General features: G+C 42.9%; 34 protein-coding genes and 14 pseudogenes across 35 annotated transcripts; 44 read left to right on the top strand and 4 right to left on the bottom strand.

Moving 5' to 3' along the window:
- Positions 1 to 43,061: 43,061 nt before the first annotated feature.
- LOC138080958 (interferon alpha-H) lies at positions 43,062 to 43,631 on the top strand. The gene has a single exon (XM_068973872.1). The coding sequence runs from the start codon at positions 43,062 to 43,064 to the stop codon at positions 43,629 to 43,631; it is 570 nt and encodes a 189-aa protein (XP_068829973.1).
- Positions 43,632 to 49,234: 5,603 nt separating this feature from the next.
- LOC138081443 (interferon omega-1-like) lies at positions 49,235 to 49,809 on the top strand (annotated as a pseudogene).
- Positions 49,810 to 58,580: 8,771 nt separating this feature from the next.
- Positions 58,581 to 59,126, top strand: LOC138081054 (interferon omega-1-like). Its single transcript, XM_068974089.1, has one exon. The coding sequence runs from the start codon at positions 58,581 to 58,583 to the stop codon at positions 59,124 to 59,126; it is 546 nt and encodes a 181-aa protein (XP_068830190.1).
- Positions 59,127 to 65,870: 6,744 nt separating this feature from the next.
- LOC138080943 (interferon alpha-A-like) lies at positions 65,871 to 66,418 on the top strand (annotated as a pseudogene).
- Positions 66,419 to 70,737: 4,319 nt separating this feature from the next.
- LOC138080921 (interferon omega-1-like) lies at positions 70,738 to 71,325 on the top strand. Its single transcript, XM_068973809.1, has one exon. It carries the CDS (start codon positions 70,738 to 70,740, stop codon positions 71,323 to 71,325), a length of 588 nt encoding a protein of 195 aa, XP_068829910.1.
- A 27,139-nt stretch (positions 71,326 to 98,464) lies between these two features.
- On the top strand, positions 98,465 to 99,025 carry LOC138081401 (interferon beta-2-like). Its single transcript, XM_068974545.1, has one exon. The coding sequence runs from the start codon at positions 98,465 to 98,467 to the stop codon at positions 99,023 to 99,025; it is 561 nt and encodes a 186-aa protein (XP_068830646.1).
- A 14,683-nt stretch (positions 99,026 to 113,708) lies between these two features.
- Positions 113,709 to 118,954, top strand: LOC138080682 (interferon alpha-3-like; annotated as a pseudogene).
- Positions 118,955 to 121,776: 2,822 nt separating this feature from the next.
- Positions 121,777 to 122,364, top strand: LOC138080940 (interferon omega-1-like). Its single transcript, XM_068973847.1, has one exon. It carries the CDS (start codon positions 121,777 to 121,779, stop codon positions 122,362 to 122,364), a length of 588 nt encoding a protein of 195 aa, XP_068829948.1.
- A 9,853-nt stretch (positions 122,365 to 132,217) lies between these two features.
- LOC138081090 (interferon omega-1-like) lies at positions 132,218 to 132,805 on the top strand. The gene has a single exon (XM_068974158.1). It carries the CDS (start codon positions 132,218 to 132,220, stop codon positions 132,803 to 132,805), a length of 588 nt encoding a protein of 195 aa, XP_068830259.1.
- A 6,750-nt stretch (positions 132,806 to 139,555) lies between these two features.
- LOC138081424 (interferon beta-2-like) lies at positions 139,556 to 140,116 on the top strand. The gene has a single exon (XM_068974567.1). It carries the CDS (start codon positions 139,556 to 139,558, stop codon positions 140,114 to 140,116), a length of 561 nt encoding a protein of 186 aa, XP_068830668.1.
- A 4,921-nt stretch (positions 140,117 to 145,037) lies between these two features.
- LOC138081036 (DNA endonuclease RBBP8-like) lies at positions 145,038 to 147,850 on the bottom strand. 2 transcript variants are annotated; one of them, XM_068974047.1, is made up of 2 exons: positions 145,518 to 147,850; positions 145,038 to 145,420 (listed from the first exon to the last, which is right to left on the bottom strand). In XM_068974047.1, the coding sequence occupies exons 1-2, from the start codon at positions 147,848 to 147,850 to the stop codon at positions 145,174 to 145,176; spliced, it is 2,580 nt and encodes an 859-aa protein (XP_068830148.1). In that variant the 3' UTR covers positions 145,038 to 145,173. The 2 variants fall into 2 exon arrangements, with proteins under 2 accessions (XP_068830148.1, XP_068830147.1); XM_068974046.1 differs by having other exon boundaries at positions 145,038 to 147,850.
- A 9,505-nt stretch (positions 147,851 to 157,355) lies between these two features.
- LOC138080681 (interferon beta-2-like) lies at positions 157,356 to 254,129 on the bottom strand (annotated as a pseudogene).
- On the top strand, positions 161,077 to 162,801 carry LOC138081201 (interferon alpha-2-like; annotated as a pseudogene).
- On the top strand, positions 168,938 to 169,498 carry LOC138081422 (interferon beta-2-like). The gene has a single exon (XM_068974565.1). The coding sequence runs from the start codon at positions 168,938 to 168,940 to the stop codon at positions 169,496 to 169,498; it is 561 nt and encodes a 186-aa protein (XP_068830666.1).
- On the top strand, positions 174,452 to 180,415 carry LOC138081200 (interferon alpha-2-like; annotated as a pseudogene).
- On the top strand, positions 183,242 to 183,829 carry LOC138080926 (interferon omega-1-like). The gene has a single exon (XM_068973817.1). The coding sequence runs from the start codon at positions 183,242 to 183,244 to the stop codon at positions 183,827 to 183,829; it is 588 nt and encodes a 195-aa protein (XP_068829918.1).
- Positions 192,224 to 192,811, top strand: LOC138080979 (interferon omega-1-like). Its single transcript, XM_068973915.1, has one exon. The coding sequence runs from the start codon at positions 192,224 to 192,226 to the stop codon at positions 192,809 to 192,811; it is 588 nt and encodes a 195-aa protein (XP_068830016.1).
- Positions 204,789 to 205,358, top strand: LOC138080975 (interferon alpha-1-like). The gene has a single exon (XM_068973901.1). The coding sequence runs from the start codon at positions 204,789 to 204,791 to the stop codon at positions 205,356 to 205,358; it is 570 nt and encodes a 189-aa protein (XP_068830002.1).
- Positions 211,092 to 211,679, top strand: LOC138080899 (interferon omega-1-like). The gene has a single exon (XM_068973779.1). It carries the CDS (start codon positions 211,092 to 211,094, stop codon positions 211,677 to 211,679), a length of 588 nt encoding a protein of 195 aa, XP_068829880.1.
- LOC138080933 (interferon omega-1-like) lies at positions 219,697 to 220,284 on the top strand. The gene has a single exon (XM_068973829.1). It carries the CDS (start codon positions 219,697 to 219,699, stop codon positions 220,282 to 220,284), a length of 588 nt encoding a protein of 195 aa, XP_068829930.1.
- On the top strand, positions 227,331 to 227,900 carry LOC138080982 (interferon alpha-B-like). Its single transcript, XM_068973918.1, has one exon. It carries the CDS (start codon positions 227,331 to 227,333, stop codon positions 227,898 to 227,900), a length of 570 nt encoding a protein of 189 aa, XP_068830019.1.
- LOC138080923 (interferon omega-1-like) lies at positions 232,259 to 232,846 on the top strand. The gene has a single exon (XM_068973811.1). The coding sequence runs from the start codon at positions 232,259 to 232,261 to the stop codon at positions 232,844 to 232,846; it is 588 nt and encodes a 195-aa protein (XP_068829912.1).
- LOC138081425 (interferon beta-2-like) lies at positions 251,274 to 251,834 on the top strand. Its single transcript, XM_068974568.1, has one exon. It carries the CDS (start codon positions 251,274 to 251,276, stop codon positions 251,832 to 251,834), a length of 561 nt encoding a protein of 186 aa, XP_068830669.1.
- An 11,349-nt stretch (positions 254,130 to 265,478) lies between the features above and the next one.
- LOC138080680 (interferon alpha-2-like) lies at positions 265,479 to 267,824 on the top strand (annotated as a pseudogene).
- A 6,429-nt stretch (positions 267,825 to 274,253) lies between these two features.
- Positions 274,254 to 274,814, top strand: LOC138081399 (interferon beta-2-like). Its single transcript, XM_068974543.1, has one exon. It carries the CDS (start codon positions 274,254 to 274,256, stop codon positions 274,812 to 274,814), a length of 561 nt encoding a protein of 186 aa, XP_068830644.1.
- A 13,724-nt stretch (positions 274,815 to 288,538) lies between these two features.
- Positions 288,539 to 366,276, bottom strand: LOC138080679 (interferon beta-2-like; annotated as a pseudogene).
- LOC138081199 (interferon alpha-2-like) lies at positions 289,866 to 293,896 on the top strand (annotated as a pseudogene).
- On the top strand, positions 296,725 to 297,312 carry LOC138080914 (interferon omega-1-like). The gene has a single exon (XM_068973804.1). The coding sequence runs from the start codon at positions 296,725 to 296,727 to the stop codon at positions 297,310 to 297,312; it is 588 nt and encodes a 195-aa protein (XP_068829905.1).
- On the top strand, positions 305,695 to 306,282 carry LOC138080949 (interferon omega-1-like). Its single transcript, XM_068973858.1, has one exon. It carries the CDS (start codon positions 305,695 to 305,697, stop codon positions 306,280 to 306,282), a length of 588 nt encoding a protein of 195 aa, XP_068829959.1.
- On the top strand, positions 317,461 to 318,030 carry LOC138080981 (interferon alpha-H-like). The gene has a single exon (XM_068973917.1). The coding sequence runs from the start codon at positions 317,461 to 317,463 to the stop codon at positions 318,028 to 318,030; it is 570 nt and encodes a 189-aa protein (XP_068830018.1).
- Positions 331,838 to 332,425, top strand: LOC138080864 (interferon omega-1-like). Its single transcript, XM_068973721.1, has one exon. It carries the CDS (start codon positions 331,838 to 331,840, stop codon positions 332,423 to 332,425), a length of 588 nt encoding a protein of 195 aa, XP_068829822.1.
- Positions 339,491 to 340,060, top strand: LOC138080980 (interferon alpha-B-like). The gene has a single exon (XM_068973916.1). The coding sequence runs from the start codon at positions 339,491 to 339,493 to the stop codon at positions 340,058 to 340,060; it is 570 nt and encodes a 189-aa protein (XP_068830017.1).
- LOC138080904 (interferon omega-1-like) lies at positions 344,403 to 344,984 on the top strand. Its single transcript, XM_068973782.1, has one exon. The coding sequence runs from the start codon at positions 344,403 to 344,405 to the stop codon at positions 344,982 to 344,984; it is 582 nt and encodes a 193-aa protein (XP_068829883.1).
- Positions 363,427 to 363,987, top strand: LOC138081433 (interferon beta-2-like). The gene has a single exon (XM_068974579.1). It carries the CDS (start codon positions 363,427 to 363,429, stop codon positions 363,985 to 363,987), a length of 561 nt encoding a protein of 186 aa, XP_068830680.1.
- An 11,249-nt stretch (positions 366,277 to 377,525) lies between the features above and the next one.
- LOC138080678 (interferon alpha-2-like) lies at positions 377,526 to 379,964 on the top strand (annotated as a pseudogene).
- Positions 379,965 to 386,399: 6,435 nt separating this feature from the next.
- Positions 386,400 to 386,960, top strand: LOC138081525 (interferon beta-2-like). The gene has a single exon (XM_068974711.1). It carries the CDS (start codon positions 386,400 to 386,402, stop codon positions 386,958 to 386,960), a length of 561 nt encoding a protein of 186 aa, XP_068830812.1.
- Positions 386,961 to 405,575: 18,615 nt separating this feature from the next.
- LOC138080888 (interferon alpha-2-like) lies at positions 405,576 to 406,127 on the top strand. The gene has a single exon (XM_068973754.1). It carries the CDS (start codon positions 405,576 to 405,578, stop codon positions 406,125 to 406,127), a length of 552 nt encoding a protein of 183 aa, XP_068829855.1.
- A 2,830-nt stretch (positions 406,128 to 408,957) lies between these two features.
- On the top strand, positions 408,958 to 409,545 carry LOC138080664 (interferon omega-1-like). The gene has a single exon (XM_068973550.1). It carries the CDS (start codon positions 408,958 to 408,960, stop codon positions 409,543 to 409,545), a length of 588 nt encoding a protein of 195 aa, XP_068829651.1.
- Positions 409,546 to 417,933: 8,388 nt separating this feature from the next.
- LOC138080840 (interferon omega-1-like) lies at positions 417,934 to 418,521 on the top strand. The gene has a single exon (XM_068973685.1). It carries the CDS (start codon positions 417,934 to 417,936, stop codon positions 418,519 to 418,521), a length of 588 nt encoding a protein of 195 aa, XP_068829786.1.
- A 10,466-nt stretch (positions 418,522 to 428,987) lies between these two features.
- On the top strand, positions 428,988 to 429,557 carry LOC138081038 (interferon alpha-1-like). The gene has a single exon (XM_068974049.1). The coding sequence runs from the start codon at positions 428,988 to 428,990 to the stop codon at positions 429,555 to 429,557; it is 570 nt and encodes a 189-aa protein (XP_068830150.1).
- A 27,181-nt stretch (positions 429,558 to 456,738) lies between these two features.
- On the top strand, positions 456,739 to 457,293 carry LOC138080897 (interferon tau-6-like). The gene has a single exon (XM_068973776.1). The coding sequence runs from the start codon at positions 456,739 to 456,741 to the stop codon at positions 457,291 to 457,293; it is 555 nt and encodes a 184-aa protein (XP_068829877.1).
- Positions 457,294 to 466,940: 9,647 nt separating this feature from the next.
- On the top strand, positions 466,941 to 467,528 carry LOC138080848 (interferon tau). Its single transcript, XM_068973694.1, has one exon. The coding sequence runs from the start codon at positions 466,941 to 466,943 to the stop codon at positions 467,526 to 467,528; it is 588 nt and encodes a 195-aa protein (XP_068829795.1).
- An 11,334-nt stretch (positions 467,529 to 478,862) lies between these two features.
- On the top strand, positions 478,863 to 479,457 carry LOC138081292 (interferon tau-like; annotated as a pseudogene).
- Positions 479,458 to 492,632: 13,175 nt separating this feature from the next.
- Positions 492,633 to 493,220, top strand: LOC138080906 (interferon tau-6). Its single transcript, XM_068973789.1, has one exon. It carries the CDS (start codon positions 492,633 to 492,635, stop codon positions 493,218 to 493,220), a length of 588 nt encoding a protein of 195 aa, XP_068829890.1.
- Positions 493,221 to 502,758: 9,538 nt separating this feature from the next.
- LOC138081170 (interferon tau-like) lies at positions 502,759 to 503,354 on the top strand (annotated as a pseudogene).
- Positions 503,355 to 512,684: 9,330 nt separating this feature from the next.
- LOC138081076 (interferon tau-like) lies at positions 512,685 to 513,280 on the top strand (annotated as a pseudogene).
- Positions 513,281 to 532,304: 19,024 nt separating this feature from the next.
- Positions 532,305 to 532,899, top strand: LOC138081343 (interferon tau-like; annotated as a pseudogene).
- A 25,003-nt stretch (positions 532,900 to 557,902) lies between these two features.
- IFNE (interferon epsilon) lies at positions 557,903 to 558,484 on the bottom strand. The gene has a single exon (XM_068973526.1). The coding sequence runs from the start codon at positions 558,482 to 558,484 to the stop codon at positions 557,903 to 557,905; it is 582 nt and encodes a 193-aa protein (XP_068829627.1).
- Positions 558,485 to 567,095: the final 8,611 nt, after the last annotated feature.

Genomic DNA, 567,095 nt, shown 5'->3' with positions numbered 1-567,095 from the left:
CGAGGATGTTATTTTTAATATAACTCTTTCACTGCAGCTGAGCTGTTCCTTTAAATGAATACTTCGAGATTTACATTTCTTGGCTTCTGCCTTTTGGATAACAATGAAATGCAGCTTTTCTGGAAGCTGAAACCTGGCAGAAGGCTTCCTTAGGGGAAAGATGCTTTTAGTTTTCCTCTATAAAAAACGAACTTTGTTAATTCTTATCCCACTCTGGGAATGTTCTGGCAGGTTAGTGGTTAGGACTCTGCACTTTCACTGCTGTGGCCAGGGTTCAAACCCTGGCTGCAAAACCAAGATCCCTCAAACTCCTCAACCAAAAAAAAAAAATCCTATCCCACACAATTTAATAGATAGTTCAATTATAACTCTGGGTACATAGTTTCAAATTTTAATCATTTAAAACAGGTTATTTGCCTCTCTTAAAATACCAAATTATGACCATGCTATGTAAATAATATAGGCTGAATTTTTGCCATGCAGCAGAATTCCATCAGTAAAGTTTTTGTGCTTTTGTTTTCCACTCACAAGGTTTTAAATGGATAGACAATTGTCATTTGTTCCTGAATATATACTTCCTTGTTCTCCAATGTTACAGACTCCGAGCACAAAACTTCCCATTTTGGGATAAATCCTAATGTTGGAATGCTGCCTGAAGACATACAAAGTTTTTTGCAAAATATTGTCACCAGAGATGTTTTGAAAAACTACATATTGGCACTTTTCATTGGCACTTGCCGTCTACCTCTACAAGGATTGAATAAATCTCTCCTGCTGTTGTAGCTGCTGACCTTCAACACCACCTGATGGGTGTTCAGAGTGGAGATCAGAAAGGAGGCACTCTTGTGCTCTGGAAAAAACTGGCAGAACAGGTCTTCAGATAGATATTTTCAGGAGCTGATTTTAGGAGCACAATTCTTGCATCTCCTCATATCTAGAAAAGCACTAAATTCCTTCATGATGATATCTGCTCCCTCGTGACTAGCAAAACCTTCTGCAAAAAAACATGCTTGATTGCATATACCCCTCTCTTCACCAAAATCACATATATACCGACCTCCCCTCTACCTCTTTGGAGCAGCTTCCCAGAGTATGTGAAATGCTATCTCCAGGGCAATAGTCCTCATTTTGCCCCCAATAACACTTAACTCACAACTCTTTTTAAGGACTATTTTTAAGTCAACACTTTAAGTGTATATTTATCCCACTACTGATCTTTCCCTTAATGGTTATTTTAAAAACTTACATTTTAAAAAATTCAAATATAGTTGATTAACTTATATTTTAAAAATTACTAGTCAATTTAAATTTGGATATATGAATAAATGTATACTTTGACAACTGCTTCCAACATTTTCCACAGTCTGAAGTTATTACTGTCTTATACATCCTTCCAGTTTCTTTATGTATAAGCTAACTGATGAAAATATGAAGATAACATACTATACTCACTGTTCTGCACCTATCTTTTTTAACCTGGAGATCTTAGTCATTTATAGAGAACTTTATCTTTTTAAATAGCTGTATTGTTTCCTACTGAATGGATGGGTCCTACATTATTTGATTAGTCCCTAAAGATGGACATTCCAATGGTCTGTTGTTTCCTGCAGATGGCAGCAAGGTCCAAAAGGGTCACTGCTATGTTCCATCAGAAGCTTCAGCAAGTCTTCAAACTGTTCAGCCGAAGAGGTTGGTTGGAATGAGACCAGCATGGAGGAATTCTTCACTGGGTTTCATCAGCATGGACAAGTCCTGGAGGCCTGCTTGAAGCTGGAGACAGAAGAATTCCCCTGAACTGTGAAAATTCCAGAATGGTTGTGAAAAAGCACTTCCAAGGAAACAGTTTCTCTCTGGAAAAAAAAGAACAGAGCTGCAATACCTGGGAAGTTGTCAGAGCAAGAAATCATGAAATCCTTCTCTTTATTATCAAGCTTGCAAGAGAGTCTAAGAGCTGAGGAATTAGAGGTATGCTCTTAAACAATTACTGTGGATGGATACAATTCATCATACCCCCACATGTTAGTAATTTCAAAAGCCTCTTTCTTTCTGCTTTCATCATAAAATAAATGGGTTAAATTTGTCAAAATATTTATTGGTAGTATTAAACAACTATAAGTAAAAGCATTTAGTTCATAGCAGGCACCAGACAATTGCAGATAATCTTACTAATGTACTTATATACTTAAATATCTATTTTACTATATCTCTTATATTTCAGTATTTTTGTTTTGTGCTAATTACACAAGTGTTCATCTTTTTATTTTAAAATTATTTAAAGTTTTACTTTCAAATCTTTTTGCATTTGTTTCTCTTAAAGAAATTAATGTCAAGACTGATTTCACAAACTCAATTAAAGGGTGGAATTGCAGTTCATTCATTCATTTTATTAAAATTATGTATCTAAATCGCAGGTTTTATGCCTTCGAAGGATTAAAAGGTGAGGATGAAGGAAAAAATGAAATGCCAGCCCTCTTGGAACTTCCTTTTTTGCTAGAAGGAAACATAAAAATATTAATCAATTTGTTAATTCATTTCAACTACATTATATACAACACCATAAGCAAAAGAAAAAGCTCCTGTCACCAGAAACTGGAGGATGCAGTTTCAAGAATCTAAGACTTGACGCTGGATGTACAGTTGTAGAACTTAGCAGAGTGCTATGGCTAGAAGTGGTAACCTGGGAATTGGCTTATCCTGGTCCCAGAAAGCCCAGAAAGGAATGAGGACTTTTAGGAATAGAGTAGAGAAGAGGAGGACCAAAAACTGAAGCTTAGGAACCTTCATGTTTTAATGTAGCGAAGAGAAAGAAAAAGGAGCCTGAAAAGAACCCCAGAATGGAATGCAACACAACAGGATGACAACCTGGAGACAAATGGTGATGAGAGAATGTTTCAGGAAGAAATACATTTAAAACATGGTATCTTATATTAAGGGAAAATGAGGGCTGGTTTGGCAGAGTTAATTCTGCAGAATCCAGATTGGAGTATACCAACTAAGTTTAAATAGGAGAAAAAGGTTTTGGAGACAGAATAAATAGAAACCTCTTCTGAGATTTATCTGTGAATAGAGAAAGATAACTAGGGTAGCACCTGGAAAATAAAAATGTATGTTTCTGTTATTTGATATAATTTAAAAAAAATTTTACAAACATTTTTAGGGATAGAGTTCAAGAAATATATGTGGTAGCACAAACCACATACAAATAAATATTTTTTTAAAACTGCTTATGTAACAGGCTAAAATATTAAGCATCATTGTTAAACCATTTGTAAAGACTAGTGGGCCAGAATGCCTTTTCATATGCTCTGTTTGATATTTTTAGTTCTTTTATTTGTATTTCATTTTAAAACATTAACTAGTTGTATACTGTCCTTGTGAATTATGTTTGTGTGTTGTTTGTTTAGATGCTCAGTCATGTCTGATGCTTTGTAACTACATGGACTACAGCCCACCAGGCTCCTCTGTCCATGGAATTTTCCAGGAAAGAATACTGGAGTGGGTTGCCTTTTCCTTCTCTAGGGGATCTTCCCAACCCTGAGATTGAACCCAGGTCTCTGGCATTAAGGGAGGATTCTTTACCATCTAAGCCACTAAGGAATTATGTTTTTACATATCCTTAATTCTTAAAAGTACATATAAAGCTTTTATGCAGATGGTAACTATATTCCTATGGTGCAAATATTTGTCAGCTTTATCTTTACAAACACCAGCTCATTTTCTTTATATTTTCTTCTAATGCCAGAATACTGAACATGCAGAACCAATCCTCGCCCATTTTCATTCTTCTATTGATCTTATGGATTATCAGTTCCCTTTATGTTTTAAATCTTTCACATTTATTTTTATAGTACATGAGAATTTTTCTTTTATCTATGCGATGAGAATATAAACTGCTTTGTGTCTAGATTACCAGGCATTTATATTGTAACCATTTATTGAAACTTTTTTCTTCCATATTAACATCTAAGATGTTACTTTCAAACTTAATTACTATAGATTATATAACAATTTCTGAATTTTTTTTTTTTTCCTGTACCGTGCAGCATGTGGAATCTTAGTTCCTGGACTAGGGATTGAACCCCAGGCCACAGCAGTGAAAGCACAGAGTTGTAACCACTGGAGTGCCAGGGAACTCCCCAGAGATTTATTTTCTCTCTTACTCTGATCACCTAACTTTCCTTACTGTTACCGTGTTTATACCATTGCTGCTTTATAATACAGTTCATTTTCTGGTAAAGCTATATATATAAGAATTTTTTCTCTTATCTATACTTTGATATTTTTGTTTGGTGATCTTTCTTAATTAACTTTGGAATTGTTCTACAGAGGTCAGCATTGGCTTTATAAAATCAGGAAATTTTGTGGACTCAAAAATAATCATACTGTAGTAGATATAAAATTCTGAGGATTTTCTTTCATTAAATGGAAAAATGAAACTGGATCAGAGAATTTCTCTTCCCCAAAAATCTAAGGCAAAGAAAAAATAGATTAAAATCATATCACAAAAAATAAACTAAAATCATCAGAAAGTAAAAATGTAGCCACCAAAAAGAGAAGCCCAGGGAAAAAGAAAAAGAATATTTCTGCAAGTTAAAAAAAAAACAAACCCACAGAAATCCAACATGTTGCTTAAAGAATCTAACTCACTGTCTGAGGTTCTGCATGAAACCTTATTCTGCTTGAAGGCAACTCAATTTCTTTGAGTCTCAGTTTTCTCAAGTGGAATGAACAATATTTGCAAAGCTGATGTAAGTACATTTTAAACCTCTTAGAAAGCCTCTTCCTTGGAGTTAACAAGTAACTCTTTTCTTCATTTCACCCATATAAACCTATATGAGAATATTTTATGTCTTTTTTTGATAAACTGGTTTGACACTGTTCCATTTCACTTTTGATGGCTGACTGACAAAGTCAACTGAATTGGTAAGAACCTTGACGAGTGAAAAATAGATATGGTCATGTACACACTACTATATTTAAAATGGATAACCAACAAGGACCTACTGTATAGCAAATGGAACTCTGTTCAATGTTATGTGGCAGCCTAGATGGGAGGGCAGTTTTAGGGGCAAATGGATACACATTTATGTATGGCTGAGTCCTTTCGCTGCTCTTCTGAAACTCACAGCACTGTTTGTTAATCGGCTATACTCCAATATAATATAAAAAGTGTTTTTAAAAAATATGATCATATCAAAGACATATTTGATTTATATTGACTCAGCACAATGGCTTAAATCAATATGAAATTGAGAAGGGAATCTCCTAGGCTGGAATAGGAAAAACATCCTGTATTCTTTTGCTGATTCTGGAGCCTGGTCCACTTCTCTTGGCATGTCTGCCTGGTTTCCTGGATCTATTCCTTTGCTTCCATATCGCAGTACTTTTCTTCTCCTTCAGGGCTGAAATCCCCAGGGGGCCCTCAGCTTTCACTCCCTTTACTTTCACTGCCCTTTCCTATTTGCACAGTCACTTCCTGTTCTGTTGTGGTTTCTGGCTTTAAGTTTTCTCAGGTGGACACAAATAGAAAGTTAAAGTTGCATGATATTTTCAGATTTTGTGGAAACACATGTAAGAGAAATCTTCCTTATGTTGAATACTTTTGAAAACGTGAGGGCCCGCAGAGTTCGAAGGAAGCAGAAAGCGGAGTCCAATAACCAAGAGGTCTACAAAGCCCACCCAGGAAAAGAAGCCCCACCCCGGCCATGAGTGACAGGGCCAGAGAACAAGTCTGTGGAGGGCAGGCTTCTGGTCTGTGTCAATGTGCTCCTTTGAGGTAATTTTTGTCCAGAGCTGATCAGAGGTTCCTTCATGGCTGGTACTGACCCTATTATAGGAAGCCTCTTGCCATAGTCTTTGTTATAAAGAGAACGAGTCTTTAGCTTCAGGCATGGCTCCTTTGACCTAGGAGCAGGTGAGAGAAAAAGGAGCCAAAATAAGGCTCCAACCTGCTGGGCAGACCCAGGGCTTCTGATTAATGATCTGATCCACATACTGTTTGGTCTTCCCTGGAGGCTCAGATGGTAAAGAATCCACCTGCAATGCAGGAAACCTGAGTTTGATCCCTGGGTTGGGAAGATTCCCTGGAGAAGGGAATGGCTAACCACTCCAGTATTCTTGTCTGGAGAATTCCATGGACAGAGGAGCCTGGCAGGCTACAGTCCACAGGGTCTAAAAGAGTCAGACACGACTGAGTGACTTTCACTTTCCACATACTGTCTGACAGTGGGAGGTGGGTAGGCCCTGAAAATCTCAGGGTAAAAACCATAACAGGGGCTTCCCTGGTGGTCCAGTAGTAACGACTCTGCCTGCCAATGCTGGGGACATGGGTTTGACCCTGGTCCGGGAAGATTTCACATGCCATCAGGCAACTAAGCCTGTGCGCTCCAACTACTGAGCCTTCACTCCAAGACCACAGAAAGCCCGCATGCAGCAACAAAGACCCAGCACAGCCAAACAACATAAATAATAAATGAAAAAAACAAATATTTTAAAACTACAACAGTATTTTGAGTATAACTTCATGTTTGAGGGTGCATTCAATTTCTCTATTAATGGTAATTCCCAGTTTCACAAACTCATTTTTTATAATAGATCTTTTATCTTTATAATTAGAAAAATATGCTCATCATAACTTTGCATAAGGACTGCAATAGTCCTTTGTACCCCTGACACAATAGTAAAAGGTTGCAGTCTGCTCCATCCCAGCCTCCAAATCCTCTTTTATCACTGGATGCCACAATACTCAAGGATCATTTTTACCTCACCACTTGCCTTTTACTTTCAACCCACAGAGTATGAAAAGACACTGGAACCTATGCCTCACTTTGTCTTTCAACACCACCTCCTCACTTGACCTACACTCCCCAAGTCCATCTTTTCCTATTACCCATGTTTCAAAGACTAACTCCATGGACAAGGTTGCAAAGCTCCTTGGAAGAAATCATCAGCAGATGGTTGCTGCTGTTTAGTCTCTCAGTCATGTCCGACTCTTCTGTGATGCCATGGACAGTGGCCCACCAGGCTCCTCTGTCCATGGGATTTTCCAGGCAAAAATACTGGAGTGTGTTGCCATTTGCTTCTGGAGAAGAAATTCAGTCCCCAGTGTGGATAGCTTTTTCCTTGGGCCCTCCACTGGGACAAAGGGAAGCCAGAGGACCATGAGAGGGGCCCACTCTAATTCTTCTGGGCTTTCATGATTAGTCATTTGGACTGGGAAGAATAGCAAACAGGACAAGAATCTATGATCAACTCAGAAGTGAGAAGACCCAGGAGACTCTTAGAAGGAGAGTATTAAAGAGGGGGTGTGGGGAAATGGATCCTTCTACATTACAGATTAGATCATTTTGCCCAGGACAGGGAATTAGCAGAGATCCCTGCAAGCAAGTTGCCCCAGTTCCTGTTACAGACTCCATGAAAGAGTAACTTTAAAAGCCAGATGAAGTGTGTGTGTCAGATGCTTCATCCACAAGAAACTGGGAAGGTACAGGAAATTCCACAGCACAAATCCATAGTGACATCAGCCTCTGTTGACAGCCTATACCTAGGAGAAATCAGAGCAGTCTTTATAGATAAAGGGGGTTGTGACGTTCAGAAGGACAAGTCAGATATTGGCCAGATCCTAGAGAGGAAACTGAGGCTTATGCATGAATTAAGGAAAGAAAAGACAATCCATCCATGGAAGAACTCAAGGACCAACAGAGTCCAAAGAAAGAAATTCCTGGACTTCCCTGCTGGTCCAGTGGTTAAAAGTCTGCTTGTTAATGCAGGGGACACAGGTTTGATATCTGGTCCAGGAAGGCCCCACATGCCTCAGAGCAGCTAAGCCCATTAGCCACAACTACTGAAGCCCGTGTGCCCTAGACCCCGTGCTCCACAATAAGAGAAGCCGCTGCAATGAGAAGCTTGTGGACTGCATTAGAGAACAGCCCCCACTTGCCACAGCTAGAGAAAGGCCACACGCAGCAACAAAGACCCAGCAGCCAAAAACAACAATAAAATAAAATAATTAATTTAAAAAAGAAATCCGTACAATGGCAGGACCCCTCCTCCCCCAAGGAAAGGTAAGGGCTGAGTGTCACATCCTGCAGCCTTCCTGTGAGGGCCCGAGTGCACCGGGCATCCATGTCCTTTGTTCTATCCAAACGTCACTACATATTTTCCAAGAGGTACATACCTCTACCTTTGCTGCCTAAAACTTCCATATCTCTAAGAAGCTGGATTTCTCTTATACTGAAGGTAAACTTATGAACTGTTTTTGCCTTTTGGCCAATTCCCTGAATACTGGTTATATTTAACCTTAAATACACTTGCTACATGCTGGCTGTCTTCTGCCAACCTGGAATGTTTCAAGCATAATCCAAGAAAAAGGAGGAAAACTGCCACAAAAATTTAATAGTGTTCTCATAGAAAGACTATGCTAGCCAGAAAGCTTCCATGCTAGGCAAGGAAAAGACAAGTGATCTTAGATTAGACTGGTGGAGAGAGAGTTAAACTTTGTAAGACGATAAACTGAATCACTTACACCTTTTACATGTATTTCTGTTATATACTTTTCAAAAAATTCTGTGTTCAATAAGTTACAATGTGTCCCATTGTAGCCACTTAAGGTAGTACCAGTACTTTCCATATTATCTGTCAGGTGAAGAAGTGAGCAGCTTCCACCAACCTGACTGGCTTTAATTCCATAGTGAAGAGAAAGTCACTCAGTTGTGTCTGACTCTTTATGACCCCATGGACTATAGGCTACCAGGCTCCTCTTTCCATGAGATTCTCTAGGCAAGAATACTGGAGTGGGTAGCCATTCCCTGCACTGGGGATCTTCCCAAACCAGGGGTCAAACCCTGGTCCCCTGCACCACAGGAGAATTCTTTACTCCTGAGTCAGAGGTTGGGGCTTCCCCGGTGGTTCAGAGGGTAAAGCATCTGCCTGCAATGCGGGAGACCTGGCTTCGATCCCTGAGTCAGGAAGATCCCCTGGAGAAGGAAATGGCAACCCACTCCAGTATTTTTGCCTGTAGAACCCCATGGACAGAGGAGCCTGGTAGGCTACAGTCCACAGGGTCGCAAAGAGTTGGACACAACTGAGCAACTTTACTTTCTTTCTTTCTTTCCTTCTTCAGAGCTTAACTTGAATGGGACACAAGGCAAAAAAAAAAAAAAAGTGTATTCAGAAATGATTGTCCAAGTAGACCGGAACAATCAGAAGAGATACTCCACCTGGCTTCTGCCCTATACCTCTGGTCGTTATGTTATTGTGCCCTTACTATCTAGTGATAAACTAAATTTTCATCAGAATGTTAACTACAAATGGGTGCTTGCCAAGGGCATTTGCCATTTGCCTCTGCAGGGAATGGGCTTCCCAGGTAGCTCAGCTGGTGAAGAATCCACCTGCATGCAATGCACAAGACCCCGGTGTGATCCCTGGGTCGGGAAGATCCCCTGGAGAAGGGACAGGCTACCCACTCCAGTATTCTGGCCTGGAGAATTTCATGGACTGTATAGCCCATGGGGTCGCAAAGAGTTGGATACGATTGAGTGACTTTCACTTTTTTCCGTGGGGACTGAATCCTTTGCTGCTGCAGCTGCTGACACACCTGATGGGAGTCCAGGGTGGAGAACAGGAATGGGGCACTCTGTGATCCAGGAAAACTGGTGGAACAGGTCTTTAGATAGCTATTTCAGGAACTGATTTCATGATCCCAACCCTTGCATCTCCTCACATCTAAGAGAAAGTGAAAGTGTAGATTCTCTACCATCTGAGCCACCAGGGAACCCTCACATCTAGAAAAGCACTGAATCTTTTCATGGTGACATCAGCTCCTTGTGACTAGCAGAAAACCTTTCCTAAGATAAGTGCTAGGTTGCATGAACTCTCCTTTCACCAAAACCACATGTATTTAGCTCCCCCTACCTACCTTTCTGAAGCAGCTTCTCAGAGTTATTTGAGGTGCCATCTCCCAGGCTGCAGTCCTCGTTTTGTTCCCAATAAAACTTAACTCACAACTCTCCCGTTGTGCATCTTTTTAAGTCAACAAGAGAAAGAGAAGTACCTTACTTTTAACTCCAAGAAGTAGCTGATCCAAATGGTCCATCTGGGAAGAGTGATGTTTTAAAAAGTAACTTAATCTCTCAGAGAAGGCACTGGCACCCCACTCCAGTACTCTTGCCTGGAAAATCCCATGGACGGAGGAGCCTGGTGGGCTGCAGTCCATGGGGTCACTAAGAGTCGGACACGACTGAAGTGACTTAGCAGCAGCAGCAACTTAATCTCTTAACAGAGCCATATGAGCAGGGCTCATTCATTATATTTTATGTCTGGGGGTTAAAAATAGATCTCATATGTTATGCTACTATAGGTCATATACCTGGGAAAGCAGACTGAAAATTGGATGAAGGCTGCCCCAGGAGGGGGAAATAACTTTGGGCTAAATGACTCACCTTAGCCAAGAGCAGTTTCCAGAGAAGATCTGCAAGCATGAAGCAGGACACTCTAATAGTAGCTATAAGGAATTAGTTCTTAGGTCTTTAAGAGAGATTTGAATGGTGCATCAAATGTCTATTATAAATGCCAAAGTGCTAGATTGTATTCATAGGATTATAGGAAACAACTGAACTGTAGAAATAATATTACTAGACTTGATTTGTAAACTAATATTGTTGGCTCCACTTTGGACCAGGTACTGCTTTGAACAAGAGCAGTGTTCTTGTTCAAGAACAAGATCACTTGTTCTTATTCAAGAAGAATTGAACAAGAATTGAATAATAATTGTATTCTTGTTCAATTCTTCCCATTAGTTTCCTTAAGAAGGTACCATAGAGGTTGGATAGGATGGCTCAACAAAATAATTCATAGTATTTCTCTGTAGTCTTCTTCCTGTCTCCAAATTTCCTAGTCATCTGCAAAAGGAGTGCCATCTTTTCAAGTCTTGTTACCCAAGTAAGAGATTTCTGGTCCCTTTGGAAGGCATAGAAAGATCTTCAAGAGACATGACTGCAAAAAACTGGTTAACTGAGGAGGCGAATAACCCTGGAAGGGAATGTATTGGGATGAAAAGAATATCATGCTATTCAATTATTGCCTCATTATCAGTGGCAGAAATCAGTTCAGCAGTCTCTATAGGTATTGTTCTTTGTTTTCCAAAAATACAAAAATTGAGTAACTGTACCTTTACTTTGGGTTTCCCAGATGGCGCTAATGGTAAAGAACCTGCCTGCCAATGCAGGAGACAAAAGAGACATAGGTTCGATCCCTGGGTCAAGAAGACCCCCTAGAGGAGGGCATGGTAACACATTGCAGTATTCTTGCCTGGAGAATCTCATGGACAGAGGAGCTTGATGGGCTACAGTCCATAGCGTTGCAGAGTCAGACACAATTGAAGCAACTTAGCATGCACCGTTTTACTTTATTATTCTTTTTTTTTAAGTTATTTTTGTTTTTTTGTGTTTGTTTTTTCTCTCCCTTTTTCTTCTCTTGTGTGGATCTGGTCACACTCTAATTTTCAACTGGGTTCATAATCTGCAGAAAAGTCTAACAAGATTGTGATGGACAGGACTTTCCTAGTGGTCCAGTGGTTACAATTTGCCTGCCAAAGCAGGGGACGTGGGTTTGATCTCTGGTCCAGGAAGACTCCACATGCCACAGAACAACAACTGAGGTCCGTGTGCCTAGAGCTGGTGTTCCACAACTAGAAAATCTACCATAAGGAGAAGCTCATGCACCCCAGTGAAGAGTAGATCCTGCTCTCCACAATGAGAGAAAGCCTACAGGCGGCAGTGAAGATCCAGCACAGCCAAAAAAAAAAAAGACATGATGGACAAAGGACACTCTAACAGTGGCCTTCTAATGTTTATTATAAGCAGTTTATGCAGTGATACTTGTTGTCTCCACCAGAAGGCGGTACAGTGGCAGATGGAATGGGACAACTGGATTGGGTACCTCCAAAACCATGTGCATAAGGATGCAGAGACTGGGAAACCAAGGATGGAATCCAGGTGGAGGAGGGCACCTTATCTGTCTTCACAGAACTTCCCTAAGAACTGCCTTCCAGCCATGATTTCAGGACCTGGAAGCTATGAATGATAAAACCAGTGTGAAAAAAATCAGGAAGCTAATCTTAAGAATTTGACTCAGGAAAGCCAGAAGCTAAGACTTAGGAGCTGAGTCACATGAATGAGAATGTTCTAAGGTTGCTGGAAAGTGAAATCGCTCAGTCGTGTCCGACTCTTTGTGACCCCATTGACTGTAGCCTACCAAGCTCCTCTGTCCATGGGATTTTCCAGGCAATCGTACTGGAGTGGATTGCCATTTCCTTCTCCAGGGGATCTTCCCAAACCAGGGATCGAACCCTGGTCTCCCGCACTTTACCGTCTGAGCCACCAGTTTACATAATTCTTACCTCTTCTCAGGCTTTATTGTTTAACTCTCACATGGATTCTGTGAGATATCACAGTATTCCTAGAATAATGGCCTGGCAGCTCATATCAATGCAGACTGTCATATCCTCTTAGAAGTGCATGTATTTTTTGAGGACAAGTCATGATGCCCTTTTAATTATAAAAAGACACAATTTTAAAATGTTTTATCACAGATTATCCACCTAAAAATTCCTATTACAATATATACATTATAATAGGCATATTTTGTAACTGTAGCAAACATGCATATTATCAATAAAAATAAATATATTGGAGGTGTGAGCTCAACATTTTATCCAGTCATGGTGGAAGGTGAAATACAGAGCACCTGTATCTCCATACTCCTGGGGACTCCACTTAAAAACATGGGTGGACATTCTCTGCAATTCCACACATTTATTAAAATTAGAATTTTGTTTAGGTCACAAGGAACAGCACAAGATTTATATACATACAATTTTTTGGACACGCTAAGTGTACCAAGGAGAGCTAGATTGTGTGATTGCACAGCCACAGCACTGAGTAAAGGTAACAATCCCTTCCCCCAATCTGAGTCACAGGCAAATTTGGCCTTGGAGTGCAGAATGAAGCAGGGCAAAGGCTAATAGAGTTCTGCCAAGAGAACGCACTGGTCATAGCAAACACCCTCTTTCAACAACACAAGAGAAGACTCTACACATGGACATTACCAGATGGCCAACACTGAAATCAGATTGATTATATTCTTTGCAGCCAAAGATGGAGAAGCAGCAAAAACAAGACCGGGAGCTGACTGTGGCTCAGATCATGAACTCCTTATTGCCAAATTCAGACTTAAATTGAAGAAAGTGGGGAAAACCATGAGACCATTCAGGTATGACCTAAATCAAATCCCTTATGACTATACAGTGGAAGTGAGAAATAGACTTAAGGGACTAGATCTGAGAGACAGAGTGCCTGATGAACTATGGAATGAGGTTCGTGACATTGTATAGGAGATAGGAATCAAGACTATCCTCAAGAAAAAGAAATGCAAAAAAGCAAAATGGCTGTCTGAGGAGGCTTTACAAATAGCTGTGAAAAGAAGAGAAACAAAAAGCAAAGGAGAAAAGAAAGATATACCCATTTGAATGCAGAGTTCCAAAGAATAGCAAGGAGAGATAAGAAAGCCTTCCTCAGAGATCAAAGAAATAGAGGAAAACAATAGGACAGGAAAGACTAGAGAGCTCTTCAAGAAAATTAGAGATACCAAGGGGACATTTCATGCAAAGATGGGCTCAATAAAGGACAGAAATGTATTGACCTAACAGAAGCAGAAGATATTAAGAAGAGGTGGCAAGAATACACAGAAGAACTGTACAAAAAAGATCTTCATGACCCGGATAATCACGATGGTGTGATCACTCATCTAGAGCCAGACATCCTAGAATGTGAAGTCAAGTGGGCCTTAGGAAGCATCACTACGAACAAAGCTAGTGGAGGTGATGGAATTCCAGTTGAGCTATTTCAAATCCTGAAAGGAATGCTCTCACTATGAACAAAGCTAGTGGAGGTGATGGAATTCCAGTTGAGCTCTTTCAAATCCTGAAAGATGATGCTGTCAAAGTGCTGCACTCAATATGCCAGCAAATTTGGAAAACTCAGCAGTGGCCACAGGACTGGAAAAGGTCAGTTTTCATTCCAATCACAAAGAAAGGCAAAGCCAAGGAATGCTCAAACTACCGCACAGTTGCACTCATCTCACATGCTAGTAAAGTAATGGTCAAAATTCTCCAAGCCAGGCTTCAGCAATACGTGAACCATGAACTCCCTGATGTTCAAGCTGGTTTTAGAAAAGGCAGAGGAACCACAGATCAAACTGCCAACATCCACTGGATCATGGAAAAAACAAGAGAGTTCCAGAAAAACATCTATTTCTGCTTTATTGACTATGCCAAAGCCTTTGACTGTGTGGATCACAATAAACTGTGGAAAATTCTGAAAGAGATGGGAATACCAGACCACCTGACCTGCCTCTTGAGAAATCTGTATGCAGGTCAGGAAGCCACAGTTAGAACTGGACATGGAACAACAGACTGATTCCAAATAGGAAAAGGAGTCTGTCAAGGCTGTATATTGTCACCCTGCTTATTTAACTTCTATGCAGAGTACATCATGAGAAACGCTGGACTGGAAGAGACACAAGCTGGAATCAAGATTGCCAGGAGAAATATCAATAACCTCAGATATGCAGATGACACCACCCTTATGGCAGAAAGTGAAGAGGAGCCAAAAAGCCTCTTGATGAAAGTGAAAGAGGAGAGCGAAAACGTTGGCTTAAAGCTCAACATTCAGAAAACTAAGATCATGGCATCTGGTCCCATCACTTCATGAGAAATAGATGGGGAAACAGTGGAAACAGTGCCAGACTTTATTTTTGGGGACCCCAAAATCACTGCAGGTGGTGAGTGCAGCCATGAAATTAAAAGACGCTTACTCCTTGGAAGAAAAGTTATGACCAACCTAGGTAGCATATTGAAAAGCAGAGACATTACTTTGCCAACAAAGGTCCATCTAGTCAAGGCTATGGTTTTTCCAGTGGTCATGTATGGATGTGAGAGTTGGACTGTGAAGAAAGCTGAGTGCCAAAGAATTGATGCTTTTGAACTGTGGTGTTGGAGAAGGCTCTTGAGAGTCCCTTGGACTGCAAGGAGATCCAACCAGTCTATCGTAAAGGAGATCAGTCCTGGGTGTTCATTAGAAGGACTGATGTTGAAACTGAAATGCCAATACTTTGGCCACCTGATGAGAAAGCTGACTCATTGGAAAAGACCCTGATGCTGGGAAGGATTGAGGGCAGGAGGAGAAGGGGACGACAGAGGATGAGATGGTTGGATGGCATCACCAACTCAATAGACATGGGTTTGCGTGGACCCTGGGAGTTGGTGATGGACAGGGAGGTCTGGCATGGTTTGGTTCATGGGGTCGCAAAGAGTCAGACATGACTGAGCAACTTAACTGAACTGAAGGTGGCAGTGGGCTGTTAGGAAAACTCAAGTGCCCCTGTTGGGGGAGTTTGTAATTTCCTTAGTTCTGTCTCGCTGCAGCAAAAATTTGAAGTGACAGAGGGACCAGTGTTACAGCTCTGTGTTACAGCTCAGTTTTATTTAGAAAGCAAAGGAAAATACATCCTCGAGGCATGAGGGCGGGTCGACCCAAAGAATAGGAAGAGAAGAGAAGCTCTCTCTACCCCGCCCTCAATTTTGGCTCCTCTTTTTGTTTGATTTTTCTCCTCCCCCTGAGCCTGCCCTGTGTAAACTGGGCTAGCCAGGAGGGCTATTTGTTTTATCTGAGGTTCTCACTCTGGTCCTTGGACCTTCCTTTGTTCTATTTTTTCAGGCTTTTCCCTTCTTTGCCTTTTAGCCCTACCAATTTGGACTCCTTTTTCCTATTCTAACTGCCTAACAACCCCAAGTCACCCCTTCTAGAACCTGGGTTCACAGGGAGCCCCTCCCCTGCTCACCCTGTGCCTCACTCCTAATATTTCTCTCATCCTCCTACATTATCTGCCTTGGTAACTAGCTAATCTATCACCAGTGCAAGTGCAGTAAGATCGCAGGTTCCCTTGAGTCTCAAGGTTCAAGTACCACATAAATATTCAGTGCTGAGTCAAGGCCTTGATAGTGAAACAGGAGGGAAGGGGACAAGGCACAGCTCTTGAAAGAATGACATAGCCCAAGGATACAACATAAATTCATTAGAATCAAATAGGTCCAAGATGGCAGACAAGTAAACTTTGACTAGACCTTGATCCTCAATCAGAAAGGAAAATGATACACCCACAGGCGCCATGACAGCTCCAGTTCAGTTCAGTTGCTCAGTCGTGTCCAACTCTTTGCAACCTCATGAACCACAGCACGCCAGGTCTCCCAATCCATCACCAACTTCTGGGGTCCACCCACACCCGTGTGCATTGGGACGGTGATGCCATCCAACCATCTCATCCTCTGTCGTCCCCTTCTCCTCCTGCCCTCAATCCCTCCCAGCATCAGGGTCTTTTACAATGAGTCAGCTCTTGGCAACAGGTGGCCAAAGTATTGGCATTTCAGTTTCAACATCAGTCCTTCCAATGAACACCCAGTACTGATCTCCTTTACGATAGACTGGTTGGATCTCCTTGCAGTCCAAGGGACTCTCAAGAGTCTTCTCCAACACCACAGTTCAAAAGCATCAATTCTTTGGCACTCAGCTTTCTTTATAGTCCAACTCTCACATTCACACATGACCACTGGAAAAACCATGGCCTTGACTAGAAGGACTTTTGTTGACAAAGTAATATCTCTGCTTTTTAATATGCTATCTAGGTTGGTCAAAACTTTCTTTTCAAGGAGTTAGCGTCTTTTAATTTCATGGCTGCAATCACCATCTGTGGTGATTTTGGAGCCAAAAAAAAAAAAAGAAAAGACTGACACTGTTTTCACTGTTTCCCCATCTATTTCCCATGAAGTGATTGGATCGGATGCCATGATCTTAGTTTTCTGAATGTTGAGCTTTAAGCCAACTTTTCCACTCTTCTCTTTCACTTTCATCAGGAGGCTCTTTACTTCTTCACTTTCTGCCGTAAGGGTGGTGTCATCTGCATATCTGAGGTTATTGATATTTCTCCCAGCAATCTTGATTCCAGTTTGTGCTTCTTCCAGCCCAGCGTTTCTTGTGATGTACTCTGCATAGACGTTAAATAAGCAGGGTGACAATATACAGCCTTGGCAGGCTCCTTTTACTATTTGGAACCAGTCTGTTGTTCCATGTGCAGTTCTAACTGTTGCTTTCTGACATGTATACAGGTTGCTCAAGAGGCAGGTCAATGGTCTGGTATTCCCATCTCTTCCAGAATTTTCCACAGTGTATTGTGATCCACACAGTCAAAGTCTTTGGCATAGTCAATAAAGCAGAAAGAGATGTTTTTCTGGAACTCTCTTGCTTTTCGATGATCCAATGGATGTTGGCAGTTTGATCTGTGGTTCCTCTGCCTTTTCTGAAACCAGTCTGAACATCTGGAAGTTCATGGTTCACGTATTGCTGAAGCCTGGCTTGGAGAATTTTGAGCATTACTTTACTAGCGTGTGATGCTGCTGCTGCTGTCACTTCAGTCGTGTCCGACTCTGTGTGACCCCATAGACGGCAGCCCAACAGACTCCCCCGTCCCTGGGATTCTCCAGGCAAGAACACTGGAGTGGGTTGCCATTTCCTTCTCCAATGCATGAAAGTGAAAAGTGAAAGTGAAGTCACTCAGTCCTGTCTGACTCTTCATGACCCCATGGACTGCAGCCTACCAGGCTCCTCCATCCATGGGATTTTCCAGGCAAGAGTACTGGAGTGGGGTGCCATTGCCCTCAAGTGCAATTGTGTGGTAGTTTGAGCATTCCTTGGCATTGCCTTTCTTTGGGCTTGGGATGAAAACTGACCTTTTCCAGTTCTGTGGCCACTGCTGAAGTTTTCCAAATTTGCTGGCATATTGAGTGCAGCACTTTGACAGCATCATCTTTCAGGATTTGAAATAGCTCAACTGGAATTCTATCATCTCCATTAGCTTTGTTTGTAGTGATGCTTCCTAAGGCCCACTTGACTTCACATTCCAGGATGTCTGGCTCTAGGTGAGTGTCACACCATCATGATTATCTGGGTTGTGAAGATCTTTTTTGTACACTTCTTGTGTTATTCTTGCCACCTCTTCTTATTATCTTCTGCTTCTGTTAGGTCGATACTGTTTCTGTCCTTTATTGAGCCCATCTTCACATGAAATGTTCCCTTGGTATCTCTAATTTTCTTGAAGAGATCTCTAGTCTTTCCCATTCTGTTCTTTTCCTCTATTTCTTTGCACTGATCACTGAGGAAGACTGTCTTATCTCTCCTTGTTATTCTTTGGAACTCTGCATTCAAATGGGTATATCTTTCCTTTTCTCCTTTCCTTTTCACTTCCCTTCTTTTCACAGCTATTTATAAGGCCTCCTCAGACAGCCATTTTGCTTTTTTGCATTTCTTTTTCTTGGAGATAGTCTTGATTCCTGTCTCCTATACAATGTCAAGAACCTTTGTCCATAGTTCATCAGGCACTCTGTCTCTCAGATCTAGTCCCTTAAATCTATTTCTCACTTCCACTGTATAGTCATAAGGGATTTGATTTAGGTCATACCTGAATGGTCTCATGGTTTTCCCCACTTTCTTCAATTTAAGTCTGAATGACAGCTCCAAGGCACCATCAAAAGACCAAAGCTGGGCGGTGGCCCAGCTCCTGGGAATCTCCACCCTTTTCCCCAAATAGTTGGAATAATCCTCCCACTCATTAGCCTATGAAATTACCCAGCCCATAAAAGCTAACCACATCACATTTTGAGGCCTCTAGACTCTCCCTCTGTGATGCCCACACCCTGTCTGTGGGGTGTGTTTCCTCTCTAAATAAATCCACTTCTTATCTGTCACTTCAGCTCTCACTGGATTCTTTCTGTGATGAGACATCAAGAACCTGAGCTTCATTAGGTCCTTAAACCAGGTACCATGCGTTTTGGCTGGGTTTGAGTCCTGTTCATGTGGGTTAGAGTCCCAAACTGGGTTTTGGCTGGGTTTGAGTCCTAGCCATGTTGGTTCAAGTTATAACCTAAGGTGGACACTTTTAGTAGGACTTCATACAGGTTTAGCACCAACCACTTGCAAAAGGGCAGTATCCACTGGAAAAGAGTCTTACAAACCACCTGGCCCCAGTTACTGCCTGTCATCTGTGAAATAGAGAAGAAAATAATTGTCCCCAAGCTGACTGCTCAAAGCTGACTCTGCCTCTTGCTAGCTGTGGCCCCAGAGCAATCCTCTCTCTTCTTTTTTTAAATTTTATAGCTTGACATTTATATGCAAACCACTGTTATATAAACAAAATATACAATAATCTCTCCCCAAAAGATGCTTTAGCTGCTGAAGAAGGACACATTTTTGAACGGACCTTTAATTAATCAAGTGTGAACAGTGCAGCCCACTGTGTATTTTCTCCACTTCTTTCCGTTTGCAATGGCATGTGTGGTGTGTGTGGATATGGAGCATTCCAGCACACATATGTCTGCCCTGAGGCCAAGTTCATGTATACAACACCAGAACTGAAGCACAGGTGACTCTTCAAGTGGAAGAGAGAAGATCTAATTTCAGGCAAGCAAAGTGAAGAGTAACTAAAAAGCCTCTTGATGAAAGTGAAAGAGGAGAGTGAAAAAGTTGGCTTAAAGCTCAACATTCAGAAAACTACTATCATGGCATCTAGTCCCATCACTTCATGGGAAGTAGATGGAGAAACAGTGGAAACAGTGTCAGACTTTATTTTGGGGGGCTCCAAAATCACTGCAGATGGTGATTGCAGCCATGAAATTAAAAGACGCTTACGCCTTGGAAGGAAAGTTATGACCAAACTAGATAGCATATTGAAAAGCAGAGACATTACTTTGCCAGCAAAGGTCTGTCTAGTCAAAGAATTGATGCTTTTGAACTGTGGTGTTGGAGAAGACTCTTGAAAGTCCCTTGGACTGCAAAGAGATCCAACCAGTCCATCCTAAAGGAGACCAGTCCTGGGTGTTCATTGGAAGGAATGATGCTAAAGCTGAAACTTCAATACTTTGTCCACCTCATGCGAAGAGTTGACTCATTGGAAAAGAGTCTGATGCTGGGAGGGATTGGGGGCAGGAGAAGAGGACGACAGAGGATGAGATGGCTGGGTGGCATCACTGACTCGATGGACATGAGTTTGGGTGAACTCCAGGAGTTGGTGATGGACAGGGAGGCCTGGCATGCTGCAACTCATGGGGTCGCAAAGAGTCGGATATGACTGAGTGACTGAACTGAAAGTCAATGGGGATTTTGCTGATGATAAGAATACCCCCTCTCCAACCTCTCAATATGTAGTTCTACATTCAAAAAATACTAGAAATGGCTATGTTGTTGTTGTTCTTGTTTAATCACTAATCGTGTCTGAGTCTTTTGTGACCCTGGTCTGTAGCCCACCAGGCTCCCTTGTCCCGTTTCCCAGGCAAGGATACAGTAGTGGGTTGTCATTTCCTTCTCCATCCCCTCCCTTCTTGAGCCTCATGCCTCTCCACACCTTTCTAAGCTACAAGAAAGAGAAAAAACAATACTGTGAAACCATCTGCAAAGTGCTATGCTTCACCCCTTCTAACTGATCTGCATTTGAACGCTCCCCATGGAGTTTATGTCCAGGCCAGATCCCACCCGCCTGGGCCAGGTCCATGGACGTCCTTAACTCTGCCCTAGGCTTTGCATATGGAGGGAGGGAGTGACACTTCTAATCAGGCAGAAAGTGCTCTTCAATAACCTCCTGGGAGGAAATCTTCCCTGTTTTTATTACATTTAGAGAATATCAGTTAGCTCTTTTATCACATTCTTTGGAAAAGGATGGTCTCTCTTGAGACCTTTCCTCTGGAAAGAATATTTATTGTTCCCCGTATATACTTGTTTTTTCCTAAAGGAGAATGGTGTCACCCATCTCTGGTATGTTCAGGGAGAAATAGCATATCCTATGAGCTCAGATTTAGGGAAAGGAAGGGATCCCTCCAGCCTTTATTGGAGAGCTGGCTTTGGCTTATAAAATGAGACAACCGTTAGGCAGGGAAGTTCACAGTGGTGTTGCTGATACACCACCATCCTGGTTTCCTTCATCTGTATTTGTGAAGATAGCTCACTTTAAAAATTCATTAATTTTTCCATAATACTGCTGTTAGAAAAACAAGTCACCACTAAACAATCTTTCAATGCTTGCAAAAGTGAGAAACTGTAACAAAGACCACAGCAAATTAGACGGACCAGTCAGCCCTTTCCTTTGCCCCCTCAGCACCCTGCACATTATGGAGTCATGGCATGGAGTGGATCAGGTTATACCTGCCTCATGGGGCAAAGATTCCCCACTGAGCATCTCAGAAATAGTTAGAGAAAATAAACTTTACATATCCCCAAAGAGGAACTCAAGATTTGGGAGTAGTAAGGCCGTGAGTTCAGAAGCATGAGGGGGGAAAAAAACAAACAACCCTGTGACCATGGTGGGGAGGAGCTTCCATCTGCACCAAAGACAACACACCCTCCCTGATGAAAACTGCAGGGCCGGACACTCTACTCTACTCTCAGCCTTAAGGAAAACATACAGCTGATCAGGTGACGCTAAAGAACCCACCTGCCAGTGCAGGAGACATAAGAGGTATGGGTTCGATCCCTCGGTCAGGAAGATCCCCTGAAGAAGGAAAGGGCAACCCACTCTGGTATTGCCTGGAAAATCTCATGGACAGTGAAGCCTGGCAGGCTATGGTCCGTAGGGTTGAAAAGAGTCGGACACGACTGGCAACTTAAAACACACAGCTGATCACACCACATCGTCTCCTCTCTCCATGTGACCTGCTCTGAGCCAGTAGAAAACACAGAACTCTGGCTCTGTGGTTTAGTAAGTGGTGGTGACAGTGAAGGCAGGGATTGGAGCCCTCAGCAAGGCTGCTGTGGGAAACAGTTCACTCCTTGCTCCATGCGGAAAGCGTTCATAGCCTATCGCTTTCCCAGCTTTAGCTTTACCATAGCTACTTTTCTTTTCTACCTCTACCCCAGAGGGGTCGTAGAAAGCCCTGAGTGGGTGGTACAAGGGCACGAATGTGCGTAGACACCTCTCTCTGACTGCTGGGCAGACCCAGGGTCTAGTGGGGCTGCGGAAACAGGGGTCCTCTGCTCTTTCTCCTGCAGACAAGCGGTACCTAAAGGGAAGGGAGAGGGACTTCTGAGGTGGCCCAGCGGTTAAGACTCCACCCGCCAATTCAGGGGCATTGGGTTCAATCCCTGATCCAGAAACTAGGATCCCACCTGCCTTGGGGCAACTAAGGCCGTGCACCATAACTACTGAAGCCCATGTGCCCTAGAGCCTGTGTTCTGCAACAAGAGAAGCCACCGCAATGAGAAACCCATGCACCGCAACGAGATGAAAGACTGCACACAGCAATGAAGAGCAAAGATAATAAATACTTTAAAAAGCAAGCAGTTAAAAAAAAAAAGAAATAAAGGGAAAAGAGAGCCCTAAAAGACCTCAGCAAAACTGGAGGGGAAGGGGAATATAGCATGTACACACTCAGGGAAGAAATCTCCACGTATCTTCACATCAACACTCACGTCACTCTCCAGCCATGAGAAGGGGACTGGATTCAAAGCTAGGGACCTGAAGATGGACCCATGAGTTGGGTCATCCCCCATCCTGACCTCCAGGCAGCCAAGCTCTGAAGGGGTTCAGAAGCAGGAGAATTTCTCTCTTAAAAGTGGCTGGAAAAGGTCAGTTTTCATTCCAATCCCAAAGAAAGGTAACACCAAAGAATGCTCAAACTACTGCACAATTGCACTCATCTCACATGCTAGTAAAGTAATGCTCAAAATTCTTCAAGCCAGGCTTCAGCAATACATGAACCATGAACTTCCAGATGTTCAAGCTGGTTTTAGAAAAGGCAGAGGAACCACAGATCAAATTGCCAACATCCACTGGATCATGGGAAAAGCAAGAGAGTTCCAGAAAAACATCTATTTCTGCTTTATTGACTATGCCAAAGCCTTTGACTGTGTGGGTCACAATAAACTGGGAAATTCTGAAAGAGATGGGGATACCAGACCACCTGACCTGCCTCTTGAGAAACCTATATGCAGGTCAGGAAGCAACAGTTAGAACTGGACATGGACCAACAGACTGGTTCCAAATAGGAAAAGGAGTCTGTCAAGGCTGTATATTGTCACCCTGCTTATTTAACTCTATGCTGAGGACATCACAAGAAACGCTGGGCTGGAAGAAGCACAAGCTGGAATAAGATTGCCAGGAGAAGTATCAATAACCTCAGACATGCAGATGACACCACCCTTATGGCAGAAAGTGAAGAGAAACTAAAAAGCCTCTTGATGAAAGTGAAAGATCAGAGTGAAAAAGTTGGCTTAAAGCTCAACATTCAGAAAATGAAGATCATGGCATCCAGTCCCATCACTTCATGGGAAATAGATGGGGAAACAGTGTCAGACTTTATTTTTGGGGGGCTCCAAAATCACTGCAGATGGTGATTGCAGCCATGAAATTAAAAGACACTTACTCCTTGGAAGGAAACTTATAACCAACCTAGATAGCATATTGAAAAGCAGAGATATTACTTTGCCAAAAAAGGTCTGTCTGGTCAAGGCTATGGTTTTTCCAGTGGTCATGCATGGATATGAGAGTTGGACTGTGAAGAAAGCTGAGTGCCAAAGAATTGATGCTTTTGAACTGTGGTGTTGGAGAAGGCTCTTGAGAGTCCCTTGGACTGCAAGGAGATCCAACCAGTCCATTCTGAAGGAGATCAGTCCTGGGTGTTCATTGGAAGGACTGATGCTGAAGCTGAAACTCCAATACTTTGGCCACCTCATGCAAAGAGTCGACTCATTGGAAAAGACCCTGATGCTGGGAGGGATTGGGGGCAGGAGGAGAAGGGGACGACAGAGGATGAGATGGTTGGATGGCATCACCGACTCGATGGACATGAGTTTGAGTGAACTCTGGGAGTTGGTGATGGACAGGGAGGCCTGGCATGCTGCGATTCATGGGGTCGCAGAGAGTTGGACACGACTGAATGACTGAACTGAACTGAACTGAACTGAAGATGTCAGAATGTTAGAAAAGTATCCACTGTGTAGTTGATGCAGAACTGAGTGAGAACTGGGTGGAGGATGCAAATGTTGCCATGCTTGGAGACTGAGATGGATGTGCTAAGGCCTAATAAAATGGTACGTGCTACTTAAGGATCTACTATAGCTGTGATATTCATCTTTTTTGACACAAACTTTGAACTCAAATAAATTCTCCCACTGGCTGGTGACCTTGCACAAGGACTTAACGCCTCACTGAGACTGCACGTGGCCCGACTTGACAACATCAATGCAAGGCATAGGGTCAAACAGCCAACAGTGATGGAAATGTTCACAGTGCAGCCACACAGGGCCTGCCAGAAAATGAAGAGACAATGAGGAAAAGGTTAGGGATTGGGTGGGTGGAAAGAAGGGACACTAACAAAGCAGGGAAAGAAGCCCCCCTGGGTGGGAAGGAACAGGGGTATCCCTATCAGTTCAGTTCAGTTCAGTCGCTCAGTCGTGTCTGACTCTTTGCAACCCCATGAATCACAGCACGCCAGGCCTCCCTGTCCATCACCAACTCCCAGAGTTCATTCAAACTCATGTCCATCGAGTCGGTGATGCCATCCAGCCATCTCATCCTCTGTCGTCCCCTTCTCCTCTTGGCCCCAATCCCTCAGAGTCTTTTCCAATGAGTCGACTCTTTGCATGAGGTGGCCAAAGTATCGGAGTTTCAGCTTTAGCATCAGTCCTTCTAAAGAACACCCAGGACTGATCTCCTTTAGAATGGACTGGTTGGATCTCCTTGCAGTCCAAGGGACCCTCAAGAGTCTTCTCCAACACCATAGTTCAAAAGCATCAATTCTTTGGCGCTCAGCTTTCTCCACAGTCCTTATCACTAATCAAGCCTGGCGTCCTGCAGTCCATGGGGTCGCAACGAGTTGGACACGACTGAGCAATGAATTGAATCAAGCCTGTCCCACTCCCTGACTCCCTTCCCAACTATCTGATGCTGGCGCCACCTGCTGGTGACTGACTAGAACACTGACACAGTGCGTTGGACTTGCACCATCCTGACAAGTGTTTGGGTGTAGCCTGGGGACTGATAGTGGAAGAGGGATAGCCAGCCTTCGAACACAATCAGGGCTGTTCTGAGGCCTCCCAAACTCCTTTTTGGCCTTCCTTACAGCCATTCTTTCTGATATCATGCAGAATCTTGTACTCAACCCCAACACCTGGCCCATCAGGGTTGAGGTGTCCTCTGTGGGCTTCCCAGGTGGCATTAGCGGTAAAGTACCCGCCTGCCAGTGCAGGAGACATAAGAGACCTGGGTTCGCTCCACTATTCTTGCCTTGAGAATCCCATGGACAGAGGAGCCTGACAGGCTACAGTCCATAGGGTTGCAGAGTCAGACATGACTGAAGGGACTTGGCACGCACCAGCTGGGATCGTTAGTTATATGCTTGATACAGTCATGGGATAACTTCTTCAGGACACAGAAAGCACATGCACCACAGGTGGTTCTGCAATTCATGACAAGAGTGCGATTTTTCTGGCCTTACCTTGGACCACTACTCACTCACTGAAGCCAGAGAGTCCAAAGACTTTCCACATCCCTCTCCATCCACATGACCTGGGTTAGCACCACTGAAGGGCAGAGTGGCCTGATGGCTGAAAAAGAAGAGCCACAAAGAAATGGAGTCACCTAAAAGGCGTCCCCATGAACCAGAAAACAGAGCCACTGAGCTCCCTGTGGTGCCATTCCCACCTGGAGGAGAGAGGGGGTCGGGGTCAGTGTGGCCACACCAGTCTTCAGCTGCCTTGGCTCCCATATCCAGGCCATGAGAATCAGCCTTTATCGCCTACAGATAAGTTCACACAGAGCAAGTAAAGCCCAGGGAGAATTACTACCTGCTTTTTTATTATACAATTAATAACACCTGTCACTCATTCAAAGACAATCTGAGTCTTCTAACTTGAAGTTCGGACAGGATGAGTAACCACACATGCAGAAGACCCAGGACTAGGGGAATTGGAGGAGGAGTGTCTCAGGACAGTGACCTTCGTTTTGCTCCCACTGACGAAGACTACTCACCAAGAGAGGCGGTGGCTTAGAGTGCCCGTGACTGGCCATGGGTCACATGACAAGTTACACCTGACTCGCAGATCTTTGCTTTTCCTTAGGAGCTGGTCTGCAATCTGAAGTCATACACTAATACAGCCTAGCATCCCACCCTCTGACCTGCACCTTCAGTTTCTCCAAATTGTCTAAATTGCCCTCCAGCGGCCAATTAGTCAAGGAATTACAGTCTGTGGGTCTTTAGTTTCTTATTCTCTATCACCAGCCTCTGATCTGTTCTCTCTCTCCACGTAGATGTTATGGGCTGAAATGTGTATTCCATACACATTTGTTTATTAAAATCTCAACATCCAGTACCTAAGAATGCATTGGGATTTGGAGGTAAGGCCTTTAAAGAGGTGATTAAGTTAAAATGAGACCCTTAGGGTGGGGTCCTAACCCAATATGACTAGTGTCTCTCCATCTCCCTCCCACCCCTGCTGGATCTTAGTTCCCCTACCAGGGACTGAATCTATGCCCCTCGAAGTAGAAGTGCAGAGTCCTAACCCACTGGACCACCTGGTGTCTGCCTGGTGTCCTCACAAAAGGAAGAGAGACCAGGATGGGCACACACAGAGAAAAGGCCATGTGAGGACACAGCAAGAAGGCAGCCGTCTGCGAGCCAGGAAGAGAGGCTCCGGAGAAACCAAATCTGCCTATGCCTCAATCTCGGAGTTCTAGCCTCCAGAACAGTGAGAAAATAATTCTCTGTTGTCTAAGCCACCCAGTCTGCGGCATTTTGTTATGGCAGCTCCTGGAAACTAACAGAGCGGACTTCCTGGTCCATCAGTTAAGCAACATTTCTCAGGCCCTCATGTCACCCTTGTGTCATCACTCCTGTCTGGCAGAAGTCAAACCCTCTGCCTCCTCCACTCCTGACCTCAGGTACGCGCTGGAGACCTATTAGATAAAATCATGCCAACGAGTATATCGTGCTACCATAGTTCTATGGTCTACGACTAATGGGCCTCTCCAGTACTGCATGGAATTCATAATTTCATTCACCCTATATCTTTGGTAAGTTCATTCTGTGTGCACTGAAGGCTTCCCAGATGGTGTAGTGGTGAAGAATCTGCCTGCCAATGCAGAAGATGCGGGTGCCATCCCTGGGTCAGGAAGACCCCCTGGAGAAGCACCCCACTCCAGTATTCTTGCCTGCAAAATCCCATGGACAGAGGAGCCTGATGGGCTACAGTCTATGAGGTCACAGAGAGTGAGGCATGATGTAGCTAGCACACACAGGTAAACCTGGGATACATAAGTGAACACAGTGATAAGGCTCCCTGGTTTTTTGGAGCTTATATCTTTGGTTCCACCATCAACTCTCTTATTCTTCATAAACGATTTCAAACATTCTCTTTGACAAACTTCCATTCCCCCAATCTCAGATGTGCTGGATGCCACTTCATAAAGGAAGTAAAAGCCACTAGAAGAGAACATTTTTGTCCCCAAAGTCAAAAACAATTACCACCTTTCTTTTCCTTCCTCCTTCCTGTTAGAGTGATAAAAGTTTCCCAGACGGTAGTCCTTTGAGTTTCCCAGCTGGGAAAGGTGCTTTTATTGCCCCAGGCATGTACATTTCGGTCTATTTTGTGCCTTCTAGCTGAATTAGCTATTTTCTTCCAGAACATGCATCACTGCTCTATTTCCAGTCTCCGGTGCTTAGGCTTTACTTGGTACTCAAGAGCCATTTGGGAAACTAATGAGGAATGAGGGGGCTGGCTGGAGAGGGGCCCCCCACAGCATGTCCTGGGACAGAGCCCCCAGAAAGGACCAGACTCTGAGGCATGCTCCCTCAGGCTGTCTACCAGAGGCCACCACAGCTTTCTCCTCAGGAACCGTGTTCTGCCTCTGTGGCTTCTGGAAGACAAGTGCTGGAGACTCGGCCTTATAGGTTAGGTTTGGGCACAGCTCTCTGGACACGTGGGGAAACCTGCGGTGCACCCTGTCAGGGGGGTGCTGCTCTCAGTTCCTCTATCACAGCTCTGCAGCCAGGGCTCAGCTCCGTGGCCTCTGAAGCCACTCAACCCAGGGGAAGCCTTGGAACCTCAGCACACCTGTGCTCAGCCTCAGAACAGAAGCAGCATTCTTCAAAGGGCTGCTTGTAGTCTGGGCCTGCTGGAGCAGGCACCTCCTTTCTCTGCTGCAGGTCCATGGAGATAACCATGGTAATGATATTTAACACAGAAAACTGCATATAATCCCCAAATCTCATCTACTAACTGGAGAATATTCATATATCCTAATAATGTAGTCGTGAAGAACAGAATAAATAGGCAAGCACTTTACACAAATTTAAGGCCTGGCCTGTTAGAGTTGCCACATAGACTTGGCAAATAACACTGTCCAGAGCCGCCCCCGCCCCTCCACCCCATGCACCTGAGTCCCAGTGCCAGAAAATATCAAGACTGGCCCAGGGAGACCTCAACAAGGCCCCTATCCACTAAAGTTGAGGTGCTGGCATCTCAAACTGTCTCTGTAGGATCAATATTCTTTTTGGATATGCTTTTATATAATTATACCAAAGGTATCACCGTACCTTCTATATATTTATCATGGAAATCTTTTCAAGGAAGTTCACATAGATTGTCCTAATTTTGTATTTGGGGTGTGATATAGTTTGTACTGACTACTTGATGCTTTTTTCAGATGTTTTTAAACTTAAGGATCAGAGAAGTTAGCATCTCCCAAATGGGGCCTCCTGGACAAACGGATGTCTGCAGGCATATGAAGGAGCAGTGCCCAGGCTCCGATGCTAAGGCTGTGTCTAGCACAGAGGAGAAAACGCACAGCATGCTGGAAGCTCTTTCTGGAGCCCCTAAATCTTAGCAAGTTGTTTGGCAGATCAAAACTACTCTGTGAAATGTATAAATAAATGATACAAATAATTCCAATGTTCATTTCACTTAACTTCAGACTACCTCTGGTGACAGTATAGGTAAAATAATATTATAAAGACAAAGAGAACTTGTAAGGAAAAAATACAGTAAGGGATGGGAGAAGGGGATGTTTCCAGATTTTCAGACATAATTTTCACAACACTTCACATCAAAAATTCCTCCCAGTGTTGGGATTAGGTTCAGGCAAGTTAGAAAGTTGCCTCAAATAGAGAGGGGGTGACAAATGACTTAGTAATGTGGAAAAAATATACATTAGTGCAATATTTTAAAAAATTAAAATTAATAATAAAAGTCTTGGTAACAATATATAAAATTATAAATAAAGACAAGATCTGGCCCCACAACTTAAAAAGTCTAAGAGGTGTACAAGAGCGCGGGGGGGGGGTGGTGGTGCTGGGAGGGGCTTGTGGCACAAAGTTAAATTGTGACAAATTTCATGCATTCCATAAATTACTCACCAAAGAAATCTAAATGTCCCTGTTAAATATCTGGACACTTCTCACATAACATTGGTAAAAAGTGGTGTGATGTGTTTACCTGAGATACTGAAGCTTTTATAATGAAAAATTTTGGTCACTTTTCAGTCTCAATACATACAGAAGAATTTGATGAAAATTTTGATCCTGTCAACAGAGAAAGAGACAGCCCCATAAAAATGTGCCAACAAGATGGCTATCACTGTTGTCAAAGAAAGATAGCAAAACATTGGACTGCCATAGAATTGTAATTTCAACTAGGGGACAAGAAAAATATGTCCTATAATTTGGAAATGCATTATGGATGAGATGGAGAAAAGAATTAATACGAATCAGAAATTCATATGCTGTCTCTCCAAAACTTTCAGCAAGCTAAAATTAAATTACAACAATTCTCTTGACTGAAAGTGAGATAAGCAAAGAAGTAATTCAAAAGTGAAGAAGAACTAAAAAGCCTCTTGAAAGTGAAAGAGGAGAGTGAAAAAGTTGGCTTAAAGCTCAACATTCAGAAAACAAAGATCATGGCATCTGGTCTCATCACTTCATGAGAAATAGATAGGGAAACAGTGGAAACAGTGTCAGACTTTATTTTGGGGGGCTCCAAAATCACTGCAGATGGTGATTGCAGCCATGAAATTAAAATACGCTTACTCCTTGGAAGAAAAGTTATGACCAACCTAGATAGCATGTTGAAGAGCAGAGACGTTACTTTGCCATCAAAGGTCCATCTAGTCAAGGCTATGGTTTTTCCAGTAGTCATGTATGGATGTGAGAGTTGGACTGTGAAGAAAGCTGAGCGCCGAAGAATTGATGCTTTTGAACTGTGGTGTTGGAGAAGACCCTTAAGAGTCCCTTGGACTGCAAGGAGATCCAACCAGTCCATCCTAAAGGAGATCAGTCCTGGGTGTTCATTGGAAGGACTGATGCGAAAACTGAAACTCCAGTACTTTGGCCACCTCATGCGAAGAGTTGACTCATTGGAAAAGACTCTGATGCTGGGAGGGATTGAGGGCAGGAGGAGAAGGGGATACAGAGGATGAGATGGCTGGACGGCATCACCGACTCGATGGACATAAGTTTGAGTAAACTCCGGGAGTTGGTGATGGACAAGGAGGCCTGGCGTGCTGCGATTCATGGGGTTGCAAAGAGTCGGACATGACTGAGCGACTGAACTGAATTCTGACAAAATTATTGTTCAATTTGTCTTCAAAAGGTCAGTAAATTATAACAAATTCTGGTTTGTATATGAATAAAATGTTTAAAGTTAAAATAATCTGAATTTTAATACACACATGTTTCATATTTTTTAACTACTGTAACGCTGTAGGATTCTTTATGAGTTACCAGGGAAGCCCAAAAGTGAAAGTGTTAGTCTCTCAGTCCTGTCCAGCTGTTTGCGACCCCATGGACTGCAGCCCACCAGGCTCCTCTGTCCATGGGGCTGTCCAGTCAAGAATACTGGAGGCGGTAGCCATTCCCTTCTCCAGGGGAACTTCCTAACCCAGAGATAGAACCCGGGTCTCCTGTATTGCAGGCAGATTCTTTACCGCTGAGCCACCAGGGAGGCCAAATTAATCATTAAAATTTAATAAAATCATTGTAATAATATTCATCTCCAGATTGGAGATGTCTTTCCCCTTTCCCCCAGAAATAACCCTTAATCTGAAAACACATCACAACATGCTCTGATTTCCAGCCGTCAATCGTAGCACGAACGGGCACCGGTGTAAACCGCTCTGGCCAAAATCTCCTCCCAGGAAGGGGAGGGTGGACGCAGAGGCAGAAAATGCAGGAAATGCAAGGCTCTGAGCGAAGCCGCGGCAAAGTTCCCCTGGGCAGTCGGGTGGGAAAAGGAAGTTTACTCACGGCTCCCACGGCCCCACGCGCTCCCTGAGCCCCGGCGGCGCCTCGCCGGGATCTCCGGGTGGATCAGGCGCTCGAGTTCGCGGCGCTGGAGGCGGGTCTCGCTGGGTGGGCGTTGTCGTCAGTGCGTCATGGCGAGTTCGGGCGCCCCCTCCCGGCCGCTGCGGCGTAGCGAGGGCAGCTTTGAGAGCTTTGTTGGTTGAGTTGGAAGCCTGAGACTCAATTTCACTAAAGCGCTGAGTTTGGGGATTCCTGGTTTCTCAGAGGATGGCAATGGTGATGATCACCATTCTCCAGGCCTGGAGAACATCATTCTTGTTGTCATCAGTGAAGGGGTTGGCAGCCACTCCCCCCGGGGGAGGGTGTTGATTATGCTGCATATTTATCCAGCTGCTCTGAGGACCTTCCTGCAAAGAGATGCTTAATTAGGCCAGAATTGTCATTTTCGGCACTTTTCTCATTTTTGTTTCCATGCAAAAACTTTCCCTGTCTATTTCTGGCATCAGAGAATGTCACAGCTTCGATGCTTCTTTTGTGTTATTACACTGGAAATGAAATACACTCATGGAAAAGTCTCAGTCCAACAGGATGTATTCACCTAAATGAGTCAACTCAGGTTGAAATGAAGCCCAAAGCTCAATCTAACTCTCTTCTTTAAGTCTAATAAGAAAACTTAAGAGCTGTGACCCCGTACTCTACTTTGACAGTTTTTAAACTGCACCAAAATATATCTAGACACAACTCTCTGTATTTCTTTTTAAGATCTAATACATAAGGTTTGAATTCTTCCACAATTATTAACACGACCATAGCTCTCATTTTCTGATGGTCTACAGATAATAGTAGCATAATATTGAACATGGGTTAATTCATACAGTTCTCTTCATTCTGTCACCAAAATATGCTGACTGCATAAATATCTGACGATGTGGATTCCAGGACAGTCAGGCAGGGATGGTGGCTGCCCTCCTGGAAGCAGGGGCGAGGACATCGGAGGCAGGATGAGAGGAATGAGGCAGCAGGAGGTCAGAGCATCTGAGGGCCAGTACTCAGAGCTGATGAAGAGGAGGGACTGGGAGCAGCAGGAAGCTCTACTTTCAGACGATCTGGGGCTCCTGAGCGTAACTGAGATCAGACTTTCACTTCCTCTTCTAAAAAATCAAGACAACTTCAGTAGTGGTCACAGAGGATATCATGTTCATCAAATATAAAGTTTGCAAATTACAGGCTAAGAATCTGAACATAATGAATGATAGTAGCCTTTCATATCAATATAACCAATAGTAATGTCTTTAGTCCATTCTCAGTTCAACCAGGAGAAGCTCTGACTGTAAGGCCTTTAACACTGTCAGGGGTCTGCACGTTGAGGCCCCCAGTGCAAACTCCAGGAGAGGGGGCTGCCCATAGGATTGTGAAGAAACAGAGCCCAAGAGTCCAGTCTTAGAGAAGTGCCTGGAACATTCTGGAAAATAATCTTACAGCACTTGAATCCTTTTGCAGAGAACCAGCACCTCAGAAAATTGTCAAAAAAAAAAACCCACAAAAAACAAAACAAACAACAACAAAAAAAACATGGCTGCTCTGTGAAGAATACAAATGAGATAAACTGTCCCTTACCTCATCCTAAGTTGGTCTCAGACCACCTCTGGTAATATTATTTTCAGACAAAGATTCTTTATAAGGGTTAAAAAGACCAGGAAATAGTTATACAACAAGACAGGGGAGAGGATGACAAGAAACAGGACATTCCTATACTTTCATCCAGGGAAGATGGCAACAGTACTTCTTAAGCTATTTTCTTGGGTTAGTATTGGGATAAACTAAGAAAGGACTTTTCTTAAGTATGAAATGTCAGTCAGTTCAATTCAGTTCAGTTGTGTCCAACTTTTTGTGACCCCATGAATTGCAGCACGCCAGGCCTCCCTGTCCATCACCAACTCCCAGAGTTCACCCAAACACACATCCATCAAGACGGTGATGCCATCCAGCCATCTCATCCTCTGTCGTCCCCTTCTCCTCCTGCCCTCAATCCCTCCCAGCATCAAGGTCCTTTCCAATGAGTCAGCTCTTCACATCAGGTGGCCAAAGTATCGGAGTTTCAGTCTCAGCATCAGTCCTTCCAATGAACACCCAGGACTGATCTCCTTTAGGATGGACTGGTTAGATCTCCTTTCAGTCCAAGGGACTCTCAAGGGTCTTCTCCAACATCACAGTTCAAAAGCATCAATTCTTCGGCGCTCAGCTTTCTTCACAGCCCAACTCTCACATCCATACGTGACTACTGGAAAAACCATAGCCTTGACTAGACGGACCTTTGTTGGCAAAGTAATGTCTCTGCTTTTCAATATGCTGTCTAGGTTGGTCATAACTTTCCTTCCAAGGCGTAAGCATCTTTTAATTTCATGGCTGCAATCACCATCTGCAGTGATTTTGGAGCCCCCAAAAATAAAGTCTGACACTGTTTCCACTGTTTCCCCATCTATTTCTCATGAAGTGATGGAACCAGATGCCATGATCTTTGTTTTCTGAATGTTGAGCTTTAAGCCAACTTTTTCACTCTCCTCTTTCATTTTCATCAAGAGGCTCTTTAGTTCCTCTTCACTTTCTTCCATAAGGGTGAAACATAAGTATGAAATTTAAAAGGCACCAAATCTAAGATGTCAAGATAGATAATATTGTAATTCAATGTTAAAAAATGAAAATGCTAAAACACACACTGAATGAAACATCAAAGTTTTAAATAAAGACAAGAAATGACCCTGCATTTGCAGGGTCATGTCTTGCAAAGGAAGGTTTCATGTCAATGAACTCTGGGAAATTTGTGTTTGGTCTATAAAATTCTTCCCAAAGAAAATGAAAATATCAGACCTGGTAAACTTCCTCAATGCTTTGTACAAGACATTGCCTCTTCTTCCTTCTCTGCTTCCTCCCTCCCTCTCTCCTTTCCATTCTTCTTTCCTTTCTTTTTGGCTGTACAGCACTGTATTTGGGATTAGCCCCCTAACCAGGGATCAAACTGGCACCTTCTGCATTGAAAGCTCAGTCTTAATCCTTGGACCACCAGGGACATTTCCACTAACTCTTCTTTCCACATGACACTCTAGGTAGGGTCCTGGCAGCAGTGTTTCAGAAACCCAGGTTAAATAAAAATTAAGACTGTCACAGAGTTACAAAAATTTGTCAAGCAAGGACAGAAATAATTAATGAGTTTGCTTCCGATAAAGCAAAGAAAGCAAAATTAAATTCTCATTGTAATATAAAGAACTGTAGTTTAAACAGAATTCAATAAAATGCTGTTTAATACTCATATACATGTAATACCATATCAGTTCAGTTCAGTCGCTCAGTCATGTCCGACTCTTTGCGATCCCATGATCGCAGCACACCAGGCCTCCCTGTCCATCACCAACTCCCAGAGTTCACCCAAACACATGTCCATCGAGACGGTGATGCCATCCAACCATCTCATTCTCTGTCATCCCCTTCTCTTCCTGCCCCTAATCCCTCCCAGCATCAAGGTCCTTTCCAATGAGTCAGCTCTTCACATCAGGTGGCCAAAGTATTGGAGTTTCAGTCTCAGCATCAGTCCTTCCAAAGAACACCCAGGGCTGATCTCCTTTAGGATGGACTGGTTGGATCTCCTTGCAGGGTCTTCTCCAACACCACAGTTCAAAAGCATCAATTCTTCGGTGCTCAGCTTTCTTCACAGTCCAACTCTCACATCCATACATGACCACTGGAAAAACCATAGCCTTGACTAGACGGACCTTTGTTGGCAAAGTAATGTCTCTGCTTTTCAATATGCTATCTAGGTTAGTCATAACTTTCCTTCCAAGGCGTAAGCGTCTTTCAATTTCATGGCTGCAATCACCATCTGCAGTGATTCGGGAGCCTCAAAAACTAAAGTCAGCCACTGTTTCCACTGTTTCCCCATCTATTTCTCATGAAGTGATGGGACAAGATGCCATAATCTTTGTTTTCTGAATGTTGAGCTTTAAGCCAACTTTTTCACTCTCCTCTTTCACTTTCATCAAGAGGCTCTTTAGTTCCTCCTCCCTTTCTGCCATAAGGGTGGTTGTCATCTGCATATCTGAGGCTATTGATATTTCTCCCAGCGGTCTTGATTTCAGCTTGTGCTTCTTCCAGCCCAGCGTTTCTCATGATGTATTCTGCATAGGAGTTAAATAAGCAGGGTAACAATATACAGCCTTGACAGACTCCTTTTCCTATTTGGAACCAGTCTGTTGTTCCATGTCCAGTTCTAACTGTTGCTTCCTGACCTGCATATAGGTTTCTCAAGAGGCAGGTCAGGTGGTCTGGTATTACCATCTCTTTCAGAATTTTCCACAGTTTATTTTGATCCACACAGTCAAAGGCTTTGGCATAGTCAATAAAGCAGAAATAGATGTTTTTCTGGAACTCTCTTGCTTTTTCAGTGATCCAGTGGATGTTGGCAATTTGATCTCTGCTTCCTCTGCCTTTTCTAAAACCAGCTTGAACATCTAGAAGTTCACGGTTCATGTACTGCTTAATACCATAGAGCAAATATTTAAATAGTCATTAAAATATTTCAAAATATAAACATTTTAAACAAGTTAAATACGATTAGTATTAATTGTATTTAACTATTAATAAATTCATACATATAAAAATACAGTGCTATGAGTGTTTTAATATTCTTACTTTTCAGTTAATTAATACTCCCCCACTTCAAGGCCGATACCTTAAAAGACACCCTGAAAGTCCCAAAGCATCTCCAGGGGCGCACAGCTCCCCCGTCCTCGGCCTGGGTAGGGATCGCGCTCCGACTCACCTCCAGGGCGTCCCCAACACCGTCCTTTTGTCCGGTCGTCCGGTCGTCGCGGCCAAGTTCCCCATTCCCTGAACTGCCCCTTCATCGCGCCAGAAACGAGCCGGGATCTGTGAAATCGGCCCTAACTCGCTCGAATTCTCTGCCTCAAACCCCTTCGTAAACGTATTTTCTTTGTAACGACATGCAGTGTCGCTCAGTTCTGTCCGACTCTTTGAAACCTCCATGGACTGTAGCCCACCAGACTTCTCCGTCCATGGGGATTCTCCAGGCAAGAATGCTGGAGTGGGTGCTATTTCTTGCTCCAGGGGACCTTCCCAACCCAGGGATCGAACCCAGGTCTCCCACATTGCAGGCCAATTCTTTACGGTCTGAGTCACCATAAAAGAACTTTGTAAAAATGAAAAAAAAAAAAAAAAAAGAACTTTGTAAAAATGGCCTCGCTCAAATTTCTGGCCGAAAAGAAAGCACACACACACAAAAAACAAACTCAGGGGAAAGCAGAAGACGCAAGGTTCCGGGCTTGCCACCACACAAAAATGTCTCTGGCGAGGGCTCGGAAGCGAAAGCTTCTTAGTGCACTATTAAAGCCGCACCAGCTTGGTCTCTGAGCAGCGACGCTTTTCCTCTCTGGTTGCCAAACCCGCTGAAACGAAGTCTCAGAACTCGCAAACACTCTAAGAAAACCGGTAAGACCTCCTCCGCCTTGCGGCTTCCTAGAGAAGCGCTCTCCCAGGACCCGGCGAAGACACCTTTTCGCTCACTGATTGGTGGTGTCCGCGCGCCCCCTGTTGGCCCTCCAGTGAATCACGGAAACTCTCTATGGCCAAGATCTATTTGCTAGTGGCAGGAGTGATGCTCTGCTCCATCCCTGCTTGTCCTCTTGACAGCAAAGAAATCTTCACACGTTTGAGACAGATGAAAACGATCCCCTCCCAGTCATGCCTAGAGCACAGACACGACTTCAAGTTTCCTTGGAGAAGAGAGAATATCACCCCAATCCAGATGACTCAAGGCACCTGTTATCACCAACTGATGCTCCAGCAGATCTTCAACCTCTTCACCATGGAGAGCAGCTGTGCTGCTTGGAACAGCACCCTCCTCCACAAACTACTCTCCAGCCTGGGTCAGAGCCTGGAACAGCTGGAAGAAGTGACTCTGGATTGTCCCAATTTGGGAACTGATGTCCGGAAGTATTTCCAAAGAATCCATCTCTACCTGAAGGGAAAGGAATACAAGCCCCTGTGCCTGGGAGGCTGTCAGAGTGGAAATTGAGAAGTACCTTTCCTTCATGTAAGAATCCTCAAGAAACGTCAACAGATACAATGAAAATTATACTTGCGACAACTCTTTACTCAATCAGATTGTTGTTTCCTTAACTCTCCAAGGTGATCTGGACTTCTGTTTGCTTACAAGCTGAAAAATATCTGAAATAAAAATCCTAGTTTTACAAAAACATTTAGACAGAAAAACAAAGTCGCTTTTCTTAAATAAACGATTTTATAACATAATGTAAAAGATCTTTATGTATTTGGGGGTATTTCTATTTTCAACATCTGAAGTATACTTTTTATGGAAGTTTTTAGGAGAGTATGTTGTTTAAGGCATTTGTCAGTTAACCTATTGTTCAGCCTCTGTAACAGGTGACCAGAAAAGTGTCAGGAATTTGATTCTAATGGACACTTTCCTTTCCTTCTTTGAAGAGCACAATGCAGGCCTTCTTGATCAAGTGACTCTTCTAGTTTGCTCTTCTCCAAAAAGTGAGTCAGGGAAATGGGTCCCCTTGTTTTGCCATTTTTCCATCATTAACACGTGACTTCAATTTTGTCTGTAGTACTTGAGTCTATTCTCCTTGAAGGCAAAGGGAAAAGATTAGTGGATCACATGGGATGTTTCCAAGGGCCAGGGCTACACGGGGGTAATAGCACTTCTGCTCACATTACCCAGCCCGGACTTACCCTCATGGGAGTCTCATTGCAAGGAAGTCGGGAAACAATTGGATGATTAAGACAGAAGGAGACAAGTTCAGTGCACAAGACCGTTTTTTTCATTTTTGCAGTGTTTGTCCTAATGGAGCTCTGGGTGGGTGTGCAAGGGGAAAACCAATGTTTTTGCTTGCACACACTCTGATTTAAACTCTTATTTCATAGTTTCAGCTTGGGGAAGATGATAGAGCTGTCACTCAGAGTTCACAGGATCATAGACTATTTGTGAGAAGCATTCAGGTTGACTCCCAAAGGCATAGGCCAGTGAGGAAAACATGTACAGCTGTAGCCAATGTGTTTCCTTACTACCTGAGGGAGGCAAGGAAAGAGTGATCAGGCAGCTCCTTGCAGGTACTTGAGAATCACTGAACGAAAAGTGGACACTGAGTGTTCCACTCACCATACCGCCCAAATTCTGAAAATGCAAACTTGAATAAAATATTTCTGCAAATGATCTTTAAAAAGTACCTCACACAAGATTTCATCGTATCTTCCCTTGTAGAAACATGAAGAATCTCTAAATTATTGTGTTCTCACATCCTATATATCTAATAGATACTGGGTTTATTGTTTCTCCTATCATTACCATCCTTGTGAAATGATGTTACTCAAATATTGATTGAGCTCAAGAAATGTTATGGCCCAGACTAGATGTCTAGGAAACGGTGTTCAGTAAGATAATTTCTCTCCCTTCAGAAATTTTACAGACTCCAGAGGTATTCTGAGGATAAAACAGCGCATGTAATATCTTACTATACAAGCTTCTTCAACAAAATAGCATTGACTGGGTAGTTTGCAAAGACCAGAAATGTATTGCTCAAAGTTAGTTCTCGAGTCTGGATATCCGAGAACTGTGTGTCAGCTTGGTCCAGTTGTGGTGAGAGGCTGCTTCAGGTCTCACACTGCAGAGTTCTCTCGTATCATCACAGGGCAGGAGAGGGACTAGTGTATATCCACCTCTTTTATTAGGGCATTATTTCCTTATGTGAGGCCTCCATTGCCACACCCTAATCACGTCCCAAAAGGTCTGCCACCTGATATCATTACTTTGGGGTTTACGACCTCATGATATGACTTTGCTGGGGTCCTAACCATTCAGAACATAAAGGTCTTTAAAGTCTGCATGCTTGGCATGTAGAAGTAAGAAAATAGTCACACTGAGCATAAAAAGAATGAGCAGGTTAGTAGGCAAAATAAGGAGACCAGGGATTCAGATCCAAACTCTAGATTTTCAACCTGTTGTAAGGCTTTAATTATTACATGTCAAAACCTGGAAGCCAAACTAAAATGAAGCTCACCAGCCATGCAATGGAATAAAACAGAGCGTGGAAATGATCATTCATCATTCCTTGCGAGGAGTCTCTGAAGTAGCTCAGGTCAATGTAGTAGTAATTGCCAGGTCGGTAAAGACCCACCAAAGAGTACTGTGGTAAACCGCCTGCTCATTGCTGTGAGCTACGAGCATCAGGGGATTTTGAGTTCAGATACATGGCTCTGTGTACGACACCTGGCATGTTCTTTTCTGTCATGACCTCAGTTCAGGTCAGTCGTTCAGTCATTGGTGACTCTTTATGATCCCCTGAACTGCAGCATGCCAGACTTCCCTGTCCATCACCAACTCCCAGAGCTTGCTTAAACTCATGTCCATCGAGTCAGTGATGCCTTCCAACCATCTCATCCTCTGTTGTCCCCTTCTCCTCCTGCCTTCAATCATTCCCAGCATGAGGGTCTTTTCCAATGAGTCAGTTCTTTGCATCAGGTGGCCAAAAAATTGGCATTTCAGCCTCAGTACTTCCAGTGCATATTCAGGACTAATTTCCTTCAGGATGGACTGGTTTGTTCTCCTTGCAGTCCAAGGGATTCTCAAGAGTCATCTCCAACACCACAGTTCAAATGCATCAGTTCTCTGGCACTCAGCTTTCTGGTCCAGCTCTCACATCCATACATGACTACTAGAAAAACCATAGCATTGACCATACAGACCTTTAGGCTGAAGTAACGTCTCTGCTTGTTAATACACTGTCTAGATTGGTCATAGCTTTTCCTCCAAAGAGCAAGTGTCTTTTAATTTCATGTCTGCAGTCGCCATCTGCGGTGATTTTGGAGCCCAAGAAAATAAAGTCTGTCACTCTTTCCTTTGTTTCCCCATCTATTTGCCATGAAGCTATGGTACTGGAAGCCATGTTCTTGATTTTTTGAATGTTTTAAGATTTCAGCCAGCTTTTTCACTCTCTTCTTTCCCTTTCATCAAGAGGCTCTTTAGTTCTGCTTCCCTTTCTGCCTTAAGGGTGGTGTCATCTGCATGTGTGAGGTTATTGCTATTTCTCCCAGCAATCTTGATTCCAGCTTCTGCTTTATCCAACCCAGCATCTCACATGATGTACTCTGGATATAAGTTAAATAAGCAGGCTGACAGTATACAGTCTTGATGTACTCTTTCCCCAGTTTGGAACCAGTCCATTGTTCCATGTCCGGTTCTAACTGTTGCTTCTTGACCTGTATACAGGTTTCTCAGGAGGCAGGTAAGATGGTCTGGTATTCCCATCTCTTGAAGCGTTTTCCACAGTTTGTTGTGATTCACAAGGTCAAAGGCTTTAGCCCTGTCGATGCAGTAGAAGTAGATGTTTTCTGGAATCATGACCTAGTTGAGGACAATTAGGGGTGAGGCATCCTCCTGAGTTTAATACAGTGCTGGGCAAAGGCTGAAAAGTGTGTTGCACTTGCTACTTGAATCCCCAGACCCCATTTACCTTCAAGGAAGGAGACTCCTAGTGGTTTTAGCAACAAACTCAGTATGACAGGTACCAGCAGGAATAGAGTGGAAATACCAGACTATTGGTATTTCATTATCTATTGAAATGTCTATTATCATTCCAGGAAATAGGCCCCGATGAAGCAAAATAGCTTGGTCATTTGTAAACGCCTTCCAGTAGTAGGAGGAAATCTGAGAAACCGCTTTAGCTACAATTACTTGTTGAGGACTTCCCTGATGGTGCAGTGAGGAAGAATCTTCCTCAGGAGAGACAGATTTGATCCCTGGTCCAGGAAGTGTCCACCTGCCACGGAACAACTAAGACAGTGCTCCCCTGTTGCTGAGACCCTGCTCCAGAGCCCACGTGCTGCAGCTCCTGGAGCCTGCACGCTGGAGCCTGAGGAGGCCCACACAGCAAGGAAACCAGGCTCTGCAAGGAAGAGCGGCCCCACCTGCCACGACTGATGGAAGTCCAGGAAAGCGGTGAGGACCCAGGGCACTCAGAAGTGAATAAATAAGTAAACAACAAATATCAACTTGTTGAGCGATTACACTGGGCCTGGTACAGAGGATACCACAGAGAAGAAGACAGAGTTCAGTCACTACAGAGCTGATTTGCCAAACACGGTCACATGTCTCTTATTTGAAGTTTGGAACATAAGGGGACAAGACAACATAAAATCCACTATAAAATGAATTCAGGAGCAGAGCCAAAAGCTAAATCTCCCCATGAAATAATCAATATTTATCCCATTCTGAATTAATTACAAAGATTGTTTCCTTTTATTTGAAAACAATAGACTTGGGTTGGAACTTGAAAGTCATTTGGGAAATCTGAAATTTAATGCAAAGGAACAGAGAGAAAGATTCATATGGATGGTGATTCCTAAATCATGGTTTCTCACTGGGGATAATGCTACTTCCATGTGTGCAGACATTAGTTTTCTGGAATACGAACAAATCTTGTCATTACAATGATTAGTTATTATACATCAAAGCTCAACCTGATACAACAAAATCTAACCCCTCAGTATTTATTTCTGTCTTTGGCCTTGTGTATCATACATTGAGCGCTGAGACTGAGTTTATTGAATATAAACAAATTGCATACAAGATCAGTGGTGCATCCTAAGGTGACTAGATGGTTCACTGGAGGACTTTCCATCATTTTCTTGATCTCAAAGTCATATTGTGAGAGCTGCCCTTTCTGTACTTCTGAGAAACCATTGTCTGTCTCATGCATGTTGCTTATGTTTGAACCTCAGTGTGATTTGGGCTCCAGAAATTAAATAAAAATGGAAAACTTATTTGTAAATAAAATACAAAAAATATTATATTTGCTTACATAATTCTACAAAGGTGGTTCAACATGTCAAAGTCTTAAAGAGAAAAAATGTTGATAATATCCAGATGAATATCTAGCAGGCAGTAAAACTAAAAATTATTTTCTGACATGAAGAAAATTCAGTGATGAATACTTAAAGGAAATATTAAAGAACTATTTTAAAGTCATTTAATGATTCGAGCAGCTTTGAATGACTTTTGGGTATGTCTATATCTTGGCATATTAAAAGTATTTATTTAAATTTTATTTTAATATGTAATTGGATACATACCTACTTATATAAGTAAACATGTGACATTAAAAGTCACTCTGAAAACTGAGTTTATAAAGAAAAAATAAAATTCAGTACCATTTACATTTAAATTATTGCTTAAAATTATATGTAATTCTTAACTACACTGAATACAAAGAGTAAAATTTACACATCCTTTTTCTATGTACAGGAAAAGATATTCATAGAGTATATAAATACATACACAGTATATCTGTGTTTCCAAATTTCACAGTGCAGGGCAATTAAGAAAACATATCTAAAAAGGCTCTGTGGGCAGAAGAAAGAAGGGCAACATGAAAAAGAAACGATTGAGAAGTGCTGCCCTAACCCACTGGAGAGTGCAAACTGAAAAGCAAAACCAAGAGTAGAAAGTAAGAGGGAACTTTCAGAAAATGGAAACCATGGGCTCCTACTTAAGACATAGGCCTGAAGGAAGGGCTTCAGGGAACCTAGAGAGCAGGTTCACAGAGTCACCCACCTCCCCAGGCCAGAAGCATCTGCAAGGTCCCCGATGGCCCCAGCCTGGTTCTTACTCCTGGCCCTGCTGCTGCTCAGCTGCAACGCCATCTGCTCTCTGGGCTGCCACCTGCCTCACACCCACAGCCTGGCCAACAGGAGGGTCTTGACGCTCCTGCGACAACTGAGGAGGGTCTCCCCTTCCTCCTGCTTGCAGGACAGAAATGACTTCGCATTCCCCCAGGAGGCGCTGGGTGGCAGCCAGTTGCAGAAGGCTCAAGCCATCTCTGTGCTCCATGAGGTGACCCAGCACACCTTCCAGCTCTTCAGCACAGAGGGCTCGGCCGCCGCATGGGACCAGAGCCTCCTGGACAAGCTCCGCATTGCTCTGGATCAGCAGCTCACTGACCTGCAAGCCTGTCTCAGGCAGGAGGAGGGGCTGCGAGGGGCTCCCCTGCTCAAGGAGGTCTCCAGCCTGGCTGTGAGGAAATACTTCCACAGAGTCACTCTCTATCTGCAAGAGAAGGGACACAGCCCTTGTGCCTGGGAGGTTGTCAGAGCAGAAGTCATGAGAGCCTTCTCTTCCTCAACAAACCTGCAGGAGAGATTCAGGAGCAAGGACTGACACACACCTGGTTCAACACGGAAATGATTCTCATGGACCAACAGACCACACTTCCTCCTGCGCTGCCATGTCAAGGACTCTCATTTCTGCTGTCATTGCTCCCTGAATTGAATCAGTGTGTCAAATGTTTTCTGGAATATTACGCAACATCATATTCTACTCTATAGGCGCTGGTTCCTCACCGATGCCGAAGCTGATATATTTACGTATTTAACTACCTGGACAAAGCTGATCTATCTACGTATTTAACTACCAATATTAAAATAAATAAATTATTTTATTTATATAATAATTAATAATAATAATAAATAATTTATTTATTTTAATTGGGGGTAGGAGAAGAAGGGGACAACCAAGGATGAGATGGCTGGATGGCATCACTGACTCGATGGACACGAGTCTAAGTGACTCTGGGAGTTGGTGATGGACAGGGAGGCCTGGCGTGCTGCGATTCATGGGGTCGCAAAGAGTCGGACGCGACCGAGCGACTGAACTGAACTGAATATTTATTTAACTATTTATAAATATTTAAATTATTTTGTTGATAAAATATTATGTATGTATACTTATAGGAAAATGTATATTTTGTAGTCAGTTAATAATTTTTCTTCCTTTATTAAATTCTTACTGTAAAAGACTTACTTTGTTCTTTCGTTAAAACAGAAACACCAATCCTGAATGGCAACTTGATTAAAAAATGCATTTTACGATTCCTTGAGCCCTCTTTAGGATTTGCACGTTAGAAGTAAAAATACTCTAGCTCTAGCTATGTTGTTTATTGCTCTGAGGACATTGAAGTGAACATAACCACTCCAGCGCTTTTTGTAACTCTGAATTTTTTCAAAAAAAGTAACCTAAAAAACAACAATCAAAAAAAAAAATCCATGCTTCAGGATTTGATGAATTCTTGGGGAGGATTTTCTGTCTCTTGTTGGTTGTGGAATTTTTTTCCCTGGAAAAAATTGTAGAGAAGCTGAATACGTGGTATTCAGTTGGTGAGAGGTCAGGAGAATATCTCATTCTTAGACTCAAATATCACAATCATTCACTTCCTCCCAGTGTAGAAATCCCCAGCGTGCTCTCCTCACTCACTCTGCATGAAGGCGTCCTCTCCATTCATACAGCTGTGTCCTTCTCCATTACAGTTTCTGGTTGTCAATTTCCCCTTACGACTGCAAACCACCAACTCAAAGCAGAACCTGAGTGAAAGTTCTGGCTCTGTGAGACACTCTCCTGTGACGTCACCTGCTCTGCCTGCCAAGCACTGCAGGTCCAGACTGTCCAGCCTCCCAGAGAAACACAGTAAATAGAGGGAACCCCACCCCACAGTGAACAATGGTGGAGACACCAGGGGCTCCTCTGAGCGTGCACCTAGGTTATTCCATGTGCTGGTTGCACTAGGAGGAACTCACCTGGTTTAGGAATCTCATTTGAGAAAAGTCCAAAGCACTCGAAACTTGGAGTTGAAAGTCAGCAGCAGCTTGAGAACTTGGAAGGAGAACAGAGATGTTTAAACTGTTCCCTGGAGCAGCAGCGGGTCCTCAGGACACAGAACAGCACAGATGGGCTGCACTGAGGCAAGTGATTCTCACAACATTCCTTTTCAGAGACTGAGAAGACTGAAGCAGATGCTGAGAGCAGAGACAGAGCACGAAGGCCTGGGCACCAGCTGTGTCCGCAGCACGGGAGACGCTCACACCACAGCAGCCTGTAGAGTCCTGGAAGGGATGACGGTCACTCCCATCACAGCTGCAGACTTGTGTCTTCCTTAGGACCCAGCAAGTTATCAGAGAGCAGGGCAAGAGGTGCCTGGGGACAATGCAATCCAAGAAAGTTCCTAAATTTCATCATGGTGTTTTTGCATCTCTGAGAGACAAACACAATCAAACAAGATTGAATGGAAGGGGCACAGGCAGGGCTTTTAATACATTTAGCAACAGGGGGACAGAGCCTTCCTCGCAGGACATATGTTAGTAAAGTGAACACTGCTGCTGCTGCTGCTAAGAATACAATTTCTCAAAGTAACAAAGATCTTTGTGGAAATTCATGTATTTAATGTAGGCAATCTTCAGGACATTGATGGATCAATCATCTTTCTCTTCTTTCCAGTTGGGACAGACCGCACTCAGTAGCTATATGTAAAGTCAGAGGGACTTTCGAAATAATTTTATTCATTTACTCATTTCTCACTGTGCTGTGTCTTCACTGCCGCACGGACTTCTCTCTAGTTGTGGCAGAGGTGGGTCCTCTCTAGTTGTGGGGCACAGGCTTCTCGCTGTGGGAGCCTCTCTTGTTGGGGAGCTCAGGCTCCAGTGCACTTGGCTTCGGTGGTGAGGGCCCGGGGTCTAGAGCACAGGGCAGGAGCTGTGCCCCCGGGCTCACTGTCCTGCAGCACGTGCAGCCTCTAGGACCGCATGGGGTCCTGTTGGCAGGTGGACTCCTCACCACTGAGCCTCCAGGGAAGCCCCTCAGGGAATGTTTAAAGTACATTGAGAGGTTTGGAAACCTTCTTGAGGATTAGGGTCCTAAACAAGTAAAAAACATTCCGATATTACCGCTAAAAATACCATTTCAGTAACAAATTATTTTCTAAATAACCTTTCATTCAATTCTATAGTATTACTTAATGATGTTTAATAGGTTGAGCTAGAAATTTTTTAAAAAGATAACTATACAAGGCCTTGAGGCTTACTTCACAATTCAAGCCAGTTTCTCCCTGCTAAGGACAAAAATGTTCACTGCTCTGTCTAGGAAGCACACGTGCACTTCCATCGTGGTCACACATAGGCCTCCTCAACACCCACATCTTGACCAGAGGCTGGACAGAGAGTAGAGCTTCTTCACTGGACTCCGTCAGTAGACACCGGGGTGACCTGGCGGGACTGGAGGTGAGAAACGCAGGTGTCTTCCTTTCGAATGAGAACAGCAGGTTACCTGAGGAGGTCTCCTGGAAGGGGTCCTTGTCAACAAAAAAAAACACACCCCAAAACATGACTCCCGAGAGTTCACTTTATTGGGAGGACTTGCTGAGGACTGCAGGCCAGAGCGCAGCCTCCCCTCAGCCCTGAGGACCTGCCCCACGCACGCAGAGGAGGTCAGCATGCATGCGACTGTGGTGAGGGGTGACGTGCAGATAGACTCACATCTCGGGAGAAAGTGGCCGAGAATCAGCAGGAACAGATGTCTCTCTGAAAGATTTTAGAGCTTTCTACCCATGAGAAGTTGTAAAATTGGGTTCATCAATTTTCTCCGGAAATTATCTAACTATCAGAAGGCCTCTTGTGTCAGTTGTCCCAGAGCACAGAGTGCCTCATTCCTGATCTAAACCCTGAACTCCCATCAGGGCGTGTTGGAGGTCAGGGACTGCAGTGGATAGAGACTTCATTCTGCAGAACCTGATGCTGAAAGATATTTTCATTGTCATCCTGAAGGAGAAACATCAGAACTCATGTGGCTAGAGACTGTTACCTGCTTTATGTTTGTTCGCATTGGAGAAAGAAATGGCAACCCACTCCAGTGTTCTTGCCTGCAGAATCCCAGAGACGGGTGAGCCTGGTGAGTTGCCCTCTATGGGGTCGCACAGAGTCGGACACGACTGAAGCGACTTAGCAGCAGCAACAGCAGCAGCAGCAAGCTCACAAAAAAGGTCAAAAGGTTTAAATACATAGAAAGTAGGGCTTACCTCTCATAGGGTCAATAAAATTATTTTACTATATTTCATTGAAGAAACCACTCATAAAAGCTTAGAATTCAGCGAGGCTTGTGTGATGAGACTTCCCCAACCAGGGATTGAAATCAGGTCACAGCAGTGAAAAGTGCTGGATCCTAACCACTAGACAATGAGCAAACTCCTGCTTCTCTTTTAGCTGGCAGAACAATCTACTCCCTTCAAACTACTTAATAGTGATGTTGTCCATTTATGATTAGATCTTAATTTTGCAGACTTCAGACCACACACTGTGGCCTACAAAACAATAGATCATGACCCTTTGGTATTTGAAATGGATTAAGGGGTCTTCGGCAACTCATTCTCCTCCTATCATTTATTTCATTGTTTCCTTAATGTCGTGTTCATTTGCACCCCTCCTTTTTTTTTAATTGGATCTTTCAGACAAATCAAAGCCCCCAAGGTTTGCTCTTGAATCTTTGCTATGATTGGAATAGTTCATTTGTCTAGATTTATATTTTTCTCCAGGAGTATAAGTAAGTGTGACCCTAAGAGCTAATGAGAGGATTCAGTTAAAATTCTAAAGAATTTAAAAAGTGACTAGTCCATTAGTGGCAGGCAATAAAATTCAGCTATAATTTTTAATATCATAATTACTATTATCCAGATTAAGTTCCAGATGTTTTGCAATCATTTAATTCTATTTCATTCTAGTTTTTTTCAAAGCATCTTCTCCTTGCCTGAGTGGATGTATTACCTAGAGAGATGCTCAGCAAGGCTGGTCTCCAAGACTCTGCCAGAGAGGGTTAGTATTCCAGCAATTGGCATTCTAGTGGTCCCTCTCTTGTTAGGTGATGGGTTTGACCTCTTTCTTCTCTCCTGAAAGGAATCCTATGTGCATTAATTGAAAGAAAAATGAGGTAGCTGATCTAGAAAATAAAGGACAGTCGCTTGACCCGGGACTTAACCTTTGCTGAGCTTCTGTCAGCAGCAGCCGTGGCCCAGCCTTTCTGTTGTTCATACTGGCCTCATGCTTGCCCTCTGCCACAGCCTCATCCCCACCTGTGCTGCACTGAAGTTTACTAACTCAGAAGACATCACTGTGTCAGGGAAAACCACTTCCCTTTGTTCATATTCAGACATTCAGACTTAGATTAGTTTTCTTTTTGCCCACAAAACAACTGTGGAACTTTACTTTCTAGGAAAGTGGCAAAGGGAAAAAACAACAACAAAAATTATGTCTTAAATATGATAGAGCTCAGCCTCTCTGCCTTTCTTCACTTCGCTTTATCTTTCTAACCTCAACGCGAATTAGAACTAGAGCAGGAGCAGCAAGACAAACCCTGGCCAGCAAGTCACTGAAAGAATGTAGAAACTAAGTGAAACATTATACTCGATTAAAGGAAAGAAGGCTATTTCTTCCGGAACGAGTAGCCTGGTTCTCACCGTCCTTCGTTCTCAGAGGAAGAAAGAGACAGAGGAACAGAGATGCCCAGTGGAATCAACGGCCTGAATGAATGACTGAAACTCACTAGATTCAGTGACATAAGCTTCCAGTGAGAGACACCATCACTGAATGTCCTTCCTCCAGCTCTGAAACTCTGAGCAGGAAAGTGTTGAACAGTTTAAGTAAAAGTGTTGAGTAATAAAAACGTTCTCATTTAATAGACACATATCCAATTGGATGGGTACATTTGAAGTCATTGGGAAACAGGTAAAATTAATACTTTATATTGATGACATTTTCTTTGGTCATATTGTGAATACATAAGTGAAATCAAAAAAGGAAGTGAAAGTGTATTAAAACAATGAGAAAATGAAAACTACCATGTTCCCTATTTAACGACCTTCCTTAGAAAGCATGGCATCAGAGAACCTACCTCAAGGTTTCACCAGACACTGCTTCAGTCAGCCCGGAAGCAGCCGCATCTTCCCCATGGCTTTCGTGCTCTCTCTACTCATGGCCCTGGTGCTGGTCAGCTACGGCCCGGGAGGATCCCTGGGCTGTGACCTGTCTCCAAACCAAGTGCTGCTTGGCAGGAAGAACCTCAGGCTCCTGGGCCAAATGGGGAAACTCTCCCCTCGCTTCTGTCTGCAGGAGAGAAAAGACTTCGTTTTCCCCCAGGAGATGGTGGAGGGCGGCCAGCTCCAGGAGGCCCAGGCCATCTCTGTGCTCCACAGAGCTTCAGCCTCTTCCACACAGAGCGCTCCTCTGCTGCCTGGGACACCACCCTCCTGGAGCAGCTCCGCACTGGACTCCATCAGCAGCTGGACCACCTGGACTCCTGTCTGGTGCAGGTGACTGGAGAGAAAGACTCTGCCCTGGGAAGGACGGGCCACACCGTGGCTGTGAAGAGGTACTTCCAGGGCATCCGTGTCTAGCTGAAAGAGAAGGGATACAGCGACTGAGCCTGGGAAATTGTCAGAATGGAAATCATGAGATCCTTGTCTTCATCAGTCAGCTTGCAAGAAAGGTTAAGAATGATGGATGGAGACCTGAGCTCACCTTGACATGACTCTCACTGACTAAGAGGCCACATCACCCTTGTAAGCTCCCCTGAGGTCATTTCAGAAGACTCTGATTTCTGCTTTAACCACAGTGTTTCCTGAATTCAATCAATAGTAATTTCTCAGTAGCAAAAAGCAAGTAGATATAAAAAGTATTCAACTGCACGGGGCTCAGTCCATAAGGGACGACTGCCCTGATGTTATTTATATTTATTTATGCATTTTTTTCTTTTATCTCATCATATTTATATTTTCATGTAAAAATGTTTTTCTGCATTGTAATAAAATTTAGAAAATATGTTCATTTCCTTATTCTTCTAATTTGTTTTATTTGTTAATTTCTTATGAAAGTAATTACTTTTTTCATTATGAAGGACTAAATACTTATTTGGTCTACATAAACCTATCGTGGAATAGCATTTGTCCATTTATACTACAGAATAGTTGTATCACTTTTCAAGAAATGATTGTCAAAAGGTAGAATTTCTGGATCCCTGGCAGTCCAGTGGAATGGACTCCATGCTTCCAGTGTGAGAAGCTCAGGTGCCATGGATACCTGGTCAGGGAACTAAGATCCTGCAAGCTGTGGAGTGCAGCCCCCTCCACCCAAAAGAAACAGGTAGAAAGGAGTCTCTGAAATGGTGGAAAATGAGTAGTCCTGAAGCCACAAGTATAACTAGTTTATACCCAATTACAGAGAATGGTTGGTGTCAGCATGTGGGGGGAGGACTCCCCTCCTCCAGGGAAGCTGCGAACATGCGGTGCTGAGTGGCTGAGCCTGACACCTGTTACTCTTCCTCCCGCCTTCTCCTCGGTCCTGCTTTACTGAACAATCCACTCCCTTATACTCTATCTTCACTGCCTCCAACACAGGAGCTCTGTTCTGTGATGGTTTCTGGCTTCAAAGTTTCTCTGAGTGGAAATCACTGGAAGAGAGCACAAGTGAAAGGAGAGCTCCAGAAGTTTCAAAGCCTTTGAATGCAGCTCTGCTATTTAACAGCAATGTGACCCTGCAAAATATCACAAACACTAAGGAGATGGATATGGCAACCCCCTCCAGTATTCTTTCTTGAAAATCCCATGGACAGAGGAGCTTGGTGGGCCACAGTCCATGGGTCACAGGAGTTGGACAGGACTGAACCAACTTAGCATGCACACAGGCATGCATTCTGTCTTGATCTTCTCAAATATGGGGAAAATAACAGTAGTTTTTCATAGGACTACTGTTTGGATCAATGAGTCCATATTACAAGAAGCACAAAAGTGTGCTTGGTGAAAATAATCAGGACAGTGAGTTCCAGAGTAGCTGCCCACAGGGAGCAGACAGGACAGCTGGCCTGAGGCAGTGACTGAAAGGCAACACTGGAAAGATGGTAGGTCTTTGGTAAAAATATTTAACTTGGGAGCTAGTTTCACAGTATAATCAGTGTGTGAACTCTCATGTGCTCAATGCTGAAGACAATTCCAATTTCTGTGTTTCAGCCTTCTAGAAGTATTCTTAGGAAGTCACAGAAATTCTTTGAGAAAGAAGGATTAGTAGAAAATGCTTTGATCTATCATGAAAATAAACAATAGGGAAATCATAGAGATTTCTGCATTCATATGAATGCAGAAAATCACACACATTACTCCTTAATAATGTTTCTTGCTTCTTTAGTGTGAGTACTACTCTACTACTTCTTGAAGACATTTCTAAAATCACCTTCTCAACTCTCTGTTGGGTTTCCGTCTTTCAGCAGCAAGGCAGAGGCAGGAAGAAAAGAGCAAGGGCCATGCAGTGTGAGGTTCTGCTCTCCAGTCCTGGGCTGTCCTGGGTTTGATCCTAGTCGTTTTCCATAAAGACTTCAGTCCCTAAGTGCTGGCAGTGTCACCTCCTAGAGTTGGTCCTTCTCAGAAATCAGTGCCTTTAGAGGAGAGACTGCTACAAGTGTATGCAGGTGTCTTATAACGGAAGCGAGAGTCTTTCTCTGAATAAGGGGCCATGAAGTCAATTTTATTTGTCAAAATATATAAACCTTACACATGCATACTGCCAACTGTCCATGATAACAATGGTTACATTAATCCATATTCAAGACCATAGAAGCTCTTATATGTTCTCACACATTGACCAAAACAGGGTCTTATCATCTTCTTTAGTTTTTGCCCATCTGACTGGTGACACATAGCATCTAGCAGCAACCATTAGTTTTCCTTTTCCTAATTGATGGCAGTTGTTACCAGTCATACTCCAGGAAAACAGAAAATTCCTTCCAGCCTTCTAGTCCACCCTTGGAACTGCTATGGGAAAGAAAAACAATCTGCAGGCAAAGGAGAAATGTCCTGGAAGGAACTACAGCCCCAGCATCACAGAGTAGCGTTGAGGAGAAGAGCTGTGGAGCTAAGACGTTAGTTTTAAGACCACTGCACTAGAACAGATGACAGCCTTTCCCCATCATATCCACTGGAAGTGCAGGCTTCCTCTGTGAATTTCTGATCCATAGAAAATGCACCCACTGCTCTTGCACTGTCTCTTTACCCAGGTAAAGGAGCTCATGATTCATTTTCGTTCAAACTCCGTGATCTCCAGCTAGAAGACACACAGATTGCAAGGTCCTCAACCAGATCCAGGCTGCACACTCACACTGCACTCCTGCCATCTGGCTGGTATCCAGTCTGAATTTCATTTGTGACCAAGAAGTTTGTGGTTTTCCTGTGTTCAAAGCCCAGAACTGTCTTCTGTCCAAACTGATGAACTAGGTCATGACCTGCTCTAGTTTTCAGGCCTTTAAAAATCTATCTTGATGATGATGTCTTCCAAAGACGCATGCTGGAATTATATACCCAACTGCCTATTTCACAGTTGGTGTCTACTGAGCACACATTATGCTGAAATCAAAATCATTTTAATTGCAATTTTTTAAACAACTTATCCATATGAGAAGACATTTTGAAAAAGTTCATGAAACTCTCCAATGAAAAACTGACTAAAAAAAATGCTTAATAGATGACCTTTGGTTAAAAGAAATGAGAGGAAAAAAGGATTTTGTAAATTGAGATGAGTTATTCAAAGTTGTTACTGGGTCATAAGTCTGTCAAATATGGCTTTCGCTCAGATGAAGAGAGAGATACAAAGAAGTAATATTGAAAACATTACTGATGATCTTGCTTCCATTAAAGCCAGGAAGTTAAAGTACTGGTGTGGCACAAGGAAAATAGTTGAATTTGATGTGAGTTGAAGACTTATACATTTTAAAACATTTTCCAACCAATGAACATGACAAGAGAAATTAACTATTTCTATTAATGTTAAATGAAATAATTTCCCCTGTACCTAGGAGGTCTGTTTTGTCCCCAAGTCTTCCCACTGGAGGGTCCCAGTACCTAGCAGATTCCCATCCAGACTGTAGATCCCTTTCCCCTTTCGCTGAATTACTCCTTTGCCCATAAACAAGGGCTTCCCTTGTGGCTCGGCTGGTCAAGATCTGCCCGCAATGAGGGGACCTGGGTTCAGTCCCTGAGTTGGGAAGATCGCCTGGAGAAGGGAAAGGCTACCCACTTCAGTATTCTGGCCTGGAGAAGTCCATGGACTGTGTAGTCCACGGGGTCTCAAAGAGTCAGACACGACTGAACGACTTCCACTCACTCCAAAACAACCCTGAATCTGAAAACATACCACAACATGCTGTGATTTCCAGCCGTCAATCGCGGCATTCAAGGGCACCGGTGTGAACCGCTCTGGCTAAAATCTTCTCCCAGGAAGGGGAGGAGGGACGCAATGGTAGCTTATCTAGAATTTGGAGGTGCAGAAATCAGTCTCTGAGCGACGCGGCGCAAAGCTCGCCTGGGCAGTGGGCCCGAAAAGCAAGTTTCCTCTCTGTTCCCGCGGCCCCAAGCTCTCCCTGGGCCCCGGCGGCGCCTCGCTCCGGTCGCGGCTCCTGCCCACGGCCACCCGCGAGTTCTCCCCGTGGATCTGATGCCCCAGGGGGCAGCCCTGCAGGCGGGTCCCGCTGGGTGGGCGGTGCGGGTCTGTCAGTTACTGAGAGATCGGGCGCCCCCTCCCGGCCGCTGGGGCGCAGCAAAAGGAGTTTGGAGGGCTCCAGAGTTAAGTGCAGGACCTGAACTGCTTCAGAGAGGCCCAGGTGAAGTGCTGAATTTCTGGACTCCTGGTCTCCCTGCTGATGGCAATGGGGAGGCTCTGCTCCATCCCTCACATTTCACCCGTTAGCTTAGGTCGTCTTCTATTCTTTTTGTCATTTCCCAAATTCATATAATTTGGAAGCAAATGTTTGTTGCTGAACCACGAAAGACACCAGGATTCTTGGCCTCCGGAGGAGAATTCAATCCAGGGCCAGTGACGAGGCTTGATCGCTCAGCACTTTTGTGTAATAAAGTTTTATAAAGTATAAAAGAGATAGAGAAAGCTTCTGACATAGACATCAGAAGGGGGCAGTAAGAGTGCCCTGTGCTAGTCTTTAGCCAGATGTCACATAGCTACTGCTGCTGCTGCTGCTGCTGCTGCTAAGTCACTTCAGTCATGTCTGACTCTGTGTGACCCCACAGACGGCAGCCCACCAGGCTCCCCTGTCCCTGGGATTCTCCAGGCAAAAACACAGGAGTGGGTTGCCATTTCCTTCTCCAATGCATTCTGATAATTAGAGAAAGGAAATGTCTCAAAACTCAGAGAAGGGCACCAGGTCCCTCACCCACAACATGCATTGAGATAACATTGGCACCAGGTGAGTCATCCCCGGCCATAAAATAATTGACATGAATCTTGAAGAAAGGCAGATTTCCAAACAAATATACAGTTTCATTAACACAGATTAGGAGAACAATGTATAACAGACTGGTTTGTCAAGTCGGTTCTGAGCCTTTAGGTGGAACTGACTTGAACACAGAGTCTAGGGCAAATACACAGTATATTAGCAGCTTAAGACAAACATTTCCAGAAGAAAAATGCATTGGTTAGCTCAAGGTTTGGGAAAAGTTAAGTTCAGGTGGAACCAGGTGTCATTATGGCAACACAGAATTTTAAGAGAAACCTCTATTTAAATTTGTATAGAGAAGGGGAACAAATATAACACTAGTTTGTTTCCTCCTGCCGCTTGAGAGAGAGAAAAAATGTCTGACACTTGGAGCCTGTTTCCTCTGTTTGGAGACCCCTGGCCTTCCTGCCTGTTACCCTCTCAAAAGCATTAAGTATTTTTTTTACTTACAGTCACAAGAGCCATCAGCTTGGTGTTTTCTACAGAGGATTCACTGAAATGTTTCTAACCCAATCTCCTGCTGGAGTCAAAACTCATAAGGATCTTGTCCATCATGTATCCCCAATTTATGGTGAGGATTCATTGCACAATCTATATGAATCATCTTGGACAGTTAAATATGATTATTTTATAATTATTAGAATTATTAATTTTGTCGATCACATTTAGACTTTCAGTAATAACTACCAATTGATAATTTCATTTTGCTTATTATACAAAATAATCAGATACGTTGTAAATTGCTCAGCTTACCTAGAATTTGGAGGTAGATGTGAACTAATGGAAATAAGAGGTTTGTCACATCGAGGTATGAAACAACAAGGGTGCATCTTGTGTTAGAAATAAACTAGGAAATTAAGGGAGGGCTCAGTGCACGCAGCGGGTACAGGCGTCACAGTCTAGATAAGCAGTTTGGAATCTGACATGTTAGGTTTTGAAAACTGGATTTGCCATTTCATTCGTAGATTATTTTATTCCAATAAAGTCTTAGCAGGAGCCTCTTCGAAACAAAACTATTAACTCAGTTTCAACTATGCTGGAAGTATTGCGTGAGTCCCTCACAAAGGCTAAGGAGTTTGTAGTTGTTGTCACTGTCGTTTTTGATAAACACTGATAGTCTGTGAAATTTGTCTGGCAGGTCCTTGGTAATCATGTCCACGGTAGTCTTGTAACATTTAATTAGCAATCAATTCAGGATGGAGGTGCCATAAAAAGTGAGGGCAGCATCAGGGAACGTGTTCTTACTCCTCACTAATATCAAGAATGAAATATATGCTAATGAATCCTTGCCATAAACACAGTACCTTGGTCTCTCCTTACTACCGTGTTACAGACTGAATGTGTGTGCGTTCCCCAAATTCATGTATTGAAACCCTTCCCGTTGACTTCCCTGATGGTCCAGGGGCCAGGACTCCATGCTCCCAAAGCAGGGAGCCTGAGCTGGATCTCTCGCCAGGAAACTAGATTCTGCATGGCAAGCAGGACTTCCCATGGCTTAAGTAAAGATCCTGCATGAAGCAACCAAGATCCAAGAACCAGCATACATCGACTAAGACATGCCACAGCCAAATGAACACATTAAATAAATATTTTAAAAATTCTTAAAAATCCACAGAAACCCAACCCATCAATGTGATAGTACCAAGAGCTGGAATATTAGGGAGATCATGAGGGTCAGTAATCAATAAAATTCAGTTATTATTTTTAATGTCATAGTTACTATTAGCTAGACTAAGATCAGGCTCTTTTGGAATCATTTAATTCCCTTTCATTCTAGTTACTTCAAAGCATATTCTCTTTGCCCAGGTGGATTTATCACCTACTCAGATGATCAGCAAGGCTGGTCTCGTCAGTCCTGCCAGAGAGCATTAGTGTTTGAGCAACTGGGGCTCTGATTGCCTGTCTCTGGTGAGCTGGTGAGTGTGACTTCTTCCTCCTCCCCTTATACTGACCACATGCTGATTCAAGAAAAGAAAAATTAGGTGGCTGGTCTTACAAAGCTGACGGCAGTCAACAGATCAAGGGCTTGTCCCTCTTTGCGCTTCTGTAAGAAGCAGCCCTGTCCCAGCCTTTCTGCTGTTCATATTGGCCTCATCGTTTCCCTCTGCCTCAGACTTGTCCCCAGCTGTGCTGCACTGAAGTTTGCTAACTCAGAACACATCACTGGGTCAGGGGAAAACCACTTCCCTTCTGTCATATTCATGACATTGAGACTTACTCTTGTTTTCTTGTTGCCCACAAAAAAACTGTGCAATTTTACTTTCTAGAAAATTTGCAAAGAGAAACAAAAAAAAAATCTAACGTCTTGAAAGTGATAGAGATGCAGCCCCTCTGGCTTCTTCACTTCCCTTTGTTGCTCTCACATCATCATCAATTACAACTGCAACAGGAGCAATGAGACAAACCTTGTCCAATAAGTCAGTCAGTGCAGTTCAGTTCAGTCGCTCAGTCGTGTCCGACTCTTTGCAACCCCATGAACTGCAGCGTGCCAGGCCTCCCTGTCCATCACCAACTCCCAGAGCCTACCCAAAATAGGTCACAAACTGAATATAAAAAGTTTAAATGAAAAATTACAGTCAAGGAAAGAGGACTATTTCTCCTGATCAAGTAGGCTGGGTCTCACTGCCCTGCATTCTCAGAGGAACAGAGATGCCTGGTGGAATCAACTGCCTGAATGAACAGCTGTAACTCACTAGATTCCGTGACATAAGATTCTGTGACATAAATTCTGTTGTCCAATAAGAGACAACAGCAATACTGAATCTCCATCCTCTAGCTCAGAAAGTTTGAGTAGAACAAGTGTCGAACAGTTTAAGTAAAAGAGTTGAATAATAAAAACTATACTTAGCCGGGGAGATATTATTTATCTACTAAAAGCAAAATAATTGCAGTTGGAAATCCCTCCACCAACTTGCACAAATGCACTTTTGCTCTCAAGGACTGAGCTTTGCTGAAACTTTGGACACCTGGGGAAACGGGTCAGAGAAGAAGAGGTCACCACTGAAAACTAGGGTTCTTCACACAAACACTGCAGGTGAAAGTTGATGGTTCAAGAAGACAATTTATTTTCCTAACAAGTAAACAAGCCCTCCACAGAAAGGAGATTTTTGAGTCCTCAGGATGTGGTGAGCCTGCCCTAAGGGAGGGAGTCCAGCAGGTGAGCAAGGGGACTCTGTCACCCAGAGGACAGGGGGTGGCGCCATGTGATCTCTCCTGTGTGAGTGAGGTGCTGCTGGCCAAATACAATTATCCTGGAATCAGAGTCTCCCCACCCATATTATCTGAGAAGAACCAGAATTCTTGGTAGGGGTATTGGCCGGGCCAGCAAAGGACAATAGGTCTTCAGTATGAAAACGGTGGAAAGAAAGCGTGATGTCTGTAATAGTCCTGACTTCGTGGTTCCCTGAAGCACAACCACATGGACCTGCAGGGACATGTTCTAGAAGGAAGAGAAACATGAGGGAGCTCATGGACTCATAATAATCAGCCTCTTCTCTAAATCAGACACTAAAGAAAACCCATCCTTTGTTTCAAACAGTTTATTTGCTAGAGTGACCTGGTAAATCCCTGATAAATACAGAGCCTGCCTTCCTAAGTAAAGGAAGAAACAGAAATTGAGCCTAGGATCAGGGCCAAAAATGTGTTCATGGAACAGAGAAGAGCTACATTTACACATGAAGGAGAAAGAGTGGTAATGTTTGTGCTGAGAAACCTACATCATTTCTGATGTCTGACAGAGACCTTTCTCATTTGATTGATAAATATCCATTTGGGTGGGGACATTTGAGGTTATTGGGAAATAGATAAAATTACTAGTTTAGACTGATGACAGTTTCTTTGATCATATTCAGAATAAACAAATAAAAATCAAAAAAGGAAGTAGAAGTGCATAGAAATGATTAGAAAATGAAAATTACCATGTTTCCTATTTAATGGCCTCGCTTAGAAAGCATGGCATCAGAGAGCCTACCTCAAGGTTGCACCTGACGCCGTCTCAGCCAGCCCAGCGGCAGCCTCATCTACCCCATGGCCTTCGTGCTCTCTCTACTCATGGCCCTGGTGCTGGTCAGCTACGGCCCGGGAGGATCCCTGGGCTGTGACCTGTCTCCAAACCAAGTGCTGCTTGGCAGGAAGAACCTCAGGCTCCTGGGCCAAATGAGGAGAATCTCCCCTCGCTTCTGTCTGCAGGACAGAAAACACTTCACTTTCCCCCAAGAGATGGTGGAGGGTGGCCAGCTCCAGGAGGCCCAGGCCATCTCTGTGCTCCACGAGATGCTCCAGCAGAGCTTCAACCTCTTCCACACAGAGAGCTCCTCTGCTGCCTGGGACACCACCCTCCTGGAGCAGCTCCACACTGGACTCCATCAGGAGCTGGATGACCTGGACGCCTGCCTGGGGCAGGTGACGGGAGAGGAAGACTCTGCCCTGGGAAGGACGGGCCCCACCCTGGCCATGAAGAGGTACTTCCAGGGCATCCATGTCTACCTGCAAGAGAAGGGATACAGCGACTGCGCCTGGGAAACCGTCAGAGTGGAAATCATGAGATCCTTGTCTTCATCTGTCAGCTTGTAACAAAGGTTAAGAATGATGGATGGAGGCCTGAACTCACCTTGACGTGACTCACACTGACTAAGATGCCACATCATCTCTGGACACTCATCTGCGGCCATTTCAGAAGACTCTGATTTCAGCTTTAGTCACAAAATTTATTGAATTACTTAAGCCAATGCTTTGTCAGTAGTAACTGAAGATATATAAATTTTTTTGGCTGCAGGTGCATCAGTCCTGAAGTGAAGACTGCCCTGATTTTATTGTTTGTTTGCTTATTTATTTTGTTATATTTATTCTTTTATCTCTTCATATTTATTTTTCCATATAAAATATTTTTGTTTACATTGTATTAAAATTTATCAAATACATTCACATTTTTATGTCATTAAATTTGTAATTTGCTTTATTCATTAAATATTATCCAGGTGAACTTCTTGAATTTTTTACCAATTTATGTTTAATTGCTAGGTAAATTTGAACTCTTTTGTGACCCCATCGATTATAGCCCACCAAGCTCCTCTGTCCATGGGATTCTCCAGGCAAGACTACTGGAGTATGTTGCCATTTCCAGGGGATTTCCCAACCAAGGATGGAATCTGGAATCTGCATTTCAGGCAGATTCTTTACTGTCTGAGCCACAAGGGAAGACATCTGTTTGAAAGAAATGAGAGAAAAAGGGATTTTGTAAACTGAAATTATTTACAATAGTTACTGGGTCATCAGTACAGTTCAGTTCAGTCGCTCAGTCATGTCCAACTCTTTGCGACCCCATGAACTGCAGAATGCCAGGCCTCCCTGTCCATCACCAACTCCCAGAGTCCACCCAAACTAATGCCCATTGAGTCAGTGATGCCATCCAACCATCTCATCCTCTGTCGTCCCCTTCTCCTCCTGCCCTCAATCTTTCCCAGGATCAGGGTCTTTTCAAATGAGTCAGCTTTTCCCATCAGGTAGCCAAAATATTGGAGTTCCAGCTTCAACATCAGTCCCGTCAATGAACACCCAGGACTGATCTTTAGGATGGACTGGTTGGATCTCCCTGTAGTCCAAGGGACTCTCAAGAGTCTGTTCCAACACTACAGTTCAAAAGCATCAATAGAGAAAATATCTTAACTTGATATTTAAGACTTATAAAGTTTAAGTTATTCATAATTACTTATAAATTATAAGAATCCGCCTGCAATGCAGGGGTCCCCAGTTCGATGACTGGGTCAGGAACATTTCCTTGGAGAAGAACTAGGTACCCACTCCAGTGTTCTTGGGCTTCCCTAATGGCTCATCTGGTAAAGAAGCTGCCTGCAATGTGGGAGACTGGGTTCGATCCCAAGATCTCCTGGAGAAGGGAATGCCTACCCACACTACTATTTGGGCCTGGAGAATTCCATGGACTGTATAATCCATGGGGTCACAAAGAATGACTGAATGACTTTCACTATAAATTTTGAATATTTTTTAACCAATTAACATTGCAAGAGAAATTAACCATTTATATTAATATTAAATGTAATACTTTTCAGTCTCAGTCTTGTCCCCAAGTCTTCCCACTGGAGGGTCCGAATATCTCCTAGATTCCTGGACAGACTTCACGTGCCTTTCCCTTTCCCTGAATCCCTGAAAGAATTAGTCTTTCTCCACAGAAACAATCCTGAATTTGAAAATACTTCACAACATGCTCTGATTTCCAGCCATCAACCGCAGCATAAACAGCGGTGTAAACCGCCCTGGCCAAAATCTCCACCTAGGAAGGGGAGGGTGGACATGGGGGCAGGTGCAGAAATCTAAGAATCTGAGAAAAGTAGCATTAAAGCTCCCCTGGGCGGTGGGACCGAAAAGGAAGCTTCCTCACTGCTCCCGGGGCCCCACGGACTCCCCGGGCTATGGCGGCGCCTCGTCGGGGTCAAGGCTCTTGACGGGGACTCCTCGGTTCTCCCCTGGATCCTGCGCGGGAGTTCGTGGCGCTGGAGCTGGAGGCGAGTCCGGCCCATTACTGACAGTTCAGGTGCACATCCAGGCCGCTGGGGCGCAGCGAAGGGAGCTTGGAGGACTTAGCTTAGAGCAGGACCTGAGCTGTTTCACTGAGACCCAGGTGAAGTGCTGAATTTCTGAAACTCTGGTCTCCCTGCTGATGGCAACCGGGATGCTCTGCTCCATCCCTAACGTTTCACCCCTTAGCATATGTCGTCTTCTATTCTTCCAGTCATTTCCCATATTCATGTATTTGGTAGCAGGAAGCATCTTTAACCTAAATCCACAAGAGCCCTGTCAGCTTGGTGTTTTCTACAGTTCTCAATGTTTAGTTGCTAAGTCTTATTCGACTCTTTGTGACCCAGTGGACTGTAGCCTGCCAGGTTTCTCTGTATGGCATTTCCCAGACAATACTGGAGTGCCTTGCCATTTCCTCCTCCAGAGGACCTTCCCAACCCAGGGATCTAACACTCCTCTCCTGCATGGACACGTGGATTCTTTAATCCACTGAAGGATTCTTTCCCACCAGGGAAGCCTGTTTCCTACAGACTCTTGAAATGTTTGTAATCCAATCTCTTGCAATAGCTATAATTCTCAAGGGTCTTATCTATCATGCATCTCAAATTTATGGTGATGGTTAATTGAGCAATCTATATGAATCATCTTGGACAGTTAAATATGATTATTTTATAATTATTAGAAATATTAATTTTGTCAGTCACATTTAGACTCTCAGAAAGAATTATCAGTTGATAATTTCATTTTGCTTATTACATAAAATAATCAGGATTCTTTGTCAATTGCTCAATTCATCTAGAAATCTGGAGGTAGACGATAAACTAATGAAAATATAGAGTACTGTAACAGCAAGGTAAGGAAAACAAAGGCACAATGTGTGTTAGTGAAATAGGAAAATAAGCGATGGTTCAATACAGACAATTTGCACAGGTGTTTATGGTATGGATGGGGTGGTGGAGTTTCGAATTTGACATAATAGATTTTGAAACCTGGACTTGCCTTTTTTTTTCTTTGCCATTTTCTTATTAGGTTGTTTTATTCAAATCAAGTCTTAGCAGGTGGCTCCAGGAAATGAGAATATTTACAACTCAGGCTCAACTATGTTGGAAGGATTAAGTGTCCCTTTGAAGGGCTAAGGAATTTGTAGTTGCTGTCAACATCATTTTTTATAAAGACTGAAAGTCTGTGCAATTTGGCAAGTTCTTGGTAATCATGTTCACAGTAGCACTGTACATTTATTTAGTAATCAATTCAGGATGAATGAGCCATAATGAGGGATGACAGCATCAAGGAATGTGTTATCCTCAAATAAATATCAAGAATGAAATATATTCTAATGAATCTGCAATAAACACAATGTCTCGGTATCTTCTTGTTACCATGTTACAGGTTGAATGTGTTTGTGTTCCCAGAATTCATATATTGAAATCTACCCCCACCATGCAATCATATCAGGAGGTGGGATATTAGAGAAATCAATAGGGTTAGAGGAGGTTATGAGGGGGGATTCCTCATGCACAGGATTACTGTCTTCATGACGGCTCACAAGACACTTTGCTTCCTCTCTGCTCTCCACCATGTGAGGACATAGAGAGACGTTGACAATCTGCAACCCAGAAGAGGGTTCTCAACAGACCTCCACCCTGCTGGCACCCTGATCTCACACTTGCAGCCCCCAGGATTGTGACACATAAAGTTCAGCCACTGATGAGCCACCAGAGGCTGGGACCTGTTAGAACAGCCTGAACTAACACACAGGGCATGGCACACTTAGCTCCTGCAGTCCACTAGTTGAGGTTGTATGGAAATACTTCATGTTCAAAGCATACATGACAGAGAAGAAATTGTCATGTGTAATTATTCTCAATCCCCTTCTTCAGAAAGAAAACTGATAATCTGCACTCACAAGTAAAAACCATAGAGTCTGAATCAGAGAGAGAAGAATGATGGCCCATCTGAAGGACAACTAAAGGACATTAAGTGCACTGATGAAAGAAAGGAAACAGCAAGAAAAATGAGGCAACAGGAACGAATGCTCTGCCTTCTAGTTCTTCCCAAGGGATAATGGGAAAAATATACCTAAAATAATTTTTATTTTAATATATTTTGAAAAACACTTGGATATTTAAAAAATCATTTAACTGTTTAGCCAATTGTTCCCTATCCATGGCATGATCCAAATATTTGCATGAACCATTCCTTTAATCAGTAACCAGTCAGAGAGGGGGCAGTGAAATTAACCAATTTGCTTAACTTCATGTTTTGGTGAAAGTCAGTAAATTTCAGTATCTTGAGAATTCAAATATTTCCCCTTAATTCCTGAGTTTTCCTGCCAACTTGTTCAAGAAGAAATCTGTTGGTTTCATGTTTTAACTTTTTTTTCTTATTATCCATAATAGGCCAGGAAAATTTTTTTTAGTTTAATCTGTACAGGGATAAATATTCTGAAGGCAGGAAGTAACAGCTCCCTGGTCCTTGGCGCTGGTAGTGGCCATGCTCTGACTTCACCCCCAGGACATTCTGGACACCTTCCAGGGGTCCCATCACCACCACCAGGTTCCCTGCCTCTGAGCTGTGGCTGGATGGCGCCAGAAGGGACCCGCATCTGTAAAATCGACCCCAACTCGCTGACTCTTCACCTGAAGCCCTTCAGTAAATGGAATCCTTCCTGGAAAATAAACCACAAAGCTCCAGGGAAGGCTTGGAAAATGCAAGGTTCTGAGCTTCCAACCAGAGAATACTGTTGGTGGCAGGGCTACAAGGCTCTCTCTTCAGCTCTCAGCACGGTGAAAACAAAAGGTTTCTCCCCGCAATAGTAAATCAGGATCAAAAGACTCACTGAGGATGCTGTGCCCTGATGATCTGCAGAGCCCAGAACTGCAAACTCTCCAAAGTGGGCATCCCAAAGGAACCCGAGAAAAAGAGCTCTTTGGCCCTCCTACAGTGGTCTGGAGAAGCACGCTGTCCAGGGCTCAAGGGAAGGATATTTTATTGCTATTTTTGAGTTGCTAAATACAGTGCTCAATCCTGTCTGACTCTTTGCAACACCATGGACAGCAGCACGCCAGGATTCCCTATCCTTCACTATCTCCTGGAGTTTGCTTAAATCCATAACCACCGAGTTGGTAATGCCATCCAACCATTTCCTCCTCTATCGCCCTCTTCTCCTCCTGCCCTCAATCTTTCCCAGCATCAGGGTCTTTTCCAATAAGCTGGCTCTGTACATCAGATAGCCAAAGTACAAGGCTTCCCTGGTAGCTCAGATGGTAAAGAATGTACCTGCAAGTGCGGGAGACTCGGGTTTGATCCCCGGGTCAGGAAGATCGCCGGAAAAGGGAATGGCAACCTACTCCAGTATTCTTGCCTAGAGAATTCCATGGACAGAAGAGCAACTGGCTGGCTATGGTCCATGGGGTCACAAAGATGAGACATGACTGAGCAACTAACGTTTACTTACTTATTGGAGCTTCAGCTTCGTTATCAATCCTTCCAATGATTTTCAGGGTTGATTTCTTGACTGGTTTGATCCCTTGCTATCCAAGGGACTCTCAAGAGTCTTCTCCAGCACCATAATTTGAAAGCATTGATTCTACTGCACTCAGCCTTCTTTATCCACCTCTCACATCCATACAAGACTATTGGAAATACCATAGCTTTGACTATACTGACGTTTGTTGTCAAAGTGATGTTTACTGTTTTTCACATGCTATCTAGTTCTGTCATAGCTTTTCTTCCAAGGAGCAAGTGTCTTTTAATTTTGTAGCTGCAGTCAATGTCCACAGTGATTTTGGAGACCAAGAAAAGAAAATCTGTCACGGTTTCCACTCTTTCCCCATCTATTTGTCATAGATGTCAGAAGTTTAGGTGTTTTGATGTTGAGTGTTATGCCAGCTTTTTCAGTCTCCTCTTTCACCCTCATCAAGAGGCTCTTTAGTTCCTCTTCACTCTCCTCCATTGGATTGGTATCATGGTATTTTATTATTTATTCCTATCAAAGTTTTTAAGAACATCCATAAGTATGTCAACAGCTAAACAGAAAGAAATGTTATAAAATTGAGATGAATATTCAGCAGACAGGGAATTAAAAATTGATTTCTGAAAGGAAACAAAGTTAAAGTACTTCAAAATAAATATGAAGAAAATAGCCTAAGATTTTCAATGATTTTGAGTTTTGAAAGATTTTTAAGTCTATCTATACTGTGGTATTATTATATATTTTTATATGAATTTCATATGAATATGTAATTTGGTACATTACTATTTATATAAATACATATTCTCCATTAAAAGTCATTCTGCAAACTCATTCATAAAGTTAAATAAAATTCAACAGCTTTTACATTTAATGTACACCGTTCATTTTATGGCATTGTTAACCCTAGGGTGAATACAACAAGGAGTTTTGCAATTTGTTTTTCCATGTATAAAGATATGCATGGAGTATAAAGATATGCATGGAGAACAAAGATGGATCCACAGCATAACTGTGTTGTCAAAATTTCATGGTGGGGTGATTAGGAAAAAAAAAAAATCTGAGAAGATTTTGTCAGGAAGGAAAGGCAATAATGAAAAGAATCTTTGCGAAACACTGTCCTAACCCATTTGGAGAGTGCAAATTGAAAAGCAAAAACAAAAGTAGCAAATAAGAGGGAAATTTCAGAAAATGGAAACCATGGGCTCCTATTTAACACACAGGCTTGAAGGAAGGGCTTCAGAGAACCTAGAGAGCAGGTTCACAGAGTCACCCACTGCCCCAGGCCTGAAGCATTGGCAAGGTCCCCGATGGCCCCAGCCTGGTCCTTACTCCTGGCCCTGCTGCTGCTCAGCTGCAACGCCATCTGCTCTCTGGGCTGCCACCTGCCTCACACCCACAGCCTGGCCAACAGGAGGGTCCTGATGCTGCTGCAAGAACTGAGGAGGTTCTCCCCTTCCTCCTGCCTGCAGGACAGGAGGCGCTGGGTGGCAGCCAGTTGCAGAAGGCTCAAGCCATCCCTGTGCTCCACGAGGTGACCCAGCACACCTTCCAGCTCTTCAGCACAGAGGGCTCGGCCGCCGCGTGGGACCAGAGCCTCCTGGACAAGCTCCGCACCACACTGGATCAGCAGCTCACTGACCTGCAAGCCTGTCTCAGGCAGGAGGAGGGGCTGCGAGGGGCTCCCCTGCTCAAGGAGGACTCCAGCCTGGCTGTGAGGAAATACTTCCACAGAGTCACTCTCTATCTGCAAGAGAAGGGACACAGCCCTTGTGCCTGGGAGGTTGTCAGAGCAGAAGTCATGAGAGCCTTCTCTTCCTCAACAAACCTGCAGGAGAGATTCAGGAGCAAGGACTGACACACACCTGGTTCAACACGGAAATGATTCTCATGGACCAACAGACCACACTTCCCCCTGCGCTGCCACGTGGAAGACTCATTTCTGCTGTCATCATGGCCTGAATTTATTCAATTTGTCAAAGGTTTTCAAGAAGATTAAAGCATAACATGTTCTACTCTACAGGAACTACTCCCTCACAGATACTCAAGCTGATCTATCTGCTTATTTATCTACATGGACATTTATCTACTTTAATATTTATTTATCTATTTATATTTACTTAAATTATTTTGTTCATATAATATTATGTATGTATGCTTAAGGGAAAATACATATTTTGTATTTAGTCAGCTTATAATTTTTCTCATTCATTAAGTTTTTACTATTAACACACATCCTTTGCTTTTTTCTTTAAAAAAGAAACACCAAGCTGAATTGCACAACTTGATTAAAGAATTTATTTTACAAGTCCTTGATCCCTTTTTTTTATATGCAGATTAGAATGAAAAATACACTTCCTTTAGCCAGGTTCCGTGTTGCCCTCAAGACCTAGATATAAACATAACTAATTCAATCATTTTTATAACTTTGATTTTTTAAAAGGAAATTTATCAAATCAATAATCAGTTAATTAATATTAAAATGTTAACTATTTTAAAAATAGTACTAATTAGTAGCAGAAATGAATATCAGTTAGGTTGAGTTCTACAATAAAAGGGAGAAAATTGGAATACTGCCAGGAGAATATGGACCAAGCTGTGGAGGATATAAAAAGTTAACCACTATAGGTAATAAGTAAACATATCAGTGCAAATGTCCATTGGATATTGGAGATGGCAATTTACAAGCAATTCCATTAAATATAAAGCATGGAACAGAAAAACTGATCAAATCAGAAAAGAGCATAAAATGAGAAAAGGACTTAAAATTGAGTCCTATGACCTCAACCTTAAAAGCGAGGGAACACCACAAAGGATTCTTGTCAACTGAAAGAATACTGGCAACATGACTGCCTGGAGTTCAGTTTTTTGGGTGGACTTACTGAGGATTCTAGCCAAGAGGACAGAGTCTACTCAGCTCTGAGGAACTGCTTCAAGGTTTTAGAGGGGTCAGTATATAAATGTGATTGTGGTAAAGGGGTTACACGCCATCACTTGGTAGAAGGTGGCTGAGAGTCAGTAGGAACAGGTATCTCCATGAATGATTGTAGTGCTCTTCTACCTATGAGAAGTTGCAAAAACGGTTCATAACTTTTTCTCAGGAAAAATATTTAACTCTCTGCTGGTCTGTTGTGTTAGTTTCCCAGAGCACAGAGTGCCTCTTTCCTGATCTCCACCCTGAACTTCTATCAGAGCCTGCTGGAGGCCAGGGAACACAGTGGGTATAGAAGAAGATGCCAAGTGACGTTTTAGCTGTCATCTTAAAGGAGAAAAGTCAGAGTTCATCTGGCTAGAAATTGATGCTCTTCCTTTGTTCTTAAACTCACGAGAAAAGTCAAGAATTTAAAATACAAAGATCCCAGGGGTCAGCTCTTATAGGGTTAATAAAGTGATTTTTACTATATCTCATTGAAGAAATCACTCATAAAATCTTAGATTTACCGCCTCATGGCTTGTGGGACGTCATTTTTCATACCAGGGACTGAATCCAGGTCACAGTGTGAAAGGGCCAGATCCTCACCTGTAGCAAAGTCCCACTCATTTATTTATTTTTTTCAGTTAACAGAAAAATCTGTTCCCCTCTAACTACTCAAGAGCAATTTTGTTTTGATTAGACCTTAAAGAGATTTCTCTAGACCAAAGACCACCTCCCTTATTGCCCTACAAAGCCATTTAGCATTTGCAGGGGATTTAAGGGCTTTTGTCATCTCATTCTCCTCCTTCAACTTATTTTGTTGGTTTCCCAGTATCATGTTCATGTGAACCCTTCACTCTTTTTAATGGGCTTGTTCAGACAAATCATTGTAAAGCTCCTTAGGTGTACCTTTGTATTTGGTACATTGGGAATAGTTCAATGCTCCAGATTGATATTTCTCTCCAGTTGTATAAATGGTGTGATCCAAATAGGGTTAATGAGAGATCTGAGTTAATATTTTAAAGAGCTTAAAATGGCAAGTCCATTAGTAGCAAACAAAATTCAGTTATTACTTGTTAATATTATGATTACTATTACCCCAATTAACACAAGGATCTTTATAATTATCTGATTCCCTTTTATTTAATTCTAGCTTTCACAAAGCATCTTCTCATTGTTGAGTGGATTTATCACCAGGACAGATGCTCAGCAAGGCTGGTCTCCACGATTCTGCCAGAGAGGGTTAGTGTTATACCAGCTGAGGTTCTGCTTATCAGTTTCTTATGAGCTGATGGGTGTGACTTCTTCCTTCTCTCCTGAAACTGATCTTACATGGATTAAATGAAAGAAAAATGAGGTAACTGATCTTGCAAAGCAAAAGGCAGTCAACGGACCCAGAACTTTTCCTTCATTGAGTTTCTGGCAGACCCAGCTCTGTCCCAGCCTTTCTGCTGTTCATACAGGCCTCATCCTTCCCCTCTGCCTCAGCATGTCCCCCGCTGTGCTGCACTGAAGTTTGCTAACTCAGAATACGTCATTGTGTCAGGGGAAAGCCACTTCCCTTTTTTCATATTCATGACATTCAGATTGACATTTCTTTTCTTTTGGTCTACATTTGTTTTCTCATCTCGAATTTTACTTTCTAGGAAAGGTGCAAAGAAAAACAAAACAATCTAAAGTCTTGAAAATGATAGAGTACAGCCCCTCTGGCTTTCCTTACTTCCTTTTATTCTTCTCACCTCATCATGAATTAGGACTAGAGCAGGAGCAGTGAGACTCATCTTGTCCAGTATGTCAATATAAATTAAAACAACTTCAACTGAAGAATCACCCACAAGCAAAGAAAGAAGGCTATTTCCCCTGACTGAGTAGCGTGAGTCTCACTGCCCTGCATTCTCAGAGGAAGACAGAGACACAGGAACAAAGGAGCCCAGTGGAATCAACTGACTGAATGAATAACTGAAGCTCACTAGGTTCTGTGACATAAACTTCTGATGAGAGACAGCAACACCACTGAATCTCATTCCTCCAACTCAGAAACTCTGAACATCACACGTGTTCAAAAAATTAGGAGAGTTGAATGATACAATCTACACTTGGTAAAATGAAAATTATCTCTCTACTAAAGGTCAAATAATGGCAGTTGGATAATTCCTCTGTCTACTTGCACAAATGCACCTTACTCTCAGCATGTGGGCAATACTGACACTTAGGACACTTGGGATATGGGCCAGGAGAAGAGGGGTCACCACTGGGAACTCGGGTCCTTCACATAAACATTCCAGAGGAGAAGGTGGGGGTTTAGGAAGACCATCCATTTTCCCAACAAGTAAACAAGCCCTCCACAGAAAGGAGATTTTTCCCAGGGAGGGAGTCCAGCAGGTGAGCAAGGGGCTCTGTCACCCAGAGGACAGGGGGTGGCGCCATGTGATCTCTCCCTGTGAGTGAGGTGCTGCTGGGGAAACACAATCATCCTGGAATTAGTCTCCTCACCCATGTTCCCTGACAAGAACCAGGATTCTTCTGGGGGTATTGGCCCAGCCAGTGGAGGACAACAGGTCTCCAGTATGAAAATGGTGGAAAGAAAGCGTTATGTTTGCAATAGTCCTGACTCCATGGTTCCCTGAAGCACAACCACATGGACCTGCAAGAACGTGTTCTAGAAGGAAGAGAAACATAGGGGAAGCTCATGGACTCATAATATTCAGAATCTTCTCTAAATCAAACACTAAAGACAAACATCATTTATTTCAAAGAGCTTAATTACCAGAGTGAACTGGTAAATATTTTATAAATACAGAAATACAGAGCTGAGAGAGCCTGGTTTCCTATGTAAAGTAAGAGGGAAAAGTGGAGCCTAAGATCAGGGCTACAGATGTGTTCATGGACAAGAGGAGAGCAACATTTACGCATGAGAGACAAAAAGCAATAATGTGTGTAACTACACACATACATTACTCTTGAGTTAAGAAAAAGACCTTTCTCATTTGATTGATAAATATCCATTTGGATGGGCACATAGGAAGTTATTGGGAAATACACAAAATTAATAGTTTAGATTGATGTCATTTTATTTGATCATATTGTAAATACATAAATGAAAATCAAAAAAGGAAGTAAAAGTGTAGAGAAATGACTAGAAAATGAAAACTACCATGTTCCCTATTTAATGGCCTCGCTTAGAAAGCCTGGCATCAGAGAACCTACCTCAAGGTTCCCCCAGACGCCGTCTCAGCCAGCCCAGCAGCAGCCGCATCTTCCCCATGGCCTTCGTGCTCTCTCTACTCATGGCCCTGGTGCTGGTCAGCTACGGCCCAGGAGGATCCCTGGGCTGTGACCTGTCCCAGAACCACATGCTGGTTGGCAGGAAGAACCTCAGACTCCTGGGCCAAATGAGGAGACTCTCCCCTCGCTTCTGTCTGCAGGACAGAAAAGACTTCGCTTTCCCCCAGGAGATGGTGGAGGGCAGCCAGCTGCAGGAGGCCCAGGCCATCTCTGTGCTCCACGAGATGCTCCAGCAGAGCTTCAACCTCTTCCACACAGAGTGCTCCTCTGCTGCCTGGGACACCACCCTCCTGGAGCAGCTCCGCACTGGACTCCATCAGCAGCTGGACGACCTGGACGCCTGCCTGGGGCAGGTGACGGGAGAGGAAGACTCTGCCCTGGGAAGGACGGGCCCCACCCTGGCCGTGAAGAGGTACTTCCAGGGCATCCGTGTCTACCTGAAGGAGAAGGGATACAGTGACTGCGCCTGGGAAATCCTCAGAGTGGAGATGATGAAAGCCCTCTCATCATCAACCAGCTTGCAAGAAAGGTTAAGAAAGATGGGTGGAGATCCGAACTCACCTTGAAATGACTCTCATTCACTAAGATCTCACATCAGCCTTGCACACTCACCTGTGGTCATTTCAGAAGTTTCTGATTTCTGCTTTAGCCACAAAATTTACTGAATTACTTAAGCATACATTTTGTAGTATTAAGCAAGGATGTTAAAAACTTAGCTCTAGGGTATTCAGTCCTTCAGTGATTATTTCCCTGATTTATTTATTATTTATTTATACTTGTCATATTTATATTTTCATATAAGGATATTTGCCTTCACATTGTATTAAGATTTAGGAAATATGTTCAGCTTTCCATTTCATTAAATATGATTTTTTATTTATTAAATTCTTATCAAACTCTTAGCTTTCTTTTTGTGTGTGTGAGATCAAATTTATTCTGCTCTCTTTTAGTGGATGGCATTTCCAAACATATTTTTACTGAATGATTGAATAAACACAAAATGAACTAATCCAGCAATGAGCATTTACGTAGAAAATCCTGTGTTTTGATGAAAGAAATCTCCACAGGTGAAGATCTCCACTGCCTCACTGGAAACATATTTGAGCAGTGGTCTCTGTGTAGAAATCCAGACACTGAGTCTGTTTATTCTTAACACCTAAATTCAATCTTCAGTATTCTAAACAAAAGTGAGTAATTGATGGTAACACTTATCTACTCATTCATTCATTCAGTTCACGTCACATGTATTAATTGAGTATCAAAGTGGCAGATGGTGGAATTGCCTTAAGAAACACTGATAAATAAATCTAATTCAGTACCTTCTATGTTGAAACTTTCAGTCTCATAGAGAACGATACATAAAAATAATGTATTTTTTTAAAATTTCAATTATATTAAAAAAATCCAAAAAGAAGTAATGGAAAACTGGGTTCTCACATCAGAAGATACTTACAGTAACTTTTACAGGTAATTTTCAGGGGAAAATACCTTTGCTATGGTACTTGCTGCTGCTGCTGCTAAGTTGCTTCAGTCGTGTCCGACTCTGTGTGACCCCAGAGACAGCAGCCCACCCGGCTCCTCTGTCCCTGGGATTTTCCAGGCAAGGACACTGGAGTGGGTTGCCATTTCCTTCTCCAATGCACGAAAGTGAAAAGTGAAAGTGAAATCTCTCAGTCGTACGTGAGAGGTATGTAATTGTAGAAGCCTGAATGGCTTTGGCCAAGTGGGTCTACAATAAAAAAATGCCACGGGTATAAGTGCTGATTTGAAATTCTTTACTGTATGTCTTGGAGAGGGAAATGGCAACCCACTCCAGTATTCTTGCCTGGAGAATCCCATGGACAGAGGAGCCTGTGGGCTGCTGTCCATGGGGTCGCACAGAGTCGGACACGACTGAAGCACCTTAGCATGCATGCATGCATTGGAGAAGGAAATGGCAACCCACTCCAGTGTTCTTGCCTGGAGAATCCCAGGGACAGAGGAGCCTGGTGGGCTGCCATCTATGGGGTCGCACAGTCGGACACAACTGAAGTGACTTAGCAGCTGCAGCAGCAGCAGCGTTGTGAGTCTGGTAATAAGGACATGGGGATGGATGTGGTTGCTTATAAATAGAATAGACAATGAGAAGAGGACCCTCAGTATTCAAGGGTCAGGCAGAGGAGAGTCTGCAACAGGCACTGAGGCAGGGGGCAGGGCAGCAAGAAGGACACAGGATGAACAGGGGAGAGACTACTGAAGGGAGGGCAGTGGGGCCTGCAGGGTGGGTGAGGACTGAACTGTGCCAGCGGCCCTGAAACATACGCCACCAGTGACCGTAGCAGGATCTGGTTTAGCAGAATTAACAGGGCAGAAACCAGATGGGAGGAAGTGAAGAGGAAGGGGGATTAAGGGTGCTGTGTACAGACAACGATTTTGCAAACTTGTTTGTGAAGCAGAGGAGAGAAATAGGGTGGAACTTTGAGGAAAGTGTAGCTTACTATCTCTGTGCATATTTTTTTATGTTTTTGCAATATGTTTTCTGAGAGTTATTTTGAAGAATGTAGGAAATGACAGAAACATGAGTATTTTAAATATTTTACTATTTTAAATCACTGTTTGGCTAACATAGCAATTTCTCATTTTTGTAAATAATATCACTTTGTGGTGGACTTGTCAGAGCGGAACAACAGAGAAGCGCATGCAGTGATGGACAAGTCATTATTTCCCTCAAGGATCTTTGTGCTAAATTTGTGCCTTATTCAACTCATAGTTTTAGTTCAGTCATCAACATATTGCTTTTGTGACTTGACATATGATAAGCTTTTTTAGTACTGTACAGAGGATAAATGTGTTTTTCAGTTTTCCTATTCTAAAATCCATGCTAAAAACATAAATAGACATCTGATGGGTATCAAGGTCATGTGCAATCATGGCACTTCACACACAAAGATGTCTGCCAAATAGTAAAAGATATAGTATCAAGTGACAATGTATGTTGTGCTAAAATCTAAAGGATTTTGGCACAAAGAGATTATACACTTTCATACAGTTTAATTTGGCAGGATGCTATTTTAAACCAAATGGTTAAAGTTTATAAAGCTCTACTAAAACCCTCCATAAACCCTTCTTGAAATAAAACAGCTTGTTCGGGGAATTCCCTGGTGGTCCAGTAGCTTAGACTCCGAGCTCCCAGTGCAGGGGGCCTGGTTTCATCCCTCGTCAGGGAACTAGGTCCCACAGGCGAAACTAAAGATCACACTGCAAGGATGATGGAAAACCTTGCAAGCAGTAACTAAGACCCACCACAGCCAAATAAATAAACAAAACAAAAACAAAACAGCTTACTCATAGGAGGCCTACCATGTTGCTTACAACAAATGAAACACAGTAAGTTTGAAAGTATGTTGCCCGCACGCTTAGTGGTATTCAACTCTTGCTTGAACTCTTTGCGACCGCATGGATTTACCCACCAGGCTCCTCTGTCCATGGGATTATCCCACCCAGAATCCTGGAGTGTGTTACCATTTCCTCCTCCAGGGAATCTTCCCAATCCAGGCACTGAACCCCTGTTTCCTGTGGCTCCTACCCTGTCAGGTGGATTCTTTACCACTGAGCCACCTGGGAAGCCCTGAAAGTATGTTAATAAATGTAAATGCTTGGGATAGATATGAACGCACTTTCTGAACTTGAACATAAATGGGAAAACAGGAATTAGAAATTGGAAATGCAGGAATAACTGGATGAAAGTATCAATTATTATGGGCTATAAGCATATTTTTAAAGTTAGATTATAGACGTCCTGATTTCAACTTTGAAACTTAGATATGAATATGAAAATCTAAACTAAGTGCATTCACATTTTGAGTATTTAACAAAGGAACTTTATTTTCATGTAAATACATCTGATATGCAAAAAGCAGCCACTGACTTGGCTCTTATGTATTTTGATGATTTAGGTTCTGCAGAAATTCATTTTAAGTGGTTCAGGCAAGATGTGGGGTTTTTTGGTGGTCAGGAGTAAAGAATCCCGCTGCAATACGGAGACCTGGGTTCAATCCCTGGGTTGGGAATATCCTCTAAAGAAGGGAATAGCATCCATTCCAGTATTCTTGACTGGAGAATTCCGTGAGCTGAGCCTGGCGAGCTACAATCCATGGTATTGCAAAGAGTGGGACATGACCAGGCGACTAACACACACACACACACACACACACACATAAGCAAGATGCAACATCAGTAATTAGTAATATAAAATCAGTTTTGTGTTTGTATCTTCCCAAGTGACTCACAAATTCGATTTAGTACAATCTTAAGCAAAATCAGAAGTGACCTTGAAAATTTATAGCAAATACTAGTCACAGCGGGATGCTGCAAAAGAAATTCCAGTGAGCTGAAGTTAATTAAAAACTCTTTAAAACCACAAAAAATGTCAAAATAGCAATTCTGAATAATGACAAGATAATTAAAGAAGCATATTTTGAAAACTGATTAGTTTCCTTTTATTAGAACAAAGAAAAAAGTATAATGAATTCTGGTTTGGGTATAAATAAAACGTAAATTTTTAAAGGTGCTGTGAATTTGAATATTAATAATTGACAGTATATAATAATTATGCAACTATTAATAAATAATAGCTTCAATATTTAAAATTTCAATGTTAATCATTAATAGTATTTTAAATAATAGTTTCAATATTTTAAATGTTGCTGTGCATTTTAATGTTAATAATAGTTTATAATAATATATGGTTATTAATATTAATAATATTTTCAATAATAGTTTCAATATTTCTCCACTAATTTAAAGCTGTAGGAAAAATAATCCATTAAAAATCATAAAAGGAAGCCTATAGAAACAAAGCTTACCTCTGCCTCGGGCTCCAGTAAGTTTGAGCCGCGCATCAGCTGTGTCCCTAAGTCATTCCACTCGCAGGACTGGGGGACCCCATTACTTCATAGATACCTGTCCAGATTGTAGATGCCTGTCCCCTTTCCCTGAATTAGTCTTTCCCCCCAGAAACAACCTTGAATCTGAAAACATACCACGACATACTCTGATTTCAAGCCATCAATCGTAGCATCAACAGGCACGGTGTAAACCGCTCTGGCTAAAATCTCTTCCCAGGAAGGAGAGGGTGAACGCAGGAGCAGGTGCAGAAATCAAAGGCTCTGAGCGAAGCCGCGGCAAAGCTGCCGTGGGCAGTCGGGCCCGAAAAGGAAATTTCCTCACGGCTCCGGCGGCCCCACGCGCTCCCTGGGCCCCGGCAGCGCCTCGCCCGAGGCCGAGGCTCCTTCCGACGGGGACTCCGGGTTCTGCCGGTGGATCCCGCGCTAGAGTTCGCGGCGCTGAACCTGGAGGCGGGTCCCGCTGGGTGGGCGGCGCTGTCGGTGCATTAGGGCGAATTCGGGTGCGCCCTCCCGGCCGCTGGGGCGCAGCCAAAGGAGCTTTGGGCTCACTTGAACCGCAGCAGCGCGTGCCATTTCTCCGTGGTCCGCTGAATCACTGAGCGGAATGGCAAAATCTATTTGCTAATGGTGCTAGTGATACCTTGCTTCAGCTTCTCCTAGGCTCAAAGCTGTGAAAAGCAGGAAATCCTCCGTTTTGAGATATCAGATCAATCACGCAAGCATGACAGGACCGGCTTTCATTTTCTTTTTTTTCACTACAACTAGGCAAGCCACCTGTTTCTATCATTGGATTCTCAGTCTGTTCCAGATCTTAAACCTGTTCCACTCAGAAAACTACAGTATAGTTTGGAGTAAGACCTGCTTGTTAAATTACTCTCTAGCCAGTCTGGAGCTGGAGCAGAAGATGAAAATAGACAATCTTCTAGCTTGTCCCTGCTTGGGAAAGTTGTCCCAAAAGTGCCTCCAAGGAGTCAGCAGCTATTTAGAAGAGGAGGACTATAGCTGCCTTGCCTTGGAGATTGTCCAAAGGATGAGTGAAGTGTGCTTTCCCCATTGAATAAATTTCACAGAAAATTCAGAAAATAATAAAATGATTCTCATAATTCTCTAATCAATTATGTTAATACTATTGTTTGTCAAATCCAAGCAAGCAATCTGCATTGTATTGTCTGTATCGGCTACAAAAAATCTGAAATTCAAGGCTTTATATTTAAAATACATAGGGTTTCCAAAAAAAGAAAGTTTCAGAAATGTAAATGACTTACGCTATTTTTTTAACTTATGCTTCTTTAAATAACCTCGTTATAATAAATCATTTATCTTTTTTGTTTTTTTGGAAGGTATATGCTGTCCCTTGTGTCGACTTTAAAATTATTCATGTCCTAAAAATTGAGAGTTATGTTTTATTCAATGGGAAATTTTAGGACTTCAAGCCTGGGAGACAACATCTTAAGTCATCCTGAGAGGACTGCCCGGAGGAGGCATGAGGAAGACCCAGGTTACCTAGAAGTTTTGCAACAAAGGGCAGGTAGTCTGAACATCAAAAGATTATCCTGAACTAAAATTAGATATGCCCAGTAAAGGAATTTAGCAGTTTTCTATGTATGGAAGATGCAAGAGTCTGGATTGACCGGAATCATTCCTTTGCTCTGCACCTTGGCTGTCTGGGGCCAGTTTCTTGTGTTGACACATCCTGATCTTCCTTTCCTCAGGGCTCACTGTAGGGAGTGGCTACAGTATGAGGGCTGCTAGATGGCATGTGTTCTCCTTCCGGAGTTCCCTCAGGGCTCACAGGCTCCTGGGAAGGGCTGCAATCGCTGATGACTGCAACATCCTTGTTTACTAATATGGCAAGAAATATTCCATTTCTTACTAGAAGCTGAGATGTAACTTTTCATGGCAAACTTTCTTCATTATTTTGTTACAGACTTTGGTCTGTTAAGGCAATTAATATTAGCTGCTCAAACAGAAAAACATGAAAATAACTGCATTTTGAGCACAACAGAGGTTTATCTTCCATCCATGTTAACACCTCAGTGTAAGCATTCCTGACCAGATGGTTCTCTCCCAAACAGTGAATCAGGGACACTTCCCTACAATGCCTTTGCTATCAACAATATGTGATTTTAAATGTCTCTGTGGTGTTGGGTTTATTCCTCTCTTTGGTAAAGGGAAAAAGCCTGATGGAGTACATGGCTGTGTTTTCAAGGGCCAGACCTGTACAAGGAAAACATGACTTCCAACCATGTTCAACTGGCCAGAATTCATTCTCATGACCATTCCTCACTGTAATGAGAACAGGAACGGGAGTCTAATTTTGTGGCTGGTGGGAAGAAGATTCAAGCTTGCTGAAGAAGAACCCTGTTCATTTTTAAACTATATGCACTAACGCTGTTTTTAGAAGAAAGAGCTAATTTTCTTGCTGGTGTACATTTTATCCAAGAAATTCTGACTGCAGATCTGATTACACAAATTAAAACCAGGCAAGGCATGTGAGAATGAGAGAAGAATGCACAGGTGTTTACAACATTGTTGGCCCTGTGGTTCCCGAGGGCATAGGTTAAAGTTGAAACACACCTGCTTCTGGGTTGAGAGCATGTGTGTGCGTGTGCTTAGTCACTCGGTCATGTCCAGCTCTTAGGTGGGGTCCTTACAAATCAGTTTCTGCTGGCTCGTAGCCATGCTGATTACCCTACATCTCTTCCTTACCATTCATTCGACCTCTCAGCAAGGCCCTGGCAGAATGCTTCTGGCCTATTATTAATTACTTGTAAGCTGTAGGCTAAGAGCTTATCCATTCATCTCTGCTCCCCGCGCAATGTATAAGGGACTACCTTGAGTTTCAGTCTTGACTTCATCACTTGGTAACTGTGTGGCCTCAGGCAAATTACTGAGTATTTCTAAAGCTTTTTGTCTTTACTGGAAAGTGTACATAATAAAAACGATACATCTACATTATAGAAGTGTTGACGTACACTTTACAACCAGGTGAATTTACAGTAAGATGAGAAACGAGAGTAGAAATCCGAACCCTTCAGGAGCTCTGCAGCGTTGCTGTCACCAGTGTTCTGCTTTCGTTTTTCACAGGCTGGAGGCTTTAGGAACTGGACAAGGTAGACAGTCATTGTTGCCAGTATGCTTATCCTCAGGTTCTGTGAACTTTCATTTCTAAAAGTCATCTGTCTCTGAGCCCATCAAACAGGACTCGTAGAACCTTAGAGACAACCAGACGTGAGTAGGAAATTGTTATTGATGAGAAAATACAGACTCAGCTTCAGTGATTTTCCTTATAGCTCAAATAGTTCGAAATAGTACTCAGAATTGAATCCAGGTCTTTCTGACTTCAAATCCAGCACAATCTTGCCGCTTGATCTGCTGCCCTTCTATGGTGGGAAACACAAGCAAGTCTCCTGTACTGTGGACGATGTGGACAACAGCTTTCAACACAGGCATTTTGTTAATGTGACTGCAGCCTTGGAGTCCAGATGAGGACCGATACTATAACCGGGAAGAATTAATTTTAAATTTGCACTGGATCTGCTTCTGTGACTTTAACCCATTTTTGTTATTATAAACATCCATAATGGCCTGCCTCAGGGAGATAACCTGACCCTGCCCATCTGTGAAAGACTAACTGTAAGGAAGTAAAAGGAACACATTCCCCTGCCGGGGGCTTACCATTCCAGGGGACATTTGCAAGTGTGCAGAGTTAAAAGTCTTTTTACTCTGTTTCCGCCCTTGCATCTCTGTTCCATAAAAGAACCTGGCATCTAGGCCTAAACAAGATGTTTAAAAAGGCACTAGCCTCCCATCTTCTCTGGCTGCCGGCTCCCCGATTTAAGTCTCTTCCTTGCCTCAACACCTCCTCCCTCGGATTCGCTGACCTGTTGTGTGGTGAGCAGAGCAAGCATGGATTCGGTAACAATATGAAATTTAGACCTACCGAAGATCCTTGACAAGGGTGTTGTTGCGCCTGATTCTTCCAGCTTAACAGCACTCATGAATGGGACTCAGGCATGAAAAATGAAAGCCTAGTTATGTTTCTCCCCTTGATATCACTGAGTAGGTGAAAGATTTCATCATCCTACCATCTTTCAAGCTAGAAGTATCACTGCCATCCCCCTCAGTACCCCTCAGATGCAACAGGTCACCATATCCCAGAAGACAGGTCACCACATTCCAGAAGCAGAAGTCTGCTCAAATCCTGACTCGAATCTGAACTCCGGGTCAGCAGAACTGTGGAAGAAAGGGTGGATTGCTCACTCATCATACTCCTATCTTTTCCGCCTCAGAGTTCTACAAAGGGACAGGAACTCAGGCTGGGCTAGGCTAAGATGTCATCTCAGGAGAGGGCTGTGGGGCAACCTCTTGGGGAAGGAATGTCAGCAGGTATAGGTATAGTCAGGTCCAACTTGCTTGAAAGGGGCCTGGAAACTGAGCTCCAGGAAATGGAGCTGAAACCTGGTTTTTTGTAGTCCAGAGATTTGGAATGTTTACAGGAAGGTTGTTGAATCTGGCTGGAAAAATTACATTTCTAGCCTCGTCATGAGCTACTCATATCACTGTGTTTTGTTTTTTTTTTCCACAATGAATTTTTTTCTGGCTCTGAAAACTGTGGTGCTTGTGATCATGACATAGCTCCTGTGAGTCCACGGAGAGAAAAAAATATCCAGTGAGCATATGCTTTCAAGGAATTCTTTCTAAGAAAGAAATTATCAGACTTCCCTAGTGGTACAGCGGTTAAAAATTCACCTCCCAGTGCAGGGGACATGGACTGGATCCCTGGTCTGGAAGATCCCACAAGCCCTGAGGCAACTAAGCCTGTGTCCCATTGTTATGCCCAGAGTCCGAGTCCCCAAAACTGAGAGAATAAGATGTCCACAGCAATGCAAAAGCATAAAGGGGTTTATTACTAGCTCGAGCCAGGGCCCTGGCTACATCCAACACAGTGGAATAAGGCCAGAGCCCCGAGCTCTGAATCACATTTACTTTTATACAGACAGTTCTTTGTTCCTGTAACAGCATAGCTGATTGGTTAAACCGTATGCGCGCGCGGGACTTTTAACCTTGCATTCCTATCCGGATTGGCTCAGGTCTGGCGCGGGCGGGGGGCTACAGGGGTTTTTTCTGATTGGTCGAGCTACACTGCCTGCGGGAGTTCCCAGTGCCTTAGCTTTCCTAGAGACTAAACCTCAGGCCTAGCCTGCCCCTTAGAGCCTGTCCTGGCTTCAGTTTGGTCCTAACACCATAACTACTGAGCCTGTGCTCTACAGCCCATGAGTCACAAGAGAAGCCACCACAGTGAGAAACTTCCATACCACAACAAAGAATAGTACCCCTTGCTGCAATTAGATAAAGTCCAAGCACAGCAGTATGACCCAGAGCAGCCAAAATATTAATTTAAAAATTAAAAAATTGTATATTTAAAAAGAAAGAAATTATTAATGTGCAGAACTTGCAGGTAATTGATCATAGAGGTGGGGGAGTAAATTTGCATTGCAGAATTCAAGGATCCTTTGAGAAAGCAAAAAACAAAAACCCAATGCCTTCATCCAAAGAGTCAGTTATTACAGCTTGACTTTACATGGTGCTAGACACAATGTAAGTCAGCTCAGGGATAACATTTACAAATAAATTGTTAATTAAATATGTGTCTCTTTTTTGGTTTAAATTATACAAATATGCCAGTTATATGTGTAAACCTACTTTGGAGTAAGATGAATATGTGCATCCAAAAGCATACTTGTCACATCACTAGGATCACTACTACGAATAAGAATTTGTTTTGCTTTATTTCTACATTTTTTTTTTTTTTTTGCTTTTAAATTAGTAGGACATCAAAATGTTCTTTCGTTCTAATTTCCTGCCTTCTTCCCAGCTGAAGTTCGAGAGACCAATATAGCCAGGCTCTAAGCCAGTATTTGACTACATCCCATAGGTGGCAGTAAAACTCCAATTTCATATCTTTTGTTCAGGAATGCATTACTCACTAGTCAAGTAAGACTCCAAAGCTGAGGGCCTGGAGCACAGGGAGGAGGTTTGCCTAAACCTTCCTCTCACTGCTTTAGCTTGCTCCAGTCCAATGCTGGATAGTGGATCCCTAAAGAGAGGCCATGAAAGGCTTCCAGGAACAGATGGAGAGCATGGTGCCCTGCCCTTATGCTCTCCCTCAGACCTAACTTGATTCACCTGCTTTCTTGGTTAAAGCTCACAGGGTAGCCATCAAAAAAGAGTAGTTTATGTGACGCTCTGGTAGATCTTCTAGTTGTTTCCTTAACTATATTTGTGGCTGGATGCAGATTCAGTATGTCCTGAAAAACAGGTCAGAAGCTGTAATCATTAATGATGCCAACAGTATCATCATCATTCAAAAAGATTTTGATTCTCAGGATGAGAACTGTCTTTAGAGTAAGTTTACAAGCTAGATAAGAATACCAGACTCATTGCTATATCTTCATATGGTCCATCTTACAATGAGAATTGTTTAAGTTGATTATGGCCTTACTGACCACAGGACTCCAAAAAATTTTCCAGTCATCACGTTTGAAATACATGGCATTAATTTTGCCTACTGCATTCAACTTACCATCATGGCTTACTACTGCTAAGTCGCTTCTGTCGTGTCCAACTCTGTACGACCCCATAGACGGCAGCCCACCAGGCTCCCCTGTCCCTGGGATTCTCCAGGCAAGAACACTGCAGTGGGTTGCCATTTCCTTCTCCAAAGCATGAAAGTGAAAACTGAAAGTGAAGTCATTCAGTCATGTCCCACCCTCAGCGACACCATGGACTGCAGCCTTCCAGGCACCTCCGTCCATGAGATTTTTCAGGCACGAGTACTGGAATGGGGTGCCATTGCCTTCTCCAACCATCATGCTAAGCACATTCAAAATTAACATGTTTTTATTTTCTTAAATAAACCGTCAATTTATTTTCACTAGTCTTTTAGAGCCTCTTGTCTCCTTATACTTGAACATAAATTCATGTGCATACCTATTCACATCATGTCTCCTATGAACACTTACCCTATTGGCTAAAAGCAAGAGCCCCAATAATTACTAGAAGGGAACAGTAAAATCGGTTAAAATTACTTTTAAAAATGTATTTATTTATTTTTGGCTGTGCCACGCAGGTTGTGGGATTTTAGCTTCATGACTAGGGACTGAACCCAGGCCCACAGCAGTGGAAGTCCTAACCACTGGACCACCAGTTCAGTTCAGTTCAGTCACTCAGTCGTGTCCAACTCTTTGCGACCCCGTGAATCGCAGCACGCTAGGCCTCCCTGTCCATCACCAACTCCCAGAGTTCACTCAAACTACTGTCCATCAAGTCAGTGATGCCATCCAGCCATCTCATTCTCTGTCGTCCCCTTCTCCTCCTGCCCCCAATCCCTCCCAGCATCAGAGTCTTTTCCAATGAGTCAACTCTTCGCATCAGGTAGACAAAGTATTGGTGTTTCAGCTTAAACATCAGTCCTTCCAATGAACACGCAGGACTGATCTCCTTTAGGATGGACTGGTTGGATCTCATTGCAGGCCATGGGACTCTCAAGAGTCTTCTCCAACACCACAGTTCAAAAGCATCAATTCTTCGGCACTCAGCTTTCTTCACAGTCCAACTCTCATATCCATACATGACCATGGGAAAAACCATAGCCTTGACTAGATGGACCTTTGTTGGCAAAGTAATGTCTCTGCTTTTGAATATGCTATCTAGGTTGGTCATAACTTTCCTTCCAAGGAGTAAGCATCTTTTAATTTCATGGCTGCAATCACCATCTGCAGTGATTTTGCACCACCAGGGAACTCCCCCAATAGGTTAATTTTTGCAGTATTAATTTTGTAATTTTTCATTCAAAACACGAGAAACTCTAAATTGCTTTCAAAAGTATACTGGGTTTAAATCAATGGCAATGGAGAATTGAAAGGAGTATGACAAGTGTCAAAAAAAATATGTAAAAGGGCTTTCCTGGTGGTCCAGTGGTTAAGAATCAGCCTTGTAATGCAAGGGACACCGGTTTGATCCCTGGTCCAAGAAGATCTCACATGCCTCAGAGCCACTAAGCGCGTAAGCCACAACTACTGAGCCTGTGCTCTAGAGTCTGGGAGTCGCACCTACTCAGCCCATGAGCCGCAACTACTGAAGCCTGAGCACCTGGAGCCCCTGCTCCTCAATTAGAGAAGCTGCTGCAATGAGAAGCCCAAGCACCACAACTAGAGAAAGCCCGCACAGCAACAGAGACCAGCACAGCCAGATACATACTAAAACAAATTAATTCAGTAGCTTTAAGAAAACGTAAAAGCAATATTAACAGTAAAGCAGAAATCAATGCACTTAAGACCCAAACATACAGCACTCAAGATAATAAATACAAGCTGCTTATGAATGAAAAAATCTGTTGATTGCTTTAAACATAAACCCCACTATTACCTTGAAGAGGAAGAAAAGCCTAAATTCAAATAATACTAAATACTTATTTATACTAAAACTACAACAACAAAAAAGATGGGCAAATACAGAGCAAGAAAATATAATGAAGGATGTAATTAGAGGTGGCAATGTTAACGTCAATGAGATCTTGATAAATAATTAATATCAATATTAATGTCATTAACATCCAGGACAATTCAATAAAAACATGTTAAATTTGAGAAAAAAGGTCAATATACATGGAAATGCAATTGGATCTATAATTAAATTTAAAAGCATGGAACTAAATTTCAAATATAGGAGATTTAGTGGGGAAAATGCAGCAATATGTAGTAATGCAAACAGAAACATGGTAGCACTGAAATTTAGTGCAGTGCTGTAAGTTGGTAAAAAAATACAGAAAAATAATAGAGAAAAGAAGGCCTGAAATATGATGTAAAAGACTGTAAACCAGAGGTTTATATACAGGGCCACTATGACCCAGACTAGGAAATACAACTTCTATCAAACATTTATAAATCACCCATGCAAGTTATCATATATTAGACTACCCAGAAAAGACCTATAATTCCTCCAGAGCAAACATATTATAAGTTGCATGCTCACATCACAATGCCTGCAATTAATATTAAAACAGGTGGCGCTAGTGGTAAAGAACCTGCCTACCAATGTAGATAGACATATAAGACCTGGATTCCATCCCTAGGTTGGGAAGATTCCCTGGAGGAGGGCACAGCAACCCACTCCAGTATTCTTCCCTGGAGAATCCCTTGGACAAAGGAGCCTGGCGGTCCATCAGGTCGCAATGAGTCAGACACAACTGAAGCAACTTAGCACAAAAGCAATCATTTAGAGATTTTAAATCATCCTGATAAATTATGGTCAAGTCAGAATTAAAAAATGAAATGAGAAATTTAGTAAGTAATGGAAATTCAATCACTATTCTTCAAATTTGCAGAAGCAAAGTTGCAAATTCACAGCCTTGAGTGTGTGCATGCTAAGTTTCTTCAGCTGTGTCTGACTCTTTTGTGATCCCATGTACTATAGCCTGCCAGTCTAGCTAGTCCTTGACACTAGCGCCATCTGGGAAGCCCAAATTGGCAGCTTTAGGAAACATGAATTGAAAATAGATTCGCCTCACTCAGTAAAGGGCTTCCCAGGTGACTCATTAGTAAAGAACTAGCCTGACAACACAGGAGATACAGGACATGCCAGTTCCATCCCTGGGTCGGAAAATCCCCTGGAGGAGGAAATGGCAACCCATTTCAGTATTCTTGCCTGGACAATTCCATGGACAGAGGAGCCTGGCAAACTACAGTCCATGGGGTTGCAAAGAGTAGGACACTACTGAGCAACTGAGCAGGCACGCACACACTCGTTCAAGTCAGTAAGACAATTCAAAAAACAGTAAAAGAAATAGGAAAAGGTAACATTCATTAAACGTTCCCTCTGCACCTGGGACTGTGCTAAACACTTTACAGGAAGTATTTCTATCTTCTGAACAACCCTCCCAAGCCATTAAACAATAACTGGTTCTCTTTAGCATGTCCTCTGATACCCTCATTTACTGAGTACCTACCATGTGCAAGAACAACAGACCATAGGTGCTATGAATTAGCAGAAATGTGATTCAATTACAGTCAGAACTTTCCCAAATCTATACACATTCCAGGGTGACAGAATTCAAAATCAGATTAATAAACTAATTCATCATGATTAAAAGCAAGAGAGTTCCAGAAAAACATCTATTTCTGCTTTATTGACTACGCCAAAGTCTTTGACTGTGTGGATCACAATAAACTGGAAAATCTGAAAGAGATGGGAATACCAGACCACCTGACCTGCCTCCTGAGAAGTCTGTATGCAGGTCAGGAAGCAACAGTTAGAACTGGACATGGAACAACAGACTGGTTCCAAATAGGAAAAGGAGTACATCTAGGCTGTATATTGTCATCCTGGTTATTCAACTTCTATGCAGAGTACATCATGAGAAACACTGGGCTGGAAGAAGCACAAGCTGGAACCAAGATTGTGAGGAGAAATATCAATAACCTCAGATATGCAGATGATACCACCCTTATGGCAGAAAATGAAGAACTAAAGAGCCTCTTGATGAAAGTGAAAGAGAAGAGTGAAAAAGTTTGCTTAAAGCTCAACATTCAGAAAACAAAGATCATGGCATTTGGTCCCATCACTTCATGGGAAATAGATGGGGAAACAGTGGAAGCAGTGTCAGACTTTATTTTTGGGGGCTGCAAAATCACTGCAGATGGTGATTGCAGCCATGAAATTAAAAGAGGCTTACTCCTTGGAAGGAAAGTTATGACCTACCTAGATAGCATATTCAAAAGCAGAGATATTACTTTGCCAACAAAGGTCCATCTAGTCAAGGCTATGGTTTTTCCCATGGTCATGTATGGATGTGAGAGTTGGACTGTGAAGAAAGCTGAGTGCCGAAGAATTGATGCTTTTGAACTGTGGTGTTGGAGAAGACTCTTGAGAGTCCCTTGGACTGCAAGGAGATCCAACCACTCCATCCTAAAGGAGACCAATCTTGGGTGTTCATTGGAGGACTGATGCTGAGGCTGAAACTCCAATACTTTGGCCACCTCTTGTGAAGAGTTGACTCATCGGAAAAGACTTTGATGCTGGGAGGGATTGGGGGCAGGAGGAGAAGGGGATGACAGAGGAAGAGATGGCTGGATGGCATCACCAACTCGATGTACATGAGTTTGGGTGAACTCCGGGAGTTGGTGATGGACAGGGAGGCCTGGCATGCTGCGATTCATGGGGTCGCAAAGAGTCAGACACGACTGAGTTACTGACCTGAACTAAGCTGGATCTTACTTCCTGATAAGATCAACTTTGAAGGAAACTTTGCTAGGCTTCTTTTAAAAGGTCTTCTTTCTCCTGCCTCTAGATAGCCTCTTGGAAGAGCTAATTAGGTGTGAAAGATACCTGAGCTTTATATGCATGGATCTCGCATTTGGCTCTGCTGCAGAATTTATAATTTGTCAAATTTGGTTTCATTTGCCCTCTTCAATTGAGAAAATTTCTGAGCACTTACTCTGTGCCAATCATTATGCTGAACTCAGGCTATATCAGGATGATTAAACCTCCAATGTTACCCTCAAGAAGAGTAAAGTGTAGCCACCACTCCTGTCCAGGTGTTCAAGTGATTAGAATGACTTGCTGCTTTTTGGGCATCTCTTTGTCTTAGCCAGTACCCTTGTCCTAGCTGTGTCCATGCAATGGTTGTTGCTGTCTTTCAGTCACTAAGTCGTGTCCGACTCCTTGGGATCCCATGGACTGCAGTCTGCCAGGCTTCTCTGTCCACAGGCCTCTCCCAGCAACAGTACTGGAGTGGATTGTCATTTCCTTCTCCAGGGGATCTTTCCAATGGTTAAGCAGCCATTTCTTTATTTGCTACATTTATATAATTTTCATATTGTTACCTCTTGCTTGGCATTTGTAGTTTCAATTTGTAAAAGTGGTCCTAAAGATCCTGCAATCTTTTCTATTTCCACTTTGAGGTTTGTTGACCAAAAAAGGGAAGAGAAAATGTAAGTGAAAAGAAGAGGTAATATATTTCCTCTGTGATTTTTCAAGATATCAGATCTTTCCTCCTTTATTGAACATTGCTGGAAAGTAAAACTAAGTTGTGATCAAATTGCCAACATCCGATGGATCATGGAAAAAGCAAGAGAGTTCCAGAAGGACATCTATTCCTGCTTTCTTGACTATGCCAAAGCCAAGTGGTGACTGTGTGGATCACAATAAACTGTGGAAAATTCTGAAAGAGATGGGCACCTGACCTACCTCTTGAGAAACCTATATGCAGATCAGGAAGCAACAGTTAGAACTGGACATGGAACAACAGACTAGTTCCAAATAGGAAAAGGAGTATGTTAAGGCTGTATATTGTCATCCTGCTTATTTAACTTATATGCAGAGTACACCATGAGAAATGCTGGACTGGAAGAAACACAAGCTGGAATCAAGATGGCCAGGAGAAATATCAATAACCTCAGACACGCAGATGATACCACCCTTATGGCAGAAAGTGAAGAGGAACTAAAAAGCCTCTTGACGAGAGTGAAAGAAGAGAGTGAAAAAGTTGGCTTAAAGCTCAACATTCAGAAAACGAAGATCATGGCATCCGGTCCCATCACTTCACGACAGATAGATGGGGAAACAGTGGAAACAGTGTCAGACTTTATTTTTCTGGGCTGCAAAATCACTGCAGATGGTGATTGCAGCCATGAAATTAAAAGACGCTTACTCCTTGGAAGAAAAATTATGACCAACCTAAATAGCATATTAAAAAACAGAGACATTACTTTGCCAAGAAAGGTCCATCTAGTCAAGGCTATGGTTTTCCTGTGGTCATGTATGGATGTGAGAGTTGGACTATAAAGGAAGCTGAGCACTCAAGAATTGATGCTTTTGACCTGTGGTGTTGGAGAAGACCCTTGAGAGTCCCTTGGACTACAATGAGATCCAACCAGTCCATTCTAAAGGAGATCAGTCCTTGGTGTTCATTGGAAGCATCGATGTTGAAGTTGAAACTCCAATACTTTGGCCACCTGATGTGAAGAACTGACTCACTGGAAAGGATCCTGATGCTGGGTAAGACTGAGTGCAGGAGGAGAAGGGGACGACAGAGGATAAGATGGTTGAACGGCATCATCAACTCGATGGACCTGGGTCTGGGTGGACTCCGGGAATTGGTGATGGACAGGGAGGCCTGGTGTGCTGCAGTTTTTGGGGTCACAAAGAGTCGGACACAACTGAGTGACTGAACTGAATGCACAAAGGCAAATGGAAAGTAAACACTGATATTGGGGGGGAAAATAGTCTTCTCTGTGCAAATGACAAAAAGTCACTTAACTACAAATCAGGGATGAAGAGCTCTACAGTGTGACAGATTTTAGACCACCCCATGTTGTCATGGTCTTTGTAGACCGGGACCTGGGGACTGGAGTCAACGAGAAGAGGGATGCAGGGGACCCAAGTCTCGAGTGAAACAAGGGTGCCTTATTTCCAGAAATGCATGTTTATATATCTTCATACAAGGCAGCTTTAGGCAGTAAAAAAAATTGAGCAAAAACAAAGCCAAGCAAATAACAATCTTCAAAGGGCCAGAAAGCATTCAATATCTTGAGTAAGAGGGGCATAACTGAACAGATTACATTTAATTAAGGTCACTGAAGGGAGTCACTGAAGGGATCCAAGCAGGTGCCTGCTCTCATGATCTCAGTCGTGAGAACTGCGCGCAGCTCTGCTCGCTCCTGTTTTCCAGGAACTAATAAGGAACAGAGAATCCTTGAGAAACGGCACACAAAAGAAAAGAATAACATGTTGGATCCCTTAAAGCTGAACATCCCCCGACACCAAGTGAGATTGCTTAGCTGCAGACAGAGCCAGAGCAGGGCAGCAGGCTCCAAGGCAGAGTGCTCACCTAAAAGGCTAGTTGTCAGCTTTGCTAAATCTAAGAATCTATTTATTTGTCTCTATGTTTTTCACTCTCTATGGAGGTTATCAGATTCTGAGGATATAGTCCTATTAACTCACACTGAAAAGAGACTGGGGTACAGACTGGACAGCCGCTTCATTCACGTGTGAGAGGTCAGCTGTTATCTGGAAACTTCTAGATGTTAGTTGTTTGGACAGGGCGCCAGGTTCGCATAAGAGATGAGATCAGATGTGAGCTGAGAATTCAAGGAAGGGAAGAGGTCATCTCAGGGAAATTCTATCCAGTGCCCATAGCTGGATGTGTGAATTTTGCCCCACACGGGAACAGCTAAATACTGCCTGCTTATTTGTCCAGGCATTGTTAGAAATACGTGAGGCCATCCAATCATCGCAACAAGCCAGTGGAATAGACAGGATTATCATTTCCATGTAACTGGGGAGAAAGCTGAGGTGCTGAAGGTCATAGAGCCAATGCAGACTGAAGCTGGGGCATCACCCAGGCAGTCCTGCCCCGTGCCCACTGTCTCAAGCCCTGGATCCAGCCCTCTCCTCTGACAATGTGCCTCCTGTCTTAGAGAAATACTCAGCAAGTTCTTACTTCCCAATTCCCATTCTTCTCTATCACAAAAGTGCCATTCACCGTTCCAAAGACATTACAATCATTACAACAGTACAATTGAAGAGGATACAGTTCCCCTTACACTTGCTTACTTCCAGTCTTGTCTTTTAGATGGTGTTGTGTTGAGCTCTACACAATCTGTAGAGCTCCTGGTCTGTAGGAGCTCTGGATGTAGGAGATCCTGGTTTGATTCCGAGGTCGGGAACACCTGCTGGAGAAGGGATAGGCTACCCATTCCAGTATTCTTGGGCTTCCCTGGTGGCTCAGCTGGTAAAGAATCTGCCTGCAATGCGGGAGACCTGGGTTTGATGCCTGGGCTGGAAGGATCCCCTAGAGAAGGGAAAGGCTACCCACTCCAGTATTCTAGCCTGGAGCATTCCATGGACTGTATATATAGTCCATGGGGTCCCAAACAGTAAGACACAACTGAGCAGTTTTCACTTTCACTTAAACTGGACCTTTGGTCACTTTCACTGGACCTGTTCCCACCCGAGATATTATTTTTAGAAATTATCCTGAAGGATAAAGCATCCATTTAAAATTTACTCTTACTACCTTTGTTTTGAGAAGATTATCATTTTCAGACACAGTCTTCAAATCCTACATCTACTCACTCTTAGAACTGGCTCTGGGACAGAGCGAGGACTTCCCTGGAGGCTCAGTGATAAAGAATTCTCCTGCCAATGCAGGAGACATGGCTTTGATCCTTGATTTCGGAAGATCCCCTGGAGAAGGAAATGGCAACCTACTCCAGTATTCTTGCCTGGAAATTCCCGTGGACAAAGGAGCCCGGTAGGCTACAACCGTCCATGGGGTCGCACAGAGTTGGACATGACTTAGTGACCGAACAACAACAACTTGCTGGACACTCCAGATGTGGCATTACTGCCTTAGAGTCTATCAGGGCAGTCAGGTGTCACAGAATTAGATAAGTTACTTAATTCCACTGTACAGAGCATAGCTAAAGGAGATGCTTAAGATTAATGAGAAGTAACAAGGACACAGAACAGTACAGTGGTAAAATACCACTTATATAATTAATCATGACTTAGCAAATTAAGTAACCTCTCTGAGTTTTCAGTTTCCTTATTTGCAAGTAAGTCAATCAGTTGTGTCCAACTCTTTGCAACCCCATGTACTGTCTGTCTCCTGACAGGCTCCTTGGTCCATGGAATTCTCCAGGCAAGAATACTGGAGTGGATAGACATTTCCTTCTCCAGGGTATCTTCCCAACTCAGGGATTAAACTCGGGTGTCTTGCATTGCAGGCAGATTATTTACCATCTGAGCCACTAGGGAAGCCCTCCTTATTTGCAATCATATTAATCGTTATAGTAATTACCTCAAAGGGAAGTTGTAGACATTAAATGAAGTGTTTGTAAAACACTTTGCTGAGAGGCTGTATATAATTCAAGGTTGCTAACATTAATATTATTAAAAATAATCTGTATATTACAGCTTCAATAAAGATGTATCATTACAAGGTTCGAAAATCATTGCAGCCTCATTCTCCCTGACTATGTGGCAGGATACCCCCTCTCAGGGGACATATAAGGAGATGAGATTGTATTTCACAATGACGGAGGCAACTGTAGTTGGTAGAGAAGAGTGAGACTCACATACACAGGCAAACTCAAAAATTTTAGGGAAACCAGCACCTAAAGGAGTGGCCAGAAGATTGTAGGTGCACCATGCTTTCCTTTTAACAGATCATCTCAGTGATATTGTTCTCCAACAATGTCTGCAGTGAACTTTAGAACAATTCAGTTGATACTTTTTAAGGTATATACATAATAAACATTTTTAAAGAAGGGACAAAAGGGTCAATAAGGAAAAATAAGAAAAATCAAAAGTCTTTTATATTGAATATTTCCTTCTGACCCGGAAAATCACCATATATTGTACGAATGTTTCTCCCTTCTCTGACCTTAACTAGACTCTCCTCTCCAGGAACAACACAGGAGGTGGGAGAAAAGTGTTACACTGCCGTGTAGATATCTCAGTGGCACACGTGATTTGGAGTCCCCCACCTAGGCACTCATGGCAATAAATGCACATTTTTCATTGGCTTCATAAAAAAAGAGTAGAAAAGAAAAGGGGAAAAAATGGCAAAACATAGAAAATCAAAGTTTCAATACTCGATGTTTAAAATGCACCCATCTCCCAAAGTCCTCAGAACTTGCTGATACCTCTCCTCCAGGCAATCCTGCAGAGGCCCCCAACTTCCCAATGGTTCTCCCAGTTTCTGTGCTTTAATTTACAGAACGTGCTCAGAATGGTACCAGACACTTCCTAAGTGCTCCTTACGTATTAGCTCTTCTATTTAAATCTGGTTAGAAGATTATTTTCCGATGTGGTCAGGAAGATGAGGCAGTTCCCAAAGAGCTATTCAGACACAGCTTCATGCCGGTTACCCACCACACAGTGAGAGGAGAAATAGCCATTCACTGGGATGACGAGGCCAAGCCTGTTCCAACAATACCAAGTTCTAGACGGAAACATTCCTACATGGTACACAGGCCAGCTCTCCACAAGGACTCACCCCCACCCTCACTGGATTCTTGGTTCTCCTGGACTTTAGGAGCTCAGAGTTTCAGCCAGGAAGACACAGGCGTCTGGCAGGCAGTCAGGAGGATCCTCTGCTCTGAGCACTCAACTCAGCCAGGAGGCCAGGCCAGAGGGTATCCCCAGGCTGGATCCTGAAATCCCTTTTGGCAGCTTGCATTTATTTAGTTTCCTTTTCACTTGTTGCATCAACTTCCTTGCTATTTTTGCCTTCTGGGGTTCATTACCCAATCTCTGATGATGTAACGAAATTCAAGTCACTTGTCGGTTTTGAAGTATGTAGAGGGCTTTGCTTTGGGCTATTTCACTTTGAAGAAGATTCGGAAACTGCCTCAGAGACAGGAAACTCACCCAGAACCCACACCAGGAGACCTGCCCTCATGTCAGCAGGGTGGGGCAGGGGCCCAAAGCTTGTTCACTAGCTGCAGCCAATGTTGTCCTTTTAACTCTCTTGTCAACCTGAGGTTGGCCAGACTCAATGCAGCCCTGACAACGATGGTGGGAATTAAATGAGTCCAGCTCATAGGGCGGCCTGGGATCTGAAGGGAAGAGTAAGTGCAGGCTTGATGCAGACGGGCAGGCTGTGAAAGGGCCAGTCTGAGCGTCCAGCAGCAGCGGGTCTGGCAGCAAATAGAGACAAGGTGTGGGCTGCTCCTGCCTGCTCTGGGCCGTCGACCCTCTGATGGGAGCATTCCGAGGGTGACGGGATGCAGAGTGTAGGATCCTCTGGGTGGTTATGTTCTGGAGGAGTTAGAAGAGCTAGGCAGAGAGGGTCCCCAGCAAAGTACCTAGTTCCAGCTTGATCCTCAAGTGAGAAGGACAAACACTGGGCAAAGAGTCTAGTCCAAGGCATATGAAAGACGTGCAGAGTGTGAGGAAAGGGAAACCAGAAAGTGAAAGTGAAAGGCACTGTTGTGTCCTGCTCTTTGTGACCCCATGGGCTGTATACTATATAGTCCATGGAATTCTCCAGGCTCGCAGAATACTGGAGGGGGTAGCTGTTCCCTTCTCCAGGGAATCTTCCCAACCCAGGGATCGAACCCAGGTCTCCCGCATTGCAGGTGGATTCTTTACCAGCTGAGCCACCAGGGAAGCCCAAGGGGAAGGGAGAGGAGGCTGCAACCAGAGGCACTTAGAGCCCTCTGCATGCTGTCCGTCTCCACACCAGGTGGGAGGCCTGAGGAGGGGCTCTGGGCCCACCAGCTGTTGGCTGTGAGCACAGGGCAACCCCCGCCTGGGCAGAGTCAGCCTCAGGTGCTGAGAGAGGGCGAGAGCGAGGCCGCAGCTGGAAGGTGGGAAGACACGCTCTTCCCTCAAGCTGGAGACGGACTTTCTATCACGGTCCTGAAGCTTCACAGGAGCTCTCTAGGTTGCCAAGCAAAATGTCTCAGTCCAGTTTGGCCTATTTTTAAATTTGTATAAATGATTTATGTTTTTTTTTTTTTGAGTTGAGGTTCTTTTACTCACTTCTGTGTTTGTGCATTTAGTTGTGTTTCTTCCATTTTATTGTTATTAACAACTGTAGTGTAAGCATAGGTAACATATTTATTCATGCAATTTTAAGGGATATTTGGGTTGTTTCTAGTTTGCCACTGTTATGAATATTGTTGGTCTGAATATTCTTTACTTATATCCTGATGCAGATTTACATGATTCTTTTTAGGTTAATTAAGAGTGGATTTACTGGGTCATAGCCCATGCATATTTTCAGCTTTCCTAGATAATGTTTTTGAAAGTTGGTCAAATTAACACACCAAACAGCAGGTGCTCCATAGTCATTACACTTGATATTTTAGTTCCTTTAACTTTTTTATTTACAGGCAATGTATTTGTTTATCTAAAAATTAGAAAAATCAACCCAAAATGTTTATATAGTGTTTGTAAAACTGGCCAGAGGGAAAAAAAAACCCAAAATTAGTTGTTTTCATATGTGTGTGTGTATGAAAATGCAAGGAAAACTTAATAGCAAAGTTTTCTATCTCTACTTTCTATTTAAAGTTGCTATTTAAAAAGTAGCAAACATCATGAAAAAATTTCATTAATACTTGCAACAATAATAAAGCATAAATATATTGGAATAAACCTCAGAAAGAATGTGCAAGACACATAATCAAACTAGCAGCAAAAATTTATTGGGAGACAGTTTTAAAATAGTTCAAGAAAATGGAAACATTTGTTTTTCTTTATGACATGGGTAAGAAATGTTTGCTAAGTAAAACTTGTTCACTAAATAACTGTTGTTTCTCAGGAGGAGGTGGCCTTGGCAGTCTCCTATTGCACGCTCTGATTTCCCTCCTCACTGAGGGAAGATATGAATAAATAGCTGCTTTCCACCTCATCACATGCTTACATGCCCCTTGCTCCCTTACAAAAAGAAAAGTTGCTTAATCCTCATTAGTGATCAAGATACTGTCTCACTGTTAAAGGAAAAACTGTTATATTTTTCACTGGCTTCTGGGCATCTAATATGAATCACAGATGAAATTATGGACTTGTCAGTTCAGTTGCTCACTCATGTCCTAGTCTTTGTGACCCCATGGACTGCAGCACACAGGCTTCCCTGTCCATCATCAACTCCCGGAGCTTCCTCAAACTCATGTCCATCGAGTCGGTGATGCCATCCAACCACCTCATCCTCTGTTGTCCCCTTCTCCTCCTGCCTTCAATCTTTCCCAGCATCAGGGTGTTTCCAATGAGTCAGTTCTTTGCATCAAGTGGCCAAAGTATTGGAATTTCAGCTGAGGTTAAATGTAAAGATAAAGCGACTTGTCAAAGCTACTTTAAAAATACCCTGAAATCTACACTTTATTAAGATTTCCTTATTCCACCACCTACCCATTCACCCCCGTTGGCTGGAGTAACTTCATTTTATTTTATTTATTTATTTAAGGCTATGAGAACTGTGGGATCTTATTAACTAGATTCTCAACCAGAGATCCAACCTGGGTGCCCTGCAGTGAAAGCATGGAGTTCCAGCCGCTGAAACTCAAGGGAATTCCAGATCGCCTTAGTTTCTACCGAATATTGTTTTTCTGCTTTGGGATGCTATTTAGAATGGCACATTTTATTAATTTCCATGTTTCCTTAGGCACCTCCAGGCTGTGACAATTTCTCAGTAATAGACTTTTTATGTTCTTATCTGTGGTATCATTTTGAAATGTCAATTTCCAATTTTTTATTGCTAGTGTAAAAAGAGGTGATTGATTTTAAAGTTGAACTTCTTTTTGGTGACTTGTTAAATTTATTTTAAAATTCTAATAGTTTATATATTCTTTTGTATTTTTGTATATACACAATTATATCATCTTTAGATAGAAAAAAATTACCTGAGACAGTCAGCAAGGTATTGGAACAGGCCTCTCACAAAGAAAATATCCAAAATGGTCAAACATATGGAAATTGTATGGAACTTTAGAAACAATTAGGCAATATGAGTTACATGATGTCTTCATGTAATAAGACATCACTATGCTTCACTAGAATGGCTAAAATTAAGAAGACAGGCAACCCCAAGTGTTGAAAAGAAAGTAATGCAACTAACATCCCATTCTCAGATACTGAGACTATAAGTTGGTGCAAACATTTGGAAAATATGTTTGTTATCATCTACTAACTCTGAACATATGCACACTCTCTTACCCAGTTACTTCATCCTAGGCCATACACCCAACAGAAGGCTATAAAAATGTACACCAAAGGAGAGAAAGAAGGATTTTCACAGCAAAATTAATTATACTGACAAAAATATAAACTCCATGAAGGCAATTGAAAGGTGATATAAACTCCATAAAGGCAATTGAAACAGACTGATTAAGAAGCAGTTCATAAACACAATAGCAGGGCATGGGAGGAGGACAAAGGGAAGAAAGCAGAAAAGAGAATTCTTGTTTACAATTCTGCACCCATCCCCTTCTTCCAGTTCCTCACTCTGGTCTTTCTTTCCGGTCTCTGAGAGATGAGAGCACCTGGGCAGGATTTCTCCCTGCTTCAGTTCCCGACAGTATCTGTGCCCATTCTTCTGTCCAGGGCACAACCGAGCATGACCTACCCTCTTCTCGAATTAACTACAAAGCTACCCTCTGGCATCAAGATTGTTCCTAATACATTCTGAGCTGATTTTCCACCATTGATCCCCTTGATTCTTAGCACATAACTCGTCCACAATTTGAAGCTCCTTCTGTATGGTCCCTGCAAACTCGGGAATTCTCCTGGCTCTCTGATCAAGCTCCTCCCTCCATCTTGAGCTGTGCTGGCCACCACGACATCAACCACAAGAGGCCAACTGACCACTTCACTAGTCCAATCTCAGCTGTACTATGACTGTAAAAGTATGTACTGTATTTTGAAGGAACTATGAAAAAGATGAATGTAGCTATCTCATTATTAATTTTATATTGGTATGTGTTGAAATGATAACATTTGGATGTTTCATGTTCAATAAAATACATTGTTAAAATTAACCTCACTTGTTTCTTTTTCCTGTTTTGATGTGGCTACTAGAAAATTTTAACTTAAGAAATTTAAAATTTCTTTAAAGTTTGAGGAAATTATATTTCTTCTGAGCAGTGCTGAATACATTCTCTGGTAGCACACTGGAAAATCACATAAAGGATAAAAATAATGTTATCCTTAGTTTCACAAGTCAAACTTAATTACTATTAAAATGTGAGTATATTTCCTTTAGTTTATTTTTTTCCTATATACTTTTACATAGTTGCATTGTATCTACAATTTTATGCCCTGCTTTTGAATATAACTAGGTGCTTTTTATTTTCTAATAATACCAAAAAATAAATTCCTTCTAGAAAAATTTAAATGTGAGAAAAGAAAGGGTAAAAATCACAGTAACATTTATTCAATTCTTTCAAACTAAATTATGAAAATACCTAAGAATCCTATCTCAGAGATATTCTTTCATTATGAGGAAAAGTTCATGTACAAGCAGTTCCAAAGGTACAAAGTGAGGACCTGCTTGCTGCATCCTTACCCTAGCGTGCAACATCAGATATTTAGATTATTTGAAGTATGTACAAAATAAATATGCATCGGGCCTCAGTAATTGTCACAAAGGATCCCTATAAGAGGAATCATGGACTTTAAGGCATGGTCTGTGTAACATTCATTTGCCTGCATAGAGATATTCCTTAATCTTTACTTTTTACTTATATCTGGAATAGTTTGAGATTGTCAATAAAGCAATACATTTTGGTTGATAAAGTTATGCAATATCTTGCTGCTTATGGCTGAGGCCTACAAAACATTTCATCAACTTAGCTTATATCATTCTATTTTAGATATAAAAAATATATTTTTTCTAAAATGATAAACTCTTAGAAATAAAGACACTTTCACAGAATCTAATAATATGAAAAAACAAAGACAAAGATCTTTTCCCAATGAAAGAACCCTGCTGTAATTCAAATTGATTAGGCTACTTTTTTTTAGCATTTATCAATTCACTGAAAATCTACAGAAACATTAGAAATTCCTCCAGATTGTATGAAAAGCTAAGAGCTTAAAAGAACAAGAGTTTTAGAGGTAACTAATCATTTAAATGACACGGTGGGAAAAAAGGAGAACTGAAAGTGGGAAATTCCTCTCAAGAAGAAAGGAGAGCCATCCTGTATAAGTAGCCCACACTCAAGGAGGAAGGACATTCACTCTGCATACTCTTGAAGACTCAGCTTCAGCACCTACTAGCAGAACAGGCAGCCCTGTGCCTGATTTCAACATGACCTACCGGTGCCTCCTCCAGATGGTTCTCCTGCTGTGTCTCTCCACCACAGCTCTTTCCAGGAGCTACAGCTTGCTTCGATTCCAACAAAGGCGGAGCCCTGCGGTGTGTGAGAAACTTCTGCGGCAGTTACCTGCAACTCCTCAACATTGCCTGGAGGCCAGGATGGACTTCCAGGTCCCCGAGGAGATGAAGCAAGAACAGCAGTTCCAGAAGGAAGATGCCGTATTGGTCATGTATGAGATGCTCCAGCAGATCTTCAGTATTCTCACCAGAGACTTCTCCAGCACTGGCTGGTCTGACACCATCATTGAGCACCTCCTTGTGGAACTCTATGGGCAGATGAATTATCTGGAGCCAATCCAGAAGGAAATAATGCAGAAGCAAACCTCCACTATGGGAGACACGACCATTCTTCGCCTGAAGAAATATTACTTTACCCTCGGGCAGTACCTCAAGTCCAAGGAGTACAACAGGTGTGCCTGGACAGTGGTGCAAGTGCAATTGCTCAGGAACTTTTCTTTCCTGAAGAGCCTATCAGGTTCCCTCCGGGACTGAACATCTGCCACCTGTGGCTCTGGGAAGGGACAATGTGACTTTGAGGTGAGACTCTTCAGCAGCAGAGGCTCTTGAAGTAACTGACATGCAAGGCACTGATTTCAATGGACAGTTAAAAACTGTAAGCTATTTTTAAATTGATTTATGCATTATATATTTATTTAAACTTTTATATGAGAAATAAATTATGAAACAAAAGTCAACGTGGCAGTTTCAATGTCAAGTTGATTTCTGTGACAACACAGATTAAAAATTACAGAGCACCTTGCAGACATTCATTGCCAAACAAGCCTGCAGAGTAGTACAGTTTCTGGCCCCTGCCTTTGAGGAATTTAAAATACAAGGGAGCCCTGTGGAATGTCCAAGTTATATGCATGCTCTCCGTGTATCCATACACCTTACCTGCGCTTGTCTTGTTCACTTCTTTAAATGTACCAGACAGCTCATGCTGGAGGGCCCCTCTATATAATGTGGGGTTTTTGTCTCTCTCTTTTTTTAATTGGGGTAAAATGTACACCACCTTACATTTGAGAGTCTTACAAGGTAAGCCTTCTTTATACCAATAAAATTTAGCAAATTCCACCTAATTTATAAAATCTTTACTAAAGGAAATGAAAAATTCTGACCTTCTAAATGTCCTCAGTTGCTTGTACACTCCAACCCTTATTTCCAACAACATAGTCCTCAGAAAGAGGTTTCAGGAACATAAGTTGAAAATTACTTAAGACTGTCTTGGGGGTCATTAGAAATTGTCAAACATGCTAATTCACTCAATTAAAAATAAGAGAAAAGTAATCATGTAAATATTAAGTTTACTTCCGTGAAAGAAAAGTAAAACGATATTAAATACTTGTTTCAGTACACAGAAAATAGTTTAAAGCTTAATAAAATGCTACTGTTATATACAAAATATATTTTAATATTCTATGCTTAATAGTTAAAATACCTTCTATAAATTTATTACAAAATTGGAAACGTGAAATAGCTCATTTACAATAAGTATATAATTCAATATAAAATTAATTCAAAAAAATAAAGTGCTGTGTTTTTAAAAATATTCCTAGTTTTCAGCTATTCAACACTTATTCCCTACACTTCAAGGCCAAATCCTTGAAAGACCCTGAAAATTCCAGAGCATTCCAGGGGCGCACACTTCTTTGGTCCCTGACCCAGGTGGTGGCCGCGTTCCTTCTCACCCACAGAAAGTCCCCCAAACCGTCCCATGCTTATTTGTCTCCTGGCCACCGCTGACTTCTCCTCTGGCTGCAAGGCACTCCCAGGGTCCCATAGCCAGTCTCATCGCCTTGGCTGTTTCTCACGTTGTCCAAAATGGCTCTAAGCCTATAGCCTCACTGACTCCCCCTGGCTCCGCTTTGTCCTCAAGGTCCTCCCATCGTCCCATCTCTCTCAGTCTCACCCCCACCGCCGGGTTTAACTCTGTCCACACCGCGGTGCCACCGCCCCAAGCCCATTGTCTCATCACCTGTGCTCGCTTTCACTTTGTCCGCGAAGCCGTCCCGTCAACTCGAAGCCAAAGCCTCAGCGCTGCCAGCGTGTTTCATTGTGTGCCCAACGCCTTTCCATCCTGCCTCAGCGAATGGTCTCGTCGCCACTTCCAGGATCCCCTGTGTGGACCACACCCAACCATCGTCCGGTGGTCTCATCCCTCCGCAGGGTTTAACTTTGTCTCAAACCTGTCCAATCGTCCCACCACCAGTAGTTTTCCGCCACCGTCCGGTTTCACTTTGTCCGCCGAGGACTCCTCCTCTCAGAGCCAAGCAGGGCTCCCGTGTGTGAGAAACGCCCTCCCATCCCCCCACAGCCAATAGTCTGCGATGTCAGAGGACAAGGTCTCTTCGCCTATAGGCATCGTCCCAAAGCCAATGGTCTCATCGCTTCCGCTGTGCTTCTCTTTCAGCGCAAAGCCCTCCCATCGTCCGACAGCGAATAATCTTACCCACCGCGGCACCTAAAGTGAGCGCAGTGCCGCCCCCAGTGCCCACAGCCTCTTGTCTCATCGCGACGTCAGCTTTCACTCTGTCCGCACCACTTTCCAACCGTCTTATCTGCAACAGCCTCACCCACCGCCCACCCTCGCCGGATTTCACGTGTTGCAGGACTCTGTTCCAGCGTCCTATCGCCAATATTCTCATCGTCTCCGCTGTTTTACACATGCCGCAAGGCCTCCGACTTCTCAGGGCAAACACCGATAGTTTCATCGTCATCTCAGGGTCCTCCTTTGTCCGGAACGCCCTCCGACGGTCCCATCGGCCAAGGTCTCATCTCCCCTGCGGGGCTGAAATGCACTCTGTTTGCAACGCCTTCCCATCCTGCCACAGGGAATGCTCTGCTAGCCACCGACGAATGCTCTTTTTTCTGCGATGTTCTGACAAGGTCTCATCGCCCATAGGCATCGTCCCAAAGCAATCGTCTCAAAGCTGTCTGTCTCAACGCCCGTGCTGGCTTTCGTTTTGTCTCCAACGCTATCTATCCTCTGAAAACCAAGACTCCTTACCACCGCTGACTTCCCCTTTTTGCCCAACGACCTCCCATGGTCCCAGCGCCTATAGACTCATAGGCAAAGCGGTGTTTCACTTTAACTCCAAGGACATCGCCCAAGGTCTCATCCCACCGCCCTGTTTCACTTTGTGCATAACGCCTTCCCATCGTGCCATAGGGAGTAGTCTCCTGGCCAGCGCCAGGCTCCCCTACATGAGCAACGCCCTGGCATAGTCCCCGTAGACAAATGACTCATCGCCGATGCTGGCTTTCACTTTGTCCACAACGCCGTCCAGTCTTCTCAGAGCCACCACCACTTTCCCCTTTATGCCCAACGTCCGCCCGTGGTCCCATCGCCTGTAGGCTCACGGCCGCCGCCAGTTTCCCCTTTGTGCACCACATCGCTGTCCTGCCTTCCCATCGCCAAGAATCCCATCTCCCCCGCGGTGTTTCACTTTTCCTCAAAGCTGCCCGGTACTCAGATCACCCAAGGTCTCATCCCCACCGCCGGGTTTAAATTTGACCTCAACTCTTGCCATTGTCCCATAGCAAATGGGCTCATCGCCACCGCCGGGTACCGCCCCGTAGCCGATACTGTCATTGCGGCCACTGTGTTTCATTTTGTTTCGAACTCCCTCCCATAGTCCCACAGCACATAGTCTCGGCTCCACCGCGGGATTCGACCCTCCATCCCGGCCCCTATTCCGCCCCCCAATCGTGGTAAAGACAATAGTCTCATCGCGGCCGCTGTGTTCCACTTTGTGCCGAACGCTCTCCATCATCGCACAGCAAAGCGCCTCCTAGCCACCGCGGGATTCGACCGTGTGAGCGACTCCCCAGCAGGTCCCACAGCGAATAGTCTCTGAGCCACCGCGCTCCGTGTGCGCAACGCCCACTGCCCCGTGTTTCACCTGGTGCACGACCCCCTCCCATCCTTCCACAGCTTATGGTCTTCAAGCCAACGCGGGACTCCAGCGTGTTCGCCGCGCTCCCCCCACCCCAGACACTGTGTTTCACTAGGTCAGCAAGGGCTCATATGAGCCGGCACCAGTAGTGTCTTGCTCACCCTCTAGTTTCACTTTGGGCACAGCGCTGTCCATCCTCGCATCGCCAATAATCCCATCACCGCTGCGGGTCCCTTTGAGCTGTGGGTTCCCTCGCGCTGGAAGCGAGCGCCAATCTATAAAATCAGCCTCATCTCGCTCGAACCCCTGCCTTGGGGGTTCATTTCCTCAAACATGGCCAGTTCGGGTTGACATGTGGAAAGAAAGCCCACTACCCAGGCGATCTCTCCGAAAATGCAATATTTTGCTTCCCTACTCAGGACAGCGGAAACCAGGCCTTTTCCACAAAAGAGCTAACGATATGCGCACCCTTAAATCCGTGCTCCTATAAAAAGCTCTGTGGAACGTCTGCGTTCTGTCTCTCCAGCAGCCCCACTAGAGTCAACTGCAAACTCTCCCACGACTGCTATTCGAAAGCCAAAATGATCGAACCCCTTCGTGCACGCTCTCGCGGTCACCTGGAGAAGCAAGCGTTCTGAGAGTCCATCTCAGCGCTCTTTCTCATCGTTTCGCGGTGCTCGCGAGCCCCCTTCCGGCCGTCTGCAGAAGCACTGACACTCTCTATGGCCCACATCCACTTGCTGGTGGAAGGAGCTGCTGCATCCCTGCTTGCTCTCTTCACTGGAACGAGCCTGGGATCCACTGCCAGAAACACAGGGAAATCTTCAAACACCTGAAACAGATGCAAAGAATCCGCTCTCAGTCGCGCATAACGGACAGAGCCGACTTCAGATTTCCTCGGAAAATAGAGATGATCACTCCAGTGCAGATGACTCAGGGCCCCTGCAACCACTATCTGATGCTCCAGGCGACCTTCCAACTCTTCACCACGGAGGACAGCCGTGCTACCCTGCAGCCCGGATCGGAGCCTGAAACAACTGGAGCCCATGGAAGTAGACAATCTGTGCTGTTCTCAGGGGACTTCCTGCCAGGGAGTATTTCCAGGGCATCCATCTCTACCTCAGGGAGCTGGAATACAGCCACTTTGCCTGAGAGGCTGTCAGAGTGGAAATGAAAAGTGCCTTTCCCTCAAGTAAGAATCCTCAAAGAAATGGCAACAATAAGAGTGTTTATATTTGTAACACGCGCTAGTGGATTCCATTATTGTTTGCTTCCTGTTCCAAAGCGATTGCAGCTCATACTTCCTCAGGCACTGAAAACGGAAATGAAAATCATGATTTTTCAGAAGCAGGTGTGGACAGCAGAGCAGAATGTCTTTTCTCGTATATTGATCTTGTGATCATCATTGAAAAGATCTCTTGATGTCTGCGGGGCTGGTATTTTCTATACCCAGCGTTCAGAGTTTCTTTCTCATGGACAGGTTTTCAGGATCCTCTATTCTTAAATATCTTTTTCAGTTAATTCTAGGTGCTATAAAGATAAAGAATAAACTGTGTGGATTTTCATCATCATAGAAACTTATCTTTCCTTCTCTGAAGGGCACAATGCAGGCCTTCCTGATCAGATGAAACTTCTGGTTTGCTCTCATTCAAAGGGTGATTCAGGGACATGGGTACCTTCTGTTTTGTGGCTTTTTCCATCATCAGTATGTGACTCCAAGTTTGTCTTCGCTACTTCGATCTAGTACACTCGGCAGTAAAGGGATGAAGTCTGTTGGCTCACAGGGGATGCTTCTATGCACCAGGACTATACAGGGTGAGAGCACTTCCTCTCGCGTTCCGTGGCCTGGATTTATCCTCTTGGGAATCTCACTGCAAGCAAGTTTGGAAACTATTGAGTGATGAATGGATGAAGAGATAAGTTCAGGGTGCTGGCTTTCAAAAATGCAAAGTTGAAAGTTAAGTGTTTGGGGGGCAAAATGAGGACTGTAGCCCAGGAGACAGCACCTCAGATAGCTCTGAGAAGCTGTTCCAAAGACACACAGAGGGATATATGTGATTTTGGTGAAGGGGCAATACATGCAATCATGTGCCTATTTTTTGTGGAAGTTTTCTGCCAGTATCGTGAAGGTTTCTTGCAGTCACAAGAAGCAGTCGTCACCATGAAGGGTTTCCATGCTTTTCTAGATGTGAGGAGACAGAAGAACAATTGAGTTAAAATGGGCTCCTGAAAACAGCTCACCTTCTGAAGACTTGCTCTGCCAGTTTTCCCTGCACACAGAATGCCTCGCTTCTGCTTTCCACCCGAGATTCCTTTCCAGGGGTGTTGAAAATCAGCAGCTGCAAAAGCACATGATTTAATCCTTGCAGGGAGATGGCAAGCGCCAATGGCAGGTGCTAGTTTGTACTTGACAGGGCATGAGGCCAGGTTTCACGTTTGCACTATTTGTTCAAATGAAGTTCTGGTAGGGGTCGAGGGGAACAAGGATTGTTCTTGCTTGCACACACTTCCTTAAAATACAATCTGACCAAATGCTTTTTGTCCAAGTTCAGCTTTGGAAAGAATGACAAGAATGCCTGTCATAGTTCACAGTATCATCGGCCTTTTGGAAGAAACGTCCAAGCTGATCCCCAAAGGCGTTGCCTGCAGGAAAATATCCACAGTGTAGACACATTACAGGCTGTTTCCTTACTACCTGAGGGAGACAAGAAAAGAATAATCAGGCAGTTCCTTGCAACTAGGTGAGGATGACTGAAGAAAACGTGATGAGTGAGTCATTCATTTGGGTCCAGGCCCAAGAGCCTCATCCTGATCTTCTAAATATTGGAAATGGAAAGTGGAAGACAGTCTTTCTAAAAATGATCTTCAAAAAATATCTCACACATGCTGTGTGTGAGGTCAAATAAACAAAAACAAATTTTTGTATCCATAAAGAGTTAAGACATAAAATTAATCGCAATTGATGAAACACTACATAAAGCATTTGACACATTACTATGGTTAGTCTATTAATACCACTAACAGTCACTGAATTAGTCTTGCTGTTATCCTGCTGATAAGGTAACATTTATGGTGCAGGAAAATAAATAATAGAGGATAAGATAGCAGTTCAATAAACATTTTCTCTTCACCCCTTTATATTAAAAGGACTTCCTGGGTGGCTCAGATGGTAAAGCATCTGTCTACAATGCGGGAGACCTGGGTTCGATTCCTGGGTTGGGAAGATTCCCTGGAGAAGGAAATGGCAACCCACTCCAGTATTCTTGCCTAGAAAATCCCATGGATGGAGGAGCCTGGTGCAGGCTACTGCCCATGGGGTTGCAAAGAGTTGGACATGACTGAGCGACTTCACTTTCACTTTTATGTTAAACTAGCAGCACACATGTGTATATTTATTTAATATATATTGTACAAGTGTGTGTATTTATATATGTGTATATATTTTTGTTCAGTCGGTTAGTTATATCTGACTGTCTGTGACCCCATGAACTGTAGCATGCCAGGCATCCCCGTACTGCACTATCTCCCAAGTTTGCTCAAACTCATGTCCGTTGAGTCAGTGATGCCAAGCAACCATCTCATCCTCTGTCGCCCCCTTCTCCTCCTGCCCTCAATCTTGCACAGCATCAGGGTCATTTTCAAAGGGTAGGTTTCTTCTCAGCAGATGACCAAAGTATTAGAGCTTCAGCTTCAACTCCAGAACTTTCAATGCATATTCAGGGTTGATGTCCTTAGGAGTGACTGGTTTGATCTCCTTGCAGTCCAAGGGACTCTCAAGACTCTTCTTCAGTACCACAGTTCAAAAACATGAATTCTTCGGCGCTCAGCTTTCTTTATGGTCCAAATCACATCCATACATGACTACTGGAGGAACCATAACTTTGACTACATGGACTTTTGTTGGCAACATGGTATCTCTGCTTTTTAACGCACTGCCTCGGTTTCTCATATAATTTCTTCCAAGGAGACAGAGTTTTTTAATTTTATGGCTGCAGTCACCATCCGTAGTAAGTTTGGACCCCAAGAAAATGAAATCTGACAGTGTTGTCACTTTTTCCCCATCTATTTGCCATGAAGAGATGGGACTGTGTGCCATGATCTTCATTTTTTTGAATACTGATGCAACTATATATGTATATGTACAAGTATTTTTTGGGGGGGGGGGTCTGGTTTAGCTGTGCCTCTGCCTCAAATTAGTTCTCTAAAAAGGTGGTTAATTTAGGTCAGGGAAACAATAGATGTTATAGAGATTCTGTTTTACATGATGGCTGAAGATTTTCAAAATTTGAATTTTTGAAATTGCTATTATAATGGAAAATTTATTTACTGAGATTGGCATATTGATTCCAAAAAATCCTCTCTGTTTTGTTTTCCATGGATACAATCTGAATCGTGATACACAGAATGAAATATTCTAAATACAAAAGAAATGTTTCAACAATTAGAACATTTAAATAAAATTTGGGCCTACAACATTTCCATGTTAAATCCTGATGCTTTTCTAAGTTAAAATTAATGAAACTCTATGTGAACTTCCAATTTAACAGATGAGATGGCATGAGTGGTAAAGAATCTGCCTGCCACTGCAGGAGACAGGTGATGCGGGTTCCATCCTTAGGTTGGGAAGATCCCCTCTACAAGGAAATGACAACCCACTCCAGGATTCTTGCCAGAGGACCCTGAGTCAGAAACGACTGATGGACTAAACAACAACAACCCTGCAGAAAACCATAAAACTAGAGAAACACAAAGGAACGTTTGTGTGTGATTTTAGATGTTCTTATGTTTCACATGAGAAAACAATATACCTCTTGGAGTTCACAAGTTATCAGTGGAAGTCTCAATGCTGGCATGTTTCTACATTTAGTTAAAATATAACAATGAAAATGATTCAGTGTCTTATATGCGTAATAAAACTCAAAGAATGTATAATTCTACTTGGAAACCATGTTAGATCTGAAATACTGTCAAGAACATGAGAAAAGTACTTTACTTTATTTTTTACATTGTACATCATTTGTGGCTCATCAAAAACAAATATATGAGTCAAGTATGTCTCATCAAGAAAGATAATAAAACAATAGAGAAATAATGAATTCACTATATGGAAGTGAAAATGGATAGGTTTAATGTATGAAATTGATACACGGGAAAAACTGATATGGTCATAAAATGTCCATGGCTAAGGATATAAAAATAGAGGAAAAAGGCCAATGCATGTAATAATGAAAATCCATTTTTTCCCATTATTGAAAAAGAAGATGAATATGTGCGTCTAATGAACATACATTTCACGTTTCTAGAATCACTACTGTGAATGAGAATTGTTTTCTCTTCACTTCTGCATTTGCTACTTTGTGTTTAAATTGGCAGGACAGCTAACCATTTTTGATTTCTAATTTCCTGCTTTCTTCCCAGCTGGAGTTCAGAGGAAACAAATATAGCCAATCTCTAAGCTCATTATGGGACGGGGGAACCTGGTGGGCTGCCATCTATGGGGTCGCACAGAGTCAGACACGACTGAAGCAACTTAGCAGCAGCAGCAGCAAGCTCAATATGCCAGGAAATTTGGAAAACACAGCAGTGGCCACAGGACTGGAAAAGGTCTGTTTTCATTCCAATCCCTAAGAAAGGCAATGCCAAAGAATGCTCAAACTACTGCACAATTGCACTCATCTTACATGCTAGCAAACTAATGCTCAAAATTCTCCAAGCCAGGCTTCAACAATCCATGAACCGTGAACTTCCAGATGTTCGAGCTGGTTTCAGAAAAGACAGAGGAACCAGAGAATAAATTGCCAACATCCACTGGATCATCGAAAAAGCAAGAGAGTTCCAGAAAAAACATCTATTTCTGCTTTATTGACTATGCCAAAGCCTTGGACTGTGTGGATCACAATAAACTGTGGAAAATGCTGAAAGAGATGGGAATACCAGACCACCTGACTGCCTCTTGAGAAATCTGTATGCAGCACAGGAAGCAACAGTTAGAACTGGACATGGAACAACAGACTGGTTCCAAATAGGAAAAGGAGTATGTCAAGGCTTTAAATTATCACCCTGCTCATTTAACTTATACATAGAGTACATCATGAGAAACACTAGGCCAGATGAAGCACAAGCTGGGGTCAAGATTGCCGGGAGAAATATCAATAACCTCAGATATGAAGATAGCACCATCATTAAGGCAGAAAGTGAAGAACAAAATAGCCTCTTGAGAACGTGAAAGAAGAGAGTGAAAAATGTCAATATTCAGAAAACTAAGATCATGGCAGCCGGGCTCATCACTTCATGGCACATATGGAGAAACAGTGGAAACAGTGGCTGGTTTTATTTTTCTGGGCTCCAAAATCACTGCAGATGGTGACTGCAGCCATGGAATAAAAAGCTTGCTCCTTGGAAGAAAAGTTATGACCAACCTAGACAGCATATTAAAAAGCAGAGACATACTTTGCCAAAACGGTCCATCTAGTCAAAGCTATGGTTTTTCCAGTGGTCATGTATGAATGTGAGACCTGGACTATAAAGAAAGCTGAGTGCTGAAGAACTGATACACTTGAACTGTGGTGTTGGAGAAGATTCTTGAGAGTCCCTTGGACTGCTAGGAGATCAAACCAGTCCATCCTAAAGGAAATCAGTCGTGGATGTTCATTGGAAGGACTGATATTGAAGCTGAAATGCCAATACTTTGGCCACCTGATGTGAAGAGTTGACTCATTAGAAAAGACCTTGACACTAGGAAAGATTTATGGAGGGAGGGGAAGGGGACGACAGAAGATGAGATGGTGGGATGGCATCACCGACTCAATGGACATGAGTTTGCATAAACTCCGGGAGTTGGTGATGGACAGGGAAGCCTGGTGTGCTGCCGTCCATGGGGTTGCAAAGAGTCAGATACAGCTGAGCTGAGTGACTGAACTGAACTGAACTGAAGCCAGTATTTGACCACAGCCCACAGGTGGAAGTGTACCTCCAGCTCCTCTTTGTTCATGACGGCATCACTCACTAGTCCACCAAGACCGCAAGCCTGAGGACCTAGAGCACAGACGGAGGTGCCGCAGATCCTCATTCTCTCAGTCCTGTAGCTTGCTCCTTGCTCTAGTCCAACGCTGGATAACGGATCCCTGAAGAAAGGCCATGAGAGACTTCCAGGAACAGATGGAGAGCCTGGTGTGATGAAGGAAGCCCTGCCGCTAAACTCTGCTCGCAGACCTCACCTGGTTCACCTGCTTCCTTGGTTAAAGCTTGCGGGGTAGTTTTATGAGAGAGTCTATGTGACGCTGAGTGTAGATTTTCCCGTTGTTTCCTTAGTTGTACGTGTACCTGGATGCAGTCTCGATAGAAGTCTTGAAGAACAGGTCAGGAGACATGATGTCTAATGATGGCAACAGCATCGTCATCACTCAAAAAGATTTTGACTCCCAGGATGAGAACGCCTTCAGAACAAGTTTACAAGCTAGATAAGAATGTGAAACTCATTGCTATATTCTCATATGCTTCACCTTAAAGTGAGAGTTGTTTCATTCAAGTTGATTAGGGCCTTACTAACCACTGGACTCCAAAAATTTCCATCATCATATTTGGAATACATGGCACTCATTTTGCAAACTGCATCCAACTTTCCATCATTCTAACAGCAACAAAATTAATGTGTTTTCATTTTCTTAAATGAACAATGTGTTTTCCTTTAACTTTTAGACATTCCCGTGTTTACACTTGAACATAGCTTCACATGCATCTCTGTTCCTATCAAGTAACTTGTGAGCATTTGCTGTGTTGATTAAAAACAACAGTCCTAGTAAGAACTAGAAGTGACTAGTCACATCAGTGGAAGTTACTTTAAGGAGCTTGTTATTATTTTGGCTGTGCCACATGGCTTAAGAGGCATTAGTTTCCTGACTGGGGATTCAACCCAGGCCCACAGCAGTGAAAATATTGAGTTCTAACCACTGAAAGACCAAGGAAGTCTCAAATTAGTTTAAATTTTGCAGTTTTAGTTGTTCAGTTGTTCATTCAAGGATTCAGAGAAACTCTAAATTGCTTTAACATTATATATTTACTAAAATAAATGACTGTTGGAGAACTGAATGGAGTATGACAAGGGTCAAAAAAACATGTAAAAATCATGTTAAAAGTAAAGCATAACCATTTGAGACCCAAACTGACTAAGGTTAAAATAATAAAATATTAATAGAATCTGCTTAAACATAAAAGATGCTATTGATTGATTTAATACACAAACTCCATTATTACTTGGAAGAGGAAGAAAAACCTAAAATCAAATAATACTAAATACTTAATAGCAAAACAAGGGCAACACAGAAGGGGGGCAATACAGAGCACAAAAATATAATGTAGGAAATAATTAGAGATGGCAATCTTAATATCAACGAGATCTTTCTCATTAATATTAATATTCATGCACTTGAGAATTCCAGAAGTAAACACATGAGAAAGAAATTATTCTTTGTGAGAAAGAAGTTGAATATACATAAGAAACACATTGAATTTATAATTAAGTTTTTTAAATGCTTGAGCTAAATTTCAAATGGTTAAAACAATGAGTAAAAAATATAACATTATATAGCAATGTGAACAGAAACACCAGAACACTGAGGTTTCCCCTGAATACTGTGCTTGAGCTAAGTCTCTTCAGTCGTGTCTGACTCTTTGGGACTCTATGGACCATAGGCTGCCAGGCTCTTCTGTCCATGGGATTCTCCAGGCAAGAATACTGGAGTGGGTTGCCATGCCCTCCTCCAGGGGATCATTTTGACCCAGGCATCAAACTGGTGTCTCCTCTTGTCTCCTGAATTGGCAGGCAAGCTCTCTACCATTAGCAAGACCTGGGAAGCCCCGTACAGTGCTACTAGTCTATAAAAAACCATACATAAAGTAGTAAAGAGAAGAATTGAAACTATGATTATGAGGAGGAAATTAGTGATTAACACTCTTGGGCCCTTAACCTAGAATAGAAATATAACTTGTTTCAAATATCTATAAACCATCCATGAAAATTATCACACATTGACTTCACATAAAATCTCCATAATTCAACCAGGGGAAAAATATTTGTATAATTGTGTGCCCAGATCACAATGCCTGCAGTTAATTTTAATATTATTTTAAAGCACCATTTCAAGATGTAACATCATCCTGATAAATTATGTCAAGTCAAAATTAAACCATAAAATTAGAAATTTTGTAACTCACGGATATTGAATCACTACTCTTCAAATTTTCAGAAGCAAAGCTACACACTGAGATGAATTCATATCCTGGAAATGTGAATTGAAAATAGATTGGCCTCATTCATTAAAGTCAATGAGAATATTCGTATACATTAATAGAAGTAGTATAAGAAAATATCTGTCAAATGCCCACTTCTGAGTGACCGTGATTTGACTGTCATTCTCTAGAGTAAAGCTTGGTTTTATCAAGAGAGTGGTAGTTTAGCTCATAACTCAAATAATCATCATCCAAGGGCTTCTCCTGAGAACAGTCACCATGCGTGCAGCGGACGTGCTTGCCACACAGCATGTCAACAAGACTACAACGGAGAGGATTTTTCAAATGTGTACTCCAAAGTGAAGATTTCATAAAATTCATCATCTTGCTGTTTCACTAGGGATCTTCTTACGGGAAACTGTCCTTTTTTCAAACTTCAAGTATATTTTACGTAAGAACAGGACAATCACTAGGCACTGAGGTGCCCCTGCTTTGATCCACACCACAGCACTGGAGTCTCACCCAGCGCTGCATCTGTGCCACCAGGAGAAGTTGTTCCCGTGGTGAAAAAGACAGATAAGATCTTGATATCACTATAATAATTATTGTACCTCATGAATCCCTGTAGAGTGTCCTGGGGATCTGCAGGGGCCCACAGACCACACTTTGTGAACTGCTGGTTTCAGGAATTTCCCTGCATCTGCTTTGGTCCCAGTGGCTCAGTAGCTTTAAAATCGCAAGTAATTTCCTTGGTTCGAGATGTTATGGGGAGGGAGGTGGGAGGGGGGTTCATGTTTGAGAACACAGTAAGAATTAAAGATTTTAAAATTTAAAAAAAAAAAAAGAAAAAAAAATAACATCATTCAAAAGTCTATCGCTGGGCCCTTATTCCATGTCTCCAGGGCCATGCCATGCTATCCCCTGCAGGCATCAGTACAGTCTACCGACTCCAGTCTTGTTCTTGCCTTTAAAGCACCAGAGCCATTCCTGCTGCAGGGACATTCTATGTGCTGTGCTTTGTTGCGTATTATTATTTTCTTATTTTGCTCTTCATGAGTTACTTGACAAATTCATGCTCATTCTTCAAGTCTCATACTTTGGATAACTTCCTTGGGGAGAATGCTGCTGGTGCTGCTGCTGCTAAGTCGCTTAAACGTGGTCCTAATGAGCTTCCCAGGATACTCACTGCCATCAGCATCTGATACTTCTTCTGTGTAGTGCAGCGCCCAGATGTAAATACCTAATTATCTTATGCCCACTTCGTTCACAGCAGTGTCCTTGCTCCAGTGTGAGATCTGTGAGGTCAGGGCCTCTGCCTCTCACACTCAAGACTCTCTGCACAAGGCCCGCAGATAAAGGAACGAGCTGCTCAGCACCTTCTCTCTGTCGCTTCACAGCATTCGGTCTCTGGGAAGAGATCCAAAAGGAAGATGAGGAAACATGTCTTCAGATAATGTCATGAGTAAATAAAAGGTACATTTTTATTAAAGAAAATTATATATTCTTATGGAATAAATAGGAGAAGGAAAGGCAACCCACTCCAGTATTCCTGCCTAGAGAATCCTGTGGACAGAGGAACCTGGTGGGCTGCTGTCCATAGGGTCGCATAGAGTCGGAGACGACTGAAGTGACTCAGCATGCATAGCACGCATGCATGTAATAAACAGAACATAGAAATGCAAGTGCCATGAAAATAAATAAGAATATAAATAAATGAGTTACATTCATACAAAAACATGTTATTCCATAAGATTCAGCCACAGGGCATCAGATATATTACCTCTAATTCTAAAAGCAGCTGGTATTGATATTCTCAACATTAATGCCAATATCAACTGTCATTCAAACTCTTTCATAGCTGAGGCAGAAATTAGAGTTTTGGAAATGACTGAACAATGAAGAGTCTGAGCTAGGACACGAGTCACTGAGGATCAGGTTCCTTCTAACTTCCTGAGTTTTCTTGGAACTTGTTGACACAGAAAGCAACTCGTGATTTCCACTCTGACAGTTTCCCAGGCACAGTCGCTGTATCCCTTCTCTTGCAGGTAGACATGGATGCCCTGGAAGTACCTCTTCACGGCCAGGGTGGGGCCCGTCCTTCCCAGGGCAGAGTCTTCCTCTCCCGTCACCTGCCCCAGGCAGGCGTCCAGGTCGTCCAGCTACTGATGGAGTCCAGTGCGGAGCTGCTCCAGGAGGGTGGTGTTCCAGGCAGCAGAGGAGCGCTCTGTGTGGAAGAGGTTGAAGCTCTGCTGGAGCATCTCGTGGAGCACAGAGATGGCCTGGGCCTCCTGGAGCTGGCTGCCACTCACCTGCTCCTGAGGGAATCTGAAGTCTTTCCTGTACCCCAGACAGGAAAGAGAGAGATTGCATTTATTTGATTCAAATGTGAAGGTCGCCTGCTTTTCCAAGTCAAGGCTCTGAGGCAGTTGATAGACTCAGAGGATGAGATGGGGTTACAGACGAGCATCATCAGTGTCATCACTGAGGAGATGAAGAGCCATTGGTCAATTCCACAAGGAAGCATTCCGGTTGAGATGAGTGATTGTGAGCTTTGTTTCATCTCCATTTCATCTAAGGATCTTCTGTTGTGTGCCTCTTAAATATGAAGTCCAGAATTTTCACATTCTGAGTCTACCCAGATTCATGAACTACCTCATTTTGGGCTTGCCTTTCACTTCAAGAGCCTGGAAATCTGTCATGAGTGTCTGCTCTTCTGTATCCTTACACTGAAGTAAAATGTATTCATTAAAAAAGTAGATGTTCCAAGTCAATGGAATGCTTATCATCTCAGTAACTTTGAATTAGTGATATATTAAGAGTTATTGGATCTTTCTTCCTGATTCTAAGATCAACTTTTAGGGAAACGTTGTTAGACTTCTTTTTCAAATCTTTTTTTGCTGCCTCTGCATATTCCTCTTGAAAGACTTAATCAGATGTGAAAAATATCTGAATTTATATGCACGGAGCTCACCTTCTTCTCTGCAGCAGAACTTTTAATTTGCCAATTTTGGTTTTATTTACTCTCCATAACTGAGAAAATTACTAAACACTTATTAGGTGCCAATCACTATGCTGAGTTTGTTACAGAGTCCAAGTGGCTCTGCTTGCAGCAGGGTAAATCAGTGAATCCAAGATGAGGTGTTGGGATCAGGAAAAGACTTTATTTGGGAAGTGGCTGACTGAGAAGATGAAAGGCCTTTGCCTCAAAATAACCATCTTGTGGGGGTCCTGGATGTCAGATTCTCTTTTCAATCAGAGATGGGGGAGGTGAGGAAACAAAGTAAAAGATTTTATTTCCTGAAAATATCTCCCAGAATATCAAGCAAGCCCCAGGTAGGAGGATGCATTGATTGCACTTCCTTATAGTCATTTCATGGGTGGTGTGAAATGGAATATCTCATGTCATGTCAACAAAGATGTCATATCTATCTGTGATTCTGGCCTTCCCAAATGTGAATTTCTGGGACAAAAAGAGTTGAAGTCACAGAAGCAAATCCAGTGTAAATTCAAAATTAACCCTTCCTGGTTACAAACTAAGCTTATACCAAGATGATGAATCCTCCAAAGTCACTCTCATAAAAATAAAGTGTAACCACCGCTCCTGTCCAAGTGTTCAAGTGGTTAGAATGCGCCTTCTTAGCCCAGACCATTGTCCTGCCATGTCCAAGCAACCCACTTTTTTCTTAGGTACTTTTATGCAGTTTTCGTATTGCTGCCTCTTCTTCGTCATTTGTATCTCAGTTTGTAAAAGCTGTGCTAATGCTCCTACAATCTTTTCTATTTCCACTTTGAGGTTTATTGCAAAAACAGGAACAGAAAACGGAAATGTATGGAACAGTTAATGTATTTCCTCCATGATTTCTCAAGAGATCCAAACTTTCCACTCATTCAACATTCCTAGAATGTAAAAGTAAGCAGTGAATGAAGAAGTAATGCACAAAGATAAAGAGAAAGTAAATGATGTAGTTGAAAACGTACAGTGACATCTCTGCCAAATGACAAAGTCACTTAACTACACAAACAGGGATGCAGAGCTCTACAGATGACAGATTTCAGAGCAGCTTATGTTTCACTGTTTAGCTGCAGACAGAGCCAAGGAGGGTGGCAGGCTCTTAGGCACAGTGTTACCTAAAAGGATAGTGGACCACTCTGCTAACTCCCAGTATCTATTTATTTATCTTTATTTGTCTGTTCACATTTTTCACTCTTCATGGAGGTTATTGGATTCTGAGGATATAGAATTAACTCACCCTGAAAAGAGACTGGGGTACAGACTGGACGGTCACCCTATTCATGTGCGAGAGGTCAGCTGTTCCCTGGAAGCTACTAGATGTAGTGTTTGGACAGCACATCATGTTCATGAAGAGGTGAGATTAGATGTGATAATGTTGACCAGTGAGCTGAGCATTAAGGGAAGGGAAGGAAGCAGGTCATCTCAGGGAAATTCTGTCCAGTTTCCATAGATGGATGTGTGAATTTTCTGCCTCGTGGGAACAGTTAACAGATACTGAAAGCTTATATTGTCAGAAGTACGTTACGTCCTACAACCTTCAGAAAAACCCAGTGAAACTTCTGTGATGATCAGTTCCATTTAAGAGGAGAAACCGTAGTGCCGCAGGTCACACAGGCAGTGAGGCTGTAGCTGTGACATCAACCCAGGGATCTTGCCCCGTGTCCACTGTCTCATGCACTGGACCAAGCTGTCTGCTCTGACAAGGTGCTTCCTATTTTAGAGGAACACTTAGTAAGGTCTTCCTCTCCAATTCCTATTCTTCGTTGTCACAAAAGTGCCATTCTCTCGTCCCAGGGATGATACAATCATCAGACGACAGCTGCGTACACAGTTGCCTTTGCACCTGATAAGTTCCAATCGTTAAGTGGTGTTTTGTTGAGCTTTACAGAGGAGCCTGGCAGATTATGGCAACTAAACAATAACTCTGAGAGTCTCGGTCTCCACCTGAGATAATATTTTGAGAAACTGTTCAGAAAGTTAAAAAATCCATTTAAATTTCTCTTACTATTTTTGTTTTCAGAAGATTATCATTTTTTGAAACAGTCTTCAAATACTAGGTCTACTCAAACTTTGGTGTGGATAGTTCTCTTAGAACTACTTCTGGGACAGAGCTGAAGCTCCAATAATTTGGCCGCCTGATGGGAAGAGCCCAGACCATGATGGTGGGAAAGAGTGAGGGCAGGACGAGAGGGGGACAACAAAGGATGAGATGATTCGATCGCATTGGATCGACTCAATGAACATTAATTTTAACAAACTCTGAGAGATAGAGAAGGACAGGGAAGCCTGGCGTGCTGTAGTCCATGGGATCAAAGAGAGTGGACATGCCTTAGTGACGAAAAACAATGGGACAGAGACCCCTCTGTGCACTTCCTCTGGGACACACACCTTCCTAGGTTCTCCACTTGTGCCATTACTGCCTTTAGGGAGCTTACAATCTCTCAGGGCAGTCAAATGTACATAATTAGAGGGATTACTTAATTACAACTGTATGTTATGTAGCTAAAGGAGAATGCCTAAGGTTAATGAGGAATAACGTGGAGGCTGAAGAGTACAGTGGTCAAGTACCACTTATACAGTTAATCTTGACTGTTAGCAAGTTAAGTAATCTCTCTGAGTTTTCAGTTTCCTTATTTGCAAACTGGAGAAGGCAATGGCAACCCACTCCAGTACTCTTGCCTGGAAAATCCCAGGGATGGGGGAGCCTGGTGGGCTGCTGTCTATGGGGCTACACAGAGTCGGACATGACTGAAACGACTTAGCAGCAGTAGCAGCAGTATTTGCAGACATGTCAATAATTATAGTAATTATCTCATAGGAAAGCTGTGAAGATTAATTCATGTTTATTAAAAACACTTTGTTGAGAGGCTGCATGCAAAAATTTCTCTCATTAATATTATTAAAAATTATCTGTACCTTACAGAATTGGTAAAGACATGCATTACAAGGAGAAATGTAATTGCAACCTCAGCGTCCCTGAGTGTATGGTAGATTATCACTTCCCCGTGAAATATCTAAGGAGATGAGATTATCTGCACGATCACACAGAGACTGAAGCAAAGTATCCTCTGAAATATTGCAGTGGTAGAGGAGAAAGAGAAATAAACACAGGCAAACATGAATTGTTTAGGACAACCAGCACCTTAAAAAGTGCCTTGTGGATTCTACTTGCAAAATAACTCATTTTTAACAAATGATATCAGTGATATTGTTCTCTATAATGTCTCCAGGGAGCTTAAGGCCTACTCAGGTGACATCATAAAGGTACATAGAGAATCAAAATTTTTTAAAGAAGGGAGAAAAGTGTAAATGAGGGAAAAATGAGAAAAATCAAAAGCTTCCCTCATAAGCTCTCTTCAGACTGAACATTTCTTGGTGACCTGGAAAAGCCACAATTGTATGAATATTTGTCCCTTCTCTGACTTTGATCAGACTCTTCTCCGAGGAGCAACAAAGGAGGTGTGAAAAGCATAATATACGGCTGTGTAGCTGTCAACCACAGTGGCATGCATGATTTGATGTCCCCCACCTAGGCACTCATGGCAAAAGTTAGCACTTTTATTGATTTCATTAGAAAGAGTAAAAAAAGAAAGGAAAGGGAAAATATGGAAAAACCCAGAAAATGAAAGTTTCTCTACTCACTCTTTAAGAGCCACCCATCACCCCAAGCCCTCAGAACTGGCCTAGACCTCCCCTGCAGGTGGTCCAGCAAGCCCCCAGCATCCCCGTGGCCCTCCCCGTCTCTGTGCTGCTGGTCCTGGTGATGCTCTGCTTCAGCCCCACATGTTCCCTGGGCTGTGAGCTGCCTGCCAGCCACGGCGATCTGGAAAGCTTCACACGTTGGAGTCAGATGGAGAGAGTGCCCATTGTGGCCTGTCTGAGGGACAGAACTGACTTCAGATTTCCTCAGACCCTGGCGCACGGGACCAGGCTTGAGAAGACAGAAGCCACAGCTGTTGTGCATGAGTTGCTCCAGCAGACCTTCCAGCTCTTTGCACCACTGGCTCTTCTGCAGGTCGGGATGAAAGCCTCCTGGACAGATTCCTCGTGGGACTTGATCAGCAGCTGGAGGACCTGGACGCGTGTCTGAGGGAGGGAAAGACACTGGAACAGTCACCTCTAGGGAGTGAGAACTCCAGATTGGCTGTGAAGGGTTACTTCCAGCGAATCAGTGTGTATCTCAAAGAGAAAGAATATAGCCGCTGTGCCTGGGAGGTTGTCAGCGTGGAAATCAGAAGACGCTTGGTCTTTGACAACAAGCTCATCGGAAAACTCAGGAAATAAAGAAGGCGTTGAATCTGAAAACAGTGCATCTGGTCAGCGAAATGGCTATTTTCTAAGACTCAAAGTGCAACCTTTAACTCTATTTTTGTGTCAGATGAAATATAAGTAATGGCTAATATATGGGCTTATTTAAATGTATGTTAAAGGTTTTGTTACTATAACTGTTTAAAACAGATTTAAGAATCCATTTTCCATATCTTAAAAAGTTGTAACATTTATTTATTTCTTTAAATTATTGGAAATATTTAGGCTGTTCATAGAGTTTAAATCTTTATCATCCATAAGATACTTGCTTTGTACTATATTTTGTACAAGACTACTCTTGTTTTTCAGTAGAGAAAATAAATGTAATTCGAAAAAAACAAACGGGCTTGCACACATCTTTGAATAAAACCTAACCCAAAGCCTGATCCTACAAGATAAGCCTGTACTGAATTCACCTTAATAAAGAGGGAACGGGGTTACCCACCCTGGGTCATAGAAGGAACAATGGACAACTTGAGGGGGGATTGAATGTGATTCTTGAGACATAGACTAGAGGAGGGAGGGAGATGGGTGGAGAAAAGCCCAGGTCATGGACTCAGGGGCCTGCCTGGGGCCTGTGAGAACCGGAGCGCCTTCAAGGATTAGTGGAGAACCACATACATCATGCAGAGAAGGCAATGGCACCCCACTCCAGTACTCTTGCCTGGAGAATCCCAGCAACACGGGAGCCTGGTAGGCTGCAGTCCATGGGTCGCTAAGAGTTGGACACGACTGAGTGGCTTCACTTTCACTTTTCATTTTCATGTATTGGAGAAGGAAATGGCGACTCACTCCAGTGTGCATGCCTGGAGAATCCCAGTGACGGTGGAGCTAGCGGGCTGCCGTCTATGGAGCAGCACAGAGTCGGACACGACTGAAGCGACTTAGCAGCAGCAGCAGCACATCCATCATGGGAGGTCAATCTGCATATGTGGAGTCTAGGATCCTGGAGTAGGATGAGGAAGGGAGAGGAAGTTTTCTACACTTGGCCATTCCTGAGAAAAGAATCTTCTGAACTCTTCAAATGAAGGCAAGAAGAACAAGGCAGGCTGGGGACTGCAGACACAGCTAAGAGAGGCCATGCAGAACCAGTAGCTGCCATGAGAAATGTGACTCTAAGGAAGTAAAAGGGTTTCTCAAGCTTATTTATATATATTAAACACACATGCCATCACTAAACTTTGGATAATTCATTCAAAGGAGTGCCTTCCCTTGACTTCTAGGAGGATGCACCGTAATCCTCAGCACTTCCCCCCAGTGTAGAAATCCCCAGCGTGCTCTCCTCACTCACTCTGCATGAAGGCGTCCTCTCCATTCATACAGCTGTGTCCTTCTCTATTCCGGTTTCTGGTTGTCAATTTCCCCTTACGACTGCAAACCACCAGCTAAAAGCAGAACCAGAGTGAAAGTTCTGGCTCTGTCAGACACTCTCCTGTGACTTCACCTGCTCTGCCTGCCAAGCACTGTGGGTCCAGACTGTCCAGCCTCCCAGAGAAACACAGTAAATAGAGGGAACCCCGCCCCACAGTGAGCAATGGTGGGACCAGGGGCTCCTCTGACCATGCACCTAGGTTATCCCACGTGCAGGGCTTTTAATACATTTAATACATTTAGCAACAGGGGGACAGAGCTTTCCTCACAGGACATATGTTAGTAAAGTGAACACTGGAAGAATACAATTTCTCAAAGTAACAAAGATCTTTGTGGAAATTCATGTATTTAATGTAGGCAATCTTCAGGACATTGATGGATCAATCATCTTTCTCTTCTTTCCAGTTGGGACAGACCGCACTCAGTAGCTATATGTAAAGTCAGAGGGACTTTTGAAATAATTTTATTCATTTATTCATTTCTCACTGTGCTGTGTCTTCACTGCCGCACGGACTTCTCTCTAGTTGTGTCAGAGGTGGGTCCTCTCTAGTTGTGGGGCCCAGGCTTCTCACTGTGGGAGCCTCTCTTGTTGGGGAGCTCAGGCTCCAGTGCACTTGGCTTCGGTGGTGAGGGCCCGGGGTCTAGAGCACAGGGCAGGAGCTGTGTCCCCGGGCTCACTGTCCTGCAGCACGCGCATCCTCTAGGACCGCATGGGGTCCTGTTGGCAGGTGGACTCCTCACCACTGAGCCACCAGGGAAGCCCCTCAGGGAACGTTTAAGTACATTGAGAGGTTTGGAAACCTTCTTGAGGATTAGGGTCCTAAACAAGTAAAAAACATCCCGATATTACTGCTAAAAATACCATTTCATTAACAAATTATTTTCTAAATAACCTTTCATTCAATTCTATAGTATTACCTGAACGAGTAGCCTGGTTCTCACCGTCCTTCGTTCTCACAGGAAGAAAGAGACAGAGGAACAGAGATGCCCAGTGGAAGCAACTGCCTGAATGAATGACTGAAACTCACTAGATTCTGTGACATAAGCTTCCAGTGAGAGACACCATCACTGAATGTCCTTCCTCCAGCTCTGAAACTCTGAGCGGAAAATGCTGAACAGTGTAAATAAAAGTGATGAATAATAAAAACATTCTCATTTAATTGACATATACAATCGGATGGGTACATTTGAAATTATTGGGAAATAGGTAAAATTAACACTTTAAACTGACATTTTCTTTCATCATATTATGAATACATAAATGAAAATCAAAAAAGGAAGTGAAAGTGTATTAAAACAATTAGAAAATGAAAATTACCATGTTCACTATTTAAAGGCCTCGCTTAGAAAGCATGGCATCAGAGAACCTACCTCAAGGTTCCACCAGACGTCGCCTCAGCCAGCCCAGCAGCAGCCGCATCTTCCCTATGGCCTTCATGCTCTCTCTACTGATGGCCCTGGTGCTGGTCAGCTATGGCCAGGGAGGATCACTGGGCTGTGACCTGTCTCAGAACCATGTGCTGGTTGGCAGCCAGAACCTCAGACTCCTGAGCGAAATGAGGAGAATCTCCCCTCGCTTCTGTCTGCAGGACAGAAAAGACTTCGCTTTCCCCCAGGAGATGGTGGAGGGCGGCCAGCTCCAGGAGGCCCAGGCCATCTCTGTGCTCCACGAGATGCTCCAGCAGAGCTTCAACCTCTTCCACACAGAGCGCGCCTCTGCTGCCTGGGACACCACCCTCCTGGAGCAGCTCCGCACTGGACTCCATCAGCAGCTGGACCATCTGGACGCCTGCCTGGGGCAGGTGACGGGAGAGGAAGACTCTGCCCTGGGGAGGACGGGCCCCACCCTGGCCGTGAAGAGGTACTTCCAGGGCATCCATGTCTACCTGCAAGAGAAGGGATACAGCGACTGTGCCTGGGAAACCGTCAGAGTGGAAATCATGAGATCCTTGTCTTCATCAGCCAGCTTGCACGAAAGGTTAAGAATGATAGATGGAGACCTGAGCTCACCTTGACATGACTCTCACTGACTAAGATGCCACATCAGCCTTGTACGCTCCCCTGAAATCATTTCAGAAGACTCTGATTTCTGTTTTAGCCACCATGTTTCCTGAATTCAATCAATAGTACTTTCTCAGTAGCAATAAGGAAGTAGATATAAAAAGTATTCAACTGCACAGGGATCAGTCCATAAGGGATGACTGCCATGATGTTATTTATGTTTATTTATGTATTTATTTTATCTCATCATATTTATATTTTCATGTACAAATGTCTGTCTGCATAGTAATAAAATTTCAAAAATATGTTCATTTCCTTATTCTTCTAATTTGTTTTATTTATTAATTTCTTATGAAACTAATTGCTTTTTTCATTATGAAGAACTAAATACTTATTTGGTCTACATAAACCTATTGTGGAATTGCATTTGTCCATTTATACTACAAAATAGTCATATCACTTTTCAGGTAATGATTGTCAAAAGGTAGAATTTCTGGATCCCTGCAGTCCAGCTGAATGGACTCCATGCTTCCAGTGTGAGACGCTCAGGTGCCATGGATACCTGGTCAGGGAACTAAGATCCTGTAAGCTGTGGAGTGCAGCCCCTCCACCCAAAAGAAACAGGTAGAAAGGAGTCTCTGAAACGGTGGTAGATGAGTAGTCCTGAAGTCACAAGTATAACTAGTTTATACCCAATCAACAGAGAATGGTTGGTGTCAGTATGTAGGGGGAGGACTCCCCTCCTCCAGGGAAGCTGCGAACATGCGGTGCTGAGTGGCTGAGCCTGACACCTGTTACTCTTCCTCCCGCCTTCTCCTCGGTCCTGCTTTACTGAACAATCCACTCCCTTACACTATATCTTCACTGCCTCCAACACAGGAGCTCTGTACTGTGATGGTTTCTGGCTTCAAAGTTTCTCTGAGTGGAAATCACTGGAAGAGAGCACAAGTGAAAGGAGAGCTCTAGAAGTTTCAAAACCTTTGAATGCAGCTCTGCTATTTAACAGCAGTGTGACCCTGAAAAATATCACAAACACTAAGGAGATGGATGTGGCAACCCACTCCAGTATTCTTTCTTGAAAATCCCATGGACAGAGGAGCCTGGTGGGCTACAGTCCATGGGTCATAGGAGCTGGACCTGTCTCAACCAACTTAGCATGCATGCAGGCATGCATTCTGTCTTGATCTTCTTCTCAAATATGGGGAAAATAACAGTAGTTTTTCATAGGACTACTGTTTGGATCAATAAGTCCATATTACAAGAAGCAAAAAAGGGTGCTTGGCACAAATAATCAGGATAGTGAGAGTCCCAGAGTAGCTGCCCACAGGGAGGAGACTGGTCAGCTGGCCTGAGGCAGTGACTGAAAGGCAACACTGGAAAGATGCTAGGTCTTTGGTAAAAATATTTAACTTGGGTGCTAGTTTCACAGTATATTCAGTGTGTGAACTCTCCTGTGCTCAATGCTGAAGACAATTCCAATTTCTGTGTTTCAGACTTCTAGAAGTATTCTTAGGAAGTCACAGAAATTCTTTGAAAAAGAAGGATTAGTAGAAAATGCTTTGATCTATCATAAAAATGAATAATAGGGAAATCATAGAGATCTCATATGAATGCAGAAAACCACACACATTACTCCTTAATAATGTTTCTTGCTTCTTTAGTGTGAGTACTACTCTACTACTTCTTGAAGACATTTCTAAAATCACCTTCTCAGCTCTCTGTTGGGTTTCCGTCTTTCAGCAGCAAGGCAGAGGCAGGAAGAAAACAGCAAGGGCCATGCAGTGTGAGGTTCTGCTCTCCAGTCCTGGGCTGTCCTGGGTTTGATCCTCGTTGTTTTCCATAAAAACTTCAGTCCCTAAGTGCTGGCAGTGTCACCTCCTAGAGTCGGTCCTTCTCAGAAATTAGTGCCTTTAGAGGAGAGACTGCTACAAGTGTATGCAGGTGTCATACTCTAGTGAGAGTCTTTCTCTGAATAAGGGGCATGAAGTCAATATTATTTGTCAACACATAAATCTTGCACATGCATACTGCCAACTGTGCTTGATAACAATGGCTACATTAATCTATATTCAAGATCATATAAGTCCCTATATGTTCTCAAAACAGGATCTTATCATCTTGTTTACTTTTTGCCAATCTGACTGGTGACACAGAGCATCTAGCAGCAATCATTAGTTTTCCTTTTCCTAATTGATGGTGGTTGTCATCAGTCATACTCCAGCCTTCTCGTCCATCTCTTGAAGTCAGTTCGGAGAACTCTGAAAGAAAAGCAATCTGCAGGCAAAGGAGAAATGTACTGAAAACAACTGGAGCCCCAGCATCACAGAGTAGAGCTGAGAAGAGCTGTGGAGTTGAGACTTTCGTTTTAAGACCAGTATACTAGAGGAGGTGACAGACTTTCCCCATCATATCAAGGAAATGCAGGTTTCTTCTGTGAATTTCTGATCCATAGGCAATGAACCCTCTGCTCTTGCCTTGTCACTTTACCCAGGTAAGTGCAGTTCAGTTCAGTTCAGTCGCTCAGTCATGTCCAACTCTCTGCGACACCATGAATCGCAGCATGCCAGGCCTCCCTGTCCATCACCAAATCCCAGAGTTCACACAGACTCACTTCCATTGAGTCACTGATGCCACCCAGCCATCTCATCCTCTGTCATTCCCTTCTCCTCCTGCCCCCAATCCCTCCCAGCATCAGAGACTTTTCCAATGAGTCACCCCTTCACATGAGTTGGCCAAAGTACTGGAGCTTCAGCTTAGCATTAAACTTTCCAAAGAAATCCCAGGGCTGATCTTCAGAATGGACTGGTTGGATCTCCTTGCAGTCCATGGGACTCTCAAGAGTCTTCTCCAACACCACAGTTCAAAAGCATCAATTCTTCAGTGCTCAGCCTTCTTCACAGTCCAACTCTCACATCCATACATGACCACAGGAAAAACCATAGCCTTGACTAGACGGACCTTAGTCGGCAAAGTAATGTCTCTGCTTTTGAATATGCTAGCTAGGTTGGTCATAACTTTCCTTCCAAGGAGTAAGCGTCTTTTAATTTCATGGCTGCAGTCACCATCTGCAGTGATTTTGGAGCCCCAAAAAATAAAGTCTGACAATGTTTCCACTGTTTCCCCATCTATTTACCATGAAGTGATGGGGCCGGATGCCATGATCTTCGTTTTCTGAATGTTGAGCTTTAAGCCAACTTTTTCACTCTCCTCTTTCACTTTCATCAAGAGGCTTTTTAGTTCCTCTTCACTTTCTGCCATAAGGGTGTTGTCATCTGCATACCTGAGGTTATTGATATTTCTCCCAGCAATCTTGATTCGAGCTTGTGTTTCTTCCAGTCCAGCGTTTCTCATGATGTACTCTGCATAGAAGTTAAATAAGCAGGGTGACAACATACAGCCTTGACGTACTCCTTTCCCTATTTGGAACCAGTCTGTTGTTCCATGTCTAGTTCTAACTATTGCTTCCTGACCTGCATACAGATTTCTCAAGAGGCAGGTCAGGTGGTCTGATATTCCCATCTCTTTCAGAATTTTCCGCTGTTTATTGTGATCCACACAGTCCAAGGCTTTGGCATAGTCAATAAAGCAGGAATAGATGTTTTTCTGGAACTCTCTTGCTTTTTCGATGATCCAGCGGATGTTGGCAATTTGATCTCTGGTTCCTCTGCCTTTTCTAAAACCAGCTTGAACATCAGGAAGTTCATGGTTCACATATTGTTGAAGCCTGGCTTGGAGAATTTTGAGCATAACTTTACTAGCGTATGAGATGAGTGAAACTGTTTGGTAGTTTGAGCATTCTTTGGCATTGCCTTTCTTTGGGATTGGAATGAAAACTGACCTTTTCAGTCCTGTGGCCACTTGTGAGTTTTCCCAATTTGCTGGCATATTGAGTGCAGCACTTTCACAGATTCATCTTTCAGGACTTGAAATAGCCAAGGAGTTCATAGTTCTTTTTTATTTCAAACTCGTGATCTCCAGCTAGAAACACACAGATTGCAATGTCCTCAAGCAGATCCCAGGTTCCACACTCACCCTGCACTCCTGCCATCTGGCTGGAATCCAGTCTGAGTTTCATTTGTGACAAAGACACTTGTAGTTTTCCTGTGTTCAGGGCCGAGAACTGTTTTCCGGTCAAACTCATGAACTAGGTCATGACCTGCTCTAGTTTCCAGGGCTTTAAAAATCTGTCTTGATGGTGATGCCTTTCCAAGATACAGGCTGGAATCATATCCCCAACTGCCTATTTCACAGCTGGTACCTACTGAGCACACATTATGCTGAAATCAAAGGCATTTTGATTGCACGTGTTTAAGCAACTAATCCATATGATTTGACATTTCAAAAAAGTTAATGAAACTCTCCAATTAAAAGCTGACTATATAAAAAAATGGATGTTTAATAGATGATTCCTGATGAAAAGACATGAGAGGAAAAAGGAATTTGTTAGTTGAGATTTGTTACTTGAGAGAAATATCAATAACCTCAGATATGCAGATGACACCACCCTTACGGCAGAAAGTGAAGAGGAACTAAAAAGCCTCTTGATGAAAGTCAAAGAGGAGAGTAAAAAAGTTGGCTTAAAACTCAACATTCAGAAAACGAAGATCATGGCATCTGGTTCCTTCACTTCATGGGAAATAGATGGGGAAACAGTGGAAACAGTGTCAGACTTTACATTTTTGGGCTCCAAAATCACTGCAGATGGTGACTGCAGCCATGAAATTAAAAGACGCTTACTCCTTGGAAGGAAAGTTATGACCAACCTAGCTAGCATATTCAAAAGCAGAGACATTACTTTGCCAACAAAGGTCCGTCTAGGCAAGGCTATGGTTTTTCCAGTGGTCATGTATGGATGTGAGAATTGGACTGTGAAGAAACCTGAGTGATGGAATGCTTTTGAACTGTGGTGTTGGAGAAGATTCTTGAGGGTCGCATGGACTGCAAGGAGATCCAACCAGTCCATTCTAAAGGAGATCAGTCCTGGGTGTTCTTTGGAAGGAATGATGCTAAAGCTGAAACTCCAGTACTTTGGCCACCTCATGCGAAGAGTTGACTCATTGGAAAAGATTCTGATGCTGGGAGGGATTGAGGGCAGGTGGAGAAGGGGATGAGAGAGGATGAGATGGCTGGATGGCCTCACTGACTCGATGGACGTGAGTTTGAGTGAACTCTGGGAGTTGGTGATGGACAGGGAGGCCTGGAGTGCTGCGATTAATGGGGTCGCAAAGAGTCGGACACGACTGAGCAACTGATCTGAACTGAACTGAACTGACTGGGTCATAATTTGTCAAATATGGCATTCCCTCAGTGAAGAGAGATATATACGAAGTAGCAATTTTGAAAACAGTACTGATGATTTTGCTTCCATTAAAGCCAGCAACTTACAAGTACTGTTGTGGCATAAGGAAAATATTTCAACTTGATGTGAGTTTAAGACATATATATATTTAAAAGATTTTTCAGACAATTAACATTACAGGAGAAATTTACCTTTTATATTAATAGTGAATGAAATAATTTTCTTTTTCTCCTGGGGAGCCTTTAAGTCTCAGTCTTGTCCCCAAGTCTTCCTTCCCACTGGAGGGTCGCAGTATCAGGCAGATTTCTGTCCGGATGTCGTCTTCTATTCTTCCAGTCATTTCCCATATTCAGGTAATTTGGTAGCAGCAAGTATGCTTTACCTATAGCCACAAGTACCATCAGTTTGGGGTTTTCTACAGAGGATTCACTGAAATGTTTGTAACCCCATCTGAGCAGGGGTCATATATCTCAAGGACCTTGTCCATCATGTATCTCAATTTTATGGTGAGGATCACTTAACAATCTATGAGTCATCTTGGACAGTTAAATACGATTATTTTATACTCATTAGAATTATTAATTTTGTCAAGCACAGTTAGACTCTCAGTAATAACTACCACTTGATGATTTGATTTTGCTTCTTATGCAAAATAATCAGGATACTTTGTAAATCGCTCAGCTTATCGAGAATTTGGAGGGAGACATTAATGGAAATAAGAGATTTGTAACATTGAGGTATGAAACAACAGAGCGACAGCTTGTGTTAGAAGCAAAAGAGGGAAATAAGGGAGAGTTCAGTACATGCAGTGTGCTCAGGTGTTTATGCTGTGGATAGGGAGTTTGGAATCTGACATTCATTATTAGATTAGTTCATTCACATAAAGTCTTAGCAGGGGGCTCTTGGAAAGGAGAATATTAACTCATTTCACTATGTTGGAAGGATTAAGTGAGTTCCTTCAGAGGCTAAGGAATTTGTAGCTGTTGTCACTGTCATTTGATGAACACTGAGTGTCTGTGGAATTTGTCTGGTGAAAGTGTTAGTGGCTCAGTCGAGTCTGACTTTTTGTGACCCTGTGAACTGTAGCCTGTCAGGCTCCTCTGCCCATGGAATTCTCCAAGCAAGAATACTGGAGTGGGTTGCCATTTCCTTCTCCAGGGGATCTTCCCGACTCAGGGATTGAACCTTGGTCTCCTGCATTGCAGGCGGATTCTTTACCATCTGAGCCACCAGGGAAGCCTGGTAGGTCCTTGGTAATTAGGTTCACAGTATAACATTTACAACATTTAATTAGTAAACAATTCAGGATGGATGTGCCATAAAAAGTGAGGGTAGCATCAGGGAATGTGTTCTTTCTCCTCAAATAAATACCAAGAATGAAATAGATTCTAAGGAATCCTTGCCATAAACACAATACCTTGGTATCTTCTTATTACCACGTTACAGACTGAATGTGTGTGTGTTCCCCCAATTCACATATTGAAACCCTACCCCTCGAGACTCCCTGAGGATCCAGTGGCCAGGACTCCAGGCTCCCACAGCAGGGAGCCTGAGTTGGATCTCTGGTCAGGGAACTAGATCCTGCATGTGGCAAGCCAGACTTCCCACGGCCCAAGTAAAAACTCTGGATGAAGCAAGGAAGATCCAAAATCCAGCTTCAACTAAGACGCGGCCCAGTCAAATAAGGACATAAAATAAATATTTTTAAAATTCTTAATAAACCTGCAGAAACCCAACCCATCAATATGATCCTATCACAAACTGGAATATTAGGGAGATTGTTAGGGTTCAGCTCATTCAGTTCAGTCGCTCAGTCGTGTCCGACTCTTTGCGACCCAATGAAGTGCAGCACGCCAGGCCTCCCTTTCCATCACCAACTCCCGGAGTTCACCCAAACTCATGTCCATCGAGTCGGTGATGCCATCCAGCCATCTCATCTTCTGTCGTCCCCTTCTCCTCCTGCCCCCAATCCCTCCCAGCATCAGAGTCTTCTCCAATGAGTCAAATCTTTGCATGAGTTGGCCAAAGTATTGGAGTTTCAGCTTTAGCATCATTCCTTCCAAAGAACACCCAGGACTGATCTCCTTAGAATGGACTGGTTGGATCTCCTTGCAGGCCATGAGACTCTCAAGAGTCTTTTCCAACACCACAGTTCAAGAGCATCAATTCTTCGGCGCTCAGCTTTCTTCACAGTCCAAATCTCACATCCATACATGACTACTGGAAAAACCATAGCCTTAACCAGACGGACGTTTGTTGACAAAGTCATGTCTCTGCTTTTCAATATGCTACCTAGGTTGCTCATAACTTTCCTTCCAAGGAGTAAGCGTCTTTTAATTTTAGCAATCAATAAAATTCAGTTATTACTTTTAATATCATAATTTTACTGTTACCCAGATTAAGATCAGGATCTTTTGGAATCATTTCATTCCCTGTCATTCTAGTTTTTTCGAAGCATCATCTCATTACCCAAACGGATTTATCAACTACACAGATGCTAGGCAAGGCTGATCTCCTAAACTCTGCCAGAAAGGGTTTGTGTTCTAGCAAATGGGGTTCTGAGTGCCCGTTTCTCTTCCTTCTCCGCTTATACTGATGACATGTGGATTAAAGAAAAGGAAAATCAGCTAGCTGGTCTTACAAAGCTGAGAGCAGGCAACTGACTCAGGACTTGGCCTTCATTGAGCTTCTGTACGAAGCAGCCCTGTCCCAGTCTTTCTGTTGTTCATACTGGCCTCATCCTTCCCCTCTGCCACAGCCTGCTCCCCAGCCGTGCTGCACTGTAGTTTGCTAACTCAGAATAATACATCATTACCTCAGGGGAAAACCCCTTCCCTTCTTTCATATCAGGACATTGAGACTTACCCTTGTTTTCTTCTTGCCAACAAAACAACTGTGGAAGTTTACTTTCTAAGAAAGTTGCAAAGAGAAACAAAAAAGAAATCTAACATCTTGAAAGCGAAAGAGATGCAGCCTCTTTGGGTTTCTTTACTTCCCTTTCTTGTTCTCACCTCATCATGAAATAGAACCAGAGCAGAGGCAGGAATACCAACATTGTCCAATAAGTCACTAAGTGTGTATACAAAATGTTTAAATGAAAAATTACACTCAAGTAAAGAAAGAAGGCTATTTCTCCTGATCTAGTGCCCCGGATCTCACTGCCCTGCAATCTCAGAGGAGACAGAAACAGAGGAACAGAGATGCCCAGTAGAATCAACTGCCTGAATCAATGACTGAATCTCATTAGATTCTGAGACATAAGCTTCCAATAAGAGACAACCCCATCACTGAATCGCCTTCCTCCAGCTCAGAAACTCTGAGCAGAACAAATGTTGAAGAGTTTAAGTAAAAGTGTTGAATAGTAAAACCTATACCTGGCAAAGCCAATATTATTGATCTACTAAAAGGAAAATAATTGCAGTTGGAAACTCCTCCACTAACTTGCACAAACACACTTCTGCCCTCAGCATCTGAGCACTGCTGACACTTTAGACACCTGGGGACACGGGTCAGGAGAAGAGGTCACCACTGAGCACTAGGGTCCTTTACACAAAAACTCCAGGGGTGTCGTTGGGGTTTCCGGAAGACAATTTATTTTCCCAACCAATCAATAAGCCCTCCATAGAAAGGAGATTTTCGAGTCCTCAGGATGTGGTGAGCGTGCTCTCAGGGAGGGAGAGAGTCCAGCAGGTGAGGAAGGGGGACTCTGTCACTGCAGAGGACGGGGGATGGCTCCATGTGATCTCTCCCTGGTGAGTGAGGTGCTGCTTGGAAAATACAATTATCCTGGATGTAGAGTCTCCTCACCCATGTTCCCTGAGAGGAACCAGGATTCTGGTGGGGGTATTGGCCCAGTCTGTAGAGGACAATAGGTCTCCAGCAAGAAAAAGGTGGAAAGAAGGGTGATGTCTGTAATAGTCCTGCCCTCATGGTTCCCTGAAGGGCAGGGATCTGCAGGAACCTGTTCTGGAAGGAAGAGAAATGTGGGAGGACTTCAAAGACTGATAATAATCAGCCTCTTCTCTAAATCAAACATTAAAGAAAACTCATCATTTGTTTCCAAGAGCTTACCTTCCAGTGTGATCTGGTAAATCCCTTATATACGGAATCCATAGAGCAGACAGAGCCTGGCTTCCTAAGGAACCTAAGAGGGAAAAATGGAGCCTAAGACCAAGCTAAAAATGCATTCATGGATGAGAGGAGAGCAACACTTGTGCATGAGAGATAAAGGGCAATAACGTGTGTAATTACAAATGTCCATCAATCCTGACTTAAGAGAAAGTCCTTTCTCATTTGATTGAAAAACATCCATTTGGATGGGCACATCTGAAGTGACTAGGAAAAGGCAAAATTAATAGTCTAGAAGGAAGAACATTTCTTTGACTGTCTTGAGAATACATAACAGAAAACCAAAAAAGGAAGTAAAAGTGCATAGAAATGATTAGAAAATGAAAATTACCATGTTCCCTATTTAATGGCCTCACTTAGAAAGCATGGCATCAGAGAACCTACCTCAAGGTTCCCCCAGACGCCGTCTCAGCCAGCCCAGCAGCAGCCGCATCTTCCCCATGGCCTTCGTGCTCTCTCTACTCATGGCCCTCGTGTTGGTCAGCTATGCCCCAGGAGGATCCCTGGGCTGTGACCTGTCTCAGAACCAAGTGGTGCTTGGCAGGAAGAACCTAATGCTCCTGGGCCAAATGAGGAGACTCTCCCCTCGCTTCTGTCTGCAGGACAGAAAAGACTTCTCTTTCCCCCAGGAGATGGTGGAGGGCGGCCAGCTCCAGGAGGCCCAGGCCATCTCTGTGCTCCACGAGATGCTCCAGCAGAGCTTCAGCCTCTTCCACACAGAGCGCATCTCTGCTGCCTGGGACACCACCCTCCTGGAGCAGCTCCGCACTGGACTCCATCAGCAGCTGGACCACCTGGACGCCTGCCTGGGGCAGATGACGGGAGAGGAAGACTCTGCCCTGGGAAGGACGGGCCCCACCCTGGCCATGAAGAGGTACTTCCAGGGCATCCATGTCTACCTGCAAGAGAAGGGATACAGCGACTGCGCCTGGGAAATCGTCAGACTGGAAATCATGAGATCCTTCTCTTCATCTGCCAGCTTGCAAGAAAGGTTAAGAATGATGGATGGAGACCTGAGCTCACCTTGACATGACTTTCACTGACTAAGATGCCGCATCATCCTTGTATACTCACCTGGGGTCATTTCAGAAGACTCTGAATTCTGCTTTAGCCACCAAATGTGTGGAATTAACTCAGCCAATACATGTCTGTAGTAATAAGCACATAGATATAAAAGAAATCAACTGCAGGGGTATCAGTCGATAAGCTATGACTGCCCTGATGTTATTTATTTATTCTTTATTTATTTAGGTAATGGAATATTTTATCTCATCATATTTATATTTTCATATAAAAATGTGTATGATTACATTGTATTAAAATTTAGAATATATATTTCCCTATTTTATTAAAATTGTTATTTGGTTTATTTATTAAATAGTTATCAAGATAAATTTCTTGAGTTTTTATTTTGAAAACTTAAATCCTTATTTTGTCTTCAAATACCTATCACAAAATAGTATTTGTTCACTTTATACAGTGAAACAGTTCTATCACTTTCTAACAAATGTCTGCAAAAGGTGGAATTCTGAGACTCTTCTGTGGTGCAGTTGTTAGGACTCTGAGTTTTTCGTCCAGGGAGCCTTGGTTGAGGAACTAAGATCCTATAAGCTGTGGAGGGTGCCAAAAAGAAAAAAGGTAGAAAGGAGATTATGAATTGTAGAAAATGGTTAGTCTTGATGTCACAGGCATAACTAATTTATACCCACTCGTTAAAGAATGGTTGATGTACATATCTGAGGGAAGCAGTCACCTCCTGCAGGAAAGCTGAGGACACACCCTGCTGACTGGCTGCTCCTGACTCCTGTGACTCTCTCTCCCGCCTTCTCCTCAGGACTGCCTTACTGAGCAATTCACTCCCTTCCACAGTAACTTCACTGCCTCCACACACGAGCTCTGTTCTGTGCTGGTTTCTAGCTGCATGGTGTAGTCAGAGTGGAAGCCACAGGAAGAGAGCCCAAGTGAGAGGAGAGTTCTAGATATTCCAAAACCTCTGAATCCCAGCTCTGCTATTTACCAACACTGTAACCCTGAAAAGTCTCACAAACACAACAGGTCAGTTTCCTCATCTTTAATATGAGGACAGTAAGAGTGGTTTTCATACAATTACTGTTTGGATTCAATGAGTCCAAATCACACAAGAGGCATCAAGCGCTCCTGGCAGAAATCATCAGGACAGTGAGAATCACTGGCGACGGGGGAGCCTGGTGGGCTGGCGTCTACGGGGTCGCACAGAGTCAGACACGACTGAAGCGACTTAGCAGCAGCAGCAGCAGCAGCAGCACATACATCATGGGAGGTCAATCTGCATATGTGGAGTCTAGGATCCTGGAGTAGGATGAGGAAGGGAGAGGAAGTTTTCTACATTTGGCCACTCCTGAGAAAAGAGTCTTCCTAAACTGTTCAAATGGAGGCAAGAAGACCAAGGCAGGCTGGGGAATGCAGAGACAGCTAAGAGATGTGAGAACCAGCAGCTGCCATGATCAATATGACTCTAAAGAAGTAAAAGGGTTTCTTAAGCTTATTTATATATATTAAACACACATGTCATGGCTAAATTTTTAAATAATTCATACAAAGGAATGCCTACCCTTGACCGCTAGGAGGATGCACTGTAATCCTATACCGTTAACAATTGAATGGGTATCCTTCTAGACATTTTCATATGTAGTTAACAAATCTATACATATGGACATACTAATGTATACCATATAAATATACATTTATATCCATTTGTCATATACTTCAGTTTCTCATTTATTCATCAGTTCAGTTCAGTTCAGTCGCTCAGTCGTGTCCGACTCTTTGCAATCCCATGAATCGCAGCATGCCAGGCCTCCCTATCCATCACCAACTCCAGGAGTTCACTCAAACTCATGTCCATCGAGTCAGTGACGCCATTTAGCCATCTCATCCTCTGTCATCCCCTTCTCCTCCTGCCCCCAATCCCTCCCAGCATCAGAGTCTTTTCCAATGAGTCAACTCTTCGCATGAGGTGGCTAAAGTACTAGAGTTTCAGCTTCAGCATCATTCCCTCCAAAGAATTCCAGGGCTGATGTCCTTCAGAATGGACTGGTTGGATCTTCTTGCAGTCCAAGGGACTCTCAAGAGTCTTCTCCAACACCACAGTTCAAAAGCACAAATTCTTCGGCGCTCAGCCTTCTTTACAGTCCAACTCTCACATTCATACATGACCCCAGGAAAAACCATAGCCTTGACTAGACAGACATTTGTTGGCAAAGTAATTTCTCTGCTTTTCAATATGCTATCTAGGTTGGTCATAACTTTACTTCCAACGAGTAAGCATCTTTTAATTTCATGGCTGCAGTCACCATCTGCAGTGATTTTGGAGCCCCCCAAAAATAAAGTCTGACACTGTTTCCACTGTTTCCCCATCTATTTCCCATGAAGTGATGGGACAAGATGACATGATCTTCATTCTCTGAATGTTGAGCTTTAAGCCAACATTTTCACTCTCCTCTTTCACTTTCTTCAAGAGGCTTTTGAGTTCCTCTTCACCTTCTGCCATAAGGGTGGTGTCATCTGCATATCTGAGGTTATTGATATTTCTCCCGGGAATCTTGATTCCAGCTTGTGCTTCTTCCAGCCCAGCGTTTCTCATGATGTTCTCTGCATATAAGTTAAATGAGCAGGGTGACAATATACAGCCTTGACTTACTCCTTTTCCTATTTGGAACCAGTCTGTTGTTTCATGTCCAGTTCTAACTGTTACTTCCTGACCTGCATATATGTTTCTCAAGAGGCAGGTCCCTTGCATATAGATCTTTGAGATTTTTCTTCATTAGCAGCAGCAGTACATAAAAATGGATTGCTAGTTATAAATTGCTGCCTTATATGTTAACTGCAAAACTAAGATAATCATAATAACTTGTCTTGAAAGTGTGGTAAGATTAATTGCCTTAATTTATAGCACATGCTCAGAATGGTACCAGGCACTTCCCAAGTGCTCTTTACATATTAACTCTTTTATTTGAATCTGGTTAGAAGATTATTTCCTGAGGTTCTGGATCTGTGGTCAGGAAGATGAAGCAGTTCCCAGAGAGCTGTTCAGAGACACATTTCTGCAGCTCACCCACCTCCGAGTGAGAAGAGAAATAGCCATTCACTGGGATGAGGAGGCCAAGAAGGTTGCAACAATACCCAGAGGTCTAGACAGAAACATTCCTATGTGGCACACAGGCCAGCTGTCCACAAGACTCACCCCCACCCTCACTGGATTCTTGGTCCTCCTAGAGTTTAGGAGCTCAGAGAATCAGTCAGGAAGACACAGGCATCTGGCAGGCAGTCAGGAGGATCCTCTGCTCTGAGCACTCAACTCAGCCAGGAGGCCAGGCCAGAGGGGATTCCCAGGCTGGATCCTGAAATCCCTTTAGGCAGCTTGCATTTATTTAGTTTCCTTTTCACTTGTTGCATCAACTTCCTTGCTATTTTTGCCTTCTGGGGTTCATGACGCAATCTCTGAGGATGTAAAAAACACAAGACACTTGTTGGTTTTGAGTATGTAGATGGCTTTGCTTTGGGCTGTTTCACTTTAAGGAAGATTCAGAAACTGCCTCAGAGACAGGAAACTAACCCAGAACCCACACAGTGGGACTTGCTCACATGTCAGCAGAGGGGGGCCTCTAAGGCTTGTTCAGCAGCTGCAGCCAATGTGTTGTCCCTTTTAACCATTTTCTCAACCTTGGGTTAGCCTGACTCACTGCACCCCTGATAGTGATTTTGACAATTAAAGTCCAGCTCAGAGAACGGCCTGGGATCTGAAGTAAATGCAGGCTTGATGCAGACGGGCATGTTCTGGAAGGGCCAGTCTGAGTGTCCAGCAGCAGTGGGTCCTGGCAGGAAACAGTGAAAACAAGGCCTGCGCTGTTCCTGCCTGTTCCTGGGCCATCGACCCTCTGATGGGAGCATTCTTAGAGTGACAACGGTGCAAAGTGTGGGATCTTCTGGCTGGGTATATTCTGGAGGTGTTAGGAGAGCTAGGCACAGAGGCCTTCAGCCAAGGTCCTAGTTCCAGCTGCATCCTGAAGTGAGCTAGAAAAAAATTGCATGAGTCAATCCAAGACTTTTGACAAGATGTCCAGGGTGTGAGAAAGGGCAAGAGAGAAGACTGCACCAGGAGCACTTAGATCTCTCTGCACATTGTCCCTCTCCACACCAGGTGGGAGGCCTGAGAAGGGGCTCTGGGCCCACCAGCTGTTGGCTGTGAGCACAGGGCAGCCCCAGCCTGGGCGGATTCAGCCTCAGGTGCTGAGAGAGGTTGAAAGCAAGGCCGCAGCTCGAAGGTGGGAATACACGCCCTAAATTGGCAGCATTTGCTTCTTTTGTTCATGAAGTGGTTAAGAAACATTTGCTAAATACTTGTTCACTAAATGACAGACAGTGTGAGTCTCAGTAGCAGGTGACCTTGGCAGTCTCCTATTGTAGACTCTGTATTCCCTTCTCACGGATGCTGACCACCTCATCACATGCTTGCATGTCTTTTGCTCACTCAGAAGAAGAATTAGTTGGGCAAGTTGCTTAATCCTTATTGATGATCAAGATGGAAAAAAAGACAATCTCAATGTAACAGAGAAACCTTCGATTCTTCATTAGTTTCTGGCCATCTAATCTGAATCAAATTTCAATTATACACTTGTCCTTAGAGGCCAAAAGGGAAGGTAATTGGGCCTGTCAATGCTACATTGAAAAGGATTAAAGTCTAGGGCTTCCCTGGTGGGCCAGTGGTTAAGAACTCACCTGCCAGTGCAAGGGACCTGGGTTCCAGCCCCGCTCAGGGAGGATGACGTGTGCTGTGAGGCCCCTGCGCCTGTGCCCCACAACTACTGAGCTGGGCCCTGGAGTCTGTGCTCTGCAGCAGGAGAGAGCTCCGCAGGGAGAAGCCCGAGCAGCTCAGCCAGAGAGAAGCCCACGCTTGCTCCAACTGGAGAAAGCCCGCCTGCTGCCACAAAGAGCCAGTCCAGTCACAAACTATTATTAAAAATTACCCAGTCTACACTTTATGAAGAGCTCCCAATGCCTCTCCCTCCCCCGGCCCCCTCCCACACACACTCTGGTTGTAGCAACTTTTTATTGAGTTTCTTATTTTTGGTTCTGGGACTTGTGGGATCTTAGTGCTCTGAGCAGGGATGGAACTCGGGCCTCCTGCCCTGAAAGCATGGAGTCCCACCCACTAGCTCTCTGGGGAATTCCCAGGTCTCCTTCGTTTTTTACCTAATGCTCTTTTTCTCCTCTGGGATGTCACTTAGGATGCCCCATTACCTTTAATTGCCACGTCTTCTTAGCCACCTCTGGCTATGACAGTTTCTCAGTAGTAGACACTTTATGTTATTGTCAATGGTATCATTTTTAAATGTCATTTTCCAACTTTTAATTGCTCATATAAAAAAAGTGGTTGATTTTTAATGTTAATCTTGTTTTCGTACTGCTCCCTCCATCTTGAGCTGTGTTGGTCACCATGGAGCCGACAACCCCATCTGGCCAGCTGAGCGCTTGACTAGTCCAGCCTGAGCTGTACTATGACTAACAGCGTGTACTCTATTTTGAAGGCACTATGGAAAAGAAGAATGTAACTATCTCACTACTAATATTGTATTGGTTTATGTTGAAATGATAACATTTAGATATATTTTTAAGTAAAATATACTGTTAAAATTAACTTTTTTCTGTTTACTCTTTTGATGTGGCCTCCAGAAAAATTTAAATTGCACATTCCTATAAAAAGAAGTGGTCTTTAAATTTCCTAGCTGCAGTCACCATCTGCACTGATTTTGGAGCCCAAGCAAAGAAAGTCTGTCACTCTTTCCATTGTTTCCCCATCTATTTACCATAAAGTGATAATGAGTTTGAACAAACTCCGGGAGGTACTGAAGGACAGGGAAGCCTGGCATTCTGCATCCCACAGGGTGGCAAAAAGTCAGACCAGACTTAGCGACTGAAAAACAACAAAGTTGATAACGTTATGTGATGTCTTGCTCCTTATGGCTAAGGCCTCCAAAACAATTCAGAACAGCTTAGTTTAACAACATTCTATTTTGTTTTTTATATACATTATTTTTTCTTTTTATTTAAATATATTTAGTTAAGTGAATGATAATTACTTTACACTACTGTGTTGGTTTCTGCCATACAGCAACATGAATCAGCCACAGGTATACATATCTCCCCTCCCTCTGGAACCTCTCCCACCTCTCCAGGAACATCACTCTATTGTAGATAGAAAAAAATAGGTGCCTTTGTTAAAATCATAAACTGCAAGTATTAATGTTTGGTAATAGCAGATTTGAGAATGAAACCTAATTCTTATGAAAAAGAAAACTCTTACAAACAAGGCCCCCTCTCCACAAATCTCATAATATGAAAAGAAAAAAAAGAAAAATCTTTCGAAATGAACGAATCCTGTAATAATCAAGTTCAAAAGATTTGGCTTATATGTTTCTTTAACATTCAGCAATTCATTGAAACTTTACAAACATTAGAAATTCTCAGTTTCTATATCTTTTTTCCCCATGGTATATATAAATTAAAATAGCAAGGAGCGTAAAGAAAAAGAGTTTTAGACACAAAGACTAATTTAAATGACACAAGAAACGTGAAAGGGAGACCTGAAAGTGGGAAATTCCTCTCAAACAGAAAGAAGGGAGGGCCACCCTGTATAAGTAGGCCACACTCAAGGAGGAAGGACATTCACTCTGCAAACTCTCGAAGACTCAGCTTCAGCACCTACTAGCAGAACAGACAGCCCTGGGCCTGATTTCACCATGACCTACCGGTGCCTCCTCCAGATGGTTCTCCTGCTGTGTCTCTCCACCACAGCTCTTTGCAGGAGCTACAGCTTGCTTCGATTCCAACAAGGGCGGAGCCTTGAGGTGTGCCAGAACCTCCTGTGGCAGTTACCTTCAACTCCTCAACATTGCCTCGAGTTCAGGATGGACTTCCAGATGCCTGAGGAGATGGAGCAAGCACAGCAGTTCCAAAAGGAAGATGCCGTATTGGTCATGTATGAGATGCTCCAGCAGATCTTCAATATTCTCACCAGAGACTTCTCCAGCACTGGCTGGTCTGACGCCATCATTGAGCACCTCCTTGAGGAACTCTATGGGCAGATGAATCGTCTGGAGCCAATCCAGAAGGAAATAATGCAGAAGCAAACCTCCACTATGGGAGACACGACCGATCTTCACCTGCAGAAATACTACTTCAACCTCGGGCAGTACCTCAAGTCCAAGGAGCACAACAGGTGTGCCTGGACAGTCGTGCAAGTGCAATTGCTCAGGAACTTTTCTTTCCTTAAGAGCCTAACAGGTTACCTCCGGGACTGAACATCTCCCACCTGTGGCTCTGGGAAGAGACAATGTGACTTTGAGGTGAGACTCCAGTCAGCAGAGGCTCTTGAAGTAAATGATGATGCAATGCACTGATTTCAATGGACAGTTAGTTAAAGACTAAGTTGTTTTTAAATTGATTTATGCATTATTTATTTATTTAAACTTTTATATGAGAAATAAATTATTTATGAAACAAAGGTCAACATGGCAGTTTCAATGTCAACTTGATTTTTGTGACAACACATATTAAAAATTGCAGAGCACCTTGGAGGCATTCATTGCAAAAGAAGCCTGCAGAGTAGTCGAGTTTCTGGCCCCTGCCTTTGAGGAATTTAAAATACAAGGAAGCCATGTGGAATGTCCAAGTTATATGCATGCTCTCCATGTATCCACACAGTATCCACGCTTGTCTTGTTCACGTCTTTAAATGTACCAGACGTCTTTAAATGTACCTCATGCCGGAGGGCCCCTCTATATGATATGGGCTTTTTTCCTTTTTTTCAGTTGGGGGAAAATGTACACCACCATCTTACATTTGAGAGTCTTACAAAGTAAGCCTTCTTTATGCCAATAAAGTTTGGGCAAATTCCACTTAATTTATAAAATTCTTACTAAAGTAAATGAAAAATTCTGACCACCTAAATGTTCTCACTTACTTGTACACTCCAACCCTTATTTCCAACAACGTAGTCCTCAGAAAGAGGTTTCAGGAACATGAGTTGAAAATTACTTAAGACTGTCTTGAGAGTCATTAGAAATTGTCAAACATGCTAATTCACTCAATTAAAAATAAGTGAAAAGTGATCTTGGAAATATTAAATTTACATCCGTGAAAGATAGAAAAGTAAAACGATATTAAATACTTGTTTTAGTACACAGAAAATATAGTTTAAATAAAGTTGAATAAAATGCTACTGTTATATACAAAATATATTTTAATATTCTATGCTTAATAGTTAAAATATCTTCTATAAATTTATTGGAAAATTGGAAACGTGAAATATTTCTTTTAAAATAACTATATAATTCAATATAAAATTAATTCAAACAAAGTGCTGCGCTTTTAAAAATATTCCTAGTTTTCAGCTATTCAACACTTACTCCCTCACTTCAAGGCCGAATCCTTGAGAGACCCTGAAAATTCCAGAGCATTCCAGAGCATTCCAGGGGCGCACACTTCTTTGGTCCCTGACCCAGGTGGTGGCCGCGTTCCTTCTCACCCACAGAAAGTCCCCCAAACCGTGCCATGCTTATTTGTCTCCTGGCCACCACTGACTTCTCCTCTGGCTGCAACGCACTCCCAGGGTCCCATAGCCAGTCTCATCGCCTTGGCTGTTTCTCACGTTGTCCAAAATGGCTCTAAGCCTATAGCCTCACTGACTCCCCCTGGCCCCGCTTTGTGCTCAAGGTCCTCCCATCGTCCCATCTCTCACAGTCTCACCCCCACCGCCGGGTTTAACTCTGTCCACACCGCGGTGCCACCGCCCCAAGCCGATTGTCTCATCACCTGTGCTCGCTTTCACTTTGTCCGCGAAGCCGTCCGGTCAACTCGAAGCCAAAAGCCTCAGCGCTGCCACCGTGTTTCATTGTGTGCCCATCGCCTTTCCATCCTGCCTCAGCGAATGGTCTCGTCGCCACTTCCAGGGTCCCCTGTGTGCACCACACGCATCCATCGTCCGGTGGTCTCATCCCTCCGCAGGGTTTAACTTTGGCTCAAAGCTGTCCAATCGTCCCACCACCAGTGTTTTTCGCCACCGTCACGTTTCACTTTGTCCGCCGAGGACTCCTCGTCTCAGAGCCAAGCAGGGCTCCCTGTGTGTGAGAAACGCCCTCCCATCCCCCCACAGCCAATAGTCTCGTCGCTTCCGCTGCGCTTCACTTTCAGCGCAAAGCCCTCCCATCGTCCGACAGCGAATAATCTTGGCCACCTCGGCATCTAATGTGAGGGCAACACCGCCCCCAGTGCCCCACAGGCTCTCGTCTCATTGCGACGTGGGCTCTCACTGTGTCCGCAACACTTTCCAACCGTCTTATCTGCAGCAGCTGAATCCACCGCCTACCCCCGCCGGATTTCACGTGTGGCAGGACTCTGGCCCAGCGTCCTATCGCCAATATTCTCATCGCCTCCGCTGTTTTACACCTGCCAGAAGACCTCCGACTTCTCAGCGCAAACATCCATAGTTTCATAGCCATTTCCGGGTCCTCCTTTGTCCGGAACGCCCTCCGACGGTCCCAGCGCCCAAGGTCCCATCCCCAGGGCAGGGCTGAAGTGCACTCTGTCGCAGCGCCTCCCCGTCGCACCATAGGGAGTACTCTGCTGCATCCCTGCTTGCTCTCTTCGCTGGAACGAGCCAGGGATCCACCGCCAGGAACACAGGGAAGTCTTCAAACTCCTGAAATAGATGCAAAGGATCCGCTCTCAGTCGCGCCCAAAGGACAGAGCCACTTCAGATTTCCTCGGAAAAGAGAGATGATCACTCCAGTGCAGATGACTCAGGGCCCCTGCAACCACTATCTGATGCTCCAGCAGAGCTTCCAACTCTTCACCACGGAGGACAGCCCTGCTACCCTGCAGCCCGGATCAGAGCCGGAAACAACTGGAGCCCATGGAAGGAGACAGTCTGTGCTGTTCTCACGGGACTTCCTGCCAGGGAGTATTTCCATGGCATCCATCTCTACCTCAGGGAGCTGGAGTACAGCCACTTTGCCTGAGAGGCTGTCAGAGTGGAAATGAAAAGTGCTTTTCCCTCATGTAAGAATCCTCAAAGAAATGGCAACAATAAGGGTGTTTATATTTGTAACACTTGCTAATGGATTCCATCATTGTTTGCTTCCTGTTCCAGAGCGATTGCAGCTCATACTTCCTCAGGCAATGAAAACTGAAATGAAAATCATGATTTTTCAGAAGCAAGTGTGAACAGCAGAGCAGAATGTCTTTTCTTGTATAAACATCTTTTGATCATCATTGAAAAGATCTCTTGATGTCTGTGGGGCTGGTATTTTCTATACTCAGCATTCATAGTTTCTTTCCCATGGACAGGTTTCCAGGATCCTCTGTTCTTAAATATCTTTTTCAGTTAAGTCTAGGTGCTATACAGATAAAGAATAAACTGTGTGGATTTTCATCATCATAGAAACTTATCTTTCCTTCTCTGAAGAGCACAATGCAGGCCTTCCGGATCAGGTGAACCTTCTGGTTTGCTCTCATTCAAAGGGTGATTCAGGGACATGGGTACCTTCTGTTCTGTGGCTTTTTCCATCGTCAATATATGACTCCATGTTTTTCTGTGGTACTTGTATCTAGTACACTGGGCAATAAAGCGATGAAGTCTGGTGGCTCACAGGGGATGCTTCCAAGCGCCAGGACTATGCAGGGTGAGAGCCCTTCCTCTCGCGTTTCATGGCCTGGATTTATCCTCATGGGAATCTCACTGCAAGCAAGTTGGGAAACTATTGGGTGATGAATGGATGAAGAGATAAGTTCAGGGTGCTGACTTTCAAAAATGCACAACACGAAAGTTGCAGGTTATGTGTTTGGGGGGCAAAATGAGGACTGCAGTCCAGGAGACAGCACCTCAGATAGCTCTGAGAAGCTGTTCCAAAGACACACAGGGGGATATATGTGATTTTGGTGAAGGGGAAATACATGCAATCATGTGCCTATTTTTTGTGGATGTTTTCTGCCTGTGTCGTGAAGGTTTCTTGCAGTCACAAGAAGCAGTCGTCACCATGAAGGGTTTCCATGCTTTTCCAGCTATGAGGAGATAGAAGAATCATTGAGTTCTTAAAATGGGCTTCTGAAAACAGCTCACCTTCTGAAGACTTGCTCTGCCAGTTTTCCCTGCACACAGCCTCCCTCACTTCTGCTTTCCACCCGAGATCCTTTCCAGGGGTGTTGAGAATCAGCAACTGCAAGAGCACATGATTTAATCCCTGTAGGTAGATGGCAAGTGCCAATGGAACGTGCTAGTTTGTACTTGACACGGCATGAGGCCAGGTTTCACATTTGCACTATTTGTTCAAATGAAGTTCTGGTAGGGGTTGAGGGGAACAAGGATTGTTCTTGTTTGCACACACTTCATTAAAATACAATCTGAACCAAATGCTTTTTGTCCAAGTTCAGCTTTGGGGAGAATGACAAGAATCTTTTAATTTTAATTTTAATCTTTTAAAAGAGTCTTTTAATTTTATGGCTGCAGTCACCATCCGTAGTAAGTTTGGACCCCAAGAAAATGAAATCTGACAGTGTTGCCACTTTTTCCCCATCTATTTGCCATGAAGAGATGGGACTGTGTGCCATGATCTCCTCTTTTTTTAATGTTGGTGTAACTATATATGTATACGTACAATTATTTTTTTTGGGGGGTCTGGTTTAGCTGTGCCTCAAATTGGTTCTCTAAAAAGGTGGTTAATAGGTCAAGAAAACAATAGATGTTATAGGGATTCTGTTTTTCGTGATGGCTGATGATTATCAAAATTTGAATTTTTGAAATTGCTTTTATAATGGAAAATTTATTTACTGAGATTGGCATATTCATTCCAAAAAATCCTCTCTGTTTTGTTTTCCATGGATACAATCTGAATTGTGATACACAGAATGAAATATTCTAAATACAAAAGAAATGTTTCAACAATTAGAACATTTAAATAGAATTTGAGACTACAACATTTCCATGTTAAACCTAATGCTTTTCTAAGTTAAAATTAATGAAACTCTATGTGAACTTTTTTTTTTTTTTTTTTCAGACTATAACAATTATATTTTCAAAATTGTAATTAGGTATTACCAAATAAAGTAATAAACAACTCTTAATTTAGAGTGCAAAATAAAAGCACCTTATTTTCAAGGTGCAAAAGCAAGAAAATACAACATAAACTTATCCACATTTTTAAATAGTTGTCTGTGTGATGAGTAAATGCCATTTAAAAACATTTTCAATAGAAAAATGATTTATAAACCAGTTTACAGAAGATCAAAAAAAATCAAGGTTTAACACCAACTTTAACTATAAATAACTAAAAAGAAAACTGTCCTCTCTTCTGTTTTTGCTTCAACATTTATGTCTTCTGCTCTTTGCCTTTTGGGGAAAACATTGCATTGTAAGGCTGCCGTCTTTTTGGACGAGGACAAGGATCAACGTCTTCTTTAATGTAACCTCTTTCCATACATGTCTGAGTAGAAGGAAAACCAACTTCCCAGAAATTCTCTGGTGTGTTGGGTGGAATGTAGCGAAATCGGTGTCTTGAGCAGGAAGCCAACTTCTTTTCTCTTTCTTCTGCTGGAAAATCTGCATAATAAATTTCACATTCCTTACATGTGTGTCCAAGCAATTTTCTTCTCTCTTCTTTTTTCCGAACCACCTCAATATGAGGAAAATTTTGTAATTCAGTCTCTCTTTCATCACCTTTAAAATATGGCTCCACAAATGCTTTCTGTTTGACTTTATCTTGTTTATCACCAGGAGTGTTTGTTTTTTTTGTAGTAGTTGACAATTCCTTCTCTTCATCTGCTGCCTGCGGGAAGCTCTCTGCCAAACAGGACTCATATTCTTCATGTGTCGTCCGATCAAACATATCTTCCAAGCTATCATTCATCTTTCTTTCTCCATTTGGACTCTCTTCTCCCTTCTGCTCTCGCTTCTTCAGTTTTAAGAGCATGGTTTCACTAACCAACGTACAGTCCATGTCCACTGTCTCTCCTGCTAATCCTGACTGACTGCCATCCTTTGTATCATCTACAGGAACATCCATTTTATACTGAGAAAGGTCTGCTCCTGGATCTATACTCCACTGGATATTTTCAAAGGATACATCTTGGTTGTTTTGTAGAGATTTTGTTTTAGCAATTCTACATGGATTTAACTGAAGAACTGATGCAACTTCACATGCTCCACGGACTGATCTGGTTTTCATCTTTATAGGCCCATGAGAACCAGCACCCTTTGTGTCATCAAAAAGATTCTCTGTCTCCAAACTTTCACGTGGACGAAGAGGGATTTTAAATACTGGGTTTTCTTCCTTTATTTGTAACAGTGTTTTATTATCTGTAGATTTACTCAAGGACTGCAAAAGGGACTCCTGTAAACAGGGTTCTTCCGGGGAGTCTTTGGTTAGTCCACAGCTCCCGCTCAAGGCCTTGTGGCTTGAGGAAGAGTCCCTTGGAATGGGCTTCAGAGCCTCATAGAGAGTCACTTGCCTAAATCTGATTTTAGAGTTCTCACTTCCTTGGCTTTTCTCTTGACGTTGGATAGCTGAAAATCGATCAGACAGATCCAGAGGTTTATCCATCACGTAGTCTCCATTCATGGAAGAATGACTATCCAGTGGAAAAGGAAAAGCATTTTCTTTATCAAAGGAGGCTTGGGGACAGATTACTTCATCTTCACTTTCTTCCTCAATTTTCTTCCTTTTGGTTCTGCCTCCCAGTGACTTCAGTGGTACCACATATTTATCTTTATCAGTATCTTTAATGTGATCAATACTATCCTGCTCACTTACAGGTTCACTTGTATTTTTATTTATAAGTATCTGCTTATTAGAAGATGACTGACTAGGGATCTTGTTCACTTCAGTCCCAAGAAGATGATGTGTGATAAGGGCTCCATCTTCAGATTTTGATCTAGGTTTCTCTGGTCCAGAAGCAGAAGTATTGCTGAGGGGCATGGTTTTCAGATGGGTTTTTTTCCCAGTCTCTAAAAGAGAAGGGGACAAACTTGTATTCAAACCTAAACTACTTTTCACGTTAGAGGGAGCTCCAAATACAGGAGATGATACCCGAGTAGTCAATTCTTCTTGAAGAGGAGTCTTTGAATCTGAAAACCTTAAATTATCTTCACTATTTCTTCTACATTCCTCAAAAGCTTGTTTTTTGTGATCTCCTTCCAGACAGTGGTAGAGCTCATCACCAAGAGGGCTCCGAGGGCCTCGAGATTCAGATTCTTCTTGAACACAAAGTCCAAGTGTTTCAGCAACTACTGTAGCTAAATTATCAGGAGGATAACTGCTTTTTCCATGTGGTTTAGCCACTGGAGCTTGACTCTGATCACAAGTGTCAGCCACTAGAATTTCACTTTCCTGAGGTTTATGTTGTGGATGAGCTGAAGACTTTGGTACTGTTCTCAATTCATGTGCACAGCCAGAGTGCTCCAGTTCAGCACGTGTTTGCTCTATATATCGGACACGGAGGTTCTCCTTTCTTCGTAGCCGATTAGTGCCAGAAAATGAAAAGGTTGTTATCGGTGAATCTGGAATAACATCTTCCTCAGATTCAAAATCAGTTGCTTTATGTGGTTGATCATTCTCAATTTTCTGCTGCAGCTGTTCAGAAAGCTTTTTATTTTCTTCCTGTAGAGTGTTCTTTTCATTCATAAGCTCTGTGATAAGTTTAAGATTCTGCTGCCGAATATTTTCAAACTCTTGTTGCTTCTTCCGCATATGTTCTTCAGTTACTGCACAGCGATCACATAATCCTGCTCTTAATCGATCTTCTAACACTTTAATGGTTTCATGAAGGACTTTCTGTTGCTCTCTCAGCTGTTGATTTTTGGTGAAGAATTCTTCTAGTCTTTGTGCATCTAAAATTCGTTCCTTTTTCAGTTTGGTTACTTTCACTTGTAAACCTTGTACTTCCTTATCATGATACTCCTTCAGTTTTGTCCAAAGATCCTTGAAATCATTAGATACATCTGCAGAACTAGGGCTTCCACAACTGCTTCCTGAGAGGTTCATCTTGCTTAATATGCTCCACGCTTCTACTGGTTAATGTTTCCTGACCTTTTCTGTTACATTATATAAGTCTGAAGTTGCCTTTAGCCAGTTGAAATATAGCTTACAAGACGGCCTCGAGATTCTCCAAAGCCCCCAGCTGGGCAGCAAACATGCTGTGAGACTGGAAAGTCTGAGACGGCCGTTTGCTCTTCTCCTCGCTCCCTGACTAACCTACCAAACTGCTATGTGAACTTTCAATTTAACAGATGAGATGGCACAAGTGGTAAAGAATCTGCCTGCCACTGCAGGAGACAGGTGATGCGGATTCCATCCTTAGGTTGGGAAGATCCCCTCTACAAGGAAATGACAACCCACTCCAGGATTCTTGCCAGAGGACCCTGAGTCAGAAACGACTGATGGACTAAACAACAACAACCCTGCAGAAAACCATAAAACTAGAGAAACACAAAGGAACGTTTATGTGTGATTTTAGATGTTCTTATGTTTCACATAAGAAAACAATATACCTCTTGGAGTTCACAAGTTATCAGTGGAAGTCTCAATGCTGACATGTTTCTACATTTAGTTAAAATATAACAATGAAAATGATTCAGTGTCTTATATGCGTAATAAAACTCAAAAAATGTATAATCCTACTTGGAAACCATGTTAGATCTGAAATACTGTCAAGAACATGAGAAAAGTAGTTTACCTTATTTTTTACATTGTACATCATTTGTGGCTCATCAAAAACAAATATATGAGTCAAGTATGTTTCATCAAGAAAAATAATAAAACAATAGAAAAATAATGAATTCACTATATGGAAGTGAAAATGGATAGGTTTAATGTATGAAATTGATACACGGGAAAAAATGATATGGTCATAAAATGTCCATGGCTAAGGATATAAAAATAGAGGAAAATGGCTAATGCATGTAATAATGAAAATCCATTTTTTCCCATTATTGAAAAAGAAGATGAATATGTGCGTCTAAGAACATACATTTCACGTTTCTAGAATCACTACTGTGAATGAGAATTGTTTTTTCTTCACTTCTGCATTTGCTGCTGCTGCTGCTGCTGCTAAGTCGCGTCAGTCGTGTCCGACTCTGTGTGACCCCATAGACAGCAGCCCACCAGGCTCCCCCATCCCTGGGATTCTCCAGGCAAGAACACTGGAGTGGGTTGCCATTTCCTTCTCCAATGCATGAAAGTGAAAAGTCAAAGTGAAGTCGCTCAGTCGTGGCTGACTCTTCTTGACCCCATGGACTGCAGCCTACCAGGCTCCTCCGTCCATGGGATTTTCCAGGCAAGAGTACTGGAGAGGGGTGCCATTGCCTTCTCCAAATTGGCAGGACAGCTAACCGTTCTTTGGTTTCTTATTTCCTGCTTTCTTCCCAGCTGGAGTTCAGAGGAAACCAATATAGCCAATCTCTAAGCTCAATATGGGATGGGGGAGCCTGGCTGGCTGCCGTCTATGGGTTCACACAGAGTCGGACACGACTGAAGCAACTTAGCAGCAGTAGCAAGCTCAATATGCCAGCAAAACTCAGCAGTGGCCACAGGACTGAAAAAGGTCAGTTTTCATTACAATCCCTAAGAAAGGCAATGCCAAAGAATGCTCAAACTACTGCACAATTGCATTCATCTTACACGCTAGTAAAGTAATGCTCAAAATTCTCCAAGCCAGGCTTCAACAATCCATGAACCGTGAACTTCCAGATGTTCGAGCTGGTTTCAGAAAAGACAGAGGAACCAGAGAATAAATTGCCAACATCCACTGGATCATCGAAAAAGCAAGAGAGTTCCAGAAAAAACATCTATTTCTGCTTTATTGACTATGCCATACCTTTGACTGTGTGGATCACAATAAACTGTGGAAAATTCTGAAAGAGATGGAAATACCAGACCACCTGACCTGCCTCTTGAGAAATCTGTATGCAGCTCAGGAAGCAACAGTTAGAACTGGACATGGAACAACAGACTGGCTCCAAATAGGAAAAGGAGTACGTCAAGTCTCTAAATTATCACCTTGCTCATTAAACTTATATACAGAGTACATCATGAGAAACACTGGGCCAGATGAAGCATAAGCTGGAATCAAGATTGCCGGGAGAAATATTAATAACCTCAGATATGAAGATAGCACCATCATTAAGGCAGAAAGTGAAGAACAAAATAGCCTCTTGAGAACCTGAAAGAAGAGAGTCAAAAAATTTGGCTTAAACCTCAACATTCAGAAAACTAAGATCATGGCATCCGGTCTCATCACTTCATGGCACATAGATGGAGAAACAGTGGAAACAGTGGCAGACTTTATATTTTGGGGCTCCAAAATCACTGCAGATGGTGACTGCAGCCATGGAATAAAAAGCTTACTCCTTGAAAGAAAAGTTATGACCAACCTAGACAGTATATTAAAGAGCAGAGAAATACTTTGCCAAAATGGTCCATCTAGTCAAAGCTATGGTTTTTCCAGTAGTCACGTATGAATGTCAGACCTGAACTATAAAGAAAGCTGAGTGCTGAAGAACTGATGCGCTTGCACTGTGGTGTTGGAGAAGATTCTTGAGAGTCCCTTGGACTGCAAGAAGATCCAACCAGTCCATCCTAAAGGAAATCAGTCGTGAATGTTCATTGGAAGGACTGATATTGAAGCTGAAACGCCAATACTTTGGCCACCTGATGTGAAGAGTTGACTTGTTTGAAAAGACCTTGACACTGGGAAACATTTATGGAGGGAGGAGAAGGAGACAACAGAAGATGAGATGGTTGGATGGCATCACCGACTCAATGGACATGAGTTTGCATAAACTCCGGGAGTTGGTGATGGACAGGGAAGCCTGGTGTGGTGCCGTCCATGGGGTTGCAAAGAGTCGGATATGACTGAGCTGAGGACTCAGTATTTGACTACAGCCCATAGGTGGAAGTGTAACTCCAGCTCATGTTTGTTCATGACGGCATCACTCACTAGTCCACCAAGACCACAAGCCTGAGGACCTAGAGCACAGACGGAGGTGCCGCAGATCCTCATTCTCTCAGTCCTGTAGCTTGCTCCTTGCTCTAGTCCAACGCTGGATAACGGATCCCTGAAGAAAGGCCATGAGAGACTTCCAGGAACAGGTGGAGAGCCTGGTGTGATGAAGGAAGCCCTGCCGCTAAACTCTGCTCTCAGACCTCACCTGGTTCACCTGCTTCCTTGGTTAAAGCTTGCGGGGTAGTTTTATGAGAGAGTCTATGTGACGCTGAGTGTAGATTTTCCCGTTGTTTCCTTAGTTGTACGTGTACCTGGATGCAGTCTCGATAGGAGTCTTGAAGAACAGGTCGGGAGACATGATGTCTAATGATGGCAACAGCATCATCATCACTCAAAAAGATTTTGACTCCCAGGACGAAAACGCCTTCAGAGCAAGATTACAAGCTAGATAAGAATATGAAACTCATTGCTATATTCTCATATGCTCCACCTTAAAGTGAGAATTGTTTCATTCAAATTGATTAGGGCCTTACTAACCACTGGACTCCAAAAATTTCCAATCATCATATTTAGAATACATGACACTCATTTTGCAAACTGCATCCAATTTCCATCATTCTAACAGCAACAAAATTAATGTGTTTTCATTTTCCTAAATGAACAACATGTTTTCCTTTAACTTTTAGACATTCCCCTGTGTTTACGCTTGAACATAGCTTCACATACATCTCTGTTCCTATCAAGTCTCTTGGGAGCATTTACTGTGTGGATTGAAAGCAACAGTCCTAGTAAGAACTAGAAGTGAATAGTCACATCAGTGGAAGTTACTTTAAAGGGTTTGTTATTATTTTGGCTGTGCCACGTGGCTTAAGAGGCATTAGTTCCCTGACTGGGGATTGAACCCAGGCCCACAGCAGTGAAAAATACTAAGTTCTAACCACTGAACAGCCAAGGAAGTCTCAAATTACTTCAAATTTTGCAGTTTTAGTTGTTCAGTTCTTCATTCAAAGATTCAGAGAAACTCTACATTGCTTTAACATTATATATTTACTAAAAGAAATGACTGTTGGAGAACTGAATGGAGTATGGCAAGGGTCAAAAACCATGTAAAAGTCATGTTAAAAGTAAGGCATAAATCCAATACATTTGAGACCCAAACTGATAAATGTTAACATAATTTTAAAAATTAATATAATCTGCTAAAACATAAAAGGTTCTATTGATTGATCTAATACATAAACTCCATTATTACTTGGAAGAGGAAGAAAAACCTAAAATCAAATAATACTAAATACTTAATAGCAAAAGAAAGGCAACACAGAAGGGGGCCAATACAGAGCAAGAAAGTATCATGCAGGAAATAATTAAAGGTGGTAATGTTAATATCAACGAGATCTTTGTCATTGATATCAATATTCATACACTTGAGAATTCCAGAAATAAACACATGAGAAAGAAATTATTCTTCATGAGAAAGAAGTTCAATATACCTAAGAAACACATTGAATCTATAATTAAATTTTTAAAATGCTTGAGCTAAATTTCAAGTGGTATAAAACAATGAGTAAAAGATATAACATTATATAGCAATATGAACAGAAACACGGGAGCACTGAAGTTTCCCCTCAATGCTGTGCTTGTGAGCTGAGTTGCTTCAGTTGTGTCTGACTCTTTCGGACTCTGTGGACCATAGGTGCCAGGCTCTTCTGTCCATGGGATTCTCCAGGCAAGAATACTGGAGTGGGTTGCCATGCCCTCCTCCAGGGGATCGTCCTGACCCAGGCATCAAACTGGTGTCTCCTCTTGTCTCCTGAATTGGCAGGCAAGCTCTCTACCATTAGCTCCCCCTGGGAAGCCCAGGACAATGCTACTAGTTTCTTAAAAACCATATATAAAGTAGTAAAGAGAAGAACTGAAACTATGATTTACAGGACGAATTTCGTGATTAACATTCTTGGGCCCTTAATCTACAATAGGAAATATAACTTGATTCAAATATCTATAAACCATCCATGAACATTATCATACATTAGACTCCACAGAATATATCCATAATTCCTCCAGGGGAAAAATATTTGTATAAGTTGTGTGCCCAGATCACAATGCCTGCAATTAATGTTAATATTATTTTAAAGCATCATTTCAAGATGTATCATCCTGATAAATTATGTCAAGTCAAAATTAAACCATAGAATTAGAAATTTTGAAACTCATGGATATTAAATCACTACTCTTCAAATTTTCAGAAGCAAAGATACACACTGAGATGAATTCATATCCTGGAAACATGAATTGAAAATAGATTGGCCTCATTCATTAAAGTCAACAAGAATGTTCATATACATTAATAGAAATAGTATAAGAAAATATCTGTCAAATGCCCACTTCTGAGTGACTGTGATTTGTCTGTCATTCTCTAGAGTAAAACTTGATTTTATCAAGAGAGTGGTTCAGTTCAGTTCAGAAGCTCAGTCGTGTCTGACTCTTTGCGACCCTATGAATCGCAGCACACCAGGACTCTCTCTCCATCACCAACTCCCGGAGTTCACCCAAACTCATGTGCATCAGGTTGGTGATGCCATCGAGCCATCTCATCCTCTGTCATCCCCTTCTCCTGCCCCCAATCCCTCCCAGCATCAGAGGCTTTTCCAATGAGTCAACAGTTCGCATGAGGTGTCAAAGTACTGGAGTTTCAGCTTTAGCATCATTCCTTTCAAAGAAATCCCAGAGCTGATCTCCTTCAGAATGGACTGGTTGGATCACCTTGCAGTTCAAGGGACTCTCAAGAGTCTTCTCCAACACCACAGTTCAAAAGCATCAATTCTTTGTCGCTCAGCCTTCTTCACAGTCCAACTCTCACATCCATGCATGACCAGAGCCTTGACTAGATGGACCTTAGTCAGCAAAGTAATGTCTCTGCTTTTGAATATACTATCTGGGTTGGTCATAACTCTTCTACCAAGGAGTAAGCGTCTTTTAATTTCATGGCTGCAATCACCATCTGCAGTGATTTTGGAGCCCCCCAAAATAAAGTCTGACACTGTTTCCACTGTTTCCCATTTATTTCCCATGAAGTGATGGGACCAGATGCCATGATCTTCGTTTTCTGAATGTTGAGCTTTAAGCCAACTTTTTCACTCTCCTCTTTCACTTTCATCAAGAGGCTTTTTAGTTCCTCTTCACTTTCTGCCATAAGGGTGGTGTCATCTGCATATCTGAGGTTATTGAGAGTTCTCCCGGCAATCTTGATTCCAGCTTGTGTTTCTTCCAGTCCAGTGTTCCTCATGATGTACTCTGCATAGAAGTTAAATAAGCAGGGTGACAATATACAGCCTTGACGTACTCCTTTTCCTATTTGGAACCAGTCTGTTGTTCCATGTCCAGTTCTAACTGTTGATTCCTGAGCTGCATACAGATTTCTCAAGAGGCAGGTCAGGTGGTCTGGTATTCCCATCTCTTTCAGAATTTTCCACAGTTTATTGTGATCCACACAATCAAAGGCTTTGGCATAGTCAATAAAGCAGACATAGATGTTTTTCTGGAACTCTCTTGCTTTTTCTATGATCCATCAGATGTTGCCAATTTGATCTCTGGTTCCTCTGCCTTTTCTAAAACCAGCTTGAACATCAGAAAGTTCACAGTTCACGTATTGCTGAAGACTGGCTTGGAGAATTTTGAGCATTACTTTACTAGCGTGTGAGATGAGTGCAATTGTGCGGTAGTTTGAGCATTCTTTGGCATACCTTTCTTTGGGATTGGAATGAAAACTGACCTTTTCCAGTCCTGTGGCCACTGCTGAGTTTTCCAAATTTGCTAGCATATTGAGTGCAGCACTTTCACAGCATCATCTTTCAGGATTTGAAACAGCTGAACTGGAATTCCATCACCTCCACTAGCTTTGTTCATAGTGATGCTTTCTAAAGCCCACTTGACTTCACATTCCAGGATGTCTGGCACTAGATTAGTGATCACATCATCATGATTATCTGGGTCGTGAAGATCTTTTTTGTACAGTTCTTCTATGTATTCTTGCCACTTCTTCTTAATATCTTCTGCTTCTGTTAGGTCCATACCATTTCTGTCCTTTATCAAGCCCATCTTCGCATGAAATGTTCCCTTGGTATCTCTAATTTTCTTAAAGAGTTCTCTAGTCTTTCCCATTCTGTTCTTTTCCTCTGTTTCTTTGCACTGATCACTGAAGAAGGCTTTCTTATCTCTTCTTGCTATTCTCTGGAACTCTGCATTCAGATGCGTATATCTTTCCTTTCCTCCTTTGCTTTTCGCCTCTCTTCTTTTCACAGCTATTTGTAAGGCCTCCCCAGACAGCCATTTTGCTTTTTTGCATTTCTTTTCCATGGGGATGGTCTTGATCCCTGTCTCCTATACAATGTCACCAACCTCATTCCATAGTTCATCAGGCACTCTATCTATCAGATCTAGGCCCTTAAATCTATTTCTCACTTCCACTGTATAATCATAAGGGATTTGATTTAGGACATACCTGAATGGTCTAGCGGTTTGCCCTACTTTCTTCAATTTAAGTCTGAATTTGGTAATAAGGAGTTCATGATCTGAGCCACAGTCAGCTCCTGGTCTTGTTTTTGTTAACTTGTATAGAGCTTCTCCATCTTTGGCTGCAAAGAATATAATCAGTCTGATTTCGGTGTTGACCATCTGGTGATGTCCATGTGTAGAGTCTTCTCCTGTGTTGTTGCAAGAGGGTGTTTGCTATGACCAGTGCATTTTCTTGGCAAAACTCGGTTAGTCTTTGCCCTGCTTCATTCCGCATTCCAAGGCCAAATTTGCTTGTTACTCCAGGCGTCTCTTGCCTTCCTACTTTTGCATTCCAGTCCCCTATAATGAAAACTACATCTTTTTTGGATGTTAGTTCTAAAAGTCTTGTAGGTCTTCATAAAACCGTTCAACTTCAGTTTCTTCAGCGTTACTGGTTGGGGCATAGACTTGGATAACTGTGATATTGTATGGTTTGCCTTAGAGACAATGGAGTGGTAGTTTAGCTCGTAACTCAAATAATCATCATCCAAGGGCTTCTCCTGAGAACAGTCACCATGCACGCAGCGGACATGCTTGCCACACAACATGTCAACAAGACTACAATGGAGGGATTTTTCAAATGTGTACTCCAAAGTGAAGGTTTCATAAAATTCATCATCTTGCTGTTTCACTAGGGATCTTCTTACGTGAAACTGTCCTTTTTTCAAACTTCAAGTATATTATACGTAAGAACAGGACAATCACTAGGCACTGAGGTGCCCCTGCTTTGATCCACACCACAGCACTGGAGTCTTACCCAGCGCTGCATCTGTGCCACCAAGAGAAGTTGTTCCTGTGGTGAAAAAGACAGATAAGATCTTGATATCACTATAATAATTATTGTACCTCATGAATCCCTGTAGAGTGTCCTGGGGATCTGCAGGGGCCCACAGACCACACTTTGGGAACTGCTGGTTTCAGGAATTTCCCTGCATCTGCTTTGGTCCCAGTGGCTCTGTAGCTTTAAATTCGCAAGTAATTTCCTTGGTTCCTAAGATAAAATCTAACATCATTCAAGAGTCTATCGCTGGGCCCTTTTCAATGTCTCCAGGGCCATGCCATGCTACCCACTGCAGGCATCAGTACAGTCTACCGACTCCGGTCTTGTTCTTGCCTTTAAAGCACCGGAGCCATTCCTGCTGCAGGGACACTCCACGTGCTGTGCTTTGTTGTGTATTATTGTTTTCTTATTTTGCTCTTCATGAGTTACTTGACAAATTCATGCTCATTCTTCAAGTCTCATACTTCGGATTACTTCCCTGGGGAGACAGCTGGTGCTGCTGCTGCTAAGTGGCTTAAACGTGGTCTAAATGAGCTTCCCAGGATACTCATTGCCATCAGTATCTGATACTTCTTCTGTGTAGCCCAGGGCCCAGATGTAAATACCTAATTATCTTATGCCTACTTCTTTCACGGCAGTGTCCTTGCTCCAGTGTGAGCTCTGTGAGGTCAGGGCCTCTGCCTCTCACACTTAAGACTCTCTGCACAAGGCCCGGAGATAAAGGAACGAGCTGCTCAGCACCTTCTCTATGTCGCTTCACAGCATTCGGCCTCTGGGAAGAGATCCAAAAGGGAGAGGAGGAAACATGTCTTCAGATAATGTCATGAGTAAATAAAAGGTACATTTTATTAAAGAAAATTATATATATATTCTTATGGAGTAAATTGGAGAAGGAAATGGCAACCCACTCCAGTATTCCTGCCTAGAGAATCCTGTGGACAGTGGAGCCTGCTGGGCTGCTGTCCATAGTGTTGCAGAGTCGGACACGACTGAAGCGACTTAGCATGCATAGCACGCATGCATGTAATAAACAGAACATAGAAATGCAAGTGCCATGAAAATAAATTAATTAAGATAAATAAATGAGTTACACTCATACAAAAACATGTTATTCCATAAGATTCAGCCACAGGGCATCAGATATATTTCCTCTAATTCTAAAAGCAGCTGGTATTGATATTCTCAACATTAATGCCAATATCAATTGTCACTCAAACTCTTTCATCGCTGAGGCAGAAATCAGAGTTTTGGAAATGACTGAACCTTGAAGTGTCTGAGCTAGGACACGAGTCACTGAGGATCAGGTTCCTTCTAACTTCCTGAGTTTTCTTAGGAACTTGTTGACACAGAAAGCAACTCGTGATTTCCACTCTGACAGTTTCCCAGGCGCAGTCGCTGTATCCCTTCTCTTGCAGGTAGACACGGATGCCCTGGAAGTACCTCTTCACGGCCAGGGTGGGGCCCGTCCTTCCCAGGGCAGAGTCTTCCTCTCCCGTCACCTGCCCCAGGCAGGCGTCCAGGTCGTCCAGCTGCTGATGGAGTCCAGTGTGGAGCTGCTCCAGGAGGGTGGTGTCCCAGGCAGCAGAGGAGCGCTCTGTGTGGAAGAGGTTGAAGCTCTGCTGGAGCATCTCGTGGAGCACAGAGATGGCCTGGGCCTCCTGGAGCTGGCCGCCACTCACCTGCTCCTGAGGGAATCTGAAGTCTTTCCTGTACCCCAGACAGGAAAGAGAGAGATTGCATTTATTTGATCCAAATGTGAAGGTCTCCTGCTTTTCCAAGTCAAGGCTCTGAGGCAGTTCATGGACTCAGAGGATGAGATGGGGTTACAGACGAGCATCATGAGTGTCATCACTGAGGAGATGAAGAGCCACTGGTCAATTCCACAAGGAAGCAATTCCGGTTGAGATGAGCGATTGTGAGCTTTGTTTCATCTTCATTTCATCTAAGGATCTTCTGTTGTGTGCCTCTTAAATAAGAAGTCCAAAATTTTCACATTCTGAGTCTACCCAGATTCATGAACTACCTCATTTTGGGCTTGCCTTTCACTTCAAGAGCCTGGAAATCTGTCATGAGTTTCCACTCTTCTGTATCCTTACGTTGAAGTAAAATGTATTCTTTAAAAAAGTAGACGTTCTAAGTCAATGGAATGCTTATCATCTCAGTAACTTTGAACTAGTGATATATTAAGAGTTATTGGATCTTTCTTCCTGATGCTAAGATCAACTTTTAGGGAAACATTGTTAGACTCTTTTTCAAATCTTTTTTTGCTTCCTCTGCATATTCCTCTTGAAAGACTTGATCAGATGTGAAAAATATCTGAGCTTTACATGCACCGATCTCACCTTATTCTCTGCAGCAGAGAGTTTAATTTGCCAATTTTGGTTTTATTTGCTCTCCATAACTGAGAAAATTACTAAACATTTATTAGGTGCCAATCACTATGCTGAGCTTGTTACAGAGGTCAAGTGGCTCTGCTTGCAGCAGGGTAAATCAGTGAATCCAAGACGAGGTGTTGGGATCAGAAAGGACTTCATTCCGGAAGTGGCTGAGTGAGAAGATGAAAGGCCAGTGCCTCAAAATAACCATCTTGTGGGAGTCCTGGATGTCAGATTCTCTTTTGAATGAAAGATGGGGGAGGTGAGGAAACAAAGGAAAAGGACTTTTTATTTCCTGAAAATATCTCCTAGAATAGCCAGCAAGCTTCAGGTAGGAGGAAGTGTTAGTTGCACTTCCTTGTAGTCATTTCATAGGTGGTGTGAAATGGAATATCTCATGTGATGTCAACAAACAAAGATGTCATATCTATCTGTGATTCTGGCCTTCTCAAATGTGAATTTCTGGGACAAAAATAATGAAGTCACAGAAGCAAATCCAGTGTAAATTCAAAATTAACCCTTCCTGGTTAGAAACTAAGCTTAGACCAAGATGATGAATCCTCCAAAGTCACTCTCATGAAAATAAAGTGTAACCACCACTCCTGTCCAAGTGTTCAAGCGGTTAGAATGTGCCTTCTTAGCCCAGGCCATTTTCCTTGCCACGTCCAGGCAACCCGTGTTTTCCTTAGGTACTTTTATACAGTTTTCATATTGCTGCCTCTTCTTTGTCATTTGTATTTCAGTTTGTAAAAGCTGTGCCAATGATCCTGTAATCTTCTCTATTTCCATTTTGAGGCTTATTGCAAAAATAGGAACAGAAAACGTAATTGAATGGAACAGTTAATGTATTTCCTCCGTGATTTTTCAAGAAATCAAAACTTTCCACTCATTCAACATTCCTAGACAGTAAAAGTAAGCAGTGAATGAAGAAGTAATGCACAAAGGTCAAGAGAATGTAAATGATGTAATTGAAAAAACTAGTGACATCTCTGTCCAAATGACAAAATCTCACTTAACTGCACAAACAGGGATGCAGAGCTCTACAGATGACAGATTTCAGAGCAGCTTATGTGACACTGTTCAGCTGCAGACAGAGCCAAGGAGGGTGGCAGGCTCTTAGGCACAGTGTTACCTAAAAGGGTAGAGGACCGCTCTGCTAACTCCCAGTATCTATTTATTTATCTTTATTTGTCTGTTCACATTTCTCACTCTTCATGGAGGTTATTGGATTCTGAGGATATAGATCTATTAACTCACCCTGAAAAGAGACTGGGGTACAGACTGCACAGTCACCCTATTCATGTGTGAGAGGTCAGCTGTTTCCTAGAAGCTACTAGATGTAGTGTTTGGACAGCACATCATGTTCAGGGAGAGATGAGATTAGATGTGATAATGTTGACCAGTGAGCTGAGCATTAAGGGAAGGCAGGCAGGTCATCTCAGGGAAATTCTATCCAGTTTCCATAGATGGATGTGTGAATTTTCTGCCTCGTGGGAACAGTTAACAGATACTGAATGCTTATATGTCCAAGCATTGTCAGAAGTATGTTACGTCCTACAATCTTCAGAAAAATCCAGTGAAACTTCTGTGATGATCAGTTCCATTTAAGAGGAGAAACCGTAGTGCCGCAAGTCACACAGGCAGTGCAGGCTGGAGCTGTGACATCAACCCAGGGATCTTGCCCCATGTCCACTGTCTCATGCACTGGACCGAGCTGTCTGCTCTGACAAGGTGCTTCCTATTTTAGAGGAACACTTAGTAAGGTCGTCCTTTCCAGCTCCTATTCTTCATTGTCACAAAAGTGCCATTTGCTCATTCCAGGGACGATATAATCATTAGACAACGGCTGAGTACGCAGTTCCCTTTGCACCTGATAACGTCCAATCCTGTTTTGTTGAGCTCTACAGAGGAGCCTGGCCAGCTATGGCAACTAAACAACAACTCTGAGAGTCTCTGCTTCCACCTCAGATAATATTTTGAGAAATTATCCAGAAAGGTAAAAAATCCATTTAAATTTACTTTTACTATCTTTGTTTTCAGAAGATTCTCATTTTCTGAAACAGTCTTCAAATACTAGGTCTACTACAAACTTTGGTGTGGATAGTTCTCTAAGAACTACTCCTGGGACAGAGCTGAAGCTCCAATACTTTGGCCGCCTGATGGGAAGAGCCCACTCACTGGAAAAGACCCTGATGCTGGGAAAGATTGAGGACAGGACGAGAAGGGATCATCAGAGGATGAGATGATTTGATCGGATTGGATCAACTCAATGAACATGAATTTTAGCAAACTCTGAGAGATAGACGACAAGGAAGCCTGGCGCGCTGTAGTCCATGGGATCAAAGAGAGTTGGACATGCCTTAGTGACGAACGACAATGGGACAGAGACCCCTCTGTGCACTTCCTCTGGGACAGACACCTTCCTGGATGCTCCACTTGTGCCATTACTGCCTTTAGGGAGCTTACAATCTCTCAGGGCAGTCAAATGTTACATAATTAGAGGGATTACTTAATTACAACTGTATGTTATGTAGCTAAAGGAGAATGCTTAAGGTTAATGAAGAATAATGTGGAGGCTGAAGAGTATAGTGGTCAAGTACCACTTATGCAGTTAATCCTGTTAGCACGTAAAGTAATCTCTCTGAGTTTTCAGTTTCCTTATTTGCAAACTGGAGAAGGCAATGGCAACCCACTCCAGTACTCTTGCTTGGAAAATCCCAGGGACGGGGGAGCCTGGTGGGCTGCTGTCTACGGGGTCACACAGAGTCGGACACGACTGAAGCGACTTAGCAGCAGTAGCAGCAGTATATGCAAACATGTCAATAATTATAGTAATTATCTCATAGGGAAGCTCTGAAGATTAATTCATGTTTATTAAAAACACTTTGCTGAGAGGCTGCATGTAAAAATTTCTGTCATTAAGATTATTAAAAATTATCTGTACCTTACAGAATTGGTAAAGACATGCATTACAAGGATTGAATGTAATTGCAACCTCAGTATCCCTGAGTGCATGGTAGATTGTCACTTCCCGGTGAAATATTTAAGGAGATGAGATTATTTGCACTATCACACAATGACTGAAGCAAAGTATCCTGTGAAATACTGTAGTGCTAGAGGAGAAAGAGAAATAAACACAGGCAAACATGAATTTTTTAGGACAACCAGCACCTTAAAAAGTACCTTGTGGATTATAGTTGAAAAATAACTCATTTTTAATAAATGATATCAGTGATATTGTTTCCCTATAATGTCTCCAGGGAGCTTAAGGCCTACTTAGGTGATATCATAAAGGTACATATACAAATGAAATTTTTTAAAGAAGGGGGAAAGGGAAAATGAGGAAAAAATGAGAAAAATCAAAAGCTTCTCTTATAAGCTATTTTCATACTGAACATTTCTTGGTGACCTGGAAAAGCCACCTTCTGTATGAATATTTCTCCCTTCTCTGACTTTGATTAGACTCTTCTCCCAAGACGGCTGTGTAGCTATCAACCACAGCGGCACACATTTGATATCCCCTACCTAGGCACTCATGGCAAAAATTAGCACGTCCATTGATTTCATTACAAAGAGTAGAAAAAGAAAGGAAAGGGGAAAATGTGGAAAAAAACAGAAAATGAAAGTTTCTCTACTCACTCTTTAAGAGCCACCCATCACCCCAAGCCCTCAGAACTGGCCTAGACCTCCCCTGCAGGCGGTCCTGCAAGCCCCCAGCATCCCAGTGGCCCTCCCCGTCTCTGTGCTGTGGGCCCTGGTGATGCTCTGCTCCAGCCCCACGTGCTCCCTGGGCTGTGAGCTGCCTGCCAGCCACGGCGATCTGGAAAGCTTCACACGCTGGAGTCAGATGGAGAGAATGCCCATTGTGTCCTGTCTGAGGGACAGGACTGACTTCAGATTTCCTCAGACCCTGGTGCACGGGACCAGGCTTGAGAAGACAGAAGCCACAGCTGTTGTGCACGAGTTGCTCCAGCAGACCTTCCAGCTCTTCAGCACCACGGGCTCTTCTGCAGGTCGGGATGAGAACCTCCTGGACAGATTCCTCGTGGGACTTGATCAGCAGCTGGAGGACCTGGACACGTGCCTGAGGGAGGGAAGGATGCCAGAACAGTCACCTCTAGGGAGTGAGAACTCCAGATTGGCTGTGAAGAGTTACTTCCAGTGAATCAGTGTGTATCTCAAAGAGAAAGAATATAGCCGCTGTGCCTGGGAGGTTGTCAGCGTGGAAATCAGAAGGTGCTTGGTCTTTGCCAACAAACTCATCGGAAAACTCAGGGAATAAAGAAGGCGTTGAATCTGAAAACAGTTCATCTGGTCAACTAAATGGCTATTTTCTAAGACTCGAAGTGAAACCTTTAACTCTATTTTTGTGTCAGATGATATACGAGTAATAGCTAATATATGGGATTATTTAAACGTATGTTAAAGGTTTTGTTACCATAACTTTTCAAAACAGATTTAAGAATCCATTTTCCATATCTTAAAAGTTGTAACATTTGTTTATTTAATTATCAGAAATATTTAGGCTGTTCATAGAGTTTAAATCTTTATCATTCATAAGATACCTGCTTTGTACTATATTTTGTACAAGACTACTCTTGTTTTTCAGTAGAGAAAATGAAAGTAACTTGAAAAAAAAATTTTGACTTGCACACACCTTTGAATAAAACCTAACTCAAAGCCTGATCCTATAAGATAAACCTATACTGAATTCACCTTAATAAAGAGGGAACGGGGTTACCCACCCTGGGTCATAGAAGGAACAATGGACAATTTGAAGGGGGATTGAGTGTGTTTCTTGAGACACAGACTAGAGGTGGGAGTGAGATGTGTGGACAAAAGCCCAGGTCATGGACTCAGGTGCCTGCCTGGGGCCTGTAATAACCAGAGCGCCTTCAGGGATTAGTGGAGAACCACATACATCATGCGAGGAAGGCACTGGCGACCCACTCCAGTACTTGTGCCTGGAGAATCCCAGCGACGCGGGAGCCTGGTGGGCTGCCATCTATGGAGTAGCACACAGTCGGACACGACTGAAGCGACTTAGCAGCAGCAGCAGCAGCACATACATCATGGGAGGTCAATCTGCATCTGTGGAGTCTAGGATCCTGGAGTAGGATGAGGAAGGGAGAGGAAGTTTTCTACACTTGGCCATTCCTGAGAAAAGAGTCTTCCTGAACTCTTCAAATGGAGGCACAACGAACAAGGCAGGCTGGGGACTGCAGAGACAGCTAAGAGAGGCCATGTGGAACCAGTAGCTGCCATGATAAATGTGACTCTAAGGAAGTAAAAGGGTTTCTCAAGCTTATTTATATATACTAAACACACATGTCATTGCTAAACTTTTAAATAATTCATTCAAAGGAGTGCCTACCCTTGACTTCTAGGAGGATGCACCCGAATCCTATACTGTTAACAATTTAATGTGTATCCTTCTAGACATTTTTTATGTAGTTAATAAATCTATACATATGGACAAACTAATGTATATCACTAATGTATATTAATATCCATTTTTCATATACTTCAGGTTCTCATTTATTTATATTTTCTTTCAAAAGGTGTTTGTGATTTTTCTTCATTAGTACATAAAAATAGATTGCCTAGGTATAAATTGCTGCATTATGTCTTAACTGCAAAACTAAGATAATCATAAAAGCTTATCTTGATGTGTGCTAAGATTAATTGCCTTAATTAATAGCACATTCTCAGAATGGTACCAGACACTTCCCAAATGCTCCTTACATATTAACTGTTTTATTTGAATCTGGTTAGAAGATTATTTCCTGAGGTTCTGGGTCTGTGGTCAGGAAGATGAGGCAGTTCCCAGAGAGCTGTTCAGAGACACATTCCTGCAGCTCAACCACCACACAGTGAGGGGAGAAATAGCCATTTACTGGGATGACGAGGCCAAGCAGGTGGCAACAATACCTAGAGTTGTAGACGGAAACATTCCTGTGTGGCACACAGGCCAGCTGTCTACAAGGACTCGACCCCACCCTCAATGGATTCTTGGTTCTTCTGGACTTTAGGAGCTCAGAGAATCAGTCAGGAAGACAGGCATCTGGCAGGCAGTCAGGAGGATCCTCTGCTTTGAGCACTCAGCTGAGCCAGGAGGCCAGGCCAGAGGGGATTCCCAGGCTGGATCCTGAAATCCCTTTTGGCACCTTGCATTGTTTCCTTTTCACTTGTTACATCAACTCCCTTGCTATTGCCTTCTGGGGTTCATGATGTAATCTCTGATGATGTAACAAAACTCAAGGCACTTGTTGTTTTGAGTATGTAGATGGCTTTGTTTTGGGCTGTTTCATTTTAAGGAAGATTCAGAAACTGCCTCAGAGACAGGAAACTAACCCAGAACCCACACAGTGGGACTTGCTCACGTGTCAGCAGAGGGGGGCCTCTAAGGCTTGTTCAGCAGCTGCAGCCAATGTGTTGTCCCTTTTAACCATTTCTCAACCTTGCGTTAGCCTGACTCACTGCATTCGTGATAGTGATCCTGAGAATTAAAGTCCAGCTCAGAGAACGGCCTGGAATCTGAAGTAAATGCAGGCTTGATGCAGACGGGCATGTTCTGGAAGGGCCAGTCTGAGTGTCCAGCAGCAGCGGGTCCTGGCAAGAAACAGTGAAAACAAGGCCTGCGCTGCTCCTGCCTGTTCCTGGGCCATCGACCCTCTGATGGGAGCATTCTGAGAGTGACAGGGGTGCAGAGTGTGGGATCTTCTGGTTGGGTATGTTCTGGAGCAGTTAGAAGAGCTAGGCAGAGAGGCCTTCAGCCAAGTACCTAGTTTCCTCTGCATCCTGAAGTCAGCTAGAAAAAATCACGCAAGGCCTGTGACAAGATGTCCAGGGTGTGAGAAAGGCAACAGAGAAGACTGCAACCAGGAGCACTTAGATCTCTCTGCATGCTGTCCCTCTCCACACCAGGTGGGAGGCCTGAGGAGGGGCTCTGGGCCCACCAGCTGTTGGCTGTGAGCACAGGGCAACCCCAGCACAGTCAGCCTCAGGTGCTGAGAGAGGGCGAGAGCGAGGCCGCAGCTGGAAGGTGGGAAGACACGCTCTTCCCTAACATGGAGACAGACTTTCCATCGTGGTCCTGAAGCTTCACAGGAGCTCTCTAGGTTGCTGAGCAAAATGTCTCCAGTTTAGGTTGGCCTATTTTTACGTGTTGTATACATTTATACAAACGGTTTCTGTTTTCTTTTGAACTGAGTTTCTCTTACTCACCACTATGTTTGTGCATTTATTGTGCTTCTTACATCTTGTTATTAAAAACCCTATTAGAAGCATAGACAACAATTAATTTATTTATGCCATTTTAAGGGATTTTATGTCATTTGGTGTTTAGTACTGTTATTAATACTGCTGGTATAAATATTCTTTTCTCATATCCTGATGCATATCCACTTGATTTTTTTCCCAGGGTGATTGCTGGAGTTACTAGATCATAGGCTATGCATATTTCAACTATGGTACAAAATGTTTTTAAAGTACAAATTTATATACCAAATAGCAGTTGCTCTATATGAACATCACCTTTGACATTTTCAATCCTTTAAAATTTCTATATGCAGACAATATACATTAATTTAAAAATTTGAGAATCCAACCAATTACATTTAGCTATAGCATTTGTAAAGTCAGCCAGATTGAAAACCAAAATTATTTTGTTATGTGTTTGTGTATGAAAATGGAAGGAAAACCCAGTCAATTAAAAACTAGAAATGTACTGAAAAAACTTTCATTCATTCTTGCAATAACAGTAAATAATAAATATGTTGGGGAAAAAACCTGAAAAAGAACATGAAGAATATATAATCAAGCCAGTAGTAAAGTGTATTGAGACAATTTTTAAAATAGTCCAATAAATTGGCAGCATTTGCTTCTTTTGTTTATGAAGTGGTTAAGAAACATTTGCTAAATATTTGCTCACTAAATGACAGTGTGAGTCTCAGTAGGAGGTGACCTTGGCAGTCTCCTATTGTAGACTCTGTATTCCCTTCTCACGGATGCTGACCACCTCATCACATGTTCACATGTCTTTCACTCACTCCGAAGAATTAGTTGGGAAAGTTGCTTAATCCTTATTGATGATCAAGATGAAAAAAAAAGACAATCTCAATGTAACAGAGAAAGCTTCAATTATTCATTAGTTTCTGGACATTTAATTTGAATCAAATTTCAATTATAGACGTCTTTAGAGGCCAAAAGGGAAGGTAATTGGGCCTGTCAATGCTACATTGAAAAGGATTAAAGTCTAGGGCTTCCCTGGTGGGCCAGTGGTTAAGAACCCACCTGCCAGTGCAGGGGACCTGGGTCCCAGCCCCGCTCAGGGAGGATGACCTGTGCTGAGAGGCCCCTGCGCCTGTGCCCCACAACTACTGAGCTGGGCCCTGGAGTCTGTGCTCTGCAGCAGGAGAGAGCTCCGCAGGGAGAAGCCCAAGCAGCTCAGCCAGAGAGAAGCCCACGCTTGCTCCAACTGGAGAAAGCCCGCCTGCTGCCACAAAGAGCCAGTCCAGTCATAAACTGATTAATTAAAAATTACCTAGTCTACACTTTAGGAAGAACTCCTAATGCCTCTCCCTCCCCCGGCCCCCTCCCACACACACTCTGGTTGTAGCAACTTTTTATTGAGTTTCTGATTTTTGGTTCTGAGACTTGTGGGATCTTAGTTCTCTGACCAGGGGTGGATCTCGGGCCTCCTGCCCTGAAAGCATGGAGTCCCACCCACTAGCTCTCCGGGGAATTCCCAGGTCTCCTTCGTTTTTTACCTAATGCTCTTTTTCTCCTCTGTGATGTCACTTAGGATGCCCCGTTACCTTTAATTGCCACGTCTTCTTAGCCACCTCTGGCTATGACAGTTTCTCAGTAGTAGACACTTTATGTTATTGTCAATGGTATCATTTTTAAATGTCAGTTTCCAACTTTTAATTGCTCATATAAAAAGAAGTGGTTGATTTTTAATATTGATCTTGTTTTCCTACTGCTCCCTCCATCTTGAGCTGTGTTGGTCACCATGGAGCCGACAACCCCAAGTGGCCAGCTGAGCGCTTGACTAGTCCAGCCTGAGCTGTACTGTGACTAACAGCGTGTACTCTATTTTGAAGGCACTATGAAAAAGAAGAATGTAACTACCTCACTACTAATATTGTATTGGTTTATGTTGAAATGATAACTTATAGATATATTATTAAATAAAATATACTGTTAAAATTAATTTTTTTCTTTTTACTCTTTTGATGTGACCTCCAGAAAAATTTAAATTGCACATTCCAAGAAGTGGTCTTTAAATTTCCTAGCTGCAGTCACCATCTGCACTGATTTTGGAGCCCAAGCAAAAAAGTCTGTCACTGTTTCCATTGTTTCCCCATCTATTTACCATGAAGTGATAGAGTTTGAACAAACTCCAGGAGGTACTGAAGGACAGGGAAGCCTGGCATTCTGCATTCCATGGGGTCGCAAAAAGTCAGACCCAACTTAGTAACTGGAAAACATCAAGGTTGATAACGTTATGTGATGTCTTGCTCCTTATGGCTAAGGCCTCCAAAACAATTCAGAACAACTTAGTTTAACAACATTCTATTTTGTTTTTCATATGCATTATTATTTCTTTTTATTTAAATATATTAATTTTTAACTGAATGATAATTGCTTTACAATATTGTGTTGGATTCTGCCATATAGCAACATGAATCAGCCACAGGTATACATATCTCCCCTCCCTCTGGAACCTCTCCCATCCCTCTAGGAACATCACTTTATTTTAGAGAGAAAAAAATAGGTGTCTTTTTTAAAATTATAAACTGCATGTATTATATTTAAATCATTGATATATCATGTATTTATTGTTCATCAACTTAATTTAACATTATTCTCTTTTAGAAAGGAAAAAATAGGTATCTTTTTAAAAATCATAAACTGCAAAAATTATTGTTAGGTAATAGCAGATTTGAGAATTAAACTTAATTCTTATGGAAAAGAAAATTCTTACAAACAAGGCCCCCTTTCCACAAATCTCATAATATGAAAAAAAAAGGAAAAATCTTTTCAGAATGAAGGAATCGTATAATAAACTAGTTCAAATATTTGGCTTATATTTTTCTTCAGCAATTCATTGAAACTTTAAAATACATTAGAAATTCTCAGGTTCTATATCTTTTTTCCCCATGGTATATATAAATTAAAATAGCAAGGAGCTTAAAGAAAAAGAGTTTTAGACGCAAAGACTAATTTAAATGACACAAGAAACGTAAAAGGGAGACCTGAAAGTGGGAAATTCCTCTCAAATAGAAAGAATGGAGGGGCATCCTGTATAAGTAGCCCACACTCAAGGAGGAAGGACATTCACTCTGCAAACTCTCGAAGACTCAGCTTCAGCACCTACTAGCAGAACAGGCAGCCCTGGGCCTGATTTCACCATGACCTACCGGTGCCTCCTCCAGATGGTTCTCCTGCTGTGTCTCTCCACCACAGCTCTTTGCAGGAGCTACAGCCTGCTTCGATTCCAACAAGGGCGGAGCCTTGAGGTGTGTCAGAACCTCCTGTGGCAGTTACCTTCAACTCCTCAACATTGCCTCGAGTTCAGGATGGACTTCCAGATGCCTGAGGAGATGAAGCAAGCACAGCAGTTCCGGAAGGAAGATGCCGTATTGGTCATGTATGAGATGCTCCAGCAGATCTTCCATATTCTCACCAGAGACTTCTCCAGCACTGGCTGGTCTGACGCCATCATTGAGCACCTCCTTGAGGAACTCTATGGGCAGATGAATCGTCTGGAGCCAATCCAGAAGGAAATAATGCAGAAGCAAACCTCCACTATGGGAGACACGACCGATCTTCACCTGCAGAAATACTACTTCAACCTCGGGCAGTACCTCAAGTCCAAGGAGCACAACAGGTGTGCCTGGGCAGTCGTGCAAGTGCAATTGCTCAGGAACTTTTCTTTCCTGAAGAGCCTAACAGGTTACCTCCGGGACTGAACATCTCCCACCTGTGGCTCTGGGAAGGGACAATGTGACTTTGAGGTGAGACTCTTCAGCAGCAGAGGCTCTTGAAGTAACTGACATGCAAGGCACTGATTTCAATGGACAGTTAAAGACTAAGTTGTTTTTAAATTGATCTATGCATTATTTATTTATTTAAACTTTTATATGAGAAATAAATTATTTATGAAACAAAAGTCAATGTTGCAGTTTCAATGTCAATTTGATTTTTGTGACAATACATATTAAAAATTGCAGAGCACCTTGGAGACATTCATTGCCAAACAAGCCTGCAGAGTAGTCGAGTTTCTGGCCCCTGCCTTTGAGGAATTTAAAATACATGGCAGCCCTGTGGAATGTCCAAGTTATGTGCATGCTCTCCATGTATCCACACAGTCTACCTGCGCTTGTCTTGTTCACTTCTTTAAATGTACCAAACAGCTCAGGCCAGAGGGCCCGTCTATATGATGTGGGTGTTTTTTCCTCTCTTTTTTTTTTTTCGAATTGGGGTAAAATATACACCACCTTACATTTGAGAGTCTTACAAAGTAAGCCTTCTTTAAACCAATAAATTTTGGGCAAATTCCAATTAATTTATAAAATTCTTACTAAAGTAAATGAAAAATTCTGACCTTCTAAATGTCCTCAGTTGCTTGTATACTCCAACCCTTATTTCCAACAACGCAGTCCTCAGAAAGAGGTTTCAGGAACATGAGTCGAAAATTACTTAAGACTGTCTTGAGGGTCATTAGAAATTGTCAAAGATGGTAATTCACTCAATTAAAAATAAGTGAAAAGTGATCTTGGAAATATTAAATTTATATCCGTAAAAGATAGAAAAGTAAAACGATATTAAATACTTGTTTTAGTACACAGAAAATATAGTTTAAATAAAGTTTAATAAAATGTACTGTTATATACAAAATATATTTTAATATTCTATGCTTAATAGTTAAAATGCCTTCTATAAATTTATAATAAAATTGGAAACGTGAGATATTTCTTTTAAAATAAGTATATAATTCAATATAAAATTAATCCAAACAAATAAAGTGCTCTGCTTTTTCAAATATTCCTAGTTTTCAGCTATTCAAGACTTACTCCCCCACTTCAACCCCGAATCCATGAGAGACCCTGAAAATTCCAGAGCATTCCAGGGGCGCACACTTCTTTGGTCCCTGACCCAGGTGGTGGCCGCGTTCCTTCTCATCCCCAGAAAGTCCCCCAAACCGTCCCATGCTTATTTGTCTCCTGGCCACCGCTGACTTCTCCTCTGGCTGCAACGCACTCCCAGGGACCCATAGCCAGTCTCATCGCCTTGGCTGTTTCTCAGGTTGTCCAAAATGGCTCTAAGCCTATAGCCTCACTGACTCCCCCTGGCTCCGCTTTGTGCTCAAGGTCCTCCCATCGTCCCATCTCTCACAGTCTCACCCCCACCGCCGGGTTTAACTCTGTCCACACCGCGGTGCCACCGCCCCAAGCCGATTGTCTCAAAACCTATGCTCGCTTTCACTTTGTCCGCGAAGCCGTCCCGTCAACTCGAAGCCAAAAGCCTCAGCGCTGCCACCGTGTTTCATTGTGTGCCCAACGCCTTTCCATCTTGCCTCAGCGAATGGTCTCGTCGCCACTTCCAGGTTCCCCTGTGTGGACCACACCCATCCGTCGTCCGTGGCCTCGTCGCTCCGCAGGGTTTAACTGTGTCTCAAAGCTGTCCAATCGTCCCACCACCAGCAGTTTTCCGCCACCGTCAGGTTTCACTTTGTCCGCAAGGCGGACTCCTCGTCTCAGAGCCAAGCAGGGCTCCCCTGTGTGAGAAACGCCCTCCCATCCCCCCACAGCCAATAGTCTGCGATGTTCTGACAAGGTCTCATCGCCTATAGGCATCGTCCCAAAGCCAATGGCCTCAAAGCTGTCTGTCTCAACGCCCGTGCTGGCTTTCATTTTGTCCGCAACTGCTATGTATCCTCTGAAAAGCAAGACTCCTTGCCACCGCCGACTTCCCCTTTTTGCCCAACGAACTCCCATGGTCCCAGCGCCTATAGGCTCATCGGCAAAGCGGTGTTTCACTTCGACTCCAAGGACATCGCCCAAGGTCTCATCCCACCGCCGTTTCACTTTGTCCATAACGCCCTCCCATCGTGCCATAGGGAATAGTCTCCTGGCCAGCGCCAGGCTCCCCTAAGTGACCAACGCCCTCGCATAGTCCCCGTAGACAAATGTCTCATCGCCGATGCTGGCTTTCACTTTGTCCGCAACGCCGTCCACTCTTCTCAGAGCCACCACCACTTTCCCCTTTATGCCCAACGTCCGCCCGTGGTCCCATCGCCTATAGGCTCACGGCCGCCTCCGGTTTCCCCTTTGTGCACCACATCGCTGTCCTGCCTTCCCATCGCCAAGAATCCATCTCCACCGCGGTGTTTCACTTTTCCTCAAAGCTGTCCCATACTCAGATCACCCAAGGCCTCATCCCCACCGCCGGGTTTAAATTTGACCTCAACTCTTGACACTGTCCCATAGCAAATAGGCTCATCGCCACTGCCGGGTATCGCCCCGTAGCCGATACTGTCACTGCGGCCACTGTGTTTCATTTTGTTCCGAACTCCCTCCCATAGTCCCACAGCACATAGTCTCGGCTCCACCGCGGGATTCGACCCTCCATCCCTGCCCCCACCCCGCCCCCCAATCGTGGTAAAGCCAATAGTCTCATCGCGGCCACTGTGTTCCCATTAGTGCCGATGGCTCTCCCTCCTAGCCACCGCGGGATTCGACCGTGTGAGCGACGCCCCAGCAGGTCCCACAGCGAATAGTCTCTGAGCCGCCGCGCTCCGTGTGCGCAACGCCCACTCCCCCGTGTTTCACCTGGTGCACGACCCCCTCCCATCCTTCCACAGCCAACGCGGGATTCCAGCGTGTTCGCCGCGCTCCCCCCACCCCCCATCAACGCGGCACAGCTGGTTGTCTCCTCCCGGATACCATGTTTCACTAGGTCAGCAACGGCCCATATGAGCCGGCGGCCAGTAGTGTCTTGCTCACCCTCTAGGTTCACTTTAGGGCACAGCGCTGTCCATCCTCGCATCGCCAATAATCCCACCACCGCTGCGGGTCCCTTTCTCTGAGCTGTGGGTTCCATTCGCCGGAAGTGAGCCCCAATCTGTAAAATCAGCCTCATCTCACTCAGAAACCCCACCTTGGGGGTTCCTTTCCTCAAAAATGGCCAGTTCGAGCTGACATGTGGAAGAAAGGCCACTACTCAGGGGATCTTTCCGAAAATGCAATATTCTCTCTCCCTACTCAGGACAGCGGAAACCAGGCCTTTCCCACAAAAGAACTAATGATATGCGCACCCTTGAATCAGTGCTCCTATTAAAAGCTCTGTGGAACCTTTGCGTCCTGTCTCTCCAGCAGCCACACGAGCGTCAGCTGCAAACTCTCCCAAGACTGCGATTCAAAAGCCAAAACGATCGAACCACAGCATGCGCGCTCTCGCGGTCGCCTGAAGAAGCAGGCGGTCTGCGGGTCCATCTCAGCGCTCTTACTCATCCTTTCGCGGTGCTCGCGCGCCCCCTGCCGGCCGTCTGCAGAAGCACTGACATTCTCTATGGCCCACATCCACTTGCTGGTGGAAGGAGCTGCTGCATCCCTGCTTGCTCTCTTCGCTGGAAGGAACCTGGGATCCACCGCCAGAAACACAGGGAAATCTTCAAACTCCTGAAATAGATGCAAAGGATCCGCTCTCAGTCGCGCATAAAGGACAAAGCCGACTTCAGATTTCCTCGGAAAAGAGAGATGATCATTAAAGTGCAGACGACTCAGGGCCCCTGCAACCACTATCTGATGCTCCAGCAGAGCTTTCAACTCTTCACCACGGAGGACAGCCGTGCTACCCTGCAGCCAGGATCAGAGCCTGAAACAACTGGAGCCGATGGAAGGAGACAGTCTGTGCTGCCCGGGAGTATTTCCAGGGCATCCATCTCTACCTCAGGAGCTGGAATACAGCCACTTTGCCTGAGAGGCTGTCAGAGTGGAAATGAAAAGTGCCTTTCCCTCATGTACGAATCCTGAAAGAAATGGCAACGATAAGGGTGTTTATATTTGTATCACTTGTTAATGAATTCCATTATTGTTTGCTTCCTGTTCCAAAGCAATTGCAGCTGGTACTTTCTCAGGCACTGAAAACGGAAATGAAAATCATGATTTTTCAGAAGCAGGTGTGGACAGCAGAACAGAATGTCTTTTCTTGTATAAAGATCTTTTGATCATCATTTAAAAGATCTCTTGATGTCTGTGGGGCTGGTATTTTCTATACTCAGAGTCCAGAGTTTCTTTCCATGGACAGGTGTCCAGGATCCTCTGTTCTTCAATATCTTTTTCAGTTAAGTCTAGGTGCTATAGAGATAAAGAATAAACTGTGTGGATTTTCATCATCATAGAAACTTATCTTTCCTTCTCTGAAGAACACAATGCAGGCCTTCCAGATCAGGTGAATCTTCTGGTTTGCTCGCATTCAAAGGGTGATTCAGGGACATGGGTACCTTCTGTTCTGTGGCTTTCTCCATCATCAATATGTGACTCCAAGTTTGTCTGTGGTACCTGGATCTAGTACACGCGGCAGTAAAGACATGAAGTCTGGTGGCTCACAGGGGATGCTTCCAAGCGCCAGGACTATGCACGGTGAGAGCCCTTCCTCTCGCGTTCCATGGCCTGGATTTATCCTCATGGGAATCTCACTGCAAGCAAGTTGGGAAACTGTTGGGTGATGAATGGATGAAGAGATAAGTTCAGGGTGCTGACTTTCAAAAATGCGCAACACGAAAGTTGAAAGTTCAGTGTTTGGGGAGCAAAATGAGGACTGCAGCCCAGGAGACAGCACCTCAGATAGTTCTGAGAAGCTGTTCCAAAGACACACAGAGGGATATATGTGATTTTGGTGAAGAGGCAATACATGCAATCATGTGCCGATTTTTTGTGGACGTTTTCTGCCAGTGTCGTGAAGGTTTCTTGGAGTTACAAGAAGCAGTCGTCACCATGAAGGGTTTCCATGCTTTTCTAGGTATGAGGAGATAGAAGAACAATTGAGTTAAAATGGGCTCCTGAAAATAGCTCACCTTCTGAAGACTTGTTCTGCCAGTTTTCCCTGCACACAGCCTCCCTCACTTCTGCTTTCCACCCGAGATTCCTTTCCAGGGGTGTTGAAAATCAGCAGCTGCAAGAGCACATGATTTAATCCTTGTAGGTAGGTGGCAAGTGGCAATGGAACGTGCTAGTTTGTACTTGACAGGGCATGAGGCCAGGTTTCACGTTTGTACTATTTGTTCAAATGAAGTTCTGGTAGGGGTCGAGGGGAACAAGGATTGTTCTTGCTTGCACACACTTCCTTAAAATACAATCTGAACCAAATGCTTTCTCTCCAAGTTCAGCTTTGGGGAGAATGACAAGAATGCCTGTCATAGTTCACAGTATCATCAGCTGTTTGAAAGAAACTTCCAAGCTGAATCCTGAAGGCATTGCCTGCAGAGAAATATCCACAGTGTAGACACATTACAGGCTGTTTCCTTACTACCTGAGGGAGACAAGAAAAGAATAATCAGGCAGTTCCTTGCAACTGGGTGAGGATGTCTGAAGAAAAGGTGATGAGTGAGTCTTCCATTTGGGTCCAGGCCCAAGAGCCTCATCCTGATCCTCTACATATTGCAAATGGGAAGCTGAAGACAGTCTTCCTAATAATGATCTTCAAAAAACAACTCACACATGCTGTGTGCGAGGACAAAAAAACAAAAATAAGTTTTTGTATCCACAAAGAGTTAAGCGATAAATTTAATCGCAATTGATGGAACAGTATATAAAGGATTTGACACATTACTCTGCTTAGTCTATTAATACCACTAACAGTCACTGAATTAGTCTTGCTGTTATCCTGCTGATGAGGTAACATTTATGGTGCAGCCAAAATAAATAATACAGGATAAGACAGCAATTCAATAAACATTTGCTGTTCACCCTTTTATGTTAAAGTACCAACACATATGTATATACTTATTTAATATATATTGTACAAGTGTGTGTATTTATATATGTGTATGTGTTTTTGTTCAGTCGCTTAGTTGTATCCGACTGTCTGTGACCCTGTGAACTGTAGCATGCCAGGCATCCCCGTACTTCACTATCTCCCAAGTTTGCTCAAACTCATATCCATTGAGTCAGTGATGCCAAGCAACCATCTCATCCTCTGTTGCTCCCTTCTCCTCCTGCCCTCAATCTTCCACAGCATCAGGGTCATTTTCAAAGGGTCGGTTTCTTCTCAGAAGGTGGCCAAAGTATTAGAGCTTCAGCTTCAGCATCAGTCCTTTCAATGCGTATTCAGGGTTGATGTCCTTTAGGAGTGACTGGTTTGATCTCCCTGCAGTCCAAGGGACTCTCAAGACTCTTCCTCAGTACCACAATTCAAAAACATCAATTCTTCGGCACTCACTTTCTTTTTGATCCAAATCACATCCATACATGACCACTGGAAAAACCATAGCCTTGACTAGATGGACCTTTGTTGGCAACATGGTATCTCTGCTTTTTAACACACTGTCTAGGTTTCTCATATAATTTCTTCCAAGAGAGTCTTTTAATTTTGTGGCTACAGTCACCATCCATGGTAATTTTGGACCCCAAGAAAATGAAATCTGACAGTGTTGCCACTTCTTCCCCATCTATTTGCCATGTAGTGATGGGACTGTGTGCCATGATCTTTGGTTTTTGAATGTTGATGCAACTATATATGTATATGTATTTTTATGGGGGGTCTGGTTTAGCTGTGCCTCAAATTGTTTCCCTAAAAAGGTGGTTAATTTAGGTCAGGGAAACAATAGATGTTATAGAGATTCTGTTTTACATGAGGGCTGAAGATTTTCAAAATTTGAATTTTTGAAATTGCTATTATAATGGAAAATTTATTTATTGAGATTGGCATATTGATTCCAAAGAATCCTCTCTGTTTTGTTTTCCATGCATACAATCTGAACTGTGATACACAAAATGAAATATTCTAAATACAAAAGAAATGTTTCAACAATTAGAACATTTAAATAAAATTTGGGACTACAACACTTCCATCTTAAATCCTGATGCTCGTCTAAGTTCAAATTAATAAAATCAAGTGTAACCACTGCTCCTGTCCAAGTGTTCAAGTGGTTAGAATGTGCCTTCTTAGCCCAGGCCATTGTCCCGCCACGTCAGGGAACCCACTTTTTCTTAGGTACTTTTATGCAGTTTTCATACTGCTGCCTCTTCTTTGTCATTTGTATCTCAGTTTGTAAAAGCTGTGCTAATGCTCCTACAATCTTTTCTATTTCCATTTTGAGGTTTATTGCAAAAACAGGAACAGAAAACAGACATGAATAGAACAGTTAATGTATTTCCTCCATGATTTCTCAAGGGATCCAACTTTCCACTTATTCAACATTCCTAGAAAGTAAAAGTAAGCAGTGAATGAAGAAGTAATGCACAAAGGTCAAGAGAATGTAAATGATGTAGTTGAAAAACTACAGTGACATCTCTGCCAAATGACAAAATGTCACTTAACTACACAAACAGGGATGCAGAGCTCTACAGACGACAGATTTCAGAGCAGCTTATGTGACACTGTTCAGCTGCAGACAGAGCCAAGGAGGGTGGCAGGCTCTTAGGCACAGTGTTACCTAAAAGGGTAGAGGACCGCTCTGCTAACTCCCAGTATCTATTTATTTATCTTTATTTGTATCTTTATTTGTCTGTTCACATTTCTCCATCTTTGTGGAGGTTATTGGATTCTGAGGATATAGAATTAACTCACCCTGAAAAGAGACTGGGGTAGAGACTGCACAGTCACCCTATTCATGTGTGAGAGGTCAGCTGTTCCCTGGAAGCTACTAGATGTAGTGTTTGGACAGCACATCTTGTTCACCAGAGATGAGATTAGATGTAATAATGTTTACCAGTGAGCTGAGCATTAAGGGAAAGGAAGCAGGTCATCTCAGGGAAATTCTATCCAGTTTCCATAGATGGATGTGTGAATTTTCTGCCTCATGGAAACAGTTAACAGACACTGAAAGCTTATATGTCCAAGCATTGTCAGAAGTACGTTACGTCCTACAATCTTCAGAAAAATCCAGTGAGACTTCTATGATGATCAGTTCCATTTAAGAGGAGAAACCGTAGTGCCGCAGGTCACACAGGCAGTGCAGGCTGGAGCTGTGACATCAACCCAGGGATCTTGCCCCATGTCCACTGTCTCATGCACTGGACCGAACTGTCTGCTCTGACAAGGTGCTTCCTATTTTAGAGGAACACTTAGTAAGGTTGTCCTCTCCAATTCCTATTACTCAATGTCACAAAAGTGCCATTCGCTCATTCCTGGGACATTGCAATCATTAGACAACAGTTGAGTACACAGTTCCCTTTGCACCTGGTAAGTTCCAATCCTGTATTTCAAGTGGTGTTTTTTTTGAGATCTACAGAGGAACCTGGCAGATTATGGCAACTAAACCACAACTCTGACAGTCTGTTTCCACCTGAGAATATATTTTGAGAAACTATTCAGAAAGTTAAAAAAGCCATTTAAATTTACTCTTACAATATTTGTTTTCAGAAGATTCTCATTTTCTGAAACAGTCTTCTAATACTAGGTCTACTCAAACTTTGGTGTGGATAGTTCTCTTAGAACTACTTCTGGGACAGGGCTGAAGCTCCAATAATTCGGCCGCCTGATGGGAAGAGCCCACTCACTGGAAAAGACCCTGATGCTGGGAAAGATTGAGGGCAGGACGAGAAGGGATCAACAGAGGATGAGATGATTCGATCACTTTGGGTCAAATCAATGAACATGTATTTTAACAAACTCTGAGAGATAGAGAAGGACACGGAAGCCTGGTGTGCTATAGTCCATGGTATCAAAGAGAGTCAGACATGGCTTAGTGACAAACAACAATGGGACAGAGACCCCTCTGTCCAGGGACACACACCTTCCTAGGTTCTCCACTTGTGCCATTACTGCCTTTAGGGAGCTTACAATCTCTCAGGGCAGTCAAATGTTACAAAATTAGAGGGATTACTTAATTACAACTGTATGTTATGTAGCTTATGGAGAATGCCTAAGGTTAATGAGGAATAACGTGGAGGCTGAAGAGTACAGTGGTCAAGTACCACTTATACAGTTAATCCTGACTGTTAGCAAGTTAAGTAATCTCTCTGAGTTTTCAGTTTCCTTATTTGCAAACTGGAGAAGGCAATGGCAACCCACTCCAGTACTCTTGCCTGGAAAATCCCAGGGATCGGGGAGCCTGGTGGGCTGCCGTCCATGGGGTTGCACTGAGTCGGACACGACTGAAGCGACTTAGCAGCAGTAGCAGCAGTATTTGCAGACATGTCAATAATTATAGTAATTATCTCATAGGAAAGCTGTGAAGATTAATTCATGTTTATTAAAAACACTTTGTTGAGAGGCTGCATGCAAAAATTTCTCTCATTAATATTATTAAAAATTATCTGTACCTTACAGAATTGGTAAAGACATGCATTACAAGGAGAAATGTAATTGCAACCTCAGTATCCCTGAGTGTATGGTAGATTATCACTTCCCCGTGAAATATCTAAGGAGATGAGATTATCTGCACGATCACACAGAGACTGAAGCAAAGTATCCTCTGAAATATTGCAGTGGTAGAGGAGAAAGAGAAATAAACACAGGCAAACATGAAGTGTTTAGGACAACCAGCACCTTAAAAAGTGCCTTGTGGATTCTACTTGCAAAATAACTCATTTTTAACAAATGATATCAGTGATATTGTTCCCTATAATGTCTCCAGGGAGCTTAAGGCCTACTCAGGTGACATCATAAAGGTACATAGAGAACCAAAATTTTTTAAAGAAGGGAGAAAAGTGTAAATGAGGGAAAAATGAGAAAAACCCAAAGCTTCTCTCATAAGCTCTTTTCATACTGAACATTTCTTGGTGACCTGGAAAAGCCACAATTGTATGAATATTTGTCCCTTCTCTGACTTTGATCAGGCTCTTCTCCGAGGAGCAACAAAGGAGGTGTGAAAAGCATAATATACGGCTGTGTAGCTGTCAACCACAGTGGCATGCATGATTTGATGTCCCCCACCTAGGCACTCATGGCAAAAATTAGCACTTTTATTGATTTCATTACAAAGAGTAGAAAAAGAAAGGAAAGGGGAAATGTGGAAAAACCCAGACAATGAAAGTTTCTCGACTCACTCTTTAAGAGCCACCCATCACCTCAAGCCCTCAGAACTTGCCTAGATCTCCCCTCCCCTGCAGGCGGTCCTGCAAGCCCCCAGCATCCCAATGCTCCCTCCCCCCCCACCCCCCCCCACCCCCCGCCGTCTCTGTGCTGCTGGCCCTGGTGATGCTCTGCTCCAGCCCCACATGCTCCCTGGGCTGTGAGCTGCCTGCCAGCCACGGCAATCTGGAAAGCCCCGACGTTGGAGTCAGATGGAGAGAGTGCCCATTGTGTCCTGTCTGAGGGACAGAACTGACTTCAGATTTCCTCAGACCCTGGCGCACGGGACCAGGCTTGAGAAGACAGAAGCCACAGCTGTTGTGCACGAGTTGCTCCAGCAGACCTTCCAGCTCTTCAGCACCACGGGCTCTTCTGCAGGTCGAAATGAGAGCCTCCTGGACAGATTCCTCGTGGGACTTGATCAGCAGCTGGAGGACCTGGACGCGTGTCGGAGGGAGGGAAAGACACTGGAACAGTCACCTCTAGGGAGTGAGAACTCCAGATTGGCTGTGAAGGGTTACTTCCAGCGAATCAGTGTGTATCTCAAAGAGAAAGAATATAGCCGCTGTGCCTGGGAGGTTGTCAGCGTGGAAATCAGAAGGTGCTTGGTCTTTGACAACAAGCTCATCAGAAAACTCAGGAAATAAAGAAGGCGTTGAATCTGAAAACAGTTCATCTGGTCAACTAAATGGCTATTTTCTAAGACTCAAAGTGCAACCTTTAACTCTATTTTTGTGTCAGATGAAATATAAGTAATAGCTAATGTATGGGATTATTTAAATATATGTTAAAGGTTTTGTTACTATAACTGTTTAAAACAGATTTAAGAATCCATTTTCCATATCTTAAAAAGTTGTAACATTTATTTATTTCTTTAAATTATTGGAAATATTTAGGCTGTTCATAGAATTTAAATCTTTATCATTCATAAGATACTTGCTTTGTACTATATTTTGTACAAGACTACTCTTGTTTTTCAGTAGATAAAATAAAAGTAATTCGAAAAAAACAAATGGGCTTGCACACATCTTTGAATAAAACCTGACCCAAAGCCTGATCCTACAAGATAAGCCTGTACTGAATTCTTAATGAAGAGGGAACGGGGTTGCCCACCCTGGGTCATAGAAGGAACAATGGACAACTTGAGGGGGGATCGAATGTGATTCTTGAGACACAGACTAGAGGAGGGAGGGAGATGGGTGGAGAAAAGCCCAGGTCATGGACTCAGGGGCCTGCCTGGGGCCTGTGAGAACCAGAGTGCCTTCAAGGGTTAGTGGAGAACCACATACATCATGCGGGGAAGGCACTGGTGACCCCACTCCAGTACTCTTGCCTGGAGAATCCCAGCAATGCGGGAGCCTGGTAGGCTGCAGTCCATGGGTCGCTAAGAGTTGGACACGACTGAGTGGCTTCACTTTCACTTTTCATTTTCATGCATTGGAGAAAGAAATGGCACCCCACTCCAGTGTGCATGCCTGGAGAATCCCAGTGACGGTGGAGACTAGTGGGCCGCCGTCTATGGAGTAGCACACAGTCAGACACGACTGAAGCGACTTAGCAGCAGCAGCAGCACATCCATCATGGGAGGTCAATCTGCATCTGTGGAGTCTAGGATCCTGGAGTAGGATGAGGAAGGGGGAGGAAGTTTTCTACACTTGGCCATTCCTGAGAAAAGAGTCTTCCTGAACTCTTCAAATGAAGGCAAGAAGAACAAGGCAGGCTGGGGACTGCAGACACAGCTAAGAGAGGCCATGCAGAACCAGTAGCTGCCATGAAAAATGTGACTCTAAGGAAGTAAAAGGGTTTCTCAAGCTTATTTATATATATTAAACACACATACCATCACTACACTTTGGATACTTCATTCAAAGGAGTGCCTTCCCTTGACTTCTAGGAGGATGCACCGTAATCCTCAGCACTTCCCCCCAGTGTAGAAATCCCCAGCGTGCTCTCCTCATTCACTCTGCATGAAGGCGTCCTCTCCATTCATACAGCTGTGTCCTTCTCTATTCCGGTTTCTGGTTGTCGATTTCCCCTTACGACTGCAAACCACCAACCAAAAGCAGAACCTGAGTGAAAGTTCTAGCTCTGTCAGACACTCTCCTGTGACTTCACCTGCTCTGCCTGCCAAGCACTGTGGGTCCAGACTGTCCAGCCTCCCAGAGAAACACAGTAAATAGAGGGAACCCCGCCCCACAGTGAGCAATGGTGGGACCAGGGGCTCCTCTGACCGTGCACCTAGGTTATCCCACGTGCAGGGCTTTTAATACATTTAATACATTTAGCAACAGGGGGACAGAGCTTTCCTCGCAGGACATATGTTAGTAAAGTGAACACTGGAAGAATACAATTTCTCAAAGTAACAAAGATCTTTGTGGAAATTCATGTATTTAATGTAGGCAATCTTCAGGACATTGATGGATCAATCATCTTTCTCTTCTTTCCAGTTGGGACAGACCGCACTCAGTAGCTATATGTAAAGTCAGAGGGACTTTTGAAATAATTTTATTCATTTATTCATTTCTCACTGTGCTGTGTCTTCACTGCCGCACGGACTTCTCTCTAGTTGTGTCAGATGTGGGTCCTCTCTAGTTGTGGGGCACAGGCTTCTCACTGTGGGAGCCTCTCTTGTTGGGGAGCTCAGGCTCCAGTGCACTTGGCTTTGGTGGTGAGGGCCCGGGGTCTAGAGCACAGGGCAGGAGCTGTGTCCCCGGGCTCACTGTCCTGCAGCACGCGCATCCTCTAGGACCGCATGGGGTCCTGTTGGCAGGTGGACTCCTCACCATTGAGCCACCAGGGAAGCTCCTCAGGGAACGTTTAAAGTACATTGAGAGGTTTGGAAACCTTCTTGAGGATTAGGCTCCTAAACAAGTAAAAAACATTCCGATATTACTGTTAAAAATACCATTTCATTAACAGATTATTTTCTAAATAACCTTTCATTCAATACTATAGTATTACCTGAAGGAGTAGCCTGGTTCTCACCGTCCTTCGTTCTCACAGGAAGAAAGAGACAGAGGAACAGAGATGCCCAGTGGAAGCAACGGCCTGAATGAATGACTGAAACTCACTAGATTCTGTGACATAAGTTTCCAGTGAGAGACACCATCACTGAATGTCCTTCCTCCAGCTCTGAAACTCTGAGCAGAAAATGCTGAACAGTGTAAATAAAAGTGATGAATAATAAAAACATTCTCATTTAATTGACATATACAATCGGATGGGTACATTTGAAATTATTGGGAAATAGGTAAAATTAATACTTTAAACTGATGACACTTTCTATGATCATATTGTGAATACATAAATGAAAATCAAAAAAGGAAGTGAAAGTGTATTAAAACAATGAGAAAATGAAAATTACGATGTTCTCTATTTAATGGCCTCGCTTAGAAAGCATGGCATCAGAGAACCTACCTCAAGGTTCCACCAGACGCCGTCTCAGCCAGCCCAGCAGCAGCCACATCTTCCCTATGGCCTTCGTGCTCTCTCTACTGATGGCCCTGGTGCTGGTCAGCTATGGCCCGGGAGGATCCCTGGGCTGTGACCTGTCTCAGAACCACGTGCTGGTTGGCAGGAAGAACATCAGACTCCTGGGCGAAATGAGGAGAATCTCCCCTCGCTTCTGTCTGCAGGACAGAAAAGACTTCGCTTTCCCCCAGGAGATGGTGGAGGGCGGCCAGCTGCAGGAGGCCCAGGCCATCTCTGTGCTCCATGAGATGCTCCAGCAGAGCTTCAACCTCTTCCACACAGAGCGCTCCTCTGCTGCCTGGGACACCACCCTCCTGGAGCAGCTCCGCACTGGACTCCATCAGCAGCTGGACCACCTGGACACCTGCCTGGGGCAGGTGACGGGAGAGGAAGACTCTGCCCTGGGAAGGACGGGCCCCACCCTGGCCGTGAAGAGGTACTTCCAGGGCATCCGTGTCTACCTGAAGGAGAAGGGATACAGTGATTGCGCCTGGGAAACCGTCAGAGTGGAAATCATGAGATCCTTGTCTTCATCAGCCAGCTTGCACGAAAGGTTAAGAATGATGGATGGAGGCCTAAACTCATCTTGATATGACTCTCAGTGACTAAGATGCCACATCACCCTTGTACGCTCCCCTGAAGTCATTTCAGAAGACTCTGATTTCTGTTTTAGCCACCATGTTTCCTGAATTCAATCAATAGTACTTTCTCAGTAGCAATAAGCAAGTAGATATAAAAAGTATTCAACTGCACAGGGATCAGTCCATAAGGGATGATTGCCCTGATGTTATTTATGTTTATTTATGTATTTATTTTATCTCATCATATCTATATTTTCATGTAAAAATGTTTTTCTGCATTGTAATAAAATTTAGAAAATATGTTCATTTCCTTAATCTTCTAATTTGTTTTATTTATTAATTTCTTATGAAAGTAATTACTGTTTTCATTGTGAAGAACCAAATAATTATTTGGTCTACATAAACCTATTGTGGAATAACATGTGTCCATTTATACTACAGAATAGTCGTATCATTTTTCAGGAAATGATTGTCAAAAGGTAGAATTTCTGGATCCCTGGCAGTCCAGTGGAATGGACTGCATGCTTCCAGTGTGAGATGCTCAGGTGCCATGGATACCTGGTTAGGGAACTAAGATCCTGCAAGCTGTGGAGTGCAGCCCCCTCCACCCAAAAGAAACAGGTAGAAAGGAGTCTCTGAAACGGAGGTAGATGAGTAGTCCTGAAGTCACAAGTATAACTAGTTTATACCCAATCAACAGAGAATGGTTGGTGTCAGCATGTGGGGGGAGGACTCCCCTCCTCCAGGGAAGCTGCGAACATGTGGTGCTGAGTGGCTGAGCCTGACACCTGTTACTCTTCCTCCCGCCTTCTCCTCGGTCCTGCTTTACTGAACAATCCACTCCCTTGCACTCTATCTTCACTGCCTCCAACACAGGAGCTCTGTTCTGTGATGGTTTCTGGCTTCAAAGTTTCTCTGAGTGGAAATCACTGGAAGAGAGCACAAGTGAAAGGAGAGCTCCAGAAGTTTCAAAACCTTTGAATGCAGCTCTGCTATTTAACAGCAGTTTGACCCTGGAAAATATCACAAACACGGAGAAGATGGATATGGCAACCCCCTCCAGTATTCCTTCTTGAAAATCCCATGGACAGAGGAGCCTGGTGGGCTACAGTCCATGGGTCACAGGAGCTGGACCTGTCTGAACCAACTTAGCATGCACACAGGCACGCATGCTGTCCTGATTCTCTTCTTTAACATGTGGAAAATAACAGTAGTTTTTCACAGGGTTACTGTTAGGATCAATGGGCCCATATTACAAGAAGCATAACAGTGTGCCTGGCAGAAATGATCAGGACAGTGAGTCCCAGAGTAGCTGCCCACAGGGAACAGACAGGACAGCTGGCCTGAGGCAGTGACTGAAAGGCAACACTGGAAAGATGCTGGTCCTTGGTAAAAATATTTAACTTGGGTGCTAGTTTCACAATTTAGTTTGTGAACTCTTCTGTGCTCAATGCTGGAGACAATTCCAATTTCTGTGTTTCAGCCTTCTAGAAGCATTCTAGGAAGTCATAGAAATTCTTTGAAAAAGAAGGATTAGTAGAAAATGCTTTGATCTACTATAAAAATGAATAATAGGGAAATCAGAGGGATCTCCTAGGACTGCAGAGAATCACACACATTACTCATTAATAATGTTTCTTGTTCTTTAGTATGAGTAGTCCTATACTACTTTTTAACCTATTTCTAAAATCACCTTCTCAACTCTCTGTTGGGTTTCCGTCTTTCAGCAGCAAGGCAGAGGCAGGAAGAAAAGAGCAAGGGCCATGCAGTGTGAGGTTCTGCTCTCCAGTCCTGGGCTGTCCTGGGTTTGATCCTAGTTGTTTTCCATAAAGACTCCAGTCCCTAAGTGCTGGCAGGGTCACCTCCTAGAGCTGTTCCTTCTCAGAAATTAGTGCCTTTAGAGGAGAGACTGCTACAAGTGAATGCAGGTGTCATACTCTAGTGAGAGTCTTTCTCTGAATAAGGGGCATGAAGTCAATATTATTTGTCAACACATAAATCTTGCACATGCATACTGCCAACTGTCCATGATAACAATGGTACATTAATCCATATCAAGACCATATAAGCTCTTATATGTTCTCACACCTTGACCAAAACAGGGTCTTATCATCTTGTTTAGTTTTTGCCCATCTGACTGGTGACACATAGCATCTAGCAGCAACCATTAGTTTTCCTTTTCCTAATTGATGGCGGTTGTTACCAGTCATACTCCAGTCAGGAAAACAGAAAATTCCTTCCAGCCTTCTAGACCACCCTTGGAACTGGCATGGGACAGAAAAACAATCTACAGGCAAAGGAGAAATGTCCTGGAAGGAACTAGAGCCCCAGCATCACAGAGCAGCGTTGAGGAGAAGAGCTGTGGAGCTGAGACGTTAGTTTTAAGACCACTGCACTAGAACAGATGACAGCCTTTCCCCATCATATCCACTGGAAGTGCAGGCTTCCTCTGTGAATTTCTGATCCATAGAGAACGCACCCACTGCTCTTGCACTGTCTCTTTACCCAGGTAAAGGAGCTCATGATTCATTTTCGTTCAAACTCCGTGATCTCCAGCTAGAAGACACACAGATTGCAAGGTCCTCAACCAGATCCAGGCTTCACACTCACACTGCACTCCTGCCATCTGGCTGGTATCCAGTCTGAATTTCATTTGTGACCACGGAGTTTGTGGTTTTCCTGTGTTCCAAGCCCAGAACTGTCTTCTGTCCAAACTGATGAACTAGGTCATGACCTGCTCTAGTTTTCAGGCCTTTAAAAATCTATCCTGATGATGATGTCTTCCAAAGACGCATGCTGGAATTATATATCCAACTGCCTATTTCACAGTTGGTGTCTACTGAGTACACATTATGCTGAAATCAAAAGCATTTTAATCCGCATGAGAAGACATTTTGAAAAAGTTCATGAAACTCTCCAATGAAAAACTGACTAAAAAAAATGCTTAATAGATGACCTTTGGTTAAAAGAAATGAGAGGAAAAAAGGATTTTGTAAATTGAAATGAGTTATTCAAAATAGTTACTGGTTCATAAGTTTGTCAAATATGGCTTTCGCTCAGATGAAGAGAGAGATACCAAAAAGTAATACTGAAAACATTATTGATGATTTTGCTTCCATTAAAGCCAGGAAGTTAAAGTACTGTTGTGGCATAAAGAAAATATTTGAATTTGATGTGAGTTGAAGACTTATACATTTTAAAACATTTTCCAACCAATGAACATGACAGGAGAAATTAACCATTTCTATTAATGTTAAATGAAATAATTTTCCCTGTACCTAGGAGCTTCTTTTGAAGTCTGTTTTGTCCCCAAGTCTTCCCACGGGAGGGTCCCAGTATCGAGCAGATTCCCATCCAGACTGTAGATACCTTTCCCTTTCGCTGAATTACTCCTTTGCCCATAAACAAGGGCTTCCCTTGTGGCTCGGCTGGTCAAGATCTGCCCGCAATGAGGGGACCTGGGTTCAGTCCCTGAGTTGGGACGATCTCCTGGAGAAGGGAAAGGCTACCCACTTCAGTATTCTGGCCTGGAGAAGTCCATGGACTGTATAGTCCATGGGGTCGCAAAGAGTCAGACACGACTGAACGACTTCCACTCACTCCAAAACAACCCTGAATCTGAAAACATACCACAACAGGCTGTGATTTCCAGCCGTCAATCGCGGCATTAAAAGGCACCGGTGTGAACCGCTCTGGCTAAAATCTTCTCCCAGGAAGGGGAGGATGGACGCAATGGTAGCTTATCTAGAATTTGGAGGTGCAGAAATCAAAGGCTCTGAGCGACGCGGCGCAAAGCTCGCCTGGGCAGTGGGGCCCGAAAAGCAAGTTTCCTCTCTGTTCCCGCGGCCCCAAGCTCTCCCTGGGCCCCGGCGGCGCCTCGCTCCGGTCGCGGCTCCTGCCCACGGCCACCCGCGAGTTCTCCCCGTGGATCTGATGCCCCAGGGGGCAGCCCTGCAGGCGGGTCCCGCTGGGTGGGCGGTGCGGGTCTGTCAGTTACTGAGAGATCGGGCGCCCCCTCCCGGCCGCTGGGGCGCAGCAAAAGGAGTTTGGAGGGCTCCGGAGTTTAGTGCAGGACCTGAACTGCTTCAGAGAGGCCCAGGTGAAGTGCTGATTTTCTGCACTCCTGGTCTCCCTGCTGATGGCAATGGGGAGGCTCTGCTCCGTCCCTCACATTTCACCTGTTAGCATAGGTCGTCTTCTATTCTTTTTGTCATTTGCCAAATTCATATAATTTGGAAGCAACAGTTTGTTGCTGAACCACGAAAGACACCAGGATTCTTGGCCTCCAGAGCAGAATTCAATCGAGGGCCAGTGACGAGGCTTGATCGCTCAGCACTTTTGTGTAATAAAGTTTTATTAAAGTATAAAAGAGATAGAGAAAGCTTCTGACATAGACATCAGACGGGGGTAGTAAGAGTGCCCCTTGCTTCTCTTCCGCCAGATGTTATATAGCTACTAGCAGTCTGCTAATTAGAGAATGGAAATGTCTCAAAACTCAGAGAATAGCACCGGGCCCCTCACCCACAACATGCATTGAGACAACATTGGCACCAGGTGAGTCATCCCCGGCCACAAAATGATGGACGTGAATCTTGAAGAAAGGCAGATTTCCAAACAAATATACAGTTTCATTAGCACAGATTAGGAGAACAGTGTATGAGTATAACAGACTGTATTGTTAAGTCGGTTCTGAGCCTTTGGGTGGAACTGACTTAAACACAGAGTCTAGGGTAAATACACAGTACATTAACAGCTTAAGACAAACATTTCCAGAAGAAAAATACATTGGTTAGCTCAAGGTTTGGGAAAAGTTAAGTTCAGGTGGAACCAGGTGTCATTATGGCAACTTAGAATTTTAAGAGAAACCTCTTTTTAAATTTGTATAGAGAAGTGAAGTCGCTCAGTCATGTCTGAGTCTTTGCAATCCCATGGACTGTAGTCTACCAGGCTTCTCTGTCCATGGGATTTTCCAGGCAAGAGTACTGGAGTGGGTTGCCATTTCCTTCTCCAATGCATGAAAGTGAAAAGTGAAAGTGAAGTCGCTCAGTCATGTCTGACTTAGTGACCCCATGGACTGCAGCCTTCCAGGCTCCTCCACCCATGGGATTTTCCAGGCAAGAGTAAAGAGATTAAAAATGTCTCACACTTGCAGCCTGTTTCCTCTGTTTGAAGACCCCCAGTTTTCCTGTCTGTTGCCCTCTCAAAAGCATTAAGTTTTTTTTTTTTAATTACAGTCACAAGAGCCATCAGCTTGGTGTTTTCTACAGAGGATTCACTGAAATGTTTCTAACCCAATCCCCTGCTGGAGTCAAAACTCATAAGGATCTTGTCCATCATGTATCCCCAATTTATGGTGAGGATTCATTGCACAATCTATATGAATCATCTTGGACAGTTAAATATGATTATTTTATAATTATTAGAATTATTATTTTGTCGATCACATTTAGACTGTTAGTAATAACTACCAGTTGATAATTTCATTTTGCTTATTATACAAAATAATCAGATACGTTGTAAATTGCTCAGCTTATCTAGAATTTGGAGGTAGATGTGAACTAATGGAAATAAGAGGTTTGTCACATCGAGGTATGAAACAACAAGGGTGCATCTTGTGTTAGAAATAAACTAGGAAATTAAGTGAGCGCTCAGTGCACGCAGCGGGCACAGCTGTCACAGTCTAGATAAGCAGTTTGGAATCTGACATGTTAGGTTTTGAAAACCGGATTTGCCATTTCATTCTTAGATTATTTTATTCCAATAAAGTCTTAGTGGGAGGCTCTTCGAAACAAAACTATTAACTCAGTTTCAACTATGCTGGAAGTATTGCGTGAGTCCCTCACAAAGGGTAAGGAGTTTATAGTTGTTGTCACTGTCGTTTTTGATAAACACTGATAGTCTGTGAAATTTTTCTGGCAGGTCCTTGGTAATCATGTCCACGGTAGTCTTGTAACATTTAACTAGCAATCAATTCAGGATGGAGGTGCCATAAAAAGTGAGGGCAGCATCAGGGAACGTGTTCTTACTCCTCACTAATATCAAGAATGAAATATATGCTAATGAATCCTTGCCATAAACACAATACCTTGGTATCTCCTTACTACCGTGTTACAGATTGAATGTGTGTGCGTTCCCCAAATTCATGTATTGAAACTCTCCCCATTGACTTCCCTGATGGTCCAGGGGCCAGGACTCCATGCTCCCAAAGCAGGGAGCCTGAGCTGGATCTCTCGCCAGGAAACTAGATTCTGATTGGCAAGCAGGACTTCCCATGGCTTAAGTAAAGATCCTGCATGAAGCAACCAAGATCCAAGAACCAGCATACATCGACTAAGACATGCCACAGCCAAATAAACACATAAAATAAATATTTTAAAAATTTGTTAAAAACCCACAGAAACCCAACCCATCAATGTGATAGTACCAAGAGCTGGAATATTAGGGAGATCATGAGGGTTAGTAATCAATAAAATTCAGTTATTATTTTTAATGTCATAGTTACTATTAGCTAGACTAAGATCAGGCTCTTTTGGAATCATTTAATTCCCTTTCATTCTAGTTACTTCAAAGCATATTCTCTTTGCCCAGGTGGATTTATCACCTACTCAGATGATCAGCAAGGCTGGTCTCGTCAACCCTGCCAGAGAGCATTAGTGTTCGAGCAACTGGGGCTCTGATTGCCTGTCTCTGGTGAGCTGGTGAGTGTGACTTCTTCCTCCTCCCCTTATACTGACCACATGCTGATTCAAGAAAAGAAAAATTAGGTGGCTGGTCTTACAAAGCTGACGGCAGTCAACAGATCAAGGGCTTGTCCTTCTTTGCGCTTCTGTAAGAAGCAGCCCTGTCCCAGCCTTTCTGCTCTTCATATTGGCCTCATCGTTTCCCTCTGCCTCAGACTTGTCCCCAGCTGTGCTGCACTGAAGTTTGCTAACTCAGAACACGTCACTGGGTCAGGGGGAAACCACTTCCCTTCTTTCGTATTCATGACATTGAGACTTACCCTTGTTTTCTATTGCCCACACAAAAAAATGTGCAATTTTACTTTCTAGAAAAGTTGCAAAGAGAAACGAAAAAACTAACGTCTTGAAAGTGATAGAGATGCAGCCCCTCTGGCTTCTTCACTTCCCTTTGTTGTTCTCACATCATCATCAATTACAACCGCAACAGGAGCACTGAGACAAACCTCGTCCAATAAGTCAGTCAGTGCAGTTCAGTTCAGTCGCTCAGTCGTGTCCGACTCTTTGCAACCTCATGAACTGCAGCGTGCCAGGCCTCCCTGTCCATCACCAACTCCCAGAGCCTACCCAAAATAAGTCACAAAGTGAATATAAAAAGTTTAAATGAAAAATTACATTCAAGGAAAGAGGACTATTTCTCCTGATCAAGTAGGCTGGGTCTCACTGCCCTGCATTCTCAGAGGAACAGAGATGCCTGGTGGAATCATCTGCCTGAATGAACAGCTGTAACTCACTAGATTCCGTGACATAAGCTTCCAATAACAGCCTGCCCTAAGGGAGGGAGTCCAGCAGGTGAGCAAGGGGACTCTGTCACTCCAGAGGACAGGGGGTGGCTCCATGTGATCTCTCCTGTGTGAGTGAGGTGCTGCTGGGCAAATACAATCAATTATCCTGGAATTAGAGTCTCCCCACCCATTTTATCTGAGAAGAACCAGAATTCTTGGTAGGAGTATTGGCTGGGCCAGCAAAGGACAATAGGTCTCCAGTACGAAAACGGTGGAACGCAAGCCTGATGTCTGTAATAGTCCTGACTTTGTGGTTCCCTGAAGCACAACCACATGGACCTGCAGGGACGTGTTCTAGAAGGAAGAGAAACATGAGGGAGCTCATGGACTCATAATAATCAGCCTCTTCTCTAAATCAGACACTAAAGAAAACCCATCCTTTGTTTCAAACAGTTTATTTGCTAGAGTGACCTGATAAATCCCTGATAAATACAGAGCCTGCCTTCCTAAGTAAAGGAAGAAACAGAAATTGAGCCTAGGATCAGGGCCAAAAATGTGTTCATGGAACAGAGAAGAGCTACATTTACACATGAAGGAGAAAGAGTGGTAATGTTTGTGCTGAGAAACCTACATCATTTCTGATGTCTGACAGAGACCTTTCTCATTTGATTGAAAACTATCCATTTGGATGGGTACATTTGAGGTTATTGGGAAATAGATAAAATTAATAGTTTAGACTGATGACAATTTCTTTGACCATATTCAGAATACATAAATGAAAATCAAAAAAGGAAGTAAAAGTGCATAGAAATGACTAGAAAATGAAAACTACCATGTTCCCTATTTAATGGCCTCGCTTAGAAAGCCTGGCATCAGAGAACCTACCTCAAGGTTCCCCCAGACGCCGTCTCAGCCAGCCCAGCAGCAGCCACATCTTCCCCATGGCCTTCGTGCTCTCTCTACTCATGGCCCTGGTGCTGGTCAGCTACGGCCCGGGAGGATCCCTGGGCTGCGACCTGTCTCAGAAACACGTGCTGGTTGGCAGGAAGAACCTCAGGCTCCTGGGCCAAATGACGAGACTCCCCCCTCACTTGTGTCTGCAGGACAGAAAAGACTTCGCTTTCCCCCAGGAGATGGTGGAGAGCAGCCAGCTCCAGGAGGCCCAGGCCATCTCTGTGCTCCATGAGGTGCTCCAGCAGAGCTTCAACCTCTTCCACACAGAGCGCTCCTCTGCTGCCTGGGACACCACCCTCCTGAAGCAGCTCCGCAAAGGACTCCTGGACCAGCTTGTCGACCTGGACGCCTGCCTGGGGCAGGATATGGGAGAGGAAGACTCTGCCCTGGGAAGGATGGACCCCACCCTGGCTGTGAAGAGGTACTTCCAGGGCATCCATTTCTACCTGCAAGAGAAGGGATACAGCGACTGTGCCTGGGAAACCGTCAGAGTGGAAATCATGAGATCCTTCTCTTCATCTGCCAGCTTGCAAGAAAGGTTAAGAATGATGGATGGAGACGTGAACTCACCTTGACATGACTTTCACTGATTCAGATGCCCCATCATCTTTGCACACTCATCTGTGGCCATTTCAGAGGACTCTGATTTCTACTTTACCCACCAAATTGATTGAATTACTTCAGCCAATGCTTTGTCAGTAGTAACCGAAGATATATAAATTTTCTTGGCTGCAGGTACATCAGTCCTGAAGTGAAGACTGCCCTGATTTTATTGTTTGTTTGCTTATTTATTTTGTTATATTTATTCTTTGATCTCCTCCTATTTATTTTTCTATATAAAATATTTTTGTTTATATTGTATTAAAATTTAACAAATACAGTCACATTTTTATGTCATTAAATTTGTAATTTGTTTTATTTATTAAATATTATCAAGGTGAACTTCTTGAATTTTTTACTGCTTTATGTTTAGTTGCTAGGTCAAGTCTGCATCTTTTGGGACCCCATAGACCATAGCCCACCAGGCTCCTCTGTCCATGGGATTCTCCAGGCAAGACTACTGGAGTCTGTTGCCATTTCCAGGGGATCTTCCCAACCAAGGATGGAATCTGGAATCTGCATTTCAGGCAGATTCTTTACTGTCTGATCCACAAGGGAAGACCTTGGTTGAAAGAAATGAGAGAAAAAGGGATTTTGTAAACTGAAATTAATTATTTATGACAGTTCCTGGGTCATCAATTCAGCTCAGTTCAGTCGCTCAGTCGTCTCTGACTCTTTGCGACCCTATGGACTGCAGAACGCCAGGCCTCCCTATCCATCACCAACTCCCAGAGTCCACCCAAACTCATGTCCATTGAGTCGGTGATGCCATCCAACCATCTCATCTTCTGTCGTCCCCTTCTCCTCCAGCCCTCACTCTTTCCCAGCATCAGGGTCCTTTCAAATGAGTCAGCTTTTCCCATCAGGTGGGCAAAGTATTGGAGTTTCAGCTTCAGCATCAGTCCTTCAATGAACACCTAGGGCTGATCTCCTTTAGGATGGACTGATTGGCTCTCCTTGTAGTCCAAGGGACTCTCAAGAGTCTTCTCCAACACCACAGTTCAAAAGCATCAATTCTTCGGCGCTCAGCTTTCTTTACAGTCCAGCTCTTACATCCATACATGACCACTGGAAAAACCATAGCCTTGACTAGATGGACCTTTGTTGACAAAGTAACATCTCTACTTTTTAATATGCTGTCTAGGTTGATCACAACTTTCCTTCCAAGGAGTATGCTTCTTTTAATTTCATGGCTGAAATCACCATCTGCAGAGATTTTGGAGCCCCCAAAAATAAAGTCTGACACTGTTTCCACTGTTTCCCCATCTATTTCCCATGAAGTGATGGGACCAGATGCCATGATCTTCGTTTCCTGAATGTTGAGCTTTAAGCCAACTTTTCACTCTCCTCTTTCACTTGCAAGAGGCTCTTAGTTCTTCTTCACTTTCTGCCATAAGGGTGGTGTCATCTGCATATCTGAGGTTATTGATATTTCTCCCCACAATCTTGATTCCAGCTTGTGCTTCTTCCAGCCCAGCATTTCTCATGATGTACTCTGAGTATAAGTTAAATAAGCAGGGTGACAATATACAGCCTTGACATACTCTTTTTCCTATTTGGAACCAGTCTGTTGTTCCATGTCCAGTTCTAACTGTTGCTTCCTAACCTGCATACATACAGGTTTCTCAAGAGGCAGGTCAGGTGGTCTGGTATGCTCATCACTTGTAGGATTTTCCACAGTTTATTGTGATCCACACAGTCAAAGGCTTTGGCATAGTCGATAAAGCAGAAATAGATGTTTTTCTGGAATTCTCTTCTTTTTCAATGATCCAGCAGATGTTGGCAATTTGATCGTTGGTTCCTCTGCCTTTTCTAAAACCAGCTTCAACACTGGAAGTTCACGGTTCACATATTGCTGAAGCCTGGCTTGGAGAATTTTGAGCATTACTTTACTAGCCTGTGAGATACGTGCAATTGTGAGGTAGTTTTAGCATTCTTTGGCATTGTTAGTGAAATACGGCATTCACGCAATGAAGTCAGATAAACTAGGAAACAGTTTTGCAAACATTACTGATGATTTTGTTTCCACTGAAGCCAAGAACTTAAAATTTTGTTTGGTCTTAAAGAAAATGTCTTAACTTGATATTTAAGACTTATAAAGTGTAAGTTGCTCATAATTACTTATAAATTGTAAGAGTCTGCCTGCAATGCAGGGGTCCCCGGCTCGATGACTGGGTCAGGAAGATTCCCTGGAGAAGGACTAGGCTCCCCACTCCAGTGTTCTGGGGCTGCCCTAATAGCTCATCTGGTAAAGAAGCTGCCTGCAGTGCTGGAGACCTGGACTCCGTTCCTGGGTGGGGAAGATCCCCTGGAGAACGGAATGCCTACCGACTCTAGTATTCGGGCCTGGAGAATTCCATGGACTGTATAATCCATGGGGTCACAAAGAGTCAGACGTGACTGAACGACTTTCACTGTACATTTTGAAATCTTTTTTTAACCAATTAAGACTGCAAGAGAAATTAACCATTTATATTAATATTAAATGTAATACTTTTCAGTCTCAGTCTTGTCCCCAAGTCTTCCCACTGGAGGGTCCGAATAACTCCTAGATTCCTGGACAGACTTCACGTGCCTTTCCCTTTCCCTGAATCCCTGAAAGAATTAGTCTTTCTCCACAGAAACAATCTTGAATTTCAAAATACTTCACAACATGCTCTGATTTCCAGCCATCAATCGCAGCATAAAGGGCACCAGTGTAAACCGCTCTGGCCAAAATCTCCTCCTAGGAAGGGGAGGGTGGACATGAGGGCAGGTGCAGAAATCTGAGGATCAGAGCAAAGTAGCATTAAAGCTCCCCTGGGCGGTGGGACAGAAAAGGAAGCTTCCTCACTGCTCCCGCGGCCCCACAGGCTCCCCGGGCTATGGCAGCGCCTCGCCGGGGTCAAGGCTCTTGACGGGGACTCCTCGGTTCTCCCCTGGATCCTGCGCGGGAGTTCGCGGCGCTGGACTTGGAGGCGAGTCCGGTCCATTACTGAGAGTTCAGGTGCACATCCCGGCCGCTGGGGCGCAGCGAAGGGAGCTTGGAGGACTTAGCTTAGTGCAGGACCTGAGCTGTTTCACTGAGACCCAGGTGAAGTGCTGAATTTCTGAAACTCTGGTCTCCCTGCTGATGGCAACCGGGATGCTCTGCTCCATCCCTAACGTTGCACCCCTTAGCATATGTCGTCTTCTATTCTTCCAGTCATTTCCCATATTCATGTATTTGGTATCATCAGGGGCTTCCCTAGTGGCTCAGACGGTAAAGCGTCTGTCTGCAATGCAGGAGACCCGGGTTCAATCCCTGGGTTGGGAAGATCCCCTGGAGAAGGTAATGGCACCCCACTCCAGTATTCTTGCCTGGAAAATCCCATGGACTGCGGAGCCTGATAGGTTACCGTCCACGGGGTCACAAAGAGTCGGACACGAATGAGTGACTTCACTTCACTTCACTTCACTTGGCAGCATTAAGTGTTTTTAACCTAAATCCACGAGAGCTCTGTCAGCTTGGTGTTTTCTACAGTTCTCATTGTTTAGTTCGACTCTTTGTGACCCCATGGTCTGTAGCCTGCCAGGCTTCTTGTATGGGATTTCCCAGACAATACTGGAGTGCCTTGCCATTTCCTCCTCCAGAGGACCTTCCCAATCGAGGCATCTAACACCCCTCTCCTGCATGGACACCTGGATTCTTTAATCCACTGAGGGATTCTTTCCCACCAGGGAAGCCTGTTTCCTACAGAGACTCACTGAAATGTTTGTAATCCAGTCTCTTATTCTCAAGGGTCTTATCTATCATGCATCTCAAATTTGTGGTGACGGTTAATTGAGCAATCTATATGAATCATCTTGGACGGTTAAATATGATTCTTTTATAATTATTAGAAATATTAATTTTGTCAGTCACATTTAGACTCTCAGAAAGAATTACCAGTTGATAATTTCATTTTGCTTATTACATAAAATAATCAGGATTCTTTGTCAATTGCTCAATTCATCTAGAAATTTGGAGGTAGACGATAAACTAATGAAAATATAGAGTACTGTAACAGCAAGGTAAGGAAAACAAAGGCACAATGTGTGCTAGTGAAATAGGAAAATAAGCGATGGTTCAATACAGACAATTTGCAGAGGTGTTTATGGAATGGATGGGGAGGGGGAATACGGAATTTGACATAATAGGTTTTGAAACCTGGACTTGCCATTTTCTCATTCGATTGTTTTATTCAAATCAAGTCTTAGCAGGTGGCTCCTGGAAATGAGAATATTTACAACTCAGGTTCAACTATGTTTGAAGGATTGAGTGTCCCTTTGAAGGGCTAAGGAATTTGTAGTTGCTGTCAATGTTATTTTTTATAAAGACTGAAAGTCTGTGGAATTTGTTTGGCAAGTTCTTGGTAATCATGTGCACAGTAGCATTGTAACATTTCATTAGTAATCAATTCAGGATGAATGAGCCATCATGAGGGATGACAGCATCAAGGAATGTGTTCTCCTCAAACAAATATCAAGAATGAAACATAGTCTAATGAATCTGCAATAAACACAACGCCTGGCTATCTTCTTGTTATCATGTTACAGGTTGAATGTGTGTGTGTTCCCCCACCATGTGATCATATCAGGAGGTGGGATATTAGAGAAATCATTAGGGTTAGAGGAGATTATGAGGGGGGATTCCTCATGCACAGGATTACTGTCTTCATGAGGCTCACAAGACTCTTTGCTTTGTCTCTGCTCTCCACCATGTGAGGACATAGAGACACGCTGGCAGTCTGCAACCCAGAAGAGGGTTCTCACCAGAATTCCACCCTGCTGGCACCCTGATCTCACACTTGCAGCCCCCAGGACTGTGACAAAAAAACTATCACTGATGAGCCACCAGATGCTGGGACCTTGTTAGAGCAGCCTGAACCAAGACACAGGGCATGACACATTTAGCTCCAGCAGCCCACTAGCTGAGATTGTGTGGAAATATTTCATGTTCAAAGCATACATGACAGAGAAGAAATTGTCATGTGTAATTATTCTCAATCCCCTTCTTCAGAAAGAAAACTGATAATCTACACTCATAAGTAAAAATCATAGAGTCTGAATCAAAGAGAGAAGAATGATGGCCCATCTGAAGGACATCTAAAGGACATTAAGAGCACTGATGAAAGAAAGGAAACAGCAAGAAAAATGAGGCAACAGGGAAAAATGTCCTGCCTTCTGGTTCTTCCCAAGGGATAATGGGGAAAACATACCTAAAATAATTTTTATTTTAATATATTTTGAAAAACACTTGGATATTTAAAAAATCATTTAACCATTTAGCCAATTGTTCCCTATCCATGGCTGGATCCAAATATTTGCATGAACCATTCCTTTAATCAGTAACCAGTCAGAGAGGGGGCAGTGAAATTAACCAATTTGCTTAACTTCATGTTTTGGTGAAAGTCAGTAAATTTCAGTATCTTGAGAATTCAAGTATTTCCCCTTAATTCCTGAGTTTTCCTGCCAACTTGTTCAAGAAGAAATCTGTTGCTTTCATGTTGTAATTTTTTCTTTTCTTATGATCCGTGAGTAGGCCAGGAAATATATATATTTTTTAGTTTAATCTGTACAGGGATAAATATTCTGAAGGCAGGAAGTAACAGCTCCCCGGTCCTTGGCGCTGGTGGTGGCCGTGCTCTGACTCACTCCCAGGACATTCTGGGCACCTTCCAGGGGTCCCATCACCACCACCAGGTTCCCTGTCTCTGAGCTGTGGCTGGATGGTGCCAGATGGGACCCGAATCTGTAAAATCGACCCCAACTCGCTGACTCCTCACCTGAAGCTCTTCAGTAAATAGAATCCTTCCTGGAAAATAAACCACAAAGCTCTAGGGAAGGCTTGGAAAATGCAAGGTTCTGAGCTTCCAACCAGAGAATACTGTTGGTGGCAGGGCTACAAGGCTCCCTCTTCAGCTCTCAGCATGGTGAAAAAAAAGAGTTTCTCCCCGCAATAGTAAATCAGGATCAAAAGACTCACTGAGGATGCTGTGCCCAGAACTGCAAACTCTCCAAAGTGGGCATCCAAAAGGAACCCGAGAAAAAGAGCTCTTTGGCCCTCCTACAGCGGTCTGGAGATGCGCACTGTCCAGGGCTCAAGGAAAGAATATTTTATTGCTATTTTTGAGTTGATAAATCCTGTGCTCAATCCTATCTGACTCTTTGCAACGCCATGGACAGCAGCACGCCAGGATTCCCTATCCTTCACTATCTCCTGGAGTTTGCTTAAATCCATAACCACTGAGTTGGTAATGCCATCCAACCATTTCCTCCTCTATCGCCCTCTTCTCCTCCTGCCCTCAATCTTTCCCAGCATCAGGGTCTTTTCCAATGAGCTGGCTCTGTACATCAGATAGCCAAAGTACAGGGCTTCCCTGGTAGCTCAGATGGTAAAGAATGTACCTGCAAGTGCGGGAGACTCGGGTTTGATCCCTGGGTCAGGAAGATTGCTGGAAAAGGGAATGGCAACCTACTCCAGTATTCTTGCCTAGAGTTCCATGGACAGAAGAGCAACTGGCTGGCTACGGTCCATGGGGTCACAAAGATCAGACACGACTGAGCAACTAATGTTTGCTTACTTATTGGAGCTTCAGCTTCATTATCAATCCTTCCAATGATTTTCAGGGTTGATTTCTTGACTGGTTTGATCTCCTTGCTATCCAAGGGACTCTCAAGAGTCTTCTCCAGCACCATAATTTGAAAGTATTGATTCTACTGCACTCAGCCTTCTTTATGTTCCCCCTCTCACATCCATACAAGACTATTGGAAATACCATAGCTTTGACTATACAGACGTTTGTTGTCAACGTGATGTTTACTCTTTTTCACATGCTGTCTAGTTCTGTCATAGCTTTTCTTCCAAGGAGCAAGTGTCTTTTAATTTTGTAGCTGCAGTCAATGTCCACAGTGATTTTGGAGACCAAGAAAAGAAAATCTGTCACGGTTTCCACTATTTCCCCATCTATTTGCCATAGATGTCAGAAGCTTAGGTGTTTTGATGTTGAGTGTTATGCCAGCTTTTTCAGTCTCCTCTTTCACCCTCATCAAGAGGCTCGTTAGTTCCTCTTCACTCTCCACCATTGGACTGGTATCATGGTATTTTATTATTTATTCCTATCAAAGTTGTTAAGAGCATCCATAAATATGTCAAGAGCTAAACAGAAAGCAATGTTATAAAATTGAGATGAATATTCAGCAGACAGGGAATTAAAAATTGATTTCTGAAAGGAAACAAAGTTAAAAGAAAAATAACCTAAAATTTTAAGTGATTTTCAGTTCTGAAAGACTTTTAAGTCTATCTATACTGTGGTATTATTATATATTTTTATATGAATTTCTTATGAATATGTAATTTGGTACATTACTATTTATATAGGTAAATATCCTCCATTAAAAGTCATTCTTCAAACTCATTCATAAAGTTAAATAAAACTCAACAGTTTTTACACTTAATGTACACCTTTCATTTTATGGCATTGTTAACCCTAGGGTGAATACAACAAGGAGTTTTGCGTTTTCTTTTCTTATGTATAAAGATATGCATGGAGTGCAAAGAAAGATCTACAACATAACTGTGTTGTCAAAATTTCATGGTGGGAGTAATTAGGAAGAAAATATCTCAGAAGTCTCTGTCAATAGGGAAGGGGAGGCAATAATGAAAAAAAGTTTGAGAAATGCTGTCCTAACCCATTTGAAAAGTGCAAATTGAAAAGCAAAAACAAAAGTAGAAAGTAAGAAGGAACTTTCAGAAAATGGAAACCGTGGGCTCCTATTTAAAACACAGGCCTGAAGGAAGGTCTTCAGAGAACCTAGAAAGCAGGTTCACAGAGTCACCCACCTCCCCAGGCCAGAAGCATCTGCAAGGTCCCTGATGGCGCCAACCTGGTCCTTGCTCTTGGCTCTGCTGCTGCTCAGCTGCAACGCCATCTGCTCTTACAATTCAAGCTTCTTCAACAAAATAGCATAGGCTGGGTAGTTTGCAAAGACCAGAAATGTATTGGTCAAAGTTAGTTCTCGAGTCTGGATATCCGAGAACTGTGTGTCAGCTTGGTCCAGTTGTGGTGAGAGGCTGCTTCAGGTCTCACACTGCAGAGTTCTCTCGTATCATCACATGGCAGGAGAGGGACTAGTGTATATCCACCTCTTTTATAAGGGCATTATTTCCTTATGTGAGGCCTCCATCCTCACACCCTAATCACTTCCCAAAAGGCCTGTCACCTAATATCATTACTTTGGGGTTTACGACCTCATGATATGACTTTGCTGGGGTCCTAACCATTCAGAACGGAAAAGTCTTTAAAGTCTGCATGCTTGGCATGTAGAAGTAAGAAAATAGTCACACTGAGCATAAAAAGAATAAGCAGGTTAGTAGGCAAAATCAGAGACCAGGGATTCAGATCCAAACTCTAGATTTTCAACCTGTTCTAAGGCTTTAATTATTACATGTCAAAAATCGGACGACAAACTAAAATGAAGCTCACCAGCCATGCAATGGAATAAAACAGAGCATGGAAATGATCATTCATCATTCCTTGTGAGGAGTCTCTGAAGTATCTCAGGTCAATGTAGTAGTAATTGCCAGGTCGGTAAAGACCCAAAAGAGTACTATGGTAAACCGCCTGCTCATTGCTGTGAGCTATGAGCATCAGGGAGGGTTTGAGTTCAGATACCTGGCTCTGTGTATGACACCCAGCATGTTCTTTTCTGTCATGACCTCAGTTCAGGTCAGTCGTTCAGTCATTGGTGACTCTAATGACCCCTGAACTGCAGCACGCCAGGCTTCCCTGTCCATCACCAACTCTGAGAGCTTGCTTAGAGTCAGTGATGCCTTCCAACCATCTCATCCTCTGTTGTCCCCTTCTCCTCCTGCCTTCAATCATTCCCAGCATCAGGGTCTTTTCCAATGAGTCAGGTCTTCAGGATGGACTGGTTTGTTCTCCTTGCAGTCCAAGGGACTCTCAAGAATCATCTCCAACAGCACAGTTCAAAAGCATCATTCTCTGGCACTCAGCATTCTGGTCTAGCTCTCACATCCATACATGACTACTAGAAAAACCATAGCTTTGACCATATAGACCTTTAGGCCAAAGTAACGTCTTTGCTTGTTAATATGCTGTCTAGATTGGTCATAGCTTTTCCTCCAAAGAGCAAGTGTCTTTTAATTTCATGTCTGCAGTTGCCATCTGCGGTGATTTTGGAGCCCAAGAAAATAAAGTCTGTCACTCTTTCCTTTGTTTCCCCATCTGTTTGCCATGAAGCTATGGTACTGGAAGCCATGTTCTTGATTTTTTTAATGTTTTAAGTTTTCAGCCAGCTTTTTCACTCTCCTCTTTCCCTTTCATCAAGAGGCTCTTTAGTTCCTCTTCCCTTTCTACCTTAAGGGTGGTGTCATCTGAGGTTATTGATATTTCTCCCAGCAATCTTGATTCCAGCTTCTGCTTCATCCAACCCAGCATCTCACATGATGTACTCTGGATATAAGTTAAATAAGCAGGCTGACAGTATACAGTCTTGGTGTACTCTTTTCCCAGTTTGGAACCAGTCCATTGTTCCATGTCCGGTTCTAACTGTTGCTTCTTGACCTGCATACAGGTTTCTCAGGAGGCAGGTAAGATGGTCTGGTATTCCCATCTCTTGAAGCGTTTTCCACAGTTTGTTGTGATTCACAAGGTCAAAGGCTTTAGCCCTGTCGATGCAGTAGAAGTAGATGTTTTCTGGAATCATGACCTAGTTGAGGACAATTAGGGGTGAAGCATCCTCCTGAGTTTAATATAGTGCTGGGCAAAGGCTGAAAAGTGTGTTGCACTTGCTACGTGAAGCACTAGACCCCATTTACCTTCAAGGAAGGAGACTCCTAGTGGTTTTAGCAACAAACTCAGTACGACAGGTACCAGCAGGAACAGAGTAGAAATACCAGCCGCTGTCTATTATCATTCCAGGAAATAGGCCCCGATGAAGCAAAATAGCTTGGTCATTTGTAAATGCCTTCCAGTAGTAGGAGGAAATCTGAGAAACCGCTTTAGCTACAATTACTTGCTGAGGACTTCCCTGATGGTGCAGTGAGTGAGGAAGAATCTTCCTCAGAAGAGACAGATTCAATCCCTGGTCCAGGAAGTGTCCGCCTGCCATGGAACAACTAAGACAGTGTTCCCCTGTTGCTGAGACCCTGCTCCAGAGCCCACGTGCTGCAGCTCCTGGAGCCTGCACGCTGGAGCCTGAGGAGGCCCGCACAGCAAGGAAACCAGGCTCTGCGAGGAAGAGCGGCCCCCACCTGCCACAACTGACGGAAGTCTGGGCAAGCGGTGAGGACCCAGGGCACCCAGAAGTGAATAAATAAATAAACACCAAAAAACAGCTTGTTGAGTGATTACACTGGGCCTGGTACAGAGGATACCACAGAGAAGAAGACAGAATTCAGTCACTACAGAGCTGATTTGCCAAACACGGTCACATGTCTCTTATTTGAAGTTTGGAACATAAGGGGACAAGACAACATAAAATCCACTGTAAAATGAATTCAGGAGCAGAGCCAAAATTTAAATATTCCATGAAATAATATTTATCCCGTTCTGAATTAATTACAAAGATTGTTTCCTTTTATTTGAAAACAATAGACTTGGATTGGAACTTGAAAGTCATTTGGCAAATCTGAAATTTGGTGCAACGGAACAGAGAGAAAGATTCACATGCATCATGATTCCTAAATCATGGCTTCTCACTGGGGATAATGCTACTTCCATGCATGCAGGCATTAGTTTTCTGGAATATGAACAAATCTTGTCATTACAATGATTAGTTATTACACGTCAAAGCTCAACCTGATACAACAAAATCTAACCCCTTAGTATTTATTTCTGTCTTTGGCCTTTCTTGTGTCTCATACATAAGAGAAGCATTGAGATTGAGTTTATGGAATATAAACAGATTGTATACAAGGCCAGTGGTACCATCTAAGGTGAGTAGATGGTTCACTGGAGGACTTTCCATCATTTGCTTGATCTCACAGTCATATTGTGAGAGCTGCCCTCTCTGTACTTCTGAGAAACCATTGTCTGTCTCATGCATGTTGCTTATGTTTGAAGGTCACTGTGATTTGGGCTCCAGAAATTACATAAAAATGGAAAATTTATTTGTAAATAAAATACAAAAATGTTATCATTTCTTACAAAATTCTACAAAGTTTCAACATGTCAAAGTCTTAAAGAGAAAAAATGTTGATAATATCCGATGAATATCTAGCAGGCAGTAAAACTAAAAATTATTTTCTGACATGAAGAAAATTCAGTGATGAATACTTAAATTAAATATTAAAGACCTATTTTAAGTTATTCAATGATTTGAGCAGCTTTGAATGACTTTTAAGTATGTCTATATCTTGGTATTATTAAAAGTATTTATGTAAATTTTATTTCAATATGTAATTGGATATATACCTACTTATAAAAGTAAACATATGACATTAAAAGTCACTCAGAAAACTGTTTATAAAAAAATAAATTTCAGTAGCTTTTACATTTAAATTATAGCTTAAAATTTTATGTATTTCTTAACTACACTGAATACAAAGAGTAAGATTTACACCTCCTTTTTCCATGTACAGAGAAAAGATATTCATAGAGTACATAAATACATACACAGTACATTTGTGTTATCAAAATTTCACAGTGCAGGGCAATTAAGAAAATATATCTAAAAAGGCTCTCTGGGCAGAAGAAATAAGGGCAACATGAAAAAAAGAAACGATTGAGAAGTGTTGCCCTAACCCATCTGAAGAGTGCAAACAGAAAAGCAAAACCAAAAGTGGAAAGTAAGAGGAAACTTTCAGAAACTGGAAACCATGGGCTCCTATTTAAGCCCCAGGCCTAAAGGAAGGTCTTCAGAGAACCTAGAAAGCAGGTTCACAGAGTCACCCACCTCCCCACGCCAGAAGCATCTGCAAGGTCCCCGATGGCCCCAGCCTGGTCCTTACTCCTGGCTCTGCTGCTGCTCAGCTGCAACGCCATCTGCTCTCAGAGCTGCCACCTGCCTCACACCCACAGCCTGGCCAACAGGAGGGTCCTGATGCTCCTGCAACAACTGAGGAGGGTCTCCCCTTCCTCCTGCCTGCAGGACAGAAATGACTTCGCATTCCCCCAGGAGGCGCTGGGTGGCAGCCAGTTGCAGAAGGCTCAAGCCATCTCTGTGCTCCACGAGGTGACCCAGCACACCTTCCAGCTCTTCAGCACAGAGGGCTCGGCCGCCGCGTGGGACCAGAGCCTCCTGGACAAGCTCTGCACCACACTGGATCAGCAGCTCACTGACCTGCAAGCCTGTCTCAGGCAGGAGGAGGGGCTGCAAGGGGCTCCCCTGCTCAAGGAGGACTCCAGCCTGGCTGTGAGGAAATACTTCCACAGAGTCACTCTCTATCTGCAAGAGAAGGGACACAGCCCTTGTGCCTGGGAGGTTGTCAGAGTAGAAGTCATGAGAGCCTTCTCTTCCTCAACAAACCTGCAGGAGAGATTCAGGAGCAAGGACTGACACACACCTGGTTCAACATGGAAGTGATTCTCATGGACTAAAAGACCACACTTCCTCCTGCCCTGCCACGTGGAAGACTCATTTCTGCTGTCATTGCTCCCTGAATTGAATCAGTGTGTCAAATGATTTTCGGAATATTAAGCAACATGATGTTCTACTCTATAGGCTCTGGTTCCTCACCGATGCCGAAGCTGATCTATCTATGTATTTAACTACCTGGACATTTATTTATTTATTTATTTATTTTAATATTTATTTAACGATTTATAAATATTTAAATTATTTTGTTGATAAAATATGATGTATGTATGCTGCTGCTGCTGCTAAGTCGCTTCAGTCGTGTCTGACTCTATGAGACCCCATAGACGGCAGCCTGCCAGGCTCCCCCGTCCCTGGGATTCTCCAGGCAAGAATACTGGAGTGAGTTGCCATTTCCTTTTCCAATGCATGAAAGTGAAAAGTGAAAGTGAAGTCGCTCAGTCGTGTCTGACTGGGAAGATGTATATTTTGTATTTAGTCAGTTTATGATTTTTCTTCCTTTATTAAATTCTTACTGTAAAAGACTTACTTTGTTTTTTCGTTAAAACAGAAACACCAAGCCTGAATGGCAGCTTGATTAAAAATTGCATTTTACGATTCCTTGAGCCCTCTTTAGGATTTGCACGTTAGAAGTAAAAATACTCCAGCTCTAGCTGTGTTGTTTGCTGCTCTGAGGACGTTGAAGTGAACATAACCACTCCAGCACTTTTCGTAACTCTGAATTTTTTCAAAAAGAGTAACCTAAAAAGAACGATCAAAAAAAAAAAAAACAAAACAAACCATGCTTCAGGATCTGATGAATGCTTGGGAAGGATTTTCTGCCTCTTGTTGGTTGTGGAATTTTTTTTCCCTGGAAAAAAATTGTAGAGATGCTTGAAGACGTGGTATTCAGTTGCCAAGAGGTCAGGTGAATATCTTATCCTTACACTCAAATATCACAATCGTTCACTTCCTCCCAGTGTAGAAATCCCCAGCGTGCTCTCCTCACTCACTCTGCATGAAGGCATCCTCTCCATTCATACAGCTGTGTCCTTCTCCATTACAGTTTCTAGTTGTCAATTTCCCCTTACGACTGCAAACCACCAACTCAAAGCAGAACCTGAGTGAAAGTTCTGGCTCTGTCAGACACTCTCCTGTGACTTCGCCTGCTCTGCCTGCCAAGCATTGCAGGTCCAGACTGTCCAGCCTCCCAGAGAAACACAGTAAATAGAGGGAACCCTGCCCCACAGTGAGCAATGGTGGAGACACCAGGGGCTCCTCTGAGCATGCATCGAGGCTATTCCATGTGCTGGTTGCGCTATGAGGAACTCACCTGGTTCAGGAATCTCATTTGAGAAAAGCCCAAAGCACCGGAAACTTGGAGTTGAAAGTCAGCAGCAGCTTGAGAACTTGGAAGGAGAATAGAGATGTTTAAACTGTTCCCTGGAGCAGCAGCGGGTCCTCAGGACACAGAGCAGCACAGACAAGCTGCACTTGAGGCAAGTGCTTCTCCACAGCATTCCTTTTCAGAGACGGAGAAGACTGAAGCGGATGCTGAGAGCAGAGACAGAGCACGAAGGCCTGGCCACCAGCTGTGTCCCCAGCACGGGAGACACCCCACAGCAGTCTGCAGAGTCCGGGAAGGGGCGAGAGTCACTCCCGTCACAGCTGCAGACTTGTGTCTTCCTTAGGACCCAGCAAGTTATCAGAGAGCAGGGCAAGAGGTCCCTGGGGACAATGCAATCCAAGGAAGTTCTTAAATTCCATCATGGTGTCTTCGCATCTCTGAGAGACAAACACAATCAAACAAGATTGAATGGAAGGGGCACAGGCAGGGCTTTTAATACATTTAGCAACAGTGGGCCAGAGCCTTCCTCCCAGGACATATGTTAGTAACATGCACATTGGAAGAGAACAATTTCTCAAAGTAACAAAGATCTTTGTGGAAATTCATGTATTTAATGTAGGCAATCTTCAGGACATTGATGGATCAATCATCTTTCTCTTCTTTCTTTGCAACATACAGCGCTCAGCAGCTATATGTAAAGTCAGAGGGACTTTTGAAATAATTTTATTCATTTATTCATTTCTCACTGTGCTGTGTCTTCACTGCCACATGGACTTCTCTCTAGTTGTGGCAGAGGTGGGTCCTCTCTAGTTGTGGGCACAGGCTTCTCACTGTGGGAGCCTCTCTTGTTGGGGAGCTCAGGCTCCAGTGCACTTGGCTTTGGTGGTGAGGGCCCGGGGTCTAGAGCACAGGGCAGGAGCTGTGCCCCCGGGCTCACTGTTCTGCAGCACGTGCAGCCTCTAGGACCACATGTGGTCCTGTTGGCAGGTGGACTCCTCACCACTGAGCCTCCAGGGAAGCCCCTCAGGGAACATTTAAAGTACGTGTTGTGTTGGAGAAGACTCTTGAGGGTCCCTTGGACTGTAAGGAGATCCAACCAGTCCATTCTGAAGGAGATCAGCCCTGGGATTGCTTTGGAAGGAACGATCCTAAAGGTGAAACTCCAGTATTTTGGCCTCATGCGAAGAGTTGACTCATTGGAAAAGACCCTGATGCTGGGAGGGATTGGGGGCAGGAGGAGAAGGGGATGACAGAGGATGAGATGGCTGGACGGCATCACTGACTCAATGGACGTGAGTCTGAGAGAACTACGGGAGTTGGTGATGGACAGGGAGTCCTGGTGTGCTGCGATGCATGGGGTCACAAAGAGTCAGACATGACTGAGCGACTGAACTGAAAAGAACTGAGTAGTTTGGAAATCTTGAGGACTAGGGTCCTAAACAAGTAAAACGCATTCTGATATTACTGCTAAAAATATCATTTCATAACAAATTATTTTCTAAATAACCTTTTCATGTCAGTTCTATAGTATTACTTAATGATGTTTAATAGGTTGAGCTAGAAATTTTTAAAAGATAACTATACAAGGCTTTGAGGTTTACTTCACAATTCAAGCCAGTTTCTCCCTGCTAAGGAGAAAAATGTTCACTGCTCTGTCTAGGAAGCACACGTGCGCTTCCATCGTGGTCACACATAGGCCTCCTCAACACCCACATCTTGACCAGAGGTTGGACAGAGAGTAGAGCTTCTTCACTGGACTCCGTCAGTAGACACCAGGGTGACCCGGCGGGACTGGAGGTGAGAAATGCAGGTGTCTTCCTTTCGAATGAGAACAGCAGGTTACCTGAGGAGGTCTCCTGGAAGGGGTCCTTGTCAACAAAAAAAACCACACCCAAAAACATGACTCCCGAGAGTTCACTCTATTGGGAGGACTTGCTGAGGACTGCAGGCCAGAGCGCAGCCCCCCTCAGCCCTGAGGACCTGCCCCACGCACGCAGAGGAGGTCAGCATGCATGCGACTGTGGTGAGGGGCGACGTGCAGATAGACTCACATCTCGGGAGAAAGTGGCCGAGAATCAGGAGGAACAGATGTCTCTCTGAAAGATTTTAGAGCTTTCTACCCATGAGAAGTTGTAAAATTGGGTTCATCAATTTTCTCCGGAAATTATCTAACTATCAGAAGGCCTCTTGTGTCAGTTTTCCCAGAGCACAGAGTGCCTCGTTCCTGCTCTCAACCCTGAATTCCTATCAGGGCGTGTTGGAGGTCAGGGACTGCAGTGGGTAGAGACTTCATTCTGCAGAACCTGATGCTGAAAGATGTTTTCATTGTCATCCTGAAGGAGAAACATCAGAACTCATGTGGCGAGAGACTGTTACCTGCGTTTCTTTGTTCTTAAGCTCACAAGAAAGGTCAAGAGGTTTAAATACATAGAAAGTAGGGCTTACCTCTCATAGGGTTAATGAAATTATTTTACTAAATTTCATTGAAGAAACCACTCATAAAAGCTTAGACTTCAGCGAGGCTTGTGTGATCGGACTTCCCCAACCAGAGATGGAAATCAGGTCACAGCAGTGAAAGTGCTGGATCCTAACCACTAAACAATGAGCAAACTCCTGCTTTTCTTTTAGCTGGCAGAACAATCTACTCCCTTCCAACTATTAAATAGTGATTTTGTCTATTTAGGATTAGATCTTAATTTTGCGGACTTCAGACCACACACTGTGGCCCTACAAGACAATAGGTCGTGACCCTTTGACATTTGAAATGTATTAAGGTATCTTTCTCAACTCATTCTCCTCTATCACTTATTTCATTGGTTCCTTAATGTCATGTTCATTTGCACCCCTCCTTTTTTTTTAAATTGGATCATTCAGACAAATCAAAGCCCCCAAGGTTTGCTCTTGAATCTTTGCTATGATTGGAATAGTTCATTTGTCTAGATTTATATTTTTCTCCAGGAGTATAAGTGAGTGTGACCCTAAGAGCTAATGAGAGGATTCAGTTAAAATTCTAAAGAGCTTGAAAAGTGACTAGTCCATTAGCAGCAGGTAATAAAATTCAGCTATAGTTTTTAATATCATAATTACTAGTATCCAGATTAAGTTCAGGATGTTTTGCAATCATTTAATTCTATTTCATTCTAGTTTTTTTTCAAAGCATCTTCTCCTTGCCTGAGTGGATGTATTACCTAGACAGATGCTCAGCAAGGCTGGTCTCCAAGACACTGCCAGAGAGGGTTAGTATTCCAGCAATTGGCATTCTAGTTGTCCATCTCTTGATAGGTGATGGGTTTGACCTCTTTCTTCTCTCCTGAAAGGAATCCTATGTGCATTAATTGAAAGAAAAATGAGGTAGCTGATCTTGCAAATTAAGGACAGTCGCTTGACCCGGGACTTACCCTTTGTTGAGCTTCTGTCAGCAGCAGCCGTGGCCCAGCCTTTCTGTTGTTCATACTGGCCTCATGCTTGCCCTCTGCCACAGCCTCATCCCCACCTGTGCTGCACTGAAGTTTGCTAACTCAGAAGACATCATTGTGTCAGGGAAAACCACTTCCCTTTGTTCATATTCAGACATTCAGACTTAGATTAGTTTCCTTTTTGCCCACAAAACAACTGTGGAGCTTTACTTTCTAGGAAAGTGTCAAAGGGAAACAACAACAAACAAACTCAAGTCTTAGATTTGGCAGAGCTCAGCCCCTCTGCCTTCCTTCACTTCCCTGTATGTTTCTAACCTCAGCGTGAATTAGAACTAGAGCAGGAGCAGCAAGACAAACCCTGGCCAGCAAGTCACTGAAAGAATGTAGACTAAGTGCAAAATTATACTCGAGTAAAGGAAAGAAGGCTATTTCTCCCGGAACGAGTAGCCTGGTTCTCACCGTCCTTCGTTCTCAGAGGAAGAAAGAGACAGAGAAACAGAGATGCCCAGTGGAATCAACTGCCTGAATGAATGACTGAAACTCATTAGATTCTGTGACATAAGCTTCCAGTGAGAGACAGGATCACTGAATGTCCTTTCTTCAGTTCTGAAACTCTGAGCAGAAAAGTGTTGAACAGTTTAAGTAAAAGTGTTGAATAATAAAAAAAGTTCTCATTTAATTGACACATACCCAATCAGATGGGTACATTTGAAGTTATTGGGAAATAAGTAAAATTAATACTTTAAAATGGTCACAATTTCTTTGATCATATTTTGAATACATAAATGAAAATCAAAAAAGGAAGTGAAAGTGTATTAAAACAATGAGAAAATGAAAATTACCATGTTCTCTATTTAATGGCTTTGCTTAGAAAGCCTGGCATCAGAGAACCTACCTCAAGGTTCCCCCAGACGCCGTCTCAGCCAGCCCAGCAGCAGCCGCATCTTCCCCATGGCCTTCATGCTCTCTCTACTCATGGCCCTGGCGCTGGTCAGCTACAGCCTGGGAGGATCCCTGGGCTGTGACCTGTCTCAGAACCACGTGCTGGTTGGCAGCCAGAATCTCAGGCTCCTGGGCCAAATGAGGAGAATCTCCCTTCACTTCTGTCTGCAGGACAGAAAAGACTTCGCTTTCCCCCAGGAGATGGTGGAGGGTGGCCAGCTCCAGGAGGCCCAGGCCATTTCTGTGCTCCACGAGATGCTCCAGCAGAGCTTCAACCTCTTCCACACAGAGCGCTCCTCTGCTGCCTGGGACACCACCCTTCTGGAGCAGCTCCACACTGGACTCCATCAGCAGCTGGACGACCTGGACGCCTGCCTGGGGCAGGTGATGGGAGAGGAAGACTCTGCCCTGGGAAGGACGGGCCCCACCCTGGCCGTGAAGAGGTACTTCCAGGGCATCCGTGTCTACCTGCAAGAGAAGGGATACAGTGACTGCGCCTGGGAAACCGTCAGAGTGGAAATCATGAGATCCTTTTCATCATCAGCCAGCTTGCACGAAAGGTTAAGAATGATAGATGGAGACCTGAACTCACCTTGATATGACTCTCACTGACTAAGAGGCCACATCACCCTTGTACACTCCCCTGAAGTCATTTCAGAAGACTCTGATTTCTGTTTTAGCCACCATGTTTCCTGAATTCAATCAATAGTACTTTCTCAGTAGCAAAAAGCAAGTAGATATAAAAAGTATTCAACTGCACAGGGATCAGTCCGTAAGGGATGACTGCCCTGATGTTATTTATGTTTATTTATGTATTTATTTTATCTCATCATATTTATATTTTCATGTAAAAATGTTTGTCTACATTGTAATAAAATTTAGAAAACATGTTCATTTCCTTAATTTTCTAATTTGTTTATTTATTAATTTCTTATGAAAGTAATTACTTTTTTCATTATGAAGAACTAAATAATTATTTGGTCTACATAAACCTATCATGGAATAGCATTTGTCCATTTATACTACAGAATAGTTGTATCACTTTTCGGGAAATGATTGTCAAAAGGTAGAATTTCTGGATCCCTGGCAGTCCAGTGGAATGGACTCCATGCTTCCAGTGTGAGAGGCTCAGGTACCATGGATACCTGGTCAGGGAACTAAGATCCTGCAAGCTGTGGAGTGCAGCCCCCTCCACCCAAAAGAAACAGGTAGAAAGGAGTCTCTGAAACGGAGGTAGATGAGTAGTCCTGAAGTCACAAGTATAACTATTTATACCCAATCAACAGAGAATGGTTGGTGTCAGCATGTGGGGGGAGGACTCCCCTCCTCCAGGGAAGCTGCGAACATGCGGTGCTGAGTGGCTGAGCCTGACACCTGTTGCTCTTCCTCCCGCCTTCTCCTCGGTCCTGCTTTACTGAACAATCCACTCCCTTACACTCTATCTTCACTGCCTCCAACACAGGAGCTCTGTTCTGTGATGGTTTCTGGCTTCAAAGTTTCTCTGAGTGGAAATCACTGGAAGAGAGCACAAGTGAAAGGAGAGCTCTAGAAGTTTCAAAACCTTTGAATTGCAGCTCTGCTATTTAACAGCAGTGCAACCCTGAAAAGTATCACAAACACTAAAGAGATGGATATGGCAACCCCCTCCAGTATTCTTTCTTGAAAATCCCATGGACAGAGGAGCCTGGTGGGCTACAGTCCATGGGTCACAGGAGCTGGACCTGTCTGAAACAACTTAGCATGCATGCAGGCATGCATTCTGTCTTGATCTTCTTCTCAAATATGGGAAAATAACAGTAGTTTTTCATAGGACTGCTATTTGGATCAATAAGTCTATATTACAAGAAGCATAAAAGTGTGCTTGGCACAGATAATCAGGACAGTGAGTCCCAGAGTAGCTGCCCACAGGGAGCAGACAGGACACCTGGCCTGAGGCAGTGACTGAAAGGCAACACTGGAAAGATGCTAGGTCTTTGCTAAAAATATTTAACTTGGGGGCTAGTTTCACAGTATATTCAGTGTGTGAACTCTCCTGTGCTCAGTGCTGAAGACAATTCCAATTTCTGTGTTTCAGACTTCTAGAAGTATTCTTAGGAAGTCACAGAAATTCTGAGAAAGGATTCGTAGAAAATGCTTTGATCTACCGTAAAAATGAATAATAGGGAAATCATAGAGATCTCATGAATGCAGAAAATCACACATATTACTCCTTAATAATGTTTCTTGCTTCTTTAGTATGAGTACTACTCTACTACTTCTTGAAGACATTTCTAAAATCACCTTCTCAGCTCTCTGTTGGGTTTCCGTCTTTCAGCCGCAAGCAACAGGCAGGAAGAAAAGAGCAAGGGCCATGCAGTGTGAGGTTCTGCTCTCCAGTCCTGGGCTGTCCTGGGTTTGATCCTAGTTGTTTTACATAAAAACTTCAGTCCCTAAGTGCTGGCAGTGTCACCTCCTAGAGTTGGTCCTTCTCAGAAATTAGTGCCTTTAGAGGAGAGACTGCTACAAGTGTATGCAGGTGTCTTATAACATAAGCGAGAGTCTTTCTCTGAACAAGGGGCCATGAAGTTAATATTATTGGTCAAAACACATAAATCTTGCACATGCCTACTGCCAACTGTCCATGATAACAATGGTACATTAATCTATATTCAAGACCATATAAGTCCCTATATGTTCTCACACCTTGACCAAAACAGGGTCTTATCATCCTTTTTAGTTTTTGCCCATCTGACTGGTGACACACAGCATCTAGCAGCAACCATTAGTTTTCCTTTTCCGAATTGATGGTGGTTGTCATCAGTCATACTCCAGCCTTCTCATCCATCTCTTGGAATTGGTTCAGGAGAACTCTGAAAGAAAAGCAATCTGCAGGCGAAGGAGAAATGTACTGAAAGGAACTGGAGCCCCAGCATCCCAGAGTAGAGCTGACAAGAGCTGTGGAGTTGAGACTTTCGTTTTAAGACCAGTACGCTAGAGTAGGTGACAGCCTTTCCCCATCATATCCACTGGAAATGCAGGTTTCTTCTGTGAATTTCTGATCCATACACAGTGAACCCTCTGCTCTTGCATTGTCACTTTACCCAGGTAAAGGAGTTCATAACTCATTTTTGTTCAAACTCAGTAATCTCCAGCTAGAAGACACACAGATTGCAACGTCCTCAACCAGATCCCAGGCTCCACACTCACACTGCACTACTGCCATCTGGCTGGAATCCAGTCTGAGTTTCATTTGTGACAAAGACACTTGTAGCTTTCTTGTGTTCAGGGCCCAGAACTGTTTTCCATTCAAACTCATGAACTAGGTCATGACCTGCTCTAGTTTTCAGGGCTTTAAAAATCTGTCTTGATGGTGATGCCTTTCGAAGATGCATGCTGGAATCATATCCCCAACTGCCTATTTCACAGCTGGTACCTACTGAGCACACATTATGCTGAAATCAAAAGCATTTTGATTGCAGGTTTTTAAGCAACTAATCCATATGATTTGACATTTCGAAAAAGTTAATGAAACTCTCCAATGAAAAACTGACTACATTAAAAAATGGATGTTTAATAGATGATTCTTGATTAAAAGACATGAGAGGAAAAAGGAATTTGTTAGTTGAGATTGGTTACTTAAGAGAAATATCAATAACCTCAGATATGCAGATGACACCATCCTTATGGCAGAAAGTGAAGAGGAACTAAAAAGCCTCCTGATTTAAGTGAAAGAGGACAGTGAAAAAGTTGGCTTAAAGCTCTACATTCAGAAAACTAATATCATGGCAACTGCTTCCGTAACTTTATGGCAAATAGGTGGGGAAACAGTGGAAAGAGTGGCTAACTTTACATTTTTGGGCTCCAAAATCACTGTAGATGGTGATTGCAGCCATGAAATTAAAAGACGCTTACTCCTTGGAAGAAAAGTTATGACCAACCTAGATAGCATATTCAAAAGCAGAGACGTTACTTTGTCAACAAAGGTCCATCTAGTCAAGGCTATGGTTTTCCCAGTAGTCATGTATGGATGTGAGAGTTGGACTGTGAAGAAACCTGAGCACTGAAGATTTGATGCTTTTGAACTGTGGTGTTGGTGGAGGCTCTTGAGAGTCCCATGGACTGCAAGGAGATCCAACTATTCCATTCTAAATGAGATCAGCCCTGGGTGTCCTTTGGAAGGAATGATGCTAAAGCTGAACCTCCAGTACTTTGGCCACCTCATGGGAAGAGTTGACTCATTGGAAAAGACTCTGATGCTGGGAGGGATTGAGGGCAGGAGCAGAAGGGGACCACCGAGGATGAGATGGCTGGATGGCATCACCGACTCGATGGACATAAGTTTGAGAGAACTCTGGGAGTTGGTGATTGACAGGGAGGCCTGAAGTGCTGCAATTCATGGGGTCACAAAGAGTCAGACATGATTGAGCGACTGAACTGAAGTGAACTGAACTGACTCGGTCATTATTTGTCAAATATGGCATTCCCTCAGTGAAGAGAGATATATACAAAGTAGCAGTTTTGAAAACAGTACTGATGCTTTTGCTTCCATTAAAGCCAGCAACTTACAAGTACTGTTGCAGCATAAGGAAAATATTTCAACTTGATGTGAGTTTAAGATGTATATATTTTAAAAGATTTTCAGACAATATTACAGGAGAAATTTACCTTTTATATTAATATTGAATGAAATAATTTTCTCTTTCCCTTGGGGCACCTTTAAGTCTCAGTCTTGTCCCCAAGTCTTCTTTCCCACTGGAGGGTCACAGTATCAGGCAGATTTCTGTCCGGACGTCGTTTTCTATTCTTCCAGTCATTTCCCATATTCAGGTAATTTGGTAGCAGCAAGTATGCTTTACCTATAGCCACAAGTACCATCAGTTTGGGGTTTTCTACAGAGGATTCACTGAAATGTTTGTAACCCAATCTGAGCAGGGGTCATATCTCTCAAGGACCTTGTCCATCATGTATCTCAATTTTATGGTGAGGATCACTTAACAATCTATGAGTCATCTTGGACAGTTAAATGTGATTATTTTATAATTATTAGAATCATTAATTTTGTCAAGCACAGTTAGACTCTCAATAATAACTACCACTTGATAATTTCAGTTTGCTTCTTATACAAAATAATCAGGATACTTTGTAAATCGCTCAGCTTATCGAGAATTTGGAGGGAGACATTAATGGAAATTAGAGATCTGTAACACTGAGGTAGGAAACAACAGAGGGACAGCTTGTGTTAGAAGCAAAAGCGGGAAACAAGTGAGAGTTCAGTACCTGCAGTGGGCTCAGGTGTTCATGCTGTGGATAGGGAGTTTGGAATCTGACATTCATTATTAGATTAGTTCATTCACATAAAGTCTTAGCAGGGGGCTCTTGGAAAGGAGAATATTAACTCATTTCACTATGTTGGAAGGATTAAGTGAGTCCCTTCAGAGGCTAAGGAATTTGTAGCTGTTGTTACTGTCATTTTTGATGAAGACTGAGTGTCTGGGGAATTTGTCTGGTGAAAGTATTAGTGGCTCAGTCGAGTCTGACATTTGGTGACCCCGTGAACTGTAGCCTGTCAGGCTCCTCTGCCCATGGAATTCTCCAAGCAAGAATACTGGAGTGGGTTACCATTTCCTTCTCCAGGGGATCTTCCCGGCTCAGGGATTGAACCTTGGTCTCATGCATTGCAGGCGGATTCTTTACCATCTGAGCCACCAGGGAAGCCTGGTAGGTCCTTGGTAATTAGGTTCACAGTATAACATTTATAACATTTAATGAGTAAACAATTCAGGATGGATATGCCATAAAAGGTGAGGGTAGCATCAGGGAATGTGTTCTTTCTCCTCAAATAAATACCAAGAATGAAATAGATCCTAAAGAATCCTTGCCATAAACACAATACCTTGTTATCTTCTTACTACCATGTCACAGACTGAATGTGTGTGTGTTCCCCAAATTCATATATCGAAACTCTACCCCTCGAGACTCCCTGACGGTCCAGTGGCCAGGACTCCATGCTCCCACAGCAGGGAGCCTGAGTTGGATCTCTGGTCAGGGAACTAGATCCTGCATGTGGCAAGCAAGACTTCCCATGGCCCAAGTAAAAATCCTGCATGAAGCAAGGAAGATCCAAGATCCAGCATGCTTCAACTAAGACCTGGCCCAGCTAAATAAGCACATAAAATAAATATTTTTAAAATTCTTAAAAAAGCCACAGAAACCCAACCCATCAATATGATCATATCACAACTGGAATATTAGGGAGATCATTAGGGTTCAGCTCAGTTCAGTTCAGTCGCTCAGTCGTGTCCGACTCTTTGTGAACCCATGAATCACAGCACACCAGGCCTCCCTGTCCATCACCATCTCCCAGAGTTCACTCAGACTCACGTCCATCGAGTCCGTGATGCCATCCATTAGTAGCAAACAAAATTCAGTTATTATTTTTTAATACTATGATTATGATTACCCAGATTAATATGATGATCTCTGGAATTATCTGATTCCCTTTTATTTAATTTTAGTTTTCACAAAGCATCTTCTCATTGTTGAGTGGATTTATCACCTAGACAGATGCTCAGCAAGGTTGGTCTCCAAAATCCTGCCAGAGAGAGTTAGTTTTCTAGCAACTGGCGTTCCTTGTGAGCTGATGGATGTGACTTAGTTCTCTCCTAAAACTGATCTTACATGGATTAAATGAAAGAAAAATGAGGCCACTGATCTTGCAAAGCAAAGGGCAGTCAACGGACCCAGAACTTTTCCTGCATTGAGTTTCTGGCAGACCCAGCTCTGTCCCAGCCTTTCTGCTGTTCATACAGGCCTCATCCTTCCCCTCTGCCTCAGCATGTCCCCGCTGTGCGGCACTGAAGTTTGCTAACTCAGAATACGTCACTGTGTCAGGGGAAAGCCACTTCCCTTTTTTCATATTCATGACATTCAGATTGACATTGGTTTTCTTTTGATCTACATTTGTTTTCTCAACTCGAATTTTACTTTCTAGGAAAGTTGCAAAGAAAAACAAAAAAATCTAAAGTCTTGAAAATGATAGAGTACAGCCCCTCTGGCTTTCCTTACTTCCTTTTATTCTTCTCACCTCATCATGAATTAGGACTAGAGCAGGAGCAGTGAGACTCATCTTGCCCAGTACGTCAATATAAATTAAAACAACTTCAACTGAAGAATCACCCACAAGCAAAGAAAGAAGGCTATCTCCCCTGACTGAGTAGCATGAGTCTCACCCTGCATTCTCACAGGAAGACAGAGACACAGGAACAAAGAAGCCCAGTGGAATCAACTGACTGAAGGAGCAACTGAAGCTCACTGGGTTCTGTGACATAAACTTCTGATGAGAGACAGCAACACCACTGAATCTCATTCCTCCAACTCAGAAACTCTAAACATCACACATGTTCAAAAAATTAAGAGAGCTGAATGATACAATCTACACTTGGTAAAATGAAAATTCTCTCTCTACTAAAGGTAAAATAATGGCAGTTGGATAATTCCTCTGTCCACTTGCACAAACACACTAGCGCTCAGCACCTTAGCACTACTGACTCTTAGGACACCCGGAGACATGGGCCAGGAGAAGAGGGGTCACCACTGGGAACTCGGGTCCTTCCATAAACACTCCAGGGGAGGGGGTGGGGTTTCAGGAAGATGATTTCCTCTCCCAACAAGTAAACAAGCCCTCCACAGAAAGGAGATTTTCGAGTCCTCAGGATGTGGTGAGCCTGTCCTCAGGGAGGGAGTCCAGCAGGTGAGGAAGGGACCCGGTCACTCCAGAGGACAGGGGGTGGCTCCATGTCATCTCTCCCTGTGAGTGAGGTGCTGCTGGCAAAATACAATCATCCTGGAATTAGAGTCTCCTCACCCATGTTCCCCGAGAAGAACCAGGATTCTGGTGGGGGTATTGGCCCAGTCTGCGGAGGAAAATAGGCATCCAGGATGAAAATGGGGGAAAGACAGAGTGATGTCTGTAATAGTCCTGACTTCGTGGTTCCCTAAAACACAACTACAGGACCTGTAAGAACATGTTCTAGAAGGAGGAGAACTGTGGGAAGAGCTCATGGACTTGTAACAATCAGACTCTTTTCTAAATCAAACTAAAGATGAACCATCTTCTGTTTCAAAGACCATAATTGCCAGAGTAATCTGGTAAATCACTTATAAATACAGAAACCATAGGGCTGAGGGAGCCTGGTTTCCTATGTAAAGTAAGAGGGAAAAGTGGAGCCTAAGATCAGGGCTACAGATGTGTTCATGGACAAGAGGAGAGCAACATTTACGCATGAGAGACAAAAAGCAATAATGTGTGTAATTACATACATACGTCACTCCTGAGTTAAGAAAAAGACCTTTCTCATTTGATTGATAAATATCCATTTGGATGGGCACATAGGAAGTTATTGGGAAATACACAAAATTAATAGTTTAGATTGATGACATTTTTCTTTGATCATACTGTGAATACATACATGAAAATCAAAAAAAGAAAGTAAAAGAGTAGAGAAATGACTAGAAAATGAAAATTACCATGTTCCCTATTTAATGGCCTCGCTTAGAAAGCCTGGCATCAGAGAACCTACCTCAAGGTTCCCCCAGACGCCGTCTCAGCCAGCCCAGCAGCAGCCGCATCTTCCCCATGGCCTTCGTGCTCTCTCTACTCATGGCCCTGGTGCTGGTCAGCTATGGCCTGGGAGGATCCCTGGGCTGTGACCTGTCTCAGAACCACATGCTGGTTGGCAGGAAGAACATCAGACTCCTGGGCCAAATGAGGAGACTCTCCCCTCGCTTCTGTCTGCAGGACAGAAAAGACTTCGCTTTTCCCCAGGAGATGGTGGAGGGCAGCCAGCTGCAGGAGGCCCAGGCCATCTCTGTGCTCCACGAGATGCTCCAGCAGAGCTTCAACCTCTTCCACACAGAGCGCTCCTCTGCTGCCTGGGACACCACCCTCCTGGAGCAGCTCCACACTGGACTCCATCAGCAGCTGGACGACCTGGACGCCTGCCTGGGGCAGGTGACGGGAGAGGAAGACTCTGCCCTGGGAAGGATGGGCCCCACCCTGGCCGTGAAGAGGTACTTCCAGGGCATCCGTGTCTACCTGAAGGAGAAGGAATACAGCGACTGCGCCTGGGAAACTGTCAGAGTGGAAATCATGAGAACCTTCTCTTCATCTGCCAGCTTGCAAGAAAGGTTAAGAATGATAGATGGAGACCTGAACTCACCTTGACATGACTCTCACTGACTAAGATGCCACATCACCCTTGTATGCTCACCTGTAGTCATTTCAGAAGACTCTGATTTCTGCTTTAATCACAAAATTTATTAAATTAATTCAACCAGTTCTTTGTCGGTAGTAGGAAGTAAATGTATTCAGCTTAAGGGGATTCAGTCCTAAGCAATGACTGCACTGATGTTATTTATTATTTGTTTGCTTATTTATTTAGTTATATTTATTCTTTTATCTCCTCATATTTATTTTCTCATATAAAAGATTTTTACACTGTATTAAAATTTAGAAAATACATTTACATTTCTAGTTCACTCAGTTTGTAATTTCTTTTATTTATTAAATTCTTATGAAGGTGAATTTCTTGAGTTTTTACTGTTTTTATTTAGTTCGTAAGTCAAGTCCAACTCTTTTGTACCCCACAGACTGTAGCTTGCCAGGCTTCCCTTGTCCATGGGATTTCCCAGGCAAGAATACTGGTGTGGGTGTCCATTCCCTTCTCCAGGGGATCTTCCCAACCCATGGATCCAACACTCATCTCCCACATGGACAGGTGCATTCTTCACTCACTGAGCCACGAGAGAAGCCCATTTTCTACAGAGGCTCATGGAAATATTTGTAATCCAATCTCCTGCAGGGGCTATAACTCTCAGGGGTCTTATCTATCACATACCTCAAATTTATGGTGAGGACTAATTCAGCAATCTCTGTAAATCTATATGGTCACTTAAATATGATTTTTTTTATTATTAGAATTATTAATTTTTTCAATCACATCAGACTCTCAGAAATAATCACCAGTTGATAGTTTTATTTTGCTAATTATGTAAACTAATCAGGATTATTTGTAAATTTGTAAACTGCTCAATTTATCTAGAAATTTGGAGATAGATAATAAACGAACGAAAATATCAAGTACTGTAACAGTGAAGTAGAGATGACAAAGGCACACTGTATGTCAGTAAAGTAGGAAAATAAGCGATGGTCGAATACTTGCAGTTTGCACAGGTGTTTATGGTGTTGGATAGGGAGGTGGGGCTTGGAATCTGACATATTAGGTTTTGAAACTTGGATTTGCCATTTTCTTATTACACTATTTCACTCAAGTAAAGTTTTACTAGGTGGCTCTTGGAAATGAGAATATTTACAACTCAGTTTCAACTATGTTGGAAGGATTAAGTGTCCCTTTTAAGGGCTAAGGAATTCGTAGTTCCTGACAGCATCATTTTTGTATAAGACTGAAAGTCGGTGGAATCTGTCTGGTAGGTCCTTGGTAATCATGTTCACAGTAGCATTCTAACACTTAGTTAGTAATCAAATCAGGACTAATGCGCCACAAAAAGTGACAGCAACATCAAGGAATGTGTTTTTTATCCTCAAATAAATATCAAGAATGAAATATATTCTAATGAATCATTGCCATAAACACAACACGTCGGTACCTTATTATTACCATGTTACAGACTTAATGTGTGTGTATAATGTAATGTGTAATGTGTAATGTAATTTTCCCAAAATTCATGTAATGAAATGGACCCCCACATATGATCATAACAGAAGGTGGGATACTACTGATATCATTAGGTTTAGATGAGGTTCAGGTCAGTTGTGTCCAGCTCTTTGTGACCCTATGGACTATAGCATGCCAGGCTTCCCTATCCTTCACCAACTCCTGGAGCTTACTCAAAGTCATGTCCATTGAGTCGGTGGTGCCATGCAACCATCTCATCCTCTGTCATCCCCTCCTACTCCACCTTCAATCTTTCCCAGCATCAGGGTCTTTTCAAATGAGTCAGTTCTTCACATCAGGTGGCCAAAGCATTGGAGTTTCAGCTTCAGCATCAGTCCTTCTAATGAATATTCAGGACTAATTTCCTTTAGGATGGATTGGCTTGATCTCCTTGCAGTCCAAGGGACTCTCAAGAGTCTTCTCCCACAACACAGTTCAAAAGCATCAATTCTTCCATGCTCAGCTTTCTTTATAGTCCAACTTTCACATCCATACTTGACAACTGGAAAAACCATAGCCTTGACTAGATGGACCTTTGTTGACAAAGTAATGTCTCTGCTTTTAAATATGCTATGTAGGTTGATGATAGGTTTTCTTCCAAGGAGTAAGCGTCTTTTAATTTCATGGCTGCAATCACCATCTGCAGTGATTTTGGAGCCCCCCCAAATAAAGTCTCTCACTCTTTCCATTCTTTCCCTATCTATTTGCCATGAAGTAATGGGACTGGATGCCATGATCTTCGTTTTCTGAATGTTGAGCTTTAAGCCAACTTTTTCACTCTCCTCTTTCACTTTCATCAAGAGGCTCTTTAGTTCTTCACTTTCTGCCATAAGGGTGTCAGAGGTTATTGTGTATCTGAGGTTATTGCTATTTCTCCTGACAATCTTGGTTCTAACTTGCGCTTCATCCAGTCCAGTATTTCTCATGATGTACCGAGTGACTTCACTTTCACTTTTCACCTTCATGCATTGGAGAAGGAAATGGCAACCCACTCCAGTGTTCTTGCCTGGAGACTCCCAGGGATGGGGGAGCCTGGTGGGCTGCCGTCTATGGGGTCACACAGAGTTGGACATGACTGAAGTGACTTAGCAGCAGCAGCAGCAGCACTCTGCATATAAGTTAAACAAGCAGGGTCACAATATACAGCCTTGACATAATCCTTTTCCTATTTGGGACATGTCTGTAGTTCCATGTCCAGTTCTAACTGTTGCTTCTTGACCTGAATACAGTTTCTCAGGAGGCAGACCAGGGGGTCTGCTATTCCCATCTCTTGAAGAATTTTCCACAATTTGTTGTGATCTACACAGTCAAAGGCTTTAGCGTACTCCACAAAGCAGATGTTTTTCTGGAACTCTCTCGCTTTTTCGATGATCCAGTGAATGTTGTCCATTTGATTTCTGGTTCCTCTGCCTTTTCTAAAACCAGCTTGAACAGCTGGAAGTTCATGGTTCATGTACTGTTGAAGCCTGGCTTGGAGAATTTTGAGCATTACTTTACTAGCGTGTGAGATGAGTGCAATTGTGCAGTAGTTTGAACATTCTTTGGCATTGCCTTCCTTTGGGATTGGAATGAAAACTGACCTTTTCTAGTCCTGTGGCCACTGCTGAGTTTTCTCAATTTGCTAGCATATTGAGTGTAGCACTTTCACAGCATCATTTTTTAGGATTTGAATTGCATCATCTCCACCAGCTTTGTTCGTAGTGATGTTTCCTAAGGCCCACTTGACTTCACATTCCAGGATGTCTGGCTCTAGGTGAGTAATCACACCATTGCGGTTATCTGGGTCATGAAGATCTTTTTCGTATGGTTCTTCTGTGTATTCCTGCCACCTCTTCATATCTTCTGCTTCTATTAGGTCCATACCATTTCTGTTCTTCATTGTGCCCATCTTTGCACAAAATGTTCCCTTGATATCTCTAATTTTCTTGAAGAGATCTCTAGTCTTTCCTATTCTATTGCTTTCCTCTATTTCTTTGCATTGATCACTGAGGAAGGCTTTCTGATCTCTCCTTGCTATTCTTTGGAACTCTGGATTCAGATGAGTATATCTTTCCTTGTCTCCTTTGCCTTTCGCTTCTCTTCTTTTCATAGCTATTTGTAAGGTCTCCTCAGACAACCATTTTGTCTTTTTGCATTTCTTTTTCTTGGGGATGTTGTTGATCCCTGTCTCCTGTACAATGTCACGAACCTCCATTCATCGTTCTTCAGGCACTCTGTCTATCAGATCTAATCCCTTGAATCTATTTCTCACTTTTACTGTATAATCATAAGGGGTTTGATTTAGGCCATACCAGAATGATCTAGTGTTTTTCCTTACTTTCTTCAAGTTCAGTCTGAATTTGGCAATAACAGTCTTGTTTTGCTGTCTGTATAGAGCTTCTCCATCTTTGACTGCAAAGAATGTAATCAATCTGATTTCGCTATTGACCATTTGGTGATGTCCATGTGTAGACTCTTCTGTGTTTTTGGAAGAGTGGGTTTGCTATGAGCAGTGAGTTCTCTTGGCAAAACTCAATTAGCCTTTGCCCTGCTTCCTTCTGGACTCCAAGGCCAAATTTGCCTATTATTCCAGGTGTTTCTTGACTTCCTACTTTTGCATTCCAGTCCCATATAATGAAAAGGACATCTTTTGGGGGTGTTAGTTCTAGAAGGTCTTGTAGGTCTTTCCTCATTAGAACCATTCAACTTCAGCTTCTTCAGCAATACTGGTTGGGGCACAGACTTGGATTACTGTGATATTGAATGGTTTTCCCTGAAATGAACAGAGGTCATTCATCATTTTGGGGATTGCATCCAAGTACTGCATCTCAGACTCTTTTGTTGGCTATGATGGCTATTCCATTTCTTCTAAGGGATTCTTGCTCACAATAGTAGATATAATGGTCATCTGAGTCAAATTCACCCATTCCAGTCATTTTTAGTTCACTGATTCCTAAAATGTCAATCTTCCCTCTTGCCATCTCTTGTTTGACCACTTCCAATTTGCTCATCCTCTTCCAACAGATGAGGTTATGAGTCATAGAGGGGGAATGAAATTAACCAATTTGCTTAACTTCACGTATCGGTAAAAGTCAGTAAATTTCAGCATCTTGACAATTAAAATATTTTCTCTTAATTCCTGAGATTTCCTGCCAACTTGTTCAAGAAGAAATCTTTTGGTTCCATGTTCTAAATTACTTTTCTTTTCTTTTCTTATTATCCGTGATAGGCCAAGAAGATTTTTTAAAATTTAGTCTGCGCAGGGATAAATATTCTTAGAACAGGAAATCACAGCTCCCCAGTCCTTGGTCCTGGTGCTGGCCACCCTCTGACTCAGCCCCAGGGCATCCCGGACACCTTCCAGAGGTCCCATCACCACTGCCAGATTCCCCTGTCTCTGAGCTGTCGCTGGATCACACCAGAAAGGATCCGAATCTGTAAAATCGACTCTAACTCGCTGACTCCCCATGTGATACCCCTCAGTAAGTGGAATCCTTCCTGGAAAATAAAGCACAAAACTCTAGGGAAGGCTCAGAAAATGCAAGGTTCCATGCTTCCAACCAGAGAACACTGTTGCTGGCATGGCTATGACAAGGTTCCCTGTAAAAAAGAAAGGTTTTTCCCCCTGACAGTAAGTCAGTACAAGAGGCTCACTGAGGATGCTATACCCTGGTTGTCTGCAGAGCCCAGAACTGGAAACTGTCCCAAGTGGGCATTTCCCAAAGGAACCCAAGAAAAAGACCTTCTCCCTCCTGCAGCTGCCTGGAGAAGCTTACCATTCAGGGTTCAATGGAAGGAAATTTTACTGTTATTTTTGAGCCACTAAATCCTGTCCGATTCTTTGCGACCCCATGGACTGCAGCACACCAGGATTCCCTGTCCTTCATTATCTCCTGGAGTTTGCTCAAATTCATAGCCATTGAGTTGGTGATGCCATCCAACCATCTCATCCTCTGTCACCCCCTTCTCCTCCTGCCCTCAATCTTCCCCAGCATCAGGGTCTTTTCCAATGAGTTGGCTCTGTACATCAGATGGCCAAAGTATAGGGCTTCCCTGATAGCTCAAATGGTAAAGAATGTACCTGCAATGCGGGAGACCCGAGTTTGATCCCTGGGTCGGGAAGACCCCTGGAGAAGGGAATGGCAACCTACTCCAGTATTCTTGCCTGGAGAATTCTATGGACAGAAGAGCAACTGGCTGGCTAGAGTCCATGTGGTCGCCAAGATCAGACACGACTGAGCAACTAACATTTATTGGAGTTTCAGCTTCAGTGTCAGTCCTTCCAAAAATATTCAGGTTTGATTTCGTGACTGGTTTCATCTCCTTGCTGACCAAAGGACTCTTAAGAGTCTTCTAAGGCAACACAATTTGAAAGTGAAATTCTACTGTGCTCAGCTTTCTTTGTGGTCCAACTCTCACAAGATCATTGGAAATACCATGGCTTTGACTATACAGACCTTTGTCCTCAAAGTGATGCCTATTCTTTTTAATATGCTGTCTAGTTCTGTCATAGCTTTTCTTCCAAGGAGCAAGTGTCTTTCAATTTTGTAGCTGAAGTCACTGCCCACAGTGATTTTGGAGACAAAGAAAAGAAAATTTGTCAATTTCTACTTTTTCCCCATCTATTTGCCATCGATGTCATAAGCTTAGGTTTTTAAATGTTGAGTGTTATGCCAGTCTATCAGTCTCCAGTTTCACCGCATCAAGAGGCTCTTTAGTTCCTCTTCACGTTCTTCCACTGGCGAGATATCATGGTATTTTATTACTTATCCCTATCAAAGTTGTTAAGAATATGCATAAAAGCATGTCAAGAGCTAAAGAGAAAGAAATGTTGATAAAACAGAGATGAATATTGAGTAGCCAGGGAATTAAAAATTGGTTTCTGATATGAAGGAAAGTTAAAAGTACCTCAAGATAAAGAATAAGAAAATAATTTAAGATTTTCAATGATTTTGAGTTTTGAAAGATTTTTAAGTCTATCTATACTGTGGTATTATCATACATTTTTAAATGAATTTCATGTGAATATGTAATTTGGTACATTAGCAAATTTGGTACATTATAAGTAAACATCCTCCATTAAAAGTCATTCTTCAAACTCATTCATAAAGTTAAATAAAATTCAACAGCTTTTACATTTAATGTACACCTTTCATTTTATGGCATTGTTAACCCTAGGGTGAATACAACAAGGAGTTTTGCGTTTTCTTTTCTTATGTATAAAGATATGCATGGAGTACAAAGATGGATCCACAGCATAACTGTGCTGTTAAAATTTCATGGTGGGGTAATTAGGAAAAAAATATCTCAGAAGACTGTCAATAGGGAAGGGGAGGCAATAATGAAAAACAGTTTGAGAAATGCTGTCCTAACCCATCTGAAGAGTGCAAATTGAAAAGCAAAACCAAAAGTAGAAAGTAAGAGGGAACTTTCAGAAAATGGAAACCATGGGCTCCTATTTAAGCCCCAGGCCTGAAGGAAGGTCTTCAGAGAACCTAGAGAGTAGGTTCACAGAGTCACCCACCGCCCCAGGCCAGAAGCATCTGCAAGGTCCCCGATGGCCCCAGCCTGGTCCTTACTCCTGGCCCTGCTGCTGCTCAGCTGCAATGCCATCTGCTCTCTGGGCTGCCACCTGCCTCACCCCCACAGCCTGGCCAACAGGAGGGTCCTGATGCTCCTGCAACAACTGAGGAGGGTCTCCCCTTCCTCCTGTCTGCAGGAGAGAAATGACTTCATATTCCCCCAGGAGGCGCTGGGTGGCAGCCAGTTGCAGAAGGCTCAAGCCATCTCTGTGCTCCACGAGGTGACCCAGCACACCTTCCAGCTCTTCAGCACAGAGGGCTCGGCCACTGTGTGGGACCAGAGCCTCCTGGACAAGCTCCACATTGCTCTGGATCAGCAGCTCACTGACCTGCAAGCCTGTCTCAGGCAGGAGGAGGGGCTGCGAGGGGCTCCCCTGCTCAAGGAGGACTCCAGCCTGGCTGTGAGGAAATACTTCCACAGAGTCACTCTCTATCTGCAAGAGAAGGGACACAGCCCTTGTGCCTGGGAGGTTGTCAGAGCAGAAGTCATGAGAGCCTTCTCTTCCTCAACAAACCTGCAGGAGAGATTCAGGAGCAAGGACTGACACACACCTGGTTCAACACGGAAATGATTCTCATGGACCAACAGACCACACTTCCTCCTGCGCTGCCATGTCAAGGACTCTCATTTCTGCTGTCATCATGGCCTGAATTGATTCAGTTTGTCAAAGGTTTTCAGGAAGATTAAAGGATAACATGTTCTACTCTACAGGAACTACTCCTTCACAGATACTCAAGCTGATCTATCTGCTTATTTATCTACATGGACATTTATCTACTTTAATATTTATTTATCTATTTATATTTACTTAAATTATTTTGTTCATATAATATTATGTATGTATACTTAAGGGAAAATACATATTTTGTATTTAGTCAGCTTATAATTTTTCTTATTCATTAAATTTTTTACTATTAAAAAACATCCTTTGCTTTTTTCTTTAAAAAAGAAACACCAAGCTAAATTGCACAACTTGATTAAAGAATTTATTTTACAAGTCCTTGACCCATTTTTTTTATATGCAGATTAGAATGAAGAATACACTTCCTTTAGCCGTGTTGCCTGTTGCCCTCAAGACCTAGATATAAACATAACTAATTCAATCATTTTTGTAACTTTTTTTTTAAAGGAAATTATATCAAGTCAATAATCAGTTAATTCATATTAAAATGTTAACTATTTTAAAAATAGTACTAATTAGTAGCAGAAATGAATATCAGTTAGGTTGAGTTCTACAATAAAAGGGAGAAAATTGGAATACTGCCAGTAGAATATGGACCAAGCTGTGGAGGATATAAAAAGTTAACTACTATAGGTAATTAGTAAACAAATCAGTGCAAATGTCCTTTGGATATTGGAGATGGCAATTTACAAGCAATTCCATTAAATATAAAGCATGGAACAGAAAAACTGATCAAATCGGAAGAGTATAAAATGAGAAAAGGACTTAAAATTGAGCCCTATGACCTCAACCTTAAAAGGGAGGGAACACCACAAAGGATTCTTGTCAACTGAAAAAATACTGGCAACATGACTGCCTGGAGTTCAGTTTTTTGGGTGGACTTACTGAGGATTCTAGCCAAGAGGAGAGAGTCTACGCAGCTCTGAGGAACTGCTTCAAGGTTTTAGAGGGGTCAGTATATAAATGTGATTGTGGTAAAGGGGTTACACGCCATCACTTGGTAGAAGGTGGCTGAGAGTCAGCAGGAACAGGCATCTCCATGAATGATTGTAGTGCTCTTCTACCTATGAGAAGTTGCAAAAACGGTTCATAACTTTTTCTCAGGAAAATTATCTAACTCTCTGCTGGTCTGTTGCGTTAGTTTCCCAGAGCACAGAGTGCCTCTTTCCTGATCTCCGCCCTGAACTTCTATCAGAGCCTGCTGGAGGCCAGGGAACACAGTGGGTATAGAACACAATGGGTATGGAACAAGATGCCAAGTGACGTTTTAGCTGTCATCTTAAAGGAGAAAAGTCAGGGTTCATGTGGCTGGAAATTGATGCTCTTCCTTTGTTCTTAAACTCATGAGAAAAGTCAAGAATTTAAAATACAAAGATCCCAGGGGTCAGCTCTTATAGGGTTAATAAAGTGATTTTTACTATATCTCATTGAAGAAATCACTCATAAAATCTTAGATTTACCGCCTCATGGCTTGTGGGACATCATTTTTCATACCAGGGACTGAATCCAGGTCACAGTGTGAAAGGGCCAGATCCTCACCTGTAGCAAAGTCCCTCATTTATTTTTTTTTCAAATAGCAGAAAAATCTATTCCCTTCTAACTACTCAACAGCAATTTTGTCTGTTTTGATTAGACCTTAAAGAGATTTCTCTAGACCAAAGACCACCTCCCTTACTGCCCCACAAAGCCATTTAGCATTTGCAGGGGATTAAGGGCTTTTGTCATCTCATTCTCCTCCTTCAACTTATTTTGTTGGTTTCCCAGTATCATGTTCATGTGAACCCTTCACTCTTTTTAATGGGCTTGTTCAGACAAATCATTGTAAAGCTCCTTAGGTGTACCTTTGTATTTGGTACAGTGGGAATAGTTCAATGCTCCAGATTGATATTTCTCTCCAGTTGTATAAATGGTGTGATCCAAACAGGGTTAATGAGAGAACTGAGTTAATATTTTAAAGAGCTTAAAATGGCGAGTCCATCAGGGGCAAACAAACTTCAGTTATTACTTTTTAATATTATGATTACGATTACCCAAATTAACATAATGATCTTTGGAATTATCTGATTCCCTTTTATTTAATTCTAGCTTTCACAAAGCATCTTCTCACTGTTGAGCGGATCTATCACCAGGACAGATGCTCAGCAAGGCTGGTCCCCACGATTCTGCCAGAGAGGGTTAGTGTTCACCAGCTGAGGCTCTGCTTCCCAGTTCCTTGTGAGCTGATGGCTGTGACTTCTTCCTTCTCTCCTGAAACTGATCTTACATGGATTAAATGAAAGAAAAATGAGGCCACTGATCTTGCAAAGCAAAGGGCAGTCAACGGACCCAGAACTTTTCCTGCATTGAGTTTCTGGCAGACCCAGCCCTGTCCCAGCCTTTCTGCTGTTCATACAGGCCTCATCCTTCCCCTCTGCCTCAGCATGTCCCCCGCTGTGCTGCACTGAAGTTTGCTAACTCAGAATACGTCACTGTGTCAGGGGAAAGCCACTTCCCTTTTTTCATATTCATGACATTCAGATTGACATTTGTTTTCTTTTGGTCTACATTTGTTTTCTCATCTTGAATTTTACTTTCTAGGAAAGGTGCAAAGAAAAACAAGAAAATCTAAAGTCTTGAAAATGAGAGTACAGCCCCTCTGGCTTTCTTTACTTCCTTTTATTCTTCTCACCTCATCATGAATTAGGACTAGAGCAGGCGCAGTGAGACTCGTCTTGCCCAGTATGTCAATATAAATTAAAACAACTTCAACTGAAGAATCACCCACAAGCAAAGAAAGAAGGCTATTTCCCCTGACTGAGTAGCGTGAGTCTCACTGCCCTGCATTCTCAGAGGAAGACAGAGACACAGGAACAAAGGAGCCCAGTGGAATCAACTGACTGAAGGAGCAACTGAAGCTCACCGGGTTCTGTGACATAAACTTCTGATGAGAGACAGCAACACCACTGAATCTCATTCCTCCAACTCAGAAACTCTGAACATCACATGTGTTCAAAAAATTAAGAGAGTAGAATGATAAAATCTATCCTTGGTAAAATAAAAATTTTCTCTCTACTAAAGGTAAAATAATGGCAGTTGGATAATTCCTCTGTCTACTTGCAGAAATGCACCGTACTCTCAGCATGTGGGCAATACTGACACTTAGGACACTTGGGGATATGGGCCAGGAGAAGAGGGGTCACCACTGGGAACTCGAGTCCTTCACACAAACGTTCCAGAGGAGAAGGTGGGGGTTTAGGAAGACCATCTATTTTCCCAACAAGTAAACAAGCCCTCCACAGAAAGGAGATTTTTCGCATCCTCAGGCTGTGGTGAGCCTGTCTGCAGGGAGGGAGTCCAACAGGTGAGCAAGGGGACTCTGTCACCCAGAGGACAGGGGGTGGCGCCATGTGATCTCTCCCTGTGAGTGAGGTGCTGCTGGGGAAACACAATCATCCTGGAATTAGTCTCCTCACCCATGTTCCCTGAGAAGAACCAGGATTCTGGTGGGGGTATTGGCCCAGCCAGTGAAGGACAATAGGTCTCCAGTATGAAAATGGTAGAAAGAAAGCGTGATTTCTGCAATAGTCCTGACTCCATGGTTCCCTGAAGCACAACCACATGGACCTGCAGGAACGTGTTCTAGAAGGAAGAGAAACATAGGGGAAGCTCATGGACTCATAATATTCAGAATCTTCTCTAAATCAAACACTAAAGACAAACATCATTTATTTCAAAGAGCTTAATTGCCAGTGAACTGGTAAATACTTTATAAATACAGAAATACAGAGCTGAGGGAGCCTGGTTTCCTGTGTAAAGTAAGAGGGAAAAGTGGAGCCTAAGATCAGGGCTGCAGATGTGTTTATGGACAAGAGGAGAGCAACATTTACGCATGAGAGACAAAAAGCAATAATGTGTGTAATTACACACATACGTCACTCCTGAGTTAAGAAAAAGACCTTTCTCATTTGATTGATAAATATCCATTTGGATGGGCACATAGGAAGTTATTGGGAAATACACAAAATTAATAGTTTAGATTGATGACATTTTCTTTGATCATATTGTGAACACATAAATGAAAATCAAAAAAGGAACTAAAAGTGTAGAGAAATGACTAGAAAATGAAAATTACCATGTTCCCTATTTAATGGCCTCACTTAGAAAGCATGGCATCAGAGAACCTACCTCAAGGTTCCCCCAGACGCCGTCTCAGCCAGCCCAGCAGCAGCCGCATCTTCCCCATGGCCTTCGTGCTCTCTCTACTCATGGCCCTGGTGCTGGTCAGCTACGGCCCGGGAGGATCCCTGGGCTGTGACCTGTCTCAGAACCACGTGCTGGTTGGCAGGAAGAACCTCAGGCTCCTGGGCCAAATGAGGAGAATCTCCCCTCGCTTCTGTCTGCAGGACAGAAAAGACTTCGCTTTCCCCCAGGAGATGGTGGAGGGCGGCCAGCTCCAGGAGGCCCAGGCCATCTCTGTGCTCCACGAGATGCTCCAGCAGAGCTTCAACCTCTTCCACACAGAGCGCTCCTCTGCTGCCTGGGACACCACCCTCCTGGAGCAGCTCCGCACTGGACTCCATCAGCAGCTGGACGACCTGGACGCCTGCCTGGGGCAGGTGATGGGAGAGGAAGACTCTGCCCTGGGAAGGACGGGCCCCACCCTGGCCGTGAAGAGGTACTTCCAGGGCATCCGTGTCTACCTGCAAGAGAAGGGATACAGCGACTGCGCCTGGGAAATCCTCAGAGTGGAGATGATGAAAGCCCTCTCATCGTCAACCAGCTTGCAAGAAAGGTTAAGAAAGATGGGTGGAGATCTGAACTCACCTTGAAATGACTCTCACTCACTAAGATGTCACATCAGCCTTGCACACTCACCTGTGGTCATTTCAGAAGTTTCTGATTTCTGCTTTAGCCACAAAATTTACTGAATTACTTAAGCATATATTTTGTAGTATTAAGCAAGGATGTTAAAAACTCAGCTCTAGGGTCATCAGTCCTTAAGTGATTATTCCCCTGATTTATTTATTATTTATTTATACTTGTCATATTTATATTTTCATATAAGGATATTTGCCTTCACATTGTATTAAGATTTAGGAAATATGTTCAGCTTTCCATTTCATTAAATATGATGTTTTATTTATTAAATTCTTATCAAACTCTTTAGTTTTCTTTTTGTGTGTGTGAGATCAAATTTATTCTGCTCTCTTTTAGTGGATGGCATTTCCAAACATATTTTTACTGAATGATTGAATAAACCCAAAAATGAACTAATCCAGCAATGAGTATTTAAGTAGAAAATCCTGTGTTTTGATGAAAGAAATCTCCACAGGTGAAGATCTCCACTGCCTCACTGGAAACATATTTGTGAAGTGGTCTTTGTGTAGAAATCCAGACACTGAGTCTGTTTATTCTTAACAACTAAATTCAATCTTCAGTATTCTAAACAAAAGTGAGTCACTGATGGTAACACTTATCTACTCATTCATTCATTCAGTTCATGTCACATGTATTGAGTATCAAAGTGGCAGATGGTGGAATTGCCTTTAAGAAACACTGGTAAATAAATCTAACTCAGTATCTTCTATGTGGAAACTTTCAGTCTCATAGAGAACGATACATAAAAATAATGTATTTTTTAAAAATTTCAATTATATTAAAAAATCCAGAAGGAAGTAATGGAAAACTAGGTTCTCACATCAGAAGATACTTGCAGGTAATTTTTACAGGTAATGTTCAGGGGAAAAAAGAGGGATACCTCTGCTATGGTACCTGCTGCTGCTGCTAAGTCGCTTCAGTCATGTCCGACTCTGTATGACCCCAGAGACGGCAGCCCACCTGGCTCCGTCGTCCCTGGGATTCTCCAGGCAAGAACACTGGAGTGGCTTGCCATTTCCATCTCCAAATCATGAAAGTGAAAAGTGAAAATGAAGTCATTCAGTCGTGTCAGACCCTCAGCGACACCATGGACTGCAGCATTCCGGGCTCCTCCATCCATTAGATTTTCCAGGCACGAGTACTGGAGCGGGTGCCATTGCCTTCTCCAACCATCATGCTAAGCACATTCAAAATTAACATGTTTTTATTTTCTTAAATAAACTGTCAATTTATTTTCACTAGTCTTTTAGAACCTCTTGTCTGTTTATCAGTTCAGTTCAGTCCAGTCGCTCAGTTGTGTCTAGCTCTTTGCGACCCCATGAATCGCAGCACGCCAGGCCTCCCTGTCCATCACCAACTCCCGGAGTTCACTCAGATTCACGTCCATCGAGTCAGTGATGCCATCCAGCCATCTCATCCTCTGTCGTCCCCTTCTCCTCCTGCCCCCAATCCCTCCCAGCATCAGAGTTTTTCCAATGAGTCAACTCTTTGCATGAGGTGGCCAAAGTATTGGAGTTTCAGCTTTACCATCATTCCTTCCAAAGAAATCCCAGGGCTGACCTCCTTCAGAATGGGCTGGTTGGATCTCCTTGCAGTCCAAGGGACTCTCAAGAGTCTTCTCCAACACCACAGTTCAAAAGTACCAATTCTTCGGCACTCAGCTTTCTTCACAGTCCAACTCTCTCATCCATACATGACCACGGGAAAAACCACAGCCTTGACTAGACGGACCTTTGTTGGCAAAGTAATGTCTCTGCTTTTGAATATGCTATCTAGGTTGGTCATAACTTCTCTTCCAAGGAGTAAGCAGCTTTTAATTTCATGGCTGCAGTCACCATATGCAGTGATTTTGGAGCCCCAAAAAATAGTCTGACACTGTTTCCACTGTTTCCCCATCTATTTCCCATGAAGTGATGGGACCAGATGCCATGATCTTCGTTTTATGAATGCCCAGTTTTAAGCCAACTTTTCCACTCTCCTCTTTCACTTTCATCAAGAGGCTCTTTAGTTCCTTTTCACTTTCTGCCATAAAGGTGGTATCATCTGCATATCTGAGGTTATTGATATTTCTCCCCACAATCTTGATTCCAGCTTGTGTTTCTTCCAGTCCAGCGTTTCTCATGATGTACTCTGCACATAAGTTAAATAAGCAGGGTGACAATATACAACCTTGACATACTTCTTTTCCTATTTGGAACCAGTCTGTTGTTCCATGTCCAGTTCTAACTGTTGCTTCCTGACCTGCATACAGATACTTGAACATAAATTCATGTGCATACCTATTCTCATCATGTCTCCTATGAACACTTACTCTATTGGCTAAAAGCAAGAGCCCCAATAAGAACTAGAAGGGAACAGTAAAATCGGTTAAAATTACTTTTAAAAATGTATTTATTTATCTTTGGCTGTGCCATGCAGGTTGTGGGATTTTAGCTTCATGACTAGGGACTGAACCCAGGCCCACAGCAGTGGAAGTCCTAACAACTGGACCACCAGTTCAGTTCAGTTCAGTTGCTCAGTCATGTCTGACTCTTTGCAATCCCATGAATCGCAGCATGCCAGGCCTCCCTGTCCATCACCAACTCCCGGAGTTCTCTCAAACTCATGTCCATCAAGTCAGTGATGCCATCCAGCAATCTAATCCTGTGTCATCCCCTACTCCTCCTGTCCCCAATCCCTCCCAGCATCAGGGTCTTCTCCAATGAGTCAACTCTTTGAAACAGGTGGCCAAAGTATTGGAGTTTCAGTTTCAACATCAGGCCTTCTAATGAACACCCAGGACTGATCTCCTTTAGGATGGACTGGTTGGATCTCCTTGCAGTCCAAGGGACTCTCAAGAGTCTTCTCCAACACCACAGTTCAAAAGTACCAATTCTTCAGCACTCAGCTTTCTTCACAGTCCAACTCTCTCATCCATACATGACCACGGGAAAAACCACAGCCTTGACTAGACGGACCTTTGTTGGCAAAGTAATGTCTCTGCTTTTGAATATGCTGTCTAGGTTGGTCATAACTTTCCTTCCAAGGAGTAAGCCTCTTTTAATTTCATGGCTGCAATCACCATCTGCAGTGATTTTGGACCACCAGGGAACTCTGCCAATAGGTTAATTTTTGCAGTTTTAATTTTGCAATTTTTCATTCAAAACTTAAGAGAAACTCTAAATTGCTTTCAAAAGTATACTGGGTTTAAATCAATGGCAATGGAGAATTGAAAGGAGTATGACAAGTGTCCAAAAAAAATATGTAAAAGGGCTTCCCTGGTGGTCCAGTGGTTAAGAATCTGCCTTGTAATGCAAGGGACACCGGTTTGATCCCTGGTCCAAGAAGATCTCATATGCCTCAGAGCCACTAAGCACGTAAGCCACAACTACTGAGCCTGTGTCTAGAGTCTGGGAGTCGCAACCACTCAGCCCATGAGCCGCAACTACTGAAGCCTGAGCACCTGGAGCCCCTGCTCCTCAATTAGAGAAGCTGCTGCAATGAGAAGCCCAAGCACCACAACTAGAGAAAGCCCGCACAGCAACAGAGACCAAGCACAGCCAGATAAATACTAAAACAAATTAATTCAGTAGCTTTAAGAAAACGTAAAAGCAATATTAACAGTAAAGCAGAAATCAATGCACTTAAGACCCAAACATACAGCACTCAAGATAATAAATACAAGCTACTTATGAATGAAAACATCTGTTGATTGCTTTAAACATAAACCCCACTATTACCTTGAAGAGGAAGAAAAGCCGAAATTCAAATAATACTAAATACTTATTAATACTAAAACTACAACAACAAAAAAGATGGGCAAATACAGAGAAAGAAAATATAATGAAGGATGTAATTAGAGGTGGCAATGTTAACGTCAATGAGATCTTGATAAATAATTAATATCAATATTAATGTCATTAACATCCAGGACAATTCAATAAAAACATGTTTCATTTCAGAAACAAGGTCAATATACATGGAAATACAGTTGGATCTATAATTAAAGTTTAAGAGCATGGAACTAAATTTCAAATATTATAGGAGATTTAGTGGGAAAAATGCAGCAATATGTAGTAATGCAAACAGAAACATGGTAGCACTGAAATTTAGTCCAGTGCTGTAAGTTGGTAAAAAAAATACAGAAAAATAATAGAGAAAAGAAGGCTTGAAATATGATGTAAAAGACTGTAAACCAGAGGTTTATATACAGGGCCACTATCACCTAGACTAGGAAATATGACTTCTATCAAACATTTATAAATCACCCATGAAAGTTATCATATATTAGACTACCCAGAAAAGACCTATAATTCCTCCAGAGCAAACATATTATAAGTTGCATGCTCACATCACAATGCCTGCAATTAATATTAAAACAGGTGGCGCTAGTGGTAAAGAACCTGCCTACCAATGCAGACAGACATAAAAGACCTGGATTCCATCCCTAGGTCGGGAAGATCCCCTGGAGGAGGGCACAGCAACCCACTCCAGTATTCTTGCCTGGAGAATCCCTTGGACAAAGGAGCCTGGCAGTCAATAGGGTCGCAAAGAGTCAGACACAACTGAAGCAACGTAGCACAAAAGCAATCATTTAGAGATTTTAAATTATGGTCTAGTCAGAATTGAAAAATGAAACGAGAAATTTAGTAAGTAATGGAAATTCAATCACTATTCTTCAAATTTGCAGAAGCAAAGTTGCAAATTCACAGCCTTGAGTGTGTGCATGCTAAGTTTCTTCAGCTGTGTCTGACTCTTTTGCGATCCCATGGACTATAGTCTGCCAGTCTAGCTAGTCCTTGACACTAGCACCATCTGGGAAGCCCAAATTGGCAGCTTTAGGAAACATGAATTGAAAATAGATTCGCCTCACTCATTAAAGGGCTTCCCAGGTGACTCATTAGTAAAAAACTAGCCTGACAACACAGGAGATACAGGACATGCCAGTTCCATCCCTGGGTCGGGAAAATCCCCTGGAGGAGGAAATGGCAACCTATTTCAGTATTCTTGCCTGGACAATTCCATGGACAGGGGAGCCTGGCAAACTACAGTCCATGGGGTTGCAAAGAGTAGGACACTACTGAGCAACTGAGCAGGCATGCACACACTTGTTCAAGTCAGTAAGAGAATTCAAAAAACAGTAAAAGAAATAGGAAAAGGTAACATTCATTAAACTTTCCCTCTGCACCTGGGACTGTGCTAAAGACTTTACAGGAAGTATTTCTATCTTCTGAATGACCCTCCCAAGCCATTAAACAATAACTGGTTCTCTTCAGTGTGTCCTTTGATACCCTCATTTACTGAGTACCTACTATGTGCAAGAACAACAGACCATAGGTGCTATGAAGTAGCAGAAATGTGATTCAATTACAGTCAGAATTTTCCCAAATCTATACACATTCCAGTGTGACAGAATTCAAAATCAGATTAATAAACTAATTCATCATGATTAAAAGCAGGAGAATTCCAGAAAAAATCTTTTTCTGCTTTATTGACTGTTGCAAAGACTTTGACTGTGTGGATCACAATAAACTGGAAAATCTGAAAGAGATGGGAATACCAGACCACCTGAAATGCCTCCTGGGAAATCTGTATGCAGGTCAAGAAGCAACAGTTAGAACTGGACATGGAACAACAGACTGGTTCCAAACAGGAAAAGGAGTACATCATGCTGTATATTGTCACCCTGCTTATTTAACTTCTATGCAGAGTACACCATGAGAAATGCAGGGCTGGAAGAAGCACAAGCTGGAATCAAGATTGCTAGGAGAAATATCAATAACCTCAGATATGCAGATGACACCACCCTTATGGCAGAAAATGAAGAACTAAAGAGCCTCTTGATGAAAGTGAAAGAGGAGAGTGAAAAAGTTGGCTTAAAACTCAACATTCAGAAAACGAAGATCATGGCATCCGGTCCCATCATTTCATGGCAAATAGATGGGGAAACTGTGGAAAGAGTGTCAGACTTTATTTTGGGGGGCTGCAAAATCACTGCAGATGGTGATTGCAGCCATGAAATTAAAAGACGCTTACTCCTTGGAAGGAAAGTTATGACCAACCTAGACAGCATATTCAAAACCAGAGATATTACTTTGCCAACAAAAGTCTGTCTAGTCAAGGCTATCATTTTTCCAGTGGTCATGTATGGATGTGAGAGTTGGACTGTGAAGAAAGCTGAGTGCTGAAGAATTAATGCTTTTGAACTGTGGTGTTGGAGAAGACACTTGAGAGTCCCTTGGACTGCAAGGAGATCCAACCAGTCCATCCTAAAGGAGACCAATCCTGGCTGTTCACTGGAGCACTGATGCTGAGGTTGAAACTCCAATACTTTGGCCACCTGATGCAAAGAGTTGACTCATTGGAAAAGACCCTGATGCTGGGTGGGATTGGGGGCAGGAGGAGAAGGGGATGACAGAGGATGAGATGGCTGGATGGCATCACCAACTCGATGCACATGAGTTTGGGTGAACTCCGGGAGTTGGTGATGGACAGGGAGGCCTGGCATGCTGCGATTCATGGGGTCGCAAAGAGTCAGACACGACTGAGTAACTGAACTGAACTAATCTGGATCTTACTTCCTGATAAGAGCAACTTTGCAGGAAACTTTGCTAGGCTTCTTTTAAAAGGTCTTCTTTCTCCTGCCTCTAGATACCCTCTTGGACGAGCTAATTAGGAGTGAAAGATACCTGAGCTTTATATGCATGGATCTCGCATTTGGCTCTGCTGCAGAATTTATAATTTTTCAAATTTGGTTTCATTTACCCTCTTCAATTGATAAAATTTCTGAGCACTTACTCTGTGCCAATCATTATGCTGAACTCAGGCTATATCAAGATGATTAAACCTCCAATGTTACCCTCAAGAAGAGTAAAGTATAGCCACAACTCCTGTCCAGGTGTTCAAGTGGTTAGAATGACTTGCTGCTTTTGGGGCACCTCTTTGTCTTAGCCAGTACCATTGTCCTAGCTGTGTCCATGCAATGGTTGTTGCTGTCTTTCAGTCACTAAGTCGTGTCCGACTCCTTGGGATCCCATGGACTGCAGTCTGCCAGGCTCCTCTGTCCATAGGCTTCTCCCAGCAACAGTACTGGAGTGGATTGTCATTTCCTTCTCCAGGGGATCTTTCCAATGGTTAAGCAGCCATTTTTTTATTTGATACATTTATATAATTTTCATATTGTTACCTCTTGCTTGGTATTTGTAGTTTCAATTTGTAAAAGTGGTCCTAAGAATCCTGCAATCTTTTCTATTTCCACTTTGAGGTTTGTTGACCCAAAAAGGGAAGAGAAAATGTAAGTGAAAAGAAGAGGTAATATATTTCCTCTGTGATTTTTCAAGATATCAAATCTTTCCTCCTTCATTGAACATTGCTGGAAAGTAGAATTAAGTTGTGATCAAATTGCCAACATCCGATGGATCATCGAAAAAGCAGGAGAGTTCCAGAAGGACACCTATTTCTGCTTTCTTGATTATGCCAAAGCCTTTGACTGTGTGGATTACAATAAACTGTGGAAAATTCTGAAAGAGATGGGCACCTGACCTGCCTCTTGAGAAACCCGTATGCAGGTCAGGAAGCAACAGTTAGAACTGGACATGGAACAACAGACTGGTTCCAAATAGGAAAAGGAGTACATCATGCTGTATATTGTCACCCTGCTTATTTAACTTCTATGCAGAGTACACCATGAGAAATGCAGGGCTGGAAGAAGCACAAGCTGGAATCAAGATTGCCAGGAGAAATATCAATAACCTCAGATATGGAGATGACACCACCCTCATGGCAGAAAATGAAGAACTAAAGAGCCTCTTGATGAAAGTGAAAGAGGAGAGTGAAAAAGTTGGCTTAAAGCTCAACATTCAGAAAACGAAGATCATGGCATCCAGTCCCATCACTTCATGGGAGATAGATGGGGAAACAATGGAAACAGTGGGTGACTATTTTTCGGGGCTGCAAAATCACTGCAGATGGTGACTGCAGCCATGAAATTAAAAGACGTTTACTCCTTGGAAGGAAAGTTATAACCAACCTAGACAGCATATTAAAAAGCAGAGACATTACTTTGCCAAGAAAGGTCCATCTGGCCAAGGCTATGGTTTTTCCAGTGGTTGTGTATGAATGTGAGAGTTGGACTAAAAGAAAGCTGAGCACCAAAGAATTGATGCTTTTGACCTGTGGTGTTGGAGAAGACTCTTGAGAGTCCCTTGGACTACAAGGAGATCCTACCGGTCCATCCTAAAGGAGATCAGTCCTTGGTGTTCATTGGAAGCATTGATTTTGAAGCTGAAACTCCAATACTTTGGCCACCTGATGTGAAGAAATGACTCACTGGAAAAGATACTGATGCTGGGTAAGACTGAGGGTAGGAGGAGAGGGGACGACAGAGGATAAGATGGTTGAATGGCATCATCAGCTCGATGCACATGGGTTTGGGTGGACTCTGGGAATTGGTAATGGACAGGGAGGCCTGGTGTGCTGCAGTTTTTGGGGTCACAAAGAGTTGGACACAACTGAGTGACTGAACTGAATGCACAAAGGCAAATGGAAAGTAAACACTGATATTGGGGGGGAAAATAGTCTTCTCTGTGCAAATGACAAAATGTCACTTAACTACAAATCAGGGATGAAGAGCTCTACAGTGTGACAGATTTTAGACCACCCCATGTTGTCATGGTCTTTGTAGACCGGGACCTGGGGACTGGAGTCAACGAGAAGAGGGATGCAGGGGACCCAAGTCTCAAGGGAAACAAGGGTGCCTTATTTCCAGAAATGCATATTTATACATCTTCATACAAGGCAGCTTTAGGCAGTAAAAAAAATTGAGCAAAAACAAAGCCAAGCAAATAACAATCTTCAAAGGGCCAGAAAGCATTCAATATCTTGAGTAAGAGGGGCATAACTGAATAGATTACACTTAATTAAGGTCACTGAAGGGAGTCACTGAAGGGATCCAAGCAGGTGCCCGCTCTCATGATCTCAGTCGTGAGAACTGCGTGCAGCTCTGCTCGCTCCTGTTTTCCAGGAACTAATAAGGAACAGAGAATCCTTGAGAAACGGCACACAAAAGAAAAGAATAACATATTGGATCCCTTAAAGCTGAACATCCCCCGACACCAAGTGAGATTGCTTAGCTGCAGACAGAGCCAGAGCAGGGCAGCAGGCTCCAAGGCAGAGTGTTCACCTAAAAGGCTAGTTGTCAGCTTTGCTAAATCTAAGAATCTATTTATTTGTCTCTATGTTTTTCACTCTCTATGGAGGTTATCAGATTCTGAGGATATAGTCCTATTAACTCACACTGAAAAGAGACTGGGGTACAGACTGGACAGCCACTTCATTCACGTGTGAGAGGTCAGCTGTTATCTGGAAACTTCTAGATGTTAGCTGTTTGGACAGGGCGCCAGGTTCGCATAAGAGATGAGATCAGATGTGAGCTGAGAATTCAAGGAAGGGAAGAGGTCATCTCAGGAAAATTCTATCCAGTGCCCATAGCTGGATGTGTGAATTTTGCCCCACACGGGAACGGCTAAATACTGCCTGCTCATTTGTCCAGGCATTGTTAGAAATACGTGAGGCCATCCAATCATCGCAACAAGCCAGTGGAATAGACAGGATTATCATTTCCATGTAACTGGGGAGAAAGCTGAGGTGCTGAAGGTCATAGAGCCAATGCAGACTGAAGCTGGGACATCACCCAGGCAGTCCTGCCCCATGCCCACTGTCTCAAGCCCTGGATCCAGCCCTCTCCTCTGACAATGTGCCTCCTGTCTTAGAGAAATACTCAGCAAGTTCTTACTTCCCAATTCCCTTTCTTCTCTATCACAAAAGTGCCATTCACCGTTCCAAAGACATTACAATCATTACAACAGTACCATTGAAGAGGATGCAGTTCCCCTTACACTTGCTTACTTCCAGTCTTGTCTTTTAGATGGTGTTGTGTTGAGCTCTACACAATCTGTAGAGCTCCTGGTCTGTAGGAGCTCTGGATGTAGGAGATCCTGGTTTGATTCCGAGGTCGGGAACACCTGCTGGAGAAGGGATAGGCTACCCATTCCAGTATTCTTGGGCTTCCCTGGTGGCTCAGCTGGTAAAGAATCTGCCTGCAATGCGGGAGACCTGGGTTTGATGCCTGGGCTGGAAGGATCCCCTGGAGAAGGGAAAGGCTACCCACTCCAGTATTCTAGCCTGGAGCATTCCATGGACTGTATATATAGTCCATGGGGTCCCAAACAGTAAGACACAACTGAGCAGTTTTCACTTTCACTTAAACTGGACCTTTGGTCACTTTCACTGGACCTGTTCCCACCCGAGATATTATTTTTAGAAATTATCCTGAAGGATAAAGCATCCATTTAAAATTTACTCTTACTACCTTTGTTTTCAGAAGATTATCATTTTCAGACACAGTCTTCAAATCCTACATCTACTCACTCTTAGAACTGGCTCTGGGACAGAGCGAGGACTTCCCTGGAGGCTCAGTGATAAAGAATCCTCCTGCCAATGCAGGAGACATGGCTTTGATCCTTGATTTCGGAAGATCCCCTGGAGAAGGAAATGGCAACCTACTCCAGTATTCTTACCTGGAAATTCCCATGGACAAAGGAGCCCGGTAGGCTACAACCGTCCATGGGGTCGCACAGAGTTGGACATGACTTAGTGACCGAACAACAACAACTTGCTGGACACTCCAGATGTGGCATTACTGCCTTAGAGTCTATCAGGGCAGTCAGGTGTCACAGAATTAGATAAGTTACTTAATTCCACTGTACAGAGCATAGCTAAAGGAGATGCTTAAGATTAATGAGAAGCAACAAGGACACAGAACAGTACAGTGGTAAAATACCACATATAATTAATCAGGACTTAGTAAATTAGATAACCTCTCTGAGTTTTCAGTTTCCTTATTTGCTAGTAAGTCGATCAGTTGTGTCCAGCTCTTTGCAACCCCGTGTACTGTCTGTCTCTTGACAGGCCCCTCGGTCCATGGAATTCTCCAGGCAAGAATACTGGAGTGGGTAGCCATTTCCTTCTTCAGGGTATCTTCCCAACTCAGGGATTGAATTCGGGTGTCTTGCATTGCAGGCAGATTATTTACCATCTGAGCCACTAGGGAAGCCCTCCTTATTTGCAATCATATTAATAGTTATAGCAATTACCTCAAAGGGAAGTTGTAGAGATGAAATGAAGTGTCTGTAAAACACTTCCCTGAGAGGTTGTGTATAATTAAAGGTTGCTACCATTAATATTATTAAAAATAATCTGTATCTTACAGATTCAATAAAGATGTATCATTAGAAGTTTCGAAAATCATTGCAGCCTCATTCTCCCTGAATATGTGGCAGGATACCCCCTCTCAGGGAACATATAAGGAGATGAGATTGTATTGCACAATGACTGGGGCAACTGTAGTTGGTAGAGAAGAGTGAGACTCACATACGTAGGCAAACTCAAAAATTTTAGGGAAACCAGCACCTAAAGGAGTGGCCTGAAGATTGTAGGTGCACCATGCTTTCCTTTTAACAGATCATCTCAGTGATATTGTTCTCCAACAATGTCTGCAGTGAACTTTAGAACAATTCAGTTGATACTTTTTAAGGTATATACATAATAAACATTTTTAAAGAAGGGACAAAACGGTCAATAGGGAAAAATAAGAAAAATCAAAGTCTTTTATATCGAATATTTCCTTCTGACCCAGAAAATCCACCATATATCGTACGAATGTTTCTCCCTTCTCTGACCTTAACTAGACTCTCCTCTCCAGGAACAACACAGGAGGTGGGAGAAAAGTGTTACACTGCCGTGTAGATATCTCAGTGGCACACGTGATTTGGAGTCCCCCACCTAGGCACTCATGGCAATAAATGCACATTTTTCATTGGCTTCATAAAAAAAGAGTAGAAAAGAAAAGGGGGAAAAATGGCAAAATACAGGAAATCAAAGTTTCAATACTCGATGTTTAAAATGCACCCATCTCCCAAAGTCCTCAGAACTTGCTGATACCTCTCCTTCAGGCAGTCCTGCAGAGGCCCCCAACTTCCCAATGGTCCTCCCAGTTTCTGTGCTTTAATTTACAGAACGTGCTCAGAATGGTACCAGACACATCCTAAGTGCTCCTTACGTATTAAGTCTTCTATTTGAATCTGGTTAGATTATTGTCCGATGTGGTCAGGAAGATGAGGCAGTTCCCAAAGAGCTATTCAGACACAGCTTCATGCCAGTTACCCACCACACAGTGACAGGAGAAATAGCTATTCACTGGGATGACGAGGCCAAGCCTGTTGCAACAATACCAAGTTCTAGACGGAAACATTCCTACATGGCACACAGGCCAGCTGTCCACAAGGACTCACCCCCACCCTCACTGGATTCTTGGTTCTCCTGGACTTTAGGAGCTCAGAGTTTCAGCCAGGAAGACACAGGCGTCTGGCAGGCAGTCAGGAGGATCCTCTGCTCTGAGCACTCAACTCAGCCAGGAGGCCAGGCCAGAGGGGATCCCCAGGCTGGATCCTGAAATCCTGTTTGGCAGCTTGCATTTATTTAGTTTCCTTTTCACTTGTTGCATCAACTTCCTTGCTATTTTTGCCTTCTGGGGTTCATTATGCAACCTCTGATGATGGAACAAAATTCAAGTCGCTTGTCGGTTTTGAAATATGCAGAGGGCTTTGCTTTGGGCTATTTCACTTTAAAGTTCGGACACTGCCTCAGAGACAGGAAACTCACCCAGAACCCACACCAGGAGACCTGCCCTCATGCCAGCAGGGTGGGGCAGGGGCCCAAGGCTTGTTCAGCAGCTGCAGCCGATGTCATCCTTTTAACTCTCTTCTCAACCTGAGGTTGGCCCGACTCGATGCAGCCCTGACAATGATGGTGGGAATTAAATGAGTCCAGCTCATAGGGCAGCCTGGGATCTGAAGGGAAGAGTAAGTGCAGGCTTGATGCAGACGGGCAGGCTGTGAAAGGGCCAGTCTGAGCGTCCAGCAGCAGCGGGTCTGGCAGCAAATAGTGAGACAAGGTGTGGGCTGCTCCTGCCTGCTCTGGGCCGCCGACCCTCTGATGGGAGCATTCCGAGGGTGACGGGATGCAGAGTGTAGGATCCTCTGGGTGGTTATGTTCTGGAGGAGTTAGAAGAGCTAGGCAGAGAGGGTCCCCGGCAAAGTACCTAGTTCCAGCTTGATCCTCAAGTGAGAAGGACAAACACTGGGCAAAGAGTCTAGTCCAAGGCATATGAAAGACGTGCAGAGCGTGAGGAAAGAGAAACCAGAAAGTGAAAGTGAAAGGCACTCAGTTGTGTCCTGCTCTTTGTGACCCCATGGGCTGTATACTGTATAGTCCATGGAATTCTCCAGGCTCGCAGAATACTGGAGGGGGTAGCTGTTCCCTTCTCCATGGAATCTTCCCAACCCAGGGATCGGACCCAGGTCTCCCGCATTGCAGGTGGATTCTTTACCAGCTGAGCCACCAGGGAAGCCCAAAGGGAAGGGAGAAGAGGCTGCAACCAGAGGCACTTAGAGCCCCCTGCATGCTGTCCCTCTCCACACCAGGTGGGAGGCCTGAGGAGGGGCTCTGGGCCCACCAGCTGTTGGCTGTGAGCACAGGGCAACCCCCGCCTGGGCAGAGTCAGCCTCAGGTGCTGAGAGAGGGCGAGAGCGAGGCCGCAGCTGGAAGGTGGGAAGACACGCTCTTCCCTTAAGCTGGAGACGGACTTTCCATCACGGTCCTGAAGCTTCACAGGAGCTCTCTAGGTTGCCAGGCAAAATGTCTCAGTCCAGTTTGGCCTATTTTTAAATTTGTATAAATGGTACTTTTTTTTTTTTTTTGAGTTGAAGTTCTTTTACTCACTTCTGTGATTGTGCATTTAGTTGTGTTTCTTACATTTTATTGTTATTAACAACTGTAGTGTAAGCATAGGTAACATATTTATTCATGCAAGTTTAAGGGATATTTGGGTTGTTTCTAGTTTGCCACTGTTATGAATATTGTTGGTCTGAATATTCTTTACTTATATCCTGATGCAGATTTACATGATTCTTTTTAGGTTAATTAAGAGTGGATTTACTGGGTCATAGCCCATGCATATTTTCAGCTTTCCTAGGTAATGTTTTTGAAAGTAGTCGTACAAATTAACACACCAAACAGTAGTTGCTCCATATAGTCATTACACTTGATATTTTAGGTCCTTTAAAATTTTAATTTATAGGCAATGTACTTGTTTATCTAAAAATTTGAGAAATCAACCCCAAAATGTTTATATAGTGTTTCTAAAACTGGCCAGAGGGGAAAAAAAAATTAGTTATTTTCATATGTGTGTGTATGAAAATGCAAGGAAAACTTAATAGCAAAGTTTTCTATCTCTACTTTCTATTGAAAGTGGCTATTTAAAAAGTAGCAAATGTCATGAAAAAATTTCATTAATACTTGCAACAATAATAAACCATAAATATATTGGAATAAACCTCAGAAAGAATGTGCAAGACACATAATCAAACTAGCAGCAAAAATTTATTGAGAGACAGTTTTAAAATAGTTCAAGAAAATGGAAATATTTGTTTTTCTTTATGACATGGTTAAGAAATGTTTGCTAAGTAAAATTTGTTCACTAAATAACTCTTGTTTCTCAGGAGGAGGTGGTCTTGGCAGTCTCCTATTGCACGCTCTGATTTCCCTCCTCACTGAGGGAAGATATGAATAAATAGCTCCTTTCCACCTCATCACTTGCTTACATGCCCCTTGCTCCCATGCCCCTTGCTCACTTACAAAAAGAGAAGTTGCTTAATCCTCATTAGTGATCAAGATATTGTCTCACTGTAAGAGGAAAAACTGTTATATTTTTCACTGGCTTCTGGGCATCTATATGAATCACAAATGAAATTATGGACTTGTCAGTTCAGTTGCTCACTCATGTCCTAGTCTTTGTGACCCCATGGACTGCAGCACACAGGCTTCCCTGTCCATCATCAACTCCCGGAGCTTGCTCAAACTCAAGTCCATCAAGTTGGTGATGGCATCCTCTATTGTCCCCTTCGCCTCCTGCCTTCAATCTTTCCCAGCATCAGAGTGTTTCCAATGAGTCAGTTCTTTGCATCAAATGGCCAAAGTATTGGAATTTCAGCTGAGATTAAATATGAAGATAAAGTGACCTGTCAAAGCTACTTTGAAAAAAACCTGAAATCTACACTTTATTCAGATGTCCTTATTCCACCACCTACCCATTCACCCCCGTTGGTTGGAATAACTTCATTTTTATTTATTTATTTAAGGCTATGAGAACTGTGGGATCTTATTAACTAGATTCTCAACCAGAGATCCAACCTGGGTGCCCTGCAGTGAAAGCATGGAGTTCCAGCCACTGAAACTCAAGGGAATTCCAGATCGCCTTAGTTTCTACCCAATATTGTTTTTCTGTTCTCGGATGCTATTTAGAATGGCACATTTTATTAATTTCCATGTTTCCTTAGGCACCTCCAGGCTGTGACAATTTCTCAGTAATAGACTTTTTATGTTCTTATCTGTGGTATCATTTTGAAATGTCAATTTCCAATTTTTTATTGCTAGTGTAAAAAGTGATTGAACTTCTTTTTGGTGACTTGTTAAATTTATTTTAAAAGTCTAATACTTTATATATTCTTTTGTATTTTTGTATGTACACAATTATATCATCTTTAAATAGAAACAAAATTACCTGAGACAGTCAGCAAGGTCACAAAGAACAGGCATATCACAAAGAAAATATCCAAAATGGTCAATAAGCATATGAAAATTGTATGGAACCTTAGAAACAATTAGGCAATATGAGTTACAACTGTAATAAGACATCACTATGCTTCACTAGGGGAGAAGGCAATGGCACCCCACTCCAGTACTCTTGCCTGGAAAATTCCATGGACGGAGGAGCCTGGTGGGCTGAAGTCCATGGGGTCGCCAAGAGTCGGACATGACTGAGCGACTTCACTTTCACTTTTCACTTTCATGCACTGGTGGCCTTGGCAGTCTCCTATTGCAGAAGGAAATGGCAACCCACTCCAGTGTTCTTGCCTGAAGAATCCTAGGGACGGTGGAGCCTGGTTGGCTGCTGTCTATAGGGTCGCACAGAGTCGGACACGACTGAAGCGACTTAGCAGCAGCAGCAGCAGCATGCTTCACTAGAATGGCTAAAATTAAGAAAACAGGCAACACCAAGTGTTGAAAAGAAAGTAATGCAACTAACATCCCATTCTCAGATACTGAGACTATAAATTGGTGCAAACATTTGGAAAATATGTTTGTTATCATCTACTAAATCTGAACATATGCACACTCTCTTACCCAGTTACTTCATCCTAGGCCATACACCCAACAGAAGGCTATAAAAATGTGCACCAAAGGAGAGAGACAAGGATTTTCTCAGCAAAATTAATTATACTGACAAAAATCAATATAAACTCCATGAAGGCAATTGAAAGGTGGTATAAACTCCATAAAGGCAATTGAAAGAGACTGATTAAGAAGCAGTTCATAAACACAATAGCAGGGCATGGGAGGAGGACAAAGGGAAGAAAGCAGAAAAGAGAATTCTTGTTTACAATTCTGCACCCATCCCCTTCTTCCAGTTCCTCACTCTGGTCTTTCTTTCCAGTCTCTGAGAGATGAGAGCACCTGGGCAGGATTTCTCCCTGCTTCAGTTCCCAACAACATCTCTGCCCATTCTTCTGTCCAGGGCACAACCTAGCAGCCTCTCTGCCTGAAGACTTCTCAAATTAACTACAAAGCCACACTCTAGAATTCATGACTGTCCCGAATACATTCTGAGCTGATTTTCCACCATCGATCCCCTTGATTCTTAGCACATAACTCGTCCACAACTTGAAGCTCTTTCTATGTGGTCCCTGCAAACTCGGGAATTCTCCTGGCTCTCTGATCAAGCTCCTCCCTCCATCTTGAGCTGTGCTGGCCACCATGACATCAACCACAAGAGGCCAACTGACCACTTGACTAGTCCAATCTCAGCTGTACTATGACTGTAAAAGTATGTACTATATTTTGAAGGAACTATGAAAAGGATGAATGTAGCTATCTCAATATTGATTTTATATTGGTATGTGTTGAAATGATAACATTTGGATATTTCATGTTCAATAAAATACACTGTTAAAATTAACCTCACTTGTTTCTTTTTCCTCTTTTGATGTGGCTACTAGAAAATTTTTACTTAAGAAATTTAAAATTTTTTTTAAATTTGAAGAAATTATATTTCTTCTGAGCAGTGCTGAATACATTCTCTGGTAACATATTGGAAAATCACATAAAGGATAAAGATAATGTTATCCTTAGTTTCACAAGTCAAACTTAATTACTATTAAAATGTTAGTATATTTCCTTTAGTTTATTTTTTTCTATATACTTTTACATAGTTGCATTGTATCTACAATTTTATGCCCTGCTTTTGAATATAACTAGGTGCTTTATTTTCTAATAATACCAAAAAAAATTCCTTATAGAAAAATTTAAATGTGAGAAAAGAAAGGGTAAAAATACAGTAACATTTATTCAATTCTTTCAAACTAAATGAAGAAAATCCCTAAGAATCCTATCTCAGAGATATTCTTTCATTATGAGGAAAAGTTAATGTACAAGCAGTTCCCAGGGTACAAAGTGAGGACCTGCTTGCTGCATCCTTACCCTAGTGTGCAAAATCAGATATTTAGATTATTTGAAGTGTGTACAAAATAAATATGCATTGGGCCTCAGTAATTGTCACAAAGGATCCCTATAAGAGGAATCATGGACTTTAATGCATGGTCTGTGTAACATTCATTTGCCTGCATAGAGATATTTCTTAATCTTTACTTTTTAGTTATATTTGGAATAGTTTGAGATTGTCAAATAAAGCTATAACTTTTGGTTGATAAAGTTATGCAATATCTAGCTGCTTATGGTTGAGGCCTACAAAATATTTCAGATCAACTTAGCTTATACCATTCTATTTTAGATATAAAAATATTTTTTTCTAAAATCATAAACTCTTAGACATAAAGACACTTTCACAGAATCTAATAATATGGAAAAACAAAGACAAAGATCTTTTCCCAATGAAAGAACCCTGCTGTAATTCAAATTGACTAAGCTATTTTTTTTAGCATTTAGCAATTCACTGAAAATCTACAGAAACATTAAAATTCTTCCAGACTGTATGAAAAGCTAGGAGCTTAAAAGAACAAGAGTTTTAGAGGTAAGTGATCATTTAAATGACACGGGGGAAAAAAAAGGAGAACTGAAACTGGGAAATTCCTCTCAAGAAGAAAGGAGAGCCATCCTGTATAAGTAGGCCACACTCAAGGAGGAAGGACATGCACTCTGCAAACTCTTGAAGACTCAGCTTCAGCACCTACTAGCAGAACAGGCAGCCCTGTGCCTGATTTCACCATGACCTACCGGTGCCTCCTCCAGATGGTTCTCCTGCTGTGTCTCTCCACCACAGCTCTTTCCAGGAGCTACAGCTTGCTTCGATTCCAACAAGGGCTGAGCCTTGAGGTGTGTCAGAACTTCCTGTGGCAGTTACCTTCAACTCCTCAACATTACCTGGAGGCCAGGATGGACTTTCAGGTCCCCGAGGAGATGAAGCAAGCACAGCAGTTCCAGAAGGAAGATGCCGTATTGGTCATGTATGAGATGCTCCAGCAGATCTTCAGTATTCTCACCAGAGACTTCTCCAGCACTGGCTGGTCTGACACCATCATTGAGCACCTCCTTGAGGAACTCTATGGGCAGATGAATCGTCTGGAGCCAATCCAGAAGGAAATAATGCAGAAGCAAACCTCCACTATGGGAGACACGACCGTTCTTCACCTGAGGAAATATTACTTCAACCTCGGGAAGTACCTCAAGTCCAAGGAGCACAACAGGTGTGCCGGGGCAGTCGTGCAAGTGCAATTGCTCAGGAACTTTTCTTTCCTGAAGAGCCTAACAGGTTACCTCCGTGACTGAACATCTCCTACCTGTGGCTCTGGGAATGGACAATGTGACTTTGAGGTGAGACTCCAGCCAGCAGAGGCTCTTGAGGTAAATGACGATGCAATGCACTGATTTCAATGGACAGTTAAAGACTAAGCTGTTTTTAAATTGATTTATGCATTATTTATTTGTTTAAACTTTTATATGGGAAATAAACTATTTATGAAACAAAAGTCAATGTGGCAGTTTCAATGTCAACTTGATTTTCATGACACCACAGATTAAAAATTGCAGAGCACCTTGCAGACATTCATTGCAAAACAAGCCTGCAGAGTAGTCGAGTTTCTGGCCCCTGCCTTTGAGGAATTTAAAATACAAGGAAGCCATGATGAATGTCCGAGTTATATGCATGCTCTCCATGTATCCACACAGTCTACCCGCGCTTGTCTTGTTCACTTCTTTAAATGTACCAGACAGCTCATGCTGGAGGGCCCCTCTATATGATGTGGGCTTTTTTCCTCTCTCTCTTTTTTTTTTTTTTTCAGTTGGGGGGAAATGTACACCACCTTACATTTGAGAGTCTTACAAAGTAAGCCTTCTTTATGCCAATAAAATTTGGGCAAATTCCACTTAATTTATCAAATTCTTAGTAAAGTAAATGAAAAATTCTGACCTTCTAAATGTCCTCATTTCCTTGTACACTCCAACCCTTATTTCCAACAACGTAGTCCTCAGAAAGAGGTTTCAGGAACATGAGTCAAAAATTACTTAAGACTGTCTTGGGGGTCATTAGAAATTGTCAAACATGCTAATTCACTCAATTAAAAATAAGAGAAAAGTCATCTTGAAAATATTAAGTTTACATCTGTGAAAGAAGAGTAAAACGATATTAAATACTTGTTTTAGTACACAGAAAATATAGTTTAAATAAAGTTTAATAAAATGCTACTGTTATATACAAAATATATTTTAATATTCTATGCTTAATAGTTAGAATACCTTCTATAAATTTATTATAAAATTGGAAACGTGAAATATTTCATTTAAAATAAGTATATAATTCAATATAAAATTAATTTAAACAAATAAAGTGCTGCGCTTTTTAAAATATTCCTAGTTTTCAGCTATTCAACACTTACTCCCCACACTTCAAGGCCGAATCCTTGAAAGACCCTGAAAATTCCAGAGCATTCCAGGGGCGCACACTTCTTTGGTCCCTGACCCAGGTGGTGGCCGCGTTCCTTCTCACCCCCAGAAAGTCCCCCAAACTGTCCCATGCTTATTTGTCTCCTAGCCACCGCTGACTTCTCCTCTGGCTGCAACTCACTCCCAGGGTCCCATAGCCAGTCTCATCGCCTTGGCTGCTTCTCACGTTGTCCAAAATGGCTCTAAGCCTATAGCCTCACTGACTCCCCCTGGCCCCGCTTTGTCCTCAAGGTCCTCCCATCGTCCCATCTCTCACAGTCTCACCCCCACCGCCCGGTTTAACTCTGTCCACACCGCGGTGCCACCGCCCCAAGCCGATTGTCTCATCACCTATGCTCGCTTTCACTTGGTCCGCGAAGCCGTCCCGTCAACTCGAAGCCAAAAGCCTCAGCGCTGCCACCGTGATTTATTTTGTGCCCAACGCCTTTCCATCTTTGCACAGCGAATAGTCTCGTCGCCACTTCCAGGGTCCCCTGTGTGGACCACACCCATCCGTCGTCTGGTGGTCTCATCCCTCCGCAGGGTTTAACTTTGTCTCAAAGCTGTCCAATCGTCGCACCACCAGTAGTTTTCCGCCACCGTCCCATTTCGCTTTGTCGGACTCCTCCTCTCAGAGCCAAGCAGGGCTCCCCTGTGTGAGAAACGCCCTCCCATCACCCCACAGCCAAGAGTCTCATCGCTTCCGCTGTGCTTCACTTTCAGCACAAAGCCCTCTCATCTTCCCACAGCGAATAATCTTACCCACCGCGGCATCTAAAGTGAGTGCAGTGCCGCCCCAGTGCCTCACAGGCTCTCTCATTGCGATGTCTGCACTCACTCTGTCCTCAAGACTTTCTCAACTGTCTTATCTGCAATGCTGAAGATCTGCTGGAGCATCTCATACATGACCAATGTGGCATCTTCCTTTTGGAACTGCTGTGCTTGCTTCATCTCCTCAGGCATCTGGAAGTCCATCCTGAACTCGAGGCAATGTTGAGGAGTTGAAGGTAACTGTCACAGGAGGTTCTGACACACCTCAAGGCTCAGCCCTTGTTGGAATCTAAGCAAGCTGTAGCTCCTGCAAAGAGCTGCGGTGGAGAGACACAGCAGGAGAACCATCTGGAGGAGGCACCGGTAGGTCATGGTGAAATCAGGCCCAGGGCTGCCTGTTCTGCTAGTAGGTGCTGAAGCTGAGTCTTCAAGAGTTTGCAGAGTGCATGTCCTTCCTCCTTGAGTGTGGCCTACTTATACAGGGTGGCCTTCCCTTCTTTCTATTTGAGAGGAATTTCCCACTTTCTGTTCTTCCTTTCAGTTTCCCCGTGTCATTTAAATTATTAGTTGCCTCTAAAACTCTTTTTCTTTAAGCTCCTTGCTATTTTAGTTGATATATACCATGGGGGAAAAACATATAGAACCTGAGAATTTCTAGTGTTTTTTAAAATTTCAATGAATTGCTGAATGTTAAAGAAAAATATAAGCCAAAATTTTTGAACTACATTATTATAGGATTCTTTCATTGTGAAAAGATTTTTTTGTTTTTCTTTTCATATTATGAGATTTGTGGAGAGGAGGCCTTGTTTGTAAGAGTTTTCTTTTTCATGAGAATTAGGTTTAATTCCCAAATCTGCTATTACCAAACAATAATACTCGCAGTTTATGATTTTAAAAAGATACCTATTTTTTCCTATCTGAAAGAGAACAATGTTAAACTAAGTTGATGAACAATAAATACATGATATATGTATGATTTAAATATAATACATGCAGTTTATGATTTTAATAAAGGCACCTATTTTTTTTCTCTCTAAAACAGAGTGATGTTCCTAGAGGGGTGGGAGAGGTTCCAGAGGGAGGGGAGATATGTATACCTGTGGCTGATTCATGTTGCTGTATGGCAGAATCCAACACAACATTGTAAAGCAATTATCATTCACTTAAAACTAAATATATTTAAATAAAAAGAAAAAATAATGTATATAAAAATCAAAGTAGAATGTTGTTAAATTAAGTTGTTCTGAATTTTTTTGGAGGCCTTAGCCATAAGGAGCAAGACATCACATAACTTTATCAACCTTCTTGTTTTTCAGTCTCTAAGTCGGGTCTGACTTTTTGCGACCCCATGGGATGCAGAATGCCAGGCTTCCCTGTCCTTCAGTACCTCCTGGAGTTTCTTCAAACTCATTATCACTTCATGGTAAATAGATGGGGAACCAATGGAAACAGTGACAGACTTTCTTTGCTTGGGCTCCAAAATCAGTGCAGATGGTGACTGCAGCTAGGAAGTTAAAAGACCACTTCTTTTTATATGAATGTGCAATTTAAATTTTTCTGGAGGCCACATCAAAAGAGTAAACAGAAAAAAGTTAATTTTAACAGTATATTTTACTTAACAATATAGCTAAATGTTATCATTTCAACATAAACCAATACAATATTAGTAGTGAGATAGGTACATTCTTCTTTTCCATAGTGCCTTCAAAAGACAGTACATGCTGTTAAGTCATAGTACAGCTCAGGCTGGACTAGACAAGCGCTCAGCTGGCCACATGGGGCTGTCGGCTCCACGGTGACCAACACAGCTCAAGATGGAGGGAGCAGTAGGAAAACAAGATCAACACTAAAACTCAACCACTTCTTTTTATATGAGCAATTAAAACTTGGAAAATGACTTTTAAAAATGATACCATTGACAATAACATAAAATGTCTACTACTGAGAAACTGTCATACCAGAGGTGCCTGAGAAGACGTGGCAATTAAAGGTAAAGGGGCATCCTAAGTGACATCCCAGAAAGAAAAAGAACATTAGGTAAAAACCGAAGGAGACCTGGGAATTCCCCGGAGAGCTAGTGGGTGGGACTCCATGCTTTCAGGGCAGGAGGCCCGAGTTCCACCCCTGGTCAGAGCACTAAGATCCCACAAGTCTCAGAACCAAAGATAAGAAACTCAATAAAAAGTTGCTACAACCAGAGTGTATGTGGGAGGGGAGCGGGGGGAGGGAGAGGCATTAGGAGCTCTTCATAAAGTGTAGACTGGGTAATTTTTAATAATAGTTTGTGACTGGACTGGCTCTTTGTGGCAGCAGGCGGGCTTTCTCCAGTTGGAGCAAGCGTGGGCTGCTCTCTGGCTGAGCTGCTCGGGCTTCTCCCTGCGGAGCTCTCTCCTGCTGCAGAGCACAGACTCCAGGGCCCAGCTCAGTAGTTGTGGGGCACAGGTGCAGGGGCCTCTCAGCACATGTCATCCTCCCTGAGCAGGGCTGGAACCCAGGTCCCGTGCACTGGCAGGTGGATTCTTAACCACTGGCCCACCAGGGAAGCCCTAGACTTTAATCCTTTTCAATGTAGCATTGAGAGGCCCAATTACGTTCCCTTTTGGCCTCTAAGGACAAGTCTATAATTGAAATTTGATTCAAATTAGATGGCCAGAAACTAATGAAGAATTGAAGCTTTCTCTGTTACATTGAGATTGTCTTTTTTTTCATCTTGATCATCAATAAGGATTAAGCAACTTGCCCAACTAATTCTTCTGAGTGAGCAAAAGACATGTGAACATGTGATGAGGTGGTCAGCATCCTTGAGAAGGGAATACAGAGTCTATAATAGGAGACTGCCAAGGTCACCTCCTACTGAGACGCACACTGTCACTTAGTGAGCAAATATTTAGCAAATGTTTCTTAACCACTTCATAAATGAAAGAAGCAAATGCTGCCAATTTATTGGACTATTTTAAAAATGGCTCTCAATAAAGTTTTGCTACTGGCTTGATTACATATTTTTCACATTTTTCTGAGGGTTTTTTTCCAACATATTTATTATTTACTGTTGCAAGAATGAATGAAACAGTTTTTTCATTACATTTTCTACTTTTTAATGGACTAGGTTTTCCTTGCATTTTCATACACAAACATATATCGAAATAATTTTGGTTTTTAATCTGGCTATCTTTACAAATGTTATATCTAAAAGTATTTGGTTGGATTTTCAAATTTTTGAATAAATGTATATTGTCTGCAAAATCCCATGGATGGAGGAGCCTGGTAGGCTGCAGTCCATGGGGTCGCTAAGAGTCAGATACGACAGAGCGACTTCACTTTCACTTTCCACTTTCATGCACTGGAGAAGGAAATGGCAACCCAATCCAGTATTCTTGCCTGGAGAATCCCAGGGACGGGGGAGCCTGGTGGGCTGCCGTCTATGGGGTCGCACGGAGTCGGACACAAGTGAAGCGACTTAGCAGCAACAGCAGTATATTGTCTGCAAATTAACAATTTTAAAAGACTGCTCTACACATCTGTGTCTCTTTTGCTGTCTTGCATACAGGGTCATCATTGCCATCTTTCTAAATTCCATATATATGTGTTAGTATACTGTATTGTTTTTCTTTCTGGCTTACTTCACTCTGTATAATCGGCTCCAGTTTCATCCATCTTATTAGAACTGATTCAAATGTATTCTTTTTAATGGCTGAAGTAATACTCCATTGTGTATATGTACCACAGCTTTCTTATCCATTCATTTGCTGACTTTTGGACTCAGAGGGAGAGGGAGAGGGTGGGATGATTTGGGAGAATGGCATTGAAACATGTATACTATCATGTAAGAAACGAATCGCCAGTCTATGTCTGATGTAGGATACAGCATGCTTGGGGCTGGTGCACGGGGATGACCCAGAGAGATGTTATGGGGAGGGAGGTGGGAGTGGGGTTCATGTTTGGGAACGTATGTACACCCGTGGTGGATTCATGTCAATGTATGGCAAAACCAATACAGTATTGTAAAGTAAAATAAAAATAAAAATAAAAAAAGACTGAAGATGTCAAGGGTGATGATCATATAGAGCAACTGTTATCTGTTGTATAAATTTGTACTTTACAAAACATTTTGTAGCATAATTGAAATATGCATGGCCTATGATCTAGTAACTCCAGCAATCACCCTGGGAAAAATCAAGTGAATACGCATCAGGATATTAGAAAAGAACGTTTATACCAGCACTATTGATAACAGTACCAAACACGAAATGACATAAAATCCCTTAAATGGCATAAATAAGTTGTTATCTATGCTTATAATAGGGTTGTTAATAACTAGGTGTAAGAAGCACAATAAATGCACATAGTAGTGATTAAGAGAAAGTCAATTCAAAAGAAAACACAAACCATTTGTATAAATGTTAGGCCAACCTAAACTGGAGACATTTTGCTCAGCAACCTAGAGAGCTCCTGTGAAGCTTCAGGACCACAATGGAAAGTCTGTCTCCAGGTTGAGGGAAGAGCGTGTCTTCCCACCTTTCAGCTGCGGCCTCACTCTGGCCCTCTCTCAGCACCTGAGGCTGACTCTGCCCAGGCGGGGGTTGCCCTGTGCTCACAGCCAACAGCTGGTGGGCCCAGAGCCCCTCCTCAGGCCTCCCACCTGGTGTGGAGAGGGACAATGTGCAGAGAGATCTAAGTGCCCTGGGTTGCAGTCTTCTCTCTTGCCCTTTCTCACAGCCTGGACATCTTGTCACAGGCCTTGGATAGACTCATTGTGCCATTTTTTTCTAGCTCACTTCAGGATGCAGCTGGAACTACATACTTGGCTGAAGGCCTCTCTGCCTACCTCTTCTAACTCCTCCAGAACATACCTAACCAGAAGATCCCACACTCTGCACCCTAGTCACCCTCAGAATGGTCCCATCAGAGGGTGGATGGCCCAGGTTATTTGTCTCCTGACCACCGCTGACTTCTCTGCCTGCGCACTCCCAGGGTCCCATAGCCAGTCTCACCACCTTGGCTGTTTCTCACGTTATCCAAAATGGCTCTAAGCCTATATATAGTCTCACTGACTCCCCCTGGCTCTGTTTTGTGCTCAAGGTCCTCCCATCGTCCCATCTCTCACAGTCTCACCCCCACCGCCGGGTTTAACTTGGTCCACACCGCGGTGCCACCGCCCCAAGCCCATTGTCTCATCACCTGTGCTCGCTTTCACTTTGTCCGCAAAGCCGTCCCATCAGCTCGAAGCCAAAAGCCTCAGCGCTGCCACCGTGATTTATTTTGTGCCCAACGCCTTTCCATCTTGCCTCAGCAAATAGTCTCGTCGCCACTTCCAGGTTCCCCTGTGTGCACCACACGCATCCATCGTCCGGTAGTCTCATCCCTCCGCAGGGTTTAACTTTGTCTCAAAGCTGTCCAATCGTCCCACCACCAGCAGTTTTTCGCCACCTTCCCATTTCACTTTGTCTGCAACGCGGACTCCTCGTCTCAAAGCCAAGCAGGGTTCCCCTGTGTGAAACGCCCTTCCATCAACCCATAGCCAATAGTCTGCGATGTTTTGACAAGGTCGTCCCAAAGCCAATAGCGTCAAAGCTGTCTATCTCAACGCCCATGCTGGCTTTCCTTTTGGCCGCAACGCTATCTATGCTCTGAAAACCAAGACTCCTTGCCACCGCCGACTTCCCCTTTTTGCCCAACGACCTCCCATGGTCCCAGCGCCTATAGACTCATAGGCAAAGCGGTGTTTCACTCCAACTCCAAGGACATCGCCCAAGGTCTCATCCCACCGCCCTTTCACTTTGCGCATAACGCCTTCCCATCGTGCCACAGGGAATAGTCTCCTGGCCAGCGCCAGGCTCTCCTACATGAGCAACGCGCTCGCATAGTCCCCGTAGACAAATGTCTCATCACCGATGCTGGCTTTCACTTTGTCCGCAACGCCATCCACTCTTCTCAGAGCCACCACCACTTTCCCCTTTATGCCCAACGTCCGCCCGTGGTCCCATCGCCTATAGGCTCACGGTCGCCGCCGGTTTCCCCTTTGTGCACCACATCGCTCTCCTGCCTTCCCATCGCCAAGAATCCCATCTCCTCCGCGGTGTTTCACTTTTCCTCAAAGCTGTTCCATACTCAGATCACCCAAGGCGTCATCCCCCGCGCTGGGTTTAAATTTGACCTCAACTCTTGACACTGCCCCATAGCAAATGGGCTCATCCCCACCGCCGGTACCGCCCAGTAGCCGATACTGTCATTGCCGCGACTGTGTTTCATTTTGTTCCGAACTCCCTCCCATAGTCCCACAGCACATAGTCTCGGCTCCACCGCGGGATTCGACCCTCCATCCCGGCCCCCACTCCGCCCCCCAATCGTGGTAAAGCCAATAGTCTCATCGCGGCCACTGCGTTCCACTTGGTGCCAATCGCTCTCCCATCATCGCACAGCAAAGCGCCTCCTAGCCACGGCGGGATTCGACCGTGTGAGCAACGCCCCAGCAGGTCCCACAGCGAATAGTCTCTGAGCCGCCGCGCTCCGTGTGCGCAACGCCCACTCCCCCGTGTTTCACCTGGTGCACGACCCCCTCCCATCCTTCCACAGCTTATGGTCTTTAAGCCAACGCGGGATTCCAAGGTGTTCGCCGCGCTCTCACCCACCCCCCATCAATGCGGCACAGCTAGTTGTCTCATCCCAGACACTGTGTTTCACTAGGTCAGCAAGGGCTCATATGAGCCGGCACCAGTAGTGTCTTGCTCACCCTCTAGTTTCACTTTGGGCACAGCGCTGTCCATCCTCGCATCGCCAATAATCCCATCACCGCTGCGGGTCCCTTTGAGCTGTGGGTTCCCTCGCGCCGGAAGTGAGCGCTAATCTATAAAATCAGCCTCATCTCGCTCGAACCCCTGCCTTGGGGGTTCTATTCCTCAAACACGGCCAGTTCGAGTTGACATGTGGAAAGAAAGGCCACTACTCAGGCGATCTTTCCGAGAATGCAATATTCTAGCTCCTGACTCAGGACAGCGGAAACCAGGCCTTTTCCACAAAAGAGCTAATGATATGCGCACCCTTGAATCAGTGCTCCTATTAAAAGCTCTGTGGAACCTTTGCGTCCTGTCTCTCCAGCAGCCCCACGAGCGTCAGCTGCAAACTCTCCCAAGACTGCGATTCAAAAGCCAAAACGATCGAACCACAGCATGCGCGCTCTGGCGCTCGCCTGGAGAAGCAGGCGGTCTGCGGGGTCCATCTCAGCGCTCTTTCTCATCCTTTCGCGGTGCTCGCGCGCCCCCTGCCGGCCGTCTGCAGAAGCACTGACACTCTCTATGGCCCACATCCACTTGCTGGTGGAAGGAGCTGCTGCATCCCTGCTTGCTCTCTTCGCTGGAACGAGCCAGGGATCCATCGCCAGAAACACACGGAAATCTTCAAACACCTGAAACAGATGCAAAGGATCTCCTGTCAGTCGCGCCTAAAGGACAGAGCCACTTCAGATTTCCTCGGAAAAGAGAGATGATCACTCCAGTGCAGATGGCTCAGGGCCCCTGCAACCACCATCTGATGCTCCAGCAGAGCTTCCAACTCTTCACCACGGAGGACAGCCATGCTACCCCTGCAGCCCGGATCAGAGCCTGAAACAACTGGAGCCGATGGAAGGAGACAGTCTGTGCTCTTCTAACGGGACTTCCTGCCGGGGAGTATTTCCAGGGCATCCATCTCTACCTCAGGGAGCTGGAATACAGCCACTTTGCCTGAGAGGCTGTCAGAGTGGAAATGAAAAGTGCCTTTCCCTCATGTAAGAATCCTCAAAGATATGGCAACAATAAGGGTGTTTATATCTGTAACATTCGCTAATGAATTCCATTATTGTTTGCTTCCTGTTCCAAAGCGATTGCAGCTCATACTTCCTCAGTCACTGAACACCGAGATGAAAATCATGATTTTTCAGAAGCAGGTGTAGACAGCAGAACAGAATGTCTTTTCTTGTATAAAGATCTTGTGATCATCATTGAAAAGATCTCTTGATGTCTGCGGGGCTGGTATTTTCTATACTCAGCGTTCAGAGTTTCTTTCTCATGGACAGGTTTTCACGATCCTCTGTTCTTAAATATCTTTCTCAGTTAATTCTAGGTGCTATGGAGATAAAGAATAAACTATGTGGATTTTCATCATCATAGAAAGTTATCGTTCCTTCTCTGAAGAGCACAATGCAGGCCTTCCAGATCAAGAGAATCTTCTGGTTTGCTGCATTCAAAGGGTAATTCAGGGACATGGGTACCTTCTGTTCTGTGGCTTTTTCCATCATCAATATGTGACTCCAAGTTTGTCTGTGGTACTTGGATCTAATACATGCGGCAGTAAAAGATGAAGTCTGGTGGCTCACAGGGGATGCTTCCAAGCGCCAGGACTATACAGTGTGAGAGCCCTTCCTCTCACGTTCCATGGCCTGGATTTATCCTCTTGGGAATCTCACTGCAAGCAAGTTGGGAAACTATTGGGGGATGAATGGATGAAGAGATAAGTCCAGGCTGCTGACTTTCAAAAATGCACAACACGAAAGTTGCAGGTTGAGTGTTTGGGGGGCAAAATGAGGACTGCAGCCCAGGAGACAGCACCTCAGATAGCTCTGAGAATATATGTGCTTTTGGTGAAGGGGCAATACATGCAATCAGGTGCCTATTTTTTGTGGAAGTTTTCTGCCAGTCTCGTGAAGGTTTCTTGGAGTCACAAGACCAGTCGTCAACATGAAGGGTTTCCATGCTTTTCTAGATGTGAGGAGATAGAAGAACCATTGAGTTAAAATAGGCTCCTGAAAACAGCTCACCTTCTGAAGACTTGTTCTGCCAGTATTCCCTGCACACAGCCTCCCTCACTTCTGCTTTCCACCCGAGATTCCTTTCCAGGGGTGTTGAAACACAGCTGCAAGAGCACATGATTTAATCCTTGTAGGGAGATGGCAAGCGCCAATGGCACGTGCTAGTTTGTACTTGACAGGGCATGAGGCCAGGTTTCACGTTTGTACTATTTGTTCAAATGAAGTTCTGGTAGGGGTCGAGGGGAACAAGGATTGTTCTTGCTTGCACACACTTCCTTAAAATACAGTCTGACCCAAATGCTTTTCTCCAAGTTCAGCTTTGGGGAGAATGACAAAAATGCCAGTCATAGTTCACAGTACCGTAGGCTGTTTGGAAGAAACGTCCAAGCTGATCCCATAAGGCGTTGCCTACATGAAAATATCCACAGTGTAGACACATTACAGGCTGTTTCCTTACTACCTGAGGGAGACAAGAAAAGAATAATCAGGCAGTTCCTTGCAAGTACTTGAGGATGACTGAAGAAAACGTGATGAGTGAGTCTTCCATCTGGGTCCAGGCCCAAGAGCCTTATCCTGATCTTCTAAATATTGGAAATGGGAAGTTGAAGACAGTCTTCCTAATAATGATCTTCAAAAAATAACTCACATATGCTGTGTGCGAAGACAAAAAAAACAAAAATAAGTTTTTGTATCCACAAAGAGTTAAGCGATAAAATTAATCACAATTGATGAAACACTGTATAAAACACTTGACACATTACTCTGCTTAGTCTATTAATACCACTAACAGTCATTTAATTCGCCTTGCTGTTATCCTGCTGATGAGGTAACATTTATGGTGAAGGAAAATAAATAGTACACGATAAGATAGTAATTCAATAAACATTTGCTGTTCACCCTATTATGTTAAAGTAGCAACACACATATGTATACTTATTTAATATATATTGTACAAGTGTGTGTATTTATATATGTGTATATATTTTTGTTCAGTTGCTTAGTTATATCTGACTGTCTGTGACCCCATGAACTGTAGCATGCCAGGCGTCCCTGTACTTCACTATCTCCCAAGTTTGCTCAAACTCATGTCCGTTGAGTCAGTGATGCCAAGCAACCATCTCATCCTCTGTTGCCCCCTTCTCCTCCTGCCTTCAATCTTCCACAGCATCAGGGTCATTTTCAAAGGGTCGGTTTCTTCTCAGAAGGTGGCCAAAGTATTAGAGCTTCAGTTTCAGCATCAGTCCTTTCAATGCGTATTCAGGGTTGATGTCCTTTAGGAGTGACTGGTTTGAGCTCCCTGCAGTCCAAGGGACTCTCAAAGACTCTTCTTCAGGACCACAATTCAAAAACATCAATTCTTCGGCACGCACTTTCTTAATGATGCAAATCACATCCATATATGACCACTGGAAAAATCATAGCCTTGACTAGACAGCCCTTTGTTGGCAACATGGTATCTCTGCTGTTTAACATGTTGTCTAGGTTTCTCATATAATTTCTTCCAAGGAGAAAGAGTCTTTTAATTTTGTGGCTGTAGTCACCATCTGTAGTAACTTTGGACCCCAAGAAAATGAAATCTGACAGTGTTGCCACTTTTTCCCCATTTATTTGCCATGAAGTGATAGCACTGTTATGCCATGATCTTTGTTTTTTGAATGTTGATGCAACTATATATGTATATGTATTTTTTTGCGGGGTCTGGTTTAGCTGTGCCTCAAATTGGTTCTCTAAAAAGGTGGTTAATTTAGGTCAGGGAAACAATAGTTGTTACAGAGACTCTGTTTTACATGATGGTTGAAGATTTTCAAATTTTGAATTTTTGAAATTGCTATTATAATGGAAAATTTATTTATTAGATTGGCATATTCATTCCAAAGAATCCTCTCTGTTTTGTTTTCCATGCATACAATCTGAATTGTGATACACAGAATGAAATATCCTAAATACAAAAGAAATGTTTCAACAATTAGAACATTTAAATAGAATTTGGGACTACAACAGTTCCATCTTAAATCCTGATGCTTTTCTAAGTTCAAATTAATAAAATAAAGTTTAACCACCACTCCTGTCCAAGTGTTCAAGTGATTAGAATCTGCCTTTCTTAGCCCAGACCATTGTCCTTGCCATGTCCAGGCAACCCATGTTTTTCTTAGGTACTTTTATGCAGTTTTCATATTGCTGCCTCTTCTTTGTCATTTGTATTTCAGTTTGTAAAAGCTGTGCTAATGCTCCTACAAACTTTTCTATTTCCACTTTGAGGTTTATTGCAAAAACAGGAACAGAAAACAGACATGAATAGAACAGTTAATGTATTTCCTCCGTGATTTTTCAAGAGATCAAAACTTTCCACTCATTGAACATTCCTAGAAAATAAAAGTAAGCCGTGAATGAAGAAGTAACACACCTAGGTAAAGAGAAAGTAAATGATGTAGTTGAAAAACGTACAGTGACATCTCTGCCAAGTGACAAAATGTCACTTAACTACACAAACAGGGATGCAGAGCTCTACAGATGACAGATTTCAGAGCAGCTTATGTGACACTGTTTAGCTGCAGACAGAGCCAAGGAGGGTGGCAGGCTCTTAGGCACAGTGTTACCTAAAAGGGTAGAGGACCGCTCTGCTAACTCCCAGTATCTATTTATTTATCTTTATTTGTCTGTTTACATTTCTCACTCTTCGTCGAGGTTATTGGATTCTGAGGATGTAAACCAATTAACTCACCCTGAAGAGAGACTGGGATACCGAGTGCACAGTCACCCTATTCATGTGTGAGAGGTCAGCTGTTCCCTGGAAGCTACTAGATGTAGTGTTTGGACAGCACATCATGTTTACGCAGAGATGAGATTAGATGTGATAATGTTGACCAGTGAGCTGAGCATTAAGGGAAGGGAAGGAAGCAGGTCATCTCAGGGAAATTCTATCCAGTTTCCATAGATGGATGTGTGAATTTTCTGCGTCGTGGGAACAGTTAACAGATACTGAATGCTTATATGTCCAAGCATTGTCAGAAGTACGTTACGTCCTACAATCTTCAGAAAAACCCAGTGAAACTTCTGTGATGATCAGTTCCATTTAAGAGGAGAAACCGTAGTGCCTCAGGTCACACAGGCAGTGCAGGCTGGAGCTGTGACATCAACCCAGGGATCTTGCCCCATGTCCACTGTCTCATGCACTGGACCGAGCTGTCTGCTCTGACAATGTGCTTCCTATTTTAGAGGAACACTTAGTAAGGTCTTCCTTTCCAACTCCTATTCTTCATTATCACAAAAGTGCCATTCTCTCGTTCCAGGGACGATACAATCATTAGACGAAAGCTGAGTACACAGTTCCCTTTGCACCTGATATGTTCCAATCCTGTATTTCAAGTGGTATTTTGTTGAGCTCTACAGGGGAGTCTGGCAGATTATGGCAACTAAACAACAACTCTGAGAGTCTCGGTCTCCACCTGAGATAATATTTTGAGAAATTATCCAGAAAGTTAAAAAATCCATTTAAATTTCTCTTACTATCTTTGTTTTCAGAAGATTCTCATTTTCTGAAACAGTCTTCAAATACTAGGTCTACTCAAACTTTGGTGTGGATAGTTCTCTTAGAACTACTCCTGGGACAGAGCTGAAGCTCCAATACTTCGGCCGCCTGATGGGAAGAGCCCACTCACTGGAAAAGACCCTGATGCTGGGAAAGAGTGAGGGCAGGACGAGAAGGGATCAACAGAGGATAAGATGATTCGATCGCTTTGGATCAACTCAATGAACATGAATTTTAACGAACTCTGAGAGATACAGAAGGACAAGGAAGCGTGGTGTGCTGTAGTCCATGGGATCAAAGAGAGTCAGACATGCCTTAGTGACGAACAACAATGGGACAGAGACCCCTCTGTGCACTTCCTCTGGGACAGACACCTTCCTGGATTCTCCACATGTGCCATTACTGCCTTTAGGGGGCTTACAATCTCTCAGGGCAGTCAAATGTTACATAATTAGATGGATTATATAGTTCACTTTCCAGTGAAATATTTAAGGGGATGAGATTATCTGCACTATCACACAGAGACTGAAGCAAAGTATCCTGTGAAATATTGCAGTGGTAGAGGAGAAAGAGAAATAAACACAGGCAAACATGAGTTGTTTAGGACAACCAGCACCTTAAAAAGTGCCTTGTGGATTATACTTGCAAAATAACTTACTTTTAACAAATGATATCAGTGATATTGTTCCCTATAATGTCTCCAGGGAGCTTAAGGCCTACTCAGGTGATATCGTAAAGGTACATACACAACCGAAACTTTTTAAAGAAGGGAGAAAAGGGTCAATGAGGGACAAATGAGAAAAATCAAAAGCTTCTCTCATAAGCTCTTTTCATACTGAACATTTCTTGGTGACCTGGAAAAGCCACATTTGTATGAATATTTCTTCCTTCTCTGACTTTGAGCAGGCTCTTCTCCCAGGAACAAATAAGGAGGTGTGAAAAGCATAATATACGGCTGTGTAGACATCAACCACAGCGGCACGCATGATTTGATGTTCCCCACCTAGGCACTCATGGCAAAAATTAGCACTTTTATTGATTTTATTACAAAGAGTAGAAAAAGAAAAGAAAGGGCAAACTGGAAAAACCCAGGAAATGAAAGTTTCTCGACTCACTCTTAAAGAGCCACCCATCACCCCAAGCCCTCAGAACTTGCCTAGACCTCCCTGCAGGCGGTCCTGCAAGCCCCCAGCATCCCAGTGGCCCTCCCCGTCTCTGTGCTGCGGGCCCTGGTGATGCTCTGCTCCAGCCCCACGTGCTCCTTGGGCTGTGAGCTGCCTGCCAGCCATGGCAATCTGGAAAGCTTCACACTTTGGAATCAGATGGACAGAGTGCCCACTGTGTCCTGTCTGAGGGACAGGACTGACTTCAGATTTCCTCAGACCCTGGTGCACGGGACCAGGCTTGAGAAGACAGAAGCCACAGCTGTTGTGCACGAGTTGCTCCAGCAGACCTTCCAGCTCTTCAGCACCACGGGCTCTTCTGCAGGTCAGGAAGAGAGCCTCCTGGACAGATTCCTCGTGGGACTTGATCAGCAGCTGGAGGACCTGGACACGTGCCTGAGGGAGGGAAGGACGCTGGAACAGTCACCTCTAGCAGTTAGAACTCCAGATTGGCTGTGAAGAGTTACCTCCAGCGAATCAGTGTGTATTTCAAAGAGAAAGAATACAGCCGCTGTGCCTGGGAGGTTGTCAGCGTGGAAATCAGAAGATGCTTGGTCTTTGCCAACAAGCTCATCAGAAAACTGAGGATATAAAAATGACATTGATTCTGAAAACAGTGCATCAGGTCAGCGAAATGGCTATTTTCTAAGAATCAGTGCAACCTTTAACTCTATTTTTGTGTCAGATGAAACATAAATAATAGCTAATATATGGGCTTATTTAAATGTATGTTAAATGTTTTGTTACCATAACTGTGCAAAACAGATTTAAGAATCCATTTTTCATGTCTTAAAAACCTGTAATATTTATTTATTTAAATTATAGGAAATATTTAGGCTGTTCATAGCATTTAAACATTTATCTTTCATAAGATATTTGCTTTGTACTCTATTTTGTATAAGGCTACTCTTGTTTTTCAGTAGAGAAAATAAAAGTAATTTGAAAAAAAAAAATTGACTTGCACACACCATTGAGTAAAATCTAACCCAAAGCCTGATCCTAGAAGATAAACCTGTACTGAAGTCACCTGAATAAAGAGGGAATGGGGTCACCCACCCTGGGTCATAGAAGGAACAAGGGACAGTTTGAGGAGGGACTGAATGTGATTCTTGAGACATAGACTAGAGGAGGGAGGGAGATGGGTGGAGAAAAGCCCAGGTCATGGACTCAGGTGCCTGCTTGGGGCCTGTGAGAACTGGAGCACCTTCAAGGGTTAGTGGAGAGCCACATACATCATGCGGAGAAGGAAATGGCGACCCACTCCAGTGTTCTTGCCTGGAGAATCCCAGCGACGGTGGAGACTAGTGGGCCGCCGTCTATGGAGTAGCACAGACTGGACACGACTGAAGCGACTTAGCAGCAGCAGCAGCACATCCATCATGGGAGGTCAATCTGCATCTGTGGAGTCTAGGATCCTGGAGTAGGATGAGGAAGGGAGAGGAAGTTTTCTACACTTGGCCATTCCTGAGAAAAGAGTCTTCCTGAACTCTTCAAATGGAGGCAAGAAGAACAAGGCAGGCTGGGGACTGCAGAGACAGCTAAGAGAGGCCATGCAGAACCAGTAGCTGCCATGAGAAATGTGACTCTAAAGAAGTAAAAGGGTTTCTTGAGCTTATTTATATATATTAAACACACATGTCATCGCTAAACTTTTAAATAAATCATACAAAGGAATGCCTACCCTTGACTTCTAGGAAGATGCACTCGAATCCTATACTGTTAACAATTGAATGGGTATCCTTCTAGACACTTTCATATGTAGTTAATAAATCTATACATATGGACATGCTAATGTATATCACATAAATATCGATTTTTCCTATACTTCACTTTCTCATTTATTTATATTCTTAGCAAATAGGTCTTTGGGATTTTTCTTCATTAGTACATAAAAATAGATTGCCTAGGTATAAATTGCTGCATTATGTCTTAACTGGAAAACTAAGATAATCATAAAAGCTTATCTTGAAAGTGTGCTAAGAGTAATTGCCTTAATTTATAGCACATGCTCAGCATGGTACCAGACACTTCCCAAGTGCTCCTTACGTATTAACTCTTTTATTTGAATCTGGTTAGAAGATTATTTCCTGAGGTTCTGGGTCTGTGCTCAGGAAGATGAGGCAGTTCCCAGAGAGCTATTCAGAGACAGATTCCTGCAGCTCACCCACCACACAGTGAGGGGAGAAATAGCCATTCACTGGGATGATGAGGCCAAGCCTGTTGCAACAATCCCCAGAGTTCTAGACGGAAACATTCCTATGTGGCACACAGGCCAGCTGTCTACAAGGACTCACCCCCACCCTCACTGGATTCTTGGTTCTCCTGGACTTTAGGAGCTCAGAGAATCAGTCAGGAAGACACAGGCATCTGGCAGGCAGTCAGGAGGATCCTCTGCTCTGAGCACTCAACTCAGCCAGGAGGCCAGGCCAGAGGGGATTCCCAGGCTGGATCCTGAAATCCCTTTAGGCAGCTTGCATTTCGTTTCCTTTACACTTGTTGCATCAACTTCCTTGCTATTTTTGCCTTCTGGGGTTCATGACGCAATCTCTGAGGATGTACCAAAACTCAAGGCACTTGTCGGTTTTGAGTATGTAGATGGCTTTGCTTTGGGCTGTTTCACTTTAAGGAAGGTTCAGAAACTGCCTGAGAGACAGGAAACTAACCCAGAACCCACACAGTGGGACTTGCTCACATGTCAGCAGAGGGGGGCCTCTGAGGCTTGTTCAGCAGCTGCAGCCAATGTGTTGTCCCTTTTAACCATTTTCTCAACCTTGGGGGGCCTGACTCACTGCACCCCTGATAGTGATTCTGAGAATTAAAGTCCAGCTCAGAGAACGGTCTGGGATCTGAAGTAAATGCAGGCTTGATGCAGACGGGCATGTTCTGAAAGGGCCAGTCTGAGTGTCCAGCAGCAGCGGGTCCTGGCAGCAAACAGTGAAAACAAGACCTGCACTGCTCCTGCCTGTTCCTGGGCCATCGACCCTCTGATGGGAGCATTCTGAGAGTGACAGGGGTGCAGAGTGTGGGATCTTCTGGCTGGGTATGTTCTGGAGGAGGTAGGAGAGCTAGGCAGAGAGGCCTTCAGCCAAGTACCCAGTTCCAGCTGCATCCTGATTGAGCTAGAAAAAAATCGCACAATGAGTCTATCCAAGGCCTGTCACAAGATGTCCAGGGTGTGAGAAAGGGCAAGAGAGAAGACTGCAACCAGGAGCACTTAGATCTCTCTGCACATTGTCCCTCTCCACACCAGGTGGGAGGCCTGAGGAGGGGCTCTGGGCCCACCAGCTGCTGGCTGTGAGCACAGGGCAACGCCAACCTGGGCACAGTCAGCCTCAGGTGCTGAGAGAGCGCCAGAGCGAGGCCACAGCTGGAAGGTGGGAAGACACACTCTTCCCTCAAGCTGGAGACAGACTTTCCATTGTGGTCCTGAAGCTTCACAGGAGCTCTCTAGGTTGTTGAGCAAAATGTCTCCAGTTTAGGTTGGCGTATTTTTAAATGCTGTATATATTTATACAAATGGTTTGTGTTTTCTTTTGAACTGAGTTTCTCTTACTCACTACTATGTTTGTGCATTTATTGTGCTTCTTATATCTTGTTATTAACAACCCTATCATAAGCATAGATAACAACTTATCTATTTATGCCATTTTAAGGGATTTTATGTCATTTGGTGTTTAGTACTGTTATAAATAGTGCTGGTATAAATGTTCTTTACTTACATCCTGATGCATATTCACTTGATTTTTTTTCCCAGTGTGATTGCTGGAGTTACTAGATCATAGGCTATGCATATTTCAACTATGCTACAAAATGTTTTGTAAAGTACAAATTTATACAACAGATAACAGGTGCTCTATATGATCATCACCATTGACACATTCAGTCCTTTAAAATTTTTATTTGCAGACAATATACTGCTGCTGCTGCTAAGTCACTTCAGTCATGTCCGACTTTGTGTGACCCCAGAGACGGCAGCCCACCAGGCTCCCCCACCCCTGGGATTCTCCAGGCAAGAACACTGGAGTGGGTTGCCATTTCCTTCTCCAATGCATGAAAGTGAAAAGTGAAAGTGAAGTCACTCAGTCCTGTCTGACTCTTCAGGACCCCATGGACTGCAGCCTACCAGGCTCCTCTATCCATGGGATTTTGCAGACAATATACATTTATTTAAAAATTTGAAAATCCAACCAAATACTTTTAGATATAGTGTTTGTAAAGTTAGCCAGATTAAAAACCAAAATTATTTCAATACGTTTGTGTATGAAAATGCAAGGAAAACCTAGTCCATTAAAAAGTAAAAATGTAATGAAAAAACTGTTTCATTCATTCTTGCAAGAACAGTAAATAATAAATATTTTGGAAAAACACCCTCAGAAAGAATGTGAAAAATATGTAATCAAGCCAGTAGCAAAACTTTATTGAGAGCCGTTTTAAAAATAGTCCAATAAATTGGCAGCATTTCCTTCTTCTGTTTATGAAGTGGTTAAGAAACATTTGCTAAATATTTGCTCACTAAATGACAGTGTGAGTCTCAGTAGGAGGTGACCTTGGCAGTCTCCTATTATAGACTCTGTATTCCCTTCTCACGGATGCTGACCACCTCATCACATGTTCACGTGTCTTTCGCTCACTCAGAAGAATTAGTTGGGAAAGTTGCTTAATCCTTATTGATGATCAAGATGAAAAAAAAAGACAATCTCAATGTAACAGAGAAAGCTTCAATTCTTCATTAGTTTCTGGCCATCTAATTTGAATCAAATTTCAATTATAGACTTGTCCTTAGAGGCCAACAGGGAAGGTAATTGGACCTGTCAATGCTACATTGAAAAGGATTAAAGTCTAGGGCTTCCCTGGTGGGCCAGTGGTTAAGAACCCACCTGCCAGTGCAGGGGACCTGGGTCCCAGCCCCGCTCAGGGAGGATGACATGTGCTGAGAGGCCCCTGCGCCTATGCCCCACAACTACTGAGCTGGGCCCTGGAGTCTGTGCTCTCCAGCAGGAGAGAGCTCCGCAGGGAGAAGCCCGAGCAGCTCAGCCAGAGAGCAGCCCACGCTTGCTCCAACTGGAGAAAGCCCGCCTGCTGCCACAAAGAGCCAGTCCAGTCACAAACAATTATTAAAAATTACCCAGTCTACACTTTATGAAGAGCTCCCAATGCCTCTCCCTCCCCCGGCCCCCTCCCACACACACTCTGGTTGTAGCAACTTTTTATTGAGTTTCTTATTTTTGGTTCTGAGACTTGTGGGATCTTAGTGCTCTGAGCAGGGATGGAACTCGGGCCTCCTGCCCTGAAAGCATGGAGTCCCACCCACTAGCTCTCCGGGGAATTCCCAGGTCTCCTTCGTTTTTCACCTAATGTTCTTTTTCTCCTCTGGGATGTCACTTAGGATGCCCCGTTACCTTTAATTGCACGTCTTCTTAGCCACCTCTGGCTATGACAGTTTCTCAGTAGTAGACATTTTATATTATTTTCAAAGGTATCATCTTTAAATGTCATTTTCCAAGTTTTAATTGCTCATATAAAAAGAAGTGGTTGAGTTTTAGTGTTGATCTTGTTTTCCTACTGCTCCCTCCATCTTGAGCTGTGTTGGTCACCGTGGAGCCGACAGCCCCATGTGGCCAGCTGAGCGCTTGTCTAGTCCAGCCTGAGCTGTACTGTGACTAACAGCACGTACTGTCTTTTGAAGGCACTATGAAAAAGAAGACTGTACCTATCTCACTACTAATATTGTATTGCTTTATGTTGAAATGATAGCATTTAGATATATCGTTAAATAAAATATACTGTTAAAATTAACCTTTCTTTTTACTCTTTTGATGTGGCCTGCAGAAAAATTTAAATTGCACATTCATATAATAAGAAGTGGTCATTTTTAATTTTCTAGCTGCAGTTACCATCTGCACTGATTTTGGAGCCCAAGCAAAGAAAGTCTGTCACTGTTTCCATTGTTTCCCCATCTATTTACCATGAAGTGATAAGGAGTTTGAACAAACTCCGGGAGGTACTGAAGGACAGGGAAGCCTGGCATTCTGCATCCCATGGGGTCGCAAAGAGTTGGACCCGATTTAGTGACTGATAGACAACAAAAAGGTTGATAAAGTTATGTGATGTCTTGCTCCTTATGGCTAAGGCCTCCAAAACAATTCAAAACAACTTAGTTTAACAACATTCTATTTTGTTTTTTATATACATTATTATTTCTTTTTATTTAAATATATTTAGTTTTAAGTGAATGATAATTGCTTTACACTATTGTGTTGGTTTCTGCCATACAGCAACATGAATCAGCCACAGGTATACATATATCCCCTCCCTCTGGAACCTCTCCCACCCCTCTAGGAACATCACTCTATTTTAGAGAGAAAAAAATAGGTGCCTTTTAAAAAATCATAAACTGCATGTATTATATTTAAATCATACATATATCATGTGTTTATTGTTCATCAACTTAGTTTAATATTATTCTCTTTCAGAGAGAAAAAAATTGGTATCTTTTTAAAAATCATAAACTGCAAGTATTATTGTTTGGTAATAGCAGATTTGAGAATTAAACCTAATTCTTATGAAAAAGAAAACTCTTACAAACAAGGCCTCCTCTCCACAAATCTCATAATATGAAAAGAAAAACAGAAGAGAAATCTTTTCAAAATGAAAGAATCCTATAACAATCTAGTTCAAAATATTTGGTTTATATTTTTCTTTAACATTCAGCAATTCAGAGAAACTTTAAATAACGTTAGAAATTCTCAGGTTCTATATCTTTTTTCCCCATGGTATATATAAATTAAAATAGCAAGGAGCTTAAAGAAAAAGAGTTTTAGAGGCAACTAATAATTCAAATGACATGGGAAAACTGAAAGGGAGACCTGAAAGTGGGAAATTCCTCTCAAATAGAAAGAATGGACAGCCACCCTGTATAAGTAGCCCACACTCAAGGAGAAAGGACATTCACTCTGCAAACTCTCGAAGACTCAGCTTCAGCACCTACTAGCAGAACAGGCAGCCCTGGGCCTGATTTCACCATGACCTACCGGTGCCTCCTCCAGATGGTTCTCCTGCTGTGTCTCTCCACCACAGCTCTTTGCAGGAGCTACAGCTTGCTTCGATTCCAACAAGGGCGGAGCCTTGAGGTGTGCCAGAAACTCCTGTGGCAGTTACCTTCAACTCCTCAACATTGCCTCGAGTTCAGGATGGACTTCCAGATGCCTGAGGAGATGAAGCAAGCACAGCAGTTCCAGAAGGAAGATGCCGTATTGGTCATGTATGAGATGCTCCAGCAGATCTTCAATATTCTCACCAGAGATTTCTCCAGCACTGGCTGGTCTGACGCCATCATTGAGCACCTCCTTGTGGAACTCTATGGGCAGATGAATCGTCTGGAGCCAATCCAGAAGGAAATAATGCAGAAGCAAACCTCCACTACGGGAGACACGACCGTTCTTCACCTGCAGAAATATTACTTCAACCTCGTGCAGTACCTGAAGTCCAAGGAGTACAACAGGTGTGCCTGGACAGTCGTGCAAGTGCAATTGCTCAGGAACTTTTCTTTCCTGAAGAGCCTAACAGGTTACCTCCGTGATTGAACATCTCCCACCTGTGGCTCTGGGAATGCACAATGTGACTTTGAGGTGAGACTCCAGCCAGCAGAGGCTCTTGAGGTAAATGACGATGCAATGCACTGGATTTCAATGGACAGTTAAAGACTAACCTATTTTTAAACTGATTTATGCATTATTTATTTATTTAAACTTTTATATGGGAAATAAATTATTTATGAAACAAAAGTCAATGTGGCAGTTTCAATGTCAACTTGATTTTCGTGACAACACATATTAAAAATTGCAGAGCACCTTGGAGACATTCATTGCAAAACAAGCCTGCAGAGTAGTCGAGTTTCTGGCCCCTGCCTTTGAGGAATTTAAAATACAAGGAAGCTGTGTGGGATGTCTGAGTTATATGCACGCTCTCCATGTATCCATACAGTCTACGTGCTCTTGTCTTGTTCACGCCTTTAAACGTACCATATAGCTCATGCCGGAGGGCCCCTCTATATGATGTGAGGGTTTCTTCCTCTCTTTTTTTTTTCCATTGGGGTAAACAGTACAGCACCTTATATTTGAGAATCTTACAAAGTAAGTCTTCTTTAAACCAACAGAATTTGGGGAAATTTTACTCTATTTATCAAATTCTTAGTAAAGTAAATGAAAAATTCTGACCTTCTAAATGTCCTCAGTTGCTCGTACACTCCAACCCTTATTTCCTACAACGTAGTCCTCAGAAAGAGGTTTCAGGAACATGAGTCGAAAATTACTTAAGACTGTCTTGGGGGTCATTAGAAATTGTCAAACATGCTAATTCACTCAATTAAAAATAAGAGAAAAGTCATCTTGAAAATATTAAGTTTACATTCATGAAAGAGAAAAGTAAAATGATATTAAATACTTGTTTTAGTACACAGAAAATATAGTTTAAAGTTTAATAAAATGCGACTGTTATATACTAAATATATTTTAATATTCTATGCTTAATAGTTAGAATACCTTCTATAAATTTATTATAAAATTGGAAACGTGAGATATTTCTTTTAAATAAGTATACAATTCAATATAAAATTAATTCAAAAAATAAAGTGCTGCGCTTTTAAAAATATTCCTAGTTTTCCGCTATTCAACACTTACTCCCCAACTTCAAGGCCGAATCCTTGAGAGACCCTGAAAATTCCAGAGCATTCCAGGGGCGCACACTTCTTTGGTCCCTGACCCAGGTGGTGGCCGCGTTCCTCCTCAGCCCCAGAAAGTCCCCCAAACCGTCCCATGCTTATTTGTCTCCTGGCCACCGCTGACTTCTCCTCTGGCTGCAACGCACTCCCAGGGTCCCATAGCCAGTCTCATCGCCTTGGCTGCTTCTCACGTTGTCCAAAATGGCTCTAAGCCTATAGCCTCACTGACTCCCCCTGGCCCCGCTTTGTCCTCAAGGTCCTCCCATCGTCCCATCTCTCACAGTCTCACCCCCACCGCCGGGTTTAACTCTGTCCACACCGCGGTGCCGCCGCCCCAAGCCGATTGTCTCATCACCTGTGCTCGCTTTCACTTTGTCCGCGAAGCCGTCCCGTCAACTCGAAGCCAAAAGCCTCAGCGCTGCCACCGTGTTTCATTGTGTGCCCAACGCCTTTCCATCCTGCCTCAGCGAATGGTCTCGTCGCCACTTCCAGGGTCCCCTGTGTGGACCACACCCATCCGTCGTCTGGTGGCCTCATCCCTCCGCAGGGTTTAACTTTGTCTCAAAGCTGTCCAATCGTCCCACCACCAGCAGTTTTCCGCCATCGTCCGGTTTCACTTTGTCCGCCGAGGACTCCTCGTCTCAGAGCCAAGCAGGGCTCCCGTGTGTGAGAAACGCCCTCCCATCCCCCCACAGCCAAGAGTCTGCGATGTTCTGACAAGGTCTCATCGCCTATAGGCATCGTCCCAAAGCCAATGGTCTCAAAGCTGTCTGTCTCAACGCCCGTGCTGGCTTTCGTTTTGGCCGCTATGTATCCTCTGAAAAGCAAGACTCCTTGCCACCGCCGACTTCCCCTTTTTGCCCAACGACCTCCCATGGTCCCAGCGCCTATAGGCTCATCGGCAAAGCGGTGTTTCACTTCAGCTCCAAGGTCATCGCCCAAGGTCTCATCCCACCGCCGTTTCACTTTGTGCATAACGCCTTCCCATCGTGCCATAGGGAATAGTCTCCTGGCCAGCGCCAGGCTCCCCTACATGACCAACGCCCTCGCATAGTCACCCGTAGACAAATGTCTCATCGCCGATGCTGGCTTTCACTTTGTCCGCAACGCCGTCCACTCTTCTCAGAGCCACCACCACTTTCCCCTTTATGCCCAACGTCCGCCCGTGGTCCCATCGCCTGTAGGCTCACGGCCGCCGCCGGTTTCCCCTTTGTGCACCACATCGCTGTCCTGCCTTCCCATCGCAAAGAATCCCATCTCCTCCGCGGTGTTTCACTTTTCCTCAAAGCTGCCCGGTACTCAGATCACCCAAGGCCTCATCCCCACCGCCGGGTTTAAATTTGACCTCAACTCGACACTGTCCCATAGCAAATGGGCTCATCGCCACTGCCGGGTACCGCCCCGTAGCCGATACTGTCATTGCGGCCACTGTGTTTCATTTTGTTCCGAACTCCCTCCCATAGTCCCACAGCACATAGTCTCGGCTCCACCGCGGGATTCGACCCTCCATCCCGGCCCCCACTCCGCCCCCCAATCGCGGTAAAGCCAATAGTCTCATCGCGGCCACTGCGTTCCACTTGGTGCCAATCGCTCTCCCATCATCGCACAGCAAAGCGCCTCCTAGCCACCGCGGGATTCGACCGTGTGAGCAACGCCCCAGCAGGTCCCACAGCGAATAGTCTCTGAGCCACCGCGCTCCGTGTGCGCAACGCCCACTGCCCCGTGTTTCACCTGGTGCACGACCCCCTCCCATCCTTCCACAGCTTATCCTCTTTAAGCCAACGCGGGATTCATGCGTGATCGCCACGCTCCCCTCCAATCCCCCATCAATGCGGCACAGCTGGTTGTCTCATCCCGGTTACCGTGTTTCATTAGGTCAGCAACGGCCCATAAGAGTCGGCAGCCAGTAGTGTCTTTCTCACCCTCTAGTTTCACTTTGGGCACAGCGCTGTCCATCCTCGCATCGCCAATAATCCCATCACCGCTGCGGGTCCCTTTCTCTGAGCTGCGGGTTCCGGAAGTGAGCCCCAATCTGTAAAATCAGCCTCATCTCGCTCAGAAACCCCACCTTGGGGGTTCTTTTCCTCAAACACGGCCAGTTCGAGTTGACATGTGGAAGAAAGGCCACTACTCAGGCGATCGTTCCGAAAAAGCAATATTCTCGCTCCCTACTCAGGACAGCGGAAACCAGGCCTTTTCCACAAAAGAGCTAATGATATGCGCACCCTTGAATCAGTGCTCCTATTAAAAGCTCTGTGGAACCTTTGCGTCCTGTCTCTCCAGCAGCCCCACGAGAGTCAACTGTAAACTCTCCTACGACTGCGATTCGAAAGCAAAAACGATGGATCCACAGCGTGCGCGCTCTGGCGCTCGCCTGGAGAAGCAGGCGGTCTGCGGGTCCATCTCAGCGCTTTCTCACTGTTCGCGGTGCTCGCGCGCCCCCTGCCGGCCGTCTGCAGAAGCACTGACACTCTCTATGGCCCACATCCACTTGCTGGTGGAAGGAGCTGCTGCCATCCCTGCTTGTTCTCTTCGCTGGAAGGAGCCTGGGATCCACCGCCAGAAACACAGGGAAATCAAACACCTGAAACAGATGCAAAGGATCCGCTCTCAGCCGCGCCTAAAGGACAAAGCCGACTTCAGATTTCCTCGGAAAAGAGAGATGATCACTCCAGTGCAGATGACTCAGGGCCCCTGCAACCACTATCTGATGCTCCAGCAGAGCTTTCAACTCTTCACCACGGAGGACAGCCGTGCTACTCTGCAGCCGGGATCAGAGCCTGAAACAACTGGAGCCGAGACAGTCTGTGCTGTTCTCATTGGGACTTCCTGCCCGGAAGTATTTCCAGGGCATCCATCTCTACCTCAGGGAGCTGGAGTACAGCCACTTTGCCTGAGAGGCTGTCAGAGTGGAAATGAAAAGTGCCTTTCCCTCTTGTAAGAATCTTCAAGAAATGGCAACAAAAAGGGTGTTTATATTTGTAACACTCGCTAATGAATTCCATTATTGTTTGCTTCCTGTTCCAAAGCGATTGCAGCTCATACTTCCTCAGGCACTGAAAACTAAAATAAAAATCATGATTTTTCAGAAGCAGGTGTGGACAGCAGAGCAGAATGTCTTTTCTTGTATAAAGATCTTGTGATCATCATTGAAAAGATCTCTTGATGTCTGCGGGGCTGGTATTTTCTATACTCAGCGTTCAGAGTTTCTTTCCCATGGACAGGTTTCCAGGATCCTCTGTTCTTAAATATCTTTCTCAGTTAATTCTAGGTGCTATGGAGATAAAGAATAAACTGTGTGGATTTTCATCATCATAGAAAGTTATCTTTCCTTCTCTGAAGAGCACAATGCAGGCCTTCCGGATGAGGTGAATCTCCTGGTTTGCTTGCATTCAAAGGGTAATTCAGGGACATGGGTACCTTCTGTTCTGTGGCTTTTTCCATCATCAATATGCGACTCCAAGTTTGTCTGTGGTACTTGGATCTAGTACAGGTGGCAGTAAAGGGATGAAGTCTGGTGGCTCACAGGGGATGCTTCTATGCACCAGGACTATACAGGGTGAGAGCACTTCTTCTCATGTTCCATGGCCTGGATTTATCCTCATGGGAATCTCACTGCAAGCAAGTTGGGAAACTATTGGGTGATGAACGGATGAAGAGATAAGTTCAGGGTGCTGACTTTCAAAAATGCACAACATGAAATTTGCAGGTTGATTGTTTGGGGGGCAAAATGAGGACTGCAGCCCAGGAGACAGCACCTCAGATAGCACTGAGAAGCTGTTCCAAAGACACACAGAGGGATATATGTGATTTTGGTGAAGGGGCAATACATGCTTTCATGTGCCTATTTTTTTGTGGAAGTTTTATACCAGCATTGTGGAGGTTTCTTGCAGTCACAAGACCAGTCGTCACCATGAAGGGTTTCCATGCTTTTCTAGATGTGAGGAGATAGAAGAACCATTGAGTTAAAATGGGCTCCTGAAAACAGCTCACCTTCTGAAGACTTGTTCTGCCAGTTTTCCCTGCACCCAGAATGCCTCACTTCTGCTTTCCACCTGAGATTCCTTTCCAGGGGTGTTGAAAATCAGCAGCTGCAAGAGCACATGATTTAATCCTTGTAGGGTGATGGCAAGTGCCAATGGCACATGCTAGTTTGTACTTGACAGGGCATGAGGCCAGGTTTCACGTTTGTACTATTTGTTCAAATGAAGTTCTGGTAAGGGTTGAGGGGAACAAGGATTGTTCTTGCTTGCACACACTTCCTTAAAATACAGTCTGACCCAAATGCTTTTTCTCCAAGTTCAGCTTTGGGGTGAATGACAAGAATGCCTGTCATAGTTCACAGTATCATTGGCTGTTTGGAGGAAATGTCCAAGCTGATTCCCAAAGGCATTGCCTGCAGGGAAATATCCACAGTGTAGACACATTACAGGCTGTTTCCTTACTACCTGAGGGAGACAAGAGAAGAATAATCAGGCAGTTCCTTGCAACTAGGTGAGGATGACTGAAGAAAAAGTGATGAGTGAGTCTTCCATTTGGGTCCAGGCCCAAGAGCCTCATCCTGATCTTCTACATATTGCAAATGGGAAGTTGAAGACAGTCTTCCTAATAATGATCTTCAAAAAACAACTCACACATGCTGTGTGCGAGGACAAAAAAACAAAAATAAGTTTTTGTATCCACAAAGAGTTAAGCAATAAATTTAATCACAATTGATGAAACACTATATAAAACATTTGACAGATTACTCTGCTTAGTCTATTAATACCACTAACAGTCACTGAATTAGTCTTGCTGTTATCCTGCTGATGAGGTAACATTTATGGTGCAGGAAAATAATATAGGATAAGACAGCAATTCAAGTAAACATTTGCTTTTCACCCTTTTATGTTAAAGTAGCAACACACGTGTGTACTTATTTAACATATATTGCAATATATATTGTGTGTGTTTATATATGTGTATATATTTTTGTTCAGTCGCTTAGTTATATCCGACTGTCTGTGACCCCATGAACTGTAGCATGCCAGGCTTCCCTGTCTTTCACTATCTCCCAAGTTTGCTCAAACTCATGTCCATGGAGTCAGTGATGCCAAGCAACCATCTCATCCTCTGTCGCCCCCTTCTTCACCTGCCCTCAATCTTCCACAGCATCAGGGTCATTTTCAAAGGGTCAGTTTCTTCCCAGAAGGTGGTCAAAGTATTAGAGCTTAAGCTTCAGCACCAGTCCTTTCAATGCATATTCAGGGTTGATGTCCTTTAGGAGTGACTGGTTTGATCTCCTTGCAGTCCAAGGGACTCTCAAGACTCTTCTCAGTACCACAGTTCAAAAACTCAATTCTTCCACGCTCAGCTTTCTTTATGGTCCAAATCACATCCATACATGACTACTGGAAAAACCATAATTTTGACTACATGAACTTTTGTTGGCAACATGGTATCTCTGCTTTTTAACACACTCTATATGTCTCATATAATTTCTTCCAAGGAGAGAGAGTCTTTTAAATTTGTGACTGCAGTCACAGTCCATAGTCATTTTGGGCCCCAAGAAAATGAAATCTAACAGTGTTTCCACTGTTTCCCCATCTATTTGCCATGAAGTGATGGGACTATATGCCATGATCTTTGTTTTCAGAATGTTGGTGCAACTATGTATATGTATTTGGGGGGTGGGGGGTCTGGTTTAGCTCTGCCTCAAATTGGTTCTCTAGAAAGGTGGTTAATTTTGGTCAGGGAAGCAATAGATGTTATAGAGATCCTGTTTTACATGATGGCTGAAGATTTTCAAAATTTGAATTTTTGAAATTGCTATTATAATGGAAAATTTATTTACTGAGATTGGCATATTCATTCCAAAAATCCTTTTTGTTTTGTTTTCCATGCATGCAATCTGAATTGTGATACACAGAATGAAATATTCTAAATACAAAAGAAATATTTCAACAATTGGAACATTTCAACAGAATTTGTGACTACAGCATTTCCATGTTAAATCCTGATGCTTTCCTAGTTAAAATTAATGAAACTCTATGTGAACTTCCGGTTTAACAGATGAGATGGCACTAGTGGTAAAGAATCTGCCTGCCACTGCAGGAGACAGGTGATGCGGGCTCCATCCCTAGCTTGGGAAGATCCCCTCTACAAGGAAATGACAACCCACTCCAGGATTCTTGCCAGAGGACCCTGAGTCAGAAACGACTGATGGACTAAACAACAACAACCCTGCAGAAAACCATAGAACTAGAGAAACACAAAGGAACGTTTGTGTGTGATTTTAGATGTTATTATGTTTCACATAAGAAAACAGTATACCCCTTGGAGTTCACAAGTTATCAGTGGAAGTCTCAATGCTGGCATGTTTCCACATTTAGTTAAAATATAACAATGAAAATGATTCAGTGTCTTATATGTGTAATAAAACTCAAAAAACTTTTACTCCTGCGTGGAAATCATGTCAGATCTGAAATACTATCAAGAACATGAGAAAAGTACTTTACCCTATTTTTTAAATTATACATCATTTGTAGCTCATCAAAAACAAATATATGAGTCAAGTATGTTTCATCAAGAAAAATAATAGAACAATAAAATAAATTAATTCACTAAATGGAAGTGAAAAATCTGATAGGCGGAATATTCATGGGGTCGCAAAGAGTTGGACACGCCTGAGCGACTGAACTGAACTGAACTGAACTGAATGTATGAAACTGATGTATTGGGAAAATGATATGGTCATAAAATGTCCATGGCTAAGGATATAAAAATAGCAGGAAAATGGCAAATGCATGTAAGAATGAAAATCCATTTTTTCCCATTACTGAAAAAGAAGATGAATACGTGGGTCTAAGCACATACATTTCACATTACTAGGGTCTAAGCACATACATTTCACATTACCAGAATCACTACTGTGAATGAGAATTGTTTTTTCTTCACTTCTGTATTTGCCACTTTGTGTTTAAATTGGCAGGTTGGCTAACTGTTCTTTGATTTCTAATTTCCTGCCTTCTACCAGCTGGAATTCACAAGAAACCAGTATAGCCAATCTCTAACTTCAAGATGCCAGGACATTTGAAAAACTCAGCAGTGGCCACAGGACTGGAAAAGGTCCGTTTTCATTCCAGTCCCTAGGAAAGGCAATGCCAAAGAATGCTCAAACTACTGCACAATTGCATTCATCTTACATGCTAGCAAATTAATGCTCAAAATTCTCCAAGCCAGGCTTCAACAATATGTGAACCGTGAACTTCCTGATGTTTGAGCTGGTTTTAGAAAAGGCAGAGGAACCAGAGAATAAATTGCCAACATCCACTGGATCATCGAAAAAGCAAGAGAGTTCCAGAAAAAAAATATCTTTTTCTGCTTTATTGACTATGCCAAAGCCTTTGACTGTGTGGATCACAATAAACTGTGGAAAATTCTGAAAGAGATGGGACTACCAGACCACCTGACTGCCTCTTGAGAAATCTGTATGCAGCTCAGGAAGCAGTAGTTAGAACTGGACATGAAACAACAGACTGGTTCCAAATAGGAAAAGGAGTACGTCAAGGCTCTAAATTATCACCCTGCTCATTTAACTTATACATAGAGTACATCATGAGAAACACTGGGCCAGATGAAGTACAAGCTGGAATCAAGATTGCCGGGAGAAATATCAGTAACTTCAATATGCAGATGTCACCACCCTTAAGGCAGAAAGTGAAGAGGAACTAAAGAGCTTCTTGATGAAAGTGAAAGAGGAGAGTGAAAAAGTTGGCTTAAACCTCAGCATTCAGAAAACTAAGATCATGGCATCCAGTCTCATCACTTCATGGCACATAGATGGAGAAACAGTGGAAACCGTGGCAGACTTTATTTTTTGGCTCCAAAATCACTGCAGATGGTGACTGCAGCCATGGAATAAAAAGCTTACTCCTTGGAAGAAAACTTATGACCAACCTAGGTAGCATATTATAAAGCAGAGACATTACTTTGCCAACAAAGGTCCATTTAGTCAAACTATGGTTTTTCCAGTAGTCATGTATGAATGTGAGAGTTGGACTATAAAGAAAGCTGAGCGCTGAAGAATTGATGGTCTTGAACTGTGGTGTTGGAGAAGATTCTTGAGAGTCCCTTGGACTGCAAGGAGTTCTAACCAGTCCATCCTAAAGGAGATCAGTCCTGAAGGTTCATTGGAAGGACTGATATTGAAGCTGAAACTCCAAGACTTAGGCCACCTGATGCGAAGGGTTGACTCATTTGAAAAGACCTTGATTCTTGGAGACATTTATGGAGGGAGGGGAAGGGGACAACAGAAGATGAGATGGTTGGATGGGATCATCGACTCAACAGACATGAGTTTGCGTAAACTCCGGGAGTTGGTGATGGACAGGGAAGCCTGGCGTGCTGCCGTCCACGGGGTTGCAAAGAGTTGGATACAACTGAGCTGAGGACTGAACTGAACTGAACTGAAGCCAGTATTTGACCACAGCCCATAGGTGGAAGTGTAACTCCAGCTCCTGTTTGTTCATGACGGCATCACTCACTAGTCCACCAAGACCACAAGCCTGAGGACCTAGAGCGCAGATGGAGGTGCCGCAGATCCTCATTCTCTCAGTCCTGTAGCTTGCTCCTTGCTCTGGTCCAACGCTGGATAACGGATCCCTGAAGAAAGGCTGTGAGAGACTTCCAGGAACAGGTGGAGAGCCTGGTGTGATGAAGGAAGCCCTGCCGCTAAACTCTGCTCTCAAACCTCACCTGGTTCACCTGCTTCCTTGGTTAAAGCTTGCGGGGTAGTTTTATGAGAGAGTCTATGTGATGCTGAGTGTAGATTTTCCCGTTGTTTCCTTAGTTGTACGTGTACCTGGATGCAGTCTCGATAGGAGTCTTGAAGAACAGGTCGGGAGACATGATGTCTAATGATGGCAACAGCATCATCATCACTCAAAAAGATTTTGACTCCCAGGACGAGAACTGTCTTCAGAGCAAGATTACAAGCTAGATAAGAATGTGAAACTCATTGCTATATCCTCATGTGCTTCACCTTAGAGTGAGAATTGTTTCATTCAAGTTGATTAGGGCCTTACTAACCACAGGACTCCAAAAATTTCCAATCATCATATTTGGAATACATGACACTCATTTTGCAGACTGCATCCAACTTCCATTATTCTAACAGCATCAAAATTAATGTGTTTTCATTTTCTTAAATGAGTAATGTGTTTTCCTTTAACTTTTAGACATTCCCCTGTGTTTATACTTGAACATAGCTTCACATGCATCTCTGTTCCTATCAAGTCTCTTGGGAGCATTTACTGTGTTGACTGAAAGCAACAGTCCTAGTAAGAACTAGAAGTGAACAGTCACATCAGTGGAAGTTACTTTAAAGGGTTTGTTATTATTTTGGCTGTGCCACGTGGCTTAAGAGGCATTAGTTCCCTGACTGGGGATTGAACCCAGGCCCACAGCACTGAAAATATTGAGTTCTAACCACTGAATGGCCAAGGAAGTCTCAAATTAGTTTAAATTTTGCAGTTTTAGTTGTTCAGTTTTTCACTCAAGGATTCAGAGAAATACTAAATTGCTTTAACATTATATATTTACTAAAAGAAATGACTGTTGGAGAACTGAATGGAGTATGACAAGGGTCAAAAACCATGTAAAAGTCATCAAAAAGTAACGCATAAATCCAATACATTTGAGACCCAAACTGATAAAGGTTAAATTAATTTAAAAAATTAATATAATCTGCTTAAACATAAAAGATTCTATTGATTGATTTAATATGCAAACTCCATTATTACTTGGAAGAGGAAGAAAAACCTAAAATCAAATAATACTAAATACTCAATACCAAAACAAGGGCAACACAGAAGGGGGCCAATACAGAGCATGAAAATATAATGTAGGGAATAATTAGAGGTGGCAATGTTAATATCAACGGGATCTTTGTCATTAATATCAATATTCATACACTTGAGAATTCCAGAAATAAACACATGAGAAAGAAATTATTCTTCGTGAGAAAGAAGTTCAAAATATGTAAGAAACACTTTGAATCTATAATTAAATTCTTAAAATGCTTGAGCTAAATTTCAAATGGTATAAAACAATGAGTAAAAAATATAACATTACATAGCAATGTGAACAGAAACACGGGAGCACTGAAGTTTTAACTCAGTGCTGTGCTTTTGAGCTGAGTCGCTTCAGTCGTGTCTGACTCTTGGGGACTCTGTGGACCATAGGCTGCCAGGCTCTTCTGTCCATGGGATTCTCCGGGCAAGAATACTGGAGTGGGTTGCCATGCCCTCCTCCAGGGGATCGTCCTGACCCAGGCAGCAAACTGGTGTCTCCTGAATTGGCAGGCAAGTTCTCTACCATTAGCGCCGCCTGGGAAGCCCAGTACAATGCTACTAGTCTGTAAAAAACCATATATAAACTTCTAAAGAGAAGAATTGAAACTATGATTTAGAGGAGGAAATTCGTGATTAACACTCTTGGGCACTTAACTTACAATAAGAAATATAACTTGCTTCAAATATCTATAAACCATCCATGAAAATTACCATACATTAGACTTCACAAAAAATATACATAATTCCTCCAGGGAAAAAATATTTGTATAAGTTGTGTGCCCAGATCACAATGCCTGCAATTAATTTTAATATTATTTTAAAGCATCATTTAAAGATGAACATCATCCTGAGAATTTATGTAAAGTCAAAATTAAACCATAAATTTAGAAATTTTGTAAGTAATGGAAATTAAATCACTACTCCTCAAATTTTCAGAAGCAAAGACACACACTGAGATGAATTCATATCCTGGAAATGTGAATTGAAAATAGATTGGCCTCATTCATTAAAGTCAACAAGAATATTCATATACATGAATAGAAATAGTATAGGAAAATATCTGTCAAATGCCCACTTCTGAGTGACCGTGATTTGACTGTCATTCTCTAGAGTAAAGCTTGGTTTTATCAAGACGTGGTAGTTTAGCTCATAACTCAAATAATCGTCATCCAAGGGCTTCTCCTGAGAACAGTCACCATGCGTGCAGCGGACGTGCTTGCCACACAGCATGTCAACAAGACTACAACGGAGAGGATTTTTCAAATGTGTACTCCAAAGTGAAGATTTCATAAAATTCATCATCTTGCTGTTTCACTAGGGATCTTCTTACGTGAAACTGTCCTTTTTTCAAACTTCAAGTATATTTTACGTAAGAACAGGACAATCACTAGGCACTGAGGTGCCCCTGCTTTGATCCACACCACAGCACTGGAGTCTCACCCAGCGCTGCATCTGTGCCACCAGGAGAAGTTGTTCCTGTGGTGAAAAAGACAGATAAGATCTTGATATCACTATAATAATTATTGTACCTCATGAATCCCTGTAGAGTGTCCTGGGGATCTGCAGGGGCCCACAGACCACACTTTGCGAACTGCTGGTTTCAGGAAGTTCCCTGCATCTGCTTTGGTCCGAGTGGCTCTGTAGCTTTAAATTCACAAGTAATTTCCTTGGTTCCTAAGATAAAATCTAACATCATTCAAAAGTCTATGGCTGGGCCCTTTTCCATGTCTCCAGGGCCATGCCATGCTCCCCCTGCAGGCATCAGTACAGTCTACCGACTCCGGTCTTGTTCTTGCCTTTAAAGCACCAGAGCCATTCCTGCTGCAGGGACACTCCACGTGCTGTGCTTTGTTGTGTATTATTGTTTTCTTATTTTGCTCTTCATGAGTTACTTGACAAATTCATGCTCATTCTTCAAGTCTCATACTTCGGATTACTTCCCCGGGGAGACGGCTACTGCTGCTGCTGCTAAGTGGCTTAAACATGGTCTAAATGAGCTTCCCAGGATACTCACTGCCATCAGCATCTGATACTTCTGTGTAGCCCAGGGCCCAGATGTAAATACCTAATTATCTTATGCCTACTTCTTTCATGGCAGTGTCCTTGCTCCAGTGAGAGCTCTGTGAGGTCAGGGCCTCTGCCTCTCACACTCAAGACTCTCTGCACAAGGCCCGCAGATAAAGGAATGAGCTGCTCAGCACCTTCTCTATGTCGCTTCACAGCATCCGGCCTCTGGGAAGAGATCCAAAAGAAAGAGGAGGAAACATGTCTTCAGATAATGTCATGAGTAAATGAAAGGTACATTTTTATTACAGAAAATTATATATTCTTATGGAATAAATTGGAGAAGGAAATGACAACCCACTCCAGTATTCCTGCCTAGAGAATCCTGTGGACAGAGGAGCCTGCTGGGCTGCTGTCCATAGGGTCGCATAGAGTCGGACACGACTGAAGCGACTCAGCATACATAGCATGCATGCATGTAATAAACAGAATATAGAAATGCAAGTACCATGAAAATAAATTAATATAAATAAATGAGTTACATTCATACAAAAACATGTTATTCCATAAGATTCAGCCACAGGGCATCAGATATATTTCCTCTAATTCTAAAAGCAGCTGGTATTGATATTCTCAACATTAATGCCAATATCAATTGTCACTCAAACTCTTTCATTGCTGAGGCAGAAATCAGAGTTTTGGAAATGACTGAACCTTGAAGTGTCTGAGCTAGGACACGAGTCACTGAGGATCAGGTTCCTTCTAACTTCCTGAGTTTTCTTGGAACTTGTTGACACAGAAAGCAACTCGTGATTTCCACTCTGACGGTTTTCCAGGCGCAGTCGCTGTATCCCTTCTCGTTCAGGTAGACATGGATGCCCTGGAAGTACCTCTTCACGGCCAGGGTGGGGCCCGTCCTTCCCAGGGCAGAGTCTTCCTCTCCCGTCACCTGCCCCAGGCAGGCGTCCAGGTGGTCCAGCTGCTGATGGAGTCCAGTGCGGAGCTGCTCCAGGAGGGTGGTGTCCCAGGCAGCAGAGGAGCGCTCTGTGTGGAAGAGGTTGAAGCTCTGCTGGAGCATCTCGTGGAGCACAGAGATGGCCTGGGCCTCCTGGAGCTGGCCGCCACTCACCTGCTCCTGAGGGAATCTGAAGTCTTTCCTGTACCCAAGACAGGAAAGAGAGAGATTGCATTTATTTGATCCAAATGTGAAGGTCTCCTGCTTTTCCAGGTCAAGGCTCTGAGGCAGTTCATAGACTCAGAGGATGAGATGAGGGTAGAGACGAGCATCATGACAGTCATCACTGAGGAGATGAAGAGCCATTGGTCATTTCCACAAGGAAGCATTCCGGTTGAGATGAGCGATTGTGAGCTTTGTTTCATCTTCATTTCATCTAAGGATCTTCTGTTGTGTGCCTCTTAAATATGAAATCCAAACTATTCATATTCTGAGTTTACCCAGATTCATGAACTACCTCATTTTGGGCTTGCCTTTCACTTCAAGAGCCTGGAAATCTGTCATGAGTTTCCACTCTTCTGTATCCTTACGTTGAAGTAAAATGTATTCTTTAAAAAAGTAGACGTTCTAAGTCAATGGAATGCTTATCATCTCAGGAACTTTGAACTAGTGATATATTAAGAGTTATTGGATCTTTCTTCCTGATGCTAAGATCAACTTTTAGGGAAACGTTGTTAGACTCTTTTTCAAATCTTTTTTTGCTCCCTCTGCATATTCCTCTTGAAGGACTTGATCAGATGTGAAAAATATCTGAGCTTTACATGCACGGATCTCACCTTCTTCTCTGCAGCAGAACTTTCAATTCGCCAATTTTGGTTTTATTTACTCTCCATAACTGAGAAAATTACTAAACATTTATTAGGTGCCGATCACTATGCTGAGCTTGTTACAGAGGCCAAGTGGCTCTGCTTGCAGCAGGGTAAATCAGTGAATCCAAGACGAGGTGTTGGGATCAGGAAAGGACTTCATTCGGGAAGTGGCTGACTGAGAAGATGAAAGGCCAGTGCCTCAAATTAACCATCTTGTGGGGATCCTGGATGTCAGATTCTCTTTTCAATCAGAGATGGCGGGAGGTGAGGAAACAAAGTAAAAGACTTTTATTTCCTAAAAATATCTCCCAGAATAGCAAGCAAGCCCCAGGTAGGAGGATGTGTTGATTGCACTTCCTTACAGTCATTTCATGGGTGCTGTGAAATGGAATATCTCATGTCATGTCAACAAGGATGTCATATCTATCTGTGATTCTGGCCTTCCCAAATGTGAATTTCTGGGATGAAAAGAGTTGAAGTCACAGAAGCAGAACCAGTATAAATTCAAAATTAACTCTTCCTGGTTACAAACTAAGCTTATACCAAGATGATGAGTCCTCCAAAGTCACTCTCATGGAAATAAAGTGTAACCACTGCTGCTGTCCAAGTGTTCGGTGGTTAGAATGCGCCTTCTTAGCCCAGGCCAGTGTCCCGCCACGTCAGGGAACCCACTTTTTCTTAGGTACTTTTATGCAGTTTTCGTATTGCTGCCTCTTCTTCGTCATTTGTATCTCAGTTTGTAAAAGCTGTGCTAACGCTCCTACAATCTTTTCTGTTTCCACTTTGAGGTTTATTGCAAAAACAGGAACAGAGAACGTAAATGAATGGAACAGTTAACATATTTCCTCCATGATTTTTCAAGAGATCCAAATTTTCCACTCATTCAACATTCCTAGAAATTACAAGTAAGCTGTGAATGAAGAAGTAATGCACAAAGGTAAAGAGAAACGAATTGATGTAGTTGAAAAACCTACAGTGACATCTCTGCCAAATGACAAAATGTCACTTAACTACACAAACAGGGATGCAGAGCTCTACAGATGACAGATTTCAGAGCAGCTTATGTGACACTGTTTAGCTGCAGACAGAGCCAAGGAGGGTGGCAGGCTCTTAGGCACAGTGTTACCTAAAATGATAGTGGACCACTCTGCTAACTCCCAGTATCTATTTATTTATCTTTATTTGTCTGTTTACATTTCTCACTCTTCGTCGAGGTTATTGGATTCTGAGGATGTAAACCAATTAACTCACCCTGAAGAGAGACTGGGATACCGAGTGCACAGTCACCCTATTCATGTGTGAGAGGTCAGCTGTTCCCTGGAAGCTACTAGATGTAGTGTTTGGACAGCACATCATGTTCACCAGACATGAGATTAGATGTGATAATGTTGACCAGTGAGCTGAGCATTAAGGGAAGGAAGCAGGTCATCTCAGGGAAATTCTATCCAGTTTCCATAGATGGATGTGTGAATTTTCTGCCTCGTGGGAACAGTTAACAGATACTGAATGTTTATATGTCCAAGCATTGTCAGAAGTACGTTACGTCCTACAATCTTCAGAAAAACCCAGTGAAACTTCTGTGATGATCAGTTCCATTTAAGAGGAGAAACCGTAGTGCCTCAGGTCACACAGGCAGTGCAGGCTGGAGCTGTGACATCAACCCAGGGATCTTGCCCCATGTCCACTGTCTCATGCACTGGACCGAGCTGTCTGCTCTGACAAGGTGCTTCCTATTTTAGAGGAACACTTAGTAAGGTCTTCCTTTCCAACTCCTATTCTTCATTGTCACAAATGTGCCATTCTCTCGTCCCAGGGATGATACAATCATCAGATGACAGCTGAGTACACAGTTCCCCTTGCACCTGATAAGTTCCAATCGCTAAGTGGTGTTTTGTTGAGCTCTACAGAGGAGCCCAGCAGATTATGGCAACTAAACAACAACTCTGAGAGTCTCGGTCTCCACCTGAGATAATATTTTGAGAAATCATCCAGAAAGTTAAAAAATCCATTTAAATTTCTCTTACTATCTTTGTTTTCAGAAGATTCTCATTTTCTGAAACAGTCTTCAGATACTAGGTCTACTCAAACTTTGGTGTGGATAGTTCTCTTAGAACTACTTCTGGGACAGAGCTGAAGCTCCAATACTTTGGCCGCTTGATGGGAAAAGCCCAGACTCTGATGCTGGGAAAGAGTGAGGGCAGGATGAGAAGGGGACAACAGAGGATGAGATGATTCGATCGCATTGGATCGACTCAATGAACATGAATTTTAACGAACTCTGAGAGATACAGGACAGGGAAGCCTGGTGTGCTTTAGTCCATGGGATCAAAGAGTCAGACATGCCTTAGTGACGAACAACAATGGGACAGAGACCCCTCTGTGCACTTCCTCTGGGACAGACACCTTCCTGGATTCTCCACATGTGCCATTACTGCCTTTAGGGGGCTTACAATCTCTCAGGGCAGTCAAATGTTACATAATTAGAGGGATTACTTAATTACAACTGTATGTTATGTAGCTAAAGGAGAATGCTTAAGGTTAATGAGGAATAATGTGGAGGCTGAAGAGTATAGTGGTCAAGTACCACTTATGTAATTAATCCTGTTAGCACGTAAAGTAATCTCTCTGAGTTTTCAGTTTCCTTATTTGCAAACTGGAGAAGGCAATGGCAACCCACTCCAGTACTCTTGCCTGGAAAATCCCAGGGATGGGGGAGCCTGGTGGGCTGCTGTCTATGGGGTCGCACAGAGTCGGACACGACTGAAGCGACTTAGCAGCAGTAGCAGCAGTATTTGCAAATATGTCAATAATTATAGTAATTATCTCATAGGAAAGCTGTGAAGATTAATTCATGTTTATTAAAAACACTTTGCTGAGAGGCTGCATGCAAAAATTTCTCTCATTAATATTATTAAAAATTATCTGTACCTTACAGACTTGGTAAAGACAAGCATTACAAGGAGAAATGTAATTGCAACCTCAGCGTCCCTGAGTGCATGGTAGATTTTCACTTCCCCGTGAAATATCTAAGGAGATGAGATTATCTGCACTATCACACAGAGACTGAAGCAAAGCATCCTGTGAAATATTGCAGTGGTAGAGGAGAAAGAGAAATAAACACAGGCAAACATGTTTAGGAAAACCAGCACCTTAAAAAGTGCCTTGTGGATTATAGTTGCAAAATAACTCATTTTTAACAAATGATATCAGTGATATTGTCCCCTATAATGTCTCCAGGGAGCTTAAGGCCTACTCAGCTGACATCGTAAAGGTACATACAGAACAAAAATTTTTTAAAGAAGGGAGAAAAGGGTAAATGAGGGAAAAATGAGAAAAATCAAAAGCTTCTCTTATAAGCTCTTTTCATACTGAACATTTCTTGGTGACCTGGAAAAGCCACAATTGTATGAATATTTGTCCCTTCTCTGACTTTGATCAGACTCTTCTCCCAGAAACAACTAAGGAGGTGTGAAAAGCATAATATACGGCTGTGTGGCTATCAACCACAGTGGCATGCATGATTTGAAATCCCCCACCTAGGCACTCATGGCAAAAATTAGCACTTTTATTGATTTCATTACAAAGAGTAGAAAAAGAAAGCAAAGGGGAAAATGTGGAAAAACCCAGAAAATGAAAGTTTCTCGACTCACTCTTTAAGAGCCACCCATCACCCCAAGCCCTCAGAACTTGCCTAGACCTCCCTGCAGGCGGTCCTGCAAGCCCCCAGCATCCCAGTGGCCCTCCCCGTCTCTGTGCTGCTGGTCCTGGTGATGCTCTGCTCCAGCCCCACGTGCTCCCTGGGCTGTGAGCTGCCTGCCAGCCACAGCAATCTGGAAAGCTTCACACTTGGAGTCATATGGAGAGAGTGTCCACTATGTCCTGTCTGAGGGACAGGACTGACTTCAGATTTCCTCAGACCCTGGCGCACGGGACCAGGCTTGAGAAGACAGAAGCCACAGCTGTTGTGCACGAGTTGCTCCAGCAGACCTTCCAGCTCTTCAGCACCACGGGCTCTTCTGCAGGTCGAAATGAGAGCGTCCTGGACAGATTCCTCATGGGACTTGATCAGCAGCTGGAGGACCTGGACACGTGTGTGAGGGAGGGAAGGACGCTGGAACAGTCACCTCTAGGCAGTGAGAACTCCAGATTGGCTGTGAAGGGTTACTTCCAGCGAATCAGTGTGTATCTCAAAGAATACAGCCGCTGTGCCTGGGAGGTTGTCAGCATGGAAATCAGAAGGTGCTTGGTCTTAGCCAATAAGCGCATCGGAAAACTCAGGAAATAAAGAAGGCGTTGAATCTGAAAACAGTTCATCTGGTCGGCGAAATGGCTATTTTCTAAGACTCAAAGTGCAACCTTTAACTCTATTTTTGTGTCAGATGAAACATAAGTAATGGCTAATATATGGGCTCATTTAAATGTAGGTTTAAGGTTTAGTTACCATAATTGTTTAAAACAGATTTAAGAATCCATTTTTCATATCATAAAAAGTTGTAATATTTATTTATTTATTTAAATTATAGAAATATTTAGGCTTTTCATAGAGTTTAAATCTTTATCATTCATAAGATACTTGCTTTGTACTATATTTTGTACAAGACTACTCTTGTTTTTCAGTAGATAAAATAAAAGTAATTCGAAAAAAACAAACGGGCTTGCACACATCTTTGAATAAAACCTGACCCAAAGCCTGATACTACAAGATAAACCTATACTGAATTCACCTTAATAAAGAGGGAACGGGGTCACCCACCCTGGGTCATAGAAGGAACAATGGACAATTTGAGGGGGGATTGAATGTGATTCTTGAGACATAGACTAGAGGTTGGGGGGAGATGGGTGGAGAAAAGCCCAGGTCATGGACTCAGGTGCCTGCCTGGGGCCTGGAAGAACTGGAGCGCCTTCAAGGGTTAGTGGAGAACCACATACATCATGCAGAGAAGGCAATGGTGACACACTCCAGTACTCGTGCCAGGAGAATCCCAGCGACACGGGAGCCTGGTAGGCTGCAGTCCATGGGTCGCTAAGAGTCGGACATGACTGAGTGGCTTCAATTTCACTTTTCATTTTCATGTATTGGAGAAGGAAATGGCAACCCACTCCAGTGTGCATGCCTGGAGAATCCCAGTGACGGTGGAGCTAGCGGGCTGCCGTCTATGGAGCAGCACAGAGTCGGACATGACTGAAGCGACTTAGCAGCAGCAGCAGCAGCACATCCATCATGGGAGGTCAATCTGCATATGTGGAGTCTAGGATCCTGGAGTAGGATGAGGAAGGGGGAGGAAGTTTTCTACACTTGGCCATTCCTGAGAAAAGAGTCTTCCTGAACTCTTCAAATGGAGGCAAGAAGAACAAGGCAGGCTGGAGACTGCAGAGACAGCTAAGAGAGGCCATGCAGAACCAGTAGCTGCCATGATAAATGTGACTCTAAAGAAGTTAAAGGGTTTCTCAAGCTTATTTATATATATTAAACACATATATCATTGCTAAACTTTGCATAATTCATTCAAAAGAATGCCTACCCTTGACTTCTAGGAGGATGCACCGTAATCCTCAGCACTTCCTCTCAGTGTAGAAATCCCCAGCGTGCTCTCCTCACTCACTCTGCATGAAGGCGTCCTCTCCATTCATACAGCTGTGTCCTTCTCCATTACGGTTTCTGGTTGTCAATTTCCCCTTATGACTGCAAACCACCAACTAAAAGCAGAACCTGAGTGAAAGTTCTAGCTCTGTCAGACACTCTCCTGTGACTTCACCTGCTCTGCCTGCCAAGCACTGCGGGTCCAGACCATCCAGCCTCCCAGAGAAACACAGTAAATAGAGGGAACCCCGCCCCACAGTGAGCAATGGTGGGACCAGGGGCTCCTCTGACCGTGCACCTAGGTTATCCCACGTGCAGGGGTTTTAATACATTTAATACATTTAGCAACAAGGGGACAGAGCTTTCCTCGCAGGACATATGTTAGTAAAGTGAACACTGGAAGAATACAATTTCTCAAAGTAACAAAGATCTTTGTGGAAATTCATGTATTTAATGTAGGCAATCTTCAGGACATTGATGGATCAATCATCTTTCTCTTCTTTCTAGTTGGGACATACCGCACTTAGTAGCTATATGTAAAGTCAGAGGGACTTTTGAAATAATTTTACTCATTTATTCATCTCTCACTGTGCTGTGTCTTCACCGCCGCACGGACTTCTCTCTAGCTGTGGCAAAGGTGGGTCCTCTCTAGTTGTGGGGCCCAGGCTTCTCACTGTGGGAGCCTCTCTTGTTGGGGAGCTCAGGCTCCAGTGCACTTGGCTCGGTGGTGAGGGCCCGGGGTCTAGAGCACAGGGCAGGAGCTGTGTCCCCGGGCTCACTGTCCTGCAGCACGCGCATCCTCTAGGACCGCATGGGGTCCTGTTGGCAGGTGGACTCCTCACCACTGAGCCTCCAGGGAAGCTCCTCAGGGAACGTTTAAAGTACATTGAGAGGTTTGGAAACCTTCTTGAGGATTAGGATCCTAAACAAGTAAAAAACATTCCGATATTACTGTTAAAAATACCATTTCATTAACAGATTATTTTCTAAATAACCTTTCATTCAATATTATAGTATTACCTGAAGGAGTAGCCTGGTTCTCACCGTCCTTCGTTCTCACAGGAAGAAAGAGACAGAGGAACAGAGATGCCCAGTGGAAGCAACGGCCTGAATGAATGACTGAAACTCACTAGATTCTGTGACATAAGTTTCCAGTGAGAGACACCATCACTGAATGTCCTTCCTCCAGCTCTGAAACTCTGAGCAGAAAATGCTGAACAGTGTAAATAAAAGTGATGAATAATAAAAACATTCTCATTTAATTGATATATCCAATCGGATGGGTACATTTGAAATTATTGGGAAATAGGTAAAATTAATACTTTAAACTGATGACATGTTCTTTGATCATATTGTGAATACATAAATGAAAATCAAAAAAGGAAGTGAAAGTGTATTAAAACAATTAGAAAATGAAAATTACCATGTTCCCTATTTAATGGCCTCGCTTAGAAAGCATGGCATCAGAGAACCTACCTCAAGGTTCCCCCAGACGCCGTCTCAGCCAGCCCAGCAGCAGCCGCATCTTCCCCATGGCCTTCGTGCTCTCTCTACTCATGGCCCTGGTGCTGGTCAGCTACGGCCCGGGAGGATCCCTGGGCTGTGACCTGTCTCAGAACCACGTGCTGGTTGGCAGGAAGAACATCAGACTCCTGGGCGAAATGAGGAGAATCTCCCCTCGCTTCTGTCTGCAAGACAGAAAAGACTTTGCTTTTCCCCAGGAGATGGTGGAGGGCGGCCAGCTCCAGGAGGCCCAGGCCATCTCTGTGCTCCATGAGATGCTCCAGCAGAGCTTCAACCTCTTCCACACAGAGCGCTCCTCTGCTGCCTGGGACACCACCCTCCTGGAGCAGCTCCGCACTGGACTCCATCAGCAGCTGGACCACCTGGACGCCTGCCTGGGGCAGGTGACGGGAGAGGAAGACTCTGCCCTGGGAAGGACGGGCCCCACCCTGGCCGTGAAGAGGTACTTCCAGGGCATCCATGTCTACCTGAACGAGAAGGGATACAGCGACTGCGCCTGGGAAACCGTCAGAGTGGAAATCATGAGATCCTTCTCTTCATCTGCCAGCTTGCATGAAAGGTTAAGAATGATGGATGGACGCCTAAACTCATCTTGATATGACTCTCAGTGACTAAGATGCCACATCACCCTTGTACGCTCCCCTGAAGTCATTTCAGAAGACTCTGATTTCTGTTTTAGCCACCATGTTTCCTGAATTCAATCAATAGTACTTTCTCAGTAGCAATAAGCAAGTAGATATAAAAAGTATTCAACTGCACAGGGATCAGTCCGTAAGGGATGACTGCCCTGATGTTATTTATGTTTATTTATGTATTTATTTTATCTCATCATATTTATATTTTCATGTAAAAATGTTTTTCTGCATTGTAATAAAATTTAGAAAATATGTTCATTTCCTTAATCTTCTAATTTGTTTTATTTATTAATTTCTTATGAAAGTAATGACTGTTTTCATTATGAAGAATTAAATACTTATTTGGTCTACATAAACCTATCATAGAATAGCATTTGTCCATTTATACTACAGAATAGTTGTATCACTTTTCGGGAAATGATTGTCAAAAGGTAGAATTTCTGGATCCCTGGAAGTCCAGTGGAATGGACTCCATGCTTCCAGTGTGAGACGCTCAGGTGCCATGGATACCTGGTCAGGGAACTAAGATCCTGTAAGCTGTGGAGTGCAGCCCCCTCCACCCAAAAGAAACAGGTAGAAAGGAGTCTCTGAAACGGAGGTAGATGAGTAGTCCTGAAGCCACAAGTATAACTAGTTTATACCCAATTACAGAGAATGGTTGGTGTCAGTATGTGGGGGGAGGACTCCCCTCCTCCAGGGAAGCTGCGAACATGCGGTGCTGAGTGGCTGAGCCTGACACCTGTTGCTCTTCCTCCCGCCTTCTCCTCGGTCCTGCTTTACTGAACAATCCACTCCCTTGCACTATATCTTCACTGCCTCCAACACAGGAGCTCTGTTCTGTGATGGTTTCTGGCTTCAAAGTTTCTCTGAGTGGAAATCACTGCAAGAGAGCACAAGTGAAAGGAGAGCTCCAGAAGTTTTAAAACCTTTGAATGCAGCTCTGCTATTTAACAGCAGTATGACCCTGGAAAATATCACAAACACTGAGAAGATGGATATGGCAACCCCCTCCAGTATTCCTTCTTGAAAATCCCATGGACAGAGGAGCCTGGTGGGCTACAGTCCATGGATCACAGGAGCTGGACCTGTCTGAACCAACTTAGCATGCACGCAGGCACACATGCTGTCCTGATTCTCTTCTTTAACATGTGGAAAATAGCAGTAGTTTTTCACAGGGTTACTGTTAGGATCAATGGGCCCATATTACAAGAAGCATAACAGTGTGCCTGGCAGAAATGATCAGGACAGTGAGTCCCAGAGTAGCTGCCCACAGGGAACAGACAGGACAGCTGGCCTGAGGCAGTGACTGAAAGGCAACACTGGAAAGATGCTGGTCCTTGGTAAAAATATTTAACTTGGGTGCTAGTTTCACAATTTAGTTTGTGAACTCTTCTGTGCTCAATGCTGGAGACAATTCCAATTTCTGTGTTTCAGCCTTCTAGAAGCAGTCTAGGAAGTCATAGAAATTCTTTGAAAAAGAAGGATTAGTAGAAAATGCTTTGATCTACTATAAAAATGAATAATAGGGAAATCAGAGGGATCTCCTAGGACTGCAGAGAATCACACACATTACTCATTAATAATGTTTCTTGTTCTTTAGTATGAGTAGTCCTATACTACTTTTTAACCTATTTCTAAAATCACCTTCTCAACTCTCTGTTGGGTTTCCGTCTTTCAGCAGCAAGGCAGAGGCAGGAAGAAAAGAGCAAGGGCCATGCAGTGTGAGCTTCTGCTCTCCAGTCCTGGGCTGTCCTGGGTTTGATCCTAGTTGTTTTCCATAAAGACTCCAGTCCCTAAGTGCTGGCAGGGTCACCTCCTAGAGCTGTTCCTTCTCAGAAATTAGTGCCTTTAGAGGAGAGACTGCTACAAGTGAATGCAGGTGTCATACTTTAGTGAGAGTCTTTCTCTGAATAAGGGGCATGAAGTCAATATTATTTGTCAACACATAAATCTTGCACATGCATACTGCCAACTGTCCATGATAACAATGGTACATTAATCCATATCAAGACCATATAAGCTCTTATATGTTCTCACACCTTGACCAAAACAGGGTCTTATCATCTTTTTTAGTTTTTGCCCATCTGACTGGTGACACATAGCATCTAGCAGCAACCATTAGTTTTCCTTTTCCTAATTGATGGCGGTTGTTATCAGTCATACTCCAGTCAGGAAAACAGAAAATTCCTTCCAGCCTTCTAGTCCACCCTTGGAACTGGCATGGGACAGAAAAACAATCTATAGGCAAAGGAGAAATGTCCTGGAAGGAACTAGAGCCCCAGCATCACAGAGCAGCGTTGAGGAGAAGAGCTGTGGAGCTGAGACGTTAGTTTTAAGACCACTGCACTAGAACAGATGACAGCCTTTCCCCATCATATCCACTGGAAGTGCAGGCTTCCTCTGTGAATTTCTGATCCATAGAGAACGCACCCACTGCTCTTGCACTGTCTCTTTACCCAGGTAAAGGAGCTCATGATTCATTTTCGTTCAAACTCCGTGATCTCCAGCTAGAAGACACACAGATTGCAAGGTCCTCAACCAGATCCAGGCTTCACACTCACACTGCACTCCTGCCATCTGGCTGGTATCCAGTCTGAATTTCATTTGTGACCACGGAGTTTGTGGTTTTCCTGTGTTCCAAGCCCAGAACTGTCTTCTGTCCAAACTGATGAAGTAGGTCATGACCTGCTCTAGTTTTCAGGCCTTTAAAAATCTATCCTGATGATGATGTCTTCCAAAGACGCATGCTGGAATTATATATCCAACTGCCTATTTCACAGTTGGTGTCTACTGAGTACACTTTATGCTGAAATCAAAAGCATTTTAATCCGCATGAGAAGACATTTTGAAAAAGTTCATGAAACTCTCCAATGAAAAACTGACTAAAAAAAATGCTTAATAGATGACCTTTGTTTAAAAGAAATGAGAGGAAAAAAGGATTTTGCAAATTGAAATGAGTTATTCAAAATAGTTACTGGTTCATAAGTTTGTCAAATATGGCTTTCGCTCAGATGAAGAGAGAGATACCAAAAAGTAATATTGAAAACATTATTGATGATTTTGCTTCCATTAAAGCCAGGAAGTTAAAGTACTGTTGTGGCATAAAGAAAATATTTGAATTTGATGTGAGTTGAAGACTTATACATTTTAAAACATTTTCCAACCAATGAACATGACAGGAGAAATTAACCATTTCTATTAATGTTAAATGAAATAATTTCCCCTGTACCTAGGAGCTTCTTTTGAAGTCTGTTTTGTCCCCAAGTCTTCCCACTGGAGGGTCCCAGTATCGAGCAGATTCCCATCCAGACTGTAGATCCCTTTCCCCTTTCGCTGAATTACTGCTTTGCCCATAAACAAGGGCTTCCCTTGTGGCTCGGCTGGTCAAGATCTGCCCGCAATGAGGGGACCTGGGCTCAGTCCCTGAGTTGGGAAGATCTCCTGTAGAAGGGAAAGGCTACCCACTTCAGTATTCTGGCCTGGAGAAGTCCATGGACTGTGTAGTCCACGGGGTCGCAAAGAGTCAGACACGACTGAACGACTTCCACTCACTCCAAAACAGCCCTGAATCTGAAAACATACCACAACATGCTGTGATTTCCAGCCGTCAGTCGCGGCATTAAAAGGCACCGGTGTGAACCGCTCTGGCTAAAATCTTCTCCCAGGAAGGGGAGGATGGACGCAATGGTAGCTTATCTAGAATTTGGAGGTGCAGAAATCAAAGGCTCTGAGCGACGCGGCGCAAAGCTCGCCTGGGCAGTGGGGCCCGAAAAGCAAGTTTCCTCTCTGTTCCCGCGGCCCCAAGCTCTCCCTGGGCCCCGGCGGCGCCTCGCTCCGGTCGCGGCTCCTGCCCACGGCCACCCGCGAGTTCTCCCCGTGGATCTGATGCCCCAGGGGGCAGCCCTGCAGGCGGGTCCCGCTGGGTGGGCGGTGCGGGTCTGTCAGTTACTGAGAGATCGGGCGCCCCCTCCCGGCCGCTGGGGCGCAGCAAAAGGAGTTTGGAGGGCTCCGGAGTTTAGTGCAGGACCTGAACTGCTTCAGAGAGGCTCAGATGAAGTGCTGATTTTCTGCACTCCTGGTCTCCCTGCTGAAGGCAATGGGGATGCTCTGCTCCATCCCTCACATTTCACCTGTTAGCATAGGTCGTCTTCTATTCTTTTTGTCATTTGCCAAATTCATATAATTTGGAAGCAAAAGTTTGTTGCTGAACCACGAAAGACACCAGGATTCTTGGCCTCCGGAGGAGAATTCAATCCAGGGCCAGTGACGAGGCTTGATCGCTCAGCACTTTTGTGTAATAAAGTTTTATTAAAGTATAAAAGAGATAGAGAAAGCTTCTGACATAGACATCAGACGGGGGTAGTAAGAGTGCCCCATGCTTCTCTTCCGCCAGATGTTATATAGCTACTAGCAGTCTGCTAATTAGAGAATGGAAATGTCTCAAAACTCAGAGAAGGGCACCAGGTCCCTCACCCACAACATGCATTGAGACAACATTGGCACCAGGTGAGTCATCCCCGGCCACAAAATGATGGATGTGAATCTTGAAGAAAGGCAGATTTCCAAACAAATATACAGTTTCATTAGCACAGATTAGGAGAACAGTGTATGAGTATAACAGACTGGTTTGTCAAGTCGGTTCTGAGCCTTTGGGTGGAACTGACTTAAACACAGAGTCTAGGGTAAATACACAGTACATTAACAGCTTAAGACAAACATTTCCAGAAGAAAAATACATTGGTTAGCTCAAGGTTTGGGAAAAGTTAAGTTCAGGTGGAACCAGGTGTCATTATGGCAACACAGAATTTTAAGAGAAACCTCTTTTTAAATTTGTATAGAGAAGTGAAGTCGCTCAGTCATGTCTGAGTCTTTGCAATCCCATGGACTGTAGTCTACCAGGCTTCTCTGTCCATGGGATTTTCCAGGCAAGAGTACTGGAGGGGGTTGCCATTTCCTTCTCCAATGCATGAAAGTGAAAAGTGAAAGTGAAGTCGCTCAGTCATGTCCGACTTAGCGACCCCATGGACTGCAGCCTTCCAGGCTCCTCCACCCATGGGATTTTCCAGGCAAGAGTAAAGAGATTAAAAATGTCTCACACTTGCAGCCTGTTTCCTCTGTTTGAAGACCCCCAGTTTTCCTGTCTGTTGCCCTCTCAAAAGCATTAAGTATTTTTTTAAAATTACAGTCACAAGAGCCATCAGCTTGGTGTTTTCTACAGAGGATTCACTGAAATGTTTCTAACCCAATCCCCTGCTGGAGTCAAAACTCATAAGGATCTTATCCATCATGTATCCCCAATTTATGGTGAGGATTCATTGCACAATCTATATGAATCATCTTGGACAGTTAAATATGATTATTTTATAATTATTAGAATTATTATTTTGTCGATCACATTTAGACTGTCAGTAATAACTACCAGTTGATAATTTCATTTTGCTTATTATACAAAATAATCAGATACGTTGTAAATTGCTCAGCTTATCTAGAATTTGGAGGTAGATGTGAACTAATGGAAATAAGAGGTTTGTCACATCGAGGTATGAAACAACAAGGGTGCATCTTGTGTTAGAAATAAACTAGGAAATTAAGTGAGTGCTCAGTGCACGCAGCGGGCGCAGGCGTCACAGTCTAGATAAGCAGTTTGGAATCTGACATGTTAGGTTTTGAAAACCGGATTTGCCATTTCATTCTTAGATTATTTTATTCCAATAAAGTCTTAGCGGGAGGCTCTTCGAAACAAAACTATTAACTCAGTTTCAACTATGCTGGAAGTATTGCGTGAGTCCCTCACAAAGGCTAAGGAGTTTGTAGTTGTTGTCACTGTCGTTTTTGATAAACATTAATAGTTTAATGGCAGGTCCTTGGTAATCATGTCCACTGTAGTCTTGTAACATTTAATTAGCAATCAATTCAGGATGGAGGTGCCATAAAAAGTGAGGGCAGCATCAGGGAACGTGTTCTTACTCCTCACTAATATCAAGAATGAAATATATGCTAATGAATCCTTGCCATAAACACAATACCTTGGTATCTCCTTACTACCGTGTTACAGACTGAATGTGTGTGCGTTCCCCAAATTCATGTATTGAAACCCTCCCCGTTGACTTCCCTGATGGTCCAGGGGCCAGGACTCCATGCTCCCAAAGCAGGGAGCCTGAGCTGGATCTCTCGCCAGGAAACTAGATTCTGATTGGCAAGCAGGACTTCCCATGGCTTAAGTAAAGATCCTGCATGAAGCAACCAAGATCCAAGAACCAGCATACATCGACTAAGACATGCCACAGCCAAATAAACACATAAAATAAATATTTTAAAAATTCTTTAAAAACCCACAGAAACCCAACCCATCAATGTGATAGTACCGAGAGCTGGAATATTAGGGAGATCATGAGGGTTAGTAATCAATAAAATTCAGTTATTATTTTTAATGTCATAGTTACTATTAGCTAGACTAAGATCAGGCTCTTTTGGAATCATTTAATTCCCTTTCATTCTAGTTACTTCAAAGCATATTCTCTTTGCCCAGGTGGATTTATCACCTACGCAGATGATCAGCAAGGCTGGTCTCGTCAACCCTGCCAGAGAGCATTAGTGTTCGAGCAACTGGGGCTCTGATTGCCTGTCTCTTGTGAGCTGGTGAGTGTGACTTCTTCCTCCTCCCCTTATACTGACCACATGCTGATTCAAGAGAAGAAAAATTAGGTGGCTGGTCTTACAAAGCTGACGGCAGTCAACAGATCAAGGGCTTGTCCTTCTTTGCGCTTCTGTAAGAAGCAGCCCTGTCCCAGCCTTTCTGCTGTTCATATTGGGCTCATCGTTTCCCTCTGCCTCAGACTTGTCCCCAGCTGTGCTGCACTGAAGTTTGCTAACTCAGAACACGTCACTGGGTCAGGGGGAAACCACTTCCCTTCTTTCGTATTCATGACATTGAGACTTACCCTTGTTTTCTATTGCCCACACAAAAAAATGTGCAATTTTACTTTCTAGAAAAGTTGCAAAGAGAAACAAAAAAACTAACGTCTTGAAAGTGATAGAGATGCAGCCCCTCTGGCTTCTTCACTTCCCTTTGTTGTTCTCACATCATCATCAATTACAACCGCAACAGGAGCACTGAGACAAACCTCATCCAATAAGTCAGTCAGTGCAGTTCAGTTCAGTCGCTCAGTCATGTCCGACTCTTTGCAACCCCATGAACTGCAGCGTGCCAGGCCTCCCTGTCCATCACCAACTCCCAGAGCCTACCCGAAATAAGTCACAAAGTGAATATAAAAAGTTTAAATGAAAAATTACACTCAAGGAAAGAGGACTATTTCTCCTGATCAAGTAGGCTGGGTCTCACTGCCCTGCATTCTCAGAGGAACAGAGATGCCTGGTGGAATCAACTGCCTGAATGAACAGCTGTAACTCATTAGATTCTGTGACATAAGCTTCCAATAACAGCCTGCCCTTAGGGAGGGAGTCCAGCAGGTGAGCAAGGGGACTCTGTCACTCCAGAGGACAGGGGGTGGCTCCATGTGATCTCTCCTGTGTGAGTGAGGTGCTGCTGGGCAAACACAATCAATTATCCTGGAATTAGAGTCTCCCCACCCATTTTATCTGAGAAGAACCAGAATTCTTATAGGAGTATTGGCTGGGCCAGCAAAGGACAATAGGTCTCCAGTACAAAAACGGTGGAACGCAAGCCTGATGTCTGTAATAGTCCTGACTTTGTGGTTCCCTGAAGCACAACCACATGGACCTGCAGGGACATGTTCTAGAAGGAAGAGAAACATGAGGGAGCTCATGGACTCATAATAATCAGCCTCTTCTCTAAATCAGACACTAAAGAAAACCCATCCTTTGTTTCAAACAGTTTATTTGCTAGAGTGACGTGGTAAATCCCTGATAAATACAGAGCCTGCCTTCCTAAGTAAAGGAAGAAACAGAAATTGAGCCTAGGATCAGGGCCAAAAATGTGTTCATGGAACAGAGAAGAGCTACATTTACACATGAAGGAGAAAGAGTGGTAATGTTTGTACTTAGAAACCTATATCATTTCTGATGTCTGACAAAGACCTTTCTCATTTGATTGAAAACTATCCATTTGGATGGGTACATTTGAGGTTATTGGGAAATAGATAAAATTAATAGTTTAGACTGATGACAATTTCTTTGACCATATTCAGAATACATAAATGAAAATCAAAAAAGGAAGTAAAAGTGCATAGAAATGACTAGAAAATGAAAACTACCATGTTCCCTATTTAATAGCCTCGCTTAGAAAGCCTGGCATCAGAGAACCTACCTCAAGGTTCCCCCAGACGCCGTCTCAGCCAGCCCAGCAGCAGCCGCATCTTCCCCATGGCCTTCGTGCTCTCTCTACTCATGGCCCTGGCGCTGGTCAGCTACGGCCAGGGAGGATCCCTGGGCTGCGACCTGTCTCAGAAACACGTGCTGGTTGGCAGGAAGAACATCAGGCTCCTGGGCAAAATGACGAGACTCCCCCCTCACTTGTGTCTGCAGGACAGAAAAGACTTCGCTTTCCCCCAGGAGATGGTGGAGGGCGGCCAGCTCCAGGAGGCCCAGGCCATCTCTGTGCTCCACGAGATTCTCCAGCAGAGCTTCAACCTCTTCCACACAGAGCGCTCCTCTGCTGCCTGGGACACCACCCTCCTGAAGCAGCTCCGCAAAGGACTCCTGGACCAGCTTGTCGACCTGGACGCCTGCCTGGGGCAGGATATGGGAGAGGAAGACTCTGCCCTGGGAAGGACGGGCCCCACCCTGGCCATGAAGAGGTACTTCCAGGGCATCCATTTCTACCTGCAAGAGAAGGGATACAGCGACTGCGCCTGGGAAACCATCAGAGTGGAAATCATGAGATCCTTGTCCTCATCAACCAGCTTGCAAGAAAGGCTAAGAATGATGGATGGAGACGTGAACTCACCTTGACATGACTCTCACTGATTCAGATGCCCCATCATCTTTGCACACTCATCTGTGGCCATTTCAGAAGACTCTGATTTCTACTTTACCCACCAAATTGATTGAATTACTTCAGCCAATGCTTTGTCAGTAGTAACTGAAGATATATAAATTTTCTTGGCTGCAGGTGCATCAGTCCTGAAGTGAAGACTGCCCTGATTTTATTGTTTGTTTGCTTATTTATTTTGTTATGCTTATTCTTTGATCTCCTCCTATTTATTTTTCTATATAAAATATTTTTGTTTATATTGTATTAAAATTTAACAAATACAGTCACATTTTTATGTCATTAAATTTGTAATTTGTTTTATTTATTAAATATTATCAAGGTGAACTTCTTGAATTTTTTACTGCTTTATGTTTAGTTGCTAGGTCAAGTCCGAATCTTTTGGGACCCCATAGACTATAGCCCACCAGGCTCCTCTGTCCATGGGATTCTCCAGGCAAGACTACTGGAGTCTGTTGCCATTTCCAGGGGATCTTCCCAACCAAGGATGGAATCTGGAATCTGCATTTCAGGCAGATTCTTTACTGTCTGATCCACAAGGGAAGACCCTTGGTTGAAAGAAATGAGAGAAAAAGGGATTTTGTAAACTGAAATGAATTATTTATGACAGTTCCTGGGTCATCAATTCAGCTCAGTTCAGTCACTCAGTAGTCTCTGACTCTTTGCGACCCCATGGACTGCAGAATGCCAGGCCTCCCTATCCATCACCAACTCCCAGAGTCCACCCAAACTCATGTCCATTGAGTCGGTGATGCCATCCAACCATCTCATCCTCTGTCATCCCCTTCTCCTCCGGCCCTCACTCTTTCCCAGCATCAGGGTCCTTTCAAATGAGTCAGCTTTTCCCATCAGGTGGGCAAAGTATTGGAGTTTCAGCTTCAACATCAGTCCTTCAATGAACACCTAGGGCTGATCGCCTTTAGGATGGACTGATTGGCTCTCCTTGCAGTCCAAGGGACTCTCAAGAGTCTTCTCCAACACCACAGTTCAAAAGCATCAATTCTTCGACGCTCAGCTTTCTTTATAGTCCAGCTCTTACATCCATACATGACCACTGGAGAAACCATAGCCTTGACTAGATGGACCTTTGTTGTCAAAGTAACATCTCTACTTTTTAATATGCTGTCTAGGTCGATCACAACTTTCCTTCCAAGGAGTATGCTTCTTTTAATTTCATGGCTGAAATCACCATCTGCAGTGATTTTGGAGCCCCCCAAAATAAAGTCTGACACTGTTTTCACTGTTTCCCCATCTATTTCCCATGAAGTGATGGGACCAGATGCCATGATCTTCGTTTCCTGAATGTTGAGCTTTAAGCCAAATTTGAACTCTCTTCTTTCACTTTCAAGAGGCTCTTAGTTCTTCTTCACCTTCTGCCATAAGGGTGGTGTCATCTGCATATCTGAGGTTATTGATATTTCTCCCCACAATCTTGATTCCAGCTTGTGTTTCTTCCAGTCCAGCGTTTCTCATGATGTACTCTGAGTATAAGTTAAATAAGCAGGGTGACAATATACAGCCTTGATGGACTCCTTTTCCTATTTGGAACCAGTCTGTTGTTCCATGTCCAGTTCTAATTGTTGCTTCCTAACCTGCATACAGATTTCTCAAGAGGCAGGTTAGGTGGTCTGGTATGCCCATCTCTTACAGAATTTTCCACAGTTCATTGTGATCCACACAGTCAAAGGCTTTGGCATAGTCAATAAAGCAGAAATAGATGTTTTTCTGGAACTCTCTTGCTTTTTCCATGATCCAGCGGATGTTGGCAATTCGATCCCTGGTTCCTCTGCCTTTTCTAAAACCAGCTTGAACATCAGGGAGTTCGTGGTTCATGTGCTGCTGAAGCCTGGCTTTGAGAATTTTGAGCATTACTTTACTAGCGTGTGAGATGAGTGACATTGTGTGGTAGTCTGAGCATTCTTTGGCATTGCCTTTCTTTGGGATTGGAGTGAAAACTGACCTTTTCCAGTCCTGTGGCCACTGCTGAGTTTTCCAAATTTGCTGGCATATTGAGTGCAGCACTTTCACAGCATCATCTTTCAGGATTTGAAATAGCTCCACTAAAATGCCATCACCTCCACTAGCTTTGTTCATAGTGATGCTTTTTAAGGCCCACTTGACTTCACATTCCAGGATGTCTGGCTCTAGATGAGTGATCACACCATCATGATTATCTTGGTCGTGAAGATATTTTTTGTCCAGTTCTTCTGTGTATTCTTGCCACCTCTTCTTAATATCTTCTGCTTCTGTTAGGTCCAAAGCATTTCTGTCATTTATCGAGCCTATCTTTGCATGAAATGTTCCCTTGGTATCTCTAATTTTCTTGAAGAGATCTCTAGTCTTTCCCATTCTGTTGTTTTCCTCTATTTCTTTGCATTGATCACTGTGGAAGGCTTTCTTATCTCTCCTTGCTATTCTTTGGAACTCTGCATTCAGATGCTTATATCTTTCCTTTTCTCCTTTGCTTTTTGCTTCTCTTCTTTTTACAGCTATTTGTAAGGCCTCCCCAACAGCCATTTTGCTTTTTTGCATTTCTTTTCCATGGGGATGGTCTTGATCCCTGTCTCCTGTACAATGCCACGAACCTCATTCCATAGTTCATCAGGCACTCTATCTATCAGATCTAGGCCCTTAAATCTATTTCTCACTTCCCACTGTATAATCATAAGGGATTTGATTTAGGTCATACCTGAATGGTCTAGTGGTTTTCCCTACTTTCTTCAATTTAAGTCTGAATTTAACAATAAGGAGTTCATGATCTGAGCCACAGTCAGCTCCCAGTCTTGTTTTTGTTGACTGTATAGAGCTTCTCCATCTTTGGCTCAAAGAATAGAATCAATCTGATTTCAGTGTTGACCATCTGGTGATGTCCACGTGTAGAGTCTTTTCTTGTGTTGTTGGAAGTGGGTGTTTGCTATGACCAGTGCATTTTCTTGGCAAAACTCTATTAGTCTTTCCCTGATTCATTCCGTATTCCAAGGCCAAATTTGCCTGTCACTCCAGCTGTTTCTTGACTTCCTACTTTTGCATTCCAGTCCTCTATAATGAAAAGGACATCTTTTTTGGATGTAAGTTCTAAAAGATCTTGTAGGTCTTCATAGAACCGTTCAACTTCAGCTTCTTCAGCATTACTGGTTGGGGCATAGACTTGGATTTCTGTGATACTGAATGGTTTGCCTTGGAAACAAACAGAGATCATTCTGATGTTTTTGAGATTGCATCCAAGTACTGCATTTCGGACTCTTTTGTTGACCATGATGGCTACTCCATTTCTTCTAAGGGATTCCTGTCTGCAGTAGTAGATATAATGGTCATCTGAGTTAAATTCACCCATTCCAGTCCGTTTTAGTTAGGTGATTCCTAGAATGTTGACGTTCAGTCTTGCCATCTCCTGTTTGACTACTTCTAATTTGCCTTGATTCATGGATACAACATTCCAGGTTCCTATGCAATATTGCTCTTTACAGCATCGGACCTGCTTCTATCACCAGTCACATCCACAGCTGGGTATTGTTTTTGTTTTGGCTCCATCCCTTCATTCTTTCTGGAGTTATTTCTCCACTGATCTCCAGTAGAATATTGGGCAGATTTCTTAGTGCACTATTAAAGGAGCACCAACTTGGTCTCTAAGCAGCGACGTCTTTCCTCTCTGGCTGCCAAACCCGCTGAAACGAAGTCTCAGAACTTGCAAACTCCCAAATAAAACCGATAAGAAGACATCCTCCGCCCTCTTGCGGCCTCCTAGACAAACGCTCTCCCAGGACCGGGCGAAGAAACCGTTCGCTCATTGATTAGTGGTGTCCGCGCGCCCCCTGTTGGCCTTCCAGTGAATCACGGAAACTCTGTCAGTTCAGTTCAGTCCAGTTCAGTTCAGTTGTTCAGTCGTGTCCGACTCTTTGCGATCCCATGAACCGCAGCATGCCAGCCCTCCCTGTCCATCACCAACTCCCGGAGCCTACCCAAACTCATGTTCATTGAATCGGTGATGCCATCCAACCATCTCATCCTCTGTCGTCCCCTTCTCCTCCTGCCCTCAGTCTTTCCCAGCATCAGGGTCCTTTCAAATGAGTCAGCTTTTCCCATCAGGTGGGCAAAGTATTGGAGTTTCAGCTTCAACATCAGTCCTTCAATGAACACCTAGGGCTGATCTCCTTTAGGATGGACTAATTGGCTCTCCTTGTAGTCCAAGGGACTCTCAAGAGTCTTCTCCAACACCACAGTTCAAAAGCATCAATTCTTTGGCGCTCAGATTTCTTTATAGTCCAGCTCTTACATCCATACATGACCACTGGAAAAACCATAGCCTTGACTAGATGGACCTTTGTTGACAAAGTAATATCCCTACTTTTTAATATGCTGTCTAGGTCGATCACAACTTTCCTTCCAAGGAGGATGCTTCTTTTAATTTCATGGCTGAAATCAACATCTGCAGAGATTTTGGAGCCCCCCAAAATAAAGTCTGACACTGTTTCCACTGTTTCCCCATCTATTTCCCATGAAGTGATGGGACCAGATGCCATGATCTTCGTTTCCTGAATGTTGAGCTTTAAGCCAAATTTGAACTCTCCTCTTTCACTTTCAAGAGGCTCTTAGTTCTTCTTCACCTTCTGCCATAAGGGTGGTGTCATCTGCTTTCTGAGGTTATTGATATTTCTCCCCACAATCTTGATTCCAGCTTGTGCTTCTTCCAGTCCAGCATTTCTCATGATGTACTCTGAGTATAAGTTAAATAAGCAGGGTGACAATATACAGCCTTGACATACTCTTTTTCCTATTTGGAACCAGTCTGTTGTTCCATGTCCAGTTCTAACTGTTGTTTCCTGACCTGCATACATACAGGTTTCTCAAGAGGCAGGTCAGGTGGTCTGGTATGCCCATCACTTGTAGGATTTTCCACAGTTTATTGTGATCCACACAGTCAAAGGCTTTGGCATAGTCGATAAAGCAGAAATAGATGTTTTTCTGGAATTCTCTTCTTTTTCAATGATCCAGCAGATGTTGGCAATTTGATCGTTGGTTCCTCTGCCTTTTCTAAAACCAGCTTCAACACTGGAAGTTCACGGTTCACATATTGCTGAAGCCTGGTTTGGAGAATTTTGAGCATTACTTTACTAGCCTGTGAGATACGTGCAATTGTGAGGTAGTTTTAGCATTCTTTGGCATTGTTAGTGAAATATGGCATTCATGCAATGAAGTCAGATAAACTAGGAGACAGTTTTGCAAACATTACTGATGATTTTGTTTCCACTGAAGCCAAGAACTTAAAATTTTGTTTGGTCTTAAAGAAAATGTCTTAACTTGATATTTAAGACTTATAAAGTGTAAGTTGCTCATAATTACTTATAAATTGTAAGAGTCCGCCTGCAATGCAGGGGTCCCCGGCTCGATGACTGGGTCAGGAAGATTCCCTGGAGAAGGACTAGGCTCCCCACGCCAGTGTTCTGGGGCTGCCCTAATAGCTCATCTGGTAAAGAAGCTGCCTGCAGTGCGGGAGACCTGGGCTCCGTTCCTGGGTGGGGAAGATCCCCTGGAGAACGGAATGCCTACCCACTCTAGTATTCGGGCCTGGAGAATTCCATGGACTGTATAATCCATGGGGTCACAAAGAGTCAGACGTGACTGAACAACTTTCACTATACATTTTGAAATCTTTTTTAACCAATTAAGACTGCAAGAGAAATTAACCATTTATATTAATATTAAATGAAATACTTTTCAGTCTCAGTCTTGTCCCCAAGTCTTCCCACTGGAGGGGCCGAATATCTCCTAGATTCCTGGACAGACTTCACGTGCCTTTCCCTTTCCCTGAATCCCTGAAAGAACTAGTCTTTCTCCACAGAAACAATCTTGAATTTCAAAATACTTCACAACATGCTCTGATTTCCAGCCATCAATCGCAGCATAAAGGGCACCAGTGTAAACCGCTCTGGCCAAAATCTCCTCCTAGGAAGGGGAGGGTGGACATGAGGGCAGGTGCAGAAATCTGAGGATCAGAGCAAAGTAGCATTAAAGCTCCCCTGGGCGGTGGGACCGAAAAGGAAGCTTCCGCACTGCTCCCGCGGCCCCACGGGCTCCCAGGGCTATGGCGGCGCCTCGCAGGGGTCAAGGCTCTTGACAGGGACTCCTCGGTTCTCCCCTGGATCCTGCGCAGGAGTTCGCGGCGCTGGACCTGGAGGCGTGTCCGGTCCATTACTGAGAGTTCAGGTGCACATCCCGGCCGCTGGGGCGCAGCGAAGGGAGCTTGGAGGACTTAGCTTAGTGCAGGACCTGAGCTGTTTCACTGAGACCCAGATGAAGTGTTGAATTTCTGAAACTCTGGTCTCCCTGCTGATGGCAACCGGGATGCTCTGCTCCATCCCTAACGTTTCACCCCTTAGCATATGTCGTCTTCTATTCTTCCAGTCATTTCCCATATTCATGTATTTGGTATCATCAGGGGCTTCCCTAGTGGCTCAGACGGTAAAGCGTCTGTCTGCAATGCAGGAGACCCGGGTTCGATCCCTGGGTTGGGAAGATCCCCTGGAGAAGGAAGTGGAACCCCACTCCAGTATTCTTGCCTGGAAAATCCCATGGACTGCGGAGCCTGATAGGTTACCGTCCATGGGGTCACAAAGAGTCGGACACGACTGAGTGACTTCACTTCACTTCACTTCACTTGGCAGCATTAAGTGTTTTTAACCTAAATCCACGAGAGCTCTGTCAGCTTGGTGTTTTCTACAGTTCTCATTGTTTAGTTGTTATGTCTTTTTCGACTCTTTGTGACCCCATGGTCTGTAGCCTCCCAGGCTTCTTGTATGGGATTTCCCAGACAATACTGGAGTGCCTTGCCATTTCCTCCTCCAGAGGACCTTCCCAATCGAGGCATCTAACACCCCTCTCCTGCATGGACACCTGGATTCTTTAATCCACTGAGGGATTCTTTCCCACCAGGGAAGCCTGTTTCCTACAGAGACTCACTGAAATGTTTGTAATCCAGTCTCTTATTCTCAAGGGTCTTATCTATCATGCATCTCAAATTTGTGGTGACGGTTAATTGAGCAATCTATACGAATCATCTTGGATGGTTAAATATGATTCTTTTATAATTATTAGAAATATTAATTTTGTCAGTCACATTTAGACTCTCAGAAAGAATTACCAGTTGATAATTTCATTTTGCTTATTACATAAAATAATCAGGATTCTTTGTCAATTGCTCAATTCATCTAGAAATTTGGAGGTAGACGATAAACTAATGAAAATATAGAGTACTGTAACAGCAAGGTATGGAAAACAAAGGCACACGTGTGTTAGTGAAATACGAAAATAAGCGATGGTTCAATACAGACAATTTGCAGAGGTGTTTATGGAATGGATGGGGAGGGGGAATACGGAATTTGACATAATAGGTTTTGAAACCTGGACTTGCCATTTTCTCATTCGATTGTTTTATTCAAATCAAGTCTTAGCATGTGGCTCCTGGAAATGAGAATATTTACAACTCAGGTTCAACTATGTTTGAAGGATTGAGTGTCCCTTTGAAGGGCTAAGGAATTTGTAGTTGCTGTCAATGTTATTTTTTATAAAGACTGAAAGTCTGTGGAATTTGTTTGGCAAGTTCTTGGTAATCATGTGCACAGTAGCATTGTAACATTTCATTAGTAATCAATTCAGGATGAATGAGCCATAATGAGGGATGACAGCATCAAGGAATGTGTTCTCCTCAAACAAATAGCAAGAATGAAACATAGTCTAACGAATCTGCAATAAACACAACGCCTGGCTATCTTCTTGTTATCATGTTACAGGTTGAATGTGTGTGTGTTCCCCCACCATGTGATCATATCAGGAGGTGGGATATTAGAGAAATCATTAGGGTTAGAGGAGATTGTGAGGGGGGATTCCTCATGCACAGGATTACTGTCTTCATGAGGCTCACAAGACTCTTTGCTTTGTCTCTGCTCTCCACCATGTGAGGACATAGAGAGACGCTGGCAGTCTGCAACCCAGAAGAGGGTTCTCACCAGAATTCCACCCTGCTGGCACCCTGATCTCACACTTGCAGCCCCCAGGACTGTGACAAATAAACTATCACTGATGAGCCACCAGACGCTGGGACCTTGTTAGAGCAGCCTTAACCAAGACGCAGGGCATGGCACATTTAGCTCTGGCAGTTCACTAGTTGAGGTTGTATGGAAATATTTCATGTTCCAAGCATACATGACAGAGAAGAAATTGTCATGTGTAACTATTCTCAATCCCATTCTTCAGAAAGAAAACTGATAATCTGCACTCACAAGTAAAAACCATAGAGTCTGAATCAGAGAGAAGAATGATGGCCCATCTGAAGGACATCTAAAGGACATTAAGAGCACTGATAAAAGAAAGGAAACAGCAAGAAAAATGAGGCAACAGGGAAAAATGTCCTGCCTTCTGGTTCTTCCCAAGGGATAATGGGGAAAACATACATAAAATAATTTTTATTTTAATATATTTTGAAAAACACTTGGATATTTAAAAAATCATTTAACCGTTTAGCCAATTGTTCCCTATCCATGGCTGGATCCAAATATTTGCATGAACCATTCCTTTAATCAGTAACTAGTCAGAGAGGGGGCAGTGAAATTAATCAGTTTGCTTAACTTCATGTTTTGGTGAAAGTCAGTAAATTTCAGTATCTTGAGAATTCAAATCTTTCCCCTTAATTCCTGAGTTTTCCTGCCAACTTGTTCAAGAAGAAATCTGTTGCTTTCATGTTCTAAATTTTTTTTTCTTATGATCCATGAATAGGCCAGGAAGTATTTTTTTTTTAGTTTAATCTGTACAGGGATAAATATTCTGAAGGCAGGAAGTAACAGCTCCCCGGTCCTTGGCGCTGGTGGTGGCCGTGCTCTGACTCACCCCCAGGACATCCTGGACACCTTCCAGGGGTCCCATCACCACCACCAGGTTCCCTGTCTCTGAGCTGTGGCTGGATGGTGCCAGAAGGGACCTGAATCTGTTAAAATCGACCCCAACTCGCTGACTCCTCACCTGAAGCCCTTCAGTAAATGGAATCCTTCCTGGAAAATAAACCACAAAGCTCTAGGGAAGGCTTGGAAAATGCAAGGTTCTGAGCTTCCAACCAGAGAACACTGTCACTGGCAGGGCTACAAGGCTCCCTCTTCAGCTCTCAGCATGGTGAAAACAAAGAGTTTCTCCCCCGAACAGTAAATCAGGATCAAAAGACTCACTGAGGATGCTGTGCCCTGATGGTCTGCAGAGCCCAGAACTGCAAACTCTCCAAAGCGGGCATCCCAAAGGAACCCAAGAGAAAGAGCTCTTTGGCCCTCCTACAGCTGTCTGGAGAAGTGCGCTGTCCAGGGCTCAAGGGAAGGATATTTTATTGCTATTTTTGAGTTGCTAAATCCTGTGCTCAATCCTGTCTGACTCTTTGCGACCCCATGGACAGCAGCACGCCAGGATTCCCTGTCCTTCACTATCTGCTGGAGTTTGCTCATATTCATAACCACTGAGTTAGTAATGCCATCCAACCATTTCCTCCTCTATCACCCTCCTCTCCTGCCCTCAGTCTTCCCCAGCATCAGGGTCTTTTCCAATGTGTTGGCTCTGTACATCAGATAGCCAAAGTACAGGGCTTCCCTGGTAGCTCAGATGGTAAAGAATGTACCTGCAAGTGCGGGAGACTTGGGTTTGATCCCTGGGTCAGGAAGATCGCCGGAAAAGGGAATGGCAACCTACTCCAGTATTCTTGCCTAGAGAATTCCATGGACAGAAGAGCAGCTGGCTGGCTACAGTCCATGGGGTCACAAAGATGAGACATGACTGAGCAACTAACGTTTACTTACTTATTGGAGCTTCAGCTTCATTATCAATCCTTCCAATGATTTTCAGGGTTGATTTCTTGACTGGTTTGATCTCCTTGCTATCCAAGGGACTCTCAAGAGTCTTCTCCAGCACCATAATTGGAAAGTATTGATTCTACTGCACTCAGCCTTCTTTATGTTCCCCCTCTCACATCCATACAAGACCACTGGAAATACCATAGCTTTGACTATACAAACGTTTGTTGTCAAAGTGATGTTTACTCTTTTTCACATGCTGTCTAGTTCTGTCATAGCTTTTCTTCCAAGGAGCAAGTGTCTTTTAATTTTGTAGCTGCAGTCAATGTCCACAGTGATTTTGGAGACCAAGAAAAGAAAATTTGTCATGGTTTCCACTCTTTTGCCATCTATTTGCCATAGATGTCAGAAGCTAAGGTGTTTTGATGTTGAGTGTTATGCCAGCTTTTTCAGTCTCCTCTTTCACCCTCATCAAGAGGCTCGTTAGTTCCTCTTCACTCTCCACCATTGGATTGGTATCATGGTATTTTATTATTTATTCCTATCAAGGTTGTTAAGAACATCCATAAGTATGTCAACAGCTAAACAGAAAGCAATGTTATAAAATTGAGATGAATATCCAGCAGACAAGGAATTAAAAATTGATTTCTAAAAGGAAACAAAGTTAAAGTACTTCAAAATAAATATGAAGAAAAATAACCTAAGATTTTCAATGATTTTGAGTTTTGAAAGATTTTTAAGTCTATCCATATTGTGGTATTATTATATATTTTTATATGAATTTCATATGAATATGTAATTTGGTATATTACTATTTATATAAGTAAATATTCTCCATTACAAGTAGTTCTGCAAATTCATTCATAAAGTTAAATAAAATTCAACAGCTTTTACATTTAATATACACCTTTCATTTTATGGCATTGTTAACCCTAGGGTGAATACAACAAGGAGTTTTGCATTTTTTTCCCTATGTATAAAGATATGCATGGAGTACAAAGATGGATCCACAGCATAACTGTGTTGTCAAAATTTCATGGTGGGGGTAATTAAGACAAAAATCTCAGAAGACTTTGTCAATAGGGGAAGGGAAGGCAATAATGAAAAGAATGTTTGCTAAACACTATCCTAACCCATTTGGAGAGTGCAAATTGAAAAGCAAAAACAAAAGTAGAAAGTAAGAGGAAACTTTCAGAAAATGGAAACCATGGGCTCCTATTTAAGACACAGGCTTGAAGGAAGGGCCTCAGAGAACCTAGAGAGCAGGTTAACAGAGTTACCCACCGCCCCAGGCCTGAAGCATCTGGAAGGTCCCCGATGGCCGCAGCCTGGTCCTTACTCCTGGCTCTGCTGCTGCTCAGCTGCAATGCCATCTGCTCTCTGGGCTGCCACCTGCCTCACCCCCACAGCCTGGCCAACGGGAGGGTCCTGATGCTCCTGCAACAACTGAGGAGGGTCTCCCCTTCCTCCTGCCTGCAGGACAGAAAAGACTTCGCATTCCCCCAGGAGGCGCTGGGTGGCAGCCAGTTGCAGAAGGCTCAAGCCATCTCTGTGCTCCATGAGGTGACCCAGCACACCTTCCAGCTCTTCAGCACAGAGGGCTCGGCCGCCGCGTGGGACCAGAGCCTCCTGGACAAGCTCCGCATTGCTCTGGATCAGCAGCTCACTGACCTGCAAGCCTGTCTCAGGCAGGAGGAGGGGCTGCGAGGGGCTCCCCTGCTCAAGGAGGACTCCAGCCTGGCTGTGAGGAAATACTTCCACAGAATCACTCTCTATCTGCAAGAGAAGGGACACAGTCCTTGTGCCTGGGAGGTTGTCAGAGCAGAAGTCATGAGAGCCTTCTCTTCCTCAACAAACCTGCAGGAGAGATTCAGGAGCAAGGACTGACACACACCTGGTTCAACACAGAAGTGATTCTCATGGACCAACAGACCACACTTCCTCCTGTGCTGCCACATGGAAGACTCATTTCTGCTGTCATCATGCACTGAATTGAATCAATTTGTCAAATGATTTCAGGAATATTAAGCGACATCATGATCTACTCTACAGGCACTACCCTGTCGCAGATACTCAAGATGATCCATCTACTTATTTATCTACTTGGACATTTATTTATCTAATTTAATATTTATCTACATAGAAAGAATTAAATTATTTTGTTCATAAAATTATATATGTATACTTAAGGGAAAATATATTTTGTATATATTTATATATATATATTTAATATATTTATTTATTAAATCTTACTATAAAAAACTTCCTGTGTTTTTCTTTAAAAAAGAAACATCAAGACTGAATGTGCAACTTTATTAAAGATTGCATTTTACAATTCCTTCACCCATCTTTGTGATTTGCACATTACAAGTAAATATATACTATCTCTAGCCAGGTGGTGTGTTGCCCTCATGACGTAGACATGACCATAATTAATCCAATCATTTTTGCAACTTTGATTTTTTTTTAATGGAAAGTAACCTAAAAAACAATAATGAGTTAATTTAAAATAAAATGTTAACTATTTTTAAAATAGTATAATTAGTAGTAGAAAAGACTATCAGCTTGAATGCTACAATGAAAGGGAGGAAAATGGAATTCCTCAGGTAGAAGGTGGATCAAGCTGTGAGAGGATGTAAAAACAGAAGGTAGCTGCTTATAGTAGACATTTCAGTGCAAATGTTCAATGGATATTGGAGATGGCAATTTACAAGCAATTTCATAAAGTGTAAGGCATAACAGGACAAATAGGGCAAGAGTACAGATGAGAAAAGGACTTAAAATGGAGCCCCATGACCTCAGTCTTAAAAGGGAGGGAATGCCCCAAAGGAAGCATGATGGAACGGCCATGTGTTAACAGCACAAGAGGGCAGTGGGATAAGGGAACCCAGGAGATCAGCTCTGCAGGTCAGCTTCTTCATCTTTAATATGGGGACATGAGTGTCATTTTCATACAATTACTGTTTGGATTCAATGAGTCCATATACACACAAGGGGCATCACGTGCTCCGGGCAGAAATCATCAGGCCCGTGAGAAGCACGGAGTGGCTGCCCTCAGGGAGGAGACAGGACAGCCGCCCTGAGACAGCGCCTGGAGGGCAGCATGGAAAGGTGCTGACAAAGGTATTTTCTTTTCATCTTGGGTGCTAGTTTCAGAGTGCTTTCAGTGTGAGGACTTTGCTGTATGCTGAAGAGAATTCCAATTTCTGGGTTTCATACTTCTAAAAGCATTTCTATGAGTTTGCAAGAAACTCTTTGAGAAAGTAAGATTAGTAGAAAATGCTTTGATCTAAGACAAACATGAATAATAGGGAAAGAATAGAAATCTCATATCAATGCAGATAATCAAATACACGAAGAGGCAGGAAGCAAAGAGCAGGGGCTGTGAAGTGTATGGTTTTGCTCTCCAGTCCTGGGCTGTCCTGGGTTGGATCCTAGTTCTCTTTTCCACAAAGTCCCTTGTCCATACTTGCTGGTCATGTCACCTCCTGGAGCCTCTGCATTGCTACTGAAAGACCAAAACCCAAAGAGTTCAGAAGCCAATTTTTGTCCTTCTTGTACTATAAAAGTAAGAAACTTTATTAATGAATGAAGAGTTTGGTTTTCTGCAGCCTCCAAGGGGACTCACGCCGAGGGGCGCCTTCCAGGATTGCTGCTGCTAGTGCCCTTGTCCCCACAGGAAGCCCCTGCTGACCCACCTGCACAGGAGACTCCTCCTTTAGCATGTAGGTCTGGTTTGGTGTCCTGTGGGGTCCCTGCTCCTTTCCACTGGGTCATGGTGCACTCAAGATTCTGTTTGTCCCCTTTGAGAGTGCAGTCTTTTTCCAACAGTCCTCTGGAAGTCCTGTAATTAAATCCCACTGGCCTTCAGAGTCAAATTCCTTGGGGATACCCAGTCCCTTTGCCAGATCTGCAGGCTTGGAAGCATGGCTTAAGGCTCAGAGCATTCACAACAGTGGGAGGACTGTTTTGGTATTATTGTTTTCCCGTTTGTCAGTTTCCCATCTGGCAGGTATGGGACTTATTTTTATTGTGATTGAGCGCCCCCTTCGTCTCGTTACAGTTTCTTCTTTGTCTTTGGACGTGGGGGATCTTTTATGGGTGGGCTCCAGAGTCCTCCTGTGGATGGTTTTCAACAGCTAGCTGTGATTTCAGTGCTCTCACAGGAGGAGATGAGTGCATGTCCTTCTACTCTGCCATTTTGAACCAGAAGCTAAGACAAAACTTTGATATTTCACCATCTGAAATAGGCTGAGCTATCTCATGCACACCCACCATATCTTTTATTCACCGCCATGGACGTACTTTGGCTGAGATTTGAACAGAGGGTTAATTACTGGAAATAGGTATGTTGCCTGTCATCAAATAGTATGATTTTTTAAGAAAGATCTTCAAAATCAAATGTCAATGTGCTGTACAGATAATAATGTTATTGAGGCATATCCAAGTTCCTGCAGTAACAAGTCAGGGTTCATTTATAAAAATTGATCAACAAAGATCCCACCAATTTATACATTTCCCATATTTCAACTTTTATTATTTTAAGAATTTCTTATAGTCTGTAGTTTACAAGATCAAAGTCTTTCTTTTCATTTTAAACTCTCCTCCCCAACACACATCCTCCATCCAGACCTTCAGAGAGTCCCTTAAATGGGGAGGAATTGACTCCCCAGAGCAGGAGGAAGTCTCCATTTCTTATTCCCACCCAGTATCCTGCACAATGGTAGGATACTACTGGTCCTCAGGGTTGTCAATAAAAGTTTAAGTGTAACAATGATAATAAGAATGATAAGCTTAAAAGAGTTTCACCAGTTAAACTGTTCGAATACGACAATCTTGCTACATTCTTTGTGGGTTACTTTTGTCTTCCCAGGTGACCGGTATATTTGTTACCTGGGCATCTCTTTAGTTCTCCCTCAATTTCCTGCATCATTTAGTCCAGTCGATTCTCCTGTCTTTGCTACAGTTTTCTCGGGGTTAAAAAAGGGATATGAGAGTGGATATACGTGTATTTATGGTTGATTTACATTGTTGTACAGCAGAAACCAGCACAACATTGTAAAGCAATTTTTCTCCAATTAAGAACAAAATAGGGATGACAGGAATACTGTAGTCCATTAATATATCATCTCATGTTCTGTACTCTATATGATGTTAATATAACAACTTACACAATTATCTTAAATGAGTGGATGATATAAAGCATCAGGGACACATTAAACAGCTGTGAGAGTTGTTAGTGTGACAGGTGTATACAAAGCTTTCGCCATTATTTCATGTCTACCCTAGAGATGATTATGCCATATCTGTGCCTTGCTGGGCTCTAATTTTTAATGCAAAAATTCGGCCTCTGCAAATTAGAATAGGTTAATCTTTCCTAGTATTGTATAAAGCATATCTACACATCTTGAAATTTTACTAACAAATAAAATAATCTCATGACTGTACCAAGCACACCGAGATATTTAGTAGGCATCAGATCAACATGCAACCAGTTCCTTTGGCATATAAGATGCTTATTAAGTAGCAAATGGTATATTAAGTGTAAACCTACATTATGCTGAAATAAAAAACATCCTGATTATGAATTTTAAAGCAACTTATCTATATGAAATGACATTTTAAAAAGTTAATAAAACTCTCCAATGAAAAATTATGTACAAATTTGAAAGCTTAACATGAGATCCTTAGTTAAAAGAAATGAGAAGAAAAGAAGATTTTGAAAACTGAGATTAATTACTTAAGGTAGTTACTGGGTCATACGTGGTCAAACATGCCTTTCGCTCAATTGAACTGAGATGAACAAAGAAGTAATTCTGAAAACATTACAGATCATTTTGCTTCTACTGAAGCCAGGAACTTAAAGTCTTCTTTTGGCATAAGGAAAATATTTAAACTTGGTGTGAGTTTAAGATTTATCTATACATTTAAAAATATTTTTCAACTACTTGAACGTTACAGGAGAAATTGCCATTTATATTAAATAAAATCATTTCCCCTTTCCCCAGGGGCTCCTGTAAGACTGGCTTGTCCTCAAGTCTTTCCAACGCGTGGTCCCAATATTTAGATTACTGTCCAGAATGTAGATGCCTTTCCCCTTTCTCCAAATTAGTCTTTTCCCCCCAAAACAACCCGGAATCTGAAAACGTACCACAACATGCTCAGATTTCCAGCCATTAATCACAGCATAAACAGGCACCAGTGTAAACCGCTCTGGCTAAAATCTCCACCCAGGAAGGTGAGGATGTATGCAGGGGTGGGTGCAGAAATCAAAGGCTCTGAGCAAAGCCACTGAAAGGCTCCCCTGGGCAGTCTGGCCCGAAAAGGAAGGTTAGTCACTGCTCCTGGGGCCCCGTGCACTCCCTGGGCCCCAGCAGCACCTAGCTCAGCTGGAGGCTCCTGCCTACAGGGACTCCCCGGTTCTCCACGTGGAATTGGCGCTGGAGTTCAAGGCGCTGGACCTGGAGACAGTTGTGCTGGGCGAGCAAGGCCAGTTGGTCTGTTGCAGGGAGTTCTGTGGTGCCCTCCCGGTCGCTGGGGTGCAGGGAAGGTTGAGCTGTAGCCCTCAGTTTCACAGAAATGCTGAGTTTGGGGGGTTCCTGGTCTCCCAGAGGGTGGCAATGGTGATGATCACCATTCTCCAGGGCTGGAGAACACCACCCTCCATGTCATCAGGGACGGGGTTGGCACCTGGTGAGCTTGGCGATGCTGCAGATGTCAGGCTGTGCCAGCCTCTATGCAGCTGTGCCCAGCAACTTCCTGCAAATGAGATCTTTAATAGGCCAGAACTGTCATTTTCTACACTTTTCTCTTTTGTTTCCACTGAAAAGCTTTTCCCTTCTATTCTGGGCATCAGAGAATGTCACAGCTTCAATGCTTCTTTTGTGTTATTACACTGGAAATGAAATATACTCATGGAAAAGTCTCAGTCAAAAAGCAGATATTCATTTACATGAGTCAACTCAGCTTGAAATAAAAACCCAAAGCTCAATCTAACATTCTTCTTTAGTCTAAAAGAGAACTCAGAGGTGTGACTCCATAGTCTATTCTGATAGTTTAAATTGCACCAAGATGAATCCTGTCACAACTCTCTGCATTTCCTTTTTAAGGTCTAATACATAAGGTTTCGATTCTTCAACAATGATTTACAGGACCATAGTTCCCATTTTCTGATGGTCTACAGGTAACAGTGGCATATTACTCAGTTCAATTCAGTTCAGTCACTCAGTTGTATGCAACTCTTTGCAATCCCATGGACTACAGCACGCCAGGCCTCCCTGTCCATCACCAACTCCTGGAGTTCACTCAAATTCATGGGCATTGAGTCGGTGTGCCATTCAAACAACTCATCCTCTGTCGTCCCCTTCTACCCGTAACTTCAATGTTTCCCAGCATCAGGATCTTTTCCAAGGAGTCAGTTCTTCACATCAAGTGGCCAAAGTATTGGAGTTTCAGCTTCAACATCAGTCCTTGCAATTACAATTCAGGATTGATCTCCTTTAGGATGGACTGGTTGGATCTCCTTGCTGTCCAAGGACTCTCAAGAATCTTCTCCAACGCCACAGTCCAAAAGCACCAGTTCTTCCGTGTTCAATTTTCTTTATAGTCCAACTCTCACATCCATACATGACCACTGGAAAAACCATAGCCTTGACTAGATGGACCTTTGTTGGCAAAGTAATCTCTCTGCTTTTTAATATGCTGTCTAGGTTGGTCATAGCTTTTCTTCCAAGGAGCAAGCGTCTTTTAATTTCATGGCTGCAGTCACCATCTGCAGTGATTTTGGAGCCCAGAAAAATAAAGCCTCTCACTCTTTCCATTGTTTCCCTATTTGCCATGAAGTGATAGGACGACTGAGCGACTTCCCTTTCACTTTTCACTTTCATGCTTTGGAGAAGGAAATGGCAACCCACTCCAGTATTCTTGCCTGGAGAATCCCAGGGATGGGGGAGCCTGGTGAGATGCTGTCTATGGGGTCGCACAGAGTCAGACACTACTGAAGCAACTTAGCAGCAGCAGCTGCAGACCCCTTTTCTGACTTGAAGATTTGAATCAAAAATACACTTCCTTAGGCCAGGTTGTGTGTTGCTCTCAAGACCTAGATGTAAATGTAACTAACTCATTCATTTTTGTTGCTTTGATTTTTTAAAAAGAAATTAACCCCAAATCAATAATCAGTTAATTCATAATAAAATGTTCACTATATTAAAGAGTACTAATCCTCAGTGATCAATGCAAAGAAATAGAGGAAAACAATAGAATGGGAAAGACTAGAGATCTCTTCAAGAAAACCGGAGATACCAAGAGAACATTTTATGCAAAGATGGGCTCCATAAAGGACAGAAATGGTAGGGACCTAACAGAAGCAGAAGATATTAAGAAGAGGTGGCAAGAATACACAGAAGAGCTCTACAAAAAAGATCTTCACGATCAAGATAATCACAATGGTGTGATCACTCACCTAGAGCCAGACATCCTAGAATCTGAAGTCAAGTGGGCCTTAGGAAGCATCACTATGAACAAAGCTAGTGGAGGTGACAGAATTCCAGTTGAGCTATTTCAACTCCTGGAAGATGATGCTGTGAAAGTGCTGCACTCAATATGCCAGCAAATTGGGAAAACTCAGCAGTGGCCATAGGACTGGAAAAGGTCAGTTTTCATTCCAATCCCAAAGAAAGGCAATGCCAAAGAATGCTCAAACTACTGCACAATTGTATTCATCTCACAGGCTAGTAAAGTAGTGCTTAAAATTCTCCAAGCCAGGCTTCAGCAATACGTGAACTGTGAACTTTCAGATGTTCAAGCTGGTTTTAGAAAAGGCAGAGGAACCAGAGATCAAATTGCCAACATCCGCTGGATCATGGATAAAGCAAGCGAGTTCCAGAAAAACATCTATTTCTGCTTTATTGACTATACCAAAGCCTTTGACTGTGTGGATCACAATAAACTGTGGAAAATCTGAAAGAGAGGGCAATACCAGACCATCTGATCTGCCTCCTGAGAAATCTGTATGCAAGTGAAGAAGCAACAGTTAGAACTGGACATGGAACAACAGACTGGTTCCAAATAGGAAAAGGAGTACATCAAGGCTGTATATTGTCACCCTGCTTATTTAACTTCTATGCAGAGTACATCATGAGAAATGCTGGGCTGGAAGAAGCACAAGCTGGAATCAAGATTGCCAGGAGAAATATCAATAACCTCAGATATGCAGATGACACCACCCTTATGGCAGAAAATGAAGAACTAAAGAGCCTATTGATGAAAGTGAAAGAGGAGAGTGAAAAAGTTGGCTTTAAATTTAATATTCAGAAAACTAAGACCATGGTATAGCGTCCCATCACTTCATGGCAAATAAATGGGCAAACAGTGGAAACAGTGGGTGACTTTATTTTTCTGGGCTCCAAAATCACTGCAGATGGTGATTGCAGCCATGAAGTTAAAAGACACTTACTCCTTGGAAGAAAAGCTATGACCAATCTAGATAGCATATTCAAAAGCAGAGACATTACTTTGCGAACAAAGGTCCATCTAGTCTAGGCTATGGTTTTTCCAGTGGTCATGTATGGATGTGAGAGTTGGACTATAAAGAAAGCTGAGCACAGAAGAACTGATGCTTTTGAACTGTGGTGTTAGAGAAGACTCTTGAGAATCCCTTGAACTGTAAGGAGATCCAACCAGTCCATCCTAAAGGAGATCAGACCTAGGTGTTCATTAGAAGGACTGATGTTGAAGCTGAAACTCCAATACTTTGGCCACCTGATGCAAAACCTGACTCACTGGAAAAGACCCTGATGCTGGGAAATATTGAGGGCAGGAGAAGGGGACAACAGAGGATGAGATGGTTGGATGGCATCACCATCTCAATGGACATGGGTTTGGGTGGACTCCGGGAGTTGGTGATGGACAGGGAGGCCTGGTGTGCTGCAGTCCATGGGGTTGCAAAGAGTCAGACATGGCTGAGAGACTGAATTAAACTGAACTGAATGAGTAGCAGGAATGAATATCAGGTTGAATGCTACAGGAAAGGGAGAAAACTGGAATTCCACCAGTAGAATGTGGACCAAGATGTGACAGGGTATAAAAAGTTAACTAGTACAATTAACTAGTAAACATTTCAGTGCAAATGCCCACTGGACATTGGAGATGGCAATTTACAAGCAATTTCATGAAATGTAAAGCATGGAACAGAAAAACTGATCAAATGGGAAACGAGCATCAAATGAGAAGAAGGCTTAAAATTGAGTCCTATGACCTCAGCCTTCAAAGGGAGGGAATGCCACAAAGGAAGCAGAGATGGAATGGCCATGTGTTAACACAAGAGAGAGTGGTGAGAAGACAGAGATGGAAGGGTTGCAACCCCTGAAGACTCAGTGCATTCATGGATATGTAGATGGAAAGTTCTTCCTACGTGGGAAAAGAGATGACACTGACCACCTTAGTGAGAGCTTGCTTGGTAAAATTAATCAACAGAAACCAGCAGGTTTCTGAATGAAGAAGGAATCAATGATGTGTTGAACATTATGGAAAATCACAGCACCGGCCCTTTAAGTTTACATTTTTACTTTCCTATTAAGCTAGGAATCTCAACATGATACACAGAGTAATTCAGAAGTAGCAAGACAATATCAGGAAGCCCTCAGGACATGGAACAACACAGATGAGAAGAACTGAGGCAAGCATTTCACTACAACATTCCTTTTCAGAGAATGAGAAGATTGAAGTGGATGCTGAGAGCACAGAGACAGCATGAAAGCCTGGCTACTAGCAGTGCCTCTGACACAGGTGACATTCACACCACAGCAGCCTGCAGAGTCTTGGAAGGGAGGAGGGTCACACCCATCACAGCTGCAGACTTACTGCCTCCTTAGGCAATGGCAGCCCACTCCAGCACTCTTGCCTGGAAAATCCCATGAACGGAGGAGCCTGGTGGGCTGCAGTCCATGGGGTCGCTAAGAGTCGGACACGACTGAGTGAGTCCACTTTCACTTTTCACTTCCATGCATTGGAGAAGGAAATGGAAACCCACTCCAGTGTCCTTGCCTGGAGAATCCCAGGGACAGGGGAGCCTCATGGGCTGCCGTCTATGGGGTCACACAGAGTCGGACACGACTGAAGCGACTTAGCAGCAGCAGCAGCAGGATCCAGCAAGTTATCACAGAGCAGGGCAAGATGTGCCTGGGGACAATGCAATGCAAGAAAGTTCTTTAACTCCATCATGATATCTTTGCCTCTTTCAGAGACAAGCAAAATGAAACAATCTTAAATAGAAGGGACACAGGCAGCGATTTTAATACCCTTCGCAACTAGTGTGACAGAGCCTTCCTGAAAGGACACGTATCAGTAATGTACACTCTGGAAGATCACAGTTCCTAAAAGTAGCAAAGATCTTTGTGGAAACTCATGTATTTAATGTAGGCAATTTGGAAAGAGGACATTGATGAATCAGTCATCTTTCTCTTGTTTCCAGTTGGTACAAACAGCACTGAGTAGGAACATTTAAAGTCAGAGAGACATTTAAAGTACATTTAGAGGTTTGGAAACCTGTCTGAGGAATAGGGTCCTAAAAGAAGCAAACACCATTCCTATATTACTGTTAAAATAGCATTTTATTAACAAATGATTCCTTAAATAATATTTTTATTAACATCCTACAGTATTATTTTATAATGTTTAATACATTGAGGCTAGAAATTTAAATAAACTCAACTATACAAAGCCATGAGGCTGACCCTGGAGTCGAAGGCATTCTCTCCACGCTAAGGAGTCCTTTCAAAACCTTCCCTAATTCTGTCCAGGAAGTATGTATACTCTTCCATCTTGCTAAGACATGAGGCCTTCTCAGTACCCACATCTGAATTAGTGGTTGGAAAACTAAAGAAAAGAGGTTGTTCACTGGCCTCTATCAGGAAACAATAGGATGAACCATCTGGACTGGAGGTGAGAAATGCAGGTGTCTTCACTGTGAATGAGAACAGCAAGTTGACCTGAGGAGGCCTCCTGCAAAGGGACCTTGTCAACTGAAAAATACTGACAACATGACTGCCAGAGTTCAGTTTTTTGGGAGGACTTACTGAGGACTATAACTGGAGGACAAACTCTCCTCAGCTCTGAGGAACTGCTCCAAGGACTTAGAGGGTGTCCGTACATACACGATTGTGGTGAAGGGGTTACGTGCCATCACTTGGTAGAAGGTGGCTGAGAGTCAGGAGGTACAGATGTTTCTCTGAAAGATCTTAGAGCTTTTCTAAGTATGAGAAGTTGCAAAAATTGAGTTCATAAATTTTTCTCAGAAAATTATCTAACTCTCTGCTGGCCTGTTGGACAGGAATAGATAGGGAAGCCTGGCGTGCAGCTATCAGTGGGGTTGCAAAAAGCTGGACACGATCGAGGGACCTGAACTGCTGGCCCGCAGTGTCAGTTTTCCTGCAGCACAGAGGGCCTCTTTCCTGATCTCCACCCTGAACTCCTATCAAGCATGTGTTGGAGGTCAGGGACTGCAGTGGGTAGTGACTTCACTCAGGTAGAACCAGATGCGGAGTGTCATTTTCGTTGTCATCTTATAGGAGAAATGTCAGAGCTAAAATGACTGGAAATTGTTAGATATTTCTCTTTTGTTCTTAAACTCACGAGAAAAGTCAGGAGTTTAAAATGCAAAGATACCAGGGGTACTATATTTCACTGAAGAAAGTGTGAAAGTGTTAGTCACTAGTCATGTCCGACTCTTCGCAACTCCATGGACTATAGCTCTCCAATCTTCTCTGTCCATGGAATTTTCCAGGGAAGAATATTGGAGTCGATTGCCATTCCCCTCACCAGTGGATCTTCCCTACCTTGGGATCGAACCCAGATCTCCTGCATTGCAGGAAGATTTTTTACAATAGGAACCACCAGGGAAGCCCATATTTCACTGAAGAAATCACTCATAAAATCTTAGACCTACCACCTCGTGGCTTGTGGGATCTCATTTTTCATACCAGGGACTAAATCCAAGTCAGAAAGGGCCAGGTCCTGACCAGTAGGAAAGTCCCGTTCATTTTCATTTTATTTTTTTCAAATAGCAGAAAAATCTATTCCCCTCTAACTACTTAATAGCAATTTTGTCTATTTTGATTAGACCTTAAAGAGATTTCTCTAGACTTAAGACCACCTCCCTTATTGCCCTACAAAGCCATTAACAGTGACCCTTTAGCATTTGCAGGGGATTTAAGGGCTTTTTGTCATCTCATTCTCCTCCTTCAACTCATTTTGTTGGTTTCCCAGTATCATGTTCATTTGAACCCTTCACTCTTTTTAATGGGCTTGTTCAGACAAATCATTTTAAAGCTCCTTTGTATTTGGTACATTGGGAATAGTTCAATGCTCCAGATTGATATTTCTCTCCAGTTGTATAAATGGTGTGATCCAAATAGGGTTAATGAGAGAACTGAGTTAATATTTTAAAGAGCTTAAAATGGCAAGTCCATTAGTAGGAAACAAAATTCAGTTATTTTTTTTAATACTATGATTATGATTACCCAGATTAATATAATGATCTTTGGAATTATCTGATCCCCTTTTATTTAATTTTAGTTTTGACAAAGCATCGTCTCATTGTTGAGTGGATTTGTGACCTAGACAGATACTCAGCAAGGTTGGTCTCCAAAATCCTGCCAGAGAGAATTAGTTTTCTAGCAACTGGCGTTCCTTGTGAGCTGATGGATGTGACTTAGTTCTCTCCTAAAACTGATCTTACATGGATTAAATGAAAGAAAAATGAGGCCACTGATCTTGCAAAGCAAAGGGCAGTCAACTGACCCAGAACTTTTCCTTCATTGAGTTTCTGGCAGACCCAGCTCTGTCCCAGCCTTTCTGCTGTTCATACAGGCCTCATCCTTCCCCTCTGCCTCAGCATGTTCCCCGCTGTGCGGCACTGAAGTTTGCTAACTCAGAATACGTCACTGTGTCAGGGGAAAGCCACTTCCCTTTTTTCATATTCATGACATTCAGATTGACATTGGTTTTCTTTTTTTTGTCTACATTTGTTTTCTCATCTCGAATTTTACTTTCTAGGAAAGGTGCAAAGAAAAACAAAAAAATCTAGTCTTGAAAATGATAGAGTACAGCCCCTCTGGCTCTCTTTACTTCCTTTTATTGTTCTCACCTCATCATGAATTAGGACTAGAGCAGGAGCAGTGAGACTCGTCTTGCCCAGTATGTCAATATAAATTAAAACAACTTCAACTGAAGAATCACCCACAAGCAAAGAAAGAAGGCTATTTCCCTCGACTGAGTAGCATGAGTCTCACTGCCCTGCATTCTCAGAGGAAGACAGAGACACAGGAACAAAGAAGCCCAGTGGAATCAACTGACTGAAGGAGCAACTGAAGCTCACTAGGTTCTGTGACATAAACTTCTGATGAGAGACAGCAACACCACTGAATCTCATTCCTCCAACTCAGAAACTCTGAACATCACACGTGTTCAGAAAATTAAAGAGTTGAATGATAAAATCTATCCTTGGTAAAATGAAAATTATCTCTCTACTAAAGGTAAAATAATGGCAGTTGTATAATTCCTCTGTCCATTTGCACAAACACACTAGCGCTCAGCGCCTTAGCACTACTGACTCTTAGGACACCCGGAGACATGGGCCAGGAGAAGAGGAGTCACCACTGGGAACTCGGGTCCTTCCATAAACACTCCAGGGGAGGGGGTGGGGTTTCAGGAAGATGATTTCCTCTCCCAACAAGTAAACAAGCCCTCCACAGAAAGGAGATTTTCGAGTCCTCAGGCTGTGGTGAGCCTGTCCTCAGGGAGGGAGTCCAGCAGGTGAGGAAGGGACCCGGTCACTCCAGAGGTCAGGGGGTGGCTCCATGTGATCTCTCCCTGTGAGTGAGGTGCTGCTGGCAAAATACAATCATCCTGGAATTAGCGTCTCCTCAGCCATGTTCCCCGAGAAGAACCAGGATTCTGGTGGGGGTATTGGCCCAGTCTGCGGAGGAAAATAGGCATCCAGGATGAAAATGGGGGAAAGACAGAGCGATGTCTGTAATAGTCCTGACTTCGTGGTTCCCTAGAACACAACTACAGGACCTGTAGGAACATGGTCTAGAAGGAGGAGAAACGTGGGAAGAGCTCATGGACTTGTAACAATCAGACTCTTTTCTAAATCAAACTAAAGATGAACCATCTTCTGTTTCAAAGACCATAATTGCCAGAGTAATCTGGTAAATCACTTATAAATACAGAAACCATAGGGCTGAGGGAGCCTGGTTTCCTATGTAAAGTAAGAGGGAAAAGTGGAGCCTAAGATCAGGGCTACAGATGTGTTCATGGACAAGAGGAGAGCAACATTTACGCATGAGAGACAAAAAGCAATAATGTGTGTAATTACACACATACGTCACTCCTGAGTTAAGAAAAAGACCTTTCTCATTTGATTGATAAATATCCATTTGGATGGGCACATAGGAAGTTATTGGGAAATACACAAAATTAATAGTTTAGATTGATGACATTTTCTTTGATCATACTGTGAATACATACACAAAAATCAAAAAAGAAAATAAAAGAGTAGAGAAATGATTAGAAAATGAAAACTACCATGTTCCCTATTTAATGGCCTCACTTAGAAAGCACGGCATCAGAAAACCTACCTCAAGGTTCCCCCAGACGCCGTCTCAGCCAGCCCAGCAGCAGCCGCATCTTCCCCATGGCCTTCGTGCTCTCTCTACTCATGGCCCTGGTGCTGGTCAGCTATGGCTCGGGAGGATCCCTGGGCTGTGACGTGTCTCAGAACCACATGCTGGTTGGCAGGAAGAACCTCAGGCTCCTGGGCCAAATGAGGAGAATCTCCCCTCGCTTCTGTCTGCAGGACAGAAAAGACTTCGCTTTCCCCCAGGAGATGGTGGAGGGCGGCCAGCTGCAGGAGGCCCAGGCCATCTCTGTGCTCCACGAGATGCTCCAGCAGAGCTTCAACCTCTTCCACACAGAGAGCTCCTCTGCTGCCTGGGACACCACCCTCCTGGAGCAGCTCCGCACTGGACTCCATCAGCAGCTGGACCACCTGGACGCCTGCCTGGGGCAGGTGATGGGAGAGGAAGACTCTGCCCTGGGAAGGACGGGCCCCACCCTGGCCATGAAGAGGTACTTCCAGGGCATCCATGTCTACCTGCAAGAGAAGGGATACAGCGACTGCGCCTGGGAAACCGTCAGAGTGGAAATCATGAGATCCTTGTCTTCATCAACCAGCTTGCACAAAATGTTAAGAATGATGGATGGAGACCTGAACTCACCTTGATATGGCTCTCACTGACTAAGATGTGACATCACCCTTGTTCTCACCTATAGTCCTTTCAGAAGACTCTGAATTCTGCTTTAATCACAAAATTTATTAAATTAATTTAACCAGTTCTTTGTCGGTAGTAGGAACTAAATGTATTCAGCTTAAGGGGATTCAGTCCTAAGCCATGACTGCACTGATGTTATTTATTATTTGTTTGCTTATTTATTTAGTTATATTTATTCTTTTATCTCCTTATATTTATTTTCTCATATAAAAGATTTTTACACTGTATTAAAATTTAGAAAATACATTTACATTTCTAGTTCATTCAATTTGTAATTTCTTTTATTTATTAAATTCTTATGAAGGTGAATTTCTTGAGTTTTTACTGTTTTTATTTAGTTCGTAAGTCAAGTCCAACTCTTTTGTACCCCATAGACTGTAGCTTGCCAGGCTTCCCTTGTCCATGGGATTTCCCAGGCAAGAATACTGGTGTAGGTGTCCATTCCCTTCTCCCGGGGATCTTCCCAACCCATAGATCCAACACTCATCTCCCGCATGGATAGGTGCATTCTTCACCCACTGAGCCACGAGAGAAGCCCATTTTCTACAGAGGCTCATGGAAATATTTGTAATCCAATCTCCTGCAGGGGCTATAACTGTCAGGGGTCTTATCTATCACATACCTCAAATTTATGGTGAGGACTAATTCAGCAATCTCTATAAATCTATATGGTCACTTAAATATGATTATTTTATTATTATTAGAATTATTAATTTTGTCAATCACATCACACTCTCAGAAATAATTACCAGTTGATAGTTTTATTTTGCTAATTATATAAACTAATCAGGATTATTTATAAATATGTAAACTGCTCAATTTATCTAGAAATTTGGAGATAGACAATAAATGAACGAAAATATAAAGTACTGTAACAGTGAAGTAGAGATGACAAAGGCACACTGTATGTCAGTAAAATAGGAAAATAAGCGATGGTTGAATACTTGCAGTTTGCACAGGTGTTTATGGTGTTGGATAGGGAGGTGGGGCTTGGAATCTGACATATTAGGTTTTGAAACCTGGATTTGCCATTTTCTTATTACACTATTTCACTCAAATAAAGTTTTACTAGATGGCTTTTGGAAATGAGAATATTTACAACTCAGTTTCAACTATGTTGGAAGGATTAAGTGTCCCTTTTAAGGGCTAAGGAATTTGTAGTTCCTGACAGCATCATTTTTTTATAAAGACTGAAAGTCGGTGGAATCTGTCTGGTAGGTCCATGGTAATCATGTACACAGTAGCATTCTAACACTTAGTTAGTAATCAAATAAGGACTAATGTGCCACAAAAAGTGATGGCAACATCAAGGAATGTGTTTTTTATCCTCAAATAAATATCAAGAATAAGATATATCCTAATGAATCATTGCCATAAACACAACACATCGGTACCTTCTTATTACCATGTTACAGACTTAATGTGTGTGTGTGTACCCAAAATTCATGTAATGAAACGTACCCCCACATGTGATCATAACAGAAGGTGGGATACTACTGAGATCATTAGATTTAGATGAGGTTCAGGTCAGTTGTGTCTAGCTCTTTGTGACCCTGTGGACTATAGCATGCCAGGCTTCCCTATCCTTCACCAACTCCTGGAGCTTACTCAAACTCATGTCCATTGAGTCGGTGATGCCATGCAACCATCTCATTTTCTGTCGTCCGCTTCTACTCCACCTTCAATCTTTCCCAGCATCAGGGTCTTTTCAAATGAGTCAGTTCTTCACATCAGGTGGCCAAAACATTGGAGTTTCAGCTTCAGCATCAGTCCTTCTAATGAATATTCAGGACTAATTTCCTTTAGGATGGATTGGCTTGATCTCCTTGCAGTCCAAGGGACTCTCAAGAGTCTTCTCCCACAACACAGTTCAAAAGCATCAATTCTTCCATGCTCAGCTTTCTTTATAGTCCAACTTTCACATCCATACATGACCACTGGAAAAACCATAGCCTTGACTAGATGGACCTTTGTTGACAAAGTAATGTCTCTGCTTTTTAATATGCTATCTAGGTCGGTGATAGGTTTTCTTCCAAGGAGTAAGCATCTTTTAATTTCATGGCTGCAATCACCATCTGCAGTGATTTTGGAGCCCCCCAAAATAAAGCCTCTCACTCTTTCCATTGTTTCCCTATCTATTTGCCATGAAGTAATGGGACTGGATGCCATGATCTTCGTTTTCTGAATGTTGAGCTTTAAGCCAACTTTTTCACTCTCCTCTTTCACTTTCATCAAGAGGCTCTTTAATTCTTCACTTTCTGCCATAAGGGTGTCAGAGGTTATTGTGTATCTGAGGTTATTGTGTATCTGAGGTTATTGATATTTCTCCCGACAATCTTGGTTCTAACTTGTGCTTCATCCAGTCCAGTATTTCTCATGATGTACTGAGTGACTTCACTTTCACTTTTCACCTTCATGCATTGGAGAAGGAAATGGCAACCCACTCCAGTGTTCTTGCCTGGAGACTCCCAGGGACGGGGGAGCCTGGTGGGCTGCTGTCTATGGGGTCACACAGAGTTGGACACGACTGAAGTGACTTAGCAGCAGCAGCAGCACTCTGCATATAAGTTAAACAAGCAGGGCCACAATATACAGCCTTGACATACTCCTTTTCCTATTTGGGACATGTCTGTAGTTCCATGTCCAGTTCTAACTGTTGCTTCTTGACCTGCATACAGTTTCTCAGGAGGCAGATCAGGGGGTCTGCTATTCCCATCTCTTGAAGAATTTTCCACAATTTGTTGTGATCTACACAGTCAAAGGCTTTAGCATACTCAACAAAGCAGATGTTTTTCTGGAACTCTCTCGCTGTTTCGATGATCCAATGAATGTTGTCCATTTGATTTCTGGTTTCTCTGCCTTTTCTAAAACCAGCTTGAACAGCTGGAAGTTCATGGTTCATGTACTGTTGAAGCCTGGCTTGGAGAATTTTGAGCATTACTTTACTAGCGTGTGAGATGAGTGCAATTGTGCGGTAGTTTGAACATTCTTTGACATTGCCTTTCTATGGGATAGGGATGAAAACTGACCTTTTCTAGTCCTGTGGCCACTGCTGAGTTTTCCCAATTTGCTAGCATACTGAGTGTAGCACTTTCACAGCATCATTTTTTAGGATTTGAATTGCATCATCTCCACCAGCTTTGTTTGTAGTGATGTTTCCTAAGGCCCACTTGACTTCACATTCCAGGATGTCTGGCTCTAGGTGAGTGATCACACCATTGTGGTTATCTGGGTCATGAAGATCTTTTTTGTATGGTTCTTCTGTGTATTCCTGCCACCTCTTCATATCTTCTGCTTCTGTTAGGTCCATACGATTTCTGTTCTTCATTGTGCCCATCTTTGCACAAAATGTTCCCTTGATATCTCTAATTTTCTTGAAGAGATCTCTAGTCTTTCCCATTCTATTGCTTTCCTCTATTTCTTTGCATTGATCACTGAGGAAGGCTTTCTGATCTCTCCTTGCTATTCTTTGGAACTCTGGGTTCAGATGAGTATATCTTTCCTTGTCTCCTTTGCCTTTCGCTTCTCTTCTTTTCATAGCTATTTGTAAGGTCTCCTCAGACAACCATTTTGTCTTTTTGCATTTCTTTTTCTTGGGGATGTTGTTGATCCCTGTCTCCTGTACAATGTCACGAACCTCCATTCATCGTTCTTCAGGCACTCTGTCTATCAGATCTAATCCCTTGAATCTATTTCTCACTTCTACTGTATAATCATAAGGGGTTTGATTTAGGCCATACCAGAATGATCTAGTGTTTTTCCTTACTTTCTTCAATTTCAGTCTGAATTTGGCAATAAGGAGTTCATGATCTGAGCTACAGTCAGCTCCCAGTCTTGTTTTTGCTGTCTGTATAGAGCTTCTCCATCTTTGACTGCAAAGAATGTAATCAATCTGATTTCACTATTGACCATTTGGTGATGTCCATGTGTAGAGTTTTCTGTGTTTTTGGAAGAGAATGTTTGCTATGAGCAGTGAGTTCTCTTGGCAAAACTCAATTAGCCTTTGCCCTGCTTCCTTCTGGACTCCAAGGCCAAATTTGCCTATTATTCCAGGTGTTTCTTGACTTCCTACTTTTGCATTCCAGTCCCATATAATGAAAAGGACATCTTTTGGGGGTGTTAGTTCTAGAAGGTCTTGTAGGTCTTCATTAGAACCGTTCAACTTCAGCTTCTTCAGCAATACTGGTTGGGGCACAGACTTGGATTACCGTGATATTGAATGGTTTTCCCTGAAATGAACAGAGGTCATTCATCATTTTGGGGATTGCATCCAAGTACTGCATCTCAGACTCTTTTGTTGGCTATGATGGCTATTCCATTTCTTCTAAGGGATTCTTGCTCACAATAGTAGATATAATGGTCATCTGAGTCAAATTCACCCATTCCAGTCATTTTTAGTTCACTGATTCCTAAAATATCGATCTTCCCTCTTGCCATCTCTTGTTTGACCACTTCCAATTTGCTCATCCCCTTCCAACAGATGAGGTTATGAGTCATAGAGGGGGAATGAAATTAACCAATTTGCTTAACTTCACGTATTGGTAAAAGTCAGTAAATTTCAGCATCTTGACAATTAAAATATTTTCCCTTAATTCCTGAGTTTTCCTGCCAACTTGTTCAAGAAGAAATCTTTTGGTTCCATGTTCTAAATTACTTTTCTTTTCTTTTCTTATTATCCGTGATAGACCAAGAAGATTTTCTAAAATTTAGTCTGCGCAGGGATAAATATTCTTAGAAGAGGAAATCACAGCTCCCCAGTCCTTGGTCCTGGTGCTGGCCACCCTCTGACTCAGCCCCAGGGCATCCCGGACACCTTCCAGAGGTCCCATCACCACTGCCAGATTCCCCTGTCTCTAAGCTGTCACTGGATCACACCAGAAAGGATCCGAATCTGTAAAAATTGACTCTAACTCGCTGTCTCACCACCTGAAACCCCTCAGTTAGTGGAATCCTTCCTGGAAAATAAAGCACAAAACTCTAGGGAAGGCTTGGAAAATGCAAGGTTCCATGCTTCCAACCAGAGAACACTGTTGCTGGCACGGCTATGACAAGGTTCCCTGTAAAAAAGAAAGGTTTTCCCCTGAGAGTAAGTCAGTACAAGAGGCTCACTGAGGATGCTATACCCTGGTTGTCTGCAGAGCCCAGAACTGCAAACTCTCCCAAGTGGGCATTTCCCAAAGGAACCCAAGAAAAAGACCTTCTCCCTCCTGCAGCTGCCTGGAGAAGCTTATCATTCAGGGTTCAATGGAAGGAAATTTTACTGTTATTTTTGAGCCACTAAATCCTGTCCGATTCTTTGCGACCCCATGGACTGCAGCACACCAGGATTCCCTGTCCTTCATTATCTCCTGGAGTTTGCTCAAATTCATAGCCATTGAGTTGGTGATGCCATCCAACCATCTCATCCTCTGTCACCCCCTTCTCCTCCTGCCCTCAATCTTCCCCAGCATCAGGGTCTTTTCCAATGAGTTGGCTCTGTACATCAGATGGCCAAAGTATAGGGCTTCCCTGATAGCTCAAATGGTAAAGAATGTACCTGCAATGCGGGAGACCCGAGTTTGATCCCTGGGTCGGGAAGACCCCTGGAGAAGGGAATGGCAACCTACTCCAGTATTCTTGCCTGGAGAATTCTATGGACAGAAGAGCAACTGGCTGGCTCGAGTCCATGTGGTCGCAAAGATCAGACACGACTGAGCAACTAACATTTATTGGAGTTTCAGCTTCAGTGTCAGTCCTTCCAAAAATATTCAGGTTTGATTTCGTGACTGGTTTCATCTCCTTGCTGACCAAAGGACTCTTAAGAGTCTTCTAAGGCAACACAATTTGAAAGTGAAATTCTACTGTGCTCAGCTTTCTTTGTGGTCCAACTCTCACAAGATCATTGGAAATACCATAGCTTTGACTATACAGACCTTTGTCCTCAAAGTGATGCCTATGCTTTTTAATATGCTGTCTAGTTCTGTCATAGCTTTTCTTCCAAGGAGCAAGTGTCTTTCAATTTTGTAGCTGAAGTCACTGCCCACAGTGATTTTGGAGACAAAGAAAAGAAAATTTGTCAATTTCTACTTTTCCCCCATCTGTTTGCCATCGATGTCATAAACTTAGGTTTTTAAATGTTGAGTGTTATGCCAGTCTATCAGTCTCCAGTTTCACCGCATCAAGAGGCTCTTTAGTTCCTCTTCACGTTCTTCCACTGGCGAGATATCATGGTATTTTATTACCTATCCCTATGAAAGTTGTTAAGAATATGCATAAAAGCATGTCAAGAGCTAAAGAGAAAGAAATGTTGATAAAACAGAGATGAATATTGAGTAGCCAGGGAATTAAAAATTGGTTTTTGATATGAAGGAAAGTTAAAAGTACCTCAAGATAAAGAATAAGAAAATAATTTAAGATTTTCAATGATTTTGAGTTTTGAAAGACTTTTAAGTCTATCTATAGTGTGGTATTATCATACATTTTTAAATGAATTTCATGTGAATATGTAATTTGGTACATATAAGTAAATTTGGTACATTATAAGTAAATATCCTCCATTAAAAGTCATTCTTCAAACTCATTCATAAAGTTAAATAAAATTCAACAGCTTTTACATTTAATGTACACCTTTCATTTTATGGCATTGTTAACCCTAGGGTGAATACAACAAGGAGTTTTGCATTTTCTTTTCTTATGTATAAAGATATGCATGGAGTACAAAGATGGATACACAGCATAACTGTGCTGTTAAAATTTCATGGTGGGGTAATTAGGAAAAAAATATCTCAGAAGACTCTGTCAATAGGGAAGGGGAGGCAATAATGAAAAACAGTTTGAGAAATGCTGTCCTAACCCATCTGAAGAGTGCAAATTGAAAAGCAAAACCAAAAGTAGAAAGTAAGAGGGAACTTTCAGAAAATGGAAACCATGGGCTCCTATTTAAGCCCCAGGCCTGAAGGAAGGTCTTCAGAGAACCTAGAAAGCAGGTTCACAGAGTCACCCACCATCCTAGGCCAGAAGCATCTGCAAGGTCCCCAATGGCCACGGCCTGGTCCTTACTCCTGGCCCTGCTGCTGCTCAGCTGCAATGCCATCTGCTCTCTGGGCTGCCACCTGCCTCACACCCACAGCCTGGCCAACAGGAGGGTCCTGATGCTCCTGCAACAACTGAGGAGGGTCTCCCCTTCCTCCTGCCTGCAGGACAGAAAAGACTTCGCATTCCCCCAGGAGGCGCTGGGTGGCAGCCAGTTGCAGAAGGCTCAAGCCATCCCTGTGCTCCACGAGGTGACCCAGCACACCTTCCAGCTCTTCAGCACAGAGGGCTCGGCCACCACATGGGACCAGAGCCTCCTGGACAAGCTCCGCATTGCTCTGGATCAGCAGCTCACTGACCTGCAAGCCTGTCTCAGGCAGGAGGAGGGGCTGCGAGGGGCTCCCCTGCTCAAGGAGGACTCCAGCCTGGCTGTGAGGAAATACTTCCACAGAATCACTCTCTATCTACAAGAGAAGGGACACAGCCCTTGTGCCTGGGAGGTTGTCAGAGCAGAAGTCATGAGAGCCTTCTCTTCCTCAGCAAACCTGCAGGAGAGATTCAGGAGCAAGGACTGACACACACCTGGTTCAACACGGAAATGATTCTCATGGACCAACAGACCACACTTCCCCCTGTGCTGCCACGTGGAAGACTCATTTCTCCTGTCATCATGGCCTGAATTGATTCAATTTGTCAAAGGTTTTCAGGAAGATTAAAGGAAAACATGCTCTACTCTACAGGAACTGCTCCCTCACAGATACTCAAGCTGATCCATCTGCTTACTTATCTACATGGACATCTATCTACTTTAATATTTATTTATCTATTTACTTAAATTATTTTGTTCATATAATATTATGTATGTATACTTAAGGGAAAATACATATTTTGTATTTAGTCAGCTTATAATTTTTCTTATCATTAAATTTTTACTATTAAAAAACATCCTTTGCTTTTTTCTTTAAAAAAGAAACACCAGGCTGAATTGCACAACTTGATTAAAGAATTTATTTTACAAGTCCTTGACCCATTTTTTTAATATGCAGATTAGAATGAAGAATACACTTCCTTTAGCCAGGTTGCGTGTTGCCCTCAAGACCTAGATATAAACATAACTAATTCAATCATTTTTGTAACTTTGATTTTTTTAAAGGAAATTATATCAAATCAATAATCAGTTAATTCATATTAAAATGTTAATTATTTTAAAAATAGTACTAATTATTAGCAGAAATGAATATCAGTTAGGTTGAGTTCTACAATAAAAGGGAGAAAATTGGATGGACCAAGCTGTGGAGGATATAAAAAGTTAACTACTATAGGTAATTAGCAAACAAATCAGTGCAAATGTCCATTGGATATTGGAGATGGCAATTTACAAGCAATTCCATTAAATATAAAGCATGGGACAGAAAAACTGATCAAATCGGAAAAGAGTATAAAATGAGAAAAGGACTTAAAATTGAGCCCTATGACCTCAACCTTAAAAGGGAGGGAACACCACAAAGGATTCTTGTCAACTGAAAAAATACTGGCAACATGACTGCCGGGAGTTCAGTTTTTTGGGTGGACTTACTGAGGATTCTAGCAAAGAGGACAGACTCTACTCAGCTCTGAGGAACTGCTTCAAGGTTTTAGAGGGGGTCAGTATATAAATGTGATTGTGGTAAAGGGGTTGCATGCCATCACTTGGTAGAAGGTGGCTGAGAGTCAGCAGGAACAGGCATCTCCATGAATGATTGTAGTGCTCTTCTACCTATGAGAAGTTGCAAAAACGGTTCATAACTTTTTCTCAGGAAAATTATCTAACTCTCTGCTGGTCTGTTGTGTTAGTTTCCCAGAGCACAGAGTGCCTCTTTCCTGATCTCCACCCTGAACTTCTATCAGAGCCTGCTGGAGGCCAGGGAACACAGTGGGTATAGAACACAATGGGTATGGAACAAGATGCCAAGTGACGTTTTAGCTGTCATCTTAAAGGAGAAAAGTCAGGGTTCATGTGGCTGGAAATTGATGCTCTTCCTTTGTTCTTAAACTCATGAGAAAAGTCAAGAATTTAAAATACAAAGATCCCAGGGGTCAGCTCTTATAGGGTTAATAAAGTGATTTTTTTACTATATCTCATTGAAGAAATCACTCATAAAATCTTAGATTTACCGCCTCATGGCTTGTGGGATGTCATTTTTCATAACAGGGACTGAATCCAGGTCACAGTGTGAAAGGACCAGATCCTCACCTGTAGGAAAGTCCCTCATTTATTTTTTTTTTCAAATAGCAGAAAAATCTATTCCCCGCTAACTACTCAATAGCAATTTTGTCTGTTTTGATTAGACCTTAAAGAGATTTCTCCTGACTTAAGACCACCTCCCTTACTGCCCTACAAAGCCATTTAGCATTTGCAGGGGATTAAGGGCTTTTGTCATCTCATTCTCCTCCTTCAACTTATTTTGTTGGTTTCCCAGTATCATGTTCATGTGAACCCTTCACTCTTTTTAATGGGCTTGTTCAGACAAATCATTGTAAAGCTCCTTAGGTGTACCTTTGTATTTGGTACATTGGGAATAGTTCAATGCTCCAGATTGATATTTCTCTCCAGTTGTATAAATGGTGTGATCCAAATAGGGTTAATGAGAGAACTGAGTTAATATTTTAAAGAGCTTAAAATGGCGAGTCCATCAGTAGCAAACAAACTTCAGTTATTACTTTTTAATATTATGATTACTATTACCCAAATTAACATAATGATCTTTGGAATTATCTGATTCCCTTTTATTTAATTCTAGCTTTCACAAAGCATCTTCTCATTGTTGAGCGGATCTATCACCAGGACAGATGCTCAGCAAGGCTGGTCCCCACGATTCTGCCAGAGAGGGTTAGTGTTCACCAGCTGAGGCTCTGCTTCTCAGTTCCTTGTGAGCTGATGGCTGTGACTTCTTCCTTCTCTCCTGAAACTGATCTTACATGGATTAAATGAAAGAAAAATGAGGCCACTGATCTTGCAAAGCAAAGGGCAGTCAACTGACCCAGAACTTTTCCTGCATTGAGTTTCTGGCAGACCCAGCCCTGTCCCAGCCTTTCTGTTGTTCATACAGGCCTCATCCTTCCCCTCTGCCTCAGCATGTCCCCCGCTGTGCTGCACTGAAGTTTGCTAACTCAGAATACGTCACTGTGTCAGGGGAAAGCCACTTCCCTTTTTTCATATTCATGACATTCAGATTGACATTGGTTTTCTTTTGGTCTACATTTGTTTTCTCATCTCGAATTTTACTTTCTAGGAAAGGTGCAAAGAAAAACAAAAAAATCTAGTCTTGAAAATGATAGAGTACAGCCCCTCTGGCTCTCTTTACTTCCTTTTATTGTTCTCACCTCATCATGAATTAGGACTAGAGCAGGAGCAGTGAGACTCATCTTGTCCAGTATGTCAATATAAATTAAAACAACTTCAACTGAAGAATCACCCACAAGCAAAGAAAGAAGGCTATTTCCCCTGACTGAGTAGCGTGAGTCTCACTGCCCTGCATTCTCAGAGGAAGACAGAGACACAGGAACAAAGAAGCCCAGTGGAATCAACTGACTGAAGGAGCAACTGAAGCTCACTGGGTTCTATGACATAAACTTCTGATGAGAGACAGCAACACCACTGAATCTCATTCCTCCAACTCAGAAACTCTGAACATCACACATGTTCAAAAAATTACCAGAGTAGAATGATAAAATCTATCCTTGGTAAAATAAAAATTTTCTCTCTACTAAAGGTAAAATAATGGCAGTTGGATAATTCCTCTGTCTACTTGCACAAATGCACCTTACTCTCAGCATGTGGGCAATACTGACACTTAGGACACTTGGGGATATGGGCCAGGAGAAGAGGGGTCACCACTGGGAACTCGAGTCCTTCACACAAACGTTCCAGAGGAGAAGGTGGGGGTTTAGGAAGACCATCTATTTTCCCAACAAGTAAACAAGCCCTCCACAGAAAGGAGATTTTTCACATCCTCAGGCTGTGGTGAGCCTGTCTGCAGGGAGGGAGTCCAACAGGTGAGCAAGGGGACTCTGTCACCCAGAGGACAGGGGGTGGCGCCATGTGATCTCTCCCTGTGAGTGAGGTGCTGCTGGGGAAACACAATCATCCTGGAATTAGTCTCCTCACCCATGTTCCCTGAGAAGAACCAGGATTCTTCTGGGGGTATTGGCCCAGCCAGTGAAGGACAATAGGTCTCCAGTATGAAAATGGTAGAAAGAAAGTGTGATGTCTGCAATAGTCCTGACTCCATGGTTCCCTGAAGCACAACCACATGGACCTGCAGGAATGTGTTCTAGAAGGAAGAGAAACATAGGGGAAGCTCATGGACTCATAATATTCAGAATCTTCTCTAAATCAAACACTAAAGACAAACATCATTTATTTCAAAGAGCTTAATTGCCAGAGTGAACTGGTAAATACTTTATAAATACAGAAATACAGAGCTGAGGGAGCCTGGTTTCCTATGTAAAGTAAGAGGGAAAAGTGGAGCCTAAGATCAGGGCTGCAGATGTGTTTATGGACAAGAGGAGAGCAACATTTACGCATGAGAGACAAAAAGCAATAATGTGTGTAATTACACACATACGTCACTCCTGAGTTAAGAAAAAGACCTTTCTCATTTGATTGATAAATATCCATTTGGATGGGCACATAGGAAGTTATTGGGAAATACACAAAATTAATAGTTTAGATTGATGACATTTTATTTGATCATATTGTGAACACATAAATGAAAATCAAAAAAGGAACTAAAAGTGTAGAGAAATGACTAGAAAGTGAAAACTACCATGTTCCCTATTTAATGGCCTCACTTAGAAAGCACGGCATCAGAGAACCTACCTCAAGGTTCCCCCAGACGCCGTCTCAGCCAGCCCAGCAGCAGCTGCATCTTCCCCATGGCCTTCGTGCTCTCTCTACTCATGGCCCTGGCTCTGGTCAGCCTGGGAGGATCCCTGGGCTGTGACCTGTCTCAGAACCACGTGCTGCTTGGCAGGAAGAACCTCAGGCTCCTGGGCCAAATGAGGAGAATCTCCCCTCGCTTCTGTCTGCAGGACAGAAAAGACTTCGCTTTCCCCCAGGAGATGGTGGAGGGTAGCCAGCTGCAGGAGGCCCAGGCCATCTCTGTGCTCCACGAGATGCTCCAGCAGAGCTTCAACCTCTTCCACACAGAGCGTTCCTCTGCTGCCTGGGACACCACCATCCTGGAGCAGCTCCGCACTGGACTCCATCAGCAGCTGGACGACCTGGATGCCTGCCTGGGGCAGGTGACGGGAGAGGAAGACTCTGCCCTGGGAAGGACGGGCCCCACCCTGGCCATGAAGAGGTACTTCCAGGGCATCCATGTCTACCTGCAAGAGAAGGAATACAGTGACTGCGCCTGGGAAATCCTCAGAGTGGAGATGATGAAAGCCCTCTCATCGTCAACCAGCTTGCAAGAAAGGTTAAGAAAGATGGGTGGAGATCTGAACTCACCTTGAAATGACTCTCACTCACTAAGATGTCACATCAGCCTTGCACACTCACCTGTGGTCATTTCAGAAGTTTCTGATTTCTGCTTTAGCCACAAAATTTACTGAATTACTTAAGAATATATTTTGTAGTATTAAGCAAGGATGTTAAAAACTCAGCTCTAGGGTCATCAGTCCTTAAGTCATTATTCCCCTGATTTATTTATTATTTATTTATACTTGTCATATTTATATTTTCATATAAGGATATTTGCCTTCACATTGTATTAAGATTTAGGAAATATGTTCAGCTTTCCATTTCATTAAATATGATGTTTTATTTATTAAATTCTTATCAAACTCTTTAGTTTTCTTTTTGTGTGTGTGAGATCAAATTTATTCTGCTCTCTTTTAGTGGATGGCATTTCCAAACATATTTTTACTGAATGATTGAATAAACCCAAAAATGAACTAATCCAGCAATGAGTATTTAAGTAGAAAATCCTGTGTTTTGATGAAAGAAATCTCCACAGGTGAAGATCTCCACTGCCTCACTGGAAACATATTTGTGAAGTGGTCTTTGTGTAGAAATCCAGACACTGAGTCTGTTTATTCTTAACAACTAAATTCAATCTTCAGTATTCTAAACAAAAGTGAGTAACTGATGGTAACACTTATCTACTCATTCATTCATTCAGTTCATGTCACATGTATTGAGTATCAAAGTGGCAGATGGTGGAATTGCCTTTAAGAAACACTGGTAAATAAATCTAACTCAGTATCTTCTATGTGGAAACTTTCAGTCTCATAGAGAACGATACATAAAAATAATGTATTTTTTAAAAATTTCAATTATATTAAAAAATCCAGAAAGAAGTAATGGAAAACTAGGTTCTCACATCAGAAGATACTTGCAGGTAATTTTTACAGGTAATGTTCAGGGGAAAAAAGAGGGATACCTCTGCTATGGTACCTGCTGCTGCTGCTAAGTCGCTTCAGTCATGTCCGACTCTGTATGACCCCAGAGACGGCAGCCCACCTGGCTCCGTCGTCCCTGGGATTCTCCAGGCAAGAACACTGGAGTGGCTTGCCATTTCCATCTCCAAATTATGAAAGTGAAAAGTGAAAATGAAGTCATTCAGTCGTGTCAGACCCTCAGTGACACCATGGACTGCAGCATTCCAGGCTCCTCCATACATTAGATTTTCCAGGCACAAGTACTGGAGGGGGTGCCATTGCCTTCTCCAACCATCATGCTAAGCACATTCAAAATTAACATGTTTTTATTTTCTTAAATAAACTGTCAATTTATTTTCACTAGTCTTTTAGAACCTCTTGTCTGTTTATCAGTTCAGTTCAGTCCAGTCGCTCAGTCGTGTCCAGCTCTTTGCGACCCCATGAATTGCAGCACGCCAGGCCTCCCTGTCCATCACCAACTCCCGGAGTTCACTCAGATTCACATCCATCGAGTCAGTGATGCCATCCAGCCATCTCATCCTCTGTCGTCCCCTTCTCCTCCTGCCCCCAATCCCTCCCAGCATCAGAGTTTTTCCAATGAGTCAACTCTTTGCATGAGGTGGCCAAAGTATTGGAGTTTCAGCTTTACCATCATTCCTTCCAAAGAAATCCCAGGGCTGACCTCCTTCAGAATGGGCTGGTTGGATCTCTTGCAGTCCAAGGGACTCTCAAGAGTCTTCTCCAACACCACAGTTCAAAAGTACCAATTCTTCGGCACTCAGCTTTCTTCACAGTCCAACTCTCTCATCCATACATGACCACGGGAAAAACCACAGCCTTGACTAGACCGACCTTTGTTGGCAAAGTAATGTCTCTGCTTTTGAATATGCAACCTAGGTTGGTCATAACTTCTCTTCCAAGGAGTAAGCAGCTTTTAATTTCATGGCTGCAGTCACCATATGCAGTGATTTTGGAGCCCCAAAAAATAGTCTGACACTGTTTCCACTGTTTCCCCATCTATTTCCCATGAAGTGATGGGACCAGATGCCATGATCTTCGTTTTATGAATGCCCAGTTTTAAGCCAACTTTTTCAGTCTCCTCTTTCACTTTCATCAAGAGGCTCTTTAGTTCCTTTTCACTTTCTGCCATAAAGGTGGTATCATCTGCATATCTGAGGTTATTGATATTTCTCCCCACAATCTTGATTCCAGCTTGTGTTTCTTCCAGTCCAGCGTTTCTCATGATGTACTCTGCATATAAGTTAAATAAGCAGGGTGACAATATACAACCTTGACATACTTCTTTTCCTATTTGGAACCAGTGTGTTGTTCCATGTCCAGTTCTAACTGTTGCTTCCTGACCTGCATACAGATACTTGAACATAAATTCATGTGCATACCTATTCTCATCATGTCTCCTATGAACACTTACTCTATTGGCTAAAAGCAAGAGCCCCAATAAGAACTAGAAGGGAACAGTAAAATCGGTTAAAATTACTTTAAAAAATGTATTTATTTATCTTTGGCTGTGCCATGCAGGTTGTGGGATTTTAGCTTCATGACTAGGGACTGAACCCAGGCCCACAGCAGTGGAAGTCCTAACAACTGGACCACCAGTTCAGTTCAGTTCAGTTGCTCAGTCATGTCTGACTCTTTGCAATCCCATGAATCGCAGCATGCCAGGCCTCCCTGTCCATCACCAACTCCCGGAGTTCTCTCAAACTCATGTCCATCAAGTCAGTGATGCCATCCAGCAATCTAATCCTGTGTCATCCCCTACTCCTCCTGCCCCCAATCCCTCCCAGCATCAGGGTCTTCTCCAATGAGTCAACTCTTTGAAACAGGTGGCCAAAGTATTGGAGTTTCAGTTTCAACATCAGGCCTTCTAATGAACACCCAGGACTGATCTCCTTTAGGATGGACTGGTTGGATCTCCTTGCAGTCCAAGGGACTCTCAAGAGTCTTCTCCAACACCACAGTTCAAAAGTACCAATTCTTCGGCACTCAGCTTTCTTCACAGTCCAACTCTCTCATCCCTACATGACCACGGGAAAAACCACAGCCTTGACTAGACGGACCTTTGTTGGCAAAGTAATGTCTCTGCTTTTGAATATGCTGTCTAGGTTGGTCATTACTTTCCTTCTGAGGAGTAAGCCTCTTTTAATTTCATGGCTGCAATCACCATCTGCAGTGATTTTGGACCACCAGGGAACTCCGCCAATAGGTTAATTTTTGCAGTTTTAATTTTGCAATTTTTCATTCAAAACTTAAGAGAAACTCTAAATTGCTTTCAAAAGTATACTGGGTTTAAATCAATGGCAATGGAGAATTGAAAGGAGTATGACAAGTGTCCAAAAAAAATATGTAAAAGGGCTTCCCTGGTGGTCCAGTGGTTAAGAATCTGCCTTGTAATGCAAGGGACACCGGTTTGATCCCTGGTCCAAGAAGATCTCATATGCCTCAGAGCCACTAAGCACGTAAGCCACAACTACTGAGCCTGTGTCTAGAGTCTGGGAGTCGCAACTACTCAGCCCATGAGCCGCAACTACTGAAGCCTGAGCACCTGGAGCCCCTGCTCCTCAATTAGAGAAGCTGCTGCAATGAGAAGCCCAAGCACCACAACTAGAGAAAGCCCGCACAGCAACAGAGACCCAGCACAGCCAGATAAATACTAAAACAAATTAATTCAGTAGCTTTAAGAAAACATAAAAGCAATATTAACAGTAAAGCAGAAATCAATGCACTTAAGACCCAAACATACAGCACTCAAGATAATAAATACAAGCTACTTATGAATGAAAACATCTGTTGATTGCTTTAAACATAAACCCCACTATTACCTTGAAGAGGAAGAAAAGCCAAAATTCAAATAATACTAAATACTTATTAATACTAAAACTACAACAACAAAAAAGATGGGCAAATACAGAGCAAGAAAATATAATGAAGGATGTAATTAGAGGTGGCAATGTTAACATCAATGAGATCTTGATAAATAATTAATATCAATATTAATGTCATTAACATCCAGGACAATTCAATAAAAACATGTTTCATTTGAGAAACAAGGTCAATATACATGGAAATACAGTTGGATCTATAATTAAAGTTTAAGAGCATGGAACTAAATTTCAAATATTATAGGAGATTTAGTGGGAAAAATGCAGCAATATGTAGTAATGCAAACAGAAACATGGTAGCACTGAAATTTAGTCCAGTGCTGTAAGTTGGTAAAAAAAATACAGAAAAATAATAGAGAAAAGAAGGCTTGAAATATGATGTAAAAGACTGTAAACCAGAGGTTTATATACAGGGCCACTATCACCTAGACTAGGAAATATGACTTCTATCAAACATTTATAAATCACCCATGAAAGTTATCATATATTAGACTACCCAGAAAAGACCTATAATTCCTCCAGAGCAAACATATTATAAGTTGCATGCTCACATCACAATGCCTGCAATTAATATTAAAACAGGTGGCGCTAGTGGTAAAGAACCTGCCTACCAATGCAGATAGACATAAAAGACCTGGATTCCATCCCTAGGTCGGGAAGATCCCCTGGAGGAGGGCACAGCAACCCACTCCAGTATTCTTGCCTGGAGAATCCCTTGGACAAAGGAGCCTGGCAGTCAATAGGGTCGCAAAGAGTCAGACACAACTGAAGCAACGTAGCACAAAAGCAATCATTTAGAGATTTTAAATCATCCTGATAAATTATGGTCAAGTCAGAATTGAAAAATGAAATGAGAAATTTAGTAAGTAATGGAAATTCAATCACTATTCTTCAAATTTGCAGAAGCAAAGTTGCAAATTCACAGCCTTGAGTGTGTGCATGCTAAGTTTCTTCAGCTGTGTCTGACTCTTTTGCGATCCCATGGACTATAGTCTGCCAGTCTAGCTAGTCCTTGACACTAGCACCATCTGGGAAGCCCAAATTGGCAGCTTTAGGAAACATGAATTGAAAATAGATTCGCCTCACTCATTAAAGGGCTTCCCAGGTGACTCATTAGTAAAGAACTAGCCTGACAACACAGGAGATACAGGACATGCCAGTTCCATCCCTGGGTCGGGAAAATCCCCTGGAGGAGGAAATGGCAACCTATTTCAGTATTCTTGCCTGGACAATTCCATGGACAGAGGAGCCTGGCAAACTACAGTCCATGGGGTTGCAAAGAGTAGGACACTACTGAGCAACTGAGCAGGCATGCACACACTTGTTCAAGTCAGTAAGAGAATTCAAAAAACAGTAAAAGAAATAGGAAAAGGTAACATTCATTAAACTTTCCCTCTGCACCTGGGACTGTGCTAAAGACTTTACAGGAAGTATTTCTATCTTCTGAATGACCCTCCCAAGCCATTAAACAATAACTGGTTCTCTTCAGTGTGTCCTTTGATACCCTCATTTACTGAGTACCTACTATGTGCAAGAACAACAGACCATAGGTGCTATGAAGTAGCAGAAATGTGATTCAATTACAGTCAGAATTTTCCCAAATCTATACACATTCCAGTGTGACAGAATTCAAAATCAGATTAATAAACTAATTCATCATGATTAAAAGCAGGAGAATTCCAGAAAAAATCTTTTTCTGCTTTATTGACTGTTGCAAAGACTTTGACTGTGTGGATCACAATAAACTGGAAAATCTGAAAGAGATGGGAATACCAGACCACCTGAAATGCCTCCTGAGAAATCTGTATGCAGGTCAAGAAGCAACAGTTAGAACTGGACATGGAACAACAGACTGGTTCCAAACAGGAAAAGGAGTACATCATGCTGTATATTGTCACCCTGCTTATTTAACTTCTATGCAGAGTACATCATGAGAAATGCAGGGCTGGAAGAAGCACAAGCTGGAATCAAGATTGCTAGGAGAAATATCAATAACCTCAGATATGCAGATGACACCACCCTTATGGAAGAAAATGAAGAACTAAAGAGCCTCTTGATGAAAGTGAAAGAGGAGAGTGAAAAAGTTGGCTTAAAACTCAACATTCAGAAAACGAAGATCATGGCATCCGGTCCCATCATTTCATGGCAAATAGATGGGGAAACTGTGGAAAGAGTGTCAGACTTTATTTTGGGGGGCTGCAAAATCACTGCAGATGGTGATTGCAGCCATGAAATTAAAAGACGCTTACTCCTTGGAAGGAAAGTTATGACCAACCTAGACAGCATATTCAAAACCAGAGATATTACTTTGCCAACAAAAGTCTGTCTAGTCAAGGCTATCATTTTTCCAGTGGTCATGTATGGATGTGAGAGTTGGACTGTGAAGAAAGCTGAGTGCTGAAGAATTAATGCTTTTGAACTGTGGTGTTGGAGAAGACACTTGAGAGTCCCTTGGACTGCAAGGAGATCCAACCAGTCCATCCTAAAGGAGACCAATCCTGGCTGTTCACTGGAGCACTGATGCTGAGGTTGAAACTCCAATACTTTGGCCACCTGATGCAAAGAGTTGACTCATTGGAAAAGACCCTGATGCTGGGTGGGATTGGGGGCAGGAGGAGAAGGGGATGACAGAGGATGAGATGGCTGGATGGCATCACCAACTCGATGCACATGAGTTTGGGTGAACTCCGGGAGTTGGTGATGGACAGGGAGGCCTGGCATGCTGCGATTCATGGGGTCGCAAAGAGTCAGACACGACTGAGTAACTGAACTGAACTAATCTGGATCTTACTTCCTGATAAGAGCAACTTTGCAGGAAACTTTGCTAGGCTTCTTTTAAAAGGTCTTCTTTCTCCTGCCTCTAGATACCCTCTTGGACGAGCTAATTAGGAGTGAAAGATACCTGAGCTTTATATGCATGGATCTCGCATTTGGCTCTGCTGCAGAATTTATAATTTTTCAAATTTGGTTTCATTTACCCTCTTCAATTGATAAAATTTCTGAGCACTTACTCTGTGCCAATCATTATGCTGAACTCAGGCTATATCAAGATGATTAAACCTCCAATGTTACCCTCAAGAAGAGTAAAGTATAGCCACAACTCCTGTCCAGGTGTTCAAGTGGTTAGAATGACTTGCTGCTTTTGGGGCACCTCTTTGTCTTAGCCAGTACCATTGTCCTAGCTGTGTCCATGCAATGGTTGTTGCTGTCTTTCAGTCACTAAGTCGTGTCCGACTCCTTGGGATCCCATGGACTGCAGTCTGCCAGGCTCCTCTGTCCATAGGCTTCTCCCAGCAACAGTACTGGAGTGGATTGTCATTTCCTTCTCCAGGGGATCTTTCCAATGGTTAAGCAGCCATTTTTTTATTTGATACATTTATATAATTTTCATATTGTTACCTCTTGCTTGGTATTTGTAGTTTCAATTTGTAAAAGTGGTCCTAAGAATCCTGCAATCTTTTCTATTTCCACTTTGAGGTTTGTTGACCCAAAAAGGGAAGAGAAAATGTAAGTGAAAAGAAGAGGTAATATATTTCCTCTGTGATTTTTCAAGATATCAAATCTTTCCTCCTTCATTGAACATTGCTGGAAAGTAGAATTAAGTTGTGATCAAATTGCCAACATCCGATGGATCATCGAAAAAGCAGGAGAGTTCCAGAAGGACACCTATTTCTGCTTTCTTGATTATGCCAAAGCCTTTGACTGTGTGGATTACAATAAACTGTGGAAAATTCTGAAAGAGATGGGCACCTGACCTGCCTCTTGAGAAACCTGTATGCAGGTTAGGAAGCAACAGTTAGAACTGGACATGGAACAACAGACTGGTTCCAAATAGGAAAAGGAGTACATCATGCTGTATATTGTCACCCTGCTTATTTAACTTCTATGCAGAGTACACCATGAGAAATGCAGGGCTGGAAGAAGCACAAGCTGGAATCAAGATTGCCAGGAGAAATATCAATAACCTCAGATATGGAGATGACACCACCCTTATGGCAGAAAATGAAGAACTAAAGAGCCTCTTGATGAAAGTGAAAGAGGAGAGTGAAAAAGTTGGCTTAAAGCTCAACATTCAGAAAACGAAGATCATGGCATCTGGTCCCATCACTTCATGGGAGATAGATGGGGAAACAATGGAAACAGTGGGTGACTATTTTTCGGGGCTGCAAAATCACTGCAGATGGTGACTGCAGCCATGAAATTAAAAGACGTTTACTCCTTGGAAGGAAAGTTATGACCAACCTAGACAGCGTATTCAAAAGCAGAGACATTACTTTGCCAAGAAAGGTCCATCTGGCCAAGGCTATGGTTTTTCCAGTGGTTGTGCATGAATGTGAGAGTTGGACTAAAAGAAAGCTGAGCACCAAAGAATTGATGCTTTTGACCTGTGGTGTTGGAGAAGACTCTTGAGAGTCCCTTGGACTACAAGGAGATCCTACCGGTCCATCCTAAAGGAGATCAGTCCTTGGTGTTCATTGGAATCATTGATTTTGAAGCTGAAACTCCAATACTTTGGCCACCTGATGTGAAGAAATGACTCACTGGAAAAGATACTGATGCTGGGTAAGACTGAGGGTAGGAGGAGAGGGGACGACAGAGGATAAGATGGTTGAATGGCATCATCAGCTCGATGCACATGGGTTTGGGTGGACTCTGGGAATTGGTAATGGACAGGGAGGCCTGGTGTGCTGCAGTTTATGGGGTCACAAAGAGTTGGACACAACTGAGTGACTGAACTGAATGCACAAAGGCAAATGGAAAGTAAACACTGATATTGGGGGGGAAAATAGTCTTCTCTGTGCAAATGACAAAATGTCACTTAACTACAAATCAGGGATGAAGAGCTCTACAGTGTGACAGATTTTAGACCACCCCATGTTGTCACGGTCTTTGTAGTCTGGGACCTGGGGACTGGAGTCAACGAGAAGAGGGATGCAGGGGACCCACGTCTCAAGTGAAACAAGGGTGCCTTATTTGCAGAAATGCATGTTTATACATCTTCATACAAGGCAGCTTTAGGCAGTAAAAAAAATTGAGCAAAAACAAAGCCAAGCAAATAACAATCTTCAAAGGGCCAGAAAGCATTCAATATCTTGAGTAAGAGGGGCATAACTGAATAGATTACACTTAATTAAGGTCACTGAAGGGAGTCACTGAAGGGATCCAAGCAGGTGCCCGCTCTCATGATCTCAGTCGTGAGAACTGCGTGCAGCTCTGCTCGCTCCTGTTTTCCAGGAACTAATAAGGAACAGAGAATCCTTGAGAAACGGCACACAAAAGAAAAGAATAACATATTGGATCCCTTAAAGCTGAACATCCCCCGACACCAAGTGAGATTGCTTAGCTGCAGACAGAGCCAGAGCAGGGCAGCAGGCTCCAAGGCAGAGTGCTCACCTAAAAGGCTAGTTGCCAGCTTTGCTAAATCTAAGAATCTATTTATTTGTCTCTATGTTTTTCACTCTCTATGGAGGTTATCAGATTCTGAGGATATAGTCCTATTAACTCACACTGAAAAGAGACTGGGGTACAGACTGGACAGCCACTTCATTCACGTGTGAGAGGTCAGCTGTTATCTGGAAACTTCTAGATGTTAGCTGTTTGGACAGGGCGCCAGGTTCGCATAAGAGATGAGATCAGATGTGAGCTGAGAATTCAAGGAAGGGAAGAGGTCATCTCAGGAAAATTCTATCCAGTGCCCATAGCTGGATGTGTGAATTTTGCCCCACACGGGAACAGCTAAATACTGCCTGCTCATTTGTCCAGGCATTGTTAGAAATACGTGAGGCCATCCAATCATCGCAACAAGCCAGTGGAATAGACAGGATTATCATTTCCATGTAACTGGGGAGAAAGCTGAGGTGCTGAAGGTCATAGAGCCAATGCAGACTGAAGCTGGGACATCACCCAGGCAGTCCTGCCCCATGCCCACTGTCTCAAGCCCTGGATCCAGCCCTCTCCGCTGACAATGTGCCTCCTGTCTTAGAGAAATACTCAGCAAGTTCTTACTTCCCAATTCCCATTCTTCTCTATCACAAAAGTGCCATTCACCGTTCCAAAGACATTACAATCATTACAACAGTACCATTGAAGAGGATGCAGTTCCCCTTACACTTGCTTACTTCCAGTCTTGTCTTTTAGATGGTGTTGTGTTGAGCTCTACACAATCTGTAGAGCTCCTGGTCTGTAGGAGCTCTGGATGTAGGAGATCCTGGTTTGATTCCGAGGTCGGGAACACCTGCTGGAGAAGGGATAGGCTACCCATTCCAGTATTCTTGGGCTTCCCTGGTGGCTCAGCTGGTAAAGAATCTGCCCGCAATGCAGGAGACCTGGGTTTGATCCCTGGGATGGAAGGATCCCCTGGAGAAAGGAAAGGCTACCCACTCCAGTATTCTAGCCTGGAGCATTCCATGGACTGTATATATAGTCCATGGGGTCCCAAACAGTAAGACACAACTGAGCAGTTTTCACTTTCACTTAAACTGGACCTTTGGTCACTTTCACTGGACCTGTTCCCACCCGAGATATTATTTTTAGAAATTATCCTGAAGGATAAAGCTTCCATTTAAAATTTACTCTTACTACCTTTGTTTTGAGAAGATTATCATTTTCAGACACAGTCTTCAAATCCTACATCTACTCACTCTTAGAACTGGCTCTGGGACAGAGCGAGGACTTCCCTGGAGGCTCAGTGATAAAGAATCCTCCTGCCAATGCAGGAGACATGGCTTTGATCCCTGATTTCGGAAGTACCCTGGAGAAGGAAATGGCAACCTACTCCAGTATTCTTACCTGGAAATTCCCATGGACAAAGGAGCCCGGTAGGCTACAACAATCCATGGGGTCGCACAGAGTTGGACATGACTTAGTGACCGAACAACAACAACTTGCTGGACACTCCAGATGTGGCATTACTGCCTTAGAGTCTATCAGGGCAGTCAGGTGTCACAGAATTAGATAAGTTACTTAATTCCACTGTACAGAGCATAGCTAAAGGAGATGCTTAAGATTAATGAGAAGCAACAAGGACACAGAACAGTACAGTGGTAAAATACCACTTATATAATTAATCAGGACTTAGTAAATTAGGTAACCTCTCTGAGTTTTCAGTTTCCTTATTTGCAACTAAGTCGATCAGTTGTGTCCAGCTCTTTGCAACCCCATGTACTGTCTGTCTCCTGACAGGCCCCTCGGTCCATGGAATTCTCCAGGCAAGAATACTGGAGTGGGTAGCCATTTCCTTCTTCAGGGTATCTTCCCAACTCAGGGATTGAATTCGGGTGTCTTGCATTGCAGGCAGATTATTTACCATCTGAGCCACTAGGGAAGCCCTCCTTATTTGCAATCATATTAATAGTTATAGCAATTACCTCAAAGGGAAGTTGTAGAGATGAAATGAAGTGTCTGTAAAACACTTCCCTGAGAGGTTGTGTATAATTAAAGGTTGCTACCATTAATATTATTAAAAATAATCTGTATCTTACAGATTCAATAAAGATGTATCATTAGAAGTTTCGAAAATCATTGCAGCCTCATTCTCCCTGAATATGTGGCAGGATACCCCCTCTCAGGGAACATATAAGGAGATGAGATTGTATTGCACAATGACTGGGGCAACTGTAGTTGGTAGAGAAGAGTGAGACTCACATACGTAGGCAAACTCAAAAATTTTAGGGAAACCAGCACCTAAAGGAGTGGCCTGAAGATTGTAGGTGCACCATGCTTTCCTTTTAACAGATCATCTCAGTGATATTGTTCTCCAACAATGTCTGCAGTGAACTTTAGAACAATTCAGTTGATACTTTTTAAGGTATATACATAATAAACATTTTTAAAGAAGGGACAAAAGGGTCAATAGGGAAAAATAAGAAAAATCAAAGTCTTTTATATCGAATATTTCCTTCTGACCCAGAAAATCCACCATATATCGTACGAATGTTTCTCCCTTCTCTGACCTTAACTAGACTCTCCTCTCCAGGAACAACACAGGAGGTGGGAGAAAAGTGTTACACTGCTGTGTAGATATCTCAGTGGCACACGTGATTTGGAGTCCCCCACCTAGGCACTCATGGCAATAAATGCACATTTTTCATTGGCTTCATAAAAAAAGAGTAGAAAATAAAAGGGGAAAAAATGGCAAAACATAGAAAATCAAAGTTTCAATACTCGATGTTTAAAATGCACCCATCTCCCAAAGTCCTCAGAACTTGCTGATACCTCTCCTTCAGGCAGTCCTGCAGAGGCCCCCAACTTCCCAATGGTCCTCCCAGTTTCTGTGCTTTAATTTACAGAACGTGCTCAGAATGGTACCAGACACATCCTAAGTGCTCCTTACTTATTAAGTCTTCTATTTGAATCTGGTTAGATTATTGTCCGATGTGGTCAGGAAGATGAGGCAGTTCCCAAAGAGCTATTCAGACACAGCTTCATGCCAGTTACCCACCACACAGTGACAGGAGAAATAGCTATTCACTGGGATGACGAGGCCAAGCCTGTTGCAACAATACCAAGTTCTAGACGGAAACATTCCTACATGGCACACAGGCCAGCTGTCCACAAGGACTCACCCCCACCCTCACTGGATTCTTGGTTCTCCTGGACTTTAGGAGCTCAGAGTTTCAGCCAGGAAGACACAGGCGTCTGGCAGGCAGTCAGGAGGATCCTCTGCTCTGAGCACTCAACTCAGCCAGGAGGCCAGGCCAGAGGGGATCCCCAGGCTGGATCCTGAAATCCTGTTTGGCAGCTTGCATTTATTTAGTTTCCTTTTCACTTGTTGCATCAACTTCCTTGCTATTTTTGCCTTCTGGGGTTCATTATGCAACCTCTGATGATGGAACAAAATTCAAGTCGCTTGTCGGTTTTGAAATATGCAGAGGGCTTTGCTTTGGGCTATTTCACTTTAAAGTTCGGAAACTGCCTCAGAGACAGGAAACTCACCCAGAACCCACACCAGGAGACCTGCCCTCATGCCAGCAGGGTGGGGCAGGGGCCCAAGGCTTGTTCAGCAGCTGCAGCCGATGTCATCCTTTTAACTCTCTTCTCAACCTGAGGTTGGCCCGACTCGATGCAGCCCTGACAATGATGGTGGGAATTAAATGAGTCCAGCTCATAGGGCAGCCTGGGATCTGAAGGGAAGAGTAAGTGCAGGCTTGATGCAGACGGGCAGGCTGTGAAAGGGCCAGTCTGAGTGTCCAGCAGCAGCGGGTCTGGCAGCAAATAGTGAGACAAGGTGTGGGCTGCTCCTGCCTGCTCTGGGCCGCCAACCCTCTGATGGGAGCATTCCGAGGGTGACGGGATGCAGAGTGTAGGATCCTCTGGGTGGTTATGTTCTGGAGGAGTTAGAAGAGCTAGGCAGAGAGGGTCCCCGGCAAAGTACCTAGTTCCAGCTTGATCCTCAAGTGAGAAGGACAAACACTGGGCAAAGAGTCTAGTCCAAGGCATATGAAAGACGTGCAGAGCGTGAGGAAAGAGAAACCAGAAAGTGAAAGTGAAAGGCACTCAGTTGTGTCCTGCTCTTTGTGACCCCATGGGCTGTATACTGTATAGTCCATGGAATTCTCCAGGCTCGCAGAATACTGGAGGGGGTAGCTGTTCCCTTCTCCAGGGAATCTTCCCAACCCAGGGATCGGACCCAGGTCTCCCGCATTGCAGGTGGATTCTTTACCAGCTGAGCCACCAGGGAAGCCCAAAGGGAAGGGAGAAGAGGCTGCAACCAGAGGCACTTAGAGCCCCCTGCATGCTGTCCCTCTCCACACCAGGTGGGAGGCCTGAGGAGGGGCTCTGGGCCCACCAGCTGTTGGCTGTGAGCACAGGGCAACCCCCGCCTGGGCAGAGTCAGCCTCAGGTGCTGAGAGAGGGCGAGAGCGAGGCCGCAGCTGGAAGGTGGGAAGACACGCTCTTCCCTTAAGCTGGAGACGGACTTTCCATCACGGTCCTGAAGCTTCACAGGAGCTCTCTAGGTTGCCAGGCAAAATGTCTCAGTCCAGTTTGGCCTATTTTTAAATTTGTATAAATGGTACTTTTTTTTTTTTTTTTGAGTTGAGGTTCTTTTACTCACTTCTGTGTTTGTGCATTTAGTTGTGTTTCTTACATTTTATTGTTATTAACAACTGTAGTGTAAGCATAGGTAACATATTTATTCATGCAAGTTTAAGGGATATTTGGGTTGTTTCTAGTTTGCCACTGTTATGAATATTGTTGGTCTGAATATTCTTTACTTATATCCTGATGCAGATTTACATGATTCTTTTTAGGTTAATTAAGAGTGGATTTACTGGGTCATAGCCCATGCATATTTTCAGCTTTCCTAGGTAATGTTTTTGAAAGTAGTCGTACAAATTAACACACCAAACAGTAGTTGCTCCATATAGTCATTACACTTGATATTTTAGGTCCTTTAAAATTTTAATTTATAGGCAATGTACTTGTTTATCTAAAAATTTGAGAAATCAACCCCAAAATGTTTATATAGTGTTTCTAAAACTGGCCAGAGGGGAAAAAAAAATTAGTTATTTTCATATGTGTGTGTATGAAAATGCAAGGAAAACTTAATAGCAAAGTTTTCTATCTCTACTTTCTATTGAAAGTGGCTATTTAAAAAGTAGCAAATGTCATGAAAAAATTTCATTAATACTTGCAACAATAATAAACCATAAATATATTGGAATAAACCTCAGAAAGAATGTGCAAGACACATAATCAAACTAGCAGCAAAAATTTATTGAGAGACAGTTTTAAAATAGTTCAAGAAAATGGAAATATTTGTTTTTCTTTATGACATGGTTAAGAAATGTTTGCTAAGTAAAATTTGTTCACTAAATAACTCTTGTTTCTCAGGAGGAGGTGGTCTTGGCAGTCTCCTATTGCACGCTCTGATTTCCCTCCTCACTGAGGGAAGATATGAATAAATAGCTCCTTTCCACCTCATCACTTGCTTACATGCCCCTTGCTCCCATGCCCCTTGCTCACTTACAAAAAGAGAAGTTGCTTAATCCTCATTAGTGATCAAGATATTGTCTCACTGTAAGAGGAAAAACTGTTATATTTTTCACTGGCTTCTGGGCATCTATATGAATCACAAATGAAATTATGGACTTGTCAGTTCAGTTGCTCACTCATGTCCTAGTCTTTGTGACCCCATGGACTGCAGCACACAGGCTTCCCTGTCCATCATCAACTCCCGGAGCTTGCTCAAACTCAAGTCCATCAAGTTGGTGATGGCATCCTCTATTGTCCCCTTCGCCTCCTGCCTTCAATCTTTCCCAGCATCAGGGTGTTTCCAATGAGTCAGTTCTTTGCATCAAATGGCCAAAGTATTGGAATTTCAGCTGAGATTAAATATGAAGATAAAGTGACCTGTCAAAGCTACTTTGAAAAAAACCTGAAATCTACACTTTATTCAGATGTCCTTATTCCACCACCTACCCATTCACCCCCGTTGGTTGGAATAACTTCATTTTTATTTATTTATTTAAGGCTATGAGAACTGTGGGATCTTATTAACTAGATTCTCAACCAGAGATCCAACCTGGGTGCCCTGCAGTGAAAGCATGGAGTTCCAGCCACTGAAACTCAAGGGAATTCCAGATCGCCTTAGTTTCTACCCAATATTGTTTTTCTGTTCTCGGATGCTATTTAGAATGGCACATTTTATTAATTTCCATGTTTCCTTAGGCACCTCCAGGCTGTGACAATTTCTCAGTAATAGACTTTTTATGTTCTTATCTGTGGTATCATTTTGAAATGTCAATTTCCAATTTTTTATTGCTAGTGTAAAAAGTGATTGAACTTCTTTTTGGTGACTTGTTAAATTTATTTTAAAAGTCTAATACTTTATATATTCTTTTGTATTTTTGTATGTACACAATTATATCATCTTTAGATAGAAACAAAATTACCTGAGACAGTCAGCAAGGTCACAAAGAACAGGCATATCACAAAGAAAATATCCAAAATGGTCAATAAGCATATGAAAATTGTATGGAACCTTAGAAACAATTAGGCAATATGAGTTACAACTGTAATAAGACATCACTATGCTTCACTAGGGGAGAAGGCAATGGCACCCCACTCCAGTACTCTTGCCTGGAAAATTCCATGGACAGAGGAGCCTGGTGGGCTGAAGTCCATGGGGTCGCCAAGAGTCGGACATGACTGAGCGACTTCACTTTCACTTTTCACTTTCATGCACTGGTGGCCTTGGCAGTCTCCTATTGCAGAAGGAAATGGCAACCCACTCCAGTGTTCTTGCCTGAAGAATCCTAGGGACGGTGGAGCCTGGTTGGCTGCTGGCTATAGGGTCGCACAGAGTCGGACACGACTGAAGCGACTTAGCAGCAGCAGCAGCAGCATGCTTCACTAGAATGGCTAAAATTAAGAAAACAGGCAACACCAAGTGTTGAAAAGAAAGTAATGCAACTAACATCCCATTCTCAGATACTGAGACTATAAATTGGTGCAAACATTTGGAAAATATGTTTGTTATCATCTACTAAATCTGAACATATGCACACTCTCTTACCCAGTTACTTCATCCTAGGCCATACACCCAACAGAAGGCTATAAAAATGTGCACCAAAGGAGAGAGACAAGGATTTTCTCAGCAAAATTAATTATACTGACAAAAATCAATATAAACTCCATGAAGGCAATTGAAAGGTGGTATAAACTCCATAAAGGCAATTGAAAGAGACTGATTAAGAAGCAGTTCATAAACACAATAGCAGGGCATGGGAGGAGGACAAAGGGAAGAAAGCAGAAAAGAGAATTCTTGTTTACAATTCTGCACCCATCCCCTTCTTCCAGTTCCTCACTCTGGTCTTTCTTTCCAGTCTCTGAGAGATGAGAGCACCTGGGCAGGATTTCTCCCTGCTTCAGTTCCCGATAATATCTGTGCCCATTCTTCTGTCCAGGGCACAACCTAGCAGCCTCTCTGCCTGAAGACTTCTCAAATTAACTACAAAGCCACACTCTAGAATTCATGACTGTCCCGAATACATTCTGAGCTGATTTTCCACCATCGATCCCCTTGATTCTTAGCACATAACTTGTCCACAACTTGAAGCTCTTTCTATGTGGTCCCTGCAAACTCGGGAATTCTCCTGGCTCTCTGATCAAGCTCCTCCCTCCATCTTGAGCTGTGCTGGCCACCATGACATCAACCACAAGAGGCCAACTGACCACTTGACTAGTCCAATCTCAGCTGTACTATGACTGTAAAAGTATGTACTATATTTTGAAGGAACTATGAAAAGGATGAATGTAGCTATCTCAATATTGATTTTATATTGGTATGTGTTGAAATGATAACATTTGGATATTTCATGTTCAATAAAATACACTGTTAAAATTAACCTCACTTGTTTCTTTTTCCTCTTTTGATGTGGCTACTAGAAAATTTTTACTTAAGAAATTTAAAATTTTTTTTAAATTTGAAGAAATTATATTTCTTCTGAGCAGTGCTGAATACATTCTCTGGTAGCATATTGGAAAATCACATAAAGGATAAAGATAATGTTATCCTTAGTTTCACAAGTCAAACTTAATTACTATTAAAATGTAAGTATATTTCCTTTAGTTTATTTTTTCCTATATACTTTTATATAGTTGCATTTTATCTACAATTTTATGCCCTGCTTTTGAATATAACTAGGTGCTTTATTTTCTAATAATACCAAAAAAAATTCCTTATAGAAAAATTTAAATGTGAGAAAAGAAAGGGTAAAAATACAGTAACATTTATTCAATTCTTTCAAACTAAATTAAGAAAATCCCTAAGAATCCTATCTCAGAGATATTCTTTCATTATGAGGAAAAGTTAATGTACAAGCAGTTCCCAGGGTACAAAGTGAGGACCTGCTTGCTGCATCCTTACCCTAGTGTGCAAAATCAGATATTTAGATTATTTGAAGTGTGTACAAAATAAATATGCATTGGGCCTCAGTAATTGTCACAAAGGATCCCTATAAGAGGAATCATGGACTTTAATGCATGGTCTGTGTAACATTCATTTGCCTGCGTAGAGATATTCCTTAATCTTTACTTTTTAGTTATATTTGGAATAGTTTGAGATTGTCAAATAAAGCTATAACTTTTGGTTGATAAAGTTATGCAATATCTAGCTGCTTATGGTTGAGGCCTACAAAATATTTCAGATCAACTTAGCTTATACCATTCTATTTTAGATATAAAAATATTTTTTTTCTAAAATCATAAACTCTTAGACATAAAGACACTTTCACAGAATCTAATAATATGGAAAAACAAAGACAAAGATCTTTTCCCAATGAAAGAACCCTGCTGTAATTCAAATTGACTAAGCTATTTTTTTTAGCATTTAGCAATTCACTGAAAATCTACAGAAACATTAAAATTCTTCCAGACTGTATGAAAAGCTAGGAGCTTAAAAGAACAAGAGTTTTAGAGGTAAGTGATCATTTAAATGACACGGGGGGAAAAAAAGGAGAACTGAAACTGGGAAATTCCTCTCAAGAAGAAAGGAGAGCCATCCTATATAAGTAGGCCACACTCAAGGAGGAAGGACATGCACTCTGCAAACTCTTGAAGACTCAGCTTCAGCACCTACTAGCAGAACAGGCAGCCCTGGGCCTGATTTCACCATGACCTACCGGTGCCTCCTCCAGATGGTTCTCCTGCTGTGTCTCTCCACCACAGCTCTTTGCAGGAGCTACAGCTTGCTTAGATTCCAACAAGGGCTGAGCCTTGAGGTGTGTCAGAACTTCCTGTGGCAGTTACCTTCAACTCCTCAACATTACCTGGAGGCCAGGATGGACTTTCAGGTCCCCGAGGAGATGAAGCAAGCACAGCAGTTCCAAAAGGAAGATGCCGTATTGGTCATGTATGAGATGCTCCAGCAGATCTTCAGTATTCTCAACAGAGACTTCTCCAGCACTGGCTGGTCTGACGCCATCATTGAGCACCTCCTTCAGGAACTCTATGGGCAGATGAATCGTCTGGAGCCAATCCAGAAGGAAATAATGCAGAAGCAAACCTCCACTATGGGAGACACGACTGTTCTTCACCTGAGGAAATATTACTTCAACCTCAGGCAGTACCTCAAGTCCAAGGAGCACAACAGGTGTGCTGGGGCAGTCGTGCAAATGCAATTGCTCAGGAACTTTTCTTTCCTGAAGAGCCTAACAGGTTACCTCCGTGACTGAACATCTCCTACCTGTGGCTCTGGGAAGGGACAATGTGACTTTGAGGTGAGACTCCAGCCAGCAGAGGCTCTTGAGGTAAATGACGATGCAATGCACTGATTTCAATGGACAGTTAAAGACTAAGCTGTTTTTAAATTGATTTATGCATTATTTATTTGTTTAAACTTTTATATGGGAAATAAACTATTTATGAAACAAAAGTCAATGTGGCAGTTTCAATGTCAACTTGATTTTCGTGACACCACAGATTAAAAATTGCAGAGCACCTTGCAGACATTCATTGCAAAACAAGCCTGCAGAGTAGTCGAGTTTCTGGCCCCTGCCTTTGAGGAATTTAAAATACAAGGAAGCCATGATGAATGTCCGAGTTATATGCATGCTCTCCATGTATCCACACAGTCTACCCGCGCTTGTCTTGTTCACTTCTTTAAATGTACCAGACAGCTCATGCTGGAGGGCCCCTCTATATGATGTGGGCTTTTTTCCTCTCTCTCTTTTTTTTTTTTTTTTCAGTTGGGGGGAAATGTACACCACCTTACATTTGAGAGTCTTACAAAGTAAGCCTTCTTTATGCCAATAAAATTTGGGCAAATTCCACTTAATTTATCAAATTCTTAGTAAAGTAAATGAAAAATTCTGACCTTCTAAATGTCCTCAGTTGCTCGTACACTCCAACCCTTATTTCCTACAACGTAGTCCTCAGAAAGAGGTTTCAGGAACATGAGTCGAAAATTACTTAAGACTGTCTTGGGGGTCATTAGAAATTGTCAAACATGCTAATTCACTCAATTAAAAATAAGAGAAAAGTCATCTTGAAAATATTAAGTTTACACCTGTGAAAGAAGAGTAAAACGATATTAAATACTTGTTTTAGTACACAGAAAATATAGTTTAAATAAAGTTTAATAAAATGCTACTGTTATATACAAAATATATTTTAATATTCTATGCTTAATAGAATACCTTTTATAAATTTATTATAAAATTGGAAACGTGAAATATTTCATTTAAAATAAGTATATAATTCAATATAAAATTAATTTAAACAAATAAAGTGCTGCGCTTTTTAAAATATTCCTAGTTTTCAGCTATTCAACACTTACTCCCCACACTTCAAGGCCGAATCCTTGAAAGACCCTGAAAATTCCAGAGCATTCCAGGGGCGCACACTTCTTTGGTCCCTGACCCAGGTGGTGGCCGCGTTCCTTCTCACCCCCAGAAAGTCCCCCAAACTGTCCCATGCTTATTTGTCTCCTGGCCACCGCTGACTTCTCCTCTGGCTGCAACGCACTCCCAGGGTCCCATAGCCAGTCTCATCGCCTTGGCTGTTTCTCACGTTGTCCAAAATGGCTCTAAGCCTATAGCCTCACTGACTCCCCCTGGCTCCGCTTTGTGCTCAAGGTCCTCCCATCGTCCCATCTCACAGTCTCACCCCCACCGCCGGGTTTAACTCTGTCCACGCCGCGGTGCCACCGCCCCAAGCCGATTGTCTCATCACCTGTGCTCGCTTTCACTTGGTCCGCGAAGCCGTCCCGTCAACTCGAAGCCAAAAGCCTCAGCGCTGCCACCGTGATTTATTTTGTGCCCAACGCCTTTCCATCTTTGCACAGCGAATAGTCTCGTCGCCACTTCCAGGGTCCCCTGTGTGGACCACACCCATCCGTCGTCCGGTGGTCTCATCCCTCCGCAGGGTTTAACTTTGTCTCAAAGCTGTCCAATCGTCCCACCACCAGTGTTTTTCGCCACCGTCACGTTTCACTTTGTCGGACTCCTCCTCTCAGAGCCAAGCAGGGCTCCCCTGTGTGAGAAACGCCCTCCCATCAGCCCACAGCCAAGAGTCTCATCGCTTCCGCTGTGCTTCACTTTCAGCACGAAGCCCTCTCATCTTCCCACAGCGAATAATCTTACCCACCGCGGCATCTAAAGTGAGTGCAGTGCCGCCCCAGTGCCTCACAGGCTCTCTCATTGCGATGTCTGCACTCACTCTGTCCTCAAGACTTTCTCAACTGTCTTATCTGCAATGCTGAAGATGTGCTGGAGCATCTAATACATGACCAATGTGGCATCTTCCTTTTGGAACTGCTGTGCTTGCTTCATCTCCTCAGGCATCTGGAAGTCCATCCTGAACTCGAGGCAATGTTGAGGAGTTGAAGGTAACTGTCACAGGAGGTTCTGACACACCTCAAGGCTCAGCCCTTGTTGGAATCTAAGCAAGCTGTAGCTCCTGCAAAGAGCTGCGGTGGAGAGACACAGCAGGAGAACCATCTGGAGGAGGCACCGGTAGGTCATGGTGAAATCAGGCCCAGGGCTGCCTGTTCTGCTAGTAGGTGCTGAAGCTGAGTCTTCAAGAGTTTGCAGAGTGCATGTCCTTCCTCCTTGAGTGTGGCCTACTTATACAGGGTGGCCTTCCCTTCTTTCTATTTGAGAGGAATTTCCCACTTTCTGTTCTTCCTTTCAGTTTCCCCGTGTCATTTAAATTATTAGTTGCCTCTAAAACTCTTTTTCTTTAAGCTCCTTGCTATTTTAGTTGATATATACCATGGGGGAAAAACATATAGAACCTGAGAATTTCTAGTGTTTTTTAAAATTTCAATGAATTGCTGAATGTTAAAGAAAAATATAAGCCAAAATTTTTGAACTACATTATTATAGGATTCTTTCATTGTGAAAAGATTTTTTTGTTTTTCTTTTCATATTATGAGATTTGTGGAGAGGAGGCCTTGTTTGTAAGAGTTTTCTTTTTCATGAGAATTAGGTTTAATTCCCAAATCTGCTATTACCAAACAATAATACTCGCAGTTTATGATTTTAAAAAGATACCTATTTTTTCCTATCTGAAAGAGAACAATGTTAAACTAAGTTGATGAACAATAAATACATGATATATGTATGATTTAAATATAATACATGCAGTTTATGATTTTAATAAAGGCACCTATTTTTTTTCTCTCTAAAACAGAGTGATGTTCCTAGAGGGGTGGGAGAGGTTCCAGAGGGAGGGGAGATATGTATACCTGTGGCTGATTCATGTTGCTGTATGGCAGAATCCAACACAACATTGTAAAGCAATTATCATTCACTTAAAACTAAATATATTTAAATAAAAAGAAAAAATAATGTATATAAAAATCAAAGTAGAATGTTGTTAAATTAAGTTGTTCTGAATTTTTTTGGAGGCCTTAGCCATAAGGAGCAAGACATCACATAACTTTATCAACCTTCTTGTTTTTCAGTCTCTAAGTCGGGTCTGACTTTTTGCGACCCCATGGGATGCAGAATGCCAGGCTTCCCTGTCCTTCAGTACCTCCTGGAGTTTCTTCAAACTCATTATCACTTCATGGTAAATAGATGGGGAACCAATGGAAACAGTGACAGACTTTCTTTGCTTGGGCTCCAAAATCAGTGCAGATGGTGACTGCAGCTAGGAAGTTAAAAGACCACTTCTTTTTATATGAATGTGCAATTTAAATTTTTCTGGAGGCCACATCAAAAGAGTAAACAGAAAAAAGTTAATTTTAACAGTATATTTTACTTAACAATATAGCTAAATGTTATCATTTCAACATAAACCAATACAATATTAGTAGTGAGATAGGTACATTCTTCTTTTCCATAGTGCCTTCAAAAGACAGTACATGCTGTTAAGTCATAGTACAGCTCAGGCTGGACTAGACAAGCGCTCAGCTGGCCACATGGGGCTGTCGGCTCCACGGTGACCAACACAGCTCAAGATGGAGGGAGCAGTAGGAAAACAAGATCAACACTAAAACTCAACCACTTCTTTTTATATGAGCAATTAAAACTTGGAAAATGACTTTTAAAAATGATACCATTGACAATAACATAAAATGTCTACTACTGAGAAACTGTCATACCAGAGGTGCCTGAGAAGACGTGGCAATTAAAGGTAAAGGGGCATCCTAAGTGACATCCCAGAAAGAAAAAGAACATTAGGTAAAAACCGAAGGAGACCTGGGAATTCCCCGGAGAGCTAGTGGGTGGGACTCCATGCTTTCAGGGCAGGAGGCCCGAGTTCCACCCCTGGTCAGAGCACTAAGATCCCACAAGTCTCAGAACCAAAGATAAGAAACTCAATAAAAAGTTGCTACAACCAGAGTGTATGTGGGAGGGGAGCGGGGGGAGGGAGAGGCATTAGGAGCTCTTCATAAAGTGTAGACTGGGTAATTTTTAATAATAGTTTGTGACTGGACTGGCTCTTTGTGGCAGCAGGCGGGCTTTCTCCAGTTGGAGCAAGCGTGGGCTGCTCTCTGGCTGAGCTGCTCGGGCTTCTCCCTGCGGAGCTCTCTCCTGCTGCAGAGCACAGACTCCAGGGCCCAGCTCAGTAGTTGTGGGGCACAGGTGCAGGGGCCTCTCAGCACATGTCATCCTCCCTGAGCAGGGCTGGAACCCAGGTCCCGTGCACTGGCAGGTGGATTCTTAACCACTGGCCCACCAGGGAAGCCCTAGACTTTAATCCTTTTCAATGTAGCATTGAGAGGCCCAATTACGTTCCCTTTTGGCCTCTAAGGACAAGTCTATAATTGAAATTTGATTCAAATTAGATGGCCAGAAACTAATGAAGAATTGAAGCTTTCTCTGTTACATTGAGATTGTCTTTTTTTTCATCTTGATCATCAATAAGGATTAAGCAACTTGCCCAACTAATTCTTCTGAGTGAGCAAAAGACATGTGAACATGTGATGAGGTGGTCAGCATCCTTGAGAAGGGAATACAGAGTCTATAATAGGAGACTGCCAAGGTCACCTCCTACTGAGACGCACACTGTCACTTAGTGAGCAAATATTTAGCAAATGTTTCTTAACCACTTCATAAATGAAAGAAGCAAATGCTGCCAATTTATTGGACTATTTTAAAAATGGCTCTCAATAAAGTTTTGCTACTGGCTTGATTACATATTTTTCACATTTTTCTGAGGGTTTTTTTCCAACATATTTATTATTTACTGTTGCAAGAATGAATGAAACAGTTTTTTCATTACATTTTCTACTTTTTAATGGACTAGGTTTTCCTTGCATTTTCATACACAAACATATATCGAAATAATTTTGGTTTTTAATCTGGCTATCTTTACAAATGTTATATCTAAAAGTATTTGGTTGGATTTTCAAATTTTTGAATAAATGTATATTGTCTGCAAAATCCCATGGATGGAGGAGCCTGGTAGGCTGCAGTCCATGGGGTCGCTAAGAGTCAGATACGACAGAGCGACTTCACTTTCACTTTCCACTTTCATGCACTGGAGAAGGAAATGGCAACCCAATCCAGTATTCTTGCCTGGAGAATCCCAGGGACGGGGGAGCCTGGTGGGCTGCCGTCTATGGGGTCGCACGGAGTCGGACACAAGTGAAGCGACTTAGCAGCAACAGCAGTATATTGTCTGCAAATTAACAATTTTAAAAGACTGCTCTACACATCTGTGTCTCTTTTGCTGTCTTGCATACAGGGTCATCATTGCCATCTTTCTAAATTCCATATATATGTGTTAGTATACTGTATTGTTTTTCTTTCTGGCTTACTTCACTCTGTATAATCGGCTCCAGTTTCATCCATCTTATTAGAACTGATTCAAATGTATTCTTTTTAATGGCTGAAGTAATACTCCATTGTGTATATGTACCACAGCTTTCTTATCCATTCATTTGCTGACTTTTGGACTCAGAGGGAGAGGGAGAGGGTGGGATGATTTGGGAGAATGGCATTGAAACATGTATACTATCATGTAAGAAACGAATCGCCAGTCTATGTCTGATGTAGGATACAGCATGCTTGGGGCTGGTGCACGGGGATGACCCAGAGAGATGTTATGGGGAGGGAGGTGGGAGTGGGGTTCATGTTTGGGAACGTATGTACACCCGTGGTGGATTCATGTCAATGTATGGCAAAACCAATACAGTATTGTAAAGTAAAATAAAAATAAAAATAAAAAAAGACTGAAGATGTCAAGGGTGATGATCATATAGAGCAACTGTTATCTGTTGTATAAATTTGTACTTTACAAAACATTTTGTAGCATAATTGAAATATGCATGGCCTATGATCTAGTAACTCCAGCAATCACCCTGGGAAAAATCAAGTGAATACGCATCAGGATATTAGAAAAGAACGTTTATACCAGCACTATTGATAACAGTACCAAACACGAAATGACATAAAATCCCTTAAATGGCATAAATAAGTTGTTATCTATGCTTATAATAGGGTTGTTAATAACTAGGTGTAAGAAGCACAATAAATGCACATAGTAGTGATTAAGAGAAAGTCAATTCAAAAGAAAACACAAACCATTTGTATAAATGTTAGGCCAACCTAAACTGGAGACATTTTGCTCAGCAACCTAGAGAGCTCCTGTGAAGCTTCAGGACCACAATGGAAAGTCTGTCTCCAGGTTGAGGGAAGAGCGTGTCTTCCCACCTTTCAGCTGCGGCCTCACTCTGGCCCTCTCTCAGCACCTGAGGCTGACTCTGCCCAGGCGGGGGTTGCCCTGTGCTCACAGCCAACAGCTGGTGGGCCCAGAGCCCCTCCTCAGGCCTCCCACCTGGTGTGGAGAGGGACAATGTGCAGAGAGATCTAAGTGCCCTGGGTTGCAGTCTTCTCTCTTGCCCTTTCTCACAGCCTGGACATCTTGTCACAGGCCTTGGATAGACTCATTGTGCCATTTTTTTCTAGCTCACTTCAGGATGCAGCTGGAACTACATACTTGGCTGAAGGCCTCTCTGCCTACCTCTTCTAACTCCTCCAGAACATACCTAACCAGAAGATCCCACACTCTGCACCCTAGTCACCCTCAGAATGGTCCCATCAGAGGGTGGATGGCCCAGGTTATTTGTCTCCTGACCACCGCTGACTTCTCTGCCTGCGCACTCCCAGGGTCCCATAGCCAGTCTCACCACCTTGGCTGTTTCTCACGTTATCCAAAATGGCTCTAAGCCTATATATAGTCTCACTGACTCCCCCTGGCTCTGTTTTGTGCTCAAGGTCCTCCCATCGTCCCATCTCTCACAGTCTCACCCCCACCGCCGGGTTTAACTTGGTCCACACCGCGGTGCCACCGCCCCAAGCCCATTGTCTCATCACCTGTGCTCGCTTTCACTTTGTCCGCAAAGCCGTCCCATCAGCTCGAAGCCAAAAGCCTCAGCGCTGCCACCGTGATTTATTTTGTGCCCAACGCCTTTCCATCTTGCCTCAGCAAATAGTCTCGTCGCCACTTCCAGGTTCCCCTGTGTGCACCACACGCATCCATCGTCCGGTAGTCTCATCCCTCCGCAGGGTTTAACTTTGTCTCAAAGCTGTCCAATCGTCCCACCACCAGCAGTTTTTCGCCACCTTCCCATTTCACTTTGTCTGCAACGCGGACTCCTCGTCTCAAAGCCAAGCAGGGTTCCCCTGTGTGAAACGCCCTTCCATCAACCCATAGCCAATAGTCTGCGATGTTTTGACAAGGTCGTCCCAAAGCCAATAGCGTCAAAGCTGTCTATCTCAACGCCCATGCTGGCTTTCCTTTTGGCCGCAACGCTATCTATGCTCTGAAAACCAAGACTCCTTGCCACCGCCGACTTCCCCTTTTTGCCCAACGACCTCCCATGGTCCCAGCGCCTATAGACTCATAGGCAAAGCGGTGTTTCACTCCAACTCCAAGGACATCGCCCAAGGTCTCATCCCACCGCCCTTTCACTTTGCGCATAACGCCTTCCCATCGTGCCACAGGGAATAGTCTCCTGGCCAGCGCCAGGCTCTCCTACATGAGCAACGCGCTCGCATAGTCCCCGTAGACAAATGTCTCATCACCGATGCTGGCTTTCACTTTGTCCGCAACGCCATCCACTCTTCTCAGAGCCACCACCACTTTCCCCTTTATGCCCAACGTCCGCCCGTGGTCCCATCGCCTATAGGCTCACGGTCGCCGCCGGTTTCCCCTTTGTGCACCACATCGCTCTCCTGCCTTCCCATCGCCAAGAATCCCATCTCCTCCGCGGTGTTTCACTTTTCCTCAAAGCTGTTCCATACTCAGATCACCCAAGGCGTCATCCCCCGCGCTGGGTTTAAATTTGACCTCAACTCTTGACACTGCCCCATAGCAAATGGGCTCATCCCCACCGCCGGTACCGCCCAGTAGCCGATACTGTCATTGCCGCGACTGTGTTTCATTTTGTTCCGAACTCCCTCCCATAGTCCCACAGCACATAGTCTCGGCTCCACCGCGGGATTCGACCCTCCATCCCGGCCCCCACTCCGCCCCCCAATCGTGGTAAAGCCAATAGTCTCATCGCGGCCACTGCGTTCCACTTGGTGCCAATCGCTCTCCCATCATCGCACAGCAAAGCGCCTCCTAGCCACGGCGGGATTCGACCGTGTGAGCAACGCCCCAGCAGGTCCCACAGCGAATAGTCTCTGAGCCGCCGCGCTCCGTGTGCGCAACGCCCACTCCCCCGTGTTTCACCTGGTGCACGACCCCCTCCCATCCTTCCACAGCTTATGGTCTTTAAGCCAACGCGGGATTCCAAGGTGTTCGCCGCGCTCTCACCCACCCCCCATCAATGCGGCACAGCTAGTTGTCTCATCCCAGACACTGTGTTTCACTAGGTCAGCAAGGGCTCATATGAGCCGGCACCAGTAGTGTCTTGCTCACCCTCTAGTTTCACTTTGGGCACAGCGCTGTCCATCCTCGCATCGCCAATAATCCCATCACCGCTGCGGGTCCCTTTGAGCTGTGGGTTCCCTCGCGCCGGAAGTGAGCGCTAATCTATAAAATCAGCCTCATCTCGCTCGAACCCCTGCCTTGGGGGTTCTATTCCTCAAACACGGCCAGTTCGAGTTGACATGTGGAAAGAAAGGCCACTACTCAGGCGATCTTTCCGAGAATGCAATATTCTAGCTCCTGACTCAGGACAGCGGAAACCAGGCCTTTTCCACAAAAGAGCTAATGATATGCGCACCCTTGAATCAGTGCTCCTATTAAAAGCTCTGTGGAACCTTTGCGTCCTGTCTCTCCAGCAGCCCCACGAGCGTCAGCTGCAAACTCTCCCAAGACTGCGATTCAAAAGCCAAAACGATCGAACCACAGCATGCGCGCTCTGGCGCTCGCCTGGAGAAGCAGGCGGTCTGCGGGGTCCATCTCAGCGCTCTTTCTCATCCTTTCGCGGTGCTCGCGCGCCCCCTGCCGGCCGTCTGCAGAAGCACTGACACTCTCTATGGCCCACATCCACTTGCTGGTGGAAGGAGCTGCTGCATCCCTGCTTGCTCTCTTCGCTGGAACGAGCCAGGGATCCATCGCCAGAAACACACGGAAATCTTCAAACACCTGAAACAGATGCAAAGGATCTCCTGTCAGTCGCGCCTAAAGGACAGAGCCACTTCAGATTTCCTCGGAAAAGAGAGATGATCACTCCAGTGCAGATGGCTCAGGGCCCCTGCAACCACCATCTGATGCTCCAGCAGAGCTTCCAACTCTTCACCACGGAGGACAGCCATGCTACCCCTGCAGCCCGGATCAGAGCCTGAAACAACTGGAGCCGATGGAAGGAGACAGTCTGTGCTCTTCTAACGGGACTTCCTGCCGGGGAGTATTTCCAGGGCATCCATCTCTACCTCAGGGAGCTGGAATACAGCCACTTTGCCTGAGAGGCTGTCAGAGTGGAAATGAAAAGTGCCTTTCCCTCATGTAAGAATCCTCAAAGATATGGCAACAATAAGGGTGTTTATATCTGTAACATTCGCTAATGAATTCCATTATTGTTTGCTTCCTGTTCCAAAGCGATTGCAGCTCATACTTCCTCAGTCACTGAACACCGAGATGAAAATCATGATTTTTCAGAAGCAGGTGTAGACAGCAGAACAGAATGTCTTTTCTTGTATAAAGATCTTGTGATCATCATTGAAAAGATCTCTTGATGTCTGCGGGGCTGGTATTTTCTATACTCAGCGTTCAGAGTTTCTTTCTCATGGACAGGTTTTCACGATCCTCTGTTCTTAAATATCTTTCTCAGTTAATTCTAGGTGCTATGGAGATAAAGAATAAACTATGTGGATTTTCATCATCATAGAAAGTTATCGTTCCTTCTCTGAAGAGCACAATGCAGGCCTTCCAGATCAAGAGAATCTTCTGGTTTGCTGCATTCAAAGGGTAATTCAGGGACATGGGTACCTTCTGTTCTGTGGCTTTTTCCATCATCAATATGTGACTCCAAGTTTGTCTGTGGTACTTGGATCTAATACATGCGGCAGTAAAAGATGAAGTCTGGTGGCTCACAGGGGATGCTTCCAAGCGCCAGGACTATACAGTGTGAGAGCCCTTCCTCTCACGTTCCATGGCCTGGATTTATCCTCTTGGGAATCTCACTGCAAGCAAGTTGGGAAACTATTGGGGGATGAATGGATGAAGAGATAAGTCCAGGCTGCTGACTTTCAAAAATGCACAACACGAAAGTTGCAGGTTGAGTGTTTGGGGGGCAAAATGAGGACTGCAGCCCAGGAGACAGCACCTCAGATAGCTCTGAGAATATATGTGCTTTTGGTGAAGGGGCAATACATGCAATCAGGTGCCTATTTTTTGTGGAAGTTTTCTGCCAGTCTCGTGAAGGTTTCTTGGAGTCACAAGACCAGTCGTCAACATGAAGGGTTTCCATGCTTTTCTAGATGTGAGGAGATAGAAGAACCATTGAGTTAAAATAGGCTCCTGAAAACAGCTCACCTTCTGAAGACTTGTTCTGCCAGTATTCCCTGCACACAGCCTCCCTCACTTCTGCTTTCCACCCGAGATTCCTTTCCAGGGGTGTTGAAACACAGCTGCAAGAGCACATGATTTAATCCTTGTAGGGAGATGGCAAGCGCCAATGGCACGTGCTAGTTTGTACTTGACAGGGCATGAGGCCAGGTTTCACGTTTGTACTATTTGTTCAAATGAAGTTCTGGTAGGGGTCGAGGGGAACAAGGATTGTTCTTGCTTGCACACACTTCCTTAAAATACAGTCTGACCCAAATGCTTTTCTCCAAGTTCAGCTTTGGGGAGAATGACAAAAATGCCAGTCATAGTTCACAGTACCGTAGGCTGTTTGGAAGAAACGTCCAAGCTGATCCCATAAGGCGTTGCCTACATGAAAATATCCACAGTGTAGACACATTACAGGCTGTTTCCTTACTACCTGAGGGAGACAAGAAAAGAATAATCAGGCAGTTCCTTGCAAGTACTTGAGGATGACTGAAGAAAACGTGATGAGTGAGTCTTCCATCTGGGTCCAGGCCCAAGAGCCTTATCCTGATCTTCTAAATATTGGAAATGGGAAGTTGAAGACAGTCTTCCTAATAATGATCTTCAAAAAATAACTCACATATGCTGTGTGCGAAGACAAAAAAAACAAAAATAAGTTTTTGTATCCACAAAGAGTTAAGCGATAAAATTAATCACAATTGATGAAACACTGTATAAAACACTTGACACATTACTCTGCTTAGTCTATTAATACCACTAACAGTCATTTAATTCGCCTTGCTGTTATCCTGCTGATGAGGTAACATTTATGGTGAAGGAAAATAAATAGTACACGATAAGATAGTAATTCAATAAACATTTGCTGTTCACCCTATTATGTTAAAGTAGCAACACACATATGTATACTTATTTAATATATATTGTACAAGTGTGTGTATTTATATATGTGTATATATTTTTGTTCAGTTGCTTAGTTATATCTGACTGTCTGTGACCCCATGAACTGTAGCATGCCAGGCGTCCCTGTACTTCACTATCTCCCAAGTTTGCTCAAACTCATGTCCGTTGAGTCAGTGATGCCAAGCAACCATCTCATCCTCTGTTGCCCCCTTCTCCTCCTGCCTTCAATCTTCCACAGCATCAGGGTCATTTTCAAAGGGTCGGTTTCTTCTCAGAAGGTGGCCAAAGTATTAGAGCTTCAGTTTCAGCATCAGTCCTTTCAATGCGTATTCAGGGTTGATGTCCTTTAGGAGTGACTGGTTTGAGCTCCCTGCAGTCCAAGGGACTCTCAAAGACTCTTCTTCAGGACCACAATTCAAAAACATCAATTCTTCGGCACGCACTTTCTTAATGATGCAAATCACATCCATATATGACCACTGGAAAAATCATAGCCTTGACTAGACAGCCCTTTGTTGGCAACATGGTATCTCTGCTGTTTAACATGTTGTCTAGGTTTCTCATATAATTTCTTCCAAGGAGAAAGAGTCTTTTAATTTTGTGGCTGTAGTCACCATCTGTAGTAACTTTGGACCCCAAGAAAATGAAATCTGACAGTGTTGCCACTTTTTCCCCATTTATTTGCCATGAAGTGATAGCACTGTTATGCCATGATCTTTGTTTTTTGAATGTTGATGCAACTATATATGTATATGTATTTTTTTGCGGGGTCTGGTTTAGCTGTGCCTCAAATTGGTTCTCTAAAAAGGTGGTTAATTTAGGTCAGGGAAACAATAGTTGTTACAGAGACTCTGTTTTACATGATGGTTGAAGATTTTCAAATTTTGAATTTTTGAAATTGCTATTATAATGGAAAATTTATTTATTAGATTGGCATATTCATTCCAAAGAATCCTCTCTGTTTTGTTTTCCATGCATACAATCTGAATTGTGATACACAGAATGAAATATCCTAAATACAAAAGAAATGTTTCAACAATTAGAACATTTAAATAGAATTTGGGACTACAACAGTTCCATCTTAAATCCTGATGCTTTTCTAAGTTCAAATTAATAAAATAAAGTTTAACCACCACTCCTGTCCAAGTGTTCAAGTGATTAGAATCTGCCTTTCTTAGCCCAGACCATTGTCCTTGCCATGTCCAGGCAACCCATGTTTTTCTTAGGTAATTTTATGCAGTTTTCATATTACTGCCTCTTCTTTGTCATTTGTATTTCAGTTTGTAAAAGCTGTGCTAATGCTCCTACAAACTTTTCTATTTCCACTTTGAGGTTTATTGCAAAAACAGGAACAGAAAACAGACATGAATAGAACAGTTAATGTATTTCCTCCGTGATTTTTCAAGAGATCAAAACTTTCCACTCATTGAACATTCCTAGAAAATAAAAGTAAGCCTTGAATGAAGAAGTAACACACCTAGGTAAAGAGAAAGTAAATGATGTAGTTGAAAAACGTACAGTGACATCTCTGCCAAGTGACAAAATGTCACTTAACTACACAAACAGGGATGCAGAGCTCTACAGATGACAGATTTCAGAGCAGCTTATGTGACACTGTTCAGCTGCAGACAGAGCCAAGGAGGGTGGCAGGCTCTTAGGCACAGTGTTACCTAAAAGGGTAGAGGACCGCTCTGCTAACTCCCAGTATCTATTTATTTATCTTTATTTGTCTGTTTACATTTCTCACTCTTCGTCGAGGTTATTGGATTCTGAGGATGTAAACCAATTAACTCACCCTGAAGAGAGACTGGGATACCGAGTGCACAGTCACCCTATTCATGTGTGAGAGGTCAGCTGTTCCCTGGAAGCTACTAGATGTAGTGTTTGGACAGCACATCATGTTTACGCAGAGATGAGATTAGATGTGATAATGTTGACCAGTGAGCTGAGCATTAAGGGAAGGGAAGGAAGCAGGTCATCTCAGGGAAATTCTATCCAGTTTCCATAGATGGATGTGTGAATTTTCTGCGTCGTGGGAACAGTTAACAGATACTGAATGCTTATATGTCCAAGCATTGTCAGAAGTACGTTACGTCCTACAATCTTCAGAAAAACCCAGTGAAACTTCTGTGATGATCAGTTCCATTTAAGAGGAGAAACCGTAGTGCCTCAGGTCACACAGGCAGTGCAGGCTGGAGCTGTGACATCAACCCAGGGATCTTGCCCCATGTCCACTGTCTCATGCACTGGACCGAGCTGTCTGCTCTGACAATGTGCTTCCTATTTTAGAGGAACACTTAGTAAGGTCTTCCTTTCCAACTCCTATTCTTCATTATCACAAAAGTGCCATTCTCTCGTTCCAGGGACGATACAATCATTAGACGAAAGCTGAGTACACAGTTCCCTTTGCACCTGATATGTTCCAATCCTGTATTTCAAGTGGTATTTTGTTGAGCTCTACAGGGGAGTCTGGCAGATTATGGCAACTAAACAACAACTCTGAGAGTCTCGGTCTCCACCTGAGATAATATTTTGAGAAATTATCCAGAAAGTTAAAAAATCCATTTAAATTTCTCTTACTATCTTTGTTTTCAGAAGATTCTCATTTTCTGAAACAGTCTTCAAATACTAGGTCTACTCAAACTTTGGTGTGGATAGTTCTCTTAGAACTACTTCTGGGACAGAGCTGAAGCTCCAATACTTCGGCCGCCTGATGGGAAGAGCCCACTCACTGGAAAAGACCCTGATGCTGGGAAAGATTGAGGGCAGGACGAGAAGGGATCAACAGAGGATAAGATGATTCGATCGCTTTGTATCAACTCAATGAACATGAATTTTAACGAACTCTGAGAGATACAGGACAGGGAAGCGTGGTGTGCTGTAGTCCATGGGATCAAAGAGAGTCAGACATGCCTTAGTGACGAACAACAATGGGACAGAGACCCCTCTGTGCACTTCCTCTGGGACAGACACCTTCCTGGATTCTCCACATGTGCCATTACTGCCTTTAGGGGGCTTACAGTCTCTCAGGGCAGTCAAATGTTACATAATTAGATGGATTATATAGTTCACTTTCCAGTGAAATATTTAAGGGGATGAGATTATCTGCACTATCACACAGAGACTGAAGCAAAGCATCCTGTGAAATATTGCAGTGGTAGAGGAGAAAGAGAAATAAACACAGGCAAACATGAGTTGTTTAGGACAACCAGCACCTTAAAAAGTGCCTTGTGGATTATACTTGCAAAATAACTTACTTTTAACAAATGATATCAGTGATATTGTTCCCTATAATGTCTCCAGGGAGCTTATTACGCAGGTGATATCGTAAAGGTACATACACAACTGAAACTTTTTAAAGAAGGGAGAAAGGGTAAATGAGGGACAAATGAGAAAAATCAAAAGCTTCTCTCATAAGCTCTTTTCATACTGAACATTTCTTGGTGACCTGGAAAAGCCACATTTGTATGAATATTTCTTCCTTCTCTGACTTTGAGCAGGCTCTTCTCCCAGGAACAAATAAGGAGGTGTGAAAAGCATAATATACGGCTGTGTAGACATCAACCACAGCGGCATGCATGATTTGATGTTCCCCACCTAGGCACTCATGGCAAAAATTAGCACTTTTATTGATTTCATTAGAAAGAGTAGAAAAAGAAAAGAAAGGGCAAACTGGAAAAACCCAGGAAATGAAAGTTTCTCGACTCACTTTTTAAGAGCCACCCATCACCCCAAGCCCTCAGAACTTGCCTAGACCTCCCCTGCAGGCAGTCCTGCAAGCCCCCAGCATCCCAGTGGCCCTCCCTGTCTCTGTGCTGCTGGCCCTGGTGATGCTCTGCTCCAGCCCCACGTGCTCCTTGGGCTGTGAGCTGCCTGCCAGCCGCAGCAATCTGGAAAGCTTCACACGTTGGAATCAGATGGAGAGAGTGCCCACTGTGTCCTGTCTGAGGGACAGGACTGACTTCAGATTTCCTCAGACCCTGGTGCACGGGACCAGGCTTGAGAAGACAGAAGCCACAGCTGTTGTGCACGAGTTGCTCCAGCAGACCTTCCAGCTCTTCAGCACCACGGGCTCTTCTGCAGGTCAGGACGAGAGCCTCCTGGACAGATTCCTCGTGGGACTTGATCAGCAGCTGGAGGACCTGGACACGTGTGTGAGGGAGGGAAGGACGCTGGAACAGTCACCTCTAGCAGTTAGAACTCCAGATTGGCTGTGAAGAGTTACTTCCAGCGAATCAGTGTGTATTTCAAAGAGAAAGAATACAGCCGCTGTGCCTGGGAGGTTGTCAGCGTGGAAATCAGAAGGTGCTTGGTCTTTGCCAACAAGCTCATCAGAAAACTCAGGATATAAAAATGACATTGATTCTGAAAACAGTGCATCAGGTCAGCGAAATGGCTATTTTCTAAGAATCAGGGCAACCTTTAACTCTATTTTTGTGTCAGATGAAACATAAATAATAGCTAATATATGGGCTTATTTAAATGTATGTTAAATGTTTTGTTACCATAACTGTGCAAAACAGATTTAAGAATCCATTTTTCATGTCTTAAAAACCTGTAATATTTATTTATTTAAATTATAGGAAATATTTAGGCTGTTCATAGCATTTAAACATTTATCTTTCATAAGATATTTGCTTTGTACTCTATTTTGTATAAGGCCTCTCTTGTTTTTCAGTAGAGAAAATAAAAGTAATTTGAAAAAAACAAATTGACTTGCACACACCATTGAGTAAAATCTAACCCAAAGCCTGATCCTAGAAGATAAACCTGTACTGAAGTCACCTGAATAAAGAGGGAATGGGGTCACCCACCCTGGGTCATAGAAGGAACAAGGGACAATGTGAGGAGGGACTGAATGTGATTCTTGAGACACAGACTAGAGGAGGGAGGGAGATGGGTGGAGAAAAGGCCAGGTCATGGACTCAGGTGCCTGCTTGGGGCCTGTGAGAACCGGAGCGCCTTCAAGGGTTAACGGAGAGCCACATACATCATGCGGAGAAGGAAATGGCAACCCACTCCAGTGTTCTTGCCTGGAGAATCCCAGCGACGGTGGAGACTAGTGGGCTGCCGTCTATGGAGTAGCACAGAGTCAGACACGACTGAAGCGACTTAGCAGCAGCTGCAGCAGCACATCCATCATGCGAGGTCAATCTGCATATGTGGAGTCTAGGATCCTGGAGTAGGATGAGGAAGGGAGAGGAAGTTTTCTACACTTGGCCATTCCTGAGAAAAGAGTCTTCCTGAACTCTTCAAATGGAGGCAAGAAGAACAAGGCAGGCTGGGGACTGCAGACACAGCTAAGAGAGGCCATGCAGAACCAGTAGCTGCCATGAGAAATGTGACTCTAAGGAAGTAAAAGGGTTTCTTAAGCTTACTTATATATATTAAACACACATGTCATCGCTAAACTTTTAAATAAATCATACAAAGGAATGCCTACCCTTGACTTCTAGGAGGATGCACTCGAATCCTATACTGTTAACAATTGAATGGGTATCCTTCTAGACACTTACATATGTAGTTAATAAATCTATACATATGGACATACTAATGCATATCACATAAATATCCATTTTTCGTATACTTCACTTTCTCATTTATTTATATTCTTAGCAAATAGGTCTTTGGGATTTTTCTTCATTAGTACATAAAAATAGATTGCCTAGGTATAAATTGCTGCATTATGTCTTAACTGGAAAACTAAGATAATCATAAAAGCTTATCTTGAAAGTGTGCTAAGAGTAATTGCCTTAATTTATAGCACATGCTCAGCATGGTACCAGACACTTCCCAAGTGCTCCTTACGTATTAACTCTTTTATTGAATCTGGTTAGAAGATTATTTCCTGAGGTTCTGGGTCTGTGCTCAGGAAGATGAGGCAGTTCCCAGAGAGCTATTCAGAGACAGATTCCTGCACTCACCCACCACACAGTGAGGGGAGAAATAGCCATTCACTGGGATGACGAGGCCAAGCCTGTTGCAACAATCCCCAGAGTTCTAGACGGAAACATTCCTATGTGGCACACAGGCCCGCTGTCTACAAGGACTCACCCCCACCCTCACTGGATTCTTGGTTCTCCTGGACTTTAGGAGCTCAGAGAATCAGTCAGGAAGACACAGGCGTCTGGCAGGCAGTCAGGAGGATCCTCTGCTCTGAGTACTCAACTCAGCCAGGAGGCCAGGACAGAGGGGATTCCCAGGCTGGATCCTGAAATCCCTTTTGGCAGCTTGCATTTATTTAGTTTCCTTTTCACTTGTTACATCAACTTCCTTGCTATTTTTGCCTTCTGGGGTTCATGACGCAATCTCTGAGGATGTACCAAAACTCAAGGCACGTGTCGGTTTTGAGTATGTAGATGGCTTTGCTTTGGGCTGTTTCACTTTAAGGAAGGTTCAGAAACTGCCTGAGAGACAGGAAACTAACCCAGAACCCACACAGTGGGACTTGCTCACATGTCAGCAGAGGGGGGCCTCTAAGGCTTGTTCAGCAGCTGCAGCCAATGTGTTGTCCCTTTTAACCATTTTCTCAACCTTGGGGGGCCTGACCCACTGCACCCGATAGTGATTCTGAGAATTAAAGTCCAGGTCAGAGAACGGCCTGGGATCTGAAGTAAATGCAAGCTTGATGCAGACGGCCATGTTCTGAAAGGGCCAGTCTGAGTGTCCAGCAGCAGTGGGTCCTGGCAGGAAACAGTAAAAACAAGGCTTGCGCTGCTCCTGCCTGTTCCTGGGCCGTCGACCCTCTGATGGGAGCATTCTGAGAGTGACAGGGGTGCAGAGTGTGGGATCTTCTGGTTGGGTATGTTCTGGAGGAGGTAGGAGAGCTAGGCAGAGACGCCTTCAGCCAAGTACCCAGTTCCAGCTGCATCCTGATTGAGCTAGAAAAAAATCGCACAATGAGTCTATCCAAGGCCTGTCACAAGATGTCCAGGGTGTGAGAAAGGGCAACAGAGAAGACTGCAACCAGGAGCACTTAGATCTCTCTGCACATTGTCCCTCTCCACACCAGGTGGGAGGCCTGAGGAGGGGCTCTGGGCCCACCAGCTGTTGGCTGTGAGCACAGGGCAACGCCAACCTGGGCACAGTCAGCCTCAGGTGCTGAGAGAGCGCCAGAGCGAGGCCACAGCTGGAAGGTGGGAAGACACGCTCTTCCCTCAAGCTGGAGACAGACTTTCCATTGTGGTCCTGAAGCTTCACAGGAGCTCTCTAGGTTGCTGAGCAAAATGTCTCCAGTTTAGGTTGGCCTATTTTTAAATGCTGTATATATTTATACAAATGGTTTGTGTTTTCTTTTGGACTGAGTTTCTCTTACTCACTACTATGTTTGTGCATTTATTGTGCTTCTTATATCTTTTTATTAACAACCCTATCATAACCATAGATAACAACTTATCTATTTATGCCATTTTAAGGGATTTTATGTCATTTGGTGTTAGTACTGTTATAAATAGTGCTGGTATAAATGTTCTTTACTTACATCCTGATGCATATTCACTTGATTTTTTTTCCCAGTGTGATTGCTGGAGTTACTAGATCATAGGCTATGCATATTTCAACTATGCTACAAAATGTTTTGTAAAGTACAAATTTATACAACAGATAACAGATGCTCTATATGATCATCACCACTGACACATTCAGTCCTTTAAAATTTTTATTTGCAGACAATATACTGCTGCTGCTGCTAAGTCACTTCAGTCGTGTCCGACTTTGTGTGACCCCAGAGATCGCAGCCCACCAGGCTCCCCCACCCCTGGGATTCTCCAGGCAAGAACACTGGAGTGGGTTGCCATTTCCTTCTCCAATGCATGAAAGTGAAAAGTGAAAGTGAAGTCACTCAGTCCTGTCTGACTCTTCAGGACCCCATGGACTGAAGCCTACCAGGCTCCTCTATCCATGGGATTTTGCAGACAATATACATTTATTTAAAAATTTGAAAATCCAACCAAATACTTTTAGATATAGTGTTTGTAAAGTTAGCCAGATTAAAAACCAAAATTATTTCAATATGTTTGTGTATGAAAATGCAAGGAAAACCTAGTCCATTAAAAAGTAAAAATGTAATGAAAAAACTGTTTCATTCATTCTTGAAAGAACAGTAAATAATAAATATTTTGGAAAAACACCCTCAGAAAGAATGTGAAAAATATGTAATCAAGCCAGTAGCAAAACTTTATTGAGAGCCATTTTAAAAATAGTCCAATAAATTGGCAGCATTTCCTTCTTTTGTTTATGAAGTGGTTAAGAAACATTTGCTAAATATTTGCTCACTAAATGACAGTGTGCCTCTCAGTAGGAGGTGACCTTGGCAGTCTCCTATTATAGACTCTGTATTCCCTTCTCAAGGATGCTGACCACCTCATCACATGTTCACATATCTTTCGCTCACTCAGAAGAATTAGTTGGGAAAGTTGCTTAATCCTTATTGATGATCAAGATGAAGAAAAAGACAATCTCAATGTAACAGAGAAAGCTTCAATTCTTCATTAGTTTCTGGCCATCGAATTTGAATCAAATTTCAATTATAGACTTGTCCTTAGAGGCCAAAAGGGAACGTAATTGGACCTGTCTATGCTACATTGAAAAGGATTAAAGTCTAGGGCTTCCCTGGTGGGCCAGTGGTTAAGAACCCACCTGCCAGTGCAGGGGACCTGGGTCCCAGCCCCGCTCAGGCTCAGGGAGGATGACATGTGCTGAGAGGCCCCTGCACCTGTGCCCCACAACTACTGAGCTGGGCCCTGGAGTCTGTGCTCTGCAGCAGGAGAGAGCTCCGCAGGGAGAAGCCCGAGCAGCTCAGCCAGAGAGAAGCCCACGCTTGCTCCAACTGGAGAAAGCCCGCCTGCTGCCACAAAGAGCCAGTCCAGTCACAAACTATTATTAAAAATTACCCAGTCTACACTTTATGAAGAGCTCCTAATGCCTGTCCCTCCCCTGGCCCCCTCCCACACACACTCTGGTTGTAGCAACTTTTTATTGAGTTTCTTATTTTTGGTTCTGAGACTTGTGGGATCTTAGTTCTCTGACCAGGGGTGGAACTCGGGCCTCCTGCCCTGAAAGCATAGAGTCCCACCCGCTAGATCTCTGGGGAATTCCCAGGTCTCCTTCGGTTTTTACCTAATGTTCTTTTTCTCCTCTGGGATGTCACTTAGGATGCCCCGTTACCTTTAATTGCCACGTCTTCTTGGCCACCTCTGACTATGACAGTTTCTCAGTAGTAGACATTTTATGTTATTGTCAATGGTATCATTTTTAAATGTCATTTTCCAAGTTTTAATTGCTCATATAAAAAGTGGTTGAGTTTTAGTGTTGATCTTGTTTTCCTACTGCTCCCTCCATCTTGAGCTGTGTTGGTCACCGTGGAGCCGACAGCCCCATGTGGCCAGCTGAGCGCTTGACTAGTCCAGCCTGAGCTGTACTGTGACTAACAGCATGTACTGTCTTTTGAAGGCACTATGGAAAAGAAGAATGTACCTATCTCACTACTAATATTGTATTGCTTTATGTTGAAATGATAGCATTTAGATATATCGTTAAATAAAATATACTGTTAAAATTAACCTTTCCTTTTACTCTTTTGATGTGGCCTCCAGAAAAATTTAAATTGCACATTCATATAAAAAGAAGTGGTCATTTTTTATTTCCTAGCTGCAGTTACCATCTGCACTGATTTTGGAGCCCAAGCAAAGAAAGTCTGTCACTGTTTCCATTGTTTCCCCATCTATTTACCATGAAGTGATAAGGAGTTTGAACAAACTCCGGGAGGTACTGAAGGACAGGGAAGCCTGGCATTCTGCATCCCATAGGGTCGCAAAAAGTTGGACCGGATTTAGTGACTGATAGACAACAAAAAGGTTGATAACGTTATGTGATGTCTTGCTCCTTATGGCTAAGGCCTCCAAAACAATTCAGAACAACTTAGTTTAACAACATTCTATTTTGTTTTTCATATACATTATTATTTCTTTTTATTTAAATATATTTAGTTTTAAGTGAATGATAATTGCTTTACAATATTGTGTTGGATTCTGCCATACAGCAACATGAATCAGCCACAGGTTTACATATATCCCCTCCCTCTGGAACCTCTCCCACCCCTCTAGGAACATCACTCTATTTTAGAGAGAAAAAAATAGGTGCCTTTTAAAAAATCATAAACTGCATGTATTATATTTAAATCATACATATATCATGAGTTTATTGTTCATCAACTTAGTTTAATATTATTCTCTTTCAGAGAGAAAAAAATTGGTATCTTTTTAAAAATCATAAACTGCAAGTATTATTGTTTGGTAATAGCAGATTTGAGAATTAAACCTAATTCTTATGAAAAAGAAAACTCTTACAAACAAGGCCTCCTCTCCACAAATCTCATAATATGAAAAGAAAAAAAGAAGAAAAATCTTTTCAAAATGAAAGAATCCTATAACAATCTAGTTCAAAAGATTTGGCTTATATTTTTCTTTAACATTCAGCAATTCATTGTAACTTTAAAAAACATTAGAAATTCTCAGGTTCTATATCTTTTCTCCCCATGGTATATATAAATTAAAATAGCAAGGAGCTTAAAGAAAAAGAGTTTTAGAGGCAACTAATAATTCAAATGACATGGGAAAACTGAAAGGGAGACCTGAAAGTGGGAAATTCCTCTCAAATAGAAAGAATGGACAGCCATCCTGTATAAGTAGGCCACACTCAAGGAGGAAGGACATGCACTCTGCAAACTCTTGAAGATTCAGCTTCAGCACCTACTAGCAGAACAGCTAGCCCTGGGCCTGATTTCACCATGACCTACCGGTGCCTCCTCCAGATGGTTCTCCTGCTGTGTCTCTCCACCACAGCTCTTTCCAAGAGCTACAGCTTGCTTAGATTCCAACAAGAGCGGAGCCTTGAGGTGTGTCAGAACCTCCTGTGGCAGTTACCTTCAACTCCTCAACATTGCCTGGAGTCCAGGATGGACTTCCAAGTCCCCGAGGAGATGAAGCAAGCACAGCAGTTCCAGAAGGAAGATGCCGTATTGGTCATGTATGAGATGCTCCAGCAGATCTTCAATATTCTCACCAGAGACTTCTCCAGCACTGGCTGGTCTGACGCCATCATTGAGCACCTCCTTGAGGAACTCTATGGGCAGATGAATCGTCTGGAGCCAATCCAGAAGGAAATAATGCAGAAGCAAACCTCCACTACGGGAGACACGACCGATCTTCGCCTGAAGAAATATTACTTCAACCTCGGGCAGTACCTCAAGTCCAAGGAGCACAACAGGTGTGCCTGGGCAGTTGTGCAAATGCAATTGCTCAGGAACTTTTCTTTCCTGAAGAGCCTAACAGGTTACCTCCAGGACTGAACATCTCCCACCTGTGGCTCTGGGAAGGGACAACGTGACTTTGAGGTGAGACTCTTCAGCAGCAGAGGCTCTTGAAGTAACTGACGATGCAAGACACTGAATTTCAATGGACAGTTAAAGACTAACCTATTTTTAAATTGATTTATGCATTATTTATTTATTTAAACTTTTATATGGGAAATAAATTATTTATGAAACAAAAGTCAGAGTGGCAGTTTCAATGTCAACTTGATTTTTGTGACAACACATATTAAAAATTGCAGAGCACCTTGGAGACATTCATTGCAAAACAAGCCTGCAGAGTAGTCGAGTTTCTGGTCCCTGCCTTTGAGGAATTTAAAATATAAGGAAGCTGTGGGGGATGTCCGAGTTATATGCATGCTCTCCATGTATCTACACAGTCTACCTGCGCTTGTCTTGTTCACTTCTTAAAATGTACCATATAGCTCATGCCGGAGGGCCCCTCTATATGATGCGAGGGTTTCTTCCTCTCTTTTTTTTTTTCCATTGGGGTAAACTGTACACCACCTTATATTTGAGAGTCTTACAAAGTAAGTCTTCTTTAAACCAATAAATTTGGGGAAATTTTACTCTATTTATCAAATTCTTAGTAAAGTAAATAAAAAATTCTGACCTTCTAAATGTTCTCAGTTGCTCGTACACTCCAACCATTATTTCCAACAACGTAGTCCTCAGAAAGAGGTTTCAGGAACATGAGTCGAGAATTACTTAAGACTGTCTTGGGGGTCATTAGAAATTGTCAAACATGCTAATTCACTCAATTAAAAATAAGAGAAAGGTCATCTTGAAAATATTAAGTTTACATTCATGAAAGATAGAAAAGTAAAATGATATTAAATACTTGTTTTAGTACACAGAAAATATAGTTTAAATAAAATTTAATAAAATGCTGTTATATACAAAATATATTTTAATATTCTATGCATAATAGTTAAAATACCTTCTATAAATTTATTATAAAATTGGAAACGAGATATTTCTTTTAAATAAGTATATAATTCAATATAAAATTAATTTAAACAAATAAAGTGCTGTGCTTTTAAAAATATTCCTAGTTTTCAGCTATTCAACACTTACTCCCCAAATCAAGGCCGAATCCTTGAAAGACCCTGAAAATTCCAGAGCATTCCAGGGGCGCACACTTCTTTGGTCCCTGACCCAGGTGGTGGCCGTGTTCCTCCTCAGTCCTAGAAAGTCCCCCACACCGTCCCATGCTTATTTGTCTCCTGGCCACCGCTGACTTCTCCTCTGGCTGCAATGCACTCCCAGGGTCCCATAGCCAGTCTCATCACCTTGGCTGTTTCTCACGTTGTCCAAAATGGCTCTAAGCCTATAGTCTCACTGACTTCTCCTGGCTCCCCTTTGTGCTCAAGGTCCTCCCATCGTCCCATCTCTCACAGTCTCACCCTCACTGCCTGGTTTAACTCTGTCCACACCGCGGTGCCACCGCCCCAAGCCGATTGTCTCATCACCTGTGCTCGCTTTCACTTTGTCCGCGAAGCCGTCCCATCAACTCGAAGCCAAAAGCCTCAGCGCTGCCACCGTGCTTCATTGTGTGCCCAACGCCTTTCCATCTTTGCACAGCGAATAGTCTCGTCGCCACTTCCAGGGTCCCCTGTGTGGACCACACCCATCCATCGTCCGGTGGCCTCATCCCTCCGCAGCGTTTAACTTTGTCTCAAAGCTGTCCAATCGTCCCACCACCAGCAGTTTTTCGCCACCGTCCGGTTTCACTTTGTCTGCAACGCGGACTCCTCTCAAAGCCAAGCAGGGTTCCCCTGTGTGAGAAACGCCCTCCCATCCCCCCATAGCCAATAGTCTGCGATGTTCTGACAAGGTCTCATCGCCTATAGGCATCGTCCCAAAGCCAATCGTCTCAAAGCTATCTCAACGCCCATGCTGGCTTTCATTTTGTCTGCAACTGCTATGTATCCTCTGAAAACCAAGACTCCTTGCCACCGCTGACTTCCCCTTTTTGCCCAACGACCTCCCATGGTCCCAGCGCCTATAGCCTCATCAGCAAAGCGGTGTTTCACTTCAACTCCAAGGACATCGCCCAAGCTCTCATCCCACCGCCGTTTCACTTTGTCCATAACGCCTTCCCATCGTGCCATAGGGAATAGTCTCCTGGCCAGCGCCAGGCTCCCCTAAGTGACCAACGCCCTCGCATAGTCCCCGTAGACAAATGTCTCATCGCCGATGCTGGCTTTCACTTTGTCCGCAACGCCGTCCACTCTTCTCAGAGCCACCACCACTTTCCCCTTTATGCCCAACGTCCGCCCGTGGTCCCATCGCCTATAGGCTCACGGCCGCCTCCGGTTTCCCCTTTGTGCACCACATCGCTGTCCTGCCTTCCCATCGCCAAGAATCCCATCTCCACCGCGGTGTTTCACTTTTCCTCAAAGCTGTTCCATACTCAGATCACCCAAGGTCTCATCCCCACCGCCGGGTTTAAATTGGACCTCAACTCTTGCCATTGTCCCATAGCAAATGGGCTCATCGCCACCGCCGGGTATCGCCCCGTAGCCGATACTGTCATTGCGGCCACTGTGTTTCATTTTGTTCCGAACTCCCTCCCATAGTCCCACAGCACATAGTCTTGGATCCACCGCGGGATTCGACCCTCCATCCCGGCCCCTACTCCGCCCCCCAATCGCGGTAAAGCCAATAGTCTCATCGCGGCCACTGTGTTCCCCTTTGTGCCAAACGCTCTCCCATCATCGCACAGCAAAGCGCCTCCTAGCCACCGCGGGATTCGACCGTGTGAGCAACGCCCCAGCAGGTCCCACAGCGAATAGTCTCTGAGCCGCCGCGCTCCGTGTGCGCAACGCCCACTCCCCCGTGTTTCACCTGGTGCACGACCCCCTCCCATCCTTCCACAGCTTATCCTCTTTAAGCCAACGCGGGATTTATGCGTGTTCGCCGCGCTCCCTCCACCCCCCATCGATGCGGCACAGCTGGTTGTCTCCTCCCGGATACCGTGTTTCACTAGGTCAGCAACGGCCCATATGAGCCGGCACCAGGAGTGTCTTTCTCACCCTCTAGTTTCACTTTAGGGCACAGCGCTGTCCATCCTCGCATCGCCAATAATCCCATCACCGCTGCGGGTCCCTTTCTCTGAGCTGTGGGTTCCCTTCGCCGGAAGGGAGCCCCAATCTGTAAAATCAGCCTCATCTCGCTCGAACCCCTGCCTTGGGGGTTCTTTTCCTCAAACACGGCCAGTTCGAGTTGACATGTGGAAGAAAGGCCACTACTCAGGCGATCTTTCCGAAAATGCAATATTTTGGCTCCCTACTCAGGACAGCGGAAACCAGGCCTTTTCCACAAAAGAGCTAATGATATGCGCACCCTTGAATCAGTGCTCCTATTAAAAGCTCTGTGGAACCTTTGCGTCCTGTCTCTCCAGCAGCCCCACGAGAGTCAACTGCAAACTCTCCTACGACTGCGATTCGAAAGCAAAAACGATCGTTCCACAGCGTGCGCGTTTCGCGGTGGCCTGGAGAAGCAGGCGGTCTCCGTGTCCATCTCAGCGCTCTTTCGCGGTGCTCGCCCGCCCCCTCCTGGCCGTCTGCAGAAGCACTGACATTCTCTATGGCCCACATCCACTTGCTGGTGGAAGGGGCTGCTGCATCCCTGCTTGCTCTCTTCGCTGGAACGAGCCAGGGATCCACCGCCAGAAACACAGGGAAATCTTCAAACACCTGAAACAGATGCAAAGGATCCGCTCTCAGTCGCGCCTGAAGGACAAAGCCACTTCAGATTTCCTCGGAAAAGAGAGATGGTCACTCCAGTGCAGATGACTCAGGGCCCCTGCAACCACTATCTGATGCTCCAGCAGAGCTTCCAACTCTTCACCACGGAGGACAGCCATGCTACCCTGCAGCTGGGATCAGAGCCTGAAACAACTGGAGCCGATGGAAGGAGACAATCTGTGCTGTTCTCATTGGGACTTCCTGCCAGGGAGTATTTCCAGGGCATCCATCTCTACCTCAGGGAGCTGGAATACAGCTACTTTGCCTGAGAGGCTGTCAGAGTGGAAATGAAAAGTGCCTTTCCCTCATGTAGGAATCTTCAAAGAAATGGCAACAATAAGGGTGTTTATATTTGTAACACTCGCTAATGAATTCCATTATTGTTTGCTTCCTGTTCCAAAGGGATTGCAGCTCATACTTCCTCAGGCACTGAAAACTAAAATAAAAATCATGATTTTTCAGAAGCAGGTGTGGACAGCAGAACAGAATGTCTTTTCTTGCATAAAGATCTTGTGATCATCATTGAAAAGATCTCTTGATGTCTGCGGGGTTGGTATTTTCTATACTCAGCGTTCAGAGTTTCTTTCCCATGGACAGGTTTCCAGGATCCTCTGTTCTTCAATATCTTTTTCAGTTAAGTCTAGGTGCTATAGAGATAAAGAATAAACTGTGTGGATTTTCATCATCATAGAAACTTATCTTTCCTTCTCTGAAGGGCACAATGCAGGCCTCTGTATCAGGTGAATCTTCTGGTTTGCTTGCATTCAAAGGGTAATTCAGGGACATGGGTACCTTCTGTTCTGTGGCTTTTTCCATCATCAATATGTGACTCCAAGTTTGTCTGTGGTACTTGGATCTAGTACACTCGGCAGTAAAGGGATGAAGTCTGGTGGCTCACAGGGGATGCTTCGAAGCGCCAGGACTATGCAGGGTGAGAGCCCTTCCTCTCGCGTTCCATGGCCTGGATTTATCCTCTTGGGAATCTCAGTGCAAGCAAGTTGGGAAACTATTGGGTGATGAATGGATGAAGAGATAAGTTCAGGGTGCTGACTTTCAAAAATGCACATCATGAAAGTTGCAGGTTAAGTGTTTGGGGGGCAAAATGAGGACTGCAGCCCAGGAGACAGCACCTCAGATAGCTCTGAAAAGCTGTTCCAAAGACACACAGAGCGATATATGTGATTTTGGTGAAGGGGCAATACATGCAACAGGTGCCTAGTTTTTGTGGAAGTTTAATACCAGGATCGTGGAGATTTCTTGGAGTCATAAGACCAGTCGTCAACATGAAGGGTTTCCATGCTTTTCTAGATGTGAGGAGATAGACGAACCATTGAGTTAAAATAGGCTCCTGAAAACAGCTCACCTTCTGAAGACTTGTTCTGCCAGTTTTCCCTGCACACAGCCTCCCTCACTTCTGCTTTCCACCTGAGATTCCTTTCCAGGGGTGTTGAAAATCAGCAGCTGCAAGAGCATCTGATTTAATCCTTGTAGGTAGATGGCAAGCGCCAATGGCACATGCTAGTTTGTACTTGACAGGGCATGAGGCCAGGTTTCACGTTTGTACTATTTGTTCAAATGAAGTTCTGGTAAGGATTGAGGGGAACAAGGATTGTTCTTGCTTGCACACACTTCCTTAAAATACAGTCTGACCCAAATGCTTTTTTTCCAAGTTCAGCTTTGGGGTGAATGACAAGAATGCCTGTCATAGTTCACAGTATCGTAGGCTGTTTGGAGGAAACGTCCAAGCTGATCCCCAAAGGCATTGCCTGCAGGGAAATATCCACAGTGTAGACACATTACAGGCTGTTTCCTTACTACCTGAGGGAGACAAGAGAAGAATAATCAGGCAGTTCCTTGCAACTAGGTGAGGATGACTGAAGAAAACGTGATGATTGAGTCTTCCATCTGGGTCCAGGCCCAAGAGCCTCATCCTGATCCTCTACATATTGCAAATGGAAAGCTGAAGACAGTCTTCCTAATAATGATCTTCAAAAAACAACTCACACATGCTGTGTGCGAGGACAAAAAAACAAAAATAAGCCACAAAGAGTTGAGTGATAAATTTAATCACAATTGATGAAACACTATATAAAATATTTGACAGATTACTCTGCTTAGTCTATTAATACCACTAACAGTCACTGAATTAGTCTTGCTGTTATCCTGCTGATGAGGTAACATTTATGGTGCAGGAAAATAATATAGGATAAGACAGCAATTCAAGTAAACATTTGCTTTTCACCCTTTTATGTTAAAGTAGCAACACACGTGTGTACTTATTTAACATATATTGCAATATATATTGTGTGTGTTTATATATGTGTATATATTTTTGTTCAGTCGCTTAGTTATATCCGACTGTCTGTGACCCCATGAACTGTAGCATGCCAGGCTTCCCTGTCTTTCACTATCTCCCAAGTTTGCTCAAACTCATGTCCATGGAGTCAGTGATGCCAAGCAACCATCTCATCCTCTGTCACCCCCTTCTCCTCCTGCCCTCAATCTTCCACAGCATCAGGGTCATTTTCAAAGGGTCAGTTTCTTCTCAGAAGGTGGCCAAAGTATTAGAGCTTCAGCTTCAGCACCAGTCCTTTCAATGCATATTCAGGGTTGATATCCTTTAGGAGTGACTGGTTTGATCTCTCTGCAGTCCAAGAGAATCTCAAGACTCTTCCTCAGTACCACAGTTCAAAAACTCAATTCTTCCTCGCTCAGCTTTCTTTACGGTCCAAATCACATCCATACATGAGTACTGGAAAAACCATAATTTTGACTACATGAACTTTTGTTGGCAACACGGTATCTATGCTTTTTAACACACTCTATATTTCTCATATAATTTCTTCCAAGGAGAGAGAGTCTTTTAAATTTGTGGCTGGAGTCACCGTCCATAGTAATTTTGGGCCCCAAGAAAATGAAATCTAACAGTGTTTCCACTGTTTCCCCATCTATTTGCCATGAAGTGATGGGACTATATGCCATGATCTTTGTCTTTTGAATGTTGGTGCAACTATCTATGTATATGTATTTGGGGGGTGGGGGGGTCTGGTTTAGCTCTGCCTCAAACTGGTTCTCTAGAAAGGTGGTTAATTTAGGTCAGGGAAACAATAGATGTTATAGAGATTCTGTTTTACATGATGGCTGAAGATTTTCAAAATTTGAATTTTTGAAATTGCTATTATAATGGAAAATTTATTTACTGAGATTGGCATATTCATTCCAAAAATCATCTTTGCTTTGTTTTCCATGCATGCATGCAATCTGAATTGTGATACACAGAATGAAATATTCTAAATACAAAAGAAATGTTTCAACAATTGGAACATTTAAACAGAATTTGTGACTACAACATTTCCATGTTAAATCCTGATGCTTTTCTAAGTTAAAATTAATGAAACTCTATGTGAACTTCCAATTTAACAGATGAGATGGCACTAGTGGTAAAGAATCTGCCTGCCACTGCAGGAGACAGGTGATGCGGGCTCCATCCCTAGCTTGGGAAGATCCCCTCTACAAGGAAATGACAACCCACTCCAGGATTCTTGCCAGAGGACCCTGAGTCAGAAACGACTGATGGACTAAACAACAACAACCCTGCAGAAAACCAGTAAACTAGAGAAACACAAAGGAACGTTTGTGTGTGGTTTTAGATGTTCTTATGTTTCACATAAGAAAACAGTATACCCCTTGGAGTTCACAAGTTATCACTGGAAATCCCAATGCTGGAATGTTTCTACATTTAGTTAAAATATAACAATGAAAATGATTCAGTGTCTTATATGTGTAATAAAACTCAAAGAATGTATAATCCTACTTGGAAACCATGTTAGATCTGAAATACTATCAAGAACATGAGAAAAGTACTTTACCCTATTTTTAAAATTATACATCATTTGTAGCTCATCAAAAACAAATATATGAGTCAAGTATGTTTCATCAAGAAAAATAATAAAACAATAAAATAAGTTAATTCACTAAATGGAAGTGAAAAATCTGATAGGCGAAATATTCATGGGGTCGCAAAGAGTTGGACACGCCTGAGCGACTGAACTGAACTGAACTGAACTGAATGTATGAAACTGATGTATTGGGAAAATGATATGGTCATAAAATGTCCATGGCTAAGGATATAAAAATAGCGGGAAAATGGCAAATGCATGTAATAATGAAAATCCATTTTTTCCCATTACTGAAAAAGAAGATGAATACGTGGGTCTAAGCACATACATTTCACATTACTAGGGTCTAAGCACATACATTTCACATTACCAGAATCACTACTGTGAATGAGAATTGTTTTTTCTTCACTTCTGTATTTGCCACTTTGTGTTTAAATTGGCAGGTTGGCTAACTGTTCTTTGATTTCTAATTTCCTGCCTTCTACCAGCTGGAATTCACAGGAAACCAACATAGCCAATCTCTAACTTCAAGATGCCAGGAAATTTGAAAAACTCAGCAGTGGCCACAGGACTGGAAAAGGTCCGTTTTCATTCCAGTCCCTAAGAAAGGCAATGCCAAAGAATGCTCAAACTACTGCACAATTGCATTCATCTTACATGCTAGCAAATTAATGCTCAAAATTCTCCAAGCCAGGCTTCAACAATATGTGAACCACGAACTTCTTGATGTTCGAGCTGGTTTTAGAAAAGGCAGAGGAACCAGAGAATAAATGGCCAACATCCACTGGATCATCGAAAAAGCAAGAGAGTTCCAGAAAAAAATATCTTTTTCTGCTTTATTGACTATGCCAAAGCCTTTGACTGTGTGGATCACAATCAACTGTGGAAAATTCTGAAAGAGATGGGACTCCCAGACCACCTGACTGCCTCTTGAGAAATCTGTATGCAGCTCAGGAAGCAGTAGTTAGAACTGGACATGAAACAACAGACTGGTTCCAAATAGGAAAAGGAGTACGTCAAGGCTCTAAATTATCACCCTGCTCATTTAACTTATACATAGAGTACATCATGAGAAACACTGGGCCAGATGAAGTACAAGCTGGAATCAAGATTGCTGGGAGAAATATCAATAACTTCAATATGCAGATGTCACCACCCTTAAGGCAGAAAGTGAAGAAGAACTAAAGAGCTTCTTGATGAAAGTGAAAGAGGAGAGTGAAAAAGTTGGCTTAAACCTCAACATTCAGAAAACTAAGATCATGGCATCCAGTCTCATCACTTCATGGCACATAGATGGAGAAACAGTGGAAACCGTGGCAGACTTTATTTTTTGGCTCCAAAATCACTGCAGATGGTGACTGCATCCATGGAATAAAAAGCTTACTCCTTGGAAGAAAAGTTATGACCAACCTAGGTAGCGTATCATAAAGCAGAGAGATTACTTTGCCAACAAAGGTCCATTTAGTCAAACTATGGTTTTTCCAGCAGTCATGTATGAATGTGAGAGTTGGACTATAAAGAAAGCTGAGCGCTGAAGAATTGATGGTCTTGAACTGTGGTGTTGGAGAAGATTCTTGAGAGTCCCTTGGACTGCAAGGAGTTCCAACCAGTCCATCCTAAAGGAGATCAGTCCTGAAGGTTCATTGGAAGGACTGATATTGAAGCTGAAACTCCAAGACTTAGGCCACCTGATGCGAAGGGTTGACTCATTTGAAAAGACCTTGATTCTTGGAGAGATTTATGGAGGGAGGGGAAGGGGACAACAGAAGATGAGATGGTTGGATGGGATCATCGACTCAACAGACATGAGTTTGCGTAAACTCCGGGAGTTGGTGATGGACAGGGAAGCCTGGCGAGCTGCCGTCCACGGGGTTGCAAAGAGTTGGATACAACTGAGCTGAGGACTGAACTGAACTGAAGCCAGTATTTGACCACAGCCCATAGGTGGAAGTGTAACTCCAGCTCCTGTTTGTTCATGACGGCATCACTTACTAGTCCACCAAGACCGCAAGCCTGAGGACCTAGAGCGCAGACGGAGGTGCCGCAGATCCTCATTCTCTCAGTCCTGTAGCTTGCTCCTTGCTCTAGTCCAACGCTGGATAACGGATCCCTGAAGAAAGGCCGTGAGAGACTTCCAGGAACAGGTGGAGAGCCTGGTGTGGTGAAGGAAGCCCTGCCGCTAAACTCTGCTCTGAGACCTCACCTGGTTCACCTGCTTCCTTGGGTAAAGCTTGCGGGGTAGTTTTATGAGAGAGTCTATGTGACGCTGAGTGTAGATTTTTCCTGTTGTTTCCTTAGTTGTACGTGTACCTGGATGCAGTCTCGATAGAAGTCTTGAAGAACAGGTCAGGAGACATGATGTCTAATGACGGCAACAGCATCGTCATCACTCAAAAAGATTTTGACTCCCAGGACGAGAACTGTCTTCAGAGCAAGATTACAAGCTAGATAAGAATGTGAAACTCATTGCTATATCCTCATGTGCTTCACCTTAGAGTGAGAATTGTTTCATTCAAGTTGATTAGGGCCTTACTAACCACAGGACTCCAAAAATTTCCAATCATCATATTTGGAATACATGACACTCATTTTGCAGACTGCATCAAACTTCCATCATTCTAACAGCATCAAAATTAATGTGTTTTCATTTTCTTAAATGAATAATGTGTTTTCCTTTAACTTTTAGACATTCCCCTGTGTTTATACTTGAACATAGCTTCACATGCATCTCTGTTCCTATCAAGTCTCTTGGGAGCCTTTACTGTGTTGACTGAAAGCAACAGTCCTAGTAAGAACTAGAAGTGAACAGTCACATCAGTGGAAGTTACTTTAAAGGGTTTGTTATTATTTTGGCTGTGCCACGTGGCTTAAGAGGCATTAGTTCCCTGACTGGGGATTGAACCCAGGCCTACAGCACTGAAAATATTGAGTTCTAACCACTGAACGGCCAAGGAAGTCTCAAATTACTTTAAATTTTGCAGTTTTAGTTGTTCAGTTTTTCACTCAAGGATTCAGAGAAATACTAAATTGCTTTAACATTATATATTTACTAAAAGAAATGACTGTTGGAGAACTGAATGGAGTATGACAAGGGTCAAAAACCATGTAAAAGTCATCAAAAAGTAACGCATAAATCCAATACATTTGAGATCCAAACTGATAAAGGTTAAATTAATTTAAAAAATTAATATAATCTGCTTAAACATAAAAGATTCTATCGATTGATTTAATACGCAAACTCCATTATTACTTGGAAGAGGAAGAAAAACCTAAAATCAAATAATACTAAATACTCAATACCAAAACAAGGGCAACACAGAAGGGGGCCAATACAGAGCATGAAAATATAATGTAGGGAATAATTAGAGGTGGCAATGTTAATATCAACGAGATCTTTGTCATTAATATCAATATTCATACACTTGAGAATTCCAGAAATGAACACATGAGAAAGAAATTATTCTTCGTGAGAAAGAAGTTCAAAATACGTAAGAAACACTTTGAATCTATAATTAAATTCTTAAAATGCTTGAGCTAAATTTCAAATGGTATAAAACAATGAGTAAAAAATATAACATTACATAGCAATGTGAACAGAAACACGGGAGCACTGAAGTTTTAACTCAGTGCTGTGCTTTTGAGCTGAGTCGCTTCAGTCGTGTCTGACTCTTTGGGACTCTGTGGACCATAGGCTGCCAGGCTCTTCTGTCCATGGGATTCTCCGGGCAAGAATACTGGAGTGGGTTGCCATGCCCTCCTCCAGGGGATCGTCCTGACCCAGGCAGCAAACTGGTGTCTCCTGAATTGGCAGGCAAGTTCTCTACCGTTAGCGCCGCCTGGGAAGCCCAGTACAATGCTACTAGTCTGTAAAAAGCCATATATAAACTTCTAAAGAGAAGAATTGAAACTATGATTTAGAGGAGGAAATTCGTGATTAACACTCTTGGGCCCTTAACTTACAATAAGAAATATAACTTGCTTCAAATATCTATAAACCATCCATGAAAATTACCATACATTAGACTTCACAAAAAATATACATAATTCCTCCAGGGAAAAAATATTTGTATAAGTTGTGTGCCCAGATCACAATGCCTGCAATTAATTTTAATATTATTTTAAAGCATCATTTAAAGATGAACATCATCCTGATAATTTATGTAAAGTCAAAATTAAACCATAAATTTAGAAATTTTGTAAGTAATGGAAATTAAATCACTACTCCTCAAATTTTCAGAAGCAAAGACACACACTGAGGTGAATTCATATCCTGGAAATGAGAATTGAAAATAGATTGGCCTCATTCATTAAAGTCAACAAGAATATTCATATACATGAATAGAAATAGTATAGGAAAATATCTGTCAAATGCCCACTTCTGAGTGACCGTGATTTGACTGTCATTCTCTAGAGTAAAGCTTGGTTTTAACAAGACCGTGGTAGTTTAGCTCATAACTCAAATAATCATCATCCAAGGGCTTCTCCTGAGAACAGTCACCATGCGTGCAGCGGACGTGCTTGCCACACAGCATGTCAACAAGACTACAACGGAGAGGATTTTTCAAATGTGTACTCCAAAGTGAAGATTTCATAAAATTCATCATCTTGCTGTTTCACTAGGGATCTTCTTACGGGAAACTGTCCTTTTTTCAAACTTCAAGTATATTTTACGTAAGAACAGGACAATCACTAGGCACTGAGGTGCCCCTGCTTTGATCCACACCACAGCACTGGAGTCTCACCCAGCGCTGCATCTGTGCCACCAGGAGAAGTTGTTCCCGTGGTGAAAAAGACAGATAAGATCTTGATATCACTATAATAATTGTTGTACCTCATGAATCCCTGTAGAGTGTCCTGGGGATCTGCAGGGGCCCACAGACCACACTTTGGGAACTGCTGGTTTCAGGAATTTCCCTGCATCTGCTTTGGTCCCAGTGGCTCAGTAGCTTTAAATTCGCAAGTAATTTCCTTGGTTCCTAAGATAAAATCTAACATCATTCAAGAGTCTATCGCTGGGCCCTTTTCCATGTCTCCAGGGCCATGCCATGCTACCCCCTGCAGGCATCAGTACAGTCTACCGACTGGGGTCTTGTTCACGCCTTTAAAAGCACCGGAGCCATTCCTGCTGCAGGGACACTCCACGTGCTGTGCTTTGTTGTGTATTATTGTTTTCTTATTTTGCTCTTCATGAGTTACTTGACAAATTCATGCTCATTCTTCAAGTCTCATACTTCGGATTACTTCCCCGGGGAGACGGCTACTGCTGCTGCTGCTAAGTCGCTTAAATGTGGTCTAAATGAGCTTCCCAGGATACTCACTGCCATCAGCATCTGATACTTCTGTGTAGCCCAGGGCCCAGATGTAAATACCTAATTATCTTATGCCTACTTCTTTCACGGCAGTGTCCTTGCTCCAGTGTGAGCTCTGTGAGGTCAGGGCCTCTGCCTCTCACACTCAAGACTCTCTGCACAAGGCCCGCAGATAAAGGAATGAGCTGCACAGCATCTTCTCTATGTCGCTTCACAGCATTCGGCCTCTGGGAAGAGACCCAAAAGGAAGAGGAGGAAACATGTCTTCAGATAATGTCATGAGTAAATGAAAGGTACATTTTTATTACAGAAAATTATATATTCTTATGGAATAAATTGGAGAAGGAAATGACAACCCACTCCAGTATTCCTGCCTAGAGAATCCTGTGGACAGTGGAGCCTGCTGGGCTGCTGTCCATAGGGTCGCATAGAGTCGGACACAACTGAAGCGACTCAGCATACATAGCATGCATGCATGTAATAAACAGAATATAGAAATGCAAGTACCATGAAAATAAATTAATATAAATAAATGAGTTACATTCATACAAAAACATGTTATTCCATAAGATTCAGCCACAGGGCATCAGATATATTTCCTCTAATTCTAAAAGCAGCTGATATTGATATTCTCAACATTAATGCCAATATCAATTGTCACTCAAACTCTTTCATTGCTGAGGCAGAAATCAGAGTTTTGGAAATGACTGAACCTTGAAGTGTCTGAGCTAGGACACGAGTCACTGAGGATCAGGTTCCTTCTAACTTCCTGAGTTTTCTTAGGAACTTGTTGACACAGAAAGCAACTCGTGATTTCCACTCTGACAGTTTCCCAGGCGCAGTCGCTGTATCCCTTCTCTTGCAGGTAGACACGGATGCCCTGGAAGTACCTCTTCACGGCCAGGGTGGGGCCCATCCTTCCCAGGGCAGAGTCTTCCTCTCCTGTCACCTGCCCCAGGCAGGCGTCCAGGTCATCCAGCTGCTGATGGAGTCCAGTGCGGAGCTGCTCCAGGAGGGTGGTGTCCCAGGCAGCAGAGGAGCGCTCTGTGTGGAAGAGGTTGAAGCTCTGCTGGAGCATCTCGTGGAGCACAGGGATGGCCTGGGCCTCATGGAGCTGGCCGCCACTCACCTGCTCCTGAGGGAATCTGAAGTCTTTCCTGTACCCCAGACAGGAAAGAGAGAGACTGTGTTTATTTGATTCAAATGTGAAGGTCTCCTGCTTTTCCAAGTCAAGGCTCTGAGGCAGTTCATGGACTCAGAGGATGAGATGGGGTTACAGACGAGCATCATGAGTGTCATCACTGAGGAGATGAAGAGCCATTGGTCAATTCCACAAGGAAGCATTCCGGTTGAGATGAGCGATTGTGAGCTTTGTTTCATCTCCATTTCATCTAAGGATCTTCTGTTGTGTGCCTCTTAAATATGAAATCCAAAATATTCATATTCTGAGTCTACCCAGATTCATGAACTACCTCATTTTGGGCTTGCCTTTCACTTCAAGAGCCTGGAAATCTGTCATGAGTTTCCGCTCTTCTGTATCCTTACGTTGAAGTAAAATGTATTCTTTAAAAAAGTAGACGTTCTAAGTCAATGGAATGCTTATCATCTCAGGAACTTTGAACTAGTGATATATTAAGAGTTATTGGATCTTTCTTCCTGAAGCTAAGATCAACTTTTAGGGAAACATTGTTAGACTCTTTTTCAAATCTTTTTTTGCTCCCTCTGCATATTCCTCTTGAAGGACTTGATCAGATGTGAAAAATATCTGAGCTTTACATGCACGGATCTCACCTTCTTCTCTGCAGCAGAACTTTTAATTCGCCAATTTTGGTTTTATTTACTCTCCATAACTGAGAAAATTACTAAACATTTATTAGGTGCCGATCACTATGCTGAGCTTGTTACAGAGGCCAAGTGGCTCTGCTTGCAGCAGGGTAAATCAGTGAATCCAAGACGAGGTGTTGGGATCAGGAAAGGACTTCATTCGGGAAGTGGCTGACTGAGAAGATGAAAGGCCAGTGCCTCAAATTAACCATCTTGTGGGGATCCTGGATGTCAGATTCTCTTTTCAATCAGAGATGGCGGGAGGTGAGGAAACAAAGTAAAAGACTTTTATTTCCTAAAAATATCTCCCAGAATAGCAAGCAAGCCCCAGGTAGGAGGATGTGTTGATTGCACTTCCTTACAGTCATTTCATGGGTGCTGTGAAATGGAATATCTCATGTCATGTCAACAAGGATGTCATATCTATCTGTGATTCTGGCCTTCCCAAATGTGAATTTCTGGGATGAAAAGAGTTGAAGTCACAGAAGCAGAACCAGTATAAATTCAAAATTAACTCTTCTTGGTTACAAACTAAGCTTATACCAAGATGATGAGTCCTCCAAAGTCACTCTCATGGAAATAAAGTGTAACCACCGCTGCTGTCCAAGTGTTCGGTGGTTAGAATGCGCCTTCTTAGCCCAGGCCAGTGTCCCGCCACATCAGGGAACCCACTTTTTCTTAGGTACTTTTATGCAGTTTTCATATTGCTGCCTCTTCTTCGTCATTTGTATCTCAGTTTGTAAAAGCTGTGCTAATGCTCCTACAATCTTTTCTGTTTCCACTTTGAGGTTTATTGCAAAAACAGGAACGGAGAACGTAAATGAATGGAACAGTTAACATATTTCCTCCGTGATTTTTCAAGAGATCCAAATTTTCCACTCATTCAACATTCCTAGAAATTACAAGTAAGCTGTGAATGAGGAAGTAATGCACAAAGGTAAAGAGAAACGAATTGATGTAGTTGAAAAAACTACAGTGACATCTCTGCCAAATGACAAAATCTCACTTAACTACACAAACAGGGATGCAGAGCTCTACAGATGACAGATTTCAGAGCAGCTTATGTGACACTGTTTAGCTGCAGACAGAGCCAAGGAGGGTGGCAGGCTCTTAGGCACAGTGTTACCTAAAAGGATAGTGGACCACTCTGCTAACTCCCAGTATCTATTTATTTATCTTTATTTGTCTGTTTACATTTCTCACTCTTCATCGAGGTTATTGGATTCTGAGGATGTAAACCAATTAACTCACCCTGAAAAGAGACTGGGATACCGAGTGCACAGTCACCCTATTCATGTGTGAGAGGTCAGCTGTTCCCTGGAAGCTACTAGATGTAGTGTTTGGACAGCACATCATGTTCACCAGACATGAGATTAGATGTGATAATGTTGACCAGTGAGCTGAGCATTAAGGGAAGGAAGCAGGTCATCTCAGGGAAATTCTATCCACTTTCCATAGATGGATGTGTGAATTTTCTGCCTCGTGGGAACAGTTAACAGATACTGAATGTTTATATGTCCAAGCATTGTCAGAAGTACGTTACGTCCTACAATCTTCAGAAAAACCCAGTGAAACTTCTGTGATGATCAGTTCCATTTAAGAGGAGAAACCGTAGTGCCATAGGTCACACAGGCAGTGCAGGCTGGATCTGTGACATCAACCCAGGGATCTTGCCCCATGTCCACTGTCTCATGCACTGGACCAAGCTGTCTGCTCTGACAAGGTGCTTCCTATTTTAGAGGAACACTTAGTAAGGTCTTCCTTTCCAACTCCTATTCTTCATTGTCACAAAAGTGCCATTCTCTCGTCCCAGGGATGATACAATCATCAGATGACAGCTGAGTACACAGTTCCCTTTGCACCTGATAAGTTCCAATCGCTAAGTGGTGTTTTGTTGAGCTCTACAGAGGAGCCTGGCAGATTATGGCAACTAAACAACAACTCTGAGAGTCTCGGTCTCCACCTGAGATAATATTTTGAGAAATCATCCAGAAAGTTAAAAAATCCATTTAAATTTCTCTTACTATTTTTGTTTTCAGAAGATTATCATTTTTTGAAACAGTCTTCAAATACTAGGTCTACTCAAACTTTGGTGTGGATAGTTCTCTTAGAACTACTTCTGGGACAGAGCTGAAGCTCCAATACTTTGGCCGCCTGATGGGAAAAGCCCAGACCCTGATGCTGGGAAAGAATGAGGGCAGGATGAGAAGGGGACAACAGAGGATGAGATGATTCGATCGCATTGGATCGACTCAATGAACATGAGTTTTAACAAACTCTGAGAGATAGAGAAGGACAGGGAAGACTGGCGTGCTGTAGTCCGTGGGATCAAAGACAGTGGACATGCCTTCGTGACGAAAAACAATGGGACAGAGACCCCTCTGTGCACTTCCTCTGGGACACACACCTTCCTGGATTCTCCACATGTGCCATTACTGCCTTTAGGGAGCTTACAATCTCTCAGGGCAGTCAAATGTTACATAATTAGAGGGATTACTTAATTACAACTGTATGTTATGTAGCTAAAGGAGAATGCTTAAGGTTAATGAGGAATAATGTGGAGGCTGAAGAGTATAGTGGTCAAGTACCACTTATGCAATTAATCCTGTTAGCACGTAAAGTAATCTCTCTGAGTTTTAAGTTTCCTTATTTGCAAACTGGAGAAGGCAATGGCAACCCACTCCAGTACTCTTGCCTGGAAAATCCCAGGGATGGGGGAGCCTGGTGGGCTGCTGTCTATGGGGTCGCACAGAGTCGGACACGACTGAAGCGACTTAGCAGCAGTAGCAGCAGTATTTGCAAATATGTCAATAATTATAGTAATTATCTCATAGGAAAGCTGTGAAGATTAATTCATGTTTATTAAAAACACTTTGCTGAGAGGCTGCATGCAAAAATTTCTCTCATTAATATTATTAAAAATTATCTGTACCTTACAGAATTGGTAAAGACAAGCATTACAAGGAGAAATGTAATTGCAACCTCAGCGTCCCTGAGTGCATGGTAGATTTTCACTTCCCCGTGAAATATCTAAGGAGATGAGATTATCTGCACTATCACACAGAGACTGAAGCAAAGCATCCTGTGAAATATTGCAGTGGTAGAGGAGAAAGAGAAATAAACACAGGCAAACATGTTTAGGAAAACCAGCACCTTAAAAAGTGCCTTGTGGATTATAGTTGCAAAATAACTCATTTTTAACAAATGACATCAGTGATATTGTCCCCTATAATGTCTCCAGGGAGCTTAAGGCCTACTCAGCTGACATCGTAAAGGTACATACAGAATGAAAATTTTTTAAAGAAGGGAGAAAAGGGTCAATGAGGGAAAAATGAGAAAAATCAAAAGCTTCTCTTATAAGCTCTTTTCAAATTATTTAAAGAAGGGAGAAAAGGTCAATGAGGGAAAAATGAGAAAAATCAAAAGCTTCCCTCATAAGCTCTTTTCAACATTTCTTGGTGACCTGGAAAAGCCACAATTGTATGAATATTTGTCCCTTCTCTGACTTTGATCAGACTCTTCTCCCAGAAACAACTAAGGAGGTGTGAAAAGCATAATATACGGCTGTGTGGCTATCAACCACAGTGGCATGCATGATTTGATATCCCCCACCTAGGCACTCATGGCAAATATTAGCACTTTTATTGATTTCATTACAAAGAGTAGAAAAAGAAAGCAAAGGGGAAAATGTGGAAAAACCCAGAAAATGAAGGTTTCTCGACTCACTCTTTAAGAGCCACCCATCACCCCAAGCCCTCAGAACTTGCCTAGACCTCCCTGCAGGCGGTCCTGCAAGCCCCCAGCATCCCAATGGCCCTCCCCGTCTCTGTGCTGCTGGTCCTGGTGATGCTCTGCTCCAGCCCCACGTGCTCCCTGGGCTGTGAGCTGCCTGCCAGCCACGGCGATCTGGAAAGCTTCACACTTTGGAATCAGATGGAGAGAGTGCCCACTGTGTCCTGTCTGAGGGACAGGACTGACTTCAGATTTCCTCAGACCCTGGTGCACGGGACCAGGCTTGAGAAGACAGAAGCCACAGCTGTTGTGCACGAGTTGCTCCAGCAGACCTTCCAGCTCTTCAGCACCACGGGCTCTTCCGCAGGTCGAAATGAGAGCGTCCTGGACAGATTCCTCATGGGACTTGATCAGCAGCTGGAGGACCTGGACACGTGTGTGAGGGAGGGAAGGACGCTGGAACAGTCACCTCTAGGCAGTGAGAACTCCAGATTGGCTGTGAAGGGTTACTTCCAGCGAATCAGTGTGTATCTCAAAGAATACAGCCGCTGTGCCTGGGAGGTTGTCAGCATGGAAATCAGAAGGTGCTTGGTCTTAGCCAATAAGCTCATCGGAAAACTCAGGAAATAAAGAAGGCGTTGAATCTGAAAACAGTTCATCTGGTCGGTGAAATGGCTATTTTCTAGGATTCAAAGTGCAACCTTTAACTCTATTTTTGTGTCAGATGAAACATAAGTAATGGCTAATATATGGGCTCATTTAAATGTAGGTTTAAGGTTTAGTTACCATAATTGTTTAAAACAGATTTAAGAATCCATTTTTCATATCATAAAAAGTTGTAATATTTATTTATTTATTTAAATTATAGAAATATTTAGGCTGTTCATAGAGTTTAAATCTTTATCATTCATAAGATACTTGCTTTGTACTATATTTTGTACAAGACTACTCTTGTTTTTCAGTAGATAAAATAAAAGTAATTCGAATAAAACAAACGGGCTTGCACACATCTTTGAATAAAACCTGACCCAAAGCCTGATACTACAAGATAAACCTATACTGAATTCACCTTAATAAAGAGGGAACGGGGTCACCCACCCTGGGTCATAGAAGGAACAATGGACAATTTGAGGGGGGATTGAATGTGATTCTTGAGACATAGACTAGAGGTTGGGGGGAGATGGGTGGAGAAAAGCCCAGGTCATGGACTCAGGTGCCTGCCTGGGGCCTGGAAGAACCGGAGCACCTTCAAGGGTTAGTGGAGAACCACATACATCATGCAGAGAAGGCAATGGTGACCCACTCCAGTACTCGTGCCAGGAGAATCCCAGCGACACGGGAGCCTGGTAGGCTGCAGTCCATGGGTCGCTAAGAGTCGGACATGACTGAGTGGCTTCACTTTCACTTTTCATTTTCATGTATTGGAGAAGGAAATGGCAACCCACTCCAGTGTGCATGCCTGGAGAATCCCAGTGACGGTGGAGCTAGCGGGCTGCCGTCTATGGAGCAGCACAGAGTCGGACACGACTGAAGCGACTTAGCAGCAGCAGCAGCAGCACATCCATCATGGGAGGTCAATCTGCATATGTGGAGTCTAGGATCCTGGAGTAGGATGAGGAAGGGGGAGGAAGTTTTCTACACTTGGCCATTCCTGAGAAAAGAGTCTTCCTGAACTCTTCAAATGGAGGCAAGAAGAACAAGGCAGGCTGGGGACTGCAGAGACAGCTAAGAGAGGCCATGCAGAACCAGTAGCTGCCATGATAAATGTGACTCTAAAGAAGTTAAAGGGTTTCTCAAGCTTATCTATATATATTAAACACATATATCATTGCTAAACTTTGCATAATTCATTCAAAGGAATGCCTACCCTTGACTTCTTAGGAGGAGGCACCGTAATCCTCAGCACTTCCTCTCAGTGTAGAAATCCCCAGCGTGCTCTCCTCATTCACTCTGCATGGAGGCGTCCTCTCCATTCATACAGCTGTGTCCTTCTCCATTACGGTTTCTGGTTGTCAATTTCCCCTTATGACTGCAAACCACCAACTAAAAGCAGAACCTGAGTGAAAGTTCTAGCTCTGTCAGACACTCTCCTGTGACTTCACCTGCTCTGCCTGCCAAGCACTGTGGGTCCAGACTGTCCAGCCTCCCAGAGAAACACAGTAAATAGAGGAAACCCCGCCCCACAGTGAGCAATGGTGGGACCAGGGGCTCCTCTGACCGTGCACCTAGGTTATCCCACGTGCAGGGCTTTTAATACATTTAATACATTTAGCAACAGGGGGACAGAGCTTTCCTCACAGGACATATGTTAGTAAAGTGAACACTGGAAGAATACAATTTCTCAAAGTAACAAAGATCTTTGTGGAAATTCATGTATTTAATGTAGGCAATCTTCAGGACATTGATGGATCAATCATCTTTTTCTTCTTTCTAGTTGGGACATACAGCACTCAGTAGCTATATGTAAAGTCAGAGGGACTTTTGAAATAATTTTACTCATTTATTCATTTCTCACTGTGCTGTGTCTTCACTGCCGCACGGACTTCTCTCTAGTTGTGGCAGAGGTGGGTCCTCTCTAGTTGTGGGGCACAGGCTTCTCGCTGTGGGAGCCTCTCTTGTTGGGGAGCTCAGGCTCCAGTGCACTTGGCTTCGGTGGTGAGGGCCCGGGGTCTAGAGCACAGGGCAGGAGCTGTGCCCCCGGGCTCACTGTCCTGCAGCACGCGCATCCTCTAGGACCGCACGGGGTCCTGTTGGCAGGTGGACTCCTCACCACTGAGCCACCAGGGAAGCTCCTCAGGGAACGTTTAAAGTAGATTGAGAGGTTTGGAAACCTTCTTGAGGATTAGGATCCTAAACAAGTAAAAAACATTCCGATATTACTGTTAAAAATACCATTTCATTAACAGATTATTTTCTAAATAACCTTTCATTCAATATTATAGTATTACCTGAAGGAGTAGCCTGGTTCTCACCGTCCTTCGTTCTCACAGGAAGAAAGAGACAGAGGAACAGAGATGCCCAGTGGAAGCAACGGCCTGAATGAATGACTGAAACTCACTAGATTCTGTGACATAAGCTTCCAGTGAGAGACACCATCACTGAATGTCCTTCCTCCAGCTCTGAAACTCTGAGCGGAAAATGCTGAACAGTGTAAATAAAAGTGATGAATAATAAAAACATTCTCATTTAATTGACATATACAATCGGATGGGTACATTTGAAATTATTGGGAAATAGGTAAAATTAATACTTTAAACTGATGACATGTTCTTTGATCATATTGTGAATACATAAATGAAAATCAAAAAAGGAAGTGAAAGTGTATTAAAACAATTAGAAAATGAAAATTACCATGTTCCCTATTTAATGGCCTCGCTTAGAAAGCATGGCATCAGAGAACCTACCTCAAGGTTCCCCCAGACGCCGTCTCAGCCAGCCCAGCAGCAGCCGCATCTTCCCCATGGCCTTCGTGCTCTCTCTACTCATGGCCCTGGTGCTGGTCAGCTACGGCCCGGGAGGATCCCTGGGCTGTGACCTGTCTCAGAACCACGTGCTGGTTGGCAGGAAGAACATCAGACTCCTGGGCGAAATGAGGAGAATCTCCCCTCGCTTCTGTCTGCAAGACAGAAAAGACTTTGCTTTTCCCCAGGAGATGGTGGAGGGCGGCCAGCTCCAGGAGGCCCAGGCCATCTCTGTGCTCCATGAGATGCTCCAGCAGAGCTTCAACCTCTTCCACACAGAGCGCTCCTCTGCTGCCTGGGACACCACCCTCCTGGAGCAGCTCCGCACTGGACTCCATCAGCAGCTGGACGACCTGGACGCCTGCCTGGGGCAGGTGACGGGAGAGGAAGACTCTGCCCTGGGAAGGACGGGCCCCACCCTGGCCGTGAAGAGGTACTTCCAGGGCATCCATGTCTACCTGAACGAGAAGGGATACAGCGACTGCGCCTGGGAAACCGTCAGAGTGGAAATCATGAGATCCTTCTCTTCATCTGCCAGCTTGCATGAAAGGTTAAGAATGATGGATGGACGCCTAAACTCATCTTGATATGACTCTCAGTGACTAAGATGCCACATCACCCTTGTACGCTCCCCTGAAGTCATTTCAGAAGACTCTGATTTCTGTTTTAGCCACCATGTTTCCTGAATTCAATCAATAGTACTTTCTCAGTAGCAATAAGCAAGTAGATATAAAAAGTATTCAACTGCACAGGGATCAGTCCGTAAGGGATGACTGCCCTGATGTTATTTATGTTTATTTATGTATTTATTTTATCTCATCATATTTATATTTTCATGTAAAAATGTTTTTCTGCATTGTAATAAAATTTAGAAAATATGTTCATTTCCTTAATCTTCTAATTTGTTTTATTTATTAATTTCTTATGAAAGTAATGACTGTTTTCATTATGAAGAATTAAATACTTATTTGGTCTACATAAACCTATCATAGAATAGCATTTGTCCATTTATACTACAGAATAGTTGTATCACTTTTCGGGAAATGATTGTCAAAAGGTAGAATTTCTGGATCCCTGGAAGTCCAGTGGAATGGACTCCATGCTTCCAGTGTGAGACACTCAGGTGCCATGGATACCTGGTCAGGGAACTAAGATCCTGTAAGCTGTGGAGTGCAGCCCCCTCCACCCAAAAGAAACAGGTAGAAAGGAGTCTCTGAAACGGAGGTAGATGAGTAGTCCTGAAGCCACAAGTATAACTAGTTTATACCCAATTACAGAGAATGGTTGGTGTCAGTATGTGGGGGGAGGACTCCCCTCCTCCAGGGAAGCTGCGAACATGTGGTGCTGAGTGGCTGAGCCTGACACCTGTTACTCTTCCTCCCGCCTTCTCCTCGGTCCTGCTTTACTGAACAATCCACTCCCTTGCACTATATCTTCACTGCCTCCAACACAGGAGCTCTGTTCTGTGATGGTTTCTGGCTTCAAAGTTTCTCTGAGTGGAAATCACTGCAAGAGAGCACAAGTGAAAGGAGAGCTCCAGAAGTTTTAAAACCTTTGAATGCAGCTCTGCTATTTAACAGCAGTATGACCCTGGAAAATATCACAAACACTGAGAAGATGGATATGGCAACCCCCTCCAGTATTCCTTCTTGAAAATCCCATGGACAGAGGAGCCTGGTGGGCTACAGTCCATGGATCACAGGAGCTGGACCTGTCTGAACCAACTTAGCATGCACGCAGGCACACATGCTGTCCTGATTCTCTTCTTTAACATGTGGAAAATAGCAGTAGTTTTTCACAGGGTTACTGTTAGGATCAATGGGCCCATATTACAAGAAGCATAACAGTGTGCCTGGCAGAAATGATCAGGACAGTGAGTCCCAGAGTAGCTGCCCACAGGGAACAGACAGGACAGCTGGCCTGAGGCAGTGACTGAAAGGCAACACTGGAAAGATGCTGGTCCTTGGTAAAAATATTTAACTTGGGTGCTAGTTTCACAATTTAGTTTGTGAACTCTTCTGTGCTCAATGCTGGAGACAATTCCAATTTCTGTGTTTCAGCCTTCTAGAAGCATTCTAGGAAGTCATAGAAATTCTTTGAAAAAGAAGGATTAGTAGAAAATGCTTTGATCTACTATAAAAATGAATAATAGGGAAATCAGAGAGATCTCCTAGGACTGCAGAGAATCACACACATTACTCATTAATAATGTTTCTTGTTCTTTAGTATGAGTAGTCCTATACTACTTTTTAACCTATTTCTAAAATCACCTTCTCAACTCTCTGTTGGGTTTCCGTCTTTCAGCAGCAAGGCAGAGGCAGGAAGAAAAGAGCAAGGGCCATGCAGTGTGAGGTTCTGCTCTCCAGTCCTGGGCTGTCCTGGGTTTGATCCTAGTTGTTTTCCATAAAGACTCCAGTCCCTAAGTGCTGGCAGGGTCACCTCCTAGAGCTGTTCCTTCTCAGAAATTAGTGCCTTTAGAGGAGAGACTGCTACAAGTGAATGCAGGTGTCATACTTTAGTGAGAGTCTTTCTCTGAATAAGGGGCATGAAGTCAATATTATTTGTCAACACATAAATCTTGCACATGCATACTGCCAACTGTCCATGATAACAATGGTACATTAATCCATATCAAGACCATATAAGCTCTTATATGTTCTCACACCTTGACCAAAACAGGGTCTTATCATCTTTTTTAGTTTTTGCCCATCTGACTGGTGACACATAGCATCTAGCAGCAACCATTAGTTTTCCTTTTCCTAATTGATGGCGGTTGTTATCAGTCATACTCCAGTCAGGAAAACAGAAAATTCCTTCCAGCCTTCTAGTCCACCCTTGGAACTGGCATGGGACAGAAAAACAATCTATAGGCAAAGGAGAAATGTCCTGGAAGGAACTAGAGCCCCAGCATCACAGAGCAGCGTTGAGGAGAAGAGCTGTGGAGCTGAGACGTTAGTTTTAAGACCACTGCACTAGAACAGATGACAGCCTTTCCCCATCATATCCACTGGAAGTGCAGGCTTCCTCTGTGAATTTCTGATCCATAGAGAACGCACCCACTGCTCTTGCACTGTCTCTTTACCCAGGTAAAGGAGCTCATGATTCATTTTCGTTCAAACTCCGTGATCTCCAGCTAGAAGACACACAGATTGCAAGGTCCTCAACCAGATCCAGGCTTCACACTCACACTGCACTCCTGCCATCTGGCTGGTATCCAGTCTGAATTTCATTTGTGACCACGGAGTTTGTGGTTTTCCTGTGTTCCAAGCCCAGAACTGTCTTCTGTCCAAACTGATGAAGTAGGTCATGACCTGCTCTAGTTTTCAGGCCTTTAAAAATCTATCCTGATGATGATGTCTTCCAAAGACGCATGCTGGAATTATATATCCAACTGCCTATTTCACAGTTGGTGTCTACTGAGTACACATTATGCTGAAATCAAAAGCATTTTAATCCGCATGAGAAGACATTTTGAAAAAGTTCATGAAACTCTCCAATGAAAAACTGACTAAAAAAAATGCTTAATAGATGACCTTTGTTTAAAAGAAATGAGAGGAAAAAAGGATTTTGCAAATTGAAATGAGTTATTCAAAATAGTTACTGGTTCATAAGTTTGTCAAATATGGCTTTCGCTCAGATGAAGAGAGAGATACCAAAAAGTAATATTGAAAACATTATTGATGATTTTGCTTCCATTAAAGCCAGGAAGTTAAAGTACTGTTGTGGCATAAAGAAAATATTTGAATTTGATGTGAGTTGAAGACTTATACATTTTAAAACATTTTCCAACCAATGAACATGACAGGAGAAATTAACTATTTATATTGATATTAAATGAAATAATTTCCCCTGTACCTAGGAGCTTCTTTTGAAGTCTGTTTTGTCCCCAAGTCTTCCCACTGGAGGGTCCCAGTATCGAGCAGATTCCCATCCAGACTGTAGATACCTTTCCCTTTCGCTGAATTACTCCTTTGCCCATAAACAAGGGCTTCCCTTGTGGCTCGGCTGGTCAAGATCTGCCCGCAATGAGGGGACCTGGGCTCAGTCCCTGAGTTGGGAAGATCTCCTGTAGAAGGGAAAGGCTACCCACTTCAGTATTCTGGCCTGGAGAAGTCCATGGACTGTGTAGTCCACGGGGTCACAAAGAGTCAGACACGACTGAAAGACTTCCACTCACTCCAAAACAACCCTGAATCTGAAAACATACCACAACATGCTGTGATTTCCAGCCGTCAATCGCGGCATTAAAAGGCACCGGTGTGAACCGCTCTGGCTAAAATCTTCTCCCAGGAAGGGGAGGATGGATGCAATGGTAGCTTATCTAGAATTTGGAGGTGCAGAAATCAAAGGCTCTGAGCGATGCGGCGCAAAGCTCGCCTGGGCACTGGGGCCCGAAAAGCAAGTTTCTTCTGTGTTCCCGCGGCCCCAAGCTCTCCCTGGGCCCCGGCGGCGCCTCGCTCCGGTCGCGGCTCCTGCCCACGGCCACCCGCGAGTTCTCCCCGTGGATCTGATGCCCCAGGGGGCAGCCCTGCAGGCGGGTCCCGCTGGGTGGGCGGTGCGGGTCTGTCAGTTACTGAGAGATCGGGCGCCCCCTCCCGGCCGCTGGGGCGCAGCAAAAGGAGTTTGGAGGGCTCCGGAGTTAAGTGCAGGACCTGAACTGCTTCAGAGAGGCCCAGGTGAAGTGCTGATTTTCTGCACTCCTGGTCTCCCTGCTGATGGCAATGGGGAGGCTCTGCTCCATCCCTCACATTTCACCTGTTAGCATAGGTCGTCTTCTATTCTTTTTGTCATTTGCCAAATTCATATAATTTGGAAGCAACAGTTTGTTGCTGAACCACGAAAGACACCAGGATTCTTGGCCTCCGGAGGAGAATTCAATCCAGGGCCAGTGACGAGGCTTGATCGCTCAGCACTTTTGTGTAATAAAGTTTTATTAAAGTATAAAAGAGATAGAGAAAGCTTCTGACATAGACATCAGACGGGGGTAGTAAGAGTGCCCCATGCTTCTCTTCCGCCAGATGTTATATAGCTACTAGCAGTCTGCTAATTAGAGAATGGAAATGTCTCAAAACTCAGAGAATGGCACCGGGCCCCTCACCCACAACATGCATTGAGACAACATTGGCACCAGGTGAGTCATCCCCGGCCACAAAATGATGGACGTGAATCTTGAAGAAAGGCAGATTTCCAAACAAATATGCAGTTTCATTAGCACAGATTAGGAGAACAGTGTATGAGTATAACAGACTGGTTTGTCAAGTCGGTTCTGAGCCTTTGGGTGGAACTGACTTAAACACAGAGTCTAGGGTAAATACACAGTACATTAACAGCTTAAGACAAACATTTCCAGAAGAAAAATACATTGGTTAGCTCAAGGTTTGGGAAAAGTTAAGTTCAGGTGGAACCAGGTGTCATTATGGCAACACAGAATTTTAAGAGAAACCTCTTTTTAAATTTGTATAGAGAAGTGAAGTCGCTCAGTCATGTCTGAGTCTTTGCAATCCCATGGACTGTAGTCTACCAGGCTTCTCTGTCCATGGGATTTTCCAGGCAAGAGTACTGGAGGGGGTTGCCATTTCCTTCTCCAATGCATGAAAGTGAAAAGCGAAAGTGAAGTCGCTCAGTCATGTCCGACTTAGTGACCCCATGGACTGCAGCCTTCCAGGCTCCTTCACCCATGGGATTTTCCAGGCAAGAGTAAAGAGATTAAAAATGTCTCACACTTGCAGCCTGTTTCCTCTGTTTGAAGACCCCCAGTTTTCCTGTCTGTTGCCCTCTCAAAAGCATTAAGTATTTTTTTAAAATTACAGTCACAAGAGCCATCAGCTTGGTGTTTTCTACAGAGGATTCACTGAAATGTTTCTAACCCAATCCCCTGCTGGAGTCAAAACTCATAAGGATCTTATCCATCATGTATCCCCAATTTATGGTGAGGATTCATTGCACAATCTATATGAATCATCTTGGACAGTTAAATATGATTATTTTATAATTATTAGAATTATTATTTTGTCGATCACATTTAGACTGTCAGTAATAACTACCAGTTGATAATTTCATTTTGCTTATTATACAAAATAATCAGATATGTTGTAAATTGCTCAGCTTATCTAGAATTTGGAGGTAGATGTGAACTAATGGAAATAAGAGGTTTGTCACATCGAGGTATGAAACAACAAGGGTGCATCTTGTGTTAGAAATAAACTAGGAAATTAAGTGAGTGCTCAGTGCACGCAGCGGGCACAGGCGTCACAGTCTAGATAAGCAGTTTGGAATCTGACATGTTAGGTTTTGAAAACCGGATTTGCCATTTTATTATTAGATTATTTTATTCCAATAAAGTCTTAGCGGGAGGCTCTTCGAAACAAAACTATTAACTCAGTTTCAACTATGCTGGAAGTTTTGCGTGAGTCCCTCACAAAGGCTAAGGAGTTTGTAGTTGTTGTCTCTGTCGTTTTTGATAAACATTAATAGTCTGTGAAATTTTTCTGGCAGGTCCTTGGTAATCATGTCCACGGTAGTCTTGTAACATTTAATTAGCAATCAATTCAGGATGGAGGTGCCATAGAAAGTGAGGGCAGCATCAGGGAACGTGTTCTTACTCCTCACTAATATCAAGAATGAAATATATGCTAATGAATCCTTGCCATAAACACAATACCTTGGTATCTCCTTACTACCGTGTTACAGACTGAATGTGTGTGCGTTCCCCAAATTCATGTATTGAAACCCTCCCCGTTGACTTCCCTGATGGTCCAGGGGCCAGGACTCCATGCTCCCAAAGCAGGGAGCCTGAGCTGGATCTCTCGCCAGGAAACTAGATTCTGATTGGCAAGCAGGACTTCCCATGGCTTAAGTAAAAATCCTGCATGAAGCAACCAAGATCCAAGAACCAGCATACATCGACTAAGACATGCCACAGCCAAATAAACACATAAAATAAATATTTTAAAAATTCTTTAAAAACCCACAGAAACCCAACCCATCAATGTGATAGTACCGAGAGCTGGAATATTAGGGAGATCATGAGGGTTAGTAATCAATAAAATTCAGTTATTATTTTTAATGTCATAGTTACTATTAGCTAGACTAAGATCAGGCTCTTTTGGAATCATTTAATTCCCTTTCATTCTAGTTACTTCAAAGCATATTCTCTTTGCCCAGGTGGATTTATCACCTACGCAGATGATCAGCAAGGCTGGTCTCGTCAACCCTGCCAGAGAGCATTAGTGTTCGAGCAACTGGGGCTCTGATTGCCTGTCTCTGGTGAGCTGGTGAGTGTGACTTCTTCCTCCTCCCCTTATACTGACCACATGCTGATTCAAGAAAAGAAAAATTAGGTGGCTGGTCTTACAAAGCTGACGGCAGTCAACAGATCAAGGGCTTGTCCTTCTTTGCGCTTCTGTAAGAAGCAGCCCTGTCCCAGCCTTTCTGCTGTTCATATTGGCCTCATCGTTTCCCTCTGCCTCAGACTTGTCCCCAGCTGTGCTGCACTGAAGTTTGCTAACTCAGAACACGTCACTGGGTCAGGGGGAAACCACTTCCCTTCTTTCGTATTCATGACATTGAGACTTACCCTTGTTTTCTATTGCCCACACAAACAAATGTGCAATTTTACTTTCTAGAAAAGTTGCAAAGAGAAACAAAAAAACTAACGTCTTGAAAGTGATAGAGATGCAGCCCCTCTGGCTTCTTCACTTCCCTTTGTTGTTCTCACATCATCATCAATTACAACTGCAACAGGAGCACTGAGACAAACCTTGTCCAATAAGTCAGTCAGTTCAGTTCAGTTCAGTCGCTCAGTCGTGTCCGACTCTTTGCAACCCCATGAACTGCAGCGTGCCAGGCCTCCCTGTCCATCACCAACTCCCAGAGCCTACCCAAAATAAGTCACAAAGTGAATATAAAAAGTTTAAATGAAAAATTACATTCAAGGAAAGAGGACTATTTCTCCTGATCAAGTAGGCTGGGTCTCACTGCCCTGCATTCTCAGAGGAACAGAGATGCCTGGTGGAATCATCTGCCTGAATGAACAGCTGTAACTCACTAGATTCCGTGACATAAGCTTCCAATAACAGCCTGCCCTAAGGGAGGGAGTCCAGCAGGTGAGCAAGGGGACTCTGTCACTCCAGAGGACAGGGGGTGGCTCCATGTGATCTCTCCTGTGTGAGTGAGGTGCTGCTGGGCAAATACAATCAATTATCCTGGAATTAGAGTCTCCCCACCCATTTTATCTGAGAAGAACCAGAATTCTTGGTAGGAGTATTGGCTGGGCCAGCAAAGGACAATAGGTCTCCAGTAAGAAAACGGTGGAACGCAAGCCTGATGTCTGTAATAGTCCTGACTTCGTGGTTCCCTGAAGCACAACCACATGGACCTGCAGGGACGTGTTCTAGAAGGAAGAGAAACATGAGGGAGCTCATGGACTCATAATAATCAGCCTCTTCTCTAAATCAGACACTAAAGAAAACCCATCCTTTGTTTCAAACAGTTTATTTGCTAGAGTGACCTGGTAAATCCCTGATAAATACAGAGCCTGCCTTCCTAAGTAAAGGAAGAAACAGAAATTGAGCCTAGGATCAGGGCCAAAAATGTGTTCATGGAACAGAGAAGAGCTACATTTACACATGAAGGAGAAAGAGTGGTAATGTTTGTGCTGAGAAACCTACATCATTTCTGATGTCTGACAGAGACCTTTCTCATTTGATTAAAAACAATCCATTTGGATGGGTACATTTGAGGTTATTGGGAAATAGATAAAATTAATAGTTTAGACTGATGACAATTTGACCATATTCAGAATACATAAATGAAAATCAAAAAAGGAAGTAAAAGTGCATAGAAATGACTAGAAAATGAAAACTACCATGTTCCCTATTTAATAGCCTCGCTTAGAAAGCATGGCATCAGAGAACCTACCTCAAGGTTCCCCCAGACGCCGTCTCAGCCAGCCCAGCAGCAGCCGCATCTTCCCCATGGCCTTCGTGCTCTCTCTACTCATGGCCCTGGTGCTGGTCAGCTACGGCCAGGGAGGATCCCTGGGCTGCGACCTGTCTCAGAAACACGTGCTGGTTGGCAGGAAGAACATCAGGCTCCTGGGCAAAATGACGAGACTCCCCCCTCACTTGTGTCTGCAGGACAGAAAAGACTTCGCTTTCCCCCAGGAGATGGTGGAGGGTGGCCAGCTCCAGGAGGCCCAGGCCATCTCTGTGCTCCATGAGATGCTCCAGCAGAGCTTCAACCTCTTCCACACAGAGCGCTCCTCTGCTGCCTGGGACACCACCCTCCTGAAGCAGCTCCGCAAAGGACTCCTGGACCAGCTTGTCGACCTGGACGCCTGCCTGGGGCAGGATATGGGAGAGGAAGACTCTGCCCTGGGAAGGACGGGCCCCACCCTGGCCATGAAGAGGTACTTCCAGGGCATCCATTTCTACCTGCAAGAGAAGGGATACAGCGACTGCGCCTGGGAAACCGTCAGAGTGGAAATCATGAGTTCCTTGTCTTCATCAACCAGCTTGCAAGAAAGGCTAAGAATGATGGATGGAGACGTGAACTCACCTTGACATGACTCTCACTGATTCAGATGCCCCATCATCTTTGCACACTCATCTGTGGCCATTTCAGAAGACTCTGATTTCTACTTTATCCACCAAATTGATTGAATTACTTCAGCCAATGCTTTGTCAGTAGTAACTGAAGATATATAAATTTTCTTGGCTGCAGGTGCATCAGTCCTGAAGTGAAGACTGCCCTGATTTTATTGTTTGTTTGCTTATTTATTTTGTTATGCTTATTCTTTGATCTCCTCCTATTTATTTTTCTATATAAAATATTTTTGTTTATATTGTATTAAAATTTAACAAATACAGTCACATTTTTATTTCATTAAATTTGTAATTTGTTTTATTTATTAAATATTATCAAGGTGAACTTCTTGAATTTTTTACTGCTTTATGTTTAGTTGCTAGGTCAAGTCCGAATCTTTTGGGACCCCATAGACTATAGCCCACCAGGCTCCTCTGTCCATGGGATTCTCCAGGCAAGACTACTGGAGTCTGTTGCCATTTCCAGGGGATCTTCCCAACCAAGGATGGAATCTGGAATCTGCATTTCAGGCAGATTCTTTACTGTCTGATCCACAAGGGAAGACCCTTGGTTGAAAGAAATGAGAGAAAAAGGGATTTTGTAAACTGAAATGAATTATTTATGACAGTTCCTGGGTCATCAATTCAGCTCAGTTCAGTCACTCAGTCGTCTCTGACTCTTTGCGACCCCATGGACTGCAGAATGCCAGGCCTCCCTATCCATCACCAACTCCCAGAGTCCACCCAAACTCATGTCCATTGAGTCGGTGATGCCATCCAACCATCTCATCCTCTGTCATCCCCTTCTCCTCCGGCCCTCACTCTTTCCCAGCATCAGGGTCCTTTCAAATGAGTCAGCTTTTCCCATCAGGTGGGCAAAGTATTGGAGTTTCAGCTTCAACATCAGTCCTTCAATGAACACCTAGGGCTGATCGCCTTTAGGATGGACTGATTGGCTCTCCTTGCAGTCCTAGGGACTCTCAAGAGTCTTCTCCAACACCACAGTTCAAAAGCATCAATTCTTCGATGCTCAGCTTTCTTTATAGTCCAGCTCTTACATCCATACATGACCACTGGAGAAACCATAGCCTTGACTAGACGGACCTTTGTTAACAAAGTAACATCTCTACTTTTTAATATGCTGTCTAGGTCGATCACAACTTTCCTTCCAAGGAGTATGCTTCTTTTAATTTCATGGCTGAAATCAACATCTGCAGTGATTTTGGAGCCCCCAAAAATAAAGTCTGACACTGTTTCCACTGTTTCCCCATCTATTTCCCATGAAGTGATGGGACCAGATGCCATGATCTTCGTTTCCTGAATGTTGAGCTTTAAGCCAACTTTTAACTCTCCTCTTTCACTTTCAAGAGGCTCTTAATTCTTCTTCACTTTCTGCCATAACGGTGGTGTCATCTGCATATCTGAGGTTATTGATATATCTTCCCACAATCTTGATTCCAGCTTGTGTTTCTTCCAGTCCAGCGTTTCTCCTGATGTACTCTGCATAGAAGTTAAATAAGCAGGGTGACAATATACAGCCTTGACGGACTCCTTTTCCTATTTGGAACTAGTCTGTTGTTCCATGTCCAGTTCTAACTGTTGCTTCCTGACCTGCATACAGATTTCTTAAGAGGCAGGTTAGGTGGTCTGGTATGCCCATCTCTTTCAGAATTTTCCACAGTTCATTGTGATCCACACAGTCAAAGGCTTTGGCATAGTCAATAAAGCAGAAATAGATGTTTTTCTGGAACTCTCTTGCTTTTTCGATGATCCAGCGGATGTTGGCAATTCGATCCTTGGTTCCTCTGCCTTTTCTAAAACCAGCTTGAACATCAGGGAGTTCGTGGTTCATGTACTGCTGAAGCCTGGCTTTGAGAATTTTGAGCATTACTTTACTAGCGTGTGAGATGAGTGACATTGTGTGGTAGTTTGAGCATTCTTTGGCATTGCCTTTCTTTGGGATTGGAGTGAAAACTGACCTTTTCCAGTCCTGTGGCCACTGCTGAGTTTTCCAAATTTGCTGGCATATTGAGTGCAGCACTTTCACAGCATCATCTTTCAGGATTTGAAAGAGCTCCACTGAAATGCCATCACCTCCACTAGCTTTGTTCATAGTGATGCTTTTTAAGGCCCACTTGACTTCACATTCCAGGATGTCTGGCTCTAGATGAGTGATCACACCATCATGATTATCTTGGTCGTGAAGATATTTTTTGTCCAGTTCTTCTGTGTATTCTTGCCACCTCTTCTTAATATCTTCTGCTTCTGTTAGGTCCAAAGCCTTTCTGTTCTTTATCGAGCCCATCTTTGCATGAAATGTTCCCTTGCTATCTCTAATTTTCTTGAAGAGATCTCTAGTCTTTCCCATTCTGTTGTTTTCCTCTATTTCTTTGCATTGATCACTGTGGAAGGCTTTCTTATCTCTCCTTGCTATTCTTTGGAACTCTGCATTCAGATGCTTATATCTTTCCTTTTCTCCTTTGCTTTTTGCTTCTCTTCTTTTACAGCTATTTGTAAGGCCTCCCCAAACAGCCATTTTGCTTTTTTGCATTTCTTTTCCATGGGGATGATCTTGATCCCTGTCTCCTGTACAATGCCACGAACCTCATTCCATAGTTCATCAGGCACTCTATCTATCAGATCTAGGCCCTTAAATCTATTTCTCACTTCCACTGTATAATCATAAGGGATTTGATTTAGGTCATACCTGAATGGTCTAGTGGTTTTCCCTACTGTCTTCAATTTAAGTCTGAATTTGACAATAAGGAGTTCATGATCTGAGCCACAGTCAGCTCCCAGTCTTGTTTTTGTTGACTGTATAGAGCTTCTCCATCTTTGGCTGCAAAGAATAGAATCAATCTGATTTCAGTGTTGACCATCTGGTGATGTCCACGTGTAGAGTCTTCTCTTGTGTTGTTGGAAGAGGATGTTTGCTATGACCAGTGCATTTTCTTGGCAAAACGCTATTAGTCTTGCCCTGATTCATTCCGTATTCCGAGGCCAAATTTGCCTGTCACTCCAGCTGTTTCTTGACTTCCTACTTTTGCATTCCAGTCCTCTATAATGAAAAGGACATCTTTTTTGGATTTTAGTTCTAAAAGGTCTTGTAGGTCTTCATAGAACCATTCAACTTCAGCTTCTTCAGCATTACTGGTTGGGGCATAGACTTGGATTACTGTGATATTGAATGGTTTCCCTTGGAAACAAACAGAGATCATTCTGACGTTTTTGAGATTGCATCCAAGTACTGCATTTCGGACTCTTTTGTTGACCATGATGGCTACTCCATTTCTTCTAAGGGATTCCCGTCTGCAGTAGTAGATATAATGGTCATCTGAGTTAAATTCACCCATTCCAGTCCATTTTAGTTAGGTGATTCCTAGAATGTTGACGTTCAGTCTTGCCATCTCCTGTTTGACTACTTCTAATTTGCCTTGATTCATGGATCTAACATTCCAGGTTCCTATGCAATATTGCTCTTTACATCATCGGACCTTGCTTCTATCACCAGTCACATCCACAGCTGGGTATTGTTTTTGTTTTGGCTCCATCCCTTCATTCTTTCTGGAGTTATTTCTCCACTGATCTCCAGTAAAATAGTGGGCAGATTTCTTAGTGCACTATTAAAGGAGCACCAACTTGGTCTCTAAGCAGCGACGCCTTTCCTCTCTGGCTGCCAAACCCGCTGAAACGAAGTCTCAGAACTTGGAAACTCCCAAATAAAACCGGTAAGAAGACATCCTCCGCCCTCTTGCGGCCTCCTAGAGAAACGCTCTCCCAGGACCGGGCGAAGAAACCGTTCGCTCATTGATTAGTGGTGTCCGCGCGCCCCCTGTTGGCCTTCCAGTGAATCACGGAAACTGTCAGTTCAGTTCAGTCCAGTTCAGTTCAGTTGTTCAGTCGTGTCCGACTCTTTGCGATCCCATGAACCGCAGCATGCCAGCCCTCCCTGTCCATCACCAACTCCCGGAGCCTACCCAAACTCATGCTCATTGAATCGGTGATGCCATCCAACCATCTCATCGTCTGTCGTCCCCTTCTACTCCTACCCTCAATCTTTCCCAGCATCAAGGTCTTTTCAAATGAGTCAGCTTTCCCATCAGGTGGCCAAAGTATTGGAGTTTCAGCTTCAACATCAGTCCTTCCAATGAACAGCCAGGACTGATCTCCTTTAGGATGGACTAATTGGATCCCCTTGCAGTCCAAGGGACTCTCAAGAGTCTTCTCCAACACCACAGTTCAAAAGCATCAGTTCTTCGGCACTCAGCTTTCTTTATACTCCAACTCTCACATTCATATATGACTACTGGAAAAACCATAGGCTTGACTAGATGGACCTTTGTTGACAAAGTAATGTCTCTGATTTTTAATATGATGTCTAGGTTTGTCATAACTTTCCTTCCAAGGACTAAGCGTCTTTTAATTTCATGGCTGCAGTCACCATCTGCAGTGATTTTGGAGCCCCCAACAATAAAGTCAGCCACTGTTTCCACTGTTTCCCCATCTATTTGCCATAAAGTGATGGCACCAGATGCCATGATCTTCGTTTTCTGAATGTTGAGCTCTTAGCCAACTTTTTCACTCTCCTCTTTCACTTTAATCAAGAGACTTTTAGTTCTTCACTTTCTGCCATAAGGGCGGTGTCATGTGCAAATCTGAGGTTATTGATATTTCTCCCGGCAATCTTGATTCCAGCTTGTGCTTCCTCCAGCACAGCATTTCTCATGATGTACTCTGCATATAAGTTAAATAAGCAGGGTGACAATATAAAGCCTTGATGTACTCCTTTTCCTGTTTGGAACCAATCTGTTCCATCTTCAGTTCTAACTGTTGCTTCCTGTCCTGCATACAGGTTTCTCAAGAGGAAGGTCAGGTGGTCTGGTATTCCCATCTCTTTCAGAATTTCCCACATTTTATAAACAGTTTTCCAATAAACTGTGGAAACTCTGTGTAGCCAAGATCTATTTGCTAGTGGCAGGAGTGATGCTCTGCTCCATCCCTGCTTGTCTTCTTGACAGCAAAGAAATCTTCACACGTTTGAGACAGATGAAAACGATCCCCTCCCAGTCATGCCTAGAGCACAGACACGACTTCAAGTTTCCTTGGAGAAGAGAGAATATCACCCCAATCCAGATGACTCAAGGCACCTGTTATCACCAACTGATGCTCCAGCAGATCTTCAACCTCTTCACCATGGAGAGCAGCTGTGCTGCTTGGAACAGCACCCTCCTCCACAAACTACTCTCCAGCCTGGGTCAGAGCCTGGAACAGCTGGAAGAAGTGACTCTGGATTGTCCTGATTTGGGAATTGCTGTATGGAAGTATTCCAAGGAATCCGTCTCTACCTGAAGGGAAAGGAATACAGCCCCTGGCCTGGGAGGTTGTCAGAGTAGAAATTGAAAATTGCCTTTCCCTCATGTAAGAATCCTCAAGAAAAGTCAACAGATAAAATGAAAATTATACTTGTGACACTCTCCATTCAATCAGACTGTTGTTTGCTTAAGCCTCCAAAGTGATCATCTGTTTGTTTACAAGGTGAAAAATGCCTGAAATGAAAATCACAATTTTACTAAAATATTTAGACAGAATAACACAATCTCTTTTCTTTAATAAATAATTTTATAACATAATGTAAAAGGTCTTTTTATGTGTTTTGTGGGTATTTGCTATTTTGAACATATGAAATTTATTTTTTTATGGAAAAAATTTTAAGAGAGTATGTTGTTAAAGGTATTTGTCAGTTAACCTAATGCTTGGTCTCTGTAAGAGGTAAAAGCAAATTGTCAGGAATTTTATTCTAATGGACACTTTTCTTTCCTTTTTGGAGAGCACAATGCAGGCCTTCTTGATCAGGTGAATCTTCTAGCTTGTACTCCTCCAAGCAGTGAGTTGAGGACATGGGTCCCCTTGTTTCGCGTTTTTTCTATCACCAACATGTGACTCTGAATTTCTCTGTAGCACTTGAGTCTATTCTCCTTGAAGGCAAAAAGAAAAGTCTGGTGGATCACATGGGATGCTTCCAAGGACCAGGACTAGATGGGGTAATAGCACTTCTCACATTACATGGCCTGGACTTATCCTCATGGGAATCATATTGCAAGGAAGTTGGGAAATAATTGGATGATTAAGAGAAGAGAAAACAAGTTCAGTGCACAAAACCATTTTTTTCATCTTTTGACTATTTGTCCTAATGGAGCTCTGGGTGGGTGTGCAAGGGGAAAACCAAGGTTCTTCACAGTTTCAGCTTGGGTAAGATGACAGAGCTGTCACTCAGAGTTCAGAGCATCATAGACAATTTGGAAGAAGCATTCAGGGTGACTCTCAAAGGCATAGGCTAATGAGGAAAACATCTACAAGTGTAGACAAAGTGTTTCCTTATTCCCTGAGGGAGACAAGGAAAGAGTGATCAGGCAGCTCCTTGCAAGTACTTGAGAACCACTGAACTAAAAGGGGACAGTGGTCTTCCACTCACCACACCTTCCAAATATTGAAAACACAAACTTGAATAAAATATTCCTATAAATGATCTTTAGAAAAATGCCTCTCACAATATTCCACTATAGCTTCCCTTGTAGAACCATGAGGAGTCTTTAAAGTCTCTCTATATCTTTGTCTTCTCACATCCTATCTATCTAATAGAGGTTGGTGTTGCTCTTTCTCCTGTCATTACAGTCACTGTGAACTGATGTTACATAAGTATGGACTGAGCTCAAGCAATGATAGGGCCCAGACTAGACGTCTAGGAAATGGGGTTGAGTTGGATGTGTCTCTCTCTTTGGCTATTTTACAGACTCCTGAGAGGTATTCTGAGGACACAATACATCAGGCCAGATCTCACTATTTGGGCTTCTTCAGCAAAATAGCATAGACTGGGCAGTTTGTAAAGAGCAGAAATGTATTGCTCACAGTTGTAGAGTCTGGAATTCTAAGATCTGGGTGTCAGCTTGGCCCAATTCTTGTGAGCGCCTGCTTCAGGTCTCACAGTGTAGAGTTCTTTCTTGTATAATCACAGGACTGGAGAGGGAGGGTTCTATATCCACATCTTTTATAAGGGCACTAATCCCATTCTTGAGACCTCCATACTCACACCCTAATCACATCCCTAAGGGTTTGTCACCTGATACTGGGGATTAGGACTTCAAGACAAGAATTTTGTGAGGACTGAAACTTTCAGACCAGAAAGGTCACTGAACTGAAGGCTACATACTTGACATCTAGAAGAGAGGATATAGTCATGCTGAGTAAATAAAGGAGAATGAGCAATTTCTCGTTCCTCAATTTCTGCCAAAGGAGCAGACAGTGAAAGTGAAAGTGAAGTCTCTCAGTTGTGTCCGACTCTTTGCCACCCCATGGACTGTAACCTACCAGGCTCCTCCATCCATGGGATTCTCCAGGCAAGAATACTGGAGTGGGGTGCTATTTCCTTCTCCAGGGGATCTTCCCGACCCAGGGACTCAGAATCCAAACTCTGATTTTGAACGTGAAGTAAGAGTTTAATTCTCATATGCCAAATTTTGGAAATCAGACTGGAATGGAGCCCACCCTCCCATGGAGGCGAATGAAGATACAGGATGAAAATGGCCATTCATCATTTTTTGTGAGGAATCTCCAAAGAATATCAGAATACAGGTAGTAATCACCACATCAGTAAGGGCACACTAAACAGTAATGTGGTAAATTGTCTGGTTGCTGTTCCCTGTGAATCAGGGAGAGCTCGAGTTCAGATACATGGCTGTGTAGATGACACCGGGCTTGTTCTTTTCTATCATGACCTAGTAGAGGACAAATTAGAGACAAGGCATCCTCCCGTGTGTCAGAGGTGTCTGACTCTTAGTGACCCCATGGACTGTAACCTGCCTGGCTCCTCTCTTCACGGGATTCTCCAGGCAAGAATACTGGGGTGGTTTGCCATGCCCTTCTCCAGGGGATCTTCCTGATCCAGGGATTGAACCCATGAATTTTATGCATTGGCAGGCGGGTTCATTATGACTAGCACCACCTGGGAAGCCCAGGCAAAAGCTGAAAATTGTGCCGCTCTTGCCATTTGAATCCCTAGAGCTATATGCACCTTCAAGGAAAGAGAATCCTAGTGGTTTTATCAATAAACATAGCAGGCATTATTTAAACAATAATAATAATTTTACTTACTTCTTCATGGCTGTGCTGGTCTTCCTTGCTGCTAGGGCTTTTCTCTAGTTGCAGTGAATCGGGGCTATCCTCCGGTTGCAGTGTGCGGGCTTGCGGTAGCTTCTCTTGTTACAGAGCACAGGTCTAGCGCTCTTCGGCCTCAGGGGTGTGGCACATGGGCTCAGCAGTTGCAGTGCCCCAGCTCTAGAGCACATGCTCGATAGTTGTGGCTCATGGACTCAGTTGCTCTGCGGATCTTCTCAGGTCAGGGATTTGACTGGTGTCTCCCGCGTTTCAGGCAGATACTTTACTACTGACCTGCTAGGGAAGACCCTAGTGGGCATTATTGATACCAGCAGGAGTAGAGTAAAAATACTAGCTATTGTCTATTACAATCCTAGCAGACATGTTCAAAAGGAAGCAAAATAGCTCAGTCATCTGTAAATACCTCCCAGTGGTAGGAGGAAATCTGAGAAAACGGTTCTAGTGGAAACTGCTTGTTGCTCGATTATACTGGGCCTAGTGCCAAAGAGCCCAGAGACAGTGAGACGGAGTCTGGTCACTACAGAGCTGATTTGTCAAAAATGCTCACAACCTATTGCCTGAAGGTTGGAACACAGAGGCTGAGGCAACAGAAAATTCACTGTAAAAACCAGAAGCAGAACTGAAAGCTAATTCTTCCCATGAAAAAAATTCAATATTTATCCAGTTCTGAATAAATCACAAAGGTGGTTTCCTTTTGTTTGAAAAGAACATTGTAAGAAACGAATTGCCAGTCTATGTTTGATATAGGATACAGGATGCTTGGGGCTGGTGCACGGGGATGATCCAGAGAGATGATATGGGGTGGGAGGTGGGAGGGGGGTTCAGGATGGGGAACTCAAGTACATCCGTGGCTGATTCTTGTCAATGTATGGCAAAACCAATACAGTATTGTAAAGCAAAATAAAGTAAAAATAAAAATTAAAAAAGAAAATAAAAAAGAAAAGAACAGACTTGGATTGGAACCTTGAATGTCTGCTAGGAAATCTGAAATTTAATGCAACAATACAGAGAAAGATTCAAATGGATGGTGATTCCTAAATCATGCTTTCTCACTGGGGATGATATACTTCCACGTTTGCACACATCTGTTTTATGGAATATGAGCAAATCCTGTCATTACAATTATTTGTGGTACTTCAAAGCTCAACCAGATATAACAAACTCTTACTCCTTCGTGTTTATTTCTGTATTTGGGCTTTCTAATATATTATGCACAAGGGAAGCATTGAGATTGAGTTCAAGGAAGAAAAACGAATGATGTACACCAACAGTGGTACAACCTAAGGTGACTTGATGGTTCACTGGAGAGCCTTCTCTCAGTTGCGTGATCTCAAAGTCATATTGTGAGAGGTGGCCTTTGCATACTTAAGAGCAACCATTGGCTGGCTTGTGGATGTTGCTTGTTCAGTGTGATTTAGACTCTGGAAATTGAAATCAAATAGAAATTTTTATTTGTAAATAAAATTAAAATTTTCATTTTATTATGTCATTCTACTAGAGTTGTTCAACATATCCATAATTGTGGCGAGTGGTAAACAGAAAAAAATGGTAACAATATCCAGATGAATATCTAGCAGGCAGTGAAGTAACAACTGTTTTTTGATAGGAAACAAAATTAAATGTTAAGTACCTAAAATAAATATGAAAGAAATAAGTTTTTCAATGATTTTGAGCAGCTTCGAATGACTTTTATACATGTCTATACTTTGGTATTATTATAAAATATTTATCTAAATTTTACTTGAATATGTAATTTGATAATGCCTACTTATGTAAGTAAATATGTTACATCAAAAGTCACTCTGAAAACTTAGTTTTATAGTTAAATTAAAATTTAATAGCTCTCAGATTTAAATTATACCTGAAATTTAACTCTGCACTGAATTTAAAGAGTAAGATTTACACTTTCTTTTTCTATCTACAGTGTAGAGATATCCATAGGTTACATAAATACATACAAAATATATCAGTGTTATCAAAATTTCATGGGGTGGGGAGGAATTAGAAAAAAAAAATCTAAAAAGGCTCTGTGGGCAGAAGAAATAAGGGTAACATTAAAAAAAAAATGGTTGAGAAATTCTGCCCTAACCCATTTGGAGAGTACAAAATGAAAAGCAAAGAGAAAAGTGGAAAGTAAGAGGGAACTTTCATAAAATGGAACCCATGGGCTCCTATTTAAGACACAGGCCTGAAGGAAGGTCTTCAGAGAACCTAGAGAGCAGGTTCACAGAGTCACCCACTGCCCCAGGCCTGAAGCATCTGCAAGGTCCCCGATGGCCCCAGCCTGGTCCTTACTCCTGGCTCTGCTGATGCTCAGCTGCAAAGCCATCTGCTCTCGGAGCTGCCACCTGCCTCACACCCACAGCCTGGCCAACAGGAGGGTCCTGCCGCTCCTGCAACAACTGAGGAGGGTCTCCCCTTCCTCCTGCCTGCAGGACACAAATGACTTCTCATTCCCCCAGGAGGTGCTGGGTGGCAGCCAGTTGCAGAAGGCTCAAGCCATCTCTGTGCTCCACGAGGTGACCCAGCACACCTTCCAGCTCTTCAGCACAGAGGGCTCGGCCGCCGCGTGGGACCAGAGCCTCCTGGACAAGCTCCGCACCACACTGGATCAGCAGCTCACTGACCTGCAAGCCTGTCTCAGGCAGGAGGAGGGGCTGCAAGGGGCTCCCCTGCTCAAGGAGGACTCCAGCCTGGCTGTGAGGAAATACTTCCACAGAGTCACTCTCTATCTGCAAGAGAAGGGACACAGCCCTTGTGCCTGGGAGATTGTCAGAGCAGAAGTCATGAGAGCCTTCTCTTCCTCAACAAACCTGCAGGAGAGATTCAGGAGCAAGGACTGACACACACCTGGTTCAACACGGAAATGATTCTCATGGACCAACAGACCACACCTCCTCCTGCGCTGCCATGTGGAAGACTCATTTCTCCTGTCATTGCTCCCTGAATTGAATCAGGTTGTCAAACGTTTTCAAGAATTTTAAGCTACATCATGTTCTATTCTATAGGCACCAGACCTTCACAGATGCTCAAGCTGATCTATTTATCTATTTATTTACCGATTTATAAAGATTTAAATAACTTTGTTCGTGTGAAGCTTTACATGGTGGTTTCAGAGAAAACAATACATTCTTTGTATTTAGTCAATTTATTATTTTCTTTGTTCATTAAACTTTTTGGGTATAGAAAATTTCTATTTTTTATTATTTTTTAAAAAATTACATTGTGGCAGATATATATATATATGGGGTTCCCTGGTGGGTCAGCTGGTAAAGAATTTGCCTACAAGGCAGGAGACCCTGGTTTGATTCCTGGGTTCAGAAGATCCCCTGGAGGAGGGCATGGCAACCCACTCCCATATTCTTGCCTGGAGAATCCCCATGGATAGAGGAGCCTGGTGGGCTATAGTCCATGGGGTCGTAAAGAGTTGGACACAACTGATCAACCACCACTTTCACACAGGGCTAAACTCTCCAGTGGCTCTGGAAGCACAGATGCCTTTGGTGACTTTAGTAAGATCTGGTTTGGCAGAAAAGTAGGGCAGAAACCAGACTGGTGTAGATTGAGGGATGACTAATACTAGTGTGGTAAATTGTTTTCTCTTTTTAGCTAGATCAGTCTGGCTAGAGTTCTATAATTTATTAAACTTTTTCTTTAAACAAATTCTTGCTTTTTTGTATTTTCTTATAGATTTCCTATTTCCTTGACTTTTGCTATTCTGCTTTTATTTATTTTATGTTTAATTGTTATTGTGACTTTTTGTTCTTTTCTTAATTTCCTGCCTTCTCTTGGATCGTGTGTGTTGTGTGTGTTAGTTGCTAAGTCATGTCTAACTCTCCATGACCCCATGGACTATAGCTTACCAGGCTCCTCTGTCCATGGAAATCTCCAGGCAAGGATACTGGAATAGCTGTTCCCTTCACTAGGGCATCTTCCCAGCCCAGGGATCAAACTTAATTCTCCCTCATTGCAGACAGAGTCTTTACTGTCTGAGCCAGCAGGGAAACCCCCTCTCTTGAATTAATTGACCTTAAATATGATTCTATTTTCTGTTTTATCTCCATTGGCTTAATAGTTTTCTTTTGTCTCAATTTTAGTATTCTCTATCAGTTTAGTTCAGTAGCTCAATTGTGTCTGACTCTGTGACCCCATGGACGACAGCTTGCCAGGCTTCTTTGTCCCTCACCAACGCTTGTGCAAACTCATATCCATCGAGTTGGTGATGCCATCCAACCATCTCATCCTCTGTCATGCCCTTCTCCTCCTGTCTTCAATCTTTCCCAGTAACAGGGTCGTTTCCAAGGAGTTAGTTCTTCGCATCAGGTGATCATCAGGTGACTGAGCTTCAGCTTCAGCATCAGTCCTTCCAATGAATATTCAGGACTGATTTCCTTTAGGATTGACTGGTTTGATCTCCTCCAGTCCAAGAGACTCTCAAGAGTCTTCTACAGCACCACAGTTCAAAAACATCAAGTCTTTGGCACTCAGCTTTCTTTATGGTCCAACTCTCATACCCACATGAATGCTGGAAAAACCATAGCCTGGTCTAGATGAACCTTTGTCAGTAAAGTAATTTCTCTGCTTTTCAATATGCTATCTAGGTTGGTCACAACTTTCCTTCCAAGGAGTAAGCGTCTTTTAATTTCATGGCTACAATCACCATCTGCAGTGATTTTGGAGCTCCAAAAAATAAAGTCTGACACTGTTTCCACTGTTTCCCCATCTATTTGCCATGCAGTGATGGGACTGGATGCCATGATCTTAGTTTTTTATTTTTTTATTTTTTAAATTTATTATTATTATTTTTTTCGTTCAAGATGTCTTTTATTTTTCTGGCATTATTGCAGTTAACAAGAACTTCTAGTACAATGTTATACAGAAGGGACAAGGGAAAACATATCTCCTTTTTCTTTTTTTTAAAAAAATTTTTATTTTTACTTTATTTTACTTTACAATACTATATTGGTTTTGCCATACATTGACATGAATCCACCACGGGTGTACATGCGATCCCAAACATGATCCCCCCTCCCACCTCCCTCCCCACAACATCCCTCTGGGACATCCCCGTGCACCAGCCCCAAGCATGCTGTATCCTGCATTGGACATAGACTGGTGATTCGATTCTTACGTGATAGTATACATGTTTCAATGCCATTCTCCCAAATCATCCCACCCTCTCCCTCTCCCTCTGAGTCCAAAAGTCCGCTATACACATCTGTGTCTTTTTTGCTATCTTGCATACAGGGTCATCATTGCCATCTTTCTAAATTCCACATATATGTGTTAGTATACTGTATTGGTGTTTTTCTTTCTGGCTTACTTCACTCTGTATAATCGGCTCCAGTTTCATCCATCTCATCAGAACTGATTCAAATGTATTCTTTTTAACAGCTGAGTAATACTCCATTGTGTATATGTACCACAGCCTTCTTATCCATTCATCTGCTGATAGACATCTAGGTTGTTTCCATGTCCTGGCTATTATAAACAGTGCTGCGATGAACATTGGGGTACATGTGTCTCTTTCAATTCTGGTTTCCTCGGTGTGTATGCCTAGCAGTGGGATTGCTGGGTCATATGGCAGTTCTATTTGCAATTTTTTAAGGAATCTCCACAGTTTTCCATAGTGGCTGTACTAGTTTGCATTCCCTTTTCTCCACACCCTCTCCAGCATTTACTGTTTGCAGATTTTTGGATTGCAGACATTCTGACTGGTGTGAAGTGGTACCTCATTGTGGTTTTGATTTGCATTTCTCTAATAATGAGTGATGTTGAGCATCTTTTCATGTGTTTGTTAGCCATCTGTATGTCTTCTTTGGAGAAATGTCTATTTAGTTCTTTGGCCCATTTTTTGACTGGGTCATTTATTTTTCTGGAATTGAGTTGCATAAGTTGCTTGTATATTTTTGAGATTAGTTGTTTGTCAGTTGTTTCATTTGCTATTATTTTCTCCCATTCAGAAGGCTGTCTTTTCACCTTGCTTATATTTTCCTTTGTTGTGCAGAAGCTTTTAATTTTAATTAGATCCCATTTGTTTATTTTTGCTTTTATTTCCAGAATTCTGGGAGGTGGATCATAGAGGATCCTGCTGTGATTTATGTCGGAGAGTGTTTTGCCTATGTTCTCCTCTAGGAGTTTTGTAGTTTCTGGTCTTACATTTAGATCTTTAATCCATTTTGAGTTTATTTTCATGTGCGGTGTTAGAAAGTGATCTAGTTTCATTCTTTTACAAGTGGTTGACCAGTTTTCCCAGCACCACTTGTTAAAGAGATTGTCTTTACTCCATTGTATATTCTTGCCTCCTTTGTCAAAGATAAGGTGTCCGTATGTGTGTGGATTTATCTCTGGGCTTTCTATTTTGTTCCATTGATCTATATTTCTGTCTTTGTGCCAGTACCATACTGTCTGGATGACTGTGGCTTTGTAGTAGAGCCTGAAGTCAGGCAAGTTGATTCCTCCAGTTCCATTCTTCTTTCTCAAGATTTCTTTGGCTATTCGAGGTTTTTTGTATTTCCATACAAATCTTGAAATTATTTGTTCTAGTTCTGTGAAAAATATTGTTGGTAGCTTGATAGAGATTGCATTGAATTTGTAAATTGCTTTGGGTAGTATACTCATTTTCACTATATTGATTCTTCCAATGCATGAACATGGTATATTTCTCCATCTATTAGTGTCCTCTTTGATTTCTTTCATCAGTGTTTTATAGTTTTCTATATATAGGTCTTTAGTTTCTTTAGGTAGATATATTCCTAAGTATTTTATTCTTTTCGTTGCAATGGTGAATGGAATTGTTTCCTTAATTTCTTTTTCTACTTTCTCATTATTAGTGTATAGGAATGCAAGGGATTTCTGTGTGTTGATTTTATATCCTGCAACTTTACTATATTCATTGATTAGCTCTAGTAATTTTCTGGTGAAGTCTTTAGGGTTTTCTATGTAGAGGATCATGTCATCTGCAAACAGTGAGAGTTTTACTTCTTCTTTTCCAATTTGGATTCCTTTTATTTCTTTTTCTGCTCTGATTGCTGTGGCCAAAAATTCCAGAACTATGTTAAATAGTAGCGGTGAAAGTAGGCACCCTTGTCTTGTTCCTGACTTTAGGGGAAATGCTTTCAGTTTTTCACCATTGAGGATAATGTTTGCTGTGGGTTTGTCATATATAGCTTTTATTATGTTGAGGTATGTTCCTTCTATTCCTGCTTTCTGGAGAGTTTTTATCATAAATGGATGTTGAATTTTGTCAAAGGCCTTCTCTGCATCTATTGAGATAATCATATGGCTTTTATTTTTCAATTTGTTAATGTGGTGCATTACATTGATTGATTTGCAGATATTGAAGAATCCTTGCATCCTTGGGATAAAGCCCACTTGGTCATGGTGTATGATCTTTTTAATGTGTTGTTGGATTCTGATTGCTAGAATTTTATTGAGGATTTTTGCATCTATGTTCATCAGTGATATTGGCCTGTAGTTTTCTTTTTTTGTAGTATCTTTGTCAGGTTTTGGTATTAGGGTAATGGTGGCCTCATAGAATGAGTTTGGAAGTTTACCTTCCTTTGCAATTTTCTGGAAGAGTTTGAGTAGGATAGGTGTTAGCTCTTCTCTAAATTTTTGGTAGCTGTGAAGCCGTCTGGACCTGGGCTTTTGTTTGCTGGAAGATTTCTGATTACAGTTTCAATTTCCGTGCTTGTGATGGGTCTGTTAAGATTTTCTATTTCTTCCTGGTTCAGTTTTGGAAAGTTGTACTTTTCTAAGAATTTGTCCATTTCTTCCACGTTGTCCATTTTATTGGCATATAATTGCTGATAGTAGTCTCTTATGATCCTTTGTATTTCTGTGTTGTCTGTTGTGATCTCTCCATTTTCATTTCTAATTTTATTGATTTGATTTTTCTCTCTTTGCTTCTTGATGAGTCTGGCTAATGGTTTGTCAATTTTATTTATCCTTTCAAAGAACCAGCTTTTGGCTTTGTTGATTTTTGCTATGGTCTCTTTTGTTTCTTTTGCAGATCTTAGTTTTTTAAATGTTAAGTTTTAAGCCAGCTTTTCACTCTCATCTTTCACTTTCATCAAGAGGCTCTTTAGTTCCTCTTCACTTTCTGCCATAAGGGTGGTGTCATCTGTGTATCTAAAGTTTTTAATATTTCTCCTGGCAATCTTGATTCCATCTTGGGCTTCAAGCACTGGTACAGAGACCAGGCTCCTAAAGTAAAGTTGAAATATATATATATATATATATGAATAATATATAGTATATAATGTTTGATGGCATGTATTGCTGTCTAAAACATATTAAAATATGGGTAGCCTATTTCTTCTCCAGCAGATTTTCCCCACCCAGGAATTGAACTGGGGTCTCCCTGCATTGCTGCAGAAGGAAATGGCAACCCACTCCAGTATCTTGTCTGAAGAATCCCATGGACAGAGGAGCCTGGCAGGCTACAGTCCATGGGGTCGCAAAGAGTCAGACCCGACTGAGTGACTAACAACAACTCCTGCATTGCAGGCAGATTCTTTACCAACTGAGCAATCAGGGAAGCCCACTGTCTATTTTACTTGAGCATAAAATCTCTAAATGAAATAAAAAATTGTGTGAAAGTTCTAGGTTTCTCAGAATCTCTCATATGATAGGCATTGTTCTTTTCTTTTTCTCGTGATGAATATTTTTGGAAGTGAGTGAATGTTACAATGATGTGATGGTAGTTGTAGCAAAAAGGAAATAGAAAGCAGGATCCATTTCACTTAGAATATTTATAAGGGAGGAATGCCATCTATTGGCCAAGATGGATAATGACATCGACCAATGTGAAAACCTGGTTTCTGTTCTAGGCAAAAGGCTTGTCCTCTAGCAGGAGATTTTTCTTCAGAGTTAAAAAGGTGTTTTCTTGGAAAGAACTATCTCTAATAGTCGAGGAAGCCTACTTTCCTAGTTTTTAAGTATTGTTTTTGATAACGGATCTTTTTAAAAAGTAATTTTTATTGGCGTATAGTTGATTTACAATGTTGTGTTTCTCCAGTACAGCAAAGTAAATCAGTTACATACATACATACACACACACACACACACACACACACACACACACACACACACACATAGAGGAGGCAAAGGGGACAACAGAGGATGAGATGGCTGGATGGCATCACTGACTCCATGGACATGAGTTTGAGTGAGCTACAGGACATAGTAAAGGACAGGGAAGTCTGACATACTAGTCCTTCAAACATGCTCAAGACAATCTTTTTATTTATCTACTTAAATATTTATCTTTAAAAAATATTTGACTATTTAAAAATATTAAAGTACTTTTATTTATATATTCGTGTACCTTTACACTGTAATAAAATGTGTCCATAATTAGCTTATTGTTCTTCTGTTTATTAAATTTTTATTATAGAAAATTTCTTATATTTTTGATTTTTAAAGGAAAAGAAATTTAAAAATAGCAATCATACTTAATGCAATAATGAGCTTCCCAGGTGGCTCAGTGGTAAAGAATCTGCCTGGTAATGCAGGAGATTCAGGCTTGATCCTTGGGTCAGGAAGATCCCCTGGAGTAGGAAATGACAACCCTTTTCGGTATTCTTGCCTGGAAAATCCCATGGACAGAGGAGTCTTGTGGGCTGTAGTCCATGAGGTTGCAAAAAAGTCGCACATGACTTAGCAACTAAACAAAAATAATAACAACGAATGCAATAGTAAGAAGAAGGAAAAACAAATGAATTCTCTCACTAAGAGCAGGAAACAAAAGCAAAAGCAGTAGATATCCTCTCTAGTTGACTGGTAGGCATTTACATGCAAATATCATTTGCTAGTTGGATGTGTGAGTTTGTAATTTAAAAGGATGTGATGGATTCTGAAATAACAAAAATTATACTGAATATAAAGACTGAGACTTTCTTCAAAAAAGGAAAGTGGGAAACTGGATCAGGCACCCTCTTTTTCAAAACTTAATGTAAAGGAAAAGAAAATGGTCAAAATCAGCTCAAAAACAACATGAACCATCAAAATCTGTAGAGCAAGAGAGTGTTGTGTCTAATTCAGGAGTAAGAACAGATTTAATAATTGGAACAGAAATCCAGAATACAGAGCTCACAGAATCACCCGTAACTCACAATAAGGCATTTTTCATTGAAATTCCATTCTGTTTGGACACATGTGTGATGTTGAGAAACCCACTTAATCTAAGCCTCAGCTTTTCCATAAATAAAATGAGTTCAAAATATTTATAGAGTTTTTGTGAATATTAAATAAACTTAGGCATTTAAAGGCATTTAGCATCATATATTAGAGTAAGGAATTAAAACATGATAGGTATTTTCCTGTTTTCCTTCAGACAGCTATCTAAGTGAATATTATTTGTCTCTATAAAATTCTCAGGAACTGTGACCTGCTTTTCAGTAACTGACCTCCAAAGGAGGCAGCCTAAAAAAAGAATTGGGTAATGAATTCTACAGAAGGCTGAAAAAATGTCATTTTTTCCCCTCATTTCAAAGAAGTGTGTCATTTACGTTCAGAGGTGAAATGGTGGCTTACATTATCATCTGAGAGAGGGGTCGGTTCGGTTCAGTTGCTTAGTCATGTCCGACTCTTTGCGACCCCATGAATCGCAGCACGCCAGGCCTCCCTGTCCATCACCAACTCCCGGAGTTCACTCAGACTCACGTCCATCGAGTCAGTGATGCCATCCAGCCATCTCATCCTCTGTCATCCCCTTCTCCTCCTGCCCCCAATCCCTCCCAGCATCAGAGTCTTTTCCAATGAGTCACCTCTTCGCATGAGGTGGCCAAAGTACTGGAGTTTCAGCTTTAGCATCATTCCTTCCAAAGAAATCCCAGGGCTGATCTCCTTTAAAATGGACTGGTTGGATCTCCTTGCAGTCCATGGGACTCTCAAGAGTCTTCTCCAACACCACAGTTCAAAAGCATCAATTCTTCTGCGCTCAGCTTTCTTCACAGTCCAACTCTCACATCCATACATGACTACTGGAAAAACCATAGCCTTGACTAGACGGACCTTAGTCGGCAAAGTAATGTCTCTGCTTTTGAATATGCTATCTAGGTTGGTCATAATGTTCCTTCCAAGAAGTAAGTGTCTTTGAATTTCATGGCTGCAGTCACCATCTGCAGTGATTTTGGAGCCCCCCCAAAATAAAGTCTGACACTGTTTCCACTCTTTCCCCATCTATTTCCCATGAAGTGATGGGACCAGATGCCATGATCTTCGTTTTCTGAATGTTGAGCTTTAAGCCAACTTTTTCACTCTCCTCTTTCACTTTCATCAAGAGGCTTTTTAGTTCCTCTTCACTTTCTGCCATAAGGGTGGTGTCACTGCATATCTGAGGTTATTGATATTTCTCCCGGCAATCTTGATTCCAGCTTGTGTTTCTTCCAGTCCAGCGTTTCTCATGATGTACTATGCACAGAAGTTAAATAAGCAGGGTGACAATATACAGCCTTGATGTACTCCTTTTCCTATTTGGAACCAGTCTGTTGTTCCATGTCCAGTTCTAACTGTTGCTTCCTGATCTGCATACAGATTTCTCAAGAGGCAGGTCAGGTGGTCTGGTATTCCCATCTCTCTCAGAATTTTCCACAGTTCATTGTGATCCACATAGTCAAAGGCTTTGGTATAGTCAATAAAGCAGAAATAGATGTTTTTCTGGAACTCTCTTGCTTTTTCGATGATCCAGCGGATGTTGGCAATTCGATCCCTGGTTCCTCTGCCTTTTCTAAAACCAGCTTGAACTTCAGGAAGCTCACGGTTCACATACTGCTGAAGCCTGGCCTGGAGAATTTTGAGCATTACTTTACTAGCGTGTGAGATGAGTGCAATTGTGCAGTAGTCTGAGCATTCTTTGGCATTGCCTTTCTTTGGGATTGGAATGAAAACTGACCTTTTCCAGTCCTGTGGCCACTGCTGAGTTTTCCAAATTTGCTGGCATATTGAGTGCAGCACTTTCACAGCATCATGTTTCAGGATTTGAAATAGCTCAACTGGAATTCCATCACCTCCACTAGCTTTGTTTGTAGTGATGCTTTCTAAGGCCCACTTTACTTCACATTCCAGGATGTCTGGAACAAAAGAGTCTGAAATGCAGTACTTGGATGCAGTCTCAAAAACGACAGAATGATCTCTGTTCATCTCCAAGGCAAACCATTCAATATCACAGTAATCCAAGTCTATGCCCCAACCAGTAATGCTGAAGAAGCTGAAGTTGAACGGTTCTATGAAGACCTACAAGACCTTTTAGAACTAACACCCAAAAAAGACATCCTTTTCTTTATAGGGGACTGGAATGCAAAAGTAGGAAGTCAAGAAATAGCTGGAGTAACAGGCAAATTTGGCCTTGGAATGTGGAATGAATCAGGGCAAAGACTAATAGAGTTTTGCCAAGAAAATGCACTGGTCATAGCAAACATCCTCTTCCAACAACACAAGAGAAGACTACACATGGACATCACCAGATGGTCAACACCGAAATCAGATTGATTCTATTCTTTGCAGCCAAAGATGGAGAAGCTCTATACAGTCAACAAAAACAAGACTAGGAGCTGACTGTGGCTCAGATCATGAGCTCCTTATTGCCAAATTCAGACTTTAATTGAAGAAAGTAGGGAAAACCGCTAGACCATTCAGGTATGACTTAAATCATAACCCTTATGATTATACAGTGGGAAGTGAGAAATAGATTTAAGGGCCTAGATCTGATAGATAAAGTGCCTGATGAACTATGGAATGAGGTTCGTGACATTGTACAGGAGACAGGGATCAAGACCATCCCCATGGAAAAGAAATGCAAAAAAGCAAAATGGCTGTCTGGGGAGGCCTTACAAATAGCTGTGAAAAGAAGAGAGGTGAAAAGCAAAGGAGAAAAGGAAAGATATAAGCATCTGAATGCAGAGTTCCAAAGAATAGCATGAAGAGATAAGAAAGACTTCTTCAGCAATCAATGCAAAGAAATAGAGGAAAACAACAGAATGGGAAAGACTAGAGATCTCTTCAAGAAAATTAGAGATACCAAGGGAACATTTTATGCAAAGATGGGCTCGATAAAGGACAGAAATGGTATGGACCTAGCAGAAGCAGAAGATATTAAGAAGAGGTGGCAAGAATACACAGAAGAGCTGTACAAAAAAGATCTTCATGACCTAGATAAACACGATGGTGTGATCACTCATCTATAGAGAGGGGTACAAATATTTAAATAAAGGGCAGAAGAACATGTTATCTAACGGCCTGGTGCATGGCGCATTCTCTTCTCAGCATTCCAGGATACATTCCCATTTCACAATATTGCCTTCCCCTCCAAGGTAGAAATCCCCATAGCACCCTTCTCATTCTCTTTTTAACCTCTCCACCATTCACACAATTGCTTTCTGCTGTTTGGTTTCCACTTAAAGGTTTCCCTGAACAGGAGTAGAAGGCAAATATTAAATAAAATGTCTAGGCTTTGTAGAAACATCTGCAAGAGACGCTTTCCTTAACTTCTGTTGAGTATGATGTCATAGTGAATGATGAATGAGTGAAAGTCACTCAGTCATGTCTGATTCTTTGCGACCCCATGGACTGTAGCCTGCCAGGTTCCTCTGTCCAAGGGATTCTCTAGGCAAGAATACTGGAATGGGTTGCCATGCCCTCTTCTGGGGAATCTTCCTGACCCAGGGATCGAACCTGTGTCTTTTTACATCTCCTATACTGGCAGGCAAATTCTTTACCACTGGTGCTGCCTGGGAAGGCCCCTCCTAACACTGTAGCTGTAGCTAAAGGAAAACAAAGTAGGACCCAGCTTTTGGGTGTAAGAGGAAAGTCCTTTCAGGGGAGACAGCCCTCTGGCAAGTGCAACAAGGGCAGTGCCCAAGACCAGAGAACAAGCTTCTGAGTTATGCAGAAATCCTACCACTTTCTGGGGATGTCCCTTCATGGTACAAAAAGGCTTTCTTGGCACTGGTAGATTTTGATGCTGTCATAAGCTGTTTCTTTGTTCTTTGTCTGTTACTACCAGAAAGAGTCTCCAGAGCCTCTGGCTTCAGACAGGGCACAGACTCTTTGGGATGGAGTAGTTAAAGGGACAAAGATGTGTTCGTGGTCTACAAACTACTCTCCAGACCAGAGCCTCCCTTTGAATCACTCCTTCCCTGTTCTGCACAACAGGCAGAGCTGCCAACCTGGACATGGAGTTCAATAAGAACCAAGAACAACAGTGCATTAAACAATTCTCAACAGTAAAATTTTAGTTTCACAGATTTATTCCAAATATGTCTTCAACTATCATTAAATAGAAAAATGCTCTCATCGCTACTTTGAATAACAATCTTTTTTAAAAAAAGAGAAAAAAACCTCCCATGATGACATATTTATGCCTGAGCCTGCTGCATTAAATATGAATATATCATATTAATACCTCTCTATGAGTCAGCATACACATTTGCAACAAGTCTACATGCTCTGAGCATTTGGAGTGATTTTTATAGGTATTATGAAAGTGAAAGTGAAGTCGCTCAGTCATGTCCGACTTTTTGCAACCCCATGAACTGTAGCCTACCAGGCTCCTCTGTCCATGGGATTTTCCAGGCAAGAGTACTGGAGTAGGTTGCCATTTCCTTCTCCAGGGGATCTTCCTGACCCAGGGATCAAACCCACTTTTCCCTCATTGTAGGCAGATGCTTTACTGTCTGAGCCACCAGGGAAGTACTATAGGTATTATAGTTAAACTATATATTCAATCGGGAAAAGGCAATGGCACCCCACTCCAGTACTCTCGCCTGGAAAATCCCATGGACAGAGGAGTCTGGTAGGCTGCAGTCCATGGGGTTGCAAAGAGTTGGACACGACTCAGCGACTTCACTTTCACTTTTCACTTTCATGCATTGGAGAAGGAAATGGCAACCCACTCCAGTATTCTTGCCTGGAGAATCCCAGGGACGGGGGAGCCTTGTGGGCTGCTGTCTATGGGGTCGCACAGAGTCGGACACGACTGAAGCGACTTAGCAGCAGTAGCAGCATAAATTCAATCAGTGCTTCATCATTTACCCATCCAAATGACAACCTAAGGGAAAACATATAGGAAAACACAATCATAATTTTCTGACTTACAATCAAGATGAATAATCTTGACATCTGTTTTACCCAGTAGTAAAAATTCTGCCCAGATAGCAAAAGAGAGAAGTGTGAAATAAGCTAAGGAGTGTGAATTAACAGTATCATTTTTACCTGGGAGTTTAGTGACATTTTCTTAATTCAAATGTATTAAATATGGTATAAGCTGAGAGGAATTTCTGTAATCAGTATTTTCAATGAGGTATTTCACTGGGAAGTGTGTGTGAATTGCTAAGGTAGCAGGGGCTGTCACTGGGTGTGTGTGTGGTTGGAGAGGTTGGGGGGTTGTCTCCAATCCTTTCCTAAGGTTACTCATTCAGCATCTGGATTTGCTGCTCTCCAGCTTGGGGTTGGCCAGCCACTGAGTAAAATTACAACAGACTTCTGTCCTTTGCTGTTTTGCTCTCCCCTCTGGAGGAAGGGAGGATGGGAACATTTAGTAGATGGAGAAGATTTGAAAACATTTAGCTTCCCAGTCTGTATTGGTCAGGGTTTTCCAGAAACAGAACCAGCAGGGACCAGAGAGGGAGTAATTTAAGGAATTTGCTTAGGTGACTATGGAGTCCTGGCAACTTCAAAATCGGCAGGGAAGGCTGCAGGCTGGAAAACTCAAGGAAGAGCTGCTGCTTGAGTCCAAAGGCAACATCTGGAGGAATTTCTTCTTATTCCTGGGAGGGTCAATCTTTTTCTATTAAGGCCTTCAACTGATTGGATGAGGCCCACCCATAACATGGAGGGTAATATGCACTACTCACGGAGAAGGCGATGGCACCCCACTCTAGTACTCTTGTCTGGAAAATCCCATGGATGGAGGAGTCTGGTAGGCTGCAGTCCATGGGGTCACGAAGAGTTGGACACGACTGAGCGACTTCACTTTCACTTTTCACTTTCATGCATTGGAGAAGGAAATGGCAACCCACTCCAGTGTTCTTGCCTGGAGAATCTCAGGGACAGGGGAGCCTGGTGGGCTGCTGTCTATGGTGTCGCAGAGTCGGACATGACTGAAGCGACTTAGCAGCAGCAGTAGTAGCATACACTATTCAAAGTATACTGATTTAAATGTCAAATTCCCATAATCTCATGTAAAACCTACTTTCCAGAAGCATCTAGAATAATATATTGACTAAGTATCTTGGTACTGTGGCCTAGCCAAGTTGACATAAAATGAACTATTACACTGTTCTTCCCTAATTCAAGACCTAATGCTTTTCAAATATTATTCCTCTTCTTTCTTTGATGGATACTTATGTATTTTGTATATTTTACTTAATTTCCTTATTTTATTGGTTTCTAGGTGAGGAAATTCTGAGATCAGGCTTCATTCAGTCAACTTGCCAGGTAAGTCTCTATAGCCACGTCCTTTATCATTTGAAGTTAAAAACTTATATAAATATTTTTTAAAAACCAACTCTTTTTTTTGGTTAGCTATTTCTCATGGTTACAATGTCACCCCCGATCCCCTCTCTCCTTTTTAAACCTAATCTGAATGCCAATTCTCCATTCCATCAAGATTTTACTATCATATATGATATGTACTCTTATATGCAGAGTACATCATATGAAATGCCAGGCTGGATGAAGCACAAGCTGGAATCAAGATCGCAGGGAGAAATATTAATAACCTCAGATATATAGATGACACCACCCTTATGGCAGAAAGTGAAGAGAAACTGAAGAGCCTCTTGAGGAAAGTGAAAGAGGAGAGTGAAAAAGCTGGCTTAAAATTCAACATTCAGAAAACTACGATGACAGCATCAGGTCACACCACTTCATGGCAAAGAGATGGAAAAGATGGAAACAGTGACAGACTTTATTTTCTTGGGTTCCAAAATCTCTGCAGATGGTGACCGCAACCATGAAATTAAAAGACGCTTGCTCCTTGGAAGAAAAGTTATGACAAACCTAGACAGTATATTAGAAAGAGGACCTTTACCAACAAAGGTCCGTCTAATCAAAGCTATGGTTTTTCTAGTAGTCATGTATGATGTGAGAGTTGGACCATAAAGAAACCTGAATGCCAAAGAATTGATGCTTTTGAACTGTGGTGCTGTAGAAGACTCTTGAAAGTTTCTTGGACTTCAAGGAGATCAAACCAGTCAATTCTAAAGGAAATCAGTCCTGAATATTCACTGGAAGGACTGATGCTGAAACTCTAATACTTTGGCCACCAGAGGTGAAGAACTGACTCCTTAGAAAAAGACCCCGATGCTGGGAAAGATTGAAGGCAGGAAGAGAAGGGAACGACAGAGGATGAAATGGATGGCATCACTGACTTGATGGAGATGAGTTTGAGCAAGCTCCAGGAGCTGGTGCTGGACAAGGAAGCCTGGCGTGCTGCAGTCCATAGGGTCACAAAGAGTTGGACACGACTGAGCCACTGAACTGATACATGAGATGAGAAGGGTGGCCCAGATGGTCAAGAATCTGCCTGCAGTGCAGTAGACCTAGGTTCAGTCCCTGGGTTGGGAAGATCTCTTGGAGAAGGGCACGGCTACCCACTCCAGTATTCTTGCCTGGAGAATTTCACAGACAGAGGAGCCTGGCGAGCTACAGTCCATGGGGTCGCAAAAGTCAGACACTAACACACACACTCAATTTCTAGATTACTAACTATTCATCTTGAACCATCTCCTGAAATTTTTTTTCATCATGTTAACATAAGATATATATTTTATCTTAAATCTAATTAATACAGCTATTTCAATTTCAGAATTGAAATTTAATCATTTGTTCACCTAATTTTCCCTTTATCACACTGTTTTTAGTATTACTACTATAATCTCATTTCATTTTCTAGAAAAGATAGGTATGCCAAGAATTTTTCTATTCCTACCATTATTTGTATTCTTCCTGTTTAAGTTTATATTTCATCCTTAGTGTGGAGCATCAATTTTATGAAAATCACAAACTCCTGGGTATGCACAGATAACCAAGTCACAATGATTATAATAGTCTGGGATGATTCCTTCATCAGATAGAGGACTAAAACTGGATCAAACAGCTACATATATATAACTGTATGCACCAATAAAAAGAAGACAAGGAAACAAGACATTTGTTTAATTTGAGGATCAAAGCTTATTTTAAAACTTAATGGAATTCTAAAATGAAACTTTTAAAATTGCTTATAACAAGCAACATAGGGTTCTGTATAGAATCATGATTCTGCCAGCAATTACGTGTGATCCTAGAAATTCACCTAACTTCTCCGAGCTTCAGGTTTCACAAATGTACAATAAGGTGAAAATGTTCTAAGAATTATCATACAAACGAACATTTAAAAACACTTCATGGGTTGTTTTCCACAGAGTTAGAGCTTAAATATGGTAAAGTAAAAGTGGAGTCACTCAGTCATGTCCAACTCTTTGTGACCCCATGGACTGTAGCCTTCCAGGCTCCTCTGTCCATAGGATTTTCCAGGCAAGAACACTGGAGTGGGTTATCATTTCCTTCTCCAGGGGATCTTCCTCACCCAGGGATCAAACCTTCATCTCCCACAATGCAGGCAGATTCTTTACTGTCTGAACCATCAGGCAGGTATGGTGAGGCAGCTCTGCCTCAGTGGATTTCTTGGTTCCCCAAATACTGAGATTCTTGCACATGTCAGCAGACAGGCTTTCCCATTCACCTGATTAGGCTGCTTGGAACTCAAGTCCCCAATTGCTGGAGAGAAAAGGCACAGAGAAAAGAAAAATGTTTTAATTCTAGAATAGGGGTAGTTTCCCAAATTGCTATTAAGAACTGGAGTATTTCCTGCCATATCAGTAAAGCAAGGATATCACAGTCATCAGCAATTTCACCCTCCAAATGTGAATTCCTGAGCCTTAAGGGCACTCAGAAAGGAGAAGAATGCCTGTGATCTGGTTGCCATCAAGTTGCAGCCACTCCCTACGATGAGCCCTGAGGAACTCAGGATGTGAAAAATACAGGGTAGTGACCACAAGTAGCTGAGATGCACCAAAGGGATGGTTGCAGTGAGCCCATTTTCCCATACGCAGAAAAGTGCTAAATTCCTTAATTCGGGATATCTGATGTTCTTTAATTCACAATAATCTCTTGATGTTCAGGTTACCTTTGTTCAGATAGCCTTTGTTGTAAAACTTCTATATAATACCTTCAACTTTTGGGTCTCACCTGCTGGTGGATGCCCCCCACAATTTTCCACCCCCCATCCTGTATTTCCCAATGTCTTGACACTCACAGGAGTTTCTGTGGTCTCCTGGCTGCTGCCACCAATTGTTAGGCTGTACACTGCAGGCTGCAAAGCCTACGTTTGCCCAGCTTCAAGACAAAGCAAGAAACTGGTGTCAGCAACAGAGACATCACTAGCCTAATGGATGGGGGCACTTACACGTCTGAAGCAAGGCCCTGGAGTGACACTGCACCATATGTGGTGCACTGGTGGCAGGAAGTACATGGTGGCACTGGGAGGGATGGGGGGACTGGGAGGATGGGGAAGTGGGGATTGCGGGTATTTTGCCAGTTATAGGGGAGCTCATTTCCCCACTCTAACCAGTCCTTTGATAAGAAAGATCACCAGCTGGGACACAAGTACAGAGAAAGGCCAGTCATGTGCATAGGTGTACTGGTGGGGCAGGGGATGTACAGAGAGTAAGAGAACAGACAACAGAGAACTGACCATACATACAAACCTTAATTTAAAAAATACTTTATTGCTAAAAGTCACCAATGATCATCTGGGCCTTCAGATTTTTTTGCTTGTGAAGGTTTGAACTATCCTAAGAATTACTCCAGTGTGTGATACAGAGACAGAGAGTGTGCAAGGGATGTTGGAAAATGGCATCAATAGACTTGCTTGACATGGGGTTGTTACAAACTTTCAATCTGTTAAAATTGGAATTAATTGTGAAGCAAGATAAAGCAAAGTACGCCTGTACTTCTACTCTAATGTAGAAATTCCCAGTGCGCTCTCCTCATTCTCTCCATCTTCACATGCCCCAGCCATTCACACAGCTATATCCTGTTTCTTTGTGGTTCTGGTTAATAAGTTCCCCTTAAGAATTGATGCTTTTGAACTGTGGTGTTGGAGAAGACTCTTGAGAGTCCCTTGGACTGCAAGGAGATCCAACCAGTCCATTCTGAAGGAGATCAGCCCTGGGATTTCTTTGGAGGGAATGATGCTGAAGTTGAAACTCCAGAACTTTGGCCACCTCATGCGAAGAGTTGACTCATTGGAAAAGACTGATGCTGGGAGGGATTGGGGGCAGGAGGAGAAGGGAATGACAGAGGATGAGACGGCTGGATGGCATCACGGACTCGATGATGTGAGTCTGAGTGAACTCCGGGAGATGGTGATGGACAGGGAGGCCTGGCGTGCTGCAATTCATGGGGTTGCAAAGAGTCAGGCTTGACTGAGCGACTGAACTGAACTGAACTGAAGAGTGAAAAGCCATCAATAAAAGTTTGAGTGAAAGTTATAGGTTTTTCAGAAATGCTTATGTAAGAGGTTATTGTTTTTCTTGTAATGAATATTCTGGGGAATAAGAGAACATCCTTGTTATAATACCATAACAACACCTGTGGCAAAAAAAGAACTAGAAAGCAGGATCCATTTTCCTCTCAAGGCTGCTGAAATAATTACAAAGGAAGAGTGCCCTCTACTGGCCAAGATGGACTATGACATTCACCAAGTCTGTAGAACAGGCATCTTGCTCCTCTAGGCAGAAGTCTGTCTTCTTCCATTAACATTTTCTTCAGAACTAAAAGAGGGTCTTTACTGGAAAGAACTGATGCCAGTAATCTGAATAAGCCTGCTTCCTTGGTTTTCATATTAGAGAGGGAAAATACTCCCAGCTTCAGTCAGGACATGTCTTTGAGCTAAGGAACCTATGACAGATGAGCAGCCTGAAAGATCAGGATGTGCTTCTTGCTTCCAGGCTGCTCATCTGGCAAAGGTACCAGATTTCTCATTCGCTTCACATACTTTAAGACCCTTGGAGGCTTAGAGCCTGGCATTCTCATCTGGAAATGTAAGAGAAGTCAGAAGAAAAAGATCCTGATGGAAGGTGCATTAAATCTTTCTTAAGAGTATGTTGTCAGTTTTTAAATTCCATTCTCAGTATGAGATCCTATTGCTTGAATTTATAATTACGAGAAAACTCTCAATGTCCCTTTGAATAATAACTGCACTTGCATCCTTTCCACTTTGACTCAGTAGTAAGAGAGAACACAGACACAAATAGATTTCAGAGAATACAACTGTTGCCAACCATTACCCTGGGGTTTATCTTTTTGAGTAGAATTGAGAACAATTAAGGTACATGGCTGTCTGGGGAGGCCTTAAAAATAGCTGTGAAAAGAAGAGAAGCAAAGAGCAAAGGAGAAAAGGAAAGATATAAGCATCTGAATGCAGACTTCCAAAGAATAGCAAGGAGAGATTAGAAAGCCTTCCTCAGCAATCAATGCAAAGAAATAGAGGAAAACAACAGAATGGGAAAGACTAGAGATCTCTTCAAGAAAATTAGAGATAGCAAGGGAACATTTCATGCAAAGATGGGCTCGATAAAGGACAGAAATGGTATGAACCTAACAGAAGCAGAAGATATTAAGAAGAGGTGGCAAGAATACACAGAAGAACTGGACAAAAACGATCATCACAACCCAGATAATCACGATGGTGTGATCACTCATCTAGAGCCAGACATCCTGGAATGTGAAGTCAAGTGGGCCTTAGGAAGCATCACTATGAACAAAGCTAGTGGAGGTGATGGAATTCCAGTTGCGCTCTTTCAAATCTAGAAAGATGATGCTGTCAAAGTGCTGCACTCAATATGCCAGCAAATTTGGAAAACTCATCAGTGGCCACAGGACTGGAAAAGGTCAGTTTTCACTCCAATCCCAAAGAAAGGCAATGCCAAAGAATGCTCAAATTACCACACAATGTCACTCATCTCACACATTAGTAAAGTAATGCTCAAAAGTCTCCAAACCAGGCTTCAGGAATACGTGGACCATGAACATCCTGATGTTCAAGCTGGTTTTAGAAAAAGCAGAAGAACAAGAGATCAAATTGCCAACATCCATTGGATCATCAAAAATGCAAGAGAGTTCCAGAAAAACATCTATTTCTGCTTTATTGACTATGCCAAAGCCTTTGACTGTGTGGATCACAATGAACTGTGGAAAATTTTGAAAGGGATGGGAATACCAGACCACCTGAACTGCCTCTTGAGAAACCTATATGCAGGTCAGGAAGCAACAGTTAGAACTGGACATGGAACAACAGACTGGTTCCAAATAGGAAAAGGAATCTGTCAAGGCTGTATATTGTCACCCTGCTTATATGCAGAGTACATCATCTGAAACATTGGGCTGGAAGAAGCACAAGCTGGAATCCAGATTGCCAGGAGAAATATCTATAACCTCAGATATGCAGATGACACCACCCTTATGGCAGAAAGTGAAGAGGAACTAAAAAGCCTCTTGATGAAAGTGAAAGAGAAGAGTGAAAAAGTTGGCTTAAAGCTCAGCATTCAGAAAATGAAAATCATGGCATCGGGTCCCACACTTCATGGGAAATAGATGGGGAAACAGTAGAAACAGTGTCAGACTTTATTTTGGGGGGCTCCAAAATCACTGCAGATGGTGATAGCAGCCATGAAATTAAAGGACACTCCTTGGAAGGAAAGTTATGACCAAACTAGATAGCATATTGAAAACCAGAGACATTACTTTACCAATAAAGGTCCACCTAGTCAAGGCTATGGTTTTTCCTGTGGTCATGTATGGATGTGAGAATTGGATTGTAAAGAAAGCTGAGCGCCGAAGCATTGATGTCTTTGAACTGTGTTGTTGGAGAAGACTCTTGAGAATCCCTTGGACTGCAAGGAGATCCAACAAGTCCATTCTAGAGGAGATCAGTCCTTGGTGTTCGTTGGAAGGACTGATGCTAAAGCCGAAACTCCAATACTTTGGCCACCTCACATGAGGAGTTGACTCATTGGAAAAGACTCTGATGCTGGGAGGGATTGGGGGCAGGAGGAGAAGGGGACGACAGAGGATGAGATGGCTGGATGGCATCACCGACTTGATGGACATGAGTTTGAGTGAACTTTGGGGGTTGATAATGGATAGGGAGGCCTGGCGTGCTGTGATTCATGGGGTCACAAGGAGTCAGACATGACTGAGCAACTGAACAGAACTGAAGGTAATGAACTACAGTAATTGAGGAAGTAAACCAGGGAGAGCAAGAGTGTGTGTGTGTGTCTGTGTACTGATCAAGTAGCAGGGAAGGGCTTCGATATAGACTGCTGCTGCTGCTAAGTCGCTTCAGTCATGTCCGATTCTGTGTGACACCATGGACGGCAGCCCACCAGGCTCCACTGTCCCTGGGATTCTCCAGGCAAGAACACTGGAGTGGGTGGCCATTTCCTTCTCCAGTGCATGAAGGTGAAAAGTGAAAGTGAAGTCGCTCAGTCGTGTCCGACTCTTCACAACCCCATGGACTGCAGCCCACCAGGCTCCTCCATCCATGGGATTTTCCAGGCAAGAGTACTGGAGTGGGTTGCCATTGCCTTCTCCGTCAATATAGACTAGATCTCTTAAATCTCTGCTTCAGGTTATACACTGCGTGTTTACATTGCTTCACTCCAATTAATGGATGAGAGGGCTGATAGCTTATGGTGAACAGTGTCGGATTCATTATCTCCGAAGATTTAGCTCCGGGAACAGGGACCATGCTTGATCACTCAAAAGCGTTTGTATAGCAGAGTTTTATTAAAGTATAAAAAGAGACAGAGAAAGCTTCTGATATAGACATCAGAAGCGGGGTGCAGAGTGCCCCACTCACTAGCCTTAGCAAGAGAGCTATATACTTTTTAAATTGGTTATTACAATAAATCAAAAGAATGTCTCAAAGTTTAAAGATTTTACTAGACCCACTCCCATCAAATATATTTTAAGATAATGGGATTAGAACTAACAATAGAAATATCTTACCAGACTCACTCCAATAATATACATCTTAAAATAAGTCAGAAAGTTCTTGTTAAGGAGAAACATGTCCTCGAGCAAAATACATTGTTCTATTTGATTAAGACCAGTTCAGTTCAGTTCAGTCACTCAGTCATGTCTGACTCTTTGAGACCCCATGAACTGCAGCACGCCAGGCCTCCCTGTCCATCACCATCTCCCAGAGTTCACTCAAACTCACGTCCATCGAGTCGGTGATGACATCCAGCCATCTCATCCTCTGTCGTCCCCTTCTCCTCCTGCCCCCAATCCCTCCCAGCATCAGAGTCTTTTCCAGTGAGTCAACTCTTTGCATGAGGTGGCCAAAGTACTGGAGTTTCAGCTTTAGCATCATTCCTTCCAAAGAACACCCAGGATTGATCTCCTTTAGAATGGACTGGTTGGATTTCCTTGCAGTCCAAGGGACTCTCAAGAGTCTTCTCCAACACCACAGTTCAAAAGCATCAATTCTTCTGCGCTCAGTTTTCTTCACAGTCCGACTCTCACATTACAGCCACAGTCCAACTCACAGATATATCCCTCCTTCCTGAGCACCCTGCTAAGTTGCTTCAGTCGTGTCTGACTCTGTGTGACCCCATAGACAGCAGCCCACCAGGCTCCCCCGTCCCTAGGATTCTCCATGCAAGAACACTGGGGTGGGTTGCCATTTCCATCTCCAATACAGGAAAGTGAAAGTGACGTTGCTCAGTCGTGTCCAACTCTTTGTGACCCCATAGACTACAGCCCACCAGGCTCCTCCATCCCTGGGGTTTTCCAGGCAAGAGTACTGAAGTGGGTTGCCAGTGCGGCTGCAAACTCTGAGGACTGTGTCATCCTGGTTATGGCAGGAAACACTCCATTCCTCATGACCTGTGGACCCATGAAATGAAACCTCAGAAACCTGAATGAATGTTCTCAAAAGAGCAGAAACAACTGATTAGCTTATGCACTAATACTCACAAGCCTCACAAGCTTCTGCTCTGATTAAAACAGAAAACAAAATACAGAAACCTATAGGGGCTGAGGGACTCTGACCTCCTCAGTATAAGGTAAGGAGAAAAAATTCAGTTCAGAGTCAAGGAAATAGTTTGTTCCTGACACAAAGAAAAGGAATCTTTACATATATTAAAACATGTAGATAATGTACATATGTATAAGTCTTTTCATCCCTACATAACGTCACCCTTTAATTAGTTTCTCATTTATTTGAAATCCATTTGGAGTGACAAATTCAAGCTTTAGTGGGAAAACTGAACTTCTATTATAAAAATTAAAACCATAGATTAATTACATTTTCTGGGCCAAAGAGAAAATGTCTAAATGAAAACACAAAATGGACGTGAGAGAGAAAACTTCTGAAAATGAGTACTGTCTTCCCTATTGAAAGTCTTGCTTTAAATTTATTATTCCCTTTGAATAATAACTGCTCTTGCATCCCTTCCAATTTTCTCAGGAGTAAGAGAGAACACGGACACAAATAAAGGGATTTCAGAGAACACAACTGTTTCCAACCAATAGCCTGGGATGTGTTTAGGTAGAACTGAGAAGTATTAAAGAAATCTAATTGTAATTCAGGAATTAACCATGATGTGTATGTGTGTGCGTGTGCATGAGTGTGTGTGTGTGTGTGCATTTGCTCAGAGAGTGGGGAAGGGCTTCAATTTAGCCAAGATCTATCAGATGTCTGCCTCAGTTTATAGATTTGTCTTTAGATTGCTTCTCTCCAACTGACAAAGGAGAGGGCTCTCTAATTCATATGCTAAATAAGTTTTCTTCCTTTTCTTCTCCCTTTAACACTTTGCGGCCCCTTTTGGGGGCAAGACTACATGTACAATTTTTGGTCTCACCTGGCCATCTTTGTGGAGGCTTCCCAGGTGACACCGGTGGTAAAGAACCTGCCTGCAAATCCAGGAGACATAAAGACCAGGGTTTGATCCCTGCGTCAGGAAGATTCCCTGAAGGAAAAATGGTAACCCACTCAGGTATTCTTGCCTGGAGAATCCCATGGACAGGGGAGCCTTTCCACAGGGTCACAAAGAGTCAGACATGATTGAACTGACTTAGCATGTGCATGTGGCTGTCTTTGAGACTGTTTGACAACTTTCAAATAGTCTCATTCCATCTATTTTTTGGTTGACTTTCTTTAGATTTAACTTGCACTTTGCCATAGCGTCAGCAAAAAAGACATTTGTCTATATTCTCTAACACAGAATTCAAAATTATATTTGTTTTATTTTCGTCCACAAACAGCCATCAAGTTTTGCCTTTCAGGAAAGTTGAAATGAAAAACAAAAAATCTCTCATCTTAAAAATCACAGACAATATGCTGACACCCCCTGCCATTCTGTTCCTTCCATTTGTATGAACCCTAGGATGAAATGTTTAGGAACGCAGCAGGAGAGAGACAAACTGGCCAGTAAATCAATATGCAAAAAATAAGTTCTTAAATGTTTTTTTGCTGTTCTTTAAATTTAAAACAAAACATCATGAGTAAGTAAAGAAACAAGGCTATTTCTCCCTGTCACAGCCTGGGCCTCACTGCTCTGCCTTCTGAGCACGAGACAGAGATGGATCGACAAGTCAGCCCAACAGAAGGATGTAGACTGAATGAACAACTGCAGGGCACTGATTCTGTGACACAAGCTTTCAACAATACATCACACCATCACTGAATTCCCTATACCCGACGCAGAAATTCTGAGCAAAACAAATCTCGAACACTTTAAGTAAAAGACTTGAACGATAAAAGCTGTAGTGGCAAAATAAAAATCGTCTACCAAAGGTGTAACAATTGCCATTGGATAATGCCTCCACCTAGTTAGCTCTCCACACTTTAGCTCTCAGCATCTGAGGGCTGCTGACCCTTGATATCTGGGGACATGGATCAGGAGAAGAGGAGGTCAAAACTGAGAACTCCCCTCCTTCACACAAACACTGCACGGGAGTGGGTGGGGATGCTAGAAGATGAATGATTTTGCAAACAAAGAGACAAGCCCCTCCACAGTGGAATTCTGAAGTTCTCAGGATGTGGTTAGCCTGCCCTCATGGATGAGGCCCAGAGAGTTTGGTTGAGGACACTGTTATTCCAGAGGATAAGTGCTACTAGAGGTGATAACCACCTTGGGAGTGAGGTGGTGCTGCAGAGGCAATTAATTATCTTGCAATTAGAATATCCACACACACATGCATCAGAAAAGAAGCAGGATTCCTGGTGGAGGTATTGGCACAGCCTGTGGAAGACTATAGATCTACCATAAAAATCAGGTTGAAAGAAACCATGCTCTCTCGTATACTGTTCCTGACTGTTGATCGGGAGCCTATTAAACAAGTGAAATAAATAAGTCAGAAAGAAAAACAGCAAAAGAGACACAGATGTAAGAAACAGAATTTTGGACTCCGTGTGAGAAGGTGAGGGTGGGATGATTTGAGAGAATAGCATTGAAATATGTAATTTACCGTATGTGAAGTAGATCGCCAGTCCGGGTGTGATGAATGCAACACGGTGCTCAGGGCTGGTGCGCTGGGACCACACTGAGGGATGGGACAAGGAGGGAGGCAGGAGGGGTTTCAGGATGGGGGACACATGTACACCCACGGGTGATTCATGTCAATGTATGGCCACTACAATATTTTAAAGTAAGTAGCCTCCATTTAAAATAAATAAGTTAACTAAAACAAATAAGAAATAGTGACAACCTAAAAGTTGAACGTTATGCTTTATTTGGTGTGAATTCGGGAGGCAGTATATCATTTCACCCTGAGAGATGGCTCCAAGGAGGAAAGGGAAAGAGTAAGGTTATACAGGAATCTGCAAGAAAGAGGATGTAGTGTGAACATCAAAGTATTTTTGAGAATTTAAGAAAACCAGTTATCTCAAGTTAAGGAATTTAGCACTTTTCCTTTGTCTGGGAGAAGCAAGTGTCTGCACTCACTGAAAACATTCCTTTCCTGCATCTCAGCTCTCCTGGGGCAGTTTTCCTTGCATTTTCTTGCATCTTGCACTTTTTTCACATCCTGAGTTGCCTTGGGCTCAACTTAGGGACTAGCTGCAATTTGGTAGCTGTTGAAAAGGAGGAGGAACCAGAGATCAAATTGCCAACAACCAAATTGCCATCATGGAAAAAGGAAGAGAGTTCCAGAAAATCATTTATTCTGCTTTATTGACTATGCCAAAGCCTTTTACTGTGTGGATCACAAAAAAACTGTAGAAAATTCTGAAAGAGATAGGAATACCAGACCACCTGACCTGCCTCTTGAGAAACCTATATGCAGGTCAGGAAGCAACAGTTAGAACTGGACATGGAACAAGAGACTGGTTCCAAACAGGAAAAAGAGTAGGTCAAGGCTGTATTTGTCACCCTGCTTATTTAACTTATTTGCAGAGTACATCATGAGAAATGGTGGGCTGGAGGAAGCACAAGCTTGAATCCAGATTGCCAGGAGAACTATCAATAACCTCAGATATGCAGATGACACCACCCTTATGGCAGAAAGTGAAGAGGAACTAAAAAGCCTCTTGATGAAAGTGAAAGAGGAGAGAGAAAAAGTTGGCTTAAAGCTCAACATTCAGGAAACAAGGATCATGGCATCTGGTCCCACACTTCATGGGAAATAGATGGGGAAACAGTGTCAGACTTTATCTTTTTGTGCTCCAAAATCACTGCAGATGGTGATTGCAGCCATGAAATTAAAAGATGCTTACTCCTTGGAAGAAAAGTTATGACCAACCTAGATAGCATATTGAAAAGCAGAGACATTACTTTGCCAACAAGTTCCGTCTAGACAAGGCTATGGTTTTTCCAGTGGTCATGTATGGATGCGAGAGTTGGATAGTGAAGAAAGCTGAGCGCTGAAGAATTGATGCTTTTGAACTGTGGTGTTGGAGAAGACTCTTGAGAGTCCCTTGGACTACAAGGAGATCCAACCAGTCCATCCTAAAGGAGATCAGTCTTGGGTGATCTTTGGAAGGACTGATGCTAAAGCTGAAACTCCAATATTTTGGCCACCTCATGCGAAGAGTTAACCCATTGGAAAAGTCTCTGATGCTGAGAGGGATTGAGGGCAGGAGGAGAAGGGGACGACAGAGGATGAGATGGCTGGATGGCATCACCGACTCGATGGACGTGAGTTTGGGTGAACTCCGGGAGTTGGTAATGGACAGGGAGGCTTGGCGTGCTGCAGTTCATGGGGTCTCAAGTCATGTCTGACTCAGTGACTAAACTGAACTGAGCCCACAGGTGTATTCCCCCTTCCTGAGCACCCTGGAGGGCTGGAAACTCTTGATGAATGTGTCATCCTGGTTTACTGATATGGCAGGAGATACTTCACTCACATGACCTGGTGGCCCCAGTGAAATGCAATCTTAGGAACCTGAATGAATGCTCTCAAAAGAACAGAAACACCCAAGTAGTTCATTCACCCTTAATTACAAGCTTATCCTCTGTGAGACAGAAAAGAAAATACAAAAATCAATGTGGCCTGAGTGACTCTGCATTCCTATGTGTAAGATAAGGAGGGAAAAATGCAGTTAGAATCAAGGGAAAATTATGTTACTGACATACGATAAACAAAAGGAATGTTTATATATATTATACCTATATTTGTACATAATAACTATGTACAGGTCTATAAGTCTTTCCATACTTACATAACTTCAGCCTTTATTTAGTTTCTCATTTAATTGATATACATTTACATTGACAAACCCAAATTTTACTGGGAAAATTAAACGTCTACTGTAAAAATTAAGAGTTTAGATTGACTACATTTTCTAGGTCAAGTAGAAAATATCTAAATGAAAACACAAACAGAAAGTGAGAGAGAAAATTTCAGATAATGAGTACCATCTTCCCTATTTAAAAGCCTTGGTTAGAACGATCGTCATCAGAGAACCTACCTAAAGGTTCCCTCAGACCCCATCTCAGCCAGCCCGGCAGCAGCCGCGTCTTCCCCATGGCCTTTGTGCTCTCTCTACGGATGGCCCTGGTGCTGGTCAGCTACGGCCCGGGAGGATCTCTGGGTTGTTACCTATCTTGGAGACTCATGCTGGATGTCAGGGAGAACCTCAGGCTCCAGGACCGAATGAACAGACTGTCACCTCGTTCCTGTCTGCAGGATAGAAAAGACTTTGGTCTTCCCCAGGAGATGGTGGAGGGCGACCAGCTCCAGAAGGACCAGGCCTTCTCTGTGCTCTATGAGATGCTCCAGCAGAGCTTCAACCTCTTCCACACAGAGCGCTCCTCTGCTGCCTGGGACACCACCCTCCTGGAGCAGCTCCGCACTGGACTCCAACAGAAGCTGGACGACCTGGACACCTGCAGGGGTCCCGTGATGGGGGAGAAAGACTCTGAACTGGGAAAGATGGACCCCATTGTGACTGTGAAGAAGTACTTCCAGGGCATCTATGACTACCTGCAAGAGAAGGGATACAGCGACTGCGCCTGGGAAATCGTCAGAGTGGAGATGATGAGAGCCCTCACTTCATCAACCACCTTGAAAAAAGGTTAAAAAAGACGGGTGGAGATCTGAACTCACCTTGATGACTCTCACCGACTAAGATGCCACATCACCCTCATACACTCACCTGTGTTCATTTCAGAAGACTCTGATTTCTGCTTCAGCCACCGAATTCATTGAATTACTTTAGCTGATACATTGTCAGTAGTAAAAAGCAAGTAGATATAAAAGTATTCAGCTGTAGGGGCATGAGTCCTGAAATGATGCCTGCCCTGATGTCATCTGTTGCTGATTTATTTATTCCTTCTTGCATCTAACATACTTAAAAATTAGGAAATTTGTTAAGTTACATTTCATCTATATATCACATTAAAATTTCTAAAACATGTTTATGATTCTGTGTTATTAAATTTGTACTTTGTTCTATTTATTATATCATAGAAAATGAGTTTCTTTACTCAAAAACGAAAATCCACACCCTCATTTTAAAATTTTATTAAAGAATGGGTGGTTACATTTGTTTATTCATTCGTTCCATTCATCTTATAGAAATACACTGAGTACCTACATGACAGACTGTGTAATTCTTACCAAGGAATACAAGTGAATAAAGCAAATGTAGCTCCTACTGCATGGAAACTCTCAGTCTTACACAGAAGGACATAAAAACAATACAATTTTATTTCAATTATACTACAGACTGCAAAGAGAAGTAAAGGGAAAGAATGTCCTCACACGGGAAGCCTTAGGTCCAAATGATGCTGGAAAGACAAATAATATTGTCTATCTTACTAAGCTGCCTGCAGGGCTTCCCTGGTAGCTCAGCTGGTAAAGTGTGCGCCTGCAGAGCTGAAGACCCCTGTTCAATTCCTGGGTCAGGAAGATCTCTTTGAGAAGGGATAGGCTACCTACCCACTTGAGTATTCTTGGGCTTTCCTGTTGATTCAGTTGCTAAAGAATCTGCCTACAATGCTGGAGACCTGGGTTGGCAAGATCCCCTGGAGGAGGGATAAGCAGCCCACTCCAGTATTCTTGTCTGGAGAATCCCTGTAGCCAGAGGAGCTTGGAGGGCTGTAGCCCACGGGGTCCCAAAGAGTGCAACACCACTAAGCACATGGCACAGAAAGTCCATGAATTCTCTTCACTTAGTTTCAAGTTACCAAAATCCAGGGAGACATTCTTAGATAGATGTTACCTAAACACAGTTACTTCTATAGAGTTGACCTAAAAGCACTTTTTTCTCCTTACTCCTAGAATCACAGACCATAGTTCCAGAGAGCCAGGTAGATCATATACATGGCAAAGGCACAAGAGAAATACCATTCCTTCCAGAAAGCTGGCTTAACCAATAACAAAAGGCTCACTTTGATACAGTAGCTGAGCTAGCAGAGCCATTGTTCTCCTGACCTCTGGGCAGCCCCCATTCAACAAGGACAGCCACCCAAAGGCCCCATGTCCTAGTGAACAGACACCCAGGGATTTCCCTGTTGCTTCTGGGATTCCCCCTGCAATCCTTGGGAACCCTATGGTAGTAGATAGCCTCCTCAGGAATACCCTACAGTTTGGGGATTACAGCCAGCAACTTTTGGGCCCCCTGGGTTAGTGGACAGCCACCTCAGGACCACCCAGCAACTTTTGGAGCCCCACATGCTAGTGGATGACCCCAATAACTTCCCATCCCCCATCCTATATCTTGGCACTCACAGGAGTTTCTGCCATCTCCTGCCTGCCACCAATTGTTGGGTTGTCCTCTGCAGGCTTACAAGACCTATGTTTGCCAGCTTCAAGATCAAAGAAAGAATCTGCCTTCAAGAACAGAGGCATGCGTGGTTTAATGAATGGGAGGCACTTACATGTCTGAAGCAAGGTCCTGTTGCAACAGCCCACCATGTGTGGTGCACTGGGGGTGGGAAGTATTAATATATGGTGACAGGCTTCATTCTGAGAGCAATGGAGGGGTGGGGAGTAGAGGGTGGGGAAGTGGGGGAATGGGGAAGGAGGGAGAGGGGGATGGGGGAAGACAGTGCTGGTCCTAGGGGTGAGATCAGGTGGGCTCATTAGTTATCATGGAACGCAGTAGAGGGACATGCTCCTCACCACCCCTTTGATAACAAAGATGAAATCTGGGGCCAGGGACAAGTACAGAGAAATGCCAGTCATGTGCATAGGGTGTACTAGTGGGGCAGGAGATGTAGAGAGAGTAAGAGAACAGTCATCCTGAGTGGCCTGACCATACATATAATCCTTAATTTAAAAAATACTTTATTGCTAAAAATCACCAGTGATCAACTGTACCTTCAGATTGATTTGTTGGTGAAATTCTGAACTATCCTGAGAATTACTGCAGTGTGGCACAAAGACAGTGAGTGTACAAGGGCTTTTGGAAATGGCATTGATAGAGTTAATCGACGTGGGGTTGTCACAAACCTTCAATGTATAAAAAATGCAGTTATCTGGGAAGTGGGATAAAAGAAAGTAAGCCTGTATTTCCTTAAAATGAAGTTATTCCCAGTATGCTCTCCATATTCACTCGACCTTCCCCTGCACAGCCATTCATACAGCTCTTTCCTGTTTTTTTGTGGTTCTGGTTACCAATTTCCCCTTAAGAGTGCCAAGCGTGGTCACCTAGTCATGCCGACTCTTTGCCACCCCATGAACCACAGCCCACCAAGCTCCTCTGTCCATGGGATTCTCCAGGCAGAATACTGGAGTGGATTGCCATTTCCTTCTCCAGGGAACCTTCCCCACCCAGGGATCAAACCTGGATCTCCCACATTGGAGGCAGATTCTTTACTGTCTGAGCCACAAGGGAAGCCCACAGTGCAAGGCCACCTCTTAAAAGTTTGAGGGAAAGTTCTAGGCTTTTCAGAAACTCTTAAATAAGTGGTTGTTGTTTTTCTTGAGATGAATATTTTTGGGAATGAATGTCTTGTTACAAGAGCTCAAGGAGGACCTTTCCTGGAAAGAACTGACACCAATAACTTGAAAAAGCCTTCTTCCTTAGCTTTCGTATTTTAGAGAGGAAAATACTCCCAGCTTCAGGAATACTCACAGCTAAGGAAGCTGTGTGGAGTGAAATGTCAAGATATGTTTCTGGCTTCCAGGCTGCTCAGCTGGCCAAGGTTACAGGTTTATCACTTGCTTTACCTACTTTAACACTCTTGGAGCCTTGACCATGGCATTCTGGGTAGGAAAATACAAGAGAAATCAGCGGAAATAGCTCCTGTTTGAAGGTACATTAACTCTTCCCTAAAGCGTACATTGTCGGTTGCTTGACTTCAGGAGAAAATTCTCAATGTCCTTTGAATAATAACTGCACCTGCATCCCTTCCACCTTGATTCAGTAGTAACAGAGAGAAGAAGTCATTCAGTCATGTCCCACTTATGCGACCTCATGGACTGTAGCCTACCAGGCTCCTCTGTCCATGGGATTCTCCAGGCAGAATACTGGAGTGGGTGCCATTTCCTTCTCCAGGGGATCTTCCCAACGCAGGTATCGAACTGGCAGCTCCTACATTGTATGCAGACAGTTTTATTGTCTGAGTCATCAGGGAAGTCTGTAAGACAGCACGCAGACACAAAGAGGATTTCAGAGAATACAATTGTTGCCAACCAATAACCTGGGGTGTACCTACTTGAGTTGAATTGAGAACTAGTAAGGTAATGGCATACTGTAAATGAGGAAGTTAACCTGGAATAGAGAGAGAGAGACAGGGTGTGTGTGTATGGATTTACTGATGAAGCAGCAGGGAAGGGCTTCAATATAGACTAGATCTCTCAAATCTCTGCTTCAGGTTACAGACTTCATCTTCAGATTGCTTCTCTCCAATTAATGGATGAGAGGGCTGACAGCTTACTGTAAAGGAGTCGGATGCCTGATCTCCAAAGAAGATTTAGCTTTGGGACCGGGGACCATGCTTGATCACTCAAGAACTTCTGTATAGCAGGGTTTTATTAAAGCATAAAAAGGGACAGAGAGAGCTTCTGACACAGACATCAGAAGGGGGATGGACAGTGCCCCACTCACTAGCTTAAGGAGGGAGCTATATTCAACTGGGATTTCTTTGGAAGGAATGATGCTAAAGCTGAAACTCCAGAACTTTGGCCACCTCATGCAAAGAGTTGACTCATTGGAAAAGACTTTGATGCTGGGAGGGATTGGGGGCGAGAGAAGAAGGGGATGACCGAGGATGAGATGGCTGGATGGCATCACTGACTCGATGGACACGAATCTGAGTGAACTCCAGGAGTTGGTGATGGACAGGGAGGCCTGGTGTGCTGCGATTCATGGGGTAGCAAAGATTTGGACACGACTGAGCAACTGAACTGAACTGAACTGACTGATTACAATTAATCAAAGAAAGTCTCAAGGTTTACAGATCTTACTAGATCCATTCTCACAATATACATTGTAAGATAATGGGATTAGAACTAAAAATAGAAACATCTTACCACACCCACTCCCATAACATACATCTTATAAGTCAGCAGGTTCTTGTTAAGGAGAAACATGTCCTCAAGCAAAATACATTGTTCTATTGACTAAGACAAACCAATGTTGGAAAAAAAGTTTATTTTTCTTCTTCTCCTTGAGAACTCCAAACCCTATATCCTCCTGGAGGGCCCCAGACCCCCCTCTCCTCCCTAGGGTCCCTAGGCTTCTTCTTAATCTGCCTAGGAACCGACACTCTCAGAGATCTCTAATTCCTAGGTTAAATACATGTCAGTTGCTCAGTTGAGTACAACATGTTTGCAACTCTGTGGACTGTATCCTTTTCATACTGTTCATGTGAGTCTCAAGGCAAGAATACTGAAGTGGTTTGCCGTTCCCTTCTCCAGTGGACCACATTTGTCACTTACAACCAACCTAGACAGCATATTAAAAAGTAGAGACATCACTATGCCAACTAAAGGTCCATCTAGTCAAGGCTATGGTTTTTCCAATAGTCGTGTATGGATGTGAGAGTTGGACCATAAAGAAAGCTGAGCGCTGATGAATTGATGCTTTTCAACTGTGGTGTTGGAGAAGACTCTTGAGAGTCCCACTGTATACAAAGAGAGCCAACCAGTCCATCCTAAAGGAAATCCGTCCTGAATATTCATTGGAAGGACTGATGATGAAGCTGAAACTCCAATACTTTGGCTACCTGATGCGAAGAACTGATGATTTGAAAACATCCTGATGCTGGGAAACATCGAAGGCAGGAGGAGAAGAGGGTGACAGAAGATGAGATGGCTGGATGACATCAGCGACTCAATGGACATGAGCTTGAATAAGCTCTGGGAGTTGGTGATGGACAGGGAGGCCTGGCGTGCTGCAGTCCATGGGGTCACAAGACTCAGACACGTCTAAGCAACTGAACTGAAATGGACTGTACCCCCAGGCTCCAGGTCCACGGAATTCTCCAGGCAAGGAAACTGGAGTGAGTTGTCATTTCCTTCTCCTGTATATTAAGTAAGTTTGGGGTTTTTTCTCTCTTCCTTCAACACTTTAGGGAAATTTTGGGGGTTAAGGCTACGTGGATAATTTTTAGATTCATCTGGCTGTCTTTGTGGGGGCTCCCCAGGTGCCACTGGTGCTAAAGAACCCACCTGCCACTGCAGGAGTCATAAGAGACCTGGGTTTGATCCCTGGGCCAGGAAGATCCCCTGGAGGAGGAAATGGCAACCCACTCCAGTATTCTTGCCTGGAGAATCCCATGGACAAGGAGGCCTGTCAGACATGACTGAAGTGACTTCGCACGCACACATGCTTGTCTTTGTGACTGTTTAACATCCTTTAAATATTACAATTCTTCCACTGTTTGGCTGAGTTTTTTTTAGATTTGACTTGCACTTTGCCATTTTGTCAGCAGAAATGTCACTTATCTTTCTTCACTTTCATCACATTCATATATACATGTTTTATTTTTGCCCACAAACATCTACTGGTTTGCTTTCTAGGAAAGTTCAAATGAGTGACAAAATATCCAAAGCCTTGAAAATCATAGAAAACGAGGTGAAGCCCCTCTGCCATTCTTTTATTTCCCTTTGTATTAACCATAGGATGAAATGGAACATAACCCAGGAGGAGAGAGACAAACTTTGACCAGCAAATCACTATATAATTAATTATAAGTTTCTAAATCTTTTATTGTTATTTAAATTTTAAAAGAAACATCATGAGTAAGTAAAGAAACAAGGCTATATCTCCCTGACACAGCCTGGCCTCATGGCTCTAAATTCTCAGCACGAAACAGAGATGGATAGACAAGTCAGCCCAATATTCAGATGTACTGCATGAACAGCTAAAGGTCACTGATTTCTGTGATACAAGCTTCTAAGAATATGTAATACTACCTCTGCATTCCCTAGAGCCAACTCAGAAATTCTGAGGAAAACAAATGTTCAATAGTTTAAATAAAAGGTTTCAATGATGGAAGCTGCAGTGGCAAAATACACATTGCCTATTAAGTGTTAACTATTGCAATTGGATAATACCACCACCTGGGTAGTAGTCTCACCTGGAAAATCCCATAGACACAAGAGTCTGGTGGGCTACAGTCCATAGGGACACAACGAACCGGACACGACTGAGCGACTGACACACACACACATAGATAAAAACACACTTTAGCTCTCAGCATCTTGGCTGCTGACCCTTGATACCTGGGGACACAGGTCAGAAGAGGAGGTCATCACTGAGAACTCGGGTCCTTCACAGAAGCACTCCAGGGAGAGGGTGGGGATCCTGGAGGATGAATGACTTTGCAGAGAAAGAGACAAGCCCCTCCACAGTAGAATTCTGAAGTTCTCAGGGTGTGGTTAGCCTGCCCTCATGGATGAGGCCCAGAGAATTCCAGAGGAAAAGTGCTACTAGACGTGATAACCACTTTGGGAGTGAGGTGGTGCTGCAGAGGCAATTAATTATCTTGGATTAGAATATTCACACATACAGGCATTAGAAAAGAAGCAGGATTCCTGGTGGGGGTATTGGAACAACCTGTGGAAGACTATAGATCTACCATAAAAATTAGGTTGAAAGAAACCATGCTGTCTCGCATATTGGTCCTGACTGTTGATCTCGAACCTATAATACACAGTGAAATAAATAAGTCAGAAAGAAAAACAGCAAAAGAGACACAGATGTATGAAACAGAATTTTGGACTCCGTGGGAGAAGGTGAGGGTGGGATGATTTGAGAGAATAGCATTGAAATATATAATTTACCACATGTGAAGTAGATCGCCAGTCCTGGTGTGATGAATGTGATACGGTGCACTGGGACCACACTGAGGGATGGGACAAGGAGGGAGGCGGGAGGAGTTTCAGGATGGGGGACACATGTACACCAATGGGTGATTCATGTCAATGTATGGCAAAACCCACTACAATATTGTAAAGTTATTAGCTTCAAATTAAAATAAATAAGTTATTAAAAAATAAAGTAATAGTGACAACCTAAAAGTTGACAGTTATGCATTATGTAGTGGGAATTCAGAAGACAGTATCTCAAGTCACCCTGAGGGAATTGCTCCCAGGAGCTGAGGGGAAGAGTCAGGTTATATAGGAGTTTGCAAGAAAGGGGATGTAGTGTGAACATCAAGGATATGTATTTTTGAGAATTTAAGAAAACCAGGTATCTCAAGTTAAGGAATTTAGCACTTTTCCTTTGTATGGGAAGATGCAAGTGTCTGGGCTCACTGAAAACATTCCTTTCTGCATCTCAGCTTCCTGGGGCATTTTTCCTTGCATTTTCTTGCATCTTGCATTTTTTCACATCCTGAGTTGCCTTGGGTCCACCTTAGGGAGTAGCTGCAATTTGGTAGCTGTTGAAAAGGCAGAGGAACCAGAGATCAAATTGCCAACAACCCCTGGATCATGGAAAAAGGAAGAGAGTTCCAGAAAAACATCTATTTCTGCTTTATCGACTATGCCAAAGCCTTTGACTGTGTGGATTACAATAAACTGCGGAAAATTCTGAAAGAGATGGGAATACCAGTCCACCTAACCTGCCTCTTGAGAAATCTGTATGCAGGTCAGGAAGCAACAGTTAGAACTGGACATGGAACAACAGACTGGTTCCAAACAGGAAAAGGAGTACATCAAGGCTGTATATTGTCACCCTGCTTATTTATCTTATATGCAGAGTACATCATGAGAAACGCTGGGCTGGAAGAAGCACAAGCTTGAATCAAGATTGCCGGGAGAAATATCAATCACCTCAGATATGCTGATGACACCACCCTTATGGCAGAAAGTGAAGAGGAACTAAAAAGCCTCTTGGTGAAAGTGAAAGAGAAGAGTGAAAAAGTTTGCTTAAAGCTCAACATTCAGAAAACGAAGATCATGGCATCTGGTCCCATCTCTTCATGGGAGGTAGATGGGGAAACAGTGGAAACAGTGTCAGACTATTTTTGGGGGCTCCAAAATCACTGCAGATGGTGACTGCAGCCATGAAATTAAAAGACGCTTACTCTTGGAAGGAAAGTTATGAGCAACCTAGTTAGCACATTGAAAAGGAGAGACATTACTTTGCCGACTAAGGTCCGTCTAGTCAAGGCTATGGTTTTTCCAGTGGTCATGTATGGATGTGAGTGTTGGACTGTGAAGAAAGCTGAGTGCCAAAGAATTGATGCTTTTGAAATGTGGTATTGGAGAAGACTCTTGAGAGTCCCTTGGACTGCAAGGAGATCCAGCCAGTCCATTCTAAAGAAGATCAGTCCTGGGTGTTCTTTGCAAGGACTGATGCTAAAGCTGTAACTCCAATACTTTGGCCACCTCATGCAAAGAGTTGACTCATTGGAAAAGACTCTGATGCTGAGAGGGATTGGGGGCAGGAGGAGAAGGGGACTATAGAGGATGAGATGGCTAGATGGCGTGACAGATGCTATGGATATGAGTTTGGGTGAAATCCAGGAGTTGGTGATAGACAGGGAGGCCTGACGTGCTAAAATTCATGGGGTTGCAAAGAGTCAGACATGACTGAGTGACTGAACTGAACTGAGCCCATAGGTGTATTCCCCGTTCCTCAGCGCCCTGGAGGGCTTTAAACTCTTGATGACTGTGTCATCCTGGTTTACTGATATGAAGGTGCCTTCTCATGATCCTGTGGCCCCAGTGAAATGTAATCTCAGGAACCTGAATGAATGCTCTCAAAAGAACAGAAACACCCAAGTAGTTCATTCACCCTTAATTACAAGCTTATCCTCTGTGAGACAGAAAATATAGAAATCAACATGGCCTGAGTGACTCTGCATTCCTATGTGTAAGATAAGGAGGGAAAAATGCAGTTAAGAATCAAGGGAAAATTATGTTCCTGATGTAAGATAAACAAAAGGAATGTTTATATATATTATACCTATATTTGTACATAGTTACTATGTACATGTCTATAAATCTTTCCATACTTACATAACTTCAGCCTTTATTTAGTTTCTCATTTAATTGATATACATTTACATGGACAAATCCAAATTTTATTGGGAAAATTAAACGTCTACTGTAAAAATTAAGAGTTTAGATTGACTACATTTTCTAGGTCAAGTAGAAAATATCTAAATGAAAACACAAACAGTAAGTGAGAGACAAATTTTCAGATAATGAGTACCGTCTTCCCTATTTAAAAGCCTTGCTTAGAACGATCGTCATCAGAGAACCTACCTGAACGTTCCCCCAGACCCTATCTCAGCCAGCCTGGCGGCAGCCGCATCTTCCCCATGTCTTTCGTGCTCTCTCTACTGATGGCCCTGGTGCTGGTTAGCTACGGCCCGGGAGGATCTCTGGGTTGTTACCTGTCTGAAAACCACATGCTAAATGCCCAGGAGAACCTCAGGCTCCTGGCCCGAATGAACAGACTCTCCCCTCATTCCTGTCTGCAGGACAGAAAAGACTTTGGTCTTCCCCAGGAGATGGTGGAGGGCGGCCAGCTGCAGGACGCCCAGGCCATCTCTGTGCTCCATGAGATGCTCCAGCAGAGCTTCAACCTCTTCCACACAGAGCGCTCCTCTGCTGCCTGGGACACCACCCTCCTGGAGCAGCTCTGCACTGGACTCCATCAGCAGCTGGACGACCTGGACGCCTGCCTGGGTCCAGTGACGGGAGAGAAAGACTCTGGGCTGGGAAGGATAGGCCCCATTCTGACCGTGAAGAAGTACTTCCAGGGCATCCATTTCTACCTGAAAGAGAAGGAATACAGTGACTGCGCCTGGGAAATCGTCAGAGTGGAGATGATGAGAGCCCTCTCGTCGTCAACCACCTTGCAAGAAAGGTTAAAACAGACGGGTGGAGATCTGAACTCACCTTGAGATGACTCTCACCAACTAAGATGCCACATCACCCTCATACACTCACCTGTGTTCATTTCAGAAGACTCTGATTTCTGCTCCAGCCCCCAAATTCATTGAATTACTTTAGCCGATACTTTGTCAGCATTAATAATAAGCAAGTAGATTTAAAAGTATTCAGCCTAGGGGCATGAGTCCTTATGTGATGCCTGCCCTGATGTCATCTGTTGCTGATTTATGTATACCTTCTTGCATTTAACATACTTAAAATATTAGGAAATTTCTTAAGTTACATTTCATCTGTACACCATATTAAAATTTCTTAAACATGTTTATGATTCTGTGTTATTAAATCTGTACTTTGTTCTATTTATTAAATCATAGAAAATGAGTTTCTTTAATCAAAAATGAAAATCCACACCCCCATTTTAAAACTGTATTAAAGAATGTGTGGTTACATTTGTTTATTCATTCATTCCATTCATATTATATATATAAACTGAGTACCTATGTGACAGACTGTGTAATTCTCACCAAGGAATACAAGTGAAGAAAGCAAATGTAGCTCCTACTGCATGGAAACTCTCAGTCTTACAGAGAAGAGGACATAAAAACAGTATTACTTGATTTTAATTATAGTAGGAACTGCAAAGAGAAGTAAAGGGAAAGAATGTCCTCACACGGGAAGCCTTAGGTCCAAATGATGCTGGAAAGACAAATAATATTGTCTATCTTACTAAGCTGCCTGCAGGGCTTCCCTGGTAGCTCAGCTGGTAAAGTGTGCGCCTGCAGAGCTGAAGACCCCAGTTCAATTCCTGGGTCAGGAAGATCCCTTTGAGAAGGGATAGGCTACCTACCCACTCGAGTATTCTTGGGCTTTCCTGTTGATTCAGTTGCTAAAGAATCTGCCTACAATGCTGGAGACCTAGGTTGGCAAGATCCCCTGGAGGAGGGTTAAGCAGCCCACTCCAGTATTCTTGTCTGGAGAATCCCCGTGGCCAGAGGAGCCTGGAGGGCTGTAGCCCATGGGGTCCCAAAGAGTGCAACACCACTAAGCACATGGCACAGAAAGTCCATGAATTCTCTTCACTTAGTTTCAAGTTACCAAAATCCAGGGAGACATTCTTAGATAGATGTTACCTAAACACGGTTACTTCTATAGAGTTGACCGAAAAGCACTTTTTTCTCCTTACTCCTAGAATCACAGACCATAGTTCCAGAGAGCCAGGTAGATCATATACATGGCAAAGGCACAAGAGAAATACCATTCCTTCCAGAAAGCTGGCTTAACCTATAACAAAAGGCTCACTTTGATACAGTAGTAGAGCTAGCAGAGGCCATTGTTCTCCTGACCTCCGGGCAGCCCCCATTCAACAAGGACAGCCACCCAAAGGCCCCATGTCCTAGTGGACAGGCACCCAGGGATTTCCCTGTTGCTTCTGGGATCCCCCTGCAATTCTTAGGCACCATATGGTAGCGGATGGCCACCTCAGGAATACCCTACAATTTGGGGTTTAAAGCCAGCAACTTTTGGGCCCCCTGGGTTAGTGGACAGCCACCTCAGGATCACCCAGCAACTTTGGGGCCCACATGCTAGTGGATGCCCCCAATAACTTCCCATCCCCCATCCTATATCTTGGCACTCACAGGAGTTTCTGCCATCTCCTACCTGCCACCAATTGTTTGGTTGTCCTCTGCAGGCTTACAAGACCTGTTTTTCCAGCTTCAAGACCAAAGAATGAATCTGCGTTCAAGAACAGAGGCATGGGTGGTTTAATGGATGGGAGGCGCTTACATGTCTGCAGCAAGGTCCTGTTGCAACAGCCCACCATGTGTGGTGCACTGGGGGTGGGAAGTATTAATACATGGTGACAGGCTTCATTCTGAGAGCAATGCAGGGGTGGGGAGTAGAGGGTGGGGAAGTGGGGGAATGGGGAAGGGGGGAGAGGGGGATGGGGGAGGAGATTGCTAGTCCTAGTGGGAGTGAGATCAGGTGGGCTCATTAGTTATCATGGAAAACAGTAGAGGCACAGGCTCTTTACCAAGCCTTTGATAAAGAAGGTCAAATGTGGGGCCTGGGACAGGTACAGAGAAAAGCCAGTCATGTGCATAGGGTGTACTAATGGGGCAGGGGATATACAGAGCAAGAGAACAATCATCCTGAGTGGCCTGACCATACATATATACCTTAATTTTAAAAATACTTTATTGCTAATATACACCAGTGGTCATCTAGACCTTCAAATTGTTTGTCGGTGAAATTCTGAACTATCCTGAGAATTACTGCAGTGTGGCACAAAAACAGTGAATGTGCAAGGGCTATTAAAAATGGCATTGATAGACTTCCTTGACACGGCATTGTCACAAACATTCAATGTATAAAAAATGTAATCATCTGGGAAATGGGATAAAACAAAGTAAGCCTGTACTTCCTCACAATGTAGCAATTCCCAGTATGCTCTCCAGAGTCACTTGACCTTACCCTGCACCAGCCATTCATACAGCTCTTTCTTGTTTCTTTCTGGTTCTGGCTACTGATTTCCCCTTAAGAATGCAAAGCATAGTCACTCAGTCGTGCCGACTCTTTGCCACCCCATGAACCACAGCCCACCAGGCTCCTCTGTCCATGGGATTCTCCAGGCAGAATACTGGAGTGGATTGCCATTTCCTTCTCCAGGGAACCTTCCCCATCCAGGGATCAAACCTGGGTCTCCCACCTTGGAGGCAGATTCTTTACGGTCTGAGCCACAAGAGAAGCCTTGACAGTACAAGGCCACCGCTAAAAAGTTAGAGGGAAATGTCTAGGCTTTTCAGAAACTCTTAAATAAGTGGCTATTGTTTTCCTTGAGATGAATATTTTTGGGTATGAATGTTCTTGTTGCAAGAGCTCAAGGAGGACCTTTCCTGGAAAGAACTGTCACCAATAACTTAAAAAAGCCTGCTTCCTTATCTTTCATATTTTAGAAAGGAAAATACTCCTAGCTTCAGATGTCCTGCTGGGTGGAGTGAAATGTCAAGATATGTTTCTGGCTTCCAGGCTGTTCAGCTGGCCAAGGTTACAGATTTATCATTTGCTTTACCTACTTGAACACCCTTGGAGCCTTGATCATGGCATTCTGGGTAGGAAAATACAAGGGAAATCAGGAGAAATAGCTCCTGTTTGAAGGTACATTAACTCTTCCCTAAAGCGTACATTGTCGGTTGCTTGACTTCAGGAGAAAATTCTCAATGTCCTTATGAATAATAACTGCACCTGCATCCCTTCCACCTTGATTCAGTAGTAAGAGAGAGAAGAAGTCATTCAGTCATGTCCCACTTATGCGACCTCATGGACTGTAGCCTACCAGGCTCCTCTGTCCATGGGATTCTCCAGGCAGAATACTGGAGTGGGTTGCCTTGTCCTTCACCAGGGGATCTTCCCAACCCAGGTATTGTCCGGCATCTCCTGAATTGTAGGCAGACGCTTTTACCATCTGAGCCATCAGGGAAATCTATAAGAGAGCACACAGACACAAATAAGGGGATTTCAGAGAATACAATTGTTGCCAACCAATAACCTGGGGTGTACATACTTGAGTCAAATTGAGAACTAGTAAGGTAATGGCATACTGTAAATGAGGAAGTTAACCTGGAATAGAGAGAGAGAGACAGGGTGTGTGTGTATGGGTTTACTGATGAAGCAGCAGGGAAGGGCTTCAATATAGACTAGATCTCTCAAATCTCTGCTTCAGGTTATAGACTTTATTTTTAGGTTGCTTCTCTCGAATTAATGGATGAGAGGGCTGACAGCTTATGGTAAAGGATATTGGATTCCTAATCTTCAAAGAAGAAGATTTAGCTTTGGGACCAGGGACCAGGCTTGATCACTGAAGAGCTTTAGTACAGAGAGTTTTATTAAAGCCTAAAAAGGGACAGGGAAAGCTTCTGACAGAGACATCAGAAGGGGGACGGACAGTGCCTCACTCACTAGCCTTAGTAAAGGAACTATATACATTTTAATTGGTTATTCCAATAAATTAAAAGAAAGTCTCAAGGTTTACAGATCTTACTATATCCACTCCCACAATATACATTTTAAGATACTGGGATTATAAGTAATAATAGAAAGATCTTACTAAACCCACTCCCATAACAACATCTTAAAGTAAGTCACAGGTTCTTGTTAAGGAGAAACATGTCCTCGAGCAAGATACAGTATTCTATTGACTAAGACCAACCAATGTTGAAAAAAAAGTTTGTTTTTCTTCTCCTTGAGAACTCCAAACTCTATATCCTCCTGGAGGGCCCCAGACCCCTCTCTCCTCCTTGGGGTCCCCAGACTTCTTATTAATCTCCCTAGGAACTGATACTCTCAAAGATCTCTAATTTCTAGGTTAAATACATGTCAGTTGCTCAGTTGAGTACAACCCGTTTGCAACTCTGTGGACTGTATGCTTTTCATACTGTTCATGTGAGTCTCAAGGCAAGAATACTGAAGTGGTTGGCCATTCCCTTCTCCAGTGGACCACATTTGTCACTTACAACCAACCTAGACAGCATATTAAAAAGCAGAGACATCACTATGCCAACAAAGGTCCATCTAGTCAAGGCTATGCTTTTTCCAGTAGGCACGTATGGATGTGACACATGGACCATAGAGAAGGCTGAGTGCTGATGAATTGATGCTTTTCAACTGTGGTGTTGGAGAAGACTCTTGAGAGTCCCATTGAATGCAAAGAGATCCAAGCAGTCCATCCTAAAGGAAATCCGTCCTGAATATTCATTGGAAGGACTGATGATGAAGCTGAAACTCCAATACTTTGGCTACCTGATGCAAAGAACTGATGCTTTGAAAACATCCTGATGCTGGGAAACATCGAAGGCGGGAAGAGAAGGGGGTGACAGAAGATGAGAAGGCTGGATACATCAGTGAGTCAATGTACATGAGTTTGAGTAAGCTCGGGGAGTTGGTGATGGACAGGGAGCCTGGCGTGCTACAGTCCATGGGGTCACAAGACTCAGACACGTCTAAGCGACTGAACTGAAATGGACTGTACCCCCCAGGCTCCAGGTCCATGGAATTCTCCAGGCAAGGAAACTGGAGTGAGTTGTCATTTCCTTCTCCTAGATATTAAGTAAGTTGTGGGGTTTTTTCTCTCTTCCTTCAACACTTCAGGGAAATTTTGGGGGGCAAGGCTACGTGGATAATTTTTGGACTCATCTGGCTGTCTTTGTGGGGGCTCCCCAGGTGCCACTGGTGCTAAAGAACCCACCTGCCACTGCAGGAGACATAAGAGACTTGGGTTTGATCCCTGGGTTAGGAAGATCCCCTGGAGGAGGAAATGGCAACCCACTCCAGTATTCTTGCCTGGAGAATCCCATGGACAAGGAGGCCTGTCAGACATGACTGAAGTGACATCGCACGCACACATGCTTGTCTTTGTGACTGTTTAACATCCTTTAAATATCACGATTCTTCCACTGTTTCGCTGAGTTTTTTTTAGATTTGACTTGCACTTTGCCATTTTGTCAGCAGAAATGTCACTTATCTTTCTTCACTTTCATCACATTCAGATATACACATTTTATGTTTGCCCACAAATAACTACTGGTTTGCCTTCTAGGAAAGTTCAAATGAGTGACAAAATATCCAAAGTCTTGAAAATCACAGAAAACGAGGTGAAGCCCCTCTGCCATTCTTTTATTTCCCTTTGTATTAACCCTAGAATGAAATGGAACATAACCCAGGAGGACAGAGACAAACTTCGACCAGTGAATCACTATATAATTAATTACAAGTTCCTAAACCTTTTATTGTTTTTCAAATTTTAAAAGAAACATCATGAGAAAGTAAAGAAAGAAGGCTATATCTCCCTGACACAGCCTGGCCTCATGACTCCGCATTCTCAGCACAAAACAGACATAGATAGACAAGTCAGCCCAACATTCGGATGTACCGCATGAATACTAAAGGTCACTGATTCCTGTGACACAGGCTTCTAAGTATATGCAATACCACCTCTGAACACCCTATAGCCAACTCAGAAATTCTGAGGAAAACAAATGTTCAACAGTTTAAATAAAAGGTTTCAATGATAGAAGCTGCAGTGGCAAAAGAAAATTGCCTATTAAAGTGTAACTACTGCAATTGGATAATACCACCACCTGGGTAGTAGTCTCACCTGGAAAATCCCATAGACACAAGAGTCTGGCGGGCTACAGTCCATAGGGACACAACGAACCGGACACGACTGAGCGACTGACACACACACACGTAGACAGAAACACACTTTAGCTCTCAGCATCTTGGCTGCTGACCCTTGATACCTGGGGACACAGGTCAGAAGAGGAGGTCATCACGGAGAACTCGGGTCCTTCACAGAAGCACTCCAGGGAGAGGGTGGGGATCCTGGAAGATGAATGATTTTGCAGAGAAAGAGACAAGCCCCTCCACAGTAGAGCCTGAACTTCTGAGGATGTGGTAAGCCTGCCCTCACGAGTGAGTGCCAGAGAGTTTGGGCGAAGGACACTGTCATTCCAGACGAATAGTGCTATCAGAGGTGAAAACTACCTTGCGAGTGCAGCAGTGATGGAAATATAATTAATTACCATGGTTTAGAATCTTCATACTTAAGTGCATGGGAAAGAAACAGGATTCCTGGCGGGGGTGTGAGAACAGCCTGCAGAGGACTGTAGATCGACCATAAAACACCGGTGGAAAGAAACAGCCACGTCTAGTGCATCATTCCTGACTGTCGACTTGAAGAAAAGTGTCACAACCAAAATGGTGAGAGTTATGTTTTATTGGGTGGGAATTCAGGAGACAGTATTTCAAGTCACCCTGAGAGAAGTGCTCCAAGGAGGTTGGCAGGGGAGAGGGGGAGCCAAGTTGTATAAAAGTTTGCAACTACGGGCAGGTAGTCTGAAGCTCTAAAGAATTTTTGTGAAGTAGAGAAAACCAGATCTCTCAAGTAAAGGAATTTAGCACTTTGCTCTGTATGGGAAGATGCTAGAGTCTGGGCTCACTGAAATCATTCTTTTCATGCATCTCACCTATCCTGGGGCCATGCGCCTTGCACTTTTTCACATCCTGAGTTCCCTTGGGCTCACCTTAGGGAGTGGCTCCAATCTGATAGCTGTCAGACCAGGGGTATATTCCTCCTTCCTGAGCACCCTGGAGGGCTGGAAACTGATGATTTTATCATCCTGCTTTACTGATATGGCAGGAAACACTCCATTCCTCATGACCTGTGGTCCCAGTAAAATGTAACCTCAGTCACCTGAATGAATGTTCTCAAAAGAGCAGAAACAACGGATTTGCTCATGCACTCATAATTACAAGCCTCTGCTCTGATTAAAACAGAAAACAAAATACAGAAACCTATATGGGCTGAGGGACTCTGACCTCTTATGTATAAGGTAAGGAGAGAAAAATGCACTTTAGATCAAGAAAAAATTCTGTTCTTGACACAAAGAAAAGGAATCTTTATATGTATTAAAATGTGTACGCAAGTATGTACAGGTATATAAGTCTTTACATCCCTACATAACCTCAGCCTTTAACTAGTTTCTCATTTTTCGGATATCCATTTGGAGTGACAAATCCAAAGTTTAGTGGGAAAACAAAACACTTGTTAAAATTATAAGAATAGATTGATTACATTTTCTGGGTCAAACAGAAAATGTCTAAATGAAAACACAAAATGAATGTGAGAGAGAAAATTTATGACACTGAGTACTGTCTTCCCTATTTAAAGCCTTGCTTTCGATTTATTGTTCCCTTGGAATAATAACTGCACTTGCATCCCTTCCACCTTGACTCAGTAGTAACACAGAACAGAGGCACAATAAAGAGATTCCAGAGAAGACAACTGTGGCCAACCAATAGCCTGGGGTGTGCCTATTTGGGTAGAATTGAGAACTAGTAAGGTAATCCAGTTGTAATTCAGAAATTAACAAGGATGTGCCCATAAGTGTGTGCATGCATGTGTGCATGGGTATGCCTGCGTGTGTGCACGTGTGTTTGCTCAGTGAGTGGGGAAGGGCTTCAATTTAACCTATGTCTATCAAATCTCTGCCTCAATTGACAGGCTTGTCTTTAGTTTGCTTCTCTCCAAATGACAAATGAGAGGGCTCTCTAATTCATTTCTTGAATAAGTTTAGTTCCTTTTCTTTCTTCCTTCGACACTCTGGGGCCCCTTTTGGGGGCAAGAATACATAAATAATTTTTGGTCTCACCTGGCCATCTTTGTGGAGGCTTCTCAGGAGACACCAGTGGTAAAGAACTTGCCTGCCAATCCAGGAAACATAAGAGTCCACCGTTTAATCCCTGGGTCAGGAAGATTCCCTGGAGGAGGAAATAGCAACCCACTCAGGTATTCTTGCCTGGAGAATCCCATGGTCAGGGGAGCCTGTCCACAGGGTCACAAAGAGTCAGACATGACTGAAGCGACTTAGCACGTGCACATGGCTGTCTTTGAGACTGTTTGACAACTTTGAAATATTATGATTCCTTCCATTTTTTCATTGACCTTTCTTCAACTTACATTACTATACTGTCAGCGAAAAAGACTTTTGTCTCTATTCTCTACATGACGTTCAAAATTATATTTGTTTTATTTTTGTCCACAAACAACTCTCAAGTTTTCCCTTCCAGGAAAAGTTGACATGAGAAACAAAAAAATCTCTAGTGTTGAAAATCACAGAAAATATGGTGACACCCCTTGCCATTCTGTTCCTTCCTTTTGTATGAACCCTAGGATGAAAGGTTTAGGAACGCAGCAGGAGAGAGACAAACTGGCCAGTAAATCAATATGCAAAAAATAAGTTCTTAAATGTTTTTTTGCTGTTCTTTAAATTTAAAACAAAACATCATGAGTAAGTAGAGAAACAAGGTGATTTCTCGCTGTCACAGCCTGGGCCTCACTGCTCTGCCTTCTGAGCACCAGACAGAGATGGATCGACAAGTCAGCCCAACAGAAGGATGTAGACTGAATGAACAACTGCAGGGCACTGATTCTGTGACACAAGCTTTCAACAATACATCACACCATCACTGAATTCCCTATACCTGACGCAGAAATTCTGAGCAAAACAAATCTTGAACACTTTAAGTAAATGACTTGAACGATAAAAGCTGTAGTGGCAAAATAAAAATTGTCTACCAAAGGTGTAACAATTGCCACTGGATAATGCCTCCACCTAGTTAGCTCTCCACACTTTAGCTCTCAGCATCTGAGGGCTGCTGATCCTTGATATCTGGGGACATGGATCAGGAGAAGAGGAGGTCATACTGAAAACTCCCCTCCTTCACACAAACATGTACTGGGAGAGGGTGGAGATGCTGGAAGATGAATGATTTTGCAAACAAAGAGACAAGGCCCTCCACAGTAGAAATCTGAAGCTCTCGGGATGAGGTTAGCCTGCCCTCACGGGTGAGGTCCCGAGAGGCTGGGTTGAGGACACTGTCATTCCAGGGGAAAAGTGCTGCTAGAGGTGATAACCACCTTGTGAGTGAGGTTGTACTCTAAAGACAATTAATTATCTTGCAATTACAATTTTCAGACCTACATGCACCAGAAAGGCAGCAGGATTCCTGGTGTGGATATTGGCACAGCCTGTGGAAGACTATGAAAGTGAAAGTGAAGTCTCCCAGTCGTGTCCGACATTTTTGCAACCCCATGGACGGTAGCTTACTAGGCTTCTCCATCCATGGGATTTTCCAGGCAAGAATACTGGAGTGGGTTGCCATTTCCTTCTCCAATAGATCTACCATAAAAGCAGGTTGAAACAAACTGTCGTATCATATATATTGTTCCTGACACTTGATCTGGAGCCTATCATACACAGTGAAGTAAGTCAGAAAGAAAACACCAATTCAGTATATTAATGCATATATTTGGAATTTAGAAACATGGTAAAGATGACCCTATATGTGAGACAGCAGAAGAGACACAGACGTAAAGAACAGAATTTTGGACTCCGTGCGAGAAGGTGAGGGTGGGATGATTTGAGAGAATACCATTGAAATATGTAATTTACCGTATGTGAAGTAGATCGCCAGTCCAGATGTGATGAATGTGACATGGCCCTCAGGGCTGGTGTGCTGGGACCACACTGAGGGATGGGACAAGGAGGGAGGCGGGAGCGGCTTTCAGGATGGGGACACATGCACACCCAAGGGTGATTCATGTCAGTGTATGGCAAAACCCACTACAATATTGTAAAGTAATTAGCTTCCAATGAAAATAAATAGGTTAATTTAAAAAATATAGAAATAGTGACAACCTAAAAGTTCACGGTTATGCTTTATTTAGTGGGAATTCAGAACACAGTATCTCAAGTCAACGTGAGGGAATTGCTCCAAGGAGCTGAGGGGAAGAGTCAGGTTATACAGGATTTTGCAAGAAATGGGAGGTAGTGAACATCAAAGTATTTTTGTGAATTAAAGAAAACCAGCTATCTCAAGTTAAGGAATTTAGCACTTTTCCTTTGTATGGGAAGAAGCAAGTGCCTGGGCTCAGTGAAAACATTCCATTCCTGAACCTCAGCTCTCCTGGGGCATTTTTCCTTGCATTTTCTTGCATCTTGCATTTTTTCACTTCCTGAGTTGCCTTGGGCTCACCTTAGGGAGCAGCTGCAATTTGGTAGCTGTTAGCCCACAGGTGTATTCCCCCTTCCTGAGCACCCTGGAGGGCTGGAAACTCTTGATGACTGTGTCATCCTAGTTTACTGATAAGCAGGAGATACTCCACTCCTCATGATCTTGTGGCCCCAGTGCAATGTAATCTCAGGAACCTGAATGAATGTTCTCAAAAGAACAGAAACAATGGAGTAGTTCATTCACTCTTAATCACAAGCCTCTCCTCTGTGGAACAGAAAACAAACTACAGAAACCAATATGGCCGGAGCGACTCTGAATTCCTATGAGTAACATAAGGGGGGGAATGCAGTTAAGAATCAAGGAAAAAGTTTGTTTTGACATAGCACGAACACAAGGAATGTTTATATATATTATACTTAAATGTGTACATAATAAGTATATACACCTGTGTAAGTCTTTACATACTTACATACTTTCAGCGTTTCTTTACTTTCTCATTTAATTGATATACATTTGCATTGACAAATCCAAACTTTGTTGGGAACATTAACCTTCCACCGTAAAAATTAAGAATGTAGATTGCCTACATTTTCTAGGTCAAATAGAAAATATCTAAATGAAAACGCACAGGGGAAGTGAGATAGAAATTTTCAGACAATGAGTACCATCTTCCCTACTAAGCCTTGCTTAGAAAGATTATCATCAGACACCCTACCTCCAAGGTTCCACCAGATGCCCTCTCAGCCAGCCCTGCAAGCAGCCTCATCTTCCCCATGGATTTCGTGCTCTCTCTTCTGACGGCCCTGGTGCTGGTCAGCTACAGCCCGGGAGGATCTCTGGCCTGTGATCTGTCTCAGAACCACGTGCTGGTTGGCACGCAGAACCTCAGGCTCCTGGCCCGAAAGAACAGACTCTCCCCTCACTCCTGTCTGTAGGGCAGAAAAGGCATCGGTTTTCCCCAGCAGATGGCAGAGGGTGACCAGCTCCAGGAGGCCCAGGCCATCTCTGTGCTCCACGAGATGCTCCAGCAGAGCTTCCACCTCTTCCACACAGAGTGCTCCTTTGCTGCCCTGACACTCTCCTCCTGGAGCAGCTCCGCACTAGACTCCATGAGCAGATGGAGGACTTCCATGCCTGCCTGGGGCAGGTGATGGAAGAGGAAGCCTCTGCCCTGGGAAGGATGGGCCCCACTCTGGCCTTGAAGAGGTACTTCCATGGAATCCATGTCTACCATACTTTCTGAAAGAGAAAGAATACAGTGACTGCACCTGGGAAATCGTCAGAGTGGAAATGATGAGAGCCCTCTCTTCATCAAGCAGCTTGTACAAAAGATTAAGAAAGATGGATGGAGATCTGAACTCACCTTGAGATGACTCTCACCGACTAAGATGCCACATCACCCTTGTACACTCACCTGTGTTCATTTCAGTTGACTGATTTCTGCTTTAGCCACCAAATTCATTGAATTACTTTAGCTGATACTTTGTCAGCAGTAATAAGCAAGTAGATATAAAAGTATTCAGCTCTAGGGGCATGAGTCCTAAAGTCATGCCGGCCGTGATGTTATCTGTTGCTGATTTGCTTACTCCTTCCTGCACCTAACATACTTAAAATATTCGTAAAATTACAATTCATCTATACATCATATTAAACTTTCTGAAACAGGTTTACCATTTTGTATTATTAAATTTGTACTTTGTTCTATTTATTAATTCCTATGAACAAAAATGAGTTTCCTTACTCAAAAATTAAATCCAAACCTACATTTAATATATTATTAAGGAATGGGTGTTTACATTTGTTTACTCATTCATTCCTTTCATATTATACACATACGTTGAGTACCTACGTGACAGACTGTGTAATTGTCACCAAGGAATACAAGTGAATAAAGCAAATGCAGTTCCTACTGCATGGAAACTCTCAGTGTGACAGAGAAGAGGACATAAAAATAGTATTATTTTATTTCAATTATACTAAAGACTGCAAAGAGAAGTGAAGAAAAGAATGTTCTCACGTGGGAGCTGTAGGTACACATGATGCTGGATACAAATAATATTATATATCTTTCTAAGTTGCCTGCAGGGCTTCCCTGGTAGCTCAGCTGGTAAAGAATCCACCTGTAGAGCAGGAGACGCTGGTTCAATTCTTGTGTCAGGAGATCCCCTGAAGAAGGGATAGGCTACCTACCCACTGCAGTATTCTTGGGCTTTCCTGGTGGTTCAGTAGCTAAAGAATCTGCCTGCAATGCTGGAGACCTGGGTTGGGAATTTCCCCTGGAGGAGGGCCAGGCTACCCACTCCAGTATTCTTGTCTGGAGAATCCCAATGGACAGAGGAGCCTGAAGGCCTATAGCCCATGGGGTCCCAAAGAGGCCACCACAAAGAAGCACACAGCACAGAAAGTCAATGAATTCTCTTAACCTAGTTTCAAGTTACCAAAATCCGGGGAGACTATTTTACATAGACGTTACCTAAACATAATTATTTCTATAGAGTTTACCTAAAAGCACTTTTTTCTCCTTAATCTTAGAAATCAGAGACCATTAAAGTTCCAGAAGCCTCGTAGATCATTTACATAGCAAAGGCACAAGAGAAATACCAATTCCTTCCAGAAAGCTGGCTTAATCAATTACAAAAGGCTCACTTTGATACACTAGCTGCGCTAGCAGAGGCCATTGTTCTCCAGACCTTGGGCAGCCCCATTCAACAAGAACAGCCACCCAAAGGCCCCATGTCCTAGTGGACAGCCACGAGGGATTTCTCTATTGCTTCTGGGATTCCCTCAGCAATTCTTGGGCACCATATGGTAGCGGATGGCCACCTCAGGAATACCTTACAGTTTTTGGATTACAGCCTGCAACTTTTGGGCCTCCTGGGTTACTGGTCAGCCACCTCAGGATCAGCCAGCAACTTTTGGGCCCCACATGCTAGTGGATGCCCCCAATAACTTTCCTTTCCCCATGTGTCTCTTGGCTCTCACAGGTGTTTCTTCCACCTCCTGGCTGCCACGGATCATTGGGTTGTACCCTGCAGGCTTACAAGACCTATGTTTGTCCAGCTTCAAGACCAAAGAAAGAATGTGCCCTCAAGAAGAGGCATGGATGTTTTAATGGACGGGAGGCGCTTACCTGTCTGAAGCAAGGTCCTGGAGCAACACCTCACCATGTGTGGTGCACTTGGGGTGGGAAGTATTAATACATGGTGACAGGCTTCATTCTGAGAGCAATGGAGGGGTGGGGAATGGAGGGTGGGGAAGTGGGGAACGGGGAAGAGGGGAGAGGAAGATGGGGGAGAGATTCCTGGTCATTGGGGCAGTGAGATCAGGTGGGCTCATTAATTATCATGGAAAGCAGTAGAGGGACACGCCCCTCACCACCTGTTTGATTAAAAAAAAAGATTAAATCTGGGGCCTGGGACAAGTACAGAGAAAAGCCAGTCATAGAGTGTATAGGGTGCATAGGGTGTACTGGTGGGGCAGGGTTTGTACAGAGACAAGAGAACAGCCATCCTGTTTGGCCTGACCATATAGACTTCATTGCGAAAAATGACCAGTGATCATCTGGGCCTTCAGAGTTTTTTGCCAGTGTAGGTTTAAACTATCTTGAGAATTACTGCAGTGGGACACAGAGACACGGAGTGTGCCAGGGCTATTTAAAATGCAGTTGATAGATTTGCCTGACCCAGGGTTGTCACAAACCTCCAGTGTGTAAAACATGCAATTATCTGGGAAATGGGATAAAACAAAGTATGCCAGAACTTTCTCACAATGTAGCAATTCCCAGTATGCTCTCCAGATCCACTCGACCTTCCCTTGCACAAGCCATTCATACAGCTCTTTCCTGTTTCTCTGTGGTTCTGGCTATGGAATTCTCCTTAAGAGTGCAAAGCAATGTCACTCAGTTGTGCTGACTCTTTGGCACCCATGAATCATAGCCCACCAGGCTCCTCTTACCATGGGATTCTCCAGGCAGAACACTGCAGTGGATTGCCCTTTTCTTCTCCAGGAGATCTTCCCCACCCAGGGATCAAACCTGGGTCTCCCACATTGGAGGCAGATTCTTTACTGTCTGAGCCACAAGGGAAGCCCTGACAGTGCAAAGCCACCTCTTGTAAGTTTGAGTCAAAGTTCTAGGCTTCTCAGAAACTCTTATGTAAGAGGTTATTGTTTTCCTTGAGATGAATACTTTTGGGAATGAGAGAATGTCCTTGTTACAATACTGTAACAACAGCCTTGGCCAAAATGACCTAGAAAGCAGGATCCCTTTTCCTCTGGAGCCTTTAAAAATTATTACAGAGGAAGCGTACTATGTACTGGCCAGGATGGACTAGGACATTGACCGAGTCTGTAGAACCGGCTTCTTGCTCTTCTAGGCAGAAGTCTGTCTTCTTATTAGCATTTTCTTCAGAGCTAGGGGAGGATCTTTCCTGGAAAGAACTGACAGCAATAACTTGAAAAAGCCTGCTTCCTTAGCTTTCGTATTTTAGAGAGGAAAATACTCCCAGCTTCAGGCAGGACATGTCTTGGCCTAAGGAAGCTGCGTGGAGAGAAAGGTCAGGATGTGTTTTTTGCTTCCAGGCTGCTCATCTGGCCAAGGCGGCACATGCATCATTTGCTTTCCCTACTTTAACACCCTTGGAGCCTTCACCATGGCATGCTGGGTAGGGAAATGCACGGGGAATCAGAGGAAATAGCTCCTGTTTGAAGGTGCATTACCTCTTTCCTAAACAGTAAGTACGTTGCTCGTTGCTTGACTTCAGGAGAAAACTCCCAATGTCCCTTTGAATAATAACTGCACTTGCATCCACCTTCCACCTTGACTCAGTAGTAAGAGAGAACACAGACACAAATAAGGGTATTTCAGAAAATACAATTGTTGGCAACCAATAACCTGGGTGTACCTACTTGGGCAGAATTGAGAACTAGTAAGCTAATGAACTAGAGTAACTGAGTTAGTAAATCAGGAAGAGAGAGCTAGAGAGTGTGGGTCTGTGTGTGTCTGTGTGTGTGTGTGTACTGATTAAGGAGCAGGGAAATGCTTCAATATAGACAAGATCTCTCAAATCTCCACTTCAGGTTACAGTCTTTAGATTGCTTCTCTCCAGTTAATGGATGAGAGGGCTAATAGCTTATGGTGAACAGTGTCGCATTCGTGATCTCCGAAGATTTACCTCTGGGGGCAGGGACCATGCTTGATCACTCAAGAACTTTTGTATAGCAGAGTTTTATTAAAGTATAAAAAGAGACAGAGAAAGCTTCTGACATAGACATCAGAAGGGGGACGGACAGTGCCCCGCTCGTAGCCTAAGCGAGAGAGCTATATACTTTTTAAATTGGTCATTAGAATAAATCAAAAAAGGTTTAAAGATCTTACTAGACCCACTCTCACCAAATACATTTTAAGATAATGAGATTAGAACTAACAATAGAAAGATCTTACCAGACACACTCCAATAATATACATCTTAAGATAAGTCACAAGGTTCTGTTAAGGAGAAACATGTCCTCGAGCAAGACACATTGTTCTATTGACTAAGACAAAGCAATGTAGAAAAAAAGATTGTTCTTTTCTCCTCCTTGGGAACTCCAGAACCTATCTCCACTTGGAGAGCCCCAAACCCCTCTCTCATCCTTGGGGACCCCAACTTCTTATCAATCTGCCTGCTAACTGAGACACTCAGAATCTTTAATTTCTAGGTGAAACACATGTCAGTTGCTCATTTGAGTGTGACTCTTTTGCGACTCCGTGGACTATACCCTTCATATACTGTTCATGGGGTTCTCAAGGCAAGAATACCGAAGTGGTTTGCCACTCCCTTCTCCAGTGGACATTTAGTCACTTATGACCAACCTAGACAGCAAATCAAAAAGCAGGAAACATTACTTGGGCAACAAAAGTCCGTCTAGTCAGGCTATGGTTTTTCCAGAGGTCAAGTATGGATGCGATAGTTCGACCATAAAGAAAGCTGAGCGCCAAAGAATTGATGCTTTTGAACTGGGCTATTGGAGAAAACTCTTGACTGTTCCTTGGACCGCAAGGAGATCCAGCCAGTCTAACCTAAAGAAATCAGTCCTGAATAATCATTGGAAGGATGATGCTGAAGCTGAAACTCCAATACTTTGGCCACCTGATGGGAAGAACTGACTCCTTGGAAAAGAACCTGATGCTGGGAAAGATTGAAGGTGGCAGGAGAAGGGGATGACAGAGGTTGAGATAGTTGGAGGCATCATCGATTCAATGGACAAGAGTTTGAATAAATTCTGGGAGCTGGTGATGGACAGGGAGGCCTGGCGTGCTGTAGTCCATGGGGTCGCAAAGAGTCAGACACGACTGAGTGACTGAACTGAAATGGACTGTACCCGCCAGGCTCCTCGTTCCATGGAATTCTCCAGGGAAGAAAACTGGAGTGATTTGTCATTTCCTTCTCCTGTATATTAAGTAAGTTTTGTTATTATTTTTTTTCTTTCTTTAACACTTTGGGGACACTTTGGGGCAAGACTATGTGGAAAATTTTTGGACTCATCTGGCTGTCTTTGTGGGGGCTCCCCAGGTGCCACTGGTGCTAAAGAACCCACCTGCCACTGCAGGAGACATAAGAGACCTGGGTTTGATCCCTGGGTCGGGAAGATCCTCTGGAGGAGGAAATGGCAACACACTCCATTACTCTTGCCTGAAGAATCCCATGGACGGGGGAGGCTGTCCACTGGGTCTCAAAGAGTCAGACATGACTGAAGCAACTCAGCATGCACACATGCCTGTCTTGTGACGGTTTAACATCCTTCAAACATTATGATTCTTCCACTCTTTGGCTGCACTTTTTTAGATTTTACTTACACTTTGCTATTTTGTCAGCTGAAAAGTCGCTTATCTTTCTTCACTTTCATGACGTTCAGATATACATATGTTTTATCTTCTCGGCAAACAACTATCGTTTTGCTTTCTAAGTAAGTGGAAAGGAGAAACAAAATATCTCAAGCCTTGAAAATCACAGAAAATGAGGTGAAGCCCCTTTGCCATTCTTTTATTTCCCTTTGTATTAACCCTAGGATGAAATGGAATGCAACCCAGGAGGAGACAGACAAACTCCGACCAGCAAATCACTATGTAAAATATAAGTCCTAAATCTTTTGTTGTTATTTAAATCTAAAATGAAACATCATGAGTAAGTAAAGAAACAAGGCTATTTCTCCCTGACAAAGCCTGGGCCTCATGGCTCTGCATTCTGAGCATGAGACAGAGATGGATAGACAAGTCCGCCCGACAGACGGATGTACCACATGAACAAGGAAAGGTCACTTTTTTCCGTGATATACGCTTCTGTTAGTACATACCCCCATCCCTGAATTCCCTATAGCCAACTCAGAAATTCTGAGATAAACAAATGTTCAACACTCTAAGTAAAGAGCTGAGCGATAAAAGACGTAGTGGCAAAATAAAAATTGTCTACGAAAAGTGTAACTATTGCAAGCGGATCGTGCCTCCACCCATATAGACAGTAAAAAACTGGTGGAAAGAAACAGTGATGTCTAGTATATTATTCCTGACTATCAACTTGAAGAAAAAAGTCACCACCCAAAAGTTGAGTTATGTCTTATCTGGTCGGGGTATTGGCACAGCCTGTAGAGCACTATAGATCTACTGTGAAAAAAAAAAAAAAACAGTGGAATGAAATGGTGATGTCTAGTGTATTCTTCCTGAGTGTCGAATTGAAGAAAAAAGTTACAACCTAAAAGTTCAGAGTTATGTTTTATTTGGTAGGAACTCAGGAGACTGTATTTCAAGTCACCCTGAGAGAAGTGCTCCAAGGAGGTGGGGGGTAGAGGCCACGTTATATAGAAGTTTGCAAGAAAGGGCAGGTAGTTTGAACCTCAAAGGTATTTTTGTGAAGTAGAGAAAACCAGATATCTCAAGTTAAGGAATTTAGCACTTTGCTATATATGGGAAGATGCAAGAGTCTGAGCTCACTGAAATTCTTTTCATGCATCTCACCTATCCTGGGATCACGCGCCTTGCATGTTTTCATTTCCTGAGCTCCCTTGGGTTCACCTTAGGGAGTGGCAGCAATCTGGTAGCTGTCAGACCAGGAGTATATTCCTCCTTCCTGAGCACACTGCTAAGTCGCTTCAGTCATGTCCAACTCTGTGTGACCCCAGAAAGCAGCCCATCAGGCTTCCCTGTCCCTGGGATTCTCCAGGCAAGAACCCTGGGGTGGGTTGCCATTTCCATCTCTAATGCATGAAAGTGAAAAGGGAAAGTGACATGGCTCAGTCGTGTCTGACTGTGAGCGACCCCATGGACTGCAGCCCATCAGGCTCCTCCATCCCTGGGATTTTCCAGGCAAGAGTACTGAAGTGGGTTGCCAGTGCGGCTGCAAACTCTGAGGACCGTGTCATCCTGGTTGACTGATATGGCAGGAAACACACCATTCCTCATGACCTGTGGTCCCGTGAAATGAAACCTCATGAACCTGAGTGAATGTTCTCAAAAGAGCAGAAACACCTGATTAGCTCATGCACTAATACTCACAAGCCTCTGCTCTGATTAAAACAGGAAACAAAATACAGAAACCTATAGGGGCTGAGGGACTCTGACCGCCTATGTATAATGTAAGGAGAGAAAAAACGCAGTTCAGAGTCAAGGAAATATTTTGTTCCTGACACAAAGAAAAGGAATCTTTACATATATTAAAACATTTACATAAGTATGTACATGTGTATAAGTCTTTACATCCCTATATAATGTCAGCGTTTAATTAGTTTCTCATTTATTTGATATCCATTTGGAGTGACAAATCCAAGGTTTAGTGGGAAAACTGAACTTCTATTGTAAAAATTAAAACTATAGATTCATTACATTTTCTGGGCCAAATAGAAAATGTCTAAATGAAAACACAAAATGGGTGCGAGAGAGAAAACTTCTGAAAATGAGTACTGTCTTCCCTACTGAAAGCCTTGCTTTAAATTTATTGTTCCCCTTAAATAATAACTGCGCTTGTATCCCTTCCACTTTTCTCAGGAGTAAGAGAGAACACAGACACAAATAAAGGGATTTCAGAGAACACAACTGTGGCCAACCAATAGCCTGGGATGTGTCTATTCAGGTAGAATTGAGAAGTATTAAACAAATCTAATTGTAATTCAGGAATTTACCATGATGTGTATGTGCATGTGTGCATGCGTGTGTGTGTGCGCGTGTTTGCTCAGAGAGTGGGGAAGGGTTTCAGTTTAGCCTTCAATTCAGTTCAGTTCAGTAGTTCAGTCATGTCCGACTCTTTGCGACCCCATGAATCGCAGCACACCAAGCCTCCCTGTCCATCACCAACTCCCGGAGTTCACTCAGATTCACGTCCATCTAGTCAGTGCTGCCATCCAGCCATCTCATCCTCTGTCATCCCCTTCTCCTCCTGCCCTCAATCCCTCCCAGCATCAGAGTCTTTTCCAATGAGTCACCTCTTCGCATGAGGTGGCCAAAGTACTGGAGTTTCAGCTTTAGCATCATTCCTTCCAAAGAAATCCCAGGGCTGATCTCCTTCAGAATGGACTGGTTGGGTCTCCTTGCAGTCCAAGGGACTCTCTAGAGTCTTCTCCAACACCAAGTTAAAAGCATCAATTCTTTGGCGCTCAGCCTTCTTCACAGTCCAACTCTCACATCCATACATGACCATAGGAAAATCCATAGCCTTGACAAGATGGACCTTAGTCAGCAAAGTGATGTATGTCCCTGCTTTTGAATATACTATCTAGGTTGGTCATAACTTTTCTTCCAAGGAGTGAGCATCTTTTAATTTCATGGCTGCAGTCACCACGTGCAGTGATTTTGGAGCCCTAAAAGATAACGTCTGACACTGTTTCCCCATCAATTTCCCATGAAGTGATGGGACCGGATGCCATGATCTTCGTTTTCTGAATGTTGAGCTTTAGGCCAACTTTTTCACTCTCCTCTTTCACTTTCATCAAGAGGCTTTTTTGTTCCTCTTTACTTTCTGCTATAAGGGTGGTGTCATCTGCATATCTGAGGTTATTGATATTTCTCCCGGCAATCTTGAGTCCAGCTTGTGTTTCTACCAGTCCAGCGTTTCTCATGATGTACTCTGAATAAGTTAAATAAGCAGGGTTACAATATACAGCCTTGACGTACTCCTTTTCCTATTTGGAACCAGTGTGTTGTTCCATGTCCAGTTCTAACTGTTGCTTCCTGACCTGCATACAGATTTCTCAAGAGGCAGGTCAGGTGGTCTGATATTCCCATCCCGCCTAGATCTATCAAATCTCTGCCTCAATTTACAGACTTGTCTTTAGATTGCTTCTCTCCAACTGACAAAGGAGAGGGCTCTCTAATTCATATGTTAAATAAGTTTTCTTCCTTTTCTTCTTCCTTCAACACTTTGGGGCCACTTTTGGGGGCAAGACTACATGTACAATTTTTGGTCTCACCTGGCCAGCTTTGTCAGGCTTCCCAGGTGACACCGGTGGTAAAGAACCTGCCTGCCAATCCAGGAGACATAAAGACCAGGGTTTGATCCCTGTGTCAGGAAGATTCCCCGGAGGAGGAAATGGTACCCCACTCCGGTATTCTTTCCTGGAGAATCCCATGGTAGGGGAGCCTGTCCACAGGGTCACAAAGAGTCAGACATGATTGAACTGACTTAGCATGTGCACGTGGCTGTCTTTGAGACTGTTTGAAAACTTTCAAATATTATGATTTCTTCCATTTTTTGGTAGACCTTCTTTAGATTTAACTTACACTTTGCCATGGCGTCAGCAGAAAAGACATTTGTCTATATTCTCTCTCAACTACTTCAAAATTATATTTGTTTTATTTTTGTCCACAAATAACACTAAAGTTTTGCCTTTCAGGAAAGTTGAAATGAGAAACAAAAAATTTCTCGTCTTAAAAATCACAGACAATATGCTGATGCCCTCTGCCATTCTGTTCCTTCCATTTGTATGAACTCTAGGATGAAATGTTTAGGAACGCAGCAGGAGAGAGACAAATTGGCCAGTAAATCAATATGCAAAAAATAAGTTCTTAAATGTTTTTTTGCTGTTCTTTAAATTTAAAACAAAACATCATGAGTAAGTAAAGAAACAAGGCTATTTCTCGCTGTCACAGCCTGGGCCTCACTGCTCTGCCTTCTGAGCACCAGACAGAGATGGATCGACAAGTCAGCCCAACAGAAGGATGTAGACTGAATGAACAACTGCAGGGCACTGATTCTGTGACATAGGCTTTCAACAATACATCACACCATCACTGAATTCCCTATACCCGACGCAGAAATTCTGAGCAAAACAAATCTTGAACACTTTAAGTAAAAGACTTGAACTATAAAAGCTATAGTGGCAAAATAAAAATCGTCTACCAAAGGTGTAACAATTGCCATTGGATAATGCCTCCACCTAGTTAGCTCTCCACACTTTAGCTCTCAGCATCTGAGGGCTGCTGACCCTTGATATCTGGGGACATGGATCAGGAGAAGAGGAGGTCATCACTGAGAACTCCCCTCCTTCACACAAACACTGCATGGGAGAGGTTGGAGATGCTGGAAGATGAATGATTTTGCAAACAAAGAGACAAGCCCCTCCACAGTGGAATTCTGAAGTTCTCAGGATGTGGTTAGCCTGCCCTCATGGATGAGGCCCAGAGAGTTTGGTTGAGGACACTGTTATTCCAGAGGATAAGTGCAACTGGAGGTGATAACCACCTTGGGAGTGAGGTGGTGCTGCAGAGGCAATTAATTATCTTGGAATTAGAATATTCACACATAACATGCATCAGAAAAGAAGCAGGATTCCTGGTGGGGGTATTGGCACAGCCTGTGGAAGACTCCAGATTTACCATAAAAGTCATGTTGAAAGAAACCATGCTCTCTCGTATACTGTTCCTGACTGTTGATCGGGAGACTATTATACACAGCGAAATAAATAAGTCAGAAAGAAAAACAGCAAAAGAGATACAGATGTAAGGAACTGAATTTTGGACTCTGTGTGAGAAGGTGAGGGTGGGATGATTTAAGAGAACAGCACGAAATATGTAATTTACCGTATGTGAAGAAGTAGATCGCCAGTCCGGGTGCGATGAAGATGACACGGATCTGAGGGCTGGTGCGCTGGAACCACACTGAGGGATGGGACAAGGAGGGAGGCGGGAGGGGGTTTCAGGATGGGGGACACATGTACACCCATGGGTGATTCATGTCGATGTATGGCAAAACCCACTACAATATTGTAAAGTAATTAGCTTCCAATTAAAATAAACAAGTTATTTTTAAAAAATAAAGAAATAATGACAACTTAAAAGTTGAAAGTTATGTTGTATTTGGTGGGAATTCGGGAGGCAGTATATCAATTCACCCTGAGAGATAGCTCCAAGGAGGAGAGGGGAAAAGTCAGGTTATGTAGGAATTTGCAAGAAAGGGGACATAGTGTGAACATCAAAGTATTTTTGAGAATTTAAGAAAACCAGGTATCTCAAGTTAAGGAATTTAGCACTTTTCCTTTGTATGGGAAGACGCAAGTGTCTGGGCTCACTGAAAACATTCCTTTCTGCATCTCAGCTCTCCTAGGGCAGTTTTCCTTGCATTTTCAAACATCTTGCACTTTATTCACATCCTGAATTGCCTTGGGTCCACCTTAGGGAGTAGCTGCAATTTGGTAGCTGTTGAAAAGGCAGAGGATCCAGAGATCAAATTGCCAACATCCGCTGGTCATGGAAAAGGCAAGAGAGTTCCAGAAAAACATCTATTTCTGCTTTGTTGACTATGCCAAAGCCTTTGACTATGTGGATCACATAAACTGTGGAAAATTCTTCAAGAGATGGGAATACCGGACTGCCTGACCTGCCTCTTGAGAAACCTGTATGCAGCTCAGGAAGCAACAGTTAGAACTGGACATGGAACAGACTGGTTCCAAATAGGAAAAGGAGTACATCAAGGCTGTATATTGTCACCCTGCTTATTTAACTTATACGCAGAGTACAGCATGAGAAATGCTGGGCTGGATGAACCACAAGCTGGAATCTAGATTGCCGGGAGAACTATCAATAACCTCAGATATGCAGATAACATCACCCTTATGGCAGAAAGTGAAGAGGAACTAAAAAGCCTCTTGATGAAAGTGAAAGAGGAGAGTGAAAAAGTTGGCTTAATGCTCAGCATTCAGAAAACGAAGATCATGGCATCCGGTCCCATCCCTTCATGGGAAATAGTTGGGGAAACAGTGTCAGATTTTATCTTTTAGGGCTCCAAAATCACTGCAGATGGTGCCTGCAGCCATGAAATTTAAGGATGCTTACTTACTCCTTGGAAGGAAAGTTGTGACCAACCTAGATAGTATATTGAAAAGCAGAGACATTACTTTGCCAGCAAAGGTCCGTCGAGTCAAGGCTATGGTTTTTCCAGTGGTCATGTATGGATGTGAGAGTTGTGAAGAAAGCTGAGCACCGAAGAATTGATGCTTTTGAACTGTGGTGTTGGAGAAGACTCTTGAGAATCCCTTGGACGACAAGGAGATCCAACCAGTCCAACCTAAAGGAGATCAATCTTGGGTGATCTTTGGAAGAACTGATGCTGAAGCTGAAACTCCAACACTTTGGCCACCTCATGCGAAGAGTTGACACACAGGAAAAGACTCTGATGCTGGGAGGGATTGGGGACAGGAGGAACAGGAGATGACAGACGATGCCATGCCTGGATGGCATCACCGATTCGATGGACGTGAGTTTGGGTGAACTCTGGGAGTTGGTAATGGACAGGGAGGCTTGGTGTGCTGCAATTCATGGGGTCGCAAAGAGTCGGACACGACTGAGCGACTGAACTGAACTGAGCCCACAGGTGTATTCCCCCTTCCTGAGCACCCTGGAGGGCTGGAAACTCTTGATGAATGTGTCATCCTGGTTTACTGATATGGCAGGAGATACTCCACTCACATGACCTGGTGGCCCCACTGCAACGTAATCTCAGGAACCTGAATGAATATTCTCAAAAGAACAGAAACACCCGAGTAGTTCATTCATCCTTAATTATAAGCTTATCCTCTGTGAGACATAAAACAGTACAAAAATCAATATGGCCTGAGTGACTCTGCATTCCTATGTGTAAGATAAGGAGGGAAAAATGCAGTTAAGAATCAAGGGAAAATTATGTTCCTGACATACGATAAACAAAAGGAATGTTTATATATATTATACCTAAATTTGTGCCTAATAACTATGTACACATCAATAAGTCTTTCCATACGTACATCAGTTCAGCCTTTATTTAGTTTCTCATTTAATTGATATACATTTACATTGACAAATCCAAATTTTATTGGGAAAATTAAACTTCTACTGTAAAAATTAAGAGTTTAGATTGGCTACATTTTCTAGGTCAAGTAGAAAATACCTAAATGAAAACAAACAGGAAGTGAGAGAGAAATTTTTGGATAATGAGTACCGTCTTCACTATTTAAAGCCTTGCTTAGAACGATCGTCATCAGAGAACCTACCTGAAGGTTCCCCCAGACCCCATCTCAGCCAGCCCGGCGGCAGCCACATCTTCCCCATGGCCTTCTTGCTCTCTCTACTGATGGCCCTGGTGCTGGTCAGCTATGGCCCGGGAGGATCGCTGGGTTGTTACCTATCTCGGAGACTCGTGCTGGATGCCAGGGAGAACCTCAGGCTCCTGGACCGAATGAACAGACTGTCACCTCGTTCCTGTCTGCAGGATAGAAAAGACTTTGGTCTTCCCCAGGAGATGGTGGAGGGCGACCAGCTCCAGAAGGACCAGGCCTTCTCTGTGCTCTATGAGATGCTCCAGCAGAGCTTCAACCTCTTCCACACAGAGCGCTCCTCTGCTGCCTGGGACACCACCCTCCTGGAGCAGCTCCGCACTGGACTCCAACAGCAGCTGGAGGACCTGGACACCTGCAGGGGTCCCGTGATGGGGGAGAAAGACTCTGAACTGGGAAAGATGGACCCCATTGTGACTGTGAAGAAGTACTTCCAGGGTATCCATGACTACCTGCAAGAGAAGGGATACAGCGACTGCGCCTGGGAAATCGTCAGAGTGGAGATGATGAGAGCCCTCACTTCATCAACCACCTTGCAAAAAAGGTTAAAAAAGATGGGTGGAGATCTGAACTCACCTTGATGACTCTTGCCGACTAAGATGCCACATCACCCTCGTACACTCACCTGTGTTCATTTCAGAAGACTCTGATTTCTGCTCCAGCCACCAAATTCATTGAATTACTTTAGCTCATACTTTGTAAGTAGTAAAAAGCAGGGAGATATAAAAGTATTCAGCTGTAGGGGCATCAGTCCTGAAATGATGCCTGCCCTGATGTTATCTGTTGCTGATTTATTTATACCTTCTTGCATTTAACATACTTAAAATATTAGGAAATTTGTTGTTACATTTCATCTATATATCACATTAAAATTTCTAAAACATGCTTATGATTCTGTGTTATTAAATTTGTACTTTGTTCTATTTATTAAATCATAGAAAATGAGTTTCTTTAATCAAAAATGAAAATCCACACCCCCATTTTAAAACTGTATTAAAGAATAGGTGGTTACATTTGTTTATTCATTCGTTCCATTCATATTATACATATACACTGAGTACCTACGTGACAGACTGTGTAATTCTCACCAAGGAATACAAGTGAAGAAAGCAAATGTAGCTCCTACTGCATGGAAACTCTCAGTCTTACACAGAAGAGGACATAAAAACAGTATTATTTTATTCTAATTATAGTAGGGACTGCAAAGAGATGTAAAGGAATAGAATGTCCTCACACGGGAAGCCTTAGGTCCAAATGATGCTGGAAAGACAAATAATGTTATCTATCTTACTAAGCTGCCTACAGAGCTTCCCTGGTAGTTCAGCTGGTAAAGTGTGCGCGTGCAGAGCTGAAGACCCCTGTTTGATTCCTGGGTCAGGAAGATCCCTTTGAGAAGGGATAGGCTACCTACCCACTGCAGTATTCTTGGGCTTTCCTGGTGGTTCAGTTGGAAAAGAAAATGCCTGTAAGGCTGGAGACCTGGGTTGGCAAGATCCCCTGAAGGAGGGTTAAGCAGCCCACTCCAGTATTCTTGTCTGGAGAATCCCCATGAACAGAGGAGCCTGGAGGGCTGTAGCCCATGGGGTCCCAAAGAGTGCAACACCACTAAGCACACGGCACAGAAAGTCCATTAATTCTCTTCACTTAGTTTCAAATTACCAAAATCCAGGGAGACGTTCTTAGATAGACGTTACCTAAACACAATTATTTCTATAGAGCTGACCGAAAAGCACTTTTTTCTCCTTACTCTTAGAATCACAGACCATAGTTCCAGAGAGCCAGGTAGATCATTCATGTGGCAAAGGCACAAGAGAAATATCCATTGCTTCCAGCAAGCTTGCTTTATCAATTACAAAAGGCTCACTTTGCTACAGTAGTAGAGCTAGGAGAGGCCATTGCTCTCCTGATCTCCGGGCAGCCCCCATTCAACAAGGACAGCCACCCAAAGGCCCCATGTCCTAGTGGACAGGCACCCAGGGATTTCCCTGTTGCTTCTGGGATTCCACCCTGCAATTCTTGGGAACCCTATGGTAGTGGATGGCGACCTCAGGAATACCCTACAGTTTGGGGATTACACCCACCAAATTTTGGGCCCCCTGGGTTAGTGGACAGCCACCTCAGGATCACCCAGCAACTTTGGGGCCCCACATGCTAGTGGATGACCCCAATAACTTCCCATCCCCCATCCTATATCTTGGCACTCACAGGAGTTTCTGCCATCTCCTGCCTGCCACCAATAGTTGGGTTGTACCCTTCAGGCTTACAAGACCCTTTGCCCAGCTTCAAGAACAAAGAAAGAATCTGCCGTCAAGAACAGAGGCATGGATGGTTTAATGGATGGGAGGCGCTTACATGTCTGAAGCAAGGTCCTGTTGCAACAGCCCACCATGTGTGGTGCATTGGGGGTGGGAAGTATTAATACATGATGACAGGCTTCATTCTGAGAGCAATGCAGGGGTGGGGAATAGAGGTTGGGGAAGTGGGGAATGGGGAAGGAGGGAGAGGGGGATGGGGGAGGAGATTGCTAGTCCTAGTGGGAGTGAGATCAGGTGGGCTCATTAGTTATCATGGAAAGCACTAGAGGGACAGGCCTCTCACCACCCCTTTGACATTTTAAGATAATGGGATTAGAACTAACAATAGAAAGATCTTACCACAACCACTGCCATAATAAACATCTTAAGATAAGCAAGATACATTGTTCTATTGACTAAGACAAACCAACATTGAAAAAAGAGTGTGTTTTTCTTGTTCTTCTTGAGAACTCAAACCCTATATCCTCCTGGAGGGCCCCAGACCCCCCTATCCTCCTTGGGGTCCACAGGCTTCTTATCAATCTGCCTAGGAACAAACATTCTCAGAGATCTCTAATTCCTAGGTTAAATACATGTCAGTTGCTCAGTTGAGTACAACCCGTTTGCAACTCCATGGACTGTATCCTTTTCATACTGTTCATGTGATTCTCAAGGCAAGAATACTGAAGTGGTTGGCCATTCCCTTCTCCAGTGGACCACATTTGTCACTTACAACCAACCTAGACAGCATATTAAAAAGCAGAGACATCACTATGCCAACAAAGGTCCATCAAGTCAAAGCTATGCTTTTTCCAATAGTCACGTATGGATTTGAGAGTTGGACCATAAAGAAAGCTGAGTGCTGAAGAATTGATGCTTTTCAACTGTGGTGTTGGAGAAGACTCTTGAGAGTCCTACTGTATGCAAAGAAATCCAACCAGTCCATCCTAAAGGAAATCCGTCCTGAATATTCACTGGAAGGAGTGATGCTGAAGCTGAAACTCCAATACTTTGGCCACCTGATGTGAAGAACTGATGCTTTGAAAACTTCCTGATGCTGGGAAACATGGAAGGCGGGAGTAGCAGGGGGTGACAGAAGATGAGATGGCTGGATGACATCAGCGAGTCAATGTACATGAGTTTGAGTAAGCTCGGGGAGTTGGTGATGGACAGGGAGGCCTGGTATGCTGCAGTCCATGGGATCACAAGACTCAGACACGTCTGAGTGACTGAACTGAAATGGACTGTACCCCCAGGCTCCAGGTCCACGGAATTCTCCAGGCAAGGAAACTGGAGTGGGTTGTCATTTCCTTCTCCTGTATATCAAGTAAGTTTGGGTTTTTTTTTTTTTCTCTCTTCCTTCAACACTTTAGGGAAATTTTGGGGGACAAGACTATGTGGATAATTTTTGGACTCATCTGGCTGTCTTTGTGGGGGCTCCCCAGGTGCCACTGGTGCTAAAGAACCCACCTGCCACTGCAGGAGTCATAAGAGACCTGGGTTTGATTTCTGGGTCGGGAAGATCCCCTGGAGGAGGAAATGGCAACCCACTCCAGTATTCTTGCCTGGAGAATCCCATGGACAAGGAGGCCTGTCAGACATGACTGAAGTGACTTCACACGCACACATGCTTGTCTTTGTGACTGTTTAACATCCTTTAAATGTTACGATTCTTCCACTGTTTGGCTGAGTTTTTTTTAGATTTAACTTGCACTTTGCCATTTTGTCAGCAGAAATGTCACTTATCTTTCTTCACTTTCATCACATTCAGGTATACATATGTTTTATTTTTGCCCCAAAACATCTACTCTTTTGCTTTCTAGGAAAGTTCAAATGAGTGACAAAATATCCAAAGCCTTGAAAATCACAGAAAATGAGGTGAAGCCCCTCTGCCATTCTTTTATTTCCCTTTGTATTAACTGTAGAATGAAATGGAACATAACCCAGGAGGACAGAGACAAACTTCGACCAGTGACTCACTATGTAATTAATTATAAGTTCCTAAACCTTTTATTGTTTTTTAAATTTTAAAAGAAACATCATGAGTAAGTAAAGAAAGAAGGCTATATCTCCGTGACACAACCTGGCCTCATGGCTCCAAATTCTCAGCACGAAACAGAGATGGATAGACAAGTCAGCCCAACATTCGGATGTACCACATGAATATTAAAGATCACTGATTCCTGTGACACAGGCTTCTAAGAATATGCAATATCACCTCTGAACTCCCTATAGCCAACTCAGAAATTCTGAGGAAAACAAATGTTCAACAGTTTAAATAAAAGGTTTCAATGATAGACACTGCAGTGGCAAAATAAAAATTGCCTACTAAAGTGTAACTACTGCAACTGGATAATGCCACCACCTGGGTAGTAGTCTCACCTGGAAAATCCCATAGACACAAGAGTCTGGCGGGCTACAGTCCATAGGGACACAACGAACCGGACACGACTGAGCGACTGACACACACACACGTAGACAGAAACACACTTTAGCTCTCAGCATCTTGGCTGCTGATCCTTGATACCTGGGGACACAGGTCAGAAGAGGAGGTCATCACTGAGAACTCGTGTTCTTCACAGAAGCACTCCAGGGAGAGGGTGGGGATCCTGGAAGATGAATGATTTTGCAGAGAAAGAGACAAGGCCCTCCACAGTAGAGCCTGAACCTCTCAGGATGTGGTAAGCCTGCCCTCACGAGTGAGTGCCAGAGAGTTTGGGCGAAGGACACTGTCATTCCAGACGAATAGTGCTATCAGAGGTGAAAACTACCTTGTGAGTGCGGCAGTGTTGGAAATATAATTAATTACCATGGTTTAGAATCTTCATACTTAAGTGCATGGGAAGGAAACAGGCTTCCTGGCGGGGGTGTGAGAACAGCCTGCAGAGGACTGTAGATCAACCATAAAACACCGGTGGAAAGAAACAGCCACGTCTAGTGCATCATTCCTGACTGTCGACTTGAAGAAAAGTGTCACAACCGAAATGGTGGGAGTTATGTTTTATTGGGTGGGAATTCAGGAGACAGTATTTCAAGTCACCCTGAGAGAAGTGTTCCAAGGAGGTTGGCGGGGGAGAGGGGGAGCCAGGTTGTATAAAAGTTTGCGACTACGGGCAGGTAGTCTGAAGCTCTAAAGAATTTTTGTGAAGTAGAGAAAACCAGATCTCTCAAGTAAAGGAATTTAGCACTTTGCTCTGTATGGGAAGATGCAAGAGTCTGGGCTCACCGAAATCATTCTTTTCATGCATCTCACCTATCCTGGGGCCATGCGCCTTGCACTTTTTCACATCCTGAGTTCCCTTGGGCTCACCTTAGGGAGTGGCTCCAATCTGATAGCTGTCAGACCAGGGGTATATTCCTCCTTTCTGAGCACCCTGGAGGGCTGGAAACTGATGACTTTATCATCTTGGTTTACTGATATGGCAGGAAATACCCCATTCTTCATGACCTGCGGTCCACTGAAATGTAACCTCAGGAACCTGAATGAATGTTCTCAAAAGAGAAGAAACAACTGATTAGCTCATGCACTCATAATTACAAGCCTCTGCAATGGCACCCCAGACCAGTACTCTTGCCTAGAAAATCCCATGGACAAAGGAGCCTGGTAGGCTGCAGTCCATGGGGTTGCTAAGAGTCAGACAGGACTGAGCGACTTCACTTTCACTTTTCACTGTCATGCATTGGAGAAGGAAATGGCAACCCACTCCAGTGTTCTTGACTGGAGAATCCCAGGGACAGGGGAGCATGGTGGGCTGCCGTCTATGGGGTTGCACAGAGTCGGACACGACTGAAGTGACTTACCAGCAGCAGCAGCTCTGATTAAAACAAAACAAAATACAGAAACCCATATGAGCTGAGGGACTCTGACCTCCTATGTATAATGTAAGGAGAGAAAAATGCAGTTCAGACTCAAGGAAAAATTTTGTTCTTGATACAAATAAAAGGAATCTTTAAGTGTATTAAAATGTGTACATAAGTATATACATGTGTATAATTCTTTAAATCCCTATATAACCTCAGCCTTTAATTAGTTTTTCATTTATTTGATATCCATTTGGCGTGACAAATCCAAAGTTTAGTGGGAAAGAAAAAACTTATTGTTAAATTTATAAGAATAGATTGATTACATTTTCTGGGTCAAATAGAAAATGTCTAAATGAAAACACAAAATGAATGTGAGAGAGAAAATTCATGACACTGAGTACTGTCTTCCCATTTTAAAGCTTTGCTTTAGATTTATTATTCCCTTTAAATAATAACTACACTTGCATCCCTACCACCTTGACTCAGTAGTAACATAGAACACAGCCACAATAAAGGGATTTCAGAGAAGACAACTGTGGCCAACCAATAGCCTGTGGTGTGCCTATTTGGGTAGAATTGAGAACTATTAAGGTAATCCAGTTGTAATTTGGAAATTAACAAGGATGTGCCCATGAGTGTGTGCATGCATGTGTGCGTGGGTATGCCTGCGTGTGAGTACATGTGTTTGCTCAGTGAGTGGGGAAGGGCCTCAATTTAGCCTAGGTCTATCAAATCTGTGCCTCAATTGACAGGCTTGTCTTCAGTTTGCTTCTCTCCAAATGACAAATGAGAGGGCTCTCTAATTCATTTCTTGAATAAGTTTTGTTCCCTTTCTTTCTTTCTTCAACAGTTTGGGGCCCCTTTGGGGTCAAGCATATATATACAATTTTTGGTCTCACCTGGCCATCTTTGTGGAGGCTTCTCAGGTGACGCCAGTGGTAAAGAACTCGCCTGCCATTCCAGGAGACATAAGAATCTGCGGTTTAATCCCTGGGTCAGGAAGATTCACTGGAGGAGGAAATAGCAACCCACTCAGGTATTCTTGCCTGGAGAATCCCATGGTCAGGGGAGCCTGTCCACAGGGTCACAAAGAGTCTGACATGACTGACGCGACTTAGCACGTGCACATGGCTGTCTTTGAGACTGTTTGACAACTTTCAAATATTATGATTCCTTCCGTTTTTTCATTGACCTTTCTTCAACTTACATTACCATACTGTCAGCAAAAAGACATTTGTCTATATTCTCTTTCGTGACATTGAAAATTATATTTGTTTTATTTTTGTCCACAAACAACTCTCAAGTTTTGCATTCCAGGAAAGTTGACATGAGAAACAAAAAATCTCTAGTGTTGAAAATCACAGAAAATATGGTGGGCCCCTTGCCATTCTGTTCCTTGCTTTTGTATGAACCCTAGGATGAAATGTTTAGGAACACAGTAGGAGAGACAAACTGGCCAGTAAATCAATATGCAAACAATAAGTTCTTAAATGTTTTTTTGCTGTTCTTTAAATTTAAAACAAAACATCATGAGCAAGTAGAGAAACAAGGCTATTTCTCGCTGTCACAGCCTGGTCCTCACTGCTCTACCTTCTGAGCACGGGACAGAGATGGATCGACAAGTCAGCCCAACAGAAGGATGTAGACTGAACGAACAACTGCAGGGCACTGATTCTGTGACATAGGCTTTCAACAATACATCACACCATCACTGAATTCCCTATACCCGATGCAGAAATTCTGAGCAAAACAAATCCTAAACTCTTTCAGTAAATGACTTGAATGATAGAAGCTGTAGTGGCCAAAAAAATTTGTGTACCAAAGGTGTTACAATTGCCATTGGATAATGCCTCCACCTAGTCAGCTCTTCACACTTTAGCTCTCAGCATCTGAGGGCTGCTGACCCTTGATATTGGGGACATGGATCAGGAGAAGAGGAGGTCGTACTGAAAAATCCCCTCCTTCACACACACATGTACTGGCGGAGGGTGGAGATGCTTGAAGATGAATGATTTTGCAAACAAAGAGACAAGCCCCTCCGCAGTAGAAATCTGAAGTTCTCGGGATGTGGTTATTGTGCCCTCTCTGGTGAGGCCCTGAGAGGCTGGGTTGAGGACACTCTCATTCCAGAGGAAAAGTGCAACTGGAGGTGGTGAAGCACCACATTCTGAGTAAGGTGGGGCTCGAAAGACAATTTTTTTTGGAATTAGAATCTTCAGAACTACATGCACCAGAAAGAAGCAGGATTCCTGGTGAGGATATTGGCACAGCCTGTGGAAGACTATGAAATTGAAAGTGAAGTCTCTCAGTCGTGTCCGACTCTTGGCAACCCCATGGACTGTAGCCTACTGTGTTCCTCCATCCATGGGATTGTCCAGGCTAGAATACTCGAGTGGGTTGTCATTTCCTTCTCCAATAGATCTACCATAAAAAGCAGGTGGAAAGAACTGTCATGTCTTGTATATTGTTCTTGACTGTTGATCTGGAGCCTATTATACACAGTGGAGTAAGTCAGAAAGAAAAACAGCAATACAGTATATTAATGCATATATATGGAATTTAGAAACATGGTAAGGATGACCCTATATATGAGACAGCAAAAGAGACACAGATGTAAAGAACAGAATTTTGGACTCTGTATGAGAAGGTGAGGGTGAGATGATTTGAGAGAATACCATTGAAATATGTAATTTACCGTATGTGAAATAGATCGCGAGTCTGGGTGCAATGAATGTGACAGGGCTCTGAGGGCTGGTGTGCTGGGACCACACTGAGGGATGGGACAGGGAGGGAGGTGGGAGGGGCGTTCAGGATGGGGACACATGTACAACCAAGGGTGATTCATGTCAATGTATGGCAAAAACCACTACAATATTTTAATTAGCTTTCAATTAAATTAAATAAGTTAATTAAAAAATAAAGAGATAATGACAACTTAAAAGTTGAAAGTTATGTTTTATTTGGTGGAAATTCGGGAGGCAGTAAATCAATTCACCCTGAGCTATTGCTCCAAGGGGGAGAGGGGAAGAGTCAGGTTATATAGGAATTTGCAAGAAAGGGGATGTAGTGTGAATATCAAAATATTTTTGAGAATTTAAGAAAACCAGCTATCTCAAGTTAAGGAATTTAGCACTTTTCCTTTGTATGGGAAGAAGCAAGTGCCTGGGCTCAGTGAAAACATTCCATTCCTGAACCTCAGCTCTCCTGGGGCATTTTTCCTTGCATTTTCTTGCATCTTGCATTTTTTCACTTCCTGAGTTGCCTTGGGCTCACCTTAGGGAGCAGCTGCAATTTGGCTGTTAGCCCACAGGTGTATTCCCCCTTCCTGAGCACCCTGGAGGGCTGGAAACTCTTGATGACTGTGTCATCCTAGTTTACTGATAAGCAGGAGATACTCCACTCCTCATGATCTTGTGGCCCCAGTGCAATGTAATCTCAGGAACCTGAATGAATGTTCTCAAAAGAACAGAAACAATGGAGTAGTTCATTCACTCTTAATCACAAGCCTCTGCTCTGTGGAACAGAAAACAAACTACAGAAACCAATATGGCCTGAGTGACTCTGAATTCCTATGAGTAAGATAAGGGGGGGAATGCAGTTAAGAATCAAGGAAAACTTTTGTTTTGACATAGCACGAACACAAGGAATGTTTATATATATTATACTTAAATGTGTACATAATAAGTATATACACCTCTGTGAATCTTTACATACTTACATACTTTCAGACTTTCTTTACTTTCTCATTGAACTGATATACATTTGCATTGACAAATCCAAACTTTATTGGGAGCATTAACCTTCTACCATAAAAATTAAGAATTTAGATTGACCACATTTTCTAGGTCAAATAGAAAATATCTAAATGAAAACGCACAGGGGAAGTGAGACAGAAATTTTCAGACAGTGAGTACCATCTTCCCTACTAAGCCTTGCTTAGAAAGATTATCATCAGACACCCTACCTCCAAGTTTCCACCAAATGCCCTCTCAGCCAGCCCTGCAGCAGCCTCATCTTCCCCATGGATTTCGTGCTCTCTCTACTGACGGCCCTGGTGCTGGTCAGCTACAGCCCGGGAGGTTCTCTGGCCTGTGATCTGTCTCAGAACCACGTGCTGGTTGGCACGCAGAACCTCAGGCTCCTGGCCCGAAAGAACAGACTCTCCCCTCACTCCTGTCTGTAGGGCAGAAAAGGCATCGGTTTTCCCCAGCAGATGGCAGAGGGTGACCAGCTCCAGGAGGTCCAGACCATCTCTGTGCTCCACGAGATGCTCCAGCAGAGCTTCCACCTCTTCCTCACAGAGCGCTCCTTTGCTGCTCTGGACACCACCCTCCTGGAGCAGCTCCTCACTGGACTGCATGAGCAGATGGAGGACTTCCATGCCTGCCTGGGGCAGGTGATGGGAGAGGAAGCCTCTGCTCTGGGAAGGATGGGCCCCACTCTGGCCTTGAAGAGGTACTTCCATGGAATCCATGTCTACCATGCTTTCTGAAAGAGAAAGAATACAGTGACTGCGCCTGGGAAATCGTCAGAGTGGAGATGATGAGAGCCCTCTCTTCATCAAGCACCTTGTACAAACGGTTCAGAAAGATGGATGGAGATCTGAACTCACCTTGAGATGACTCTCACCGACTAAGATGCCACATCACCCTTGTACACTCACCTGTATTCATTTCAGTTGACTGATTTCTGCTTTAGCCACCAAATTCATTGAATTACTTTAGCCGATACTTTGTCAGCAGTAATAAGCAAGTAGATATAAAAGTATTCAGCTCTAGGGGCATGAGTCCTAAAGTCATGCCGGCCGTGATGTTATCTGTTGCTGATTTGCTTACTCCTTCCTGCACCTAACATACTTAAAATATTTGTAAATTACAATTCATCTATACATCATATTAAACTTTTTAAAACATGATTACCATTTTGTATTATTAAATTTGTACTTTGTTCTATTTATTAATTCTTATGAAAGAAGATGAGTTTCTTTACTCAACAATTAAATCCAAACCTTCATTTAATATATTATTAAGGAACGGGTGCTTACATTTGTTTATTCATTGATTCCATTCATATTACACATATACATTGAGTACCTACGTGACAGACTGTGTAATTGTCACCAAGGAATACAAGTGAATAAAGCAAATGCAGGAACACATGTAAGAATTAAAGATTTTAAAATTTAAAAAAAAATAAAAAAATTAAAAAATAAATAAATTAATTAATTAAACACTTCTCAAAAAAAATAAATAAAGCAAATGCAGTTCCTACTGCATGGAAACTCTCAGTGTGACAGAGAAGAGGACATAAAAACAGTGTTATTTTATTTCAATTGTACTAAAGACTGCAAACAGAAGTGAAGGAAAAGAATGTTCTCATATGGGAAGCCTTAGGTATGGATACAAATGATACTGTATATCTTTCTAAGTACCTGTAGGACTTCTCTGGTAGCTCAGCTAGTAAAGAATTCACCTGCAGAGCAGGAGACACCGGTTCGATTCCTGGGTCAGGAAGATCCCCTGAAGAAGGGATAGGCTACCTACCCACTGCAGTTTTCTTGGGCTTTCCTGTTGCTTCAGTTGCTAAAGTATCTGCCTGAAATGTTGGAGACCTGGGTTGGCAAGATCCCCTGAAGGAGGGTTAAGCAACCCACTCCAGTATTCTTGTCTGGAGAATCCCCATGGACAGGGGAGCCTGGAGGGCTGTAGCCCACGGGGTCCCAAAGAGTGCAACACCACTAAGCACATGGCACAGAAAGTCCATGAATTCTCTTCACTTAGTTTCAAGTTACCAAAATCCAGGGAGACGTTCTTAGATAGACGTTACCTAAACACAGTTATTTCTATAGAGTTGGCCGAAAAGCACTTTTTTCTCCTTACTCCTAGAATCACAGACCATAGTTCCAGAGAGCCCAAGTACAGCATTTACATGGCAAAGGCACAAGAGAAATACCATTCCTTCCAGAAAGCTGGCTTAACCAATAACAAAAGGCTCACTTTGATACAGTAGCAGAGCTAGGAGAGGCCATTGTTCTCCTGACCTCTGGGCAGCCCCCATTCAACAAGGACAGCCACCCAAAAGCCCCATGTCCTAGTGGATAGCCACTAGGGATTTCCCTGTTGCTTCTGGGATTCCCCTTGCAACTCTTGGGCACCGTACAGTAGCGGATGGCCACCTCAGGAATACCCTACAGTTTGGGTATTACAGCCACCAAATTTTGGGCCCCCTGGGTTAGTGGACAGCCACCTCAGGGTCACCCAGCAACTTTGGGGCCCCACATGCTAGTGGATGACCCCAATAACTTCCCATCCCCCGTCTTGTATCTTGGCACTCACAGGAGTTTCTGCCATCTCATGCCTGCCACCAATTGTTGGGTTGTACAGTTCAGGCTTATAAGACCTTTTGCCCAGCTTCAAGACCAAAGAAAGAACCTGCCGTCAAGAACAGAAGTATGGATGGTTTAATGGATGGGAGGCGCTTACATGTCTGAAGCAAGGTCCTGTTGCAACAGCCCACCATGTGTGGTGCATTGGGGGTGGGAAGTATTAATACATGATGACAGGCTTCATTCTGAGAGCAATGCAGGGGTGGGGAATAGAGGGTGGGGAAGTGGGGAATGGGGAAGGAGGGAGAGGGGGATGGGGGAGGAGATTGCTAGTCCTAGTGGGAGTGAGATCAGGTGGGCTCATTAGTTATCATGGAAAGCACTAGAGGGACAGGCCTCTCACCACCCCTTTGACATTTTAAGATAATGGGATTAGAACTAACAATAGAAAGATCTTACCACAACCACTGCCATAATAAACATCTTAAGATAAGCAAGATACATTGTTCTATTGACTAAGACAAACCAATGTTGAAAAAAAAGTGTGTTTTTCTTCTCCTCCTTGAGAACTCCAAACCCTATATCCTCCTTGAGGGCCCCAGACCCCCCTCTCCTCCTTGGGGTCCCCAGGCTTATCAGTTTGCCTAGGAACCGACACTCTCAGAGATCTCTAATTCCTAGGTTAAATACATGTCAGTTGCTCAGTTGAGTACAACCCGTCTGCAACTCCGTGGACTGTATCCTTTTCATACTGTTCATGTGATTCTCAAGGCAAGAATACTGAAGTGGTTTGCCATTCCCTTCTCCAGTGGAGCACATTTGTCACTTATAACCAACCTAGACAGCATATTAAAAAGCAGAGACATCACTATGCCAACAAAGGTCCATCTAGTCAAGGCTATGGTTTTCCAGTTGTCACGTATCGATGTTACAGTTGGACCATAAAGAAAGCTGAGCGCTGAAGAATTGATGCTTTTCAACTGTGGTGTTGGAGAAGACTCGAGTCCTACTGTATGCAAAGAGATCCAAGCAGTCCATCCTAAAGGAAATCCGTCCTGAATATTCATTGGAAGGACTGATGCTGAAACTGAAACTTCAAAACTTTGGTACCTGATGTGAAGAACTGATGCTTTGAAAACATCCTGATGCTGGGAAACATGGATGGCGGGAGAAGGGGGTGACAGAACATGAGTTTGCTGGATGACATCAGCCACTCGATGGACATGACTTTGAGTAAGCTCTGGGAGTTGGTGATGGACAGGGAGGCCTGGTATGCTGCAGTCCATAGGGTCACAAGACTCAGACACGTCTGAGCGACTGAACAGAGATAGACTGTACCCCTCCAGGCTCCAGGTCCACGGAATTCTCAGGCAAGGAAACTGGAGTGGGTTGTCATTTCCTTCTCCTAGATATTAAGTTTTTTTTTTTCTCTCTCTTCCTCCAACACTTTAGGGAAACTTTGGGGGGAAACACTCTTTGGATAACTTTTGGACTCATCCGGCTATCTTTGTGGGGCCTCCCCAGGTGCCACTGGTGATAAAGAACCCACCTGCCACTACAGAAGACATAAGAGACCTGGGTTTGATCCCTGGGTCAGGAAGATCCCCTGGAGGAGGAAATGGCAACCCACTCCAGTATTCTTGCCTGGAGAATCCCATGGACAAGGGAGCCTGTCAGACTTGGCTGAAGTGACTAGGCACACACATGCTTGTGATTGTGACTGTTTAAGATCCTTTAGATATTACGATTCTTCCACTCTTTGGCTGAGTTTTTTTTAGATTTAACTTGCACTTTGCCATTTTATCAGCAGAAATGTCACTTATCTTTCTTCACTTTCATCATATTCAGATATAACATTTTATGTTTGCCCACAAATAACTACTGGTTTGCCTTCTAGGAAAGTTCAAATGAGTGACAAAATATCCAAAGCCTTGAAAATCATAGAAAATGAGGTGAAGCCCCTCTGCCATTCTTTTATTTCCCTTTGTATTAACTGTAGGATGAAATGGAACATAACCCAGGAGGACAGAGACAAACTTCGACCAGTGAATCACTATATAACTAATTATAAGTTCCTAAATCTTTTATTGTTATTTAAATTTTAAAAGAAACATGAGTAAGTAAAGAAAGAAGGCTATATCTTCCTGACACAGCCTGGCCTCATGGCTCCGCATTCTCAGCACGAAACAGAGATGGGTAGACAAGTCAGCCCAACATTCGGATGTACCTCATGAACAACTAAAGATCACTGATTCCTGTGACACAGGCTTCTAAGACTATGCAATACCACCTCTGAACGCCCTATAGCCAACTCAGAAAATCTGAGGAAAACAAATGTTCAACAGTTTAAATAAAAGGTTTCAATGATAGAAGCTGCAGTGGCAAAATAAAACTGCCTGCTAAAGTGTAACTACTGCAATTGGATAATGCCACCACCTGGGTAGTAGTCTCACCTGGAAAATCCCATAGACACAAGAGTCTGGCGGGCTACAGTCCATGGGGACACAACGAACCGGACACGACTGAGCGACTGACACACACACACGTAGACAGAAACACACTTTAGCTCTCAGCATCTTGGCTGCTGACCCTTGATACCTGGGGACACAGGTCAGAAGAGGAGGTCATCACTGAGAACTCGGGTCCTTCACAGAAGCACTCCAGGGAGAGGCTGGGGATCCTGGAGGATGAATGATTTTGCAGAGAAAGAGACAAGGCCCTCCATAGTCGAGCCTGAACCTCTCAGGATGTGGTAAGCCTGCCCTCACGAGTGAGTGCCAGAGAGTTTGGGCGAAGGACACTGTCATTCCAGACAAATAGTGCTATCAGAGGTGAAAACTACCTTGCGAGTGCGGCAGTGATGGAAATATAATTAATTACCATTGTTTAGAATCTTCATACTTAAGTGCACGGTAAAGAAACAGGATTCCTGGCGGGGGTGTTAGCACAGCCTGCAGAGGACGGTAGATCGACCATAAAACACCGGCGGAAAGAAACAGCCACGTCCAGTGCATTTCTTCCTGACTGTCAACTTGAAGAAAAGTGTCACAACCGAAATGGTGAGAGTTATGTTTTAGTGGGTGGGAATTCAGGAGACAGTATTTCAAGTCACCCTGAGAGAAGTGTTCCAAGGAGGTTGGCGGGGGAGAGGGGGAGCCAGGTTGTATAGAAGTTTACGACTACGGGCAGGTAGTCTGAAGCTCAAAAGTACTTTTGTGAAGTAGAGAAAACCAGATCTCTCAAGTAAAGGAATTTAGCACTTTGCTCTGTATGGGAAGATGCAAGAGTCTGGGCTCACCAAAATCATTCTTTTCATGCATCTCACCTATCCTGGGGCCACGCGCCTTGCACTTTTTCACATCCTGAGTTCCCTTGGGCTCACCTTAGGGAGTGGCTGCAATCTGATAGCTGTCAGACCAGGGGTATATTCCTCCTTCCTGAGCACCCTGGAGGGCTGGAAACTGATGATTTTATCATCCTGCTTTACTGATATGGCAGGAAACACTCCATTCCTCATGACCTGTGGTCCCAGTAAAATGTAACCTCAGTCACCTGAATGAATGTTCTCTAAAGAGCAGAAACAACGGATTTGCTCATGCACTCATAATTACAAGCCTCTGCTCTGATTAAAACAGAAAACAAAATACAGAAACCTATATGGGCTGAGGGACTCTGACCTCTTATGTATAAGGTAAAGAGAGAAAAATGCACTTTAGAGTCAAGGAAAAATTTTGTTCTTGACACAAAGAAAAGGAATCTTTATGTGTATTAAAATCTGTACATAAGTATGTACAGGTATTTAAGTCTTTACATCCCTACATAACTTCAGACTTTAGTTTCTCATTTTTTGGATATCCATTTGGAGTGACTAATCCACAGTTTAGTGGGAAAACAAAACACTTGTTAAAATTATAAGAATAGATTGATTACAATTTCTTGGTCAAACAGAAAATTTCTAAATGAAAACACAAAATGGATGTGAGAGAGAAAATTTATGACACTGAGTACTGTCTTCCCTATTTAAAGCCTTGCTTTCGATTTATTGTTCCCTTGGAATAATAACTGCACTTGCATCCCTTCTACCTTGACTCAGTAGTAACACAGAACAGAGGCACAAATAAAGGGATTGCAGAGAAGACAACTGTGGCCAACCAATAGCCTGGGGTGTGCCTATTTGGGTAGAATTGAGAACTAGTAAGGTAATCCAGTTGTAATTCGGAAATTAACAAGGATGTGCCCATGAGTGTGCATGTGCATGTGTGCGTGGATATGCCTGCGTGTGTGCACGTGTGTTTGCTCAGTGAGTGGGGAAGGGCTTCAATTTAACCTACATCTATCAAATCTGTGCCTCAATTGACAGGCTTGTCTTCAGTTTGCTTCTCTCCAAATGACAAATGAGAGGGCTCTCTAATTCATTTCTTGAATAAGTTTTGTTCCTTTTCTTTGTTCCTTCAACACTTTGGGGCACCTTATGTGGGCAGGAATGCATATATAAGTTTTGGTCTCACCTGGCCATTTTTGTGGAGGCTTCTCAGGTGACACCAGTGGTAAAGAACTTGCCTGCCAATCCTGGAAACATAAGAGTCCACGGTTTAATCCCTGGGTCGGGAAGATTCCCTGGAGGAGGAAATAGCAACCCACTCAGGTATTCTTGCCTGGAGAATCCCATGGTCAGGGGAGCCTGTCCACAGGGTCACAAAGAGTCAGACATGACTGAAGCGACTTAACACGTGCACATGGCTGTCTTTGAGACCGTTCAAATAGTCTCATTCCTTCCACTTTTTCATTGAACTTTCTTCAACCTACATTACCATACTGTCAGCGTAAAAGACATTTGTCTATATTCTCTTTCATGACATTCAAAATTGTATTTGCTTTATTTTTGTCCACAAACAACTCTCAAGTTTTGCATTCCAGGAAAAGTTGACATGAGAATCAAAAAAATCTCTAGTGTTGAAAATCACAGAAAATATGGTGACGCCCCTTGCCATTCTGTTCCTTCCTTTTGTATGAATCCTAGGATGAAATGTTTAGGAACACAGTAAGAGACAAACTGGCCAGTAAATCAATATGCAAAAAATAAGTTCTTAAATGTTTTTTGCTGTTCTTTAAATTAAAAAAAAAACATCATGAGTAAGTAAAGAAACAAGGCGATTTCTCGCTGTCACAGCCTGGGCCTCACTGCTCTGCCTTCTGAGCACCAGACAGAGATGGATCGACAAGTCAGCCCAACAGAAGGATGTAGACTGAATGAACAACTGCAGGGCACTGATTCTGTGACACAAGCTTTCAACAGTACATCACACCATCACTGAATTCCCTATACCCGACGCAGAAATTCTGAGCAAAACAAATCTTGAACACTTTAACTAAAAGACTTGAACGATAAAAGCTATAGTGGCAAAATAAAAATTGTCTACCAAAGGTGTAACAATTGCCTTTGGATAATGCCTCCACCTAGTTAGCTCTCCACACTTTAGCTCTCAGCATCTGAGGGCTGCTGACCCTTGATATTGGGGACATGGATCAGGAGAAGAGGAGGTCGTACTGAAAACTCCCCTCGTTTACACAGACATGCACTGGGAGAGGGTGGGGATACTGGAAGATGAATGATTTTGCAAACACAGAGACAAGGCCCTCCACAGTAGAAATCTGAAGTTCTCGGGATGTGGTTATCCTGCCATCACGGGTGAGATCCCGAGAGGCTGGGTTGAGGACACTGTCATTCCAGGGGAAAAGTGCTGCTAGAGGTGATAACCACCTTGTGAGTGAGGTGGTGCTCTAAAGACAATTAATTATCTTGCAATTACAATTTTCAGACCTACATGCACCAGAAAGGCAGCAGGATTCCTGGTGTGGATATTGGCACAGCCTGTGGAAGACTATGAAAGTGAAAGTGAAGTCTCTCAGTCTTGTCCGACTTTTTTGCAAACCCATGGACGGTAGCCTACTAGGCTTCTCCATCCATGGGATTTTCCAGGCTAGAATACTGGAGTGGGTTGCCATTTCCTTCTCCAATAGATCTACCATAAAAGCAGGTTGAAACAAACTGTCATATCATGTATATTGTTCCTGACACATGATCTGGAGCCTATCATACACAGTGAAGTAAGTCAGAAAGAAAAAAACCAACTTAGTATATTAACGCATATATTTGGAATTTAGAAACATGGTAAAGATGACCCTATATGTGAGACAGCAGAAGAGACACAGATGTAAAGAACAGAATTTTGGACTCCGTGCGAGAAGGTGAGGGTGGGATGATTTGAGAGAATACCATTGAAATATGTAATTTACCGTATGTGAAGTAGATCGCCAGTCCAGATGTGATGATTGTGACACGGCCCTCAGGGCTGGTGTGCTGGGACCACACTGAGGGATGGGACAGGGAGGGAGGCGGGAGGGGTGTTCAGGTTGGGGACACATGCACACCCAAGGGTGATTCACGTCAGTGTATGGCAAAACCCACTACAATATTGTAAAGTAATTAGTTTTCAATTAAAATAAATAGGTTTTTCAAAAAAATAAAGAAATAGTCACAACCTAAAAATTGACAGTTATGCTTTATTTAGTGGGAAATCAGAAGACAGTATATCAAGCCAACATGAGGGAATTGCTCCAAGGAGCTGAGGGGAAGGGTCAGGTTATATAGGAGTTTGCAAGAAAGGGGAGGTAGTGAACATCAAGGTATTTTTGTGAATTAAAGAAAACCAGCTATCTCAAGTTAAGGAATTTAGCACTTTTCCTTTGTATGGGAAGAAGTAAGTGTCTGGGCTCAGTGAAAACATTCCATTCCTGAACCTCAGCTCTCCTGGGGCATTTTTCCTTGCATTTTCTTGCATCTTGCATTTTTTCACTTCCTGAGTTGCCTTGGGCTCACCTTAGGGAGCAGCTGCAATTTGGTAGCTGTTAGCCCACAGGTGTATTCCCCCTTCCTGAGCACCCTGGAGGGCTGGAAACTCTTGATGACTGTGTCATCCTAGTTTACTGATATGGCAGGAGATACTCCACTCCTCATGATCAGTGCAATGTAATCTCAGGAACCTGAATGAATGTTCTCAAAAGAACAGAAACAACGGAGTAGTTCATTCACTCTTAATCACAAGCCTCTGCTCTGTGGAACAGAAAACAAACTACAGAAACCAATATGGCCTGAGTGACTCTGAATTCCTATGAGTAAGATAAGGGGGGGAATGCAGTTAAGAATCAAGGAAAACTTTTGTTTTGACATAGCACGAACACAAGGAATGTTTATATATATTATACTTAAATGTGTACATAATAAGTATATACACCTCTGTAAATTTTTACATACTTACATACTTTCAGACTTTCTTTACTTTCTAATTGAATTGATATACATTTGCATTGACAAATCCAAACTTTATTGGGAACATTAACCTTACACCATAAAAATTAAGAGTTTAGATTGACCACATTTTCTAGGTCAAATAGAAAATATCTAAATGAAAACATACAGGGGAAGTGAGACAGAAATTTTCAGACAGTGAGTACCATCTTCCCTACTAAGCCTTGCTTAGAAAGATTATCATCAGACACCCTACCTCCAAGTTTCCACCAAATGCCGTCTCAGCCAGCCCAGCAACAGCCTCATCCTCCCCATGGATTTCGTGCTCTCTCTACTGACGGCCCTGGTGCTGGTCAGCTACAGCCCGGGAGGATCTCTGGCCTGTGATCTGTCTCAGAACCACGTGCTGGTTGGCACGCAGAACCTCAGGCTCCTGGCCCGAAAGAACAGACTCTCCCCTCACTCCTGTCTGTAGGGCAGAAAAGGCATCGGTTTTCCCCAGCAGATGGCAGAGGGTGACCAGCTCCAGGAGGTCCAGACCATCTCTGTGCTCCACGAGATGCTCCAGCAGAGCTTCCACCTCTTCCACACAGAGCGCTCCTTTGCTGCCTTGGACACCACCCTCCTGGAGCAGCTCCGCACTGGACTCCATCAGCAGATGGAGGACTTCCATGCCTGCCTGGGGCAGGTGATGGGAGAGGAAGCCTCTGCTCTGGGAAGGATGGGCCCCACTCTGGCCTTGAAGAGGTACTTCCATGGAATCCATGTCTACCATGCTTTCTGAAAGAGAAAGAATACAGTGACTGCGCCTGGGAAATCGTCAGAGTGGAGATGATGAGAGCCCTCTCTTCATCAAGCACCTTGTACAAACGGTTCAGAAAGATGGATGGAGATCTGAACTCACCTTGAGATGACTCTCACCGACTAAGATGCCACATCACCCTTGTACACTCACCTGTGTTCATTTCAGTTGACTGATTTCTGCTTTAGCCACCAAATTCATTGAATTACTTTAGCTGATACTTTGTCAGCAGTCATAAGCAAGTAGATATAAAAGTATTCAGCTCTAGGGGCATGAGTCCTAAAGTCATGCCGGCCGTGATGTTATCTGTTGCTGATTTGCTTATTCTTTCCTGAACCTAACATACTTAAAATATTTGTAAAATTACAATTCATCTATACATCATACTAAACGTTTTAAAACATGTTTATCATTTTGTATTATTAAATTTGTACTTTGTTCTATTTATTAAATTCTTATGAAAGAAGATGAGTTTCTTTACTCAAAAAATAAATCCAAACCTCCATTTAATATATTATTAAAGAATGGGTGTTTACATTTGTTTATTCATTCATTCCATTCATATTAAACATATACATTGAGTACCTACGTGACAGACTGTGTAATTGTCACCAAGGAATACAAGTGAAAAAAGCAAATGCAGTTCCTACTGCATGGAAACTTTCAGTCTTACAGAGAAGAGGACATAAACACAGTACTATTTTATTTCAATTAGACTAAAGACTGCAAAGAGAAGTGAAGGAAAAGAATGTTCTCACATGGGAAGCCTTAGGTACATATGATGCGGGATACAAATAATATTATATATCTTTCTAAGCTAAGAGAAGTTAAGGAAAAGAATGTTCTCACATGGGAGCCATAGGTACATATGAGTCTGGATACAAATAATATTATATATCTATCTAAGCTGGCTGCAGGTCTTCCCTGGTAGCTCAGCTGGTAAAGAATCCACCTGCAGAGCAGGAGACGCTGGTTCAGTTCCTGGGTCAGGAGATCCCCTGAAGAAGGGATAGGCTACCTACTACCTGCAGTATTCTTGGGCTTTCCTGGTGGTTCAGTAGCTAAAGAATCTCCCTGCAATGCTGGAGACCTGGGTTGGGAAGATCCCCTGGAGAAGGGTCGGGCTACCCACTCCAGTATTCTTGTCTGGAGAATCCCAATGGACAGAGGAGCCTGAAGGCCTATAGGCCATGGGGTCCCAAAGAAGCCACCACAAAGAAGCACACAGCACAGAAAGTCAATGAGTTCTCTTAACCTAGTTTCAAGTTACCAAAATCCGGGGAGACTATTTTACATAGACGTTATCTAAACATAATTATTTCTATAGAGTTTACCTAAAGGCTCTTTTTTCTCCTTAATCTTAGAAATCAGAGAACATTAAAGTTCCAGAAAGCCAGGTAGATCATTTACATGGCAAAGGCACAAGAGAAATAATAATTCCTTCTAGAAAGCTGGCTTAACAAATTACAAAAGGCTCACTTTGATACACTAGCTGCGCTAGCAGAGGCCATTGTTCTCCAGACCTTGGGCAGCCCCATTCAACAAGGACAGCCACCCAAAGGCCCCATGTCCTAGTGGACAGCCACGAGGGATTTCTCTGTTGCTTCTGGGATTCCCCCAGCAATTCTTGGGGACCATATGGTAGCGGATGGCCACCTCAGGAATACCCTACAGTTTTTGGATTACAGCCTGCAACTTTTGGGCCTCCTGGGTTACTGGTCAGCCACCTCAGGATCAGCCAGCAACTTTTGGGCCCCACATGCTAGTGGATGCCCCCAATAACTTTCCTTTCCCCATGTGTCTCTTGGCTCTCATAGGTGTTTCTTCCACCTCCTGGCTGCCACGGATCATTGGGTTGTACCCTGCAGGCTTACAAGACCTATGTTTGTCCAGCTTCAAGACCAAAGAAAGAATGTGCCCTCAAGAAGAGGCATGGATGTTTTAATGGACGGGAGGCGCTTACCTGTCTGAAGCAAGGTCCTGGAGCAACACCTCACCATGTGTGGTGCACTGGGGGTGGGAAGTATTAATACATGGTGACAGGCTTCATTCTGAGAGCAATGGAGGGGTGGGGAATGGAGGGTGGGGAAGTGGGGAATGGGGAAGAGGGGAGAGGGAGATGGGGGAGAGATTCCTGGTCATTGGGGCAGTGAGATCAGGTGGGCTCATTAATTATCATGGAAAGCAGTAGAGGGACACGCCCCTCACCACCTGTTTGATAAAGAAAAGATGAAATCTGGGGCCTGGGACAAGTACAGAGAAAAGCCAGTCATAGAGTGTATAGGGTGCATAGGGTGTACTGGTGGGGCAGGGTTTGTACAGAGATAAGAGAACAGCCATCCTGTTTGGCCTGACCATATAGACTTTATTGCGAAAAATGACCAGTGATCATCTGGGCCTTCAGAGTTTTTTGCCAGTGAAGGTTTGAACTATCCTGAGAATTACTGCACTGGGACACAGAGACACGGAGTGTGCCAGAGCTGTTTAAAATGCAGTTGATAGATTTGCCTGACCCGGCGTTGTCACAAACCTCCAGTGTGTAAAAAATGCAATTATCTGGGAAATGGGATAAAACAAAGTATGCCGGGACTTCCTCACAATGTAGCAATTCCCAGTATGCTCTCCAGATCCACTCGACCTTCCCTTGCACAAGCCATTCATACAGCTCTTTCCTGTTTCTCTGTGGTTCTGGCTATGGAATTCTCCTTAAGAGTGCAAAGCAATGTCACTCAGTTGTGCTGACTCTTTGGCACCCGTGAAAATAGCCCACCAGGCTCCTCTTACCATGGGATTCTCCAGGCAGAACACTGGAGTGGATTGCCCTTTTCTTCTCCAGGAGATCTTCCCCACCCAGGGATCAAACCTGGGTCTCCCACATTGGAGGCAGATTCTTTACTGTCTGAGCCACAAGGGAAGCCCTGACAGTGCAAAGCCACCTCTTGTAAGTTTGAGTCAAAGTTCTAGGCTTCTCAGAAACTCTTATGTAAGAGGTTATTGTTTTTCTTGAGATGAATACTTTTGGGAATGAGAGAATGTCCTTGTTACAATACTGTAACAACAGCCTTGGCCAAAATGACCTAGAAAGCAGGATCCCTTTTCCTCTGGAGCCTTTAAAAATTATTACAGAGGAAGCGTGCCACCTACTGGCCAGGATGGACTAGGACATTGACCGAGTCTGTAGAACCGGCTTCTTGTTCTTCTAGGCAGAAGTCTGTCTTCTTATTAGCATTTTCTTCAGAGCTAGGGGAGGATCTTTCCTGGAAAGAACTGACACCAATAACTTGAAAAAGCCTGCTTCCTTAGCTTTCGTATTTTAGAGAGGAAATTATTCCCAGCTTCAGGCAGGACATGTCTTGGCCTAAGGAAGCTGCGTGGAGAGAAAGGTCAGGATGTGTTTTTTGCTTCCAGGCTGCTCATCTGGCCAAGGCGGCACATGCTTCATTTGCTTTCCCTACTTTAACACCCTTGGAGCCTTCACCATGGCATGCTGGGTAGGGAGATGTGCGGGGAATCAGAGGAAATAGCTCCTGTTTGAAGGTGCATTACCTCTTTCCTAAACAGTAAGTACATTGCTCGTTGCTTGACTTCAGGAGAAAACTCCCAATGTCCCTTTGAATAATAGCTGCATTTGCATCCACCTTCCACCTTGACTCAGTAGTAAGAGAGAACACAGACACAAATAAGGGTATTTCAGAAAATACAATTGTTGGCAACCAATAACCTGGGTGTACCTACTTGGGCAGAATTGAGAACTAGTAAGCTAATGAACTACAGTAACTGAGGAAGTAAACCAGGAAGAGAGAGCTAGAGAGTGTGGGTCTGTGTGTGTCTGTGTGTGTGTGTGTACTGATTAAGGAGCAGGGAAATGCTTCAATATAGACAAGATCTCTCAAATCTCCACTTCAGGTTACAGTCTTTAGATTGCTTCTCTCCAGTTAATGGATGAGAGGGCTAATAGCTTATGGTGAACAGTGTCGCATTCGTGATCTCCGAAGATTTACCTCTGGGGGCAGGGACCATGCTTGATCACTCAAGAACTTTTGTATAGCAGAGTTTTATTAAAGTATATAAAGAAACAGAGAAAGCTTCTGACATAGACATCAGAAGGGGGACGGACAGTGCCCCACTCGCTAGCCTAAGCGAGAGAGCTATATACTTTTAAAATTGGTCATTAGAATAAATCAAAAAAGGTTTAAAGATCTTACTAGACCCACTCTCACCAAATACATTTTAAGATAATGAGATTAGAACTAACAATAGAAAGATCTTACCAGATACACTCCAATAATAAACATCTTAAGATAAGTCACAAGGTTCTGTTAAGGAGAAACATGTCCTCGAGCAAGACACATTGTTCTATTGACTAAGACAAAGCAATGTAGAAAAAAAGATTGTTCTTTTCTCCTCCTTGGGAACTCCAGAACCTATCTCCACTTGGAGAGCCCCAAACCCCTCTCTCGTCCTTGGGGACCCCAACTTCTTATCAGTCTGCCTGGGAATTGACATGCTCAGAGATCTTTAATTTCTAGGTGAAACACATGTCAGTTGCTCATTTGAGTGTGACTCTTTTGCGACTCCGTGGACTATACCCTTCGCATACTGTTCATGGGGTTCTCAAGGCAAGAATACCGAAGTGGTTTGCCACTCCCTTCTCCAGTGGACATTTAGTCACTTATGACCAACCTAGACAGCATATCAAAAAGCAGGAAACATTACTTGGGCAACAAAAGTCCGTCTAGTCAGGCTATGGTTTTTCCAGAGGTCAAGTATGGATGCGATAGTTCGACCATAAAGAAAGCTGAGCGCCAAAGAATTGATGCTTTTGAACTGGGCTATTGGAGAAAACTCTTGACTGTTCCTTGGACCACAAGGAAATCCAGCCAGTCTAACCTAAAGAAATCAGTCCTGAATAATCATTGGAAGAACTGATGCTAAAGCTGAAACTCCAATACTTTGGCCACCTGATGGGAAGAACTGACTCCTTGGAAAAGATCCTGATGCTGGGAAAGATTGAAGGGGAGAGGAGAAGGGGATGACAGAGGTTGGAGTCATCATCGATTCAATGGACAAGAGTTTGAATAAATTCTGGGAGCTGGTGATGGACAGGGAGGCCTGGCGTGCTGTAGTCCATGGGGTCGCAAAGAGTCAGACACGACTGAGTGACTGAACTGAAATGGACTGTACCCGCCAGGCTCCTCGTTCCATGGAATTCTCCAGGGAAGAAAACTGGAGTGATTTGTCATTTCCTTCTCCTGTATATTAAGTAAGTTTTGTTTTTTTGTTATTTCTTTAACACTTTGGGGACACTTTTGGGGCAAGACTATGTGGATAATTTTTGGACTCATCTGGCTGTCTTTGTGGGGGCTCCCCAGGTGCCACTGGTGCTAAAGAACCCACCTGCCACTGCAGGAGACATAAGAGACCTGGGTTTGATCCCTGGGTCGGGAAGATCCTCTGGAGGAGCAAATGGCAACCCACTCCAGTACTTTGCCTGAAGAATCCCATGGTTGGGGGAGGTTGTCCTGTGGATCTCAAAGAGACAGACACGACTGAAGCAACTCAGCATGCACACATGCCTGTCTTGTGACTGTTTAACGTCCTTCAAACATTATGATTCTTCCACTCTTTGGCTGCGCTTTTTTAGATTTTACTTACACTTTGCTATTTTGTCAGCTGAAAAGTCACTTATCTTTCTTCACTTTCATGACGTTCAGATATACATGTTTTATTTTCTCGGCAAACAACTATCGTTTTGCTTTCTAAGTAAGTGGAAAGGAGAAACAAAATATCTCAAGCCTTGAAAATCACAGAAAATGAGGTGAAGCCCCTTTGCCATTCTTTTATTTCCCTTTGTATTAACCCTAGGATGAAATGGAATGCAACCCAGGAGGAGACAGACAAACTCCGACCAGCAAATCACTATGTAAAATATAAGTCCTAAATCTTTTGTTGTTATTTAAATCTAAAATGAAACATCATAAGTAAAGAAACAAGGCTATTTCTCCCTGACAAAGCCTGGGCCTCATGGCTCTGCATTCTGAGCATGAGACAGAGATGGATAGACAAGTCCGCCCGACAGACGGATGTACCACATGAACAAGGAAAGGTCACTTTTTTCCGTGATATACGCTTCTGTTAGTACATACCCCCATCCCTGAATTCCCTATAGCCAACTCAGAAATTCTGAGATAAACAAATGTTCAACACTCTAAGTAAAGAGCTGAGCAATAAAAGACGTAGTGGCAAAATAAAAATTGTCTACAAAAGGTGTAACTATTGCAAGCGGATCGTGCCTCCACCCATATAGACAGTAAAAAACTGGTGGAAAGAAACAGTGATGTCTAGTATATTATTCCTGACTATCAACTTGAAGAAAAAAGTCACCACCCAAAAGTTGAGTTATGTCTTATCTGGTCGGGGTATTGGCACAGCCTGTAGAGCACTATAGATCTACTGTGAAAAAAAAAAAAAAAAAACAGTGGAATGAAATGGTGATGTCTAGTGTATTCTTCCTGAGTGTCGACTTGAAGAAAAAAGTTACAACCTAAAAGTTCAGAGTTATGTTTTATTTGGTAGGAACTCAGGAGACTGTATTTCAAGTCACCCTGAGAGAAGTGCTCCAAGGAGGTGGGGGGTAGAGGCCACGTTATATAGAAGTTTGCAAGAAAGGGCAGGTAGTTTGAACCTCAAAGGTATTTTTGTGAAGTAGAGAAAACCAGATATCTCAAGTTAAGGAATTTAGCACTTTGCTATATTTGGGAAGATGCAAGAGTCTGAGCTCACTGAAATTCTTTTCATGCATCTCACCTATCCTGGGACCACGCGCCTTGCATGTTTTCATTTCCTGAGCTCCCTTGGGTTCACCTTAGGGAGTGGCAGCAATCTGGTAGCTGTCAGACCAGGAGTATATTCCTCCTTCCTGAGTACCCTGCTAAGTCGCTTCAGTCATGTCCAACTCTGTGTGACCCCAGACAGCAGCCCATCAGGCTTCCCTGTCCCTGGGATTCTCCAGGCAAGAACCCTGGGGTGGCTTGCCATTTCCATCTCTAATGCATGAAAGTGAAAAGGGAAAGTGACATGGCTCAGTCGTGTCTGACTGTGAGCGACCCCATGGACTGCAGCCCATCAGGCTCCTCCATCCCTGGGATTTTCCAGGCAAGAGTACTGAAGTGGGTTGCCAGTGCGGCTGCAAACTCTGAGGACCGTGTCATCCTGGTTGACTGATATGGCAGGAAACACACCATTCCTCATGACCTGTGGTCCCGTGAAATGAAACCTCATGAACCTGAATGAATGTTCTCAAAAGAGCAGAAACACCTGATTAGCTCATGCACTAATACTCACAAGCCTCTGCTCTGATTAAAACAGAAAACAAAATACAGAAACCTATAGGGGCTGAGGGACTCTGACCTCCTATGTATAATGTAAGGCGAGAAAAATCGCAGTTCAGAGTCAAGGAAATATTTTGTTCCTGACACAAAGAAAAGGAATCTTTACATATATTAAAACATTTACATAAGTATGTACATGTGTATAAGTCTTTACATCCCTATATAATGTCAGCGTTTAATTAGTTTCTCATTTATTTGATATCCATTTGGAGTGACAAATCCAAGGTTTAGTGGGAAAACTGAACTTCTATTGTAAAAATTAAAACTATAGATTCATTACATTTTCTGGGCCAAATAGAAAATGTCTAAATGAAAACACAAAATGGGTGCGAGAGAGAAAACTTCTGAAAATGAGTACTGTCTTCCCTATTGAAAGCCTTGCTTTAAATTTATTGTTCCCCTTAAATAATAACTGCACTTGTATCCCTTCCACTTTTCTCAGGAGTAAGAGAGAACACAGACACAAAAAAAGGGATTTCAGAGAACACAACGGTGGCCAACCAATAGCCTGGGATGTGTCTATTCAGGTAGAATTGAGAAGTATTAAACAAATCTAATTGTAATTCAGGAATTTACCATGATGTGTATGTGCGTGTGTGTGCATGCGTGTGTGTGCATGCATGTGTGTGTGCATGCGTTTGCTCAGAGAGTGGGGAAGGGTTTCAGTTTAGCCTTCAATTCAGTTCAGTTCAGTAGCTCAGTCGTGTCCAACTCTTTGCGACCCCATGAATCGCAGCACACCAGGCCTCCCTGTCCATCACCAACTCCCGGAGTTCACTCAGATTCACGTCCATCTAGTCAGTGCTGCCATCCAGCCATCTCATCCTCTGTCATCCCCTTCTCCTCCTGCCCTCAATCCCTCCCAGCATCAGAGTCTTTTCCAGTGAGTCACCTCTTCGCATGAGGTGGCCAAAGAACTGGAGTTTCAGCTTTACCATCATTCCTTCCAAAGAAATCCCAGGGCTGATCTCCTTCAGAATGGACTGGTTGGATCTCCTTGCAGTCCAAGGGACTCTCAAGAGTCTTTTCCAACACCACAGTTCAAAAGCATCAATTCTTTGGCGCTCAGCCTTCTTCACAATCCAACTCTCACATTCATACATGACCACAGGAAAAACCATAGCCTTAACTAGATGGACCTTAGTCAGCAAAGTGATGTATGTCTGCTTTTGAATATACTATCTAGGTAGGTCATAAATTTTCTTCCAAGTAGTAAGCGTCTTTTAATTTCATGCCTGCAGTCACCATCTGCAGTCATTTTGGAGCCCTAAAAGATAAAGTCTGACACTGTTTCCACTGTTTCCCCATCAATTTCCCATGAAGTGATGGGACCGGATGCCATGATCTTCGTTTTCTGAATGTTGAGCTTTAGGCCAACTTTTTCACTCTCCTCTTTCACTTTCATCAAGAGGCTTTTCTGTTCCTCTTCACTTTCTGCCATAAGGGTGGTGTCATCTGCATATCTGAGGTTATGGATATTTCTTCCGGCAATCTTGATTCCAGCTTGTGTTTCTTCCAGTCCAGTGTTTCTCATGATGTACTCTGCATATAAGTTAAATAATCAGGGTTACAATATACAGCCTTGACATACCCCTTTTCCTGTTTGGAACCAGTGTGTTGTTCCATGTCCAGTTCTAACTGTTGCTTCCTGACCTGCATACAGATTTCTCAAGAGGCAGGTCAGGTGGTCTGATATTCCCATCCCGCCTAGATCTATCAAATCTCTGCGTCAATTTACAGACTTGTCTTTAGATTGCTTCTCTCCAACTGACAAAGGAGAGGGCTCTCTAATTCATGTTAAATAAGTTTTCTTCCTTTTCTTCTTCCTTCAACACTTTGGGGCCACTTTTGGGGGCAAGACTACATGTACAATTTTTGGTCTCACCTGGCCAGCTTTGTGGAGGCTTCCCAGGTGACACCGGTGGTAAAGAACCTGCCTGCCAATCCAGGAGACATAAAGACCAGGGTTTGATCCCTGCGTCAGGAAGATTCCCCGGAGGAGGAAATGGTACCCCACTCCGGTATTCTTTCCTGGAGAGTCCCATGGTAGGGGAGCCTGTCCACAGGGTCACAAAGAGTCAGACATGATTGAACTGACTTAGCATGTGCACGTGGCTGTCTTTGAGACTGTTTGAAAACTTTCAAATATTATGATTTCTTCCATTTTTTGGTAGACCTTCTTTAGATTTAACTTACACTTTGCCATGGCGTCAGCAGAAAAGACATTTGTCTATATTCTCTCTCAACTACTTCAAAATTATATTTGTTTTATTTTTTGCCCACAAATAGCCCTAAAATTTTGCCTTTCAGGAAAGTTGAAATGAGAAACAAAAAATTTCTCGTCTTAAAAATCACAGACAATATGCTGACGCCCTCTGCCATTCTGTTCCTTCCATTTGTATGAACCCTAGGATGAAATGTTTAGGAACGCAGCAGGAGAGAGACAAACTGGCCAGTAAATCAATATGCAAAAAATAAGTTCTTAAATGTTTTTTTGCTGTTCTTTAAATTTAAAACAAAACATCATGAGTAAGTAAAGAAACAAGGCTATTTCTCCCTGTCACAGCCTGGGCCTCACTGCTCTGCCTTCTGAGCACGAGACAGAGATGGATCGACAAGTCAGCCCAACAGAAGGATGTAGACTGAATGAACAACTGCAGGGCACTGATTCTGTGACACAAGCTTTCAACAGTACATCACACCATCACTGAATTCCCTATACCCGACGCAGAAATTCTGAGCAAAACAAATCTTGAACACTTTAACTAAAAGACTTGAACGATAAAAGCTGTAGTGGCAAAATAAAAATTGTCTACCAAAGGTGTAACAATTGCCTTTGGATAATGCCTCCACCTAGTTAGCTCTCCACACTTTAGCTCTCAGCATCTGAGGGCTGCTGACACTTGATATCTGGGGACATGGATCAGGAGAAGAGGAGGTCATCACTGAGAACTCCCCTCCTTCACACAAACACTGCACGGGAGAGGGCGGAGATGCTGGAAGATGAATGATTTTGCAAACAAAGAGACAAGCCCCTCCACAGTGGAATTCTGAAGTTCTCAGGATGTGGTTAGCCTGCCCTCATGGATGAGGCCCAGAGAGTTTGGTTGAGGACACTGTCATTCCAGAGGAAAAGTGCAACTGGAGGTGATAACCACCTTGTGAGTGAGGTGGTGCTGGAGAGGCAATTAATTATCTTGGAATTAGAATATTCACACATACATGCATCAGAAAAGAAGCAGGATTCCTGGTGGGGGTATTGGCACAGCCTGAGGAGGACTCCAGATTACCATAAACATCAGGTTGAAAGAAACCATGCTCTCTCGTATACTGTTCCTGACAGTTGATCGGGAGCCTGTTATACACAGTGAAATAAATAAGTCAGAAAGAAAAACAGCAAAAGAGATACAGATGTAAGGAACCGAATTTTGGACTCTGTGTGAGAAGTTGAGGGTGAGATGATTTAAGCTTGCTTTATCAATTACAAAAGCCTCACTTTGCTACAGTAGTAGAACTAGCAGAGGCCATTGTTCTCCTGATCTCCGGCAGCCCCCTTTCAACAAGGACAGCCACCCAAAGGCCCCATGTCCTACTGGACAGGCACCCAGGGATTTCCCTGTTGCTTCTGGGATTCCACCCTGCAATTCTTGGGAACCCTATGGTAGTGGATGGCGACCTCGGGAATACCATACAATTTGGGGATTACAGCCACCAAATTTTGGGCCCCCTGGGTTAGTGGACAGCCATCTCAGTGTCACCCAGCAACTTTGGGGCCCCACATGCTAGTGGATGACCCCAATAACTTCCCATCCTCCGTCCTATATCTTGGCACTCACAGGAGTTTCTGCCATCTCCTGCCTGCTACCAATAGTTGGGTTGTACCCTTCAGGCTTACAAGACCCTTTGCCCAGCTTCAAGAACAAAGAAAGAATCTGCCGTCAAGAACAGAGGCATGGATGGTTTAATGGATGGGAGGCGCTTACATGTCTGAAGCAAGGTCCTGTTGCAACAGCCCACCATGTGTGGTGCATTGGGGGTGGGAAGTATTAATACATGATGACAGGCTTCATTCTGAGAGCAATGCAGGGGTGGGGAATAGAGGGTGGGGAAGTGGGGAATGGGGAAGGGGGGAGAGGGGGATGGGGGAGGAGATTGCTAGTCCTAGTGGGAGTGAGATCAGGTGGGCTCATTAGTTATCATGGAAAGCACTAGAGGGACAGGCCTCTCACCACCCCTTTGACATTTTAAGATAATGGGATTAGAACTAACAATAGAAAGATCTTACCACAACCACTGCCATAATAAACATCTTAAGATAAGCAAGATACATTGTTCTATTGACTAAGACAAACCAATGTTGAAAAAAAAGTGTGTTTTTCTTCTCCTCCTTGAGAACTCCAAACCCTATATCCTCCTTGAGGGCCCCAGACCCCACTCTCCTCCTTGGGGTCCACAGGCTTCTTATCATATTGCCTAGGCACCGACATCTCAGAGATCTCTAATTCCTAGGTTAAATACATGTCAGTTGCTCAGTTGAGTACAACCCGTCTGCAACTCCATAGACTGTATCCTTTTCATACTGTTCACGTGATTCTCAAGGCAAGAATACTGAAGTGGTTGGCCATTCCCTTCTCTAGTGGACCACATTTGTCACTTACAACCAACCTAGACAGCATATTAAAAAGCAGAGACATCACTATGCCAACTAAAGGTCCATCAAGTCAACGCTATGCTTTTTCCAATAGTCACGTATGGATTTGAGAGTTGGACCATAAAGAAAGCTGAGTGCTGAAGAATTGATGCTTTTCAACTGTGATGTTGGAGAAGACTCTTGAGAGTCCCACTGAATGCAAAGAGATCCAACCAGTCCATCCTAAAGGAAATCCGTCCTGAATATTCACTGGAAGGACTGATGCTGAAGCTGAAACTCCAATACTTTAGCTACCTGATGTGAAGAACTGATGCTTTGAAAACATCCTGATGCTGGGAAACATTGAAGGCGGGAGTAGAAGGGGGTGACAGAAGATGAGATGGCTGGATGACATCTGCGACTCAATATACATGAGTTTGAATAAGCTCAGGGAGTTGGTGATGGACAGGGAGGCCTGGTGTGCTGCACCCCATGAGGTCACAAGACTCAGACAAGTCTGAGCGACTGAACTGAAATGGACTGTACCCCCAGGCTCCAGGTCCACGGAATTCTCCAGGCAAGGAAACTGGAGTGGGTTGTCATTTCCTTCTCCTGTATATTAAGTAAGTTTGGGGTTTTTTCTCTCTTCCTTCAAGACTTTAGGGAAATTTTGGGGGACAAGACTATGTGGATAATTTTTGGACTCATCCGGCTGTCTTTGTGGGGGCTCCCCAGGTGCCACTGGTGCTAAAGAACCCACCTGCCACTGCAGGAGACATAAGAGACCTGGGTTTGATTTCTGGGTCGGGAAGATCCCCTGGAGGAGGAAATGGCAACCCACTCCAGTATTCTTGCCTGGAGAATCCCATGGACAAGGAGGCCTGTCAGACATGACTGAAGTGACTTCGCACGCACACATGCTTGTCTTTGTGACTGTTTAACATCCTTTAAATATCACGATTCTTCCACTGTTTGGCTGAGTATTTTTCAGATTTAACTTGCACTTTGCCATTTTGTCAGCAGAAATGTCACTTATCTTTCTTCACTTTCATCACATTCAGGTATACATATGTTTTATTTTTGCCCACAAACATCTACTCATTTGCTTTCTAGGAAAGTTCAAATGAGTGACAAAATATCCAAAGCCTTGAAAATCACAGAAAACGAGGTGTAGCCCCTCTGCCATTCTTTTATTTCCCTTTGTATTAAACCTAGAATGAAATGGAACATAACCCAGGAGAGAGACAAACTTCGACCAGTGAATCACTATATAATTAATTATAAGTTCCTAAATCTTTTATTGTTTTTTAAATTTTAAAAGAAACATCATGAGTAAGTAAAGAAAGAAGGCTATATCTCCCTGACACAGCCTGGCCTCATGACTCCACATTCTCAGCACAAACAGACGTAGATAGACAAGTCAGCCCAACATTCGGATGTACCGCATGAATACTAAAGATCACTGAGTCCTGTGACACAGGCTTCTAAGAATATGCAATACCACCTCTGAACTCCCTATAGCCAACTCAGAAATTCTGAGGAAAACAAATGTTCAACAGTTTAAATAAAAGGTTTCAATGACAGACGCTGCAGTGGCAAAATAAAAACTGCCTACTAAAGTGTAACTACTGCAATTGGATAATGCCACCACCTGGGTAGTAGTCTCACCTGGAAAATCCCATAGACACAAGAGTCTGGCGGGCTACAGTCCATAGGGACACAACGAACCGGACACTACTGAGTGACTGACACACACACACGTAGACAGAAACACACTTTAGCTCTCAGCATCTTGGCTGCTGATCCTTGATACCTGGGGACACAGGTCAGAAGAGGAGGTCATCACGGAGAACTCGGGTCCTTCACAGAAGCACTCCAGGGAGAGGCTGGGGATCCTGGAGGATGAATGATTTTGCAGAGAAAGAGACAAGGCCCTCCATAGTAGAGCCTGAACTTCTGAGGATGTGGTAAGCCTGCCCTCACGAGTGAGTGCCAGAGAGTTTGGGCGAAGGACACTGTCATTCCAGACGAATAGTGCTATCAGAGGTGAAAACTACCTTGTGAGTGTGGCAGTGTTGGAAATATAATTAATTACGATGGTTTAGAATCTTCATACTTAAGTGCACGGGAAAGAAACAGGATTCCTGGCGGGGGTGTGAGAACAGCCTGCAGAGGACTGTAGATCGACCATAAAACACCGGTGGAAAGAAACAGCCAGGTCTAGTGCATCATTCCTGACTGTCAACTTGAAGAAAAGTGTCACAACCGAAATGGTGAGAGTTATGTTTTAGTGGGTGGGAATTCAGGAGACAGTATTTCAAGTCACCCTGAGAGAAGTGCTCCAAGGAGGTTGGCGGGGGAGAGGGGGAGCCAGGTTGTATAAAAGTTTGCGACTACGGGCAGGTAGTCTGAAGCTCTAAAGTATTTTTGTGAAGTAGAGAAAACCAGATCTCTCAAGTAAAGGAATTTAGCACTTTGCTCTGTATGGGACGATGCAAGAGTCTGGGCTCACCGAAATCATTCTTTTCATGCATCTCACCTATCCTGGGGCCATGCGCCTTGCACTTTTTCACATCCTGAGTTCCCTTGGGCTCACCTTAGGGAGTGGCTGCAATCTGATAGCTGTCAGACCAGGGGTATATTCCTCCTTTCTGAGCACCCTGGAGGGCTGGAAACTGATGACTTTATCATCTTGGTTTACTGATATGGCAGGAAATACTCCATTCCTCATGACCTGCGGTCCAGTGAAATGTAACCTCAGTTACCTGAATGAATGTTCTCAGAAGAGCAGAAACAACTGATTAGCTCATGCACTCATAATTACAAGCCTCTGCAATGGCACCCCAGACCAGTACTCTTGCCTAGAAAATCCCATGGACAGAGGAGCCTGGTAGGCTGCAGTCCATGGGGTTGCTATGAGTCGGACAGGACTGAGCGACTTCACTTTCACTTTTCACTGTCATGCATTGGAGAAGGAAATGGCAACCCACTTCAGTGTTCTTGACTGGAGAATCCCAGGGACGGAGGAGCCTGGTGGGCTGCCGTCTATGGGGTTACACAGAGTCGGACACGACTGAAGTGACTTACCAGCAGCAGCAGCTCTGATTAAAACAAAACAAAATACAGAAACCCATATGGGTTGAGGGACTCTGACCTCTTATGTATAATGTAGGGAGAGAAAAATGCAATTCAGACTCAAGGAAAAATTTTGTTCTTGATACAAAGAAAAGGAATCTTTATGTGTATTAAAATGTGTACCTAAGTATATACTTGTGTATAATTCTTTAAATCCCTATATAACCTCAGCCTTTAATTAGTTTTTCATTTATTTGATATCCATTTGGCGTGACAAATCCAAAGTTTAGTGGGAAAGAAAAAACTTATTGTTAAATTTATAAGAATAGATTGATTACATGTTCTGGGTCAAACAGAAAATGTCTAAATGAGAACACAAAATGGATGTGAGAGAAAATTTCTGACACTGAGTACTGTCTTCCCATTTTAAAGCTTTGCTTTAGATTTATTATTCCCTTTAAATAATAACTACACTTGCATCCCTACCACCTTGACTCAGTAGTAACATAGAACACAGCCACAATAAAGGGATTTCAGAGAAGACAACTGTGGCCAACCAATAGCCTGGGGTGTGCCTATTTGGGTAGAATTGAGAACTATTAAGGTAATCCAGTTTTAATTTGGAAATTAACAAGGATGTGCCCATGAGTGTGTGCATGCATGTGTGCATGGGTATGCCTGCGTGTGTGCACGTGTGTTTGCTCAGTGAGTGGGGAAGGCCTTCAATTTAACCTATGTGTATCAAATCTGTGCCTCAATTGACAGGCTTGTCTTCAGTTTGCTTCTCTCCAAATGACAAATGAGAGGGCTCTCTAATTCGTTTCTTGAATAAGTTTTGTTCCCTTTCTTTCTTTCTTCAACAGTTTGGGGCCCCTTTGGGGTCAAGCATATATATACAATTTTTGGTCTCACCTGGCCATCTTTGTGGAGGCTTCCCAGGTGACTCCAGTGGTAAAAAACTCGCCTGCCAATCCAGGAGACATAAGAGTCCACCGTTTAATCCCTGGGTCGGTTAGATTCCCTGGAGGAGGAAATAGCAACCCACTCAGGTATTCTTGCCTGGAGAATCCCATGGTCAGGGGACCCTGTCCATAGGGTCACAAAGTGTCAGACATGACTGAAGCTACTTAGCACGTGCACATGGCTGTCTTTGAGACTGTTTGACAACTTTCAAATAGTCTCATTCCTTCCATTTTTTCATTGACCTTTCTTCAACTTACATTACCATACTGTCAGCAAAAAGACATTTGTCTATATTCTCTTTCATGACATTGAAAATTATATTTATTTTTGTCCACAAACAACTGTCAACTTTTGCATTCCAGGAAAGCTGACATGAGAAACAAAAAATCTCTAGTGTTGAAAATAGAAAATATGGTGACGCCCCTTGCTATTCTGTTCCTTCCTTTTGTATGAACCCTAGGATGAAAGGTTTAGGAACGCAGCAGGAGAGAGACAAACTGGCCAGTAAATCAATATGCAAAAAATAAGTTCTTAAATGTTTTTTTGCTGTTCTTTAAATTTAAAACAAAACATCATGAGTAAGTAGAGAAACAAGGCTATTTCTCCCTGACACAGCCTGGGCCTCACTGCTCTGCCTTCTGAGCACAAGACAGAGATGGATCGACAAGTCAGCCCAACAGAAGGATGTAGACTGAATGAACAACTGCAGGGCACTGATTCTGTGACACAAGCTTTCAACAGTACATCACACCATCACTGAATTCCCTATACCCGACGCAGAAATTCTGAGCAAAACAAATATTGAACACTTTAAGCAAAAGACTTGAACGATAAAAGCTGTAGTGGCAAAATAAAAATTGTCTACCAAAGGTGTAACAATTGCCATTGGATAATGCCTCCACCTAGTTAGCTCTCCACACTTTAGCTCTCAGCATCTGAGGGCTGCTGACCCTTGATATTGGGGACATGGATCAGAAGAGGAGGTCATCACTGAGAACTCCCCTCCTTCACACAAATACTGCACGGGAGAGGGTGGAGATGCTTGAAGATGAATGATTTTGTAAACAAAGAGACAAGCCGCTCCACAGTAGAAATCTGAAGTTCTCGGGATGTGGTTTTCGTGCCCTCTCTGGTGAGGTCCTGAGAGGCTGGGTTGAGGACACTCTCATTCCAGAGGAAAAGTGCAACTGGAGGTGGTGAAGCACCACATTCTGAGTAAGGTGGGGCTCGAAAAAGCATTAATATTTTTGGAATTAGAATCTTCAGAACTACATGCACCAGAAAGAAGCAGGGTTCCTGGTGAGGATATTGGCACAGCCTGTGGAAGACTATGAAATTGAAAGTGAAGTCTCTCAGTCGTGTCCGACTCTTTGCAACCCCATGAACTGTAGCCTACTGTGCTCCTCCATCCATGGGATTGTTCAGGGTAGAATACTGGAGTGGGTTGTCATTTCCTTCTCCAATAGATCTACCATAAAAAGCAGGTGGAAAGAACTGTCATGTCTTATATATTGTTCCTGACTGTTGATCTGGAGCCTATTATACACAGTGAAGTAAGTCAGAAAGAAAAACAGCAATACAGTATATTAATGCGTATATACAGAATTTAGAAACATGGTAACGATGACCCTGTATGTGAGAATGAAAAGAGACACAGATGTAAAGAACAGAATTTTGGACTCTGTGTGAGAAGGTGAGGGTGAGATGATTTGAGAGAATACCATTGAAATATGTAATTTACCATATGTGAAGTAGATCGCCAGTCCGGGTGCGATGAATGTGACAGGGCTCTGAGGGTTGGTGCGCTGGGACCACACTGAGGGATGGGACAGGGAGGGAGGTGGGAGGGGCGTTCAGGATGGGGACACATGTACACCCAAGGGTGATTCATGTCAATGTATGGCAAAAACCACTACAATATTTTAATTAGCTTCCAATTAAATTAAATAAGTTAATTTAAAAAATAAAGAAATAATGACAACTTAAAAGTTGAAGTTATGTTTTATTTGGTGGAAATTCGGGAGGCAGTAAATCAATTCACCCTGAGCTATTGCTCCAAGGAAGAGAGGGACAGAGTCAGGTTATATAGGAATTTGCAAGAAAGGGGATGTAGTGTGAACATCAAAATATTTTTGAGAATTTAAGAAAACCAGCTATCTCAAGTTAAGGAATTTAGCACTTTTCCTTTGTATGGGAAGAAGCAAGTGCCTGGGCTCAGTGAAAACATTCCATTCCTGAACCTCAGCTCTCCTGGGGCATTTTTCCTTGCATTTTCTTGCATCTTGCATTTTTTCACTTCCTGAGTTGCCTTGGGCTCACCTTAGGGAGCAGCTGCAATTTGGTAGCTGTTAGCCCACAGGTGTATTCCCCCTTCCTGAGCACCCTGGAGGGCTGGAAACTCTTGATGACTGTGTCATCCTAGTTTACTGATAAGCAGGAGATACTCCACTCCTCATGATCTTGTGGCCCCAGTGCAATGTAATCTCAGGAACCTGAATGAATGTTCTCAAAAGAACAGAAACAATAGAGTAGTTCATTCACTCTTAATCACAAGTCTCTGCTCTGTGGAACAGAAAACAAACTACAGAAACCAATATGGCCTGAGTGACTCTGAATTCCTATGAGTAAGATAAGGGGGGGAATGCAGTTAAGAATCAAGGAAAACTTTTGTTTTGACATAGCACGAACACAAGGAATGTTTATATATATTATACTTAAATGTGTACATAATAAGTATATGCACCTCTGTAAGTCTTTACATACTTACATACTTTCAGCCTTTCTTTACTTTCTCATTTAAGTGATATACATTGGCATTGACAAATCCAAACTTTGTTGGGAACATTAACCTTACACCGTAAAAATTAAGAGTTTAGATTGACTACATTTTCTAGGTCAAATAGAAAATATCTAAATGAAAACGCACAGGGGAAGTGAGACAGAAATTTTCAGACAATGAGTACCATCTTCCCTACTTAAAAGCCTTATTGGAAAGATTATCATCAGACACTGTACCTCCAAGGTTCCACCGGATGCCCTCTCAGCCAGCCCAGCAACAGCCTCATCCTCCCCATGGATTTTGTGCTCCCACTACTGTTGGGCCCGGTGCTGGTCAGCTAGAGCCCGGGAGGATCTCTGGCCTGTGATCTGTCTCAGAACCACGTGCTGGTTGGCACGCACAACCTCAGGCTCCTGGCCCAAAAGAACAGACTCTCCCCTCACTCCTGTCTGTAGGGCAGAAAAGGCATCGGTTTTCCCCAGCAGATGGCACAGGGTGACCAGCTCCAGGAGGTCCAGACCATCTCTGTGCTCCACGAGATGCTCCAGCAGAGCTTCCACCTCTTCTACACAGAGCGCTCCTTTGCTGCCCTGACACCCTCCTCCTGGAGCAGCTCCTCACTGGACTCCATGAGCAGATGGAGGACTTCCATGCCTGCCTGGGGCAGGTGATGGGAGAGGAAGCCTCTGCTCTGGGAAGGATGGGCCCCACCCTGGCCTTGAAGAGGTACTTCCATGGAATCCATGTCTACCATGCTTTCTGAAAGAGAAAGAATACAGTGACTGCGCCTGGGAAATCGTCAGAGTGGAGATGATGAGAGCCCTCTCTTCATCAAGCACCTTGTACAAACGGTTCAGAAAGATGGATGGAGATCTGAATTCACCTTGAGATGACTCTCACCGACTAAGATGCCACATCACCCTTGTACACTCACCTGTGTTCATTTCAGTTGACTGATTTCTGCTTTAGCCACCAAATTCATTGAATTACTTTAGCCGATACTTTGTCAGCAGTAATAAGCAAGTAGATATAAAGTATTCAGCTCTAGGGGCATGAGTCCTAAAGTCATGCCGGCCGTGATGTTATCCGTTGCTGATTTACTTACTCTTTCCTGCACCTAACATATTTAAAATATTTGTAAAATTACAATTCATCTATACATCATATTAAACTTTCTGAAACATGTTTATCATTTTGTATTATTAAGTTTGTACTTTGTTCTATTTATTAAATTCTTATGAAAGAAGATGAGTTTCTTTACTCAAAAATTAAATCCAAACCTCCATTTAATATATTATTAAAGAATGGGTGTTTACATTTGTTTATTCATTCATTCCATTCATATTATACATATACATTGAGTACCTACGTGACAGACTGTGTGACTGTCACCAAGGAATACAAGTGAATAAAGCAAATGCAGTTCCTACTGCATGGAAACTCTCAGTGTGACAGAGAAGAGGACATAAAAACAGTATTATTTTATTTCAATTATACTAAAGACTGCAAAGAGAAGTGAAGGAAAAGAATGTTCTCACATGGGAGCCGTAGGTACAAATGAGTCTGGATACAAATAATATTATATATCTATCTAAGCTGGCTGCAGGGCTTCCCTGGTAGCTCAGCTGGTAAAGAATCCACCTGTAGAGCAGGAGACGCTGGTTCAGTTCCTGGGTCAGGAAGATCCCCTGAAGAAGGGATAGGCTACCTACCCACTGCAGTATTCTTGGGCTTTCCTGGTGGTTCAGTTGCTAAAGAATCTCCCTGCAATGCAGGAGACCTGCATTAGGAGATCCCCTGGAGGAGGGCTGGACTACCCACTCCAGTATTCTTGTCTAGAGAATCCCAATGGACAGAGGAGCCTGGAAGGCTATAGCCCATGGGGTCCCAAAGAGGCCACCACAAAGAAGCACACAGCACAGAAAGTCAACGAATTCTTAACCTAGTTTCAAATTACCAAAATTCGGGGAGACTATTTTAGATAGATGTTGAAGTGAAGTGAAATGAAGTCACTCAGTCGTGTCCGACTCTTTGCAACCCCATGGGCTGTAGCCTACCAGGCTCCTCTGTCCATGGGATCTTCCAGGCATTAGTCCTGGAGGGGATTGCCATTTCCTTCTCCAGAGGATCTTCTCAACCTAGGGATCAAACCCAGGTCTCCCGCATTATAGACAGACACTTTACCATCTGAGCCACCAGGGAAGTTTAGACGTTTACAAGTTTAGATAGACGTTACCTAAACATAATTATTTCTATAGAGTTTACCTAAAAGCTCTTTTTTCTCCTTACTCTTAGAAATCAGAGAACATTAAAGTTCCAGAGAGCCAGGAAGATCATTTACATGGCAAAGGCACAAAAGAAATAACAATTCCTTCCAGAAAGCTGGCTTAATCAATTACAAAAGGCTCACTTTGATGCAGTAGCTGAGCTAGGAGAGGCCATTGTTCTCCAGATCACTGGGCAGCCCCCATTCAACAAGGATAGCCACCCAAAGGCCCCATGTCCTAGTGGACAGCCACTAGGGATTTCTCTGTTGCTTCTGGGATTCCCCCAGCAATTCTTGGGCACCATTTAGTAGCAGATGGCTACCTCAGGAATACCCTACAGTTTTTGGATTACAGCCTGCAACTTTTGGGCCCCCTGGGTTAGTGGACAGCCACCTCAGGATCAGCCAGCAACTTTTGGGCCCCACATGCTAGTGGATGCCCCCAATAACTTTCCTTTCCCCATCCTGTCTCTTGGCTCTCACAGGTGTTTCTTCCATCTCCTGGCTGCCACGGATCATTGGGTTGTACCCTGCAGGCTTACAAGACCTATGTTTGCCCAGCTTCAAGAACAAAGAAAGAATGCGCCATCAAAAAGAGGCATGGATGGTTTAATGGATGGGAGGCGCTTACCTGTCTGAAGCAAGGTCCTGGAGTGCACTGGGGGTGGGAAGTATTAATACATGGTGACAGGCTTCATTCTGAGAGCAATGGAGGGGTGGTGAGTAGAGAATGGGGAAGCGGGGAATGGGGAAGAGGGGAGAGGGAGATGGGGGAGAGATTGCTGGTCATTGGGGCAGTGAGATCAGGTGGGCTCATTAATTATCATGGAAAGCAGTAGAGGGACACACCCCTCACCAACTGTTTGATTAAAAAAAAGATGAAATCTGGGGCCTGGGACAAGTACAGAGAAAAGCCAGTCATAGGGTGTATAGGGTGCATAGGGTGTACTGGTGAGGCAGGGTTTGTACAGAGATAAGAGAACAGCCATCCTGTTTGGCCTGACCATATAGACTTTATTGCGAAAAATGACCAGTGATCATCTGGGCCTTCAGAGTTTTTTGCCAGTGAAGGTTTGAACTATCCTGAGAATTATTGCAGTGGGACACAGAGACACGGAGTGTGCCAGCGCTATTTAAAATGCAGTTGATAGATTTGCCTGACCCGGCGTTGTCACAAACCTCCAGTGTGTAAAAAATGCAATTATCTGGGAAATGGGATAAAACAAAGTATGTCCATACTTCCTCAGTTCAGTTCAGTCGCTCAGTCATGTTCAACTGTTTTCGACCCCATGAATCGCAGCATGCCAGGCCTTCCTGTCCATCACCAACTCCCAGAGTTCACCCAGACTCATGTGCATCAAGTCAGTGATGCCATCCAGCCATCTAATCCTCGGTCGTCCCCTTCTCCTCCTGCCCCCAATCCCTTCCAGCATCAGAGTCTTTTCTAATGAGTCAACTCTTTGCATGAGGTGGCCGAAGTACTGGAGTTTCAGCTCAGCATCATTCCCTCCAAAGAAATCCCAGGGCTGATCTCCTTCAGAATGGACTGGTTAGATCTCTTTGCAGTCCAAGGGACTCTCAAGAGTCTCCTCCAACACCGCAGTTCTTTTTCACAATGTAGCAATTCCCAGTATGCTCTCCAGATCCACTCGACCTTCCCCTGCACAACCCATTCATACAGCTCTTTCCTGTTTCTTTGTGCTTCTGGCTACCGATTTGCCCTTAAGAGTGCAAAGCATAGTCACTCAGCTGTCCCGACTCTTTGGCACCCGTGAACCATAGCCCACCAGGGTCCTCTGTCATGGGATTCTCCAGAGAGAACACTGGAGTGGATTGTCATTTCCTTCTCCAGGGTACCTTCCCCACCCAGGGATCAAACCTGGGTCTCCCACATTGGAGGCAGATTCTTTACTGTCTGAGCCACAAGGAAGCCCTGACAGTGCAAAGCTACCTCTTATAAGTTTGAGTCAAAATTCCAGGCTTTTTAGAAATGTATGTAAGGGGTTATTGTTTTTCTTGAGATGAATACTTTTGGGAATGAGAAATGAGAAAATGTACTGTAACAACAGCCTTGGCCAAAATGACCTAGAAAGCAGGATCCCTTTTCCTCTGGAGCCTTTAAAAATTATTACAGAGGAAGCGTGCCACCTACTGGCCAGGATGGACTAGGACATTGACCGAGTCTGTAGAACCGGCTTCTTGCTCTTCTAGGCAGAAGTCTGTCTTCTTATTAGCATTTTCTTCAGAGCTAGGGGAGGATCTTTCCTGGAAAGAACTGACACCAATAACTTGAAAAAGCCTGCTTCCTTAGCTTTCGTATTTTAGAGAGGAAAATATTCCCAGCTTCAGGCAGGACATGTCTTGGCCTAAGGAAGCTGCGTGGAGAGAAAGGTCAGGATGTGTTTTTTGCTTCCAGGCTGCTCATCTGGCCAAGGCGGCACATGCATCATTTGCTTTCCCTACTTTAACACCCTTGGAGCCTTCACCATGGCATGCTGGGTAGGGAGATGCGCGGGGAATCAGAGGAAATAGCTCCTGTTTGAAGGTGCATTACCTCTTTCCTAAACAGTAAGTACGTTGCTCGTTGCTTGACTTCAGGAGAAAACTCCCAATGTCCCTTTGAATAATAACTGCACTTGCATCCACCTTCCACCTTGACTCAGTAGTAAGAGAGAACACAGACACAAATAAGGGTATTTCAGAAAATACAATTGTTGGCAACCAATAACCTGGGTGTACCTACTTGGGCAGAATTGAGAACTAGTAAGCTAATGAACTACAGTAACTGAGTTAGTAAATCAGGAAGAGAGAGCGAGTGTGTGTGTGTGTGTGTGTGGGTTTACTGATCAACTAAGCAGGGAAGGGCTTCAGTATAGACTAGATCTTGCAAATCTCTGCTTCAGGTTACAGACTGCGTCTTTAGATTGCTTCTCTCCAGTTAAGGAATGAGAGGGCTAATAGGTTATGGTGAACAGTGTCGGATTCGTAATCTCCGAAGATTTACCTCTGGGGGCAGGGACCATGCTTGATCACACAAGAACTTTTGTATAGCAGAGTTTTATTAAAGTATAAAAAGAGACAGAGAAAGCTTCTGACATAGACATCAGAAGGGGGATGGACAGTGCCGCGCTCGTAGCCTTAGCGAGAGAGCTATATACTTTTTAAATTGGTTATTAGAATAAATCAAAAGAATGTTTCAAAGTTTAAAGAGCTTACTAGACCCACTCCCACCAAATACATTTTAAGAGAATGAGATTAGAACTAACAATAGAAAGATCTTACCAGACCCACTCCAATAATATACATCTTAAGATAAGTCAGAAGGTCTTGTTAAAGAGAAACATAACCTCGAGCAAGACACATTGTTCTATTGACTAAGACAAAGCAATGTAGAAAAAAAATTTGTTCTTTTCTCCTCCTTGAGAACTCCAGAACCCTATCTCCTCCTGGATAGTGCCAGTCCCCTCTCTCGTCCTTGGGGACCTCCAGACTTCTTATCAATCTGCCTGGGAATTGACACGCTCAGAGATCTCTAATTTCTAGGTGAAACACATGTCAGTTGCTCATTTGAGTGTGACTCTTTTGCGACTCCGTGGACTATACCCTTTGTATAGTGTTCATGGGGTTCTCAAGGCAAGAATACCGAAGTGGTTTGCCACTCCCTTCTCCAGTGGACCACATTTAGTCACTTATGACCAACCTAGACAGCATATCAAAAAGCAGGGCAACAAAATCTGTCTAGTCAAGGCTATGGCTTTTCCAGTAGTCATATATGGATGTGAGAGAGACCATAAAGAAAGCTGAGCGCCCAAGAATTGATGCTTTTGATCTGGGCTGTTGGAGAAGACTCTTCAGAGTCCCTTGCACTGCAAGGAGATCCAGCCAGTCCAACCTAAAGGAAATTAGTCCTGAATACTCACTGGAAGGACTGATGCTGCAGCTGAGACTCCAATACTTTGGCCACCTGATGCGAAGAACTGACTCCTTGGAAAAGACCCTGATGCTGGGATATATTGAATGCGGGAGGAGAAGGGGATGAGATGGTTGGATGGCATCACCAATTCAATGGACATGAGTTTGAGTAAATTCTGGGAGTTGGTGATGGACAGGGAGGCCTGGCGTGCTGTAGTCCATGGGGTCGAAAAGAGTCAGACACGACTGAGCGACTGAACTGAAATGGACTGTACCCGCCAGGCTCCTCGTTCCATGGAATTCTCCAGGGAAGGAAACTGGAGTGATCTGTCATTTCCTTCTCCTGTATGTTAAGTAAGTTTTGTTTCTTTTTTTTCTTTCTTCCATCAATACTTTGGAGACACTTTTTGGGGGCAAGACTACATAGGTAATTTTTGGACTCATCTGGCTGTCTTTGTGGGGCTTCCCACAAAGTTTTAAATTGTTATTAGTTTTAAATTGTTTACTGTGTGTCTTGTAATGAGGGCATGGGGATGATGTGGTCACTTATAAATAGAATGGACAATGAGAAGAGGACGCTCAGTACTAAGGGTCAGGCAGAGGAGTGACCTGCAACAGGCACTGAGGCAGGGGGCAGGGCAGCAAGAAGGACACAGGATGAACAGGGGAGAGACTACTGAAGGGAGGGGGTGTGCTTCCAAGACACAGTGGGGCCTGCAGGGTGGGTGAGGACTGAACTGTGCCAGCGGCCCTGAAACATACGCCACCAGTGACCGTAGCAGGATCTGGTTTAGCAGAATTAACGGGGCAGAAACCAGATGGGAGTAGGCTGAAAAGGAAACAGAAGAATGAGAATTAGGAACACTGTATAGAAAATTAAATTTTGTGAAGTGGAGCAGTGAAACAAGATGGCACATTGAGAAGATTATGGGTTAAAATGCCTGTGCACATTTTTCTCATGTTTTCTAATAATAATTTTCAAAGGATGGATGAATTGCCGAAAACATTTTAAATATATGACTTATTTGATTTAAACAATTGCTTATTTAGATACTCGATTTGACACATTGCCTTTTTTGGCTAAAATTGATTTAGCATTGTTCTAATTAGTCATTTTGTAGTGAATTTCAACAGTAATCCATTTGGCTGCTGATTTAAACTCTTCGTTCCGTCAAGTTTTACAGTCAAGCTTCATTTTATCTGCTACTTCCTTTCGTTTTATATTGGTAATTTACATCATTTATCATTTTATAATCTCTAATCATTGACATATACATTTTCTCTATGTTATAGCCACTTTCTTCTGATGGATATGTGTTTTTCACTTCTCCTGTGTACACAGAGCTAGACAGTCTCTTGTATATTTTGCCAAGCGCTGTTTAGGACATAGAATCAGGCCTCTCCCTAGTCACATTCATTCCTCTTTTGAACTTGTATGTATTTGGTGCCCTTTCTTGTGCATCTGTTTTTACATTAAATTCAGTATTTCGTTAACTTTTTTTTTCTTTTTTGATCTATGATATGAGAATCTAAATTGCTTTTTGTTTGAGTGTCAGGCAAGTTTCCTGGAATATTTTATTGAAACATTATTTCTTTCCTCATTAACAAGAGGTATATCTTTTCCATAAATCTTTAGCTAATGATCAGCATCTAATTAATTCTGCTAATATGGCAATTTTTGAGATTTTTTTTTTTTTTTTTTTTGCTTTATTAATACTTCGGAGAAGGCAATGGCAACCCACTCCAGTACTCTTGCCTGGAAAATCCCATGGGCAGAGGAGCCTGGTGGGCTGCCGTCCATGGGGTCGCACAGAGTCGGACACGACTGAAGAGACTTAGCAATATGGTTACTGAACTTTACTCACTGCTACACGGTTTTATTACAGCTACTTTAAAACTCATTTAATGCTTCTGACTGAAGAAGTCAAAGTCAAATATCCCTTTCTGTTTTTAAATATTGTTGCTTGCATTATTTCTTGATTAGTTTTAGAATTGTTCTAAGGTTAAGAACATTGACTTAATGAGAATCACAAACATTTGTGGATCCCCAAATGGCTAATTGAGTGCCGAAAGCTGAGCGCCGGAAGAAAGCTGAGCGCCAAAGAATTGATGCTTTAGAACTATGGTGTTGGAGAAGACTTTTGAGAGTCCCTTGGACTGCAAGGAGATCCAACCAGTCCATCCTAAAGGAAATCAGTCCTGAATATTCATTCGAAGGACTGATGCTGAAGTTGAAATTCCAATATTTGGCCACCTTATGTGAAGAAGTAACTCACTGGAAAAGACCCTGATGCTGGGAAAGATTGAAGGCGGGAGGAGAAGGGGACAGAGGATGAGATGGTTGGATGGCATCACCGACTCAATGGACATGAGTTTGAGCAAGCTCCGGGAGCTGGTGATAGACAGGGAAACCTGGTGTGCAGCAGTCCATGGGGTCACAAAGAGTCAGGACCTGACTGAGTGACTGAACTGAACTAACAAAGAAGAGCCATTCAATAAAAATGAAAGAAAGAAACAGAATCAAAGATTCTTTCTCCCAAAACCTAAGGCTAAGAACTTTTATTAAATAATATATGGGAAAGTTATAACATTAGCCAGGAAACAACAGAGCAAGAGAGTTTAGTGGTCACATAAATTCAAATTTAAGAAATGATGGCAGAAATTCATAGTCTGAGACTTAAAGAGTCATACATACCTCACAAATGACCCACCCATTTGGCTGGTTGGTATGCATATATATGTATACTTTTCTTTTTAAAATTTTAAATTCTATTTAATGTGAAAAACTTCTCCCAGTTAATTTAGTACTGTCACCTGGCCCTAAAACCTCTGTAGTCATATCCTATTTAATGGTCAGATGTTATTAACTTGTAGGTTCTAAATTTTTGGAGAACCAAGAAGCTGGGTTGTTAAAGCAGAACTAGGGGTGACTGAGCGGCTGCCTGTGCTGAGCTGCCAGCCAGCTGTGCACAGGTCCTGCCCACGCTCAGGACTTCAGCAGCTCAAGACACACGTGGTCAAATGTGGAAAGGATGAAGGAAGACAGGGTTGCAGCTAGGCTGACCATGAGCTTCAGTGGGGGATCATGGGGCACTGTCAGGGAGAGGCAGGTGTGCCATTAGGAACGTGGCCACAACTCAGTCCTCCCTATCTGCCATGTCTGCTTCTGCAGAGATCAAGATGCTCCTGAAATTCAGCAACACACAGAAATGCAGTAAATACAGGCAGGTGCAACACCAACATAGCCTACAAGTCAACACAAAAACAGCCCCAAATTTTGCCTGAGTAGTGAGGTGTTGCACGTCGTAGTAGGGACAAGTGGCATATTTTAATGTTCCTCCAACAACAACAAAAAAAAACAAGTGCTTTGCATCGTTAATTTCTGGAAAACAGGCCTGACTGATATTTGGGATCCAGTGGATGCTGGGCAGTTTCAGGAAAGCCCACACCCTGCTGTCTTCCCTGAGATGTCTCTGCAGCATCTTCAATACAGAGGCCCAGGATGTTTGGGATAAGACTCTCTTGGAGAAATTCCACATTGAACATCATCAGTAGCTGGAACAGCTGGAGATGTGTTTGAGACAAGAGAGCAATTTAGAAGAGAACTTGCTAGAAGTGAGGATTCAAAACTGGTTGTGAAGATCTACTTTCAAGGAATGAACCTTTCTGTAAAGGGGGAAGGATACAGAGCTCTATGCTTAAGAAATTAACGCAGTGGAAATCAACAGATACTTTCTCTTCATTAACAAATTTGTAAAATCCAGGGGAAAAAAAGAAAGAGAACTAAGCTTTCACAAAACAGTGGCAAAATGATTCTTACAAAGTTCAGGTTTTCATGTATTTTAGAAGTTGCTTTACCAGCTGAAAACTGAAGTCTAGAATCAGCAATGGTGACCTTAAAAGCAGAGAAATATGAATTATACTCAGTGATTTAAGCCTGACAGGTTTAAATCAGTTACCAAGTATTTATTTTGTATATGGTATTTATATCTTATGGAACAAAGTGTTTTCATTACCATGTATAAAATTTTATTTTGTAAACATACATGCAATTTCTCAAATGTAATGTGCTCATGTATTCAGTTTTTAATGCACACAAAAACTGCAATCAAGTTGATGTTTTTCTGTGTGAGATCTACGCTAGAAACAAGGAATACCTGTATTTCCCTGGTTGATTTTGGGCTGAATCTCAGTGAGGTATCTTTGTTCATGACCCATCGACATATTAAATTCTTGGGATGAGGGAGAATCTCTGGACACATGACGTAAGTCAAAGAATGATTAAGTCCACACATTTAGGTAACAAATTTGAGGATATGGACCAATAAAGAGCTGGACGTGCTTTTATAGACAAGAACTAAGGAAGGAGACTGCAATAATAAAACAGCAGTGCTTGAGTCACAGGTCCCGGGAGTGCTCCTCCACTGTATATTGATCCTGTTCTGATATTGCCTTGTATCTAAAATAATGCCTTTGTTTATATGTATAAAAGAAAGCTAGAAATATGTACAGGCAGCTGCAGTTTAGAAGGCACCATTAAAAGGCACATGTGTTTATAGCCACATCCATCCCAAGTAGAAATGTTAGAACAGGAAAACATCCTGCAGAGATAATGACTGGAAAGTGGGGGAAATGCAGTCAGTTCCACCTGACGATTCAGATGGTCAACAAATAACCTGAGTGGAAACAGGTTTGCGTATTGGGAGAATTTGGTTTAGTTGGTCTAGCAGCCAGTCAGTATCATTCAAATATGAGTGAATGGTTACACATGTGTGTGTGTGTTGGGGAATTCATGTGTGTGCCTTTGTTTTTGTTTGTGTTTTGGAAGCTACTGGGTTACAGTAGCAAAAATCCTAGTGTCTACAAGGAAACAGTGTATAAAGAGCACTTAGAATATTAAGACTTTGTCAGCTATTTTTAATGTCTGAATATGTTGTATGTTCCATTATTTTTTATGTCTTTGAGAAATGTTTATTAAGGTGTGAAGATAAGTTGCTCAGAAAATGGCATGGGGAAGCTATCATTGAGTTACTGTTGAAACTATTGGTTGTGAAAGCTTAAAACTGAGTTGAAATGTTACAGCTTTGAAACCTTTTAAATGACATAATGTGCTAAACAATGTGAATCTGAAATCTTATATGAGTCAAAATATTTCTGCTGATTACCTGATGATGGATGCACATCAAGTTTTCTATATTGTTTTTTGTTTGTTTTCTTTTTAAGAGGAAAATTTCATGAAAATTCTACCTTGAAGCTGTTTTCCTGGAATGTATTGTTGGTGGTTTAGTTGCTCAGTCGTGTCCGACTCTTGCGACCCCATGGACTGTAGCCCGGCAGGCTCCTCTGTCCATGGGATTCTCCGGGCAAGAATACTGGAGTGCGTTGCCATTTTCTTCTCCATCTGGAATGTATCAGTTCAGTTCAGTTCAGTCGCTCAGTCGTGTCCTACTCTTTGTGACCCCATGAATCGCAGCACACCAGGCCTCCCTGTCCATCACCAACTCTCGGAATTCACTCAAACTCACATCCATCGAGTCAGTGATGCCATCCAGCCATCTCATCCTCTGTCGTCCCCTTCTCCTCCTGCCCCCAATCCCTCCCAGCATCAGAGTCTTTTCCAATGAGTCACCTCTTCGCATGAGGTGGCCAAAGTACTGGAGTTTCAGCTTTAGCATCATTCCTTCCAAAGAAATCCCAGGGCTGATGATCTCCTTCAGAACGGACTGGTTGGATCTTCTTGCAGTCCAAGGGACTCTCAAGAGTCTTCTCCAACACCACAGTTCAAAAGCATCAATTCTTCGGCACTCAGCTTTCTTCACAGTCCAACTCTCACATCGATACATGACCACTGGGGAAAAAAACCATGATTTCAATTTGAAACAGTAGAGGGCAGAATAACATTAGTCACAGAAGGCACTTGCTCATTGAGTCAATGTAAACAAATGAACTAACTGCAAGTATTCATGTCTTAGTGCATTCGGTTAGCTAACATAACACAATGTTATACTCAGCCTTAGGGAATACAATTAACACATTTTTTACCAGTGGTTATCCATTCAAATATGCTTCTTAGCAAAGAGACACCAGAGGACAAAGCTAAGTTATTAAAATCAGAATGGAAAAAGTTCCACTTCTTTTAAAAAATAATGATATTAGATGTCTGATACTGTCAGACTAGATAGTAAATAACCACACAGGACTGGTGTTAGGCTGACATCCCCATTTTAAACCTTACCTTTTCCTCTTCATTTTGCATTATTTACTTATTCTAGATTTCTGTAAACATACTTGATTTATTTCAATAGGATGGTACATGGAAGATTTTTGCAGTTTTTTTTCTGTTAGTTACCACAATCGATAAGGCAATCAGTAATGTGGATTTTTGACCCAACTACTGGGAACAATTCAAAACAATCTATTCATCAGTATTTAATATGAAAAAAATAAACTTTCACCTCAAATATTTTGATGTGATATTAAAAAATAAATTAGTAATATATGCATCATCTTTTAAAACCCCAAACTAGTGAGAAATAACAGAAACATGACAATAATATCAATCAGGTTTCTTTATAAACTGGAGGAATGATAAAGTGGAATACAGGTATACCTCAGATATTTGCAAGTTCAGTTTCAGACTACTGCAATAAAGCTAATATTGCAATAAAGTGAGTCACACAGACTTCTTATTTTCCAGTGCATCTAATTTCTATTTACATTATACTGTAGTCTATTAAGTGTCCAACATTATGCTAAAAAATAATGCACATACCTGAATTAAAAAATACTTTATTGCTAAAACATGCTAACCATCATCTGAGCCTTCAGTGAGTCATAATCTTTTGGTAATCGTAACATCAAAGATCACTGATCGTGGATCACCATAACTAATACCATAATAATTTAAAAATCTGAAATATCATGAGACTTACCAAAATGTGACATAGACACAAAGTTTGAAAAATGGTGCTGATATACTTGTTCAATGCAGGGTTGTCACAGACCTTTCATTCATAAAAAATACAATTATCTACAAAGCACAATAAAAGAAGATATACCTATATTCTTGATAAAAATTAGGTAAAAAAAACGATGCCTACCTTCCCTTCTAGTATTTAACACTGTGGTGGAATAATAACAAGTTAAAAATATATGAAGCAAATACAAGGAAGCAAAATTACTACCACAAGTAGAAAATAGTTTCCAAGGCAAAAGTATGATTAACTTTGAACTCTGTTAATGAATACTCCACCATAAATCTAGCCACTCTTCACTCCTCTATCACCATGGATCGGCTTTGCCAATTTCTGAACTTCCTATAAATGAAAATAATGTTAAAATACTTTATCTATGTCTAGTGCTTTTGTTCAATATTATGTCTGTGACATCATCCATATTGTTTTGTGTATCAATAATTCATTGTTATTATTATGCACTATGTTGTTAGAATAGATCAAAATATGCGTGTCAGTTCTATTATTAATGTAGTTTAGCTTTGTTTCTTTGGCATGTGTTGGGACTACTACGGTGAAAGCTTCTGTTAGCATACTTGGACTTTTCTTTTGGTGGATCTAAGCAATAATTTCTGTGGATATATGACCAGGGGTGGGTGGAGTGGCTTTGTCACAGGTGTGTGTTTACATGTTTATCTTTATAGAGAGTACCAAGCACTTTCCAAAAGTTTTAGTAGTTTATACTTCCATCATCAACAACTGTATGTCTTTTTATTTTTTTTAATTTAATATTTTTAGTTTTATCTATTCTGGTGTGTGTGCTGTGGTATGACATTTTGGCTTTAATTTGCATCCCATGAGCAGTCATGATGTTGATCACTTTTTTTCAAGTTTATTGATCATTTGGAGATTCTCTTTTGTGAAGTGTGGTTTCACAAAATATGAAGATTCTCATTTTCTTCTTGATACTGAAATGCATATTTAAAAAATATGTAAGAAAGACACAGACATAAATAAGCTAGAAATGCAAGTAAGTTCATAATCTTTGGAGTTTTTTTTTAACCTGGCTGCTGTGACAACATCATGATTGTCTTCGGGATTGGCATGGGATTGTTCTGACCCATCCAAAATGCGTCCTTAGTAGAGTTTCACTGTAGATTCATACTCCCTGCAGGTAAGAGATCTTGGCTAATTCTGTACAGAAGTCCTTTTCTCAACTGTCTTTCTTCCCTAAATTGCATCCTAGAAGTTCTTCTTTCATGTTAATTTTATCTAAGAGAAATCTTAGATACATGTACAGAAATTTCTGCTGTAACTTATTCAACAATTGCTGGAAGTGTTAAAGGTAAGTTTAAAGCAAGATACTGAGTTTTAGGAGTCCTTTTTAGTGAAAATATTTGCACTAAGGAGAAAATAAGTTTATACCAAGAGGCGCAGATAACATAGATATAAGATCTAGAATAGTGCTGGAGAAAACAATCAGGATGTACTTTATTCATCCATAAACTACTATGAAAAGCCATATAGCAAAGAAGACATTAGAATTCAGGAGTCAGTTACTTACTCTTAAAGTTATATCAATGTTTTCATTCATTAAATGAGAAACATATATTAAAATTTTCTATTTATATATTACCAGAAAAATATGATTTTTATCCAAAATTCTGTCTGTCCCATCTTTGTCTTTTAACAGAGTGTAGTGAAGTGTTTGTTTCCTCCATACTGTTCCTGGTGATACAAAGGCAGGAGTCATCATCTTCCAGTACCAACTCTGGGAGACTGAGCTAAGACAAGCTTCCTTTTCTTCAGAAAAATGGAAATACTGGACACAATTTAAAAGAGTCAATTTTAAGCACATAGCTAAGAAGAAAAAAAATGGAATGGTACATATGTTCCAAAAATTAAAAGGAAGTTTAAAGACCTCATTTCTTACCCTCCATTCCCTCAAATTCTACTCCCTAGAAATAATGAGACATCAGTTTTCCCCAGTGTAATCCTTGTAATATCATTCAACATGTTATGAACGAGCTTGGATTTAGGTGAATACTCTTTACCTAGAGAATTTAATTGCTGTGTAGTATTCCACAGTATGAAGGGGTCAGTATTTACTTAACCAAATCCTCTATAATAGCACATTTGACTAAAATTACCCTTTATATAAGTAGGGCTGCAAAAAATAAATTTGTATTCCCTTTTGAGTAGGGAATATAAGTACCTAGAACTGCATTTGGTGAGTCCAGTGGTTCAAAAATGCTGGTAATTTTTACCAAATTAATTACTGATATTTGAAAAATTTTTGTTTCTACTATGTGTAGGTGTCAGCTCTTATCCCAACCATCAGCAAGCTATTTTGTTCTTTATCAGATTTTTCCCTATAGAATGCTACAACTGAATCCTTGATATGTCCAAACTCATCTCTTTGTCCTTCTAATTTCAATCTATGGTAGAAATCTGCCTAGCTAGAGACATTTTGGGGACACTTTTCTTGTTTATTTTAGCTCCTGAATGCTATCCCACCCACAAGAGTGTGTTCTCTCTCCTTTCTTCTTCTTCAGTTCAGTTCAGTTGCTCAGTCGTGTCCAAATCTTTGTGACCCCATGAACCGCAGCATGCCAGGCCTCCCTGTCCATCACCAACTCCCAGAGTTTACCCAAACTCATGTCCATTGAGTCTGTGATGCCATCCAACCATCTCATCCTCTGTCATCCCCTTCTCCTCCTGCCTTCAATCTTTCCCAGAATTAGGGGCTTTTCAAACGAATCAGATCTTCACATCAGGTGGCCAAAGTATTGGGGAGTCTCAGCTTCAACATCAGTCCTTCCAATGAACACCCACGACTGATCTCCTTTAGGATGGACTGCTTGGGTCTCCTCGCAGTCCAAGGGACTCTCAAGAGTCTTCTCCAACACCACAGTTCAAAAGCATCAATTCTTTGGCACTCAGCTTTCTTCACAGTCCAACTCTCACATCCATATACAACTACCGGAAAAATGATAGCCTTGACTAGATGGACCTTTGTTGGCAAAGTAATGTCTCTGCTTTTAATATGCTGTCTAGGTTCATCATAACTTTTCTTCCAAGGAGTAAGCATCTTTTAATTACTTGGCGGCAAACACCATCTGCAGTGATTTTGGAGCCCAGAAAAATAAAGTCAGCCACTGTTTCCACTGTTTCCCCATCTATTTGCCAGGAAGTGATGAGACCAGATGCCATGGTCTTAGTTTTCTGAATGTTGAGCTTTAAGCCAACTTTTTCACTCTCCTCTTTCACTTTCATCAAGAGGTTCTTTAGTTCTTCTTCACTTTCTGCCATAAGGGTGGTGTCATCTGCATATCTGAGGTTATTGATATTTCTCCTGGCAATCTTGATTCCAGCTTGTGTTTCTTCCAGTCCAGCGTTTCTCATGATGTACTCTGCATATAAGTTAAATAAGCAGGGTGACAATATCCAGCCTTGACGTGCTCCTTTTCCTATTTGGAACCAGTCTGTTGTTCCATGCCCAGTTCTAACTGTTGCTTCCTGACCTGCATACAGGTTTCTCAAAAGGCAGGTCACATGGTCTGGTATTCCCATCTCCTTCAGAATTTTCCACAGTTTATTGTGATCCACACAGTCAAAGGCTTTGGCATTGCCTTTTTTTGAGATTGGAATGAACACTGACCTTTTCCAGTCCTGTGGCCACTGCTGAGTTTTCCAAAATTGCTGACATATTGAGTGCAGCACTTTCACAGCATCATCTTTTAGGATTTAAAATAGCTCAATTGGAATGCCATCACCTCCACTAGCTTTATTCGTAGTGATACTTCCTAAGGTGCACTTGACTTCACATTCCAGGGTATCTGGCTCTAGGTGAGTGATCACACCATCGTGATTATCTGGGTCATGAAGATCGTTTTTGTACAGTTCTTCTGTGTATTCTTGCCACCTCTTCTTAATATCTTCTGCTTCTGTTAGGTCCATAACATTTTTGTCCTTTATTGAGCCCATCTTTGCATGAAATATTCCCTTGGTATCTCTAATTTTCTTGAAGAGATCTCTAGTCTTTCTACTAGACACAAATGGGTCCTTTAAGGTATTTTTTCTGTAACTACACAATTTGCTCTGGAACTATGCTTCTTTCTTTCCCAGTTCCATCTGTCCTTTTTCTCCTCCACCAGTTTCTCCCTCCCAAGCAATGAGAATAGTTTAGAAGATGTTACTTTAAAATGTCGGCTATATGGAATAATACACTAGCTAAGATTTCGGTTCCTAATGCTCTCAAATTAACTGTTTTGGTCAGATTTATGATCACTTTGTTCATCTGACATGAAACCAGATGAATCTGTTATTGAGAACAAATAAACAAATTTCCCCAGGGGTCTATGCTTTGTTTAGTACAATGCTTATACTGAAACTTAACTTGGAATAAATTTTACTAAAACAACGTGCACTTAGCTCTCTTACACAGAAAAAGTTACATGATTTATGAGTCAAGGGAACCTGCCTTTTGCTTTACTCAAACCTTGCTCCACCCTTACCAAGAGTACATAATCTCCTCCTTCAGTGATGAGAACTTAGCAGAACAGGTTTCCATACTTTTAAGAAACTGGATTCCTCTTCCATTTAATGAAAATCCATGGGACTGTTTCTGCGTTATGATCCTTTCCCTGCATACCTGTAATGTGACTCTGGCTATTTGTCTCTAAATACTCATTACATGCTGGCTATTTCCTGTCTACCCATAATGTTTATGTATACAATTCAAAGAGATGAGGAAAACTGCCATCAAGTCTTCACTAATAGTTGGCAGAAAAACCGATCCAGTAGCCCCCCATTTTGGACAACAAGCTAGCTTTCGAAAAGAACAATGGGAAAAAGTGTTACACAACAACTATAAAACTGAGCCATGTACACCATTTGCATGTATTGTTTTCATAATTTTTCCAACATATTAAGCCTTCTATAAACTGAACAATAATTTCAAGCTGGTACCAGTGGTTTCTATATTACTTGGCAATTGAAAACATGGCTAACCATCACCAGACTGATGGGGCCAAAGGCCCAGAAAGAGTGAATTCAGAAAAAGATTGTCTAAGAAGATCAGAGCAACCAGAAGAGAGGCTCCAACCTGGATTTCTGCCTTACATATCATGCCATTATTTTACTGTGCCCTAAATATACAAGGACAGAAACCACTCTTTCATCACAGAAAGATAGATACTTCACTTCTTACTCCAAGAAGCACTTTATCCAATATCCCGTCTAAGAAAAATAGAGAAATTGAAAAAACAAAATGAAAAACTTTACCCCTTAGCTGCTGCTGAGTCAATTCAGTTGTGTCCAACTCTGTGCAACCTTATGGACTACAGCCTGCCAGGCTTCTCTGTCCATGGGATTCCCCAGGCAAGAGTACTGGAGTGGGTTGCTATTTCCTCCTCCAGGGGACTTCCTGACCAGGGATCGAACCTGGGTCTCCTGAACTGCAGGCAGATTCTTTACCGCTGAGCCTTATCTCTAGACAGAATCCCCTTACATATAGAAATGCCCATGACAATATGGTATTGATATTCCTTCTTTCTTTTAATACTATATTTTAAATTTCTTCATCCATTCAATATTTAGATTGACCCTGTTAGGTGCTCAGGTAAAGAGATAAGATTTCATTTGCCTACTGTGAAGGGTTAATTGTTCACACTGCAGTTGGAAGAAACAGAAGTAACTGATTACACTACAATGTAGTCTGGGACATGGTAAAAGTTGTGATCTGGAGGGGCACAGATAGATTCAGAGAAATCAGACTATTAGGGCTTTCAGTGAAGGAAAAAGTTTTAAGTGAGTCATGAATAGCAAAAATGAGACATTAACACATATTAGGAAAAGAATATGCACCAAGTCAAGGAAACAGAATGTGAGTTTGGGTTTCCTATGGCCCAAAGGGAAGTTCTATATGCTATGGCATTGGAGGTCAGGTGCTGAGAAGGCAGACTTTGAGACACAATTTACCATGCAAGGAGTTTACTAGGGAGTATTATGGGATCAACACTTCAGGGAAGAAAAACCAGGAGGATGGAGACAGGGAATGCTGAGTTGCCATGTAGTCACAAAGTGGCCTTGGCCAATTACAGTGAGGAGCTCTGAAGGCGAGATGACCCTTCAGAGATGGAGTGAGGGGTCGGAGCCTTTATACCTCCACATCAGCCAGTCACTGAATATAGGCAGACCTCAGGAAGGGAGAGAAAACTTGGGCTAAATGCCAAAAGCAATTCCAGGAATGAACCCCTGATCTCTTTATTTACCAAACATCTACACACCTCAACAGAGATTACTGAACCACTTGCCATCTTTCACCTTGGAATCCTCTATCTTTTAGAAGTTTGGTTTCTTTTGTGTCTGCAGAATATTGTTTGTCCAACTGTAATGAGTGCTATAGTTGTCATTTTTATTTCACTCAACCACAGGCATGAGAATCAGAAACTCTTACAGAAAGAAATTTGGTTTGGACCATTTTCCTTGAAAGGCAGTTATTACTATGGGGTGTAACTGGGGTACTGAAGTCTCTAAATACAGCTTCTTTAAGAGAGAAAAAGACTATCTAATCTGCTGCTGTGAAAAGGTAATGACAGAAAAACCAACTACTGTCTACCGACTACTTTACCATCTATAGGGTGCTCACTTCTCTCCAGGTACCGCAGGAAAACGTGAGGTCAGGAATTTCAAGAACATGCCTTTATCTGTTAAAAGTCTACCATGGCCATCAAGAAATAGGAATGTGGTTAATAATGTGTAGTCACAGGATCAACAGCATCAGCTTTATCTAGGAATTGTTAGAAATGCCAATACTCAGTCCCCACCACAGACCTACTGGATCAGAAACAGTGGGGATGGAGCCATGTGATCTGTGTTTTAACAAGTCCTTCACATGATTCTGATGTGCTAGAGGTGTTGTTTAATTTTACTGCATGTGATGAGTTTTCTAAGCCAAATCTCTACAAGGGGCCAACTTCTTTTTTTAAATTTAATTATTTTAATTAACTAATTAACTTATCTTCTGTCTACACCACATGGCATTTTGGATCTTAGTATCTGTAGTTCCCCAATTAGGGACTGAACTCATACCCCCCTGCAGTGGAAGTGCAGAGTCCTAACCACTGGACAACCTGGGAATTTCCTATTTGTTCTTTGTTTAAATCTCAAAAATAAAATAACTTTATTTGTCTTGGATCTAAAATGAATCCATATTTATGAGAGAACTATTTAATTAGAAAAGTGTTGGCGTGCTGCAATTCATGGGGTCGCAAAGAGTTGGACACGACTGAGCGACTGAACTGAACTGACAAGAATGGAAATTCTATCACCCAGATGGCACTGCTATGAACATTATAGTGTAATTTCTTTTCAGACATTTTTCACACATATTTTTAAAAAATGTGATGCTACTGTATTTTTATTTGATTTAGTAATCTATTTAGCTCAGGACATGTAGATGTAACAATAATTCAGATGACTCACTGAATGAATGAACTTACCTTTACTCTGAGCTCACTCATGTATTGCTAGAAGGGTATCTAGTTTTTTTAAAGTATTTCCCTTTCTCAATATCTCTAAACTTAGAACTTCGGATTTAAAGTTTTAAAATGGTACACATATTTCAGTTTAGTTTAGTCGCTCAGTTGTGTCCGACTCTTTGCAACCCCATGAACTGCAGCACTCCAGGCCTCCCTGTCCATCACCAACTCCCGGAGTTCACTCAAACTCAAGTCCATCGAGTCCGTGATGCCATCTAGCCATTTCATCCTCTGTCACCCCCTTCTCCTCCTGCCCCCAATCCCTCCCAGCATCAGAGTCTTTTCCAATGAGTCAACTCTGCATGAGGTGGCCAAAGTACTGGAGTTTCAGCTTTAGCATCATTCCTTCCAAAGAACACCCAGGACTGATCTCCTTTAGGATGGACAGGTTGGATCTCCTTGTAGTCCAAGGGACTCTCAAGAGTCTTCTCCAACACCACAGTTCAAAAGCATCAATTCTCCAGCACTCAGCTTTCTTCACAGTCCAACTCTCACATCCATACATGACCACAGGAAAAACCATAGCCTTGACTAGACGGACCTTTGTTGGCAAAGTAATGTCTCTGCTTTTCAATATGCTATCTAGGTTGGTCACAACTTTCCTTCCAAGGAGCAAGCGTCTTTTAATTTCATGGCTACAATAACCATCTGCAGTGATTTTGGAGCCCCAAAAAATAAAGTCTGACACTGTTTCCCCATCTATTTGCCATGAAGTGATGGGACCAGATGCCATGATCTTAGTTTTCTGAACGTTGAGCTTTAAGCCAACTTTTTCACTCTCCTCTTTCACTTTCATCAAGAGGCTTTTTAGTTCCTCCTCACTTTCTCCCATAAGAGTGGTGTCATCTGCATATCTGAAGTTATTGATAATTCTCCTGGCAATCTTGATTCAAGCTTGTGCTTTCTCCAGCCCAGCATTTCTCATGATTAGTTTGTATTAGGCAGCTAAGGCAGTTATACAAGCAGGATGTCAACTTAAGCTAAATGTCTGGGGAAACATTAGTATGTAAAGTATTGGTTTTAGCTTCTAAATATTATCTGCTGTAAGTTTCCACTTGGCAGCTTCCAAATGGAGAAGTGTTCTGTTCACCTTAGTTCTGAGGAAAGAAATGTCTAGGGGTGAAGATACACTGTAATCAAGTAATTCAAGATTTTGACAGTATGGGAACTTGAATAAAGAAATCCAAAAGGAAATTATTATCATTATTGTCATCTTTATATTTGCCAGTAATATTATATAATGCTGTTCAGGTCTGTAGTGTCTAGAATACAATGCAAGCTTTTGAGTCAGGCAGACTTGAGAGGCCATCTTTGCTCTGGCATTTGCTCACTCTGTGGCTTGCTACATTACTTTGAATCAGTTATATACTTGACTTTTAAAGTCTTGTTTTCACCTGAGGAAAGAAGATAATATCAGAAACTACCTTGCAAGATTAACTGGAGAATTGAATAACATGTTAAATAATGGATTTGGTTTTGAAAAAGTTCCTGGTTTAAAGAAAACAACAAAAATTCTATAGACACGAGAAGCAAATAACCTGTAAGGACAGTTGAATTGATAAATACTTCTTCTTTCTCCACTTCCCTATCTCTGCATGAACTTGAAGGTAACTGGGCTGAAATATGAAGCTGACAGACTTCCTCCTGACTGCCCAGCCTCTGTTTCCTTGCCCTCTGCCACTGCGGCAGCTCACCCTGCCTAGGTCTCAGGATCCTATTTGGTTCTTCCTCGTTCCTTTCAAGCCAAATCTGGAAGCACTGGACGACAGTTCACACATGTTCAGTTCAGTTCAGTTCAGTCGCTCAGTTGTGTCCAACTCTTCGCGACCCCATGAATCGCAGCACACCAGGCCTCCCTGTCCATCACTATCTCCCGGAGTTCACTCAGACTCACGTCCATCGAGTCCGTGATGCCATCCAGCCATCTCTTCCTCTGTCGTCCCCTTCTCCTACCCCTAATCCCTCCCAGCATCAGTCTTTTCCAATGAGTCAACTCTTCACATGAGGTGGCCAAAGTACTGGAGTTTCAGCTTCAGCATCATTCCTTCCAAAGAAATCCCAGGGCTGATCTCCTTCAGAATGGACTGGTTGGATCTCCTTGCAGTCCAAGGGACTCTCAATAGTCCTCTCCAACACCACAGTTCAAAAGCATCAATTCTTCGGCGCTCGGCCTTCTTCACAGTCCAACTCTCACATCCATACATGACCACAGGAATTAAACTGAAAAGGAATATGCTCCTCAGCAAGCTTTTACAGCCAGCGATGACTTTTAACTAGAATTGTATGATGAACCTAAAGCAGAGAATGACATAAAGTGATAGAATGAGCACCAAATTTCTGGGCCACAGCTATGCGTCTCACATTGATGACTGTGGGAAAGTCACCAAGCCTTAGTGACCTTCAGTTTCTCCAGCCTCACATTTGTTCCATGATGATTTTGGGGACCTCCTGGGTGGAAGAGCTAGAACCCCTTCCTCATCAGCATCTCCTCTCCTTTGGCATTAGTACCCTTCTTTCTAGCTCTCCTCCCACCCAGCCCTTGCTCCGGGCCAACCCAAGGACAGGCTGGCTCATTCCTGTTTCTTCTAGCCTTCATCTAACACTTCCTTTCACCAACAGGACTCCTCCATGTATATTTCTGATAACTGTGACTTGTTAGATATATTTTTTTAATTTTTACCTTTCAAACAACTAAAAATCAAAATACAAAAATATGTGGTAAAGCCTCTTCTACCCTGTCCTCTTCCCTTAGTTTCTCTCCCCAACCCACTCCACAAAATACAGGTTAACATCATTGTAATTTATTGCTTGTATATTTGTGATTTATTCATATATAAGTAAGGTCAAATATAAAAAATTTGTATTACACTTTAATCTCAAATGCAGCATTTTATATACAGTCTGTATCGTGCCTATTTTTTATGTATTTTTTTTTAAGTCTGCCTCTTGCCTATTTTTATGTTTGTTTTTTTTTTCCCAGTATGGTAACAGTACTTCATTCTTTCCTCCAGCTGAATAGTTTTCCTTTGTGTGAATATGCTTTAATTGTCTCTAACTGGAAGGATTTGGGTGTTTTCCTGTCTTTTGATACCATATATAATGTTGCAATGAATAATGCTGTATGTAAGTCACTTCACATGGATGCAAATGTTTCTCAGGACATACTGCAGACCTGCACTTGATGAATAAAGTATACATGCATCTGTGATTTTAACAGAGTTCACCAATTTGCCTCCACAGTGATTGTGCCAATTTCTGGTGCTCTGGAAAATTATAAGAGCATCCCTCCTCCAAAATCTCCATGATAGTGTTTAAAAAATTGAATTCTACAGTCTCATCTATCTGATATGTTATAAATAGCATATTATTCACTTTTAATTTCTATTTTTTATTGTTATGTGTGAGGTTGAACCTCTTTTCACGCATTTTTTTTTCTTCTGCAAACTGCTTATTCATGTCCTTTGGCCTTACTTCTATTGTGTTGCCTATAACAAATAATCAGTGTGTGATGTTATTTTCAGAACTTGCAATATAAATTATTCCTAACATTTCTCATTGTTGCTAGCAATTTCTGGCAAAGAAATCATTGGACAGCACTCAGAATGGGAAAAAATATTTACAAATGAAGCAAATGACAAGGTATTAACCTCGAAAATATACAAACAGCTCATGCAGCTCAGTATCAAAAAAAAAAACCCAATCAAAACATGAGTAGAGACATACAGATGGATAACAAAGACATACAGATGGCTAACAAACACACAAAAAGATGCTCAACATTCACTAAGTAGAGGAATCAAAACTATAGGGTGGTATCGCCTCATACCAGTCAGACTAACCATTATCAAAAAACCTACAAATAATGAATTCTAGACAGAGTCTGGAGAAAAAAGAAACCTTTTACATTGTTGGTGGGGTGTAAGCTGACACAGGGACTATGGAGAACAGTATGGAAGTGCCTTCAAAAATTAAAAATAGAATTACCATATGGCTCAGCAATCCCACTCCAGGGCATATAACTGGAGAAAACTATAATTCAAAAAAATACATGCACCCCAATGTTCACTGTAGCACTATTTACAATAGCAGGACATAGACGCAACTTAACTGTCCATCAGCAGAGGAATGGATAAAGAGGATAATATTCCATTATATATATAATTACATAATATTACTCAGCCAGAAAAAGGAATGAAATTGTGCCACTTGCAGAGACATAGATGGACCTAGAGACTGTCATACAGAGTGGAGTAAGTCAGAAAGACAAGACAAACATTATATAATTGTCACCTACATATGGAATCTAGAAAATGATACAGATGAACTTATTTGCACAACAGAGATAGAGACACAGACATAAAGAATAAATATATGATGTGATATCAGTAGGGAAAGGGAGGTGGATCAGATGGTAAAGCATCTGCTTACAATGCAGGAGACCTGGGTTCAATCCCTGGGTCAGGAAGATCCCCTGGAGAAGGGAATGGCTACCCACTCCAATATTCATGCCTGGAGAATTCCATGGACAGAGGAGCCTGGTGGGCTACAGTCCATGGGGTTGCAAAGAGTCGGACACGACTGAGCAACTAACACTTTCACTTTCAGGTATAAAATAGATAACTAATAAGAACCTACTCTATAGCACAGGGAACTCTACTCAATGCTCTGTGGTGACCTAAATGGGAAGGAAATCTAAGAGGGAATATATGTATACATATAGTTGATTCACTTTGCTGTACAGCAGAAGCTAACACAACATTTTACAGCAATTATACTCCAATACAAGTTAATTTAAGACAAAGAAATCACTGGGATGAATATTCAATGATAAGCAAAGTATGACAGTGAAGATAAAGTTCATTATATCTACTTGGCCAGTTTTTATGAAAATATACCAATCTGAAGAACAATTATGAAATATTAATGAATCGCTTCAACTCATAAAAATTTCAGATGGACAGAAAATACAAAATGACATTACAGAATAAAAACTGTAGTCAATGCGCATCATCTTTAAAGCAAAGATACATATATGTATATATATATACATACACACATACACACACACACACACACACACACACACACACACACACACACAAAACCAAAGAACAGTACTACTTTAAAACAAAAAGAAATAATAGTGCCTGGAGAAATCCTACTACTCCTCCGTGCTATGCTTTTAAAGCCTGCAGTTGGCTCTTCCTTCAAATGGTTCAAGTTTCCATGCCCTGTTCACTCAGCTTTCTTGTGAGTCGGAACACCAAGAACAGACACCGGTTGATTTCTACTTTGACAATGGTCCAGGCACAGCTGCTATAGTCCTGGATTTCCAGGTAATCATGGATCCTTTGGAAATACATTTTAACCTGTAATCTAAGGTTCTCACTGCCCAAAGTGTCACTTTTCTTCTTTGCTTGCAGTCTCATGAGTGCTTCTAGGTATTCCAGCTGTTGAAGAAGTTCAACAAGGAACTTTTCTGTGTGACTTTCCTCCCAACCATCAAGAGAAGAGGTTGCCCTGAAGAGGTTGAAGATCTGTTGAAGCATCTCATGAAGAATGGCCAGTACCTGTCCTTTCTGATACTGGTGAGGATTCACAGACTTCTGGGGAAGCAGGAAGTTTTTCCTGTGCAGTAGACACTGCTGAATTGACGAGGTCTGCAGTTTATTCAAAAGTTTTAAACTCTCTTGGTTCACTCTCCTTTGCTGGCAAAGAACCAGTTTCAGCTCTTGGGAGCAAACAGTGGAAGAAGCCAACAGAACCAACACAATTTCAAAGAAAGCCTTGTTAATCATGGTGAAGGTCAAATATTCCACTTATCTCTGTGCAGACTGGATAAAGCTCCGACTCTAGTGATTATTTGTTTTGAGCATCTTATTCTGGAAAGTGTTCTCTTTTGTAGTTTTGTTTTCTAATGTTGTCATTTCTCCAAGTTTACATGTTAAGCTTTCTGGTTCCCTTTTCACAAGGTTTACGGGACTTTTTTTTCCCACTTTCCATTGTGTTGGCTTATTTGAGGAAGTAATCCAAAGAATTTGTTTTCTTTGCATGTGTTCCTTGAGACAATAATAGACCAGTCATGCAAAATGATCTTCTATTACTCTCATTATTTATTATACACAAAGTTTCACTCAACACAATATGCTTTCTAAATATTTAGTCAAGCTTATTAAAGTTTTTTTTACTGAGAGTAAGTTTTTCTTTTTAAAGGAATGGTCTTTCATGGAGTTATGTTTATCAGAGGCTTAACAGCACCTATATGGCGTGTGTGCGAGTGTGCTAAGTCACTTCAGCCATGTCCGACTTTTTGCGACCCTATGGACTGGGGCCTGCCAAGTTCCTCTTGTCCATGGAAATCTCTAGGCAAGAATACTGGAGTGGGTTGCCATGCCCTCCTCCAGGGGACCTTCCTGACCCAGGGATTGAACCCAGATCCCTTACATCTGCTGCATTAGCTGGTGGGTTCTTTACCACTAACACCACCTGGGAAGCCATAACACAGTCAGGCAAAAATTAAACAAGAAAAATTTAACTGAGTAAATTTAAAGGTCAAATTGGTTCCACCAAGCTATAGAAAAGGAAAGGTTTTTAAAGTAGAAACCGGGCAGAAAAAAGAAAATTATTAACAAAAAAAGTACTGTTTCAGGCAAAGTTGCCCTCCTAAGGGGGATGGAGGTGCCTATACGCAGATTACTTCACTACTGCTAACCAGGTAATTCTAGGTTGACTGGTTAAAGGTTACATTCCTGGGGTGTTGAAATTGCAATTAAGTTAAATATTAAGTCTTGGTTTACTGGCATGGAGTTTAGCATAAGTAATTCCATTTGGGGTCTGTTGTGTCCTTTTTACACTACTAAATTAAAAACCTCAAGTAGAACTGTATCTTTGCACAAATGCTTGAACAGATTAACCTTAAGATATGTATCAGCAATCTTAAATTGCTTTGTGTCTTAGCCAAGCAGTTCAATATCTAAGATTCTAGCCTATGGAAGTAATATAAAAAGGAAAATATTAGCAAAGGAAGATTGTTATAAAATTACTGCAGCTGAAGAACATGAGACACCATATAGGTCCAACAGCAGTGGAATGGTTAAATAAATGTTGGGAAATCCACGTAATGAAATGCTATGCAAACATTATAAATAACATCATATGTGGAAAGAGTTTGGGGGCAGTTGGTTAGTCTATATTCCCTAGGGTACCAATAACTAAGGAAAATCAATGTGACTAGTTTACGTCAGTAATGCTTCTTGAATTACAAGTCCCATATTCCTTTTTTTAACAATTCCCTTTTAAATTAATCCATTTTTTGATTGTGCTGGCTTCTGTTGCTACATGCAGGCTTTCCCTAGGTGAGGTAAGTTGGGGCTCCTCTTTGTTGGTGCGTGGGGTTCTCACTGTGGCCGACTCTCCTGTTAGAGAGCATGGGCTCTCGGTGCACAGGCTTTACATGTTGCAGCCCCTGGGTCCAGCAGTCACAGCACGTGAGCGCAGTAGTTGTGGGGCACGGGTTTAGCTGCTCCACGGCATGTGGAATTTCCCCAATCAGGAGTTGAACCTGTGTCCCCTGCATTGGCAGACAAGTGGATTCTCACTCACTGTACCACCAGGAAGTCTCCAGTTCCATATTCTAAATTCTTCAGAATAAACCCCCAATCAACCATTCCAATCTTATCTCTCACTGTTGCTCCAAATGTGGTATATTTGTGCACGCTCAGTTGCTTCAGTCGTGTCTGACTCTTTGTGACTCTATGGGTTGTAGCCTGCCAGGCTCCTCTGTCCATGGGATTGTCCGGACTTGTGTGTATGTGTTTAGTAATATTTCCTTTCCCTAAAACATCACTTGTTGCCTCCTTCATTCCCAGTACCTGTCTGTCCAAGGACTAGGACTACTTCTCCTTTGGGGCCTAGACTGCTCCCAGGGAGCTATAATCTCTTCTCTGGATCCTCACAGAACTTTGCACCTTTTAAGACACTTTTCTTGGTTTGTCTTATAAATGGTTATTTATTTAATTGTCTTACAACCTTCTAACATTAAGACCTCTTATGAATGTGTAATAAACACGCCTATTTTTACTGTCTATACAACTATGTGCTACTGCTGCTAAGTCACTTCAGTCGTGTCCGACTCTGTGTGGCCCCATAGACAGCAGCCCACCAGGCTCCCCTGTCCCTGGGATTCTCCAGGCCAGAACACTGGAGTGGGTTGCCATTTCCTTCTCCAATGCATGAAAGTGAAAAGTGAAAGTGAAGTTGCTCAGTCATGTCTGACTCTTAGCAACCCCATGGACTACAGCCTAACAGGCTCCTCTGCCGATGAGATTTTCCAGGAGAGTACTAAAGTGGGGTGCCATTGCCTTCTCTGCTATACACATAGTAGGAGCTTAATAAACCCATGTTGTCTTGGACTGACAATGTGCTCTACCACAAAGAAATACAAGATGTTACATCTCATATTTGACCTTTTTTTTTTTGCAGGTCATTGAGTGAGATCACAAGCGCTGGAAAGAGAATATAAACATGCGTGGCCTCATTATCCACCAGCTCAATTATATGTTGGTGTCATTTAGTCAGTCTGATCTTAATAAATTAAGTCAACATGCTCCATGGAGGAATCTTTTCCTGTTCAAAAGTTCAACTACATCAATCAAAAGGTTTCAAACATTTTGGGTGCTGTGGAATTTGAACTTTCAGATCCAGGTCCATGAGAGTCAAATTACAGAAATCTCTTATCTGAGCTAACAAGGTAAACAGGCTTTAAGCTGATGTCAAGGAGTGGGAGTTGGGAAGAAAAGAAAACTTCACACTGAACTGGACAGAGTAGAAACCATTCAAAGGTAGTTATGTCATGTTAAACTTTGTGCCCATGACTTTAAACTTAACATCCAAGTCATGTATAGTTTGCACTGAATATTGTTCTGTAAAGCATGTTCTCTTTGAAAAGTTTTTAAACTCTTCACAGGATCAAGAATTACCTAGTAATTCCATTAGTGCTGCCGCTGCTAAGTCACTTCAGTCATGTCTGACTCTGTGCGACCCCATAGATGGCAGCCCACCAGGCTCCCCCGTCCCTGGGATTCTCCAGGCAAGAACACTGGAGTGGGCTGCCGTTTCCTTCTCCAATTCCATTACAGTTATTAGTTATTTGACATCTGTACCTTGTGTTTCTCTGCTTGCTGGTGTCATCAGGATGACAAATGTTTGAATACTTAATTCATGTTTTCACATCCAGGGCAACTAGTAACTTTATAAAGTGATTTAGTGGCCAAAGGGCTCTGCTCCTTCCCACTGGCTGATACAGAAGCCAAGTGCTTAAGGAAATGGTAGAGAAAAACAAGAAATCTGTCACGTATTATCAGCTGAATTACGGAATTTGGATTTTGAAGTCACAAAGACCTGGAATGGAATATTCTCTCTACCAACTGCCGGTTGTGTGACTTTGTGCAAATTACTTAATCTCTATCTGCCTCAGCTTTCTCATCTCTAATTTATAAAACAGTTTTGAGGATTAGCAGATAAAATATTATAAGTAAAAATATAGTATGGTGCCTAAGGGTTCCCCTGGTGGCTTAGTGGTAAAAATCCATCTGCCGATGCAGGATTCATGGGTTTGATCCCTGGGTTGGGAAAAGCCCCTGGAGAAGGAAATGGCAACCCACTCCAGTATTCTTGCCTGGGAAATTCCATGGACAGAGGAGACTGGCAGGCTACAGTTCACAGGGTCGCAAAAGAGTCAGACACAGCTTAGCAATCAAACAGTAGCAACAACATGGTGCCTAAATTATGATAAATAACTAACACATATTTGTTGACTTCCACCTCAGTTCAGTTCAGTTCAGTCTCAGTCGTGTCCGACTCTTTGCGACCCCATGAATCGCAGCACGCCAGGCCTCCCTGTCCATCACCAACTCCCGGAGTTCACTCAGATTCCCGTCCATTGAGTCGGTGATGCCATCCAACCATCTCATCCTCTGTCGTCCCCTTCTCCTCCTGCCCCCAATCCCTCCCAGCATCAGAGTCTTTTCCAATGAGTCAACTCTTCACATGAGGTGGCCAAAGTACTGGACTTCCACTTAACAAATACTAAATCAGCCACATTCTTCCTAGGGATTCAAAGTTATGGTAAAATATTTTTATAGATAGAACAGAAGAATTAAAAGTGAAACATTTTTATCTTCTTGTGGCTCTTTTGAGCTGAGTTGCTCTGGGCTTCTGAAAGGGTCTGATCTCACTATATCTGAATATTTTTTATTGTGGCAATAACTCCACTAGTGTTTTTAAAAATTTTCTTCTTCTCCCACTTCTTCTCTTTCTCTTCATCTTCTTTCTCTCCCCTCTCCCCCTTCTTTCTCTATCTCTATGTCTTGGTCTTTCTCTTGCTCAACAAAGACCTATGGTAATCTATAACATATAAAATGAATAATACCTGTTTTGATAACACTCCAGTTACTTCATCAAGACAATAAATTTTTGACCTGATCTCAAGATAAATCTATAAATCTTTAATGCAGAGCTTCAGGAAAACTGTAAGGAGAGTTGAGAAAAATTGCTAATCTGCACTCAAGACTTTCACATTATTTTCATCCAATTGACTATAATAATGTAAACCTGTGTTGTTTAATTTCCAAATGCTAGAGGATTTGCCAGGTATCATTCTGTTATTGATTTCTAACTTGAATTTCTTGTGGTTAAAGAAATTTAAATTGATTGAGATGTATTTTATAGCTCAGAATATGTTCTATCTTGGCGATCGTCCCATGAGAACTCAAAATAATCACATTCTGCTTTTGTTGGCCGAACTGTTCTATAAACGGTAATTAGGTCAACTTGGTTGACAGTGTTGTTGAAATTTTCTATGCTCGCTCTATCATTTGTTCTATCAGCTATTAAGTGACACCTTGAAATCTCAATCAAAAGGAGACTTGTCTACCTACTGTTATTATTTCTATCAGTTTTTGCTTCATATATCTTTAAACTCTTCTGTTAGGTACATCACATTTAGAATTATCATGTCCACTTGATGAACTGACTTTTATTTTAAAATGTCCCTCTTTTCCCTAGTAATATTCCTTATTCTTAAATCAACTTTGTATGTTATATACTTGTGCTTTTTTAAAATTAGTGTTTTCATAGTATATCTTGTCGTATCCTTTTAATTTTAACCTATACACTTTTTTTTCACATTTAAAATGAGTTTTGGACTCTGTGGGAGAGGGAGAGGGTGGGATGATTGGGAGAATGGCATTGAAACATGTATAATATCATATAAGAAACAAATCACCAGTCTATGTTCGATGCAGGATATACGATGCTTGGGGCTGGTGCACTGGGATGACCCAGAGGGACGGTATGGAGAGGGAGGAGGGAGGGGGGTTCAGGATTGGGAACACGTGTACACCCGTGATGGATTCAGGTTGATGTATGGCAAAACCAATACAATATTGAAAGGTAAAAAAATAAATAAATAAATAAAATGAGTTTCTTATATATGGTATATAGTTGGATCTTACTTTTTATCCAGTCTAACAATCTTAGTTTTTTATTGTAGTGTCTGGGCCATTTTAATTTAATGTGATTATCAATGTGTCTGGGTTTACATCTACCATTTTGCTATTTATTTTCTAATTGCCTATATGTTCTTTTTCCTTTAGATTAATTTTTAAAAAGTGATTCCACTTTATCTCTACCATTGGTTTATTAGCCATTTTATTTTTACAATAGCTTTTCTACGGTTTATAGTCTATATACCATTTAAAGTATACTGTAAGGTGTTCTTGCCTGGAGAATCCCAGGGATGGGGGAGCCTGGTGGGCTGCCGTCTATGGGGTCACACAGAGTCAGACATGACTGAAGTGACTTAGCAGCAGCAGTAAGGGTGTTACAATGTATGTCTATCTCCTCCCTTACACCCTTTGTACTATTGTTGTCAGACATTTTCATATGTTTTAAACCTCAAATGCATTGATATTGGTCCTTTAAATTAGTCAATTACATAGTAGAGAGATTCTGGAAATCTGTTTTCTATATTTACTCACATATTCACTATCTAACCAACCATACCTACCATTATCACATATTTACCTACATAGATACCATTCCAAGTGGTCTTCATTCCGTTTTAAAAAAATTTTATTGAACTATAGTTGATTTAGAATGCTGTGTTAACTTCTGCTGTATAGCAAAATGATTAAGTTGTACACATGCATACAATCTTTTTTATTTTTTTCCATTATGGTTTATCACAGGATACTGAAATATAGTTCCCTGTGCTATGCATGATGACCTTGTTTTTTGTCCTTCATTCCTTCTTATAGATCTAAAATCTATGTGGTATTATTTTCTTTCTTCTTGAATAACTTCCTTTAATATTTCTTGTATTTCAGTTTGACTAGCAATAAATTCTCTTGGCTTTTGTCTGAAACATTTTTTTCATTTTTGAAACACTTTTTACTAGGTATAGAATTTTAAGATGACAGGTTTTTTTCCTTTCAGAACTGTATTAAAGGTATTGTCCCACTGTCTTTTGGTTTATATAATTTCTGAAGAGAAGATTGCTATCATTCTTAATTTTATTCCCCTGTACATAATGTTACTCCTTGTTCTCTGACAGCTTTTAAGATTTTCAGCAATTTGATTATGATGTGCCTTGAGGTAATTTTCTTCTTGTGTCTTCTACTTGGGAGTTTCTTGAATCTGTGCTTCTATAATTTTCATCAAAATCAGAAAAGTTTTAGACCTTACTTTTTCCAGTATTTTTCATCTTTTTTTAGGACTCTGTTGTAGATATGTCAGACCATTCAGTAGTATCATATGGGCCAATGATGTTTTGTTCATTTATTTTTAGTCTTTTTCTCTTTTATTTTTGATAGTTCAATGGCTATAACTTCAAGTTCATCTATATTTTCTTCCTCTCTGAATTTCAAATTCTGACAATCAACTCAATGAGATCACTGATATGTTTCGGTTTTCTCTTCCTCCTCCTCCTTCTCGTGCTGCAGCCTAGAAATTTTCTACATAGTAAGCAGGAGCAGTAACAGGGCTAATTATATTTATTTCCTTTTTCTCAAGGAACATTATTCTGTTTCCTGTTACTCAATATCTGAAAGCTATTGTATCATATGTTTTATTTTGTTTTTCAGTTTAAAGTGGGAGGATGCACTGAGTCATCTATCATGCCTGGAAGTTGAAGTTCTCTCAACGTTAATGATCTAAAAATTAGAAGCTAGCAGACTACAACCCATGGGTCAAATCCAGTTTGCTACTCGTTTTCATAAATAAAGTTTTATGAGAGCACAACTGTGCCCATTCAATTATGTATCGCATATAACACTTTCATGCTCAACTGGAGACTTGAGTAGTTGTGACAAAAATAGGCGTTGTCAGTGACTTCTTAGTTTCTCATCTGAATGTATGTTTCTGTTTATTCACTTTTTCCATAAATTAAAGATCTAATGTGACATTTCTCCAAAGACAACATATAGATGGCCAATAAACACATGAAAAGATGCTCAACATCACTAATTATTAGAGAAATATAAATAAAAATACAATAAGGTATCACCTCACATCAGTCAGAATGGCCAGCATCAAAAAACCTGCCAACAATACATGCTGGAGAAAGTGTGGAGAAAAGGGAACCCTCATGCACTGTTGCTGGAATGTAAATTGATACAGTCACTACAGAAAACAGTATGGACATACCTTAAACTAAAAATAGAACTACCATATAACCCATAAATTCCACAACTGGCCATATACCCAGAGAAAACCATAATTCAAAAGGATATATGCACCCCAGTGTTCACTGCAGCGTTATTTACAATAGCCAGGACATGGAAGCAACCTACATGTCCATCCACAGCGGAATGGACAAAGAAGATGTGGTACTACATACAATGGAATATTACTCAGCCATAAAAAGGGATGAAATTGGTTCATTTGCAGAGATGTGGATGGACATAGAGAATGTCATACAGAGTGAAGTCAGAGAAAATCAAATATAGTATAGTAATGCATATATGTGGAATCTAGAAAAATAATATAGATGATATTATTTGCAAAGCAGAAATAGAGACACAGACACAGAGAACAAATGTATGGATACCAAGGGGAAAAGTGAGGGGGCAGAACTGGGAGACTGGATTGACACATGTATATTACTGATACTGTGCATAAAACAGATCATTAATCAGAACATGTTGTAAAGCACAGGGAGCTCTACTTAATGCACTGTGGTGACCCAAATGGGAAGGAAGTCCAAAAGGGAGAGGATATATGTGTATGTATAGCTGATTCATTTTCCTGTATAGTAGAAACTCACACAACACTGTAAAGCTTCTATCCTCCAATGCAAATGAGCCTAAAAAATAAGAAAAAATTTATGCTGTATTAGAATCCTGACTACCT

The sequence above is a fragment of the Capricornis sumatraensis genome, chromosome 6 (assembly GCF_032405125.1).
Source record: "Capricornis sumatraensis isolate serow.1 chromosome 6, serow.2, whole genome shotgun sequence".
Taxonomy (NCBI): Eukaryota; Metazoa; Chordata; class Mammalia; order Artiodactyla; family Bovidae; genus Capricornis; species Capricornis sumatraensis.
Note: the sequence above shows the minus strand (reverse complement) of the source record. Positions and strands in the feature narration are given on the sequence as shown.

Bases quoted from the DNA above. Each gene is read 5' to 3' on its own strand.
- LOC138080840 (XM_068973685.1), top strand. From the start codon at position 417,934: ATGGCCTTCGTGCTCTCTCTACTCATGGCCCTGGTGCTGGTCAGCTAC.
- LOC138080982 (XM_068973918.1), top strand. From the start codon at position 227,331: ATGGCCCCAGCCTGGTCCTTACTCCTGGCCCTGCTGCTGCTCAGCTGC.
- LOC138081422 (XM_068974565.1), top strand. From the start codon at position 168,938: ATGACCTACCGGTGCCTCCTCCAGATGGTTCTCCTGCTGTGTCTCTCC.
- LOC138080940 (XM_068973847.1), top strand. From the start codon at position 121,777: ATGGCCTTCATGCTCTCTCTACTGATGGCCCTGGTGCTGGTCAGCTAT.
- LOC138081090 (XM_068974158.1), top strand. From the start codon at position 132,218: ATGGCCTTCGTGCTCTCTCTACTCATGGCCCTCGTGTTGGTCAGCTAT.
- IFNE (XM_068973526.1), bottom strand. From the start codon at position 558,484: ATGATTAACAAGGCTTTCTTTGAAATTGTGTTGGTTCTGTTGGCTTCT.
- LOC138080848 (XM_068973694.1), top strand. From the start codon at position 466,941: ATGTCTTTCGTGCTCTCTCTACTGATGGCCCTGGTGCTGGTTAGCTAC.
- LOC138080904 (XM_068973782.1), top strand. From the start codon at position 344,403: ATGGCCTTCGTGCTCTCTCTACTCATGGCCCTGGCTCTGGTCAGCCTG.
- LOC138080921 (XM_068973809.1), top strand. From the start codon at position 70,738: ATGGCCTTCGTGCTCTCTCTACTCATGGCCCTGGTGCTGGTCAGCTAC.
- LOC138080897 (XM_068973776.1), top strand. From the start codon at position 456,739: ATGGCCTTTGTGCTCTCTCTACGGATGGCCCTGGTGCTGGTCAGCTAC.
- LOC138081036 (XM_068974046.1), bottom strand. From the start codon at position 147,850: ATGAACCTCTCAGGAAGCAGTTGTGGAAGCCCTAGTTCTGCAGATGTA.
- LOC138080906 (XM_068973789.1), top strand. From the start codon at position 492,633: ATGGCCTTCTTGCTCTCTCTACTGATGGCCCTGGTGCTGGTCAGCTAT.
- LOC138080664 (XM_068973550.1), top strand. From the start codon at position 408,958: ATGGCCTTCGTGCTCTCTCTACTCATGGCCCTGGTGCTGGTCAGCTAC.
- LOC138080923 (XM_068973811.1), top strand. From the start codon at position 232,259: ATGGCCTTCGTGCTCTCTCTACTCATGGCCCTGGTGCTGGTCAGCTAC.
- LOC138080979 (XM_068973915.1), top strand. From the start codon at position 192,224: ATGGCCTTCGTGCTCTCTCTACTCATGGCCCTGGTGCTGGTCAGCTAC.
- LOC138081525 (XM_068974711.1), top strand. From the start codon at position 386,400: ATGACCTACCGGTGCCTCCTCCAGATGGTTCTCCTGCTGTGTCTCTCC.
- LOC138080864 (XM_068973721.1), top strand. From the start codon at position 331,838: ATGGCCTTCGTGCTCTCTCTACTCATGGCCCTGGTGCTGGTCAGCTAT.
- LOC138081424 (XM_068974567.1), top strand. From the start codon at position 139,556: ATGACCTACCGGTGCCTCCTCCAGATGGTTCTCCTGCTGTGTCTCTCC.
- LOC138080975 (XM_068973901.1), top strand. From the start codon at position 204,789: ATGGCCCCAGCCTGGTCCTTACTCCTGGCTCTGCTGCTGCTCAGCTGC.
- LOC138081399 (XM_068974543.1), top strand. From the start codon at position 274,254: ATGACCTACCGGTGCCTCCTCCAGATGGTTCTCCTGCTGTGTCTCTCC.
- LOC138081054 (XM_068974089.1), top strand. From the start codon at position 58,581: ATGGCCTTCGTGCTCTCTCTACTCATGGCCCTGGTGCTGGTCAGCTAC.
- LOC138080926 (XM_068973817.1), top strand. From the start codon at position 183,242: ATGGCCTTCGTGCTCTCTCTACTGATGGCCCTGGTGCTGGTCAGCTAT.
- LOC138080981 (XM_068973917.1), top strand. From the start codon at position 317,461: ATGGCCGCAGCCTGGTCCTTACTCCTGGCTCTGCTGCTGCTCAGCTGC.
- LOC138080914 (XM_068973804.1), top strand. From the start codon at position 296,725: ATGGCCTTCGTGCTCTCTCTACTCATGGCCCTGGTGCTGGTCAGCTAC.
- LOC138080980 (XM_068973916.1), top strand. From the start codon at position 339,491: ATGGCCACGGCCTGGTCCTTACTCCTGGCCCTGCTGCTGCTCAGCTGC.
- LOC138080888 (XM_068973754.1), top strand. From the start codon at position 405,576: ATGGCCCTCCCCGTCTCTGTGCTGCTGGTCCTGGTGATGCTCTGCTCC.
- LOC138081425 (XM_068974568.1), top strand. From the start codon at position 251,274: ATGACCTACCGGTGCCTCCTCCAGATGGTTCTCCTGCTGTGTCTCTCC.
- LOC138081401 (XM_068974545.1), top strand. From the start codon at position 98,465: ATGACCTACCGGTGCCTCCTCCAGATGGTTCTCCTGCTGTGTCTCTCC.
- LOC138081433 (XM_068974579.1), top strand. From the start codon at position 363,427: ATGACCTACCGGTGCCTCCTCCAGATGGTTCTCCTGCTGTGTCTCTCC.
- LOC138081038 (XM_068974049.1), top strand. From the start codon at position 428,988: ATGGCCCCAGCCTGGTCCTTACTCCTGGCTCTGCTGATGCTCAGCTGC.
- LOC138080899 (XM_068973779.1), top strand. From the start codon at position 211,092: ATGGCCTTCATGCTCTCTCTACTCATGGCCCTGGCGCTGGTCAGCTAC.
- LOC138080933 (XM_068973829.1), top strand. From the start codon at position 219,697: ATGGCCTTCGTGCTCTCTCTACTCATGGCCCTGGTGCTGGTCAGCTAT.
- LOC138080958 (XM_068973872.1), top strand. From the start codon at position 43,062: ATGGCCCCAGCCTGGTTCTTACTCCTGGCCCTGCTGCTGCTCAGCTGC.
- LOC138080949 (XM_068973858.1), top strand. From the start codon at position 305,695: ATGGCCTTCGTGCTCTCTCTACTCATGGCCCTGGCGCTGGTCAGCTAC.